Genomic DNA, 477,140 nt, shown 5'->3' on the forward strand with positions numbered 1-477,140 from the left:
GGGCAAGTTGGAGGAGTTTTTGCGACAAGGTAGGAAGAACAACACCTGTGGGAGAGATATGGGGAATGATTAAGAGGATGGGAGGAGATAGAAGGGAATGGGAATATCCAGTAATGATATCTGAGGAGGAAACTGCAGTCTCCAGTAGGGATAAGGCTGAGATCATGGCCAAGTCATTCGTACTGATACACAGTTCAGAAAATTTGTCTGAAGAAGGGAGAAGAAGAAGGGAAAGAATAATGAACCAACACCCAGGTGTGTTAAGCAGGAGGGAAGGAACAGATGATATAATTGATGATCCATTTACATTAGCAGAAATGGTGAGAGCAATGAAGAGATCGAGACCAACCTCCCCAGGGAAAGATCTGATATGCTCTGTGATGCTAAAAAATCTAGGAGAAGGAGCGCTCTTGAAGTTGCTGCATTTTTATAACAGAGTGTGGGAGGAGGGAAGATTACCAAGTGCATGGAAAGAAGCAGTAGTAATTCCAATAAGGAAGCCTGGCAAGGATCTGTCAAAACCCACTAGCTACAGACCAATTGCATTAACAGCAAGTATATGTAAGATAATGGAAAGGATGATAACAGAAAGGTTATCATATAAGCTTGAGAAAAGGGGAATGCTGGCAAGTTATCAGAGTGGTTTTAGAAAGGGAAGGAATTCCATGGACTCAGTGATTATGTTAGAGACTGAAATAAGGAAGGCCCAGGCAAATAGAGAGTCAGTAGTGGCAGTGTTCTTTGACATTGAAAAAGCCTATGATATGATGTGGAAGGATGGATTATTAATTAAACTGCACAAGATGGGGGTTGGTGGGAGAGTTTTTAATTGGATTAAAGATTTTTTGTTTGGTAGAAAAATTCAAGTTCGGATTGGATCAGAATTATCAAAACAGTACATAGTGGAAAATGGCACACCTCAAGGTAGTGTGATTAGCCCATTACTTTTCATGATTATGATCAATGGTGTCTTCACAAAGGTACCAGTGGATTATAGGTAGGTCACTGTTTGCGGATGATGGGGCCTTGTGGAAAAGAGGCAGGAACATGGACCATATAATCAGGAAACTACAAGAAGCAATTGATGAAGTGGTGGAGTGGGGTTATGATTGGGGATGTAGATTTTCAGTAGACAAAACTCAATCTGTATTTTTTACCAGGAAAAGGGTTGAGGTAGGGAAGAAGTTAAGGATGTATGGGGTTGAATTAGAAAGGGTTGCATCATTTAAATTTCTGGGAGTTATATTTGATTCACGATTAACATGGGCAGACCATATCAGGAAAGTTGAGGAGAAATGTAAAAAAGTAATAAATGTGATGAGATGTTTGACTGGTAGGGAATGGGGAGCAAGTTGTTCAGCTTTGAAGAGAATGTATGTGGCTTTAGTAAGATCTGTATTGGATTATGGAAATATAGTATATGGATCAGCAGCTAGGTCTCTTATAAGGAAACTGGATGTGATTCAGGCTCAGGCCTTGAGGGTGTGCAGTGGGGCTTTTAAAACATCACCAGTGTCAGCCCTACAGGTAGAAATGGGAATAATGCCTTTGGAACTAAGAAGGATGCAACTGATGGCAAACTACTGGGCTAACTTGCAGGGGCACAATGATTCTCACCCTACTAAAGGAGTGTTGCAGGAGTGCTGGGAAAATGGGAGGTTTCAGAGGGATACCTTTAGTCGGGTAGGGAATGATAATGCGAAAGAATGTGGAGTATTTGATCTGAGGATAAGTCTTTCAGTAGTTTATCCGGTTGTAGCTCCATGGAAGCTTGTATGGCCTGACATAGACTGGCATTTGTTAGAGGTAAAAAGGAAAGAAAGATATAATACAGATTTGGTAAATGCATTTAACTGTCATGTGATGGAAAAGTATAGTGATTATACTCACATTTATACGGATGGTGCGAAGGAACCTGCAACAGGAGTGACAGGGTTTGGGGTGGTCATACCAGCAAAAGAAATTGGAATCAGCAGAAGAACAGCTAATAAGTTAGGAGTGTTTACAGTGGAGATGCTGGCAGTGTTGGTTGCGTTGCAATGGGTGCAAAAAGCCAGACAAGTCAAAGCATTGATATGTTCAGATTCATCCTCAGTTCTAGCAAGTTTAAGGTCTTTTCACACAAACAGTCGGCAAGATGTACTTTATGAAGTCCTTCAGTTAGTTACAAGGATTGCAAATCAGGGAGGTCAGGTAAAATTTCTATGGGTTCCAGCACATGTAGGGGTGAAGGGGAATGAGAGGGTGGATGAGTTGGCAAAGAGGGCGTTAAAGAAAGAAAATGTGGAAATGCACATTAGTATCAGTAAAGCAGAGGTTAAGTGTGTAATCTGGGAAAAAGTCAACCGAATGTGGCAAGAAAGATGGGACAGGGAGGGGAAAGGGAGGCATTTATATCAAATACAAAAGAGTGTTGCAGTTACTAGGGTAGGTAATGGAAACAGAAGAGAGGAAATTGTGTGGACTAGGTTAAGGCTGGGGCATTGTGCATTAAACAAAACATTGAAAATGATAGGGAAACACCAGACAGGATTGTGTGAGGAATGTCAGGAAGAGGAGTCAGTAGAACATGTAGTTCTGAGTTGCAGGAAGTATGGGATACAGAGAGAGATGATGAGAGATAAATTAAGGGAGTTGGGGATGCAGGAATTCACATTAAAAGGGTTGCTGGGCATGGGTGAGAGAGCACAAGTCTGGGTATTTTTAGCATTTTTAAGGGGTACAGGGGTTTTTTATAGAATATGACGAATAAACAGGAATAGGATACTAGGATGATCAAAGATGGGAGGGTGAAGTGTAGGGGGGTGTGTGTGTGTGTGTGTGTGTGTGTGTGTGTGTGTGTGTGTGTGTGTGTGTGTGTGTGTGATTGGGTGAAGGGATTCAGAATGTATGTCTAGTGCACATTCTGGAGCAGAGGGTGGCGGTAATGCACCATTAAGCTGGATGCCAACCGCCGTAAAACAAGATACAGACAGACAGCATTTAGAGACCATTGATATTATGGAGAAATTGATAAATCTGAGTACACACGACGAGGCCCGCCTCATCCTTCACCCTTTAAATATAGAGAGGAAAAGAGCCCATTCCAAACGTGCACTGCCTTGCCTGCAGCTCAGGGAAAACAAAATGTAGAGAAGGGGAAGGCGCCAAGGTTAATGTAATAAAAGCTGCACATGAGAATTTCAGCCACAACTCTAATTAAAATGCTTCATCTGACGAACAGGATACAGGCATACCTCGTCTCCTCTTTCCAAATGCCAAAGTTCGTATTTTTGGCAAAATTCGAACCCGCCGTTTTGATCCAGCAACAGATAGTACAACAAAGGCTGAAAGGATTGATTCGTAGAAGTATAAACCTTGCACATGGCTCTTGGCCACGCCCACTTCTTGAAAGTGACAGGCACAGGCAGATTAACGTAAAAAAAAATCTCAGCTCTGTCTGTAAATTTCCTGAGCATGACAAATACCAATCAGGGACATGCTTATTCTAATCGCTGAATTGTGACAAAAGGTTGCTCGAATAGGATATCCAAAGATACTAAAAGCCTTACAGTCAACTCTAGATCTATTGAATTAGGCTAGAGCTTTCATACCCAACTATGCTTGGTTGTCAAAAACATTATACACAGATGTAAACTGGAAAAAAAGCGAAGCCTTTTTTTACCTCAGAAGCTTATGAGGCATTAGAGGAAATAATGAATGCAATTCGGCAAGCAATAGTAAAACCTCCCGTTCTGCAAATTTGTGTTTTCCCAAATCTGCTCCAATGAGGGAGAAGAAACATAAGTGCCCATACACTATGTCTCATATAATTTCACCCCAACAGAACAGAAATTTACTACCTTAGAACAATATCTTACTATGGTATTCCATAGACTTATCCACTCTATGAGGAGACATACCAATTATTATTTGCGGCTTTGAAAAATAGTAGTAATTTACCAATGAATGAATGGAGAGCTACCATACCTGGGTATGGAAATGGCAAATACTTTTACAAGACAACACCCTAAAGTGACAAATATATTCCTGAGAGCTATGACTTATTAATCCTTACCTGTCACGGAAGATGCAGAACCATCCTCTCCATGACCCAAAGTAGCACAACATCCTTTAGAGCAATACTCTTAAATACGGTACTGTGATGGATCAGCAATGAAAATCCAGAAAGATGGATCCACTCAGTTATAATCCCTGCTCTTGACAGTAAAAGGAAAAATTTTATGAGAAACTGCAATTGAACCTCATGAGTTGCAAGTGCACCCTTACACGGTTCAATCTGTAGAAGCTAAAGCCCCAGAATGATGTCAGAAACAAGTGAATACAACAGAACTAGTCTTAATACGTATTGACTCTAATTATTTGGGAATAGGGTATAAAAAGATCTGGTCAGCTATTGGATGGAGAACACAGAGGTAAACTGTTTCCACATTTGTCCACATAGAAAACATTTACGAGTTATTATTGACTATTAGTACAGGTGTTACACATCCTGGGACATACTGCAGGCCTCTTACACAGCTCTGGTAATAAACTAAGTAATCAACAAGCAAAACAAGCTGTCGAGGTGGATCTTACTACAATAAGGGAGGCCAGGGTTTTGGTAGTAACATGTAAAAAGTAACCAGGATGATATTTTAAGAATTCTCCTAGATAGTAATAAAACAAATTACAAAGAATTTCCAAAGTGGTACAATTGTGAAAGTGATGGCGAAGGAAAAGTTTGGATTTGCCGCCCTAGAAAGAGATGAGAAGCAAATATCTCCTGCCCGTGAACAGGATGCACTGATTCAGAAAGCCCACCAAGAACTTGGATACAATCCATGCTGACGGACAAGACACTCATGCGAAATTAGCCATGTTATACTGGTAGGCTTACATGTTGAGTGATTGTAAGCGACTTGTTGCAAATTATAAAGAATTTCTGGCCTGTCATAAAAGAGCAGTCACAAGACCACCTCTTACAAGACAAGCAAAACCAACAGCACCAATACAGATGTGGAAAATTGATTATATAGACCCATACACGAGGAAATCTGCAGATGCTGGAATTTCAAGCAACACACATAAGTTGCTGGTGAACGCAACAGGTCAGGCAGCATCTCTAGGAAGAGGTACAGTCGACGTTTCGGGCCAAGCTGTCGACTGTACCTCTTCCTAGAGATGCTGCCTGACCTGCTGCGTTCACCAGCAACTTATGTGTGTTGCTTATATAGATCCATTTCCAGTATCCTAAGGCAACCCATCTTTCTCAGAAAACTAATAAGTGTACACATGTAACACACATCAAAGTTGCTGGTGAACGCAGCAGGCCAGGCAGCATCTCTAGGAAGAGGTGCAGTCGACGTTTCAGCCGAGACCCTTCGTCAGGACTAACTGAAGGAAGAGTTAGTAAGAGATTTGAAAGTTGGAGGGGGAGGGGGAGATCCAAAATGATAGGAGAAGACAGGAGCGGGAGGGATAGAGCCAAGAGCTGGACAGGTGATAGGCAAAAGGGATATGAGAGGATCATAGGACAGGAGGTCAGGGGAGAAAGACAGTGGGGGGTGAACCCAGAGGATGGGCAAGGAGTATAGTCAGAGGGACAGAGGGAGAAAAAGGAGAGTAAGAGAAAGAAAGAATGTGTGTATAAAAATAAATAGCGGATGGGGTACAAGGGGGAGGTGGGGCATTAGCGGAAGTTAGAGAAGTCAATGTTCATGCCATCAGGTTGGAGGCTACCCAGACGGAATATAAGGTGTTCCTCCAACCTGAGTGTGGCTTCATCTTTACAGTAGAGGAGGCCGTGGATAGACATGTCAGAATGGGAATGGGATGTGGAGTTAAAATGTGTGGCCACTGGGAGATCCTGCTTTCTCTGGCGGACAGAGTGTAGGTGTTCAGCAAAGCGGTCTCCCAGTCTGTGTCGGGTCTCGCCAATATATAGAAGGCCACATCGGGAGCACAGACACAGTATATCACCCCAGCCGACTCACAGGTGAAGTGTCGCCTCACCTGGAAGGACTGTCTGGGGCCCTGAATGGTGGTAAGGGGGGAAGTGTAAGGGCATGTGTAGCACTTGTTCCGCTTACACGGATAAGTGCCAGGAGGGAGATCAGTGGGGAGGAATGGGGGGAGACGAATGGACAAGGGAGTCACATTGGGAGCGATCCCTGCGGAAAGCTGAGGGGGGAGCGGGAGAAAGATGTGCTTAGTGGTGGGATCCCGTTGGAGGTGGTGGAAGTTACGGAGAATAATATGTTGGACCCGGAGACTGGTGGGGTGGTAGGTGAGGAAGACGTGTGATAATTGATCTTTGGGTTATATGTAGTTAGTCTCCACAATTTCTTGCAGTGAGACCACACACGTCGCAGCACTCCAAAACTCAATTTTCCCATACGCTGGCACCCCTGCCTGCATAAATGCTGACTGAGGGTCTTCCTTCGTGGATAAGGGCCTTCAAGCCATGTGTGAACAAACAGGCATACAAGTGGAGGACAGCACTCCATTCCAGATTTAATCGAGGGGCATGGTGGGGTGAAGGAATTGAGAGAATAAAGAGGCCTGGCAAAACTGGTCTACTCTAGAGAGAAAGTAGGCCACACTTGTCCCTGAAGTCCATAAAGACAGGGCCAGTTGTGTAAATTGGAGTGCATAGGAATGTTACACTTTATTTCTTAATGTTAAATGTCCACTTAAGTAGATCCCTGATTGCTATCTCAGGCCAACCATCACCTACACCCAATACAATTCTCCTCAAGGAATTTAGAAAGTTTATGAGAATTCAAGAGAGACCGAAAGAAGACAGTTTGGATACCACAAAAATTGGACTGTCCAGGAAAAAAATTACATAAAAATAATTCTGATCCTAGTTCCTGTCAAGATGGAAAGCTCATCTCATTACCCAGGTTATCAACAATAAGTCTATGGGAATTGAAAGTAGGAGGGGAAACAAGACTGTCCATAAAATTGTCGCCATAGATAAAATCAAATCTGCCCCAGAAGAATTTATCCCCTCTGAATGAGTGGAACCCTTATTTTAGACCGGTACATTGGTCCACCACAGAACCCCTACACCTGACAGGAAGGAACTGAGATGTATTGACAAAAAGTAAACATATGTTTAGATCTAAAAAGCAATGAAAAAATTCCCTTTCACTTGAATCAGATCTCATTGATGCACTGCCCAGGGATAATATAACTAAAATGCATTGTTGTTTTCAGGGTAAGACAGACTCAAACTCCAAAGAAGAAATGTTGCTTTTTGCTGTATTTTAGTTTTAATATTTGTACTTATACTAATATTGTTCAATGCTGCCTTACTCATAGTTGCCTTTACTATGTAAATTATCTGATCTGGCTCAGGCACCCCTAAAACTTAATGAGACAGAAAATATTAGATTATGGGGATCCGTCTCGACTTCACCGCACCTTGCCCCCATTCCAACCTCACTCCTTCGGAACGCTCTGCTCTCCACTCCCTCCGCACTAATCCTAACCTTATTATTAAACCCGCCGATAAGGGGGGTGCTGTTGTGGTCTGGCGTACCGACCTCTACCTTGCCGAGACACAGCGACAACTCGCGGATACCTCCTCTTATTTACCCCTCGATCGTGACCCCACTAAGGAGCACCAGGCCATTGTCCACACCATCACCGACTTTATCCACTCAGGGGATCTCCCATCCACTGCTACCAACCTTATAGTTCACACACCCCGCACTTCCCATTTCTACCTCCTACCCAACATCCACAAACCTACCTGTCCTGGCCGACCTATTGTCTCAGCTTGCTCCTGCCCCACCAAACTCGTTTCTGCATACCTCGACACAGTTTTATCACCCCTTGTTCAATCCCTTCCTACCTATGTTCGTGACACTTCTCACGCTCTTAAACTTTTCGATGATTTTAAGTTCCCTGGCCCCCACCGCTTTATTTTCACCATGGATGTCCAGTCCTTATATACTTCCATCTCCCATCAGGATGGTCTCAAAGCTCTATGCTTCTTTTTGGATTCCAGACCTAATCAGTTCCCCTCTACCACCACTCTGCTCCGTCTAGTGGAATTAGTCCTTACTCTTAATAATTTCTCCTTTGGCTCCTCCCACTTCCTCCAAACTAAAGGTGTAGCTATGGGCACCCGTATGGGTCCTAGCTATGCCTGCCTTTTTGTTGGGTTTGTGGAACAATCTATGTTCCGTGCCTATTCTGGTATCTGTCCCCCACTTTTCCTTCGCTACATCGACGACTGCATTGGCGCTGCTTCCTGCATGCATGCAGAACTTGTTGACTTTATTAACTTTGCCTCCAACTTTCACCCTGCCCTCAAGTTTACCTGGTCCATTTCCGATACCTCCCTCCCCTTTCTAGATCTTTCTGTCTCTGTCTCTGGAGACAGCTTATCCACTGATGTCTACTATAAGCCTACTGACTCTCACAGCTATCTGGACTATTCCTCTTCTCACCCTGTCTCTTGCAAAAACGCCATACCCTTCTCGCAATTCCTCCGTCTCAGCCGCATCTGCTCTCAGGATGAGGCTTTTCATTCTAGGACGAGGGAGATGTCTTCCTTTTTTAAAGAAAGGGGCTTCCCTTCCTCCACTATCAACTCTGCTCTTAAACGCATCTCCCCCATTTCACGTACATCTGCTCTCACTCCATCCTCCCACCACCCCACTAGGAATAGGGTTCCCCTGGTCCTCACCTACCACCCCACCAGCCTCCGGGTCCAACATATTATTCTCCGTAACTTCTGCCACTTCCAACGGGATCCCACCACTAAGCACATCTTTCCCTCCCCCCCCCTCTGCATTCCGCAGGGATCGCTCCCTACACAACTCCCTTGTCCATTCGTCCCCCCCATCCCTCCCCACTGATCTCCCTCCTGGCACTTATCCGTGTAAGCGGAACAAGTGCTACACATGCCCTTACACTTCCTCCCTTACCACCATTCAGGGCCCCAAACAGTCCTTCCAGGTGAGGCAACACTTCACCTGTGAGTCGACTGGGGTGATATACTGCGTCCGGTGCTCCCGATGAGGCCTTTTATATATTGTCGAGACCCAACGCAGACTGGGAGACCGCTTTGCTGAACATCTACGCTCTGTCCGCCAGAGAAAGCAGGATCTCCCAGTGGCCACACATTTTAATTCCATATCCCATTCCCATTCTGACATGTCTATCCACGGCCTCCTCTACTGTAAAAATGAAGCCACACTCAGGTTGGAGGAACAACACCTTATATTCCGTCTGGGTAGCCTCCAACCTGATGGTATGAGCATCGACTTCTCTAACTTCTGCTAAGGCCCCACCTCCCCCTCGTACCCCATCTGTTACTTATTTTTATGCACACATTCTTTCTCTCACTCTCCTTTTTCTCCCTCTGTCCCTCTGAATATACCTCTTGCCCATCCTCTGGGTTCCCCCCCCCTTGTCTTTCTTCCCAGACCTCCTGTCCCATGATCCTCTCGTATCCCCTTTTGCCTATCACCTGTCCAGCTCTTGGCTCTATCCCTCCCCCTCCTGTCTTCTCCTATCATTTTGGATCTCCCCCTCCCCCTCCAACTTTCAAATCCCTTACTCACTCTTCCTTCAGTTAGTCCTGACGAAGGGTCTCGGTCTGAAACGTCGACTGCACCTCTTCCTACAGATGCTGCCTGGCCTGCTGCGTTCACCAGCAACTTTGATGTGTGTTGCTATGTTTTAAACTACTTGGCTAGCTGGAAGTATCTCTTCTTTGGTAGGGAATGAGGAGCCACTACAGAATAGTGGTTATTGGCAGCTAAACTCTCATTGGAGAATAAACAGGGAAGTAAACTAGCCTTTGAAGATTGGGTAGTTACAGTATAAACTCTCTTTAGTGAGAGTACTCGTGACTATTTTTATGCAATTGGGTTTAAGATCTTCATTTGAATTTAGGACTTCGCAGTTAGCAAACACATTATCACTGCACAGGTGAAGGATCTTCCCCCTTTACAAGCAAATCTTTCTCTAGCCGTGGGCTCAGATTGCATTAATGTACATACGCGTAGTTAAAACTGCAGTGCCTTCTCGGAATGGATATCTGCCATTGGGATGTAGGAGCGTGGAATGGATGCTTTTGAGATCCGTCAGGGGAGACTTGCTTCAAGGAATTGTTTGCAGTTCATGTCCATCCCCGAACCAAGAGTCAAAAGTGCATTGTTTTTTAACGCTTTCACACAAAAACCCAAAAGCAACAATGTTTCTTCTGCATTAACAAAAGCAGAACATGTAAAACTTCCACTGCCGGTGAATCCAGGAGCTGGTTACCCTCAGATATAAATGACCCACTGGCAAGTCATATTGTGTTATAATCAGTAATCCTGCACTCTAATGGCCCACAGCCAAGCAAGCATAACAATTGTTGACCGTTGTATGGTGTAATGAGGGGAATAGTAATGATACCAAGACAGGAAATGTGGGGAAATACTCGTCAGGTCAGGCAGTGACTGTGGAAAGTGAAACAGTTGAGGGATATGTGTTCCAATCCTGATTAACAGGTTATTTAGCTGATTGCTATTTGTAGACTGGAAAAGTTCAAAGTTCAAAGTAAATTTATTATCAACCATATACAACCCTGAGACTCATTTTCTTGCAGACTCACTCAAGAAATCTAATAACCATTATAGAATTAACGAAAGACTGTACCAACAGGGCGGACAGCCAGTGTGCAAAAGACGGAAAGTGATGCAAATACAAAAATAAAGAAAATAAATATTATTACCAATCCCAGCACAGAGCTTCCAACAAACACAGAGATAGTGAACTTTTGGTCTAATATCTGGTCAAACAGGATAATGCCCAATCAAGAAGCAAGCTGGATTAGGGAGGAAAAAGAATGCTCACACATGATTGAAGAAGTGCAAATACCTGAAGTTACAATGGATATGCTGTAAGAGGTTATAAAAATACTCACAAATGGAAAAGTACCGGCATTGATAACATTCATAATTATTGATACAAACAATTACTTGCCTTCATCTTTACCTATTCATACATATCAATAATTTTCTTAAAAATCCTGAAGAAGTGCCAGAGTTTTTGACAGAAGGTAAAACATAACTAGTCATAGTCATACTGTCTTTATCCCGGGGGAAATTGGTTTTCATTACAGTTGCCCCATAAATAATAAATAGTAATAGAACCATAAATAGTTAAACAGTAATATGTAAATTATGCCAGTAAATTATGAAATAAGTCCAGGACCAGCCTATTGGCTCAGGGTGTCTGACCCTCCAAGGGAGGAGTTGTAAAGTTTGATGGCCACAGGCGGGAATGACTTCCTATGACGCTCTGTGTTGCATCTCGGTGGAATGAGTCTCTGGCTGAATGTACTCCTGTGCCCACCCAGAACATTATGTAGTGGATGGGAGACATTGACCAAGATGGCATGCAGCTTAGAGGGCATCCTCTTTTCAGACACCACCATGAGAGAGTCCAGTTCCATCCCCACAACATCACTGGCCTTACGAATGAGTTTGTTGATGCTGTTGGTGTCTGCTACCCTCAGCCTGCTGCCCCAGCACACAACAGCAAACATGATAGCACTGGCCACCACAGACTCGTAGAACATCTTCAGCATCATCTGGCAGATGTTAAAGGACCTCAGTCTCCTCAGGAAATAGAGACAGCTCTGACCCTTCTTGTAGACAGCCTCAGCATTCTTTGACCAGTTGAGTTTATTGTCAATTCGTATCCCCAGGTATTTGTAATCCTCCACCATGTCCACACTGACCCCCCGGATGGAAACAGGGGTCACCGGTACCTTAGCTCTCCTCAGGTCTACCACCAGCTCCTTAGTCTTTTTCACATTAAGCTGCAGATAATTCTGCTCACACCATGTGACAAAGTTTCCTACCGTAGCCCTGTACTCAGCCTCATCTCCCTTGCTGATGCATCCAACTATGGCAGAGTCTTACTTAACTGTTACTTAAAGAAAAAAATCACAAACGACCCTTCAAAATATCATCCTATGACTTGTTCACAAACTATACAAAATTTTAACGTCATGCATCTCGCAACTAATCGCCACTCACTTAGATAACCACAATATACTTACAGAAGAGCAGAAAGGATGCCTTAGCGGAATGAAAGGATGGAAGGAACAACTGATAATAGATTCTGTAATTCTAAATCAAGCCCTGTGGAAAAGCAGAAATCTTTCATGTTGTTATATTGACTACTAAAAACCACTTGATTTTCTCCCACACTTATGGTTAATAGAAGTTCTTAATATATATATAAGTTACACCTAATGCTTGTGAAATTCCTACAACATCTGATGAAGCTTTGGCTTACTATAACCACCCTAGCTATTAACAACCAAATAAAGAACACCCACAGGTATCAAAATAAACCGAGGCATTTTCCAGGTTGACTCTCTAAGCCCACTTTGGTTCAGTTTTGCTTTAAACCCACTCTCTAGTTTACTGAATTTGAGGAAAATAGGGTATCAAATCTGAAACAACCCACCAAATTATACCTTGACACAACTTTTATACGTGGATGATTTGAAATTATGTACTCCTTCATCAGTAAGGATCTCCATATCAACTCTGCCCTGGGGAGGCAACTCCAGCTTCGTTTTATAGCATCGGACAAACACGGGAAGCAGCAGTTACCAGTTATAAGTCATAATGCTTGAGTGGCGTAGAGCATGGCGCCAGGGGTTGCTTCCAATGGTGGGAGAGACCATCGCGTTTCACTGGACAGCTACTGCCCGCGTCAAGCTGGGCAGCCCCCAGCCAATATGGTGCTAACCCGCCACAGTCAGTCTTCCTCATTGGGAGCATGCGGATAATGGATTATTCCATGAAGGGCTGACTGTAACTACTGCACCAGACAAGAAAGAAAACAAATCGAGTAAGACAACACCCCTCAAGTTGGGATGTTGGAATGTCTGCACAGTGGTGACTGGACTTGACCAAAACCTCAAGGATATCAAAGATACACGAGAAACAGCGGTCATTAACAATGAGCTACTAAGGCTCAAGGTAGATATAGCTACCCTACAAGAAACACGTTTGGCAGATTCAGGTACACTGAAGGAAAGGGACTACACATTTTTCTGGCAGGGAAAGAACCAAGTCAAGCCCTGTGAGCATGGAGTGGGTTTTGCCGTTAGGAACTCCTTGTTGCAAATGGTGGAGCCACCAGAAAATGGATCAGAACGACTTATGACTCTATGCCTACACACCAGTCATGGCCCAGTATTTCTCATCAGTTTTCATGCCCCAACCTTGAACTCCACCTCTGAGGCAAAAAAGACATGTTCTATGACAAATTAGAAGCTGTTGTCAGGAATATTCCCAGTGATGATCACCTCATTCTCCTTGGTGACTTCAACACAGAGTGGGAGCTGATAACAATTCCTGGCCATCTTGTCTTGGCCACTTTGGAATTGGCAAAATAAATGACAATGACAATGTCTCCTGGAGTTCTGCTCTTATCATGGCCTGTGTGTCACTAACTCCTACTTTCAGACGAAGTCGTACTACAAGGTCTCATGGCGACATCCACGGTCTAAACATTGGCACCAACTAGACATGATCATCACCAGGCGCTCTTTCATCAACTCTGTACTAATCACCCGCTCATACCACAGTGCAGACTGCAATACGGATCATGCTTTAGAATGCTGCGAGGTCAAACTACGTCCAAGGAAAATCCACCACTCCAAACAAACTGGAAAACCTTGCATCAACACGACAGAGAGGAAACAGTCAGAAAAGGTTGACCAGTTTGCCAAGTCAGTACAGGGTGCTATAACTAGCTCCTCACAAGGAGATACTGCAACAGAACAATGGTCATACCTTCGTGACCCCATCCACGAATCAGCACTATCTTTGGAAGAAAGACCACAAAGAGCAGTGACTGGTTTGAGGCAAAGCCCAACATCATGACTCCTGTCATCAAAGCCAAGCATGCAGCTCTCACAGACTACAAGCTCTCATCATCCGACCAAACACTCCAGGCACTTGGAGCTGCTAGAGGCAAAGTGCAACAGACTGCAAGGCCGTGCGCAAATGAGTACTGGCTCCAGCTCAGTGAGGACATTCAGACAGCAGCTGTGACAGGCAACATCAGATCAATGTATGATGGTATCAAGAAGGCCCTTGGCCCATCGCAGAGCAAAACAGCACCCCTGAAGTTTTCCAGTGGTGAAATAATCACCGATAAAAGCAAGGAGACGGAACGCTGGGTAGAACATTACTCTGAGCTCTACTCGAGGGAAAAAGTTGTTGTTAGCTCAGCCATTGATGCCATCGATTGTCTACCAGTCATGGATGAACTCGACTCCGAACCAACCACTGAGGTCCTCAGCGAGGCAGTTGACAGTCTGACCCAGGGAAAGCTCCTGGCAATGATGGGATTCCTCCAGACCTGATCAAACACTGCAAGAGCTCACTCCTCCAACCTTTACACGAGGTCCTCTGTCAGTGCTGGAAGGAAGGAGCCGTACCACAGGACATGCGCGACTCCAAAATCATCACTTTGTACAAGAACAAGGATGATAGGAGTGACTGCAACAACTACAGGGGGATCTCCCTCCTGAGTATTGTCGGCAAAGTCTTTGCATGTGTAACTCTGGCACGTCTACAAACTCAGGCAGAACGGGTCCCAATGTGATTTTCACGCAAGGAGGTCAATGGTCGACATGATTTTCTCACTCCATCAACTCCAGGAGAAGTGCAGAGAACAACAGAAACTCCTCTATGTCACTTCCATTGACTTGACCAAGGCCTTCGAATTGTCAGCAGGGATGGACTCTGTCAGATTCTCCTCAAGATCAGCTGTCCCCCAAAACTCCAAGGTATCATCAAGTCATTCTACGACGACATGAGGGCTACTGTTCAGTACGATGGCAGCTCATTAGAACCCTTCGCTATTCGTAGTGGAGTCAAACAAGGATGCGTGTTGGCCCCAACATTATTCGGCATCTTCTTCTCTTTGCTATTGAAGCACGCGTTTGGAACTTTGACAGAAGGCATCTACATGCACACCAGGTCTGATGGACGGCTGTTCAACCCTGCACGCCTGAGAGCAAGAACAAAGGTGCGAAAAATCTTAATATGTGACATGCTCTTTGCCAATGACGCTGCTATAACCTCACACACCAAGCAGCAACTACAAACTCTCATGGACCGCTTCTCTGAGGCATGCGAGGACTTCGGGCTTACCATCAGCCTAAAGAAAACAAATATCCTTGCCCAGAGCGTACTAGAGACATCAGTCATTACTATAGACAATTACGATCTAGAAGTGGTCCACGAGTTCACATACTTGGGGTCGACCATTAGTGACATTCTCTCTCTCGATGCTGAAATCAATAGGCGTACCAGCAAATCAGCATCGATCCATGCTCGACTCTCCTCGCGGGTTTGGGGAATCCAAAACTCACTGCAAAGACCAAGATTGCTGTGTACAATGCATGCTTTATCAGCACCCTCCTGTATGGTAGCGAGACTTGGACCATCTACTCCAAACAGGGGAGGAAACTCAATAGTTTTCACCTGCACAGCCTTCACCGCATCCTCTGTATCGCCTGGAAAGACAAAGTCCCAAACTCTGAGGTCCTCTCCCGCGCTGGACTTCCCACAATGTTCATGCTTTTAAGACAACACAGACTGCACTGCCTGAGCCACGTCGGTCATATGAAGAATGGTAGACTGCCCAAGGACATCCTCTGTGGAGAACTAGCAACAGGCAAGAGGAACGTTGGTAGACCGCAGCTTTGGTCCAAGGACCTCTGCAAGCGCGACATGAAAGCCCTAAAAATCCACACAGAGTGCTGGGAGGATTCAGCAGATGACCGCAACAAATGGCGAGGTACTCAACACCTAGAGCAAGGTGAAAGAGTGATCCTGAGTCAGTTTGAGGAGTGGAGAGCTAAACGGAGAGCACAGTGGACAACAATTCCACGACGCCCTACACGTGCAGCAGCTGTGGCAGAGCCTACCATTCCATGTTCATCCCAAGCAGCGACATTACAGAGAATCTCTAAACTATAGGCTTTTCCCAGAGACAAACATCATGTGCTTCTGGAAGATCACCAATGAAAGATGCTTCCAGTCCACTGAGATGAGTGAATAGTGCTGACTGGCATATTTCAGGCCAAGGGATTCAATGAAACTAGGGGCAGCCAATGCAAAGACTTTCTTGGTGAAGGACTGTAGTCTAAGGTCCTAATGCCACTAGATATTGAGGGACTAAGCTGCTGTGAAAGCCATTCCAACATCTGGAGTTTGTATTTTCAAGAAGACTGAGTAAGTGGTAATGGTGCTTTATTCTTAGAATGTGCTCACGCAACTAAAACACCTGGATATATAGACTGAGTGATATTGTGAATGTAAAGACAGCCATTCCCTGTTTCTTTTTTGTATTTTTGTATAGTTATATTTTTAATGAATAAAATTTATTTTTGGAAAGAATTTCAATGACTGAAATTAATGACAATTTCAGGAGCTGACTTGTAACATCTATTTGAGAAAATCAGATCAGATAATGAAATTAGATCCATGCCATCATAAATATCGTTCTACGGATATCTTTGGATCTATCACGATTAAAATAGTTTTGTGGTAGACTATGTTAGTTTAGGAGGTTGTGCATTTGTAGTGACTTGGAACTGTGAATCTAAGTTCTACGTCATAATGTTCAACTGATACTGAAGCTCCAGTATTTGCAATGTAGATAATAGACAATAAGAGGCTCCTGGACACTAACTCTGGTGTACCTCTATACATTTGTATTGAGTTTCAAAGCAGTCGCATGTATGGAATATTTTAAGAAATACTACTCTACATTAAGGAATGAGAAACATTGAGGGCACTACTTTGAGGTGTCCAACTGTAGTCAGATGGAGAGGCGGCTTCAGTACTCTTTCATACTCTTTCTCTGCTCTCACTTTGCACTGTCATCAGTATCAGGATCATCTCCTGTAATTGAGACAGTGCACCAAATGAGGGAGCAATAGCTTAGCATTTGAAATGATAATTATATTCAGTCTGATTGTAACTTCATCCCTTATTTAGCGGTAAGTTTGGATTGTTAATGAGTTTAAGTTCTTTATATTATATGAAAGCAAGCTCCTGCCTGCCCTCCAGGTGAATGTTAATTTTGAAGCCTTATGTGGTTTCTGTTTAATATATTATAAACAACCTTTGAACAGAAAAGCAGACATTTCAGTGTGATTGCCTTTCATTGCTTTCAGACTGGCTGGACTACTGAGTATTTGCAGGATCTCCTGTTTTGATTTAAAATAATCAGCATCTTTCATACTTCCTTCTAAAGTTAAAGCTGTTGATGGTTGAACATAAACTGGATGTTGGCATCTTCTGAAAAACTGCCCTAATCATTGGAAAGCATTCATTTAAAAGAAACGTAGGCTATGGTAGTATTGTGGTTGGGCTAATATCTATAGGATTGGGCTGTTCATCTATCAATAAATTCAAATTCCATTTCAGCAGCTGGGCACATAGATTCAAGTCATTCTATAGAACATAACAACACAGAACAGGCCCTTCAGCCCACTGTGTTGTGCTAACCTTTTAACCTACTCTAAGATCAAGCTAACCCTGCCCTCCTACCTAATCCTCCATGTGCTTATCTAGGAGTTTCTTAAATGCCCTAATACATTTGCCTCTACCGCCACTCCTGAAGGATGTTCCATACACCTGTGTAAAGAACTTAGCTTTGCTATTCCCCCTTTACTTTCCTTTAATCACCCCTTTACTTTCCTCTAATCACCCTAAAATTGTGCACCTTTTTATTAGTCATTTCTGCCCTGGGAAAAAGTCTCTGGCTATCCACTCAATCCATGCCTCTTATCCTCTTGTGCAGCTCTATAAAGTCACCACTCATCCTCCTTCGCTACACAGAGGAAAGCCCTATCTCACACAAGCCAACATACCTTCATAAGACGTGCCCTCTAGTCTGCACAGCATCCTGGGGAATCACCTCAGTATCCTCTCCAAAGCTGCCATGTCCTTCCTATAAGAACTGAACACGACATTCAATGGTCCAATCAGAGCTGCAACATTACTCCGTGACTCTTGAACTAATGAAGACAAATACACCATACGCATTTGTAACTACCATATCAGTTTAGAGTGATCTATGCATGTGGACTCTGAAGTTCCTCTATTCCTCCACACTGCCATTAACCCTATATTCTGCCTTCAAATTTGACCTGCCAAAAAGGAATCACCTCACGCTTTTCCAGGTTGAATTCCAACTGCTACTTTTCAGCCCAGCTTTGCATCCTGCCCATGTCCCACTGCAACCTACTACAATGCACCACACTATTCACAACTCCACCAACCTTCATGCCATCTGCAAACTTACTAACCAACCCTTCAATTTCGTCATCCAAGTCATTTATAAAAATAACAAAGAGCAGGGGCCCCAACAGATCCCTGTGGAACACTACTGTTCTCCAGTCAAAATACACTCCATCTACTACCACCCTCTGCCTTCTGTGGGCAAGATAATCCTGTGTCCACATTGCCAATTTTCCCTGGATCCCATGCCTGCTGACTTTCTGAATGAGGCTGAAGTAGGGAACCTTGTCAAGTGCCTCACTAAAATCTATATATACCACATCCATTATTCTACCTTTATCGATGTGCTTTGTTACATCCTCAGAGAATTCTCTTGAGCTCATGAGGCATGACCTGCCCCTCAGAAAACCATGCTGACTATTCTCAATCAGACATGCTTCTCCAAATGCTCATAAATTCCACATCTAGGAATCTTCACCAATAATTTGCCCACCACTGAAGTAAGATTCACTGGTCTATAATTCCCAGGGTTATCCCTACTCCCTTTCTTGAGCAAAGGAATAACAATTCGCACCCTCCAATTATCTGGTACCCCTCCTGTGTAAAGTGAGGACGCAAAGATCATCACCAAATGCACAACAATCTCTTCCCTTGCTTCCTGTGGTAATATGAGGTATGTGCCCTCTGGCCATAGGGAATTATCTGCCCTAATGCTTTTTCAAAAGTTCCAGCACATTCTCTTTCTTAAAGTTGACATGTTCAAGCATATCAGCTAATTTTACGTCATCCTCACAAATGTCAAGTTTCATCTCCCTGGTGAGTACTGAAGCAAAGTATTCATTAAGGACCTTCCTTACCTCCTCTGACACCAGACACATTTCCTCTACCATCCCTGATCTATCCTTCCCTCACTCCTGATATCCTCATGTTCTTCACATGTGTGTAGAATACTTTGGGGTTTTCTTAATCCTACATGCCTAGTCCTCATTCCCGCTTCTAGCTTTCCTAAGTCCATTCCTCAGCTCCCTCCTGGCTACCATGTAATTCTCTCAAGCCCTATATGGTGCTTCACTCCTCAACCTACATAAGCTTCTTTCTTTCTCTTGACTAGATATTCTACATCTCTTGTCAACCATGGTTCCTTCACCCTACCATCATTTCCCTGCTTTAGTGGGACAAACCTATCCAGAACCTCATGCAGGTACTCCCTAAACAACTTCTGCATTTCGGTTGTTCGTACTGGACATTCCCAATTTAAGATCCCCAGTTTCTGCCTATTTTCCTGTAAATGCCCACAAGAAAATGAATTTCAGAGTAATACAGGTATATGGTAATATGTGTATATGTATGTTTGTAATTTAATAATAAATTTTACTTCAACTTTGACATTTCTGAGTAATGGTGAATAAAGTTATCCACCAGTTCAGGAGTGTGTTTGTTTCAGGGTAATAACTGTTCTTGAACTGGTGGTGTGGAATCTAAAGCTCCTGTTTCTCCTTCCTGATGATAGTTTTGAGAAGAAGGCTTGGGGGTCCTTGATAATGTATGCTGTTTTCTTGTGGCAGTGCTCCATGTAAATATCCTCAATGGAGGATAGGGTTTTGCCTCTGATGGACCGAGCTGTATCCACTACTTTCAGTAGCCAGTTCCATTCCTGGGTATTGGTGCTTTTAGACCAGGCCAAGAAGGAACCAGTTGGGATACACTCCACTGTGCATTTCTCAATATTTTTGATGACATGCCAAATCTATGCAAATTTCTAAGAAAGTAGAGGCACTGTCATGCTTCCTTTGTGATGACACTTTCGTGCTGGTCCCAGGACAGATCCTCTGATATGTCAACGCCAAGGAATTTAAAGCTACTGACTCCCTCCATCTCTGTTCCACTATTGAGGACCAGTTCAAGGAACTCTGGCTTCTTCCTCCAGTAATCAATACTCAACTCTTCGGTTTCATTGATGTTAAATGAGAGGTTGTTGTTGTGTCATCACTCGACCAGATTTTCAGTCTCTCCCCTCCTATGCATTGGCATAAAGTGAGCAAAGCAGGGGGCTGGGCACACAGTGTTATGGGTCACTTGTGCTGATGGTGGTTGTGGAGGAGAAATTCTTTCCAATCTGTACTAACTGGGGCCTGCCAGTGAGTTAATTGAGGATCCAGTTGCATGGGATCAAGGCCCAGGTCTTGAAGCTTAGTGATGAGGTTTGAGATGATGAAATGTAGTCAATGAAGAACATCCTGATGTATGCGTCTTCATTGTCCAGTTCCAGAGCTGAGAGAAGAGCCAATGAAAGGTCATCTGCTGTTGACCTGCTCTGACAGTAGATAAATTGGAGTGGATCCAGCTCACTCCTCAGGCAAGAGTTAATAAGCTTCATGACCTACCTCTTGAAGTACTTCATCACGGTGGATGTACAATGGTGCTAGAAAGTTTGTGAACCTTGTAGAATTCTTCCTATTTCTGCATAAATATGACCTAAAATGTGATCAGATCTTCATGTAAGTCCTAAAGCTAGATAAAGATAACCTAATTAAATAAATAAAGCAAAAACATTATACTGTACCTAGTCATTTATTTATTGAGAAAAACGATTCAATATTTCATGTATTTGTTGGAACGAGTATGTGAACCTCTGGAGTAATGCCTTCTACAAGAGCTATTTGGAGTCAGGTGTTCCAACCAATGGATAACCTTTCTAAGGTCTCCCAGCCTGCGTCGGGTCTTGCCAATATATAGAAGGCCGCATCGGGAGCACTGAACGCAGTATATCACCCCAGCCGACTCACAGGTGAAATGTGCCTCACCTGGAAGGACTGCCTGGGGCCCTGAAAGGTGGTGAGGGAGGAAGTGTAAGGGCATGTGTAGCATTTGTTCTGCTTACAAGGATAAGTGCCAGGAGGGAGATCGATGGGAAGGGATTGGGGGGGAACGAATGGATAAGGGAGTTGCGTAGGGAGGGATCCCTGCGGAAAGCGGGGTGGGGGAGAGGGAAGACGTGCTTAGTGGTGGGATTCCGTTGGAGGTGGTGGAATTTACGGAGAATTATATGTTGGACCCAGAGGCTTGTGGGGTGATAGGTGAGAACAAGAGGAACCCTATTCCTACTGGGGTGTTGGGAGGATGGAGTGAGAGCAGATGTGTGTGAAATTGGAGAGATGCGTTTGAGAGCAGAGTTGATGGTGGAGGAAGGGAAGCCCCTTTCTTTAAAAAAGGAGGACATCTCCTTCGTCCTGGAATGAGAAGCCTCGTGCCACCTGCCCTTCGTACCCCATCCATTACTTATTTATCTATTATTATTATTAATTTTTTCTCTCTCTCTCTCTTTTTCTCCCTCTGTCTCTCTCACTATACTCCTTGCCCGTCCTCTGGGCTTCCCCCCTCCCCCTTTCTTTCTCCCAAGGCCTCCCATCCCATGGTCCTCTCATATACCTTTTGCCAATCAACTTTCCAGCTCTTAGCTCCATCCCTCCCGCTCCTGTCTTTTCCTATCATTTCGGATCTCCCCCTCCCCCTCCAACTTTCAAATCTCTTACTATCTCTTCTTTCAGTTAGTCCTGATGAAGGGTCTCGGCCCGAAACGTCGACTGTGCTTCTTCCTAGAGATGCTGCCTGGCCTGCTGCGTTCACCAGCAACTTTTATGTGTGTCGCTTGAAATTCCAGCATCTGCAGATTTCCTCGTGTTATTGTTTACATAGCCTTGTCTGAGGATTGAAGTGAAGAAAGATTCACAAATGCTTAAGGACCACATGGAAAGGCAGAAAAGTTAGGAAAGACTGCATCACCTGTGTCCATAGAGAATGGCCATGATCAGCTTGATAAATATTGCTGGCTGATAAGTATTGGATTAGATGCTTCATAAATCCTTGACTTTTCACAAAAACAGCTGGTTGGGGCTTATTTTGTCTTGTCCAGGAAGCACTCCAGTCTTACGGCATAGTGCAGCAGGCCCAGGTTGAATGTGTTTCTGTTTGGAAGTTAGAGGTCACATGTTGAAACTCCAGGAATATCAAGCAAAGCTGTAACTTCAGTCAGGTCACTGGGTGGAGGAAAAGGTGGAGATGTCAAGAAGATACTACACCTGAAAGAGAATAACTTGCACAGGAATTATATAGGTTGATAAACACCTTGGGAGCTAAGGATGGCAAACAGAATGAGGTTTCCACCTCCCCGAGACTGCTGATGCCTCACCTCACCCATTGCTGAAATCTTAAACCTGGTCTCTGCTATCTTGCATACTATGATTTACCAGTAAGGTTACCTAGATCTCTGGAATTCCCTCTAAGTATTTCCAACCTTCTAACCCTCTCTGTTTGACCATGTTTTTGGTCATTTGTCCTAAAAAGGTTTTGAGTGGCTTGGAGATAATTTCTTACAATTAATGCTCCCAATAAACACTTAAGGACTCTTTTGCTCTATTAAAAGCACTACAGCAATGCAAGTTGCTGCATCTGTGTAACCTTTATCTCTTTCCATTGAGAAAAAGTTTGAGATATGTTATACCATTGAGCTGCTGATAACAAGAACACAGCCTCAGTAATGTCTTTCCAGGAAGATGCTATCATGCAGTTCATGTGTAGAAAAACTACCAACAACAACCAGCAGGCATTACTGTTGTGATCCTGTGTAACTACAATGACCTACCTTTCGAAGGAAGTGCATATCAGTGGATGGAAAGCAGCGGCTGCATTGTGCAACAGGAATGATTTCTGCGTTGTGTGCGCAGCAAGCTATCTGAAGTATGTGTGATGATTTATCATGTACCCTTGGCATTTAATAAACCCCCCCGAGGTAGGCACTTTGTCCTTAAACCACAATGCATGGCCTCATTACTACTTCAAGCAGAGAAGAGCTCAGATAATCTCTTCTGGTTTCAGAAAAAAGTTGTACCAGGTGAGTTGCTTCTTGAATACAAAATGAAAGAAAGACCTGCCTTGATTCAGAAAAGCCCTTCACAAACCTGGGTACTCCCAAAGTCCTTTTCGATATATCATCATTTTTTGGCATTGATGCAGAAAAGTATCCATTAAAACTTCTTGAAGCCTGGAATTAGCACACAACCCAGAAATCCGATGATCTTACATTTGAAATACCTTTAGCTTTTACTAAAGCATCATATCTATTTTTTAATGGCATAATGGGTCCATTGGAGTCAGTTTGTTTAAAAACGCAAACATGAGGAAATCTGCAGATGCTGAAAATTCAAGCAACACACATCAAAGTTGCTGGTGAACGCAGCAGGCCAGGCAGCATCTCTAGGAAGAGGTACAGTCGACGTTTCGGGCCAAGACCCTTCGTCAGGACTAATTGAAGTTTGTTTGTTTGTTTGTTTATCCATCTATTTATTTATTTACTTGTTTGTTTGTTTATTTATCTATCTATGTATTTACCCATTTATTTATGTATTTATTTAACTATTTATCTATTTACCCATTGTTTGTTTGTTTATTTATTTAGCGATACTGCGGGGAATAGGACCTTCCAGCCCTTCGAATCATGCTGCCAGCAACCCACAATTTAACTCTAGCCTAATCACAGGACAATTTACAGTGGCCAATTAACCTACTGATCGGAACACCTTTGAACTGTGGTAAGAAACTGGAGCACCTGGAGGAATTCCATGTATTTCATGGGGAGGACGTACAAACTCCGAACAGCGGATGCTGGAATCAAAATCTGAACTCTGACACCCTGAGTTGGAGTATAGCTATGCTACCAGGTCATAGCAGTTAAAGACTAAAGTCTGTCACGAGCCTTATGGCCCATCAGGCTGGTGCTTATGCCGGTTTGTGGCGTGAAGCGACTGAGAGTACGAGACTCCCCCCCACTCCCCCCCAAGATAGGACACCAGTCTATCACAAGGTTAACCCCCAGCATTTTTGCCAGTACCCACTCTCAGCTGGGTAGACTGGAGCATTGTGTGGTTAAGTGCCTTGCTCAAGGACACACACACTGCCTCGGCCGAGGCCCGAATCCACGACCTTCAAATCACTAGTCCACCGCCCTAACCACTTGGCCACGCGCCACACGTCATAGCAGTTAGTGCAACACTATTGCAGCTCAGGGTGTTGGAGTTCAAAGTTCAATCTGCAAGGAGTTTGTACAGTATGGCCTCCCCGTGGAATGCGTTGGTTTCCTCTGGTTGCTCCAGTTTCCTCCCTCAGTCCAAAGACGTACTGGTTAATAAATTAATTGGCGTGTTCTGCTAAGTCCATGCCAGCTCTCTGAGTGAAGTAGGAATCTGAATTTCATTCACTATAGTTCTGCGCCAATGATGAATTATAGTAGCACCTTTCATGTCTTTGAGATATGTGAAAGTACTTCATAGCCAGCGAAGTATTTCTGAAGTGTCGTAACTGATGTACTTGCAGCAGCTAATTCTGAGCTTCAAAAGAAGAGCTATGCTTTTTATTGTGTGAAGTTTTGTGCTTGGTTTTAAATCAGCAGCAGATCAGCTCTGACTTTTCTCTGTGCATTTAGTACAAAGGGTGAAGGACCTTTGTGTTGTGATCCAACTTCAAAATCTTTCCAGAAAATATAATGTTCTATTTTATAAATATATCTATGTGTGTATGCACACATGTGCAGGACATTTTTCCAGTAAAGTAAAGTAAATTTTATTATCAAAATACATGTACGTCACCATATATTTACTTGTGGGCATAGTCAATAGAATATGCCATTACAGAATCAATGAAAAATGTTCAACTATGGCATTCAACCAGAGCACAGAAGACAACAAACTTGCAAATACAAAAAGGAGAAGTAAATAAACAACAAATATCAAGAACATGAAATGGTGTCCTTGAAAGTGAGTCCATTTGTTGTGGGAACATTTCAATAATGAAGCAATTGAAGTTCAGTAACGTTATCACCTCTGGTTCAAGATCCTGATGTTTGAGGAGTAGTAGCTGTTCCTGAACCTAGTGGTGTGAGTCCTGAGGCTCTTGTACCTTCTTCCTGATGGTCGCAGTGGGAAAGAGCATGTCCTGGGTGGTGGGCTCCTTGATGATGGAGACTGCTTTCCAGCAACAGCATTTTATAGGTGTGCTCAATGATGTGGAGGGCTGAATCCATGACTAGGATTTTTTCTTCAAAGGCATTGGTGTTTCTATACTAGGCCATCATGCAGCCAGTCAATATATTACACATCTCCACCACACATCTATAGAAGTTTGTCAAAGTTTTTGATGTCATGCCAAATCTTTGCAAACTCCTAAGGAAGTAGAGGCACAACCATACTTCCTTCATAATTGCACTTGCCTGCTGGGTCCAGGATGGGTCTTCCGAAATAATAAAAACATTGGAATTTAAAGTTACTAACCCTCTCCATTGCTGGTCTTCTGATGAGGTCTGGCTCGTGGATCTCTGGTTTCCTTCTCCTGAAGTCTACAGTCAGCTCCTTGGTCTTGCTGACATTAAGTAAGAGGTGTGTTGTTATGACACCACTCAGCCAGATTTTCAATCTCCTTCCTACATGCTGATTCATCACCACCTTTGATTTGGCCTATGACAGTTGTGTCATCAGCAAACTTGAATATGACATTGGAGCAGTGCTTAGCCACACAGTCATAACTGTAAAGCAAGTAGAGCAGGGATCTAACACATAGCCTTGTGGTGAACCCGTGCTGATGGAAATTGCGGAGGAGGTGTTGTTGCCACTCGAACTGACTGGGGCCTGCAGGTGAGGAAATGGAGGATCCAGTTGCAGAAGGAGGTATTGAGGTCAAGGAGCTTATAGATTAGTTTTGAGGGGATGATGGTATTGAATGCTGAGCTGTGGTCAATAAAAAGCATCCTGATGTGTGTATCTTTGCTGTCCAGATGTTCCATGGTTGAGTGAAGAGCCAGTGAAATGGTATCCGCTGTTGACCTGTTGCTCCGGCAGGCAAACTGGAGCAGATTTAAATCACGTCTCAGGCAGGAGTTGATATGTATGAGTGTAATTTGAAACAAAGTACAAAATGGAGGAAACACTTACAGATCAGTTGGCATTAATTTTTCAAATCAAGGACCTTTTATGGAATTTGAAATGTGAGGAGCCAAATGTGTTTATGTTGCAGAGTAGAAAATTGGTGTGGAGAATCGAGGGAATGTCTCTGATAGGATACAGATGAATGCTGCCATATACAATGATGTTAAAAACTGGCATTTAAAGACAAAATAAAAACAGACTGAAGCAGAAAGATGTAACACAGGAAAAAAAGGTCTTTTGCCTGCAGCTATTGGATTCAAAATCCCAAGTGGGACAACATACCCAGGGAAAAGTTGAGGTGTTATTGCAAAAGCTTAGGCAATGTAAGTTGTTGGAATGGGAGTTTGATGGAGTATTAAGATAACAGACAACTGGAAACTCAGGGTCATCCTTGTGGGCTGAATTGAGGCGTTCTGCAAAAGTTTCATTCAAAATGCATTTGTTTTCTCCATAGTGAACAGTACTTTGGAGGAAATGTATCTGGATCACTGTTTCACTTGGAAGGGCTTCTTGAGTCACTAATAGTGAAGGGAAGAGGAAACAGCACGGACTTTGTATCTTTCTCAGTGAGTACTTTGAGAAGTAAAGTGGTTGGTGGGGATTGAAGAGAAGACCAAGAGAGGGAATGATCTCCTTGAAGTTTGGAAAGGCAACAGAAGGAAGATGTGGAAGATGGGTCTGGTGACTGAATCCTGTTTCAGGTTGGAAAATCACAGAGGATAATCCACTGAATAAAGAGGGTGGGAAGTGGAAACAAAGGAGAATCCTGTCCTTTTTCTGGCTGGAAAGAGAGGTGCTAAGAGCAGATGTGTGTTAAAAAAGGAAACACAGTAGAAAACCATGTCAATTATGGGAGAGAGGAAACTATGGTTAACGATAAAGGACCCTTAAAGGCATTGGTCTGCAAAGTCTTGACATCTGAATAGACAGAATGGGAGGCCACATTCAGGTTGGCATTGGTCTGCAAAATCTTGACATCTGAGTAGACAGAATGGGAAAGGGAAAACTGGGAACTGATGGAGGTTTCATGGGAAGCAGGGTGAAAGGAGGTCTAACATTTTTCCAGTGACTATAATTTTACACCTATCAAGTTCTAAACAGCTGTGACATTCACTGTAGTGGGCCAAGACCCTTCATCAGGACTGAAAAAAAATTGAGGTCAGTGTAAGAAGGTGGGGGGAGAGGAGGAAGAAGTACAAAGTAGTGGGTGATAGGTGAAACCAGGAGGGGGTAGGGGTGAAGCATAGGGAGCAATCATTGTGGAAAGTTGAAAGTGGGGGAAAGGGAAAGATGTTTCATTCCAGAACTAATGAGATATCCTCCTTCTTCAAAGAAAGGGGATTCCCTTCCTTCACCATCAACAATGCCCTCACCCCATCCTTCCACCACCCCACCAGGGATAGGGTTCCTCGTCCTCAGCTACCACCCCACCAGCCTTCACATTCTGCACATAATTCTCCGAAACATCTCCAGTAGGATCCCACTAGCACGTGCATCCTTTCCCCCTCCCCCACTTTCCACTTCCTGCAGGGATTGCCCTATCTGTCTCCTTTCTCCATTCGTCCCTCCCCACTGATCACCGTCCTGGTACTTATCCTTGCAAGCTGAACAAGTGTCATACCTGCCCCAGGTCTTGGCCTGAAATGTCGACTGTACCTCTTCCTACAGATGCTGCCTGGCCTGCTGCGTTCACCAGCAACTTTGATGTGTGTTGCTTGAATTTCCAGCATCTGCAGAATTCCTGTTGTTTGTGGAATTAATTGTTGTGTTTTTTGCATGTTTTTCGAGAATATTTCACCAATTAATCAAAATTTGGTCTCTCCACTTCTTTGTAGCTGCACATTCTCTTCTCTGAGAAGGACAGTTGTGGTAGAATTCTTAACTCCAAACCAGGTGATTGATGGTTAAAGTTTCATTTCAGAGATTTGAGTTCTGATGGACTCTGCTGCGTCAGTACCTTACAATGGGAAAGTGCTATATATATTTTGAGTGACTTGTTACGTTGAGGCAGGGAATTTCTCTCAGGTGCTCTGGCCAATAGTTATCTCTCAAACAGCTTAAATGAGAGGAAAGGGTCTGGTTGCATTGTAACTTGTTTCCAATGGAGAAGCCAAACCAACACCAAGAATGCATTTAACTCCAGATACGGACACTGTTAATGAGCTCCAGTGCTACAAAGGCAATTCTGTGACATACACACATGCAAATTTAGCATGTTTACTATTCCAACATACCTTAAAGCATCAAAAAGTTTTCAAAAGAACTTTTAAAACAGACAACGATCTGCCTGTTTCCTTCTCTCGGTCCCTGCGTACTGGCTGTCCATAAGACTAGGAAAATCTATACTGAAGTAGCAAATTTAGCTTCACTAATCCTGGATTCACCCCCAAAACACTTGAAAATGTGAATGCTCAAATAACAGAAAATAGGAGCAGGAATCATTCAGCATAAGGAGCCACCTCCGCCATTCAACATGAACAGGGCCGATCCTTTATCTCAATACCATATTCCTGCTCTCTCCCCATGCCCCTTGAAGACATTTGCATCTAGAAATTTATCTGTGTCCTTCTTAAAAACATTCAGTGAAATTCCCTTATCGAGAATTTCACACTTTAAGGAGCTTCTGAGTGATGGAATTTCTCTTCACTCCAGTCCAAAATCTCTTGACCTGGAACCTAGGACTGATCCTTTCTTCTGGACACCCCAGCTAGGAGTACCATTGTCCCCATATCTAATCTGGCTGGCCTTGTAAGAAACAATTGGATTACAATTACAATCTGATCCTCTCAAATTCGAGTTGACTTAATCTCTCCTTCTACAAGAGAACCAGCATTCTGCAATCACTGTCATAATGGGGGCATTGGTGAGAGCGGATCCAAATGTGAGGCACAGACACTGAAGTACAAGGAACAGGACTAGGTTAGTCAAGAAAGCAAGGGAAGTGGGGAAGAAAGGAGCTGGACATGACATAGGCCCTGGATGAGACAAGGATTCAGGGCCTGGGCTAGGACTTGACTAGGATAGCAGAACCAGGACATGGAACTTGGAACTAGGAGCCTGGACATGGACTCCAAGCCAGAGTCTGGGCAAGGACCCAGAACCTGGACTCCAGAACTAGGCGAGGACAAGATGTGGCTACAGGACAAGGAGAGGCAACAGGACTGGATGTAAGACTCCTGGACAGGACAAGGGAACCCCAGCACTGGGCTGGGCGAGACACGTGGACAAGACAAGAACACAAAGCCATAGCTTGGACAGGACAAGGTTCTTAGATTATGGCTAGGACTGGACAAGACAGGAAGGCAGAGCCCTGGTCAAGGGAGAGACAAAACATAGGGCCAGGACTCATTACACAGAATACAGAATACAACAAGACAGTTCCCAACACAAGGCAGCAGCAGACAGCCAGACCTACCTAACAAAGGCATGGACACAGACAGTTCCCAACACTAGGTAGCAGCAAACAGCCAAACCTACCTAGCAAAGGCATGGACATAGAGACAGTTCAAAACAACAATAGACAGTTCCTTGTCTTGCTCCAGCAATGGAACTTTACAGCAGTGTAGGCAAGGCAACAGAAGGCAGGGGAACAGAAGGGATTCAGACAGGAGGTATGGACAGGAACAAACCAGCAGCCAGAGGCTGAATCCTGAAGGTATTTATGAAGCCAGCGCAAATGAGACAAGCTGCCTCAACAGAAACTGGGGAAAACTGGAAAACCTGGAATAAGGAACCCAGACCAGACCATGGACTGGAATGCGGATTTCATGGACCAGACCATGACACACTCAGGCAAACTTTTGCTTCGCTCCCTTTACTGCAAGGGTATACTTTCCTAGGAAATGGAACCAAAAATACACAGGGTACTCCAAAGAGTTGCCTCATGAAGGCAACACCTGAGTACCATTGCAGCAAGACACCTTTGCTCCAGTACACAGAACATCTTCCTGCCATTTAGCTTCTTAATTGCTTGCTGCACATTCATATTTACTTACAGTGATTAGTTTTCATGTGCAATGAAGTCCCTTTGTACATTGGCACTTTCCAATCTAACATCACTCAAATAATACCCATATTTATGTCTTTCCTGTCAAAGTGGATACTTTATACTTTATTCACCAAACAATTGATACTAGAACGTACAATCATCACAGCGATATTTGATTCTGTGCTTCCTGCTCTCTGGATTACAAATCGATAGTAAATATTAAAAACTTAAATTGTAAATCATAAATAGAAAATAGAAAAATGGAAAGTAAGGTAGTGCAAAAAAAAATGAGAGGCAGGTCCGGATATTTGGAGGGTACGGCCCAGATCCTGGTCAGGATCTGTTCAGCAGTCTTATCACAGTTGGAAAGAAGCTGTTCCCAAATCTGGCCGTATGAATCTTCAAGCTCCTGAGCCTTCTCCTGGAGGAAAGAGGGACAAAAAGTGTGTTGGCTGGGTGGGTCGTGTCCTTGATTATCCTGGGATAGCCTCACTGCATCTGCAATGTTTTTGCCCACTCACTCAATCATTGCCATAGAGCCTTCTTACATCCTCCTCATAATTCGTAATGTCATTCTATATGTTATTGCCAGGAAACTATTATACTCAGATCCTCATCTAACTCATCTTCTTCGGCTGTCCATCGATTTCGATGTTGACTGTTTTTCACGCCTTGCACAGTAATAAGGCAGACGGTGTCGTGCCCCCACCATACAGTCTCTCTGGGCTTCCAGATCTGATGCTAAGTGGTACACAGCAGTGTAACAGACTTAGCGGATAAGGAAGCTGCCGCAGTGACAACTAACTAGTCTAGTGATGCCATCCATTGACCAGCACTCTGGTTCCTCCACATGCCACCAAGGTGGCTATTCCATTGATCTTTTTGGATTCATCTGCCACAGACACCATCAGACGTCCTGCTGCCGGCGTCCTCGTTGGGTGCAGCCTTTGCCTGAAGAGGCATAACCTAGCAAAGGCATGCTTACTTCCTTGACTTAGCTAGCCACAACCCTACTACTAGATCTAGTCTCGTAGTATACGAATGGAACATCACCTTCACGGCTAGGTTAGACCTGCCAGAGAACGAATCTCTGCTGTACTTTGCTGATGTTCGGCCAGTGTCACTCCTACTCCACGGTGAAGTGCCAAGGTAGGATTTTGTCACGTAACTCACAGCTAAATATAATAAATAACCTAAGCACTATTCCGATGGTGTCCCCCTGTTTACTGTCCCCCTCTTCCCCAAAGATTGATTTATTCCTATCATGTCCCTGACTGACAACCAAGTTTCACTCCAAGTCAATACGATATTCTTAATACAAAGTACTTTACTTTTCTGCAGCAACTATTTACATGGAAGTTATCAATCATCACCATCATCAGGTGCCATGCCCAATTTGAGCTTTGATTGCCGTGGCCCACACACTCCTGTTTCAGGTCAAGTGGATCAATTCATTAGTATTCATTTCCAGTTCTCTGGCTGCTGTCTCCATCATCATTTGTCTTTGTCTTCCTCTTGCTTTCTTCCCTTCAACCTTTCCCATAACTACCGTGCATTCTAACTCTTCTTTCCTAATCACATGTCCAAAGGAGTTACGTTGCCTTTTCATGATCTCATACATTATTTCTCTTTTTGTGTTTGCTCTGTTCATGACATCCTTGTTAGGTATTCGTTTCATCCATGATATTCTTTGCATCTCGGCTGCTATAATTCGTTTCCTCATGTTACTAGATATTGTCCAACATTCAAGCCATATAACATAACTGGATAAACGTAACATTTCAATACTCTGAGGCGGGTTGTCATGCCTAGTCTAGTATTGATCAGTATACTCTTCATTCTCGTAAAGGTGTCTTTTGCCATCCCTATTCTTCTTTCGATGTCCAAGTCACACCTGCCATCTGATGTCACCCAGCTTCCTAAGCAGCAAAGGTTCTGTACTTGTTTTATGTCTTCCCTGTTTATTCTCAGCCTGCAGATAGGATTCTCCTTCTTTATCAATAGCTATCAATAGCTTTCTAAAACTCTAAGTCTCTCTTATCTATTCAGCCAATTACATCTTCAAACGTAAAACTGCAGGTTTGTTGGACACTAATCTCCTTTCAAAAGGTTAACCATTTTCTTTGTGTCCTGGTATCCAATCCTTCATAATAGTCAGTTATTTTCTCTATTACTGATAACTAGTTTACAGTTTCTTGTCTTTGCTCTCTTTCCTTTTTTAGGTGATTGTGTTATGTTTCTCATTCTCCATCTGTAAGAACTATTCCATGATCTATAGAGTAGAAATTGGAGTTTCCTTTCACCAATTGACCCACTGAGTTCTTCCAACAGTTTATTTTGCAGCATTTGCAGTCTCTTGTGTCTTCTTGATAAACCTAGAAAACTTCCCATTAAGACATTTCTGTTTGACAAAGGTCAAAGCATTAAACAGATCACCTTCCTCTGAGACAGCAATAGACTAATTCATTGACATAGAAGAGAGAAGGAACAGACTCTAACCAAATAAACAAGATTGATATAAAAGTGGGATTGTGTCAAACCAAATTGCCATGGGTGTGATTCTTTTGCTTAGTAGAATAAGGATGGTTCTGAGCAAACTTGTGAAGAAGTGATGGACTGGATTCATCCCTAATACACGAGGACAGATGACTCAGAGTGATCACTGTTTCAAATCACCCGGACATGGGGTGCACTGTGAGTAATATTTCAAGGTAAAGAGAAATGGTGCAGAGTAGAGTGCACACAGTATCATATACACTATAACAAACGTTCAGTTAAATTACTCCATGAGTTTTGACTAGTGTTACTCCATTCAAGTGGGTTCAAGTTGAACTCAAGAGAATATATGTTAGAGCAACTACCTGCATGGGGTTGTATTTGCAATGGATTGCATTGACTGGATACCATTTTGTGGTATCCTGTTGCACAAAAAAACTGTCTACCACCCTGTGCTTTCATGTTTATCCCCATTAATGTGGCATAATTGCAGTGTGTCACTCACTTAGCTTATTCAGCCATTGCCTCCAAATCTGCAAACATTTGTTACAGGATGCGCAGGGGTAGCAGGTGCACCATTTACTACACCTCCTACAGGGTTTCCAGTACAGATTCTCTCAGCCAGCACCATCGTCATGCAAATCATTCGTTTCCACTTGTTTGCCATCACATCACAGACAATTCCTTTGTTCTCTCCACCACTTTGCAACTTAACGGATTTACTTTCTAACCTTTTCTAATTATGATGAAAATCGACTCCGTTGAGCTGTTAATTCTCTTTCTATCCCCACAGCTGCTGCCTGACCATCTGAGTATTTCCAATATTTTCTATGTTTATTTCACCCTTTATAGTTCCTATGGTTCATCACACAGCTTTAGACCACCTGGACACAAACACCTATCTCAGGAAGCTGTTCACCGACTATAGCTCAGCATTTAATATCATCATTCCCACAATCCTGATTGAGAAGTTGCAGAACTTGGGCCTCTGTACCTCCCTCTGAAATTGGATCCTCGACTTCCTAACCAGAAGACCACAATCTGTGCAGATTGGTGATAACATTGCCTCCTCGCTGACAATCAACACTGGCACACCTCAGGGGTGAGTGCTTAGCCCACTGCTCTACTCTTTATATACACATGACTGTGTGGCTAGGCATAGCTCAAATACCATCCATAAATTTGCCGATGATACAACCATTGTTGGTAGGATCTCAGATGGTGACGAGAGGGCGTACAGGAGTGAGATATGCCAACTAGTGGAGTAGTGTCGCAGCAACAACCTGGCACTCAACATCAGTAAGACAAAAGAGCTGATTGTGAACTTCAGGAAGGGTAAGACGAAGGAGCACACACCAATCCTCATAGAGGGATCAGAAGTGGAGAGATTGAGCAGCTTCAAGTTCCTGGATGTCACGATCACTGACAATAACCTGATCCCAACATATTGATGCAGTTATAAAGAAGGCAAGTCAGTGGCTATACTTCATTAGGAGCTTGAAGAGATTTAGTATGTTAACAAATGAACTCAAAAACTTCTATAGATGTACCATGGAGAACATTCTGACAGGCTGCATCACAGTCTAGTATGGGATGGGTGGGGGTGGGCTACTGCACAGGACCAAAAGAAGCTGCAGAGGGTTGTAAATTTAGTCGGCTCCATCTTGGGCACTAGCCTACAAGTACCCAGGATATCTTCAAGGAGCGGTGTCTCAAAAGGCAGCGTCCATTATTAAGGACCTCCAGCACCCAGGGCATGCCCTTCTCTCATTGTTACCATCAGGTAGGAGGTACAGAAGCCTGAAGGTACACACACTCAGCAGTTCAAGAACAGCTTCTTCCCCTCTGCCATCCAATTCCTAAATGGACATTGAACCCTTGGACACTACTTCACTTTTTTAATATATAGTATTTCTGTTTTTTGCATGATTTTAATCTATTTAATATACGTATACTGTAATTTATTTATTTATTTATTATTTTATTTTGCTTTTTTTTCTTCTATATTATGTATTGCATTGAACTGCTGCTGCTAAGTTAACAAATTTCATGACATATGCCGGTTATAATAAACCTGATTCTGATTCTGATGCTTATACTTCGTGATCTCCTGTTACTTAAATTCTCTCAGTCTCTGGAAGTGATACAGTGGACCAGATAAGAGGCTTTCTGTTGTACATTCATTGTCTATTACTCAAAAGAGGCTGCCAACATTTCCCACATTTCCCTAAATATTCCTAAATATTTATATTATTGTTACCATTTACTTTCACTAATCAATAATATGGCATCTATATCTGGCAGAAATTATCATCAATGAAAGCATAAAAATATTCATTTCTTTTTTCTGCTTCCTATCTCAGTGTAGTCTTTAATTGTAAAAAATGGCAATAGGAAATTTACAGCGTCATCAGTCCGTAATCAATTTAAGGCTCAGGGATTGCCATTTGTTACAATTAAAGACTCCACTGAGGTAGGAAAAAGAAATGTATATTTTTTATCTGCAGTATCTACCTCTCCCTCACTGGACTGCTAAGCACTGAGCTGAACTGAATATGGACTCCTTTGATTTTGTGTTTTATTTTCTGTGTTTTCACTCATTCTTTCTTGTTGCACTTTGCACAATTTTTTTTGCACATGGGAAGTTGATGCTCTGCTGGCCGTTTGTGCGTTTTTTTTGTGTGGGATGGGGTTGATGTCTTTGTGTCCATTTGCTCAATTTGTTGTTTTTTTGCATGGTGGGTGGGTTGATGTTTTACCTTTGAATGGTTCCCATGGCTTTCTTTTGTGGCTGCCTGTGGAAAAGATGAATCTCAGGGTTGTATACTGCATATATACATTGCTAATAAATGTACTTGAATCCTTTGAATCTGCAGAGCTTTGTGTCTCTGTTTATGATATGTGTAGTGTTTTGTTGTGGTCATGATGTAATGAGTTCCATTATTCTGTGGTGTTTGTTGGCATTGTGCCATCCACTATGATTTGTCCTCATTATATTATTAACATTCACTTTGATCAAACATTCAACAGCTAATGGGTCTTTCTTACAGGCTTGTAAACTGTGTTTTAACTACTTCCTTATTGTAATGTTGCAGAATTCTTTAGCAATTACATTTTAACTTCGTATTTTGTTTTGGATTGTACATTGCTCAGTTAGATAACAATGTCCTGACTTGAGGAGACCAATACATAATGGTGATAGGGGAATGAATGTAGGGCTGAGATAAAAATATTAGCTGTAGTCTTGATTTTTGGTGGTGCAGACTTGAGGGTTTTTATTTCTTATATTATTATGTAAACAAACCCAGTATCATTTTGCCTGATTGGGAGACTCGGGCACTTTACAGGAAGTACAAGTGAGATCTCATAGGCATCAAATGGCAGATCGAGATGACAAACTTGGAACCTCTGCACAGAGCCAATGGTCTATAGGGGAAAAAAATTGCTTGAGCCATGAGAGGAGACATGGGGATAGATGACCAAAAGATTTGTCAAATAGTTTTGAGGCATATCTGGAAGGAGGGAAAGGCAGAGAGACACAAGGAGGGAATTCCAGAATTTAGGAATTAATATTAAAGCCATTTAAAACTATAACCACAGAGACTAGTGTCCATCCAATTTTTTTTTCTCTCTTTCTTTCTTTGCGGTGCATAAAATGGTGCATTTGTTATGATGACACAAGGTATGAAAATGAATTTATATTGTGAAGTACAATTGAAATTAGATACAGCAATTTTGTCAGCTATCTTTATGAAGAAGTTCACAGCAGATGCCTTTGTGTTTTCATTCTTAACTTGCTGGTGAATAGAAAATCTGTAGCTTGTTCTGTTCTTAAGACAAAGAAGCAGCAATTAATTCAGAAAATGTTGACTCATTCAGAAATTTACCCAAGCAATTCCTGATACACAAAAGTACAGAAAGACATTTCAAGTGAGATGAAAATAGAGATAGTTGTTTGTAACACTAATCCATCAGATTGACTGTTCATGATGAATTGGCTTTGCTTGTTCTTTATTTAGTTTTCCAAAAACTGAAATTTGCCCCAATGTTTGCTAGATGTCAGTCTGCAAGTACTTATCCTTTCCACCAAGTTACAATTTGTCTCTATTTTATTTTCTTCCCATCTTCAAAAAACATTCTAAATTATATTTTTTTTGTGTAAGTGAATATGGAGTACTGACATTCTTTTCTGAAAATCGTTAGCACATCTGTTACCACCTCTAGTCTAATCTAAAGCAATATTACACCTAACCAAGGTTGTGAGATTGTCATTGTAATCGAGGACAATCTCACAAGGAGCTGAAGATAGAATTAATAAATAAAATATAGAATAGGGCATATCTATATTGCTGGGTAATACGTGGGAAGATGCCATAATTGTAACAAATGACAACGTTGAGTAAATATTACATGAAACTTCAAGATTGAAGTTTATTTATCACATGTATATCAAAACTTTTTATTTGCATTAACAACTAATGCACCTGAGCATATGCAGGGGCGGCCTGCAAGTGTCACCACACACTCCGATGGCAACATAGCATATCCACAATGCTTGGCAGAACAGCACTGAATACAACAAGCGACAAAACAACAACAGCAGCACAAGCCGCATTCCTCCCTCCTACCCACACACATACACAGTACTCTAACCCCCAGACAGGCCGTCTTCTTTGGCCTCCAGCCTCCAGCGGACTTAGATTAGGACTCGGACTTGTAGACTTCAACTACTCCAGTGGACTCACAGAGATTCACAGACTTGGGGCTCTGGCCAACGGACCTCGACTTCAGGACTTCCAGTTTGACCCTCAGGCCTGGATCCTTGCCATCGGCCCCACTAATCTCTGAATTCTAGGCCACGAACTCTGGGCTGGCCGATGAAAGGATCTCAAACTCTGGGTCTTGAACTCTAGTCTCACTAATTCGTGAACCCAGAGGGGCTGTCCTTCAGTGAGATGATATCCCCTCAAGCTCTACATGGTTCATACACCCAGATCTCAGCCATTGAGCCTGTCTGATAATAAAGTTGTTACATCAAGTAGGCTCTCATCATTGCCAATTGCATATGTAATAATGTAAAAATAATAGGTTAACACCCTGGATAATTAAAGGGACTGCAGTCTCGGTTCTCATTCATCGGGTCAAGTATGTGATTAGCAATCATTATTCCACTGTTAATATGGTATTTAAATCTGTGATGATTATTAACATGCAGATGCCCCAATTTCAAGGTACACATGGGGAGTTACTGCCATTTCTACAAAGCTAACAGAGAAGTGACATAAGTATTCCAACAGCAGAGTGATTCACATCCTGATCACAAGCAGCTAGATGACTTACAATTAAATAATACAAAGGATCATTATATACATTTTGTCATCTCAGAAGGAGAACTGAAGTTGGTGATCATTCTCTGTTTAGAGACATAACAACAAATCTGTGTAGATTAGAAGAGTAGTGCCTGGTATCATCATGCTTGAAACTAACAACAACTTTGGGATGTCCACACTTTGGTAGTTGGAATGGGAATCAAAATATGACTGTGAGTAATTCATTGTACATCCACAATTTACCCTATGCCAGTCAAGGAACTGATAAACAATTTGTACTGTAAAACGCAATGAAATATCAAGAATGGGCTTTAATGAGTATTAATCTGTGATTGATTAAGGCTTGGCAAAATAATCCTGAAAACTAATTGTTTGTTTTGTAACAGCAAATTATTTTGAACTAAAAAGACTTTTAAACAAAAATCTTTTATAGGTTATTTAGTATTTTTGATTTTCTACTTTAATCATATTTATTTCTATGTCTAATAGCAAACGTGACATTACAGTTGTGCCTTTCACTTCCTGGTTTTCTCTCTCTGAGAACAACATTAGGTGCCCAGTCGATCTATCCTGGGCCCAACATAGTGATGCAATTCCAAAGAAGGCACAACAATAGCTATATTTCATTAGGAGTTTGAGGAGATTTGGTATGTCACCGAAGACACTCACAAATTTCTACAGATGTAGTGTGGAGAGCATTCTAACTGGCTGCATTATCATCTGGTATGTGAGAGGGGTATCATACACAGGGTTGAAATAAGCTGAAGGGAGTTGTAAACTCAGTCAGCTCCATAATGGGCACTAAACTCCATAGTATCCAGGACATTTTCAAGGAGCAAAATCTCGAAAAGGTGGCATCCATCATTAAGGACCCCCATCACCCAGGCCATGCCCTGTTCCCATTGCTACCATCAGGGAGGAGATACTGGAGCCTGAAGACACACACTCAATGATTCAGGAACAGCTTCTTCCACTCGCCATCCTATTTCTGAATGGACATTGAACCCATGAACGCAACCTCAAGACTTTTAAATTTTTTTTGCACGACTTATTTAATTTAACTAGTATACATATACTTACTGTAATTCATATTTTTTATTATTATGTATTACATTGTACTGCTGACACTGATTCTGATATCACATCTGCTGGATTCTAGGGATCCCTTTGAATAACAGTGGGTTTTCTGAAAGAAGAAAATCTCACCACCAAGGTTGCAAGATTTTCATTTGGGGGTCTGTAATAAGTTCTGTTTCATAATGAAATTCTGTCATTATTACTCAGAAGACAACATTTTATCATTTTATACAAGAATGCCAGCTCTTTACTTTCAGATCTGCCTGCAAATTAACAGCCTATTGATGTAAATCTTTGCATACTTCAGTCATTCCTCTCTACAGTGTGCTAACAATTAGTGTTACAATTGCTCAAAATTGCCTGGCTTTAGGCTTTTTCAAATTGCGGTAACTCACAACCATTTGTTACTTACACTTTCAGTGATTGCATTATCCACTCCAGTCAAGAGAAGATGTCGCCAGCAAACATGCAACCACTACTTCTTTCACTTCTTTTACTTTTTCTTCTTCTATCAAATATGATTCTGCTATTATTGGAGCCTGTGATCTACATTTTGAAGGTGTGGTTTCGGGTTAATTGAGCAACCTGATGCTGTGCTGTCTCTGAAACAGCTTGGTGAGATTTTGAGTGAAGTGTGCATCCTGAAGATGGGGTGCGAGCCCAAGATCAACTCCACTTCTTGCTGATTTCGCCGATTAAAACATCAAGGAAGATTGAACTCAATGAGGCTGAGTGCATGGTCAGCGCTGTCTGCCTCTGAGTGATCGGTCTCTCTCTCTCACTCTCTGCTCCCAGAGGAAGGTGTCTGCATTTGATCAGTCTCTCCCTCCCCTTTTGCTCATTGCAGCCAGAGTCTCCGGTCATGGGCAAGATTGAATTGAGGCGGTTGGTACATTGGGCTCTGTAGTTCATGTTTCAGTGATTTCTGGTTGCTCCTTTTTTGTTGCTATTTTGTGTGATTTTGATGTTGGTGCACTGGCTCTATGGCCTGTAGTCAACAAACCACGTGGTGCTGGATTGAACTGAACTGAGCTGAAACTGAACATTCCCGGACTGTTTTGATGACTTTGTGGTTTGATGTTTTATATTCTGTGTTTTTGCTTGTTTTTTTCATCCCTTTTGCACGATTCATTCTTTTTGTGTGTGTGTGTGTGTGTTGAGGGTTTGATGTTTTTCTTTGAACAGGTGCCATGGTTTTAATTGTTTCATGGCTGTCTGTGGGAAGACAAATCTCAGGGTTGTATACTGCGTACGTACATTGATAATAAATGTACTTTGAATCTCTGAACTTGAAAAATCTGTTCCTAAAATATATATTTCATGGGCTGGAAAAGTTCAGCATCAAATACAGAACATGAAACGATCATTACACTCACAGATTTACTTCAGGCTTTTAAATTGGGACTGGCAGAAATTAGTAATCCAAGCCAGGTGATCATGCAGTGGATGGGACAAGACAACTGAGTGTCTCTTTAACCATTCAAACAGAAGAGTCCTTGCAGAGTTTGATTAGAATATTAAATTCATCCTCAAGTTTTATACAGAAATTGAAATACATAAGAATCAAAGTTTGGATATAGAAAGCACCAAAAAGATGCCAAAAATGTAGCTCATAAACTTTTTTCCCCAAATATTCCAGCAACAACTAAAAGTTGAAAGCACAATACTTCACACCTGTAACAGTTAACTACCAGAGAGGCTTTAATTAATACTTATCAAAGAGCAAAAACAAATTCCCTATACTGGTTCAATGACTGCAACCCTTACTGGAATATTTCATGAGCATCTTATTAAGGAGATGTGAGCACACAGACTCCGTCTATCCAGTCCAGTCCAATCTCTCAGTGAAGTTAAAGTCTGCTGACACTGGACCGCTGAAACACCGATACGTTTTTGTTATTTTTACTCCTGAATTTGGCTCTGTTCTTTTTTTCGTTTGAGGGCTAATTCCTTTCCCAAAAGGTAAAGGAAACGGTAAGTATCTTTCATCCAGCGTTAAAATTTGCCAGGTTCTCTGGAAAAGCACCACTTTGCCGAGGGAATCCAGCCTGTGGTCTTGGAGATGGAGCACGTCACGTCACCTTACTCAGTGAATGAGAAACTTCCATTTGACAATTTATGTGGTGATTATATTAATATTTAATTTGATAAGTTTCGATCTGAGCCGCGGATGTTTCCTTTCCTTCCACAGATGCTGCTCGACCTGTCAATATCAGTTCCTCCAGCATCGGTAGTCTCTTGGAGTCTCCAAAAGTATACTTTATTTCCTTTTCACCCTCGGGAAAGGGGAGCCATTGTTTATTAAATATGTGATACTTTGCCTCTCCTTATTTATAAAATATTTGCCTTTTGCGTCTCTTTTAGAGCACTGAGATGCATCCAAGAAGTTTCTTCACTGTTGTAAACGAGGTAAAAGCGGGGGCGTGTGTGATGATGTCCCATTCATTAACAGGTGCTAGCCGGTGGAGTGAGTCTGGAGCTCGCCAGTGAACGGCGCATGCCATTGGCCGCGCTGACGAGCTGTTATCACTCAGCGGCAGCGAAGTTTGTGTTTGTTACGGGAGAGGAAAGTTACAGTAAAAAGACCAGACTGTCTGCACCGCGTAGCAATCGGCTGAAAGCAGAAGGAGGAGGGAGTAGTAGTATTAAAGGATCCGAATAGTGCCAATGTTAACGGAGCCTTTGCACTGAGAACAAAAATCTTGTGACCAAATTCATCTTTTTTTTAAGCCTCTGGGTTTAGAAACCAGAATACAGAAGGACTTAATGCACCCAATCTAGCTGAACGGTCTTGAGAAACCAACAGCAAGCTGCCCATGTTGAGGTATGTTTACAATTCTCAGTAAAAACTACCTGGAACTACTCGTTAGTAGGTATTTACTTCTGCGGGTTTTATTTCGTTTTAAAGTGAAAATACCTCTCTCTTTGCACAATGGGCGTATTTCTCCTCCCACAAGTACTCTAGGATTTGCAAGTTTTTATTTTAATCTCGGGAAAATCAAAACATTCCCTTTTCTCTTGGGTTAACGTTTGGAAGATATTTTAAACCGAGTTTGGTTTTAATGTAAAATCCTAAACCGATGTAATTGCGGCAGCGCCAGTTTGGAAGTAAGTTTTACCAAAGCAATAACAGGTCAGGTTGATTTTGTGCAAAGAATCAAACAAAACACAACTATACTTTGTTTTGGAGTGGAAAGAGAGTGTATTCGTCTTTGTAATTTCACTACCCCCATCCGCAAGGGCTGTTATATCCCGACATCGTAAACTTAATTTATAATTTTCCAAAACTTAACATCAAAAGAGAGACGTGCTACAGACACCAACTGCAGGAGTTGGTGAGGCAAGTCAGAACGGCTTTGATTATGTCTATAAAGTTATTGCTACTGTTTGGGACATCTTATCGAAAGACTTGGCCGTGAGCGCGGGTACTGGAGGGGTACTTGCATTTTCCCCGTTCTGCAGTCTGTGCCTGCTCCTCGTGCACACGCACTCCGGGGGCGTGCTACCGGATTGTGGTAACCACATATCGAATGTGGTTAGCTGGGGGAACCAGTGTGAACAACAACTGCCTTCGTAGTCCATGCAAAATGCATCCTTTCACCAAACTAAATGCAGTAGCGCGGTCCTGCAAATTAGTGGAGATGAAGCGAAATTGAGAGGCTAGCGTCTGATTCACCCGTGTGCAACCGAAAAGAAAATCCTCGCTTCAAGCTCATACATTACTTGTATCCTCCACTCCCCCAATCACCACCCCCTCACCCAGCCTGTATGGTGGGTCACGAAGGCCATGTGATGTTATTGCCCTGTTTCCTTTGGCACATTTCTCTGAACTGTTCATAAATCTCCATGGTTAGCGAAGTTGCACTTCAGGATAGAAAAGGGAAGGATAGAATTAAATGTTAGGGTTGGAGTGGGAGTGCGGAGAGAAGGTTATGGGGCAGAGGGATGGAGGGAGAATGGGGTACCTTACTGGTGATAGCTAGGGGCAAGGTTTGGAGTTTATTATAGTACAGTGCAAGTTTGTGCTTGTTAGAGACCAAAGTCTCCACGTTATTGATTTTGGTCTTGACCTCTTTATTAAACGTCAGGAGTTCTTCAAAAGCATGATGATGTATTATTAATTTGGTGGGCGCATTACAGGAAAGAAACATATTTTACAACTTAACCCTTTATGCATAGATGCTAGGGGTTCCAATTTGGAGACGATTGAGGAAAACAACACGGATTACCAAGGCAGTGGTGTTGCATTGTTTTCCTTTTTTTTTGTAATCATAGGTCAACATTTCTAAAATAATGTATGAAATTTTAGATTTTAGGCATCTTTGGGTTTAGATTTTTGAACATCGAATGTCCAGATTTAAACCCCACATTTATTTAATTGTGTTTTGACCATTTTAGTTCTGTGAAATAAAGCTCTGGAACTCCTTCTCCAAATATCCTTCCCTCTCCTTGCCTTTAAAAATCTCCTTAAACCTATGTCTCCAACAAAGTTTTAAATCACCTTCTTAAATTTGAGGTTTGGAATCACATTTGGTCCGATAATATTCAAAAACTGCTGGATGACCTGAAACGTTGAAATTTCTACTCCCTGTAAATGCTGCTATTCAACACTCTTGAGTTCCTCCCACAGATTGTTGCTTCAGATGTTCGCTTCTGCAGTCTGATATATCTCCTGAAGTGCCTGGGTTGTTTTCTTTATGCTGAAAGGCTGCACATATGTAGATGCAAGCTGTAGCTGGTGAAATCCAATGTTGATATGAACTGTTGAAAGTAAGGAGCCAGAAATGATTGATTCTGATATCTGTGAACAGGAAAGCTTCCATGAAAAGACAAATGGGTGGCAGTTGAAAAAACTTTAAACAGGAGTGAAAAGGATAAGTTAGAGTTAATGTAAGTAAAAAGAATAAAAAGCATACCATTAATTGATTTAAAATTTGTCTAGGCCTCTTTCCAATCTGAACTAGAGAGGTTTTTCTACAAGACTGAGGTCTTTCTAGAGTTGGGAAGCAGGTCTATTCAGTTTGATTGTCGGTGAATTCTAGCTCTAATCCATTTCTAGCTGCGTCCCTTTTTGAAAGTTCTGTGGGGGAGGGGAACAGCCTTGGTAAAGGTGAACCTCATCAGAAACCATTAGAAGCCAAAATAGTGCTGTGGGACAAGGAGAGTCAAGAATGAACATTCAGACTGAAAAACAAACATTTAATTACATCTAACAATCCCATTTGAAGATTGCCTCTGGAGCAACTGAGGAGAGTGAGCAGGTTGCTAAGAGTCCTTTGGCTCTTCCAGTCTGTGCCAAGCCATTTAAACTGCCTAGTCCAATCAACCTGTACCTGGTCCATAGTCCATCCATGTATCAGAATTATAATCAAGTTTAATATCACTGGCATATGTCATGAAATTTGTTGCTTCTATCCAAACTTCTCTTAAATGTTGAAATTGAAATTGCGTCCACCACATGCAGTGGCAGCTCATTCCACACTCTCACAATCCTCCATATGAAGAAGTTTCCCCTCATGTTCCCCTTAACCATTCTCACCTTTCACCCTTAACCCACGACCTCTAGTTTTAGTCACACCCAACCAAAAAGCTTGCTTGCACTTATCCTATTTATACCCCTTATGATTTTGTATACCTCTATCAAATCTCCCCTCAATTTTTTATGTTGTAGGGAGTAAAGTTTTTAACCAATTCAACCTTTCCTCATAACTCAGGTACTCTAGTCTTGACAACAGTGTCTCCATACTCTTTAAATCTTATTTACATCTTTCTTGTAGGTAGGTGAAGAAAACTGCACATAATTTTTCAGACCATATTTCCAGCTGGTCCAGATTCCATGACAGGCTTTGATGGTCTGCCTTGCTGTCCACTACACCCCCAATATTGTTGTCATCTTCAAATTTGTTGATCCAGTTAACCACATTATTGTCCAGGTTGTTGATATAGATGACAAACAACAACAGACCCAGCACCAATTCCTCTGGCACTCCACTAGTTATAGGCCTCCAGTGAGAGAGGCAACTATCAACTACCACTCTCTGGTCCCTTAGAATACCTATCCAAAACTTTCCCACGACTGATGTCGGGCTCACCAGCCTATAATTTCCTGGTTTATTTCTAGAGCCTTTCTTAAATAGCAGAATAACATTAGCTATCCTCCAAACCTCCATTACCTCACCTGTTGCTAAGAATGGTTTGAATATCTCTGCTGGGGTCCTGTAGTTTCTGTACTTGCCTCCCACAGGGTCCAAGGGAACACATTGTCAGGCCCTGGGGATTTCTCCCCCTAATTTACTTCAATACAGCAAACATCTCCTTTGTAATCTGTATAGGGTCCATGATCTTGCTGCTGCTTTGCCTCACTTCTATAGATTCTATGACTATCTCCTAAGTAAATAAGTAAATACAGATGCAAAAAGATCCATTCAAGATCTCCCCATCTCTTTTGGTTCCACACATAGATCACCATTCTGATCTTCCAGAGGACCAATTTTGTTCCTTGCAATCCTTTTGTGCTTAACATATCTGTAGAAGCCCTTAGGATTCTTCTTCACCATGTCTGCTAGAGCAACCTCATGTCTTTTAGTCCTCCCAATTTCTTTCTTTAGTGTTCTCTTGCACATATCTTATACTTTTTCAGTATCTTATTTGGTCCTACCTGCCTATACCTGCTATGCACCTCTTTTTTTTTTCTCAACCAGTATCTCAATATCTCTCAAAAACCAAGGTTCCCTAAATCTGTTGTTTCTACCTTTCTTTCTGATAAGCACATACAAGCCTTCTACTCTCAAATTTTTACCTTTGAATGCCCCCACCTTTGCCAGAAGACAGCCTATCCCAATTCATACTTGCCAGATCCTTTCTGATACCATCAAAATTAGCTTTTCTTCAATTTAGAAACTCAGTCCGCAGACCAACCAGTAAGTATATTTTGCGTATTTACTTTGAAACTAATGGCATTATGATCTAAATGCACTAGATGCAAAGTCTTCCCCTGCACAAGGTTCTGTCACTTGCCCTGTCCCATTCCCTAGTGGGAGATCAAATATTGCACATTCTTTCATTGGGATTTCGATATACTGATTAAGGAAACTTTCCTGAACACATTTGACAAACTCTATCTCATCTAGTCCTTTTAAAGTATGGGAATCCCAGTCAATATGTGGAAAGTTAAAATCACCTACGATAACAACCTTACGTTTTTATTTGCAACGGTCTGCAATCTCTCTACAAATTTGTCCTCCCACTACCATGGGCTGTTGGGTGGTCTACAATATTGTGCTGTTAACGCTGATTCATGCCCTAAGCTCATCTGCATCTGCCTTCCCTACAATGCTTATTGCATTGAAATATGTGAAACTCACCTGTCCCACCATGCTCAACCTTTTGATTCCTGACTTTGAAGTCTTAACAACATCTCCACAACCACTCCACCATCTGTTCTGACACTGCAGTTCCCATCTCCCTACAACTCTAGTTTAACACCCACTTTCCCACCTTCCCCCCCCCCCACCACCACCATGCTGTTCTAGCAAACCTTCCTGCGAGGATATTAGTCCCCCTCCAGTTTAGGTGCAAACTCTCTCTTCTGTACAGGTCCCACCTTCCCTGGAAGAGAGCCCAATGACCCAAAAATCTGAAGCCCTCCCTTCTACACCAAGTCCTTAGCCACGTATGTATAATTTTCCTAGTTCTGGCCTCACTAGTACATGGCATGGGTAGCAATCCTGAGATCACAACCTTGGAGGTCCTGTTCTATAACTTAGCACCTAGCTCCCTAAACTCACTTTGCAGAACCTCGTCCCTCTTCCTACCTATTTCATTGGTATCAACATGGACCATGACCTCAGGCTGCTCACCCTCCCAGTTATGAATGCTGAGGACTCGATCCGAGATGTCCTGGATCCTGACAGCTGGAAGGCAGCATACCATCTGGGATCTCGTTCTTGTCCACAGAATCTCCTTTCTGTTTGGTCCCTCAATGATCAATGTCAGGTGTGGCTCTATAGACTGGCCCTCCTGGCAAATCAGAAGGTTGAGTTCTGCTCTTTCTCAAGATTTTAGCTCTTGAATTTTGGCTGACACTTCCAATGGAGTACTGAGAAGGAGCTGTCATCCTGGAGGCAAAGTTTTTTTCATTTTCAATGAAATGTTAAACAGTGTTAGTATCTTCATTTTAAGGTAGACTTAAGATATTTAAATAGTTCTATTTTGTAGAATGGGGTACTTTCCCCTAGTTGACAAGCTGTTGTATCCAATAATTATCTAACATTCGATATTAGCAAGACCAAATGATCTGGTCATTATCACAATGCTTGCTAAGGACTAATTTGGCTCAGTGGTCTCGTGAAGACCTTGCTGGGGATCTTTATAGCATCTGAGGAACTGTTTACCCCTTGATTACTCATTTCCTCTGAAAGACTGCTCTGCCAACTGTTTGGCACTGAACTGTCAGGCTAGACTTTGGCCTTGATGTCAGAACGCTGAGCGTTCATCCATTAAGATGAGTCCAAAGAGTGCTACAACTAAGCTAGATGTGGCCTCATCTACCCCGGCAACTAAGTGAATGGGGAAAACTGATTGAGAACATCTGCTTTTCTACTATATTAAGAAGATTCAATATTGAATGGCTGCCAGTAACTAGTGGTGTTCCACAGGAGTTGGTGTTGGGACAGCTTCTTCTCACCTTATGTGTCAATGATTTGGATGATGGAATTGATGGCTTTTTGGCCAAGTCTGTGAATGATTCAAAGACAAGTGGAGGAGCAGGGTGTCTGTGGAAGGACTTAGACAGATTGGGAGAATGGGCAAAGAAGTGGCAGATGGAATACGGTGTTGGAAAATGTATGATCATGCACTTTGGTAGAAGGAATAAAGGCATATTCTATTCTATATATGGCGAAAAAATTCAAAAATCAAAGCAACTTGGGAGTCCTTGTGCAGGATTCCCTAAAGGTTAACTTGCAGGTTGAGTCAGTGGTAAGGAAGGCAAATGCAATGTTAGGATTCATTTCAAGAGGCCTAGAATATAAGAGCAAGTATGTAATGCTGAGGCTTTATAAGGTGTTGGTCAGACTGCACTTGGTGTATTGTGAGCAGTTTTGGGTTCTTTATCTAAGAAAAGATGTGCTGGCACTGGAGAAGTTTCAGAGGAGGCTGACATGAAGGATTCTGGGAATGAAAGGATTAATGTATGAGGAGTATTTGATGGCTCTGGGCTTCTACTCGCTGGTTTGGAAGAATGAAGGGAGATCTCACTGAAATTCATTGAATATTGAAAGGCTTAGATAGAGTGGATGTGAAGCAGATGTTTCTTATAGTGGGTGAGTTCCAGACCAACCTCAGAATAGAGCGGCGTCCATTTAGAACGGAGATGAGAAGGAGATTCTTTAACCAGATGGTGGTGAACCTGTGGAATTCATTGCCATAGGCTGCTGTAGAGTCCAAGTCATTGAGTATATTTATATTGAGGTTGATAGGTTGTTGATTAGTCAGGGCATCAAAAGTTATGGGGTTGAAGGGGTTAATAAATCAGCTGTGATGGAATGGCAGAGCAGACTCCGGGCTGACTGGCTTAATTCTATACCTATGTTTTATGGCTTAAATTCCTGCAAAGCCTGTGTAACCCCACAGACTGATCATTTGCATAGCCAGCCCCTCTTCAGAGAGGAGGAGTGTAGTAGTTGGATCAGTCCTCTCATTAGTCAGGTCACGCAATGCAGCCTGCTACTGCTCTTTATTTGGGCAAAATGTGGCAGTAAGATTGTGCTTTTAATTATTGAATGAGTTGGTTTTTCAGATGCATATTTCTAATTTAACAAACGATTGCTTCAAAAGACCCATATAGACAGATCCATTGTTTGAATTTAGTCTTTTTACACCAATTTCAGAAAAGAAGTGATACTAGACACAAAAGCTAAACACAATTAATTTTTTTCTAATTTTACATTATATGATAAAAGTAGGTAACACTCAATCAGTGATAAACAAACTTCTTCCAGATTTGGCCTGTTACACAAGCAAATAATCAAAATATTTTTTCATTGTATTGTTAAAAACTGGACAAATAATAAATACTGTTTCAGTACCACTAAAATTTACAAAGTAACATGATCTGGGATGGCTACTTGTTTTAATGTGTATAGGCCAATTTGTGTAAAATACCCTGGTCAGTTTAAAGTGGTTAGGTTGGTATGGTGATTTTTGCATTCTAAAAAAAAATGCTCTATTCAGTATAGCGCAAGAAACTTTGGCAATGAAAGGATTCTGTGCTAAGCTGTTGAATGCTATGAGGCGAAAACAGTATTGGTCGCAGTGATCCGAGCAAAGCAAGCCCAGTAGAACTGGTCGATGTGAAAGCTTGTTCTGCATAATGAGCCCAAAGTGACAGCAATCATAGTGCTACACTGTTCATGTGACAGTGGTACAAAGGAGCCATTATTAATGGCCGATGAGCATTGCATGGCAGTTGGACTCCTACTCAACTTGGCACCCTGAAGGGAGTCTGAAAAAATTGTGACCACGCAGAGGCGTTTCGTATACCTTGAAGCTTGAAGCACATTTATCTGAGTTGTAAATGTGAAAATACTAAACGTAAAATAAGTAAACAAAGATACTAATCATTATCAATTGACAGTAGCCCTTAAGATGAGGCTATCATGACAATGATGAAATCCGTATGTCATATTGCACCATTTAATCACAGGGCAAGTGAGTAAGAATTTTCCAAATCTCACTGTTGCATTATCATTACATACACACCAGTAACATTATTAACTGAAAATTGAGTTGTTTAAAGGAGTTGGGGCTGTCATCAGGTACAGTTGGTTGTTCAATATATTGATTTTGCTATTTTAATCTCTGAACTTCATGAGTTGAGACCTCTAAGCTCTGTTTACTTAAATGTGATTATATTTTTACATGCCATACTCCCCCTCCCTCACTCAACCCACACGAACCAGTTGTTCACTCCCCCACACAATCATTTGGCTTTCTATGGTGTAAGAGCTAGGATTAAAGTTTTTTAAAAAATGGCAGCTTTGATTATTTAAATTAAAAAATCCTTTTGCATGTCTACTCACAAATGAAGGTAACTTTATCTAAAGTTTCTACTAAACTTGTGCACAAATTTACCTACATCCTCTTCAGTTTTCCCCATCTGATTAGCCTGCTGATTATTTCAGCTTGTAGTTTTGATCTGGTTTGCAAGTCAACATTCAAGCAGATCTACTGGATTTAGAAATGGAATCTAAAGTTTTCGGAATTTTGTTCCTGTAGACGTTGTAAAGTTAGTTGTACAATAACTGGGGAGAGGAATTGTCAAAGCATCACCCAACTGCTTTTGGAGAGCAGCTTTATTTTGTTGTTGAATAACTTGTTCATTACTGGAAAAACCTTTCTGCAAAAATGGTCACTTTTGTGCTTTTGTGTTCCTCCACTGAATGAATCAGGTGAATAAAAGCTTGCTGTAGCTGACAGCTGGATCAGACAGGCTGTGGTTATGTCATAGAAGGCAGCAAACATGCTGCATGCCAACCGTCTTTTTAAAGCATCTTTGAATTTCTCCTGCATTGGAGTTAAGCCAAACAAAAAAATCCTGAAAAGACTTTTTTTAACCTCTCAGAAGTTTTCAAAGCAGCACACAGTGGGCTCAAAATAGGAAGTGAGTAGTGAGACATGGTTATTAGTCCTTCAAAAATTGAATTTAATTATTCATTCCCTTTGTAATGGCACATCAGGCATAACAGTCCCTTTTAATTGAAATTATTTGTAAGGAGAGCAGGTGTTATAGTATGATTAAGAATAACAATGGTTCAGAACAATTATTGTGGTCATTTACATTAAATATTGCAACAGAAATCTTGACAAATATATTTGTTCATTTCAATTAGCTGTTACATGAGAGCCCCAGCCTTCTGCAAAGTCTCTGATTAACTTGATGCTGCGCTGTAACCTATAGGGGATGTATTATTTCTGTACCTGCAATATCAGGATTTGGAAAGAAAAGAGCAAGGGGCTACTTTGCTTTCTTTTAATATTGGGTTTACAGTGTAGGGAAAGAGGGAGACAACAACCAGCAGTATGGATAGTGGACAGACACAGAATAATGATAGTTTTGAGATCAACAATGGGAAGTACTCTCCTGAATTTGAGAGTGAACAGACACTGGACATAGTATTTGAAATAATGAAACCAATCATAGCTGTCTGAATGGAATGTAGCAAATGTTACTCAATTTTCAGAATGGATCAGGAATGCAATATCCAGCTTTTGGTCTTGGTATTGAAAATTGTGCTCACACTGATGGCATAAAGAGTTTCCTTTTATACCAGGTCTTCTGGAAAGTAGCTGGGATGAAAAGGAGTGTGACCATTACATATACTGTGTTCATTCTACTTCGTAGCTCATCTGTAAGCACATGGTCATTGAAGATGAAATTACTGTGGCTGATACAGGAACCAATCTAGTTTGATGCTTTTGTTAGAAGTTAGTCAGTAAATCATGAGCAACATGATGGGAACTGTTCATTTTCAACAGTGTCATCCTTTATGTTAAAGGGTGATATAGATGGAGAGACAGTCATGTTATAGACATCAAGGAGACTCATTCACCCTCAGGGGATTTAAAGATGGCTACAAAGTGCTCACTGTATCTTGTTTAGTCCGGAGTCAGATAATGGTATAAGCAGCTAAGATGCATGGTAATAGAAAATATGCCCAGTGGCTAAAGGGGTGGTGAGCACAGCTACACGCACTGCACTGTCTTGGATTATGAAACAGTTTTCAGTTCTGTGTTTTACCTTAATCCCAGCCAGGGGCAGATTTCATTAGCTGCATTATAGACAGGAGACCCTCTTGTTTCTTTGTGGAACAGTTGTTCACAATTTGTTTTGCAGCTGTGTTGTCGCTTGAGACCTGGTGCACATCAATCAGTGTAATCTGACCTTAAACCCACATTCATGGATACCATAAGCAGCAAATGTCCCTGAACAACTACTCGTTGATTTGAATTCGGCCAGTCACAAGGAGAAATACAAGCCTTTAGCCAGTCAAAAATAATGTTTGAAGAGTATTTGTTTTAGGTGGCTACCAAATGGATATTGACACAAATCAATGGGTGTGATCAATATGTCTGAGGAATCCTGAAGGCTTGCTTAGCAAATGGCTCAGATTTAAGGGGACAAACAAAATACCGGTGGGATGACAAGCTTTTCATTTACACAGCGAATTGGTGTGATCTGGAATGTACCCTTGAAGAAGGCAATGGAAGCAAATTTAACAGTAACTTTCAACGGGGAATTGGGTCAGTATTTGGAGGGGAAAATGACAAAGATCTGGGAAAGAGGCAAGGAGCCTCGATCTATTTGAAAGTGTTTACAAAGAGGCAGCACGTGGATGTTGGTCAGAAGATCCACCTCTTGCGAGATGATTACACATCTACTTTCAAGTTAAATGATAAACTGGACATTGCATTATCTGGAATGTAAATCCATTTATTAAGGACAGTTCTGATACCGTTTTCCCATTTGACATTTGTTGATTGCTCTCAAAGTACTTCCACTCCAGCGGCTTGACTGCAGAATGTGATGTAGGTTGACATTCCAGTGTGGACTAAAGAATTACTACACTATTGAAGGCACCCCATTAACCATTTAACCCTCTCCATTTGCTTAATTTCATGAGTCTTATTCAGAAGAGAATAGGGCATGTCTTCCTAATGAAATTCTAACCCCCCCCCAATATCTTTGAGAGCACCACTGACTCAGAGTCTCTGATCATATGGTAAACAGTGACATATATGCACTTTCATAATAAATTTACTTTTGAACTTTGATCATTATAATTTTTGTCTTTGTGGGGGCTTGCTGTGCATCAAGTTGATAACCTTTTTCCCATATTGCAACAGTGGCCAGACAATAAAAATACTCAATTTTCTGTGAAATGTTTTGGGACAATCAGAGTTTGTGAAAAACTCCATGGAAAATGTCTTCTTTTGAAAATAGTTCATGTTAAAAAGCAAGTTAGGTTTAGAATAAGTAACAAAATAAGATATCTGGGATACTGTGAAAAATGGGGGAAAATATGGTTTGAGTCTTGTACTGAAATTAAGCCGTCAATACTGCAGCGAATTTATTTTTGCTATTGAGTTACAACAGACTTGGAGTATTTTGTACGTACAGTTATGTATAATAGGACTATTGGATCCAGATATCAAGATCTCAGTTTTGTCAACCCCAAATCACCCCTGCAATGTGTGAAGACAGGTGCCAGACACACTGTAGGTGGGTCAAAGTCTATGCTCAGTACAAAGTGATCATTGTTAAGTCTTGCAGCCTGCACAGTCAATCATCTTAAAAGCGATGACTTACCCTTTTCATTCATCTGCTGCTCTCAGCTGCTACACAATAATCTTTATCTGCCTGATTCTGTTCAAATGTAAGTTGATAATTTCCATTTGTAGCATGCACATAGAAGCTGGGCATGAAGAGTTATCAGCACACAATTTAATAAATAAAAGCTTGGGGCACTCATTTCAGGGTGTAGGACTACATGTCAAAAGATGAAATGAAGCCTCCAGGAGTTGCCATGAAGTTCGATGGGGAAAGAACACAGACTGGGCCAGGCAGTGATACAGAGCTGCTCCAGTGACCCAGGTTACGTTATGTCTGCTTACTCCCACATCACGAATACAAATGGGAATTACGTTAATCTGTCACAGTAAATTGGTGCATGAATATGTGTTGGAACCTGAGTAGTTGATAGAGAACGTAGGGAGAACAAATGTGTTGGGGCAGGGTTAGTAGAAATGAGAGTTTGTTGATTGGGTTTTACTCAGTGGGCCTGGTGCCCTATTTCAATGTCTTGAATGTAAGGTTTGCTCCACCAAAGGACACTGCTCTTCTTTGTAAACACTTTCAGATAGATCGAGGCTCCCTGCCTGTTTCCCAGATCTTTGTCATTCTAATAGCGTGTTTACATTTGGAACTGAGTAACATAAGCACTACCTTTATTATATTCTATCTAATCTTTTCAAAAATGTAGACATCAACTCTTTTTTAAAAATGAACTACTGAATGTGTTGTGCACACTCTGTACTTGATGCCAGAAGTCTTGATTCACAAACCCCTACCAGGCAGTCCACACAAGTAGATAATGTCTTATTTGGAATTAATACTGTAAACTGTATATTTAAATTTGCAAACAATTTTTCAGCTTACAAAATTGGTTTCTTCCATAGACATTTCTTGGATTCAATGGCATTAGTGGACCTTCCATTTGGAGCTTTGATGAACATCAGAATGCAACATTGGGACTGTCTAATGGGTAACTTGTGTACTGACCAGGCTATCTCGATTTGTGCAGACCTCTTGTACATTAAGATGGACTCCTGACCTCACAACTTAACTCATCGTGGTCGATGATTTCTTTTCTAACTCGATTTCTTTTCTCCAAGCAGTGATATTTGATGAGTCCCTAAAATATACATCAATGCAATTAGGACATGGTGCTTTCTTCATTCGCTCCAAGCATTTGGTTGCAATATTTACAGTATTATATGTCAGTAATTTTTCATTCCCAAGAATTTCATCAGTAAAATGTTTGCGAGGTTCTTTTGGAAAGAACCCACCCTTCGGTGTGTAGTGGTGGGGGGACTCAATGTCATCAAGCTTCAGTGCAGTCCTCATGCAGCTTTGAGCCTTGCAACTTGAAATGTGCAGTTTTTAGTTGACTTAAATTTTTTTCATACATTTTGTGTGTTTCTTATTATGAATAAACAGTGTGAACGGCTTCTTGTTGATGAAGAAGTATCGAACATGTATTTATTTAAGACTAATGTACTTCAGAGCAGTCTGTATCCTGCTTAAATGTCATGAAACAGCTATCAGTCAAGGAAGATGGTGATGATGAAATTCACCATTGTCCAGCTGAGGAAAAGCACTTGGCAATTAAGACCTCAATCTAGCTGAAAAATTTGTCATCTACCAGGCTGCAGTCCTTTCTACCCACCCATCAGCTTTTGAAACTACCTACAGTGGGCACTTCAAGACACCAGACTGATACCACCAGCACTCTCTCTGAAAATCCTCTCCACCAGCTGGAAGGATAAAAGAACCATCCTCTCATAGACTAATATCCTCAGCACAGAGGCCCTAAACACTTTACTGCTCCACTGAGTATACTATGTCATTGACCTGCCAGAGGTAGAGACAGAATGCCTAGCTCCATCATGGGTGCTATTACCAGGCTGACAGGAGAAAGATTTAAGGATGGCTTCAAAGCCTCTCTGGAAAATGGAACGACGGAGGATGAGAGGTGACCTGATAAGGCGTGTATAAGATGAGAGGCATTGATCCTGTGGATAGTCAGAGGCTTTTTCCCGGGGCTGAAATGGCTAACATGAGGGAGCATTGTTTTAAGATGCTTGGAAGTAGGTACAGAGAGAATGTCAGGGGTAAGTTTTTCACACAAAGTGGTGGGTGCATGGAATGTACTGCCAGTGAAGGTAGTAGAGGCGGATACAATAGTGTCTTTTAAGAAACTCTTAGATACATGGAGCTTAGAAAAATAGAGGGTTATGCAGTAGGGAAATACTAGGCAGTTTACAGAGCAGGTTACATGGTTGGCACAACATTGTGAGCCAAAGGGTCTGTAATGTGCTGCAGATTTCTATGAAAAACTGCAATATTTCCACTGACTCCTGGGTATCTCAAGACCCTTGACTGTTCAAAGTGGAAAAAAGAACACTTTAGTTGGCACTGAGAACCTTGAGTCAATGCATCGACAGCAAGTGGAAGTTCAGTGTATGTGGCAAAGTGACTACACCAGCTCGCAATCTACCATTCAGTTGTCTCCTGCCCCAGTCAGGTAACCAAATTATTCACATCAGTCACCCCCAAATCCAACAGATGCAAGTCACTTCAATCCTGAGGAAAAAGAATAGGTTTTGAAAATATCAGGCAATATTTGAACAGAGGAATATGTTATCATCTTTTGTACAAAATTAAATTATGTATTGGGCTTGCCCATATCAATTGATTATCTTTCTTTACTTAAAACAGGATATATTCTCATTATTTTGGCTTTTCTATATAGCAAACAGTCTCTTAGCCAATACTTGTTGCTTTCCAGCACCACCAAAAGACTGGCTGATGGATCATTCTTTCTGTTAATGCTTATTAAGCCCTTTTAGTGGTAAATTGGTTTATTATTGTCATATGTACCAAGGTACAGTGTAAAAACTTCCTTTTGCATACCACCCATACAGATAATTTTGTCGCCTCAGTACATTGAGATAGTACAAGGGAAATAACCAGTGACAGAATGCAGCATACAGTGTTAGTTATAGAGAAAGTACAGTACCATGCAAGAGACAATAAGGTGCAAGACCATGATGAGTTAAGTTGTGAGGTCAAAAGACCATCTTAATGTACAAGAGGTTTGTACAAGAGTCTTGTAACCACAGGATTAACTGTATCCTTGAGCCTATGTGTGCTTCCAGGCTTTTAAATTTTCTGCTCAGCAGGAAGAGAGAGAATGTTGGGGGTGGGAGGATTCATTGATTATGTTGGCTTCTTTACTGAGGCAGCGAGAAGTATAGACGTCGTCCGTGGAGAAGCGGTTGGCTTCTGTGATGTGCTGAGCTGTGTCCTTAATTCTCCACAGTTTCTTGTGTTCTTGGGCAGTGCAGTTGCCATACCAAGCTGTGATACATCCAGATGGGATTACTTTTGTTGTGCATCTGTAAAAAATTGTTTGGGGTCAATAGAAATAGTGCATAAATTGGCTTTGCTTTTTCTTACAAAAATGCTTAACATAATAATTAGCTACACAGCAATTTGGCTGAAGCTTTCAAGTTTTTATTTAACAAATTCAATAGCCATTCTTTCTATTGAAAATGACTCACAGAAAATCATCTCCCTTCTAATAGCCAATGACCAAAGAGTTTTGTGGCAGTAACTTTAACTCTTCAATTTAATGATTTAGCTTCCGCCATCTCCAAGGGGATCCTACCAATAAACATATCCCCCACTTTCTGCAGGATTCGCTCCCTCCACGATTCCCTTGCCCATTTATCCCTCCCAATAATTTCCCTTTCAGCACTTATCCCTGCACGTGGCCCAAGTGCTACACCTGCCCATTCAGCTCCACCCTCTCCTCCATTCAGGGCCCCAAACAGTCTTTCCAAGCGAGGCAACGCTTCACCTGCTAATCTGCTGGGGTCGACTATTGTGTCCAGTGCTCCCGATGTGGCCTCCTCTACATTGGTAAGACCAGTCATAAATTGGGGGACCACTTTGGTGAACACCTCCGTTTCATCTACCAAAAGCAGAACCTGATTCCCATTCCTGTTTCGACATGTCAGTTCATGGTCTCCTCTTGTGCCAAGAGGAGGCCACCATCAGGGTAAAGGACCAGCACCTTATTCCACCTGGGTAGCCTCCAACCTGATGGCATGAATATCAATTTCTCCTTCCAGTTAAAATGTTTTTTTCCTCTCTCCCTCCCCTCTTCTTCTGTTCCCCATTCTGGCCCCTTACCTCTTCTCAGCTGCCTATCACTTCTCCTGGGTCCTCTCCTCCTTCCCTTTCTTGTATGGTTCCCTCTCCAATCAGATTCCTCCTTCTTCAGCCTTTTACCTTGCCCACCCATTTGGCTTCACCTTTCACCTTCTAGCTAGCCCCCTTGCCCTCCATCCACCATTTTATTCTAGCATCTTCCCCCTTCCATTTTGGTCCTGAGGAAAGGTCTCGGCCAAAGACATCTACCGTTTATTCCTTTCCATAGATATTGCCTGATCTGCTGAGTTCCTCCAGCATTTTGTGTGTGCTGCTCTGGATTTACAGCATGTGCAGACTTCCTTGCATTTAATAATTTAATTAATTCTCTAAACATGAACGTGCATGTTATGTAAAAAGTTCTTTAATTTTTCCTAAAATTTTTGGGAAAAAAATATAAATGGCAGAGTGGCCATCTTTCCCGTATTATTCCAAGATTCCGTATGTTAGGAATGAAATTAGAATCATGTAGTCATACCAATCAGGAAACACTGAACAGGCTGTGACTATTATCTTGAGAACTAAAGTTTAAGGCTAGATCCAGTACAGGGATTTCAAATTGTTGGAGGATTTCCACATGTTGAATGTTTAGAACAACGGGGCCAAAGTTATAAGATAGGCACATATTAATGCAGCGGGGAATTTGGAGGAAATTCCTTTACCCAGTGAGCAATCAATTTGGGGAACTTGTTTCCAGGCTTATTGACCATTGGGAAATAGAATATAGGTAAATGTCTTTGTCACTTACGTGCACTATTAAAAAGAAAGGTTTTTAAAAATTAGAACAAAATTGGACACAATGTCAGCCATTCCTTCCCTTTGATTTGGATGGGCCTGCTACATCTGGCACAGGCTAAGTGGATTGATCAGCTTATGTGAGCTACTTCAACCAACATCTCCTGCATCCTATGGTTCCTGTACAGGTCAATGGGAGTAGGCAGTTTAAATGGCTCGGCACGGACTAGATGGGCTGAAGGACTTGTTTGTGCTTTACTTTTCCATGACTCGTGGCCACCTTTTGTGCTTGGCAGTGCCAGTCTGTGCATGGAGCAGGACTATGCAGGTATTAGTAGGTGTTGACATTCTATGTGTACCCTGTTGCAATGGAGGGGCTTAGATTCATAGCAGCACCTTACTCCATTCAATAGGGTCTTGCGTACCTGTCTTGCATAGAAATATTTTTATGGAAATACACCTTTAATCACAAGTCCACCAGGTAGTGGATGACTCAAAATATCCTGCAGGCACTGAGGAAGGATACAATGTATCCTGGAGGCAGTTTCTTAAGTAGATTGTTAAAGCCATTTGGCAGAATACTTCAACACCAGAAGTAGCCAACAAACACTAAGGCCTCACTTGACTGGCAGTGAGAGGAGCTCTCCCTATCAGATCCTTCCTACATAGCTGAGTCCTATTCCCACTGCATGATGCCATTGAGATGGTTGCAGTATGGATGCAATGAACACGCATCTCCTGGGGACGGTGCGTTTGGCAGGAACGTCTTGAAAGTGATGCAGTAGTTCTTGTTGCGATTCTCCCTCAGTAGCTGTATAATGGACCTCAATGCTCTATGGAGTATCCTCAGGGACCAAGAACATCTATTACTGAAGATCACCAAATCAGTGAATGCTGTGTGTTGATCTGCCTGAAAGTTGTTGGTCTGACAGTGGAAAGGGATGCCCAACTGGGACAATATAAATTATAGGAGTACGTTCTTAGGGATAAACTGAAGCTCAGAGCAGCACCACATAAGTTCAGTAGGAAAGGGCCACAGTCTATGATCCTGGTGCAACTGGATGTAATCCACCTTTTAAACACTTCACGGGTACATTGCATACAAAATACGTGTGGTGCTCAAGCATTGTTCGAGAACGTTTCAATGAATGCAGAGGAAGAATATCTTGATTGCATTTACTTCAATACATATGAAAAAATCTAACTTGGGAGAATATAACAGCATGAGGAGTTTACTGGTACAATTCAAGTGTGCTGGTATCAGCACTTTAGCTGAGTGTGAGACTGGACTTCATTCAGGAGTCTTAACCTTCTTGAGTTGAAGTATATCGGCTGTCTTTTAAGCAATGGATCTGGGCCATGTTGCATTCATCACAGGAGTGTTATAATTGTTTTCCTATGAAATATTCCTGAAATGTTTAACAGTGCAAGCAAGAACAGATGAGGAAAGTTGTTTGTATCTGTCAGTTATGGATTGCATCTATTGAAGCTTTTTTTTTGCAAAAAAGTTAAATAGTGGACATTAACAATTTTGGCAAGATTATTAATGAGAGTATAATGAATAACAAAGAACAGCCTGTTTTCCCTTTTATCTTATCAGACTGCTACTTTCCCTCAGTCTACAGTTTTTCCCACCAAAAGAAATGGAGCTAATGGCAGTGTGCCATTATAATTGTGTTACGTAGCATGCCAGGAGCCACTTGGGCCTTGAGCAGTTACTGAATTCCATTAGTGCACCGGGGAGACAAGACTGGGGTTTGGGAAACGGGGAAGGGTGTGTGGAGGTTGATCATAGGTGGATTGGACTCTAGGTATTTGGCCACTTGAAAGTTATGGTAGAATGGTGGGGAGGGATGGTTGGTGAGTAACAGCAATGAGTTAAGTGTTAACTACCCTGTCAGAGAGTAGGGTTCTCAAAGCATATCTGTACATATTGAGTGCCTCATTATGACATTCACTTTATGCTAGTTGTTCCAGCAATAGTCTCTCCTTGGAGCAATGCTATCTAGCTTTCACAAGGAAAACTCCATAGGAAATGACATAATTTGACAAACCTTCAGACACAATTTTCCATGCTAGATACAAGGCAGACTTAACACAGGAAGTGCCCTGTCAGTTATATGGAATGACACAATGTGAGACTGTTGATTTCATTCCAGAAATGTCCATTTTTGATTTGTGTAGTATTGAAATAAACAGCACCAAGTTATCATATTGCAGTGGTTGTGTGGAGGCTTGAAGGTGAGTGTGGTTCAGCTGGGTTGAATGGCATGTGCTGTCAATCCCTGTATAGTTTATAATTGCTGACTACACAAGCTAGGCTTTTAACTCTTTAAGATCTGACAATGACAGGGTGATACCATCAAGTCATAGAAACATAGAAAACCTACAGCACAAAACAGGCCCTTTGGCCCACAAAGCTTTGCCGAACATGTCCTTACCTTAGAAGTTACCTAGGGTTACCCATAGCCCTCTATTTTTCTAAGCTCCATTTAAGCTATATCTAAGTCACATTTAAGGTGATTTGATTGGGGTGAACAGACTTAGAGGGATGTAGGTCAAATGCAGGCAAATGAGGCTATCTCAGATAAGCATCATGGATAACCTCCTAGGCTGAAGGGCCTATTTCTGTGATGTATGACTCTGATTGCACAAGTTCATAGGGTGGTTGGCATACATGCCTTTCATTGTTGAGGCATTGAGGTCAAGAGTCAGGAAATTATGATACAGCTTTGTAAAACTCTAGTTAGGCTGTATTTGGAAAATTACATTCATTTCTGGTTACCCCATAAGTGGAAGGATGTGGAAGCTTTGAAAATGGTGCAGAAAAGGTTTATCTAGATGCTGCCCCAGATTAGAGGGCATGTATGATAAAGAGAGGTTAGACAAACTATGGTTCTCTCTGGAGCACCAGAGGCTGGGAGCAGACCTGACAGAAGTTGATAAAATAACATTGATCAAGTTGCTGATTGGCATCTTTCTCCCAGGGCTGAAATGTCTAATACTAGGGCACATGCATTTAAGGTGAAGGGGGTCAAAGTTCAGAGGTGATATGTGGGTGCATGGGGCAGGTTTCTTTTTACACAGTCCTGATATGTGCTGCCATTAGTGCTGTTGGAGGTGGATCACAGTAGAGTCTTTTAAGAGCACTCTTAAATAAATGTGTCGAGAATGGAAGGGATTGATTTAATTAGGTGAAATTTGCTTGCTTAATTTGGCACAACATTGTGAACTGAAGGGCCTGTTCCTGTGCTGTATTGTTCTGTGTAATCAGTTGTTTGGCTGGAAAAGGGACTTGGTCTAAAATTGACAGTTCAAAGGTGATATTGGGAAGCAGTCAACAGAAAGGAGATTGGATCTCGGCATCTGTTTGGAGTTGGGATGTACTGTAGTGGGACACCTCAAACCCACAAGTGATTGATTTGATTTTTTGTTGGATAGATGATGCGAAGGATAGTAAATCCAAGGTGGTAGACTTGGGGATTAGCATTGACCAGAATCTGAGTTGGAGAAGCCATGTACACAATGTGGCTGCAAGGGCAGCTGGGAAGCTTGGAATCCTGCAATGAGTAACTCTCCCCCTAACTCCCTGAAGCCTATCCACCATCTATAAGAAGTGTGAGGGAATATTCTCTTGCCTGGATGAGTGCAACTTCAACAACACTAAAGAAGAGGTTGACACCATAAAGGACATAGGAGCTCATTCACAATCATGTGCACCCCCACCCACCCTGGTTCTGATCTCCTGTAAATCAGGCATGGTACTTATTTACTTAGTTTGAGTTCTTCTTTAGAGAGGATGAACTGTCTGCATTGAAATTTAAGAGATTTCATGTGATTAGCCAACCCCCTCTTACCAAAATTACCTTGCAGCCCTGAGGGAGGGGAAATCAGCTTCAATTGCTGGAGTAAAGTAAAGTTAATGGTTGGGAAATGGACCAAGGCAGTTCCTTGTTATGCTCTCAGGAAAGCAGCTTATAAATTACCCACTGTATAAAGGTTTTTATTATTTGTCCAAACCACAAGTCATCACTCAACTCCAAAAATGATTTCTGTTGCTGTCTTTAGTAGAGTAGCCTTTACTTTACCCCACTCCAAGTGGTAAGCTCAAATTCTGCAGCGGTCAGCACAAAAGTTAGGAATAGATTCCAGGGAAGGAAAGCAGCAGTACCAGAATTACTGTATTCTTCTGGATTGGAAAAAGATGCCTAAGTGGAAGTAACAGATCCCACGGCCACTATTTCACAGATATGTAGGGAACCTTTCACTTTTGTTTTATCAAGTACGTATCCCCGAATCATCATTGTCAAGAAGAGATTAATGGTAATAATCATGTTGCTGTTTGTTGTATCCTGCTATGCAAACGTTAGCTGCCTATTTCCCACACAAACAGTGAATATACACAAGAAGTTTCTTATTGGCTGTGGAATGGTTTGGAATGGTCAGTGCTTTTCCAGGGTACAAAAGCATAGAACTAGAGGCGATGGAGCTAAGGTGAGAGGGGAAAGATTTAAAGGGCACTGGAAGAGCAGCTTTTACCAGACAGAAGGTGGTGGTATGTAGAGTGAGTTACTGGAGAAAGTAGTAGAGGCAGGAACTGTTACAATATTTAAAATACTTGTAGCTGTGTACATGAATAGGCAAGCCAGCTAAATTCAGATTAGCTCAGAAGGGGAATATGGTTGGCTTGGATAAATTGGACCGACGGGCCTGTGACAGTGCTGTGTGGCTCTGTCTCCTTTTCCTGAAAAGGGCAAGTCTTGTGGAGATGTAACTACCTTTTTTTCAACTTTTTCCTTCATCACTGGGTTCCCCCTTTTTCTTCCCAACTCCATTTCCTCCAGAGTTTCCTGTATATCTGTGACTTTTAATGGAAGTAGTTAATTAATTGAAATTATTAATTAATAGCAGCTAAAGAGCTAGGCTACAGAGATAAGCACAACAAAGAGCTGGCCACGGGAGGCACAGGAGTGGCTATGGGATTGCTTTGAGTCGGTGGCCTGGGCCAAGGACTGAGTTCAAGGACTCATCAGAAGATCTGAATGAATGCACCATGGTTATCATGGACTTTATAAAATTTGTCCTAGATGAGTGTGTCCCCACAACATCATTCAGTTTTTCTCAAACAGAGGCCCTGGTTGAACCATGAGATCCACAATCTGCTGAGGGCCAGATCAGTGGCGTTCAGGGCTGGTGATCAAGTAAGATACAAAAGGTCCAGGTATGATCTCTGCAAGTCTATCTCAAGTGCAAAGTGACAATTCAGGACCAAACTTGAATTATCACTGAACGATGCTCAACAGCTGTGGGAAAAGCTTGAACGTTATCACTTCTTACAAAGTAAAACCAAGTGACATAGCTGACAACAAGGTTTTGCTCCCAGATGAACGCAATGACTCTTATGATTGCTGTGATTGTCAAAACATGGGGGAATCTTCACGAGCTCCCACAGCCCCCAATGACCCTATAGTTTCAGTCTCTGAGGCTGTTGTGAGAGCATCCTTCGTGAGGGTGAGCTCACAGAAAGCATCCGGCCCAGACGGGATACCTGGCTGAGTGCTGAAGACTTGTGCTGATCAACCAGCTGGAGTATTCACTGAGATCTTTAACCTCTTGCTTCAGCAGTCTGAGGTGCCCATCTGCTTCAAGCAAGTTTCAACTATACCAGCGCCTACGAAGAACGTGGTAACCTGCCTCAATGACTATCATCCATTTGCACTTACGTCCACTGTGATGAAGTGCTTTGAGATGTTGGTGATGAAACATATCAATTCCTGACTGAGAAGCGACTTGGATCCAAATGGATAGTGGCTATGTCCTGGTCCATCATGGGTAAAGCTCTCCTCACCATAAAGCACATCTACACAGAACACTTTCTCAGAAAAGCAGCATCCATCATCAAAGACCCCCACCAACCAGGCCATGCTCTCTTCTTGCTGCTGCTGTCAGGAAGAGGGTATAGGCACCTCAGGACTCACGCCACCAGGTTCAGGAATAGTTATTACCCCCCCCCCCCCAACCATCAGGCTTTTGAACCAGTGAGGATAACTTCATTAGCCCTATCACTGAACTGTTCCCAAAATTTAATGACTCACTTTCAAGGATTCTTCTCTTCAGTTTATATTCTCAATATTTATTGCTTATTTCCTTTTTTCTTTTCTATTTTCAGATTGTTGTCCTTTGCTCATTGGTTGTGCCCTTCTTGCTGTGTGTGGTATTTCACTGATTCTATTGTGTTTCTTGGATTTACTGTGCGTGCCCATAAGAAAACAAATCTCAGCATTGTATATGTACTTTGATAATAAATTTACATTGAATTATTCACATTTGCTCTTGGGTAGTGGGCAAAGTTAGCAAGACTAACATTTATTGGCTAGCCCTGGTTTCCCTTGAAAAGGAGTAGTGAGCAGTCGTCTTCAGCTGCCTCAGGCTGTGTGCTGACGATGCTCCCAGAACACCTTCGGGAGATGCATGATGTGAACCCAGTGAAGGAATAGGCCCTGCCACCCATATGTGTAAGGACGGTAATCAACAGGAGTTTGCTTCTGTGTTTGACAGGAACACAAACCAATAACCAGAAGGATCAGAAGAAGAGAGAGTAAGCATTTTCAAATTCCTGGGTGTCAGTATCTCTGAGGACCTGACCTAGTTGCAACATATTGATGCAGCTATAAAAATGCAAGACAGAGGCTAAATTTCATTAGGAGTTTGGGAAGATTTGGTTTGTCACCTAAAACACTCAAGAACTTCTACAGATGTGCTGTGAAAAGCATTCTGACTGGCTATATCACCATCTGGTATGGGGGGAGGGACACTGCGCAGGATCGAAGGAAGTTGTAAACTTAGTCAGCTCCATCATGGGTATTAGCCTCTGTAGTATCTTCAAGGAGCAGAGCCTCAGAAAGGCGGCGTCCGTCAATAAGGACCCCCACCACACAGGACATGCCCTTTTCTCATTGTTACCACCAGGAAGGAGGAACAGTACAGAAGCCTAAAGGTACACACTCAGTGATTCAGAAACAGATTCTCCACTCTGCCATACGTTTTCTAAATGGACACTACCTCACGACTTTTTAAAAATATATATTTCTCTTTTTTGCATTTCTTATTTTAACATAACTACTTAATATACATAGATATAATTACTGTAATTTATTTTTTCTATATTTATTATGTATTGCATTGTACTGCTGCCACAAAGTTAACAACTTTCTCTTTCAATATTTTTATTAGTTTCTACATATATGAATACAGAGTACAAGGAGATATATATTATAAATCAAAAAAGATAAAAGAATACCAAATACATTATATTATAATCATACTTGCAATCACATTACTGTATATTCATGTAAATTAAATTAAATCATAATATTGAAATATAATAATTTTATTATACAGAAAAAAATCTAAACCCACTACCAAGATCAAAGCTATTTGGTAAAGAAAGAAAAAAGGAAAAAAAAATCCTTATCATAAAGTGAAATACGTTATTAGCCACCATTTGTACTTTAACAGCAAGTCAAAGGTTTTGAAAATAGTTCAAAAATGGTAACAACTTTCAGAACATGTGCCAGTGATATTAAACCTGATTCTGATTCTTCTGGAAAGGCAAGTACCAATGTTATTTCTGTGGGATTGTTCACAAAGGTCAAACTGGATATGAACAATTGTTTTCCACCCTAATGAACAAGAAGGGTTTTTATTTATTAAAATGAAAATTTACATTAAATCTGTTTTAAGGAAATAAATTTACATAATTATATTTAAATTGTCCAACTTTTATTGGAGAATTCAGACTCTAGTCTCTGGATTATTCCTATTTTGTGTCCTAATCAGTCATATTGTGCTGTTGAGAAGTTCTCCATGCCAGCTGAACTATTTTTTTGTGCCTATATGTTGGTTTTATTTTCAAACTTAAAAATGCAAGGCTTGTTACTATTATAAATTTTAAATGCAAATAAAACTATCATGTGCATTTTGTTATGCTTGTGGCAAATTGGATGTGGGGGCCAGTTTGAACTCTGACCATAATTTGTAAATTAAAATAGAACTACCCATGATTTTGATTAAAATATTTTTAAATAATTGAATTAAGAATTGCTAAACTTTTCAAAAAACTATTATATATTTATTCATTCCAAGAGTTTGACTCTGAAGAATTTTATATCCTTCTGGATAGTTAGTCACCCAGGATTTTAAGCAAAAAATAGTTTCATCTATTGTTTTTTTTAATCGAGATACTGTGCAGAATAGGGCCTTTCGGATCTTTGAGTTGCACCGCCCAGTAATCCTAGCCTTATCATAGGACAATTTATAGTGACCAATTAACCTACCAAAAGACTAACCAGTACACTTTTTTTAAAATATAATTTTTATTGAATTTTCAAAATGAATACTTGAAAAGATAGTGTCTACCCTCCCCCCTCCCCTTAACCCTCCCCCCCCCATATATAGTCCTACCTAAAAAAGAAGAAGAAAAAAAGAAGAAGAACCGCCTGGGTATTGGAAGGTTTCCACATGCTCCATGGAGTTCAAAGTAAATTTGGTATACTTATTCGTTACTTTCCCCAAGGGACCAAGATCTTTATCGGAGCACTTAAATATGCCATCCTATCTTTTGTAAATAAGGGCGCCAAATATTCAGAAATGTTACATATTTATCTCTTAAGTTACAAGTAATTTTTTCGAGTGGAACAGAACTAGCCATTTCATTATTCCAACGATTCATACTTAAACACGAATCAGATTTCCAAGTAACTGCTATAGTCTTCTTAGCTACTGCCAATGCAATTTTTATAAATTCTTTCTGATATTTATTCAATTTAAGTTTTGGCTTTATCCCTTCAATATCACCTAATAGAAATAATACAGGGTTATGTGGAAGTTGAGTTCCAGTAATTTGTTCCAAAACAGACTTATTCCTTTTACAATGGACAATCAACTTTTATATAATTGGTACCAAAAAGGGATTAAATTTATAGGAGATTGTTATGAACGAGGTATATTGATGTCATTTGAACAATTAAAGGATAAATATAAAATATCAAATAATACTTTCTTTTGTTACCTTCAATTAAGGGCTTACTTAAAAGGTAAGCTGGGTCAAACAATGTTTTTGCCAAAACCTAATGAAATTGAAACTTTAATTCAAAAAGAGAAAATTAAAAAATTTATTTCTTGTATGTATAATTTGATTCAAGAACAGACAATTAAACAAGGAATCCATAAGTCAAAACAAAAATGGGAAACAGATCTGAATATTAATATTGATGAAACAAATTGGTCAAGACTCTGTCTTGACAGTATGACAAATACAATAAATGTTCGACTTAGATTAGTACAATATAATTTTTTACACCAATTATATATTACACCACAAAAAATAAATAGATTAAATTCAAATCTATCCGATAAATGCTTTCGGTGTAATCAAGAAATTGGTACTTTTTTACATTTTTTACATTTGGTCTTGTTTTAAAATTCAACCTTTTTGGATAAATTTAAGAGTCTTATTGGAAGCAGTACACATTTGAACTGTGGGAGGAACCCAGAGCACCCAGAGGAAACCCTTGTGGTCATAGGGAGAAAGTACAAACTCCATATAGGCAGCAGTGGGAATAGATCCCAGGTTGCCTGTACTGGAAAGTGTTGTGCTAATCACTACACTACCATGCTGCCCCATTTTAGCTTGCATGTTGTGCTGTTAATCATATTATACAATTTTTTTTTTGTTAAATACTCTTAAGTAGAAGCTGCAGTGATTCAGCCTGCAAAATAATTGCTGCAAATCTGTGGGTGTTCCATCAGTCCTAAAATTGGCTCAAATATTCAGACATCTGGATTTCTGTAATGCATTTAATCAGGTACTACACAAGGGTGTCGCATAAAATAAAGGGTTTGTAGGATTGGGCATAATATTTAGGAGAGATTGATGAATAGTTCAGAAAATTGAGAATAAATTAAACGTGCCTTCTTTGGGTTGGCAGGCTGTTATATGGCTATTTATTATCGATGTGTACGACTGAGCTGAAAGGGCAACATGTAATCTATTCAAGTTTAATGACAGTTTGTTTAAGTGACTTTAGTATATTTATTTATAATAAACCAAAAATGTCCCTTTTTAATGCAATCAAATTCTTGACATCCTCACTGAGAAAATTAATTATTGGTCTGTTCAAGTGCCTGCAGTTTATAAATGGAAAATTGTTCTCTTTGCTAAATATGGAATCCTCAGAAACAAGCTGCCAGCTCAGAACTTTGTTGAACTATCTCATTACCTATATACAGTTTAAATGTGCTGGAGCCAAGCGATCTGTGCTTGTAATACGGCAGGCAGGCAGTTGTAATAGGAACTAGAAGGATTCTGAATGGATATTGCGTGGTCGTTATGTATTATAAGGCAAGTCAGTGATACCTGGTTAGATGTATCTGCACCCCAGATATTTGAACTTTGGTGAAAATAACTAGAAAACTGAAGCCTCTTTCCTTTCACGCAAGTCTTCACTGGATGGTCAGAGAAAGAACTGAACTGTTTTGAGCTCTCTCTCACAGCGGTCTGAAGTTGGCTCCTTGAAGGATGTGTAGAGTATTTGGCTAAACTCTGTTTATACTTGTACTTACCATGGCTATGATTAAGGAAGGTTTTATATTCGTCCCTTCCTTTATTTTTGTTGGCATAAAACACAACAGGGGGAAAATGTGGTTGCCAGATGCAAAATGTTTCAAGGCAGATGAATGTCAATAATGAATACATATCCACCTATATTAAGTGTTTGTGACCTGAGATAATTTCTGCTCAATCAAGTTTTTCAGCTGGAGCTTCTCTCAGCCTTTAAAGGAACAGTGGTGCAGCTCAAATCTTAGAAGGGCCGGTTTATGTGCTTTGAGAGATTAGTTCTGCTTCATCTTTATTTGCATAGTTTAGCCGACCCTTTACTTGAACCTGGGAGTCTGTCTCCATCTATCTCCAGTCAGATGTCTCCGGACTATCTCAGCGAGGCTCCCCCATTTCACTTCCCATTGGCTGCTTATGTACTGCGCCTACTGATGAATGCATGCTTTCCATTCTCATATTACCATAGTTACGCAATCTAGATGAAATATCAAGTTCTATTTGGTAACAGGCTCTCAAAGTTTTGTTCCACATACACCATTTGTGTAACATTCATAAATTGGGTCAACCTTCCCAGTACACTTGCTTTAAGTCAATTGAAAAGTGCTTCTGAGCAAACTTTTTTCAGTGTCTAAATTGGTAAAACAGCATTGGACCTTACTACCCCTTCAGCTTGCTTGCCATTCAACAAGATCATGGGTGACCTTTAAACTCATCTACGTACTTACCTGACCCCCATTTCCTCTCATTTTTAATGCTCAAAAATCTCAGCTATGACTAAGTACACACATTCCTCTGAGCTTGAGAATTCAAAGGTTTCACAGCCTCTTTCTCTTTCCTAAAAACCAGCTACTTATCATAAGACTCTAGTCTCCAGTTCTGGATGCCCAGCTGTGGAAAACAAACTTCCAGTATTTATCACTTTACACCTCAGGACCTTGTACTGCACAATGAGATCATGCTTCAGCATATTCTGAGAATATGCCTTCAGCAGCTAACTGTTCCAGAGCTTTCCTCAAAGTTGGTATGGAATCATCCAAAAACAAATTTTAAAATGGTGGAGTGGGGGGCGGGGTGGGTTTGGAAGCAGTTCTTTAAATTGTATTAATCGGCTTAATCGGCCTTTTCTACTTGTTAAGGGAGAGACTGACAGATGAGAGCAACTCTAATAAGAGCAAGTTCTGCAGACTTAAAGCAGCAATTTGTTACATAATATGTGTACAGAGAGTTCCTGAGGTTACAGAAGACCAGACGTAAAAATCTGACTTTACACAAATTCTCCCAAACAATAATCTCAGGTGCAGTACTTGGATCTCTTCATTGGGATATACAAGACAGATCACCCACTGAAACAGCGGATGCCTTTTCTAAAGTCTCCTTCTTGTAATATCAAGCATGAACCAAATCTACTTTTGTTAGCACATGGTTTATTTTACTAAACTGACAATTGCTTTTTGTTGTTCAATCCCATCCCTATCCTGTCACTACCTGGGCTGCTTCAGACAAACAGTTGTTATCATTCACTCCCACCACCTATAATGACAATCTGGAATCAGAATCAGGTTTACTATCAAAGTCAAAGCACATTGATTATCGAAGTATGTATAGAGTGTCCAGCCCTGGAAGTTATCTTCCTCACAGACTTTCACAACATAAAGAAGAGCCATGCAACCAACCCGTTCAAAGAAAAACATCAAACAGCAAACCACCCTCTCCCCATCTGCAGAAAAATTTTGTGCAAACAGCAACAAGAAACAAGTGAAAAACAAGTATAAAGCTCAAAACCAAAAGGCGTATTTCAGTTCATTTTAGCTCAGTGTTCATTATCTGCAGGCTGCCCTGATTCAAAAATCGGCTAAAAGTAGTAACTAAAGTCAACGACCAGAACTGGAACCAGTGAAATTCCACAATCTACCTTTTGCAAATCGGCTCTTAAGAAATATCAAGGTGAAACATTTCACTTAATGATCTTGGGGGGGGGGGGGGGGGGGAGAGAGGTTGTTTGTTTCCGACTTAAAAGGAAACCCAGTTTATGGGCAACTCTGGAGAATGGAATTCTGTATAGTTTGAGGACCCTTGAAAATCTCAGTAAAAGATGTTGCTTATGTGGGATTGAAGACTGTCAATTTAAAAACGCTGTCGTGAAAAAAAAAATCATTGTACCAAACAGTTGAACAGCAATTGTTTGGAACATGTGGCCCTAACGTTACTGCAGCTCCAAGTGTAGGCATTTTCTCTGGATATGAAGCATTTAAAGCATAATTTCATACCTTTTTTGTAAGGACGTTGAATGAAATTGAGAAAGCAGATGGAAAATATTTCCTTGTGTAGGACAGGGGGTATGACCTTAAAGTAGATATGGACAATTCAGAAGTTGAGAAATACTTTACTCAATGGATGATAAAAGATGGAACACCTTCCTACAGAAACTCAATCAGATTTTTTAATCGATCAGTTTTTTGCTAGCTGATTGTTTTAGACTTTATAAGGAGTTCCAATCTTCCCAAGATGGGCAGTGAGTCATTGTTGGAGTATATTGTTGAATATTGTAGGATATGTTAATAAAAACAGATTACAATACTGCCAAACAGAACCAGAATCAGGTTTAATATCGCTGGCATACATTGTGAAAACCTATAAATTACAATAAGAAGTGCAGTATATATTAAAAAAATTAAGTAAGTAATGCAAAAAAAGCAAAAAAAATGGTGAGGTAGTTCATTGTCCATTTAGAAATCTGATGGCGGAGGGGAAGAAGCTGTTCCTGAATTGTTGAATGTATGTGTTCATGCTCCTGTACCTTCTCGATGGTAGCAGTGAGAAGAAGGCATGTCCTGGGTGATGGGGGTTCTTAATGATGAATATCATCTTTCTGAGGCATCGCCTTCCGAAGGTGTCCAGGATGCTCCGGAAGCTGGTGCCCGTGATGGAGCTGGCTGAGTTTGCAACTTTCTGCAGCTTTTTCCAATGGCCTCTCCAAGCCTGACGGTGATGCAACCAGTTAGAATTATCTCCACTGTACATCTGTAGAAACTTGAGAGAGTCTTTGGCGATATAACAAGTCTCCTCAACCTCCTAATGAAATATAGCCACTGTCATGCCTTCTTTATAATTTCATTAATATGTCGGGCCTAGTGTAGATCTCTAGAGATATTGACACCCAGGAACTTGAAACTGCTCACCTTTTCCACTGTTAATCCCTTGGTGTATGTTCCCTTGACTTCTCCTTCCTGAAGTCCAAAATCAACTCCTTGGTCTTACTGACATTGAATGCAAGGTTGTTATTGTGACACCTCTCAACCAGCTGATCTACCTCGCTCCTGTATGCCACCTCATCACTATTTGAAACTTTGCCAACAATAGTTGTGTTATCGACAAAGTTAAGACGGCATTTGGGCTGTGCCTGGTCACATTACTATGGGTGTAGACAGAGTAGAACAGTGCGCCAAGCAAGAGCCAAATGAGAAATTCGGAGTGAAAAACAGAAAATAACCAAAATTTAATGTAACACACACAAAATGCTGGAGGAACCCGGCAGGCCAGGCAATATTTATGGAAAAGAGTACAGTTGCCATTTTGGGCTAAGACCATTCTGCAGGACTCAAGAAAAATTGAGCTTGTTCAGCATCTGGAATCAGATTAAATTTTTAGCCCTTTTCTGAGCCATTGCAGCAGTCACTATTTCTAAATTAATGCAACAGTTGTAGAATTTTACATCACAAAGTCAGGCTAATTGTCTCAGCTCTGACTTTATAGTCTTTGGTCAGAGGGCAGTAGGTTCAGGTTACTCTAGAGATGTTACCATTAGAATCCAGCCATTCATCTTGGTGCAGTGGTGCATTATCAGAGGAACTGCATCTTAAGTGAGATGTTAATCCAAATCAGTAACCTTGATTAATGTCATTTAAAACTAATTTGCTGCTCAATATCATGTTACTGTTTGTGTAATCTTGCATTGTATAAATTGGCTGCTGCATTTTCTCAATTACTGTCTCAACTTGGCTGTGAAACACAGAGATGGCAAGAAAGTCGAGCCTTTCATTAACTGGTCCAGCTGCACTTCGCGATCTACATGTACTTCCTTACCATTCCTCTGATCAGCTCGACATCAAATATTATTCTATTCTTTTCACTCATGTTTATCCAAAGCAGGAATATTTTTCTACCAAATTACAGTAAGTAGAGGAGCGTTCCACAATACTGTACATTCTTGTTAAATAATGTGTATCAATATCCCTTATCGTAGCAACCACTTTAAGAATTAGCTACACTTTAATCTGGTGGGACTTGGAGTACTCTGCTCAGTTCTGGTCACCTCGCTACAGGAAGGATGTGGAAACTATAGAAAGGGTGCAGAGGAGATTTACAAGGATGTTGCCTGGATTGGGGAGCATGCCTTATGAGAATAGGTTGAGTGAACTTGGCCTTTTCTCCTTGGAGCGGCGGAGGATGAAAGGTGACCTAATAGAATTGTATAAGATGTTGAGAGGCATTGATCGTGTGGATAGTCAGAGGCTCTTTCCAAGGGCTGAAATGGCTGGCATGAGAGGGCACAGTTTTAAGGTGCTTGGAAGTAGATACAGAGGAGATGTCAGGGGTAAGTTTTTTACGCAGAAAGTGGTGAGTGCGTGGAATGGGCTGCCAGCAACGGTGGTGGAGGCAGATACGATAGGGTCTTTTAAGAGACTTCTGGGCAGGTACATGGAGCTTAGAAAAATAGAGGGCTATAGGTAACCCTAGGTAATTTCTAAGGTAAGTACATGTTCGGCACAGCTTTGTGGGCCAAAGGGCCTGTATTGTGCTGTAGGTTTTCTATGTTTCTATGACTTGAGGTCACTGGATAATTATAGACAGGAGAGTAGACTATTTGAACCCTGTGGACATGACACCATTCAAACATATCATAGCTAATCTCAGCACCACCGCTCTGCACCAACTTCAAAGCCAAAACTATACGCAACACCTATTGATCTCTATGTTAAATTATTATGTTAAGTTTCTTGTTTACCTTAACAGTTTTAAATTATATTTATTTATACATAAAATATTTAAATTAAATAACTAGTGCAAAAGTAACAATACAAAAAAAGTAGTAAGGTAGTTAGTGTCCATGGGTTCAAAGTCCATTCAGAAATCTGATTGTGGAGGGGAAGAAGCTGTTCCTGAATTATTGTGTGTGAATCTTCAGGTACCAATGAGAAGAGGACATGTCCTGGGTGATGGGGGTCCTCAGTGATGGATGCCCTCTTTTGAGGCGACACTCCTTGAGGATGACCTTGGTACTACAGAGGCTAGTGCCCATGATGGAGCTGACTAAATTTGCAATTCTCTGCAGCTTATTTCAATCCTGTGCAATAGCCGTCGATATCAGACGGTGACGCAGCCAGTTAGAATGCTCTCCATGATTCATCTGAAGAAATTTGCGAGTCTTTGGTGACATACTAAATCTCCTCAAACTTCTAATGAAATATAGCCACTCTCGTGCCTTCTTTGTAGCTGCATCGATAGGCTGGGCTCAGATGATGACACCCAGAAACTTGAAATTGCTCACTGTTGAAGATCATAGGATTTCCACAAACAATTGCTCTCGAGTTTCTGTGACCTTTTACCCTGCTTTGGGCAATCATGCTAATTTTCTTTCTTAACCTGGAAGAGATTATTTCCCATGGTATGCTCCAGATTCTGGTTTGATGGTACGACGGTATCTAGCTGCTACTGAAGTTATGTTTAACATGAAATAGTTCAGTAGGCAGCTCGAGATGCTGGTAACTGGCTGTTAAATGAGATTAATGCAATAGCTTTGGAGGGAAATTAACTGAGTCCAAGTCAATTAAAAAAGAAAACTCTGAGTCATTCTGTATCCTGGCATTTTTATGAAGAATATTTTGCATCAATAACAAGACAAACACTTTGAAGCAGTGATACGTGATTGATACGCAGGAAGTACACATCTTATAGATGCAAAAATACATTAGTCTGGCATCTACTTTTAGGAATTGTATACAATTTCTTATGTGTAACTCATACATATCACTGTGTCACCTTATGCTGCTCAAGGGTATGAGGTGATCATTTAAAGAGTTTTAAAAACTCACCTGGAAAGTTGTAATTTGTAAATATTTAACTCAGTTAGCATTTTTTACAAACTCATCAGCATAATTTTTACGAGACCCCATGTATCAAGTGTGTCTGATTTACTAAAAAAATTAAACTATATAGTTTTTTCCATTGGCAGTTTGATCTATTTATAATGTATTATGGACTGCAATGAAAAAGAAGTGAATATATACAGTATATAGAAATGCCTGTATTTTGGTTGAAAATTTGTTTTAGTTACATATCACTATACTGTACCTGCCAATTCTAACACTCATCTTTTCTGGATGTACTGATTCCTCATCCTGTGCTTTCCTCCAGGTTTGAACTTGAACTACAGACAGATACACAATAAAACAATAGTTGCCATATTTTAACAGAACATTCAATTCAGTAATAGCAGCTTGATACAGTAACATAGAACATAAAACAGTACAGCACAGTACAGGCCCTTCGGCCCACAATGTTGTGCCGACCCTTAAACCCTGCCTCCCATATAACCCCCCCATGTTAAATTCCTCCATATGCCTGTCTAGTAGTCTCTTAAATTTCACTAGTGTATCTGTCTCCACCACTGACTCAGGCAGTGCAATCCACGCACCAACCACTCTCTGAGTAAAAAACCTTCTTCTAATATCCCCCTTGAACTTCCCACCCCTTACCTTAAAGCCATGTCCTCTTGTATTGAGCAGTGGTGCCCTGGGGAAGAGGCACTGGCTGTCCACTCTATCTATTCCTCTTAATATCTTGTATACCTCTATCATGTCTCCTCTCATCCTCCTTCTCTCCAAAGAGTAAAGCCCTAGCTCCCTTAATCTCTGATCATAATGCATACTCTCTAAACCAGACAGCATCCTGGTAAATCTCCCCTGTACCCTTTCCAATGCTTCCACATCCTTCCTATAGTGAGGCAACCAGAACTGGACACAGTACTCCAAGTGTGGCCTAACCAGAGTTTTATAGAGCTGCATCATTACCATGCGCCTCTTAAACTCTATCCCTCGACTTATGAAAGCTAATACCCCGTAAGCTTTCTTAACTAACCTATCTACCTGTGAGGCAACTTTCAGGGATCTGTGGACATGTACCCCCCGATCCCTCTGCTCCTCCACACTACCAAGTATCCTGCCATTTACTTTGTACTCTGCCTTGGAGTATGTCCTTCCAAAGTGTACCACCTCACACTTCTCCGGGTTGAACTCCATCTGCCACTTCTCAGCCCACTTCTGCATCCTATCAGTGTCTCTCTGCAATCTTTGACAATCCTCTACACTATCCACAACACCACCAACCTTTGTGTCGTCTGTAAACTTGCCAACCCACCCTTCTACCCCCACATCCAGGTCGTTAATAAAAATTATGAGAAGTAGAGGTCCCAGAACAGGTCCTTGTGGGACACCATTAGTCACAATCCTCCAATCTGAATGTACTCCCTCCACCATGACCCTCTGCTTTCTGCAGGCAAGCCAATTCTGAATCCACCCGGCCAAACTTCCCTGGATCCCATGCCTTCTGACTTTCTGAATAAGCTTACCATGTGGAATATTGTCAAATGCCTTACTAAAATCCATGTAGATCACACCCACTGCACTACCCTCATCTATATGCCTGGTCACCTCCACAGAGAACTCTATCAGGCTTGTTAGACACGATCTGCCCTTCACAAAGCCATGCTGACTGTCCCTGATCAGACCATGATTCTCTAAATGCCCACAGATCCTATCTCTAAGAATCTTTTCCAACAGCTTTCCCACCACAGACGTAAGGCTCACTGGTCTATAATTGCCCAGACTACCCCTTCTACCTTTTCTGAAAAAGGGGACAACATTCTCCTCCCTCCAGTCCTCCGGTACCATTCCCGTGGACAACAAGGACATAAAGATCCTAGCCAGAGGCTCAGCAATCTCTTCCCTCACCTCGTGGAGCAGCCTAGGGAATACTCCGTCAGGCCCCAGGGACTTATCCGTCCAATGTATTTTAACAACTCCAACACCTCCTCTCCCTTAATATCAACGTGCTCCAGAACATCAACCTCACTCATATTGTCCTCACCGTCATCAAGTTCCCTCTCATTGGTGGATACCGAAGAAAAGTATTCACTGAGGACCTCGCTCACTTCCACCGCCTCCAGGCACATCTTCCCACATTTATCTCTAAAACAAGAACACAAGACAGAAGCAAGACCAGGTTACTAGGCCCCAGGCCTCAATCTCCCCCCTCCCCCCCCACCATTCATGTGATCTATACTGGTCTCAATTCCACTTCTGTTAACTCTCCATAAGTCTCAATTCCTTGATCTTTCAGATATTTACTATATCTATTCAACTGGGAATATCATCAATTGGTTAATATTAAAGATCACTTTGAACAAATAGAGAGAAGTGGCGATATTTAGGCGTGGAACTCTAGAATTCAGGAATTAAGACCAAACACTGCCAATGCATTGCAGATAAGGGAGCATTCATGGAGAGAATAAGTGTTTCCCCTCTGCCATCAGATTTCTTAACAGTTCATGACTATCTCACTATTTTGTCGTCTTTTCACATGTTTTAAATATGTTGTAATTTATAGTAACATCTATGTATTGCACTGTACTGCTGTTGCAAAACAACAAATTTCATGACATGTGAACACCTTTTTGAATGTGAACACCTCATTGTCCATTTAGACAAATTGCAGCTCTTGGGTCTTAGTAATGAATTCAGTAATTTCAGATCACCAGCTTTTCCTGCTTGTGCCAGAATTGGCCAGTTCTGATGTATGGTCAGCATTTCCTCTCTCCACAGATGCGGCCTCGTTTGTTGAGCATTACCATTGTTCTCTCATTTCAGATTTTCAGCAGCAGCTGTGTTCCGCATGTCACATTCCTGGCACGGCTTGCTTTCTGTTACACTGATTTACGCATTCTCCAGTTATATCAGCTCTCATTGGCATGGTGGAGACCAAGAATGTCCAGTTAACACAATAATGCTCTGAGTGTTGCTCTTCAACCTGGTTTTTTTTTTTGGAATAAATACTTCTCCATTCCTCCTCTCTGCAACTTAAAATGCACCTTTACCTCTTTCATATTTACTCTTCTAATGGAGGATCATTAACCCCTTTTTATCTCAACAGTTGACACCTGCCCTGCTTCTACTCATCATTTTCAAAGTACATTTATTGTCAAAGTATTTATACATCATACAACCCTGAGATTCATCTCCTTCCTGGCAGCCCCAAAACAAGAAACCCAAAAGAACCTAGTAAAAAAAAGACCAACAAACACCCAAAGCACAGAGAGCGAGAGAGAGAGAGAGAGAGAGAGAAACACAAACAGTGCAAACAACAATATCAAGCAACAGCGTTCAGATTGAAAGGGAGTCCATAGATATGAAACCTGGAGCAGACCCACAGCCTCAGCTTCAGTTCAACACACAGCAGAGCAAAACGTCTGTATTTATTTCCGATTTCAGCGTGTGTTGTTGCTTTCCAGAATGTGGACCTTGTTAAGGGCGTACAGCAATAATGTAGAGATGTTAGAGCCCTGATTTCAAGGGCTCCTGAGTCGGAGGAACACTGGTTACTTAAGGTTGTCATAACCAGGGTTGGAAGTGGGGATAAGCTCCCATTACCTATTGAATGCTCCCAATGTGTGCGTCTCAAATAGCCTCTGACAACCAAGTCCAGGTCCTGACTTTCATGAGTGACTTAGCTACTAAGCACAGCAGAACCATTTTTACTAACAGGAGAAGAGGAAAAGGCCGGTTACTGGTGCCTTAAAACCAGTCGCTTTGGGTAGATGGGGCTCATCAGACGTGGTTGACAGCTCATCTAGGAGAAGGAAAACTCTGATCTCAAACCTCCACTGCGTTGTGACTCTACCCACTCATGGAGAAGGCTTTGGGAGTAAACTCCAAGGAAATATCTGGAGCTGGAGTCCCTAAGGCAGTCCTACATTGAGTTCAGTACTGACTCGCAACTCCTGTGATGGTGCTGGTGCCAAACTGTTCTGCTTTCTTTTGCTTGTTTGGATTCATCAGCTGCATGAAGAGGGGGAGCCTGTTTCATGGGCAACAGCTTGCTCTCCCTATTGTACTGCCACAGCTTGTGTATCCTGTAGAGCTAGGACACAATATCCATGGTCGACCTTGACCGACTGAGGGCCTCAGAGGAACACTTGCATCCTCACTGGATACAGGGTTGGAGATGGAAATAAGAGCAAGAATGTAATGCTGAGGTTTTATAAGGCATTGATCAGACCACACTTGTAGTATTGTGAGCAGTTTTGGGCCCCTTGTCTAAAAACAGGTGTTGACATTGGAGTGTGTCCAGAGGAGGTTCACGAGAATGATTCTGGGAATGAAAGTATTGACGTAAGAGGAGTGTTTAATGGCTCTTGGCCTGTACTTGCTGCAGTTTAGAAGAATGAGAGAGGATCTCATTGAAACCAATTGAATATTGAAAACCCTAGATAACATGGATATGGAAAGGGTGTTTCCAATAGTGGGTGGGTTTTGGACCAGAGGACACAGCCTCAGAATAGAGGAACGTCCATTTAGAACAGCGATGAAGAGGAATTTCTTAAGCCAGCGAGTGGATGAATCTGTGGAATTCATTACTAAGGTTGGGTGCGGATGCTAAGTCATTCAGTATATTCAAAGCAGAAGTTGAAGGTTCTTGATTAGTTAGAGCACCAAAGGATATGGGGAGAAGGCATGAGAATGGGGTTGAAAGGGATAATAATCAGCCAGAAAGGAATGTACGAGCAGACTTGAAGGGTTGAATGGTCTAATTCTGCTCCTATATCTTGTGGTCTAAATATTAAAAGCCTGAGAAGGAATAGAGCAACAACACCTCAAAGGCATATGGCAACAACTTATTCCCAATGGCATGAGTACTTTCAGTTCTTGAGTTTAGGTAACCCTTCCTTCAAGGGTTCCTTTCCACTTCTGCCCCCTCCTACTATTCTTCCAATTGTCCTGCACCTCCCACTTCTGTGCCCATTCCGTCAGTTACATCCCACAAATCCCCACCTCCTGGTTCCATCCATCAACTACACACACAGTTAATCTTCAAGCTCCCCCATCCTCCTCCCTATCTTATTCTGGTTCCACCTGCACCTCACCTCTCCTCCTATACTTTCTATTAGCACTTCCTTTACGTATCAGACTCGAGCACTAGTAGCCTTTTGTGTTCTGCTTATCTCTATCTAGCAGCTATCTCCAACATTCCATTCCTCCACTCCCCCAGCCTCCTCCATCTGCCTCTCTTCTTCCCCTCGCTTTGCCTCCAACTATCATTAATTTGCTCTTCTCTCCCAATTCCCCCTCCCCTAACCTGGCACAACCTGCCCATCATTCTTGCACTCTTGCTTGGTCTGCCATTTACATGGAACCCATGTCTCACCACTTCCCTTCTTTTTATGCTGGCCATCTCCCTTTTTCACTCTCAGTCCTGATGCAGGATTGTGACTGAAATTGTCAACAATTCCTTTCCTCCCTCAAATGTGGTCAACTTGCTGAGTTCTTCCAGCAAATAACTCGTTACTCCATATTCCAGTGTCTGCAGTTTCTTGTGTCTTCTGGGAAAGAATATTACTGAGCTAAAACTTCAGTGGGCATTTGGTGGCATTCTAATATCACTAAAAACTTTGTAGTCCCAATACTAGAGAAAATTTGGAGTTCATCTGACAACCCGTTAAAACAATTTTGCTTGTGAAAAGAAAATGAGTATATTTATAAAACATTTATTTTTAGTTATAATTTTAGGAAGAGCTTCTCTAATTGATTAATTAAGTAGAGAATTCCTTTGATCACTCAAGATCCTCTGGCCAATGTGCAAAAGAATATTTTTAGCCATAGAGCAATCCTGTCAGATTTTTTTTAAAGCACTTTAAACATTTGGAAGAGGTTTTTGAATGTTTTGTAACACTCAGATCTAAAAGCAATAACATCTAATACTCTTATAAACCACAGGAGCATTGCTTTCATGGTTTATGGTTAAACCTGCCAATTCTTGCATATTGAAAGCACAAGTTGGACCTCAAAATCAGAATAAAGAAAGCTTTGTAAATTGTTTTCTTTGGTGTATTGAATGTGTAATTTTGTTAAAAAAAATCTCAAGTAGTTGTAAGATATTTCTCAAAATTAGGGTAAAAAATCTACAACAAAATTTGGGTGTATTTCTCGAATCATAGGCTGGCTGTTGGTGTCTCTACAGCACAAGGCTGGCTTCCAGAATACTGCCATTCTGAGGAGATAGAGGGCACTTGGTTGGGGGATTGCCCAGTGGTGCAGTGCTAGCCGGAACGCACCAGAGCGCGTCTGACACATCTTTAAGATAAAAGCCAAGGTAATTAATTAGGTGCCACCCAGGGTGATTTGAGTATCTCAGAAACAGCTGATCTCCTGGGATTTTTACGCATAATAGACTCTGGAGTTTACAAAGAATGGTGCCATAAACAAAAAAAAGAAATCCAGCGAGTGGCTGTTCTGTGAGGGAAAACATCGTGTTAAATCCACTCGCTGGATGTTTTTTTGTTTATGGCATACTCAAGTTTCTGAGATATTCAAATCACCCTGGGTGGCGCCTAATTAATTAGCTTGTTTATTTCGGCTTTTTTCTTAAAGATGTGCCCGACGCGCTCTGGTGCGCTCCAGCTAGCACTGCACCACTGGGATCGCCTAAGTGTTTCTTGCCAAGAAATTAAGCCAAGGCTGAATGGATTTTGTTAGTGAAGCTGCTGCTTCCAGCAGGACTCTGCGATGCAATGGACACAGGAAAACAAACATGAATTCCCTTATCAATATCATCTCAATGGAAAGTTTGGACAAGGCGGGCCATGGCTTCCTGAAGCAATATTGATAAAGTCATACGGTGCACTATTCTTAATGAACAATTCAGGCATCAAGTTCAGGGTGAGTAGGTTCAAAATGTATTGAGAAATCATGAGAACCTGCTACCCAACTGATTACTTTGCTCAAATAGCTTCATCATCTCTTCAACATTTAAAACCACTTCCTGAATTTGTATGTTGGTTGTATTACATTTGCTAGTAATGAATGTGCTAAATTAGCAAACTTATCAAGTGAGTTTGATCAATTAAGTTATATGGGGCAGAATGGGAAAATTATCTCATTTTATTCTTAGAGGTTTTAAAAATGTCGATAATGTTCCCTTTGGTTGCTATTTTCCCCTCTTTTGTCTTTTCCGTATGTGCATCGACTCAAGCTCACCTGTTTTCATTCTCAAGTATACCTTCATTTTCATTTCTTTTCATTTATTTGTACTTGGAAGTACATCAAGTTGGAGAGTAATGGTCCCTGTTTTGATGAAGGGCCTCAGAACTGAAAAGTTAACACTGCATCTCTCTCCACAGATGCTGCCTGACCTGGTGAGTACTTCCTGCACTCTCTGTTTTTATTTCAGATTTCCAGCATCTGCAATTCTTTAGATTTTTGATTGGCCCAGCATTCATTTGATGGCCAGTGGCTCTCAGCTTGCATTCCCAACTACTTGTAGTTGAGAAAGAATTGTTGCTGAAAGATATGGGAAAAGGCTTTTATGATGCCTTATACCTTGAAATGTTCCAAAGAGTATCTGCTTCCCGATCTGAACTGTGGCTTTCTATACTCTTGATGGAGTTGTATATTGGTTTTACAGCTTCGGCTTTTCTGTGTCTGCTGTGCGATGATTTTTTACTGCTCTCCATACTTGTCATCTTGAGGTGTCTTCGCGATGCAATTAATGATCTGTTTTTTTTTCAAAAATAAACAGGGCTGGCTTCTGAGAGGATGAGAGGCCCATCACATCGAGCTTCCCTGATTATCACTTTGTCATGGAGTCTCTGGCACAGCGTGGTATTGCTGAATCTCGAGGACCCAAATGTCTGCAGCCATTGGGAAAGGTGAGCCTGCCTGACATCAGCAAGGAGTGTTTTCATTCACTTCCTGTAATAAAATAATTTTTTTTAGCAGGTCAGGCTGCATCTGTGAGGAGAGAAACAGATATTAATACAATGGATTGATAACATATCATCAGAATTTTCATGAAATGTCATCAACCTGACACATTGGTCCAGCTTCCATTTCCATTGAAGCTGCTTTACCTGTAGAGTATTCCCAGTATTTTTGTGTTTTCTTTTCAAATTTCCAGCATATTCAATTTTTGAAGATACACTTTCTGATCAAGAGTGGTCTATTTACACCAATAGGAAGCAAATCACCTTTGTTTATGGTTCCTGTGTTGTGGGGATAATGACAAAGACAGCATTTAATAACTATTTCTAATTGCCATCAAGTTGGTAGTGGTGAGCCAGCTCTTTGTTCCATACTGTCTATGTAGTGAAGGAGCTCTTAGTGCAACTGGGTAGGGAATTACAGGATTTTGTTCACCAACCGCAGAACAATGATATATTTCCAAGTCAGCACAATGACTTAAAGTTGCTTAAAGTTAAAGGGCTTAAAGTTGGTGGTGCTACCATCTGTCTGATGCTCATGTGCTTCTCGATAGTAGTGTGCATTCACCTACACCGAGTGTATTGATTTAGAAACTAGTTAGTGTGGCAGTGTATCACTGGTAGTATTGGTGTGTGGCTGACATTGGACTCGGAATAAGAAGCAACAGGGTCTGAAACATTAGGCTTGCAGCCAGAGCTGGAGTACTGAGTGTGGCTGTGTGGATGGAAATGTGTTTAAGTTTGGGATCTCTGGAGACTGGGAATGTAGTTAGGTTTACGACTGGAATTGGGGTGCTGAATGTGGGCCAACTGAGCAGTCCGACTTGGGTTCATTTCTGGAATGTCAGGGGGTAGGTTTGTGGCAAGAGCTTGAGCCAAGTCATGCAGTTGGGTTCAAGTTTGAGAAAGCTGATGGTCAAAAATATGGATTCGCTCCTGGATGGAGTCAGAATCTGGTTCTGTGAAAGGGGCTGGAGTTGGGTCTGGGAATACCCAAGGGTTAAGGACATGGATAGGTTTGCAGATGGAGTTGGGATCTAGAGCGTGGGCTGCTTGTATGGTCAGACTTGGGTGATAGAGCACCAGGAATCAGGAACATGGATTGGTATGGGTCAGAATTGGGGATAGGAGCGCTTGTATGTTTCATCTTGTTGTAACAAACTAAAACTTATGCAGAAGCCATTATATTCATTGGAGAGATTGATAGCTTTATGTCAATTAAACCTTGGTATCATGGTCAAACCCAGTGTTATCCACTTTTTATCATCAATGAGAAGCCTGTGCCTGTGTCCCCTAAATAATGAGGATGGACTGTGCTGCACTTACCAATGTGCTCATCGGATATAAAAAATGCATATTCATTGTTGTGTATGGGAAATGCAACACATTCATGTATTATCATTCTGAAAGAATGAAAAACCCCGCATGGTACATTAGTTCTGATTGATGGAGCACATTGAATCACCAGAAAGATTGATTGGAAAAATTAATGAGAAGTATTTGAAGAACAAAGAATTGTGTCAATGATTGTGAATTCATCATGTTGCAATAACACTCTTGTCTTTCCAAGCTATTCGGTGACTATTCAAGAATCCTATGCCCACCCATACGATCAGATTTACTATACCAGCTGCACTGATATTCTGAACTGGTTTAAATGCACTCGGCACAGGTAAGGTATAATTCACCACCTTTCATGTAAGAAATGAAGTACGAGATTCTATTACATAAATATTAATAATTTCCCTCAGATTTAACCTGTTAGATGCTTCTTTGATACTGTAATTACATGTAAGGAGTGAAAAATAAATTTCATTCACAGATATCTTATTCAATAGTTACATTTACTCTCAGAGAATATGTACAATATAAACCTGAAATTCTTAAAGTTCCAGTTGAACTTTAAAAAATACTCATTTATTCCTTTATGAAGTCATCCATGAATTTCCGATGTACATATCTGGCAGCAGACAAGTCCACTTATCAGTGGGTGAGGAATTTCAACTGGAAAATGCTACTATTGACACTGATAATTTCTCTTGTTCTTGTCAAATGGACAGCCAAGTTATCAATGGCTTGTTCAGAGAAGCTTCAAGCCCTAACCCCTTGTTTTCTCTTCACTCCATCCAACCCCTTGAGCCAGTATCATTCTCTGGAGTCAAAGCTAATCTGTGATCTAACTCCACACACTTGCTTTTCCCATAGCCCTTAATTTTTCAAAAAATACTTCCAGTTTTAAAATCTGGAGTTGTAGGTGTATACTACTCCCTGTGAAAGGAAACATTTTATGGCTTTATTTCTGAAAGACATGTTCAGACTTGGAATGGTTACAGAGTCTCCCTGACCAATCTTTCTACCTAATTATTTTTATACAATATACGGCCTCATCATCTCTAAGTGCAGAGAATGTAACTCTGGTTTCTGTAAACCCTCCTTGATAGTGATCATTCTGGTATACCAACACTACACTGATCCCATGGCCAGTTTACATCTCCTGATTTTCATTGCCCTGAATTAAATAGCTACTGTATATGTGAGATGATAATTATGAATTTGAGCTTTGATCATATTGACTCTAAAATTACTGCAAACATAGAAGGGGAATGTGCATTAGGAGAATTTAATTTTTGATGTTATTCTCAGCTGACAGCAACGTCTAGACATTCGAGCATGGGGCTAAGGATCCTTGAGTTTTTCATTCATAGACTATGATGTCAAACCAATGTAATGTAGATCTTGTATGGAGTAAATTGACTTGTATGGTGAACGTTAACAATTAATGTACATTATATTGTGAATTTCATGAATTAAATATAATCTTGAAAGTTAAAATAAAATCAGTATGCAGGCTGTGACCTGCAGTTCTGAAGGGAGTGGCCATGATTCAGCCAGTCTTAGATAAATGCTGGACTTGCAGAGTTTCTGAAAGTCATTTTCAGAACTGAATGAAGGATGCCAGGGTTGGAAATCCATTTCTCTGATTCGCTGGCATTTGGACCCAGCATGGGGCTGAGAACACTAATTTTCTTGCAGATTCTTGGCTTGGGGAACTAAATGGTATTAGGCAAGTTATTTATATTTTTATTCACTTCAATGTTTTAAGTGGCTTTTCAATTAACTTTTTTTAAGAATTTAAAAACATATATTATTTTCATTCCTTCCAGAAATCTTAACTGTTTCTTGATGTTAGCAGCTTTGAAAGAAGCCAAGTTGTTGTTCTCAGCCTTGGCTGCTGGGGAAGGATGCCAGAGTGTTTGGAGGTGGTCCCGAGGCCTACTCACAGCTCTGGTCTGCTTCTTACAATAAAGATGGGAGGGGTGGATTAGATCCAGTGTAATTCAACCAATAAATTTACATTTTTGGGTCACATAAAGCTCATTTTAATCCTCCTTCCATTTTGTGTCATGACCAATAAGACAAGGTGTGACCAATGTCAAAGTTGAATTTATTGTCACATGCACAAGTACATGATGCACAGATGCAATGAGAAATTTACTTGCGTCAGCATCCTGGGACAAAGCATCAGATAAGCAACATTCATGAGCAAAGCAAATTATACACAATTTTTACAAGAAAGAATATATTCAGGACAAAAAAAAATGTCCATTTTAGTGTCAAATGTCCCAACTTGGTTCTTGTCTTTTAGGATAAGCTATCGTACCGCGTACAGACGTGGGGAGAAAACTATGTACCGCCGTCATTCTCAGTGCTGTCCAGGATTTTATGAACGTTCTGATATCTGTGTCCGTAAGTAACACATTTATTTGCAAACTGTTTGGATTGATTATTTTTTTATTGACATACAGCACTGAGTAGGCCTTTCCAAGTCCTTCGAGCCACGCCATCCAGCAAACACCCAGTTTAATGCTAGCCTAATCACGGTACAAGATGCAATGACCAATTAACCTACCAATCAGTAGCACTTTGGACTGAGGGAGGAAAATAGAGCAACCGGAGGTAACCCACTCGGTCACGGGGAGAACGTACTTACAGGCAGTGGTGGGAGTTGAACCTGGGCCACTGGTGCTGTAAAGCGTTGTGCTAGCCATTATGCTAGCGTGACTCCCTGCTGATCAGAGTGAGACCCATAACACAATGAAAACAGATGTTCTCCTCTGTCTGCACCACCTACTCTGAACTGAGAGCATCACAAGGCTAAAGTTAGTGGAGCTGCTGCCTCCATTCCAGTGAGTCAAGTTCAAACCTGACTCCTGTACTATCTGTACGGGTTATTTGTTTATCTATTGATTTATTTATTTACTACTACAGCGCAGAATAGGCCCTTACAGCCCTTTGAGCCATCAACCCCCTAATCAACCCAATTTAACCTTAACCTAAAGGCATCCGTTAGTCTTGCAAGACCGTGGATCTGCGCCTGGAAAGCCTTCACTCTCCAGGGCGCAGGCCTGGGCAACTTTGTATGGAAGACCAGCAGTTACCCATGCTGCAAGTCTCCCCTCTCCATGACACCAATGTTGTCCAAGGGAAGGGCATTAGGGCCCATACAGCTTGGCACCAGTGTCATCGCAGGGCAAGGTGTGATTAAGTGCCTTGCTCAAGGACACAACACATGTTGCCTCGCCTGGAGCTCGAACTCACAACCTTCAGGTCGCTAGTCCAGTGCCTTAACTACTTGGCCACATGCCCACAACCTTAACCTAATCATGGGAAAATTTACAATGACTAATTAACCTATCCGGTACATCGTTGGACTTTATGAGGAAACCGGAGGACCTGGAGAAAATCCCCGCATTCTACGGGGAGGATGAACAGAGTCTCCTTACCGAATGGCGCCAAAATTGAACTCCAGAGTGCCCCGAACTGTAATAGTGTCTGTCACACTAACCATTATGCTATCGTGTTATGTGCTTTCTCCCTGTAATCGTAGGAGTTTTCTCCGAAGTGCTCTGATTTCTTCCCACACGTCAAAGATTGCAGGTTGGTGGGATATTGGGCCAATGTCGGTAGAATCTGGAGTGAGTTCGTGGGAATGACAGGGCAATAGATCTTATGGAATAGAATTACTCTTGACCCGACATGAATTGTGTGATTTGAAATTGCCACCCTTTATTAGGAATTGTGGGAATACAAAATTCTGATCATGAAGTCCAAGTAAAGCACAGTCTGCTTCAGATTTATTTTGATGGGATCATATCTGAGCAGAAAACTCTGAATGTTTATTGAAGCCAGAGCATGTTCATTGCTAGTAGTCACAGAATACAATTCTCACTAGTTTAATGCTGAAAAATTGGTTGAATTATACTTTAATATCCATATCAAAATATTTCACCTTTCCAGGAAGCAATCTCACTTCAGCCAGTAGTATGTGAAAATTGAGCACAAAATCTCAGGAAATGTTTCACTGTGCAGAGGTGCTGTCTTTCAAATGGGGCATCACAACTGATTGTACAAGAATGATTATTATTATTATTATCTGAGTTCTTCAGTCAGAGGGTGGTGAATCTGTGGAATTCATTGTCACAGCCCGCTGTGGTGTCAAGTTATTGGTGGATTTAAGGCAGACATTGATAGGTAAGGGTTATGGGCAGAAGGCAGGAGAATGAGGTTGGAAAAATAATGAGTGATTGATTGGTGAAGCAGACTCAATGAGCTGAAGGGGCTAATTCTGTTCCTGTAAACTTATGGTCTTATGCACAAAATGAATGCTGTGTTTTCCACTTGTCATAAGAGTTGTATGACACAGAAATTGGCCCTTCATCCTATAATGTTCATCTTGACATTGCATCCCTGCAAACTAATCCCATTTGTCTGTGTTGGGTCCGTAGCCTTCTGTGCCTTGTAACGCAAGATTTTGTTTCAAAAGTGCTTCAGCATTCTTGAAGAACTTTGGATCCTGTGTATGGCGGGGCGGGGGTAGGTACAGGGGGAGGCAGACTGGAAAGGCAACTCTGTCATTTTTAAATTATTAAAAGTATTGATGATTAGTTTTGTTTTTGTAATCAGGGACGATTAATTTTCTTATAATCAGTGAAAAGGCTATCCTCTCCACATCACATTATTTATTCTGGGTGATGGACTTCCCTGCCTTCTGAGTTTTGCAGTTTCCTATTGTTCTGTATTTAATGTTTCAATACTATTTGAGTAATTGTGTGTGTAAATGCTGTTTGATTAAGTTGGCTTAAATAATTAATTACAGGTTATATACAAAAATACATTAATCGCATATGTCACCATGCTACCATGTGATACGTGTGTGCCTTGCTTATAGTAAAATGAAGTTTCACCTGTATTCCCGAACTCCCCGTGTCTTCATTTGAATTAATTTAATGTTTTGAGGTTACAAAACATAACACCTACGGTATTGTAGCTTTCTCATGCAGTCAACTCTGCTTCACCAAAAAGACATCCAGGCAATTGAAACTACATCAATATGTGAACTGATTCTTTTCTGTCAGGGTTGATGAGCGATTAATCAGAAAGCAAAACACTTTTGACCAGCTGATAAAGCAGCAAACACTCAGGTTGATTTATTTTCCTTCAGCTCTTTAGTGGCTATTATTGGTTCACTGCATATGTTTGATGTGAAATGTAAAAGCTGGGAAAATGGTGGAGACCTGACTTAAAGCCAAAGAAAGAAAGAACAGGAATATTCTCTATTGAATTGGTACTTCAGTCCATAGGAAGCAGGTTTCAGGAAAAGCTTGGGTTAACTTGGAGAAATGCCAATGGGAAAATAGTTTTAAAATTGGAGGAGGTTGGGAAGTCTGTCAGGGTCTGTGGAGGGAAACGGACAGTCAGTGGTTTGGGTTGAGACCATGCAGCTGCACTGGACGGATAGAGGAGAGATGGCCAGTACATTGGGGTGGGGCAGGAGCTGGCTAGTGATGGGTGAGGAGGGGTGATGGACAGATTGAGGAGGAAAGAGTTGAAATACCGGAAAAAGGCTGGGAGGCAATAGATGAAGCTGACAAAGGGCTGCAGATGATGGAATCTGATAGGAAAGGAAGATGGAACATGGAACCAGATTGGGGTTGCTTCCATTAGAACCGGCAAATTGGGAATTAGATAAAGAGCTGAAGGCAGGACATTTTAAGTGTAGGTAAGGGAAGTGCCAGACCAGGCAGAGTGGACAGAATTTACCCTCACTTCCTCATCTTCCCCCACCCCCACCCCTCCCACTGTGCTATGACATTGATAGGGAGAGGATTTCAATGGAAGCAGAAACATTCCGTATCTTGTGACCCTCCACTGGCCGGGGTTGACTATGGATGCTGCATCCTTGCTGTCTACATGATAGACAAGCAAGTACGCAAGCCAGGGCAGTACAATATTGAGAGCAAGCTATAATGCCCATGTAGCAGGCTTCCCTTCTCCGCGCAGCTGAGGAATCCAAAGGAATGGCAGAGACCGATCCAATGTGGCACCAGCAGCATTGCAGGAGTTTCCAGTCAGCGTTGAACTCAATGTGGGACTGCCTTGGGGACTCCAGCTCTGGATTTTTCTTCAGGGTTTACTCTAGAACCTTTCTGCATGAGTGGGTATAGCCGCAAGGCACCGTAAGTTTGAGATTAATTTTCCTCGTCGCAGATGAGGTGCCAATCGTTGCTGATGAGCTCTGTCTGCCTGAAATTCCATATCAGACTGAGGGGAAAAACAGAGGAGGGATGGGGGATAAACTTCCCTGCAGCATGTGTTGTTATGATTTGGAATGCATTGACTGATCAGGTAATGAATACAAATTCAATAGTGACTTTGGATGAATACTTTGAAAGATCAAGCAGGTGGTAGGTGGTCTCTTTCAAAGCACCAGCGCAGGTAACGGCTTGAATAGCCTTGCTCTGACCCATATTGCTCTTTCTACAAATGATCCAAATTGTGTGATAGCTTGAAGCTATCTCCATATGATGTTAAGTTTTAAATTTAAGGACCTTTGCCTTTTAAATGATGTGCTTAACATCTCGTACCATGAAATTGGTAGAACACTGCGGCCTTTGTTTCACTCCATGTCTCGGTATGTTTCTGATCAAACGTTACAGTAAAGTACAAAGCGATTAAAACATGTGATCCTGGAGACCATAACCCTTGATTTTTGTTTCTGGCTGCTGATTATAGAGAGTAATTCATTTTCAACAACACTTTAGTTTGAAATAATGCTTTTTATTGTTGTCATATGAATAATAACTGACCATAAAAAAAATTATAATGTTCAGTGCTCAGTATTGTGGCTTCACTCATTTTGATCCCAGTGATATTTGGATCATCCTCACTGAGGCAAACATTTATCCCAGTGTTTATTGTACTAATATTCCAGAATAACCGTGCAATAATCACTCAGTGAATTGCACTGTGTTCTCTGCCCAACCCTGCCTGGCACTGCAGAAACACTTTTTTTCTTGTTGCATTTATATGTAGAGGAACATTTTGCCCAGATTTTTGATTTAACCTCAGTCTCAAGGGGCCACCCTCCAAAAGAACCATAACCTTGTCATAGGTTTTGGACACTTGCATGCCACGATGACCCAGAGAGCTATGCTGGCTGGAGTCAGGGCTTTATGCTTTGGCTCTTAGTAGGGTCACCCATGACAAACAGCTCAAAGGGTAAAGGTCAGGCTAAGAGTGGTCCATTGGTCCTCCAAGCTTAGTCTCAGGGCTGACAACCCTGACTGGTAAAATAAAATTGTTACAGAAACAGCACTGAAGAATCTTTGTGATGGTGATGGGTGACGGCGTTCCTGAGACTCCACCCCGGGCTTGTGTGATTAACAGTAGTGAAGACCGGGAGGATACTACTGACATGATGAAGAAAGCCCTGAATGTTGTCAGAGATCGGGAACTTCATTGCTGCCCTAAACACCAATGGTGTAACGAGCAGTAAGTAAGTCAGTCAAAGGACAACTAGCAGAGGCACTGCCTCAACTGCCACACAGCTCCTCTGGCCTGGGTTTCATCCTGCCTTCTGATGCCGCCTGGGTAAGTTTCTCCCTGTGACTGCACGGGTTTCTTCTGGGTGCTCCAGTTTGCCCTCTCATTGTAACAATGTGCAGGTTGGATGTTTACCAAGTGGTGCATAGGAAAGCTGAGCGGAATATAGGGAGAACAAAATGGATTAGTGTAAGACTAGGTGCTTGATTGACAGCATGCCCTGAAGGACCTGCTTCTTTGTCCTCTCCCTCTCCGACTCTGTAAAGGTTTTGTAATCTCGAAACAGATCAGCAGGTCAATGCCAGTAAATGCTCCATGAGCATAGCACTTCCACCCACCCCTTGTCACCTCATCCTGGTAGCATCCCTCCAGCCCTTTCTGTCTCATGGTTTTATCAAGTTACCCCTCAATCGCAGAGGCGTCATGAAAACAACCTCTCCCTCAATGTCGTAAAAATAAAGGAGCTGGTTGTGGACAACAGGAGGAATGGAGACACGCTAACCGCTATTGACATCAACGGAGCTGTGGTTCAGAGGGTGAACAGCTTTAAGTTCCTCGGTATACACATCACCAAGGATCTTATGTGGTCTGTACATACCGGCTGTGTGGTGAAAAAAGCACAACAGTTCCTCTTTCACCTCAGATGGTTGAAGAAGTTTGGTATGGGCCCCCCAATCCTAAGAACTTTCTACAGGGACACAATTGAGAGCATCCTGACTGGCTGTATCACTGCCTGGTATGGGAACTATACTTCCCTCAACTGCAGGACTCTTCAGAGAGTGGTGCGGATAGCCCAGCGCATCTGTAGATATGAACTTCCCACTATTCAGGACATTTACAGAGACAGGTGTGTCAAAAAGCCCCAAAAGTTCATTGGGGACCCAAGTCAGCCCACCTACAAACTGGTCCTGCTACCATCCAGGAAACAGTACCACAGCATAAAAGCCAGGACCAACAGGCTCCAGGACAGCTTCCTCCATCAGGCCATCAGACTGATTAGTTCTTGCTGATACAATTATATTTCTATGTTATATTGACTGCCCTGTTGTACATACTATTTATTATACATTACTATAAATTGCACATTGCACATTTAGACAGACGTAATGTAAGATTTTTACTCCTCATGTGTATGAAGGATGTAAGTAATAAAGTCAATTCAATTCAAATGCATCTTTGCCATTCAACTCAGTCACTTCCTGCAAGTGTGAGTTTCATATTTTCATTAGCTTCAAATAAAGATGTTAAGTAAACTAACTTCAAGCAAAGATCTCTTCACCCAGGTGTTTAATTTCTGAGTGACCAACCATCTTATACCTATGGCCAATGTTTTTGACCACTTGCATAACTCCCCTATCCACTTTGCCAGACAGATTTTAAACGACTCCAGCAGTCGCCTCATTGCCTTGTTTGTCTTCTCATCACCTTTTCTCCTCATTGATTCCCTGGGAATGTTTCACATGCTGATTCCCCACATCCTGTCCTCTAGATGTTATTTCCAAGTGTAATTTCCTTACCCCTCACCCACAATTATTCAGCCAATTTGTAAAAAAGAACTTGAATTCAGATATTTTGAGAACATTTCTGTGAATGTATAACCTCCTTATGGACAGCAGTGGGAATTGAACCCAGGTCTCTGGTACTGTAAAGTATTGTGCTAACCACTATGCTACCATACCAATAAACACGAAGGAATAAGAAATAGAAACATACTATATGTTTGCACGGTTAAATAAAGAAGGGCCATCTGGAGCCCAGCACTGTAACTATTTTGTAATATTTCCTTTTGAATGAAGAACACCTTAATAAATAAATTTTGCTGTATTATTATTATTATTATTACTTTAGTATGTCTAACATGAACATTTCTGCAAGCATTTTATTGATCAGCAAAAATGGTAATATAATTCAGCACTTTCACATAGCATTCAACTAAAATGTTTTTAAAACAATTTACATGAATTTCATTCTTAACTTGTTTTTGAGTTGTGGAACTTTGCAAGGGTTATCAGCATTTGATTCATGTTAATCTGTGTTGATGAAAACTTGGCAGGGCTTCATACAAGTACTTAAATCTTTTTTATAAAGAAGTTCTCAGAAAATCAATTTATCCTCCTCAGACTTGTGTTCGGAATGAGGTTGTATTTCTGTTGCAGGAACTGGAAACAGAATTTTCATGGTTATATAAACAGAGCCATGAACTAAGATTGTTTGCTATCAGTCCTGATGACATTGAGCATAATCAAGGCAAAGGTCTGAACAGCTGGAGATCATGTTATCATTGCGCAACTAATGGGTAACTTCAGATTGTGACTTAAAGTCCCACGCAAGAAAATTGCGTACTTCCACTCCAGTGAGTATCCCCATTCTAGGTGAGATAGAAACCATGACAATAAGTCTCAGGTGGACATGCAAGGTACCCATGGCACTATGCATTTTCCCACAGAGTCCAGGAGCAGTTCTCACCCCTCAACTATCGACCCTGAAATAGATCATTATATAATATTGTGTGAACATTGCTGCGATTGGATCTCCTTTCTTCTTACCCATTTTCCTTTCTTTCCTCCTCTCCTTCCTCCCTTCCCTGCTACATTCTTTCCTTCTGTCTTTCAGTAATCAAATTAACTTTCCATTCTTGCATTACAACAATGACTACACTTAAAAAATTAGCGACTGTTAAGTACTTTAAGATTCATTGAGGAGACACATTTCATTACATGTGATCAATAAATGAATCTGATTCTGAAATCTGAACTCAGCTTTCTCCTTCCTCCTTTCTTCAGCCTCCCTCCCTTTCCATTAAATATTGTAAATGCTGACTTTGACTTGAGAACTTAGGGTGTAAAACTCTGTAGTTGAGACATGTTAGACCACAACAAGTTGCAGAAGCCATTGCATGTCACTCACATGCGTTCAGATGAACAAACTTGTCGCCGAGCAGCAGCACAGATCTGAGCTGAGAGGCTGCAGCTGTTATTGCAAGTTGCTAACTTCAAGTTTTCTTTTTCTCCCATTTTGTTTCCTTGCATATTCGACACAAACAGCTCACTGTGCCGAGAAGTGTGCCCATGGAAGATGTGTTGCTCCCAATACTTGTCAGTGTGAACCAGGCTGGGGAGGACCAAACTGTTCCAGTGGTAAGATCTCACCTGCTTCTGTCATTCTTGGCACTTTTCAAAGTAATATCTCTCCTCTGATGAACAACACTCATTTGATCTTTAATTTTGCATTGTTGAAGCATAGAATGGAGCTTGTAAGTAACAGGTGCATGCCAACTGCCATGATAATGGTGTGTTGTTACTGTAGTGCAACTCTGATAATCTGGCTTGTTCTAGTGCTGAACCAAGTTGTTTTCTAGACTTCTAGGTATTATTCCTTTTAGTATCCAATATATTTTAAAATTTTCTTTAAAAATGTTATACTATTACAACTTTCCTGGTGAACCAAAAGTTTAAAGGTCAACACACATCACATGCTGGAATATAGAGCAACAAACAGACCACTGGAGCTCAGGATTGATGCAGGGTTTTGACCTGAAATGTCATCAATTCTTTTGCTCCCACAGATGCTTTTAGACCCGCCGATTCCCTTCAGCAAATTGTTTGTTGCTTTAAATTTAAAGGGAGCTTTGGAGATAAGATACTGAGCGAGCGTAGGAACTGGTACTATGGTGAGTTGGAACAGAGTGGGGAAACTGGTGCCCCTGCCAGCTGGATTGGAGTGTGACAAATGTCATCCAGTGATTAAGATGCCAAACCACTGGGATTTTTAAGTGGTCGGATAGCAGATTATTAGAAGTTTATTATCATTAGTTCAGGTGGTAAATCTCCATTATTGCTGGGTGATTTACGACATTTTATCTGCTCTGTACTGAACCTATATCTGGCCCTCAGTCTCTTCCAGTACTTTAACCAACCTCCTAAGTTTGTGCCATAACTCCTCAATGCAGTATACCATGGCCGGTACTTAAGATTGTATTACTTCAAATGGAACTTTGTAATGCAATGTCTATCAATCTCCTTGGTCAAGAAAGAACAGCTGAAATGCTTATGTCTCAGGTGGTAAATTGTTCCTAGAGATAAAAATAATAACAAATTGAAGACCATTTTAACCCTTCTGTCACTTAGTAAAAGTGTCAGCAATGCTAGTTGTTAGCACTTCCACCTCTGGTTCACATCTTAAGAGCAAGATGCTAAGCAAGGTATATTCTCTCCAATTGACTATCCTGAGCCTCTGAAAGATGGTGGAGGTCATCTGATATATTGGTGAGCACTTCTTCCCGAAACAATGTCACAAAAGCAGATTGGCTGATCACTATGTTTTGTGGGAGTTTACTGTGCACGTTTCTGATGCGCAATTGTGACTAACTTCATTCGTTGCAGAGCTCTTTGGGATATTCTCATATGATGTAAGAGGCACTGTTGAAATGCAGGACTCTCCTTTCTTGCTAATCGATCACTCTATCACTCCTCTGATCCAGCCTTCCAATCACTGTCTATCAGTCACTGAGGTCCCAGTTACCCTGTTGCCTTCGCTGTACTAAATGCACTATTGTCAACTCGTGCTCCCAACACACTACTAAATTCATCGACCAGCCATGGATCGCTGTGGAGGCCAAGTCATTTAAGGCAGAGGTTGATAAATTCTTGATTCGTCGGGCCAAGAAGGGAGATGTGGAGAAGGCATGAGAATGGGGCTGAGGGGGAAAATGGATCCACCAGACTCGATGGGCCAAATGGCCTATTTCTGCTCCTATGTCTTATGGTCTGTACCTTACTGGAAGAAAATTATGAGTTATGCAACTCTGTCAAGGACAGGACAAGTCAGTGTATACTCTAAGAGCAAGTGCTGGTAAGAATTTACTGAGATTTGGAAAGTACGTCTCGTCCAGTTTTCAAAGTCCATGATTTTTTTTTTGTTTCGTTTTTTTTGCACCATTCTCTGCAAACTCTAGAGACAGTTGTGCAGGAAAATCCTAAGAGATCAGCAGATTCTGAGATGCTCAAACCACCCTGTCTGGCACCAACACTCATTCTACAATTAAAGTCACTTAGGTCACATTCCTTCCCCATTCTGATGTTTGGTCTGAACAACAACTGAACCTCTTGACCATGTCTGCATGCTTTTATGCATTGAGTTGCTGCCACGTGATTGGCTGATAATATATTTGTATTAATGAGTAGGTGTACAAGACTGCCTAAAAAAAAAGTTGCAGCTGCTTGTATGTGTTTAAACATTGCATAAGTAGGGAAAGTAACAGAATACACACTTCTGCTCCTGTAATTTCAGCTTTGATGCTGTGAGATGGTGTTTATATAAGTTAAATATCTTCCCAATCTGAATCAAAGTGGCTATGCCTTTTGAAACTGCAGTCAAGATGTTCCCAAAATGCGTGTTTGATATGGATGTTGAAGTTGCTATGACATTCAAAACTTCAGTTATTGGCCCCAGGTGTTGCATTACAGACTTATAATACATTCAGTTTTTAACCCTTTGTCGTCTGGTAGGTATGTAAAACCAGAGGCTTAGAAATAAAAGTGAGGAACACTAATAAACTTAACAGACCAGGCAGCATCTGTGGAAAGGACAACATAGTTAATGTTTCAGGTCAAAGAACCTTTGTCAAAAATAGGAAAGAGAAAATGAGTCATTTTAAGTTGCAGAAAAGTGTGTAGTGGAAAGGAGCCAGGAACATGCGTGATAGAATGAGGCCAGGATTGGCATGAGGGTAACTTTTCGAAGTCAGTCTGTCAATGGATTAATGGGGGCAGTTGGAAAATTAATAAAAGCTATGAGAACATGAAATATTGCAGAAGGCAGGGCTGCAGGGCATGCCCAGAGGGTCAGGCTCTGCTAATGGTGAGAGGAATACTGAGCCAAGTCTTTCCTCCTTTTTTCCCATGCACCCTAGCCAAGTGAGTTTCAGAAACTGGCACAAACAGGCAAAGGAGTTGGTTAATGATGGATCATGCTCGGCTCTGAATAGCATCTTCAACTAATTTACAAAGTTATTTTTCATATCAAATAAACTTTATTCATAATAAAAATAATATTTACATGACTTAACTGTGCAATGCCTTTTCATTCCTACATTCATAGTCAATGTGTTAAGTAGTCTTTTATTACATTTTTTAAAAACTGTAGAATTGTTGCCATTCATGTGTCCCCCCCCCCAGATCATACACTACAACAATAATTGAGGGCTTCCTCACCCACCCCGTCCATTAGCTGAAAACCCTTTCCCATGGTCCTTCCCTATTGATCCTTTGCAGTGACTGCACCAAGTTTCAGTGCATCCCTCAGCATGAACTTCGGCAGCCGGGAATGTGCCAGTCGGCAGCATACCTCTCTGGGCATCTTTATGTTCTGGCAGACCAAAGGGCGTTTTTCACCGAACTGATGATCTGCCAGCAGTACTTGATAGCTCTGTGTCTGAATCCCTGAGAACAGACTATAGATCAGAGTACTCTTGTCACACGACTGCTTGCGATAAACTATGACACAGGCCCTGGAATCATTCTCCACATCCTCTTCGCAAATAGTTATGGAGAAGGATATGACTGGTTCACAGGTTGAAATCCTGAACCAGGGCAGAGCAAATTTTACAGCTATTTGACTGGGTCTTGCAATGGTTGACATGGGCGAGATTTGTTTTGTGGGGAAAAGAGTATCTGCCAAGTTGGAAGCCTTTACAATTGTGATGTCAAGAGTTCAGGGGCCTGGATGTTCTTATCAGGGTAAAGGGCAAGGCTTGACAGGTTTTTGGTACCATGGATGATGAGAGATATTGAGGCTCTGGTTAAGAAAAAGGGGGAGACAAACATTGTGTATAAGCAATTGGGAACTAGTGAATATCTTGATTACTACAATAAATGTGGGAGTGTACATAAGAGAAGTTAGGAGGACAAAAAGAGGATATGAGAAGGATCTGGCAGGCAAGGTGAGGCAGAATCCTGAGATTCCTTAAATATATTGAGAATGAAAAGATGCTTAGGGATAGAATAGGTCTTATTAAAGTTCAGCATGACCCACTGTATGTGCAACCCAAAGAAATGGGTGAGATCTTTAACGCGTATTTCTCCAACCTTTTACTGTGGAGATAACTGTAGAAGCTAAGGATGTGGGCGAAATCAGTGTTGTTGTCTTGGACTACATTCAAATTAGCAGGGAAGCTATATTGGAGGCTTCAAAGTGGACAAGTCCTCAAGGCCTGACCTTACGCATTCCTGGGCTTTGTGGGAAGTTAGAAAAGAAATCTCCAGCCACAGATGAAGTTCTGGAGTACTGAAGAGTGGCAAATGAGATAGCGTTGTTTAAAAAGCATAACAAAACAAGCCTGGAATCTACAGGCAAATAAGTTTGACATCGATGGTAGGAGAGAATTTTGTAAGATAGGATCTACCAATGTTTGGAAAGACAGAACTAGATTTGAAATGTTCAGCACAGCTTTGTGTATGGGAAGTCTTGTTTGACAAATCCTTTGGAGTCTTTCAAGAAGATAACCAAGCGGGTAGATAGGGGTAGGACAATGGATTTTGTCTGTATGGATTTTACCAAGGCCTTTGACAATGTTCCTCATGGCAGGTTAGTTGGGTGGTTATAGCACATGCGATCTGGGGAGATAGCTGATTGGATGCATAATTGGCTCAGTGGTAGAATGCAGTGGGTGAAGGTTGAGGGCTGTTTCTTAGACTAGAGGCCTATGTCTAATGGTGTGTGATAGGAGTTGATGCTGTGACCCTTGTTTGTAATTTGAATAAACGATTTGGATGTGAATATATATGGCATAGTTAGTAAGTATGCTGACGATATGAAAATAGGTGTTGTTGAAGATACTGTAGAAGATTAGGAAATATTACAGAGGGATCTTGATCAGCTTGGTATGTGAGCTGAGGAATGGTAAGTGGCTTTTGATCCAGATAAACGTGAGGTCAATATAAGGTAGGACTTGTACTGTGAATAGTAGGGCCCTGGGAAGTGTTATGGGAAAATGGTATTAAATGAGGAAGGGTGCAGAAAAGACTGACTGATTTGTTGTATGGGCTTGGGTGCCTGAGTTACAAAGTAAAGATATGTAGACTAAACTTAATTCCCTGGATCATAGGAAATTGAGATGTGATCTGATAGAAGTATATAAGATTATGAGGGCATAAGCAGGGTGAAAACACCTATCTTTTTTTCAAGGAGAAGCTGCTAAAACCAAATGTGCACAGAATTGAGATCAGAGGCGGGAGATTTAAAAAAGACATCAAGAGCACTTTTTTGACGCGATTGGTAGTGTGTATTTGGAATGAGCTGCATAAAGCCTAGTTGTGACAGGCCCATTAGCAATGTATAAAAGCCATCTAGGTAAGAACATGGATAGGAGAGGTTCAGAGAGTAGATGGGACTTGCTTTCTGGCCAACATCATTGGAATGGATGACTTGGTCCAAAGGGTCTGTTTCCATTCTGCATGAATCCAAGTTCTCTACTTCCATGCCAACAGCTACACGATTGTCCATGGATTTTGTAATGTGCCAATATATTGTAAACAAGTTGTTAAGGAGATACTGTTAGCATGTTAATGGATTATTGCAGATCTTTCCTGCATTCTCGTAAAGACTTGGCCTGAGTGAGGAAATGCTATTAAAGGTTCTAACTCTGTTCATCTGCCAACCACATTAGCGTTACTTGCTTGAGGAATATTTTAACAGCAGAACAGTCAAAGTTTCTGCAGTCTCCTTCCTCTGTTTGCTGCTTGTCAGTTTGTGCTTTATTTTACAAACTGTTCCTGCACTGTATGTCATTCCAGCTTCAGAGTTACTTCAAGTAATGTGGATAATAATTGACTACAGGAGTTGAGGCAGGTCTTGTGGTGGGATAGGGTGCAATTGGGATTGCTGAATGTTTTTGAAATCCATAAAGAGTTTGAACAGAGTAAGTAAGGAGAAACTATTTTCTACTGTTGGGAGACTTGGAACCAAACTGCACAGAATTAGAAGATTGAGAAAGGAACTGGAGATAAATAGTATTTTGGATTTCCCTGACTTATATTAATCTGGTTTTGAAGGTGGTGGAAGCATATTTAATATGGTCATTCAAATCAGAAAATGGATAAATACTCGGAAAGGAATCATGGAAAATAAATGATGGTGGACGAGGCAGAGAGTTCTTTCAAAAACACAATGCTATCTCACTCTATGATTCTACAAATTCAGGCTTTAAGTAGCTATCCAAATGAGGAGGAAAGTGTGAAAGAATGTCTTGATGTGGACTCAGTGGAAGCTGTAGGTCATTTCAGTAAGCCAAACCCACTAGAGGGGAAAGATTATGAAATTAAACAGTGTGCCTGGAAAGTACCCCTGCCTGGAGGAACTATTTGGCACTTTAGAAGCCTGCATCCCATGATTTTTATCTTTCAGAATTAATAAATGGAGTATCTTTGGGCTGCTGGGTGATTTAAAAAAAATGGATTGATTATCTGTTCCAAAAAGTAAGGCACACCTGTGCAATATGTTTCCAGATCATAGGAAGTCCCTCAATTCTATGAGCTACCTTTGAAGTGCAGCCATTGTACGCTGGTAAATGGGGTAACAAATTTGTCACAGACTCAGAACTGCGAAATGGACCCTTCAGTCTATTGTATCTACGTCAACCTTTTTGTCCATCTACAATGATCCCAGTGCCCGCATTAGGTCCCTATCCAACTGTTGTCAAGAAGTTGCCAAAAGCGGTAATGCCACGATGACCAAGCAATCCATTTTAGTGATGTTGTTTAAAGTATAAATATTGATCTGAAAGAACTTGCCTAATTTTAAGAAGTCATGAGATTTTTAACACCCATCTGAGACAACCGATGAGCTAAGGCTTAGTATTTCATCTGAAAGAGGTACCTGTGGATAGTGTTACACTCCCCTAGTTCTGACAAAGGAAAGCCCAGCCTGGACTACTTAACAAAAATGCCAGAAGTAATACTATAAACTTCGTCCTCAGAGGTTTTACTGATTGCAAATTGCCATTAAGTTGCAGAGAAATTCTTGAAGAAAGCTGCTTGAGAAACTTCAAATGATAGTGCCAGCAAGGGGTTCATTTCACTATTAAAATAAGTTCTCCAGATATATTTTTGATGGGGGTGTTTGGGATTTCTGCCAAGATGTTTGTATGGTTTCCAAGCCTATATTTTTTTAATGTTTGGAAAGTCCAACATGAAAAATGAAACATAGATTATCTTGTGATTTCTGTCAGGTATCCTTCTTGGCTGGTTAGTCCTGTGGAAATAATGGAATGCCTTGGATTCTGTTTACTAGAGTAATTCTGTCCTTCTCTGGGAATAGTTTATAGGCAATACTATAGGCTTGCAACTTAGCTTATTAAATATATAGAAGCCAATAGCTTTGCAAACCAATTTGCAAAAATTAGCAGGAAACTAGAAGATTTGGAAGTTTAAAAAAAACAACAGATGGAAACTGAGAAAGTACAAATGAGAGAAAAGATGAAATATGAAGGTAAGATAGCCAACAATGTGAAAGTGGATACCAGAAGTTTTCTTTTGAGATGTATAAGAAGTAAAACAGAGTCAAGAACAGACGACAGACTGCTGGGAAAATTACACTGGAGAAATAGTAATGGGAAGAAAAAATGCTAGGCAAACAGAATAAGTACTTTGCTTCCGTCTTCGATATGGAAGACACCAGCGACGTGCATTAAATTTGAGAATTAAGAGGCAGAAGGAAGTGTGGTCGCTATTACTGAGAAGAACGTACTTCGGAAGCTGAAAAGTTTGAACGTGAATAAGTCACCTGAAACAGATGTCCTACACCTCCAGGGTTTTGAAAAGGTGCCCCCTTCTCTTTGTTACCATCGGGAAGGAGATATGAAGCCAGAAAGCGCACTCAGTGATTCAGGAACAGCTTCTTCCCCTCTGCTTTCTGATTCCTAAATGGACATTGAACCCACTCCCACACTTTTTAAAAATTATTTCTGCTTTTGCACTATTTCTAATGTAACTATTTAATGTATATATTATATATATATATATATATATATATATACACACACTTCATGGAATTGATTTACTTTTTTTATATTATCATGTATTGCATTGTATTGCTGCCGCTAAGTTAACAAATTTCATGACATATGTTGGTGATATTAAGCCTGATTCTGAGATTGTGGAGGTATTCGTAGTGATCTTTCAAGAATCACTAGATTTTGAATGTTTCCAGAGTATTGGAAAATTGTAAATGTCCCTTCACTTTTTAAAAAGAGAATTATCGGTCAGCTAGCTTGACTTCAGTGATTGGTAAGATTTTACGATCTATTATTAAGGATACTTTGGGGTACTTGAAAGCAAACGATCAAGTTTGTGGAAGTCAGCTTGGTTTCCTTAAGGAGAAATCTTGCCTGGCAAATCTGTTGGAATTCTTTGCGAAGCAACCAGCAGGATAGACAAAAGAGAGTCAGTGGACGTTGTCTACTTGGATTTTCAGAAGGACGCTGGCCAGGTGCTACACATGTGGCTGCTAAACATGGTAAGAGCACACTGTATTAAGGGAAAGCTACTAGCATTAATAGGAGAGTGGCTGACTAGCAGAAAACAAGAGTGGGAATAAATGGAGCCTTTTCTGGTTTGTTGCTGGTGACTAGTGATGTTTTGCAAGGGTCAGTGTTGGGATCGCTATTTTTCATGTTATATGTCAAAGACTTGGATAACGGAATTCATGGCTTTGTGGCAGGTTTGTGGATGATACAGGGATAGATGGAGGGTCAGGTAGTGTTGAGGAATATGGGGTCTGCAGGGGACTTGGATAGGTTAAGAGGATGTGCAAAGGAGTACCAAATGAAATGCTGCATAGGGAAGTGTACAGTCTTACAGTTTGGTAGAATGAATAAAAGTGTAGACTATTTTCTAAACGGTGAGAGAATTCAGAAATCAGAGTGTAAAGAGACTTGGGAGTCAGAGTGTAGGATTCCCTAAAGGTTAACCTGCAGTGGTAAGAAAGGTCAATGCAATGCTGGAATTCATTTCAAGAGGACTAGAATATTAAAGCAAGATGTAATGCTGAGCAACACACACAAGATGTTGGAGGAACTCAGCAGGCAAAAAAATCCCCAGCATTTTCTGTGTTGTTTGGATTTCCAGCATCTGCAGATTTTCTCTTGTTTGTAATGCTGAGGTATTATAAGGTGTTGGTCAAACCATATTTGTAACATTGTGAGTGGTTTTGGACCCCATACCTAAGCAAGGAGGTGCTGACACTTGAGTGGAAGTTTACAAGACTGATCCTGGGGGTGAAAGAGTTAATGTGTGAGCACTTAATTACTCTTGAGCATTTGATTTCTTCGTGCCTGGAATTTTGAAGGATGGGAGATATTGGTTTGGGGGGGAGGAGACCTCACTGAAACTTATTGAATATTGAAAGACCTGGATAGAGTCGACAGGGAGAGGGTATTTCCAGCAGTGGGAGACTGTAGGACCAAATCACACAGTCTCAAAATAAAAGACTTCACTTTAGAACTGAGGTGAGGAGGAATTTCTTTAGCCAGCGAGTGGTGACTCTGTAGAACTCATTGCCAAAGATGGCTGTGGAGGCTGTCAGTGGGTATATTTAAAGCGGAGGGTGATAGTTTCTCGATTAGTAAGGGTATTGAAGGTTACAGCAAGAAGGCAGGAAAATGGGGGGTGAGAGGACATAATCATCCATAATTGAATGGCAGAGCAGACTCTGAGTTGAATGGCCCGATTCTCCTCCCATGTCTTGTGGTCTAAAACTTTTTGATAAGTGGAGTGATTAAATTGTCCAGAATAAGCACACCACTTATTGTAAGAGGAATGTTTAAGGTAACCCCAGCACAGGCCAACAGGGCACTTTTACAGCATAACAAAGTCCTAATTGAAGAAAAGATTTCATGATAAAACACAAATATTAGAATGTGTTAATGTATTGAAATTTAATAATGTTAACAATTTATTCAGTAGCCTAACTTTCGGTACTGATTCTGGAATGGATACATCTCTTACTGATGGCATGGTGTTGGAAGATTTCACTGCTGGGGGTGTAGTGGACAATGAGGAAGACTATCAAAGCTTGCAGTGGGATCTGGATCAGCTGGAAAAATGGGCTGAAAAATGGCAGATGGAGTTTAATGCAAACAATGTGATCTGTTACACATTGGAAGGACCAACTAGGACTGACGTGGTGAGTGGTACAACACTGTAGAGTGTGGTAGCACAGAGGGATCTGGGAATACAGATCCATAATTCTTGAAAGTTGTGTCACAGGTAGATAGGGTCATAAAGAGAGTATTGGATTTCATAAATCAAATACTTATTTTGAAATTGTATAAAATGTTGGTGAGGCCTAATTTGGTGCACTGTGTGCAATTCTGGTCATCTACCTACAGGAAAGATATCAATATGCTTGAATAATTGCAGAGAAAATTTGCAAGTATGCTGCCAGGACTTGAGGACCTGAGATATAGGGAAAAGTTGAATAGTTTAGGGCATTATTCCCTGGAGCATAGGAGAATGACAGGAGATTTGATAGAGGTAACCAAAATGATGAGGGGTATAGATATGGTAATTGCAAGCAGGCTTTTCCCATTAACATTGGGTGAGACTAAAACCCGAGGTCATAAGTTAAGGGTGAAAGGTGAAATGGGGAACATGAGGGGGGAGCTTCTTCAATCAGGGGGGTGAGGATGTTGATTGAATTGCGAGTGGAAGTGATGGATGTGGGTTTGAGTTTTACATTTGAGAGAAATGTGGACAGGTACATGGACAGGAGAGGTATGGAGGGCTGTGACCCAGGTGCAGGTAGATGGGACTGGGCAGCATGGACGCGATGGCCGAAGGTCCTGTTTCTGTACTGTAATATTCAATGACTCTGTGCTAATGAGCCACATCCATTGGCTGCTTAAGGGTCAACTGTGTATTTTTATTGCACATTCATCTCCTACGTTGAAGGACTGCTGGTCAGGTGCCACTCCAGCGACTATGCTTCATCCACACCGATGCAAGTACAAAACCTGAGAGTGAATCAGAGATGCCATCCATTGGGCAGAATGGTAAGCCTGCTTTGTCAGGTAGATGTAAACACCCCATCTTATTAATTGAAGAAGGGACGGGAAGTTCTCTTTAATGTTTTGGCCAACATTTACACTAGAACCAAAAGCATCTGAACAGCAGATCTGGTCATCCACTCATTGCTGATTACGGAAACTTTAAAAATTAGGCTTGTTTCCCCTCCGGAAAAAAATCCATTTAAAAATCATCTTTTAAAAGAGCAAAGCTACCCCCCCCCCAAAAAAAATTGGTAAAAGTTATACCAAACCACACTAGGAGATATGCAGTAGAATTAAGCCTGGTATAATAAAAGATTAGGAATTCTCAAAGTCCTTTGACAATTGGTAGGCTATTAGAATTCTTTGTCTCATTGTTGAACTTTATATAATTTTGCACAGAAATATGTGTACAACACTGAAAATCATAGCCTAATTTGCAAGAGCGTGTGAGAAATGTAAATAATAAAAGATTGATTTAATTCTATGCAGATCTGGTGAGATATATTACAGATGGCTACTCAGCAGAAGTGCTGATAATACATAGATTCATGTTCTCCACCCAAATGTTTAGCAGGAGTAAGATGTTGTGATATATATTTTTTTGCTGGAATAATGCAGTGCGAGGGGAGGAAATGGAATGCTCAGAAAGCTGCTGGGATTATTAGCTTCTCTTAAAACAATGATTTTGCTGTTTTAACTTTAACTGATGCCAGACATGCCTATGTGCAATGTGATGGACAAGTCCTAATGTCCATTAAAACGTACACTTTTGACATGAACATGAAACTGCATATTTTATACCCTTTACCTGAGGGAAACATGAACATTTTGAAGTTGTTGAATAAGTTTTTCAGTTCCACAGTGATAGAATTACTTTTTATTTGGGCACAGCCTTTGGCTTTTTGGGAGTATATTTGGCCCTTTAATTCTGAAGAGACTTGAGCATTAAGTCCAGGCCATTGCATCATTGAAGGTGCTGGCTTTTGTAGAGTTATTAGCCAAACCATTATCTGCCTTTTGGGTGGATGTACGAAATCCCATGATACTCTTTTGCTGAAGAGAAGGCGAGTTCTCCCTGATGTTGTGGCCATTATTTATGCCTTGATGAACTTCACTTCAAAGTCAAAGTACATTTAATACGGAAGTAGGTATCCTTTAAATGATCTTGAGATTCGTCTTCTTACAGGCAGTTACAAAATTAAGAAACCTAATAGAACCCATTAAACAAAAGAAGATTGTCAAACCCCCAAAGTGCAGAGGAAAGAAGGGGGAAAACTTACGAACAATAAAGGTAAGCAAATGGCATTTGGAGCCGAGGTTCACGAGTCCACACTGTGATAGCTGCAGGCCACAGTCACAGGTCGATGCAGAGACGAGTAAACTTCACAGAGCAACGAACTGAAATTCAGTGCAGAGTCAGGCAAAACTTATGGACCAGCAATCTGACCAGGCTCCAGCAACTTGTTCTTTTCAATCTGGCCTGGCACGTAAATCGACCAGACCTTGCTCTCAGACTCAGACCTTGCCACTTCGATACACTCTTGGGCCGGTGCCTCACCACCTCAATTTACCCCATACCCAACTTTTCCAATTTGGCTCGGTGCTTAAATCGATCAAACCTTGGGTCTTTCCTCACTCTCAGGTGTGGGTCGAGGCCCTGCATTGCCTCCACTCTCACTTGACAGTGTCTCATCTAATCTTTGTGGGAGCTAGCTGTGCACAATTGGCTGCCAAGTTTCTTACATTGTGACAGTGGCTACTTTATTGACTGTAACTCTAAAGCATTTTGGATTCCTCCAAGGTTATGGGTGTGTAAGCCTTCCACTTTTGATTCACACTGCAGCTCTGCTCCTTTTACATGTGAGCCCACTTAGATCTTGGGTGTGAGAATTTTGTTTTTAGTTTTCCAAAATTAATTCTTGAGCAAGTATATGATGCAATAAAGTTGGCCCTTGCACAAAGAGAAAAATTTAACTATGTTTATTGAAATCATTTTTTCTTTTATATTGTAGCAAAGTTGAACTGTGCCTTACTGGATTAGAAATTGCTTCTCCATAAATGCTAATGTCTTTATAAGTAGCACATGGTCTGCAAGATCTCCTGGACTGTTTCTAATTCCCTGAAAAAGCTGGAGAAAAAAATTCCCAGAGCCTGATTTGCTCCCCTACTTAGACGTTCTTAAAAACTACCACTTTGACAAAACCTGACAGCTCTACTTCTTCCAGCCCAGCATAGTATTCTTATGCTATCGATCATATGCCTCAGAAGTGGATGGGAAGGATTTTCTATGTCATACCTGTCATTGTGGCATGGGTCGTTAGGGGTGATTGTCGTCTAGGAGGAATAGTGGTGTTGTTGGTGGCTGCCATGGCTCGGTGCACCAGTTGATCCCTTCCTGTCTATAATCTTTGTGATACGAGGGCCCCCCCTGCTTTGGATTGTGTTTCACACATTTGCAATGAGTCTGTAGCCACTATGTAAACACCTGGACACCACAACAAAATCATGGAAGGTATATGAGACACACAGAGGCCAATCAGCCCATTGTCTCCATGTCAGCCAAAAAAAAGCTATCTAGCATCACGCACATCTGTCCGCTGGCAGGGCATGACCTATCAACTGCATTTCCAAATACCTAGATATGATGAAAGTCTCTCTCTCTCTCTCTCTCTACCACCCTTTCAAGTAATCTTTTCCAGACCCTAAGTCACAGGCTACAACCACACACAGGCTAGAGGTCAGCAATAATCACTCTCATATTACATCCAGTAAAGATCTGATCACTATTATTAAATCATCTATCATCACTGCTTATTATATTCTTTTTGTCTTTAAATATTTTTTCATAGTCATGGAGTACTGTAGCACACACAGGCCATTCAACCCATCAAGTCCATGCCAGCCTGAACTTCTCCCAGTCCTATCAGCCTGCAGCCAGACCTTAGAATTCCAAACCTGACTCATCCATGTACAGCATTATCTAAACTCAAACGTTGCAATTGGACTTGCATCTACCACGTCTGCTGGCAGCTCATTCCATGCTCACACTACCCCCTGAGTGAAAACGTTTCCCTTCAGATTGTCTAGCAAAATCAAGCTGAGGATCAGATCATTACGATTATAACTTTTTAACAAAAGATAGTGGAACTCGTTTTCAGGTGTGATGGCGGAATAGCAGTGATACACTTAAGGGGAAGTTGGATACTTACATGAGGGCTAAAGGAACAGAAAGAGAAGGAGAAGGATGGGAAGGAGAGTAGTCAGCGGGGTCAAACCAAATGACTTGTTATGATGTTGTAATTTCAATATACGTTTGTAATTAAAACTGACTTCTACACAACCTCCATACAATTTACCTAAACTCTAGTGATGAATTTCAGTTGTCTGCTTCAGGATCGAACTATTTCTCTTTATCAGGACAAAAGTAGGCAATAGGCAGACCTAATTCTCTTGGTAAGCTGAAACCTCACACAATGATTATCAGCATCACCCGAATATTTTCCAAAGATAATGGGGAGGGGGAGGAATCAAATTATCTGGAGTGCTTTTGTATTCTTACCCTAGGAATAAGGAAATCCTGCTGAACAGTAATCCCAGACTAACTGTTGTGATGAAATATCTGATCATTTGTTAATGACCAAATATAATTCGGCATGTAGATTGCTGTAATTTGTTAGAACATTGTTTAATTGCATTTTTTGGACATGATACTTGATTTAGAGTAATTGGGTGTGCACCTTTCAGCTATGATGTTTATGAAATATCATTGACTTCATAATGATGGGGTTGGTGACATTGCTGCAGAGGAGGGGTAATGTATGGAGAGAAGGGACCATCGTTTTGCACACGGGTTGCCACCAAAGAAGGTGATTGTTGGAAGGAGGGAATGGAATTTTTTTGTAGGAAGTATGGACAGTGATGCTGATAATGGTGATAGATGGCAGCATTATTGTTGGGTCATGGGATCATGGGATTGCTGGCTACGGTGGTGACAGGTGGAGAGGTTGGAGGTGCCTTTGTTGGGCAATGGAAGTATTGCAGCAAGTTCTGGAAGGAACAAATATTGCAAAGATAATCGTATTTGGTCTTGTATTTCCTCATTTATGTAGTGAAAGATGTTGCTCATCAGCATGGTCAGTTTTCATTTCAGATCTCTCTGGCAGGCTCCTGCGTTCTCTGTTTCTCACTTTCTTAGTGTTCTGATGAGTTATCTCCACACTCAACATTCATGTCCTTGCTACTTTATTTCTAATTGATTGAGATAACCTTCTGGGTGGCAGGGTGGAGATATATCTCCACCAAAGGAAGTGTAAGTCACTCATTCCCTCTGCTAGCCTTGGGCAATGTGTAGCATCTGTTTAGCTCCCCCTCCCTCCCCCCCCCCCCACCCCAAGATCAAGGTCAAGTGAAACCATGGGAGCAGGTGTGGGATGTTCGTATGAGCAGCGGGTGTATATCACAACTCCTGGTTATGCAAACACTGATGCCAGGCAGGCAATGTCTGAAGAGTATTGATAATGGTTGGGGTCACCCATCTTGTAAAGTTACTGCCCAGAAGAAGACAATGGCAAACCACTTGTGCAGAAAAATTTGCCAAAGAAAATCATGGTCATTGACCGTGATTGCCTACTTCATACAGACCAGCACATTGATGATGTTGATGACCTTTTGCATCTAAGCTCATCCAACTGTTACTCTTCTGTGTCTCTTATTTCTGCTTTTTTGTCAGATATGGGAACTGCTCCTGTATCAGAGTTTGTATGACATGATGTCAAACCCTAATTCGTAGGCCTGAGCAAAACACCTGGGCGGACACCCTCACTGAGGGAACGCTGTGTTACTGGACTGGCTGTTTATTAGATGATGCTAATTGGAAATATACAATATACCACTTATGAGCCTTCCGAAGTGGATGGAAAAAGATATTTTTTAAAAACAGCTATTCTATTAAAGGATACCATGAAGGGTTACTTCTGATATCCTGGGTGATTACATAAATACAATAAAACAGATTACCTAATCATGGGAGCAGAATTAAGCTATTCAGCCCAACAAGTCTGCTCTGTCATTTGATTATGGAGGACTGGAGAACTACTCTTAGTCTGGCCTCTACTCTTTGACCTGTTTGACATGCGTGACCCTATCAAAAGTCAAAGCACAAGGACCTGACTCCAGACAGCGTAGTTCTCCAGGTTCTCCAAGCCTTCAAACCCTATGACAAGGTTGTGGTCCTCTGAGATCTCTGATCCTAGATTCTCCCACTATATGAAACATCCTCTTCATGTCCACTCTATCCACTCTTTAATATTCAGTGAAATACAGTGAGATTCCTCCTCATTTTTCTAAATTCCAAGTACAAGCCTAGGTAGGGCCTTCAAACACTCCTCATGCATTGACCCTTTCATTCTCAGTCATTCTTGTAAACCTGCTCTGGACCCTTCTCCAATGCCAGCACATTCTTTCTTCGACATCTGTGTGAAGACTGACTGCCACAATTCCTTTATTACACTGATTGCATTTCAAAAGGACTACATTACTCAGTCAATTGAGATGTTCTGAAAGAAATAAAAAAGGTAATATAGCAAAGGAAGTGTTCTTTCCTCTGCTGCTTGCCCACACTTTGAGCATTAATCTTAATTTTCTGTTCTGAATGAGCCCAGAACACCAGCTGTTTGCTCCATAGGTGCTGACTTGATCTCGTGTGTTTCTAGTGAAGCAGCATCTGCTTTAAATGCAATACAAATATGTAACTTTAATTTTAACAGTGCAGGTTTTTCACCTCATGATCCAGCAGCATTAAAGTTTTACACACTTTTTCTTTTGGAAATGTGAGCTACATTTGGTCTAATAAGAGGTAGAATAATGTCAACTTTCGGGGGAGTACAATGAATAGTGTTGTGGGCATAAATTCCTTACCAAATTGGATTTTAATCTCCATGACCATGTAGCCTATAAACTGCCTGCTGTGCTTTTCAGTGTGTCTCCAAGGCACCATAATCCTGGAAGTGTCAAAAGCATTAGTCATTACAGGCAGAATTGGTCCAGGGAATTGGATGGAAGTTGCATGGTTTTTGTTGAAATCTGTGAAACTGCATTAATTGTACAAGTTACCAAAATGACACCACCTACAAAATACGTTATTTCTTGACTTAGCCTGAATTTACTTAGGGCAGTTTCCCACTAAGTCTTGCAGTGCAAGTCTGTATTTCCCTGATATACTTCCAATGCTTCTTCGATCATAGAAATGGTTTCAGGGGAAATGCCCTCTACTTGCAGTAATTATTCTTTTTTATCAGTCTTGTGTGTTTTTCATGGCATTAATTACAATATTATTGGGGTATACAGTCTATGGCCAATTATTAGGTATATTTGCTTGTTAATTCAAATATCAAATCAGCCAATCACCTGAAAGCAACTCAATGCATAAAAGCATGAAGATATGGTCAGTTGTTGTTCAGACCAAACATCAAAATGGGGAAGAAAATGTGATGGAAGTGATTTTGACCATGGAATGATTGAGAATCTTAGAAACTGCTGATTTCCTGGGAGTTTCCCAGGAGGAGGAGGAGAAGATGGCGGCACGACGCAGCGCTTGCAGCCTCTCCAGTGAATGATATCTAATCTGTCAAGCAGGGGACCGTGCACAATTCTGATTTGATGGAGACAGACGTGAGAGTATGGAGGAACATCTGGAGAAACTTCTGAAATGCCCGCTTCGCTGCCGTTGCTGCTGTGTGGTAACCGGAATCTCTGGAGCAGAAGGCCCCGAATCCTCGGCTTTGCTTGTTTCAGTGGCCAGGGCGAGGTCGAAGGTGCTCGGCAGAGGTGGCGCTTGAGAGGCTGTATCGGAGGGGCTGGTCGGAGGCTCGAAGTTTTTGGATGGACGAACCCGGTGTCGGCTGTGGTCGGCTGCTTCCAATGCATCGGCAGTTGTCAGTGCCTTGGAGTTTTATGGCAGGGAGTTTCTCCCTTTTGCCGCCTGCTATCGGGGATTCAGGAGTCGATCGGGACTTGAGACTTTTTTTTAACCGTGCCCATGGTCTGTTCTTTTTCAAATTATGGTATTGTTTTGCACTGCTGTAACTATGTGTTATAATTACTGTATGTGGTTCTGTCAGTGTTAGTCTTTGGTTTGTCCTTTTTACTGTGATATCACTCTGGAGGAACATTGTATCATTTCTTAATGCATGTATGCATTTCTAAATGACGATAAACGAGGACTGAGTGTTCTCATAATCTAATTTCAAGCACAAGTCTAGAGCTTACAGAGAATGGTGTGAGAAACAAAGAAAACATCCAGTGAGTGGCAGTTCTGTGGGCGAAAATGCCTTGTTAGTGAAAGAGGTCAGAGGGGAATGGCCAGACTGGTTCAAGCTGATAGGAAGGAGACAGTAATTCAAATAACTACGTGTTACAGCAGTGGTGTGCAGAGGAACACCTCTGAATGTACAACACGTTAGTCCTTAAAGGGATGGGCTACGGCAGCAGAAGACCATGAACATACACTCTGTAGCCATTTATACTTTATACTTTATTGTCGCCAAACAATTGATAGTAGAACGTACAATCATCACAGTGATATTTGATTCTGCGCTTCACACTCCCTGGATTACAAATATTAAATATTAAAAATAGTTAAAATTAGTAAATATTAAAAATTTAAATTATAAATCATAAATAGAAAATAGAAAAATGGAAAGTAAGGTAGTGCAAAGAAACCGAGAGGCAGGTCCGGATAGTTGGAGGGTACGGCCCAGATCCAGGTCAGGATCCGTTCAACAGTCTTATCACAGTTGGAAAGAAGCTGTTCTCAAATCTGGCCTTACGAGTCTTCAAGCTCCTGAACCTTCTCCCGGAGGGAAGAGGGATGAAAAGTGTGTTGGCTGGGTGGGTCGTGTCCTTGATTATCCTAGCAGCACTGCTCCGATAGCGTGCGGTGTAAAGTGAGTCCACGGACAGAAGATTGGTTTGTGTGATGTGCTGCGCCGTGTTCGCGATCTTCTGCAGCTTCTTTCGGTCTTGGACAGAACAACTTCCATACCAGGTTGTGATGCACCCTGGAAGAATGCTTTCTACGGTGCACCTATAAAAATTAGTGAGGATTTTAGGGGACAGGCCAAATTTCTTTAGTCTTCTCAGGAAGTAAAGGCGCTGGTGGGCCTTCTTGGCAGTGAACTCTGCTTGGTTGAACCAAGTCAGGTCATTTGTGATATTGACCCCAAGGAACTTAAAGCTTTTGACCTGTTCCACTTGCGCACCACTGATGTAAATTGGTTTGTGCGGTCCGCTATTTTATTAGGTACCTAATAAAGTGGCCACTTCATGAGGTGCCTAATGTGGCCACTGAGTGTAACTACCATGTCATGTGATCTGACTTTGGGACAGTTCACTTATTGACATAAAAAGCATCTGCAAAAATGGAACTCCTTCATTGTACAGGGAAGGCCTGTATAAAAGTAAAGCCCTGTCATGTAGGTGGAGCAGTTTTAGGCATGATGTGTCAGCTGGGATCCTCTGGGTTGCACACTACTGAATTCCTGTGTCACTGGAGACTTGAATAGATTTTTGCACTATGTAATATGGCTGACGCATTTCTGAGGGAGTGTTAGTTTAACAGAGGTGCTTTCTCATTTAGACGAAGCACAAATATAGCCTCTCTATTTTCTCTGGTTATGGCAAAGGGTCCGTTTTATTACCTTAAATTTATGTGTGTGAAGTAGTTTAATTTAATAATCTTGTGTAGATTTATTGCCTGTGTTGCAACATTCTTTCTGTTAAGCTAATCACCTGCTTGCCATTCAAACCAACAAGTTTCACGCTCTGGGGACGTGAATCTTGTCTTGGCCTTGTCAGCATCACCAACCTTGCATGAAGGAATAAAGAATTGAAATTTGCACAATGGCAATGCACTACTAAGTGATGATTGAAATTTGAACTGGAGAAAAACAAATTAGGAAGGATAGACTTTCAATCTTGAGGCTCATTAGAATAACCATTGCAAGTTTCCTGGTATTGTAGTTTTGTTAACACTCTCTTTGCAAAAAAAAAAAGAGAAGATAGAACTAGGTTTACAAGAGCACATAAAGTCAATTTTGGAAAAGTTTTTGAGTGGGTTTGAATGTGAACTATAATATAGCTCAGTAGAAGGAAAGAGATAAGTATTCACCTCAAGTGCAAGTTTATTGTTGTTGTCAAAGGTAGATAAACACAGGGTATTCACATCATGACATTTATCTTTCTGCAGCATCAGCCTAGTATATTATAAGACAAGGACAGACACGTGAACTTTGACTTAATTTAACATAACTTTTACATAATGTGATTTAATAAATTTCAGAAATCTAGACATTATCTGTGAATAGATTTATAATGTATGGCGAAAACAAATTGTCCTTGTCGCTCTCCTGATGCCGATGTGTTTAGTATTTGCAACCCCATGGTTCCAGTTGTCCTCCACCCTTGGTTAATGTAGCCATCTTGTTCAGTGGCTGGACTGTGACCAACATCAGATGATGGTTCCTAACACCCAGCTCCAGGTCTCTCTGAGCTTTTAACATTTGTAGTTTCTAAAAGCCTTTGAACTGCTTTTAAGTGACACCTGATAAAGAACACCTGGAATCTGTTTAAGAAGATATTAAGTGATCTAATGAAAGAAATATCTTGTAATTCTTTAAAAACATTGAAGTAAAAATAAAGGTGAACTACTTGAGCTTGCCCTTTTTGGCTATGGACTTGTGACCCCAATCAAATGACGGTATTGGTAAAGTGAGCTCTTGTCCACAGCATTGCAACATGCCAGTAACCCCTGGGATAAAATTTGGCGCAGGAGGTTTGTGCTCCCCGGGGATGAGCCAACTGCAGAGCAGAAGTTCAGATAGGCCAGATCCAGCTCATTCTCAATACTTATTTACTTATTATTTGTTTTCTTTTTCATTTTGTATTTGCCGTTGGGTGTCTTCTGCGCGTTGTTTGTTGTGTGCAGTTTTTCGTTGATTCTATTGTGTTTCTTTGTATTCACTGTGAACGCTTGCTAGAAAAAGGTGAAGTGCATATACGTTCTTTGATAATAAGTTTACTTGAACTTTCCTTGCATCCACACTTCAATGTACAGATACAGAAATCAACATGCTAACCACACTGAGTCCACTCTTCAATGGCTCATGAACTCCATAATCTAGCCCAATGCAGTATTCTGACACATTCAGTCCTTTCTCAGTCAAACCCATTTTTTAAAATAGATAATTGTCCTTGTGTTCACATTCCAGATGCTAGATTCCTTTGATTCATTAAGATTCAGACTTCAAGCTTCCTGTACTGCCCGAAAATCTGTGATTCTAATGAGCTCTACACTTCACACACAAAATGCTGGAGGAACTCAGCAGGCCAGGCAGCATCAATGGAAAACTGTACAGTCGACATTTCGGGCCAAGACCCTAGTCCTGCCTGGCCTGCTGAGTTCCTCCAGCATTTTGTGTGTGTTGTTTGGATTTCCAGCATCTGAAGTTTTTCTCTTGTTTGAGCTCTACACATCTCTAGTTTTAATCCTAATGTATCTTTGATACTGCTTCTCAATTGATGACCATGTATCCAGCTATCTAGTACAGACTCTAGACTCTCTAAAACTTGTCAGCTTCTTTAACTTACTCGCCTACCTTCATAACACCTATTTCTTTGTCCCTAATACCCCTAATCCAAACTTGACCTGACATTTTATGTGGCTCAGTTTCAGATTTAATCTGATAATGCTCCTGTGAACATTTCAGAATGTTCTATAATTTTAAAGACAGTACACAAAATGAAAGATCCTGGTAATGTGTCTGAGAAAAGGTAATTGATGGAATGGCTTTGCAAGCTAAAGGTTATGCAGAACTGTGACAGACCATATTTTCTTTCTACATGATTGGGGAAAAAGTATTTGAATGAAGGGTTTGGGCCTCATCAGTATGTACTTGGAGCAGATTGTTAATCGGATTTATGGTGGGATGGTGTTGCTATTACGAGATCGGGTGGAGGCTAATTTTCGAAGAACGTTGCTCGGGGTGCGGATGCATGTTGACAGTTCACTCTACATAATTAGAGTGTTGCTGAATATAGAAAGACAGTGCATCATTTTCTTATCAACTCTCTTTTTTAAGTTAACTCTGTGTTGTATTAGAGATCTGAAAATGTTATTAGAATACATGAAGAATGCTTTATTCCTCTGAATATAGTTTTTCCCACAGTGATTTAATTTATCATTTGTGTAGTGTCGAATGTCTTGAATTAAATGTAATCACTTACAAGTTAAAGTACAAGTTAGATAATAGTTTATAGATTGCCAATGCAAACTGCTTGCAAAGGCACAAATGCAAATTAATTGATTTAATTAGTATAGCTCTCTAGCAGCAATCTGTGAACAGTCACTAGCTTTTAGCATTTAGTTTGATTACTGTGGACAAACTTTGAGCAGTTATGAAAATGGGTATATCCAATTCAATGAAATGACACGTTTGTTAACTAATAAGTCATGTTTCTGCTCATATAACACAGCATTTTAATGTAGATAAACATCACATAAACCCCATCCTCCCCTCTTCACATTCTGAACTCATCTCCCTGTGCAACTGCTGTGCTCACCCTGGGCTAGAAGTCAGAAAATAAATGCTGTGTATATTTTTGAAGTTTGTCAAATTGATAACAGAGAGACAGTTAATCTAGGTTTACAATAAACTGCTTCATGCAACTGCCAGTCATTAGAAGATGACTTGCAAGTGGTTGTGACAAGGTATGATGGGACAGCTTGCTGACATCTCAACCGAGTGTAGTGAGAGATTGATTTGTGGTCCTGTAGCGTGTGTCGTAGGCTCCAATTTTGCCAATGTAGCTTTGCACAGTTGCTGAAGGGTTTTTGAGGTGTAATCTCATTGTGTATGAAACGTGGTAGTCAGTTTTTGCACAGCAGGTGGAATAACAAATAAAATTTAAAAAAATAATAAATAAATAAATTTCCCTCCCCCTCCTCTCTTCCTCCATTCCCCACTCTGACCTTTTACTTCTAACCTGCCTATCTCTTCCGCCAGGGTCTCTCCTCTTTCCCTTTCTCCTAGGGTCCACACCCCTCTTTTATCAGATTCCTTCCTTCCTCTCCAGCCCTTTACCTTTCCTACTCACCTGATCTTCCTCATTCCCTTCCCACCCCACCCCCTTTTATTCTGGCGTCTTCCGTCTCTCTTTTCAGTCTGATGAAAGGTCTCAGCCTGAAATGTCAACTGCTTATTCATTTCCATATTCATGCCTGACCTGTTGAGTTCCTGCAGACTTTCTCATGCTTATTATCTGTTTCAGCCATGTTGATTGAAGAGTATAAATTGCCCCTCAGACACCCATCACAACGGTCCTGATATCGGATCTTGACCTGAGAGGTTGATCAACTCTTTGCTTCCACAGATGCAGCTTGATTTACTGAGTTCTTCAGCAGTTCATTTTTGTTTGCTTCAGATTCCAGCATCTGCAATCTCTTCTGTCACTAGCCACTGTCGGTAGCACTATGGCATCTTTTAAGTTCAGTTGAGAGAGCTGATGGAGACTCAGCTGAATGTTTCACCCAACAAGTAAAAGACATGGAGATGTACTGCATACATACAGGCCCCTTAACCCACTGAGGCAAAGCTGACTAGCACATACTCATTTACACTAATCCTACAACAACCAACACTTTTTTATTTCTTCCACATTCTTATCAATCCTCCGCATCTCACCCCTAATCTACTCCTCAAGTGGCAGTTTACAGTGGTCAAGTAACCAACCAGTTAGCATGTCCTTGAGATCTGGGAACAAACTGGAGCCATGGAGAAAAGGATGGGTAGCAACACCTCCACCGCAAAACTGGTGTTCCACAAGGCTTTGTCCTTGAACTCCTTCTCTACTCCTTGTACACTCATGACAGTGCGGCAGATTCTGCTCCAGCTTCATCGACAAATTTGAAGGTAGCACCATTAGAGTGGGCTGAGTCTTGCATGATGGTGAGTTAGCATACAGGAAAGAGATAGCAAGCCTAGTGACAGCAACCTTTTCCTCAATATCTGCAAAATAAGATCTGGTCATTGGCTTCAGAAAGAGGAGTGCTGTTGAGGTTGAGAGCTTCAAGATCCTCAGAATGGACATCACTAACAGCCAACCATTGCATCTATATGGTTGGTCCTAGTCCAAATATTATGTTAAAGATTATGTTGAGCCAATTGTTAATGTTAAGTCTGAGATTGACAGATTTTTTTGAGCTAAAACCATTAAAGGAGGGGTCACAGATAAGCCACAATTGAATTGAAAGCTCGAGGGCCAAGAAACTGCACCCAGCGCCTTTACTTCCTCAGGAGGCTAAGGAAATTTGGCATGTGCCCTTTGACCCTCACCACTTTTTATATAGATCCTCTATTTGGATGCATCATAGGTTGGTATGGCAACTATTCTACCTGAGACTGCACTTCCTGCTGCCTCGGTAAAGCAGCCAATGTAATCAAAGGCCTCACCCACTCCTAATTATCTCTTCCCCAGCCCATTGGGCAGAAGCTACAAAAGCCTGAAAGCATGTGCCAACAGACTGGGGGACGGCTACTATCCCACTGTTGCAAGGCTATTGTATGTTCCCCTTGAACAATAAGATGAACACTTTATCTTGCAAACTACCTCATTATGGCCTCGCACTGCCTGCACCAAATTTCCTCTATAACTGGAACACTTTCTTTTGCAGTTTGTGCTTTGGGTGTTTGATATTTTCTTTGAACTGGTTCCATGGTGTTTCTTTATTTCATGGCTGTCTGTGGAAATACGAACCTCGAGTTTGTATACTGCATATATATTTTGATAATAAACGTACTTTGGATTTTATTACGTATTCTGTTACTGTTTTCCCTTGTACTACCTCAATGAACTGATGTGATGAAATGGTCTGTGTGGATGGTATGCAAACGTTTTGCACTGTACTTCAGTACATGAGGCAATAATATATCAATTTACTATGTGGCTGTGGGGAGCCATGGAAGCTTCACTCAGAGAGCATTCAGGGTCAGGAGTGAACCCATGTCTGTAGCATGGTGAGGCGGTGGCTTTACCAGCTGGGTACCGCTGTGCCATTTCCCCTGAAAGCACCTGTAACAGTACAGCATTTCCTCAGCATGTGTTTTGTTTGGGATTGGCACTTAATCTCACAACCTACTGACTGTAAGATGAGGAAACGACCAATTTCTGCACTGTTCGTGACATTCTTAACAATAGACACATTGTCCAGCCCCTCATCAGTAAGTGTTTCATCAAACTACAGATGTGTACACATTATAATTTACAAAAGTCAGTGTGAATCACAGTATCCAGTGGTCTCAAAACAGTTTTACCCGAACTTTATTGATTGAAAACATAGTGTGCATTGGAGTCATTCACTGGAAGGGTAAGGGGTGATTTTTCAAATGTTTACGGTATTGATAATGTGGCTGCGGAGAAATGAATTCTTCTGGTTGGAGAGTCGATGACTGGGCCACGGTGTAGACATTGGAGCCAGATCTTTCCAGGAATGAGGTTGAGAAACATTTTTATGTGAACTGGGTATTAGAAATTACCACATGTTAGAGATTATGTTGAGTCAATTGTTAATGTTAAGTCTGAGATTGACAGATTTTTTTGAGCTAAAACCATTATAGGATGGGTCACAGATAAGCCACAATTGAATTGAAAGCTCGAGGGCCAAAATTGTCCCCTTCTTTATCTATATTTACAAGGGATGATTGATAAGTTTGTGGCCTAAGGTAGAAGGAGTCCGTTTTAGAAAACCTAGCACATTTGTTTTTCCTACAATTACACACTTAGTCCAGCGGTGGTGGAGCATACGGATCCCTTCTTTGTAGAAGTCGGCGTCTTGGACCTCCAGAAGTGGTTCACAGCAGGGGTGATTGATAAGCTCATGGCCTAAAGTAGAAGGAGATGAGTTATTAACTTCAAACTTTCTGCATTTTCACTCAAAGAGTTGAACTGCACATTCATGTAATGAGAGCTGTATAACTGATCTCCTTCTACCTTAGGCCACGAACTTATCAATCACCCCTGCTGTGGACCACTTCTACAAAGAAGGGATCCGTATGCTCCATGACCGCTGGACTAAGTGTGTACATGTAGGAAAAATAAATGTGCTAGGTTTTCTAAAATTGACTCTTTCTACCTTAGGCCACAAACTAGTTAATATACAAAGTTCAATCAAACAAGAAATTGTAAATAAGTCACAGATATAACTACTCCACTTTCTAGTATCCAGTTATTTACTTTCATTGTTCTGTGGTCCCTTGTCCCTTGCCCCATGCAGATCCTGCTTCCTCAAACTTGCCACAAGACCCTAACCACTTCCCATCCCACCAAGTATATTTATTTGTGATGTGGGGATTTAAAATTTTATCTCTTTGTGCCTGGATTCTCTGAACACAGGCACTAATGGTTGAAAAAGTCCTGGGTTAATCACCTTCAAGCCACAAATTGCTTTACAATCTGTACCTGCTTATACTGATACATCCTTGAGAAATCTGGTGCCATTCACTTGCATTCTGGCTTCAGTTTGTTAACCGTACTCCTACCCTGCCCTATAACCTTTTCCCCCAGACCAGAGTGAAATGAAGGCACTTGCTTCATGATGATCGTCTGTGCTGACTTTTTACTTTGTTGTCATAAACATGTGTAATAGTAGAGGAGGCCTTAGGCTGACCTGCCGGGTTCAATTTGTCTCGGATTCATTTAAAACTTCCTCATCAGCACTCTTACGTTTCATACTCAGGCTGGAGAATCAACACCTTGTATTCCTTCTGGGTAGCTTCCAAACTGATGGTATGAACATTGGTTTCTCAAACTTTCCAGTAATTGCCCCCATTTCCTTTACCACTCCCATTCCCGTTTCCTTCTCTCACCTTTTCCTTACCTGTCCATCAGCCCCCACTGGTGCTCCTCCCCTTTCCCTTTCTTCCATGGTCTCCTGCCCTCTCCTATCAGGTTTCCCCTTCTCCAGCCCTTTAGCTCTTTCACCTACCAGCTTTCCAGCCCTTTACTTCACCCCTCCTCCTCTCCTGGTTTCATCTATCACCTTGTAACTTCTTCATCCACTCTCCCCACCTTTTTGACCTACCTTCTCATCTTCTTGACCTACCTTCTCATCTTCTTGACCTACCTTCTCAGTCATGTCAACTGTTTACTCTTTTCCATAGATGCTGCCTGGCCTGCTGAGTTCCTCCAGCATGTTGTGTGTGTGTTGCAATATATTTACAATATTACTGAATGATGAAATACAGCACAATTGTGCCTGTAGAATAGCCAGTCTCAATTGGATTACAACTGAACTATAGTCATACTGAGAAAGACCAAATATTTGGGATCTTGAGGAAACTCAGCTGTGCAGTCAACATGACTTCATACTGTAAATAAGTTGAACCCTGAAGATGTAGACAAGGCTTCTCAACAATTTGGAGGAATGACTAATTCGCCCTCGGGAGCCATTCCACTGAGTTAATTGAAGTTGGTCTTAAGGATCAAAAGGACTACAAATGAAAAAAACCTAAAAAATTATTTTACTTCTCTTTGGCCACATGATCCTCAGCTCATGATTATTACATCAGCAAAAGTCTCCAAAGGAATGTGTCCCACTTTCAACTCTCAGCTGCAACATGGTTGGATACGATGCATGTCAACACCTGTTTGTGGGACACACTTGCATTTATGTTAATTTTAACATTTGTTAAACGTTTATTTAATGTTGGCTTTTTAAGTGGCTTATCATTTAATGAATGCAAAAGGACAGCTTTGTACTAACTTAAATGTGTGTCAGTAACGCCTGCTCTTGTCAATAGTGAGCTCTGGAGCTGAAGACTTGTGAGCTTCTGTAACCTGCTCGTTGATGGAGGTTATCCATGGTACCCTGCTTATTACTTTCCTCAACAATTACACCTTGCATTAATACATTCACATTTACAAATTACAGCATCCCAAAGTTCTTCCTGGGAGCTTGATCAACAGAGATTGCTGCTGCTCCTCATGAGATGCTTAGGCATGACTAGATGCCTGGTGGAAGAACTTGGATCTAAGGAATGCCAGGAAGGTGGTGGAGAGGTTTAGAGAGGAATTGCAGAGCTGGCACTCCACATTAATCAGGGATGCCTGTCTTAAAGGAATGCAAATACTGTGGAAGGTTACAGTTACTGCAGACTTTAGAGTAAGAGAGGGGGCAAAACAGCAGATTACTGTTTGCTTAATTGGGAATTCACACTGGTAGGACATACAAGACTCAGAAAGCTAGAACAGGTCAGTGATGTTTTGAGAGAGTTTCAGGTAAAAGACAAGGGACTGGCCAGCACAACGACGGAGTAGTTAAATCTGGGGGCATCAAAAGAATAGGCAAAGTCTTCAGCAACACAAGGTGTTAGGCAGGGATCAAGCTTGGGGTTGCTGTGTAGTTTAAAGTTCATCAATGCTATGAACAGGTAGGCTATTCTTAAACAATTGTCAAGGAGAGGGCTGGAGCCAGAAATTTGGGAATGGAGTTTCTGACAACATGGAGTGTGTTGAGGAGTCAGGTGATGTGAATAGGTGTGTCATCAAGGTAGACAAGGAAAATGGAGTGCTGTGCCTTGGGATGAAAATGCCGAGGGGCAGCAGGTAGATCAGAAATAAAAGGAAAGTCATGGATAGAAATAAAGGAAAGTCCTTGGAAACACCAAGGATTGGTTGCAGGAAGGGATGTCAGCAAAGGCTATTCACAGGCTAGAATTAAGAGGATGGAGCATAATCAATTTCCTTTGCCCTAATCAAAATATCGTGACTGACTTTGTTTAGAGTCATTTCAGTACGAGTAAATTGCACCACCACCTGCAGCCTTATTCTCAGCTTCCAAGATGCTAAATTCTCTCTCTGAACTTCTCTGCCTCTCTTGAAAACCATATTTTATTACTGCCAGCAACACACGTAAAAATTGCTGGTGAACGCAGCAGGCCAGGCAGCATTTCCAGGAAGAGGTACAGTCGACGTTTCGGGCCGAGACCCTTCGTCAGGACCTCTTCCTAGAGATGCTGCCTGGCCTGCTGCGTTCACTAGCAACTTTTATGTGTGTTGCTTGAAATTCCAGCATCTGCAGATTTCCTCGTGTTTGCGTTTTATTACTGCCATCTCTTTTTGTAGCTTAATGCCAAGTTGTTTTAATGGTATCATTCTATTAAGCTACCTAATGAGTATAGTGTTGATTGTCACCGTAATCTGGAAAGGTGCCATCAAATACCAAAATGGTGTAGAAAGAAGCAAAACAATGTATTAAGAAGATCAGTGTACTCTATACATGAGAGCTGTAGAATTCACTTCTTCTGTAGTAGAAGTTTGGAGAATCCCTCAGTTGTGCACGTAGGTTTACACAATGTGTAAATTAAGTCAATCATTTTTCTGACTTGGAATAAGTTTATTGGTTTCTTAATATTTAGCCATTATGTATTGCCTACTATTTGTTCTGGCAAAGTGCACAACCCCGTTAGTCCTGACGAAGGGTCTCGGCCCGAAATGTCGACTGTACCTCTTCCTCGAGATGCTGCCTGGCCTGCTGCGTTCACCAGCAACTTTGATGTGTGTTGCTTGAATTTCCAGCATCTGCAGAATTCCTGGTGTTTACAGCCCCTTTATTCTGGCCTTTGTGGAATGTAAGCTCAGCAGGGAGCACTGGGGATGAATGGTCTTTTTTCTCTGCTGCATCATCTATACAATAAATGTGAAGAAGCTGCCATCAGGCTTTCGCCAGTTTTTCTTTCTGAGCTAGGGAAATATAACAGCCAATTTTCACAGAGGTCTATGTTAAAATAGTGACTAAGCATTGAGTCATTTTAACACAGTGAAAAACATCAATCAATAGCTTTAGCAATATAACAGGAATTCTGCAGATGCTGGAAATTCAAACAACACACATCAAAGTTGCTGGTGAATGCAGCAGGCCAGGCAGCATCTGTAGGAAGAGGTGCAGTCGACGTTTCAGGCCGAGACCCTTCGTCAGGACATATTTAGCAATATGTCAACTTTGTCTAGGAAGCATCATTTTCGTGTTTCAAAAAGAGAACCTAAATTGAAGTTTATCAGAAAATTGTAAGTAAGCTTACTTGAATTTGTAGTGGCCAGTTCAGACTAAACCAATTGCTGCTGCTGGTGACCGCAACGGATTTGTTATACTGTATGTGTACGACATGCCCTCAAAGAACTGTATTCGATCCTTTATTTGCAACTAGCGAACAAACAATCATGAAGCAAAGAAATTTAAACAAACTTACAGAATTGTAAATAGTGTTGATCATAAAGATTAACCCATCGAAAGTTGAACTTTGTATTGACAATAACTCGAGGTTTTAATGCTGCTTTGACATTTTGCTTCTTTATTTAAGCTTATTAAAAAGTTCTGTGTGAAGTGCCTTTGTGATTCTGCATCCTCTGATTTGTGTATAACAGCTGATTCTCTCTGTCACACTCTAGCATGCGACAGCAGGCACTGGGGGCCCCACTGCAACAATCGCTGTCAGTGCAAGAACGGAGCTCTGTGCAATCCCATCACTGGAGCCTGTCTCTGCACACCGGGCTACAAAGGCTGGAGGTGTGAGGAGCTCTGCAGCCCCGGGACATATGGGAATGGGTGCCAACTGAAGTGCCAGTGTCAGAATGGAGCAACCTGTGACCACATGACTGGCGAATGCAAGTGCTCCCCTGGATACACTGGTGCATTGTAAGTACAAATTCCGATAGGTGCTTCCTAAGTTTCACCTTTTCTTGGGAAAGAGGAACAGAATAACGTTAACAGCTTCCGTGACTGAGGTCTAAAATTCCATCCTAAACACCTCTGTCTCCTCCTGTAAAATACCCATTAAAAACGATCTCTTCAACCAGGTTCTGTATTCGTTTCTTTCTCTGTGGCAGAGCAACAATTTTTACTTTGCTCAGAGTTCTGTGAAATGTGTGATATTTAAGTGCACTTTAAATGGACAACATATTGTCAAGCCTCCAGGCTAGCTACCTAATGCAGTTTTTCATGCAATCTGGGGCGCATGACCTAACACAGTTCTGCACATGAAGCGTTTGATATTTCCAGAATGTCAATGTGACTTTCTTGGCTACATGCTGTAGGTATACATCAAGCAAGAATTGCACAGAATGCTACATATTATCCCAGATACACGGTCCCATTGAGAGAACTGTGGACAGCATGACTAGAATAGTTTCCTTTCCTATGATCTGCTCCATAATCTACTCAATTATAATCATGACAAAAGAAAAAAATATAAAATAAATTTTAATTAACTGAGAAGAATGTGATTCACCATGATCATCTACTATTTTGGGTTATCATTTCAGAATCAAATAAATAATTTTTATTATTGTAAATAAATCATTCGATTCATATCTTGAAGAGGCACAATAACCCGGAATCACAATATGTTGTGAAATCTGTTGTTTTGCAGCATCAGTACAGTGTAACACATAAAACACACTATAAATTACAGTAGGAAGTGTGTGTTTCTTTATGTGCATGAGTGTATACAGTACGTATGTGTATGTATGTCTGTTTACTGTGTGTATGTCTGTATAAATTAGTAGTACAAAAAGAAAGCAAAAATAGTGAGGTACTCTTCATGGACGTGTTCAGAAATCTGATAGTGGAGTGGAAGAAGCTGCCCCTAGAACATTGAGTGTGTGTCCTCAGGCCCCTGTACCTCCTCGCCGATGGTACTAATGAGAAGGGAGTATGTCCTGAGTGGTGAGGGTCCTTAAAGATGGATGCCACCTTCTTGAGCACCGTCTTTTGAAGGTGTTCTTGATAGTGAGGATGAATGATTATTTTCTTTTCACCTACTGATTTACTTACTTTGTATATTTCATCTATCTATCTTTCTCATTCACACATGGGATGTGGATAGTATCAACAGAGCCAGCAATTATTACCCATCCTTATCATCCGTGAGTAAGTGGTGTTGAACTGCCTTCCTGAAGTGCTATAATCTGTGTTCCAATGCCACTCACACTGCGCAGTTGAGAAGGGAGTTCGGTCAATCTTTCCAGCTCCTTGTCTGTCAATTTGTTTATCACCGTCCATTATTCATCTATCCATTTATCTGCCTGTCAGTCTTTCTAAATGTGTTATTCAACCATTTGTCATTCTAGCTGTTTGTCAATCCATCTATCATCTATCCATCTATCTGCCTCTTTACCTGCCAGTTGATAAGCAACTAGGAAGGCTTTGAAGTAATATTAGTGGTTCATTCAACCAGCTGCCACAGCAGACTGGCCTATTTCAATGCTGCCTGATGTTATGAGACCTTAGACTCAAACAGAATAGCTAATAACAGAATATAAAGCTGTCTTTTTCATTGTTCTCTCAATATCCCTCTCTATATCCATTTTGGTTTCAGTCATATCTCACTGAACAGCATGATAGCTTTGTCAGAGGGTTGTGTGTTCACATCAGAGGTTTCAGTGTATAATCCAGGGCGTTGCTTCCTGTTTGTAATAGAAGAAATGCTGCATTATTGTGATGCCATCTCTTTTTGCCATCCATAATCACAGATGGACTGAAAAGATTCCTTAAATGTGTTCCGAAGTGCACTGTGCGATGCAAATAACTTAAAAACAGATTATCTAGTTATTATTGCATTGTGGGGGCTGGTTGTGTACAAAATGGCTGCCATGTTGCCTGTGTTACTGCCATGACTTCAGCTCAGAAAGCACTTTGGAGGCTGTAGAGTACCTTGGGATGGACTGAAGTTGTAAAAGACACTATAGAAATTGAAGTCCTTTCTGTTAGTGTCTGTTTATTTCTCTGATTTTTCTTTTGTTTGTTTTCTAGCTGTGAGGATTTGTGTCCTCCTGGTAAACATGGACCTCAGTGTGAGGAACGATGTCCTTGCCAGAACGGAGGAGTATGTCACCATGTGACAGGAGAATGTGCCTGCCCTCCTGGATGGATGGTAATCTATAATATTCTGTCTGTAGAATTAATAACAATTCACATTTTGTACGTTCAGAACAGTCCCTTTTATTTCTCACCAAAAAATTTGTTATTCCTCTGGAAAAACATGTAACCTTGAAATTACCCATGTAAAGCTTCTTATAGTGAATATATAATATATATAATGGGTAGTGTGTAATTTTTCCTTCAATCTCAGGTCCTCCACCAGAGGTTTGGGAACTTCAGGTTTCGGCACAATATCCTTGCTGTTCCTAGTAGTGCACTCATTGTTTTCTTCTGTTCCTTGTCCAGTATTACTATGTCTGTTTGGTTGGCCAGTACCTGCTTATCAGTTTGAATTTTGGCATTCCCTCAGAATCTTAGCGCTGTCATTCTCCACTACCTTCTTGGATATTTCCCATTTGGTTTTGGGGGTGTCTAATCCATTCTCATCGTATATGTTCCTGTACACTATCCCTGCAGCTTGGTTGTGCTGCTCATATATTTATATATCTTCACGTAAACTGCCAGTTCTTATATCGTGTTAACAAAATAGTCATAATTCCTTTATGAGATTCCTTTCCCAGAGATTGACCTCCATCACCCATAATTATCTTCTTTTGTGGGTGATCTAGTTCTAGCTAGCAGGAGGTATCCCTCTTGATGCCACACTCACTCAAGTGCTTCCATTTCAATGACAATCACTCTCAATTCACCTTATACAGTGGATTCCAGTTAACTGGGGCAGCTGCTTATTTGGGACAACTCTTAAAGAACAAAAACTGACTGAGAAAATTGCCAGGATCCCCTTCATTTATTTGGGACACTATCCCACTTAATTGGGGCTGGAGACTGTTGCTGATCAAGTTCTAATGAGAATCATTTGCGTACACTTGTGCAGCTGTTAGATGCTACACCATGCTTAGAGAGAACAGTTTTAAAATAGCATCAATTGCATGTATTTGAGTTCAAAAAAAGCAGAGGTTTTTGTCACTGTTACTTGGCAAAAAATAGGCAGTAAGACAGTTCCAAACCATTTTGCTCCTGGTGGTTTCAAGCTTTCAGGCTTGGAAGTGCCAGAAATGTCCAAGAGTGAAAATAAATTGATTTCACTATTCAGCAAGTTAGGAACTGTGAAGAATTTTGAAGATATCAACAGTCATCCTGAATGTTACAATGAAAATGAAGATTTGGAGGATGCTGTTGTGATAGTATGGTATGAATGCAGTCCATGAAATACATCAAGTATCTGCACTGATTTTGTTCATTGAATACACTGGATGAATTCCTCTGCCAATAACTACTAGGAACTAATACAATTTTTAGTAGTAGTATTCATAGTGTTCAAATTTCTTCCGTATTTCATTTAAATACATAAATTGTTGCTCAGTTTGGCTTTTTTATTTCTTTGTCATAAGGAGGTGGCTGGGAACAGACCCAAGTGCAAGGCACAGACACTGAAGTACTAGGGACAGGACCAGGATACAGGGTGAGGATTAGGACATGGACGTGAAAACCGGGAACCCGGAACAGGACTTTTAAGAGAGCTAGGAGCCTGGGCTTGGACTCCAAGCCAGAGGCTGGACAAGGACCCAGAACCTGGGTCTTGCCTCTGGCTCGGACCCCAGAACTAGGCAAGGACGTGACTTGGCTTGCAGGCAGGACGAGGCTGGAGTCTTCAGACTTGAGGTGAGGCTGGAGACCAGAGACTTGAGACTAGAGACTTGAGGCTTGAGGCTTGGGGTCTTGAAGCTTGGCTTGGGACGAGGCTCGAGGCTTCGGGTCTTGAAGCTCCTCCTGGGCAGGGCATGGTACTCCACCTGACAGAGGCAAGGGACAGGAAGAGACAGAACCAACCGCAGGGTAATGGCAATACGGTCTGGCTTACCCAACGGAGGCAAGGGACAGGAAGGGGACAGAACCAATCATAGGTAATGGCAAGATGGCCTGGCTTACCCGGCAGAGGCAAGGGACAGGAAGGGACAGAACCAACCGTAGGTAACAGCAAGACGGCCTGGCTTACCCGACGGAGGCAGGGGCAGGAAAGGACAGAATGAACCGTAGGGTAACTGCAAGACGGCCTGACTTACCCAGCGGAGGCAAGGGACAGGAAGGGAGCTAGGTACAGGGTGGCTCCAAGACTACAGGCGAGGCAAGGCGAGAGTTACTGGCAAGACAAGGCAGGGCTTCAGGCGAGGAAACAGAAGGCAAGGGAAGGGATACAAGGAGTAAGGACAAGAACAATCCAGCAGCCACACCCTGGTCTCTGGAGGTATTTATGCAGCCAGCCCCAACAAACATCAGCTGGCTCAATTAGTGCTCAACAGGAACAGAAACAGGGTAGACAGGAAAACCTGGAGCAAGGGTCGATGGACTGGACCGTGAACCAGAATGCGGACTTCATGGAAGGGACCATGACATTCTTCTTTAACTATTTCGATGAAACTTCAGCTAATTGGCACGGCCTCTTAATTGCGCCAAAATGTACAGGATGTTAAACATTTAACCGGAATCCACTGTATGTATAGATTGCAATGTAGTTAGGGCACCTGAACTGGATACTGGTAAGCAAGGTTATTTGTGAGAAAGTGAAAGACGCTGAACAGCACAACCAACATCACCTGTTATTATTTTGATTCTGATTGAAAGTAGACAGGTTTTTTATCATGTTTTTCTTAGACTGTATATATTTTTGCAAGATAGTGATGTAAATGGTTCAGAGCAATTTAGTTGGAACTAGTTTTGCAGTGCTGTTTTTTTTGTTTTTTTTACATATTTCAAAGATAAACTTTATTCATAATAAAAATCTGTATGCAAAAAAAGAAACACTGCCAAACTTTTACATTCAGTGGTGTTACCTTATTTTAAAAACAAACGTAGCACAGTTGCCACTTGAGAGGCTCCTGGGGTGCTGCACTATCTCAATGCTTGGGTGGCTTCCCCAGCTAATTCCCACCCTCCATCTAGAGTGGTGGAAGATCCCGAAACTGTGCTCCTTCTTCACAGAGCTTTTGCCTTGGTTGCACCAAGCTTCATGGCATCCCTTAGCACACAGTCCTACAGCCTGGCAGCATTCCCTTACAGACATTTCACTGTGCTGGAACACCAAGTTCTGGGCAGAGCAAAAGGCACCTTTCACTGATTTGATTAGCTTCCAGCAGCATTTGATGTCTGTCTTGATGTGTACCCCTGATAACCTCAGCTTTGCTGCCAGGATATTGTCCGCAGTTGAAATACGAAAGCCGACATCACTATATCAATTGACTTTTAGGTATGCATGGTACTGTTGCCAACATGCCCTACTGCACATCTTGTAGAACCGGAACAGATTATAACAGCAGATAAACTGGGCCATTGAATTACTGATCATGGTGGTGTATCCTTCTCCACACAGGATGCCCAGTCCTGCTGGATTTGTTCTATCTCATTTATTTACATGCATTCCTGACAGTAAAGCACACCCCACGCACATGATGTTCCCCTTCCAGAGGAAGCTGGCTCACTACTTTATTCTTTGAGCTGGCCACCTCCTGCCCATTGTGTTTCACTCAGGATGGTCAGTATCTGAGCTCCTGGGCTCTGATAGTGGCGAGATGCTCAGGTTCTTTGCTGATCATAAACACTCCTCTAGCTCCATATTAAGGAAGGAAAGATGTCCCTACATGACTAGTTTTACATGAGCTATTACATACCAGGTGCATATGGACAGCAGTATGATACCTTGGTTCAATGGCAAAATGGTCCAAGGCTACCTGAGAATAGACTCTATCACATGGATATTAATAGACAATGTACATACACACAGCTACCTCCACACACGCACACCTCTCCCACAAACATCCCGTCCCCTACACACACATGCACATGTGTACAGAGCCACACACACAGACAGTACATAGACAGAGTCACACAAAACCACACACAGCCTCCACCACACCACACCCACTTCTCGGAAGCCACCTCTTAGTGAAAACATTCACTATTATCTTCAATGTGCCAGCCCAACATTTGCTCATCTGAGGGAAAGGAGGTTGAAGATCAGAACCTCAAACTTTGCACAAAGCCCATTGTGTTTAGGTAGCAATTATCTCTGCTCCTCTTCTGAGATCTGCACTATCTACAGCCGTTATCTCAAGGAAGTAGAGAGAGGGAGAGAGCACCGTCACTGTTTCCATAACATCCTACAAATCCATTGTTAAAATAAGAAAACCAATATTACAAATTCTTTCAGGCCAACATCTCAGGTTCTAATTTCACTCATTTAGTTCCAATGAGCTGTTTTGTCCCGAGACCTCCCTGTTCTGATCTCCTTCAAGGCAAGAAATTACAAGATGGATAGAGGAAAAGATTTAAAGAATCCTTTAAAAATTAGAATGATCCTTCTGATTCCTGGAACTTCTGGCCTTGAATATCCAAAGTGGAGATGAGGTTTTTGGGATGAGATTCAGAACCTTCTGCCTGTGCATAAACAATGGAAGAAATACATCACCTCACAAACTACCCACTCGTCTGCCCCTGATAGTACTCTCTGCCCCTCCTGCATCCCCCCCATTAAGCTCCCCAGATCCAACAGGACTGGTGTGGAAGCAAGTGATCCTCATTCTCCAGGGGCTATCTACTGCAAAGTACCACACAATCTGAGAGCATGTTCTCATTGTTAAGATGGGACCTTGCCTGCGCAAGAGCTGTGGAATGCCATCCCTAATACGGCTGTCACAGATAAATACTTCCGCCACAGATGGAACAGCACTGTGTTGTTGGTTACATCCCTCGGGTTGCCTCACTGACAAATTAAAACGGCGCCATCTTTGACAGTTACGCACTTTCGGATCCAAATAACTTCGTCAGCGGTAGTGCAGCTGATCCTCTCTAGGGGATGGACATTAAAGTCCCCACTCAATGCCGTTTACTACTTTCAATGCTTCATCCACATCCTTCCTGTAGTGAGGCGACCAGAACTGAGCACAGTACTCCAGGTGGGGTCTGACCAGAGTCCTATATAGCTGCAACATTACCTCTCGGATCTTAAACTCAATCCCACGATTAATGAAGGCCAATGCACCAGAGTCCACCTGTGCACAGGCTTTGAGTGTCCTTTGGACTCAGACCCCAAGATCACTCTGATCTTCCACACTATCAAGAGTCTTACCATTAATACTATATTCTGCCATCATATTTGACCTACCAAAATGAACTACCTCACACTTATCTGGGTTAAACTCCATCTGCCACTTCTCAGGCCAGTTTTGCATCCTATCAATGTCCTGCTGTAACCTCTGACAGCCCTCCACACTGTCCACAACACCCCCAACCTTACTAACCTATCACTCCACTTCCTCATCCAGGTCACTTATGAAAATCACGAAGAGTAGGGGGTCACAGAACAGATCCCTGAGGCACACCACTTAATGTAAAATTGCATTCATTCCTTAGCTGAGGGAGCATTGTATGCAGTAATCAGTAGGAGATTTCCTTGGCCATGTTTGATCTGATGCCATGAAACACCATGAGGCCTGCAGTCCACATTGAGGTCTGCCAGGACTGCTTCCTCTCTCTTTATCATTACCTTTAGTGGTATGCCCAGATTGTGCACCAAGCTTATGATGTTTGGGACATTTAATGGAAGCTATGATTTTCAAGTTAGTCAAGTTTATTGTCATATGATCAAGAACATTGCTTTTCCCTTGTACTACCTCAACGCACCGAAATGCTCCATATGGATGGCAGGGAAAGCAAAGTGCTTCACTATGTGTTGCTATGTGTGACGATAGTAAAGTAATTTTCTGATTTACATGTATGAACAAGTGCAGTAAAAAACTTGCTTGCAGTAGCATCGCAAGCACATAGCATTACAAACACAAAATCAACAAGAAAACATGCATTATACAAAAATATTCAAATTATTTAAGAAAGAACACAATTAGATCAAAAAGAAAATAAAGTCCATTATAGTACCAAATGGTAATAGTGTTGTTATAGTGAGGTAGAGATTAGGGTTACACAAATTGCTTCATGAATCAAATGCTGAAGGGAATTATGGTAGCTGTTCTTGAACCTGCTGCTGTGGGACTTCAGAGTTCTGTACCTCCTGCCCAATGGTAGCTTTGTACTGCCAGCAGTATTTTGTTTTCTTTATTTTAAAAAATATACTTTATACATAATATGCAGTATACAGGAATACAGTCTGCATGCATCTTTCTCTACATTCATTGACCAATATAAGTTCTTCCAACGTATCAATACTACACATTTCCTCCTTTACAAAGGACACAGCCCCTCAGTGTCCCGGGATGACATCATGCTAGCATTTCCAGACATAAATATCCTCTTCATTCAGGTGTCCTCTCTGCAAATCTGCCTACAAGACCTCTCTGTTTATATTATAAAATGGAGACCAAGGTGTTACACAACACTGCGAGAGCAATAGGAAATCATTATCAACATTCAGTCCAAATTTATTGTAACTTCTCTGCTTTTATTGCTTTCTCTCAATCTACTTATTATATCCAGTTAACTATTTTGTCAAAATTATGCAAAATATGAAATCTATTTCTGGTTGTTTCAGTAAATTTAGTAATGTATTGGCTTAGAAATCATTGTCCTTATTTGACTATATGACTTAATAATTGAAGAAAATGCAAAGCTGCTGTATATCATTTGTCATGTACGGCTGTAACAATGCATGTTTTAGATTAAATAAGTTTAAGAGTTTTGGGTAAATCAAATCACAAAGACTGTAGTAGTTAAAGAAAAACCTCAGCTAATGAGACTCCTTTCTTATCCCTATGTTCTGCAGACTGTCCTTTCCTGTGCTGTGGTTGACCAATGTCTTTTTAACATGCAGTCATTTTACCAATATGCATTCCCCAGTGTTGTGTTAAAGATCAAGTCAAGTCAAGTCAAGTCGCTTTTTATTGTCATTTCGACCATAAACTGCTGGTACAGTACACAGTAAAAACGAAACAACGTTCCTTCAGGACCATGGTGCTACATCAATTAACACAAAGCTACACCCGACTAAGTGAGACAACACAAGGCTACACTAGACTACGTAAGACAACACAAAAACTACATTAGACTACAGACCTACACAGGACTACATAAAGTGCACAAAACAGTGCAGGCAGTACAATAAATAATAAACAAGACAATAGGCACAGTAGAGGACAAATTACAATATAATAATAAATGATGTAGATGTCAGTCTATACTCTGAGTATTGAGGAGTCTGATAGCTTGGGGGAAGAAACTGTTGCACAGTCTGGTTGTGAGAGCCCAAATGCTTCGGTACCTTTTGCCAGATGACAGGACGGAGAAGAGTTTGTGTGAGGGGTGAGTGGGGTCCTTCACAACGCTGTTAGCTTTGCGGGTGCAGCGTGTGGTGTAAATGTCTGTAATAGTGGGAAGAGAGACGCCGATGATCTTCTCAGCTGACCTCACTATCCGCTGCAGGGTCTTGCAATCGGAGACAGCGCAATTCCTGAACCAGGCAGTGATGCAGCTGCTCAGGATGCTCTCAATGCATTCTCTGTAGAATGTGGTGAGGATGGGGGGTGGGAGATGGACTTTTCTCAGCCTTCGCAGAAAGTAGAAACGCTGTAAAGATAAGGTAGAGTAAAGATAGGTTTAACCTTCAATCTGTTTCTCGTGATTTCTCCTGGCAAATCGTGCACTTTCCTCCAGTTCTGTGATGGGGCCCTTCTACTCAACATTATGATAGGAAGGGAATGTGTTTAAATGAAAGAAATTGCCTATTCTGCTTAAAATTATTGGCACCATCTGAAACAATCTTCTCATACTTGAATTCTGGCAACATTGAAACATAAAACACCAACAAGAACAGCAGGAGGCCATGGATCCTCTTGGACTTGGTCAGCCATGCAGCTAAATCATGGTTGAATGTATTCATCATCTCCACCTTACAGTGTTCCCGCTTCCCTTCGTTCCCTTGGTGGTCAAATAGCCATTGATCTGGTATGATGGCGTGCGCAAGGACCCAGCAGTCAACCCTGGTTTAATCGAAAGTGTATTGGTTCATCTTGTACGTCTTTTTTCCGATCGCAAGTCACAGGTGAATACTAAAAACATCAACTACTGCAGGGCTATCCCATCAGCGAGTTGCTCGATAGCGATGGAGATTGATTTATTGCATACTGTTGTTGTGTTGTCATCTGGACTTGTGTACTGTTGGACGATGCATGTTCCAAAAAAAGGTGTGAGTGATCATCTTGGACATTTTTACTCTGATTGCAAGACCCTGTTGGACATTGGTAATGTAGAATAGTGAAAGTCCAGTTCACTGGTTTATTGGGGAGAACGACAGCTGGGGAGCTACATTGCCTTGGTTGTGACGAGGACCAGATCACCTGTTGCAGTTGCCAGGGTAAGAGACGCCATGGTGGTGTGGAAGAGAGCAGGGGTCACTTTTAGGTGCGCTGGAATCCATACTGGGTTTGGGGCTGGCTCCTTCCATTGGGGCTGCCCTCCAGTGTTCGCTTGATAGAAGACCAAGCCAAACCTGGACAACTCACCATCAATCTGCAGTCATGCCACTCAGGGACTTGGGCTTTATTATTTTTGTTTCTTTGTGTCTGTACGTTTGCGGAAATTGTAACCATATGTGCTATTTGTGCTCTGTGGTATGTACTATGTGCTATTGGTAATGTGTTTTGCACCTTGGCTGTATTCATGTACGGCTAAATGACAATTAAACTCGAACTTGAACATTACGCTCAACAACTGAACACCCACAGTCCTTGGATATAATTCCAAAGTATTGTAATCCTTATAGTAAAGGAATTCTTTCTCACCCCTGGCAGTCACACTGCGTGGAAACAGATCCTTTAACCCAGTTCATCCATGCTGACCAAAATATCTACCCAAGTTCATCTTACTTGCTTGCATTTGGCATTTGCTTGCCCTCTGTGTGGATAATGTTACTCTTCAAGTACTCAGTGAAAGACACCTTAACTGATACCATGCCCCTGAACTGCAGATTCTCCATCCTGAAGCATCTGCCCTGTTAATCCCTCAGAATTTTATGCATTTCTTATCTTATTTATCTAAATGCCAGAGAGCATAGACCCAGCCTTGATCATGGAACAAACCCTTCATCCTAGGAATCCCTACCAAATATGTGCTGCCTTCAGAGGTAATATATCTTTCCTTCTACAGACCTGCACATGATGCTCCAGGGGTGGCATCACCAAGCCCTCCTTATTCCTCCACTCCTATTTCTAATGAAGGACAGCACAAAATGTACATTCCTCATTGTCTGTTGTATCCTCTACATATTACATTCCTGAGTTTCATGTCTGTTTGCTAGATCTTACAAGCCCTACCAGCCCAATGAGATCATGCCATCCAATAACACCCATGTAACCAATTAACCTACTAACCCGTATATCTTGTGAACGAGGGAGGAAACCCATTGTGGTCACAGGGAAAGTGTACAAGCTCCTTGCAGACAGCATTGGAATTGAACCTGAGCTGCTGGCACTGTAAGAGCATCATGCTAAATGCTATGCTGCCGTTCATCCAAATTTCCTATCAAACTGACTAACCTCACAGCCTCCCACACCATTCACCAACTATGACTCTCTAAACCACTCACCTAACCTGTCCACCTCCTTTTGTAGGCTCTTTGCACCCTTCTCACAGCTGGGTTTCCAACCTGAATTTGCACTATCAGTGTATCTGTACACAATGCATGTTTTTTTTATTCAATTGATCCTTAGCATGAAGGGCCCAATGTTGATCTTTTTGGCACACCTCGAATAACAATCTGCCAACTTCTGATATGTCAATCCATGGCCTCCTCTGCTGAAGATGAAGCCACACTCAGGCTGGAGGAACAACACCTTATATTCCGTCTGGGTAGCCTCCAACCCGTTGGCATGAACATTGATTTCTCTAAATTCCGTTAATGCCCTCCTCTCTTTCTTACCCCATCCCTTATTTATTTATTTATTATTCCCCCCCCTCTTTTTTCCCTTTTTTCTCTCTCTATCCCTCTCACAATCACTCCTTGCCTGCTCTCCATCTTCCTCTGGGCTCCCCTCCCCCTTTCTTTCTCCCCAGGCCTCCCGTCCCATGATCCTCCCCCTTCTCTAGCTCTGTATCTCTTTTGCCAATCAACTTTCCAGCTTTTGGCTCCATCCCTCCCCCTCCTGTCTTCTCCTATCATTTTGGATCCCCCTCCTCCCCCTCCCACTTTCAAATCTCTTACTATCTCTTTATTCAGTTAGTCCTGACGAAGGGTCTCGGCCCGAAACGTCGACTGTACTTCTTCCTATTCATGCTGCCTGGCCTACTGCGTTCCACCAGCATTTTGTGTGTGTTGCTTGAATTTCCAGCATCTGCAGATTTTCTCGAATCTACCAACTTTTTTTCTGTTCGTTATCCTATTTGTTTATGGCACCCCACCCTTTGAGCCCTGATTTATGATGAGGTGCCTTACAAATGAATGTTATCACAGGCTTTTTGAAAAATCAGAGTATACTTATCCATTAATTTTGACCATATTCTCTGAAAGGTAGAAGAACGGAATTAATCTCATTAAAATTGTGAGAAGGTTTGAAAGTTTAGATACCAGGAGGCTGCTCCTCATTGTTGGAGAGTCTAAATTAAAGGGCATTGTTTCCAGAATAGGGGTTAGCTGATTCAGGTCATGAACTGAAATGTCGACCATTCTTCCACCTCTGTAGAAGCTGCTTGACCTGCTTGAGTTCATGCAGCAGTATGTTTTATTTTTACTCTATATTACAGCATCTGCAGTCTCTTGTGTCTCTGATCATCCAATGTGAATTGAGGCAAGAAGAAATTGCTGAGATAATAGTTTCAGAAACGCCCAAATAATCAAGGACTTTTGGGATTGGGTAGGAGATGGGCTTGAGGACTGGCAAGTGATCTCAGTGAACGGTGGTGCATCTCAACCTGGCTCCCATTCCTATTTTTATGCATTTGTTTTCTTAGTATAGACTCCTAAGGCTCAATGTCTCCCTTAAGGATGTCTAAGAGAAATGTTCAGCAAGAATCAGTTTAGTAACCGTGGTAGCTTTATGCCAGTTATGATTGAAACTATCATTCAGGTTGAATGTTTGTTTCCAAAAACTAACATTTAAATGACACACTGTTACAGGGAACTGTTTGTGGCCAGCCATGCCCAGAGGGAAGATATGGAATAAACTGCTCCCAGGAATGCCAGTGTCATAATGGAGGGCAATGCGACTCAGCCACGGGTCAGTGCCATTGTGGAGCTGGCTACACAGGGGAGAGGTAATGGCATTTCTCAGTATTGTATTTTAAAGCTTTACTGTTTTCAAATTGTGTCGACATCCACTATACCGTTTATCACCATTGTTGTAGTAACCTCTTCATTCTTATTAAGTCTGTTCTCTTGCCCCTTCTCAGTTTCTAACTCTTTTTTATGGGCAGCTATAAACAACCCCATTTCCCAGGCACCTTTTGAAATCTACAACATTAAACAAACTTTTCGTCACATTGTAACATGTTGGATGACTTGTTTAGAGCAGTTGGAAAATTTTGCCATATGGGAGACAGTGTTTGTGTGGGAATGTTTTCAAGCAGTTTATGTGCAGTAAGCTTATAGAACAACTGGTTAGTTTCACAGTGCATTCAGTGATCAAATTAAATGCAATGGGTTTCATTTCATGCCCTTCTGCAATAATCAAACAGAGAATGGTGAATCCCTTGAAATCTGTCTCAAGCTTACTGGAGACCAGGTGATTAGATATATTTAAGGTAGAGATGAACAGTTGAGGAATTGAGGCTTATGGGGAACTGGAACAGAGGGGAAAGCAACATATAATCTCATTTAAGGGCGAGGCAGGCTTGAGGGAATCAATGTCCGACTTCAGTTCCTTTTTTTTCTTGTGTCCTTATGTTAAAAATATGTAGATGCTGAACGTCTGAAATAGTAATAGTACTAGAAATACTCAGCATGTCAGGCTGCATCTGCCAAGAGGGTAGCAGGGTTAAAGTTTTGGATCAATGACCTTTCATCAAAACTAAGAAGTGTTAGGAATCAAAACTTTAAAGTTGCAGTGAAGGAAGGTGGGGGCAGTGGGTTGGTGAGCATGGAGAAATTCTGCAATAGTGTGGAGACCAAGAAAGTCTGAATTAGATGTCTGGTGCTGGCTCGAGAGGGGCAGTACAGGTTTGTTATTCTCAGCAGATCTCTCTGAAGGAGATTATAGATAGAGGAAGATGAATGAAGAGAGGGAAATGAAAATAATGCTGGTAAAAGTCAGGCTCAGAGACACAAAGAAGAGAGTTACTATAGAAGTGAGTTACAATATACACACACAAATTGCTAGAGGAACAGCACATCAGACAGTATCTCTGAAAAGGAATAAACAATCAATGGGTCAGGCCGAGACCCTTCATCAGGACTGGAAAAGAAGCGGTTCTTCCTCCCCCCCTACCCTCTCCAGTCCTGATGAAGGGTCCTGGTCTGAAATATAAAATGTTATTCCTCTCCATACATGCTGCCTGACCTGCTGAGTTGCTCCAGCATTTTATGTGTGTTGCTCTGAATTTCCAACATCTGCAGTATCTCTTGAGCTTATGAAGAGATTTACAAGCTTGATTTTGTAAATAAACTAATGTAAAAAGTATCTTTTGCAATTTGCTTTAATTATGATTATGATGGAACATAAGACAATAGCCCATTGACATTTGGACTAGCTATTATCGATGGCTAAGTGAATCTTCTAACCGCTTGCGGCAATGGAGGGAGGTGTCTTGAGTTACAAATTGCAACACTGTTTTGCAACAACGCAAAACCTTTGTGCTATGTAACCAATGACTCATTCAATTGTTAATCATTAGTTAAATTCCCTACAGATTGTCATGGCTGGTTGCTGACAGCATTGGGACTCTTTAATAAAGGAGTAATACACAAAAAATGCTGGAGGAATTCAGCAGGTCAGGCAGCATCTATGGGAATGGACAGCTGACATTTCACACCGAGACCCTTTCTCAGGCCTGGCTATAGAAGAAAGAATCTGATAGGAGTGGACCATTGGAGAAAGGGGAGGAGGAGGAGGGGCACCAGAAGGAGGTGATAGGCAGGTGGGAGAAGAAAAGGGGCAAGAGGGAGCCAGAATGTTGAATGGAAAAAAAAGAAGCGGGAGAGGGAAGAAATTACCAGAAGTTAGGTGAATTACCAATGTTCGTGGAGTCAGTCAGGTTGGAAGCTAACCAGACAGAATAAGAGGTGTTGCTCCTCCAACCCGAGAGTGGTGTCATCATCGCTATAGACAAGGCTATGGACTGACATATGGGGATGGGAAGTGGAATTAAAGTTTTATTATCCTGTAATAACAATCAACCACTCCTGTTGGACAGGGAGTGATTGAGACTGTGGAAGCTGAATCCTGAAGGTACAAAATTGCCAGCAAATTCTGAAAATATTTATCTTCATGTTCTCACTTTCCCTCATTTTACTTTTCTCCAGGTATCTGATCTGACCTGGTTTCCTTTTGTGCTTCCATGCTTTTATTGTTAATCCTTATGTTATCATTGGTTAAAGAGAAATGTTGCCCCATTGCCTCTTAATGTCCTGACATCCTAGTGCCCTCAGTAGGCCATTAGCAGCTCATGCTCACAGTAGATTGCAAGGCAAACACATTTTGAGTCGAAAACTGTGGAATATAATCCTACCAACAGAGACCACATGAAATGCCTGACTGCCATAAGATCTGGGCCACCAATTTGCAGCTGAAAACAAGAGGTAGAGTTACATAGAAAATGTAATAAACAGGATCTTAAGTGTTCACTCTTGCTGGAAAGCAATAATCTCCTCGACATATTACAGTCAATGTTCACTCCCACACTGACATATCTGCACTAATGCTGTAGGGCCACTCACTAAGCCACAGAGCATGCACTTAACATTCTCAGCTCTGCAAATGCAGGATAATTTTCCCATAGAGGGTGCATGCCTAATCCTTTTAGTCCTGATTAACCGAGGCACTCTTAACACAGCTCTCTGTGCATCCCATTGACTCATCCATGGTAAATGCCTCTAGTGTATATTCTGTATTTTACATCTAAAAGATTGTAGCCTGCAGTGTAGGTTTTAGTGTAAATGCTCCCTGCTGTCACTTTAATGAGGGTTTAACCAGTTACAAGCTTGTTCTGAAATAGGTCAGTAATTTGTCAGGTCATTTCGGGGCCAGGTCACACTGCTACACCAACAACTTGTATATATAAAATAGCTTTAAGAAACAAGAACATTATCAAACAATCTGAATCTGAGTCACACAGGAAGATGTTAGAGAAGGTGACCAAAAGCTTTATTGAACAGGTAGGTTAAACTTCAAGGAGGGAATTCCAGAGCTTAAGGCCCACGGAGCTAAAATTATGGATGCGACTATTGGAACAACTAATGGCTCCTTGTCGTACCCCTGTCTCTATAGAAACATAGAAACATAGAAAATAGGTGCAGGAGTAGGCCATTCGGCCCTTCGAGCCTGCACCGCCATTTATTATGATCATGGCTGATCATCCAACTCAGAACACCGCCCCAGCCTTCGCTCCATACCCACTGACCCCTGTAGCCACAAGGGCCATATCTAACTCCCTCTTAAATATAGCCAATGAACTGGCCTCAACTGTTTCCTGTGGCAGAGAATTCCACAGATTCACCACTCTCTGTGTGAAGATGTTTTTCCTAATCTCGGTCCTAAAAGGCTTCCCCTCTATCCTCAAACTGTGACCCCTCGTTCTGGACTTCCCCAACATTGGGAACAATTTTCCTGCATCTAGCCTGTCCAATCCCTTTAGGATCTTATACGTTTCAATCAGATCCCCCCTCAAGCTTCTAAATTCCGACGAGTACAAGCCCAGTTCATCCAGTCTTTCTTCATATGAAAGTCCTGCCATCCCAGGAATCAATCTGGTGAACCTTCTTTGTACTCCCTCTATGGCAAGGATGTCTTTCCTCAGATTAGGGGACCAAAACTGCACACAATACTCCAGGTGTGGTCTCACCAAGGCCTTGTACAACTGCAGTAGTACCTCCCTGCTCCTGTACTCGAATCCTCTCGCTATAAATGCCAGCTATAGTCTTCAATCTTTTTAACGTTGCAGGATTTCTTGAGGTGGGGGTGCAGTGGCAATGTGACAAGGCCCCAGGGAGATTGAGAACGTCAACTCACTACATAGATTCATTTTCTGGTTCAGTTCTTACAACGTGGGCTGTGGATGGATCAGGGGAAACCTCAAGTAAATTTGTGCCGACTTTCCCCTTTTCCAGTCAGAGGAGTAGAGAAAGCTTGTTTGTGATTTACGCTGGTTTAACAAAAAGATCAGGACGTCTACAGCTGCCACTCATTGTGTCGGCAGCAGGTTATTTTCCGGATTCCTAGTGGTAAGGTGGTCAATTCGCACCGCATTTTGCTTTATTGTTCATTGCCTATGCAGCACTTAGCAAACATTTTGTTTCTTTTCAATGAGTAGATGTTGGGCAAACAGTTGGGTTGAAATTAATTCCAGATGATTCCTCCAAAGTTGGATTTTTGAACAAAAATGACAAATGAAGATTGGGTTGTTTAAAGACAACCTCATTTCCCCTTTTAGCGTGATATTTGAGATTGACTGTGTTAGGCACTGCAGTTTCAAATGCTGTGCAGGTTACATATTACTGTAGAGTGTCTAAGTGTCTCGTGGTTACTTTGCTGCTACTCAGTCTACTGCAAGGAATGCTGTGTCAACAAACTTTCATTGATGTTTACGTAGACAACTTCGGCTGTGGCTCAAAGGATAATACTCCCTCTTCTCTAGGTGAAAAGTAAAGGGTTCAACTTCCAATCCAATAATGGGTGCAAAAATTTTGTCTGTCGCTTTGGTAGAATACTGGATTGTCAGATATGCTGATGTTTGGATTAAGTATCAAAATGACTACCCTTTCATGTGGATTTAAATGACCATGTGGTGTTATTTTGAAGCAAGCAGGGGCTTTCTTCTTGGTTCCTTGACCGACATTTCTCTATTGACTGTATTTGGTCGGAGTTTACTGTGTTAAAGTTGTATGCCTTCTTGTCTACCTTAGAAAGTTGGATTCACTTTAAAGCTATTTTATTAGCTATAAAAGAAAATTAGATGTTCATTCCTCTATCATCTTTCACATCCCAAAGCATGTACAAACACTTTATATATCCTTTCAAAATGTAATACTGTAATAGCTATAATGTTATAAGAGCACCCAACTATGAACGAAGATAGCTCCTGCAAACACCAATGTGAAGATGAAAAGATAATTTGTTGTAGAGATGTTCATTGAAAGGTAAGTATTGACCAAAGCATTGGGATGGATTTCCTATTGGGATGGTGTTACAGAATCTTTTCTGCCTCTTTATGCAATGGCTTGTTTTCAATTGATTTCTGTGGCTTTTGAGGTAGTTGTTGGAACCAGTGTGGGATCTACAGGTTCTTCCAAAGGTGAGGTAATGAGTACCAGATGGGATAAATGGGTGGGTCGCTTGGATGGTGAAATGGTACTCCTGCAGTTTATGTTGGGTTTCTGTACTCACTAGGAATGGACAAGTTTCTCAAAACTGTCCTGAATACTCCTTTTCCATCTTAAGAAGGCCTGGATATTATCTGCCATCCCACTGATAGTGGGAAAGTTATACTCAAACCGTTTCTTTTGTCCACATCTGATGGATTCTCTAAAATGAGAATGGAGCATTTGATTTAGGAGTCTAGTGTCAGGTTTGCAGCAGCTTATTGAATATAATTAGGGACCCTGTACTAGGGGTGTTGGCCTGGGAGACAACATTGAAGACATTGTTCGCTTACCCTGTCAATGGATTTGGTGGATTTTGCAGGGATAGTGTTTGTGATAATTCTCCAGTGCTCCTTGACAGGACAGATGGGGTCTTCATTTAATGTCCCATTCCAAAGGTGCAACCTCTAATGATGTAACAGTGCCATACAGGGAGAAGGTGCATTTGACCACTGGGATAATATGCTGCATAGTGAAAAATAGCTGATACCAAAGTGGGGCCAGGGATGGACAAGGTGAAAAAAAAGCAAGGAATAACAACACAAACACTTTCCTCTATATTGAATTGAAGGACCATTGTTATCCTAGTCCACCAGGAATATCTCTGGAGCTTTCCCGCAGGCTGATGAGAGGGCAAAGCGGATCTCTTATAACATTTGTTTCTATTGTACCTTCACTCGCACAATGGGCTTGAGTCTGCTGTGTAGTGAATGAGACGATATCTCAGGTTTAAAGTTTCAAAGACTACTTATCATCAAAGAATGTATAATTATAAAACCTAGAGACTTGTATGCTTACAGGCAGTCGCAAAGCAAGGAACCTGAGAGAACCTAATTAGGGAAAAAAGACCAAACCCAGCCCCCCAGTGCCCACAGAGAAAGAGAAAAAAACACAAAACAAGTCACCACACAAGGGGTATTTTTTCTCCCCATGTCCCTCTGACTATACGCCTTGCCCATCCTTTGGGCTCCCCCCCCCCCCTTATTTCTCCCTAGTCCTCCTGTCCCATGACCCTCTCATATCCCTTTCAATCAACTATCCAGCTCTTGGTTCCATCCCTCCCCCTCCTGTCTTCTCCTATCATTTCGGATCTCCCCCTCCCCCTCCCACTTTCAAATCTCTTACTAGCTCTTCTTTCAGTTAGTCCTGATGAAGGGACTCGGCCCGAAACGTCGACTGTACCTCTTCCTAGAGATGCTGCCTGGCCTGCTGTGTTCACCAGCAACTTTTATGTGTGTTGCTTGAAATTCCAGCATCTGCAGATTTCCTCGTGTTTACATTTACAAAACAAATCATGCAAGCAATAGAAGCGAGCAACAACATCTGCATTCCAAACAAAATTGATTCCTTAGATCCAAATCCCCGGAGCAGCCTGGCATAGGCCCAAAGCCTCAGTATTCAGTTCATGATATTAGTGGGGCAAATCATCACAAAATTCACAGACACAAAGCACAGCAGCCAAGGGCCGTCCCACAGCCTTAGCATCACAGAGACAGAAGCCCCAGACTATCTGTGCTGATGTTTAAATTGTCCAAACCTCGCACTAGGACCTGGCCCCGCTGGCTGCGAATCGCTCTGGGCCTAGATTTTGCTGCTGAAGGAGTGGTTCACAACCTCTCCAAATCGGCTCAGTGACCAAAGCAATCCAACTTTGCCTGACTCTCAACACCCTGCCTTTCCAGTCTATATAGGCCATCATTTAGAATGTCCAAACAGCAGGTTGTACCTCACATTAGGACCCAGGCCTTGCCACAACGAATCGCTCTGCAATTTACTTAAAAAAAAGTGTTACTAGTAATGGTTTTATTCAAATTTCTTTGCTTTTGAACTACCAGTAAGCTATCACACGTCTTAAGTAGTGCCATTTTAAACTGGAAATTTAAGGTGTTCCAGCGTCTTCTGATTTTGAGGCAAAAATCCAAACTGAGTCATTTACAACACAGGAGTCCTGAATTTGGAAAATAAGCTATAGAAATAAAAGTCTTTAGTGTTTCTAACTTGAACCATGGGTTGGATTGCTGAAACTGTTACCAATGTTGCATTAACAGTGCTTATTCACAAACTTGAAAATCGGTGTATTTAACCAATTTCCCCTGGGATCAATAAAGTACGACTATGACTACTATGACCACTTGGTTAATTAATACCATGTTATTCAATGATAGTTCTTTCAGCTTCTTTCAGGAAACTTCTCCGTTTTCTAGTTGTTGGTTGAACGTTGTAGTCAAGCATGTAAGCCCAAAAAGATTCAAAGATTGCACATTGGAATGTTCTGGACATCTTCAGCAGGGCAGACGGATGATCTTAAGGGAGGGTCAGTGTTCATGATTCAAGTTAATGACCTTTTAACAGAACTCATCACCCTGAAGAGTTAACAACACTGATAATTGTACAGATGCTTGAGATGTAAACACTTACATGATGCCGACTGGTTAATCTGTTGAATAAAGGGATTTTATTTCTATTTTGCATTTTTATTTGTTTAACACACAAAATATTTGTTTCCTTGGCCTGTTTCATCTGGGATCTCAACTGTATGAATAACAGATAGCAGAAATACACTTATTGAAAGTTTACATTTCTGCTAATGCCAACGTACAAAAGCTTGTTTCTTACAATGACTTTTGAATATTGTGCTGAAGATCATTAATTTAAGAATAAACATCCATAGGGTGCATACATTTGCAATACCACGTGCTTTCAATAAGATTTTTCCTTTTTAGAAATTTAATGAAATGCTAAAGCTTATAGCACATTAATTCATTCAGAGGCAATGAGGGTATTCACAATCTATCAACCCATTTTCACCATTGTTCAAAACTCTATCCCAACAGGAAGGGGTCCTTGCACTCGCATTGATGATCCATAGTTAAGGTCACAGAGCTTTTCCAGATTAACGGTGGGAATAGAGTTGGCATTGTCTAAACCAGGAGCCACAGACAGAATAAATCGACGACAAACAAATGCATCATTGTACTGTGATCATGATCTCAGCTAGTCTGGGGAGTAATCTTAGTGACGAAGTGATACAACTCTGTTGCCTGAAAATAGATTATGTCTATAACGATGCACAATTATCAGTTTAGATATAAATAAAAATTCAATGAGCCTGTTTATTAAATTTATGTTAGTTGACATGACAAATGGAAATTCACAGTTTCACAAAACAAGGCTTTATGAATGCAATTCTTTGATAATTTGATTTTACTTTGAATTTTCACTGCAGATTCTGGCTTTTTAGCACAATGACGTTGTTTGTTACATACAAACATCCTCCCATCCCCCTACATCCCAGCCTTTCACCATATTCTCATTCTCTAATACATTTATCTAACTTTTCCTCTTAAATCATCATACTCCTTGTAGTATTGGGCACAATATTCACCATCATCTGGGTAAAATGTACATACTAATTTCCCTGATTTGTGACTGTCCTGTGTTAATCTCCTCTTGGTTTCAGCCCCATCCAAAATGAAACTTCCCTGCTAATCTCCCCATTAACGTTAAGACTTCTTGAAAGTCATTTCTCAGATTGAGATCGAAGTTTTTATTACCGGATACAGTTAAGTGAACTTAAGTGATCCAAGTGAAGTACAGTATTGCACAAAAATCTATATATATGTACCTATGACTTTTGCACAGTACTGTCGTAATCTTATGTATTGCACTGTACTGTATGCCACAAAAAAAAATCATGACATGTGAGTGATGGTAAACTGATTCTGATATGGGTCTTTAATGTGGACTGAGAATGGGAAGGGGGCAGGCAGAAGGGAATCGTGTTTGGGAAAAGGGGAAGGGAGAGGGGAGGGAGCAAGATGCACCAGAGGGACATTCTGTAAAGATCACTAAGCCAATTGAATCAGATGACCTTGCCTGGTGTCTCAGGGCTGGGTATGTCTGCACCCACACCACCCTCCCCCTGGCATTTCTTTTCTGCCACCTATCCCACATCCTTCCTCCAGCACTCCACCCTCACCATTCCCAACATCCTTATTTACAAACTCGCTCTCTGCTCCATGTTGACAAAGACAGTACGGTGCAAGGGTCTTAGGCACCCTAGTTATATATACGTGCCCAAGACCTTTGCACAGTACTGTATATGTGAATGGAAAAAAATCTTTGATGAGCTCTGATCGTGATGTTTTGAGGTTTAGTTAGTAATGAAGTGGGAGGAGCAATCACAGGCAGAACTTAATTGGCAAAGATATATGTAAATGAGATGAACAGGAATCTAAAATAAAAACAGAAAATGTTGGAAATGCTTAGCAAATTAGGCAGCATCTGTGAAGTTAAGTTTCAGGTCTGCTGCTCCTTTATCACAATGGGGAATGAGGAAAGAGGGAAAACAAGTTAGTTTTAGATGAAAATGAAGGTGCTGGGGAAGCAGATGGGTAAAGCAGAGGAAATATCTCTGAAAGGGAGAGACCAGATGACCTAAAGTGGCTGTAGGGAGCAATTAAAGTCAAATTTATCTCCTTTATTTGTGTAGTGTTGCTTTTCTGTAAGGCTGCAGAACATGGGCAGCTAGCAGGATAATGTAGTAAGAAGATGACAAGTAGATAGAAAAAAAACGCGTTACCTAATGCAAATACTGAAGGATTGGAAAATGCAACACCTGCTTTTAAACAGGATAGGATAAGAAGAGACACACATCAAAGTTGCTGGTGAACGCAGCAGGCCAGGCAGCATCTGTAGGAAGAGGTGCAGTCGACGTTTCAGGCCGAGACCCTTCGTCAGGACTAACTGAAGGAAGAGTTATAAGCCTACTGACTCTCACAGCTACCTAGACTATTCCTCTTCTCACCCTGTCTCTTGCAAAAACGCCATCCCCTTCTCGCAATTCCTCCGTCTCCGCCGCATCTGCTCTCAGGATGAGGCTTTTCATTCTAGGACGAGGGAGATGTCTTCCTTTTTTAAAGAAAGGGTCTTCCCTTCCTCCACTATCAACTCTGCTCTTAAACACATCTCTCTCATTTCACATACATCTGCTCTCACTCCATCCTCCCACCACCCCACTAGGAATAAGGTTCCCTGGTCCTCACCTACCACCCCACCAGCCTCCGGGTCCAACATATTATTCTCCGTAACTTCCGCCACCTCCAACGGGATCCCACCACTAAGAACATCTTTCCCTCCCCCCCTCTCTCTGCATTCCGCAGGGATCGCTCCCTACACAACTCCCTTGTCCATTCGTCCTCCCCATCCCTCCCCACTGATCTCCCTCCTGGCACTTATCCGTGTAAGCAGAACAAGTGCTACACATGCCCTTACACTTCCTCCCTTACCACCATTCAGGGCCCCAAACAGTCCTTCCAGGTGAGGCAACACTTCACCTGTGAGTCGACTGGGGTGATATACTGCGTCCGGTGCTCTCGATGTGGCCTTTTATATATTGGCGAGACCCGACGCAGACTGGGAGACCGCTTTGCTGAACATCTACGCTCTGTCCGCCAGAGAAAGCAGGATCTCCCAGTGGCCACACATTTTAATTCCACATCCCATTCCCATTCTGACACGTCCATCCACGGCCCCCTCTACTGTAAAGATGAAGCCACACTCAGGTTGGAGGAACAACACCTTATATTCCGTCTGGGTAGCCTCCAACCTGATGGCATGAACATCGACTTCTCTAACTTCCGCTAAGGCCCCACCTCCCCCTCGTACCCCATCTGTTACTTATTTTTATGCACACATTCTTTCTCTCACTCTCCTTTTTCTCCCTCTGTCCCTCTGAATATACCTCTTGCCCATCCTCTGGGTCCCCCCCCCCCTTGTCTTTCTTCCCGGACCTCCTGTCCCATGATCCTCTTGTATCCCTTTTGCCTATCACCTGTCCAGCTCTTGGCTCCATCCCTCCCCCTCCTGTCTTCTCCTATCATTTTGGATCTCCCCCTCCCCCCCTCCAACTTTCAAATCCCTTACTCACTCTTCCTTCAGTTAGTCCTGACGAAGGGTCTCGGTCTGAAACGTTGACTGCACCTCTTCCTAGAGATGCTGCTTAGCCTGCTGCGTTCACCAACAACTTTGATGTGTGTTGCTTGAATTTCCAGCATCTGCAGAATTCCTGTTGTTTGAGGATAAGAAGAAATGTGGTGCTATCGACGAATGTTGAAGATCAGCTGGGTAGAGAAAGTTTCAAATGAGAGGATTTTGTCTGAAGTTGATAGACCACGGATGCTGCTGGAGAAGATCATGAAGTTAAATGTTGCTTATTGTGGACACGTTACATGGAGAGAAAACATCTTGTCGGACTTGCTATATGGAAAGGTGGAGGGAAAGAAAGGAAGAGGAAGGCAAAGAACAACGTGGCTGGATAGCATCAAGGATTGGACCAAGCTGGTCAAGACTAGGGATGTTGTGGACAAGTGTCGGGACAGAGCGGCGTGGAGGGAAATTGTCTGACAACTGGAAATTCCAGATGCAATCTAATGATGACAAAGAAGGTAAACTCGGGTTCATCAGCTTAATTTTAGTGGCAGAGATGATAATTAGTGAAGAAAAATGGGGAAAAAATTAGCCAGTAAAATAAAATATTGATTTATTAAAGGAAAATCATGTTTAACTGGACTAACTCAATCTTTCTATGTAGATGAAAGACAAATGGTCTATATCCATATTTGACATAGTCCCAGCAAACAACGGCAAGTTGAGGTGCATAATAACTCAGTCAATTAAAGCATAGACAAAAGATTATCATAAGAACAAAACAGAGAGCCAGGGTAGAGTATTTTCTTATGAATTGTAAGAACTGCAGGAAACCTATCTCCATATCAAAGGTGGGTCAAACTAGAAAATATAGGTTCAGGGAAAGATTGAAGGTGGATGTGAGGTGGACCTTCTTATAGAGTCATAGATCACTACAGCACAGAAACAAGCCCTTCGACCCATCCAGTCCATGTCGACATGTTTGCTGCCTTGTCCCATCTCCCCGCGCTATAGCCGTCCATACCTTCTCATCCACGTACCTATCCAAACTTGCATTAAATGTAGTAATTGGACCCCCATATCCATCACCTCCACTGGTAGCTCATTCCATGCTTGCACTATCTTCTGAGTAAACTAAATCACCCTCAAATTCCCTTTAAATATTTACCCTTTCACCCTAAACCCATGACCTCCAGGTTTAATCTCATTCAACCTCAGGGAAAAAGCCTCATGTACTCAGTGCTATGATTTATAAACACTGTACTGTATAGCCTACAGTATAATAAGGGACTACTTTATGTTTTAGTAACACATCGTTGAATGCGCTATTAGGTGCATATTGAGCATGCGCTATAAGGCGGGTATTGATCTGTATGTGTGTACCGAGTTCGGATTCTGCCAGTTAAGAACCATGAAACTTAGTTCCCATCTCCAGCGTTTTTATTAATAACATTGTTGTGTAACCAGGCCACATACACAACAAATGCCAATGTGAGAAAACTTCTCTTTAAAACCTTTCAAGAAATTATGGGTCTGTATTCCCAGACCCCTCTGTTCTACTGCATACCCCAGTGCCCTACCAGTCACTATGTAAGTCCTACCCTGGTTTGCACTACAAAAATACGATACCTCACACCTGTCTGCATTAGACTCCATCTGTCATTTTTCAGCCCATTTTCCCAGCTAGTCCAGATCTTTTATAGCTTTTTTTTGCTGTCCACCATGGTGTCATCCGCAAATTTGATGACCTAATTTATCACATTATCACTTAAATTGTTAGTATAGATTTTAAATGAGAATGGACCCAATACCAATCCTTGTGGCTCACCACTAGTTATAGACTTCCAATCAGAGAGACAACCATCTACTATTAAATTCTGTCTTCTCTCACTAAGCCAATGCAGGATCCAATTTACTACTGCATCCTGAATGCCGAATGACTTAACCTTCTGGACCATTCTTCCATGCAGGGCTTGTCAAAGGCCTTTCTAAGGTCCACATAGACAATGTCCACTACCTTTCTTTCATCAACCCTCCATGTAATGTCCTCCAAAAGAACTCTAAAATATTGGTTAGACACGACCTCACACATTCAAAACCATGTTGACTATTGCTAATCAGGCCCCATCTATTCAAATACTTATATATTCAGTCCCGTATAATGCTTTCCAATATTGCCTGATATCGGGTTCACCAGCTTATAATTTCCCAGCTTTTTCTTAGAGCCTTCTTGAAGAACGGAGTAGGATTGACCATCCTCCAGTCCTCTGGCAGATGTAGCTAAGGATATTTTAAATATCACTGCCAATGCCCATGTAATCTCTGCCTCCCACAAGGACACACTGTCAGGCCCTGTGGATTAATCCATCCTACTTGGGTCAAGACAGCAAGCACATCCTCCGCTATAAACTGGATATAGAAGTAAGTCCTGTGGCTATACAGAGTCTCCACATAACACCAAGCTCCCATTTGTACTAATTCTACATCAATCCCAGTTTTGGTTTATTCTCCCCACATTGTTATTAATCCCCTCTGCCCAGATTTAACACATACAAGGAGCATCTTAGAGTGACCAACGCACACGTCTTTGGGACTCAAGAGGAAGCCAGAACATCTAAAGGAAACCCACACGGTTACAGGGAGAATGTGCAAACGCCACACAAATACGGTCAGGATCAAATCTGGGGTCTCTGGTGTTGAGGCAGCAGCCCTGTTATTTGTACCACTGTGCTGCCAAGTGGTTAGGAATGGAAGGATCTGGATGTACATCTGCATTAATCTCTAATCTCTACACGTGGCAGGAAATGTTGGGAGACCAGTTTGTAATGCATATGGAGTTTTGGACATCATGAATATGGATATAGAATATGAAAGCAAGGAGATAATTTTGAGTCTTTATAAAATGCTGATCAACCGATGTGAGCTTTTGCTTCCAATTCTGTTCTTCAGAAAGCAGGCAAAGGATGCAGGAAAAAATTGCTGGAGTGAAGAGTTTAATTAATGAAGTTGGACAATTAAAGCTAAGACTGCTCTTAGCTTGTGAAGGAGAAGGAGGGAGATTTATTCTAAGTGTAAAAGTTGATGACTATTTTAGACAGAGCGAAACTGCACCCATTGGAACAGTAATTTCTTATCTACGAAGGGGCAACATCTTCTGAGAGCCATAAAGATTGTAGGAGGGTCCTTGAAGCTTCAATAAGGTTAAAGATATATAATTTAGAAATTTCACAACAAAAGTAAGAATAAATAAAAGAGGTTTACCAATAAGCAAATAGCACTTCAGCAGTGTCCTAAAGTTGCTCAACTTTCTTCTGCTATCAGATTCCATCATCATCAGTCCTTAGTGACCTCCAGCTATCAGCTCCCAGCTATGTCATTATTTTAAATTTCCCCTCTTCCATCAGACTATCACACTTCCTGAAGTAAATCAACCCCTTATTGCCTGCTAGCTCTTTTTCCACCCTTTTCTGTCACCTTTCTATAGTCTATCTCCCCTCTGTCTGTCAGTCTAGATCTCAACCCGAAACATTGACTGCCCATTTCGCTCCACAAATACTGCCTGACTCACTGAGTTCCTCCAGTAACACTTTTTTTCTTTTTTTGTCCCAGATTTCAGCATCTGCAGTTTCTTGTGTCTCCAGTGCCTGCAGGCCTGTCTCAGTTTTCATAAAAGTTGTTTAAGGGGGCTTTATATATATTATACCGAAATTCTTCATTCAAAGAATTTGGAAGCCATTACACAAATGGCTGGTTCATGGACCAGGATCCACAGAGGCAAAAGATAAAGTTGGGCGGGGGGGAACGTGAGGAAAACTTCTGTTATTCTGTGACTTGTTATGACTTCAAACTCACTTTTGGTAGGGGTGATGGAAAAGAAGTTAATCTGGGGAAATAGATAGGCATTGAGAAAAACTAATCTACAGGAGAGGGTCACAAAGAGAGATTAGGAACTGCCTAAGCTACTTTACCGGCAGTTCCATTGCCTTGATGGCTCGTTCTGCGCCTCACAGAAAGAAAACCAGAATATTCAGTTCATGCATCTTTTTCTAACCTTTTGGTTAATGTAATCAAATCTTTTGAAAAAGTTGGATATTCTTGATGAAAAAGTTACTTTCTAAACTGTCTATCTTAACTCAGACTTACTAGATTGTTTTTATTGACACTGTTGATGTCGTCTCACCAAGAGGATGTCTACCAAGTAAATGGATACATTCTTACCTCATGTGACTGATGCTGGATTGCATTGAACATTGTCCAGTGATCACATACATGCGGCTATCCAATGAATTATGCCCTTATTAGTTATTGTGATTGCTTCCATGTATTTTAAGCCATGTCTCTATTTCCTACGGTGTTATTTTGTAAGTACGCTTTGTTGGTTGTAGAACAGCTTGGGAATTCAGAGGTTGTGAAAGGATTTAAAGATCTGCAATAAATATGCAGACTGTCTTTTAAATAGCAAAAAAAAAATCAAGCTGCCGGAGGAATTCAGCAAGTCAGGCTGCATCTGTGGAGGCAGTGGAATGGCTGGTGTTTGATAGATGCTGCCTGACCTGCAGTTTTCATCCAGCAATTTGTTTTTTTTAAATTCAGATTACAGCATCTGCAGTCTCTTGTGCTTCATTGTAGCTTGTGGTTATAATACAAGTCCCATCATGATAGGAGTGGAAGTAAAGTTACCTGAACAATAAAGTGAATGAGCAGCAGTGTCATGGACCTCAGTCTGTTGCATCCGGTCTAGAAGAGCTCCTGCCTCACATCTCTAGCATCTGGGGTTCAACCCTGAGCTCTATGTGGGGTTTGAAGGCTCTCCTGGAGTTTCCTTCTGAGAGCAGATGAAATGCCTTGACTGAAACAGTGACTGTCCATTTCCCACTGCAATGGTTCCTGACCCATTGAATTCCTCTAGCTCCTTCTGGAGCCCCAGTTTCCACCTACATCTCAAACGTAGATGTGTCAGTGAATTAATTGACCCCTCTAAGTTGACCCTACTGTGTAGGAGAGTAGTAGAGTCTGGTGAAAGTTGGTGGGAATATTAGGGTCTATAATGGAACAGGCGTAGGATAATTATAAAAGGGTGCTGGATAGCCAGAAGATTTCCATACAGCATGAATCTGTGACTCTAACATCAGCTGTGGAGTTCAGCTTAATTGTCATACTCACACAGGGTATAAATATCATGAAAATTTGTTTTTCTGCAGCAGCAGCACAATTTATCACAAGATGAGGACAAACGCCAAGTTATGCATTTAAGTTAACATACGTAACTCACACATGAGCAACATTGTCAACAGATTAAGCAATAAAACTGCAAGATTGAGTGAGAGAAGAATGTATTCTGCAAGTTAGTGTTAAAGTTTTACATGTTGTTTCAAGAATCTGATGACATAGGGAAAGAAGCTGTTGAACATTGAGTTGTGGGTCTTCAGGCTCCCGTACCTCTTGCCTGATGACATCATCTAAAAGAGTCCATGGCCTGAATTGTGGGGGTCCTGAGACATTGTTTAAAATGAACACACTAGCTTTTATGATGGTAATGTAAATTTTTTGGGGATTTTTTTTTGTTGCAAGGTGCCAAGATCAATGTTCCTTCGGTACTTATGGTAAAAACTGCAGTGAACAATGCAATTGCTTGAACGGGGGTGAGTGTTATCATATCAATGGAGCATGCCTGTGTGAGCCGGGATTCACGGGGGACTCCTGCCAGATCCGCATGTGCGCTGACAACATTTATGGGATGAAATGCGACAAGCACTGCCCCTGCCACTTGCAAACCACACTCAGGTAAGCCAAAGATTAATTAGGCCAACGGGTCAATGTATGAAAATGCTACTTGCAATTTTTTATTAAATGCATTTCCTTCCTTTGCCCTAGGGTAGAAATTTGTCATCGATCACTTGTTACAAACTCAGGCAAGCCCTATATTACAGCAATTCAAGTTATTACAATTTGCCCTTACAGAATTCACAAATTAATACCAAGAAATCTAAGATACAGAGTAAACATTCACTTTGGTGGAATTTATGTGGAAAAAGTCCAAATTTTTTTTGATGCAAGGACTGACGATATGACTTCACTTTATGGAAAAACAACATTTAGGAATATCAAGACTCAAAGCTCTAAAGCATTCTTTTTTTTTACCTTTCGGTAAAAAAATAAAATGAAGTCTTCTTTCCCTTTGTTCTGTTGCTCTAATCTGTTTGTTGTGGCAAAGAGTGACATTGCCTCCAATGAGGCAGTGATTCAATGCTCACTATTGTGCTTGTGCTAGCTCATTTGGTTGATTTTTGCTGTGGTTCATGAGGCCACTTCATAAACATTCACTATCCAACCACAAATCCCTATCGTGTCTTGCTTACTACAGCTAATTTTCTAGCCAGTCAGTGGACAAATCATCGTGCTTGAGTCTCTCCCAAAACCCCACTAACCTTATGACACAGGTGTCTTATCATTCTCACTGTATGTGTTGCTTAGTTGCATTCTTGTGGAAACATAATAATTTGCTCATTGCCAGGTATTTTAGAAATGTATAGAAGTTTTTTTTTCCGCTGTGATATTACTTGTTGTTAGAGGGAGTGTACATACCTTTACATTTATAAATCTGTTTAAAATTCATGACTCCAACTCGCAGCGATCACCATATCCTGAGGTTTCTGTCTGTCTCTGATTGGTTATCTGGTTATTTTTATTTCTATTGCTTGTTTGTTCTGTCAGACTCACTCTCTCCTCATTTGTATTTATAATTATTCTATTTATACAGAATGTTATACTTCTATAATGAAATAAATTTCATGGCCTTATTAAAAAATTGAAGATGCTGCAAATTTGAAACAAAATTCAAAAATGATGGAAGCCCTCTTCCCCCTCTCTGCTCCCCTCTGCCCCCCTCCTTCCCTCTCCCCCTCCCTGGGAGATGGAAGAAAAAGAGAGAAAGAGAGAGAAAGAAAAAACAGTTTCTCTCCATTTCTCTCTCTCTATAATTCATTCTTTGCCTCTCATTAGCTATCTCTTACTGCTTATCTCTTTCTATATGTGCTATATAGCCAATAGGCTGGTCCTGGACTTATTTCATAATTTACTGGCATAATTGACATATTACTATTCAATTATTTATGGATTTATTACTATTTATCATTTATGGTGCAACTGCAACGAAAACCAATTTCCTCCGGGATCAATAAAGTATGACTATGACTATGACTACTATACTGTGCTTTCTATATGCTATATCTTCTCTTTCTCTGTGTGCATCTCTCTCTGTGTTTCTGTAACCCTCTTTATCCCTCTGACACTTCCCCGCTGCATTGTTGTACAGAATAGCATACGTCCTGCACATGCAGTACATACATTTCAGTGTTCTGAAATGATCCAGCAAATGAGTGTGCATGACCATCTGACATCTTTATTCTGTTCGAAATACTGGACATTTGATTCAACTTGACAAAATCAGTACTAGGATCCGGGCTTCACTGAGGCTGTGAGTAATGTAATTTATCGGGCAGGACAATGCCTGTGACTCTGGAAGCCCTTGGAGCCAGTCAGATCAGTGCTGAATAGCTTCAAAGCCCTTTTCTCCCTCTCAGTAAAACTTATTCTTCAAAGAAACAATAAGGCATAAGGCAGCTATTCCGCAAGATTGAAATGTTTCTGAATGTACTTGGGACCTGTCAGTATCATATAACAATAGAGTATCCTTTATAATACCATGTCAGAAATGTAAATTGAGACGTGGTAAATTCCCTTAGTGACATCAGGCCTATTTATGGCTATTGGATCACATATCCTGGGTATTGATTTGGCACAAGACCCAGAATCTGATGGGCATTCCAAGTAATCTGCCCACCCTCATTGGGTGATGCGCTTATTTGTGAAGATTAAAGCAGCTGTCTTCATCGGCCTTGAAAATGACAGGTGCTTCAGGTGGGAACAGCTGGCCATCGAACAGGTATTGCGACCTATGAAAATCATGACCTCTCTGGGGTAGTTGCTGTCTACTCCAATTACAGTCTTGATGATGGGTTCCTGAAACACTACAGCACAATTTAATTGGTTTCACAGACCCAGCAGCAGTACAGCTTAGTTAGTAGATTGAAGTCCCACTCCAAAGACCTGTGGAGGAAATAAAGGCTGTCACTGCAGTGAAATACTGAGAGTATGCGACACAGTCTGCGGTGACATACATTGGAAGAGATTTTTAACGACAGTCTAATCTGGTGTTCCATGCGAGTAAGAAAGGGAGAATTTCTCCTCATATGGTGACAATGTTTATCCACCATCACTAAAAATTGAGAATCTGGTTGTACCAGACCACTGAACAGTAGCACGGGAACAGGCCTTTTGGCCCACAATGGCTGTCTTCAATTGCCAATTGTTGGAGCTTGCTGAATGATAATTCCCTATCCTCCATCATGTTTCTACACTGCAACAGGGGACATGCGTCATAAAGTACCCTGTTGACAGTGAAGAGTTTTGGGCTGTTTTGATACATGTCGTGGAAGCACACGAGAGAGAGTCTCGGTTTAGACCTGCTAAATCTGCAGAATAGCTCATACTGTCCCCTTGAGTTAACAGCTTTAGGCTGAGGCTCTTTCTTTGTAAAAGCCCCCTAGGCCTTTGCATCTCAAGTGGAACTGGAGGAAATAAGCCAACAAGCACACCCACTGAGATTAGTGTCTTGCTAAAAGAGCTCAAAACACCATTGCTGGAACCTTTTTAGGAAAGAAACAAAAATAATGATTCTCTTTCAATTAAAATGGTTACTCAAGCAGAGGATTACAAGCACCAGAAAGTGGAGTTAGTGTTTCAGGTATAACAGTTGTGCACATGAGACTATTGCTATGTTACGAGAGACTGAAAGCCCTTTTATCCTTCCTCACCAGCTGTCACCCCATGTCTGGCGAATGTACTTGCAAACCCGGATGGTCTGGCCTCTACTGCAATGAGACATGTGCCCCTGGATTTTATGGTCTATCTTGTCGTCAAATCTGCAGCTGTAAAAATGGAGCAGACTGCAATGCCGAAACTGGCAAGTGCATCTGTGCACCAGGATATAAGGTAACACGCGTTGTCGACACTGCACAAAAATAGTCTGCAGTTTTTGTTTCTTTTCCTTTTCAATGTGTTATGAAAGTTTGTTGACCATTTGACTGTTCTGTTACTCACTCCAGTAACTGCCATCTCTGTGTACCACTCCAGTAACCTTCTTAATCTGACAAAAGCATTTTCTCATGTTTGTTACCTATGTTAATCTACTTTATTTATTGATTTATTGGCCAAATGGTTAAGCCGTTCGTCTAGTGATTTGAAGGTCGCTAGTTTGAGCCTTGGCTGAGGCAGTGTGTGTGTCCTTGAGCAAGGCACTTAACCACATATTGCTCTGCGACGACACTGGTGCCAAGCCGTATGGGTCCAAATGCCCTTCCCTTGGATAACATCGGTGGTGTGGAGAGGGGAGACTGGCAGCATGGGCAACTGCTGGTCTTCCATACAACCTTGCCCAGGCCTGCGCCCTGAAAACCTTCCAAGGTACAAATCCATGCTCTCATGAGACTAACGGATGCCTATATTTAATTTTTTGATACACTGTGGAGTAGGTCCCTCTGGTCCTTTGAGCTGCGCTGCCCCAGTAACTGTCAATTTAACCCTAGCCTAGTCGCAGAACAATTTGAAATGACCAATTAACCTACCAACCGGTATGCCTTTGGACTGTTGGAGGAAACCAGAGCACCAGAGAAAGTCCATGCTTTCCAAGGGGAAGACATACAGACTCCTTATAGAGGATGTCAGAATTGAACTCTGAACTCCGATGTCCTGGGCTGTAATAGTGTTGTGCTAACCACTACGCTATCACTTCAGTGCTCACTGAAGTGTATGGAAACAGGACATTTGACACCGTGTTAATGCTCCACATGGGTTGCCTCCCTCCTTCATCCTATCTGTATGTTCTTCCATTCCTATTTCTTTCATTCATTTAAACAGGTTCCCCTTAACTGTGTCTTTACTCTTATGGATGCTTTGTTATGCTTCTCAACTGCTCCCTGAGAGAGTGAATTTCACATTCTTACTGCCCCCTGGACTTCCATCAGTTCCTCTTTAGATTTATCAATTACTGTCTTGTATTTAAAGGCCAAAGTTCTGTTAGGGCATCTGTGGAATTTCCCTTCTTTTCATAATCATAAATTACTTAAGTCATCCTTTAACCTTTCTTTTCTAGAGGAAGAAACCCTAATTATTTCCCTTATCTCTGAGAGCATTCTTTACAGGAAAAAAGGGAGTAATTTAAAGCAATTACAGATTATGGCAGGGTTCTGTCCCTTTGAACTGTTCACAAATCAGACATACAGCTCAGAACTAAGTTCCTCCATAGCCAGAAGATGCCTGCAGACCCACAGCAGCTGTCAACTCCATCCTGCCGGTCTCCCAAATGCTCATTTGTATGAACAGACTATACATATGCCGGGTCAGGAAAGGACCTGTATGATTTCTAACTAAACCAGTTGTTAATATTTAAATCCAGGATATTCACAATTTTCTTTTCAGTATTTAAAAAAAAGTTCATACATCTTGTTGTACGTTGCTCGACAGGGATCTGATTGTTCGACTCCTTGTCCAGCTGGTACCAATGGAGTAAACTGTTCCTCTACCTGTGAATGTAAAAATGAAGCACTCTGCTCTCCAGTAGATGGCTCCTGTACTTGTAAAGCAGGTAGGTAAGAGAAGGCATGGACGTGACTGGATGCCTCAATAACGCATGATGCGGTGATGTGTTTTTTTCCACTCAAGGTATTCTGAATGGTCTTTTTTGCAATCACCAGTTTTCTGCTTTAAATGTTCATTATTTGGGTGTTTCAGTGTGGGATATCTTTAATACTGTATTAAACTGTTCCAAGGCCCATTGGTGCAGTGGGCAGGACTGCTGTCTCACAGATTTACTCATCTCTGATATAGTTTATGTGGAGGTGGCACGTTGAATGCATGTGTTTTCTCTGAATGCTCCTTCATCCCAATCTCAGGTGGGTTGGCCGATAACTTGGCTATTATAAAATGCCCCTAATCTGTGAGTGAATGAGGCCCGCAGAACTGGTGAGAATGTGCAGAGAATGATGAATGTCACTGGGTACGCCATAGTTGGTGTTGACAGTGGGCCAAAAGGCCTACTCCCTCTGCTCTTTGTCTACTACTGCACGGAAGTGACTTATCAAATACACTTTGATGCCAAGCCACGTAAGATAGCAGCAGAGGTGATCAAAAACTTGATCAAAGGAGGATGTTTTTGGAATTTTTAAATGAGAGAATGGGAAGGGATACCAGAAGATGGGTCCTGGTAACTGTCAGTGATCAAGTGATTAAGATGATATATCCAAAAAAGGCCAGAACTGATGAATCACAGGAATATTGTAATGCTTAGAAAGGAAGAATTACATTTCTATATCACCTTTATGGTTTCAGTACATCTAAAATGTGCTTTCAGTCAATTTAGTGCTGACAAAATGTTTCCCACAAATAACAATATGATGATGCTGTGCTAACAGTTTAGACATATTGATTAAAGAATGAATATATTACCCATTCTTAGAAATGTTGCCTTAGGTTACTTTATATTCACCTACAAGAATAGACAAGGCCTTGGTTTCAAACGCTCTTGCCTTCACCAGTGTATTCATGACAGCTTTTCAGATCGCTGTCCTCCTCTATGTTCCTTCCTGTCCTGATCACTCTGTCTTGATAATCTACTCCAGATTTAGTCACCTCTGGTCGGTTGGTTAACCCTGAGTCTGAAACTCCTGGGTTCAAGCTCAGAACTAGTTCCAAATTCTATAATCCTTGATCAAATAATCTAGGCTGATGCCGGAAAAGGGCCAGTAACATCATGAGGAATCCCACCCACTCTGCTCATGGACTGTTTGTCCCCCTCCCACTACCACCACCACCACCACCCACTACCTCCCCCCACACCCCCAACCATCACTGCTTTACCTTTTCCTGTCAGTCATCTTATGTAGGGACACTCCTGTGCCGAGTGTCATTTTATGGACATACAATCAAACTATGTATATAAGCTATCTTGCATATTTTTTTCATTATTGTAGTTTTTTTTTATCTTATTGAGATTTTTTTTGTGCTGCATAGGATCCAGAGTAACAATTATTTTGTTCTTCTTTACACCTGTGTATTGGAAGTGGCATTAAACAGTCTTGATTCTTGATTGGATCACGGTATCGAGGGTTGCATGGGCTGTACTGGCAACTTCCCCACGAGCCTCTCTTGTCTACAGAGAGCACGAGCGTCAAATTGTAGAAATTAAAAATTCTCAAAGGATGTGTTTCTTTACATGTTAAAGACTCAATCATTGGGGGAATGAGGGTGCCACTTTATCCAGGAATCTTGAGTATTACACTTTGCTCTATTTATCGTGAGTTAACTAAAAAGAGTATCACTCATGAGATTCCAATCCACCTTCTGCTCTGAAATAATTTAATAAGTAATGCACGTCCATGCACAAAATATGACACAGTTATGAAGTCTGCCAGGAAGTGCCAGTTCTGATTTTCCAAAGAGCAGGAAATTTCTATATTTTCTTCCGAAATAGATAGAGGTCTGTGTCAGCTTATATAACAGCCTTTAATTTTCCCTGTAGTCAATTCTTTCCACAACCTCCATCAACTATTCTATTACTCACCTTCAGACAGACTGAGGGCAATTTCGAGGAACTAATCCACCTCCCAAGCTGGTGTACTGGAGGAAACAGGAAGAGCATATAAACTCCACACGGTCAAGTCCTAGGGTCAGAGTTGAACCCAGGTCAGTGGAGTTGAGGCGGAAGCACCACTCCACCTCACTGGGAGCAAACATTTCAAACATGCCGCAGAATGTTTCCTTCTTATGGAAAATGAGGAGACATCACTGGATGCTACTTCCAGACGTTGGCATCCATTGGCTCTTTGAAGTATTTCAATGTGTCAGTGCTTTAAAAAGCTGCCATATAAATGGAGTGAGTGAGAAGAAATCAAGTTGCATTATCTCAGTAGCATTCATTGCTAGGGACAATGAGTGAAATTTAGAGCAAATTCCTATTATATACAAGGGCAGTATTTAGTTTGGCTGGTGCTTGGAAGCGAGGTGCTCAGAGCTGTTACAGTGGGTGCTCTTATTGTAGAACTCTGACATTGATATGAAAGCAACACAAAGCACTCCCTGAATATGTTGGAATTAGGTTAGGGAAAAGTAACTCAATTGTTTCCTGGATAGATTTCAAAAGGATTCAGTTTCTTTCATTTTATTTTCACACCCTCCTTTCAGAGGCAGTGATTCAGAACGGAGCACTGTTCCACGTATAGACCAGTCCTGAAACACCATAAGCAGTTTTGTGCTGCCCACCTTATGCAGGCAGTACTGGCATCAGAGGGACTGCAGTTCAGACTTACCTTGTTAATAAGGGCTAAATTATGAGGAAGGATTTACACATTTGATTTGTGTTCTGAGGGTTTGATTGTAGTTTTATTTTAGATATTAAGGGAGAGAGATGGAAGTGGATGTAACAAAACTTTCTACTGGTTAAAAAATCAGGATCTAACATTGAGAGCCTGGGCTTTTTGGAATGAACTTTGAAAACATACCTCCATGTATAGAAGGAATTTAAAACGATCTTCCTGACCTGCAGTTGATGAGTTATTAATATTATTAAGAAGATTAATAGGTTTGTTATTAGTCAAAAGCATGTGGGGATACAGAATGGAGCACAGACAGGGATATGGAGTGAGATTAGCGATCAGCTGGGAACCCATAGCAAAACAAATTCTAGCAGCTGAGTGGTGTTCTCCTGTAGTAGTTCACAGCAGTTATTTGTCTAAAAACATTAAGATATTTATCATTTTCACCCTCTTGTCAACAAGCAGTTTAATAAGTGAAGAGAAAGGGGCGAGCCCATAATGTCATCTTGAAGAGAATTTGCTCACTGAGTGTACTGTTGTGATCTGCACCATGCTGACTAAGGGGCACTAGGAGCAGACTCCATTCTCAACAGAGCGGCTAAATACTTCAAGTTGAAGAATTTGGAGATGTATGGAGACAGAGCTATCTATTCTTCTGTGTGCTCAACAGGATCAAAACAAAATATTAGCCATGTGTTAATTGGGAGAAATTTATACCACAGCTGCCTCTGACAGACTCTTGTAAGCCAGCGATAAGGGAGACTAAAATACCACATACCGCATATGTGGCAGAAGAGAATGTTGCTCGTTGTTCAGTGTTGAAAACACACCAAAAGATTTACAGAACCACACTTCCCAGTTTGGGGGTGGGGATATTTCGCCTTTCCTGGCTTTTTGAGAGATGTCACCAATTAGATTTAGTCTTCCCTTCCACTGTCCCACAAGTATTTCCAAGCCAAATATTAATCCAATATAGTTAAAAATCCAATAGTTAAAAAGACCAAGATCAGAATCAGAATCAGGTATAATATCACTGGCAAGTATTGTGAAATTTGTTGTTTTGTGCAGCAGTACCTTGCAACACATAGTAATTTTAAAACACTATAAATTACAGTAAGAAATATATTGTAAGAGATAAAAAAAATAATAAATTATGTAATTAGCACAAAAAATATGGAGGTAGTACACATGGCTTCATTGTCCATCCAGAAATCTAATGGCGGAAGGCAAGAAGCTCTTCCTAAATCATTGAGTGTATGTCTTCAGGCTCCTGTATGTCCTTCTTGATGGTAGCAGTGAGAAGAGGGCATGTCCTTGGTGATGGGAATCCTTAGTGATAGATGCCACCTCTTTGAGGCTGGTGCCCGTGATAGAGCTGGCTGAATCACAGAGACAAGGCTGGCGTATCGGATTAGAATTGGTTTGGATGGAGCTAATCAGCAGAAGGGGTTGGAAAACTTCAGTGTGCATTGTATTGACCCCTGAACAGTTGAAGAGTTGTTGCGCACAGAATAAGAGAAGATTTAGAGATTGCATGGGAATAGATAATACACTAGTAATAGTGGACATGCAGACTGGATAATTCAAATTGCTACTGACAATATAGAGAATGAATTATTATAATATTATATAAGATAGATTTTTAATCAGTGTGCTGAAGAACTGACTTGGGAGTAGGCTCATTTATATCTAGTACCATGTCAAGAGAAAAGGCTAATTACAAATCTTATTCTAAGGAGCCCCCCCCCCCCCCCCCGGAAAGAGTGACCACTAGAATTTTAGATTAATCTAAAAGTGACATAGTTCTGTCTGAAAAAGAGTTTTCAATTAAAACAAAGACAGCTGTTAAATGGGAGGTTGACCAGAGTGGATTTTAACTACATTAATAGAATATGATGGAAGGGAGGCTATGGGTAGTGATTAAAGAACAAATACATGATTTGCAACAAATGTATATTTCTTGAAAGCACGAAGATCCAATAGGAGAAGTGGTGCAGCCCTGGATTACTGAATAGTATTAACTGAAAAAGAAAGATTATAAGTTTACTGGAAAAATGTTGTATGTGAAGACTTAGAGTTCAACAAAATAAAAGTAAAAGATAAAGTTTGTCAGAAGTATAAAAAAGGAGTTTAGATACTGTACTACGCAAATGTTTTAGGCACCTTAAATATTTCATATACATTTTGTTTTAGATGTTTACTTTTTTGTCTTTTGCATTAATATGTCAATAGAAAAGAACAAATTTTACATGTCTAAACATTCATTTTCCAAAATATTAAATGCTACAGAGAAATTTTTGTACTTGTTAAGGAAAGTAACATATTAAGTAATAGACCACTTTTCAAATAAAACTCGATTACTTTGTAGGTATATAGCCCAGCGCATGATTGAACCTACAGCTGTTAATGATCAATGACATAATGAGTTGGATGAACTAAACTGATTAACTGAAACAGAAACAAGTGTAGAAGGAATCAAACTGGGTGAAGGACAACCAAGCTAAAAGGTGAGGGTGTGGCAAACGAGACAGTTTAACCTTCAAATCGTCAATTCTTATGCCATGGCGAGAGTGATCATAGCAGCTAGATACAAGGTGCCCATCCTGCATCAGCAAGGTTTCTCCCAAGCAGAAATTTCGTGGTAGCCAGGAGTTTCAAGATGTGCTGTCCAAGCCCTTCCGAAGCACGAAGAAATGGTTAAGGTTGAGAACAAGAAATGCAGTGTCAGCCTTGGAAACTAAGTGCAGCAGATGAGAGATACATCAAACTGATGTCCCTTAGATGTCCAGCACTGCTGTCAGCTCTGAACTCACAGAAACCACTGGAACCCAAGTACACCCCTCTACAGTCCAGAGAAGTTTTGCCAGAACTGGTCTTCAGAGAAGAGTTGCTGCCAAAAAGCCATTCCTCCGAAGTGGAAACAAAGCCAGGAGACTCACCTACACACAAAAACACAAAGACTGGAGTGCCGAACAATGGCAGCAAGTGCTCTGCACTGACAAGTCAAAATTTGAAATTTTTGACTCAAACAGGAGGCAATTTGTCTGTAGAAAAGCTGGAGAATGCTACATGGATGAGCGTCTGCAGCCAACAGTGAAACACTGTGGAGGTTCCCTGCAGGTTTGGGGCTGTTTTTCTGCAAATGGAGTTGGTGATCTGGTGAGAATCCTCAGTGCAGAGAAATACAAGCAGATTCTCACCCTGCACACCATCAGGGAGGCATGTGATTAGTCCCAACTTCATTCTGCAGCAGGACAAATGACCCCAGTCACACGGCCAAGGTCATAAAGAATTACCTTTGATGAAAAGAGGAAAAAGGAGTTCTGCAACAGATAGTATGGCCTCCACAGAGATCTGATCTCAATAACATCAGGGCTGTCTTGGATTTCTTAGAGAGATAGAAGCAAGCGAGACAGCAAGTAAATCCTCCAAGATGCTTGGAACAACCTATCAACTGATTTTCTTATAGAGCTGCATGACAGTCTACCGAAGAGAATTGATGCAGTTTTAAAACCAAAGCGTGGTCACACCAAGTAATGATTTGATTTAGTTTTTTACTGTTTACTGATCTTTATAGTACTTTTTGATATTTAGGAACTTTTATTTTCATTATTTTGGACAGCATTGTCACCTATCAGAATGTTTTTATCTGTGCCTAAGACCTTTGCAAAGTATTGTAGATGCTTATAAAAGAAAGGAGTCCTATGGAAAGCATGTCTGGGCGAATTAATAATTGAAAATGAAATGAAATGAAATATCTTTATTGTCACTGCATAGTACAATTTGTCATGCACCAATACAGCGAAAATGAGTTTGCAACTCTCGTACTCAATGCTATAAAACAACAGATAAAATAAACAATAAATAAAATCAAGTAACCAGCCAGTATAAGCAATGACCAGCACAACTCAGATGCATGACAGCCATAAAACCAGTATTAAAGTAGCAATATAACAATTTATGGATGATGCTTGATCGATTGGTTCAGAGCAATTATAGCTCTGGGGAAAAAGCTATTTTTCAGTCTAGAAGTGCGGGCATAGAAAATCTTACAATGTCTGCCAGATGGAAGAAGTTCAAACAGATGATTGCATGGGTGTGTATTGTCCTTACAGATGCTTGTAGCTTTCCTTAGGCAGCGAGGGCTGTAGGTGTCCTCCAGGGCTGGGAGCTGTTTCCCGATGGTCTTCTGTGCGCTAGAGATGATCTGCTGAAGTGCTCTCCTATCAGCTGCTGTATAACTGGGATACCACACAGAGATGCAGGATGTTAAGATGCTCTCTATGGTGCAGCGGTAAAAGGTCATCAGCATCTGTTCAGGTAGACCAGCTCTCTTCAGCGTCCTGAGGAAACACAAGTGTTGCTGTGCTTTTTTAACTATTGTTGTGGTGTTAGTGGACCATGTAAGGTCTTCTGAGATGTGTATTCCCAGAAACCTGAAACTAGACACTCTCTCCACTATGTCTCCGTTAATGTAGACTGGAGCATACTCGTCATCCTGTGACCTGCCTAAAGTTAAACTAAATGTTAAAACTAATGGAAAGTAAGAGGATGGAAAGTGAATTTTTCTCAGGATGGCAGCTATTTTGCATTGAAGATACACATTACATCCCAGAGGTAGCTGTAAATTTGGAATTGTGGGTAACTCAGGAAAGTTCAAGTTCGACTGTACATATATGCAACCAAATGAAACAACGTTCCTCCAGACCATGGTGCACCCACAAAATATTACCACAAATAACTTAATAAAATATAACTCAAAATGCATGTAGTGCACTGCACAGTAAACAGTAAAACAACTCGCTGTCCTAGTGCTGAGACCTTGGTGATGGCCGTCTGTTCATTAGTCTCACAACCTAAGGGAAGAAGCTGTTACCCAATCTGGTATTCCTAGCCTTGATGCCCCTGTACCTCCTTCCTAATGGTTGTGGGTCAAAGGGAGTATACAGCACTCCCAGTAAACGTCACAAATGGGGAAGGGAGACCCGGTGATCCTCTTGGAGGTTCTCACAGTCCTCTGTAGGGTTTTGAAATCCATGCCTTGCAACTTCTGTACCACACAATCATGCAGCCAGACAGGACCCTCAATGTTGCTCCTGTAGAAAGCTATTTAGAAGGGGGTTGATGAGTCTTGTACACCTCAATCTCCTCAGAAAGGTTCATTGCTTCTGTGCCTTCTTGGCTAAGAGGAGGTGTTGTGCAGTGGAGAGCGGTTGAATGCACATTCCTTAAGTCTACAATCATCTTTTGTCTTGTCCACGTTGAGACTCAGGTTGTGATTTTACACCATTTGACAAGCCTTGCTGCCTCCTCTCTGTATGCTGATGCATCATTGTTGCTGATGAGGCCAACCACTGTGTGGGAGTAACCAATTAGAATCACCACAGTAGCAGGAAACCAACTGGAGCTGCAGGCTAAAAGGAAACGCAGTGTAGCTATGTGGATCTTTTTGTGGTTGGTAAGATGTACTGAGTTGTATGCTGCAAGGATCAAGTTAAGGGTTTAATTTTACAATTTATATACATGATTTGGATGAAGAGACAGAGATATGGTTATGATGTTTGCTGATGACACAAAGGTAGGTCAGAAATCAAGTGTAAGAAGGCAAGTGAGGGATATAGAAAGTTGATCAAGTGAGCAAAGATAGGGCAAATGGGCTATAATGTGAGAAAATGTGAAATGGTCCAGGCAAACATCACAGTGAAATTGCACCACTCTGGAATGCAAGAGATCCGATTTTCCTAATGCAGCATTAGTACAAGCCTAAAATGCAGGTACAATAATTAGCGAATCTAAGTATGTTACTGTTTACAGTTAGGGAAGTAGAATACAAAATTTGGAAGGTTATTCTGCAGTTAGATATTGCATCTGTGAGATTTTTCATCTTTTTATTTATTTCCTTCCTTACTTAGCAATACAGCACAGAGTAGGCCCGGTGAGCCATGCTGCCCCAGCAACCCCCGATTCAAACCCAGTCTAATTACAGGACATTGTACAATGACCAAGTAATCTACCAACCTGCCAGTCTTTGGGCTGTGGGAGGAAACCAGAACACCTGGAAAAAACCCTCACATTCCATGGGAAGGGCATACAGACTCCTTTATGGATGATGTCAGAATTGAACTCTGACCTTCAACACCCTGAGCTGTAATAACATCACACTGACCACTACACTACCATGGCAACATCTAGAGTACTGTGTATCATACTAGTCTTCCTACTTAAGGAAGGATCTTACTGTGTTGGAACCAAGTTAGGAAGGCTTACTAGATTGATAACTGGATCGGATGGCTTGTTCTATAAGGAAAGGTTGGTTAGGCTTTTCTTATGTTTGCTGGAGTAGAGGAATGAAAGGGGAATTGATTGAAACTCATTAGATCCTGTGGAGTATTGATAGAGTAGATGCAGAAAGGATGCTTCTTCTTTTGGGAAAATCTGTAGCTAGGGGTTGCTGTACAGAAATAAGAAGTTGCCCGTTTCAGACAGAACTGTGGAGAAGTTTTACCTCTCAGGATGTCATAATATTTTGGAAGTGTTTTCCTCAAAGGGCAGTAGAAGCTGGGTTTTTAAAATTATTTTTGGGCTGAGGTAGATTCTTAATAATCAAAAGGATAGATGGTTACTGGGAACAGGGAGGCATGTGGAGTTCAGATTACAATTAGATCAGCCATGATCACATTGAATAGTGGGGCAGGCTTGAAGGGCAAGTGGTCTTTTCTTTCCCCAGGTTGAATGGTAAGTTTTTACGTAAGTGGAGTCATACCATCATGGAATGGATACAGGCCTTTCAGTTCAACTCATCCAAGCTGATCATGGAGCTCAGTAAGCTAATCCCATTTGCCCATGTTTGGTTGATATACTTCTAAACCTTTCCTATGCATAAATTCTCCAAATGCATCCTAAATGTTGTTATTTTATCTGCCTCAACTACTTTCTCTGATGACTTGCTCCATATAAGCAACACACTCTGCGTGAAAAAGTTCACCCTCAGATCATTTTTAACTCTGACACTTCTCACCTTAAACATATTCCCTCTACTGGGGGGAAAAAGACTATGTCCACTCGTGTCATTTATACCTCTCATATTTTTGTGCAGCTCTATAAAGTCACCCCTCAGTTTCCTATGTTCCAAGGAATAAAGTGGAATAAAGTTCTAGCCTGCTCAACTTCTCCCTATGATTCAGGCCTTCAAGTCTTGACAGCACACTGCACTCTTTCCAGTTTAGTAATGGCGTTCCTATAATAAGTGGCAAGGGATGGCATGAAATTAACAAAGAGAAAATAGAATACAAGATTAAACAGCCCAAAAACCCAAAAGCAACTTCTGTAAGTGGAGAAGTTAGGACAAATGGAGGGCACTTGCTGAAAGGGAGAGAAGAATTTATAATAGCATTCAGGAAATGATCAAGAAAAAAATACTTTACATTTGCTTCATTAACGAATGCAAAAGAGACCTGGCCTTCAAGATAGTCGTGGAACTGAAGGAAATCAGGATTATTAAATAAATACTAAAGGTGTGCATTGGTGAAACCAAGGGCAGATGAGGCAACCACTTCGTGCAGCATTCTGTCTGCAGTGGCCATTTTGAGTTCCTGACTGCAAGCTATTTCAACCCCACTCTCTAGTTCCACTCTGACCTGTCTATCTTCAGCCTCCTCCACCACCAGGGGAGGCCAAATGCAAACTAGAGGAACAGCACCTCATGTTCTGCGTGGATAGTCTACAACCCAGTGGCATAAGCGTTAAAGCCTCGGTTACCTGCACCTGCTCTGTTCCTTTCTCCTTCTGATTCATCAAGTTCCTCCTGCATATCCCCTTCTGTTCAGCCCCCACTCCTCTCACCTGCACCCTTGAAACACCTTCAGTAACTTCAAAAGACTGAAGTAGGGTAAATACTGAAAGGCTTTTATTCGCAGTAAAATACGACTTCTATGCTGAGTGTCTGCCCCTGGACTGAGGGGGAGGGGCAGGGCGAAATCACCTTTATTCAGGGGTCTGTGGGAGGCACCACAGGGGCAGTCAGCAGAGGGGCGTGTCCAGACAGTTAACCCAGTTACAACATATATATGGTTTACCACAACCCTGTTACCCTGCCTGTTCCCAGTCCCCTACACGGTTCCATCTTCTCATCACCCATACGCTTGACCCACTGAGTCTCTTATTCCCTCCCCTGCATCCCCCCTACCCCCGGCTTCACCTTCCCACCAACCTCCCTGCACCAGGATCCTGCCAGCTCCTGTGTTACACCTCTCTCTTCCCTCTTTATACTGGTAGCTCTGTTCTACTCTTTCAATTCTGATGAATGGCCTCAACCCAAAACTTTAGCTGTATGCTTCCCTGCACAGATATTGCCTGACCCACAACAGTTCCTCTAGCAGATCGTTTTCTTGTAGCTTGAGACTCGCTGGGAAAAAATCCCAGGACATAGGCTCAGGAACATTAAGGAAATGTCATTCATCCGAACGACAATTATCACCATCCATAGGTGACTTGTTGCCGGCTGGTGGTGTAGTGGCATCTGCACCAGACTTTGAGGCGAGTGGTCACGGGTTGGAATCTGGCCAGCTCCTTGCACACTTTCCTTCTGTGCTTGGTTGAGCATCGAGTTTGCAACTCAACCTCATATAAAGCAGAAAAACACTGAAGAAATAGCCCGGTTGCTACCCAATGTAAAACAAGGCGCAGAGAGGAACAATATAGGTGACTTATGATTTCAGCCTCAGTTAACGAAGTTATTAAATCATAATTTGTAGCAATCACATTCCAAATAATAAACACCTTTCTATACACCCTTATATTTCCTCTTTTCTTTGAGACTTCCCTAGTCTGTCTTCCTTTACTCTGACATGGCTTGGTATCAAATATTAGTTCATATTGTGTTGAGAAGTTTTACCATGTTAAAGCTGCCGTATAATTTTCTAGTGAGGTAAAAGGAGATTGTTTTGAAAGCTGTGACAAATGTTAATTTGGTCTAGGTTTTGAATGGCGATGGCTCTTCAGACTCATTCACTGAATATATTCAAGACAAAGATTGATTTTTTTTTAATAATAAAGGAAGGTGGTGAAAAAGGCATTGGCGTACTGGCTTTCATGCATAAGAGTTGGGATGTTGTATTGTAGTTATGTTGTGCAAGTCACAGGTGAGATTGTTCTTGAAGGTATATACATACACTTTGGTCACACATTTATTGGAAGTATGTCATCAAGCTGGAAACTGTTCAAAGAAGATTGACAAGGATGTTGCCAGGACTCAAGGGACTGAGATATAGAGATTGGCAGGGCAGGCTAGGACTTTATTTCTTAGAGACTGAGGGAAGACCATATCAAAGTGACTAAAATCATGGGGGGCATAAACAAGGGTGCATGCGTACAGTCTTTTTGCCAGATAAAGGGAACAAGAAGTGTAAAGGCACAAATTTAAAGTGAGATGGGAAAGATTTAAAAATGGACCTGAGGAGCATTTTCTTCATGAAAAGGGTGGTGTGAGCTGCCAGAGAACATAGTTGAGGCAGGTACGATAAGAACATTTAAGAGATATCGGGATAAGATATCGATAGGAAGTGTTTACAGGGATATTGGCCAAATGTTGGCAAATGGATCTAGCTTAGGCATGCACTTTGGTCAATATGGGAAAGTTGGGCTGAAGGGCCTGTTTCTACACTGTATTAGTGTATGACTCTATGGAGTTAGAACAGGAAAGTATTGCTGAGGCAAGTCATTAGGCATGATCTTATTGAATAGCATAGTAGTTATGAAGGGCTGAATGGCCTGTATATTTCTTCAGCTTTTTCAAGACTGCCTTGCAAGAAAGATGATTGCTGTACTAGGTTGATCATTTATTGATACCATAAATCTGTGCTTGATCAGTTGCAGTGTATATCATTGTTTCCTTGGTCCCGCCAGGTTGGCATGGGGTCGATTGTTCGATTCCCTGTCCCCGAGGTAGATGGGGTCTTGGATGCAATTCAACGTGTCATTGTGCCAATGGAGGAGCCTGTAATGCTACGGACGGGAGCTGTACCTGTTTAGCAGGATGGCGAGGAAACAGATGTGTACATCCGTGCCAGGTAGGGTGCTTGCCATCATACATCCCATCGTGAACTGGGTACGGGCTCATTAATCCACAGGATCAAAGAGCATCTTGATTTACAGGTGTAGTTGCAAAATGCATTGGCTTTAAATTGCATAATTAGCAAAAAAGAATGATTAGTTCAATTCCACAACACATTCATGGATCTAATTTTGTGTGAAAAGGCAGTTAACGTCTTTAGCCTTCTGTGGAAGTAGAGCCATTGGTCTGCTTAATATGCTTGCATTTGCCCTGTATACTTTGTAATTCTCCAACATGAACTTATTCATGTTGAGTTAATGTGTTTGCACATTTGCCAGGATGGCTCCTATGGATTGAACTGCACTGAGCGTTGTGACTGCAGTCACGCTGACGGATGTCACCCTACCACTGGACATTGCCGGTGTCTGGCTGGTTGGACAGGTGGGTACCATTATTGTCTAACTTCAATGTGAGAATTGACTTCCTTTAACTTGCAGCAAGGCTGCATGCTAATGCTTCATTCAAGCCTCCTCTACCTCTCATGCCTCTACTTTCCTTTCTTGCTCCAGTGCTCGTCAACTTCCCCTTCAACGCATCACTGCTATTAGGCTTCCTGTGGGAGAGAACTCTCATCAGTCTCTGGTGAACTGAATTGACTTTATTACTTACATCCTTCACATACATGAGGAGTAAAAATCTTTACGTTACGTCTCTGTCTAAATGTGCAATTTATAGTAATTTATAATAAATAGTATGTACAAAAATATAACATAGAAATGCAGTTGTGTCAGTTTGTGGCTGGGGGTGACTCGAGTCCCCAATGATCCTTTGGGCCCTTTTTACACCTGTCCCACTGGGTTTATATCATTTGTAGCCACTGGTTTCACTTCTTGAGTACTTTGGCTCCAAGTTTAGGAATCTTTCACTAAACCTCTCCTCTGTGCAGTAAATTGCTACGTACTGTATCACCAATTGTGAATACCTGGGGGGTGTGAGGAAGGCCTACCCAGCATGGGCAGGAGAGTGAGAGTCAGACTGATGACGTCCAAAGATTGAGGAATTTTAGTTCGAATCTTGGATCCTTCAAACGGATCCTTCTCCACCAGATCTCAGTCTCCCAAATTCTCACTAACTCTCCATAGACTCAGCCTAGTTATGTGTAGACTGCCCATTGCAACAAGGCAGATTGACTCTACACCATTGATTCAGATGTGGTTGAATGTAGATGGAAAATACTTGTTTCTAGGAGAATAACTGCATTCAGTTTCATATGTAAGAAATTTGTTTAATGAATGCCTTGACCCTATATGGGAATTAACTGGCAAAGGACACAATTATTTAAAATCATGGATATTTGTCCTAAATGTGGATTATGATCCAAATTAATTGTAAAAAAGGAGATAATTCTGTTGTGATTTATTATATCAGCTGAAGCAAGAAGGGTCACATATGGGACTTAAAGGAGAAAGTTTTGTAAATGCAGGTCTACAGGTACATGACCAAGATTTTGGTAAACAAACTGTCCATACACCCATTTGTTTAACAGAATGAATGTCTGTGTTGCACAGCCCCAGTTTTGATAGATGAGTTTACCAATGTGACATATGTTTGCTCCTCCTTCCCTTCACCTCCTACCCCAACTCCCATCAGCAGATCTTTCCATTCTTAATGGTTCTGATGTGGTGTTTCAACCCCAAACATCAACAATTCCTTTCCTCCCACAGTTGCTACTCGACATGCTGTTACTCCAGAAGGCTGCCCGTTGATCTATATTCCAGCATCTGCAGCCTCTTGTGTCTCTTTTTCTATTCCCTCCCCCTTGGGTTTATGCTGCTTTGCCTAAAATTTGCCTCTTGTGTTGGGGACAAGCTCCATTGTCCGAGGTATTCTGTGTTCTCTGTTGGATTTATCAGTGCCTTTCATTTCTTTTCTGATCCTCATTTTCCCACTCCGACTCCAGCAAATGGAAACATATTCTTTGCGCCCACATTATCAAACCCTTTTTCATAATCTCAAAGACCTGTTCTGCGAAGCCCCTCAGCCTTCTCTGGGGCCTCAGTCTAATCAGTCTTTCAGAAGTAACGCGCAGCATATGCATTTCAGTATTGTTGGCGATCCTTCTCCAGGTGGGTGCCATCTCCAGATAACGGCAAGATAAAAGGGCTGGTTGCCTATGATTTCACAGAATGGACCTCTGACCCAGGTCGTGTTACAATGGGTTCAGTTGAATGCCGAATTAAACTTAAGTGCCCCACGTGTAAGACATCGGGCACAAAATGAATGCACATTTTTTTTCCAGAGCTCTGCCCAAACCAAAGTTTATTGGAACACGGAGGAATTGCCTAGCAACGTCTAAGGCTCACAATGTGTTCTTTGTCCTTTACATTGGCATTCCATTCCAACAGGGTACTACAGCTCAGTGGTGCAACAAGCTGGAGTGGTCTTCTTTCCAAAGTTAGTGAAAAATGTAGATAGTCAATTATATTTTTTTACAATAAAATAGTAAGAGTTCTAAAAATTAAAGAGAACCTTTCGGTACTTCAAAAGGAAAAACTCTGCTGTTCTGTTAAAAAAAAGTTCTGCTTCACTAATTTGCTTTATTTACGCTGTTACATAATACATTGTAGTTTCTGTGGGATCCCGTCAGCTTTCCCATCAGCTGTGCTCAAATGATTCATTCAGCAACAAGACAGGCTTGATTGTAACGCCAGTAGACACAATAAGGTCTAAACTCTGCAGTGGATGTTTATTGGCATTCCATTTTAAAAAAAGAGGCATTCAGTGATTGGTGAAAATATATAAAGGAGAAAAGATTGTTTTTATTCTGTGAGTTTTTAGGTTTTATTAATATGCTGCAGATTATGTGACACATCTGCTGATGGGGTCTTTGCCAATTTGTACCACATGTTTATCACATTAATCTATGCTTTCCTAACCAAAGTGGTGCAAAAAGCATGTCAACATCCCAAGTTAGGCATTGCATTTCTTCATTTTTAATGATGTGTCACGCTATCACCTAATCACAAGTTGCTCATGTGTGAAGATATTTCAACTTATCATCGAGAATCAGGAAGAAAAACAACTCAAAATATCCCAGTGATCTCATTGAATGGTGGGAAAAAGCTCGAGGGGCAGAACAGCCGCATCCTGAAACTATGTTTTCATCCCCAGTGTAATAGCTTCTTTCAAACAGTTTATCCTGTTTTTTTGACTGCAGTGCATTCTTACATTAGCAATGAGAAAGCACCATGAATATAGACCTTTAGTCAAGCTCCCATTTAGAAAAAGGAACACAAAGATTTGGGCAGCACAGTAATATATCTGTAGAGCTGCCACCTTACACCACCATTGCCCCTGCTTCAATTCTGGCCTCAGACACACTCTGTGCAGAGTTTGCATGTTGGCCCTGTGAGCGTGTGAGTTTCCTCCTTGTGGTCCAGTTGCTTCCCTCATCCCAATGACATGCATTACTTGTCCACTGTAAATTGCCCCTGTAGAACCTGCGGGAAGTAGATGAAAATGTGGGATGAATGTGGGATAAATGTAAATGGTGCCGAATGAGATATAGACTCATTAGGACCAAAAATAAGCCTCCATGCTCAGTCTCTTTATGAGTCTGTGATTAACATGGAATGAGCTGCCAGAGGAAGTAGCTGAGGCAGAAACAGTAACAACATGTAAAGGAAATGCGGCCAGATATGCAGATAGGAAAGGTTTAGAGGGGATATGGCCAAGCATGAACAAATGGGACTAGATAGGCTTTGATCGATAAGGATGAGTTGGGCCAAGGAACCTGCTTTCATGCTGTATCGACTCTTTGACCCTATGAGAGGACGGGGCTGAATGTTTTCAGAAATTTCTTCGACTTTGAAAGCAGGTAAAGTCTTTGAAGGACTGAACTCGCAGTTGCCCAACTATGTTTCCTTACTTCTTTATCGCTGTTTGTGCTTTTGGTGTGAGAACATGTCTCCTGGTGCTTTTCAGCACAATTTGACACTGAGGCATATAAAGTTCTGAAATATCAGATTGAAGTTGATAAGTTAAGTTGATATTCTCTTACAAGTTGGAGGCCATTCAGCTCATCGAGCTTATACCAGCCCTCTGCCCCATTACCTTTCTTACGTGCTGATCAAGTACCCCCTGCTTCTCCTACTATTCGCCTGTAGCAAAGTGTAATTTAGAGACTCCAGTAGAACATCTTTGGGACGTGAGAGGAAACGGGTTTAACCAGAGGAAGTCCACCGTGTCACACCAACAGCATGTGAGGTTCAGATTGAACTTGGGTTGCTGACAGCAGCACCAATGAAAGGAGGCCAACGTTAATGGAAGGAGAAGGTAGTTACCGTAGTTACTATTTTGGGGTAGCAGAGAAATTGTTGCTGAAAGTATCTTGCCCAGAGGGTGTCCCTTGCTGTGTTTGTAAATCCTGTGCTGTTCAGCTGGCAGGGGTACTTGCAAACATTTTTAACCCCTCGGCTTCAGTCTGAAGTTCCCACCAGCTCCCACCACTATCATCCCTGAACCTTACAATCACATGGTCACATGCCTTAATGACTTCCACCCACTGGCTCTGACAACCATCATCATGAAGTGCTTCAAGAGGCTGGTCATAGCATGCATTAATTCCAGTCTTCCAGACAATCTCGGTCCACTACATTTCGCATCCCACTGCAACATGTCTATGGCAGATGCCATCACTCTGACCCTACGCTCATCTCTGGAGCATCTGGAAAGTGAAAACACCCAATATAGACTATTGTTTATTGACTACAGTGCCACCTTCAATACCATAATTCCCAGTAAGATCATCACTAAATTCTAAGACCTGGGAGTCAAAGCCTCCCTCTGCAATTGAATCATCCACCTCTAACCAACAGACTGCATTGGTAAGGATAGGCACAGTTATTCATCCCAGAACTAGAATCAGAATCAGGTTTAATATCACCAGCATATGTCAACAAATTTGTTGACTTTGTGGCAGCAGTACAATGCAATACACAATAATAGGGATAACATTAATTGCAGTAAATATATATATACTTAATAGTTAAAATATGTAAGTAGTACAAAAATGGAAATATAAAAGTAGTGAGGTAGTGATTATGGGTTCAATGTCCATTCAGAAATCGGATGGCAGAGGGGAAGAAGCTGTTCCTGAATCGTTGGGTGTGTGCCTTCAGGCTCCTGTACCTCCTCCCTGATGGTAGTAATGAGAACAGGGCGTGTCCTGGCTGATGGGGGTCCTTAATGACGGACGCTGCATTTTTGAGGCATCGCTTCTTGAAGGTGTCCTGAATACTATAGAGGCTAATGCCTATGATGAAACTGACTAAGTATACAACTCTCTGCAGCATACTTCAATAATGTCATGATATGTGCCAGTGATATTAAACCTGATTTTGATTTTGATATTGAACGGTTCTCCAGTTCAATGAGGTTAGCTCTTAACCTTACAATCTACGTCATTATGATCATGCACTTTATTGTCTACCTGCATTCCACCTTCTCCATATCTGTAACACTTTATTTGGCTTTCTGTTGTTGTTTTACTTTGTTCTGCCTCAATACATTTTTTAATGAATTGATCTGTATGAACAATGTACAAGATAAGCTTTCACTGTACCTTGGTACACGTGGACAATAATACCAATTCCGATTACCAAACCCAGTGACTGTGTTGACACAGGATACGGCAGATGCTTGAGCAACACATAAAATACTGGAGCAGCTCAGCAGTTCAGGTCGTATCTATGGAGGAAAATCACTCAGCAACTTTTTGGGTGAAGATAATATGGCCCTGCTAGAGTTGAACTTGAGCGCTGCGCTCAGTGACAGCGATTTCTCTTGTTCTGTATTTGTAGGTATTCACTGTGACAGTGTTTGTGCTGAAGGACGATGGGGGCCAAACTGTACCCTGTCATGTCACTGCAAGAATGGGGCATCTTGCTCACCAGGCGATGGAGTCTGCAAGTGTGCTCCGGGATACCGAGGAACTACCTGTCAACGTAGTAAGAAACCCAGCAATTGTCAAATCTGATCTAATTTTAGTATTTCAGCAGAAACTTTCTTGTAGTTAGAATCTTAAGGCTAAATGTTAGTACTTAAAATCAGGCTTGTTGTATTGGAGATTGGTGTTATGCCCTTGTAGGTCTCAGACCTAATTTAATTGACCGCTACCTTGCTCACTAATATCTTCACAAGTGGCTTAGGGTCAGATTACTCCCGTGTGTTGAAGGTGTTTTATAATTATTATATCTAACTTTTTAGTATTGCTTTTCTGTCAAGCACCATTGAGCTAAGGGACCGTAACTGGTAAACTTTCCATTCCAGTTTGTTCTCCTGGATTCTACGGGCATCGTTGTAGTCAAGCCTGTCCTCATTGTGTGCACAGTAATGGGCCTTGTCACCACATCACTGGCCAGTGTGAGTGCCTGCCTGGCTTCACAGGAGCTCTCTGCAATGAAGGTACTTTCATCTTCCCCATATGGACTAGAAATGTTGGGGTCTTGTTTGCACTGAGCCCCAGTGTGGATCTGTACACATGCCATGTTGATGGGCAGAAGTCAATGTTTTGGCACCTGCCCTTCTGTTTCAGCAGGTGGTGTTTTCCCTCCTGGTCAGCCCACACTTCTCTATTTCCGGTATCTGAGCTGGTGACCATGAAGCAATGGTGATACCTTTACAACAGGAATGGTCTATCACTTTATTAGCAAGGACCAACAAAAGGAAGCAAAGGTTAAGTGGAGTGGCAATTGTTGGAGTGGGCCATGCTAGAGCTGCCAGGTTTTGGCTTAGCAGGCTTCGGTGAGAACAGGCAGAAGCTAGAATTTAAGCTTGAGAAGTTAGAGCCAAAGGTATAACAAGTGTAGGCAGGATAGTGGAAGGCTTCTCCTGTAAGATGAGGGATTGCAGGGAACCTATCGGTCTCCCTGATGACTACATCTGAGGGAAGAGCATCCAACTTCAGCTCCTGACTGAGAACGTCAAGGAACTGGAGCTAGAACTGGATGTACTCAGGACCATCTTGGAGGCTGAAAACCTCACAGACAAAACTTTTACTGAGGTGGTCACGCCCTGAGTGCAGGATTCCGATAGTAGATGAGTGATCACCAGGAGAGGTAAGGGAAATAAGCAGTCAGTGCAGGGTTATACTCTGGCCATTCCCCTCAGAAACAAGTATAACCCTTTAGATACTGCCGGGGGGAGGCGGGGAATGACTTAACAGGGCACACCAGCCTGTGGCCAGCTCAGCAGGGAAAGGTGAATTCAGGCACAGATATAGATATAGAAGACTCGATAGATAAGGGGACAAACAGGAGATTCTGTGCCTGCAAGAGAGACACCAGGATGGTGTGTTGCCTCCCAGGTGCGAAGGCTCAGGATGTCCTGGAGCAGCGGCAGAATATTCTCAAGAGGGAAGGGGAGCAGCCAATCATGGTGCACATTGGTGCCAATGACATAGGTAGAAAGGGAAAAGAGGTCCTGTGCAATGAGTATAGGGAGTTAGGAAAGAGGTTGATGAGCAGGACCTCCTAAGGTAGTAATTTCTGGATTACTCCCAGTGACACATGCTAGTCAGGGCAGGGATAGGATGATAGTACAGAGAAATGAGTGGCTGAGGAACTGGCTCAGGACAGGTTTTGTTGTCCTTGGAAAATTGGAATTATTAATTTTCTGGCGCAGAGATGACCTGTACAAAAGGGGCAGGTTGTACCTAAACTGGAAAGGAACCAATATCGTGCCAGTGCTACTCAGAAGGGTTTAAAATAATTTGGTAGGGGGATGGGAACCAGAGCACCAGTTCAGAAAGTGGAGGGATGAAGAAGGTAGATATCAGGACTAGTAAAAGCAGGCAAGAGCAAAATAATACAAGGGGTGATTGATACGTTCGTGGCCTAAGGTAGTAGGAGTCAATTTTAGAAAACCTAGTACATTTATTTTTCAACATAGTCCCCTCCTACGTTTATACACTTAGTCCAGCGGTCGTGGAGCATACAGATCTTGGACCTCCAGAAAGTGTCCACAGATGGGTGATTGATAAGTTCGTGGCCTAAGGTAGAAGGAGATGAGTTATACAGCTCTCTTTACATGCACATGCAATTCAACTCTTTGAGTGATTATGCAGAAAGTTTGAATAACATCAGGGTGATTGGTGGCCATGAACTTATCTATCACCCCTGCTGTGGACCCTTCCTGGAGGTCAAAGATCCATATGCTCCACGACCGCTGGACTAAGTGTGTAAATGTAGGAGGGGTTATGTTGAAAAATAAATGTGCTAGGTTTTCTAAAATTGACTCCTTCTACCTTAGGCCACAAACATCAATCACCTCTTGTAGATGCAATGGGATGGATAGCTTGAAGTTAGTATACTTTAATACTAGGAGTATTATTGGTAAACATGATGAACTTAGAGTATGGATCAGTACATGGAACTATGATGTTGAGGCCATTACAGAGACTTGACTGAGAGAGGGACAGAATTGGATACTTAATGTCTCAGGGTTTCAGTGTTCTAGAAAAAATAGAGAGAAGGTAAAATAGGGTTGCTGGCATGGGGAACCTCTACTTTCCTAATATAAACTGGGACGTTTTGAGTGTAAAAGGTTTAGATAGTCAGAATTTGCCAGGACGGATTCTTAAATCAGCATGTAGATAGTCCAACAAGAAGAAGGGCTCTACTGGACCTGGTGTTGGGTAATGAGCCTGACCAGGTGACTGACCTTTCAGTGGGTGAACAGTTAGGGAACAGTTACCACAACACCTTAGGTTTTAAGATAGCTATAGATAAATATGGATCTTGCAGGTGAGTATTAAGTTGGAGTAGGGTAAATTACGAGAGTATTATGGCTGGAACTAAAGAGAGGTAATTGGGAACAGTTGTTTTTGGGCAAGTCTACATCTGACATGTGGAGGGTGTTTAATGACCAACAGCACAGAGTACAGGACAGGGATGTTTCAGTCAGAAGAAAGAACAAGGACGGCAAGGTAAGATAATTTTGGATGTTGAAAGAGGTGATGAATTTGGCCAAGAAGAAAAAGGAGAAGAATGTAAAGCTTAGGAAGCTAGAACCAAACAGAACCCTGGAAGATTATGAAGAAGCCAGAAAATAACTGAAGAAGGGGATTGGGAAAGCCGGAGGAGTCATGAAAAGTTCTTGGCAAATGGGATTAAAGAGAATCTCAAGCATTCTATACATTATATATACTATATCAAAAGCAAGATGATAATTGGGGTCAAGATAGGGCTACTCAAGGATAAAGGGGAGAACATATACTTTGATGCAGGGGATGTGGGTGAGGTCCTTAATGATAGGCACACGAATGTGAGGAAAATAGAAGAATATGGATCGTGTAGGCAGAAGAGATTAGTTTAGATTGCCATTTGACTACTAATTTAATTGGTTCACCCAACATATTGGCTGAAGGGCTTGTTTCTGTGCTGCACTGTTCTATGTTCTATCTAACTTGGAGGGAGCATTGTGCATGGTGGTGTTCCCGTACAACCACTGCCCTTATTCTTCAAAGCAATAGATGTGGTGGATTTGTGAGATGTTACTGAACTAGCCTAGGTGAGTAATTGCTCTTCTTTTTGCAAACGGTACACATTGTGCACTGATAATAGGAGGATTAATGTTATGGTGATAGATGGATCGTCAGTCCCCTGGGTTGCTTTATTCTGAATGATTGTGATCAGCCGTCGTAGGGGCAGAGAGCAAATATTCTGTTGCACTCCTGACTTGTGCCTTCCTGCCGGTTGGAAAACTCATGAGATGATAGTCAGCCTCTGGCAGCACAGGAATCTATGACAATGGCGAGTGGGATTCAACTGCAAGGGCATCATTTATTGCCCATCCCCTACCTGACGTCAGGAGGCGGTGGTGAGCCACCTTACTGATCTGCTGCAACTTCATTCAGTAGCAAACCTCAGGATATTCAGGACACACTGAGGTGTCAACCACGCCCTCCTCTTGTGCCAAGATGAGGCCACCTTCAGGGAAGAGGAACAACAACTTATATTCTGTCTGGTTACCTTCCAACCTGATGGTATGAATATCGATTTCTCTTTCCAACAACCAAAATTCCACCTCCCCCTCCCCACTCCCCTGTCCATTCCCCCCTCTGACATTTTACTTCTCATATGCCTATTACTTCCTCCTGAGTCCCCTCCTTTACAGTCCACTCTCCTATCCTATCAGATTCTTTCTTCTCCAGCCCTTGACCTTTCTCACGCACCTGGTTTCACCCATCACCTTCCAGCTAGCTTCTTTCCCCTCCTCCCACCATTTAATTCAGGCATCTCCATATTCCACCCCCCTCCCCAGCTTCCCTCTCAGTCCTGAAGAAGGGTCTCACCCGAAACGTCGACTGTACTCTTTTCCATAGATGCTGCCTGACCTGCTGAGTCCCTTCTGCATTTTGTGTGTGTTGCTTGGATTCCCAGCATCTGCAGATTTTATGTGTATTCAGGATGTTCGCACTGGGATGGGAGATGGGGTTAAAGTGATGGTAATATCTTTGAATGTTAAAGAAAGCTGATTAGATCTTGCCTATTAGAAAAAGTCACCACCCAGCAGTAGTCTGTTCCAAATTTTGTTTCCAATTTATTGACCCATGTTCGAATTGACAACCACAAGAAAATAATTCAGTATGCGTTATGTAGATTTTGATTTGAAAATTTTCCATTGTATCAGAATAGTATGCAATAAAGAATCCAATCTACCATGCCTGCTTTTGCATTTTAGATTATGTTTTTGTTCACAGTGTGCCCCAGTGGAAAATTTGGGAAGAGCTGTTCTGGTTCCTGCACTTGTACAAACAATGGAACGTGTAACCCCATCGACGGCTCCTGTCAATGCTACCCAGGGTGGATTGGAAGTGACTGTTCACAACGTAAGTATCAACAGTTCTTTCCTGTAGACTGTATTTCATGTGGATTTTTAAAATAGGTCCACAATTTTTTTTAAACTTTTGTAGGAGCTTTAATCAAACCCTCTGTGAATCTAGTGCGACTACAGACTGTTGCATTATGTGACTGATATCAACAGATTTTTAGAGATTACTTGTTGGGCCACAGTGGGAACACTGTGACTGTTTTTAGGCATCCGACTTTGGGAACAATGTTGAGGCTGTAGTGACCCTGTAGAAGTGAATGGAACCAGGTCCTTAACAGGAATGAGGGACGAGGTCACTCAGACATTTCCTCAGACCAGAGACAGTTCTTTAGTAAAGGTACTTAAAATGATGAATGATTATGTGGATGAGAAGAAACCTTCCTCTGGCAGGAGGGTCAGAAAGTAAAGAACACAGATTAAGGGGGAAGAATATCCAGAGTGGAAGTTGGGGAGTCATTTTTGTTTTGTAAGCAGTGAGTGGTTCTGATCCACATTGTGCTGCCTGAAAGAGAAGCAGAGTCAATTATAATTCTCAGAAGGGAGTTGTATATATGCTTGAGAAGGATAAACCTGCAGATCTGTGGGAAAGATCTAGGAAAAATCAGAGCGCAGACACATTGCACTAAGTGGCCATTACTTACTGATTCTGTTGCCAAGAAACTGGATAACATCATATTGTTTATCCCCAGCACAATGCAATCCAGCATTGTTTTAACCTGGAGTATCTCACTGGTGATCATTTTCAGCACAGGTACCGACAATCCCAAAATTAGACCAGGCACGGTGTTTGCAATCCAAGTTAGTATGTCTGGTATATTCCCAGTAAATGGCAGACTGTGTGGGCATGGGTATTAACCCCTCTTAAGATAAATTGGAATTCTCCTGTTCCAGTCAATGGCTGTGGCAAAATAGTCCAAGAAGCACAGTGCACTGTATTCAGTGTTTCCTCTTGATTTAAGAGGTGACTCTGAAGTCCTCAGTACACATAATATCTGTCTCCAGATCTGACTACAGATCTCAACTTTCCTAACATCACCAGGGCATGCTCTCACAAGGAGAGGGTGTTTGTTGCAGGATTGGGCTAATGAGCAAACTATCCAACGAAGCTTCATGTTGGGTGTTAGAGTCAGCTCAGGGAAAGGAGGAGGTCTCAGGGAAGGAGACAGAGGGAGACTTGGTGGTCCTTCATTCCATGGAGAGTAGGTCTCTCACCTCCAGGGAGGTGCGGTGTAGTAGTTGAAAGTGCCTTCCTCTTAGCTGCCTGGATGACCTCCCTCCTTTGCCACTTACCCCTTGGAATTCTAACTTAAATCAATGAAAGATATTGAATTCACCTTTTCATTATCCTAAATTGACCTGTATGTAGAGGACTTGAGAGTGACAATTGTCTCAGAATACATTAGGGTGTGTGATGGTATTGGTTTGCTGACTGCCAAGTTCTAAACTCTCACAAAAAGCCGAAGCCTTATCAGTGCCTCAGCAGGAAACCGGTGTGTCGTGGGAGTACACGGAAGATCGAAAGCAGTGAGCTGGCTGCTGGCTGTGTGCCCAGAGACCTGAGTTCTTTGGGCACAGAGCTCGGAAAAAGCGACGCAAGAGACTTTTAACATCGTAAATCAGTGAGTTGTTTGGTATATCTCCCCTCTCACTGTGAAACGGGGACACCTCTTTTTCCCTTATTAGGAGGAGAGAGAGCCTGTGGTATGTCAAATTACCAGGTGAACTAGTAGTCTTTGGGGTACTGCAAGTCTGTGTCTTTACTGATGCTTTGATGCATGTTTGAGTGCTCGGTGGTGGGCGCCGATGCTTTTTTTTGCCAGTGGGGGAGGGGGGATCATTGCTTTGCTGCTGCTTACACATTGGTGGGGGGAGTTGGTGGGGAGCTTTGTGGTTCTAACATTTAACTGTCATTCATTCGTTGGGGTACTCCTGTTTTCGTGGATGGTTGTGAAGAAAAAGAATTTCAGGACATACAGTATATTGTATACATTGCTCTGACATTAAATGTACCTTTGAAACCTTTGAATATAAATAGCCCTGAGTACTCCTAATAAAGGCGAAATTATACTTTAACTACCCAAACTTCAAAAACTAGTTCACTTCCTTGTTTATTCCCTGGTGAGTTTAGCTGCCATTACCCACTATTCAAGCAGTGGGTCCCCTCTCCCTACCAAGAAGATTCTTCCAACTAAAAAAGTAGTTTAAAACACATTTCATTTATTTTCAGTGATACCTTTTAAATCCAAATAACACTCTTGGAACACATTTAAAACCCTCAGAGGATTTCCATGTTATAAAACATTTCTATAACACAAAGGATTCCAAAACGCAGGTACAATTCCTATAAACTAAAAAGACATACTAAAGATGCAGGCAAATGAAACACCCATCGCAGAAATTGAAGGCAGAACAATGGTCTCAAGTTCACACCATTTTTCTTTCATGTTTATTGATGTTCCTTAACCATTCGTAATAAGCCTGAACTGCTCTCTACATTTATGCCCTTTTTCTGCCACATGGGTGTTTTCACATGTACAGTATTAGATTAGATTAGATTATGAGAACACTCAGTCCTCTTTTATTGTCATTTAGAAATGCATATATGCATTAAGAAATGATACAATGTTCCTTCAGAGTGACATCACAGAAAACAGGACAAACTAAAGACTAACACTGACAGAACCACATATAGTTACAGCAGTGCAAAACAATACCATAATTTGATAAAGAACAGACCATGGACATGGTTAAAAAAAGAAGTCTCAAGTCCTGATCGACTCCCAAGTCCCCGATAGCAGGCGGCAAAAGGGAGAAACTCCCTGCCATAAACCTTCAAGGCGCCAACAACTGCCGATGCCTTGGAAGCACGCCGACCACAGCCAACACTGAGTCCGTCCATCCAAAAACTTAAAGCCTCCGACCAGCCTCTCCGATACAGCCTCCCGAACGCCATCCTCCGCCGAACACCTTTGACCTAGCCTTGGCCGCCAAAACAAGCAAAGCCGGTATGATATTTCCTCAGGTACCTTTTTTACACAAAAGGCTCAAAGCTTTTTGGAGACTTAAATCTCAGCTAATACTGTAAATCTAACCTCCTTGATTTTACAAGTAACAACTACTGTGTTTAGAATACCTCTCTGGTTGTGGCTGCCATAGGGTGTGCAGCTTTAAAGAGAAGATCTCCTCTGAATGTTGTGTGGCAAAGTGGTAGCAACTTCACTGAAGGTAACTAGTTCTGCCAGGGACCAAAACTCTTATGCTCTTTCTGATCGACAAACACACCACTGTTGCATATTTTTTTCCAGAATCTTTTCGGTGAAATTGATATTTCATTGCACCAGATAGAACACGGTTCAACTGCTAGACATGGAGATTTCTTTCTCAAGGAAATATAATTTTCCTTTGCTTCTGTGTGTGATCATGGGAACAACAGAGGCAATTAAAATGACCTGAGTCACTGAGATACCCTGGAGTAAAAACTAGACCTGATGACATTGAAACAGCTTCCTCCCATTGCTGCTTTAGTTATTCTGAGCTTAATTATGAACAACACTAGGAGTTTTGCAGAACTAGTTAGCACAGAAGGAGGTCATTGAGACCATGCACCACACATGGTTTTATGAAATGGCATCCTCAACTTAGTCACATTCCTTTACTTTTTTCCCTCCACACTCAATGACCCAACTCTGTTTTGAAGGTTACTCCTCGCACTTCGCTGCCAAACGATGCATTTCAGATTCTCAGAATTGCCAAAATTCTTGGTTCATCTTATGACATGTAAAAAAATCTTTTTTATTTTCAATATGGAGAGATTCTGTAAGGTTATCTTACATTCTCTAGATTAACATGAGATAGAGAGATCAACTCTGGAACAAGCAGGTTTCATCTCTGGATAAGAGGTCACTCATTTGGAATGGAGAGCGTTCTTTAACCATTTTGGTGAATCTTCAGGATTTGCTGTGACAGAGGAGATGGGTCCTTGTGTGGACCAATAGATTTTTGGACTTTGAGGAAAATTGTGGCTGTGGAGATTGGACTGAAAGGTGTATTTGCTTAAAGGAGCAGGCAGTGTCTCACTAAATGGTGGAATAGCTGTGTGACTCTTGCTGCTCTTACTTGTTACAGTATTTCCCTTAAAATTCACTCTTGATATGAAGCATGTGAACATTGAGTGACTCCTGTCTCTTTTTATTTCCTCAGCCTGTCCCCCAGGATACTGGGGTCCGAACTGTATCCACACCTGTAACTGCCACAACGGAGCCCACTGCAGTGCTTATGATGGGGAATGCAAGTGCACGCCAGGCTGGACTGGACTCTACTGCACACAGAGTAAGGTCCCATTTGCTCTCTCCACAGACACAAGCTGGCCTGCTGAGTGCAGCTCAGCATTTCAGAATTAGAATCAGAATCCTGTTAATATCACCAGCATGTTGTTGTTTTTGCAGCAATGGTACATAATAACAAAAAACGCTGAATTACAGTGTGCATATGTATATGATATATATATATTCGAAAATTGGATGGCAGAGAGGAAGAAACTGTTCCTGAATTGCTGTGTGTGTGCCTTCAGGCTCCTGTACCTCCTTCCTGATGGTAGCAATGAGAAGAGAGCATGTCCTCAGTGATGGGGGGGTGGGGGGTGTCCTTAATAATGGATGCCAACTTTTTAAGGCATTGTTCCTTGAAGAGGTCCTGGATGCCACAGAGACTAGTACCCATGATGGAACTGACTGAGTTCACAACTTTCTGCAACTTCTTTTGATCCTGTGCAGTAGCTCCCCCATCGTACCAGATGGTGATGCAGCCCTTAATCATGTTAGCACTGTAGATCAATGTTTAATTACAATTGAAATTAAAATTATCTGGCATATTTTAAAACAGCACTTTGAAAAAGTTGGACTTGTTGATTTCAAACATGTCAACTTCAAAGTTGTAGCAAGGTTCTGCTTGGTGATTTTCGCTAAAACTTAACTCTTAGTTTGTTTGTTTGTTCATTCATGGGTTGGGGATTTTCTGGCTGGGCCTCATTTATTACCTTGAAATGAATTGCCTGCTGAGCCAATGCAAAAGATACTTGACAGTCAGTCACATTACTCTAGACCAGGAATCACATGGAGGTCAGACTGGATAAAGAAGACAGTTTTACTTCCCTGGAGATACTAGGTAGGATAAATTTTAAATCAAGGTCACAGTGTGCAGTTCAGGCAGAATTAATAATTAGCAGAGATCAGTGTTGGGGCTCTAGATATTCTCAATTTACTGTATATCAATAATTTGTTTGACGGAACAAAACACAATATATTCAGATTTGCTGGTTATACAAAGCTGGGTGATGGTGTTGCTTGTGAGGAGGCTTTAGACAGACTAAGTGAATGGACAAGGACATAAGAAGTAGAATGAAGGCAGAAGATAAGGTCACTTTGTCAGAAAATATAGAACAGTGGAGTGTTTATTAAGCAGAGATAGTTTGAAAGGACTTGGTGTTCTGGGGTCTTGGGTATTCTTGTACACATCACTGAAAGTTAATGCAATCAGGAAGAATGTAAGGGGATATCAGCACAAGATGTCTTCTTCCAAATATAGATCTTCGGTGATGCTATCATTCTGCTGAAGAAACTCAGCATCTCTGGAGAAAAAGGAATTGTCAACATTTGGGGTGGAAACCCTGCAAAAAGGCAGATGCTGCTCGACCCGCTAAGATCCCCCAGCAAACTCTTACTTCATGTGCCAGTACCTGCAGTCTCTTCTCTCTCCTGGTGAGACCACACTTAGAGCACTGTGTGTAAATCAAAGCAAGGAAGGGATCCTTGCATCAAGGTTCCTCTAGATTGATTTGTGTGATGGTGAGTTTGTCATAAGAGGGAACATTATACACTTTGGGTCTGTGCTGAATTCAGACATCCAAGAGAAAATGTAATTGAAGTACAATAAAAAAGCATCCTTGGAGGACTTAAGAGTTAATGATTCCGCTGGCCAAGATGACATGAAACAGGAGTCAAAGTCTCAAAATAAGAGGTTGGTCATTCAGGATTATTGAGGAATTTGGGAATGACCCTAGTTTCTGCACTTCATTGGAGCCGTAGATCTGGACAGGTAGTGTAATAATAAGATTTAATGTGCTGACAAAAAGTAATAGTAAATAAATGTGCTAATGTATAACTTGTGTTGAACCAAATATGACAATAGCAAGATATCTTTTAGTGATTTTCAATAAATAGATTTTATCTTTTACTTTCCACTCAAACCAGTTGCAAAGCTGCTGAAAGTCACAACTGGTTACAGTGTAGTGAGAGCACGAGGACATCTGGGATTAATGAACTGGGAAAACATTGGGGTAGTTCCAAAGAGTATTGGACTGGGGAATAAACAGTATAAAGAAGGAGAAGAAGGGTGCGCTGAAAAGGCATTCATTCAAAGCAAATCAGTCACAGAAAAAGCCGAGAGCAAGAACAGAGAGGGGAAAAATGCAGCAGGCTAGGCAGCATCTCTAGGAAGAGGTACAGTCGACGTTTCAGGCCGAGACCCTTCATCAGGACTCGGCCTGAAACTTCGACTGTACCTCTTCCTAGAGTCTTGGCCTGAAACGTCAACTGTACCTCTTCCTAGAGATGCTGCCTGGCTTGCTGCATTCACCAGCAACTTTGATGTGTGTTGCTTGAATTCCCAGCATCTGCAGAATTCCTGTTGTTAGGGGGAAATTGTGATTTTTTTTTGCAAACTTGTTTCAAGGAAGCTTAAAGGAAGATATGAGATTCTATGCACAGTGTAGTTATTTTCTGGTGCCAAAGAGGTTCACTTCCCAGAAATCATTATGCTATTTAAATTGTATTCATGCTTTTAATCGTATTTTAAATATCTACAATGATTTAACAGAAATTAATGGGCAAATGCAACTGATTCATGAACAAACTTGAGGCAGCAAGGATAAGGTGGAGTTCAGACAAACCTATGACAAACACAAAATATTGCACATAGCATTGTTAATTCAGTGGAATGTTCCAAGATGTTTCTGAGGAGAGTATTCACACAGTTATAACTGTGAATTGGGGAAAGAGGTAGCAAAAGAGATGTACTGAGACAATCTCATTTCATATAGAGTCTTACAGAGGAGAAAGAGGCAGAGAGATTTGTGGAAAGGATTACAAGGCTTAGGAGCTCGTGCAGAAGGCACAACATGGTAGCGTAGTGGTTAACACACCATTTTATAGTACCAGTGACCAGGTTCAATTCCCACCACTGTCTGTAAGGAGTTTCTACATTCTCTCCGTGACCATGTGGGTTTCCTCCAGGTGCTCGGGTTTCCTCAGAGAGTTCAAAGGCATACCAGTTGGTAGGTTAATTGGTCATTGTCAATTGTCCTATGATTAGGCTGGGATTAAATCGGGGGGAATTGCTGGGCGACGTGGCTCAAAGGGCTGAAAGGGCCTATTCCGCACTGTATATCATTAAATAAATGTTAAAAACTACTCTCTGTGATGGAGCCACAGTGTCAGAGCTTTGGAGTTTAATTGGGTTGATTCCCAGAAATGCATTTTAATCTACAATAGCAATTCAACAGCAACTTCTGAAAAAGTGCGCTCATCTCTGACCCTGCCCCTGTGCGGCAACATTGCTCCTGCTGTCAACTTGACCATAAATCCTGTTGTGTAACCGCTTCCACCCAGATTCAATCTGCAATTGCTTTATTCAGTGGCTTCATCTTGCTTTCTTTCTGTGACTGCAGGATGCCCCTTGGGTTACTTTGGGAAGGACTGTGCCGAGCTGTGCCAGTGTCAGAATGGAGCAGACTGTGACCATATCTCCGGGCAGTGCACTTGTCGCATTGGATTCATGGGCAAATACTGTCAACAAAGTAAGTCAAGAAAGCTGAATCCATATAGCATGGAGACGTGCCCTTCACTCCAGCTTGTCTATTCTGGCCAAGGTGTCTTTCTGAGCAGGTCCTATTTGCTTGCATTTGGCCCATATCTTCCTAAACATGTGCCTCTCCAAATGTCTTCTAATTGTACTTGACTCTAACACATTCTCTGGCTCATTCCATATGCCCACCACCATCTGTGTGAAAAAGTAACCCCTCAGATCCTTTTTAAGTATTTCACATAAAACTATGTTCTCTAGTTTTAGATTCTCCATCCTTGTGAAACAGACAATGCTGAACTACCCTATTTCTGCCTCTCATGATTTTATAAACCTCTATAAGGTCACCACTAATGAACATCTGAAGGACGCATCTCAGCGCACAAGTAACAATGTTCTAACCGGCCTCCTCTTTGCTGTGTTAGTCTATGCACGGCTCTGGAGAGGAGAGTGAACCATGGGAGAAAGGGAAGAACGAGGGGCACCAGGGAGAGGTGATAGGCAGGTGAGGAGAAGAGGTAAGAGGCCAGAGTGGGGAATAGAAGAAGAGATGATGGGGAGGGCATTATTTTTTACTGGAAGGAGAAATTGATGTTCATGCCTTCATGTTGGAGACTACCTCGGTAGAACGTATAACCAATTAAAGGAAGTTGGGGTGTGGGCAGATGGGAACTGTAGAGAAAGCTCATTATTAACCAGTGCTGTAAGAATTTCTATGATTCTTAACTGCTGAGGGTAGGCATTGTTAGTGGTTATCCAGCCCATTCTGGTCTGGTATCGCTGTTCCATCTAGTGGCAATAAATTCAATTGCATTTTTAACCAATTCAGTCAATGGCACAGGCTTTGAATTGGAATCAGGGAGTAAAGGGAATTACAGCCAGGAGTAGTGCCATCTGGCCCACTTGTCCATACCGATTCTGTAAAGAAGCTGTTAAATTAAAATAGCAATTTCTGTAGAGTCTTTCTCATCCCTTTCCAAACATCATACTTTAGCTGCGAATGAAATACATTTGAATTCATTGTAGTAATGCAGGAAGTGCATTATCCACTCTGCACAAAACAATCTCCCATAACCAGCAAACTGATATTGACCAGCTAATCTGTTATGCTGTTGTTGATTCAGGGATAATTATTAGCAGAATACCAGGAAGAATTCTGCCTTTCCACGAAGGAGTGGCATTGAATATTTTACATCCACCTAAGAAAGCAGAAAGACTCTCAAGTTAATATCTCTTTCAAATAGATGCATTCTCTGACAATGATACTCTGGTGTGTCAATCTTGACCTTTGTGTTGAAGTCTCTGGAGTAAGATTTGAACTCTCAACTTTTAGACTCAGTCATCCTCCCTGCTGCCCTGTCAAATTTTCCTTTAATTTATTGACTTCTGTATTTCCAACACAACAAGAGTGATCCACTTCAATGCAGTTTTCTTGGCTGTAATATGCATTGAGGAATTGTTGGCTTTTTCCTTGAGTGAACTCAATGAGCACACCTGTATAGTATATATTAAGAGATACTTCCTTTGCTGAAGGTTGAAGAATGAGTGTTGTATAACTAATTATAAAGTTTGCTGTTCAGGACACTCTAACTGACCAGACTGTCCAAACCTTGCTTGCAGGATGTCTATCAGGGACCTTTGGTTATGGCTGCCGCCAGATGTGTGATTGTCTGAATAACTCAACCTGCGATCATATTAAAGGCACCTGTTACTGCAGTCCAGGATGGAAAGGTTCAAGGTGTGACCAAGGTGTGTTTTCTGGTGCTACTAATGTGCATTATCCCCAGTTATAGTCTTATAGACATTGCTGAGTTATGAAGGACACCACACAACAACAACGAGGCAATATAATCTTTCAATTCTATATGAACTCCTTGTATGAACAATGCAACTCATCCAAGTTCTATTCCTTACCCTGCAACTTTAGTTTTCTCTCAAGTACTGATCCAATTCCCTTTTGAATTTTCCTCCACCATCCCATCAGTTAATGTGTTCCTGATGCTGATCCCTCAGCGAAAAAAGCTGTTGCTTGTCTCACCTTTGGGTTTTTTTAAATCTGTGTTCACCATTTTTCCACCTTCTAACAATAGGGATGTTTCCTTCCTGTCTGCTCTGTCCAGACCCTTGTTATTTTGGACCCTCTTTCAGATCTCCACTCAAATTCCTCTAATGTAGGGAAGAAAATCCCATATTCTCCAGACTTTCCCGTCACTTGTTTCTCGCATACTAGGGGAAAGAAGATCATTACACATTTCTGCATCCTCTCCAAGACTTTTGCATCCTCCCTAAAGGGAAGTACCTAAAACTGGTTCATGATAACCTCCCACTCTTGAACCCAATGCCTTTATTTATGAAGTCATGGAACCCATATGCTTTCTTTAAAACTTTTCTAAACTTGTTGCTACTTCCAAAACTTTCTGCAGTTCTGCATCCAGTTCTGTACCTGTCACCTCTTGAGAATTGTCTTTGTTCTGATCTTGCACCTTATTGTCTCCCTGCACTGCACTTCCTCTGTAGCTGTTGTACTTTATTCTGAACTCTGGTGTTTTTTTTACCTCATACTATCTCAGAGTGTAATGACTTGATTGTATGAAATCTAATGCAAAACAAGCTTTTCACTGTACATGTGACAACAGTAAACCAATTCCAATTCCTATTCAGATTCTTCAGTGTGAAATCTGTATTGAAATTTCAGTCCCTAGAAGTGTATTAGCAAAGGAGTTTTTCATATACTTAACCAGACTAAAAGACTGTCTTTGAGTGATAAGGTGATAGTTGAAGAAAATAGAGGAAATCTATACATTTATCAGTTCCTAACCATGTCACATTTTACCCTATATTCAAGAATATAGTTCTGATTGTATCTAACTGTTCTGTTCCCATTTGTGTTGTCCTTTTTTTTGCTCATCCCACTAATTCTGAATATTTTGTATGGTGTTACGATGATGAGGTGGGTGGTTGAATCTGCTGGCTCCAGCCCTAAGACAGTCAGGAGAGGCTAACCAGCAGTCAGGACAGTTGTAGGTGTTTGATTCTTGTTAATCCAATCTCATGGGAGTTGCTAACCTGACCTCGATGATGTTGCTCCCTTTAACACTAGTCAAGGCATGAATATTCCCGCACCGACACCTTGACACACATATTGACTGTCACACTTCCTAAATGATCCACTGACCCTGGTAAGAATGAATCTCTTGGCCTTGTCTCTCAGTCCTCCACACATTACAGGCCATCCCATATTATGAACCCCTTACTTATGAACACGCTACATGATTGACCATAATTTGAAAGTCTGATTGTTCTGAAAGTCTGATCGGCAGAACTAGTTTTCTTCCCCTCTAGTTTTAGTGATTGTCTTTTTTGTTGGTCTCGTGCTTTTGATGCCACTCATTACAGTACTGTAGGATTATGGTTATCATATGGAATGATTTATGTGTATTTCTGATTAATAGACAAAATCCATTTATAAACACTTGTCAAAATGGAACCCATTCGTTACCTGGGACAGCCGCTATCCTGTTGATTACGGAAGCTTGCTTTGCATAAACTGGCCACCACAATCCAACAATGAGCACACCAATCAAAATCAGGTTTAATATCACTGGCATATGTCATGAAATTTGTTGTTCTGCTGCAGCAGTGCACAGCAATACATAATAAAAAAACTATAAATTACAATAAGTATGTATTAAAATAATAAGTAGTTCAAAAAGAAAAGATACAGTAGTGAAGTAGTGTTCATGGGTTCATTGTCCATTCAGAAGTGTGATGGCAGAGGGGAATAAACTGTTCCAACCATACTATTTTGACTGAGAAGCACTTTTGGACATCTTAAAATGGATGCGAAGGGCGATTATAGAAATGTTTACTTTCCTTCAATGTGCTGACTATGGAATGGTCATACTTTACTTACAGGGAACAAAATTTTGGAGTAAAGATGAGGAATCTAATCCTTGCACCCCTCACCAACTAACCCACGTCCTAACAGGCACCCACGCTCCAGCCTAGACAGAGCTCATTCCTGCACTTACCGTGCGTTTTCATATCACTCCAGTCATTCTTTTCTCCTCCCCCAATCCAGCAGAAGATGCAAAAGCGTGAAAACACAAGCCACATGCACAAGGACAGCTTCTTTCCTGCTGCTATAAGACTATTGAACAGTCCCCTAGGACAATAAGATAAAGTCCTGACTTCACAATCTACTTTGTTATATCCTTGCATTTTATTGTCTCTCTGCATTGCACTTTCTCTGTAATTGTAATGTTACATTCTGCATTCTGTTATTGCTTTTTCCTCCTCCTGTTTCAGTCTATTGATGTTGTCTAAAAGGCATGAGAGACAGTGTTTTTCACTGTACCTCACTACGTGTCAATTATAAACCATTTACCATATTCCAGCTGGTGTTATCATTGTGGGAAACCTCAACAGCCTTAGTCGGACCAGCACGGCCATTCCGGCTGATTCCCATCAGATCGGGGCTACAGTGGGGATTGTCATCCTCCTCCTGCTGGTCCTCTTTCTTTTGGTTCTCTTCATCATGTACCGGCGCAAGCAGAAGGTGAAGGAGACCAACATGGCAGCTGTAACCTATGCACCAGCCCTCAGAGTCATGAACACGGATTACGCCATCACGGGTGAGAAACCTTTAGTGCCAAACTCACATTTCAAGTCTTAATGAACCAATCAAATTCATTGTGAAGCGTAAAGATGTATTGGTGGAGGAAGACCTTTTAGTCCTTTGAGCCTATTCTGTCATTCAATGAGATCACGATTGATGTCACACACTCCATTTTCCCTACCTTTTCCTCAAACCACTTCATACTTAGGTTAGCATGGTCTCAAATTTAAAATTGCCAATTAACCGCACTGGTCTGCAATATTTTACTTTATTATGTGTAATTCTGGCCTCTCTATTACAGGAAGGATGTAGAGACTTTAGAAAGAGTTCAGAAGAAGTACTACTATAGTTCAGAGAGGATGAACTATAAAAAGAGTTTGGACAAACTTGGGTTGATTTTTCTGAATGGCAGAGGCCGGTGGGATTCCTTACAGAAGCTTACATGATTATGAGAGTCATCGATAGAGTAGACAGCAGGTACCCTTTTCCCAGGAGCAAAATGTCTAGTACTATAGTGCATATCTCTAATAACAGAGGGCATTAAAGATGAGAAGGGCCAGGTTCAAAGGAGATTTGCAAGAGAGCAGCGGATGTTTGGATCATACAGCCAGTGGTAGTGGTGGAAGCAGATATGGTAGTGGTGTTTGTGAGGCTGCAGGAAATGCAGCGAATTGAAGGATGCAGATCACTTGCTGGCAAAAGAGAGTTAGTTTGGTTTGGGCATCATGCTCAGCGCAGGCATTGTGGACTGAAGGGCCTGTCCCTGTGCAGCGATGTCCTATGTTCTAAATTTAATAACTTGGCATCAAATGCCATTTGTGAAAATGAGTTCCAAATTTCCTCCACCACCTCCATACATACAGAGTAATTTCCTGACTTCATTCCTGAAAGACCTGGAACTAATTTTGGGATTGTGGCTTCTAGTCCAAAACTCCACAAAAAATTTACTTTAGTATCTTAACTTCCATCAAGTCACTCCTTAATCACCCTCCTTTCAGAGAACATTTGATGCAATCTCATCAGCTAAAAACAGGAGATGTCTATTCAGTCCTGTCAAGCTTATAGTTTTAGATCTGTGACCCTCAGTACCAATGAACTATCACTGATTAGCCATTTTTAAATGGATTCTCAACATCAAGAACATTCTTGGGGACAGAGTTTCAGGTTTCTGCTACATGAAGTAATTCTTACAGCATCACCCTGGAACTACTTAGCTCTGATTTCATTTATTCTGGGCTCCTTCCCTTCAATTCTGCAGTAGGAAGTACTGGGAAGCATGCAGAGGTAAACATCGACTAGTGCTGAAAGATCAGGTACTTTCTGGTCTGCCTGAAACGTGTTGGTTTTCCAGTGCAAGGAGACATCTGTAAGAGAACGTTGCTGACTGGCACATTACAAGGTGAAGGATTATTTGCCAAGGGCCACCCCTGACACTTGCTGGAGCCACCACAAAAGTTTCTGTGGGCGAGGACCACGAATTTTACCATAAGACCATAAGACAAAGGAGCAGAAGTCGGCCATTCGGCCCATCGAGTCTGCTCCGCCATTTTATCATGAGCTGATCCATTCTCCCATTTAGTCCCACTGCCCCGCCTTCTCACCATAACCTTTGATGCCCTGGCTACTCAGATACCTATCAATCTCTGCCTTAAATACACCCATTGACTTGGCCTCCACTGCTGCCCGTGACAACAAATTCCATAGATTCACCACCCTCTGACTAAAAAAATTTCTTCGCATTTCTGTTCTGAATGGGCGCCCTTCAATCCTTAAATCATGCCCTTTCATACTAGACTCCCCCATCATGGGAAACAACTTTGCCACATCCACTCTGTCCATGCCTTTCAACATTCGAAATGTTTCTATGAGGTCTCTCCTCATTCTTCTAAACTCCGAGGAATACAGTCCAAGAGCGGAGAAATGTTTCTCTTATGTTAACCCTCTCATTCCCGGAATCATTCTAGTGAATCTTCTCTGTACCCTCTCCAATGTCAGCACATCCTTTCTTAAATAAGGAGACCAAAACTGCCCACAGTACTCCAAGTGAGGTCTCACCAGCGCCTTATAGAGCCTCAACATCACATCCGTGCTCCTATACTCTATTCCTCTAGGGACGAATGCCAACATTGCATTCGCCTTCTTCACCACCGACTCAACCTGGAGGTTAACCCTAAGGGTATCCTGCACGAGGACTCCCAAGTCTCGTTGCATCTCAGATCTTTGAATTCTTTCCCTATTTAAATAATAGTCTGCCGGTTTATTTCTTCTGCCAAAGTGCATAACCATACACTTTCCAACATTGTATTTCATTTGCCACTTCTTCGCCCATTCTTCCAATCTATCCAAGTCTCTTTGCAGACACTCTGTTTCCTCAGCACTACTGGCCCTTCCACCTATCTTTGTATCGTCAGCAGACTTAGCCACAAAGCCATCTATTCCATAATCCAAATCATTGATGTACAATGTGAAAAGAAGCGGCCCCAACACGGACCCCTGTGGAACACCACTGGTAACCAGCAGCCAACCAGAATAGGACCCCTTTATTCCCACTCTCTGTTTCCTGCCAATCAGTCAATGCTCTATCCACGTATGTAACTTTCCCGTAATTCCTTGTTAAGTAGCCTCATGTGTGGCACCTTGTCACCTTATCCACTCTGGTATGAATAGAATAATTGATGAAATAAGAAAAAAAAGGAAGTAATTAAGTCAGGTCCATTAATGATTTAGTTAGGAGGAATGAGAAGAGGCAATATGAATTATGGGACATAAGAACAGCAAGATGTGCACAGGTTCTAGAAAGTGGAACGGCAGATTGAGAAAGCAGTAAGTAAAGGATTTGAGATGAAATATTTACAAATTGGGGTCTAGAGCACAAGAGCAATTAAGTCATAATGAGCCTTTAAAAAGCATTGATTTAGCCACCACAGGAATATTACGTCCAATGCAAGATGTAAACATTTTGGCGAAGAGATTTACCTAAATTATTCTAGTGATGAATACTTTAGTTTGTAAATAGACTGGAGAAGCTGTGATCAGTGTCATCTGAACAGAAGGGGGTTGATCAAAGAGTGTGTAGGCGGAGTAGAAACTGCTCCTCTTAGAGGAGTGATCTAGTAGTGGAGGAGGTAGAATAAAGGTGATTTGCAAAAGAACAAGAAGCGACATGCAAAAACATGTTTTAAAGTCTGAGACAAGCGTCTGGAATGCATTTTCACAGAAGCAGAGGAGGCAGTTTCAAAAGGAAGCAAACCACTTGTCATTGGAGGGCCATGCACACAATGTTGGAGGTACTCAGGTCCGGCAGCACCTAGAGAGGGGAATAAACAGTTGATGTTTCAGGCTGAGATCCTTCACCAGGACTGGAAAGGAAGGGTGCAGAAACCAGAATGAGAAGGTGGAAGAAGGGGGAATGAAGTAAGAAGCTGGGGGGTGACAGGTGGAAGAGGCAAAGAGCTGAAGATGGAATGTAATAGAAGACAGGGGGCCATGGAATAAAGAGAAGGAGGTGGGAACCAGAGGGAGGTGATGGGCAGGCTGCGAAGGTGGGAGGAGGAGAAGTCACTGGAGGAACTCAGCAAGCTAGTCAGATTCAGTGGCAGGAAATAGACTGTTGCCATTTCGGGCAAACTGACCGCCTAGTCTGCAGTTGGTATGCCGATATAAACGTGCTTGGTTTGCTGAACATCTGTGTTCTGTCCCTTATGGCCATGTGGAGCCACAGATTGCCAGCCATTTTAATTCTCCCAAACACCCTCACAATGATCGTTCTGTTCTGGGCCTCCTTCACTGTCAGAGTGAGGCCAAATGCAAACTCGAGGAACAGCACCTCCTATTCAGCCTGGGTAGACTTCAGTCAAACTTTTCTCCATCCCTTCTTTTAGCCAGACACTCTTCCAGCACCCCCCGTTTAGTTCTTCTACTCATTCTAACTTCGGTATCCATACCACTCCTCCCCCACCCTCTGTATCGGTGTTTTCACCATCTCTGCAGCCTTTCACTATTTGCATTCAACACTTAATTGTCTTCTGGCTTCTAAAGTTATCACTTTATTACTCCACATTTCTGTCTCCACCATGCTTTGCGCTAATCAACTCACTGGCCTATCATCTCAGTCTAAATACCCCACCCTTTCCTCCCCTCACCCGTCACCCTTCTCCCACTCTACTGAGCATCAGTCCAGATGGAAGGGTTTTGGCCTGAGACGTTGACAGTCTACTTCCTCCACTGATGCTGAAGGTTTGCTGAGTTCCACCAGTGACTTGTCCTTCAGATCGCAGCATCTGCAATTGTTGGTATCTGTGGATTCAAGAGAAAGCTGGTTAAGTATTTCCAAGGAAAGAATATTCAGGGCTATGAGGGGGAGCTGGACTAGATGAACTGCCTTTAAACAGAGATAGTATGGACTCAATGAGCTTCCCTGCTGTCACCAATCTGTAGTTCTATGGGACACAGAGACTATTTACAATGAGTTTAGCATCAGATTTGAAAAACAAGCAGGGCCTCTCAGGAATTTCTCCAGAGCATGAGATTGTTTGGATTATTAGGCACTTTGCAAGGGCCAATATAAAGAAGCTAGATTTAAGTGTAGTAGCCATTGTGGGAGTGGCCATGGTGTGAGTGGGCCAGTGTTAGAGTGGGGAGCTGAGGTTTCAGCTCGAGAAACTTTAGCACGAAGAGGCAGAGGCTAACGTAAGTTTCTGGTAAATTTCTTTCTTATTGCATATTTAGAACAGTGGAAATGATAGCCAGGGCAATGGAGTCTTCCACTTGTGGGATGTGAGAGACAGGCAGACCTCCAGTATACCTGATGACCTACAGGAAGTGCACCCAGCTGCAGCTGCTTGCAGACTGCATTGGGGAGCTAGAGGTGGATGACCTTAAGATCATTTGGGGGATGGAGTGGTTGACTGACAGGAAATACAAGGAAATAGTTACACCTAATTTCTAGGACATAGGTAACTTGGTAACCATCAGGAAAAGGAGTTAGGCAGCCTGTGTGGGGTACCCCTGTTGCCATTCCCCACAATAACAAGAACACTGCTTTGTATATTATTGGGGTTCGGGGGAGGGGGCGACCTGCAAGGAAAAGACACAGTAATCTGTGGGAGGGAAATGGGGGAGGAGAGAGGTGAGCAGCAGTCTTAGGGGATTCATTGGCTAGGGGAACAGACATGAGGTCCTGTGGATGAAAATGAGATTGCTGACCAGTATGTTGCCTCACAGGTACCAGGGTCAGTCACACCTCAGATTGAGTCCATAGCATTCTGAAGTAGGATGGTGAGCATCTGGAGGTCATGGTATCAGTGACATAAACAAGAAGGATGGCAAGGTCCTGTGAAGTGAGTTCAAGGAATTGGGTGCTAAGGAACTCCAGGATGGTGACCTCAGCATTGCTACCCATGCAATGTGCTAGTGAGGCCAGAAAGAGGAAAATAATGCAGTTTAACATGTGGCTAAGGAGACTGCAGCAGACTTCAGATTTTTGGATCACTGGCTCTCTTCTAGGGAAGGTGGGATCTGGACAATGGGATGATTTGCATTAAAATCCAGGCTGACACTATACTCTTGAGGGAGTGCTCTACCACCAGGTGTGCGATCTTTAGGATGAAGCTTTGTGTTTCGTCTGGCTCTTCTCCCAAGTTCATAAATATGATTCCATGGCCTTCATTTCAAAGGAGTTCAGAAGGGTTCTTCCCAATATCCTGTGGCCGATTCTTATACTTTATCAACGTTGTTAAAAGTAGTCACCTAATCTTTTAAATTGATGCGGAGTGGAACTTCAATGACAAAATCAGATGTCCAAAAATGTCGCAATGCAGGGTCTCAATCTGAAATGTTAACCATTTCTCTGCTCCCACAGCTGGTGCCCGACCCATTGAGCTCCTCCAGCACTTTACTTTTTGCTCCTGATTCCAGCATCTGCAGTCTGTTTTGTATTAGAATGCTCAAATATGTGGTTAGGTATGAAATATATTAGCATATCAGTAACATGTGTTGAGTTGGCATACTATACTAAAGCACTAAATAAAGGCCAGGTAATTTCGTTTCATTGAATCAATGTATTGAAGTAGCCGGAATCCATATTTATAGACAACTTGGAGAAGAAATTTTGAGCGTAATTGCAAGGGAGAGGATATTTTCTGACTCCAATTGACTTCCTCTTTGTAGAAAATATGGCACAAGGAAATAGTGGGAATGGAAACACCCGCTATTTCTCCAATCCAAGCTATCATACCTTAGCCCAGTGTGGGAGTCCAGCGCACGCCAACAATTGCCAACACAGCACATCTGGAAAGGTAAAGCTCAGTCATACAAGCAAATTGGAATGCCTGTGGATTTAGTTACCATAAGCTGTAAGGTTTAGTCTGAACTACAGTTGATAGCCATCCTGCACCATCTGTCATGTGTCTCAGAAATGATAACAATTACAGTTTTGTGACCTCATCCAGTTAAAAAATGTGCACTACAGGAAAGTACAGAAGGAATACCAGATTTCTTAGTGCTGAATGTGTACAAGAGTATCAGCCACTGATGAAACTCGTCACCCAAGATTTGATTCCATCATCTACAACGGAGGTGCACCTAAAGCTGTGCAACGCATTTAATGCAGTTGAGCAGTGTTGAAAAAAATCAATCTTTGATATTTAAAACAAAAAACAAAGCTATGAGAAGCATTGGGTTTACCAAAGAGCTGTTGTTACTTTTGTGTACTGAGGACTCATAGTAAGTTATGATTTACAAATCCTCATTTACTATCCTTCTCTCATCATTATTAGTGCTTCATTTAGTTATTAAAACAAATTAACTGATCCTTATCTCTTTGTGGGAACATGCTGTATACATATTGGCAGCCGGGTTCCCTACATTGCACTTCGAATGTTCTTCATTGCCTCTAAAGATCTTTACAGTGCCTTGTGGATGTAAAGGGTGTTAAAGAAATGTACAATATTCACCTTTCATCTTCACGTTTCAATTGCTAGTTAGTACTTTCATTAAAAAGCTGCCAATTGTGATGGCCTTGCTAGGATGGGGATAAGACCTTCAACTTACCTTTTGGATGTCAAGGCTCGAGTTCAACAACAATAGCCCAGAGAAACTCTGATTTTTAAAGTTGAATGCTATTAAATTCTACTGATGATGTAATTTAATTGTCCATTTTTGATCAACAGTCAAAAAACAATCAGCTGTTCGTTAACATTAAGAATCTTAAAAGTCAGGGAAAGCGCGGCCCCGTTATGGACTACACAGCGACTCTACCTGCAGACTGGAAGCAAGGAGGCTACCCTAATGATTTAGGTATTTTGTTGTCTGCATTATTGTTAATTAAGAAGAAAGAAGTGGTGCAGGGTTATAATTACTGTAATGATTATCTTTTTGATTCTGAACATTTAATTTCTGGGATGGGACTGTTTCCAGACAGATCAGCATTATTCCCTGTTGTCTAGTTGCTACTTTTGAGGAACCATCTTCTTCAACTGTTTAGTAAAGATGCTTCCTGTACCATTGAATCAGGTTTGCGGGTCTGGCGAGTAAGACAGAAAACCCTGACTGCGAATAAATACATTAACCATTTTTTTACGAGCAGTAAAAATTTCGACCAAACATTCATGTTCCCCAAGTTACAGAAACTACAAAGCTGAATATTCAACAAGCATATTTAGCTAAAAGTACACGCAGAGCACATCTTCCCAAAGGCTGTGTGCACAGTTTGCCTTAAACAAAGGAAGAGGGAGCAAGCCTCTTCCACATGCTATTTTATACCCGGGATATTTGGAACAGGACACCAGGCGGCTAACCAACCAATGGGAAAAGCTGATGCAGTTTCTAAACTAACCAATCATGATGGAAGCAACTTTCAACAATCGGAATAAGCCACACCCCCCACACACTCTCTGTGCCACTTGGCTTCAGTAGCTGTAGTAACATACTAGAACATGCCAGATAAATCAACATAGATGATGTGAATAGTATTTCCAGCGACTAATTTAATTGTGCTCCAGATAGTTTGGCAGAACATTAAAAGTAAGAGGAGCAGGACAAGCCTACCTATATTGAGATCACAGATAATCTATAACCTACCTATCTTCCTTTCCCCTCATTCATTTGGGCTTTGCCTAACAGAAAGCTACCAGCTTGATTTAAAATTAACAATTGACCAGTGCTTGTTATTAATTGTGGAAGGGAGTTCTAAATTTCTACCATCCACTTCTGCAAATTCTGTGCTTTGCTTTGCTGGGTTAATCCTGAAGAAAAACTGACAGAAGAAAAGCGGTAATGGGAGTATTCCATCTGGCTCCTCGAACCTGATCTGCCATTTATTTAGACCAAAGTTTCTAATCTTTGGCTAAGCTTGATTGAACTTTGAAATTGCAGATTCTCCATTACAATTATTCTGCTACAGTCAGATAAAACAACAATCTCCACCCCAAATATATTCAGTGATTAAAGAAATCAAAGTTTTGCAATCTTCTGTGAGAAAAGTTTTCCTCTTTCTTTAATGAACAATTCTTCATCCTGAGACTGAGTTCCCTGGTGCTAAGGACCATTGATTTATCATAGACTGACCTTTAAAAACACACAGACTTGTAATGATTTTTCTCAGCCATCCAACGTTATGCAAGTCAGATCTCCCCCTCATTGTGATCCATCTGATTTCACTGTCCACTAATATTTGATTGTAGTCATTCAGTGCTTCAAATCTGATCACTTAGCTCAACAAACAAGATTCTTGAGGAATTCAGCAGGTCAGGCAGCATCTGTGGAGGGGAACATCGACTGTCCACTTTCCTCTGTAGACACCAGATTCCAGAATCTGATGTCTCTTGTGTCTCCTGTTCATTTAGATGATGACTAATCCATATCTTCCACCTATCTATCTACCTGGCTTCCATTATCCCACTGCTTAAACAGTAGGTCGGTAAATATTCAATAACCATCAGCCCCAATAGATTTTTGAGGGGAGTGTTCCCTTGTTTTCCAGTCTCCTTTGTGGACTAATTCTAATTCTGTTTTTGTTCAGCAGAGGAGGGAGGTTTTTCGTCACCTCCCCTCTCAATTCTTTTCAATATTTTAAACACTTACAGATCCCCAAATCTGCTACACTTGAGGAACCCTTTGCAATATGTCCCTTCAATTCTTTTTGTTCCAATAATATTCCAAGGATGATACCTTCTTTCTTAGATTTGCTTCCCAAATCAAACACAATTCTCTGGGTAATCTCTGTCTTGCCAAAATTGCTATCTCTCTATTGGTTAATTTTTTTTGTTTGCTCACAGGTGCCTTTAGTGCTGATAGGGGATACGTGGGAAAATCTCTGAAAGGTAAAATTTCAGATGGTCTACACTCTTCTGAGACACAGAGTTGAGTTATAGATAAACAAGCTATAGATTGTAACACCGAAACAATGAACTGTTGGTCTCCTCATTGTGGCAGGAGCTGTCTCTGTCTCTGTCTCTCTACATTATTGGTTCAGTGAGTGACCATTTACCACCAATCTCTACAGTATAAGTACATAAATTTTCTGTGATCGTGCTGGAATCAGAGACACTTTCACAGCGTTTATCCATCATATTTTAAATTCAGTCATTAAAATTATTGAGTGAGATCAAGTAAAAAATTTTGGGGCCATTTTGACTGAAAACATGGCCTTGCCAAATGACATTCAGCTTATTAAAGACCACAACTTCAATTTCAACTCTAAAATGGAGAGCTCAACCATCACATTCTGATTCAACAATGCTCTGTTTAATTGTAACATCAAAAGGAATTGGGGAAAAAATCTGAAATGGAATTACTTGCAAGGCCATGAGGGGAAGAACAGTTTCAAGTGGAGATTAATTTTAGAGCTCTTTCAACAAGTTGGCAGAGGGACAATGGCCTAAGAGGCCTCAAACTCAATATTAATGTTGTCACAGGATGTAAGTGTTATGAACGTTTTTTGCAGCAGCAGACAGTACATTTCAAACATACTATAAATTAACATACCTTATACATAACTTGCACATGCAAAAAAAATCCAGCAGAGTAAATGGATACCAGTGCGATTTGAGAGAGAGAAAGGTAAATCTAGTTCAAGGTAATATAAAGGTTCAAGAACCTGATAGCAGTGGGGAAGAAGCTGTTGTTGAACCTTGAGGTGTGGGTCTTCAGACTTGCCTACCTCCTTCTCACTGGTGGCATTGAGAAAAGAATGTGGCTAGGATGGTGGGGGTCCCTGATGATGGATGCCACCTTCCTGAGACAATATCTCTCGTAAGTGTGCTCGATGGCGAGAAGAGCTGTACCCTTGAAGGAACTGGCTGAGTCCGTCACTCTGTAGCCTCTGCATTCCAGCTGCTTCCTCCTTTGCTGTCAGATTCAACGTAAACTTAAAAACATTAATAAAAATACATGGCATTGGAAAGAGCATATCAGACATCATCTTCTGAGAGAGAAATTAAAGAGTTAATGTTGCAGTTTGATGATCTTTGATCAGAAGGATAAATTGCGGCAGAGTTAAAATCTGGAGCATTGAGAAACGTGTGCCTGAAGTACCAAAATAACAAGTGAGAAAGTGGTGTACAGAGCATAGAAAAATTAAGTGGGTGGCAGGGGAGGGTGTCCATAGCTACCTGTTTTTTTTCCTATATGTAGAAATTAAATTTATTTGAACAAGAATATAAATATTGCAGTTATTGGTGCTGGTTCACTGGATTCATTGCTGTAACACTTTTGGGTGAGGGGTAGGGTTTCATCTGGGGGGAATAAGCTTAAATCCCAAGAAACATTGCCAGGAAGGAATGTGAAGGTTCTCCAGAATGGCGAGCAGTCAAAGGGTTAATGTGATTTCCCTGTGCAGGTGTTGCCACATCTTCCAGAGTAAATTATCAACATCAGATGTAATTTTAAATTCACCCCCCCTTTTTATTTTTAATGGGCAATTTCCTATCATTACCACAGATCTGGTAAAGACTTCAGGCTTCAGTGCTAGCACGTGCTCACTCAACAGTACGGAGAACCCATACGCCACCATCAAAGACCCACCACTTTTTACATCCAAGAATTCGGAGTGTGGCTATGTAGAGATGAAATCTCCAGCTCGCCGTGATTCACCATATGCTGAGATTGGCAACTCCACTTCAGCTAATAAAAATGTCTATGAAGTTGGTAAGTTTATATAATCACTATGTTCCTAATAATGTTGTGTATGTATTTGACTGTGAAACATCTGACAGTTTACCACATTTTGTTACCTTATCTAAAGACATTCTTGTGAAGATTACATTTAGTGAACAATCTTCCATCAAAAAACATAGAACGTACAGTGCAGTCAGCCCACGATCTCATACCGACCTTTTAAACGTACTCCACAATCAATATAATCCTTCTTTTTCTTACATCCACAAGTCCATCTAAGGATCAATTATACATCCCTAATCTATCCACCCCTTACCACCACCCCCAGTGTGTTACAGGCACTTACCACTCTCTGTGTAAAAAAAAAACCTACATCTGACATCTCCCATGAACTTTCCTCCACTCCCCTTAACAAGGATATCCTCTGGCATTACCCATTGCCAATCTGGGAAGTAGGTGCTGGCTATCCATTCTCTCTAAACCTCTCATAATCTTATACACTTCCATATCAAGAAGGCTCTCATCCTCCTTCACTCCAAAGACAATAGCCCTAGCTCGGTCAGCCTTTCCTCATAAAACATATTATCTAACTCAGGCAGCATCTTAGTAAATCTCCACTGCATCCTCTTGAAAATTTCCACATCCTTCCAATAATGAGATAACCAGAACTGAACACAATACAGTATTCCAAGTGTGGTCTGACGAGCGTTTTATAGTGCTGCAACATAATCTCGCAGCTTCTGAACTCATTCTTCCAAGTAATGAAGGCCAACATACCATAAGCGTTCTTAACTACCCGATCAACTGCACAGCAACTTTGAGTGAACTCTGGATTTGGACCTTGGACTCTGTTTCTCCATACTGCTAAGAATCTGCCGTTAACCTTGTACTCCCCTTTCAATTTCGATCTTCCAAAGTGTATCACTTCACCCTTTTCTGGTTTGAACTCCATCTGTCATTTCACTGGCCTGCTTTGCATCTTGCCTTTAACCCTTTGAAGTCTACGACAGTGTTCCACATTATCCACAACACTACCAACCTTCATGTCAACTTACTAAGCCATCCTTTTATTTTCTTAGCCAAGTCATTGACAAAAATCACAAAGAGTAGGAGTCCTGGAAGAAGTCCCTGTGAAACAATACTGGTCATTGACCATCTGGGAGAATACGCTTCATCTACCACCAGGCTCTGCCTTCTGTGGGCAAGCCAATTTCAACTCCATACAACCAAGTTTCCATGAATCCCATGCCTCCCATCTTTCTGAATGAGCCTACCATGAGGAACCTTGTTGAATGCCTTACTAAAAGCCATATATACCACATCCACTACTCTTCCTTTATCGATTTGCTTCGTCACCTCCTCAAACCTCTGTCAGGCTTGTGAGGTTCAACCTGCCCCTCACAGAACCATGCTGTCTATCCCTCATAAGATTATGCTTTTCTAAATGCTCATAGACCCTGTCTCTGAGAATATTCAATAATTTGCCCACCACTGATATAAGACTCACTGGTCTATAATTCCCAGGATTATTTATTTTACCTTTATTGAACTACAGAGCAACATTTTCCATTCTCCAGTCCTTATGTAATACTCCTGTGGTCAGAAAGGCTGCAGAGATTGTAGTCAATGCCCCAGAAATTTCTTTCTTTGCATCCCATATTAACCAGGGATACAACCCATCTGGCCCCAAGGATTTTTCTATCCTAATGTTTTTCAGAAGCTCCAGCATATCTTTTTTTCTTAACCTTGACATGCTCCAGTACATTAGTCTGTTCTACACTGACTCTCTAGAGTCCCTCTCTGGTGAATGTTTCAATGTTCTTACTTTGCTTCAAAGTATTCATTAAGGACCTTGCCTACCTCCTCCGTCTCCAGGCATATGTTTCTCCCTTATTCTTGAGCAGTCCTACCCACACTCTAGTTATTCTCCTGTTCTTGGCACATGTGTAGAACACCTTGGCCTTTTCCTACTCAACAAGACTTCCTTATGTCCCCTTTTATCTCTCCTAAGTCACTTCTTGAGCTCCTTCTTGGCTCTCTTGTAACTCTCAACAGCCCTGTTTATTTTTAAGCTTGCCTCCACCTTCATCTTGACTGGATGTTCCTCCCGTCTTGTCAACCATGAGAGGAGGAACATTTAGTCACCCTACATCCTTTCCCTCCTTCCATGGGACAAACCATGCAAGTGGTTTCTAAACAACTCCCACACTCCTACTGTGCATTTCCCTGTGTTCATCTGTTCCCAATTTATACTTCCCAGTTCTTTTCTGATACCATCTCCCTCAGTTACTTTCCCATATTGTCCGAATACCTCAGGTGTAATCATGTGCAAGTGAGGGTAAGAGTAAGAGAACATGGCAAATAAATACATGGCTGAAAAATTGGTGTAGGGCACAGGAATTCAGATTTTTTGAACGATTGAGATCGCTTTCTGGCAGAGTTGACTTGTATAAGAGGGATGAGTTACACCTGAACTGGAGGGGGGAACTAATATCCAGGGAGGCAAAGTTGTTAGTTCACCTGGGTGAATTTAATCTAGATTGGGAGGAGGAGGTCAGTGCTGGGCCCATTGTTGTTTGTCATGCATATCAATGACTTGGATAAGACTGACAAGGTTATGATTAGTCATTTTGGGGATGACATCAGAATAGGTACTCGTATTGGATTATGAAGAAAGTTATCAAAATTTGCAGGGTGATCTTGATCAGCTGAGCAAAGGCAAATGGAATTTAATTCAGATAAATGCAAGCTGTGCATTTTGGAAAGTATAATCCAAGTAGGACTTTAACAGTGAATGGCGGGGCTCTGGGGTGTGTTGTAGAACAGAGAGACATTAGAATACAAGTACAGAGTTCACTGAAAATGAATCACAAGTAGACAGAGTGGTGAAGAAGGCCTTTGGCATGCTGGGCTTCATAATTACTGTATAATTGATATAAAAGATGGGAGGTCATGGTGGGACTGTATTGATGCTGGTGAGACTGCACTTGGAGTATAGTGTTCAGCCTTGGTCACTCTGTTGTAGGAAATATGTAATTAAACTGGAAAGAATACAGGAAAGATTTAAAAGCATGTTGAAGGACTGTGTCAGAGGGAGAGGTTGGACAGACTAAGACTTTATTCCTTGGAGTAAAGGAGACTGAGAGGTGATCTTACAGAGGTGTATAAACTCATCAGGGGATAGATAGGGTGAATACACTCAGTGTTTTTCTCAGAGCTGGGGAATTGAGAACTAGAGGGCAAAGGTTTAAGGTGAGAAGGGAAACATTTAATAGGAACTTGATGGCAACTTATTTACACAAAGGGTGGTGGTATCTATGTGGATTGAACCACTAGAGGAAGTGGTTGAGGCAGGTACAATAAAGATATTTGAGCAAGGTTAGAAGGTTATGATTTAAATGTGGATATCTGGGATTAGCTTGGAAGGGGCATCCTGTTTGGGATGGCCAGTTGGGCCAAAAAGCCATTTCCTGTGTTGTATAATTCTATGACTTTGTGTCACAGATAAACCTTAACAAGTGTAATCACTAATTATGATATTCTTGTGCTCTAGAACCAACAGTAAGTGTCATTCATGGAACATGCAGTGGCAATGCTCCCTTTGGCCCTTATGACCTGCCCAAGAACAGTCACATCCCCTGCCATTATGACTTGCTACCAGTTCGAAACAGTCCTTCAACGTCACAGAAAGTGAACGACAATGAATGAATTGGATGACTGCAATTTACAGATGGAAAAGTGTCCAATTGAACAACTCTCTGGGGTAAACAACAAAAGGAGTCTGGCCAATGTCTTCCCAGCTCCCCTGGATGAATTTCAATGACGATTTACCACCAGTGCTCAATTGAGTTACAGATGAAGAGCAGAAAAATTTTGAAGGCCACCACACAACTCAAGAGAACCCCTTTATAAAATTCCTTCTTTTGCTTTCTTTTTCTGTGTCTTTGAGGGTTGACATTAAACCAAGCGCCTTCATGTATTCATGGTAATATTTTATAATTTACCTTGTGGAAAACATTGCTAGTGAAGAACTTAATTGCCTAACAATTTTTTGGAAAGAAGGTCTTTGAAATATTTCCATCTTACAACATGCCATTCCTAAAAATCTCACTAACTTTTTAAGTAAGTCATTCCACATATACATAAATAATACTCAATAATACATATTGATACCCATTTCTTTAAATAGGTAAAAATATTTTAGTTCTTATATTTTTTATAGAACAGTTTTGACTTAACTGAGGAAACGAAGCAACTACATGACGAGTGCAAGTGGTCACAGCAAAGCGCAAGTCATTAATGGATTCTTAGTGATTAAAAAGCACACTGTAAATGCAAGCATCCTTTGGAGACTTCCATTGCTTTGTAGCCACATACCTTTGAGCCTATTGCAGTCACAGCCATCTTCTGTTTCTTCTGTCTCTGCGAGCTTCTTGTAAGATAAAAACAATGCTGTGCTTAAGCTGGTCTTGTGCATCACAAATAAAGTTGTTAAAAAAAAATTAGCGAATTTAGTTTCCTTTTGTCTTTACTTTCCCAATAACCACCCCGTGTTCTGGTGATATATGCTCTTGTTCTTTGCATTTAAATCTGCGTTCAGTTTAACAGTTGTTTTCATTGTTACACGCGAGTGTAGTTTTTGTGTAATTAGAACCTTGTGTCAGAATCCTGAGCCTACGTTATTAATCCTGTGTATTGTATGATAAATTGTACATAGAGACAAACCAGGTTAAACTGACTGACAAGTGGTAATTTGTTTAATGGACTTAAACCTGTACAGAAAAAAATCTTGCCCTGTCAGTATCATTAATTTGTAAGTGCTGTTGCACTATAGCTGGATTGCATTGTGACATTAAATATACTGCCCACGAAGACGATTTTACCCGAGCAATAACGTCTTTATTACATTATTTATGTATTTTCTTATGATCAGTTTAAACCATAACAATGTAAGTGTATTATTGCAATTCATTTAGTCCAAGTGAATTCCAGCATTAAATGGTTTTCATTCTTCTTTAAATCTTTCAGCATTATATCTGTTTTATGTAGAGAGTGTTTGTCACCAGCTTTTTAATAAAAATTACTTTCAGAAGTGTGTTTAGTCTATTCTTCTGTCACATGACTTCAGATCAAACATGGGTAAGGAAACCGCCTCTTGATTACCACCTAGTATCTTCCCCAAGATGATGAATCAGTTAATTCTCTATTGTGTAACAACATTTTGAAGAAGCACTGAAAGCAGCAAAGTCACACAATATCCTCCAGCTGGAGGATTTACAGTACATGTCCACCCCTGAGAGTCATTCGGAAGTTCTGGGGCTGATTGAGTTCTGAAGGGTATAGGGGCCAGGCTGGGTCTGCAGGAAGTAATGAGTGAAACAACATATTGTAGTAGCTGCTCCCCCCACTGTCCCTTTTCTCTGTCCTTTGATCCACCTGGCCCCCATCACCATATCTCTTTCCTTTTGCCGTCCTCTCCACCTGCCTATGTCCTGCATGCTCCTCCCAACCTCCCTCCTTTTATTCCATGCTCCACCTTCCTCTCCTATCAGATTCCATTATCTTCATCCCTTTGATGTGCATATCGCCTTCCAGCTTCTATGTTGTTCTTACTCTTCTCCCATCTGCCTGTTGCCCACTCATCTCCATCCAACTATCACTTGCCAGCTTTTGCCACATCCCTTCCATCCACCTTTTTATACGGCTATTTCCCCTTTATCTTTCTTTTTATCATCCAGGCCAGAAGAAGGATCTCAACCCGAAACATCAACTGTCCATTTCTCCTGCCTAGGTGCTGCCTGACCTGCTGTATTGCTCTCAATTCCAGCATCTAGTCCCTTGTGTCTCCAAGAATAAACCTGCCTGACCTCATCCTCACCAGTCTACCTGAGGCAGGTACATATGTCCATGACTGCAGTGGTAAAACTGATCACTACACATTTCTGAAAATTTCTGCAGATTTACCGTGGAGAGCATTCTAACTGGCTGCATCATTATCTGGTATGGGGGGCAGGGGTTGGCTACTGCACAGAATCAAAGCAAACTGCAGAGTGTAGCAAAATTAGTCAGCTCCATCATGGATACTAGCCTCTGTGGTATCAAAGATATCTTCAAGGAGCGGTGCCTCAAAAAAGCAGCATCCATCATTAAGGACCCCCAAAAATCAGGACATGCCCTCTTCTCATTGTTACCGTCAGGAAGCCTGAAGGCACACACTCAGTGATTCAGGAACAGCTTCTTCCCCTCCAATTTCTGAATAAACATTGAACCGATGAACACTACCTCACTATTTTTCTATTTCTGTTTTTGCACTACTTCTTTAATTTTACTATTTAATAAACAAATATATGCTTACTGTAATTCACAGTTTTTGTCCTATATTATTGCATTATACTGCTGCTGCAAAATCCACAAATTTCATGACATATGCTAGTGATATTAAACCTGATTCTGTTTCCTTCTGGAGCCAAGATCCCACCATCACATACAGGAATCCTCATTTGTATTAACTGGCATATCAATCATATGAAATGAGATCTGGTATCACAAAACTGGCCATTACTGAGGCACTGTGGACCACATTCAGCAGCAGAAATTACACCACCACCATCTCTAATCTCAACATCTGGCATATCCCACGTCTGCCATTACCGTGATGCCAATGGATCAATCCTGGCCCAATGAGAAGTGCACAAGAGCCAATGAGGTCAGTGAAATTTGAGTAAAGCTGCAGCCAAGGACCACATAGGTAACAAACAGCAAAACAATCCTCCATGAGAAATAAGCAACCTCACAATCAGTCTGAAACTCTGTAATCCTACCACATGGAATTACGAATGGTAATGGGCAGTTAAAAAGCCAATGGGAGGAGGAGGGTCAAAGAATATCTCCATCTTTAACAAGTGGTAAGTAGCATTTGTACCACAGAAGTTCTAGCCTATAACTGTTTCCAACAAGAGAGGTTCTAACTACTTGTCCTTGACATTCAGTGGCACTACCTTTGCTGAATCCTCCATCATCAGCATTCTGGGGTGGGGGCGGTGGTGAGGATTCACCATTGAATCAATAATAATGGCACCAATAATCATTCCACGGTCAAGTCACAGATCACACTTCTTCCCCATTCTGATGTTTGGTATGAACCCCTTTACCACGTCTGCATATGTTATGCATTGAGTTGCATGCCACGTGATTGGCTCATTAGATATTTGCATTAACAAGCAGGTGTAGAGGTACAGCTAATGAAATGGTCACTGAGTCTCCTTCTGACACCCAACCTTTTCACCATTCACAAGCTTTGATAGCAAACTCTCCAGGTGGTTGGATAACTACACCTTTGAGAAAAAACTTGACATTATCCAAGGCAAAGCAGGCTGCTTGATTGCCACCCCACTGATCACCCAAATAGTTCCTTCACCGGTGTATCCAATGACACTTCTGAGCTGAAAATCAGTAAGCTGCAGGTGCTGGCAGCTCAAATGGAATCAGAAAACCCAGGAACTGCTCAGCAGGCCAGGCAGTATCCGGGGAGAGAGAAACAGAGTTAACTTTTCATGTTGATAACCATTCCTCAGACTGACAAAGGGCCCGATGTAGATTACGAGACTGCTTTGCCAAGCACCTACACTCTGTCTAGCAGAAAAACCCGGATCTCCCAGTGGCTACTCATTTTAATTCCACTTCCCATTCCCATTTTAACTTGTCAGTCCATGGTCTCCTCTACTGCCGCAATGAGGCCACACTCAGATTGGAGGAGCAACACCTTATATTCCATCTGGGTAGCCTCCAACCTGATGGCATGAACATCGATTTCTTGAGCTTCCGTTAATTGCTCCCCCTTCACTATTCCCCTTTCCCATTTCCCTCTCACAACTTATCTCCTTACCAGCCATTCACCTCCCTCTAGCTCCTCCATTGAGATCGTTAAGAGCACCAAATTTCTTGGTGTTCACCTGGCAGAGAATCTCACCTGGTCCCTCAACACCAGCTCCATAGCCAAGAAAGCACAGCAGCGTCTCTACTTTCTGCGAAGGCTGAGAAAAGTCCATCTTCCACCCCCCATCCTTACCACATTCTACAGAGATTGTATTGAGAGCATCCAGAGCAGCTGCATCACTGCCTGGTTTGGGAATTGCACCGTCTTGGATCGAAAGATCCTGCAGCGGATAGTGAGGTCAGCTGAGAAGATCATCAAGGTCTCTCTTCCTGCCATTACAGACATTCACACTACACGCTGCACCCATAAAGCAAACAGCATTGTGAATGACCCCACTCACCCCTCATACAAACTCTTCTCCCTCCTGCATTCTGGCAAAAGGCACTGAAGCATTTGGGCTCTCACGACCAGACTGTGTAACAGTTTCTTTCCCCAAGCCATCAGACTCCTTAATACCCAGAGTCTAGACTGACATCTACATCATTTATTATTATATTGTAATTTGTCCTCTACTGTGCCTATTGTCTTGTTTATTATTTATTGTACTGCCTGCACTGTTTTGTGCACTTTATGTAGTCCTGTCTAGGTCTGTAGTCTAGTGTAGTTTTTGTGGTTGTCTTACATAGTCTAGTGTAGCCTTGTGTTGTCTCAATTAGTCTAGTGTAGTTTTGTGTTGCTTCATGTAGAACCATGGTCCTGGAGGAATGTTGTTTTATTTTTACTGTGTACTGTACCAGCAGTTTATGGTTGAAATGACAATAAAAAGCAACTTGACTTGGTGCTCCTCCCCTTCCCTTTCTTCCATGGCCTCTGTCCTCTCCTATCAGATTACCCCTTCTCCAGCCATTTATCTCTTTCACCAAACAACTTCCCAGATCTTTACTTCACCCCTCCTCCCTTCTAGATTCACCTATTACCTACTACCTTGTACTTCTTCCTCCCCTCCCCCCCCACCTTCTCATCTTTTGTCTCTTGTCTTGACAAAGGGTCTCGACCTGAAACATCGACTGTTTACTCTTTTCCACAGATGCTGCCTGGCCTGCTGAGCTCTCCAGCATTTTGTGTGTGCTATTCACATAAACAAGTATTACAAACAGGGATTTTGATCAATTTAACTGAGAATTTTTATTTGTGAATAACAAGCTCCTTTTGCATTGTAGAGCCCCCAAAAAGGGAAAGTTGTAAATCAGGAAAAATGAAAAATTCAAAAATTGAAATGATGAGTCGATGTTTCGGGCCGGAACCCTTCGTCAGTCCTGACGAAGGGTTCCAGCCTGAAACATCAACTCATCTTTTCCACGGATGCTGCCTGACCTGCTGAGTTCCTCCAGCGTGTTGTAAGTGTTGCTTTGACCGCAGCAGCTGCAGAGTATTTTGTGTTTTCAAAAACTGAAATGTCAGCAGTTCAAGAGTACTCATCCACATTTGCTCAGTACTTAGTTGAACAACCTTCGTAGTTATTACAGCCAGTCTTTCTGAATGTCTCTTTTAGCTTTACATAATATGATTGAACAAGATTTGCCCATTCCTCCTTGCAAAATTTATCAAGCTGTGCCTGGTTATTTGGAAGCAACACTGGACGGGAATCTTGAGATCTTGCCAGGGATGCTTGATCAGGTTAAGGTCAGGTTTCTGACTGGGCCACTCAAGGACATCAATTTTCTTTCATTTGAAGCCACTCCATGGTTGCTCTGGCAGTGTGCTTTGGGTCATTGTCCCATTGAAAGATGAACTTTCTCCATAGTTTCAGCTTTCTGTCAGAGGCTAGCAGCTTTTTATCCAGGATCCCTCTGCATTTAGCAGCATTTATCTTCCCATCAATCCTGACCAGATTTCCAGTCCCTGCTGCTGAAAAGCATCCCAATAGAATGATGCTACCTCCACCATACTTTCAATTGGGGATGGTGTTACCTGGCTCATGCGTAGTATTAGATTTACGCCATACATTCCACTTGGTGTTGAGGCCAAAATGTTCCACTTTAGTCTCATCTGGCCACAAGAACTTCTTCTGCATCTTTACAGTACTTTCTAAGTGCCATTTCACTACATTTACAGTCAACAATATGCTTTTTTAAAGCAGTATGTGTGGCATAAATCTGATACTGTACATCTGCCCGATAACACCATCCCTACTGTCAAGTATGGATGAGGTAGCATCGTGCTTTGGGGATGTTTTCAGTACCCATGAAAAAAGGAACATGTGATTCACAAATAGAAATTCTTAGTTAAATTGATCAAAATTCCTGGTTGTGAACAAAGGGTTGGCTAAGTATATTGAGGTAGTACAAAAGGTAAAAAAAAGAGAATGCAGAATGGAGTGTTATAATTACAGAGAAAATTCAGTGCACATAGACAAATCAAGGGATGAGGTAGATTGAGAGATCAAGAGTTAATCTTATCATATAAGAGGTCCATTCAAGAGTTCTATAAAAACGGAATACCATCTGTCCTTGAGCTTGGTGTTACGTCTTCTCAAGCTTTTCCATCGCTGGCCAATGGAAAGGGAGAAACGAGAGACATTGACCGGAGTGGGAGCGGTCCTTGAAGTTAAGTTGGCTACTTTCCCAGTGCAGCAGGAATTGCAGACGGATATTGGAAACTAGATTACGTGACAGTCTCTGCTGCATTCACACCTCCCTGCAATTTCTTGTCACTGGATGAGTGGAAATGTGGGTACTGGGGTGGCTGGTTTTAATTAGTAAGTGTTGGAGGGGGAGGGAAGATTCATAGCCGTGGGTGGGAGTGTAGATCTGGGCGTCAATAGAAAAGGGGAAGTTGTCTTCACTCCTCCGGATGACCAGAGGGAGGGGGCAGAGCGCTTCCGCGATCGGTGGGTGTGATGTCCCTTTAAGACGATGCAGTTCCCTGCTGGGCGGGGACTTGCGCTGTGACGTTGCGCAGCGGGCCGCCGATGGGTTACGTGGCGAGCGCTGACGTTGCTGTGGTGACGCGGCCATCTTGTGTGTCCGGGGGCCGAACGGCTGGCGGGGTTCATCAGGTAAGTTCTCTGTTGGTGCCGGCACCCAAGCCGCTTTCAGGATCTGGTGCCGAGTGAGGCGGGGGTACCCCGGCCAGCCCGCAGACTCCGGGTCCCGAGATCCGAACACGATGGATTTAGGTGCCTGGAGCTTCAGGATCGGGGACGTGGCAATGCTGGTGGTGATTCCATTCTGTCCCAGGATTCTCCTCACTCAACCCGGGACTACTAGCCTGTACAGTCCTGTTACCCACCCGCCTCTACCCTGAGGTTGACAACCCTCTCAGTCTCTGTGCAGGGAGGTCCAGTGTCGTATTGAGCGAGCTCTGCACTGATGAAGCCCCCATCATAATGGCATGTAACCTCGGACAAGGGCTCTGTCTGGATGCTAAACTTCCTATCTGAGCTGTTATTCTGGGAGTCGACTTTTGTCCCAGCCGCGATATCACCCGTAACATCTGGTGGCTATCCCATTTCTGATCATGGAGTCAAGCTATGCTCTGATTTCACCGCTGTACACTTAGTGGCCACTTAGGTATATCTGTACACCTGCTTGTTAATGCAAATATCTAATCAGCCAACCATGTGGCAGCAACTCAGTCCATAAAAGCATGCAGACGTGGTCAAGAGGCTCAGTTGTTGTTCAGATCAAACATCAGAATGGAAGAAATGTGATCTCAGTGACTTTGACTATGAAATGAATGTTGGTACCAGCGGTAGTGGTTGGTGCATCTCATTATATATTCCAAACTCTGAAACATTTTTGGCCCCAAGTGTTTTAGATAAGGGGTATTTAACATAATGATTAATGATGCAGTGACTCAGTGAGATACTGAAAAAAGGATTGTAGTACTTATAGGGCCTGTGAAGAAATGGAAATATATATCAGTCATGATGTATGAATTGAAGGCATTTCCACGATCTTGGTTTTGCCACCTTGCACAGAGGTTTGATGGAGCTGGGCATTGCTTTTGGGGTGGATTTAGAAAATTTCTAAAAACTTGTTTTGTTGATTGTACCTGTGGTGGAGGATACTGATAGTGAATTGGCAGAGCTGTTAGTCAATACTGTTGCTGTATTCTTGATATTGCCTTGCTTAAGCATTTGCCTGTTCAGCTATTATGGGGAACATTCACCAAATTCCTTTAAAGTTCATCTTTATCTGTTCTTAGCTGGAGGTGACTTTTTTATCCTCTTCAAAGGTATCCTTCATTCATAAATATTTGTACAAATATAGGACTTATTCACTGTATCAAGTGTCACATTGCAAGTGCTTGTAATACATATGTTATGTCAATATATTAGTTTCCATTTCTAACCATTCACTAAGCTAGAAAGGTCATTAGACAGATCTTAGTCCTTCTGTATCTGATGGCAGACAAACCCTAAATTTTGACGACTTCATGGTGCAGCTAGCACAACTGCTGCACATGTCATTTAGTTTGTCTCTCTGTGCACAGTCCTGCCTGCATCTTAGAATATGCCAGTGTACAATAGTTGGTTGTGGACTGTTCCCTGCACTGAAAAATTAAATCTTGGGCTGAACTCCTAAAGTGTATCTTTCACATTTTTGATGTCAGTTGATGCTTGTCCTGGTATATATCATTCTAAACTTTTTGTAGAGCACAGAGCCCTGTGTGGTGCACCTGTGCAGGATGAAACTTTACAAAGCCCATTGCATCTTCTTGCAGACTTGAACCAACACACAGTCCAGAAGGAAGTGGATAATGATTTCAGTTGCATCATAGCCAGCAGAAGCACAGCAAGCTATGGATCAAGGATCTGGCAGAGATCACCCTTCTTACCACTCACCAAGCATAGATTTGGTGCTTGTTTGAAAAGTTCTGGTGCTGAGGCGTTCTGGCAAATACAACAACAAAGACCACCATCTCCCATTCCCTTATTTTGCATTAGTAGGGTGCCTAACTTTAAAGTCATTGAAAGGTGCAGCACAGAAATGGGCTCTTCAGCCCACCCAGTCCATTGCCAAACTGTTTGAACTGCTTACTCCCATTGACCTGCATTCAGACCACAGCCCTCCATATCCCTACCATCCACGTACCTATCTAAACTTGTCTTAAATGTTGAAATTGAGCTCGCATGCACCACTTGCACTGGCAGAAGTTCCCGCTCATGTTTGCCTTAAACTTTTGACCTTTCACCCTTAACCTCTATTTATAGTTCCACCCAACCTCAATGGAAAATTCCTGCTTGCATTTACCCTATCTATACTGCTTATCATTTTGTATACTGCTATCAATCTCTCAATCTTCTACATTATGTTCCATGGAATAAAGTTCTAACCTAGTCAGTCTTGTCTTATAACTCAGGACCTCCGGGCCCGACGACATCCTTGTAAATTTTCTCTGTACTCTTTTGACCTTATTTACATCTTTCCTGCAGGTAGTTATCCAAAACTGCACACAACACTCCAAATTAGGCCTCACCAGCGTCTTGAACAACTTTAACATAACATCCTATCTCCTGTACTCAATACTTTGTAAGATGTACTTTAGTTTATTATGTGCTAGGTTTTATAGTGAACTAACCTCATCTCTTGCAAACAGAACAGTATGCAGACAGAAATCACAAACACAAGAGAATCTGCATATGCTGGAAATCTAAAGCAACACATACAAAATGCTGGAAGACCTCAGCAGGCCAGGCAGCATCTATGGGAAAGGAATAAATAGTTGACGTTTTGTGTTGAAACTCTTCATCAGGACTGGGAAAAAAAAAAGATGAGAAGTCAAGAAGTACAAAGTGATAAGTGAAACCGAGAGAGGGAGATGGGGGGTGGGGGTGGTGAAGTAAAGAGCTGGGAAGTTGGTGAAAGAGGGCTAGAAGAGGGGGAATATGATGGGAGAAAATAGGAGACCATGGAATAAAGGGGAGGAGGAAGAGCACCAGAGCAATATGATGTGCAGCTAGGAAAAAAGGTGAGAGAAGGAAATTGGGTGGGTAATTATCAGAAGTTCAAGAAATCGTTGTTCATGCCATCATGTTGGAGGCTACCCAGGTGAAATATAACGTGTTTGTGCTCCAACTAGAGTGTGGCTTCATTCCGGCAATAAGGGAGGCCATAGACTGACATGTTGGAATGGGAATGCAAAGTAGAATTGAAATGGGTGGCTACCAGGAGATCTCACTTTTTCTGGTGGATGGAGTATACGGGTTCAGTGAAGCAGTCTCCCAATCTACGTTGGGTCTCACCAATTTACAGGAGGCCACATTGGGAGCACCAGATACAATAGATGACCCCAACAGACTCTCAGGTGAAATGTCACCTCACCTGGAAGGACTGTTTGGGGCCCTGAATGGTCATGAGGGAGGAGGTGTAGGAGCAGGTGTGGCACTTGTTCTGCTTACAAGGATAAGTGCCAGGAGGGAGATCAGTGGGGAGGGACAAGTGGACAAGGGAGTCGCGTAAGGAGCAATCCCTGCAGAAAACAGAAGCGGGAGGGGAGGGAAAGATGTGCTTGGTGGCAGAATTCCGTTGGAGATGGCAGAAGCTATGGAGAATTATATGCTGGATGTGGAGGCTAATGGGGTGGTAGGTGAGGACAAGAGGAACCCTATCCCTGCTGTTGTAGCGGGAGGATGGGGTGAGGGCACACTTGGGCAAAGTGGAAGAGAAATGGGTGAGGGCAGTGTTGATGGTGGAGGAAGGAAAGCCCCTTTCTTTGAAGGAGGAGGACATCTCATTAGTTCTGGAATGAAAAGCCTCATCCTGAGAGATGATGCGACAGCGACAGGGGAACTGAGAGAAGGTGATGGAACTGAGGTCAAGGTGATGAAAGTGACAGGGTGAGAAGAGGTATAGTCCAGGTAGCTGTGAGATTCAGTGGGTTTATGAATTATGTCTTCAGAGATAGAGACAGAGATCGGAAAAGGGAAGGGAGGTGTCAGAAATGGACCAAGTAAATTTGAGGACAGAGTGGAATGTTTTACAACGATTGTCCACTCTGATCTAACTTCCACTAAACTGATTCATAGAGGTGCAATCTTCATTTTCAAATCTACATACTGATCTAAACTTTTACAGTATCAAATTAGCCGTTATTTAGACTTTAATGTTGCTCAGGTTAAGTACAGTGATTGACATGGATATGGAAATCAGACCTTAGCAGATTCTTCCATACATTTTTAAAGTTTTTATGACACTAATCAAAAGTATTAATGGTATTCATTAACGTTCCATTAATTTAATTATCTTTATTGTTATGGTGATTATTTAATGAAGTATAAGAATTATAGCAAGTGTATGCAGTACAATATGGCTTCTCTAAAAAACATATTTCTAATTTGTGATGAAATTTTAGGGACAGAGCCTTTGCATAACCCGCAGACTCCCTGTACTGTAAATTGAACTTAATAATTACTTGGTTTCATTCAAATGTTAAATGAATGTAGGAAATAGTACTTCGTGAGCTTATGATATGCCAGTTGCTGATTGAAACTAAAGAAGTGTCTATTTACTGAATCAATATGATTCTACGCAATACTTTTAGTTAGAAGTATGTCCTGCATGTTCTAAGTTTGTTGGCCTGCAGGTATAGGCAGTTAAGTTGAAATTCACCCCCTTATACGATGCTCAGCACACTTGCTTTGGATCCTGGGATGAGGTGTGAATCAGGACCTGGAAAGGGATTATGCTTCACTTACAGTTCCTTGTATTCCTGTTTTTTGTGGCGTCTTCAAAAATATAAGCAGAACCAGTATCAGATGTTTGGTTTGTCATGCATAAACTGATTAATGGCAGAGTGCTTGATTTTTCTGTGAAATTCAGCCAGGTTCTGAGTTCATCTTTAAAATTGTACAATTGCAAAATGATTCATTTAAGGCACAATCTGATTTCTGCAACACACTTTATCAAAGTTGCCGGTGAACGCAGCAGGCCAGGCAGCATCTCTAGGAAGAGGTACAGTTGACGTTTCAGGCCGAGACCCTTTGTCAGGACTAACTGAAGGAAGAGCTAGTAAGAGATTTGAAAGATCTGATTTCTGCTGTTTTCTCCACCCCCAGTCTCCATATTCTTTTGAAATTTCTATCATTCATTTTGTTGATGGGGAAAAGTTTCCTGAGCATTTGTGAAAGTATGCCTCAACTTTATATAATCAGGGTAGGTTAATGTGTCCTTCAGCAGGCTACCTTCTGTCTCATTTCTGTCATCTAAATTTACACCACCTGAGCAAAGCTGTCTCAGCTGACAATCCAGGCTGGTATTAAGAGAGGGCTGCACTGTCAGGAATTCTTGACTGCAAATAAATTTAATTTTGTCACAGAAATTAAAAGTAAGGACTGAAACAGAGTAATGATTAGCTGATCATTTTCAGTAGTTAAACTTGCAGGGTCATCTTCAATGTTATATTGATGCACTTTGCACTTGCCACGCTGCACACGTTCGTTGGACAGGAGAACTAAACGAATTCCTGCAAGTGATGACCAAAGCTACTGGGTTAGATCCAATGCACAAAGAAGTTATATTCTAATATTGAATTTAATTTGTCTAAATCTTATACAAGTCTGATAGTTCATCCTCTGTTTATCCTCACTTGATGTTTTGAGTAGGTTACTCTTTAATGCTGTGGTCATATTGGAGAAACAAATGTTGTATGAGGCTTCTTTAGACATACACCCTCTAATAAAAATGTAACTTCTTCAGTCATTTGTAGTAGCCTCAGAATTTCTGCAGGTTTTTTTATTGAAGATATTTTTCATTTGCTTAGACTTGCCAGTTAGAGGCATTACAAAAATGACAAAGATAAATGCCATCAAGTTATAGTTGAGATTGAGCAGAATCACTATTTTCTTGTGGCTTTGCTTATGTAGCAAGCCCACCTATTCTTGAGTTTTTTTTCATATTGAACACCTAGATTATGCCCTGCTTTCACTCCTGGATGAAGCAAATTTTTGTCCTTTGTTACAATTATGTGGTATTATAGTACAGTCAAACTGTATCATAGAAACATAGAAAAACTACACCACAGTACAGGCCCTTTGGCCCACAATGCTGTGCTGAACATGTACTTACTTTAGAGATTACCTAGGGTTACCCATAGCCCTCTATTTTTCTAAGTTCCATGTACCTATCAAGGAGTCTCTTAAAAGGCCCTATCGTATCCACCTCCACCACCATCGCCGGTAGCCCATTCCACGCACTCACTACTCTCTGCGTTTAAAAAAAAACAACCCTGACATCTCCTCTGTACCTACTTCCAAGTGGCTTAAAACTATACCTCCTTGTGATAGCCATTTCAGCCCTGGGAAAAAGCCTCTGACTATCCACACGATCAATGCCTCTCATCATCTTATATACCTCTATCAGGTCACCTCTCATCCTCCATCGCTCCAAGGAGAAAAGGCCAAGTTCACTCAACTTATTTTGGTAAGGCATGCTCCCCAATCCAGACAACATCCTTGTAAATCTCCTCTGTACCCTTTCTATAGTTTCCACATCCTTCCTGTAGTGGGGTGACCAGAACTGAGTACAGTACTCCAAGTGGGGTCTGACCAGGGTCCGATGTAGCTGTAACATTACCTCTCGACTCTTGAACTCAATCCCACGGTTGATGAAGGCCAATGCACCGTATGCCGCCTTAACCACAGATTCAACCTGTGCAGCAGCTTTGAGTGTCCCATGGACACAGACCCCAATATCCCTCTGATTCTCCAGACTGCCAAGAGTCTTACCATTAATACTATATTCTGCCATCATATTTGACCTACCAAAATGAACCACCTCGTACTTACCTGGGCTGAACTCTGTCTGCCACTTCTCGGCCCAGTTTTGCATCCTATCAATTTCCCATTGTAACCTCTGACAGCCCTCCACACTGTCCACAACGCCCCCAACCTTTGTGTCATCAGCAAATTTACTAACCTATCCCTTCACTTCCTCATCCAGATCATTTATAAAAATCACAAAGGGTAGTGGTCCCTGAACAGATCCCTGAGGCACACCACTGGTCACCGACCTCCATGAAGAATATGACCCGTCTACAACCATTCTTTGTCTTCTGTGGGCAAGCCAATTCTGGATCCACAAAGCAAGGTCCCCTTGGATCCCATGCCTCCTTACTTTCTCAATAAGCTTTGCATGGGGTACCTTATTGAATGCCTTGCTGAAATCCATATACACTACATCTACTGCTCTTCCTTCATCAATGTGTTTAGTAACATCCTCAAAAAATTCAATCAGGCTCGTAAGGCATGACCTATTTGACAAAGCCATGCTGACTATTCGTAATCATATTATGCCTCTCCAAATGTTCATAAATCTTGCCTCTTAGGATCTTTTCCATCAACTTACCAGCCACTAAAGTAAGACTCACTGGTTTATAATTTCCTGGGCTATCTCTACTCCCTTTCTTGAAATAAGGGAACAACATCTGCAACCCTCCAATCCTCCGGAACCTCCCCCATCCCTATTGATGATGCAAAGATCATTGCCAGAGGCTCAGTAATCTCCTCACTCGCCTGCCACAGTAGCCTGGGGTACATTTCATCCGGTCCCGGAGACTTATCCAACTTGATGCTTTCCAAAAGCTCCAGCACATCCTCTTTCTTAATATCTATGTGCCCAAGCTTGTCAGTCTGCTGCAAGTCATCCCTATAATCGCCAAGATCCTTTTCCATTGTGAATACTGAAGCAAAGTATTCATGAAGTACCTCTGCTATCTCCTCCAGTTCCATACATACTTTCCCACTGTCACACTTGATTGGTCCTTTTCTCTCACGTCTTATCCTCTTACCCTCCACATACTTGTAGAATGCCTTGGGGTTTTCTTTAATCCTGCTCGCCAAGTGTTGGCGCGTGGCCAAGTGGTTAAGGCGTCGGTCTAGTGATCTGAAAGTCACTAGTTCAAGCCTCAGCTGAGGCAGCGTGTTGTGTCCTTGAGCAAGGCAGTTCACCACACATTGCTCTGTGACGACACCGGTGCCAAGCTGTATGGGTCCTAGTGCCCTTCCCTTGGACAACATCGGTGGCATGGAGAGGGGAGACTTGCAGCATGGGCAACTGCCTGTCTTCCATACAACCTTGCCCAGGCCTGCGCCCTGGAAACCTTCCAAGGCGTAAATCCATGGTCTCACGAGACTAACGGATGCCTACTAAATTATTAAAGCTCGCCAAGGCCTTCTCATGGCCCCTTCTGGCTCTCCTAATTTCATTCTTAAAAGCTTCTTCCTGTTAGCCTTATAATCTTCTAGATCTCGATCATTACCTCGGTTTTTGAACCTTTCGTAAGCTTCTCTTCTAGATTTTCAACAGCCTTTGGGCACCACGGTTCCTGTACCCTACCATCCTTTCCCTGTCTCATTGGAACGTACCTATGCAGAACGCCATGCAACTATCCCCTGAACTCTTGAAACATGTTCTCATTCTTATCTAACCAGTGATAGTAACTGTCCTGGTGTACAGATGAATTTAACATGGGACCATCTCTTGGGGAAATACAGTGGTTCCTCTAGAAATTATTCATGGTACTACCTTAAACATACGATTCTGTGAGAGCTCTTGAAGTATGGTGCTGCTGTGAAAGCTTTTGCACTTGTTTGTGTGTGATATGTGATAAGGTACAAGCTGACTACAATTTGCCATGTCTTGTATAGGGGATAGGGGACAGAAAATACTTTTCAGTGTTTGGTAGCCACTTTATTTCAGAATCAAAATCAGGTTTAATATCACTGGCATATGTAGTGAAATTTGATGTCTTGCGGCAGCAGTATATTGTAATACATAATAAAAAAACTATAAATTACAATAAGTATATATAAAAATAAATTAAATAAGTAGTGCAAAAAAAAAGTAAATCAAGATAATGAGTGTTCATTGTCCCTTCAGAAATCGGATGGGAGAAGGGAAAAAGCTGTTACTGAAGCATTGAATGTGTCTCTTCAGACTCCTGTATCTCCTCCTTGATGGTAGCAGTAAAAAGAGGGCATGTCCTAGGTGATGAGGTTCCTTGATGATGGATGCTGTCTTTTTGAATTATTGCCTTTTGAAGATGTCCTTGATGCTGGGGAGGCTAGTGCCTATCATGCAGCTGGATGAGTGTACAACTTTCTGCAACCTTTTCCAATCCTGTGCAGTGGTCCCTCCTTATCAGACGGTGATGCAACCAGTTAAAATGCTCTCCACAGTATATCAATAGAGATTTACAAGAGTCTTTGGTGATGTACAAGTCTCCTCAAACTCCCAGTGGAATGTAGCTGCTATTGTGTCTACTTGATAATTGCATCAATATGTTGGGATGCATCTTCGGAGATGTTGATACCTGGGAGCTTGAAACTGCTCACCCTTTCTATGGCTGATCCCTTGACTTCCTCTTCCTGAAGTCCACAATCAATTCCTTGGTTTTACCAACATTGAATGCAAGGTTGTTGTTATGACACCAGTCAACCAGCTGATCCGTCCCGCTCCTGTATGCCTCCTTGTTACCATCTGAAATTCTGCCAACAGTAGTTGTATCATTGGCAGTTTTACAGATGGTGTTAGAGCTGTGCCTAGCCACACAGCTGTGGGTGCAAAAAGAGTAGAGCCATGTTGGTTTGGTCTGAGGTGCAGCAGTGTTGATTGTCTGTGAGGAGGAGATGTTATCTTCAATTTGCACTGACTGTGGTCTCCTGGTAAGGAAGTCAAATGTTCAGTTGCAGAGGGATATACAGAGGCCCAGATTTTGGAGCTTGTTGATGATTAGAACTGAGGCTATGCTTGTGTTGAACACTAAGTCATAATCAATAAACATCAGCCTGATGTAGGTATTGCAGTTGTCCAGGTGATCCAAGGCAAAGTGGAGTGTCAGTGAGATTGTATCTAATGTAGATTTATCATGGCGATAGGCAAATTGCAGCGGGTCCAGGTCCTTGCTTAGGCAGGGGTTGATTCTGACCATGACCACCCTCTCAAAGCACTACATCACGGTAGATATGAGTGCAACTGGTCATTGAGGCAGTGGTCTGATTAAGAATAAGATGAGTAAGAAGTACACAGTACAGAAAGATGTTGGCCAAGCATATCTGTGTTTATTTTGAGAAAGCTCTCAAATGGTCCAGTGAGTGGCTGCAACTGCAGGTGAGGTTCATGGCTGAACAATCTCTAAGGCCTTGCACGTAAAGGGTGTTTATGGAAGGGTGGCAAGTAAGAAACCCTGACTTTTAAAAAGAACAAGCATATCCTTGCCTGTAAAAACTTTGCAAAGCATAAAGATGTGGAAGGCCTTGTGGTTGAATGAGCCTAAAGTGGAACATCTTAGCCTCAATATTTAGCATATGTGTGGGGTAAATCTAATACGCCATAAGAATGGCAGGTAACGCCATTCTTATGGTGAGGTATAGTGGAGGTAGCATCAGGCTATGGGGATGGTTTTCAGCAGCAGGGACTGGGAAAAAAACCTGTTCGCCTCTGTCAGAGAGCTTAAACTGGGAGGAGGTTTGTCTTTCAGCAGGACAACAACTGAAAATGTATTGACAGAGCAACCATGGAGTGGCTTCAAATGAAGAAAATTTATGTCAATGAGTGGCCCTGTCAGAATCCTGACCTTAACCTGATCAAACATTTCTGCCAAGACCTCAAGATCTTGTCTACTGTTGATGAGCAATTTTGCAAGGGGGAATCTTTCTCCATCACATTGTGCAGAAGTAATAGAGACTTATCCAAAAAGACTATTGGCTGCGAGAGGTAGCTTAACCAACTACTGAGCAAAGGGGGATGAATACTTTTGAACTGCTGACATTAAAAAGGCAAACATGAGGAAATCTGCAGATGCTGGAAGTTCAAGCAACACACACAAAAAGTGCTGGTGAATGCAGCAGGCCAGGCAGCATCAATTTCAGTTTTTCAAGTTTTGGTGTTTTCTTGTTTTTTGGGCTCTACTGTGGGGGGAAGAAAAGAAGCATATGATTCATAAATAAAAATTCTCAGATAAATTGATCAAAATCCCTGGTTATAATACTCATGTATGTGAATATAGGGTTGGGGGCTGAATAATTTAACAAGGCCCTATATTTCCATGTTAGTTTATCCAATTTGATTTTATACATTACCACTGAATATTCTGCCAGCACCTTTTTATTCAACATGTAGCTTGTGTAACATCCTGAAGGTAAAATTTTGACTCTTCTGATTCTTAAGGTAGTAATTTTAAGTGCATCCACTAGATACCTGCACTACTGCAAGTTCAACCGGTTTCCCATACTTCATTCTTTCAAATACTGGTATTGACTTGATTGAATGAAGGCCTCCTAGTCTCAGTGTCTTAACCTAATATGTTGCCTAGGAATTGCTGAGATATTTTTGACAATGCATTTCCATTGACATTTTGAATTATATGGTCTACAGGCTAATCCTCATTAGAAAATTGTGACACGTACCTTTCTTGGCCAGTTTTGCTTTGAAGTAACCATCATATAACTTTATTCTTTTATCAGATACAAACCTTTGCAGGTCACTAGACTTCATTTTATTATTTACTTACAATAGATTGTTATCGAAGGAAAAAAGATGATGGAGGAAAGTGGGATTGAGACAACGCCCCCCAGCACTCCCCCTCCAAATACTTCCATGACTGCAAGCAACACCCCAGTGTCCACAGGTATTGTTGCTTAAAATTCCAGTTATGTGTTTTCTGGCCAGTCTCCTGTCCTCGACATTATTGGTATCAATAAATAAATTAGTCTTATTTTAATAAGATGGAACAAATTTTAACAATCTATCAGGGGAGCAAGTTTTGCAGCATTTGCTCTACCCTATAGATTCTAGAGAGGTTATTCTAGAAAACATTAAATTGACATTACATGAATTAGTTGGATTATGGGTCTTCTGAATAATGTGTCAATATGTAATTGGTCTTGTCTGGATACAGATGGACAAAATGGTGACTCTGAGGATTTGAGGTAAACAGGGAAAGATGGCTCAATTGCTGGGAAATCAGATTCAGTGGCAAACTGAGTAGATTTTTTCCATGGTTGGTGTATTTGAATGCACAGGCCAAGAGCACAAGATTGACCTGAAGAACTTCTTTATCAACAGAGCACTGAAAGTGTGAAATCTTTTACCACTAGGAAATAGTTACCGTCAATAGCATTAAGAGGGAAGCTACCCAAGTTCAGGAAGGCTAAAGGCCTGGTAGTTGGAGTGCTGGTAGTTTGTATGGCACATAAATGATGTGAAGGTCAGATGGGTTGAATGGATTCTTTCTGTGCTGTAATGGGCAGTTCATTCTGAAATCAGTTTGCTATAAAGTGGAAAAAAAACAATAGCGTTTCAAAAAGAAATTTAAATATTTTGAGGGGAAAAAATTTAAAAGGTAGAAGTCAAGAAAGTAGGACATAGTTGAAGACTTTAGGTGAAGTTAGTAAAACTGCATTAGATTAATGTACTCACCATTGTACGTTAATGAACAGTGGATGAAAACCATATTTAGATGTGGTTTTGAAACTTTTAAAATATACACTGACCAAAAAACTCATGCTGTCTCTGGTGAATTTTCAGAAATGTGGGACTGTGAGTTTCCCCATCAGCTGTATTTAATTTTAATCAGCAAATATACTGAAATTCAGCATGGAGCTCTTCAAGATGAATTTCATTTTTTAAGATGTATTTCATTCTTACAATGTAAGGCCAATTTTCCCATTTGCCAGTATTGGAGATCAAGCAAGTAATTTCTTCTGCGGCAAAACCAAAATTAAGTAAAACATTTATTCTAAATCCTCAACTCTGTAAGGTCTGTATGTTTCTGATTTTGTTAATGTAGAGCTTTACTGATGAATGGAAATGTTTTATGCATACTTGTTTTCCATCTTGTGATCCAAGGGTTCTGTAGAATTGAGCTTTTGCCTGCTAAACAGGTATTGTTGTTGTGGACCTTGGTGTGAACAATGTTTGCATTAATTATGTTTTTAATTCTTTTTTCACTTTTTGTTTCTGCTTTGACTCACCTATCTAGTTCTACCTAGCCCTTTACCTAATCCCATTACTACCTCCATTTCAGCTTTACCTCCCTCAGTCTTTTCTACACCACCTCCTCCTAGACCGCACTTACCTCCTGCCATGTCTTCTACACCCCTAACTGCTGCTGCTTCCCCAATTCATCCTTCTGCTGTTCATTCTGGTGCTGCAGCTTATGGCTTTCCTCCTTCAGCACCTCCTGTGGGCTCTCCTCCTGTTCCTATCTTTTCTGCACCTCCTACAGGTCCACCCATCACTGGTTTCTCCATGACTACAAACTACGACATCACTCGAGGTCATGCTGGTCGATCTCCACAAACCCCGCTGATGCCAACTTTTTCTACATCCGTCACAGGTCGTGGTTTTATTTCAGTTATACATCTGTGTATAGAAACTGACTTGCATTTAGTTGGAAATATGTGTATAAGTTCCTTAATGTGGCTTAAATATTTTCACAATATTCATCAATCTTTGAACTAAAAATGCTACTTTCCCTTGTACCTTAATGTAAAAATATTTTAAGTGTTTGGACTGAGACCACTATCTATGTTCTAATAGTTATTTATGATGGCAGAGTGTTGAAGGAGAGTAAGGATGCTTTTCTACCTTACTCTTCCTACTCATCTTCATGTCCTGAAAAATCCTCTGTAGTTAATCTGGATCTTGTGGTGTCCTTCAAGTCCTTTGACTCCAGTTTAAAAGGTTAGTTTTGGCTATGCTGGTTGATGCTAGTACTTTCTAACCTGGAGTAACAATATCAGAAAATAATGCACTCCACAAAATATATGTTCAGTATTTTTTAGTATTCCATCCTGTCTTGCCTGATACATACTGTATATATATCTACATATAAATGCCTGTGGCAACAATCATGGAGCCGCAAGTTTGGAAAATGTAATAAGATGCTAAATATTAGTTGGTTTTATATTTTCCAACTTTTATTCTTTTAGCATGTATTCTGCTAGATAAGAACAGTCTTAGTATGTAATGATTTATTTGCATTTGTCAGGAGTTGTGCCAGGTACCCTGACTCAGGCCCCTGCTCCTGTGGGAGGTGGCTCCTCTATTACATTCCCAGAGGAGAAGGAGGACCCCAGGATGGCTGTGCACCATGACCAAGGTGGTGCTGGAGGAGGATTCTGGGGGTTTTTTAAGGTGAGTTTCAGTGATTAAATTCCTGTCACTCTTTTGGTTTCACTTCCCTAACTAACGTAAGTAGAGTGATGACTTAATGTATTGTTAGGAGTCCATGTAGATGAGCAAATTTCAAACTTCTGAAGCATTTAGTTTTCATGTATTTATATAGAACCCTTCATGTTCCATTTGTAACATCCCATGCATCTAATGAAAGTGGCTGCTGCATATAACAATGTAATGATGATCGGATAAGTCTGTTGTAGTCATACTGATTGGCCAGAACACTGAGAATAACTCCTTTTGCCCTTTTTAAGACTTGGGACACTTTCCATACATTTAAGAGTGCAGACTCCTTGAGAACTGTGCCAGAACATAATTCTATCTGTTCAGACAAATGTAGTTTGACACCCATGATGTCATCATGATGTCTTCTCACATTGGTTTCCGGTGTTTGTTGATGCACAATTTTTCCAACTGAAGACCTAACTAATTCAGCAAGAAGGGCTTATATCTGTACATCAAGGAGCAGCACGAGAGCATTCACAGTTTTTCATTTGGAATCCTTGTAACAAATTAAAGCAAAACTTACAATAAATTCGGCTGGAGTAGGATACAATTTTCATCATTGAAATTCAGGAATTTGGTTTTCTAGGCTGTTAGAGGTCTGCTTGTGAACGAGTAGGATCTTAGCAGTGTAGAAATCCAGAAACTGCAGTATTCACCACTGTGAACATCACCTTAAAGGTCAGTATTTGCTTACCAAGCAAGAAGTGATAACCATCTACTGATTATTTTCATTTGCTGATTGTGGTGTCTAATATTCCAGTTACTTAGTTCAGAAACACCTGTGTTCAATTACCAGGATATATGTTGTTTATGCTTTGAAAACAAAAGAAATCATGATTAGAACATAGTGTATAGTATACAGTACAGTGATGTACTGACTTGCAATATATAAACCTACTAATCAATCTAACTCTTCCCTTCTTCATAGGCCATTTTTCATACATTCATATGCCTATCTAAGAGTTTCATAAATGTCCCTATTGTATGACCCTCTACTACCACTGTAAGAAGTGCATTCCAGTCACCTATGACTCCCTGTGTAACAAAAAAACCTCTGACATCTCCCCTAACCTTTCCTCCACTCACCTTAAATCGATATGCTCTGGTATTGGCCATTGTCACCTGGAATAGAGTCACTGGCTGTCTACTCCATGCCTGTCAGAATCTTATACAATCTAGCAAGTCACCACTTAATTTCCTTCAGGCCTCATAAAGCATTCTCTAATCCAGGCACAATCCTGGTAAGTCTCTTCTGCACACTCTCTAAGGCAGGGGTAGGCAACCTTAAGCACAAATGATTTTCTAGCATGTGTTATTCATTAATTTGAGGCAAAACATAACTAGATGTATTTAAATGGATAATTCCCATATTTCAAGTTTTTTATCGCATTTATCTGGCCCACCGTCTGCTCATTAATACGCGATCTGGCCCACAGAGGCTAAAAGGTTGCCGACCCCTGCTCTAAAGCTTCTGCAATTATAATTGAACACAGTACTCCAAGTGTGGTCTAACCAGAGTTCTATAGGGCTACAACATTACCTTGTGGCTCTTGAACTCAATCCCCCAACTAATGATGGCAAGTACTCCATACACCTTCTTAACCACCCTATGACTTGGACTCTGAGACCCCTCTGTTCCTCCATACTGCTAAGGATCCTGCCATTAACTTTATCCTCTGCTTACAAGTTCGATCTTTCAAAGTGTATAACTTCACATTTTTTTCAGATTGAACTCCATCTGCCCTGCACTGCACAGCTCTGCATCCTGTCTGTATCTTGTTGTAATCTACGACAACATTCTACATGCACTATCCACAACACTACCAACCTTCATGTCATCTCCAAACAAACTAACCCACTTCCTCATCCAAACTTCAAAGTTCATCTCAAAGTATGTATACATTATGCAACCTTGAGATTCGTCTCCGTACAGACAGCCACAAAACACAGAAACCAAATATTCTTCTCCCTTTTGCTGCTCAATATTTAATTTGATTTTGTTATGGTTGTGGTTTTTGTGGATGTGCTTTTTCTTTTGTTTTTATTTGTTTGTTTGTAATAAATAAAAAAAATAATAAAAGAAAAAAGGCTGTGAAACACCCAGTGTGCAAAGTGGGGAAAAAAAACAAATAATAAAAGTAAGCAAATAGCATTCACAATGAAAGTAAGTCCACAGACACGAAGCCGAGAGCAGCAGAGCCAAGTAAATAACCATATAACCATATAACTGCCACGGAGCAGCGAACAGAAGAAGCCCTACCCTTGCCTATGTCCTGATACCCTTGCCTTTTCAGTCCGGCCCAGCGTTTGAATCGTCCAGACATTGGGTCGTTCCTCGCTTTCGGATCTGGGTCCCGTCACTTTGATACGTTCTGCTCCTGGACCCCGTCGCCCTGTTTCAGCATGTACCCGATCTTCGCAGCCTGGCACTTAGATTGATCAAACCTCAGGTCTTTCCTCACTCTAAAATAACAATGAGTAGACGTTACAGAACCACAGAACACCACTAGCCACTGCTCCCTAGGTAGACACTCTAACTACTACCAACCCCTGCCTTCTGTGGGCAAACTATTTCCAAATCCACACAGCCAAGTTTCCATGGATCCAGATGCCTTTTGACTTTCTGGATGAGCTTATTGAGGAATATAGGGTAGCAAGAAAGGAGCTTAAGAAGGGGCTGAGGAGAGCAGGAAGCGGGCATTAGAAGGCCTTAGCGAGTAGGGTAAAGGAAAACCCCAAGGCATTCTTCAATTATGTGAAGAACTAAAGGATGACAGGAGTGAAGGTAGGACTGATTAGAGATAAAGGTGGGAAGATGTGCCTGAAGGCTGTGGAAGTGAGCGAGGGCCTCAATGAATACTTCTCATCGGTATTCACCAATGAGAGGGAACTTGATGATGGTGAGGACAATATGAGTGTGGTTGATGTTCTGGAGCATGTTGATATTAAGGGAGTGGAGGTGTTGGAGTTGTTAAAATACATTAGGATGGATAAGTCCCCAGGGCCTGACAGAATATTCCCCATGAGGCGAGGGAAGAGGCTGCTGAGCCTCTGGCTAGGATCTTTATGTCCTCGTTGTCCACGGGAATGGTACCGGATGATTGGAGGGAGGCAAATGTTGTCCCCTTGTTCAAAAAAGGTAGTAGGGCTAGTCTGGGTAATTATAGACCAGTGAGCTCTAAACCAGGCAGCATCCTGGTAAATCCTGGAGACCAGTCTGTGGTGGGAAAGCTGTTGGAAAAGATTCGTAGAGATAGGATCTGTGGGCATTTAGTGAATCATGGTCTGATCAGGGACAGTCAGCTTGGCTTTGTGAAGGGCGGATCATGTCTAACAAGCCTGATAGAGTTCTTTGAGGAGATGACCGGGCATATAGATGAGGGTAGTGTAGTGGATGTGATCTACATAGATTTTAGTAAGGCACTTGACAAGGTTCCACACGGTAGGCTTATTCAGAAAGTCAGAAGGCATGGGATCCAGGGAAGTTTGGTTAGATGGATTCAGAATTGGCTTGCCTGCAGAAAGCGGAGGGTCGTGGTGGAGGGAATACATTTGGATTGGAGGGTTGCTACTAGTGGTGTCCCACAAGGATCGGTTCTGGGACCTCTACTTTTTGTGATTTTTATTAATGACCTGGATGTGGGGGTAGAAGGGTGGGTTGGCAAGTTTGCAGACGACACAAAGGTTGGTGATGGTGTAGATAGTGTAGAGGATTGTCAAAGATTGCAGAGAGACATTGATAGGATGCAGAAGTGGGCTGATAAGTGGCAGATGGAGTTCAACCCGGAGAAGTGTGAGGTGGTGCACTTTGGAAAGACAAACTCCAAGGCAGAGTACAAACTAAATGGCAGGATACTTGATAGTGTGGAGGAGCAGAGGGATCTGGGGGTACATGTCCACAGAGCCCTGAAAGTTGCTCACAGGTAGATAGGGTAGTTAAGAAAGCTTATGAGGTGTTAGCTTTCATAAGTTGAGGAATAGAGTTTAAGAGTCGCGAGGTAATGATGCAGCTCTATAAAACTCTGGTTAGGCCACACTTGGAGTACTGTGTCTAGTTCTGGTTGCCTCACTGTAGGAAGGATGTCGAAGCATTGGAAAGGGTACAAAGGAGATTTACCAGGATGCTGCCTGGTTTGGAGAATATGCATTATGATCAGAGATTAAGGGAGCTAGGGGTTTACTCTTTGGAGAGAAGGCGGGTGAGAGGAGACATGATTGAGGTATACAAAATATTAAGAGGAATAGATAGAGTGGATAGCCAGCGCCTCTTCCCCAGGGCAGCACTGCTCAATACAAGAGGACATGGTTTTAAGGTAAGGGGTGGGAAGTTCAAGGGGGATATTAGAGGAAGGTTTTTAACTCAGTGGTTGGTGCCTGGAATGTGCTGCCTGTGTCAGTGGTGGAGGCAGATACACTAGTGAAATTTAAGAGACTACTAGACAGGTATATGGAGGAATTTAAGGTGGGGGGTTATATGGGAGGCAGGGTTTAAGGGTCGGCACAACATTGTGGGCCGAAGGGCCTGTACAGTACTGTGCTGTACTATTCTATGTTCTATGTTTACCACTGGGATCTTTGTCAGATGCCTTACTAAAATCCATTACACCACTTTTAAGATGGTGCTTTTCCAAATGCTCGTCAAATCCTGTCCCTAAGAATCCTCTCCATTAGTTTGCCACTGACTCATCTATGATTCCCATGATTGACTCTTACTTTTCTTGAACAAAGGAACAACATCTGCCATTATCCAATCCTCTAATATGTGGCCAAGGAAGACGCAAAGATTGTTGTCAACACCCTAACAATCTCTTCCCTTGCTTCCCATGGTAAAATGGGGTATTCTGACCTGCTCTGGGGTGGTCCTATTGTCAATCAAACATCCTTCTGTTCTTCACCTTGGAGATTTTGTTAATTCTAGTCACCAAGGTTTTCTTGTCTCTTTGTCTAGCTCCTCATGTCAATAAAATTGAAAGAGTACAAGAATGCTTACAAGGTTGTTGCTGGGTCTTGAGTCAGAGAGAGAGGTTGAACAGATGAGAACTTTATTCCCTGGAGCATTGGAGAATGAGGGGAGATTTGATAGAAGTATACAAAATAATCAGGGGTGTAATGCAAGCAGGCTTTGTCCACTGAGGTTGGGTGAGTCTCGACCTAGAAGTCATAGATTGCGGGTGAAAGATAAAATATTTAAGGGGATCTTGAGGGTGAACTTATTCACTTACAGGGTGGTGCAGGTGTGGAATGAGTTGCCAGCAGAAGTGATGGATGTGGGATTGATTGCAACACTTAAAGTAAATTCAGTTAAGTATATGGATGGGAGGGGTATGGAGGGTTATGGGGATCTAGGTACAGATTGATGGGACTAGGCAGAATAACAGTTTGGTATGGACTAAATGGGCTGAAGGTCTCTTTTTGTGCTGTAGTGCTTTATGACTCTTTGACTCTCTCCTAAGTCCCCTCTTAAGCCTCTTCCTGGCTATCTTATAACTCTCAAGCGCCCTGTATGATTTTTGCATCCTAAACTTAAGTATGCCTCCTTCTTCTTCTTCTTGACTAAACAGTCCATCTCTTTTGTCAACCATGTTTCTTTCACTCAGTTGAACAAACCTATCCAGAGACCTGTGCAAGGTGTACCTAACAACTTCCACATTTCAATAGGTTTAATTTAATGTCAGAGAACTGTATACAATATACATCCTGAAATTCTTTTTCTTCGCATAGATTCACGAAAACAGGAGTGCCCCAAAGAATGGATGACAGTTAAATGTTAGAATCCTGAACCCCTTCCATGCATAAGCAGCAGCAAAGTGATGATCCTCCGATCCTCCCCTCCTCCCCCCAGCAAAAAAAGCATTTGCACCCTCTACCGAGCACTCAAGAGTGCAGCAAAGCATCAGTAAAGACACAGACTTGCAGTACCCCAAAGACTACTTATTCACCCGGTAATTCAGCATACCACAGTCTGTCTTTGTCTCCCTCTCTCCCCCACTTCTCTCTCCCCCCCTCCCTCCTCCCCCCTCCCCAATAAGGGAAAAAGAGGTGTCCCCGTTTCACAGTGAGAGGACAGACATAACAAAACAACTTGCCGATTTATGGTGTTAAAAGTCTGTTGCATCGCTTTTTCCAAGCTCTGTGCCCAAAGATCTCGGGTCTCTGGGCACACAGCCAGCTTGCTGCTTACGATCTTCCGTCTCCCACAACACACCAGTTTTCTGTGGCGACACAAACTCAAATCCGCCTGCCTCCGGAGCCACGAAAATCCTTCACCCTGAAGGCACACTGGTCGTCCTTGGCATATCGAAAAACGGCCGGTCACGAGGCCCTGAGAGTGGGCCCCATTCCGGCAAAGAACCGAAGTCAGCATGTAACTTCATGTCAGGGTCTTCAAAAGAACCCTGAAAAGGAGAAAAGGGGTTATCAAAGATAGAAATACTCATTTCTGCTGTGTTTTTCCTTTAGAGCATCTGTTCCCAGTTTATGTTCCTCCATTCCTGCCTGATACCATTGTAATTAAACTTCTCCCAATTAAATATTTTGCCATGTCGTCTGCTGCTATTCATGTCCTTGGCCATGCTACATTTCAGGGAATTATGGTCACTATCTCCAAAAAGCTCACCCACCAAGAGGTCTGTCACCAAACCAGGTTCATTGTTTAATACTAGAACTAGTATGGCTTCTCCTCCAGTCGGCCTGTCCACATACTGTGTCAAGAATCTTTACAGGACACACTTAACAAACTCTACCTCCTCCACACCTTTTGCACTACAGTGATGCCAATCAATATTGGGGAAGTTAAGTTCCCCATGTAAATAACCCTGTGTTTTTGCATCTTTCCACATCCTGCCTATTTATCTGCTCCTCAGAGCCCAGATTACTACTGAGGGGCCTATAGAATACTCCCAAGTGAGTGATTGAACTCTTCCTGTTTCTTACTTCCCCCAGACTCACTCAACAGATGATCCCTCCATGGCATCTACCTTTCTGCAGCTTCTGCAACTGTTTCTATCCTTCATTAGCAATGCGACAGCACTCATCCCTTTTCATCTCCCTTCCTATTCCTTTTGAAACACCTAAACCCAGAAATATCAGCCTGTTAATTCGGTCCTTGCAACAGCCAAGTCTCTATTGTCAACAATATCATAATTTCATATACTTATCAATGTCCTTATTCTTAATACTGCTCATGTTGAAGTAAGCATGTTTCAACCTATCCAAATGACTGCAGTTATGCCCTATCTATTGCCTCTTCTTCCTCACAGTCTCTCTGCACATTGCATTAACTTTTACACCAACTACTCCATCATCTGACCTGATTTAAACCATCCCTAACAGTGCTAGCAAATCTGCGTGCAGGAGCATTGGTCCCTCTCTAGTTCAAGTGTAATCTGTCCCTTTTGTTTACCTTCCTTCTGAGCTACAGATTCAGACTCAGTGCCAGAGATCTGGCTGCTGTGGCATCCTCCAACAGGGGAGCAGCTGCAGGGGTTCTCTGCACTGACTGACATTGTAGAAAATCTTTTGGGCAGTAGAGAAAATATCAGTAGCACTGTCAAGAATCCTTCCCTTTAATATTGGCCTTTAGGAATATTGTGTGAATATAATTTGCAAAATGTACTTGTTATTAGCAGATGAATCTGTATCTATGTAGAAATACTCCCAGTAGGCAGCGAAATGTACTCTTCAGGAAAAGGTGGCAGCTGGGTGAGGATTAGGATAACAGTCACATTGCAAAATTCCATTGTATTAAAATATTCACTTAACTCGTAATAAACTGTGCATTCTTTACACTGCTTGTTTGCTTTTATTGCTGGCTGACATTCTAATTGCAAGGCACCTGAATTTTTTATTTTGTAAGTTCCAAGACATCAACTTGGTTACTAGTAGCTTAGTATATGAAAAATTCTGGAAAAGTACAGTTGAAAAAGGCATAGGCTGAGCACGTATTGGCAACTGGTATGTGATTCTTTATAACTTTCACAAAAAGAGGTGATGCATTTTTCGAAAATGAGAAGACTGGGTTGTCTGTTTTCTTGAAAATATTGACAGTAAATGTAGAAGAGATGGCTCCACTTGAGGCGGTGGCCAAAAGTAGATGCCATAAATATCACTACTTATAAATCTAATAGGGGAATTTGGGGTAATGGTGAAAAACCATGCTACACCAACATAGTCCGAAAATGAAACCCACTCCCATAAAGAAATGGTAAAGTAAATAAGCAGAGATGCACTTAACAAGAAGTAGGATGAACATGACAGAAGTAAATGAAAATGCTCATGGGGTTAGATAAAGTTGGAGCTTCAACACTGGAAGTGTCTGATGCATTAAATAGTCTGTTTTTATTCTATGTTTGAGTCAACAATGGGACGTTTGTTGGAATCTGTTACAGATCATGTCAATGAACTCAAGTATAATTCAAAATAACTAGTTTTGACTAATTTCTTTAAGGGTGTGGCGGGAAACCCTGTTGTGAAATCAGTTTTGGATAAAACAAAACATTCTGTGGAGTCCATGATCACCACGCTGGATCCAGGCATGGCTCCTTACATCAGTAAGTATGATTCATGAAAGATACTTCAGTCATTTGATACATTTAAATGGGAATAAATATAATAGGGCTTGTGTAATCCTGATTATGCATCATACCTCCATCACTCCTCACAACTAAATTCCTCATCATGCCTCTCTCAATTCACAATTTGTTTGTTCCTTGGTTCTTCTAGGAGACTAATGTAAACTCCACTCAACATGCATTACAAGCTGTCCCTGGCTAATTTTTTTTACAGATGCCTCTAAATCTATAATTTTTCTACAAGCTTGAAAAGACACAAATCACTCAAATATATTAACCATACCTCCTCTATGTTATTAAAACTCCATAAGGCTGATAAGAACAATTATATCAGATTTTTTGAATTTAATAATGTGGGAGCAGTTCATATGTAGGGTGTCCATAAATCAATTGTTCATAACCCCATGGTGCCCTGTATTCTGAGTTAAATATCACTTCCCACTTGTTCAAAACTGCTTCCCTCACTCTTTGCTATAAATGCTTTAAATTCATAATTTTGGCATTTAAATCCTTTGTTTTTCCTCATCATTCTAACCATACCAAGCAAGCTCACTATTTCTCTGATCCATACAGTTAGGATTAGCATAAATAGGCATCTTGATCAGCATGAACATATTGGGCTGAAGGGACTGTTTCTGTGTTGTACAACTCTGACTTTGGCTGTTTGCATTCAAGTGCTGACATTGCTGATGCAAAATGTACTTCTAAGTTTTAATAAAAGTGAATCGATTCTTACTTCATCTCTAGACCTTTGTATTGCACTAGAAGCATAGAAGAACCTATTTTTCTTCTGCATCAGTATCCATTCCAACCCTAACCCAGTGTCAAATGTTCCCAGTCAATACTTTTTGTAAAATGATATGATTCTGGTTCTGGAATGTTGGATCTTCACTCAGTGTGTCTTGATTCTTAGCTCTGCATCTACGCAAGGTAAAGTTTATGAATTCATTCCTCTCCAGGACTTGAATACCTCTAATTCGGCTGCCATTTTTGTGCGTTATCAGGGGAATATTGGCATTGTCAGAGGTGCCATCTGTCCAAAGAAAGTTTAAATTGAGGCTCCATCTGTTCTTTGTGGAACTGACAGTACTTTCGTTGTCTTTTTTGTCATTTCTCCCTCTGCCAACACACCTGAAATGGATTAACAGGTCATTGTTACATCTGGAGATGATTGCTGTGTGCAAATTAACAGCACTGGTTGCCTGTCTAATAGCAATTGTATTTCAAAAATGTTGCTTTTGAATCCCAGGAGAACTTGGGATGGAGTATGTTGCCTGACCTTTATTTACAAAATTTATCTTTCAGTATCTAAAGACAACATCCAAAATGTCCAAAGTGAAGCCACTTTTTTTTGGTTTCATTATTTTCCTTTTTCAGGTGGTGGCAATTGAGTTCATTTAATTTACTCATTTCAGCTGGAGTTTTAAATATTCTTTGCAGTTTGCATTGCTTTCATAAAATATCAGGAATGATTTAACAGAAAGGCTCTGTTCTAGTGGGAAGGTAAACTAATTAACAGCTTTATTATTGAAGGATGTGATAGAATAGATGTAGCAAATATGTTTGAAGAGAAAACCAAAATATATCCAGTGGAGAATTCAGGAGAAGCATCTTTAACGGGAATGTTAAACTCCATACCACAAGGAATAAGTGAGCTGAATGACTGAGGAACATTTAAGGAGAAACTCAACAAGCCCCAGGGATAAAAGAGGTGACTAACAGTGTCAGGTCCTTCAGCCCTCCATGTCCATGTTAATCATCAGGTGTACTAATCCAACTTGCCAGCATTTGAACTGAACTGTTGGATCTCTGGGTTCTTTTCAGAGTTCAAGAATGAGTGAAAGACCCTGATACTTCACAATATTTGTTTCAAAGTTTAAACAAATGACAGATACTAAGTAAACAAAAACCAGCGATACAAGACAGATGAGAGACGAGAAATTAAAGACATTCAATAGATTCAATTTGGAGCTTTTGAAAAATCTATCACTTCCAGACAACAGATGTTCCTTGGATATCAGAATTCAATCAAAAGGCTACTCAATTGTAACACACATGTTAGGTGCTAATACTTAGCCAATTGAAAATGAAAAAGGATGATAAATGGTTAAGTAACTGCTATATTGCTCTCTGCCAGTAAGTGGAGGCAAACCAACACATAACTGCGAAAAATACATGAATTTGTTAAAAATACAAATTATGTCATCAAGAAAGAAACTACAATGTTAGTCTTGCATTAATTCAACTAATATCTTTTAAAAAGTATAACAAAAAACAACCAATTCCGACGGAACCTTCAATGCTTTAGTGGTTCAAGTGCTTATTTAGATATTTAGAAACACAGAAAACCTACAGCACAATACTGGCCCTTTGGCCCACAAAGTTGTGCATGTCCTTACCTTAGAAATTACCTAGGGTTACCCATAGCCCTCTATTTTTCTAAGCTCCATGTACCTATCCGGGATTCCCTTAAAAGACCCTATATCTGCCTCCACCACCATTGCCGGCAGCCCATTCCACGCACTCACGACTCCCTGCGTTTTTAAAAAAAAACAAAAAAAAAAACAACTTACCTCTGACATCTCCTCCATACCTTCTTCCAAGCACCTTAAAACTGTGCCTTCTCATGATAGCCATTTCAGCCCTGGGAAAAAGCCTCCGACTATCCACATGATCAGTGCCTCTCATCATCTTATATACCTCCATCAGGTCACCTGTCATCCTCCATCGCTCCAAGGAGAAAAGGCCAAGTTCACTCAACCTATTCTCATAAGGCATGCTCCCCAATCCAGACAACATCCTTGTAAATCTCCTCTGCACCCTTTCTATGGTTTCCACATTCTTCCTGTAGTGAGGTAGCCAGAGCTGAGCACAGTACTCCAAATGGGGTCTGACCAGGGTCCTGTATAGCTGCAACATTACCTCGCGGTTCTTAAACTCAATCCCACGATTGATGAAGGCCAATGCATCGAATGCCTTCTTATCCACAGAGTCAACCTGCACAGCAGCCTTGAGTGTCCTATGGCAGGGGTCCCCAACATTTTTGCGCTGCGGACCGGTTTAATATTGACAATATTCTTGCGGACCGGCCGACTCGGGGGTTGGGGGGTGGGGGTAGGGTTGCCAATGGACAAGAGTAGCACTCAAAAAATACGTTGTGTTTACCTCGAGAAAGACTACAACAACCATGAAGCTTTGCGCGGGCACCAGTGCGCATGCGTGTACCTGCCGATATTATTCTCTGAAATCTTTTTTGGCGATTCTGTTCGGGGGTGGGGGTGGGGGGTGTTAATCACGACCGGAATATTGGTAATAAGGGGCTAATACACTCAATTTCATTTCTAAAAGGGTTTATCTAACGAATTTAATATTAAACACACAGCGCATATTTTCCTCGCATGAATATAGTGATAAGTCAATCATCAGGGGAGGATGGGGAGCTTGAAGTAAGTGCTGAAAGAACTTCCAGTAGAATTGGTAGAGGCAGGTTCGATATTATTTAAAGAAAAAATTGGATAGGTATATGGACAGGAAAGGAATGGAGGGGTATGGGCTGAGTGCAGGTCGGTGAGACTGGGTGAAAGTAGCTTTCGGCACGGACTAGAAGGGCCGAGATCGCCTATTTCCGTGCTGTAATTGTTATATGGCTATATAAGTCACTTATCAGTCAATAGCATCATAACATTTTAAGTAATGTTTGGATATTAAACACACGGCACATATTTTCCTCGTACGAACATATAAAATCATTGCAACACACCAATATCGCTGAATCAGTGGGAGCCCTGGGCTTGTTTCCCTGCAACAAGACGGTCCTATCGCGGGAGATGGGAGACAGCAATACTCGAAGGGGGTTCCTTATGTCCAGTCTATTCTGTAATTTAGTTTTCGTTGCATTCATTGCAGAGATATGTTGGAAATGGAAGCAACGTTTTCAGTGCTTTCGTGGTTATCTCAGGATATTTAGCCTTTACTTTGATCCAGAATGCCGGCAGAGATGTTATGTCAAACGTACTTTTCAGCCCGCCGTCATTTGCAAGCTCGAGGAGTTGATCTTCTTCCCGCGCTGACATGGATGCCGCGCTGTTAATGACCTCGCATGTGTTCAAGCTCAACAGTGGGCGTGACAGGGAATGAGGAAAGGTGCAGCTGAGTCATATCGCCAAATCATATCGTTTCCTTGCGGCCCGGTAGCAAATGCTCTGCGGCTCGGTGGTTGGGGACCGCTGTCCTATGGACTTGGACCCCAAGATCCCTCAGATCCCTCTGAAATTTCTGGAATTTCATTAGACTACCTACCTCCAACACACATTACAGATTCCAACCACCTTCTAGTTTGAAGAGTTCTCTGTGGATCCCCTGTAAACCTCCTATCCCTTACTTTAGAGTTATCCTTTCTGGTTTTAGATGTCTCTACTGTTGGGAAAGGTTTCTTTACTATTTACCCTACACATTACCCTCAAAAAATTGTATCTGTCTCTTGGGTCCCCCTCAGTTTTCTTTACTCTTTGGAAAACAAAACCCAGCCAATCCAGTCTTTCCTCAGGACTGGAACATCATCCAGCAACATCCTGGTGAATTTCGTCGGCATCTCTTCAGTGCAATTATATCCTCCCTACAGTGTGGTAACCAGAACAAGTGTTTTATGAAGTTATACCATAATTTCTCTGCTCTTGTATGCTGATAGCTTGAGATGAAAAGTTCACAGTGCATCTGGTTGAACGTAAACATCATAGTCATAGTCATACTTTATTGATCCCGGGGGAAATTGGTTTTCGTTACAGTTGCACCATAAATAGTAATAAATAAATAGTTAAATAGTAATATGTAAATTATTTATGCAGGAAATAAGTCCAGGACCAGCCTATTGGCTCAGGGTGTCTGACCCTCCACGGGAGGAGTTGTAAAGTTTGATGGCCACAGGCAGGAATGACTTCCTATGACGCTCTGTGTTGCATCTCTGGCTGAATGTACTCCTGTGCCCAACCAGGACATTATGTAGTGGATGGGAGACATTGTCCAAGATGGCATGCAACTTGGACAGCATCCTCTTTTCATACACCATCATCAGAGAGTCCAGTTCCATCCCCACAACATCACTGGCCTTACGAATGAGTTTGTTGTTTCTGTTGGTGTCTGCTGCCCCAGCACACAGCAGCAAACATGATAGCACTGGCCACCACAGACTCGTAGAACATTCTCAGAATCGTTTGGCAGATGTTAAAGGACCTCTGTCTCCTCAGGAAATAGAGACGGCTCTGACCCTTCTTGTAGACAACCTCAGTGTTCTTTGACCAGTCCAGTTTATTGTCAATTCGTATCCCCAGGTATTTGTAATCCTCCACCATGTCAACATCAGTCTTTGGGGCAAATGACCTAGAAATGGTTTACAAGCAGCTCAGTGTGCAGTAATATTCAACTCGAAGAAAGATACATTTGATAGAGAGCCTTGTGAGAAGCTTCTACTGGAAGCTTCAGTGATTGACTTGTTTCCACTCAGTTCTCTGTGTTCTGACATGCCCGTTGAGGCCTGTGTCAGATCTGCAGACTCTGCTATAGCTCAGACTATAAGCTACACAGAATGGTGGTGGACTGCTTCCACAACTTTCAGTGAGTTTTCACATGCTCCCAATGTAGAGACTCAAAGGTCCAAGTGCTTCCTTGATCCTCTTCCATTTTCAGAGGTTATAAGCCGAGGATTCCTATAGGTCAGATGAGGATCTTTCTTTGATAAGGCTTCAAGAACATCCTTTGATCATTGGTAAATATTGCTGTAATGGTATTGGAGGAGCAAAGCATTGCATTTATTTTGCAACTGCATTGTTGGTGAGGAGTGAAACAGCCTTGTACTAATTTGAGTTTCTAATGCAGATGCATAGACGAAGTTTACAATTAATGTAGCTTTCTATGTCAGTTGTAAGGAATTCTCTATTTGAATTATTTCCTTTGTCTCCCCTCTAGAATCAGGTGGTGATCTGGATATATTGGTAACTTCTAACAAAGAAGTTAAGGTGGCTGCTATTCGAGATGCTTTTCAGGAAATGTTTGGATTGGCCACCGTTACCGGAGAAGCTGGCCAATCAAATATTGCTCCACAGCCTATTGGGTATGCTGCAGGATTAAAGGCAAGTTCTTGTCAACATAGTTTAAAATGAAAGCTTGGGTGAATGTAACTTTACCAGTGAAGTTACTCTGCAATCTCATGGGTACATGCCATTCCCTACTTCCCCTCCAAGTGTGTGGACCTAACTGTGATTCTGATGATGAACCTAGTTCAGTGGTATAGCAGTCATTGCAAACCATCTCACCCATTATAAACCAGTGCAAACCATCTCACCCATACCAAACCAGTGCAAATCATCTCACCCATACTAAACCAGTGCAAACCATCTCACCCATACTACACCAGTGCAGACCATCTCACCCATACTAAACCAGTGCAAACCATCTCACCCATACTAAACCAGTGCAAACCATCTCACCCATACCAAACCAGTGCAAATCATCTCACCCATACTAAACCAGTGCAAACCATCTCACCCATACTACACCAGTGCAAACCATCTCACCCATACTACACCAGTGCAGACCATCTCACCCATACTAAACCAGTGCAAACCATCTCACCCATACCAAACCAGTACAAATCATCTCACCCATACCAAACCAGTGCAAATCATCTCACCCATTCTAAACCAGTGCAAACCATCTCACCCTTTCTAAACCAGTGCAAACCATCTCACCCATACTAAACTAGTGCAAATCATCTCACCCATACTACACCAATGCAAACCATCTCACCCATACTAAACTAGTGCAAACCATCTCACCCATGCTACACCAGTGCACAGCATCTCACCCATACTAAACCAGTGCACACCATCTCACCCAAACTAAACCAGTGCAAACCATCTCACCCATACTACACCAGTGCACACCATCTCACCCATTCTAAACCAGTGCAAACCATCTCACCCATGCTAAACCAGTGCAAACCATCTCACCCATGCTAAACCAGTGCAAACCATCTCGCCCATACTACACCAGTGCAAACCATCTCACCCATACTACACCAGTGCAAACCATCTCACCCATACTACACCAGTGCAAACCATCTCACCCATGCTAAACCAGTGCAAACCATCTCACCCATACTACACCAGTGCAAACCATCTCACCCATACCAAACCAGTGCAAACCATCTCACCCATACCAAACCAGTGCAAACCATCTCACCCATGCTACACCAGTGCAAACCATCTCACCCATGCTAAACCCAGGTGGTTATGTTGTGAAATTTGTTGTTTTGTAGCAGCGGTACAGTGCAATACATAAAAAAAAACAATAAGAAAAAGGAAAAAAAAAAATATATATATATTATATATATATAATTAAATAAGTAGTGCACAAGGAGTGCCAAAATAGAGCTACTTACATGGAATTATTGTCCATTAAGAAATTTGATGGCAGATGGGAAGAAGCTGTTCCTAAAACATTGAGTGTGTGTCTTCAGATTCCTATACCACTTCCTTGATGATAGTAATGAGGGGGTGCTTAATGATGGATACAGCATTTTTGAAGCATCACCTTTTGAAGATGTCCTTGATGGCTGGGGAGAGTAGTGCCTGTGATGGAGCTGGTTGAGTTTGCAACTTCCTGCAGCTTTTTCTGATCCCGTGCAGTGGCCCCTCCATACCAGAGATTAATGGTTTGAAAATAGCTGGAGTATTTCATCCAGTTTTGGTCAGTGCTCTGGTGAAGTGTCCATTCTGGGGCAGCTCACTCACCTCTGGTCCCCACTCAGCTCTCACCTGTGAGTCCAAGTAGTTGTTTGAATGCGACAGCAGCCGCATCCAGTACACTGCTTCGGCAGGTGGACTAAACCAGTTGAGGGTAGCCAGTAGCCTCATACCCTGGTGAGATAGGGACACACCTGTCCTACCATGATAAGTCAGCTCCTGCAGACTGGGCTTATCAATGAGATTCAACAGCCAGTAAGCTGGTACTGCAATGCTCTGTGGAGTGAGAGGCTTGACAAGACGCAGAAGACATCATGATTATCCACTGCAGCTACGGAAGACTCCAGTTTGTCATGCTTGTTTGTACCACTGGACCCGAACTTCTGAGGTTAAGAGAGCAATGACTTGTCCACTTTAAAAATTATTCAGCACAGGTTTCCTGTCATCATCGGACATGACGGACAACCACGCATCAGCCAGTTCAGTTTAGGAGAGATATGAAGGCTTTAGAGAAAGTGCAGAGTAGATTTTTTAGAATGGATTGAGACATATCCTATTTCACCTTATTAAATAAATCAAAAGATAATGCATTAATGCGGGAAAATTTTGCAATGGCAATAAGTCAACCATGATTTTATTGCCTTGCAGCACAGGTGCGAAAGACTGAATACCCTACTCCTCCTCCTCCCTGTTTCTTATCAACTGCTGTACTGGACTGCGGAGACTAGGATTATTCTCCTTGGTGTGCCATGGTAGTGTGGTTAGTGTGATGCTATTTCAGTTTGGGGCATCAGAGTTCAATTCTGGCTTCCTCTGTGAGCAAGTTTGTGCATACTTTCCCATGTGCACGTGGGTTTCCTCCAGGTGCTCTGGTTTCCTTCCACCATCTGATGACGTACCAGTTAGTAGTCTAATTGGTCATTGTAAATTGTCATTAAATAGGTGGGTTGTTTCACAGCGGGGCTCAAAGGGCTGGAAAGGCCTATTCTGCACTGTATCTCAAAATCTGATTTTATGGTGTCCCTCATTTACCTCATTTAAACTATGATATTGTACACCTTGCTGAACCTCTTGAACTTGTTAAATTTTTAAAATTTAAATTGAATAGCAAAAGTGAATTAGTTAGGATGCTGTGGTGGGGAGTTGGAACAAATGAGTAAGAACTTAGCAGAGATTGGGGATGATATGAATCTCATTGCTTGTAGGTATGATGAAAATCAAGTGGATCAGGGCTTTTAAAAATAAAATTAGATAGATACTTGAAGATGGTTTACAAACTGTTGGGAATGGGACTGAATAGATTACCCTAAAGAGCCAGTCACAAACAAGAAAAAATCTGCAGATGCTGGAAATCCAAGCAACACATTCAAAATCCTCAAGGAACTCAGCAGGCCAGGCAGCATCTATAGAAAAGAGTACTGTTGATGTCTTGGGCTGAGTCCCTTCAGCAGGACTACTCACCAATGTCTTCCCCTCGCAGTGCACCGTGTACAAAGCTAGGCAGGGAGTTAAACACTTTCTCAAGGTTCACCCGAACAGAAAGCTTTCTTCATGGTTTTAATGGGAGAACTAGTGAAATTGCAGAAAGTTAAATAAAACACATATTGGATTCAATACAGATTTGTTGTGCATCTGAATATACTAATATTACTGATTATTCTCACGATCAGAGTTAAGTAAGGTAACACACACGTGCAACAGTCTATAGCTATACTGTAGACTAGAGTGAACTCGTGGTGCAACGATAACTTAATAGCGATGAACGATAATCGTAATACTTCCTTTAAAGTATTCTACTAAATGTTTATCAATTTTAAGAAAACTGTTTCAAGGGCAAATAAATAGTGGATGGATATCTTTCCACTGTGTTTGCTCCAAGTTGAAATTCAAATTAACCCGTGCAGGAAATGATATTAAAAAAGCTTACTAACAAGAAGTGGTTTGTACAAAACAAACAGCATATGAAATGTACAGCACCTCTAGAGGCAGAACAGTGTGATGGACTGAATGCTGTATTTGACATTACAAATCTAGGATTCTTTGCAAAGTACAGGTTTCCCCTGCCATCCGAAGGTAGTGCGTTCCTATGAAACGGTTCATAAGCCGGAATGTCGTAAAGCGAAGAAGCAATTACCATTTATTTATATGGGAAAATTTTGTGAGCGTTCGCAGACCCAAGAATACCTACCAAATCACGCCAAATAACACATAAAACCTAAAATAACAGTAACATATAGTAAAAGCAGGAATGATATGATAAATACACAGCTTATATAAAGTAGAAATACTTTTCCACAATCATTGCCTGAACTGTTCTCCGTAGCGAAAATCTCACGCAAGCGCTGTTGGCAAAAACATGGCGCAAGCGCTCTCCAGTAACCTTTAAGCTATGAAGCTGCCAACTCATACCAAATAACACGTAAAAATACACAGCCAATATAAAGTAGAAATAATGTATGTACAGTGTAGTATCACTTACTGGAATTGGGACAGCGCAGAGCACACTGACGATGGTGTGTTAGGCTGAGTTGTTGGCATTTGGGTGGTGCAGTGGCCCCCACCCTCCAGGCTGCCAACCAACACCAATCTGCGAAGAATGCAGGGGTCCAGCGGTAGCCGGGACGCACCCAGCACATCGTTAAGAAAAAATCCGAAATAAACAAGCTAATTAATTACATGCCGGGCGGTACCTAATTAATTAGCATGTTTATTTCGGCTTTTTTCTTAAAGACGTGCTGTGTGTCTCCCGGCAACCGCTGCATTCTCTGCAAATCACTGTCTGTCCATGGCCTGGGGGTTGGGGTGGTGGGACACTGGGGTGTCATCTCATCGTCGTCTGTTTCCATTAGAGCAGGCAGCTTATCTTCTCCTATGACTGCCTGCTGCGATGTCGAAGGTCGAGGTTCGTCGTCTGCTGTGGCTGATGTGGAAGGCTTGCTTGACTGCTGAGCCTCGCGCATTTTTCTATCATACAGTTCTTTGTAAGCACTCAAACCATCCTGCAAATATGCCCTAAACGTACGTACCCTTTCAAAATTAAAGTTGTGCTTTATCATAACTCATTCAGTTTCGATTATTATCCTTCTTTCTTCCAATTGCATCAGCTCTTCATCTATCAGTTCTTGGTCATGGGATGCCAAAACCTCTTCAACATCATCTTCGTCAGCTTCCACAAGCCAAACTCACTTAGTCCTTACTTCGTTCACCACGATCAAAACGCTTAATTATGTCTAGTTTTACGCTAAGTGTAACACCCTTACGAACTCTTTCAGGCTTTTCTAATACCTTAGAACTCACCTTGCAAACGGCTGCTCACAGGCACGTGTTTAAGCAATGCCGGCAAGAATGCTGTTCCGAATCCGGGGAGAGCGGCTGCTCGGGGCGCGCGCTGCCTTTTATCGCGCGCTGATTTTTTTCACATGCTGCTTTTTTCGTAACAGTGAAAACACCTTCTGTTAGCAAAAACAGGGTACTAATGTAGGTCTTTTGTAACAGTGAGGTTTCGTAAAGCGAATGTTCAAAAAGCGGAGGACAGCTGTAATGTGAAATGCTAAGGATAATTTTCCTGATTTAGTTTAGTGACAGTTTAGTGTCACATTTATCTTCCTGGTCCAAATATTTTTCATGCAAGTCGGTGACCACCGTGGCATCCCTGGATTACAAGGCCAGAATTGTAAGATTTACATTAATAAATGCATTTGGGTATTGGGAAGATTAAACATATATCTCACTTTATTTGAGCAATAGATTATAAAGCCAAGCAGGGCACAAGTAATTTTAGTTTTGATCCCAGGTATTAGAAGAATGCAAGGTCATCTTGGCAAACCCCTTCAGTCTAATATTTTGACAAAGTAGATGCTGTGAAGATGTTTACTCCCTGTGGGGAACTGGTTTTAATCCACTAAATATGCTCAATTTTGAAATACTTCTGAACTGTTGGGCAAATGAAGGTTATGGATTGGCCCGTGGTGTTGAGTCAAGATCAGATTGCCCATGATTTATTTGATTTGCTCAAGAGGCTGTTTAACTTATTTTTGTCTTTCTTATCTAGAATGTTTTTAGAAGAGGAAACCCATGAGGAGAACGTACAAACTCTTACAGACAGCGGTGGGAAATGACCCCGGGTCGCTGGTACTGTAAAGTGTTGTACTAACCGCTAGGCTACCAAAACATCCAGTGAACGCAGCTGTGTGGGCAAAAATGCCCGGTTAATGGGAGAGGTTAGAGAAGAAGGGCCAGACTGGTTTAAGTCGACAGGAAGGCAACAGCAACTCAAATGACCGCATATTACAAAGCATCCATGCACAATACGTCAAACCTTGAAGTGAATGTGCTACAGGAGCAGAAGACCGCAGACATACACTCAGTGGCCACCTTATGGGTACAGGAGGCACCTAGTAAAGTGATGACTGAGTGGATATAGTGTAATGAAGGCAGTAAGATTAGAATATATTAAGTACATGAAACCGATAGGAAAAGTGAGGTGATGTTATGGTGAGTTGGATTTTATTTGTTGGACCAGTCTACATTGTAATGTTGCCACTAGAGGGTGCAGATGACCATATTAAAATTAAAAACAGTCTTAGTGGTTGATCAGCTGTTGTCTGTTCTGCATCTCTCTGCTGTAGTCTTGCATTTTAGTTATAGTTGTACAATTTGTGGATCATTGTTATGCATGGTCTATGATAATTTTCTGTATTTAAAAATGCTGCCAACCTAAATTTCCACAGATTTTTTGAATCTTGGTCAAAACCTCTGCTCCTGGCAAATTTTCTCAGTATCCAAATTGATGAAAAGTTTTAATTTTGAAAATAAGAAATAAGATAGCTCGTATTACATTTAAGGTATTCTTGTTTCCTTTTACATCAGGGGGCCCAGGAGAGAATAGATAGCCTGCGGAGATCGGGCATGATGCATGAAAAGCAGGTGACGGTTTCTGTTGAGAACTTCATTGCAGAATTGCTCCCAGACAGGTAAGCAGCACTTCATTCAAAGTGTTTAAGTGGCAATTTTTTAATAAAGAAAATCAAGTGTGCTTATTTGTTTAATGAGGCAAGCTTAATTTTGTATCATTCCAAAACTTCATTAACTGTTAAGCACTTTTGATTTTCCCAGAAATAGTGTTATTACTCCTATAGCTAAACTCTGCTTTTAACAGAAGAGGACAATAGGCTGGTCTTTAATGCAGATTATACTGGCAATTTCACAAACTAGGAGAGGTGTAAGTTTAGGATGGATTGAAGTTTTAAGCAGGGATATTAAGACAACAAGTGGAACAATATTTACATTTTTAGTAGGAACACATCATGCCATCTGTGTTGGTAAATTGCCTTTGCTTAAAACTAACCTGCTATAAACATTGGAGTTGTATGTCTGAAACAGTGGGTGCTCAACTGTGAATCTAGGAATAGGGCTTTGCTAGTACAAAGAGAGAGCAATGCAGTTGCAATAATAACACTGAGAAATGAGGGCTGACTCTCTCTGCCCAATTTTTGTTTGCTTAGGGTAATGTTAATGTCAGGTTCATACTTACAATGTAATTCTCCACTGAAGTGATGGTTTCTCCTCACATCTGCGTCTCAGGATTAATAGATTGGATTTTCTTCTTTTCCAGGTGGTTTGACATAGGTTGTCTAATCCTTGAAGATCCAGCTCATGGCATTCGTTTAGAAAATTTCACACAAGCAACACCAGTGCCTTCAGAATTTGTGCAACAGGTTAGTTGATTATGCATTTAAAGGATAAGAATGTTGCTGGCAAGTTCGGTGTTTAAAGTCATTTCTAGTTGCCTTTGAAGGTACTGGTGATCACCAGAGTATTGATGCTGTGGGGATTCCAATACAGCAATGCTGCTGAATGCTGAAGTGTTTTGCATCTACCATCATATGATGTTTTTCTTTGGTCATTTAATAGGCCAGTGCTTGAATATTAACCAGGTGCTTCAGCAGGCAGACGGTTTAACTACATTATTAGGAGTTAAGTACCCCAATCGTCAGCAAATGTTCTTTCCTGATTTTGTGGTGGGTAAAAAAGACATCATGATGATACTGAGCCTGGGGCACTGTCCTGAGGAAAACTGGCAACAATGTCCTGTGATGGAGAGGAATGATAATTACAAGCATCTTCCTTTATGCTTGGAATGACTTAAACCAATGGATCCATTTGGGATCAGTGGTCGTTGGCTGTGTTAATGTCAAAGGCAGTTGCTCAGCTCACCACTGGCATAAAACGATGTTTGCAGTGAATGGACCAAAGAAGTCTAGAGGCAATTGGTCATTGATGTCGAGAGGTTACTATCCTTTTTAAGATATATGGTTTGACCCACAGTATCTCATTTTGATAATAGTCTTGAGTACTGGAATTGCTCATTAATTGAAGTGGTCATTCATCTTGTAAACAATTGAGGCTTTATGCATAAGTTTAGATTTTAGAAACATGAGTTATGTGCATGCAGCATTTTAAAAGCCAGTGTAGATTAGGGGTTAATTTAGTTTGTGTGTTAGCTTTACCTGAAACGTGTAAGTCATGTGTAATGCGTATGTACACACACTTGCCTGTTATTTGGCTAAACATAGAGCTTTTCAATCAGCCCATATTTCTAGTTGTTACCCATTTGTCAGCTTCTTCAGGTCATTTGTCTGGTCCTATTGCAATTTATTTAATCTTTGTCCCTAGATTACTGACTTCTGTTAAAGGAAGAGGCTTCTATTTATTTACTTCATCATAAACCTTCAACCTCTGATATACTGCACTTAATCATCACTACTATAATGAATGTGATATAAATTTAATATTTCGGCTGCTGTATCTGTACCGATTTCTTAGTTCCATTCCTTTTTGTTAAGAGTAAAATCTGTTTCCACTTTCTACTCCTGTACACACTTGAAAATCTAAGGTAAATTTTACAATGCAGGAGTGTAAGGTTACTTGTAGGCTCAAGTAAACACATGGGATTGTTGAGTTTTGGTAATAAAAATGGAAGAATGTGGAATGGAAGTATTTTTGGGTATAGCTAAGAATTCAGAAACAACAGTGTTGTATTATTTTACTAGAGGCATTACTTTGGCTCCCAACCAGAAGGAATGATGTTGAGGAGCAAACTTGCAGGAAAGTTAGTTGTGGAAAAGCCATGGAGTTGGGAACCTCAGTGGTCCCACTGTAGAATGGAATGCCAGTTACATATGTGACAGAGAGATGAGAATTTCTGAAGTGTGTTTAGGAGAACTTTCCTGACCACTAGATTGCTAGGCAGTATAAAAATGGCATTGTTAAAATAAAACAAAGTTTGAAGATGGTATAGTGGTAGAGGCAAATATATTAGAGACCTTTAAGAGACGTTTAGATAGGCATATGGATGTGAGGAAGATGCAGGGATACAGACATTTGGTAGGTAAGAGGGAGTAGTCTATGGGGCAGAGGTGTTGGCTAATTTGCTTTTTAGCTGGATAGGCCAGAGGGCCTATTCCTGTGCTGAACTGTTCTCTGTTCTAATTTAACTTACAGTAACATGGAGGCATATTTGAAAAGACTGATGAATACAGAAATGAAAGTGTTATATTTGAATGCACGCAGTATACGGAATAAGGTACATGATCTTGTGCAGTTGGAAATTAGTGGTTATGATATTGTGGACATCACTGAGTTGTGGGTGAAAGAAGATCACAGGTGGGAGCTTAACATACAAGGATACACATTGTATCGAAAGGACAGGCAGGTAGGCAAAGGGAGTTGGGTGGCTCTGGTAGTAAAGAAATGAAATCAAATCCATAGAAAGAGGTAACATAGGATCAGAGGATGTAGAATCCTTGTGGATAAAGGTAAGTACAGGCTTCCAAACAGTAGCAAGGATGTTGGTTACAAATTACAAATGGAGCTAGAAAAAGCATGTAAAAAGGGTAATGTTGTGACAGTCATGGTGGATTTCAGTATGCAGGTAGATTGGGAAAATCAGGTTGGTCCTGGATCCCAAGAGAAGCAATTTACAGAATGCTTACAAGATGTCTTTTTAGAGCAGCTTGTAGTTGAGCCCACTAGGGAAAAGGCTATACTGAATTGGGTATTGTGTAATTAATCAATTATTATTTGGGAGCTTAAGGTAAAATAACCCTTAGGAGACAATGATCATAATATGATAGAATTCATCCTGTACCATGAGGGGGAGAAGCTAAAATCAGATGTATCATTATTACATTGGAGCAAAGAGAGGTACAGAGGCATGAGAGAGGAGTTGGCCAAAGTTGATTGGAAGGGGCACTAGCAGGGATGATGGCTGAACAGCAATAGCTGGAGCTTCTGGGACCAATTTGGAAGGTGCAGGACAGATTAATTGCAAAGAAGTAGTATTTGAAAAGGAGGACAAACAAACAAGAAGGCATATGATATAGCAAAACTTAGTGGGAAGTTAGAGCATTGGGAAGCTTTTAACAACAGAAGGAAACTAAAAAGCAAAAAGGAAAGAAAAGATTAAATATGAAGGTACGCTGGCCAATAATCATAAAAGAAGACACCAAAAGTTTTTTTCCAGAAATATAAAGAGAAAAAGAGAAATGAGAGTGCATATTGGACTGTTGGAAAATGACACTGGAGAGGGAGACATGTTGTGGGGGAGAATGGGACAAAGTAATGGTAGAGAACTCATAAACATTTTGCATCTGTTTTCGCTGTGTTAGTAGCACCATCAGCCTGCCAGAAATTCGAAAAGTGGTGGGGGCAGAAGTGAGTATAGTTGTTATTGCAAAGGACAAGGTGCCTGAGAAGCCGAAGGATCTGAGGATGGATAAGTCCCTTGTTCCAGATGGATTGCACCTCAAGGTTCTGAAAGAGATAGATGAAGAGTTTGTGGAGGCATTAGTAATGATCTTTCAAGAATCACTAGATTCTGGAATGGTTCTGGAGGATTAGGGAATTACAAATGTCACTCCACTCTTTAAAAACAGAGGGAGGCAAAAGACAGGAAATCGGAAGCCAGTTAGCCTGACTTCAGTGGTTGGGAAGATGTTGGAGTATATAATTAAGGATAAGGTTTTGAGGTAGTTGGAAGCACATGGTAAAATAGGCCAAAGTCAGCATGATTTCTTTAAGGGGAAATATTGCCTGACAAGGTGAATCCCAAGGGATTCTATACATATTTCAAGAGCAAGAGGATAACTAGGGAGAAGGTGGAAGGATAAGGGGGGAGAACATTTGATTGGATGCAGAGAATATGAGTGAAATACTTAATGAGTGCTTTGCTTGCGTGTTTACCAAGGAAAACGATATGGACCAAGAAATCGGTGCTGAGTGTATAAATACATTAGGACGTTTAGAGGTCAAGGAGGAGGAAGTGTTGGCCTTTCTAATTAGTATTAAGGTGGATGACCCCAGGGTCTGATGGGATTTATCCCAGATTATTGAAGGAGGCAAGAGACGAAATTGCTGGGCCCTTGATCAGTATCTTCATGTCCTCTCTAACCACAGGTGATGTCCCAGAGGACTAGCAAGTGGCTAATGTTGTACAGTGATGCTAGAAAGTTTATGAACCCTGTAGAATTTTCTCTATTTCTGCATAAATATGACCTAAAATATAATCAGATCTTTATCTAAGTCCTAAAACTAGATAAAGAGAACCCAATTAAATTAATAACACAAAAACATTATACTTGTTCATTTATTTATTGAGAAAAATGATTCATAATTGGCTTGCAAATAGAGGACAGAGGATAGTGATTGAAAGGACTTATTTGAGCTAGAGGTCTGTTAGTGATGTTTCCCAAGGGATCTGTGCTGGGACTTCTGCTGTTTGGGATGTATACAACTGACCTCCGTGAAAATGTAGATGGGTGGGTTATTAAGTTTGTGGATGATACCAAGATTGGTGGAGTTGTGGATAGTGTAGAAGACCATATAACCACATAACAATTACAGCACAGAAACAGGCCATCTTGACCCTTCTAGTCCATGCCGAACTCTTGCTCTCACAAGACTGCCAAAGAATAGAGCATGATATAGAGCATTTGCAGATATGGGCAGAGAAATGGCAGGTGGAGTTTAATCCAGATAAATGTGAGGTATTGCACCTTGGTAGGATAAATGCAAGGAGACAGTATACTGTTATGGGCAAGATCCTTAAGTATTGCTGAGCAGAGAGATCTTGGGATCCAAGTTCATGGTTCTTGAAAGTGGCTACACTGGTCAATAAGATGGTTAAGAAGGCTTATGCAATGGTTGCTTTTATTAGTCAAGGCACTGGGTTCAAAAACCAGCGACACACATCAAAGTTGCTGGTGAACGCAGCAGGCCAGGCAGCATCTCTAGGAAGAGGTACAGTCGACGTTTCGGGCCGAGACCCTTCGTCAGGACTAACTGAAAGAAGAGCTAGTAAGAGATTTGAAAGTGGGAGGGGGAGGGAGAGATCCAAAATGATAGGAGAAGACAGGAGGGGGAGGGATGGAGCCAAGAGCTGGACAGGTGATTGGCAAAAAGGATATGAGAGGATCATGGGACAGGAGGCCCAGGGAGAAGGAAAAGGGGGAGGGGAGGAAAAACAGAGGATGCGCAAGGTATATAGTCAGAGGGAGAAAAAGGAGAGAGAGAGAAAGAATGTGTGTATATAAATAAATAACAGATGGGGTACGAGGGGGAGGTGGAGCATTAGCGGAAGTTACAGAAGTCAATGTTCATGCCATCAGGTTGGAGGCTACTCAGACGGAATATAAGGTGTTGTTCCTCCAACCTGAGTGTGGCTTCATCTTAACAGTAGAGGAGGCCGTGGATAGACATATCAGAATGGGAATGGGATGTGGAATTAAAATGTATGGCCACTGGGAGATCCAAGAGGTTATGTTGCAACTTTATAAAACCCTGATTAGGCTACATCTGGAGTATTCCCTAGAGTTCTGATTGCCCCACTGTAGTAAGGATGTTGAGGCTTTGGAGAGGGTGCAGAAGAGGTTTACCGGTATGCTGCCTAGTTTAGACGGCATGTGCTATCACGACAGGCTGAATAAACTTGTGTTGTTTTCTCTTGGAGTATCAAAGGCTGAGGGGAGATCTGATAGAGGTTTACAAGATTATGAGAAGCATAGGTAGAGCGGACAGGGAATATCTGTTTCCTGCAGTTGAGATGTCTAATACCAGGGGTCGTGCATTGAAGGTGAGTGGGAGCTGGTTCAAAGGGGATATGAAGGGTAAGTTTTCTACTCAGAGATTCATGGATGCATGGAATGTGCTGCCTGGTATGCTGGTAGACGCAAATACATTGGAGCCTTTTAGGAGACGTTTGGGTGGGCACATGGATGTAAGGAATTTGGAGGGATATAGACGTGGTGTAGGTAATAGGGATTAGTGTTTGGGTGTTTTAGATTTGCTTTTTAGCTGGTTTAACACAACATTGTGGGCTGAATGGCGTATTTCTTTGCTGTACTGTTCTATGGTCTATGTTCTAAATCTGTTAGAATTCTTTGAGCAAATAGCAGGCAAGGTAGGCAAAGGAGAGTCAGTGGATGGTGCTTACTTGGATTTTCAGAAGGCCTTTGACAAGGTGCCGCACATGAGGTTGCTAAGCAAGATAAGAGCTCATCGTATTATAGGAAAGACACCAGCATGGATACAAGATCAGCTGACTGGCAGGAAGCAAAGTTTGGGAATAAAGTGTTCCTTTTATGGTTGGCTGCCAGTGCCTAGGGGTGTTGGGACCACTTCTTTTCCCATCATATGTCAATGACTTGGATGACAGAATTGATGGTTTTCTGTTTAAGTTTGTGGACGATATGCAGATTGGTAGAGGGGCAGGTATTGTTGAGGAACCAGGGAGTCTGCAGAAGGACTTGGATTAGGAGTAAAAGGAATAAAGAGGCAAACTATTTACTAAATGTGGCCGGGTGGTGGCGTAGTGGCATCAGCGCCGGACTTCGGAGCAAAAGCACCCGAGTTCGAACCCAGCTGGCTTCCCAGGCATGCTTTCCATCCATGCTGGGTTGAGTGTTGAGCTAGCAACTTGAGCTCGTAAAAAAGAAATGCCTGCTACAGAAACATCAACAGCAAAAAAGTTGATGGCCTATGCTCTCTCGTGAGCTTAAAAGGCAATTTCCTTCCTGTTTCCTAAATAGAGAGCAAATTCAATAATCAGAGGTGCAGAGGGACTTGGGAGTCCTTGTGCAGGATTCTGTAAAGGTTAAAGTGGAGGTTAAGTCAGAGGTAATGAAGGCAAATGCAATGTTGGCATTAATTTTGAAAGGACTAGAATATAAAAGCAAGGATCTAATGCTGAGGATGCTTAAGGCATTGGTCAGACTGCACCATTGTGAGCAGTTTGGACCCCTTATCTAAGAAAGGATGTGCTGGGTTTGGAGAGGGTCCAGAGGAGGTTCACAAGAATGATCCCAGAAATAAAAGTGTTATTCTGGCTTCTTCCCCCTTTTTAGTCCTGATGAAAAGTCATGGACCAAAATGTTGACTGTTTATTCCTTTCCTTGGATGCTGCCTGACCTGCTGAGTTCCTCCGGCATTTTGTATGCTTTGCTCTGGATTTCCAGCATCTGTAGAATCCCTTGTGTTAATAAGAGTGTTAATATAAGAGGAGTATTTGATGGTTCTGGGCCTGTAGCCATGGGAGTTTAGAAGAATGAGAGGATCTCATTGAAACCTCTTGAACATTATAAGGCCTAAATACAGTGGACGTAGAGAGGATGTTTCTTATAGTGGGAGAGACTAGGACCAGCAGGCACAGCCTCAGAATAGAAGGATGTCCCTTTAGAACAGAGATGAAGAGGATTTTCTTTAGCCAGAGTATGGTGAATCTGTGGAATTAATTGCCGCAGATGGCTGTGGAGGCAAAGTCATTAGGTATACTTAAAGTGGAGATTGATGGGTTCTTGATTAGCAAGGGCTTCAAAGGTTTCGGGGCGAAGCAGGAACATGGAGTTGAAAATGATAATGAATTAGCCAGGATGGAATGGTGCAGCAGACTCAATAGGCTTTATGACCTATGTCTTATGGTTTAATGTCAAAACCAGAAGTTAGAAATCCATGATTTACATTGCTGTTTAAGGGGCAAGAGTGGTGACAACAAAGGGAATGTCTGTGACCAGCTAAAGACCAAGAGCAGCTGGTACCAATATAGTCAAGTTTGTTTGAAATGGCAGAAAAATTGAGAAAGAGCATGGAGTTTACAAATAAGAGGCATAGAGTATAAGAGAAAGGAGTAATTAAGCATTCGTTTAGCCACTACTGGAGTATTTTATCTAGTTCTGGTTTCCACACCTAGGTAAAATGCAAAGCTTAAGCAAGTGGTGAAAGAGATTAACTGAAATGATTTTGAGTTCAGTGATTTTAGTTGTGTGGATGGACAAGAGAGGCAGTAGTTAGGGGCCTGCAAGGTTATCAGCTAGAGGTGTTTGAAATCATGAAGGGTGTTGATATGAGGAATAAAACGGTAGAAATGGTCAAGATCCAGAGTGCACAGAATGAAGACGATTGATAAAAGAATCAAAACTATCATGAGGAAACCCTTCAATGTAGTAACACACATCAAAGTTGCTGGTATCTGTCCCCCACTTTTCCTTCACTACATTGATGACTGCATTGGCGCTGCTTCCTGCACGCATGCAGAACTCGTTGACTTTATTAACTTTGCCTCCAACTTTCACCCTGCCCTCAAGTTTACCTGGTCCATTTCTGACACCTCCTTCCCCTTTCTAGATCTTTCTGTCTCTGTCTCTGGAGACAGCTTATCCACTGATGTCTACTATAAGCCTACTGACTCTCACAGCTATCTGGACTATTCCTCTTCTCACCCTGTCTCTTGCAAAAACGCCATCCCCTTCTCGCAATTCCTCCGTCTCCGCCGCATCTGCTCTCAGGATGAGGCTTTTCATTCTAGGACGAGGGAGATGTCTTCCTTTTTTAAAGAAAGGGGCTTCCCTTCCTCCACTATCAACTCTGCTCTTAAATGCATCTCCCCCATTTCACGTACATCTGCTCTCACTCCATCCTCTCGCCACCCCACTAGGAATAGGGTTCCCCTGGTCCTCACCTACCACCCCACCAGCCTCCGGGTCCAACATACTATTCTCCGTAACTTCCGCCACCTCCAACAGAATCCCACCACTAAGCACATCTTTCCCTCCCCCCCTCTCTCTGCATTCCGCAGGGCTCGCTCCCTACACAACTCCCTTGTCCATTCGTCCCCCCCATCCCTCCCCACTGATCTTCCTCCTGGCACTTATCCGTGTAAGCAGAACAAGTGCTACACGTGCCCTTACACTTCCTCCCATACCACCATTCAGGGCCCCAAACAGTCCTTCCAGGTGAGGCAACACTTCACCTGTGAGTCGACTGGGGTGATATACTGCGTCCGGTGCTCCCGATGTGGCCTTTTATATATTGGCGAGACCCGACGCAGACTGGGAGACCGCTTTGCTGAACATCTACGCTCTGTCCGCCAGAGAAAGCAGGATCTCCCAGTGGCCACACATTTTAATTCCACATCCCATTCCCATTCTGACATGTCTATCCACGGCCTCCTCTACTGTAAAGATGAAGCCACACTCAGGTTGGAGGAACAACACCTTATATTCCGTCTGGGTAGCCTCCAACCTGATGGTATGAACATCGACTTCTCTAACTTCCGCTAAGGCCCCACCTCCCCCTCGTACCCCATCTGTTACTTATTTTTATGCACACATTCTTTCCCTCACTCTCCTTTTTCTCCCTCTGTCCCTCTGAATATACCTCTTGCCCATCCTCTGGGTTCCCCCCCCCTGTCTTTCTTCCCGGACCTCCTGTCCCATGATCCTCTCGTATCCCCTTTTGCCTATCACCTGTCCAGCTCTTGGCTCTATCCCTCCCCCTCCTGTCTTCTCCTATCATTTTGGATCTCCCCCTCCCCCTCCAACTTTCAAATCCCTTACTCACTCTTCCTTCAGTTAGTCCTGATGAAGGGTCTCGGCCTGAAACGTCGACTGCACCTCTTCCTACAGATGCTGCCTGGCCTGCTGCGTTCACCAGCAACTTTGATGTGTGTTGCTTGAATTTCCAGCATCTGCAGAATTCCTGTTGTTTGCCTTCAATGTAGTGATTGGTTAGGATCCAGGGTACACAGCCCGTGTTTGTATGGGAAGAAAATTCAATTACAGCTTTTAAATAGGAGCTAAATTAGGATCTGGAACTAGAGAATTTGCAGGATATGGGAAAAGGGTAGAGGTAGTTTGCTGTTACATAGAGCCATCATGGACTTAGCAGGTTACCAACCAGAAGGATTAATACTGAGAAGCAAACTTGCGGCTTTTATTCTGTAATTATTCTGTGACTGATAGAGACAAGGACTAGACTGGGAAAATGTGCCTGCAGTTTCCAGGATGCTATTGCTTTACTCAAATACATATTTTTTTTTTAAAACAGGCTCAAAACCTTACACCAGCTGATTACAACCTGAGATGGTCCGGGCTGATGGTGACCATAGGAGAAGTATTGGAGAGGAATATACCCCACGTCAGTCGCACTGATTGGCACATCACGTATACAGGCGTGTCTCGAAGACAGATGATCTATAGTGCAGCCAAAGCCTTGGCAGGGATGTACAAGCAGCAATTGCCATCAAAGTGCATTTAATAATCAAAACTGTCACATACTGTTCTAAGGGCATTCCCTGCACATGAACTGTTTAAACTTACGTGTATTTTTGTACTCAAATCAAAAAGTGTGGTCCCCGAGGCAATCTTTCCCATCTGCCAGCATAGAAACTGGTTAATTGGAACACCACAAACTGAATGTGATCAAATGTAATGGAAACTATTTTGAAATATGCAGCATTTTCTTTATATATTTGAAAAAAAAAGTTTGTTATAATACCTTTGGTAGATACTGTCACAAAATGGTACTTAAACAAATTGAGATGCTAAGCATTGACAATGCTTATTGTCTATATTTTTGTCACCTAATCATAATACATATTCTGTTCAAGATTGGATGGATCAACATGCAGAGTTCTCTTTCTCATCTCTATCCTTGTAACGTGAGCTTATAAGGTAAAAGCATTCAAAATGATGTATATATGATTTACAAGTTGAAAACTGTCAACCCTTTGGGGGGAAAAACAAGCTTTCTGATGTATGGTCAGGATGAATTGTCACAAGGTTAAATGAATGACTGTTTAAAGCAAAATATAACTATTATCTTTGAAAACTCTAATCAGACTCTCTGCAATGCCAAGTGAAGCTATTACAGGGCTCATCAAAAGTTTTGTTTTTGGTCTATTTTGTAATTCTCTGTAAAGGAAATAAAACTGAAATATCAGAGGTGACACCAGTATGTTTGTAATTTTAACTTAATCTTGACACTTGTCAGCATTTCCTTTAACGAAAATGAAAACATTATTTGGAACTTTATTTGGTATATGCCTTTACGGTTAATTAGTTCCATTGTAATATGCTGCGCTGTAATTAATCATATTGCAAATAGTTTACAAGTAATCTGTGGCCAAAATACTTTAGTGGTTATGAACTAAAGTTTTAACCTGCTTTTTCTATAATTACTTGCATCAAGATGATCCAAGTAGCAGCTCTTAATTCTGATTATGTTGCCTGATTGTTAAATGAAGGTGAGTTGAAATTGGTCCACATAATAGTTTGCCAACCCTGTTCCAGCCTCAGCAAAGACAGATAGTTGTCTTCTTTTCCTGTTTCATTGGCTCAGTTTGTAAGGAAGTTTAATTGTTCTCCTTGCTTATAATTTCTAGTAGATGGCTCATGGATATGTATTGATGAAAAACCTTCTTTTCTATCCAAAGCTGCGTGCTTAGTTTATTTAACACTAGAATTTCTTGTTCAAGAACAACAAATTTTATGCCCATGTATTGAAACAAGCTTTCCATTTGATTCTGATTCTCAGTCAGCTGCTTGAGACACTGATAAGATTCAATTAAAGCCTACCGAAAAGTTTTTGCACATACTAATGGGAGGAGTCCCTTATCAGTGCATACCAAAAGCAAAACAATATTATACAGTGGATTGCATTCAAGGAACTTGATTCAGTGTAGGTATAAAACAATTACTTGGCAGAGAGAGACAATGGCTTCACTGTGAGTACCGGACCTCCATCCTTGTCCCCATGGTCTTGTTCCTCTCGATTCATTGAGATTTTAAGTTTAGTACCTTAGGAATGGACATCTGATTCAATGTAAACTTGTGCCCTTACCACTTGAACCTTCTTTTCATTGTTGTCTGGAAGCAACTGCCAATATTTCATGTACGCATTGTGCAATTTTTTGTCATTTGGGTCTATCTCATAATGTTTATATTTTAATCCTATTTTGTAATAAAATGACCTTTGGAAATGTGGCTGTAAAGTCCTCATTTTTATAAAACCAATGTATTGAATTCTTTCTGCAATCAGAAAGCACAACATTTTAAAGAAAACTATACTAATTTGGTTTGGACTATATTAACAGTTGTAGGTTCAGTTTTAAGTCCTGCTCTACAAAACTGAACCCTATTTAGTTTTATTGATTGTTGATTGAAACAAATGGTAGTATATTAGTTATGTTAATTAACTAACAGTCCTGAAGCCTAAATGATTTATTTAGAAGCTTAAGTCCAAATCACCACGCCACTTTAAATTCTGTTTAAAATCAGCTAAGGAAAGTTATTGTAAATAAAGTTGACCACAGACTGTTGGATTGTCGTGGAAAAACTTGATTCAGTAGTATTATGAGAATGGATTGTCACGTAAAAGCACAAGAAAATCTGCAGGTGCTGGAAATCCAAAGCAACACACACAAAATGCTACAGGAACTCAGTAGGCCAAGTAGTATCTATGAAAAGAGCAAGCAGTCGACATTTCAGACTGAGACCCTTAATCAAAATAGAAACATACATAGAAAATAGGTGCAGGAGTAGGCCATTCGGCCCTTCGAGCCTGCACTGCCATTTATTATGATCATGGCTGATCATCCAACTCAGAACCCCGCCCCAGCCTTCCCTCCATACCCCCTGACCCCCGTAGCCACAAGGGCCATATCTAACTCCCTCTTAAATATAGCCAATGAACTGGCCTCAACTGTTTCCTGTGGCAGAGAATTCCACAGATTCACCACTCTCTGTGTGAAGAAGTTTTTCCTAATCTCGGTCCTAAAAGGCTTCCCCTCTATCCTCAAACTGTGGCCCCTCTTCCTTCTTTATAACATTTAGTCCTATGTGACAGTAGACCCAGGGGAATATGATTATTTCTGAATGCAGTCTGAAATGGCCAAACAAACCCTTCAGTTCACGGACACTTAGGAATAGGTAATAAATGAAGATTGCTTTTTCTGTTTTGGCTGTCTTGTGAATTAATTAAAATTATTTGATCATTGCATCCAAATAGGGTAAATCAAGGATTTAAATTTTGTGCAATTCTGATGAAAACATAAATCTGAAATTTTCTTTCTTCACACCTCTGTGAATTTCCAGTATTTTGTTTTCATTTCCGAATATGTAGTATTTGCCTGTTGTCATTACCTTGAGTTGAATGGTAAATTATTTCTGTGGTATCTAGTTTAAATTTGACAATAAGGTAAATTGACAATATTTAATAAGTTGCAGTTAGACAGTACATTGCTGACACTTTGAAGAAACGACAAGAAGAAAGTTTACAACAAATTTGAATCCAGCTGAAATTCTATAGATGCAGGCAAGGCCAGGCATCTGAAAGAGAAAATAACATGGAGTGAACATTTGGTGCGTAAGAATTGAACAGTCATTTATTTAAATGATCACTAGTTGCAGTTTATTAAAGCCATAAAACTGTGTCATAGAAAAACTATAGCACAGAAAAGGGCCCTTTGGCCCATCTGGTCCATTCTGGGCTATTATCTGCCTAGTGCCATTGATCTGCACAAGGATCATAACCCTCCATACCCCTCTATCGAAATTTCTATTAAATGTTGAAATTGAACCAGCATTCACCATTTCTGGCAGTTCATCCCCCACTCTCGTCACCCTCTGAGTGAAGATTCCCCTCCCATTCACCTTAACATTTCACCTTCCACCCTTAACCCACAATTGCTAGTTCTAGTCTCAACCAACTTCAGTGGGAAAAGCCTGCTTGCATTTACAGATCAATACCCCTTATAATTTTGTATAACCCTATCAAATCTCATTCTACGTCCTAAGGAATAAAGTCCTAACTTATAAAACCTTCCCCTTATAACTCAGGTGATCAAGTCCTGGCAACATCCTTGAGAATTTTCTCTGCACTGTTTCAATTTTTTTTCATATCTTTCCTGTAGATAGCTGCCCAGAACTCCAAATTCAGCCTCACCAACGTCTTACACATCCCAACTCCTGTACTCAGTACTTTGATTTATGAAGGTCAATGTGTCAGAAGCTCTCTTTACAACCTTATCTACCTGTGATGCCACTATATTGCCAGATCCCTCTTTGCTACCATACTCCTCAGTGCCCTTCCGCTTGTCTTTCCCAAAGTGCAACACCTCACATTTGTCTGCATTAAATTCCATCTCCCATTCTTCCAACTGGTCCACATCCCACTGCGAACTTTGATATTTCCTTGCTGTCCACTACACCCCCAATCTTGGGATTTATAGCTGTAGCCAAAAGAAAGAAGTCTTACCCGACAGGTTTAGTAAACTAAATGAAAAGTAACAAGTTTAGCAGTATTTAGATAGATCCTTCTCAACTTGCCTGTATGTGTTGACATTTTTTTTTCCCCAATCTACCTCTCATTGACAGTTTCAGAATGCACAGGATATCTTGAGTAAAACTAAGATAGCCACTAGACTTAGTTGCAGTCATAGTTTGTTTCCACCCAAGCTCCATCAACTCACCAGCCTCAAAGTTTGTCCCTCAAACTTGAACTTTGCTTTTATATTCATTTCGTCTCTATTATCAACAACTTTTGGTGCAGAGTGTTCCACTTTACTACGTCCTTTGAAGAAACTATTCCTGACATCAGTTAAATGTCCAGGCAACAATTTTACAAATTTTCCTGGACCACAACTTCCACCCCAAAAGGATTGTTTGTTTCTTTAGTCAGCGAGACTATAAAACAGTATCTGCTCTGCCATTTGATACTGGCTAATTTATTTCTCCCTATGACCTTTGGTGCCCTTACTAATCAAGAACCTATCAACCTTCGCTTTAAATATATCCACTAATGACACACAGCCATCCGTGGCTAAATTAATTTCTCTTCACCTTTATTCTGAAGGGACATCCTTCTATTCTGAGGCTGTACCTTCTTGTATAGGAAACTTTCTTGTTTAGGACTCTCTTAGTATAGGAAACATCCTCTCCATGTCCACTCTATCCAGACCTTTCAATATTTGATAGGTTTCAGTGAGAACAGCACACCTCTCCCCCATTCCTGAAAGATTGCAGCTCCTTGGAGACAGTGTCAGAGAATTGGATTTGGAGCTAGATGACCTTAAGATCATTCAGGTGACTGAGGAGTTGAGAGTCAGGAGCTACAGGGAGGCAGATAGTTGGGTGACTATCAGGAAAGTGAAAGGGAATAGGCAATCAGTGAAAGGTATGCCTGTGGCCATTCCCTCAATGATAAGTACAGTATATTGTTTTAGATAGTGTTGGGGGAAGGAGATGACATACTAGAGAAAATCTGCAGTGGTCATGCCTTGGTCACTGGGTTGGGCTACTTAGAAGAGAAGAGGTGATGAGATTTTAATTGTTTAGGGGAGCAGACGGTAGGTTCTGTGGATGAGAATGGGACTATTGCATGGTAAGTTGCCATCCAGGTGCCAGAGTCAGGGGTGTTTTGGATTGAGTCCATAGCATTCTTAAGGAGAAGGGTGCGCTGCCAAATGTTGTGGTACACATTGATGTCAATGACATAGGCAGGAAAAGTGACAAGGTCCTGCAAAGTGAGTTCAGGCAGTTAGTTGCTAAGTTAAAATACAGCAATCTTGTCCCTCACTTCCCGTCCCTTAGTAACTTGGGGTATATCCCATCCGGACCCAAGGACTTATCTATCCTAATGTTCTTTCAAATGTTCCAGCATATTTTCCATCCTAATATCAACATGTTCCACCATATTAGCTTGTTCTATGCTGTTTTCATATTCATCAAGGGCCCTCTTACTGGTGAATACTGAAGCAAAGTTTTCATTAAGGACCTTCCTACCTTCTCTGACTCCAGGTACATGTTTCCTCTTATCCCTGACTACCCGCACTCTAGTCATCCTCCTGCCTTGGGGTCTTACCTAGTCCTACTTGCCAGTTCTTGAGAATTATAAGGAGACAAAATATTGCAGATACTAATATCATAAGTTACGTAAGCAGATTTTAAGTAGTAATGCATGTCAAAGGTCCTCGAGAACATTGACATTGCATTACAAAGAGAGGTAGCAGAAAAGTTAATAGTGATCTTAAAGTACACAGATTTAAAGAAGTTTCTTGAAGGAGAGTGAGGCTCAGAGAGAAATACAATAAAATCGCTCCATACCTTATATGAAGCAATGGTGAAAAATAAAATCTAAGCACAATGTGAAAAGCTGCAGTTGTAATGCTACGTTCTTTAAGTTTCAGCATTGTTGGAGGAAGGTGTAGTTTTGTTCAAAACCACTAGCTGCACTGTTCTCCAACTTCTTTAGGAATCTTCTGTTTGTCTGAAGGGTTTGCTAAATTGAAATAAAGGAACATTCTGCAAGAATGTTTATGCGTTTATTTAAACTTACAGCACGGAATACGTCCTTCCAGCCCGATGAGCCACACTGCCCAGCCACCCACCTATTTAACACTAGCCCTATCACAGTACAAACTACAATGTCCAATTAACCTACAAACCAGAAACAAGAGAAAATCTGCAGATGCTGGAAATCCAAGCAACACACACAAAATGCTGGAAGAACTCAGCAGGCCTGGCAGCACCAATGGATAAAAACAGTCCCGTCGAAGTGTCCCGGCCCGACACGTCGATAGTGCTTTTTTCCATAGATGCTGCCTGGCCTGTTGAGTTCCTCCAGCATGTTTTGTGTGTGACCTACAAACCATACATCTTTGGAATCAGAATCAGAATTAAGTTTAATATCACCGGCATACGTCATGAAATTTGTGACTGTGGGAGGAAACTGGATCGGAGGAAACCCACGTGGCCATGCAGAGAACTTACAAACTCCTTGCAGATGTCACCAGAAGTGAACTCCAAACTCCAGAATGCCCTGAGTTGTAATAGCGTCCCACCAGTCTCTATGCTAACGCAGCACTCACTTACCTGTTTGTATTTTAAAATTTGGAAGGTTAATATTGGTATATGGCAGTGTAACTAAGCAGAAAGCAGAAAGATTTGCATTTGTATAACTCATTAGGCAAGGGTGTGCCAGCACAATTTATAGTCAATAAAGTACCTTCTTGTGTTTTAATCACTGTGATTCTGTATTCATCAAGATCCTATGGAACAAATATAATTTTGTAAAGTGCCATATGTTCTTTTTGCACTGTTGATGTAGGATTAACATTGGCCATGATACCAAGATGAACTTCCCAGCTCTTTTCCAAAATAGTGCCACTCAATCCTTTATATCTAATTGAGAGAATAGACAGGGCCTTTTATTAATATCTTGGCCAAAGACAATTCTTCCAACAGCTCAACCCACCCTCAGTACCTCATTGAAATTTAGCCTGAATTCTGATCAAACTTGAACCTGCACACTTTCTGACCAAGTTAAAAGTCTGCGTGATACTTCGTGTTGGTGGGATGGTGGGATGGGTGGCAGCATATAGCCAAAAGTTCATCATCTTACCTCACCTCCTTCTCTCCATTTCATGGGGCAAGCATGCCTTTGGGTACCCAATCCATCCATTGCCTCAAAATCCAGGAGTGAAAACCTTCCTGCCGTTATCCAGTTGCTGCTCTCCACAGGAAAGGCTATTAGATGTGTATGACAGATATGTAGGAACACATGTATATGTATATAAGGAACACAACTGTGCATCTGTATGAAATGCAGGTGCATGGCTGCGCAGTAACTGAAATGCTCCTGCAAACATAGCCTTGTTGCCATGCAGCTATTCACTCTATGTATTCATAGTATGCATATTACAAAAAAAAATCATTTAAAGTGCCATGCAGTTTTCAGGCCACGTGAACACTTCCTGATTGGATCAATGGTTGGTCCGCACAGCAGTAAAAAAAATTGAAGGAGCCTTGTCAGAATGGGAGGAGGAGGGAAAGTGTGGGCACGACAGGAAGCAGAGTGGGTGTGTTTGGGGATGGAATCTAATAGAAGGTTGGCAGTGTGTGTCAGATGCTAGTAGAGAGGATGTTTCAGGGTGGAGAGTGGAGGCAGTATGTGTATAGCTAGAGTTAGTGCGTGAGGGGAGGAGTATGCAGAGGGGATTGGGTGGCAGAGTGGGATGCGATGTGTGTAGGTGGTGGGAGAGTGTTGGGACACTCTGAGAGAGGAACTGGTGTGATACACTCAGTGGCCACCTGTACACCTTCTTGTTAATGCAAATATCTAATCAGTCAATCACATGGCAGCAGTTCAATGCATAGGGGTGGGGGTTTGAGTGTCTTAGAAACTGCTGATCTCCTGGGGTTTTCATGCACAACAGTCTCCAGAGTTTACAGAGAATGGTGCGAAAAGCAAAAGAAGACATCTAGTGAGCAGTGGCCTTTAGGCAAAAAAGCTTTGTTAATGAAAGAGGTCAGAGGAGAATGGCCAGACTGATTCAATCTGACAGAAAGCTGACAGTAATTCAGATAACCATGCGTTACAATAGTGGTGTGCAGAAGAGCACTTATGAAAGCACAACATGCCAAACCTTGAAGTCGATGAGCTAACGCAGCAAAAGACCATGAACATACTCTCAATGGCCACTTTAATAGGTACATGAGGTACCTAATAAAGTATCATGTAATATATTAAATGTATCAGGGAACTGCATGTGTAATTATTTACCAACAGGTACATAACAGAACTAATCTCATTGAAGAGCAATGTCAAATAAGGCTGCTTCAATGCCCAATTCTTTTCTCAATCTTTCTTAATGTTGCATTTCACTTCCAATAGTTCCCCACAGGAGCTAGTCTTTGCAATTAATGGGAAGCTGTTCAGCCAAGGGCAACTGCACTGTGGAACCTCAGTAGATAAGTGCAGGTGGCACTCGTGTAAACATATACTGACTGAGACCCAAGTCATTATTAACCTTCACTGAAGCACATGAAAGCAAATGCCTTATGCTCAAAGTTCACCAGGCAAAAGTCTACTGATCTACCTCTGCTGCACGATGCTGAGATTATAGATTTATAGCAAAACCCTAGGAAATATGGTTTACTTCTCATACTAGGAGCCATCTCTGTGAAGCCACACATCATTGGAGAAGTTCACCATTACCTTCAATACTCTAGCACAGTCTTTGATAGATAAGGGATATTTGAAGATTAAGACGTTAGACCTGATGAGAAAAAAAGTGTGCTAGGCAGCAGTCATCCTTGCCATCTTGTATCCTTCTGAGACCTAGACTACCTACATGTGGTATTTGAAGACCATAGAAATAATACATCCCAGGCTGACTCCACAAAATCATCCAGATTTCAGTGAGCCTATGTTAGCCAACATCCCAGGCTGGTGTCCCCAGTCTTGAGGCTCTAATTACTCATCGTCAGCTGTAATTGTCAGGCTACATCACTCACTTACTGATCCCCGTCTCTGGAAATGGACTCTCTGAACTCTGTCATGGGAAGGGATTACTAAAACAAACCATGGAAAAGATCCAGGGATGTGTCAAAGCCTGCTTGAATAAATATGACATCTCTGCTAACTCCTGCGAACCTCTGTCCCATGACTATGGAAAAGGAGCATTCTTTTTTAAAGATAAGTTTTATTTGTCACATGTACATTGAAACATAAAGAAGTGCATCATTTGCATCAAATCAAATTGGCAAGGATTGCGCTAGGGCAGCACGCAAGTGTCGCCACGATTCTGGTGCCAACATAGCATGCCCACAACTCATTAAGCCTAACCTTAACAGTATATCTTGGGAGTGTGGAAGGAAACCGGGGCACCCAGAGGAAATCCGCGTGGTCATGAGAAGAAAGCACAAATTCCTTACAGACAGCAGCAGGAATCGAGCTCCAATAGGTGATCATTGATACTGTAAAACAACTGTGCCAACCGCTGAACTACCATATCTCCCCCATTCTGGATGGTCTGGAGAATGAGGAGGAGAAACATCAGCTGCACTGAGAACTTGTCCGGCTGGAGAATCAGACTACCTCATAACCTCATCAACCTGCCCCATCTATGCAAAGGGCAACAGTTCCCACATTGACTGGTATTACCCACAAGCCTGCAGTTGAAGTAAAACATCCTCAATCCCAAAGGGCTACCTACATAGAACAATTACAAGTTTGGAAACACAGTGTGAGCCTCTCCACACTTTCAATCTACTCTCTATTTCACAATTAATTCTCCATCTGTACAATTTCCTTTTATACTATCATTTCGTCCATGTATCTTTCAAAATTTGGTTACTGATTCATATATGAACGTTCCAAGTGTTAGAAGCAATCTTAAGCGTTGGTTTGACTGGAAGTGTAGTACTGTCGTTTTTCTTAAAGAAATATTTACTTTGATGTTGGCCTGTTTTATTTATTGTGCTTTAAGTAGTACTTCTTTCATTCAGTAAAATATAATAAAGCCAATCATCCAAGACAATATGATAAACAACAAGTAATTTTTAAACCTTTAAAAACACTTGCATGCGTTTATTGCTGTTATTCATGACTTTTTGCCAATAGCTGTTGCACTGCAGAAGCGCATTTACCATGTTTTGAGGATTACATAGAAAAGTACAGGTGTTCTTTTTTTTAACAAAAGCACGTTTGCCCAGCTGCATATAGATCAGTCCCTCACAATGTTCTGTCTAACCTACCTCGGTACCCCAATGCAGGGTCGAGTGGAACCACCCTGGTGATAGTGAAAGATCCCGAGCTACAACCGACACCAACAAGGATGAAGACTTGGGTTCTCTTTAGCAAAGCTTTCACTTGTACTCTTTATTCTCTCTCAGTAATCGGGGGGAAAGTGTATTGTTCCCAACCGCGCTACAAACGTCTACAGATGATTCCAGAATGTCGTTACACAAGGGATGACTTGTGCTGCAATTGTTGGGAGACAGATTTAAACCAGCCCTGGATGCATGGAGGAGGTGGCTGAGCTTGGAGTGACAGGGGATGATTCCTCTGAACAAGTGGCTGTTTGCAATGCACACATAGCGCATCCAGTTACAACACTGGCGCAAATCAATGCTTTCCTTGTAAGGGCTATTTTTATATCGTTGCGGTAACTCACTGCAACGTCTTAGCATCGCCACGCCTCTGCTCTTTTACTCCGCGTGTATGTGTGTGTGTGTATGTGTGTGTGTGTGTGTGTGTGTGTGTGTGTGTGTGTGTGTGTGTGTGTGTTGTTAGCGGCTCCTAGTTCAAAGTCTGTGAACGCGTATCAGCAGCATCCAGTATTAGGGGAGCAGGAGGATCATGGAAAACAACCCTATCCCTGTTGTGACTATCCAGACCGTCCCTTACGAAGACCAGAGACCCGGGACCAGCGGATTGAGGAAGAAAACCTCTGTTTTCGAAAACAAGAGGAACTATCTGCAGAACTTTATCCAGAGTGTCCTGTCCTCTATAGATCTGAGGGACCGGCAGGGGTGCACTATGGTTTTGGGAAGTGATGGTCGATACTTCAGCAGATCCGCGATAGAGACCATTGTGCAGATGGCCGCTGCCAACGGGGTAAGAGGCAGAAAGTTTTCAAAACTGTTAGTTTATCATCCCAATGTAAGGTGATGCGACGCAAAGACAACGAGAATGGTGCGTTACTATCAGGCTTAATTTCCCTATATAGTCTGTAGATTTCCCCTTGAATTTCTCACTCTGGGGCATGTAGGGTTCACCCAGAGTATTTCCTACAGACATGAAGGTGAATATTTACTCTTCATTATTCCATAGAGATTGGAGGGCGTGCAAATTACCCCTTGAATCTCTGCCACTTTGTAATTTCCCCCCTACTTTGTTTCTTTTCGTTTCAAATCGCGATTTAACGAATTGAAACGTTTCTGTTTCTAATTGAACATCAGGAATCAATATTTGCGTTATAGTTAAATGAGCTGATAATTCTGTGAGTTGCAAAAGATATTCCTCACCCACTCCCCACCCCTCCAAGTCCTATCCACTCATTTTACAGATGCCATGAGTAGCATTGTCGTTGTATAATGGTGCATTACCGAGGGAAATCTGGTCTCATACTGCACGGAAACAGGACCTGCGGCCCAAATGGTCTGTTGTTTCTTCTGACTTGACGGGGTTTTACATCGGAGTTTCGCTGATCCCTTCTCCTGGACCACTAGGGGAGGCTCTAATCTGGTTTAGAATGGCTCCCTATATTCACCCAGCAAACAGACCCAGTGTAAGTGGACGGGCCTTGTGGTCATACAGAACAGAAACCGGCCCTTCGGCCCAACTCGTTCATCAATCACTTGTTTATACTAATGCCATTTACCGGCACTTGCTCTGTACTCTTCCATGCCTTGGAAATTCAAATACTTGTGCAGATTGTTTTAAAATACTTTTTATTTCACTGATAACAGAATCAGAGAGCCTGGGTGGTTTGGGCTTAGCTGGATCTATACTTCAGATGAGATATAAGGATTAATTATTCACTGCTACGTTCCTTGGCGGAGGGGTATTTGTACTGGTATCAGCTGTGGCTCATTGGGTAGCACTCTCTTGCTGTGGAGAATGCAGGTCAGGGGTTCAAATTTCACTCTTGAGATATGAGCACCAAGTCTAGGCCGAGGCACCCAGTGCAGAGCTGAGGGATTGCTGCATTATCAGAGAAGCTTCCCTTTGTAGGTGGATTCTAATTCTCTGGCAGTATCTTGAAGTAAAGCAAGCTAGTCAATATTCATCCCTCAAGTGAAGATCAACCAAGAAATCGGGTTTATTACTTTTGCCTTGTCACACTGCTCTTCATGGGGATATGCTGGGCACAGACTGTCTGCTAATATCACATCAATGTCACACCTCAACTTCAAAATACATTTAATGGCTGTAACTCCTTTTTGGGTTGAAATGGATGTTTTTTCTACCGTTTTTGAATTTGTTGTATTGATCCCACTTACCAAAAGCTCTGCAGACGACTTACTTTATTTTTGCAGTGTTCAGCTGCTATAGCTCATCTACTTCAAGGTTCAACGTGTTGTGCATTCAGAGATGCTCTTCTGTACACCACTGTTGTTACGCAAGGTTACTTGAGTTACTGTTGGCTTTCTGTCAGCTTGAATCAGTCTGGCCATTCAACTCTGAACTCTCATTAACAAGGTGTTTTTGCTCACAGAACTGCCATTCAATGATTTTTTTTGTTTTGTTTTTCATACCATTCTCTGCAAACTCTACAGACTGTTGTGTGTGAAAATTCCAGGAGATTCTGAGATACTCAAACCACCCTATCTGGCACCAGCAATTATTTCATGGTTAAAGTCACTTAAATCACATTTGTTCCCCATTCTGATATTTGGTCTGAACAACAAATGAACCTCTTGACCATCTCCGGTTTATGCATTGAGTTGCTGCCACATGATTGGCTGATTAGAATTTTGCATTAATGAGCAGGTGTATAGGTGGACCTAACATAATAGCCGCTGAGTGTAGGTGCTAATAGTGTAGGGTAAAGTTGGAACCTGCCACTGGGTATTGCGTTTTAGAGTGAGACCAGTTCCACCATAATTCAGTGATCAGGAACATAGCATGCACTGTATCTAGGTGATTGATAAGTTCACGGCCTAAGGAAGAAGGAGTCAATTTTAGAAAACCTACATTTACGCACTTAGTCCAGCGGTCGTGGAGCATGCAGATCTTGGACCTCCAGAAAGTGTCCACAGAAGGGGTGATTGATAAGTTTGTGGCTTAAGGTAGAAGGAGATGAGTTATACAGCTCTCGTTACATGCACATGCAGTTCAGCTTTTTGAGTGATTATGCAGAAAGTTTGAAGTTAATAACTCATCAGTTAATAACTCATCACGGGTGATTGATAAGTTCGTGGCCTAAGGTAGAAGGAGATGAGTTACTAACTTCAAACTTTCTGCATAATCACTCAAAGAATTGAACTGCATGTGCATGTAACAAGAGCTGTATAACTCATCTCCTTCTACCTTAGGCCACGAACTTATCAATCACCCCTGCTGTGGACTCTTTCTGAAGGTCCAAGATCTGTATGCTCCACGACCGCTGGACTAATTGTGTAAATGTAGGAGGGGACTATGTTGAAAAATAAATGTGCTAGGTTTTCTAAAATTGACTCCTTCTACCTTAGGCCACAAACTTATCAATCACCCCCCCCTCCCCATATATAACACATCGTTGATGTAGTAAAAGATTAAGAACCTTCACATTGAGTTAAACAGACAGAAAGAGAGGAAGGATAAATGGGCCATTTTGACCAACTGCATAATCAGCCAGTGCTGGGGTTTCATTTATTAACTAATTATATTATTGACTTGGCTGAATGTAATATGACAGTTTGTATATTACGAGGAGAAATGGAATGTTGACATCTGTTGCAAGGTGGATGAAATACAAGGGTAAGGATTTCTTGCCACAACTTTACAAAGATTTAGTGACTCTACATCTGGAGTATTGTGTTGACTTATGATCATCTTATTTTGGGAAGGATATATATATTTCCAGCAGATGTTCACTTGCTTGATCTCTGGGGGAACCACTGATCAGAATGGACCTCAGACTTTTGCAGTTCAGGAGAATGATGAAATCTCATTGAAACAAAAGTATTTCTTTAATAAAATAGATGACTCAGATTGCTTCCCCAGTGGTGGGGTATCTAGTATCAGAGATGTGGTCTCAGGAAGATGGGTTAAGTCTCAGATGAGTAGGAATTTCTTTATTTCAGTATATTATAAATCCTTGAAATAGATTTCTTTTTAAGGACACATGGAATCAAGTTGGAGATGAGTTCAGACATCAGATCAGCCATGCTTTCATTGAAAGATGGATGAACAATCTACTGTGGCTCTTATTTCTTATCAAGGGGAATATGTTTCCAATTTGTCAAGGTGCAGCAGAAGTTGGTGCAGGGCTTCACTTATTAACCAATTGTATTAATGACTTGCGTGAAGAGGCCAAGTGTAATATATCCACATTTGTCAATGAAAGAAAGGTAGTTGGGGTAGTAAAATATGAGGACACAGTGTCCACAAAGGATGTCGATAGGTTAAGTGAGGAGATTGGTAGATGCAGTGCTAAAACACGTCATTTGGCCTAACACTGTTTATGATCCACAACAAGGTTTTGCTCGTCCTTCTTCACTTGACCTCATCACCATATCTACCTGGACATTTCTCACTCTTGCATTTCTTCAGCTTCATTGAAAGACATCTGTGATATTTACATCAACCACAGCCCATGAGCATTCTCACAAGTAGCTTTGCCTGTATTTGGTTTATTACTGTCACATCTATGAAGGTATAATTAAAAACATTGTTTTGCATTCCAACTGTGCAGGTAATTTCACATCATAGTACAGGGAAATGCAGTAACGCAACATAGAGTATAGTGTTACAGTTACAGAGAGAGAGCAGTGGAAGTAGACAATAAGGTGCAAAGTCATGTTAAGGCACATTGTGAGATTTAGGATCCAGCTTCTTGTACAAGTGTTCCATTCAATAGTTTTAAAGCAAAGGGCTAAAAGCTGTCTTCAGCCTGGTGGTACATGCTTTCAGGCTTTTTCACCTTCTGCCTGACGGGAGGTAGGAGAAGCGAAAATATTCAGGGTGCAAGGAAAACTACTGCAAAATGATATGGTGTTTACAAGGGCAGGAAGATGCCCTGTCATTTCTGGGCTGCGGTGTGGTTGCCTGTCTAGATGCAGATTAGCTGGTGGGAGGTGCAGGGATTAGATACTTCATTTTTATTCCAAGATGTTGTTCCGTATAAAGGAAGTACTGGTCATACAAGAGGTTTGTAGAATAGTCATATAACAGTGGGAAGGTGCTGTCTTTGAGCTTGATGACAGCTGCTTTCGGGTTCTGTATCTTCTTTCTCAATCTTTTTTATTAAGTTTCAAATTGATAAACATAACAACGATAATGATGCAAGGAGATGGGGATTACATTAATAATGGTTAACATACACAGACGCAGACTCCCAGTAATATATGTAAGTGAAACCTCCCAATCTCTTAATAACCGAACATGAAAAGATTCAAAAAATTTTATCCAAAGAAAAAATCCCCCTACACTAAAAAAAAACAAAACAAAACAAGACAAAATAAAGGCTGGGCTGCCATGTTTCATTGGTTAAAATCATTATTTGTCATTAACTCCGCTCCTCTATACACAAACAAAAAGTTATTGAAAAGGATTCAGAAAAGGTCAGCTTATATCGTATGAAAATGTTGAATAAATGGCCTCCAAGTTTCTTCAAACTTAACTGAAGGGTTGATAGTACCACTCCTAATTTTTTCTGAGTTTAAACATGTTATAGTTTGGGAAAACCATTGAAATATAGTAGGGGGATTAGTATCTTTCCATTTAAATAAAATGGATCTTCTAGCTATTAATGTAGCGTGTGCAATCAAACGGCAAGCTGAAGGGGTTAAATGATGAGAATCCATCACTAGTAATCCAAAAATTGCAGTAATAGGATGAGGTTGTAAATCAATATGCAAAACTACTGAGATAATATCAAAAATGTCTTTCCAATATTTTTCCAAAAGAGGGCAAGGCCAGAACATAAGCTACCTCAGAATTAAATCTGTCATAGACAGGATTTATGTGGCAATAAAAATGAGCTAACTTATCCTTGGACATATGGGCCCTATGACACACCTTAAATTGTATCAAAGTGTGTCTAGCACACATTGAAGATGACCTGTTACTATATATCTCTAACCCAGAGAAATCCATCCCTGCAGTAATATCAATACTTGCTCAGTTTAGTAGTTTTTCTGGTTATAAATTGAATCTTAATAAGAGTGAGCTTTTTCCATTAAATATGCAAGTTCCAATCTATAGACAATCACCATTTAGACTGGTTACTGATTAATTTACTTATTTGGGTGTTAAAATTACTAAGAAGCATAAGGATCTATTTAAAGTTAATTTTTTACCCTTAATTGATCATGTTAAACAACTGCTTACTAAATAGTTCCCATTGTCCTTATCATTGATTGGCTGAATTAATGCTATTAAGATGATTATTTTACCTAAATTTCTGTATGTATTTCAGGCGGTACCAATTTTCATCTCTAAATCCTTTTTTGATATTATTAATTCTAAAATTTCTTCATATATATGGCAGAATAAAAATCCTAAATTAAGTAAGAAATATTTACAGAAATTAAAAAAGGGTGGCGGTTTGGCATTGCTAAACTTTAGATTCTATTATTGGGCAATTAATATTCGATATCTAACGTTCTGGACGCAAGATTTAGATGAAATTCAGTGTCCACGATGGGTGAACCTCGAGTGCGAGACTGTATAAGGATTCTCATTGGCTTCTATTTTAGGGGCTTCGCTTCCCTTTGCACTTACTAAACTGAATAAACAAACGATTAGTCCAATAATTAAACATACAATATGAATACAGTTTCAATTTCGTAAATTTTTTGGATTGAATAAATTTATCCTATCAAGTCCTATTATATCCAATTTTTTTTCCAACCATCCAGAATTGATCGAGCTTTTCTTTTATGGAAAACGAAGGGAATAACAATGTTTTTGTGATTTATTCATGGATATTTGTCTCATGTCTTTTGAACAGTTGTCTAATAAATATAATTTGCCTAGATCACATTTTTACAGATACTTACAGATTAGAAACTTTTTGAATGTTATTTTACCTACTTCTCCGATACCACATCAAACTGAAATTATAGAAAACATTTTAGGTTTAAATCCCTATCAGAAGAGTTTAATAGCAATTATTTATGATTTAATAACGAAAATACATCTAGGTACATCTGATACAATTAAGAATGGATGGGAAAGTATCTTTACCTATAGAGAAATGGGAGAAAATTTTCCAACTAGTTAACACTTCAATGTGTACTTTTGTATCTTCTGCCTGATGGGAGTGGGGAGAAGAGAGAATTTCGTTTTCCTTTTCCACCCATAAGTAGAAACATCTATCAGTAAATGAAAAAAAGAAAATCCAGGAAATAGCAATAGTATCTGGGAAAAAGTGACCAGAGGCAGTCAATTTGCACACAGCAAGCTCCCACTAACAGCAATGAGACAATAAGCTACAAATCCTCTTCCTGAGAGGTCCATCAGGCCATTGTCTTCTGCATCATCACAAACCTTTGGTTATCTCCCATCCATTACTCACAGATTCATAGTTCCCATACCCCATACTGTTCATTTTTACCTCCTACCCAAGATCTACAAACCCACCTATCTAGTTAGGCCCGTTGTTTCTGCCTGTTCCTGCCCCATTGAACTCGTGTCAACTCTATTTTAGACCCCTTGGTTCAGCCTCTTCCCACCTACATCCGCGACACTTCACATGCTCTCGATCTCTTCAACAACTTTCAGTCCCTTGCCCCCAATTGCCTCAGTTTTACTATGGATGTCCAGTCCATCTACACTTCTTTTCCCCATAAAGAAGGCCTTGAAACTCTTCGCTTCTTTCTAAACAGACCTCACCAGCTCCCCTCCACCACCGCCACCCTCTGTCTGCCAGAATTGATCCTGACAATCTATAATTTCTCTTTCGGCTCCCCTCACTTTCACCAAACACAAGGTGGGTGCTGACACGGGGCTCAGCCATGCCCAGCTTTCCACTGGCTACGTGAAACAGCCCATGTTCCAAGCCTGCATTGGTATCACTCCCCAACTCTTTCTGTGCTACATTGACAGCTGCATTGATGCTGTTTCATGCACCCGTGATGAGCTCATCAATTTCATTAACTTTGTCTCCAACTTCTGCCCTGCCCTTAGTTTTGCTAGCTCCATTTTGGACACCTCTGTCCCCTTTCTTGATCCCTTCGTCTTCACCTCTGGAGTTAGACTGTCTACTGATAACTTTTATAAACCAATAAATCACACAGCTACCTTGACTAAACATCTTCCCACACTGTCACCTGCAAAAGTACCATTCCCTTTTCTCAGTTCCTTCTGGATCTGTTACGGGTGAGACATCCTTTTCCAGAACATTAGAGATGATCTCCTTTCAAAAAACTTGATTTTGCTTCCTCTACCATTGATGCTGCCTTCACCCATTTCTCCTCCATTTTCCAGACATCCGCCCTCATCCCATCTTCCCTCTGCCTTAATAGGGATCGAGTCGCTCTTGCCTTTACCTACCACCTCATGAGCCTTCAAATCTGGCATATCATTCTCACAGCTTCCACTATCTTCAAGGATCCTACCTCCAAGCTCATCTTTACCTCCTCCTTCCCCCCCACCCCCACTCTCTGCTTTCCACAGGGATCGTTGTCTCCATGCTTTCCTTGTCCTTTCATTCCTCCCCACTACTATCCCTCCTGGCAAGAAGAAGAAATGCTACACTTGCCCGTTCATCTCCTTCCTCACCAGCATAAAGGGCCCCAAACAGTCCTTCCAGGTGAGGCATATACACCAGAGTCTAATGAAGCATCCCGAGTAAACAGTATAAATGGTAGTAATAATACAACAGGAAACATATTGATAAATGTAGAACAGTGAAATGGTGCAAAGGTTGTAGTGCAATCTGAAGTAATGTAAAACAACACAAGTGATAACATAATACCTATAAAAATATTCACCCCCCCCTTGGAATTTTACATGTTTTATTGTTTTACAACATTGCATCACAGTGGACTTAATTCGGCTTTTTTGACCCTGATCAACAGAAAAAGACCCTTTTGTGTCAAAGTGAAAACAGATCTCTACTAAGTGATCTAAATAAATTACAAATATAAAACGCAAGATAATTGATCGCCTAAGTATTCTGCCCCTTCAAGTCAGTATTTAGTAGATGTACCTTTGGCAGCAATTGCAGCCTTGAGTCTGTGTGGATAGGTCTCTATCAGCTTTGCACATCTGGACACTGCAATTTTTCCCCATTCTTCTTTACAAAACTGATCAAGTGTGGGAATCACGAGTGAATAGCCCTTTCCAAGTCTAGCCACAAATTCTCAATTGGTTTGAGGTCTGGACTCAGACTTGGCCACTCCAGGGCATTAACTTTGTTGTTTTTAAGCCATTTCTGTATAGTTTTGGTTTTATGCTTGGGGTCACTGTCTTGCTGGAAAACAAATCTTCTTCCAAGTCGCAGAGGTCTTGCAGACTGCATCATATTTTCCTCCAGAATTTCCCTGTATTTTGCTACATTCATTTTACCCTCTGCATTCACAAGCCTTCCAGGGCCTGCTGCAGTGAAGCATCCCCACAGCATTATGCAGCCAACTCCATGCTTCACAGAAAGGATGGTGCATTTTTAATATTGTGCAGTATTTGGCTTCCACCAAACGTGGTGTTCAGTCTGATGACCAAAAAGCTCAATTTTGGCTTCATCAGACAATAGAAACTTCTTCCAGCTGACATCAGAGCTCACACATGCCTTCTAGCAAACTCTTGTCAAGATTTCACCTAAGTATTTTTCAGCAGTGCCTTTCTCTTTGTCCCTCTCCCATAAAGCTTCAGCTGGCGAAGTACCTAGGTAACAGTTGTTGTATGCCCATTCTCTCCTGTCTCAGCCACTGAAGCTTGTAACTCCTCCACAATTGCTATAGTTCTCTTGGTGGCCTCCTTCACTAGTCCCCTTCTTGCACGGTCACTCAGTTTTTGAGGAAAGCCTGCTCTAGGCAGATTTACAGCTGTACGATATTCTTTCCATTTCTTGATGATTGACTTAACTGTATTCCAAGGGATATTCAGTGACTGGGAAGTGTTCTTGTATCCTTCTCCCGACTTGTGCTTTTCAATAACTTTTTCGTGGAGTTGCTTGGAGTGTTCTTTTGTCTTCATGGTGTAGTTTTTGCCAGGATACTGACCAGATACAGGTGTAATTTTACTATAATTGATTGAAACACCTTGACTGCACGCAGGTCTCCAAAAACAAATCTCCATTAACTAATTATATGACTTCTAAAACCAAATGGCTGTACCGGTAATGATTTGATGGGTCATATTAAAGGGGGTGGGTGGTGAACACTTATGCAATCAATTATTTTGTGTTTTATATTTGTAATTAATCTAGATCACTTTGTAGAGATATGTGAAACCCCTTTCTACTGGGCATCTCTGGAAATGCAGCTCGTTACCCCTCGCTAACAGCCAGGTGAGAAACCCACCTTTCTCAGGCTTCATACTCTAGGATGTATACAACTTTGGTCCCAGTATATCTGTGAGGTTGGGATGCCTTGCCCACCCAAACCCCAGATTGTGTGAATGCTTATGATTAACTTCCCCCCAGCAATCGCCCGTCAGCATGAAATAACAGATCATACACTGCATACCATTGTAAAGGAAGGATATTTATGAATGTTAACTTAACCAAAGATTTAGTAAAGAAAAGAAAGAAAAAAACCAAAGAGAGCCCATTATAATTACTCAGTCAAATGTGTTGATCCTTTGGGGAAAGAAACAAATACACATATTAAATTTATTTTGAATCCCATGGAGCATGTGGAGACCTTCCAATATCCAGGCAGTCTTTCTTTCTTTCTCTCTTTCTTTCTTTCTTTCTTTTCTGTTTTTTTTTAGGTAGGGATATGTTACGGGGGGAAGGGTTAAGGGGAGGGGGGAGGATAGATATTATTCTATGTAATTAAATTTGAAAATTGAATAAAAAAATTTTTTAAAAATGTGCACACATTGGAGCTCAAATCTTCCAAAAGCCATATTCACCAATCCTCAGTAGACCTCTGCGCTTTGGGCTACATCAAGTCACACATTCTCACCAGAACGAATCATATGGCCAGTTCTCTCCACTGTATTTTCTCCTCATCTCCCACCGAACAAAGCCCTGGACCCACACCATGTCAGCCACAAAGCTGCTCCCCCAGTCTTCGCTAGAACCTTCTCCCTATTCCACTCTCATGATTGGATGACCCACGTTCATAAGCATCCTTTATCTTTAACAGCAACCCAAACACTGCTTCTATGGAAAGACCATTGCATGAACTACCCTACAGCATTAGCAGTAAAGCTTAGCAATAACACTCTCCCCCCGCCACCAAAAATAGTCATCTCCTCATGACTTTGAAATTTATCATCCCCACATTAATAACACAATTTTCAAAGGAATTTTGTGATGTCAGGGTCTCCAATCCATTCGTAAATGGTAGTGACATGTCTCACTAGGGGAATAGACACAACACTTTGTTTTCCCAATGCAACATAGGCCAACCTACCTGGGGGTTTCCTGATTCGTTGAGACATCCGTAATCCCATCATCTACTTCTTCAGTTTCAGACACTCCCTTGGATCTTTCCTGTCTATGTGGAGAGGCCTCCCCTGTCCATTACTCGTCCCTTCCGGCAACTCAGGTTCCCTGTCATTTGGCTGAGCTCAGTTTCATTCCCAGTTACTTTGGAGTCCAGTCTCCCTTCATTGTTCAGCTGCAAGCCTGCCTGTCTACTGCTAATGCTTCCCCCCGCCCCCGTTTCACCCACATCAGCGTGGGGAGGTTTTGGGAATTTCTTCGTCAGTTATTGGGGACTTTGCATAGGGTAGCATATACAACACCCCCATTTCCTCATCCTCTGAGTCCGTACAGCATTCAGCGGTTAAGTCTGTTCCAGGCCTCTCCACTGCTTGTCCTGTTCTCCCACATCGCCGCAAAGTGCTCTTACTAGGTGTAGGGTCTATGTCAGTCTCTGGGTCAACAAGTACCTCTTGTCCCAGAGGTAGAACATGGTTCAGATGGAGAATCTTGACAGGTCCATCCTCATCCTCTGGTTTCACCCAGAAAACTGGTATGTTTGGCATCTGACTCTCTATACATAAAGTGTAGCCACCCAAAGGTCAACCAGTTTATACTTCCCTAGTAGCCCCAAATTCTTTATGAGAACTCTGTCTCCAGCCATCAGTTGGAACCTAATCTTTTGATCATATCTCCTCTATTTCCTTGGTTCTGCTTGGTAGCAGAGACCTCTGCTAGTTCATAAGCCTTTTGCAATCCCCTCCTCAAGTCAGACACATATGTAAGATAGGTCTTCTGTGGCAAATCTTCCCCACCAATCCCAAAACAGAGGTCAACAGGCCACACACACAAAATACTGGAGGAACTCAGCAGGCCAGGCAGCATCTATGGAAACGAGTACAGTTGACATTTTGGGCCGAGACCCTTCAGCAGGACTCTTGTACTCTTTTCCAGAGACTCTGCCTGGCCTGCTGAGTTCCTCCAGCATGTCGTATATGTTGTTTGGATTTCCAGCATCTGCAGATTTTCTCTTGTTTGTGGTCCACAGGCAATCTTGCTTCGCACCCAAACATCAAACAATATGGCGAGTATCCAGTAGCTTCATTCTGTGTACAGTTGTAGCAGTGACCAAATGCCCAATATGCTGACTCCATTTGTTCTTCTTGCTGATCTCCAAGGTTTTGAGCATATGTTCAGTTGAACCTCGCAGCTGGAGATCACCCTGAGGTGTGATTAGGCGCAGTCCTCGATTTCCCAACTCCAAGGATGCTCAGTAACTCATGTATGAACCTCCTCTCAAAATCCCTTCCCTGATTGCTATGTACCTATCTGGGAAGGCCATAATCCATAATGAATAAAATACTTTTCTCATAACACCGGCCATGGTGGATGCCCTCTGACTCTTTGTAGGGAAGGCTTGAGCATATCTGGTGTAGCGATCAGTAATAACCAAGACATTTGCCATGTTGCTGGATTTCAGGCTCTATGGAGAGGGAATCCATACATACCAGATCAAGTGGCCTCGCACTCTGTAAGTGGGATAAGGGATCAACCCTTGTAGCCAGCATCTTCCTCCAAATGCATTGAATGCACAACTTACCGTACTCTTCAGACTCAGTCTTCATTTGGGGCCAGTAGAACCGATCCTGGACCAAACCATGGGTTTTGTCAAATCCCAAATGACCTGAATCATCATGAAGTGACTTCAGAACAGTCCTCCAATACTTCTCAGGCAGAACCAACTGGAATGCTGAAGCCTGTTTGGAGGAGACGTGACCTGGTATAGAATCTGGTTCCTCAACTCCATTTTGTTCCATTATCTCAGCAGCAGAGATATGGCAGGGTATTTCATCTTTTCAGCTTGGGCCATATCCCCTTTCACAACAGCTGACAAAACGGTACCCATACAAGGGTCATCTCACTGAGCGGCGGCCGCTTCCCCTGGACTCAACTCAGGCAATTGCTTTGTATTCAGAGTGGTCAGATTACAGTAAGCTTGTGGGATAGCGCAACCAGAGGCTTCCAAAAGATCCACCGCTCGATCCTGCCCTTGTCTTGCTTCTGACTTCCCCATGATGGGAAATTGGCACATAACTTTAACTCCAGGTGCAGAAATGCTCTTCCTCTTTCCGTCCACTTCCAGCTCTTCATGCGCACATTGGGACAATGCACTCACATCAGTGGTCAGACTCCCCGGCTGGAACATATGGCTGAAATCATAGGCAGACAATGTCACCAATCAACGCTGGTCTGTGGCATCCAATTTTGCTGAAGTCAGGATATAAGTCCACTCTGATCCTGATATAGCCCTCTTGGCTGGCGACTGTATGCAATACATTGGACAATTGGGGGTTTGCAAAAGCCAACACAGATGCTTTCATCAGCAGCTCCTTCTGCAGCTGAAAAGGCTCTTCACATTTTGCATCCCATTTTGCTCCAAAAGGCTTTGAAGGGCTAAGAGAAACTTTAGCACCTTCTCCTTTCGTCCTCCTCCCGTTCTTCCCCCATGGAAGATAACCACACAGAAGCTGATACAAAGGTTGACTCACTCTGGAGTAGTCCTTCTTGAACCTCCAGTAGTTCCCACAAAATCCAAGAAATGAGCGTAGAGTGCTCACATTCTTGGGCATTGGCCATTGTGGTTACTGTCTTTATCTTTGACAATCCGTAGCTTCTCTATCCCATGAGACTGTGTGTCCAACATAGTTGACAGGTGTCATGCAAAACTGGCACTTGTCCAGTGTTAGTTTTAACCCTTCAACTTTCAGGCAGCCAAACACCTTCAGTAGCCTCATCTCATGCTCTTCCAGGGTGGAAGAGCATGCATTTACTGACCTCAAGCAAATTCCTATCCCCAACAGTTTTCTCCATCACATGCTGGACAGTAGCTGGAGCTCCTGATGTGTCCTGGAGCATCCTTTCAAACAGAAAGAATCCAAATGCCGTCAGCTTCACTGATGGGTATCTGATAATACCCTCTCCTCAGGTCCAGCACACTGAACAATTTCACCCCACTGAGGCAGCCCAGTGCATCCTCAATCCTCAGAACAGTTTGCTGGTTGGGGACAGAGTGTTGGTTCAGTGTCCGATAATCAATACACATTCTTCTCATTCTTCTTCCTCTCTATCGCTATGGGGACGCATAAGGTCTCCTGAAGTCAGTGATAATCCCAGCTTCCACAGATGCTGCTGAATGTCCTCCCCCTCCATGGGTTCCAGTCACTGAGACCTTTCTCTGAACGGGGTGTCCTCTGTCACTCAGGTGGTGTGGCAAGTACCCTTGCAACAACCCACATCAAACTCGTCAGTAGAAAAGACATCTTCAAACTTCAACATCTTCTCTGTCAATCTCCTTTTCCAGCCTCCAGGTACTGGGAGTCACCAAAGTTGAATGACTTGGCCTGTCAAGTTTCCCTTTCTAGGAGATGGTTTCTCTTCTACTCGTCTCACAGGAAAACTAGACATCACAGTCACCGAAAAACGTCATGCCACCAGCATTCCCCACCTGAGGGTGACCTCCGTCTCCGAGGTGTTCCTGACAATCACTATCATACCGTTTACCTGTACAACCAACGGCTTCTGCAGGTCGGGCCTCACCAGTTCCCCAGCAGGTAAGCATGAATTTCTCTGTGGTCCTCCAGAGCATCCACCAGGATGGCCTCAGCGTCAGGCATACTGGGAAATTTGGGGTTTCCCATCACTCTAGCTACTACCCCAAGGCATAACAGGACGAGTTTGGAGTGGGTGTACCACACAGTTCCTTGTTTCTGCTCATCATTTAGCCTAGGATGGGCTTGCACTTCCCTAAAAGCGGCTCTGAACACCAGGTGAATGGACAAGGTTTTCAGAAAGCTCTGTCCAGCTCTCTCCTTGCAAGCTCCCACTAGCCTGTTGTGACAGACAATACCGGTTGCTCCCCTTTTCAAGGGACCCCTTTAAAAGCAGTCCTTGGCTTAGTATGTCCCATCAGTGGGTCCGGCTCCCAGTACTTTGGCATGCTTGATGGCAGCACCTGCCAATAACAACCGAGATACCCCAGCTCTAAAATCTCCCATGAACTCCTGTAGCACTTCCATTTACGGTACATCAGGGGTCACTTCAGCCACAGGGACTACTACCAAGAACCGTAGCCTGTTGATAGAGCCCTCCCTCTCCTCCATCGTGTTTTCCTCCTTTCTTACTTCTCTGATCAGCTCAACAAATGAGGGAGGGGTGCACGTCTTATGAGACATTTGGAGACTGAAGGCGATCATGCCCTGTGACTGTGACTTCGCTACTTGGTCCATCCTTAATTGATTCACCTCAGGCAGTTAGATGGCCCCTATAGGCTGCAAGCAATGCAGCTGTCTCTCTAGCCTAAAAATGTAGGCCAAAGATTTCTCATCCTTGTCCTGAAACGTGCTCCTAAACCCTGCCCTAAGCTCCAGTGGGCTTCCTGTCATGCTGAAAATGCTCCCTAGCGCATGCATGTAGCCCATGAAAGTTGGAAAGGGGTTCTCTGCCTTTAAGGACCTCACCACCTCAGCCATCGGACCTTTTAGACTCTCTACCTGGCGCTGTCTTTTCATATTATCAGAGCACTGCAACTCTTGCAGCATCTGAGATGTCTGCTCCACCCAAGTCTCATATTCCCCCTCCTCCGCGGGCGTGGGCTTCACTCCCAAGAACATTCCTAGCCTACGATAACTTTGACTCTCCGCTGATGCACTTTGCCATTTATCCACCAGGGATGTAACGTCTGATACCAACTCAGAATTTTCCCCCTCAATGGAGGACTCATTAGATCTTCCACATCAGATCACTCCTGCCCCTTGCTCTGCAGAAATGAGAGCAACTTGTCTTTATAGTCACCGCCCTCAGCTATGGGAAATTCAGCTTCCAGTTCAGCACCCTCACCTACATTCCCCTCCTCTCTGCAGGTATGGACTGCCCATGGCTCCGCCTCTCCTGTGGCCCCAATCGCACCAGGCAGATCCACTCCCATGACCTCACTGCTGGTCTGAACTAAAACAAAATCTTTGCCCACTGCTTGGTCAAATTGCCGCTCCATGAATGTAACATTTCCTAATGCTTTAACAGTACTTAAAACCCTAATCAACTAAACCTCTGGGCTGTGGATATCCACCCTGCTCAGAACACAAGCGTTAATTATGGGTAATCTCTTTGAACTGCACCAATGCTTAATCCCTGCAGCGTTCATAACCACATATCTTAACCACTTTCCCAAACAATAGTTTAACACAGGCTTAAACACAAACCTGCTTAATCAACACTAAGGGCAATCACACAGAAGCCAACAAACTCAATCCCAGATGAGCCCCCACAATGAAACCCCTTTTTTCTGAGCGTCTTTGGAAATGCAGCTTGTTAGTCCCTTGTTAACAGCACTGGACTCCGCTGTGAGAAACCCACCTTTCTCAGGCTTCGTATGTCTAGGGTGTATATGACTTTGGTCCTGCCAAATCCATGAGGTTGGGATATCTCACCCACCCAAACTCCGGTTTGTGTGAATGCTATGTGATTAACTTTCCCCCAGCAATCACCCGTTGGCATGAAATAACAGATCGTACACTGCATACAATTATAAATAAAGTATATTTATGAATGCTAACTTAACCAAATAGTTAGTAAAGAAAAGATAGAAAAAAAACAAAAAGGGGCCCATTATAATTACTGATGTGCCACGTTGGAGCTCAAATCTTCGGAAAGCCATATTCACTGATCCTTGGTAGACTTCTGCTCCTTGGGCTCCATCGAATCGTGCATTCCCACCAGAACAAATTCAATGGCTGGTTCTCTCCAGCGACTTCTCTCCTGATCTCCCTCCGAACAAAGCCCTCGACCTACACTGATGTCAGTCACAAAAGTCGCTCCTTCAGCCTTCTCTAGAACCTTCTCCTCATTCCACTCTCCTGATTGGATCACCCACATTCCTAAGTGTCCCTTATCTTTAACAGCAATCCAAACACTGCTTCTACAGAAAGACCATTACATGATTTACCCTACAGCATTAGCAATAAAACCTTTACCAGGGTGTTACATCTGCTTTCACTTTGACATGGAAGAGTCTTTTTCTGTAGATCAGTGTCAGAAAAGCGAAATGGAATCCACTGTGATTCAATGTTGTAAAACAATAAAACATGAAAACTTCCAAGGGGAGAGGAATACTCTTTGTAGGCACTGTAGCAGAGTAACCAACAGAGATAGAAATAAAAGTACAAGAAGTGGCAGATGAAACTATTAGTCTTCCTGACACAATGCATCATGAAGGTGGACTGGGTGGAAGGAAATGATGAGCCTGTGATGGCTGGGGCAATGTTTACCACATTCTGTAGGTTCAATCAATCAAGGGCAGAGCAGTTGCCATACCAGGCTGAGATCCAGCCTATCTATAGCACATATGCATAAGCTTGAGTGAATCCTCATGGACATTCCAAATCTTCTTAGACACCTAAGAAAGTGAGTATGTTGATCACCATCTTGGTGTGAAGGGGTCAGGAAGGTTGCTAGTGATGTGAAAAGTGAGTTTCAAGTTCAGGACCAAGAATGCTTTAATAGAATCATACAGGGTTTTATGGTGATCACACCTGTAGTATTGTGTGAAGGTTTGGAAAAAAAGTACACTTGCCATATAGGGAAAGCAAGAAATATTCACCATACTGATTCCTGGCATGGCTTAATTGTTGTATAAGGAGAAAATAGGTCAATTAAGCCCATGTTCAACAGAATTCAATAGAATGAGAGATCTCAACAGGCTAGACATGAGGAAGATCTTTCCCTGGCTGCTATGTCTGAGACCAGGAGTCACAATCACAAGTTGTGACATTCAAGACCAGAATAACGACTATTTTTTTTCACTCAAAGTGTAATAAACATGCAGTGGAATTCCCTACCAAAGAAGGCACCGGAGGCCAAATCATGAAATATATTGAAGAAGCCAAAGAGATTTCTGCACATAAAGGCATTAACATGTTTGTGGAGTGTGTGCGTGGGGAGTCATCATTTTCATATAAAAAAGTAGAATGGTCCTAAGCAAAATCCTAACTTTTTTTATGTTTCTATTTTGCACATTTGGGGACAGTTTTGGTTTGTGGGAATCTTACTTGAGGTCACAATCAGTTGCAAAGCTAAGAATGTTGATTTTAAAAATAGGACATAGGCTCAAGCATTCAAAGATAAGAGGTGTTGAGGTGTGTGGACTTCTTGAGGAAGTGAAACATAAATGATGACGTTGGTATGCTGTTCCAGCATTTAATTGTGAGTTAGCTAATGTGTGACAAGGTTAAAATCAACAAACTCATTATAATTTGTGTTTCTTATGATATATTATTTTTACTTTTCAAAGTGATGGAAAGTGAAAAGTGTCAGCATTTACAATCAGCTCATAAATCTCCATTAACTACTTTGAAGGCAGGGGTTTGTCCCCCGTTGAACATTTGAAGCAATCAGTTATGCAGGGTCTCTGCAAGAACAAAAGGCAAGAATTACGGAATCAAAGATATTATAGGAAGCTACTCATCACTTGTTTCGTGACAACAGACAAAGCTCTCAGCGCACATCCTGCACCCCAGCTCCTGTCTGCAACCCTCTAGATTATGACATATTACATGCTATTTCAGATGCTTGTTAAATGCACCTCCTGCACCATAATGCTTCAAAACCACAGGTAGCAATGGTTAGTTAACTTCTGGTAACCACTATCCTCTGTTTTCCCCTGCCTTTTGTTTTCCCTTATCGTTCTGTCCCAATTAGTCCATCTCTTTCCTCTCCTCTACCCTCACAGCCTGTCCGTCATCCGCAACTTTCTCCCTCTGGTTTCCCACCTCCTTCACTTTATTCAATGGTCTACAGTCCTTTCCCATCAGTTTCCACCAAGTTCAGCCCTTTGCTTATTCCACCTATCACCTCCCAGCTTCTCACATCATTCCCTTATGCATCCTCCCCAACCCGACATTCCTGCCTCTCCATCTCACCTGGATTCACCTAACACCTGCTAACTTGTGGCCTTACTCTTCTCCTCCCCCCACCCCCACCATTCTGTTCTGGCTTCTGCCTCCTTTCATTTTGGTCTTGATGGAGGGTCTCGGCCTGAAATGTCCGTTGTTCATTTTCCTTCATAGATGCTGCCTGATCTACTGAGTTCCTCCAGTGCTTTGTGTGTGTTGTACCAGATTTCCAGCATCTGCAGTACTTCTAGTGTCTCTAAATCTAAATCCTCTTCTCTTTAATCATCTTGCTAAGGAAAATAATTCCATTCCATTCAAGCCATCTAAGCCTGTCATGACATTGATTATATCTTCTGTCAGACTTATTTGCTGCAAAGAAATTCCAAAATGCATCAATCTCTCCTCATAAATAAACTCCTCCGTCCCTACCAATGTCCTTTTGGATTTCCCTGGATCCTATCCAGATGTATCACAGCTTGGTTTGGCAATTGCTTGGTTTGGCACAAGATTACAAGGAACTGCCAAAAACTGTGAACACAGCTCAGTCCATCACAAAAAACAGTCCCTCCCCCTGCATTAATTCTGTCCACACTTTCTGCTGCTTCAGGAACATAGTCAATGTACTCAAAGAGCTCTCCCACCCTCTCTTCCCTCTTCTCTCATCAGGCAGAAGGTACAAAAGCTTGTGAATACGTACCAGCAGGCTCAAGGACATCTTCTATTCCAGTGTTATAAGACTCTTGAATGGACCTCTTGTACAATAAAATAAACTCTTGATCTCTGAATCTGCCTTGTCATGGTCCTTACATTTTGTCTGTCTACCTCCACTGCACTTCCTCTGTAACAGTAACACTATATTCTGTATTTTTCTTCCTTTTGTATTACCCCAATGACAGAATGATCTGTCTGGATGAAATGCAAAGAAATGCTTGTCGCTGTATCTTGGTACATATGACAATGATAAACCAATTACCAGTTAATGTGGTGCCTGGAACTGTATATGCTAGCACCATTTACACAGAATGAAAGCTCAGCAGATAATTTGCAAGCCAGGGGCCTTTAGGTGACTGGTGAGCTAATAAGGCCAGCAGGAGCCAGGCCTCTCTCCATTTCTGTTGTATGCTTAATATTTCAGTAACATTCAAGTAATATTGTAAATATATTTTTTGATTAAAGATTCTTTGTTGATTAAGTAATTTATTACGGCATATATGTGCATGAATGGCACATGCTGCTCTGCAACTGCATCATAGGTGCGTGCCTCGCTAAAGAAAAATGTGTTATACAGGTGTCCCCCGCTTTTTGAATGTTCGCTTTACGAAACCTCACTGTTACGAAAAACCTACATTGGTACCCCGTTTTCACTTTCAGAAGGTGTTTTCACTGTTACAGAAAAAAAAAGCAGCACGCGGGAAAATCAGCACGCGAAAAAATCAGCGCGCAATAAAAGGCAGCGCGCCACGTGCCCCGAGCAGCCGCTCTCCCCCCGATTTGGAACTACATTCTTGCCGGCATTGCTTAAGCACGTGCCTGTGAGCAGCCGTTTGCAAGATGAGTTCTAAGGTATCGGAAAAGCCTAAAAGAGCTCGTAAGGGTGTTACACTTAGTGTAAAACTGGACATAATTAAGCGTTTTGAGCGTGGTGAACGAAGTAAGGTCTAAGTGAGTTTGGCTTGTGGAAGTTGATGAAGGTGATGTTGAAGAGGTTTTGACATCCCATGACCAAGAACTGATAGATGAAGAGCTGATAGAATTGGAAGAGGAAAGGATAACAATTGAAACTGAATACAGTAGCGAATGGACCAAAAGTGAAGTCGTCCAGGAACTGAACGTAAAGCAGCTGCATGAGATTTTCGCTGCAATGATAAAGTACGACTTTAATTTTGAAAGGGTACATAGGTTTAGGGGATATTTGCAGGATGGTTGGAGTCCTTACAAAGAACTGTGTGATATAAAAATGCTCGAGGCTCAGCAGTCAAGCAAGCCTTCCACATCAGCTACAGCAGACGACGAACCTCGACCTTCGACATCGAGGCAGGCAGTCATAGGAGAAGATGAGCTTCCTGCTCTAATGGAAACTGACAACGAGATGACACTCCAGTGTCCCACCACCCCAACACCCAGGCTGCGGACAGATACTGTACCGATTCGCGGAGAATGCAGCAGTAGCCGGGAGGCACACAGCACATCTTTAAGAAAAAAGCTGAAATAAACATGCTAATTAATTAGGTGCCGCCCGACATGTAATTAATTAACATGTTTATTTCAGCTTTTTTCTTAAAGATGTGCTGTGTGCCTCCCGGCTACTGCTGGACCCCTGCATGCTTCGCGGTTCGGTATCTGTCGGCAGCCTGGAGGGTGGGGGCCACTGCACCACCCAACCTGCGATGACTCAGTCTAACACACCACCATCAGTGTGCTTGGCGCTGAACCAATTCTGGTAAGTGATACTACACTGTATATACATTATTTCTACTTTATATCGGCTGTGTATTTTTATGTGTTATTTGGTATGATTTGGCAGCTTCATAGCTTAAAGGTTACTGGAGAGCACTTGCACCGTGATTTTGCCAACAGCGCTTACGTAAAATTTTCTGCCGAGAGCACTTGCGCGAGATTTTCGCTACGGAGAACAGTTCAGTAATGATTGTGGGAAAGTATTTTTACTTTATATAGGCTGCGTATTTATCATATCATTCCTGCTTTTACTATATGTTACTGTTATTTTAGGCTTTATGTGTTATTTGGCATGATTTGGTAGGTTATTTTTGGGACTGCGAATGCTCACAAATTTTTCCCATATAAATAAATGGTAATTGCTTCTTCGCTTTATGACATTTTGGCTTATGAACTGTTTCATAGGAACACTATACCTTCGGATGGCGGGGGAAACCTGTATACAAAAGTTATCCTCAGCTCTCTGTCTTTCTTTTGATTAGTTTTATGTTTTGGAGTTACAAAACATTACAGTGGTGATGAGTAAGATTTAAAACAAACCCAAGATGAGTACATACCTGTTGAAGCACAGCAGGTTCTTTCTTTGTGAGGGAGAGACAGACATTCAACATTTTTCTTAAGGTGCGGCACTTTTTTATTCCTTCGGAGTGCAGTGAGATGTTGGTGTTAAAAATCAGGCAGGGAATGGATAGAATTTATGGGTTCATAAACAGTGAATACCAAGTGATGATAACAATAAATAAATAAGCAAGCAGAAATGGGTGGTTACATTGGAAAGATTGGTATGTTCGATTGCACAAAAGATAACTGGATATTGTATACTGAATTAATTGAACAGTATGTATTTTGGAACAATTGAAATAGCCAATGCAAAGCAAGGGCCAGTTTTGTTGTGAACCAGTTGGAGAAGCATACAGATAACATTGAAGTTTGACTGCTACAACATTTAGAACCAAAGCCATCATCGATTGCAAAATGCATTAGGTTTCATAGGCAGAATCAAAAGGAAGTGGCATCCATTTCAGTTTTTGTGGCTGAATTGAAGAAGTTGTCTGAGCATTATCAGTTCAATGATGGGCTTAATGCTTCACTAACAAATCATTTAGTTTGTGGAATCTTGCAAAAAAGCATTCAATACAGCTCCTAACTGAAGCACAGCTCACATTTAAAAGAGCAGTTGAAATCACTGTATCAATGGAAATGGCAGCCAGAGACACAGTTGAGTTACGGTCAGGAATGAAAGCAACTAACCAGAGACCTGCCTGGATGAACAAACTGTGTTACTGTTGTGGCAGGGGCTCACACACACCAGACCAATGCAGATTTAAAGGTGAAACTTGCAGAATATGAAACAAGGTAGGGCACATACAATGAGCATGTCAGGCAGGCAAATATAAATGGGTTACACAGGAAAGGGAAAAAGATTAAATATTAAGTTGTAGTTTCAAAAAGAGTACTAATCTGCATGCTGTTGATGAAAAATCTGATAATAATGAGAGTATTACAGGACTGAGCAGCCTTGGAATCTACTACTGAAAACTAACATGAGACAAAAATATGGCTTATACCAGAAGTGAACAGCAAATTAATTAAAATGGAAGTGGGCACTGACTCAGCTGTTTCTGTCAGTCCAGACAGAACCGAATCTGAACTGAAGCCTGCCGATATCCAACTAAGAAGTTATACTGGAGAAAAAATAACTCCTATGGAAATGACATTTGTAACAGTGAAATACAACAACCAACAAGCCACATTGGGCTTGAATGTGTAAACACAGGAAGACCATTATTGTGATTGGCTGAGACAACTACAGCTTGATTCGAAAGCCATCCACAATTTGTATGCCACATCCCCTGCAATAGAGCCAACTGAAAGCGAGTTAAGAAAGATATTGGATGACGCCAAAGTGGTTTTCAATGTGGCACTGAACACCTAAAACATATCAAGGGTAAAATAGTGCTAGGTGAAAATGCCACACCCAAATTTTACAAAGCTAGTCCAGTTCTTTATACCATCCATGATAAAGTAGTCAGTGAGCTAGATTGCATGGAAGGCAGTGTTAAAAAGATTGGAAGATTATGGGCTTAGAGCACGATGCAACAAGTGTGAATTCTTTAAACCAAGCATTGCTTACTATGGTCACACCATTGACGCGCAAGGATTACACGTGTGCTAAGAATATTCAAGCAGTGGTGGATGCAGCAAAGCCAAAGGACATGTCACAGTTGTGGTCCTTTTTAGGATCCTGCTAAGCCTGGCTACTGTGCTGTATCCCTTAAATTTGTTGAGAAGAAATGGCTATGGATAAAGCAATGTGAAGTGGTTTTCCAAAAGGCAAAGGAAATACTGACACATTATGATCCACATTGTCCAGTGAAGCTTGTCTGTAATGCCGCGTCTTATGATATAGGTGCAGTCATGTTACGTGTTGATGGAAGTGATAGAATTAAATGTCCCATAGACTTTGCATCATGTTCTCTTACTGCTGCAGAGTAAAATTATGCACAGATTGACAGAGAAGTTTTGAGTCTGGTTTGAGGTATAAAACATTTCAGCCTGTACTTCTATGGGAGAGAGTTTACCCTCATTACTGATCATCAACCACTGGTGTCCATTTTCAATCCACAAAGGGTACTCCACTAACAGCAGCAGCACAAATGCAGAGATGGGCTCAAATGTTAGAGAAGAAAGGTGTCCAGAGCTGTCAGAACCACTTCCTGTTGTCCCAGAGTCAACTCCTACAATAACCACGCAGGAGGTCCCAGAACCTGAGACTGTCTCACAGCCACAAGTCTCACCTGCCAGGCAGGGTGACCTACCTTGTCAGGAACGGTGCTATCCCATAACAGTAAGAAATTCTCCAGAGCAATTTAATCTTTAGGCCTGAATGGGACAACTTAAAATTTACTATACTGTGGATGTATATAATGTAGTTGTATTGTATAGTATATATTGTGTGTGTGTGTGTGTGTGTGTGTGTATATATATATATATATATATATATTTAAGATGACTAGAGAGCTATACGTTACATATTTGAGTTGAGATGCATTCTATATTGAGTTGGAGTTTATAGCTAAGCAGAGAGGAGTGTTGTGTATTTAATATTTCTGTAATATTTTAATAATATTGCAAAAATACTGTTTGATTAAGCATTCTTTCTTGTTTAAATAATTTATGACAAGTTATATATACGAAGTACGTGAATGGCATATGTCATTATGCCACTGCATCTTAAGTGCACGCCTCACCTATTTTCAAGTAAAACAAACGATGTACATGAGTTACCCCCAGCTCAGTGGTTTTCTTTCATTCAGTTTTATGTCTTGGAGCTACAAAACTTAACACTGCTCTCCTCATTATACTTGCTAGCCTCCCCCTCTACTCTCAAACCTGATGCAGGCTCTTGACTCAAAACATCAGCAATTCTTCCCCACCGACCCTCCCCCCCCATACCCTCACACACATCCTGCTCAGTCTGCTAAATTCCTCCAGCTGTTTGCTTTCTGCTCCACACTCCAACATCTGCCCTCTCCTGGGTCTCCTCCTTGTTTGATAGTTAATTGCTTAAGCCAAGTTGATGGTGGTATTGAATCAAATTCCAATGCTAACAAGCATCTAGTGAATCCAGCAAGCTAAAGAACACCATTGATTGTCTTTTTATATATTTTCATTCATTTATGGGCTATGGGTATTGCTGACTAATCCCCTTTTGTTGCACATCTTTTACTGTCATTTAGAAGCTGCATCCTCGAACCACTGCAGTTTGTGTGATAAAATACACTTACAGTGTACTGAGTTTCAGGAATTAAACATGGTGATGGTGAAGAAGCGGCTGTATATTTTCAAGTTAGACCGATGTGTAGCAAGAAGGAGAAGTTACAAAAAGAGATGTGATGGCTCTAGAGCCCCCATTCTAGTCACTGCCGAACCAGTCCCTGAGAGAGTAGCTGCAGTCCACCTTGTCAATGGTACACACTGCAAATGAGTGGAAGAGGGGATTGAGTGTTTGGAGTGAAGGATGGTGTTGAATTTCCTGAGGATGGCTGGAACTGTCTTCACCCTGCAAATAAAGAGTATTCCATCACAGTCCTAACTTGTGCTCTTTAGATGTTGGACTGGCTTGGGTTGAAAAAGGCAGAGATTGTGCAAGGTCAGACAACTCATATTAATGTTTAATATTAAGTCAATAGATCTGAGTTAAAGCTCCAGAAAAATCAAAGATATAGATACATTACTTGCATTTCAAAGTGCTTCCCGGTCTATGAAATACCTTTTAAAGTTCAGTTGCTGTAGGAAACTTGGCAGCTAATTTGTACATTGCAAACTCCCTCAAATAGCAACGTGACAATAACCAGTTCATTTGGTTCTGTGATAATTTAGGGAACAGATGGATCTCAACCCCAATCATGCCTATGAATATTAAGCATACAATCTAAATTGGCCAAAAGCATGCAGCGTCAGTTAAATATGTCTGACACTCACCCGAGTTCCTTAAATAAACGTAGTCCACAAGGAGCATTAAAATCTCATCAGACTTTCACCAAGAAATGGACACCTGCACAAACTTGCTTCTTTCACAAATGAATCACTTCGAAGTGTTGAGAGCTGAGGAACGTGTAAAAGAAGGAAAGTCAAGACTCACACCAACTTAAGATGATAACAAATAAAATAGGAAATGCATATATTGTAGATGATTTTTAAATTATTTTTGACTCTTTAGATAGAATTGACTACAACTGCAAAGTAGTCCATGCAATCAGCTGTACATAATACACACGAAGCAAAATAATGTGAATGCTTGAAATTATAAATAATAATAAGAATAGTTGAAATATCTATTTGGTCAAGCAGTTAGAGAGAGATATGCAGAAATAATTCAGAGTTATAGATTTGGAAAATAAAATATATGTTTTAAGTTGCAGAGTAAGAGGAAAGAATTAAAAGGACTGGTTGGATGGGTGAAAGGCAGGGGAGGTTAAGTTAAAAAAAATAATAATACACAAGCCTTCTCCAATTTTAGAGTCAGAGTCCTACAAGTTAGTTTACTACTGATCAGTTATTACAGACAGGACAATCCATAATAATCATCCTGATATAATAATACAGGATAAACAAGTAAGCACAATTTACTTAATAGATATGGCCATTCCAAACACACATAACATACAGAAATCAATATGTGAAAAACACCAGAAGTAAGCTGAATTAAGAGAGGAAATTGAAAGACTATGGAATATGAACAGGGTATACATTGTTCTAATAGTAATATCAACAACTGGTATCATCCTAAAGTCACTACACAATAGTATTTACCAGTTAGGCCCACACAGCAATATTTATGCAAATCTCCAGAAAGCCGCAATACTAAGCACCACTAGAATAGTCCAAAATTTCCTAGCAATTGAGAAATGAGTGTACCTGGCTTTGCCCATACCTCAGATTTTACCTGGTTGAGCTGAGGAAAAAACAAAAATACAACAACAACAACAACAATAATAATAATAATAATAAGAATATAAATAAATCACATAATAAATGTGAGTCTTATTTCATTCCTCTGTCTGCTAATTACTTCCTCAGTATTCCAATCTGGACATCAGTCTAGATTCTGTCTCCAACAACCTGTAGTTAGTCTTGAATTCATAACTCCCACCTCCCAAAGACATGCAAGTTGGTAGGAAACTGGCCACTGCAACTGTCTCCCATTGTGCAGATGAGAAGTGGAATCTAGATGAGTTTGTCGAGAACATGAGAGCCGTAACAGTGGGATTAGTATAAAATAAATGTTTGACGGTCAGCACAGATTTGATGGACCATAGGGCCTGTTTCCATGGCAACAGGACTATCCATGGAGCCGAGCAGCAATTCTATAGGATGGCCATTGACTCTCAGTGGCCCTGGTCGGTAGTCTCTTCGATCCACTTGCAAATATTTCTTGTGCTGGCCCTGATGGGAACTTCATGTAATTCTACCTAAATTTTGAAGGCCATTTAACCCAGAACAAATGAACTATGATACACAGTTTGTTCTCCGAAGAGAATACACAGGAGTATTCAATTTTCCAGTGGCCATTGGGTTTTTCTAGAATATTCTTACTATAGTTGTCTTGTATGGAATGCCTCTTATAGGAAATTGAATACTTGGCAGAATTAAGCAATATTCCTTAGAGAATCCTTTCCCACACCTATATATCAAATGTTGACAGAATCCACCTCAGGATATTTATAGAACCATATAATATCCCCAAGAAATTTGAAGTCACAGGTTTAAGTGAAAATCCCAATGGCAGAAGCTCTAGATTGTAAAAAGTTTCTCTCTGCAGTTTTCATTGTATTCTCCTCTCTTGTTTATAATTGTGAATAGCTCTGAATATTAGCAAAGTACTTCAGAATCAGAATCTGGTTTAGTTTCACTAGATCACTGGCATATGTCATGAAATTTGTTGTTATGTGGCAGCAGTACATTGCAACTCAGGCTCCAGATTTTTCCCTCAGGGTTTCCGCCTGATATATATGTGTTTCTGTGTGTGTGTGTACATATTTTTATATATTCCCTATAAAAAGTATTCACTGACAGAGCCTGAGCGGTTTTGTAGTTTTGTAAAGAAGAATAGGGAAAAATTTCAGTGTCCAGATGTGCAAAGCTGATAGAGACCTATCCACAAAGACTCAAGGCTGTAATTGCTGCCAAAAGTGCATCTACTAAATACTGATTTAACACTTACTCAATCAATTATTTTGTGTTTGACATTTGGAACTAATTTAGATCACTTTGTAGAGATGTGTTTTCACTTTGACATGAAGGAGTCTTTTCCTGTTGAACAGTGTCAAAAAAAAAGGCAAATTAAATCCACCGTGATTCAATGTTGTGGAACAATAAAACATAAAAACTTCCAAGGGAGGATGCCTTTTTGAGGCAACCCTCCTGAAGATGTCCTGGATGCCAAGAAGGCTAGTGCCCATGATGGAGCTGACTGAGTTCACAAATTTCTGCAGCATATGTCGATCCCGTGCAGTGCCCACCCCCCTATATCAGATGATAATGCAGCCAGTTCGAATGCTCCCCACGGTACGTCCGTAGAAATTTGCAAGTTTCTTTGGTGACACACCAAATCCCTCAGTCTTCTAATGAAATATAGCCGCTGTCGTGCCTTCTTTATAACTGTATCAATATGCTGGGTCCAGGATAGATCCTCAGAGATGTTGACACCCAGGAACTTGAAGTTGCTCACTCTTTCCACTTCTGATCCCTCTGTAAGGACCGGTGTGTGTCCCCTTGTATTACCCTTTCTGAAGGTGCATGATCATTTCCTTGGTTTTACTGACACTGAGTGAAAGGTTGTCACACATAACAATTTATCACTATAGTCATAGTCATAGTTATACTTTATTGATCCCGAGGGAAATTGGTTTTCGTTACAGTTGCAGCATAAATAATAAATAGTAATAAAACCATAAATAGTTAAATAGTAATATGTAAATAGTGCCAGGAAATAAGTCCAGGACCAGCCTATTGACTCAGGGTGTCTGACCCTCCAAGGGAGGAGTTGTAAAGTTTGATGGCCACTGGCAGGAATGACTTCCTATGACGCTCTGTGTTGCATCTCGGTGGAATGAGTCTCTGGCTGAATGTACTCCTGTGCCCACCCAGTACATTATGTAGTGGATGGGAGACATTGGCCAAGATGGCATGCAACTTGGACAGCATCCTCTTTTCAGACACCACCATCAGAGAGTCCAGTTCCATCCCCACAACATCACTGGCCTTACGAATGAGTTTGTTGATTCTGTTGGTGTCTGCTACCCTCAGCCTGCTGCCCCAGCACACAACAGCAAACATGATAGCACTGGCCACCACAGACTCGTAGAACATCCTCAACATCATCCGGCAGATGTTAAAGGACCTCAGTCTCCTCAGGAAATAGAGATGGCTCTGACCCTTCTTGTAGACAGCCTCAGTGTTCTTTGACCAGTCCAGTTTATTGTCAATTCGTATCCCCAGGTATTTGTAATCCTCCACCATGTCCACACTGACCCCTTGGATGGAAACAGGGGTCACTGGTACCTATGGGGAAAGTACTATCCTATGTACAGTTCTCAAAAGGTAACAAGTTTTGATTAAGTCCATGGTGGAAAACAACCCAAAATCTTTTGCTATTGCATCAGGCATATTAATTTATATCTGTTTGTATACAGTATGCTGTGTTGCTCTTTTCATCTACAAGAATTAGGATCATAAAGTCATAGAGACATACAGCATCAGTGAACAAAATGTGAGACAACCATCAATCACCTACTTTTTTACATTAATAAGACATAAGATCTAGGAGCAGAATTGAGTCTGATCCAACTTTCCATCATGGCTGATTTAATTTCTCTTTCAACCCCATTCTCCTGCCTTCTTCCTGTAACCTTTGACACCCTTAATAATCAAGGAACTATCAAGCTCTGCTTTAAATATATCCAGTGACTTGTCCTCCACGGCAGTCTGTGGCAATGAATTTCATAGATTCACCAGCATCATTTAGCAGCACCATTGCTTTCTCGTGTTTAGGCCTTTATTCCATCAGTCCTTCCCCCGACTCTATTACACATCCGCACAGCTGTGACAATTTAAAGTAGCCAACTTGCATCTTGAATTTTGTTCCTTCCATTGAAGCTGGTATGGACATTTGTAATTTTTTTAAAAAGTCTAGAATGGGGAAGCTGGGAATTTCTCCAGGAGTGCAATCAATCTAAGAGTTAAAATCGCAACATAGCTAAACAATGGAAGTTCAGATTTTCCTGTACTGGATGTTTAGTAAGACCTTCTGAGGCACTGAGCTGAAAGACAGTGTATTATTCTAACATTAGATCGAGGATTAATCAACTCCCAGCAGTTGCATTCCACAGATGGCATTTCTCAAGGTCAGAACAGAACAGTGGCTATTATATTCCAAAAGGATTTGATCATCTTTGTCTATGGTAATTCCTACAACCTTCAGTCCCACTGTTAAACAGTAGCAAATGCCAATTTGACTATTTTTATTAATTCATTTCATTGTCAACTCTTATGTTGAGTCATTATTCTTTAATAACGTACAGTCCAGTTTCAGCGTGTTCGTTACTGTGCATTGCAATTCTGAACCACTATCTTTGTGTCTGGGCATGTTGATTTTATATGTCTCTAATTTTATAATCCTTCAGACTTCTATTCTCTGACCAAATAAGTTTATTTCTGCAAAACTTAAAACTGTAATGGAAGTTAGATAGAGGATTCAGAAAATTAGCAGACACTCCTAATAGATAATTGTCCAAATTCTTTGCAGGGAAGTGTAAGGATATTTTAAGCAGTGACTTGTGATCTGAAATGCCATGCCTGAAAGGTTTGTAGAACCATCTTCAATCAGAACTTTAAGAAGGGAATCAGATAGATATTTCAAAAGGAAAGATTGCAAAGTGAATGAGGGAGTGTGATTAATTGCTTAGTTCTTTCCCAGAGCAAGGAAGACTGAGTGACCTCTTTGAATAGGAACTTTAAGAAGGGAATTTCATCGATAATCTAAAAGAAAAATTGCAAAATTAGTGAGGGGCTGAGACTGATTGCTTAGTTCTTTCTGAGAGCAAGGAAAACCAAGTAGCTTCTTCCATGGGGAAAAAAGGTCATCTGTGGTCACAGGTGTGGAGTTCTTGCAAAAATATCTCCCCATGTTCTCTATACATTCAGTTCCAGAAAGCTGCCTGCCATGTTAAGATCTTAAATACTTCTTAACCTGGGCCCATCATATTGATGCAATTACAAAGAAGGCATGTCAGTGGCTATAATTTCATTAGGAGTTTGAGGACAATTGGCATGTCACTAAAGGCAGTCACAAATTTCTACAGATGTACTGTGGAAAGCATTCTAACTTGTCACATCACCATCTGGTATGGAAGGGTCACTTCACAGATCAGAAAAAGAGTTGTAAACTCTGCCAGTTCCGTCATGGGCACTAGCCTCTCCAGCATCCAGGACACCATGCTTCAAAAAGGCAGCATCCATTATTAAGGATACCCATAACCCAGGACATGCCTTCTTCTCATTGCTACCATTAAGGAGGAGGTACAGCAGCCTGAAGACACACACTCAACATTTCAGGAATTGCTTCTTTCCCTCCGCCATCAAATTTTTGAATAGACAATGAACCCCTTACACTGCCTCAGTACTTTCCCTCTCTGTTATACATATACTTCTTATCATAATTTATTGTTGTTATTATTATGTATTGCAGTGTATTATGGTGGAGAAGCAACAAATTTTAGAAAAATTTGCCAGTGATACTAAACCTGATTCTGATTAAGTGCCTTGTTCTTGATTCTTCCATTAGAGAATGTTAGTTCCCACTGTCTGATTTGTCAAATAACTTAACCACCATAATTAGTTCATAACTTAAGAAAGGTACCAGATTAAATAAGGGGAAAGCATAGAGCTGGTGAAGTGGACTTGATTGGAGAACTTTCAAAGAACTGGCATGTACATGATGAGCTAAATAGCCTTCCTAAGATAGTCTTAAGTCCAAGTATCAGATTTGCCTTTTACCTTCAACCTTCCTACAGCTAACTTGATCTTTGGAAATTGCACAAGACAAGCAAGATGATGGCATAATTTAATCCATAATGCAGCCCAATGCCTTCAACAAGAATTTTCCTCTGAGGAATGAAATAACCAAGGATAGTGTTGATCCATAATTAAATTTATACATGTATATGATTGATAGGACTTTCAAATTGCAAGAATGCATAATAATCCCAGTAAAATTCCCTCATGACCTTGGCTGATAGACCGTCCTTTTACTCACAAAACCGCAATCTTACCAAAGTCCCATTTAGCTGCAAAGTGGAGTTTAGTAGTGATGCTTCTGTATGCCCTTTGGGAAGACTATAACAAGCAAGTTATATAGAATTTATTAAAGTTATATAGAATTTACAGACACTTACCAATAACTTATCTTTTTCTCCTACCTGCTGAGGCTGCCTTTTTCAAGTTTCTAAAATGACAGAGAGGTGTTTTTGTGGTTTTTACAAGGAATCACCTGAAATTAAGAACATCTGAACTAAGAAATTGCACTTGTAGTACATCTTTAACTCAGCAATAATGCACTACGGTGCTTCACTTCAGCAATAATCCATGAAAATTAGACACTTAGTGATCATAATATTTAAAAAATAGGTTGCCCAATGCTCTGTCAAAGAGATTATTTTTAAGGAATGTGTTAAAAGAGAGAGCAAGATAAAGAGAGAGAGAGCGGGAGAGAGAGCGAGAGAGAGGGGGAGAGAGAGAGAGGGACTCTCACTACTTACATCCTTAAGTCCTTCATAAATGGAGAAACACGGAGAGTTTCAGGCTGGTACAGGTCACTGAAACAGCAAAGTAACTGCAATTGCCGTAGAAAATAACATCTGGTGTCTTGGATACAAACAAAGTTCAAAGTAAATTTATTGTCAAAGTCATATATGTAACCATATACAGCCCTGAGTCATTTTCTTGTGGGCATACTCAATAAATTCATAATAGACTAATAACCATATTAGAATCAATGAAAGACCACACCAACTTGGGCATTCAACCAGTATGCAAATGCATATGTAGGAAATAATAATACTAAATAAATAAGCAATAAATATAGAGAAAATGAGATGAAGAATTGTTGAAAGTGATAAGGCAAGTGAAATTGAGTGAAGTTATTGCCTTTGGATCAAAGAGCCTGATGGTTGAGGGACAATGATTGAACATTTCCTATCGTGGCAGCTTTGGTTTCGTGTGTGTGTGTGTGTGTGTGTGTGTGGGGCGGGGGGGGTGGATGTTGGATTGGAGGGAGATACCATTTTAATAATGTTCTGAGCTTCAAATGTGCAGCCTAACTCCTGTTTTGATAAAGTCACCTGAGTATATACTGCTTTTACTACATTCTTACACCTTAATAAAAAGGTGGCACAAAATTTATAAGTAAAAAGTTTTACTGCTTGAGTCAAACTTTATCTTTGCGAGTCTAAGCGGCAAACACAGTGCAGCAGCAAAACCCTTCTGGTTAAATCATGGCAATTAGGACAATGCAAGCAATGAGTGCTCAGTCAAATGCAGTTTATTTCTGCAGCAATGCTTCAGTGCCAACTGGACCTCAATGGAGAGCATACTTGTTTCCAAATCCTATTTTCTGAGCCTTGTTCACAAAACCCAGTCTGATCCTCCAACAGAGAACTGGAAGAATGCTATTATGTCAGCAGTGCTGCCATTTCGGGCAAGATGCAAAACTGATTCCACTCACAACTTGACATGAAAAATTAATTCACAGTCTTTTCACTCGCATCGTGGGCAACAATTACCCATCAATCACTTAAACAGGAGCTGTTTGCTGTGTAGATTTTGGCTGCTGTGTTTCCTACAACTTCACATCAAAAGCAGTTGGCTTTAATTCCAGAATATTGTGGAAAAATCTAGACGCCTACTTACAAAAAAGGGAAGTTTACATAAGAGGTCGCTCAGAATATTATCTGAATAAGAAAAGAATGATTTTCTGAAAGAAAGGAGTTAAGAATTAACCTAAAACAAACACGAGAAAATCTGCAGATTCTGGAAATCCAAGAACTAACCTAACAGTATTTTGTGGTTGTTGAGATCTTTTAATTCAGGATAAAGAAAGTGAGTGCCCAATGGTTTAAGGTCATAGAATTGAAGTGCCTGGCCAAGCATTTAGAGTGGGGATAAGATTTTCTTGAGTCAGTTGTCATGACCTGCTTGAGAAGCTGGTGAAGATAATGTTGTTTTTATTATTGTTGTTATGCTTGTACAATGAACATCTTCCACAGATGTTTAACCTGGTGCCATTTAGAAATGAGGTTATGTGACTGTATCAGAAAAGACTACTAAGAAACTATTAACGTTCACCCAGTACGTGTCAGTGACTTTCTGATTAATGGATGATTTTATTGAGATGTTTAAGTGATTTGATCAGGTGGATAGAGAGAAGATTTTTTTTCTGTGGGAAAAGTCCAGAGTACAGGACTTATTCTTAAAATTGGAACCAGATTGAACTGTATGTCAGTATAATTGGCCAGTGCTGCATTCCCACCAAAAATAAATTCATTCCCTGTAGAATCTTTCAGGACAGATCAAGGCCATCAGGCTTTACACAAATCTTCAAGTGGCTCTCCAGCCAATCCAAGTCTCCTGTTCTTTCCCCACAGCTCTACAAAGCTTTCCTTTGCCAGTATTTAGAAACATAGAAACATAGAAAACTTACAGCACAATACAGGCCCTTTGGCCCACAATGCTGTGCCGAACATATACATACTTTAGAAATTACCTAGGGTTATCCATGCCCTCTATTTTTCTAAGCTCCATGTACCTATCCAAGAGTCTCTTAAAAGACCGTATCGTATCCGCCTCCACCACCGTTGCCGGCAGCCCATTCCATGCACTCACCACTCTCTGTGTAAAAAATTTACCCCTGACATCTCTTCTGTACCTACTTCCAAGCACCTTAAAACTGTGCCTTCTTGTGTTAGCCATTTCAGCTCTGGGAAAAAGCCTCTGACTATCCACACGATCAATGCCTCTCGTCATCTTATACATATCTATCAAGTCACCTCTCATCCTCCGCCGCTCCAAGGAGAAAAGACTGAGTTCACTCAACCTATTCTCATAAGGCATGCTCCCCAATCCAGGCAACATCCTTGTAAATCTCCTCTGTACCCTTTCTATGGTTTCCACATCCTTCCTATAGTGAGGTGACCAAAACTGAGCACAGTACTCCAAGTGGGGTCTGACCAGGGTCCTATATAGCTGTAACATTACCTCTTGGCTCTTAAACTCAATCCCACGGTTGATGGAGGCCAATGCACCATATGCCTTCTTAACCACAGAGTCAACTTGCACAGCAGCTTTGAGTGTCCTATGGACTTGGACCCCAAGAGCCCTCTGATCCTCCACACTGCCAAGAGTCTTACCATTAATACTATATTCTGCCATCATATTTGACCTACCAAAATGAACCACCTCACACTTACCTGGGATGAACTCCATCTGGACACTTCTCAGCCCAGTTTTGCATCCTATCAATGTCCCACTGTAACCTCTGACAGCCCTCCACACTATCCACAACACCTCAACCTTTGTGGCATTAGCAAATTTACTAACCCATCCCTCTACTTCCTCATCCAGGTCATTTATAAAAATCACAAAGAGTAGGGGTCCCAGAACAGATCCCGAGGCACACCACTGGTCACCGACCTCCATATAGAATATGACCCGTCTACAACTACTCTTTGCTTTCTGTGGGCAAGCCAATTCTGGATTCACGAAGTAATGTCCCCATGGATCCCATGCCTCCTTACTTTCGCAATAAGCCTTGCATGGGGTACCTTATCAAATGCCTTGCTGAAATCCATATACACCACATCTACTGCTCTACCTTCATCAATGTGTTTAGTAACATCCTCAAAAAATTCAATCAGGCTCGTAAGGCGCGACCTGCCTTTGACAAAGCCATGCTGACTCTTCCTAATCATGTTATGCCTCTCCAAATTTCGTAAATCCTGCCTCTCAGGATCTTTTCCATCAACTTACCAACCACTGAAGTAAAACTCACTGGTCTATAATTTCCTGAGCTATCTCTACTCCCTTTCTTGAATAAGGGAACAACATCTGCAACCCTCCAATCCTCCCGAACCTCTCCCATCTCCATTGATGATGCAAAGATCATCGCCAGAGGCTTAGCAATCTCCTCCTTCACCTCCCACAGTAGCCTAGAGTACATCTCGTCCAGTCCTGGAGTCTTATCCAACTTGCTGCTTTCCAAAAGCTCCAGCACATCATCTTTCTTAATGTCTATATGCACAAGCTTTTCAATCCACTGTCAGTTATCCCGACAATCACCAAGATCCTTTTCCATAGTGAATACTGAAGCAAAGTATTCATTAAGTACCTCTGCTATCTCCTCCAGTTCCGTACACACTTTGCACTGTCACACTTCATTGGTCCTATTCTCTCACGTCTTATCCTCTTGCTCTTCACATACTTGTAGAATGCCTTGGGGTTTTCTTTAATCCTGTTCTCCAAGGCCTTCTCATGGCCCCTTCTTGCTCTCCTAATTTCATTCTTAAGCTTCTTCCTGCTAGCCTTATAATCTTCTAGATCTCTATCATTACCTAGTTTTTTGAACCTTTCGTAAACTTTTCCTTTCTTCTTGACTAGATTTTCAACAGCCTTTGTACACAACAGTTCTTGTACCCTACCATCCTTTCCCTGTCTCATTGGAACATACCTGTGCAGTACACCACTCAAATATCCCCGAACATTTGCCGCATTTCTGCCGTACATTTCCCTGAGGACATCTGTTCCCAATTTATGCTTCCAAGTTCCTGCCTGATAGCTTCATATTTCCCCCTACTCCAATTAAACACTTTCTTAACTTGTCTGTTCCTATCCCCCTCCAATGCTATGATATAGAATTGTGATCATTATCTCCAAAATGCTCTCCCACTGATTTAAGTTGAATGTGTTTCAAACACACTTTTCAGGCAATTTTACAATAGTTTATATATTGTCTACAGTTACTTTCAATCCCCATCCTCCACCCTCCACTCCCATATTCCAAACAGTCATATTCTAAGTAAAGATGAAGTACCTTTTGCATTATGGGCTGTCTCTGGAAATTTTATATGCGGGATTTCATAATTATTATTTGGTTGTTACAACACAGAAGGATGTCATTTGGCCACTGAGTCTGTAGCTTTTGCAGAGCAATCCCGGTAATCCCATTCTCCTGCTTTTTCCTGTAGGCCCTCACATTATTTTCCAACTTCCTGTCCAATTCCCTATTGAAAGCCCTGACAGGAGTTCCTGATTACCACTGCTGTCTGTATAAACATTTTTTTTTCTCACATCTCATTTCAATTTTCTGGCCAAAATATAAACTTGTGTTCCTTGATCCTTGAATCATTTGCTAATAATATGTCATATACATCACAGGCACACTCCTCTTCACCACTGGCAATATCTGCACAAGACACTGCCTCAAAAAGGCAATGTCCATCAATAATGATCTCCACCATCCAGTCCACTGCATCTCTATGCAGCTACTATAGGAGAGGCAATACAGAAGCCTGAAGTCCCACACCACTGGCTTTAAGAACAGCTGCTTCCCTTCAAAAGCAGGAGGTCATGATCCAAGCAGCACAATCCTAATCACTAGAGTTTAGCAACACCATGACCACTTTAATCACTTCGCACTAAAATATATTTTTCTGTTCTAAGTGTATTATTTATTCTAAGTATTGAACTTAATTTATGTGTTTCATGTTATTACTGCTTAAATGATGATACGTGTCTGTGACACTGCAAGTAAGTTTTTCATTGCAACTATGTATACATGTAATTGTGGATTTGACAATAAACTTAGCTTTGATTCTGAATATGAACAACTTCCTTCTATTTCCCCTGTCTAAACTTTATATACCTTTATCATACCTTTTCTCAATACAAGGAAAAATACACTCCATTCTCTGGTCTCACCTTGTAACTGAAGTCCTTAATCCCTCAAGCTGTTCTGAGAACAGTTTTCTTTTTCATTTCTGCCAGAGCCTTTCAATCATTCATGAAGGGTGGGGATTAGAATTGTATGCACTAGGTCAATGTCGCCTTCGAAGGCTCAGTGCATCATCCCTGCTTTTATGTTCAGCGTATAAAGCCGAGGATCTCTTGTAGTTTATTAATCACTCTTACTACAGATTCTGTCATTCTCAAATATTCCTATAGATCTCTTTAAAACCTGGGTGTATAGTTTATATTCTTATCATCTTGATCAATTAACACGTCTGTATTGACATTTAGCTGCCCCTTACTGCCCATTACTACCCTTCTCACCATTTACCACGCCTTCTTGTTTTCCTGAATTCATCACATCATCATCCATGGTCATTGTCAGAAACCACGAAGCACGTGGCCATGGCAGAGCTGACAGTTCCTTGGGAAGACTGGATTGAGGAGGTGTTTGAGTGTAAGAAAGCCAAAATACCAGGAGCTGGTGGAGCAGTGCCTGAGACAGGGGTGGAGGGCACAATGCGAGCCTGTAGAGGTGGGGTGTAGAGCTTTTGCTGGCTGCTCACTGCGCAGAACCTACTCCCTCCTTGGCATTATGGGGCTGCAAAGAGCTACCAGGACTGCCACTGAAGCTGCTCAGCAAGCCTCAGCGTGGCTATGGATCAAGAGATGTGACTTGTGGACCAATACTGCTGGGACACCAGCCAGGGCCTGATCAACCCTGGTTGGGTTACCTGGGTGAGAGTGCCTGATGTTGAAAGACCCAAAACACCTGATGACCCCAGGTTATATCACTGATGATGTGCCCCAGTGCATCCTAGGATAGATACATCTCAGCATGATTTACATCAGTTGACACATGACCTGCACATTCGAATTAAATTCACACGAAAACATGTGGAGCCTCCACTCATCCCCAGGGATCTCTGCTTACCATTCTATACCATGAAAAGCAACTACCTACCATAATTGTTTGCTTTTTGTACATAAATCAATGGAATTATTGACCTTCACTTTTCCTGGACTTTACTTTGTTTTTATGGGACATTTTGTCAGATGCCTTCTGAAGACCCACAGAGATGACATCCATAGCATTTCCTTCTCTGTTGCTTTCTCAGCTTTCTTGTTACCCGTTAATAAAATACAGCCAGGTTGATCAAACATGACTTGTTTTTAACAAGTTCAGCTTGGCTTTCCATTATTAGAGTATTAGAACAGGGACCTAAAGCAAAGTCATTAATCAAACTGCACTTAGAGTATTGTTACAAGTTTTGGGCCCCTTATCGAAGAAAAGATATGCTGGCATTGGAGAGGGCCCAGAAATGGAAATGAAAGGGTTAGTGTATCATGATCGTTTGATGGCTCTGGGCCTATACTGTACTTGCCGTTGTTTAGAAGAATGGGGATGGGGAGCGGGGGGGGGGGGGGGTCACATTGAAAACCTATCAAATATTGAAAGGCCTAAATACAGTGGATGTGGAGAGATGTATCCTATAGTGGGTGAGTCTGGGATCAGAGGGCACAGCCTCAGAATAGAGGGATGTCCATTCAGAGCAGAGATGGAGGGAATTACTTTAGCCAGAGGGAGGTGAATCTGTGGAATTCCTTGCCATGGATGGCTGTGGAAACTAAGTCATTCAGTATATTTAAAGTGGAGGTTGATAAGTTTTTGGTTAGTCAGTGTGTCAAAGGTTATGAAGTGAAGACAGGAGAAAGAAATTGAGAGGGATAATTTATCAGCCATGATGGAATGGCAGAACAGACTCAATAGAATGAGTGACCTAGCTTTGCTCCTATGTCTTATTATTATTATTATTATTATTGTTGTTTTATCTCAGCTCAAGATCAAGCTGCTAAAACTTGAGGTACAGGTATAGCCAAGCACACTCATTTCTCAATTGCTAAGAGCTTTCGGACTATTCTAGTGGTGTTTAGTATTGCGGCTTTATGAAGATTTGCATAAATGTTGCTGTGTAGGTCTAATTATTTAATAGTATTGTGCAGTGCCTTTGGGATGATACCAGTTGTAGATATTATTACTGGGACTATGGATACCCAGTTCATGTTCCATAGTCTTTCAATTTCCTCATTTAATACGGTGCATTTTTGGTGTTTTTCAATTAATGCAATTTTAGAATGGCTATGTCTATTAAGTACATTGTTCTTGCTTGTTTATCTTGTAATATTATATCTGGATGGTTATTATGGGTTGCCCTATCTATAGTAATGGATCAGTCACAACATAATTTGTAGGACTCTGACTCTAAAACTGGGTCAGGCTTGCATTTATAGTAAGGTGTAGTGTCTTTTATGAGTTTGTATTTTAAAGCAAGATGTTGTTGAATGATGTTTGCCATTTGATTGTGCCTGTGTTATTAATCAGATTGAGTTAAGCTGCTGCAAGATTCCATAATGTTTTGGATTATTTCTGGTCTCTTGGCATTTTCAGCATTTATTGTCTTGAATTTGTTGATTTTTTATTATGCATTTTTGATAAGTTTTTTTGTGTTAACCATCTGGTCCTGTACCGCCACAAGGGAAAAATATTATATTGGTGTATTTTTATTTTTTCTCAGTTCAAGCTGGTAAAACCTATGGTACAAGCATAGCCAAGCACACCCATTTTAATTCCACTTCTCATTCCCATTCTGACATGTCAGTCCATGGCCTCCTTTATTGTCATGACGGGGGCACACGCAGATTGGAGGAGCAACACCTCATATTCTGTCTGGGGAGCCTCCAAACTGATGGCATGAACATCGATTTCTAGAACTTCCGGTAATGCCCCCCCCCCCCCCCCCGCTTCACCATACCTCATTCCCATTTCCCTCTCTCACCTTATCTCCTTACCTGCTCTTCCCCATTTTCTTTCTTCCATGGCCTTCTGTCCTCTCCTATCAGATTCCCCTTTCTCCAGACCTGTATCGCTTTCACCAATAAACTTCCCAACTCTTTACTTCACCCCCCCCACCCCCGGTTTCACCTATCACCTTGTGGCTCTTCTTCCACTCCCCCAACTTTCTTACTTCGACTCCTCATCTTTGTTTCCAGTCCTCACGAAGGGTCTGGGCTCGAAATGTCAACTGTACTCTTTTCCATAAATGCTGCCTGGCCTGCTAAGTTCCTCCAGCATTTTGTGTGTGACGCTGACTTCTCAACTTCTAGGAATGTTTGGACTTCTGTTGTGGTGTTTAGTATTTTGGCTTTCTGGAGATTTACTGAGATGTTGCAGTGTTGCCCTAATCGTTTAATGCTGTTGTGCTACAATTATTATTAGCCTAAACTTCTCCAAGTGGCTATTAAATTTCTCCTGATAATATTTCTGGAAGTGTTCCCATCACTGAAGGTAAGTGGACCATCTATTCATGCTGGACACGTCCTCTCATCCCTTTTATGAACAAGTTGCTGATGAATCTGCTTTGGCTTTTTGTTCAGGCTACATATTCCAGGATAGAACACGTTATGAAATGACCTTGACCACTTTCATTTCTCACGTACAAATCAAATCCCAGCCCCGCTCCCATCAACACACAGCTATCACCTTGTTGAAACAAGAGACACAAGCAACACCCAAAGAGGGTGATGTTCAGTAAACAGATATCAGAAACACCTCTGATCTAATATGACTTAAGGCTTTCTTACTCTGTAAAACCTCGTCATCATTCCATAATGTAAGAATCTAAATATCTTAGCAAGTTCTTACTAATATTGTGTGTTTATTTTTCTAATTTTTCTCAGCTCAAGGTGGTAAAACTTGTGGTACAGGCATAGCCAAGAACACTCATTTCTCAATTGTTAGGAACTTTCGGACTATTCTAGTGGTGTTTAGTATTGTGGCTTTCTGAAGCTTTGCATAAATATTACTGTGTAGGCCTAATTATTTAATGCTGTTGTGTAATGACTTCGGGGTGACACCAGTTGCAGATATTACAAGTGGAACATTGTATACCCTATTCATATTCCATTGTTTTTCAATTTCCTCTTTATCATTATCCAAAAATTTTTCTAACCAATGGGCTAGCAATCAAAAATAGTCAGGTATTTGCCTGAAGTGTGAACACAACCTCATTCATGTGGATTCTTAAAATCAAATCCGAGCAAGGTGTGACATATATATAGGCCAATCTATCTCATCTTGAAAGAGCAAATCCCCATGTTGTAACATACATCTGGTTTTAAAATAATCTCAAAGGTTTTTTTCCTCTCTCCTTGTCTCCACCAACCCCACTAGTTAGAAACCCTATGTCGGTATTAAAAGAACATGTGTGTTTTGCAGAACTGGCCTCACGCTTAAGATTGCCTCTCATTGATTTCAACCTGCATCTCTGTCCTGTCCTTAATTTTCAACTGGCACTGGCTCAGCAACATTTCTTTATTAGCTTTGTAGAGCAGCAAAGATATTTTTTTCTCTGATTTTATTAATCCAAACTCATTTTCAGTCCAAAATTGTTTTCTCTTATTCGAAGCAGTTTATGCATTGTACTTACATTTAGGTTTTAGAGTGATTTCTTCAGTGAATGTGACAGATGTTCTGCTTATGTACCTAGCAGTGGACCCAGTTCTAAATGGGCTGGATGCTACTGCCACTGATGTTAATAGGGATTAAGTACAGTGGATCCTGGTCAACTGGGTCATTGGTTAATCGAGGCAGTCATTTATTTGGGACAACTCTTAAAGCACAAAGACTAAATCAAGAAAATAGCCAAGATTCCCTTCATTTATTTGGGGGCCTGTGCTCCTTAACTGAGGCAGTAGATTGCTGCTGACTAGTTTCTAACTAACGTCAGTCGCGTGTACTTTCATGGTCGCTGGACACTACACCGTGCTTAGAGAAATCAGTTTTTAAGTAGCACCAGTTGCATGTGCTTGTGTTGAAATAGCAGTGATTTTTGTCACTGATAGTTGGCAAGAAATTAACAGTAAGACAATTTGGAACTGTTTTGCCCATTGCAGTTTCAAGCATTCAGGCTTGGAGATGCCAGAAATGGCCGGGTGTGAAAGTGAAACAATATCACTACTTCAACAAGTTAGGAATTACGGTTAAATTTGAAGGTATCAAGAATTGTCTTGACGTTACAATGAAAATGAAGAGTTGGAGGATGCAATCGGCTAAAGCATTGCATGAAGGCAGTGCATTATCTGAACTAGGTGTCTGCACTGATTTTGTTCATTTACAGTTAATCATAAGAACATGGGTGTTGGCGCATGGCCAAGTGGTTAAGGCGTTCGTCTAGCGATTTGAAGGTTGCTAGTTCGAGCCTTGTCTGAGGCAGCGTGTGTGTCCTTGAGCAAGGCACTTAATCACACAGTGCTCTGCAACGGCACTGGTGCCAAGCTGTATGGGTCCTAAAGCCCTTCCCTTGGACAACATTGGTGGCGTGGAGAGGGGAGACTTGCAGCATGGGCAACTGCTGGTCTTTCATACAACCTTGCCCAGGCCTGCGCCCTGGAAACCTTCCAACACGCAAATCCATGGTCGCATGAGACTAATGGATGCCTACATAAGAATATGGCAGATGAATTCCTCTGCTGATAATTACTAGAAACTAATACACAAATTTTATGGTACTGTAGAGATATTGGTAGTGTTCTAATCTGTTTTGTATTTCATATAAATACATAAATTGTTACTCAGTTAAATGGTAGTTTATCTTTTTTATACTTTTTAACTATTTCCATGAAACCGGCTAATTGGGCCAAAATGTAATGGCCTCAATATGTCCCAATTAACTGGAACCCACTATATTTGAGTGAAAGCCCTGCCTTCTTCATATTTCAATGTAGTTGATGGTCTATTTGAAATAAGCTACTGCCACTATTAAAATTCATTCATATTATGATGGCTCTGCTGCTAGCAACAGTTATCTCCCTCATCTAACATCACTAAAAAAAACTAATGCTCTGGTCATTGTCACAATGCTGTAGTTAGGCTGCAGTTGGGGTATTGTGTACAGTTCTGGTCACCCCATTGCAGAGGCTTTGGAGAAGATGCAGAGAAGGTTCACCAAAATGCCCTCAGTTAGTCCTGACGAAGAGTCTCGGCCCGAAACGTCGACTGTACCTCTTCCTAGAGATGCTGCCTGGCCTGCTGCGTTCACCAGCAACTTTGATGTGTGTTGCTTGAATTTCCAGCATCTGCAGAATTCCTCGTGTTTACACCAAAATGCTGCCTGGATTAGAGTACCGGTTATGAGCAGAGGTTGGACAGGCGTGAATTGTTTTCTTTGGACTTTTTGGTGACTTGATTGAGATTTATTAAATTAGGAGAGTATAGATAGGATAGACAGTCTGAGTCTTTTTCCCAGGGTAGGAATGTCAAATACTACAGGGCACAGATTTATGGTGAGAGGGAGAAAAGTTCAGGATGATGTTTGAAGCAAGTTCTTTTTTCACGGAGAGTGGTAAGTGCCTGCCTAATGTGCTCGTGGAAGCAGAACTGATAGTGGTGTTTGAGGCATTTAGACAGACATACAGACATGGAAGGGATGGAGGGATGTGGAACATCAGATTAGCTTTGTTTGGCTTCATGGTTGGCCGGTTCCTCTGCTGCACTGTTGCACGTACCACATACTGTTTTGTGTGTTCATGCAAATTACCTTCTTTGCTTCTTTGTCACCTGCACTACATGTGACCAAAGGTCCAAAGGTTCGTTTTATTGTCAAAGTATGCTTATACAATACAACTCTGGTATTCATCTACTCCAGATAGCCATGAGGTACAGAAAGACCATGGGTGCTGATGAAAGAAAAGATATCAACTTCCCCTCCTGCACACCCCGACATGAAAAAGAAAAGAATCAAAACTTGCAGATCCCTAAACCCCCCCGCAGCAAAAAAATGGCCACAATAACATCACTAACATTTCGAAAGGTATAAGTTGGCTGTAAAATTAATTAAGATCATAAAAGGTGCTGCAGATATGAAAGAATTTATCTTCATTATTGAATATTGTTGTCCATTTATGTGAGAATTATTTAATGCAACTGTTATCAACTGGGAACCAGGCTTGTTTTCAACTACTGCCCATATACCCACTACTTACACCAGTTACTCTACTATTAATTTTCCTGCTGTTGAAAGGATACGGGTGTATTTAATTGCCAGCTCTAACTTTTCACAGCAAGGTTAGCAGGCAATTCATGTTTAGATTTTTTACTTACTTACTTGCTACCCATGTGAAGTTATCCACTTTGGTGGCAAAAACAGGAAAACAGATTATTATCTGAATGGTGGCCGATTAGGAAAAGGGGAGGTGCAACGAGACCTGGGTGTCATTATACACCAGTCATTGAAAGTGGGCGTGCAGGTACAGCAGGCGGTGAAAAAGGCGAATGGTATGCTGGCAATCATAGCGAGAGGATTCGAGTACAGGAGCAGGGAGGTGCAACTGCAGTTGTACAAGGCCTTGGTGAGACCACACCTGGAGTATTGTGTGCAGTTTTGGTCCCCTAATCTGAGGAAAGACATCCTTGCCATAAAGGGAGTACAAAGAAGGTTCACCAGATTGATTCCTGGGATGGCAGGACTTTCATATGATGAAAGACTGGATGAACTAGGCTTATACTCATTGGAATTTAGAAGATTGAGGGGGGATCTAATTGAAACGTATAAAATCCTAAAGGGATTGGACAGGCTAGATGCAGGAAGATTGTTCCCGATGTTGGGGAAGTCTAGAACGAGGGGTCACAGTTTGAGGATAAAGGGGAAGCCTTTTAGGACCGAGATTAGGAAAAACTTCTTCACACAGAGAGTGGTGAATCTGTGGAATTCTCTGCCTCAGGAAACAGTTGAGGCCAGTTCATTGTATATATTTAAGAGGGAGCTAGATATGGCCCTTGTGGCTGAAGGGATCAGGGGGTATGGGGGGAAGGCTGGTACGGGGTTCTGAGTTGGATGATCAGCCATGATCATACTGAATGGCGGTGCAGGCTCAAAGGGCCGAATGGCCTACTCCTGCACCTATTTTCTATGTTTCTATGTTTCTATTACTCCACTGGCATTTAGGGCAGCAGTGATCCACTCCATCTTTGGCAGTGTTCAGGGCTTCCTTCATCATGTGCATAGCTTCTTCCTTCTTTCTCTACTGTCAGTCATGCAAGTCCAAGGAGGACCCTCAGGAATACCATCACGCTCAGATGTAGAAGGATTCTTCCTTGCTGTTTCCGTAACAATTTTGTTTTACCAATCAAGGTTGTTAGCCCTGAGCTGAACCCCTGAACCTGGAGGACCAGTGGATCTTAGTCTGCCCTCTAACCTTTGACTTGTTTGGCGTGGATGACCCTACCAAGAGCCAAAGCATAAAGCTCTGACTCCAACCAACATAGCTCTCCAGGTCATTGAGGCATATAAGCCTCCAAACGGCAAGGTTGTCGACTTTTGGAGGTTATTTATTACATGTACATTAAAACATATAGGGAAATGTGTCATTTGTGTTAACAACCAACACACCTAATGATGTGCTGGGGGCAGCCCGCAAGTGTTGCCACGCACTCCAGCGCCAACATAGCGTGCCCACAATGCTTAGCAGAATAACATAGAACACAACAAAACTGAATGCAACAGGCAACAAAACCACAACAGCAAAATAATCCCCTTTTCTTCTTTCCATCCTCCCTCACACCCACCGACACACAAGGCCAGTTCTCCAAATCCAGAACAGACCTCCAGGCTTCCAGTCCCCAGACTCCAGGCTTCAACTTCCGAACTTACGATCAACCTTCGGGCTTCTGTCTTTGTATTGACCCCCAGACAGAACAATGATGGGACTCTGAACTCCAGGTTTGATGTCCGGGTGCACTCTGCCCTTAGTAGCTCCTTTTGCACAGACATCCAATCCCATGAACCACCAGCCTGGGACAGCCTGACATCCATAGATGTCCTTCTGGTGAATTAACGTACAAATTGTTCAAAATAGTTGGGGCAGAGAGGGCAAAACGTTTTAGAGTGCAAATGTTACTGTAACAGAATAACTTGACCAATAAGATCAGAAACTTTGTAACTCATGATGCCTTTCTTCAATCTCTGGGCTGAATATATGATTGGAGTCCTAATAATGTGTGCACCATTTGCAGTCCATCACTATTCCAACAAGATTTGTAGTAATAATATTTCCACTGAGATTGTGAGAACATTATAAGATCAGGAAGACATCAGCAGTCAGAGACAATTGGGAAATATGCTTCAACACATCTGGTTTTGTACTTATTGCTGTGTGGTTTATGTTTGTGTGGATCTGACCCTGGATATCCAGTTTAGAGTATCAAGAGAATAATTGGATCCAGGGGCTCTTGGACTGCAGCTGCCTGCTTGCATCTGTAAAGTTGATTTGCTGGAATTCACTCAGTCAAAGCAGAATTGTTTAACCCTGCTGTTGGATGTAATACATGCTACACTTTTTTTAGACCAACATTTTAATGGGCTGTGTCCATAACATGCTGTGTCAAGTTGACACTACGTGCTTTGACGATAGGGCTTTCATTTTAGCACTTCTTACAACTATCAGCAACCTTGCCATCCCTACCTATTCTTACCTCACGTCCCTCCACACTATGAGGAAAGAAAAGGTGCAAGATCAATAAAACATAATACATTCTCTTGGATCAACTTGGATGCATCAAACCAGCTCACGTACTTTGAGCCATGTACAATGTACCTTGAATTTTTGAATCTTTACCTGCTCCTGTCATGGAGCACAAAGGAGGCAATTTGATCCACTAAACCTGTACTATCTCTTTGAAAGTGGATCGTGGAGAAGCAGCTTTTATCATCAGAGATCCTCACCTCCCAGGCCATGCCATTTTCTCACTGTTGCCATCAGGTAGAAGGTACAGGTGCCTCAGGACTCACACCACCACGTTCAAGAACAGTTACTACCCCTCAACCATCAGGGTGCTGAATAAAAGGGGATAACTATACTCACTTGTCACATCATTGAAATGTTCCCACAACCAATGATCTCACTTTAAGGACTCTTTATCTCATATACTCATTATTTATTGCTATTTATTTACATTTGCATTTGCACAGTTTGTTGTCTTCTGCACTCTGGTTGATCTTTCATTGATCCTGTTATAGTTACTATTCTAAAAAGAATCTCATGGTTGTATATGGTGACATATATGTACTTTGATAATATAATTTAGTTTGAACTTTGATTCTCCCTACTGTTTCTCCAAGCCAAGCAAATATTACCCCTTCTTTCCTTTCCCCACCCCATTTTTGTTTCAAAATATTTACCCAATTGCCATTGAAAGTTCTTATTAAATGTACCTGTTTGAGGCAATTTAGTGCAGGGCACAGCAACCCTCTGTCAAAAAAAAAGTCATTCCATCTCCTTTTCTGGTTCTTTTGCAAATCTTCTTAAAACATTGACCTCTGGTTACTACTCCCTCCTGACACAGAGAACAGCCACACCTTATTTTTCTAACAAAAGCATTCACAGTTTAGAGTACCTCTGTTACAAATAACTCAGCTTCATCAGCCACTCAACATTACAGGCGTCAACCTGAAATCAGTCCAGTAAATCTCCTCTGCACCCTCTCTAAGGCTTTGACCTCCTCCTTAAAGTGTTTTGCCTAGATTTGAATACAATCCTTCAGTAGAAAGCTGTGATTAATGAGGAGTTCAATAAGGAAAAATTGCTTTTGTACTTTTTGCCTCAGTTTGTAAAATCAAGAATCACAGATATCTTCTTGATGTATCTTGCCTTGTTTGAAGATGTGTATAGGTATACCTCTAGGCCTCTAGGTTTAAAATTGCACTGTTCCATTCACACTACCAATTGTACTATTGACTGATGCCCTCTCTTTTATATTGCAATTACTGCCCTAATCAGAAACTGGCCCAATTCCTTCTGGAAGGTGGAGTATGTATTAATATTGCTTGCACCCAGCCACTCATAGTACTCCACAGCACTTTACTGCCAATGAAATACCCTTTGAGGTGCAGTCATTGCTGGAATGGAGGCAGCCAAATTTTAGACAACAAAATTCTGCCAACATTAATAGAGACATATAACATGGAGACAGGCCTTTTAGCCCAACTCATCCATGCCAACCAAGGTACCCGTCCAAACTAGTCACATTTATCAGTGTTTGGCCTATAACCTTCTAAACATTTGCACTCTATGTACCTTTCCAAATGTCTTTTAAAAGTTCAGACATCCCACCCTGCAAAAACTCATTTCAGAGAGGTAGCACCATCAATTTGCGGGAGACTTCTGGGAGAGGTGGGATGTCTGCAATAGAGTAGCTCCTTAGCAGCTGGCCAGCTAGTTTAAATAACGTTAGCTATGCTAATGAACGAATGACACCTGTTAAACTCACCTCAACATGTCTTTTAAGATAGATAGATAGATATACTTTATTAATCCCGAGGGAAATTTGCTTTCATTACAGCCGCACCAACCAAGAATAGAGCGTAAATATAGCAATACAATTGTTTCGTGGGCCATCCTGGGGTGGGGGTGACAGAGTTTATTCAAAGCTGCTTTTGATGGCCAGAGTCTTAACCCACCATGGGCAATAGAAAAGTCACTGTTGCAAACAGTGCAGCGAGCAACACTGTCATTATTTTTGACCCCTATTAGGCAGGGGTACACTTTAGTGTAGCCTGGGGTGACGTATGTTTTATTTTTTTTGGAACACTCTGCAATGGTGCTCTCTCTCTCTCTCTCTCGTGGTCGCTCGCGCGCTCTCAAGCGCTCTCGCTTGCTTTCTCTCTGGCTCGCGTGCTCTTGCTTGCTTTCGCTCTCTTTCGCGCGCGTGCTCTCTCTCGTGGTCGATCTCGCGCTCTCTCTTGCTTTTCTTTCACTCGCTCTCAAAAAAATTGATTTCTGTGATATTGTATATAATTTGCGAACATCAGGGAGCCACTATTAATATGCGGGAGACTCCTGGAAGTTCCGGGAGAGGTGGGATGTCTGAAAGTTGCTTTTGTGCCTGCATCAGTTACTTCCTCAGGCAGCTCAGTTTGCATACGTTCCACCTATTGTGTAAGAAAATGCTGTCCCTCAAGTTCCTGTTAAATCTTTACCCTCTTTCTCAAGAGAAGTTTGAGTAAGTACTGGGTTGGAGACTTATGGAGAGCTATGGTCCAGGTGCAGGTCAAAGGGACGTCAAAAATAGTTTGGCATGGATTAGATGGACCAAAGGGCTCATTTCTCTATTGTAGCACTCCATGACTCTCATCTTAAATCTGTGCCCTCTAGTCTGTATTCTCCAACCCTGGGTAAAAGACTGAGTGCATTAGTCCTATTTATGTTCCTCATGACTTTATTCACCTCTATAAGAACATCTCTTAGTTTCCCACCCTTCAGGGAATAAAGTCAGAATATCCAACCTCTCCCTATATTTCATTCCTCAATGTCCTGGCCACATTCTCGTAAATCTTTTCTGCATTCTTTCCAGCTTAATAATATTTTCCCCATAGCAGGATGACAAAGACTGAACTCAATATTCCAAGTATGGCCACATATGCTAAAAGGGGAGATTTGGCAGAGTGGTAATTACCATTGGATCAGTAATCCAGAAACCCAATTATACGCTGGGGACATAAGTTCAAATCCCATCATGGCAACAATCAAATGAAAATACTTGATTGTTGTAAAAACCCATCTGGTTCACTAATGCCGTTTAAAATCCTGGTCTGGCCTACATGTGACTCCAGACCCACAGTGGTTAACTCTTAAATGCCCTCTGAAATGGCCTAGCCATTCAGTTGCATCCAACCACTAAAAAGAAAATACGGAATGAACCCGGAGGTATAACCTGGCATTGACTTAGGCACTGGAAACGGCAACGGCAAAACCAGCCCTGTCGACCCTCAAAGTCCTCCTTACTAATATCTGAGGACTTGTGCCGAAGTTGGGAGAGCTGTCTCACAGACCAGTCAAGCAACAGCCTGACATAGTTGTACTTACAGTTAGCATTCCGAACTCCACCATCACCATTCCTGGATATGTACTATCTCACTGGCCGGACAGACCCTAGCAGAGGTGGTGGCACAGTGGTACACAGTAGAGATGGAGTTGCCCTGGAAACTCTCAACATCGACTCTGGACCCCACGAGGTCTCATGGTACCAGGTTAAACATGGGCAAGGAAACTTCCTGCTGATTACCACATACCATCCTCCCTCAGCTGATGAATCAGTACGTCTCCATGTTGAGCAGCACTTGGAAGAGGCATTGAGGGTGACAAGGGCACAGAATGTCCTCTGGGTCGGGGACTTCAATGTCTATCACCAAGAGTGGCTCGGTAGTACCACCATATATTGAGCTGGTCAGGTCCTACTGAACATAGCTACTAGACTGGGACTACAGCAGGTGGTGAGGGAACCAGCAAGAGGGAAAAACACTCCTGACCTCATTCTCACCAACCTGTCTGCCACGGAAGCACCTGTCCATGACAGCATTGGTAGAAGTGACCACCGCGCAGTATTTGTGGAGACTCAATCCTGTCTCCACATTGAAGAAGCCCTCCTTCACATTGTGTAGCACTACCACTCTGCTAAGTGGAATAGACTTTGAACGCATCTAGCAGTTCAAGACCAGGCACTTATGAGATGTTGTGGGCCATTAGCACAGCAGAATTGTATTCAATTACAATCTGTAATCTCATGGCCCAGTAAATCCCCCACTCTAACATTACAGCCAGGCCAGGGGACCAACCCTGGTTGAATGAAGAGTGCAGGAGGGCATGCCGAGAACAACACCAGGCATACCTCAATATGAGGAGTCACCCTGGTGAAGCCACAATACAGGACTATTTGCATGCCAAACATCATAAGCAGCCAGTAATAGACAGAGCTAAGTAGTCTCCTAACCAACCGATCAGATCTAAGCTAGGCAGTCCTGCCACATCCAGCCGTGAATGGTGGTGGACAATCAGACAACTCTCTGGAGGAAGAAGCTCCACAAATATCCCCATCCTCAGTGACAGAGGAGCCCAGCACAAAAGACAAGGCTGAGGCATTTGTAACAATCTTCAGTCAGAAGTGCCGAGTAGATGATCCAGCTTGGCCTCCTCCAGAAGTCCCTAGCATCCCAGGTGTCAGTATGCAGCCAATCCGATTCACTGCACATGATATCAAGAACCAGCTGAAAACACTGGATGCTGCGAAGGCAATGGGTCCACACAAAATCTCAGCAATAGTCCTGAAGACTTGTGCTTCAGAACTTGCTGCGCCACTAGCCAAGCTGTTCCAGTACAGCTACAACATCGGCATCTACCCGGCAGTGTGGAAAATTACCCAGGTATGTGCCGTACACAAGAAACAGGATGAGCCCAACTCAGCCAATTCCGCCCTATCAGCCTGCTCTCAATCATCAGCAATGTAATGGAAGGGTCATCAACAGAGCTCTCATGCAGCACCTACTCGGCAATTACCTGCTGCCGGATGCTCAGTTTGGGTTCCGTCAAGGCCACTCAGCTCCTGACCTCATCGCCTCCTTGGTCCAAACATGGACCAAAGAGCTAAATACCAGAGGTGAGGTGAGAGTGACATCAAGGTAGCCCTCGACATCAAGGCAGCATTTGACCGAGTATGGCACCAAGGTGCCCTAGCTAAAATGGAGTCAATGGGAATTAGGGGACAAACCCTCTGCTGGTTGGAATCCTGACACAAAGGATGAAGGCTGTAGTAGTCGGAGGTCAATCATCTCATCCTCAGGACATCACTGCTGGAGTTCCTCGGAAGTGTCTTAGGACCAACCATCTTCAGCTGCTTCATTAATGACCTTCCTTCCGTCATAAGATCAGAAGTGGGGAAGTTCGCAGATGACTGCACAAAGATCAGCACCATTCATGACTCATCAGATCATGAAGCAGTTCATACCCAACTGCAGCAGGACCTGGACAATATCCAGGCTTGGGCTGACAAGTGGCAAGTAACATTGAGCCATGCAAGTGTCAGGAAATGACCATCTCCAACAAGAGGGGCTCTAACCATTGTCCCTTGACATTCAGTGGCATCACCATCACTGAATCCCCTACTATCAACATCGTGGGGGTCACCAATCACAGGAAACTGAACTGGTCTAGCCATATAAACACCGTGGCTACCAGAGCAGTTCAAAGGCTAGGAATCCTGCAGCGTGTTACTCACGTCCTGACTCCCCAAAGCCTGTCCACCATCTACAAGGATCAGGTCAGGAGTGTAATGAAATACTTGCCACTCACCTAGATGACTGAAGTTCTATCAATACTTAAGGAGCTTGGCACTTCTCGGTACAAGGCAGCCCACTTGACTGGTACCCCTTCCACAAGCATCCAGTCTCTCCACCATTGACGAACAGTTGCAGCAGAGTGTACTATCTACAAGATGCACTGCAACAACACACCGAAGTTCCCAAGGCAGTACCTTCCAGACCCACGACCACTACCATCGAGAATGGCGAGGACCGCAGATACCTGGGAACACCACCACTTGGAAATCCCTCTGCAAGTCACTCTCCATCCTGGCTTGGAAGCATATCGCCGTTCCTTCATTGTCGCTGGGTCAAAATCATGGAATTCCTACCCTAACAGCGTTGTGGGTACCTACACCTCAGGGACTGCTGCTCATCACCACCTTCTCAAAGGCAACCAGGGATAGGCAATAAATGCCGACTTAGCTGGAGACACCCACATCCCGTAAATTAATATATTTTTAAAAAGCACCCGTACCTTGCTCAACCACACTACAATCTCACAACTTTCATTCTCAATTCCCTGACTGATGATGGCCAGCCTGCCAAAAGCCTCCTTCACTACCCTGTCTATTGTCTTCATTTTCATGGAGTTATTTACTTGAACTTGTGTTCTTCAACACTCCTCAATGTCTTACCATTCACTTTGAAAGTCCTACCTTCATTTGACTCTCCAAAGTGCAAAACCTTACCCTTAACCAAATTAAACTGCATTTGCCATTCATCAGTCCACTTAATCAACAGATCAAGATACCCCTGTAACTTTTGATAATCATCTTCATTGTCTGCTGTATGATTTAGAAGAAATGTTTATGATGGCCAGACCATGTGTTCTTAGTTGCATAGATCAGGAGATGAATATTGACCCAGCCCAATAGCAAGCTGATCAAAATAATATTTCAGTGATGCTAATCAAGGTATAAATTTTACCCCAAGCCATTGTGGAAATCTTTACTCCTTCCCTTCAATAAGGTGTCAGAGGCACAATGACACAGCCAGCTGAGCCACTACCTCACAATCCCAAAGTCTAGAGTTTAATTCTAACCTTTGGTGCTCCCTGTGTGGAGTTTGCACGTTCTCGCCGTAAATGCATGGATTTTCTCCAGATGCTCCAGTTTCCCCCTGTATCCCAAAGGTGTGCAGGTTGGCAGGCCATTGTAAAATACCCCCGGTGTGTAGGATCCAGGGTGGAAGTTCCTTCACCGCAGTGTTGACTGCATTTTGTCCTCAAGTCTTGGGGGAGGGTATTGAAACCACAACCTCATGGTGTTCAGAGCCATAACTGATGGGAATTTAAGTGGTAATCTGGTTTTCAGTTATGTTGACTAAGGGAAAAGTATTGGGCTAGGACACAGGACAATTCCACTGCTCTTCACGACAATACTGCTGTGCAGTCTTTTACATCCACCTGAGTTTTGAGTGAACAACTCATCTAAAATGTAGCATCTACAATTACACACCATTCCCTGGGCTGTCAACAGAACCATTTGTGTACAAGTCTCTGGAGTGGGACTGAATACACTGAAGGGACCAAATTAACCTGGTGAATCCCTTAAGGATCCTTAATTTATGTGTTCATGAAGCATCGGCAAATTTAATTTTCAGCCCAAAGAGAAAAATAATCACAGTAGCTGGATGGAGGCAGTGAAGTTCTGAGAGCTGGCAGTATGGGGGGAGGCAGAGCACTGAGGGATCACTGAAGGGACAGTTCAGATCTCCACGCGATAGCAGCAGTGGTTTATAAAGAGCGAAAGTGCAAAACTGCAGAAACTGGAAATCTGGAAAAAAAACACAGAGAACGCTGGGAGCGCTCAGCAAATCGGGTCTGGCCTGCTAACTGCCTTCAGCTTTCTGTTTTTATTTGTGGTTTATACAGTGTCAGGCATGGACCAGTGACTGGAGTCTGTTTCATGGGGTTGTAGGTCCAATCCCGCTGCAGAGATAGGACTGTGGAAATGAGGCTAGTAAGTGCAGTACTGAGAGGCTGCTGCATGGATGGATGTCCTGAGATTTGAATCCAAGTCCCTAAATTTCCTCTCAAGTGGCTTTGAAGATTCTCCCTCTCTTTTCTCCCTTCTCTCTCCCACCATGCCATGTGAACCCATTTGCACTAATCTCATTTTTGTTCTCCCCATATTCTCAGCAACACAGACTGTTATGTTTTGTAACTGCGAAACAGTGAAAGAAAAACACAGATCTGGAAATAAGGTGTGTGCTCTTCATTTTACTTTTAGTGAGGCGTGCATATCTGACATGGTGGAGTGATGACGTATGCTATTCATGTATTTTTACATATAACCCATAACGAATTATTTAAACAAGCAATGAATGCTTAATCAAACAATGTATTTACAAGATTACTCAAATATTATGTAAACATTAGATTAGATGAGATTATGAGGACACACAGTCCTCTTTTATTGTCATTTAGTAATGCATGCATTAAGAAACAATACAATGTCCTTCCAGAATGATATCACGGAAACACATGACAAACCAACTTAAAGCTAACAAAAACCACATAATTATAACATATAGTTACAACACTGCAAAACGATACCGTAATTTGATAAGAACAGACCATGGCACGGTGAAAGTCTCAGTCTCTCGAAAGTCCCATCATCTCACGCAGACGGTAAACCTCCAGCGCCGCCAACTTGCCGATGTAGCATCCCGGAAGCATCCCACCACAGTCGGACTCCAAGTCCGTCCAAAAACTCCGAGCCGCCAACCAGCTCTCCGACACCGAGCACCGAGCACTTCCCTCCAGAGATTCTCGATCGCACAGTAGCAGCGGCAGCGAAGCAGGCATTTCAGAAGTTACTCCAGGTGCTTCTCCGTGCTTCTCACAGCTGTCTCCATCAAATCCGGATTGTGCACGGCCCCCTAGTTAACACATAATCGATATCATTCAGAATGGCCGCGCGCGCTGCATCGCGCCACCATCTTCTCCTCCCTCCCTGCACAACACACAACACACAACACACCTCCCTGCTTAGCTTTAAATTCCAACTCAATATAGAATGTATCTCAATTTACATATATGAATGAGGGGATCTTATTGAAACCTATCGAATGTTGAAAGACTTTGACAGAGTGGATGTGGAAAGGATGGTGGGGGCGTCTAAGATGAGAGGGCACAGCCTCAGAATAGAGGGATGCCCATTTAGAGCAGAGATGAAGAATTTCTTTAGCCAGAGAGTGCTGAGTCTGTGGAATTCATTGCCACAGGCAGCTGTGGAGGCCAAGTCATTGGGTATATTTAAAGCAGAGGTTCATAAATTTTTGATTAGTCAGGGTATAAAGGGATATGGGGAGAAGGCAGGAGATTGGGGCTGAGAGGAAAATGGATCACCCATGATGAAATGGCAGAGCAGACCTGATAGGCCAAATGGCTTAAATCTGCTCATTATCTGTGCATTATACTATATAATATAACTACTATAGCATAGTAAATTTAAAGTTGCCCCATTCAGGCCTAGAGATTTAATCGCTGTGGAGTATTTCTTACTCTTGTGGGATAACAGTTTTGGTAGATGAGGCTCATGGCTGTGAAACAATCTTAGATTCTGGGGCCTCCTCTGTGGCGCTTGTAGTTGTTTTGACAGCTCTGGACACCTTTCTTCTCTAACAATTGACTTTGTTCTCCTCAAGTGACCGATGTGTCATCCCCAGATGACATCAAAACACTATCTCCATTGTCTGGGAAGGTGGTCTAGTTCCAACCTTAATCTTTCCAAGTACCCACTTTTGATCGATTATGTAGTCCCTCGCCAGGACTGCTTGTTCAGGAGTGAAACATTGAATCTCCTTGTTTAAGGAGCCCTCAATTTGTCTCAGCTGTTTGTCTTGCTTGCTTACTTCCTCTGGGATTGTGTTTGAGGAAGTCCAAGCGTGAGCACAAGGGATGAGGAACGGCGTAGCTGGTGAGTTGTTGGTTGTGGAGTGTGCTGCATTGTGAAATGCAAGGAGGAGGTAAATGAGCTTCTGATTCAGCATCCATGTAGTGTGTTCCACTGACATTGATCACAGTGCATTCTTTAGACTCGGAGCAAACCTTTCAGCCAAGCCATTTGTAACGGGGCGTTACAATGCAAATGTAATATGGCTTATTCCATTTGCTTTCAGGAATGACTGAAACTGTGCCACAACAAACTGAGGGCCACCGTCACTGACTAAATGTTCTGGAACACCAGTCCTTGAGAAGAGGCTTCTAATCACATCAACAGTGTGTGAGGCTGTAGTGGAGGCTATTGGGACACTTCTGGCCACTTTGTAGCTGCATCCACTACTACCAAAAAATTTATTCCCTTGAGTAGTCGAGCAAAATCCACAGGATAGAGAGATGCTGCTCTTGGCATGTTCTGGACGTGTTGGCATCCTGAACACTGCCTAACCAGATGCTTGATTTGCTGATCTATCCCAGGCCACCGGACAAAGCTTTGAACCAACACTTGCAGTCTGACCATGCCTAGATGACCAGCATGCAGATACTCCAGCACTTTAGATCTCAGCTAAACTCTCAGTACCCACATAAGGCAACCCCTGTCAAGGACAAGTTTATCCCAGTTTTGATAAAAATGGAGATCTGGAGTTGTTGCACCTTCCAGATAATGTGGGTGGCCATGTAGACCTGAGACGGTGTAAGGTCTTTTCTGGTTTCTCTTTTGATCATCTCTGCCATAATAAGGAGACTTTCAAATTTACATTAGGAAGAATACATGAATGGAAGTGTCTTCTTTTGTAAATTTTTCAGGTTTATTTCTCTTCCAAGGGTAAGTGGGACAATCTATTAGCATTTCCATGATTAGTCATCCTCTTGAGTTCAATCTTGTAATTGTGTCCTCTATGAAGCAGAACTCACCTCTGCATCCATGTTGCTGCTGTTGGTGGAACACCCAGCAGTGGACTGAAAAAGGACACTAGTAGTCGATGATCAGTAATGAGGGTAGACTGTCTCTCATACAAGCACAGGTTAAAATGTTTTACACCCAAACCAGACTCAAGGCTGCTCTGTGAATCTGTGCATAATTTTTCTCTGCAGCGCTAAGGGAGTGTGATGCCAAGGCTACGGGGTGTTCACTTCCATCACTCATAATGTGCGACATGACTGCACCTACTGTACTGGGTTGATGGTGACCTTAAAATCACCACAGATCCTGTAAGACCCATTCCTCTTGGCAATTGGGACTACTGGTGTTGCCCACTCAACCTTGGAAAGAATCCCTTCAGCCCCATGCGATCTAGCTCACTGGCTACTTTATCGTGGATGGTAAAAAGAACTGGATTGGCTTTGTAAAGTTTGGGTGTGGCATTTTCATTTAACACTATTTTACCCTTGATACGTTTGAGTTTTCCAATGCTATCCTTGAACACTGCTGTGACATCACCCAGTACATTTCTTAATTCACCTTCAGTTGACTCTGTTGTAGGGAATGTAGCATGCAAGTGGTGGATGGATCCCCAATCAAGTTGCAGTTATCTCAGCCAATCATGGCTTCACAATGCTGGCCTTCCTGCTTTGACTACAAACAAACCCAATGTAGGTTTGCTGTATTTCACTGTTACAAAACTAATTCACAGGAGTTATTGTTTCTCCAGTATAATTTCTTAGTTGGATATCTGCAGGCTTCAGTTCAGTATCTGTGAAATGCCATTCAAACTCATTTTGTGGAATGACTGAAGCAGCTGAGCCAGTGTCCAATTCCATTTTAATTAATTTGCCGTTCTCTTCTGATGTAAGCCATATTGCTTGTCTCTTGTTAGTTTTCACATCTAAAATTCAAGGTTACTCAATCCATAAGACCATAAGATATAGGAGCAGAAGTAGGCCATTCGGCCCATCAAGTCTGCTCCACCGTTCAATAATGGGCTGATCCAATTCTTCCAGTCATCCCCACTCCCCTGCTTTCACCGCATACCCTTTGATGCCCTGGCTAATCAAGAACCTATCTATCTCTACCTTAAATACACCCAATGACTTCGCCTCCACAGCCACTTGTGGCAACAAATTCCACAGATTTACCACCCTCTGACTAAAGTAATTTTTCCGCATCTTAGTTTACAGAGAATGTCCTTCAATCCTGAAGTCGAGACCACTTGTCCTAGAATCCCCTACCATGGGAAATAACTTTGCCATACCTAATCTGTTCAGACCTTTAAACATTAAGAATGTTTCTACGAGATCCCACCTCATTCTCTTGATCTCCAGGGAATACAGCCCAAGAGCTGCCAGATGTTCCTCATACGGTAATCCTTTCATTCCTGGAATCATTCTTGTGAATCTTCTCTGATTCCTCTCCAATGTCGGTATATCCTTTCTAAAATAAGGAGCCCAAAACTGCACACAATACTCCAAGTGTGGTCTCATGAGTGCCTTATAGAGCCTCAACATCACATCCCTGCTCTTATATTCTATACCTCTAGAAATGAATGCCAACTTTGCATTCACCTCTTCACAACTAACTCAACCTGGAGGTTAACCTTTAGGATTTCTTGCACAAGGACTCCCAAGTCCCTTTGCATCTCTGCATTTTGAATTCTCTCCCCATCTAAATAATAGTCTGTCCGTTTATTTCTTCCACCAAAGTGCATGACCATACACTTTCCAACATTATATTTGATTTGCCACTTCTTTGTCCATTCCCTAAACTATCTAAGTCTCTCTGCAGGCTCTCTGCTTCCTCAACACTACCCACTCCTCCACCCTATCTTTGTATCATCGGCAAACTTATCCACAAATCCATTAATCCCATAGTCCAAATCATTGCCATACATTGTAAAAAAACAGCAGTTCCAATACCGATCTCTGTGGAACTCCACTGGTAACCAGCAGCCAGCCAGAATAGGATCCCTTTATTCCCACTCTCTGTTTTCTGCCGACCTGCCAATGCTCCATCCATGCTAATAACTGCCCTGTAATTCCATGGGCTTTTATCTTGCTAAGGAGCCTCATGTGCAGCACCTTGTCAAAGGCCTTCTGAAAATCCAAGTACACCATGTCTACTGCATCTCCTTTGTCTATGCAAACACGAGGAAATCTGCAGATGCTGGAAATTCAAAGAACACACACAAAAAATGTTGGTGAACGCAGCAGGCCAGGCAGCATCTATAGGAAGAAGTACAGTCGATGTTCCGGGCCGAGACCCTTCGTCAGGACCTTCTTTGTCTACCCTCCTTGTAATTTTCTCAAGGAATTGCAGTAGGTTTGTCAGGCAGGATTTCCCTTTCAGGAAAACATGCTGGCTTTGGTCTATCTTGTAATGTGCCTCCAGGTAGTCCGTAATCTCATCATCCATGTCACTCTCATCAAATTTTTCATCAACAGCATACAGCTCAGTGCTCATTTTGAAACTGCAAACTGACATTTTATCTTTTTCTCTTTCTTGTGCATCCCATTTATTTTTGTATGCCTGACATTCTCTTTGTATGTGTTCTACCTTGTTGCATTTTTTGCAAATTTTGCCTTTAAACCTGCGTTGGTCTGGTGTATATGAGCCCTGCCACAACGGTAACGCAACTTGTTCGGTCAGGACAGTTTCTGTTTAGCCGTTGCAATTTTGTTCACGCTCACTTTCATTCCTGACTGCAACTCAATTGCATCTCGAGCTGATGGCTCCATTGATACAGCAATTTCAACTGCCCTTTTAAATGTCAGTTGTGATTCAGTCAGCAGCCATTTTTGAATGCTTTCTTGTAGGATTCCAACAAATAAAACAATCTCTCAGTGCATCATTAAGCCAATCACTGAACTGGCAATGCTCAAACAATTTCTTCAATTTAGCCACAATAACTGAAATGGACTCCCTTTCCTTTTGATTCACCCAAAGTGTTCCTCAATCAACAATGGCTTTGGTTCAAATGTTCTTGCACTGCTTTCACGATATCAGCAAAACTTATTTCAGCTGGTTTCATTGGAGCAGTTAAATTCTAAGCAAACTGTATGTTCCTCCACCTATTACACACAGCAAAATGGGCATTCGTTTCTCATTGGCTATTCCATTTGCTTTAAAATGCCATTTAATTCACTCAGTTTATAAAATCCAGTTATCTCTTGTGTAATGAAATAAATGTATCTATCTTTCCAATGTACACAGCTATTTCTGCTTTTCTAATTTATGATTATTATCATCCAGTACTCAATGTTTACAAACCCCTGAATTTTGTCTGTTTTCTGCCTTTTTAAAATTCGTCTGTCTCTGTCCCCTTGTGAAGAAAGCATGCTGTGCTTTTTTTGTACTTGCATGTCTCTCTGCGCTTCAACAGGTAGGTAATTGTCTTGGGTTTACTTTTAAGACTTATTGATCACCACTGTTATGTTTTTATAACTCCAAAACATAAAAACTAATCAAAAGGAAAACACAGATCTGGGAATAACGTGTATGGTCTTTGTTTTACATTTAGTGAGGAGCACACATATGATATGGTGGCGTAATTGTATGACATTCCTGTACTTTTACATTTAACCTGTAATTAATTATTTAAACAAACAAAGAATGTTTAATCAAACAATATAGTACTAATGGTAAGACTCTTGGCAGTGTGGAGGATCAGAGGGATCTTGTGGTCCGAGTCCATAGGATGCTCAAAGCAGCTGCGCAGGTTGACTCTGTGGTTAAGAAGGCATATGGTGTATTGGCCTTCATCAATTGTGGAATTGAATTTAGGAGCTGAGAGGTAATGTTGCAGCTATATAGGACCCTGGTCAGACCCCACTTGGAGTACTGTGCTCAGTTGTGGTCGCCTCACTACAGGAAGGATGTGGAAACCATAGAAAGGGTGCAGAGGAGATGTTACAAGGATGTTGCCTGGATTGGGGAGCATGCCTTATGAAAACAAGTTGAGTGAACTCGGCCTTTTCTCCTTGGAGTGACAGAAGATGAGAGGTGACCTGATAGAGGTGTATAAGATGATGAGAGTCATTGATCGTGTGGATAGTCAAAGGCATTTTCCCAGGGCTGGAATGTCTAACACGAGAGGACACAGGTTTAAGGTGCTTGGGAGTAGGTACAGAGGAGATGTCAGGGGTAAGTTTTTTATGCAGAGAGTGGTGAGTGCATGGAATGGGATGCTGGCAATGGTGGTGGAGGCGGATACGATAGGATCTTTTAAGAGACTTTTGGATAGGTACATGGAGCTTAGAAAAATAGAGGGCTATGTGTAACCCTAGTAATTTCTAAGGTAGGGACATTTTCGGCACAACTTTGTGGACCGAAGGGCCTGTATTGTGCTGTAGGTTTTCTATGTTTCTATGTTTCAAACAATATATTTACAATTCTACTGAAATATTCCCAGAATATTAAATACACAACATCCATCATCTTTTACCATTTTCCTTTACACTGGGGGTAACGCACAATGGCTAACTCTCTGCAGAACTGTCTCCCTGGCTGTGGCCTGCAACCATCGGGCTCCTGGACCGACAGCAATGCTCTACTGGCTCTGTGGCTGTGGACTCACTTTCAGGACCTCTGCAGCCATGTTCTGTGTGCTCATTTACTCTTTTATTGTTTGCGTGATTTGTTCCTTTTTTCACACGTTGGATGTTGACAGTGTTTCTTGTGTGTGTGTGTTTTTAATAGGTTCTATTGTGTTTCTTTATTTTGTGGCTACCTGCAAGAAGATGAATCACAAAGTATGGTACTTTGAAATTTGAACTTTGGACTTCACTAACCTAACAACGTGTTCATCTTTGAGATGTGGGAGGAAACCCATATGTTCAAGATGAGAGTGTGCAAACTCCACACAGACATCTGATGAGGTCACGAGTGAGCCCAGTTCCCTTGCACTATGTGGTATTGCTGTAGCAGTAAGCCACTGACAGTATTTTGAAGGGGAGGAAGGAAGATCCTCCTCAGCTTGGAGAGCCAGCATGAAATAAAAGAATGGAATAACCTTCTCCAGTCATAAAAAATTATGGTAGCAGTGGACTCTGAAAACTCACACTTTATTTACTTGTGCACAGCTGAGCAGCATGGCTCCGGTCATCACACTGTTCTGGTTTGAACAAAGAAATTCCATTTTTATTCATAAATTGACCAGTGGATGCAGATATTGACCAATTGTTGACATTGCATATGTTCAAATTCCTTCTTTACATAATAATCAATTACACTACAATAATACAGATAATAATAGCCGACATAATCTCCAAGTTAAAGGCCAATAATACTTAAGAATTCAAGAAGTAACTGACCAATGGTAATTGTCACCCTGAAATCCTTTGTTTGTACCCTTATCTTGTCTTGGTATGCCAAATGGCTCCAGTCTCCTGCTGGGCAAAGGAAAGCTATGCTCTTCAAAGACCTGATGGTAAACTATCTGCAAATTATTTTTGCTGGGATTTTACCTTAACCCTTGCCTTCCTTCAATTTACACATAGAAACATAGAAACATAGAAAATAGGTGCAGGAGTAGGCCATTCAGCCCTTCGAGCCTGCACCGCCATTTATTATGATCATGGCTGATCATCCAACTCAGAACCCCGCCCCAGCCTTCCCTCCATACCCCCTGATCCCCGTAGCCACAAGGGCCATATCTAACTCCCTCTTAAATATAGCCAATGTACTGGCCTCAACTGCTTCCTGTGGCTTCCTCTAGTTTCATCAGTAAGTCTACTCCTATAGTTAGACTTCACCAAGTTCATAACTGACAACAATGTCTCACATGGGTATGTTGATGATTTACATTTTGATGGCATGCTGGCACTTTGCTGTCTCAGAGAGAGTTCGGTGAGCTTGGAAGTGGACAGTATGGCCTGGGTGCGGGCCGCGAGCCCATGATCAATTCCATTGCTTCTCTCTGAATGAGGTGTCAAGCAAGGTTGAAGTCTATGAAGTCAAGAGCAGAGCATGGGTGGGTGTTTGGCAGCACCTGCCTGCATTTGACCAGTCATCCTCTCCTCTCATTAGCTGCTGTCGGAGGAAAGAGCAGGAGTCTTGTGGGGCGGGGGGGGGGGTGCCTATTCGGCAAGGATTGATTGAGAGGCTGGTCGTTGTGGACTTGTTTTGGGGGGGACTTTGAGGTTCATATTGCATGTGTTTCTGGATTATGGTTACTTTTTTCTGCTGTTTTTGAGCAGTTTGATTGGGGCAATCAATGCAGACTGGGGCTCCTTGGTGAAGACTGGCTCTGCAGCCTGTTACTGTAGAGCAGCGATGAACTAAACTAAACTGCATGCTCCTGGTCCCCTAGTTTGATGAGCTGAACTAAACTGTATACTCCTAGTCTCCTGGTTTGATGTTTGTAATTCTATGTGTTGTTCACTCACTTTTTGCTGTTTGCGCGATTTGTTCTTTTTTCACACATTGAGTGTTTGATGCTTTCGTTGAAGGTATTATATGGTGTTTTTTTTGTTTCATGGCTGCCTGCAGGAGGACAAATCTCAGAGTTGTATTCTGCATACATGCTTTAATAATAGCTGTACTTTGTATCTTTGGATCTTTGGCAAATCTTCCTTGTGTACTCTGCAATGAAAGCCTATCAGTGGATGAGCAACATATTTTGTGAACAGTTTGACAACACTCACCTCTTTACTAATTATGCTGGGTGCACATCAGTTGTCACAGAATCTATTTTCAAAAGGTTAACTTGTCAACCAGACAATTCTTTTACTGCTGTCTTACAATGTTTCAACCCCCTATGGTATATTAAGGTAACGTTATCAAGTTAATCGGTTCTTCGTATATTCATCACCCCCACAAAATTCAGCAACAATGGCTAGCCTAGCTGATGATGTAACATCAGAGCTCTTGTCAAGATAAATGGAAAGAAATTTACATGAACTAATGTCTTTTGTAAGTGGTTCTGCTATGTTTGTTCCCATCATTAATATTCTACCTTTTACTGTGTTTCTGCTCACTGACAAATCCTTAATCTGCTAGTATTTTTTTTCTCTTTCTGGTTCGGAGGAGAGTAGCATACTATAGCCATGATTCTTAACATATTCCCGGTCGCTGGTGGTTCTCCATATTGAGCAATCATCTTTGAAACTCCAAATGCAGCAGCAACTAAATTGGAACTACCTGAAGTAAACTTCATCGAAGTATTTGACTGTATGCTATGTTCCTGATTTCTTGAGAAATGTGTCCTTTTTGTTCTTGTTTACTTTTATTGCAAAGCCATTCATGAACAGTTTCATAATGCCACTTTAAGGAGTAAGTCTTGCCACCTCTGTTTCAGAACATAAAATGCATAATGTCTCATCACCCTTTTTAATCATGCCATGGGCAAAGAAGTGGCAGATGGAATACAATGTTGGGTTATGCACATTGTAGAAGAAGTAAAAGCATAGACTATTTTCTAAATGGAGAGAAAATTGAGGATTCCCTAAAGGTTAATTTGCTGTTTGAGTCGCTGGTAAGAAAAGCAAATGCAATGTTAGCATTCATTTCAAGAGAACTAGGATATAAAAACAAGGATGTAATGCCGAGGCTTTAGAATATACTGGCGAGGCCTCACTTGAAGTATTATGAGCAGGCTTGGGCCCCCTATCTAAGAAAGATTGTGGAGGTTCATGAAAATGATCCTGAGATTGAAAGGGTTATCATATGAGGAGCATTTGATGGCTCTGGGCCTGTGCTCACTGGAATTCAGAAGAATGAGGGGGGATCTCATTGAAACCTATGGAATGTTGCAAGGCCTCGATAGAGTGGATGTGGAGAGCATGTTTCCTATGGTAGGGGGGTCTAAGACCAGAGGACACTGCTTCAGAATAGAAGGATGTCTATTTAGAATGGTGATGAGGAGGCATTTCTTTTGCTGGAGTGTTGAATATGTGGAATTTGTTGCCACAGGCAGCTTTGGAGGGCAGGTCACTGGGTATATTTAAGGCAGAGTTTGATAGGTACTTGATTAGTCAAGGCATGAAGAGATACGGGAAGAAGGCAGGAGATTGGTGCCGACAGGGAAACTGGATCTGCCGTGATGAAATGGAGGAGAAGATTCTATGGGCCAAATGGCCTAATTCTGCTGCTCTATCTCATGGTCCTATTGTCAAATCTTTCACTCCACCACTCTGACAAATTTCTGCAGCTTCTCCCATCATTTGAATGTTTTTGTTTTTTCCTGGTGTATGTGACATTCTGAACTAGTTGAAAAGGGTAAATACAATTTAAAAATCTCACCGATAAACTTAAATAAAGTTTTACTAATATAAATATAATATGATTATTGTGAAAAAATAATTATTCATGGAGGTGCTAACCTTCATACAGTGTTTACCATTATTATTACTGAATATCCAGTGTTCACTCACAAACGATAGAAGAAAAAATATAAGCTAGAGCAAAGCCAATACCAATTGGCACAACCGTTCATTACCCAAATACTGATCTGTACACTAGGTCAGTGAGGATTTCAAAATGTATCATCCAACATCACCTTTTCTCACAACCACCTAACTGGTGCCAAGCTGACATGAGATGATTGGTTTGAAAACATCTCACTCCTCTTGGGTTGTAAAAAATTATTTACTGCTTCATATGGCGGTAAAGATAATCAGCATTTATCTTTTTATTATGGGTTGGTTTAAAGAATCAGCAGGCAACAGTGCATGCTGTGTGCCAACAAAATTTTTCCACACGCCATCTTGGGCTCATGTTATTTTTTCACCATCCCTGCTCACCAAAATAAGCTCTTCTTTGACGGTAAATCACTGTTTCAGAATAAAGGAAATCGCAGTTTTTCTCTCCTTCTCAGGCTGGAGGTTTATGGGTAACTTATTCTGAATGCATCAACATATTCTAAATTGGAGAAAAGGCTGATGGTTACTTCTGGTCAAATTCAGTCATGATAGACAACCCTGTTTGTTGCATAGTGAAAGCCAATTATTTTCACAGAAACATGCAGTCATGCAGACGTGTAGAACCATAAATATCCTTGCAAACCTCTCCACTTCAATAGAATATGACGAGGAGGAAAGATAAATCAGGCAGTTTGACTTCTTGTTGCATGACTTTAGAGCTCAGGAAGTTGGACTGTGTTTGGTTTAGATGGGGGAAGACCCCGATTAGATGAGATAAGGGGATCACATTGAGGCTAAAGATTGTGACCATTTTAAAACAACGCAATAACAAGCCCAACAAGCTCACACTCAAGTTGCACACAGTTCTGGGATATGCTCTGTTTCTCCTGCACTGTTGCTGAGCCTGAGTCCTAGGACTCACTGCCTTGAGTAATGTCAGGAGCACAGAAGTTCAAGTACAGTTATAAATAGGCAATATATTCTGGTCCTACATCCTGAAAAATTATAAAATAAAAAAAGCATTCCCCCTCTTGATGATAAGGGAAGAGATATTGAATATTGCTTGACATCACTCATTTTCAGCATGAATTGGAAGCATTCAGTGCAAAAGGAAACCATTGGCCTATAATGCTCTTCTGGGTTTTTGAAAGTGATCCATTCGGCCTCACCTCCCTGTACTTACCCCAAGTCCAGCAACATACTATATATCCCCGTAAGTACTTACTCAACTCAGGAGGTGTGTCTAGATGACTATAACCCTGTGTAAGAAGGTGGTGTGATCCTGTTCAGGGATTTGGGATGAAAAAAGAGCAGGGCAATTAGAAATTGCTGGTGGACGATGAGAAAGGATTTGGATATTGAAGAGATGAGGGGGTCTGAGATTTCAGGAGCTGGAAGTTTTAGAAAGATAACTTTCTTAGAATCATAGGCAGCACAGAGAAGGCACTACACCCCACTAAGCCCTCAATGATTATCAAACACCCATTTTTTGCCCAGTCCTACATTTTATTCTCCCTACATTCTCACCAACTCCCCCCAGATTCTACCACTCACCAACACAGAGGGAGCAACTTATAGTGGAACAGATAATCTATCAAGTTTGTGGGAAAAGACAGGAGCATTCAGGAGACACCCACAGTGACCAGTGACAATGTGCAAACTCCACACAGAGATCAGGATTGACACCTGTGAGGCATTGCCTCTAGCAGATGTGTCACCGTTTTTACGTCACCAACGTTATAGTTGAGCCTGAGGAAGCTTCCCTGATCTTCTCAGCATTGACTAGGCCTGGAAAATTTCTGATCTCATGGATTCCTTCAGTGCTGCTCTCATCTGAAAGCTGTCTTGGAAATTTGATTTTGATGGGTTTCAGATTTATTAAATTGTAGTCCTCCGGTCCAAATTACTGATTCAAATTCTATCCAGCTAAGGCCTGGCCACTAATTTGCAAAAGGTTACAAGAGAAATGTGAAATAAAAACAGAATTTTCCTAGAGCATTTAATGGAGCAGGCAGCATAAGAGTAGCAATGGAGAGTTAGAACTCTGATGAAAGATTGTCCATCTGAAACATTGACTCTTAAAATAATGAGCTTTAGCTCCTGGTTTGCTGGAGAAGCATTGGCCCATTGCAGTTTGCTATCTGCTGCCTCCTGAACTTTACACCCCTTCATTGTGGTGTGGAATCAGGAGCAAACTGGAGGTCAGATGGCAGAGCATGTGATCTCCATATATGTTGCTGGCCTCAGCACTGAGACCAATGGTAAAGCAAACATACTGAGCCAAGGAACGGAATGCAATTTGCATCTGGGCACTCAGTGAAAGGCCAGGGATGGCCCAAGTTAGTTGCTCAAGCCCATTCATTTGACTACAGTTACTGACTTCTCTCCTCCCATAAGGTAGGTCGTTAAGCTCTCTGCTTCTTTCTCAACAAAATACGCAAGCAGTTCCCCGCCACCACCACCACCCTACTCTGTCTGACAGAACTGGACCTCACCCTCAATAATTCCTCCTTTGTTTCCTCCCACTTTCTCCAAACTCAAGAATTAACCACGGGCCCCAGCTAAGCTTGCCTTTCTGTTGTCTACGTAGAACAGATGATGTCCCAACTCTTCTTGGTAATGCTCCCCAACTCTCCCTGAGCTACACTGACAACTGAATTGGTGCTGCTTCATGCCTCCATGCTGAGCTCATCAATTTCATCAACTTTGCCTCTAACTTCCACTCTGTCCTTAAACTCAGTTGCTGCATTTCTAACACCTTTCTCAATCTCTCTGTCTTCCTCTTTAGAGACAAACCTACCAGTCCACATGGCTATCTTGACTATTCCTCTTCCAACCCTGTCACCTGAAAAAATAGTATTCCCATTTCTCAGTCCCTTCGTCTCCACCACATCAGTTCCCAGGATGAAGCTTACCATTCCAGGGAATCAGAGATGTCCTCCTTCTTCAAAGAACAGGGTTTCCCTCCCTCCATCATTGATGCTGCCCTCACCTCCATTTTCTTCATTTCCCAAACATCTGTGCTCACCCTATCTTATGCCGCCTTCCTCATGTCCTCACCTACTACCCCACGAGCCTTCGCATCGAACACATCATTCTCCGTAACTTCAATGGGATCCTACCACCAAACACATCTTCATCTCCCCTCCCCACCCCACTCTCTGCTTTCTGCAGGAATATCTCCCTCTGTGATTCCCATGTCCATTCCTCCCTCCCCACTGATCTCCCTCCTGGCACTTATCACTCCGAGCGTGAGAAATGCCACACCTGCCCATACACCTCCTTCACTTCCATTCAGGACCCCAAACAGTCCTTCCAAGTGAGGCAACACTTCACTTGTGAATTTTTTGGGGTCGCCTATTGTATCTGATGCTCCCAATGTGACCTCCACTGCACCGGTGAGACCCGACTTCAATTGAGGGACCACTTCGTGAAACACCTCCACTCTATCCGCCAAAAGTGGAACATCCTGGTGGCCATCCATTTCATTTCCTATCCCCATTCTTGTTCCAATATGTTGTTCCATGGACTACGCTTTTGCCATGATGAGGCCACTCTCTGGCTGGAGGAGCAGCACCTCATAATACATCTAGGTACCCTCTAACCTGATGGCATTAACCAATATCTCCTTTTGGTAATTTTCTTTCTTTTATTTTCTTTTCCCCCCTCACCTTTCCTTCCTTTTCTGTTCCCCAGTCAGACCTTCTTCTCACCTGCCTACCACCTCCCCCTAGTGCACCTCTATCTTCTCTTTCTCTTATGGCCCATTCTCCTCTCTTATCAGATTCCATCTTCTCCAGCCTTTTGTCTTTCCCATCCACCTGACTTCACCTATCACCTTCTAGCTTGCCCTTCTTCTCCTCCCCCCACCATTTATTCTGGCATCTTCCCCCTTCCCTTCCAGTGCTGCCAAAGGGTCTCGGACTGAAATGTCGACTGTTTATTCATTTCTGTAGATGCTGCCTGACCTGATGAGTTCATCCAGTATTTTGTTGTGTGTGTTACTGTAGTTACTTGACTTTGACTGAATGCAAAATGACAGCTTGTTTGTTCTTTACTCAATCGTTGTGATTAATTTCTAACAATGAAATGCATTTTAGAAAACTTATTCATAAATTATTTAAATTCCTTTGAACCATTTTTAGCTGCTTTGACAGCAGTCTGAAAGCCTTTGCTGTAATGTGCAGCTGAGTTCCTGCCCATTTTCCATTCTCCCTCAGTGGATGTTTGTGTCACTGAGGCCACCAGTTCAATCAGACCCACATGACTTCAAGACATGAGTGCAGCCACGGAGAGTGGTGCCAGTAACAAGCATAAAGGAACATGATCCAGCCCAGTGGCTCTGAAATACTCCCTTCCTTTACTGCCTAAGTTGCTGAAGGTTTTAGGTAGTCCCCACCCAAACCCGTATCATCCAGTGACCAGTTATCCTAAGACTAACTGAACTGCAAAATGGGCCTCTACAGTTTGCATAACACTTGGACTGCAAATCCATTCAAAAAGGCTGCTTGAAGATGAATGGAAGAAAGCTTGCTTAGAATTTAACACCGGCCTTAGCACTGTTACCGGATCGTAACACTATCTTGCTCATATGTCTGTCTGTGAGGCTTGCCCTGTGAAACAGGAAGCTAAGGGTAAAGTCTCCATTGCTATTCTAAACAGAATGTCTCTGTTGCTTAGATTGGACGACTGGTGATCGGCCAGCATGGGATCCTGTCCACCCCCGCTGTCTCCTGCATTATCAGGAAGGTGAAGGCCATTGGAGGAATTGTTCTCACAGCAAGTCACAATCCTGGAGGACCAGGCGGGGACTTTGGTGTGAAGTTTAATGTGGCTAACGGAGGTGAGTCCCACATTCCTATCACTGACTCGTGAGAAGGTGCAGTTAGATAGCTAGCGGTGTGGACCACAATAGAAATAGACAAAATATCTTCTAAAGACAGTACTTGTTATTAAGAGAAATTGCAGATGCTGGAAATCCAGAGCAACACACAGAAAAGGATAGAAGAACTCAGCAGGTCAATCAGCATCTATGGAGAGGAATGAACAGTCAGCACTTTGCACCTTACGTCAGAACATCAGAATGTAAAATACCCTCTTCTGAGATGATTCACAGGGATACAATAATACAAAACTGTCACTGGGTTAAAGAATAAAATCTTAAAAGCAACAGCTCAGACTTGGGCAACATGGTGTGTTCTCTGATAGTCTTAGAACGGTTGTGTGTCTGGGTTTAGGAAGCTGAAAGAGTGATTAGCAACGGTAGGACAGAAGTGGAGGAACAGCAAGATTTGGATGGTTGTAGACCTGGAGGAGAATACAGAAATGGCATAGAACAACACCATGGAACTGATGATAAGGGTGCTTCAGTCTTCTCTCACAGGCCAAAGACGTACTGGTTGGTAGGTTAATTCGTCATTGTAAGTTGCTGTGAGATAAGGCTAGCATTACATAGGAGGGTTGCTAAGCAATGCAGCTCATTGGGCTAGAAGGGCCTATTCCGCTCTGTATCTCTAAATCATAAATAAACAAACAAACAAACAAATAAATAAGAATAAGTGTTTTAGTGCTAAGCCTGAAGAACCTAGTTAGAGTGGACGTGGAAGCATATTTCAAATAGTGGGAGAGTCTAGGTCCTGAGGGCACAGGCTGAGAATAGAAGTATGTCTGTTTGGAAGAGGGATGAGGAGGAATTTCTTTAGCCAGAGGCTGGTACGTCTGGAATTCATTCAACAGAATGTTGTGGAGGCCAATTCATTGGGTATATTTAAAGCATAGGTTAATAGGCTCTTAATTCGTAAGGGTGCCAAAAGTTACGGGGGAATGGGGTTGAGAGGGAAAATAAATCAACCATGATTGAATGGCAAAGCAGGGTCAATGGGCTAAATGGCCAATTTTGGCTTTTTTGGTCTTATTACCATACTGGACTTGGTGGACATCTGGAAGCGTAGTGGAGATACCTAAGCCAATGGGAAGTGAGTGACCTCGACGTATACATGTCTTAGAGGAGGCAGGGGAGGAGATGAGTGATATTATGAGGATAATAGAAGGTCATGGTGATGTGATGGTTGGATCCTCAGTTCAGGAACAGCAAAGAACAAGTTAGGGGCTGGGAAGTGAATGATATTGGTGATGAAGGCACACAGCCCAAAGTCAACAGCCCCAGTATTCCCAATGGAACAATTGACGTGCCTTTTAGGTCTGGTTCAGACTACAGAGAGTTGCAGAGGAGGGGTAGGGAGATGTTGTCCAATAATCCACTCTAAATTGTGACAAAACCAGAAAGACTCCTTATAAATTGGTTCCCAGTACTGTTGCTTATGCTTCCCGTAAATGAGCCAAAGTAATTCATAAAAAGAGACTCTGAAATGACCATGAAACGCCATAAGTAGGTTCTTCCTTGTGGGGTCATTTCATGGCCCCATGTTGCCTCAGGGAACATGGCTGTAAAATTTAAAGTCTTTTATTTGTCTTCAAAATCTTCAAAGACTGCTTCACTGCTTTGGGAAGTGGAATCATGGCATTATCCCATTGCAAAAATGAGCATCATCCTGTCCTGTATCAGCAGACACAGGATTTCTTCCACTTAAATGTTAAATGATAGATTTAACAGACACAAATCAACATCCCTATCATCACACTCTCAGGTGTAAATGTTTCACTGGTTTGCAAATTGCTACCTTTTGTCTCCTTTCCCAGGGTGTGTTGCTACTGACAGCAACGTTAATGAATTTATATGGATTATGGATCCTATAGTAATTCCAACAAATCATACGGTGTGTTAATCTTGCAAGAATGTCAGGGAATTTCAGTTGGAAGCGAGGACTGAGCTAAAGATCACAATCCAGCACCTCAATTCACCCTAACAATCAGCTCATGATAAAATGGCGGAGCAGACTCGATGGGCCGAATGGCCGACTCCTGCTCCTTTGTCTTATGGTCTTATGGTCTAACAACAGCTACACATGACCTAACTCACACCCAGTTCTGTTCATCCATCACTCCCAAACTGCTAGGCTTGTCTGGTCTCTGCTCCAGCTCTGCATTTAGTCCTTACTTTCAAGTCCTTGCATGGACTCAACTCTCCCTTCCTATGTACTCTCTTCCAGCTTTACCTACAATACCTTTTGATCTCCTAATTATCTCTACGTTCTATCACTACTACCACCAGTCATGTGTCCAGATGATAAAGCCTTAAGCTCAAGAATTCCTTCAATCAGTCCCCCTGCCTCTCTACCTCTCTTTTGAAGATGCTCCTTCAGGTCATCTGCCATCTATCTCTTTAAATCACTCAATGCCATATTTTATGTTGAAATCCCACCTATGGTGTGCCTTCCAACGTTACATGGTGAAAAAGGTGCTATATAATTTCAACTGCAGTATAGAGAAAATGATGCAAGGTCCAAAGTGTTGCCTTTCTGAGGGAGATGTTAAGTGGACCTCAGTTTATTTTTACTGTGTACTGTGTGTGACTGTGTTTTGCACCCTGGCCCTGGAGGAATACTGTTTGGCTTAGCTGTATACATGTCTAATGTTGAACAACAATTAAACCTGAACTTGAATTTCTTTGAAGAAAAGCAGAAAGATTTGTCCCAGCAACCTGGGGTCAATATATCTACCATAATTGGTACCACTAGATCAGGTGATTTGGTTATCATTATGTTGCTGCCTGTGCGACCTTGTTAGGTGCAAGTTGCCTAATTCATTGCAATAAGGATTACATACGAAGTCTTTTTTTGGCCAAAAGGCTCTGGTGTTCTGTGGTTGTGAAAGGTGAATTGGAGTGCAAGACTGTCTGGTTAAATGCTGATATATGTATATACAGTGCCTCTAAAAAGTATTCAACCCTCCCCCCCCGAAAGTTTTCATGTTTTATTGTTTTACAACATTGAATCACAGTGGATTTAATTTGTCTATTTTTACACTGATCAACAGAAAGACCCTTTCATGTCAAAGTGAAAGTGATCTAAATTAATTATAAATATAAAACACAAAATAATTGATTGCATAGGTATTCACCCCCTTTAATATGACACACCAAATCATAATTGGTGCAGCCAATTGATTTTAGAAGTTACATAATTAGATACATGGAGATCACCGTGTGTAGTCAAGGTGTTTCAATTGATTGTAGTAAAAATACACCTGTATCTGGAAGGTCCAACTGCTGCTGAGCCAGCATCCTGATAAAAACTACACCATGAAGACAAAAGAACACTCCAAACAACTTCGCGAAAAGCTTATTGAAAAGCACAGGTCAGGAGATGGATACAATAAAATTTCCAAGTCACTGAATATCCCTTGGAGTATAGTTAAGTCATTAATCAAGAAATGGAAAGAATATGGCCCAGCTGTAAATCTGCCTAGAACAGGTTGTCCTCAAAAACTGAGTGACCGTGCAAGAAGGAGACTAGTGAGGGAGACCACCAAGAGTCCTATGACAACTCTGGAGGAGTTACAAGCTTCAGTGGTTGAGATGGGAGAGACTGTACATGCAACAACTGTTGTCCAGGTGCTTCACCAATTGCAACTTTATGGAAGAGTGGCAAAGAGAAAGCCATTGTTAAAAAAAACTCACATGAAATCTCATCCAGAGTCTGCCAGAAGGCATGTGGGAGACTCTGAAGTTAACTGGAAGAAGGTTCTATGGTCTGATGAAACTAAAATTGAGCTTTTCAGCCATCAGACTGAACACTATTTTTGGCGTAAGCCAAGCACAGCACACCATCAAAAACACACCATCCCTACCATAATGCATGGTGGTGGCTGCATCATGCTGTGGGGATGTTTCAGAGCAGCAGGCCCTAGAAGGCTTGTGAAGGTAGAAGCTAAAATGAATGCAGTAAAACACAGGGAAATCCTTGAGGAAAACCTGATGCAGTCTGCAAGAGAACTGCGACTTGGGAGATGATTTATTTTCCATCAAGACAATAACTTCAAGCATAAAAGCAAAGCTACAGAGGAATGGCTTAACAACATCAAAGTTAATGTCCTGTAATGGCCAAGACAGAGTCCAGACCTCAATCCAATTGAGAATTTGTGGGTTAACTTGAAAAGGGCTGTTCACTCACAATCCCCATGCAATCTGAGAGAGCTTGAGTAGTTTTGTAAAGAAGAATGGGAAAAATTGCAGTGTGCAGATGTGCAAAGCTGATAGAGACCTATCCACACAGACTCAAGGCTGTAATTGCTGCTAAAGGTGCACCTACTAAACACTGACTTGAAGGGAGTGAGTAATTATGCAATCAATTATTTTGTGTTTAATAGTTGTAATAATTTAGACCAATTTGTTGTAACTTGTTTTCAGTTTAACACGAAAGAGTTTTTTCTGTTGATCAGTGTCAAAAAAGCCAAATTAAATCCACTGTGATTCTCTGTTGTAAAACAATAAAACATGAAAACTTCCGGGTGGGAGGTGGGTGATTACATTTTATAGGCATTGTATATACACACATCAGCCATAAGTTTTCTAGTTATGTTACAAAATTGTAATATATATTAGTGGTTGACATCACTTTAAAAATTGTGCCCAACTGTTCTGTGTATCATCGAGCATAGAGTGTGTCAGAATATCTCTATGTCTTTATAAGGAAGGCACTGTGAGAAATGCTGTCATGCATAATGCAAAGTCTTTCGTAAATAACCTTTGCCAGTTTAAAATGAGGGAATGAGAGAAGATCCTGTGCCATGGTACTGGAAATGTTATTGAAGTTTAAACTCCAAGTTTGGTAAAGGATATTGGGTAGCAACCAGGGTGGAGAGTGATTCACTGGAGATAGTACATGGAGTAAATAAAGATGAACAAATAGATTTTCAGGACCTAAAGGTCAAAGCAATGAAGACAAGCTCTACATTGTGTATATGGCTATAGGATCATAAGACGTAGAGTGGAGCTAGGCCACTTGGCCCATCGAATCTTCTCTACCAATTCCTCGTGGCTGATTTATTTTACCTTCTCGATCCCATTCTCCTGCCTTCTTCCTTTAACCTTTGACACCCTCACTAATCAAGAACCTTTCAACTTCCACTTTAAATATATCCACTGATTTGGCCTCCACAGCTGTCTGTGGCAGTGAATTCCACAGATCCACCATCCTCGTGAAAGAAAATCCCCCTAATCTCTGTGTCCTTTGGTCCTAGACTCCCCCATTACTGGAAACATCCTCGCCATGTTTACTCCATCCAGGCTTTTCGATATTCGGTAGGTTTCAATGAGGTGCCCCTGTGAGTACAGACACAGACCCATCTACCACTCCTCATATCTTTTCTTCGGGGAATCATTCTTGTAAACTTCCTCTGACCCTCTCCAACGGCAATACATTCTTCCTTAGACATGAAATCTAAGACTGTTCACAATATTCTGACCAATGCTGTATTAAAGCCTCAACGTTATATCCTTGCTTTTATTTTCTAATCCTCTCAAAATGAATGGTTACATTGCACTTACCTTCCTTACTACCACCTCAATTGCAAGTAAACCTTTAGAGAATCCTGCATTAGGACTCCCAAGTTCCTTTGCACCTCCAATTTCTGAATTCTCTCCCCATTAGTAAATAGTCTATGCCTTTATTCCTTCTACCAAAGTACATTATCATACACTTTGCTGAGCTGTGCTTATTTGCCCATTCTCCCACCAGTCCAGGTCCTACTGCAGACTTCCTGCTTGCTCAACACCACCTGCTCTTTCACAAATCCTTGTATCATCCGCAAACTTGGCCGAACCATCATTTCCCGTCATCCAGATCATTAACCTATAATGTGAAGAGTAGCAGACCCTAAAGGACCTCCAATAATCCAAATAAGCAATTTGTCCCCTGACTCTCCTTTGTTTATCTTGCTGTAAGAAGTCAAAGAGATTTGTCAGGCAAGATCTCCCCTTAAGGAAAGAAGATCAGGCTGTTATTAACCAGGCCACATTAGATAAACCAGAGCATAGCAAATTAGGAACATGCTGTAAGTTATTAGTCACAAGGTGAGAGAATTATACTATCCCTAACAGCATCAGAAGAGATTCTGGAATAGATGCCCAACAAGTACATTACAATTGGCCTAGAAATAAAATTGGTTACTGACTACAGTTCTTTCTTGCAACCAGAAGCACGGAGAATGATTTGAAATTCTCTAAGCATAGCTAGGCTTGTTTGTAGACTGCTGTAGCTTTGCAGATGGAAGGGCTCAGGTAATTTGAGGAATCTGGGAAACTAGTCTGAACAAAAGGCTACTACATGAGGTAGAGTTAACTCCAGAAATGTGCAGACTGCACAAAGCTGCAGAAACAACCAAAGCCAGGCTAGAAACTGAAGGAAGACGTGCAGTGAAGTGCAAAACGAGGGTTTGACAGATTTGGGCTTGTAGTCGATGGGATTCAGAAGGAAGTATGGATAAATGTGTGGATAAATGTGAGGTTATCCACTTTGGTGGCAAGAACAGGAAAACAGATTATTATCTGAATGGCGGCTGATTAGGAAAAGGGGAGGTGCAATGAGACCTGGGTGTCATTGTACACCAGGCATTCAAAGTGGGCATGCAGGTACAGCAGGCGGTGAAAAAGGCGAATGGTATGCTGGCATTCATAGCGAGAGGATTCGAATACAGGAGCAGGGAGGTTCTACTGCAGTTGTACAAGGCCTTAGTGAGACCACACCTAGAGTATTGTGTGCAGTTTTGGTCCGCTAATCTGAGGAAAGACATTCTTACCATAGAGGGGGTACAAAGAAGGTTCACCAGATTGATTCCTGGGATGGCAGGACTTTCATATGATGAAAGACTGGATCGACTAGGCTTATGCTCTCTGGAATTTAGAAGATTGAGGGGGGATCTGATTGAAACGTATAGAATTCTAAAGGGATTGGGCAGGCTAGATGCAGGAAGATTGTTCCCGATGTTGGGGAAGTCCAGAAGGAGGGGTCACAGTCTGAGGATAAAGGGGAAGCCTTTTAGGACCGAGATGAGGAAAAACTTCTACACACAGAGAGTGGTGAATCTGTGGAATTCTCTGCCACAGGAAACAGTTGAGGCCAGTTCATTGGCTATATTTAAGAGGGAGTTAGATAAGGTCCTTGTGGCTGAAGGGATCAGGGAGTATGGAGAGAAGGCAGGTATAGGGTTCTGAGTTGGATGATCAGCCATGATCGTAATGAATGGCGGTGCAGGCTCGAAGGGCCGAAAGGCCTACTCCTGCACCTATTTTCTATGTTTGTATATATTGGGATCTCGTTAAAAGTTATCAAATGCTGCAAGGCCTAGGTAGAGTGGACAGGTGGACGATGCTTATCCTGATGTAAGAAGTCAAATAGATTTCCCCTTAAGGAGAGAAGATCAGGTTGTTTTTAACTAGGCCTCATTAAGAGAGTATAGGAGCTGATGGCATAGCCTCATTATCAAGTAACATCCGTTTAAAACTGAGATGAGGAGGAATTTGTTCAGCCAGAGGGTGGTGAATGCTGTCATCCCACCCTGCAAAAACTCATTTCAGGGAGGTAGCACCATCAATTTGCGGGAGACTTCCGGGAGAGGTGGGATGTCTGCAATAGAGTAGCTCCTTAGCAGCTGGCCAGCTAGTTTAAATAACGTTAACTATGCTAATGAACGAATGACACCTGTTAAACTCACCTCAACATGTCGTTTACAGGCTTAACTAGAAAAGTCACTGTTGTAAACAGTGCAGCGAGCAACACTGTCATTATTTTGACCCCTATTAGGCAGGGGTACACTTTAGTGTAGTCTGGGGTGACGTACGTTTTATTTTTTTTGGAACACTCTGCCATGGTGTGCTCTTGCTCGTGCTCTCTCTCTCATGGTCGCTCGCGCACTCTCAAGCGCTTTCGCTTGCTTTCTCTCTCACTCGCTCTCTCTCCCTCTCTTGCTCGCGCACTCTCGCTGTCTCTCGCGCGCGCTCTGTCTCGTGGTTGCGCACGTGCTCTCTCTTGCTTTTCTCTCGCTCGCTCTCAAAAAAATTGATTTCCATGATATTGTATATAATTTGCAGGCATCAGGAAGCACTCTTAATATGTGGGAGGCTCCCGGAAGTTCCGGGAGAGGTGGGATGTCTGCTGAATGTGTGGAATATGTTGCCACAGAGGGTGTGGATGCTAAGTCATTCAATGTCAATAAGGCAGAAATCATTAGGTTCTTGACTGGTAGGGGGGGGTTAAGGTTTATGGGGAGAAAGTAGGAGAATGGGGTTAAAAAACAAAAATCAGCCATGACTGTATAGCAGAACAGACTCAATGGGCTGAATAGACTAATTCTGCTGCTACATCTTATGGTCTTACAAAAGGCAGAATGGGTGACTTGGGCTTTGTAACTATTGTAGACTGCAACATGATCAGCCAAGGAAGAAATGTCCATTGTGGTTAAAAAGTGCATATGATTAGCACTGGAAAGTTATTTTCTGACCATATGCGACGGAGATAACATCAGAGAGTCCATGGATCTGATAAGCTATCCAGGGACAGAGACTGAGTCAGATTCCGAGCATCAGCTAAATACAATGCAGCTTTGTTATAAAATTGCTTCAGCTCTGAGAAGGGCACTGGTCACATGAATCTGTGTCAAGAAGCTGTTGCGAGGGAAACAAATGAGATTATAAAAATAAAAAAAACTGCATTACTGGAGATATAAAATGAAAGCAGAAAATGCTTACCTCATTCAGCAGGTCTGTGGAAAGAGATACAGAGCTAGTATTTCAGACCAAAAACCCCCAGAGTGACAGATTCCATAAGACATAGGAGCAGAATTAGGCCATTTGGCCCATCAAGTCTGCTCTGCCATTCAACCATGACTGATCCTTTTTCCCCCCCCTCAGCGCCACTCCCTGGCCTTCTCCTCATAACCTTTGATGCCATGGCCAATCAAGAACCGATCAAGCTCTGCATTAAATACACGCAATAACCTGGCCTCCATAGCTGCCCATGGTCATAAATTCCACAAATTCACCACCCTTTGGCTAAAGAAATTTGTCTGCATCTCTGTTTTAAATGAATGCCCCTCTTTCCTGAGGCTGTGCCCTCTTGACCTAGACTCCCCACCATGGGAAACATCCTTCCCGCATCTACTCTGTCTAGGCCTTTCAACATTCGAAAGGTTTCAATGAGATCCCCTCTCATCCTTCTAAATTCCAGCGAGTACAAACCCAGAGTTATCAAACATTCCTCCTATGATAACCCTTTTATTCCTGGAATCATCCTCTTGAACCCCTTCTGAAGCCTCTCCAATGCCAGCACATCTTTTCTTAGATGAGGAGCCCAAAAGTGTTCACAATACTCAAGGTGAGGCCTCACCAGTGCCTTATAAAGCCTCAGCATCACATCCTGCTCTTGTATTCTAGTCCTCTTGTACTAACCATCTGGTCTGGGCTGACCAAAAATCACCCATTTTTACACAAATTCTATCCTAATCTATTTATTCTCCCTATAATCCGATCAACTCTCCCAATTCTCTATTACATACCTACACACTAACCAATTAACCTGTAAACCCACAACCTTTGGGATGTGGGAGTGTGCTAGAGTACATGGTCAGGGGGAGCGAGCAAACCGCACACTGACAAGAACGGGAGTCAGGATTGAACTTGAGTCATTGGAGCGGTGAGGCAGAAGCTCAACAAACTGTGCCACTGTGCTACCCTCCAACAGTGGAGGAAAATGTTGAGATAGGAGGGATGGAGTGATAGGGTTGGATAAGATCGGAATATACTGTAATGTCAAATGTAAGGCAGCCAATGTTTTCAGCAGAGGCTTCCCTTTTGTGCGTGTGTGTACACACCATAGGCCTTCTTAACCACCCTACTAACTAGCATGGCAACTTTAAGGGATCTCTAGACATAGACCCCAAAGTCCCTCGGTTCCTCCACATTGCTAAGAATACCGCCATTAATCCTTCGAGTCATCTCCAAACCTACTAACCCACCCTTCACCTTTCCTCATCCAAGTCATTTCTAGAGTCGCAAAGAGCAGAGGTCCCAGAATAAGTCCTTGTGGAACACCACAGGTGGAATTCACTCCATCTGTTACCTCCCTCCGCCTCCTGTGGCAAGCCAATGCTCAATCAGAAAATGATGTCACTTCAGATGCTGGAATGTTTAATATATTACAAAGGTAGAATTTTCATTGCCCTCTGCAAAGGGCTTGTAGAAACAACTCTGGTATTGCTACTTTTGACCTATGGGTTTTAGAATTTCTTTACATTTTTCAATTATCCTATTGTGTTTCTAGGGCCAGCTCCTGAGTCAGTGACAGAGAAGATCTACCAGATCAGTAAAACCATAGAAGAGTTTGCAATCTGTCCAGATTTAAGAGTGGACCTCTCTCGGCTGGGCAGACAAGAATTTGACCTGGAGAACAAGTTTAAACCATTCCGAGGTACGTGGTGAGAATTTCTGCTGCCATTCTATATCATGCCAAATTATTGCCTTTTGCAACAGGAAGCGCATCTTTTTACATCACCTTAGTTCAAAAGGTGTTTAAGCTGGGAGTGATCAAGTTAGCTGAGAGGCTGCTCACTAACCAGTTCTGAGCTGGTGATTATCAAGATCCACTTATCTTTCGTATTAGGAGAGAGTTCATGTACAGAATAGTCAAAGTAGTTTTGAGCTTTAGTAGCTGTAGCCCAGCTGTTACCCTGGCGAATCTTATAGCTGGCTCTCAAGAGTTGAAGTGCTGCATAGCACAGACTCCGTCTTGGCAAATGTCTTCCTCAATCCAGTGCTGAGTGGCCATAAGGTGAGACAGCTGTACTGAAATGACTGGTAACATACCCTTCAACAGCAGGTCTTCATCAAAGTTTGCCGGTTAGAGCCGATGATTGAAATCTGTACATAAGAGCTGGGGAAATCAAACAACATGCATTCATATGGATTAGTCTATATTGTAATGGACAATTACTGAAATACCAGACGTACTGGGGCTGGAGCGACGACTGTTTCTACCTCACTTTGCCACATGCCCAATCTTTATGAGGCATTATTTCATGGAACATGGGCTTCTCTGTTAAGGCCAGCAAAATGCATATTCCATAAAATATTGCCTCATTAAGATCATTCACCTCCCATCCTAGGCACCCTCTGAACTGCAGCCCCTGCAGGGCCGTTTCAAAGAATGACTAGAGGTCAACAACATTGTTGTGAGTCTCGGTACATCAAAAGACAGGCCAGATCAAGGTGATGCAGGAAATGCTTGAAGTACTCGGCGGGTCAGGCAACATCTGTGGCAAGAGAAACAGAGTCAAAGTTTTAGGTCTTGAGGCTTGATGAGAACTGAAAAGGAGACAGAAGAGGTTCGTAAAGCTGCAGGGGAGGGGGATTGTCTCTGATGGGGTAAAACGGGAGTAACCGTTGGAATAAATTGTAAACAAGACAATCTGATCAATAAGTGTAGGTGAGCAGTTAGAGAGCAAGAACTTCGATGGACTTTAAATTCCCTTTAAGATCTGGCAGGATTTCAAATTGTATCACTGGATTATGGGATCACCTGACCACTAATTAAAATCTGTACTACTATATCCATTATTGCTCTAATTTCAAAATGGCCATCACAGTTGCAGCAGTAAATTCCATAAACTAATCCTGTCCGATGTGGTGTAACTAACATCCTAACTGGAAGGCAAACGATGCCATTCACGAGCACGTCACAGGCACTTAGCTTAAAATTAACCATGATGCCTATCAGAATTATTTTACACATTCATCTAGAATTTTTTAAATTTCTTCTCTATTATTGTCTCTTTAATTTTCTCTTTGTTCTTCTACATTGAAGAAATATTGATGGTAGGGTTTAAGAGATAGTAATCTACTGCTGATATGACAGATCCCGTCCAGCAAAGCTGCTTAAACTCAGAATGGAATCCTTAGCCCTGTTACCTGCTCCAGCCCAGCAACACTCGAGAGCTCCATTGTATTAAATATTTTAATCATTCCAATACTGTCGGACTTGTCTCCAGAGTGGGAGATCGTAGAGTGAGTTGGAGACAGTACTTACTGGACTTTACACGCTGGCTTTAAAAAGTGAAAAGTGCCTATTATTACTTGTCTGTAGAGTGGGAGGTTGCGGAGTGAATTAGAGACAATTCCTTGAGGACTTAAGTGCTAGTTTAAAAAAAAAACAAGTGGACCCTGTTGGGACTTGTCTGCAGAGTGGGAGATTGCTTGAGTTAATAGTAAATACAGTTAATTAGCAAGGGCCAGTAAAAAGAAGCAAGTTTTAAGTGAAGTGGCCGTTGTTGGAGTGTAAAGTGTTAGAGTGGTCAGGCTTCAGCTCAACAGGCTTGGGCGGGAACAGGCGCAGGCTAGAACTCAAGTTTGTGAAAGTGTAGGCAGGATGTTAGCTCAGCTAGTCGAATGCTGCTCCTGTGAGATGTTGGATTTCAGGCATACCTGATGGTCTCTCAGGTGACCACATCTGCAGGAAGTGCAAACAACTTCAACACCTGACTGACAAGGTCAAGGAACTGGAGCTGGAGCTGGATGTACTCGGGACCATTTGAGAGGCTGAAATCTTCCCAGATGAGTCCTTTACAGAGGTGATAACACACAGAGAGCAGACTTCAGATAGTAGATGGGTGACCAACAGGAGAAGTAAGGAGAGTAAGCAGTCAGTGTAGGGTTCCCCTGTGGCTATTCCCCTCAGTAACAAGTATACCCTTTGGATACTGCTGGGATGGGGGTACAGTAGCAGCAGCCAGACAGACCAGTGGCACTATGACCAGTTCTAAGGCTCAGCAGGGAAGGGTAAAGTCAGGCAGAGAAGTAGTGATAGGGAACTTGATAGTTAGCTGGACAGACAGGAGATTCTGTGGCTGTGAAAGAAAAGCCAGAAAGGTATGTTGCCTTTCAGGTAACAGGATCTAGAATGTCTCAGAGAGGCTGAAAAAGATTTTCAAGAGGGAGGGAAAGCAGCCAGAGGTTATGGTGCACATTGACACCAAAGACATAGATAGAAAGGGAAAGAGGTCCTGCAAAGTGACTATGGGAAGTTTTGGGAAAAGGCTGAAGAGCAGGGCCTCTAATGTAGCAACCTCTGGATTACTCCCAGTGCTACGTGCTGTTCAGGGCAGGAATAGGATGATAATACAGATGACTGAGTAGATGAGGATGTGATGCAGGGGGCAGGGTTTCAGATCTCTGGATCATTGGGATTCAAAGTGATAGGGCTGAGGACAGGGCAGTTGGTATACAAGTTGATACTGTGTGTGCTGAGACTGTGAGAATGGACAGGCAGGTGATAGGGCAAAACTGCAATCCATGGGATGCGGAGAATTATAAGATGGGGGCAAAATTGAAAAGGGTGTTGAATAAAGGACTGAAGGTGATATATTTGAATGCAAACAATATACAGAATAAGTAGATGATCTAGCAGTACAGTTAGAGTTTGGCAGCTATGACATTGTGGGCATCACTGAGATGTGGCTGAAAGATCGTAGTTGGGAGCTTAACATCCAAGAATACATTTTGTATTGAAAGGAGAAGCAGATAGTGAAAAGAGATGGGATGGCTCTGTTGGTAAAAAATGAAATCAAATCCTTAGAAAGAGGTGACATAGGTTTGGAAGACGTAGGATCCTTGTGGGTAGATTTCAGACACTGCCCTGATAGGTGTTGTATTCAGGGCCTCAAACAGTAGCCAGGATGTGGGATATAAATTTAAATGGGAAGTAGAAAAGGCATGTAATAATGGCAATATTATGATAATCAGGGGGGATTTCAATATGCAGGTAGATTGGGAATATCAGGTTAGTGCTGAATCCCAAGAGAGGGAATTTGTAGAATGCCTATGAGATGGCTCTTTAGAGCAGCTTGTGGTTGAGCCCTCTGGTGAAAGACAATTATGGAATGGGTGTTCTGTAATGAATCAGATTTGATTAGGGAGTTTGTGGTAAAGGAACCCTTAGGAGACAGTGATCATAATATATTAAACTTCATCCTGCAATCTGAGAGGGAGAAGCTAAAGTCAGATGTATCAGTATTACAATGGAGTAAAGAGAATCATAGAGGCATGAGAAAGGAGCTGACCAAAGTCGATTGGAAGGGGAAACTAGCAGGGATGATGGCAGAACAGCGATGTTTTGAGTTTCTGGCGGCAATTTGGACAGTGCAGGATAGATACATCACAAAAATGAAGAAGTATTCTAAAGGGAGGATGAGGCAACAATGGATGACAAGGGAAGTCAAAGAGAGTATGATAACAAAACTGAAGGCATATAATACAGCAAAAAGTACTGGGAAGTTGGAGAACTATGAAGTTTTTAAAATCAAACAAAAGACAACTAAAAAACCACAAGGATAGAAAAAATGAAATATGAAGTTAAGCTTGCCAAAGTATCAAACAGGATACCAAGATTTTTTTCAGATGTATAAAAAGTAAATGGGAGGTGAGAGTAGATATTAGAAATGTGTGCAATAAAGGAACAGCAGTTATAATGGGTGACTTCAATCTACATGTAGATTGGGTGAACCAAATTGGTAAAGGTGCTGAGGAAGAGGATTTCTTGGAATGTATGCGGGATGGTTTTTTGAACCAACATGTCGAGGAACCAACTAGAGAGCAGGCTGTTCTAGACTGGGTATTGAGCAATGAGGAAGGGTTAATTAGCAATCTTGTTGTGAGAGGCCCCTTGGGTAAGAGTGACCATAATATGGTGGAGTTCTTCATTAAGATGGAGAGTGACATAGTTAATTCAGAAACAAAGGTTCTGAACTTAAAGAAGGGTAACTTTGAAGGTATGAGACGTGAATTAGCTAAGATAGATTGGCAAATGACACATAAAGGGTTCACGGTGGATATGCAATGGCAAGCATTTAAAGATCGCACGGATGAACTACAACAATTGTTTGTCCCAGTTTGGCAAAAGAATAAATCAGGGAAGGTAGTGCACTCGTGGCTGACAAGGGAAATTAGGGATAGGTTCAATTCCAAAGAAGAAGCATATAAATTAGCCAGAAAAGGTGGCTCACCTGAGGACTGGGAGAAATTCAGAGTCCAGTAGAGGAGGACAAAGGGCTTAATTAGGAAAGGGGAAAAAGATTATGAGAGAAAACTGGCAGGGAACAAAAAAACTGACTGTAAAAGCTTTTATAGATATGTGAAAAGAAAAAGATTGGTTAAGACAAATGTAGGTCCCCTACAGACAGAAGCAGGTGAATTGATTATGGGGAGCAAGGACATGGCAGACCAATTGAATAACTACTTTGGTTCTGTCTTCACTAAGGAGGACATAAATAATCTTCCGGAAATAGTAGGGGACAGGGGGTTCAGTGAGATGGAGGATCTGAGGGAAATACATGTTAGTAGAGAAGTGGTGTTAGGTAAATTGAAGGAATTAAAGGTAGATAAATCCCCAGGGCCAGATGGTCTGCATCCCAGAGTGCTTAAGGAAGTAGCCCAAGAAATAGTGGATGCATTAGTGATAATTTTTCAAAACTCTTTAGATTCTGGACTAGTTCCTGAGGATTGGAGGGTGTCTAATGTAACCCTACTTTTTAAAAAAGGAGGGAGAGAGAAACTGGGGAATTATAGACCGGTTAGCCTAACATTGGTGGTGGGGAAAATGCTAGAGTCAGTTATCAAAGATGTGATAACAGCACATTTGGAAAGCGGTGAAATCATTGGACAAAGTCAGCATGGATTTGTGAAAGGAAAATCATATCTGACGAATCTCATAGAATTTTTTGAGGATGAAACTAGTGGAGTGGATAGGGGAGAACCAGTGGATGCGGTATATTTGGATTTTCAAAAGGCTTTTGACAAGGTCCCACACAGGAGATTAGTGTGCAAACTTAAAGCACATGGTATTGGGGGTAAGGTATTGATGTGGATAGAGAATTGGTTGGCAGACAGGAAGCAAAGAGTGGGAATAAACGGGACCTTTTCAGAATGGCAGGCAGTGACTAGTGGGGTACCGCAAGGCTCAGTGCTGGGACCCCAGTTGTTTACAATATATATTAATGACTTAGATGAGGGAATTAAATGCAGCATCTCCAAGTTTGCGGATGACATGAAGCTGGGCATCAGTGTTAGCTGTGAGGAGGATGCTAAGAGGATGCAGGGTGACTTGGATAGGTTAGGTGAGTGGGCAAATTCATGGCAGATGCAATTTAATGTGGATAAATGTGAGGTTATCCACTTTGGTGGCAAAAACAGGAAAACAGATTATTATTTGAATGGTGGCCAATTAGGAAAAGGGGAGGTGCAACGAGACCTGGGTGTCATTATACACCAGTCATTGAAAGTGGGCATGCAGGTACAGCAGGCGGTGAAAAAGGCGAATGGTATGCTGGCATTCATAGCAAGAGGATTCGAGTACAGGAGCAAGAAGATACTACTGCAGTTGTACAAGGCCTTGGTGAGACCACACGTGGAGTATTGTGTGCAGTTTTGGTCCCCTAATCTGAGGAAAGACATCCTTGCCATAGAGGGAGTACAAAGAAGGTTCACCAGATTGATTCCTGGGATAGCAGGACTTTCATATAATGAAAGACTGGATTGACTAGGCTTATATTCGTTGGAATTTAGAAGATTGAGGGGGAATCTTATTGAAACGTATAAAATCCTAAAGGGATTGGACAGGCTAGATGCAGGAAGATTGTTCCCGATGTTGGGGAAGACCAGAATGAGGGGTCACAGTTTGAGGATAAAGGGGAAACCTTTTAGGACCGAGATTAGGAAAAACTTCTTCACACAGAGAGTAGTGAATCTGTGGAATTCTGTGCCTCAGGAAACAGTTGAGGCCAGTTCATTGGCTATATTTAAGAGGGAGTTAGATATGGCCCTTGTGGCTAAAGGGATCGGGGGTATGGAGGGAATGCTGGTACAGGGTTCTGAGTTGGATGATCAGCCATGATCATACTGAATGGCGGTGCAGGCTCAAAGGGCCGAATGGCCTACTCCTGCACCTATTTTCTATATTTCTATGTTTCTATGACTGGATGATGATTCTAGAGAGGTAATAATGATGGACAAGAAAATGAAGGGTGAACTTGATAAGTCTTCATTGTGGAAGACACTAGCAGTTGTTGACCATTCATCAAAGGAACTAGGTTAGGAAATTCACTTAGCAACTTTTAATTTATCAAAGCTAGCACTTTATTGTCTCTGCACCAACGACATAACTACCTTGACCCCAGGCCAACAACTTAGAACATGAATTCTGCTGTTCCCTTTGTACCAATACTCACTCAAACTGCTTTTTAAATTTATAACATGAAATAGGGGATCTCCCGTTGGCAGCTTCACAAAATGGCAGCCTTCATTTTCTCAAGCACAAAATGGCAGCCTTCATTTTTTTCAAGCACATGGCAAGAACAAAGACAATTGGTTTGTCTCCTCCTACTGTACTTGACCCATTTGAGTTCGACATTTCTTCCATATTTTAACTCCACCATGGCAACACAGTATGTCAGAAATATGAGAATGTCAGGGGGCAGAAGTGAATGTAATTGCTGTTACTAAAGAGAAAGTGCTTGGAAAGCTGAAAAGACTGAAGGACTACACACCAGGGTTCTGAAAGAGATACTGTGGCTGAAGAGATTATGGAGGCATTAATAATGATCTGTCAAGAATTACTAGGTTTTGGAACAGTTCTGAAGGATTGGAAAATTGCAGATGTCACTCCACTCTTTAAGAAGGGACAGAGGGAGAAGAAAGGAAACTATAAGCTAGTTAGCCTGATTTCAGTGGTTCATTGTTTGGGAAGATGTTGGAGCCCATTATTAAGGATGAGGTTTTAGGATATTTGAAGGTGCATAACAAATTAGGCTAAAGTCAACATGGTTTTCTTAAAGGGAAATCATACCTGACAAGTGGTGGAATTCTTTGAGGAAATAACAGGCAGGAAAAATGAAGGAGAGTCAGTGGATGTTACTTACTTGGATTTTCAGAAAGCCTTTGACAAGGTGCTGTACATGAGGGTACTTACAAGGCAAGAGCCCATAGTATTGCAGAAAAGAGACTAGCAAGGATAAAAGAATTGCTAATTGGCAGGAGGCAAAGAGTCACAAGAAATTGGGCCTGTTCTTCCCGGCTGCGGTGACAAATGGTGTACTGCAGGGGTCAGTATTGGAACCGCTTCTTTTCACGTTATACATATGTCAATGATTTGAATGACAAAATTGATGGTTTTGTAGCCAAGTTTGCAGATGATATAAAGATAGGTGGAGGGGCAAGTAGTGTTGGAAAGCAGGGAGGCTGTAGTAGAACTTGGACAGATTGGAAGAATGAGCTAAGAAGTAGCAGATATAATATATTGTATGGAAGTGCACATTCATATACTTTGGTAGAAGGAATAAAGGCACAGACTATTTTCTAACTGAGGAGAAAATTCAAAAATCAGAAGGGCAAAGGGGCTTGGGAATCCTTGTGCAGGATACCCTAAAGTTTACCTTGCAGGTTGAGTCTGGTGTGGAAGGCAAATGCAATGTTAGCACTCGATTAAAGGGGACTAGAATATAAGAGCAAGGATGTAACACTATGCTTACTAGGCAATGAGGGGAGCTGTCATTGGAACCTATCAAATATTGAAAGGTCTAGACAGAGTGGATGTGGAGAGGATGTTTCCTATAGGGGTGAGTCTACAACCAGAGGGCACAGCCTCAGAATAGAGGGACATCTGTCTGGAACAGAGGTGAGAAGGAATTTCCTTAGCCAGGTGGTGAATCTGTGGAATCAATTGACATGGATGACTGTAGAGGCCAAGTCATTGATAATATTTAAAACAACACACATCAAAGTTGCTGGTGAACGCAGCAGGCCAGGCAGCATCTGTAGGAAGAAGTGCAGTCAACGTTTCAGGCCGAGACCCTTTGTCAGGACTAACTGAAAGAAGAGTGAGTAAGGGATTTGAAAGTTGGAGGGGGAGGGGGAGATCCAAAATGATAGGAGAAGACAGGAGGGGGAGGGATAGAGCCAAGAGCTGGACAGGCAATAGGCAAAAGGGATATGAGAGGATCATGGGACAGGAGGTCCGGGAAGAAAGACAAGGGGGGAGGGGGAACCCAGAGGATGGGCAAGAGGTATATTCAGAGGGACAGAGGGAGAAAAAGGAGAGTGAGAGAAAGAATGTGTGCATAAAAATAAGTAACAGATGGGGTACGAGGGGGAGGTGGGGCCTTAGTGGAAGTTAGAGAAGTCGATGTTCATGCCATCAGGTTGGAAGCTACCCAGACGGAATATAAGGTGTTGTTCCTCCAACCTCAGTGTGGCTTCATCTTTACAGTAGGGGAGGCCGTGGATAGACATGTCAGAATGGGAATGGGATGTGGAATTAAAATGTGTGGCCACTGGGAGATCCTGCTTTCTCTGGCAGACAGAGCGTAGATGTTCAGCAAAGCGGTCTCCCAGTCTGCGTTGGGTCTCGCCAATATATAAAAGGCCATATTGGGAGCACCGGACGCAGTATATCACCCCAGTCGACTCACAGGTGAAGTTTTGCCTCACCTGGAAGGACTGTTTGGGACCCTGAATGGTGGTAAGGGAGGAAGTGTAAGGGCATGTGTAGCACTTGTTCCGCTTACACGGATAAGTGCCAGGGGGGAGATCAGTAGGGAGGGATGGGGGGGACGAATGGACAAGGGAGTTGTGTAGGGAGCGATCCCTGCTGAATGCAGCGAGGGGGGGGAGGGAAAGATGTGCTTAGTGGTGGGATCCCGTTGGAGGTGGCGGAAGTTACGGAGAATAATATGTTGGACCCGGAGGCTGGTGGGGTGGTAGGTGAGAACCAGGGGAACCCTATTCCTAGTGGGGTGGTGGGAGGGTGGAGTGAGAGCAGATGTATGTGAAATGGGGGAGATGCGTTTAAGAGCAGAGTTGATAGTGGAGGAAGGGAAGCCCCTTTCCTTAAAAAAGGAAGACATCTCCCTCGTCCTAGAATGAAAAGCCTCATCCTGAGAGCAGATGCAGCGGAGACACAGGAATTGCGAGAAGGGGATGGCGTTTTTGCAAGAGACAGGGTGAGAAGAGGAATAGTCCAGATAGCTGTGAGAGTCAGTAGGCTTATAGTAGACATCAGTGGATAAGCTGTCTCCAGAGACAGAGACAGAAAGATCTAGAAAGGGGAGGGAGGTGTCAGAAATGGACCAGGTAAACTTGAGGGGAGGGTGAAAGCAGGATCTCCCAGTGGCCACACATTTTAATTCCACATCCCATTCCCATTCTGACATGTCTATCCACAGCCTCCTCTACTGTAAAGATGAAGCCACACTCAGGTTGGAGGAACAACACCTTATATTCCGTTTGGGTAGCCTCCAACCTGATGGCATGAACATCGACTTTTCTAACTTCTGCTAAGGCCCCACCTCCCCCTCGTACCCCATCTGTTACTTACTTTTATGCACACATTCTTTCTCTCACTCTCCTTTTTCTCCCTCTGTCCCTCTGAATATACCTCTTGCCCATCCTCTGGGTCCCCCCCCCCCGTCTTTCTTCCCGGACCTCCTGTCCCATGATCCTCTCGTATCCCCTTTTGCCTATCACCTGTCCAGCTCTTGGCTCTATCGCTCCCCCTCCTGTCTTCTATCATTTTGGATCTCCCCCTCCGCCTCCAACTTTCAAATCCCTTACTCACTCTTCCTTCAGTTAGTCCTGACAAAGGGTCTCGGCCTGAAACGTTGACTGCACCTCTTCCTACAGATACTGCCTGGCCTGCTGCGTTCACCAGCAACTTTGATGTGTGTTGCTTGAATTTCCAGCATCTGCAGAATTCCTGTTGTTTGCGATAATATTTAAAACATAGGTTGACTGGTTCTTGGTTAGTCAGGGAGAAAGCAGGGGAATGGGGTTGAGAGGGCTGATGGGTCAGCCATGATGGAATGGCGGGGCCTAATTCTTCTTCTATGTCTTATGGACTTATGGCTTCAGTTGCTCAGACCATGAGCTCTGAAATTCCCTGTCGAAGTCTCTGTGTTGCTCTTTTCTCATTAAGGAACTCTTTATAGAAACATAGAAAACCTACAGCACAATACAGGCCCTTTGGCCCACAAAGTTGTGCCGAACATGTCCCTACTTTAAAAATTACTAGGCTTACCTATAGCCCTCTATTTTTCTAAGCTCCATGCACCTATCCAAAAGTCCCTTAAAAGACCCTATCATATCCGCCTCCACCACCATTGCCGGCAGCCCATTCCACACACTTGCCACTCTCGGAGTAAAAAACTTACCCCTGACATCTCCTTAAGATACCTCCTCCCCAGCACCTTAAACCTGCGTCCTCTTGTGGCAACTATTTCAGCATTATATTTTATGTTGTAGCTTTATAAATCCCTGGCAAGGCCAGATCTGTCAATTCTGGTCATTGCATTATAGGAAGGATGTGGAGAGGATGCAGAAAAGGTTTACCAGGATGCTGGCTGGATTAGAGGACATGTGCTATGAGGAGAGATTGGAGAAACCTGGTTTGTTTTCTCTAGATCAGCAAAGCCTGTGGGAAACCTGATGGATGTTTCTGAGATTATGAAAGACATAGAATAGAAAGCCAGTACTCTTTTCTTAAAGTTAAAATGTCTGATGTACTTAAGGTGGGAAGGGTTACGTTCACAGGAGATGAGCTGGGCAAGTTTATTACTCAGAGATGTAAGTGCCTGAAATGTGTTGACAGGGGTGGGAGAGGTGGTTAAAAGACTCTGAAATAGGCACATAAATGTGCAGAAAATGGAGAGACAAGAATGTTGTCTAGGCAGAAGGAATTAGTTTAGATAGACATTTAGCTACTAGTTTTATTTGACACAACATTGTGGGCCAAAGGGCCAGTTCCTGTGCTTACTGTTCTATGTTCTTTTAGCCACCTGTCTCAATATTTCTTGATGTGGTTGAGTGTCAAATGTTTTTTTTCCCCACTCACATTGCTTCAAAATAGTACTGTGGGATATTTATGTCCACCCAGAAGGGCAGACAACTTTGGTTAAACGTTTTATCCTAAAGCATCCCTCAGTAATGCACAAGTGTGCTCAACTCTCAGGAGTGGAACTTGAACCCATGATCTTTTGAGGGAGAGGGAAAACAGCTACTCTGAGCTGTGACTCACATCCAATGGACTGGGTTTAGTTTGAGGGATATGAATAGCAAATGATATTTCAAAGGTAGATCTATTCTGCAGGCTTCCAAAATTGCCGCTGAAGGTTTATGAGGAACGTTCCTTTGAGGGATCTGATATGTCAACATTTCTGCAGGGAGGCTATTAGCAACCTTCAAGTTTGTTCAAATACTGTGACAGCTGTTTGGAGAATGCCACTCGTCAAGTGGACACCGGCAAACTTGGCAAAAACAGTCGACTTTAAGAATAGTTAAGCCCTGTGCACTCGGAATGAAGTGGCAAAGGCTGTCTAGGTATTGGATTCAGCTATTGCTCACGTCTGTACTTTACCAGTTGTCTGAACACCATCAGTATTTCAGGCAAGAATACTGCATCTACAATTGATTGAAAATGTTTTTGTGTGCAAAACTTTGGATAAAATTTTATTTTAGGTGAAATGTGCAGCGCAGAAACCAACCTTTCAGTGCAAATAGTATACGGTATGCTAGCTTTGGTACTCCACTTGGGTCTTCTACTTTTATTTGCCTCACTTCGGATATTTTTATGTATTCCTTTTTCTCTCATATACTTATATGTTCTTGCAAAATCATCTATTTTTTTTCCTCAACCATTTCTTAAAAATGATTAAGTTTGATTTATAATAAAAGACTAACCAGAAGGGTATAGACATTGCAGGAAAAAAACAGCCTGTTTTATATTTTTCTATTCACAAACGAGAAAATCTGCAGATGCTGGAAATCTGAGCAACACACACAAAATGCTGGAGGAACTCAGCAGACCAGGCAGCATCTAAGAAAAGAGTACAGTTGGCGTTTCGGGCCGAAACTCAGTTTTGAAACTACCTTTGAAACTCAGTCCTGCTGAAGAGTTTTGGCCCAAAACGTCAACTGTACTCTTTTCCTAGATGCTGCCTGGCCTGCTGAATTCCTACAGCATTTTGTGTGTGTTCATAGTTTTCTAGTTGCTTTTTTAGCAGATGGTAGAGAAAGCATTTCTACAGAATTAGCACGACTAGTTTGGAATGGATGAGTTAGGCTGAAGGGCCTGTTTCAGTATGTATAAATCTATGACTCTATTATCAAATGCTGGTTCCAAAATTCTGCTCTAGAAACATATCTCCATCCTCTTGTGTTGAAGGAGAACTTGGCCAGTCTGCCTTTACCTTGCGGATCATGGAGTTTTCAGTTTGCAAAGCTGTTGTTGAAGAGTCCTCAGTGAAAAGAGGCACTGACCTCCACAAGTAGTTGGTCGCATATGAAATTACCTAAACATGGCTACAGACATTCTTTTTAAAAATTTGTTTGTTGAGATAAAGTGTGGAATAGGGCCTTCTGACCCACTGAGCTTTTCTGCCCAGCAGTCCCTGATTTAATCCTAGTCTAACTACGGGACAATTTACAATGACAAATTAACCTACCAACCAGTACATCTTTGGACTGTGGGAGGAAACCGGAGCACCTGGAGGAAACCCACACGGTTGGGGAAAAAGCACAAACTCTTTCCAGGCAGTGGCGGGAACTGAACCCAGTTCGCTGATACTGTAGAGCGTTGTGCTGATCACTACGCTACCGTGCCGCCCTGCTGAATGTTTATTTTATACAAGCATGTTATTAAACATGGAAGAGGCTTTTCACAATGAAGAACGATTTTGTTTAATAATAGGTGTCATTATTTTTATATTTCCTGTTCCTTTATGTCATAGGAGATGGCCATTTGGCCTGTTGAGCCTGAGCCAGCTCTGTAACCAGCTCTGCCCTGCATTCCCATGAGCTCTACCCTGATAGTCCTTCCACACACAGACACGAGCAGCTTTTAATCAATCACAGAAGGAAACTGAACCACCCCAGAAGAAACCCATATAGTCATAGGCAGCACCTTTACGCAGACACCTGGAGGTTAGGTTCAAACGTGGTGTTACTAGACCTGTGAGCAGCAGATTTAACTACAACAGGGGTGAGAAGGAAGGGATAAGAGAGCTTGGAATTGGCAATGGTCCAGTTACACTTCCAAAACTTTCACAAGCACAGACGTAAAATCTTCCAACTGGACAGCATTACAGCAATGTTAAAACATGTTCCTTAATTTGTGTCTAAGCAGTATTCTCAGTTAATTTCATCAAGGCAGCTGAAAGTACGTTTATTACCAAAAGCAAGAATTATAATCGGGGTGTAAGTGACTCATTTAAAGAGCACTGATGATGACTACTGAATCATTTAACATTTTAACAATGTACACCAGTTAGTTTCTTTGCAAATTAATTATTTTATTAATTTTTATGGAAACACTCATACTCTTGTGAGGAACCAAGTCTAACTTGCCAAGCCTTCCCAAACCTTTGCCATCATTAGGGCTACCCAATAGCAGTCGGGGCAGAACTAGTATTGTAGGTTGGGCAGAGCAGAGCCAGTTGAACCTGGAAAAGAAACAGCGGACACGATGGGAAGTCTGAGTGGTGGGGGGTTCACATTTAAAAGTGCCCTAAGTGTCTGAATTGGTTAGGCTGTTTCTACTCACACTACACCGATGTAACAAGTGGAAATAATTGGTTATTTGACTCTCACAAATTCGCACGTTGTTCCTCCATCATTGGACCTTAGAGACCGATTCACAATTTGATGCAGTCTTCTCTGGTTTGTTGCCTGCATGTAAAGAATTTAACAAGTTTAAACCTAATCTGCCATTGGGAATAGTTAAGAACCAAACAGTTGCCTAATATTTGATAAGAAAGCAGTAATTTGATTCAGATGGCTGATATGGAAAATGTTACAAACACACAGGAGGGTGGAAACTCTTTGAAGATGGGATTAATGCTAAACTGTATTTGGCTGCCCTGTGGTCTAACCTGGGAGTTTTTGATGCTGACAAAATGGAATAGAGCATCAGATCATGGCACTGGCATCCATTAATATAAACTCAAAATGCTGATAGCATTCATTGGGTCAGATGTCATCTTGGAAAGGAGAAATGAAGTTGATCTTTCAGCTCTATGACTTCATTAGAACTGGAAAAGGCATTGATGAAACTAATTTGAAACAACAAAAATAGTCTGTGATAGGATGAAAGGTTGCAGTTAGAAAAGATGGATCTAAAGGCACAGCTTTACTTATGTTCTGTAAAGCCCAAACACTGAGGGCAAGGTCCACTCACTACCCACAGGGTGAAGAGGTACATCGCTGTCCGAAATATCATCGTCTGATTTGGAGGCTGCAGACTCTGGTACCATAGCAGATAGCTCTTCTTCGTGGAAGGGTCAGACAGAGCAGAGCATCACAGAAACTTCTCCACTTGCCGATTGTCTCTTTCTGACTGCCTGTTGGTCTGTGGATGATAGCCAGAGGACAACCTCACTGAGGGGCAGAGGATGTGGGAGACAAATTGTAGGCACTGGTCCAACACAGTGTCCTGAGGGAAAGCATAGAGGTGGACTACATATTGGAGAAACAGGTCCGCTACCTCAGCGGCTGATGGAAGTTTGGGTAGGTCGATGAAGTGGGCTGCTTCAGAAAACCGGATCGCCACTGTCATTATTACTGTGGCCCCCATCGGAAGGTGGCAAACCTGTGTTGAAATTCATGGTGATGTTGGGACTATGGGCATCAGGGGCCAGAAGGGGATGCAGGCTCCCAGAGGGCAACGGCTCGGAGGAATTGGATTAGGCTCATTGAGGGCGGGCAGCGACGAACTGATGTATATCTTTGATCCTGGTGAGCCACCAGAATCAGCTTCGCAGAAAATCCGGAGCCCGTCGTGCGCCTGGATGTCTGGAGAGGGGTGAGAAGTGGGACCACTGGGTGTCTCAGAGCGCACGGCCACCATTACGTACATGTGGGTGTCAGGTGTGTTGGGTAGAGCAGGCACATGCTGTAGGGCCCGACAGAGCTGTGTCTCAAAATCCCAGACAATTGCTCGAAGAACAGGGAGTTGGTGAGTCTATTGTATAGATATAAGGTTCTGGTGGTCAGAACAAATCAGAAAGGGCCTGGTGTTTTCCATCAGCCCATGAGTCCAATCTTCCAAGGCCCATTAAATGGTGAATGGCTCTCTGTCTTCTACTCTTTAATAGTGCTATGTAGAGTTGAACTTGTGAGAGAAGAAGGCATGGGGTCTGTCTTCCTGTCCTGTCCTGTTTGGGAGAAGGTGGCCCTGCTGCCAATGTCAGATGTATCCACCTCTACTACAAAAGGTATGGAGGGATTTGGAAAGTGGAGAATGGGAGCGGTGGTGAAGCATCGCTTGATCTCCTTGAAAACATTGTCCGCAGCAGCAGACCAGGTTATCTGTGAAGTAGGTGATTTGGTGAGGGATATGAGAGGAGCTGCAATTTGGCTGTAGTTCCTGATCAAACAGTGATAGAAGTTACAGAAGCCCATGAAGTGCTGTAGCTTTTTGAGGGAGTACAGTCAGGGCCATTCAGCGATGGCTCGCACTTTCTCTGGATGCACGGTCATGGTTTGAGGTGAAAGGACGTCAGAAAATGATTTGGGTGTGGAAATAGCATTTCCCTTACTTGCAGTACAGTTTATTTTTGAGGAGACACTGAAGGACTAAACAGATGTGACAGATGTGGTCTTGGGGGTCCTTGAAGAAGATGAGGATGTCGTCAAGATAGATGAACACACACCTGTGCAGTAGGTCTCGGATCTTTCAAAAAACAGTTGGACTGTTGGAAAGTCTGAAAAGCATCACCAAGTATTCGTATTGGCCAGTGGGTGTTATGAACCCCGCCTTCAACTCATTCTCTTGGCGGACACGGATCAGGTCGTATGTGCTTCATGGATCCAGTTTGTTAAAGATCTGGGCAGGCCCCATGGAGTGATTTGAATGTGCTAACCATCAAGGGGAGAAGGTAGCGGTTCTTAACGCTGATTTTGTTGAGTCCACAATAGTTGAAGCAGGGACAGAGACACCTATCTTTCTTATCGACAAAGAAGAATCCTACGCCAGTTGGGGACTAGAATAGCCAAATGAAGCCACGCTGTAGCACTTCGGTGATGTAGTCATTCATGGCCTGGGTCTCAGGAGGGAAGAGGGAGAACATATGACCTTGAGGAGGAGGTGGATTGCATAGTCCTGTAGACTATGAGGTGGTGGGGTGCTGGCTTCCTGTTTACTGAAGGCGACAGCTAAGGTATGGTATTCCAGTGAGAGTTTGTTGAGGTCGAGAGTTTCCTCCAGCTCCATGGATTTACGGGGGGACGTCAACTGAGGTTGCAGGCAGATGGTCTGCCAGATAGGTCCCAAATTCAGCAGTGAACTGAATGACTGGTGAAGTGAGTGGAGAACCAGGGGTAACCCAAGATGAGAGGAGTGTTGGGTGAGTCAATAAGGAGGAATTGGATGGACTCACGGTGCTCTCCAGTGCTCGTGTGCACAGGCTGTGTGTGAGTCTGACCATCCCAGACTCCAAAGGACGCCCGTCATTGTCCTGATGCAGAAGGGGTGAGGGATAGGTTTGCAGAGAGCTGACAGGGTGTGGAGGAGAACAGACAGACTGAGTCATGCTGTGGTGCTGCAATCAGAGGCCGGTGTGAGCTTAGCAGATAGAAAGCTCCTCGTTTCTACCTGGTGGTGCTGTTTCTCAGACGCAGTGGGCACTTGATGTGTGGGTGATCGGCTGCTCCGCAGTAAGTACACAAGGTGCTTCCCCATCAGCGCCCACACTCTTGGGGGAATGAAGGAGCTCTCTCTAGCTGCCTGGGATCTGGAGGCATTGCTGATGAGGATCCTGCAGGCTGAAATGCTTCTGGGAACGGAACTGGGGTTCTGGGTGGTTGTTCCATAAGACACTTATCGATATGGAGGGCCAGAGTGATAAAGTTTTTGAGGTTGGAGGACCGCCCCGTCTGCCAATGGAGTAGCAGTATTTTTCTGCTGCTTTTAGTTTTCTTTCTTTCCCCCTAGTTTAAGCTTTGAATTAAAAATTTTTATTTGTTGATTCTTGAGGGGGATCAATATGTCTATGTCTACAAGAAGTGGGAAGAATTTACCTGAACCTAGTGATAAAGGTAATGGGGAAGGAAAGGTGCAAAAGGAAAGATCTGATGAAATGCCATTGTGGGCTGAAGATATCGTTCGGACACTGAATTCAATTAAGGATCAGAATGGATCAATTAAAGACCAACTGGAAAAGGATAGTAATGAAATGAAGTCATTTCTGGGAAAACTTAAAGACCTGGAAACTCAAGTTATTTCACACGAAGAAGAATTGAAGGTAACTAAGCAAAAAGGTGTCTGAAGCTACAACTCGTTTGGAAAGGTTTTTGAGGTTGGTGGGCGTCTCCTGGGTAGACAGCTCATCTTTCAAGTGCCCTGAGAGTCCATGATGATAATGGGGCAGCAGTACTTCCACATTCCAACCACACTCCGCTGCGAGGATCCCGAATCCCATGGTGTAATCCAGCACCAAGCGCGCGTCTTGACGCAGGTGAAGCATCTGCTCTACTGCCTCCCTTTCACCTCCCAGCACATCTGAGCAGTGAATTCCTCATGTTTATTGCAAATGGTGATTATATAGCCCGAGTTAGCGACAGCCCAGGCAAGAGCTCACCCAGACAAGAGAGAGATGACAAAGGCAATCTTGGCTCAGTCCATAGAACATAGGAGCTGAAAGTGTAAGATGCAGTGGGACAGGAAGATGCATCACCAGGTTGGGGATCTGTTGATGAGTTCAGGTACTGGAATTGGTTCTCTGAGGAAGGAGGTTGACTGGTGCAGAGTTGCTGTATCGAAACGGGGAGATGGAAGAGAGTGAATAGCAGATGGTCAGTGATTTCCTGTTGCTTCTAGATCATATACCCTTGTCAGTGGATGATTTCCTTTAGGCAAGTAAATTCTGCTGGATCAATCAGTCGTTCACCCATCCTGTCAGGAAATGGAGAAGAGGCTTATCCCAAATGCAGAGCAGCAGAGACAATTCAAAGATCAACGATACTTTAATAATACACTACAAAAACAACAAGCCATAAGGGGCAAAAAATGAGAGAGAACAGATGCTACATACCACAGGCCACAAGATACTGAAGGCTAGGAGAAACCGATTGAGGCTGGTTGAACAGGGACAGTGGATCAATGTTGGGTTTAAATAGGCTGCAGGGGATGAGCTGGAAACAAATGGCAGGTGACTCCTGTTGGCTGGGTGAGACTTGGAGGTGCCTGCTTGTGCAGGCCTGACAAACTTCCATTTTTTATTTACAATGGCATAATTTATGATCATAGATCCCTAAGGAACTTGGCCCCTTCTTACTGAGCAATATTCAATGTAAGGTAGCCTGTTCTCTCTCTGCATCTTTCAGATCTGTTATCTTCTCCATGAGTTCATCCTCTGCACCATTACTATATATTTGATAAGACCGCTCTATACCGTATAACAACTAAAATCTCCCATGATTATTTATTACCTTTTCATTTCTTGCTTTATATAATACCCTGACTTGCCATTTTAGTTTGGGGCCCCAAAACTTCACCTACAGATGTTTTCTGCTTCCTGCATTTTCTTTGCTCCACCCAAAATGACATTTGATTTTCTGAACTAGGGTCCTTCCTCCTGATTTCACCCCATTCTTTCATCTCACTGCCTCCTTGCCTTCTTTTCCATTTTGACAAACATTTCTGAAAGAGCAGCATCTTGGAATAATTAAGTCCTGAGCTTATTCACTTTGAATTCTGTGTCTGTAGGGGCTATGACATCATACCCAGTTATGTTCAGTCATTCCATTCATTCATCCATCTTGTTACAAGTATTGCATGTATTCAAATGAAGAGGCCTTAACTTGGTCCATGCCTCTTTACCAGTTGTACGTGCTCTGGCTCTTATCAGAGGAGTACCATTCTCTTTGTCCCTTCATGACAGTCTCTCTTTTCTCATTTTGCTACTCTGCACCATTACTTTGTCTTTTTATTTAACTTTCTAAACTTCCCCTCTACCCACCTCGTGTCAGCCCACCATTTAGTTTACAGCCTCATCTACAGTCATTAGATTTGTTGGGATTTTAGTACCTGGCCAATTCAAGTGAAGCTGATTGCAATGAACATTTTTCCTTTTCCCAGGTACTGCTGCTGGCCAGTTGGTCGTCTGCCCATGTCACTTTCCTCCCTTCCCTTCTTATGCTCTCATACTTTCTCGATGCTCTTGTTTGAATTCCACTGCTCAGATTTACAGCTCTTGTCATATTTCAGCTCCTATGAAAATCAACAGGAATAGAAAGTTACAATACTGCAAGTGGAGGGAATCTAAAATAAAAACAGAGGTTGCTAGAGACACTCAGCATTTGTGAGGACAGAAAATGAGAATGATTCAGGCTGGAGTTGCTTCATCACGGAGTGAGAAGGAGCATCGACTTAAGCCATTAGCTGTTCTCTTTCTGCAGACGCTGCCTGCCCTGCTTAGTGGTTCTAGCATTCTCTGCTGCTACTCCTTATTAAAATCAGTATCACCCTATGTTTGTAATATCCATTTTGCGGCCATAGACACAATTGACTGCATTATCTTCCTTCAATACTTTACTTCATCAGTGGTGTACAGATAGATGAAACTGTACTCGCCTCATTAAATAGTCTAGTGGTATCCAAAGAATTCCAATAATGATTGGTCATCTGCCATCCTCACGAGTACCTTGTGTATCCCACAAGGATCAATCTTTGGCCTTCTCCTGTTTCTCATCTATGTGTTGCACCCTGGCAACATTATCTAAAAGCACTTATGGTACTGATAGCGATGACATCCAGCTCTATCTCACCGCCACCTTCTTTGACCCCATTCCTGTCTCTAATTTGACAGATTCCTTGGCCAATATCCACCACTGGGTGAGCAAATGAACAGGAATGTCTTTTGATGAGGTAGTGAAATTACCTAAATCATTATATTTGTTTCAATGCACAAACTCCATTCCCTAGTCACTATTTCCATCTATCTCCCTGGCAACCATGGAACATAGAACATAGTAGAGCACAGAAACAGGCCCTTCGGCCCACAATGTTGTGCCAAACCAACTAAAAGGTAAATCAAAAACCCCCAAAATGAATCCCTCATACCTACACAATGTCCATATCCCTCCATCTTCCTCACATTCAAATAGTTCAAACGGTTCTGTCTATTATCAGAGAATGTATACAGTATACAACCTAAAATACTTGTCTTCGCAGACATCTGCAAAAAACAGAAGAACTCCAGCAGAATGAATGACAGAAAAATACTAGAACCCCAAAGCTCCCTCTCCCCCCTCCCCACGCAAGCAGCAGCAAGCATCAACCTTCACCCTCCTCCTGTGCCCATTCAGCAAAAAGCATCAGCATCCATCACCCACCCAGCAACAAGGAGAGACCATGATCTGCAGTCAACAAAACCTACTGTTTACCCGACCTGCCACAGGCTCTGTCTCTCACTAACATAGGACAGAGATATCACCCACTTCACAGGGAAAGGGAAGACTGACAGTTGCTGTTACAATATTACAGTCTGCGCGCCACTGTTTACTCCGAGATTCCTGACCCGAGAATCAGCATCAAGCTCTCCCCACATCGAGAGAAAGAGAGAGAATGTGCAACTGCTCGACTACAGAGATCTCCGTCCATTCATCTGCTGCAGCGAAATCCTGATGTTCCATCTCCCGCGACACCTCAGTGGGCAACACCAACCTGGAATCAGTCATCCACAGGGCCGCACCCTACAGACACCATCCTCCAAGCCCATGTGTCTATCTAAGCAACTCTTAAAGGTCTCCAATGCATTTGTCTCTACCACCATACCAGACAGCGTGTCCAGGTATCCACCACTCTCTTGAGTAAAAAGCTTCCCCCTCACATCCCCTTTGAACCTATCCATTCTCACCTTAAATGCATGCCCTTTGGTATTAGACATTTCTACCCTGGGAAAAAGATACTCTGTCTCCTTTCTCTATGCCTCTCGTACTCTTATAAATCTCTATCAGATCTCCCCTCAGCCTCCGGTACTGCAAAGAAAACAACTCAAGCTTGTCTAGCCTCTTGTAATAGCACATGCCCTTAAAACCAGGCAGCATCCTAGTAAACCTCTTCTGCGCCCTTTCCAAAGCCTCAACTTCCTTCCTATAGTGGGACACCAGAACTGTATGGAATACTCCAGATGTGTCCTACCATAGTTTTATAAATTTGTAATATAACCTCTCTTGAACTCAAAGTCTTGACTAATAAAAGAAAGCACTCCATAAGCCTTCTTAAGCACCCTAATGACCTGTGTAGCCACTTTTATGGTGGAGCTATGAACTTGGACCCCAAGATTTCTCTGCTGAGTAACACTGTTAGTGGTCTTGCCCTTAAAAGTGTACTGAATCCTTGCACTTGCCCTGCCAAGTTGCAACATCTCACATTTATATGGGTTCAACTCCATCTGCCATTTCTCAGCCCATATCTGCAACTGATCTATATCACACTGTATTTTCTTCCAGTCTTCTATACTTGCCACAATTGCACCAATCCTAGTATTATCTCCAAACTTACTTAACCACCCGTCTACATTTTCATTCTTGTCTCTTGCCTCCTTCAATAATCTGGGATAAATCCCATCAGGCCCTGGGGACTTATCCACCTGAAAACTCATTGGGAGGCCCAACACTTCCTCCTCCTTTACCTCTAAACACCCTAACATATTTATACACTCAGCACTGATCTCCTGGTCCCTCATACACTTTTCCTTGATAAATACTGAAGCACTCACTAAAAACCTCACTCACATTCTCCACATCCAAGCAAATATTCCCCTCTTTACCCTTGAGTAGTCCTATCCTCTCCCTAGTTAACCTCTTGCTCTTGGTATATGTATGGAATACCTCAGGATTCACCTTAATCCTACTTGCCAAAGACTTTTCATTGTCCCTCCTGGCTTTCCCAATTCTTTTCTTGAGTTCTTTTCTGGCTTCTTTATAATCCTTTTTCTTCTTGACTAAATTTATCAGCTCTCTAGACATCCAATGTTCTCTTATCTTTCCAACCTTATCCTTCCATCACACAGGAACATAGCTTCCCGTACTCAGTGCAATTGACCATTAAACACCATCCACATGTCTGATGAGGACTTGCCAGAAAAAAGGTGTTCCCAATTAACTCTTCTTTGTTCTTGTCCAATTTTAAACTCACCTGCAAGGGCCATACCTATCTTTATCTGTGGCTATCCTGAAAGTTAAGGTCACTGTTCCCTAACTGCTCACCCTCTGAAAGGTCAGTCACTTGGCCAGGCTAATTAGCAAACGCCAGGTCCAGTACAGCCCCTCCTCTCGTGGACCATCAACATATTGATTTAAGAAACCCTCCTGGATACAATTTCACAAATTCTGCCCCATCTGAACCCCTTGAACTAAGAAGGTCCTAATTTATATTAGGGAAGTCGAAACCTCTTATGACAACAACCCTATTATTTTTACATATTTCCTCAACTGGTTTTCGTATCTGTTCCTCAATATCCTGGTGGCTATTGGGGGTCTGTAGTACAATCCCCTCAGTGTGATTGTGCCCTTCTTCTTTCTCAGTTCGACACAAACGGACTCAGTGTCTGACCTGTCCATTATTTCTCCCCTGAGTGCAGCTATGATACTGTCCCAGGTTAGAAGTGCAACTCCTTCCACCTTCCTATCTTTTCTAAAACTTCAAAATCCATGTACATTGACTACCTATTCCTGCCCCTCTCTTGACCACAACATCATAGCTTCATGAACTGATCCATGCTCCCAGTTCATCTCCCTTACTCATAATACTCCTGGCATTAAAATATTCACACTTTAAACAATATGACCCATCATACCTGTTATTTTGATTTTGCCTTTCAATTCTTTTCCTGACATCTACCTTCTGGTCTGATCCTTCCCTTGCTGACCTGGAGCTCCAGTTCCTAGCCCCCTGCAAAAGTCTGAACTTTCCCGAGTAGCATCAGCAAACCTTGCGGCCAGGATATTGGTTCCCCTCCAGTTCAGGTACAACCCGCCCATCTTGTACAGGTCACCCCTTCCTCAGAAAAGGTTCCAGTGATCCAAGAACTTGGTAGGTCAAATATGATGGCAGAATATAGCATTAATGGTAAGACTCTTGGCAGTGTGGAGGATCAGAGGGATCTTGGGGTCCAAGTCCATTGGACACTCAAAGCTGCTGTGCAGGTTGACTCTGTGGTTAAGAAGGCATACGATGCCTTGGCCTTTATCAACCCTGGGATTGAACTTAAGAGCCGAGAGGTAATGTTGCAGCTATATAGGACCCTGGTCAGACCCCACTTGGAGCACTGTGCTCAGTTCTGGTCACCTCATTACAGGAAGGACGTGGAAACCATAGAAAGGGTGAAGAGGAGATTTACAAGGATGTCGCCTGGATTGGGGAACATGCCTTATGAGAATAGGTTGAGTGAACTCAGCCTTTTCTCTTTGGAGTGACAGAGAATGAGAAGTGATGTGATAGAGGTCTTGTCGTCATCGTTGTTGTTGTGGCTGTCCCTTGAGGTCGAGGATGGTGGTCTTTGTTCTGAAGAAGTGGCCCACAGAGCGAAGATGCCTGTGCGTGTATTTGTTTAATGTGTACTTGATGTTGCACTCCAAGAAGCACATGATACTTCACAAATCAACCAACTGATTCCAATGGCATGGAAACCACAACAATTGGAGCTGATGGATTTGTTGCAGCCTTCATCCGCCTTCACAGCCGTTGAGTTTGAAGTAACTTCATCTACCTGTTCCACCGTTGAGGTCTTGGTTGGATTGTTCTTTGTCAGGGACCTCACCCTCGACCTTTCCACCATGGGTGACCCTGCCAGAACCATTGCTCCAGACGGCATTGCTCTCGGGATCACAGGACCACACAAGCTTCTCCACCACAACAAGGTGACAATCCATGGAGGTGTACAAGATAATGAAAGGCATTGATCGTGTGGATAGTCAGAGGCTTTTTCCCAGGGCTGAAATGGCTAGCACGAGAGGGCATAGTTTTAAGGTGCTTGCAAGCAGGTACAGAGGAGATGTCAGGGGTAATTTTTTTTCTCAGAGAGTGGTGAGTGTGTGGAATGGGCTGCCAGTGGTGGTGGCGGAGGTGGAAACGAGAGGGTCTTCTAAGAGACTCCCGGATAGGTACATGGAGCTTAGAAAAATAGAGGGCTATGAGTAAACCTAGGTAGTTCTAAGGTAAGGACATGTTCGGCACAGCTTTGTGGGCCGAAGGGCCTGTATTGTGCTGTAGGTTTTCTATGTTTCTAAGTTTCTATGCATCCACATCTCCGCAGCCACTCATTCATCTGTGCTATCACCCCATTCCAACCTGCATGAGCCCATGGCACTGGGAGTAATCCTAAGATTACAATCTTGAAGGTCCTTCTCTTCAGCTTCTTTCCTAACTCTATATACTCACTGCATAGGAACTCTTCCCCTTTTCTGCCTATGCCATTGGTGCTGATATGCACCATGACCTCTGGCTGTTTTCCCTCATCCTTGAGAATATCCCGCAGCTGCTCCAATACATCCTGGACCATAGCACCCGGGAGGCAACACACCATCCTGGTGTCTCTTTTGTGGTCACAGAATCTCTTGTCTGTCTCCCTAACTACCAAGTCCCCTATCATTACTGCTCTGCCTGTCTTTGTGCTTCCCTGCTGAGCCTCAGAGCTGGCTATAGTGCCGTGAGCCTTGAGCCTGGCTGCTGCTGCTGTGCCCTGATGGGTCATCATCCCAGCAGTATCCAAAGAGATATGCTTGTTGCTGAGGGAATGGTCACAGGGGAAGACTGCACTGACTTCTTAATCCCCTCACCCACCTACTTTCTGAAGCCTGTACTCTGGGTGTGACCACCTCAGCAAAAGTCTCATCTACAATGTCTTCAGTTTCCTGTACGATTCTGAGTACATCCAACAGAAGGATATTGGTCTCCCTCGGGTTCAGGTGTAACCTATCCTTTTCGTACAGGTCATACTTCCCCCAGAAGAGATCTCAATGTACAAGAAATCTAAAACCCTGCCCTTGACACAAATTCCTCAGACACACATTCATCTGCCAAGTCATCCCATTCCTACCCACACTGAAACACAGCAGAGGCAATGACTCCTTGACCCGGGCAGTCAGGAGCTGAAGCTGGGTGCTCGTCCCGCAGTTGTAGTTTGAAACTGCTCAGACTGTTGAGACTGTTTACCATCTTGGCATCAAGTTTGGTTCTGATGTGAGGATTCTGGATCCGTGTCACCCTAAGATGGTCTGTTTGGTCATATTGCCCGAGCCGAGCACTCACTCTGATTAACGTCTCTCGCACTAATCACATTTGCACAAACTGCATACAGCTGCAGCTCCGTACAAACCATGTTAGAGAATTGGAGCTGCAGATGGCTGACCTTTGGATCATGCAGGAGACTGAGGAGGAGATAGGGAGGTAGTCACCCCTAAGCTGCAGGAGCCAGGGTGCTGGGTGATTTTCAGGAGAGGCAAAGGGAATAGGCAGACAGTGCTGAATGCCCACTGTGGCCATTCCCCTCAATAATAAGTATGCCGCTATGGATAATATTGGTTTGGGGGGGGGGGGAAACCAACTGGGGAAAGCTACAAAACCAGAGGTTGATAGGCTGTTGGTTAGTAAAGCTGTGAGAAGGCAGGAGAATAGGGCTGAGAGGGATAATAAATCATTCATCATAATGGAATGATGGAGCAGACTCCATGGGCCGAATGGCCTAATTCTGCTCTTATGTCTTATGGCCTATAGTCATATAAGCTCATTTAAAACTCTTCCAATTCTTCCATTACTCATATATTTGTACAACCTAACTGGCACCCTGGTTCAGCAATGCCCTAGTTTTAAATTTTTCATCCATCTCTAAATCACAAATATCTTGCCTGCTGCTCCAGGCAGAACACTAAAATAATGTTGCCCTTTTGAATGTGCTGTTTGTCTCTCTCTCTCTCTCTCTCTCTTCTCTCTCTCTCTCTCTCTCTCTCTCTCACTCACTCACTCACTCACTCTGTACAACTCCCAGTCTGCCTGCCTGTCTGTCTGTTCATCTGCCTGCCTGACCTGTCAAGTTAGTGTCATAAATTAAAGAGCGGCCATAATTGAAGCTGAAGGAAATTTTGCTGCCTTTGATGTTATATTTCAGTAGATTCCAAAAACATGAGTAATAACGTGACAAGCTGAACAACTTTAACATGCATAACTGCACTGAAAATGCAGCCCAATCCCCGAAAGGTACTCTAATACATCTGTGCATCTTGCTGTTTCTTGAACATGTTGATGACTGACACTATTCCTGGGTTTATTCCAAAGAATTATGGCACACACTTCTGATCACAAGAATGTGAATTGCACAAAAGAGGGCAAAGAAAAGACTTACAATGATGTTGTCAAGGCCGGAGAATATAACAGGAAAAATAAGTTAGGCTAAGTTTGTTTGGAATTAAGAGAGGATGTAAGTGAGGTGTATAAAATTATAAGGGTGAGACAGAGGAGGAGGTATGAAGGTATGAAGGAGTGACTAGCTAAATCCAGGAGATACAGATTTAAAGTAAATGGTGAAAGGATTACCAGTAGACGTAAATTGCTTTTATTCATAAGCTCAGCTTCTTTTGACAAGCCATTAGACTTATAAATTCACGTCTGTACATTGCGACAGAGTCATAACACAAAGATTATTGCTCCCAAACGTTGTGGGACGGATGTAAGGTTTAAATAAATTCAATTCAGATGAAGGCAAATAGGATGAGCAGGAAGCAGTTGGGTCAAAGGACCTGCTTCTATGTATGACTCTAGGACACCTTGGTCAGAATGGATGAGTTGGGACGAAGGACCTGTTTTTGTGCAGTAAGACTCTACTCAACAAAATATTGCTGGGGAGCCATGCTACCTGAAGGGTTGATGATGGCACAAATGCTCAACCTATGTAATAAAAGATTCCTCCCACCCTGGTCATTTCCCCCCCACACACACACACACACCCTTCCATCAGGCAGAAGATACAAAAGCTTGAAAACTTGAGGCACCAGGCTCAAGACACAGACACAACTCCTATCCCACTGTTTTAAGACACTTGAACAGGACACTTGTACCATAAACATGAACTCTCGATCTCACCCTGGCCCTTGCACTTTCTCTGTTCTCCTGTACCGCACTTTCTCTGTAACTGTAACACTATCGTCTGAGGCAGCACACATGAAATGCTGGAGGAACTCAGCAGGCCAGGAAGCATCTATGGAGAAGAGTAAACAGTCGGTGTTTCGGGCCAAGACCCTTCATCAGGACTGGAAAAGAAGATGAGAAGTCAGAGGAAGAAGTTGCGGGCAGGGGAGGAAGAAGTACAAGGTTGTAGGTGATAGTTGAAACTGGGCGAGGGGGAGAGGGTGAAGTAAAAAGCTGGGAAGTTGATCGGTGAAGGAGGTAAGGGGCAGGAGGGGGAATCTGATAGGAGAGGATAGAAGACCACGGACAAAAGGGAAGGAGGAGGAGCACCAGAGGGAGGTGATGGGCAGGTAAAGAGATCTGCTGTATCCAGTGCACCTGATGTGGCCACCTGTATATCAGTGTTGATTGACAGACTGCTTCGTCAAGAACCTTCGCTCCATCCACCATAAAAAGTGGGATTTCCCAGTGGCCACTCACTTCAATTCGACTTCCCATTCCAATTCCAACACATCAGTCCATGGCCTCCTCTACTGCCGCAATGAGGCCAAACTCAGGTTAGAGGAGTAACACCTTATATTCCACCTGGGTAGCCTCCTTGCTGATGGCATGGAAATTGATTTACTGAACTTCTGGTAATTGCCCCACCCCTTTACCATTCCTCATTCCCGTTTCCCGGTCTCAACTTATCTCCTTACCTACCCATTACCTCCCTTTGGTGCTCCTCATCCTCCCCTTTTTCCATAGTCTTCTACCCTCTCCTATCAGATTCACCCTCCTACAGCCCTTTATCTCATTCACCAATCAACTTCCCAGCTCTTTATTTCACCCCACTCCTCTCTCCTGGTTCCACCTATCACCTACCACCTAGTACTTCTTTCTCCCCTCCACCCCCACCCTTCTTACTCTGACCTCATCTTCTTTTCCAGTCCTGATAAAGGGTCTCAGCCTGAACCGTCGACTGTTTACTCTTTTCCATAGGTGCTGCCTGGCCTGCTGAGTTCCTCCAGCATTTTGTGACTGTTGCTCTGGATTTCCAGTATCTGCAGATTTTCTTGTGTTTGAAGATATATTCTGAATTCTATTCTAACCAATTATTGAAAATGTACTTAGATATGTACTTTACGTACGATAACCTAATGGTTGAGGACTAACAGCTGGAAAATGACAACACCCTACTATGCTCTTCCTCAGATACCATGGATACACTGAGCTGAACAGCTCACAATAATTCTTCTGAGTGCCTTTTCGTAACCTGGAGGATTAGCGCAAGGACTTTGCATCAAAATTTGCATCTGGCATTGCTCAGAGTTCTCAGTGATTACTGAGCATAAATTACGTGTATCTCAGCTACAAGTAATTGGCGAGGCACCTCAAAGCTCAAAGTAAATTTATTATCAAAGTACATGTATGTCACCATATACCACCTTGAGATTAATTTTCTTGTGGGCATTCACAGTAAATAGAAAGAAACACAAATGAATCAATGACAAAACACTCACAACAAAGACAACCAATGTGCAAAAGACAACAAACTGTGCAATACAAAAGAAGGAACTAATGTATATACTAATAAATAAATGAATACTGTACACAATAAATATTGAGAACGTAAGTTGTAGAGTCCTTGAGAGTAAGTTCATAGGTTGTGAAATCAGTTCAGTGTTGCAGTGAATGAAGTTATTCCCTCTGGTTCACCACCCTGATGGTTGAAGGGTAATAACTGTTCGTGAACCTTGTGTGGGACCTGAGGCTTCTGTACCTCATTCCTGATGGCAGCAGTGAGAAGAGAGCATGGCCTGGATGGTGCATATCTTTGGTGATGGATGCTGCTTTCTTGCAACAGTGCTCCCAGAAAATGGGCTCAGTAGTGGGGAGGATTTTACTCTCGATGCACTGGGCTATATCTACTACCTTCTGAAGGCTTTTCCGTTCAAGGGCATTAGTGTTTCCATTCCAGGCAATGATGCAACCAGTGGGTATCCTCTCCAACACACATCTATAGAAGCTTGTTGAAGTTTTAGATGACATGCCAAATGTTCGCAAACTTCTAAGAAACTAGAGATGTTGTGCATTCTTTGTAATGGCACTTATGTCCTGGACCCAGGACAGATCCTCCGAATGATAACATCAAGGGTTTTAAAGTTTCTGACCCTCTCCACCTCTGGTCCCCTGACAAGGACTGGCTCATGGACTTCTGGTTTCCTCCTCCTGTAGTCAATAATCAGCTCTTTTGTTTTGCTGACATTGAGTGAGAGGTTCTTGTTGTAGCACCATTCAGCCAGATTTCCAGCCTCCCTCCTATTTGCTGATTTGTCATCAGTTTTCGGCCAACAACATTGGGTTAGCAAATTTGGTCAGAATTCAGTCTGTAGAATTAAATATTGCATTGGAGGTTTGTTTCATAGGGGTTTCCAATCTGGGGTCCTTGGAATTAAAAGGATTAGGCTCCATAGCATGAAAAAGGTTAGGAACCCCTGTTTTAGAAGAATGGGGGCTTTTTTTAATGGGTTGCCTAAGAGAGGATAACTTAATCCCATTGTTTGATCTATCAAGTTCTTCCTACACTTACCCCATCACCTGGCTTCTTTGCCCTCCTCCGCACACTCCATCTGCTCATCGTCCACACACTCTTCCCACTGGTTCCCCTCCTCCACTGTTCTGATCAGCCCACCCATCTTCCCTCACTTGGCTCACTGCCTCACCTTCCTCTCCTGTAATATTTCATCACATTCAGCCCTTTTTCATCTCCACCTATCTCCTCCCAGCTTCTGTTGCTACTTCCACTCTCCCATCCACACCTGGATCCATATATTACCTGCCAGCTTTTGCTCCATTGCTTCCCACCCCCTTTTTCTACTGACTATCTCCCCTCATCTTTCAGTCCAGATGAAAGGACCTGACCCAAAAATAATCCTCCAGCTCCTGTAGGTTGCTCCAGATTCCAGCATCTGCAGCCTCTTGTGCCTCCACCCTGAAAAGATCAATGCGTATTTAACAAAACTTTGCTCATAAAGTACCTCTGAATCATACTACCTTTAGCAACGCATTGACTGTTTCCTTCTACATTTCCAGTTGAAATTGTAGACACAGTAGATGTTTACCTCAACATGCTGAGAACCATCTTTGACTTCAGTGCCATCAGAGGATTACTCACAGGACCTAACCAACTGAAAATAAGGATAGATGCCATGCATGGAGGTAAGCTGAAGCATTGCCCAGCTGGATTGATGACTGGTTCTTGTTATATTTCTTTTGTTACTGTTCCTTCTAACTACAGAAAGAAGTAATATTAATATAAATAATAACTTATGCAATGATTGGTAGCAATGACCCGGTAGAAACTTGTGTTTGATCCTTGGTGTTAAATGCTTATGTAATTCCCTCCCGACATTTGGTTCTGCTGGAGTCAACAGATGCGTATGTGTGGGGTACAGTCCACCCGGTCCTGTTGCAGGATTCCAGCCCGAAATGTCAACAGTTGCTTTCCTCCCACAAAAGCTACTTGACCCTCTGTGTTCTTCCATCAAATCATTTGTTGATTCCAGTTCCAGCGTCTGCATTTTCTTGTGTTTCCAGGTATAATCTGCGGTCAGTACTCACCGCAGGTTATCAGCATGGTTTCTGCTTTGAGAGATTACATGAATAAACTGGAGAAACTGAGTTCATCAATTCTATCTAAAACTGCAGCCTTAAAGAATTAAGCTTATTTGTAGAGGTATGATTCTTGTTTGGGGTTTAAGACACATGATATGGGAGAGATCCCAGGTTCTTGAACAAGCCCCATAAAGTGGGTTTCATTGGTGCAGTAGTTGGTGTTATTAATTCGTAGCTTCTGGGGCAAGGCTTCGATCCTGCCCTTGGGTGAAATCTTTACCATCTGCACATTCTCTCCATGTGCTCTGGCTTGCATTCCAAAGACATTCTGATTGACACGTTGGGTAATTTGCTTTTTAATGTGGGTTAACAGCAAAAAGAATTAAAAATAGCAGAGTTGACAAACATATGTGAGGGAAAATAAGTTGTGAGGTTACAAGGAAATCAGGAGAGTAGGGATAGGGATAATGGAATTATACAGGTAACTGGGATTGACTTGATTGGCTACATAGGCAATATGTTATTCCCATAAATAAGTATGTTCCAATTATCTGCCTCGCCTTCCAGATCATTTTTACTTTGAGAGCAGTCATTTATAGTGCCTTATAAAAGTATTGAACCCCCCAACCTTTTGTTCACATAAATGAGTATTACAACCAGGGATTTTGATCAATTTAACTGAGAACTTTAATTTATGAATCACATGCTCCTTTTTCACAGAGGGGCCCAGAATCCAGGGAAAACGAAAGCATGAAAAACTAAAAATTCAAAACCTGGAACATCAGCAGCTCAAAAGCATTCATCCCCTTTTGCTCAGTACTTAACCGAATCACCTCTGGCAGCTATTACAGCCAGAAGTCTTTTTGGATAAGTCTCTATTAGCTTTGCGCAACATGATGAAGCAAGGTTTGTCCATCCCTTCTTGCCAGGTTAGTTGGGGAGCAACAATGGACAGCAATCTTCAGGTCTTGCAGAGATAATTGATTGGGTTAAGGCCAGGAATCTGACCGTGCTGCTCAAGGACATCAGTTTTCTTCAATTTGAAGCCACTCCATGGTTGCTCTGGAAGTGTGCTTTAGGTCATTGTCCTGCTGAGAGGCAAACTTCCTCCCCACTTTCAGCATTCTGGCAGAGGCTATCAGGATTTTATCCAGAATCGCTCTGTATTTAGCAGCATTCAATTTCCCATCAATCCTGCCCAGATTTCCAATCCCTACTGCAGCAAAGCATCCCCATAGCCTAATACTACCTCCACCATACTTTACAGTAGGGATGGTGTTACCTGCCTGATGCACAGTATCAGTTTCACGCCACATGTACCACTTAGTGTTGAGGCCAAAAAATTCCACGCTAGTCTCGTCCAACTACATCATCTTCTTCCACATCGTTACAGTATCTTCTGAGAGTCACTTTGCAAAGTCTTCACCAGCACGGAGCTTTTGTTCAGCCAGGGCTTCTTCCTTTGCCATTTTTCCATAAGTGCACTGTCTGTGCAAAGTTTTAGAGATTGTAGAGCCACGTACTTCAGTAGTAGCCATTGACTTCTGCAGCTCACTCAGTGACCGCTGGCATCACAGTAGCCTCTCTTACAAGTGCAACTCTTCGATGGCGACTAACTTTAGAGGGGCAGTGTGACTTTGGTTTCATATTTTCTCCACTTTTTCACAATGAACTGGACTGCGCTCCGAGGTATGATCAGTGCCTTTGAGGTGGTCTTGTACCCTTCCCCACATTTGTGCTTCTCTATCATCATTTCCCTACCTTGTTTTGAATGCTCTTTTGTCTTCATTGTGGTTTGGTCTGTTGAAGATTTACCACACTGTTGGACCTTACAGAGGGAGGGAGTACTTATTCTTATGAATTCATTGAAAACAGTTGATCCTCCAATCTTCCACATCAACAAATTGGGTGAGTTGGTAAGGTAATATATAGCGTGGCACCTGAAGAAAGTTAGTGTCATAATTACAAAGTGGATGAATACTTCTTCAGCCTCACAATGTTATTTTTAAATTTTTCATCAATTGTTGACAAGTTTTTGGAATTTTTCTTTTGATTTGACATGATGCACAATATTTATTAGACTAGTTCAACAAGTCCTACTTCAATATGTTTTGAACGTAGAAAATAAGATACTAATATGTAAAAATAGTTGTGGGGGCTGAGTACTTTTTCAAGGCACTGTAGCTGAATCACCTGTACCAAAGGACATGTATTGACTTCTCTAGGAATTGGTGAAATGTTTGATACTTTCCTGTGCTGATCAGAAAGCATGGCACAAGAATACTGCAAGTGTTCAGATGTTATGCGTGAGTTAACCTTCAAGTCAAGTCGATTTTATTGTCACGGGCACAAGTGTGGTTAGATACTGGTACAAGGAATAATGTGCAAGTAGCTACATGACAGGCACATAGGTACAGACAAGGTAACCTTCCTGCAGGCAATTTCAAGCCTGCCTCTATTTCTCTGTAGCAATTGTATGGTTATCCCCAAAATTACTTTGAGATTCTGAGTGGTGGAATGGGTGAATGAACCTAAATAGACTGTTTGGAGAGCTCTTTTCAAAGATCTGGCACTCCCAAGATAGGCTGAATGCTCTTCTTTTATGGAGGAGTTTCTATGATTCGATAGAGTACTGGGGAATACCCAGGGAGCAACAAAACAAAGAATGAAGCAATGCGGACAAAGTCGCAAAGTAGCCCCGTACAGAACATCTGCAGGTGCTGATTGTTGTGGTTTATTTGGAACATCTTGAGGATGGAAAGCAGTGGATGTCATAAGGGCACGGCTGGGAACGGACCCAAGTGCAAGACACTGAAGTACTAGGCACAGGACTAGGATACAGGGCGATGGCAAGGACATGGACAGGAAAACCAGGAACCTGGAACAGGACTGAACAAGAGAGCTAGGAGCCCGGGCTCGGACTCCGAGCCAGAGACTGGACAAGGACCCAGTACCTGGGTCTTGCCTCTGGCTCGGACCCCAAAACCAGGCAAGAACGAGGCTTGGCAGGCAGGCAGGATGAGGCTGGAGTCTTCAGACTAGAAGCTAGAGGCCAGAGACTTGGCTTGGCAAGGGGCTAGAGGCTAGAGACTAGAGACTTGGCTTGGCTTGGCAAGGCAAGAGGCTCGAGGCTAGAGGCAGGAGACTTGAGGCGAGGCTTGGCAGGAGACTTGAGGCAAAGCTTGGCTCCTCCTGGGCAGGGCGCGGTACTCCTAGGCAGGGCGCAGATCACCACCCAACAGAGGCAAGGGACAGGGAGGGACAGAACCAACCCCAGGTAATGACAAGACGGCCTGGCTTACCTGGGCGGAGGCAAGGGACAGGAAGGTTGCTAGGTACAGGATGGCTCCAGGACCAGACAGCAAGACAAGGCAAGGCTACAGGCAAAGCAAGGCAAGACAAGACAAGAACTTCAGGCGAGGCGGGAGTTACCGGCGAGGCGGGAGCTACCAGCAAGGCAAGGCAAGGCAGGGCAGGGCAGGGCAGGGCAGGGCTTCAGGCAAGGAAACAGAAGGCAGAGGAAGGGATCCAAGGAGCAAGGACAAGAACAATCCAGCAACCACGCCCTGGTCTCTGGAGGTATTTATGCAGCCAGCCCCAACTAGTATCAGCTGACTCAATTAGAGCTCAACAACACAGAAACAGGGTAGATAGGAAAACCTGGAGCAAGGGTCGATGGACCGGACCGTGAACTGGAATACGGATTTCACAGACCGGACTATGACAGTGGAATGTTTACTAGGCACTGCACACTGAAACAGTGACCTTTCACAGGAATGAGGAAGGCAGGGGAAGAAGAGGCAGACCAAACGTTCATGAGAGTGCACTTTGTTGAAGTTCTACTTCTGGATGGCACTGATGCTCCATGTTGTTGGCTGAGATTGAGAAATGTTTATGGGGATCAGACATAAAAGTGGAATAGAGACTAAAGATCAGTTCAACTAATCTCTCACTGAATGGAGAACAGACGAAGGACCTTAATGCTGAATGAAGAAAGCTGCTGTGCACTGGTTATGCATAGTGATCTTTGTCTTTGCTTTTGCAGTTATGGGTCCCTACGTAAGGCGAATACTCTGTGATGAACTTGGAGCTCCTGCAAACTCTGCTGTCAATTGCGTTCCATTGGAAGACTTTGGAGGACATCACCCAGACCCAAACCTCACATATGCTACCTCTCTTCTTGAGGCAATGAAAGGAGGGGAATATGGATTCGGTGCAGCCTTTGATGGAGATGGGGTAAAGATTGATCTGCATTTATTATCATTATATCTTTTGTTTATTTATTTTACTTTATTTTATTTAAAAATACAGCACAGTAACAGGACCATCAGGTACAACAAGCCCGCACTTCCCAATTACCCCCATGTAACCAATTGACCTACTAACTCGTGTCTCTTAACAGTTCCTCATTTAATTAGTGGTGCCCGAGATATTCCCTCATTGTCAAGGCTATCATTCCTGATGGTCTACATTTAAACTGTGTACACTGCAATCTCTACCTAGGTCTTAATGTGACTAAGGAGGTATTACCAGAAGACCCTATTGATCTTAACAGGATATTCATGGATTTTGCTTGTCTTTGGATATTTGCTGCTCTGATCTTTTGAAGACTTGTTAAGAAACTCCAAATATAAATACTTAAATTGCATAATTTCATACAATTAAAATAGACAGCCATATTTGAGATGGACTTACTGTAATTGGTACAATATCTTCTTGTAGTCATACAAAATCATGAACACATTATATGAGTTAGCTTGCTTGATTACAAGTTCTCAATACTCTCCTGCATGCTAAACTTGGCGGCATGTGTTCCCGTCTTGGGTTTTGGATGGTTATAGAGCCTTCATGTACAGCAAAAGGTTTCCGGAAAGTATTCAGCTCATGCTCTTAGTCCCTGATACTGTGGCTCTTTTCCTAGAATCCAGGTAAAATAATGTAGGGCAGCTTTCACTTTGAAAATATCCAGATGGCTGCTGGAGATTATTAGAAAACAAACCAGATGAATTTAAATTGGGGATAAGATATTAAACTAGATTGTTTTGTTCAAAACAGGATCGTAACTTGATCCTTGGGCGAAATGGGTTCTTTGTCAATCCCTCGGACTCAGTTGCTGTGATTGCTGCAAACATCTCCTGCATTCCGTACTTCCAGAAAATGGGAATTCGAGGATTTGCAAGGAGCATGCCCACCAGTAGAGCACTTGACAGGTAAGAAAGTTCGGCTTGCTTAAGGTTCTAATAAATAATTAAACTGTAATAAGACCTCATGCATCAATGAAAACAAGAGTTGCATTTCTAAGGTGCTCATGCCCTAAGGACTCCTTAATTTGTTTCACAGCCACTGAAGTAGGAACCACAACAGCCAATGCACATTCTTGTTGAATCAAGATCCACAATATGGATGTAATATTGATCATATTGATCTCTTTTCAGTGATGTTGTTCGAAGGATACTTACTGGCCCAGACACCACTGTTCGTCTTCATAGTCATACCTTGGAACCTTCAGAATTAGAGTCAGCTCATTATGTCTGACATGCAGTATGCCATGAAATTCATTGCTTTGTACAGCAGTACAGTGCAGGACACTATATCTACAATGGCAAATAAATAAATACTGCAAAAGAGGAATAACGAGGTAGTGTTCATGGGCCGTTCAGAAATCTGATGACAGAGGGGAAGAAACTGCACCTAAGTTGTTGAGTGTGGGTTTTCAAGTTCCTGTACCTCCTCCCCGATGGTAGCAATGAGAAGTGGCCATGTGCCATGTCTTGGGAGGTGAGTGGATGTGGCCTTCTTGAGACACTGCCTTTGAAAGATGTCCTCGATGCCGGGAGGCTTGATCCTGTGCTAGAGCTGGCTGATTCGGCAACCCTCTGTGCGTTGGAGTCGCCGTCCCAGGCAGTGGTGCTCACAGTCAGAATGCTCTCTCCCTTCCATTTGATGAGGTTGATGAGGTCTTGGATAGATGTCTCATCTGAACGATAGAGCCACTAACACTGCTGCTCTTCGTCAGTGCTGCACTGGAGACTCAGTGTAGGCTTTTGTTGTCAACTTCCTTTCTGTCTCTAGGGGTGAGAGTGCTTTCCTGCTACTTTTGACCTGCCTTACTAAGTGACTGAGTAGATGGGTACAACTAGTGCTTCTCAACAATCAAGTTGAGTTTATTGTCATGTGCACAAGTACAGTGAGGTGCAGATACAATGAAAAACTTGCTCAGAGCAACATAATGAGCACATATGTTCAGACACAGAGAGTATAAATTACACATACATAAATTATACAAGACAGTGAAGGGAAAAAGAAAGATAAAATGTCAATGCCAAACAAAGCACAGAGACGAGTAAATAGAAGTGCAAGAGCAGGTCCATAGTGTTCCACTGCTGAGGTAGGATCAGAATTGTGCAGATCAAGTCAGAATCAGAATCAAGTTTAATATCATCGGTGTATGTTGTGAAATTTGTTGTCTTTGCGGTAGCAGTACAATGCAATACACAAGTAGTGCACAAATACAAATAAAGAAGGTGCTGAGGCAGTGTTCATAGGTTCAAATGTCCATTCAGAAATCAGATGGTAGAGAGAAAGAAGCTGTTCCTGAATTGTTGAGTGTGTGCCTTCAGGCTCCTGTACCTCCTTCCTGATGATAGCAGTGGGAACAGGGCATTTCCTGGGCGATGGGGGTCCTTAATGATGGATGCCTCCTTTTTCACGCATTGCTCCTTCAAGGTGTACTGGATATTATGGAGGCTGGTGCTCATGATGGAGCTGACTAAGTTTATTTTGATCCTGTGCGGTAGCATTCCCCCCCCCCCCCCACCACCGTACTAGATGGTGATGGTTGTATGAAAGTAGATGTTGGCGGCGTGAGACGTCAGTACATTGCTGGTAACAACATGGAGGTGGCATGCCCTGGATGGTGGGAGCCTCGATGACAGCCACTGCCTACTTTAAGCAGTATCTGCTGAAGAAACTGTTTGTGGTGGGGATCTCCAAAATGTTTTTAATTATGGATTACTAATTTCAATACTATGTGTAAATGATGAAAATAGTTTCCAAGTCAGTCTGAGGATGTTTCACTTGGAGCAGGGTATTTTTTCCAAATCTCTGCTGCCCATGTCCTACTCAAATCGTCCCACTCACCCGCTGGCCGTGATCAACATTAGTTTATTTCTAGCAATACTTTATCATTCTTGTACTTACGTTGCTCCGAGTTTCCCTCCTCAAAGTCTTAGTTATCTCCACCTCCCTTGGAAACTCTTGAGATCTCTGCACATTTCCAGTTCTACCCTTCTGAATTTCTGATGATAACTGTTCACAGATTTCCGGTTTAAGCTGGTGCAAATGAAGATGGGCTACAGCTTACTGATGCTTCATAAAGCAAGAAATACATCTAAATACTTTATTAATAAGATTTTTTTCTATGGAAAGTTGTGGTAAATGATCACCAGAAACAATGAAGAGGTGAGCTGAGAGTCAAGGTGTGCATGTGTGAGCTAGGGCTGGAGTGAGGTCAAGGCACATTCGAGGAGAAATGATCAGAGCGAGGTCAAGACATGTTTGAGATGGAGTCGTGGGCATATGAGGCAGAGAAAAGTCAGAGTGGGATGATTTTTTGAGCCCGCCCATCAAGATCGAGCACGAGGTTGGATTGATTTAAGTGCTAGGTGGAAAGGTCGGATATGGGCTGGATCCAGGCCCAGAGTGTATCGATACGACAGGCCCAGGTCCTAGTGTGAGGGACAATCTAGTGCTTGGACAATTTAAACACTGGGTTGGATAGATTGTAATTGGAGGCGAGGATCGAGCCGGTTCTCCTTGCTGCTCTGCAATGTTTACTCCACTGTGGCCTGCTCCAGGCTTCATGTCTTAGAGCTTCATATTGTCTTGCCCCACTGTGTGATGAACTGAGGCTGAGACTGTGGGCCTGCTTCAGCTGCTCCAGGCCTCGTGTCTGTGAACTCACTTTCATTCTGAATGTCGTTGCTTGCTTTTATGTTTGCACGATTTGTGTTTTTTTGTCTCTGCGCATCTGTCAGTCTTTTTACTAATGGGTTCTTTTGGGTTTCTTGTTTGGTGTCTGCCTATAAGGAGATAAATCTCAAGGTTGTATAATTGACACATAGTTTGACAATAAATGTACGTTGAACTTTGGACAGTGGAGGTTGGGAGAGTCGATACGGGGAGTATCAGGAGGTAAGAAGAGTACCTCTAAGGGTTTCAGCAGTCAAAGACCTGAAGCATGGACCAGGAATCTCAAATAGTTTGTTAAGTAAATCTGTGTTTAAAAAGCTACAAGCAAAAATATTGACCGTAGTAAACCCAGATGGACTTTGATGTTATTCTAATCTAAATGCAAATTTGGACCTGGAGGAACATGACTGATTCTGAACTGCTGTCTGAAACTACCTAGCAAGTCCCTCAGTTCACAGGAAACTAACAACAGTCAATACGGAATATATGTAATGGAAAATTGGTGACATGTAAGAAAGATGTAGCCTATATTGAGACTACCAATATATTATTGTACTCCTTAATATATTTGCAAATTTTATGAATAATATTTTCCAAAAAAAAGATGCAAAATAAATGATCATATTTTCAAATACTTGAAAAATACAATGAAGAATGCAATATTTCTTGACCCAAGTAATTTTTGAGGAAGACTGAGAAAGCTCCTGTGATCAGCAAGAGTAGGTGCTACTATATACTGGTTTAGTGACGATTCTTCAATAGGACTGGTTGAAAAGCTAATTTCTTTGCACTTCATACGTACGAGGGGTGAATGATAAGTTTGTGGCCCCAGGTAGAAGGAGTCAATTTTAGAAAACCTAGCACATTTATTTTTCAACATAGTCCCCTCCTACATTTACACACTTAGTCCAGCGGTCGTGGAGCATATGGATCCCTTCTTTATTGAAGTCGGCATCTTGGACCTCCAGAAGTGGTCCACAGCGGGGGTGATTGAGAAGTTCATGTCCTAAGGTAGAAGGAGATGAGTTATTAACTTCAAGCTTTCTGCATAATCACTCAAAGAGTTGAACTGCACGTGCATGTAACGAGAGCTGTATAACTCATCTCCTTCTACCTTAGACCACAAACATATCAATCACCCCTGCTGTGGACCACTTCTGGAGGTCCAAGTTGCGGACTTCAATAAAGAAGAGATCCGTATGCTGCACGACTGCTGGACTAAGTGTGTAAATATAGGAGGGGGCTCTGTCAAAAAATAAATGTGCTAGGTTTTCTAAAACTGACTTCTTCTACATTAGGCCACGAACTTATCAATCACTCCTCGTATATTAATTTATCCCCTTTTGTGGATTTCAGGTTAGATCAGTTATATATGATTGCAGTTTGGTGCTCAAAGACTGCCATGTGTCTGAAAGAGGCAGCTGCCTGAGAGTGAATAGGACGAATAGATGAATACTGTAGATCACGTGCAAAATCCTGCCAATATAAATGAAAGTAGAGATTTGGGGAAATAATGTTAGGGCTAATGGTAGAAGTTAACCCTAGGGTTAATGTAAAAGTCTTGGGTTTCAGTTCTGTCAGGTGTTTACAATAGGAAAGTAGACCACTCATAATGTGATGTGACAGGGGGCAGGTTGCATAAGAAGTCTCTGTACTTCATCTTCTGTACGAACTTGGTCATGGAACAGTCAAGGAAATAATTAAGCTAAGATATATATGATCATTTTGTAAATAATAGGACCCAAGTTCCAATGAAGAGTGGTGAGATAAAAATTGTATTATAAGATCACAGGTAGAGTAATCCTAGTAAATAGCTGTGGTTTGATAGGTTATGTCCAAGATATTCCAAAGGTATTGTAAGGGTGCAATTGAGATATTGCAGGGTCATTGCTAGGATATTGCCATGGTTGTTAGTTTGTTCCTCAAATGCAGTTAGAGTTCCCACCGCTGCCTGTAAGGACTTTGTATGTTCTCCCCATGACTGCGTGGGTTTCCTCTGGGTGCTCTGCTTTCCTCCTACAGTCCAAAGATGTACCAGCTGGTAGGTTAATTGCTCATTGTAAATTATCCTCTGTTTAGGATAGGGTTAAATCGAGGTTGAGCCGAGCAGCTCCAAGGGCAGGGAGGGCCTATTCCGCACTGCATCTAGATAGACAGACAGACAGACAGACCTAGAGTATAGTTTCATTATTATTACAGCATAGCTGGGAGCATTTTAACACTTTATCCAGTGTAATCCTAGGGCATAATAAGGATCTTCCTAGAGTAAAGGAAGAGAATAGCTAGAATGGATCTGAAGTAAAGCTGGGTTGTTTCTGGTATAGGAAGGATATCGCTAAAGAGACTATATAAGTAAAGCGTTTCTAAGTCATTCCTTGGAAAATACATGGGTATTTCTATACTAGTTTGAATCTATTAATAGGGTAATTGAGGGTACCTCTGGACAATATCAAGATTATTTCCATAGTGTAGATTGAGATATATCTAGAGTATTCCTAAAATATTGTGAAGGTGAAACTGGGGTATTCCTAGGCTATTCCTATGGTATTGCTAGAACATTCCTAGAGTTTAGTGAGAACATTGTAGGGGTTTGGCTTGAGGCTTTGGAAGGTATATTAGGATATTTCTGTGGTTTTACTGAAAGTATATACTATGTTTGGTGCAAGGTAATAATAAGAACTGAAATTTCTCAGTGATATTGACGCAATGATACAAAACACATCACAATGTGAATTGCTGCTTAGTTATCAAAATGGTTGAACTGCATTCCCTGGAGGACACTAGCAGCACTGAAAGGAAACATCTGCTTTGGTCTGGTCCAGAATCAACATGATCTGCATGACACTGCTATAATGATTTGCTGTTGTAGTAGGGCTAATGATTTTATATTCTGTTGATCTCATATGGTGACGTACGTGTACTTGGATAATAAATTTATGTTGAACTTTGAACTTTGAACTTTGAATCAGAAGCAAAGGGAAAGCAGTGCTTACACTGCAGTTCCAGGTGGTTACCTGCTGAGTTTCAGATGTACAGGTGTAGGGTGTAGTTACACCATGGGTTTCATGTATATTAACACCCTGAGTTTCATATGCAGTTACACTGATTTTGAGGTTCAGTTGTACCGTGAGTTCCAGGTTTGATTACATCTCCTACTGCAGATTGAGTCACATTATAGTTATGTTGCAAGTTCCATGTAGTTTCACCACAATTTTATCTGCTGTTATAACATGAGCTTCACTTGGTATATTACCACTAATTCCACGTGGTGTTACAACTCTAGTTTTTCTAATGTCACACCACTAGTTTTACACTGTGCCACACTGCTGGTTTTATGTAGCGATATCCCACCAGAGGTTTGGTATCATTACACTACTCACTTCAAGTGATGTTACACCACCAGTCGAAGGTGAAGTTACATTTTAATTTCCACATTTAGTTGTACAAGAAATTCTTGCAGCGTCATACGATGTACTTCAGTCAGAGTAATACTGCTGATTCCACTTGGAGTTACACCACATGTCAGAGATGCAGCACTTTCCACGTGGAAGGAACCCATATTTCACCACACGTTACACTGTGGGTTCCTGGTGCAGTTACACCACAAGCCTCAGGCACTTGCACAATTGCTTAAGGTGGAGTTACACTGTCAATATTAGCTGCAATAGTATTGCAGGTTTCATATGCAGTCTGCCAACATGCTGTGTTCCATGCAACTGCCATAACTTCCATGCAACTCAGATTTGGGAACAGCTTCTTTCCAACTGTGATAAGACTGCTAAATGGATCCTGACCCGGATCTGGGCCGTACCCTCCAAATATCCGGACCTGCATCTCATTTTTTTTTTGCACTACCTTACTTTCCATTTTTATATTTTCTATTTATGATTTATAATTTAAATTTTTAATATTTACTATCGATTTGTAATCCAGGGAGCGGGAAGTGCAGAATCAAATATCGCTGTGATGATTGTACGTTCTAGTATCAATTGTTTGGCGACAATAAAGTATAAAGTAAAGTAAAGTAACTGTACACTCGTGGTTTTATGCAGTGTTACAACACTGGTTTGAGGTGCAATTTCTCTAAAGAATTCCCCATGCAGAACAGCACAGTCTTCATGAGCTGTTGCATTTGAGCCTGAGCAGCAGATGAGCCACAAGTTCCACTGCAATCCAAAATCTATTCCTTGATACACTCGAAGAGTATTGCACTGTTATACGTTCAGGCAGACAGGTAATTTGGGAAGGCAAAGGACAGAAATCTGCCTAACTTCTAAGCAGATATTGAAATAAATAATAGGATTCTCCTCTCCTCACCTTTCCCTCCCTCCCCTGACCCCCAAGCTTTCCTTGCACAACTCTGGTTTTCCAAGGGATGAAGTGGGGAGGCATTAAATACACAGACAATGAAGTCCATGTAGGTAAGACCATAAGACATGGGAGCATAATTAGAACATCTGGTCCATTGAGTCTGCTCCACCATTCAATCATGGCTGATCATTTTTCTTTCTCCTCCTCAACCCCAGTTCCTGGCCTCCTCCCCGTAACCTTCGATGCCATGTCCAGTCAAGAACCTATCAATCTCTGCCTTAAATACACCCAGTGACCTGGCCTCCACAGCTGCATGTGGTAACAAATTCCACAAATTCACCACCCTTAGCTAAACAAACTTCTCCACATCTGTTTTGAAAGACCGCTCCTCTATCCTGAGGCTGTGCCCTCTTGACTTAGACTCTCCCACCATGGGAAACATCCTTTTCACTTCTACTCTGTCTAGGCCTTTCAACATTCGAAAGGTTTCAATGAGATCCCCCCTCATCCTTCTCAATTCCAGCGAGTACAGACCCAGAGCCATTAAATGTTCCTTGTATGATAACCCTTTCATTCCTGGAATCATCCTTGTGAACCTCCTCTGGACCCTCTCCAATGCCAGCACATCTTTTCTAAGATGAGAGGCCCAAAACTGTTCACAATACTCAAGGTGAGGCCTCAGCAGTGCCTTATAAAGCCTCAGCATCACATCCTTGCTCTTGTATTCTAGACCTCTTGAAATGAATGCTAACATGGCATTTGCCTTCCTCACCGTTGACTCAACCTGCAAATTAACCATCAGGGTATTCTGCACAAGGACTCCCAAGTCCCTCTGCACCTCAGATTCCTGGATTTTCTCCCCGTTAAGGAAATAGTCTGCACATTTATGTCTACTACCAAAGTGCATGACCAAGCATTTTCCAACATTGTATTTCATCTCCCACCTTCTTGCCCATTCTCCTAATCTGTCTAAGTCCATCAGCATCCTACCTGTTTCCTCAACACTACTTGTCCCTCCACCAATCTTTGTATCATCTACACACTTGGCAATAAAGCCATCTATTCCATCATCTAAATCATTTGTATACAGCATAAAAAGAAGTGGTCCCAACACCGACCCCTGCAGAACACCACTAGTCACCGACAGCCCACCAGAAAAGGATCCTTTTATTCCCACTTGCTGCTTCCTACCAATCAGCCAATGTTCTAACGATGTTAGTAACTTTCCTGCAATACCATGGGCTATTAACTTGGTAAGCAGCTTCATGTGTGGCACCTTGTCAAAGACCTCTGAAAGTCCAAATATACAACATCCACTGCATCCCCTTTATCTATCCTACTTGTAATCTCCTCAAAGAATTCCAACAGGTTCATCAGGCAGGATTTTCCCTGAAGGAAACCATGCTGACTTTGTACTATCTTGTCCTATGTCACCAAGTACCCCATCACCTCATCCTTAACAATTGACTCCAACATCTTCCCAACCACTGAGGTCAGGTTAACTGGTCTATAATTTCCTTTCTGCTGCCTTCCTCCTTTCTTAAAGAGTGGAGTGACATTTGCAATGTTCCAGTCCTCTGGCACCATGCCAGAGCCCAATGATACTTGAACATCATTTCTAATGCCGCTGCATTTAAGGTGCTTGGAAGTAGGTACATACAGAGGAGATGTCAGGGGTGGGTTTTTTACACAGAGAGTGGTCAGTGCATGGAATGGGCCTCCAGCAACAGTGGTGGCGGCGGATACAATAGGGTCTTTTAAAAGGCTCCTGGATAGGTTCATGGAGCTTAGAAAAATAGAAGGCTGTGGGTAACCCTAGGTAATTTCTAAAGTAAGTACATGTTCGGCACAGCATTGTGGGCCGAAGGGCCTGTATTGTGCTGCAGGTTTTCTATGTTTCTATGCTTCAATCTCTAATGCTTTCAGGACTCTAGGGTGCAGTTCATCTGGTCAGGGTGACTTATGTACTTTTAGGTGCAAGCTCACAAGCTCCCAAGCATTCAGTTTTTATTCTGCTTTTAATGTGATGGAAGTATTAAGCTCAGCCTCAGAGTTCCTGGCATTATAAGTTAGTTGTGAAGAGAAATCTGTGCATGCTTATGAGTCTGTCAGTATCCTTAAGCAGTTAGAGCAATGATGAGAAATCTCTGTACTGAGCTGGGATCCACTTTCAGGTCTGTGGCTGCTCTGGTAGATTTTACAGACCCATAACACATCGGCAAATCATCGATGGTGTCTATGAAGCAACTTTCTGACTAAAAAATCCCAGAAGGCCCATGGAATAAAATTCAGCTCCATGCCACAAAAATAGAGGGTAAGGCAGGTATCCAAGACACCTGGGAATAAAGGAAGATTATAAAGAAAATGGGGGGCTGAGAGGCAGGCGGTTTGGAAGGGAATTCTAGAATTGAGGAAGTGGGAAGCTTGTGGTTGGGTGGGAGAGTGGTTAGGCACTGGTTAAGAGGCTAGAATAAAATTGCACAGAGTTTTATAGATCAGGAGAAGAATATAGAAATAGGAAATGGGAATAAGAAGATGGAAGGATTTGAAAACAATCATGGCATTGCTTAGCCACGTACCATTGTGGATCAGTATGTGCAAGGATGATGAGTGAATCGGACTTTGGGTTTGAGTAAAGAAGGGGAAATGATTTTTTTTGTGGCATGTTCACAGGGAGTGGGCTGGGGAATGTTGAGGTACAAGGCATGGTTGTAGACTTTAACTGCAGATGAGCTGAGGTGCTGTTGGGGTTGTGGGAAGGTTGATGATGGCTGAAAATAGGTGCTCTTGGCAATGGACATGTACAGGCTCAGAGGATTATCTCTGTGCCAGGTCTGACAACATGGTTACAACTCTCTGCAGCACACACAAAATGCTAGAGGAACTCAGCAGGCCAGGCAGCATCTATGGAAAAAAGTACAGTCAATGTTTTGGGCTGAGACCCTTCGGCAGGACAAACTCTCTGGTTTACTCTTAGGCAGCTAACAAGAAAAAAGATGGAGACAGTGGTGATAGAACATTACATTTGGCAGGAACAAATGATAAGGAGTTTAGAATGTGAAATATTCAGAATAAGGAATTTAAGCTTATGTGTATGTGTTTCTTTTCCTGGCTAGGCAGTAAGCTAACAATAAAGGCTTACTGCTTAGTCACTTATCTCAAACCTGCTCTTAAAGCCACAATGTTGATGTAACTGGTCTGTAAAGCTTTTGGCCAATGGTATAATGACCTTTGCTTGTTGATACAAGGGAACTTAGCAGTGGTTATATGGCAGTGAGGGGTGCTATGGTTGCTCCTTTTTCAGAAATAGTTACTACCACATCAATCTACTGGGACTGGGGTGATTGACCTCCAACAACCACAACCCTGGTGTGAAGTTTGGATCCTGCCAGAAGAGAACTTTCCCCTTTATTTTCATTGACTTCAGTTTTACTTGGGCATCTTGATGTTACACTCAGTCAAATGCTGCCTTTGCTATCAAGGACAGTTGGTCTGATTTTAAGGGCTGCATTTTAAAATTATGCTTTATAATATAACATTGGCCTGCAATTTAATACCGTGTTATTTTTGCATGAAGAACGGTTGGTCCTCTTCTGATCCATATAGGCTATATTCTGTAGCCTTTATCTCTCTCAGTCACAGACTGCTGTAAGAGCAAGCTTTCCCATTTGGAATTTATTAATATTAAATAAGCCCTCTTGTGTTGCACTGTCATAGTGGACTATACAGATCAGATACTGAATCTTTCCTGGGTAAACTAAACTTAGCAAGTGCACTCCCAGAATGGGCAGAGCATCTATGGGAGGCTGGGGGTACCAGCTCCCTACTTGACTGCTGCCCAAACACATTTGGAATTTGCTTTGAGAGGAGAAAGCAAGTTTAGGTTAACGCAGCAAACGTAGCAGTGTACAAGTACAGAGGCAGAAAAGGTCTTGGGTCCAAAAAACTCGTTCAAAGTTAAGAAGGCCTTTCAATCATAATTAAGGATGTTTCCCCTCGTCCCACATCTCCAGTCTTTCGCCCCCACTTCATGCATCCGTGACCACTGCCATGTAATCTCCTGAGGGGTGAGGAATCTACTGCCCAGCCCCTGTCCCTTCTGCCCCCAAGTTCAGGGCCAAGAAGGGAAAACAATTAGTCTGCATAATTTCTCTATGAGAAATTGAATACCACTTGAATACGCAGGATTCAGCATGGTAGGTCCTGCACAACAAGGGATGGCTATAATGATACCTGAATCAGTCAAAAATAGTCCGGCTCCCTCTAGAAGGCAGAGAATCTACAGTACATCTACCAGACTTGTAAGCAACTGACTCAGAAATTCTTCTATTCTTCAGGAAAAGAACTACTGTTCTGTTTCCTCTCTTACTTAGTTGATTTCCTTGACCATTACCAGCCTGCAAAAAGGAAACACAAAATAATCTGCAGATGCTGGGGTCAAAGCAACACTCACAACACGCTGGAGGAACTTAGCAGGTCGGGCAGCATCCGTGGAAAAGATCAGTCAACGTTTCAGGCCGGAACCCTTCGTCAGGACTGGCGAAGGGTTCCGGCCTGAAACATCGAATGATCTTTTCCACGGATGCTGCCCGACCTGCTGAGTTCCTCCAACGTGTTGTGAGTGCTGCAAAAAGGAATCTCACTATGCAGGTGACCAATATGCTTCTAAATCCCTTTGTGGTCAATTGTACATCTGCCTTGCTTAAATTGAATAATCCCCTGGTACAATAAAATGGACATTTGACCTCAGAATCTACCTGATTATGGCCTTGCACTTCATTGTGCACCTGCACCGCACTTTCTCTGTTAGGTTTTATTCTGCATTTCCCTTATACTACTTCAATGTACTATTGTGATGAAATGCTCTGTATTGATGGCATGCAAAGCAAACTTTTTCACTGAATCTCGGTACACGTGACAATAATAAACCAATTTGCCAAATATTATCAATGGATCAAATTCCATAAGGCCATAAGACGATAAAACCATAAGATATTGGAGCAGAATTAAGCCATCTGGCCCGTTGGGTCTGTTCCGCCATTTCATCTTAGCTGGCCATTTTTCTTCTCTGGCCAGTCTTCTACCTTCTCCCCATATCCCTTCATGCCCTGACTAATCAAGTATCTATCAATCTCTGCCTTAACTATACCCAATGACTTGGCCTCCACAGCCACCTGAGAAAATGAATTCTACAGATTCACCACCCTCTGGCTAAAGAAATTCCTCTTCATCTGTGTTCTAAAAGCATGCCCCTCTATTCTGAGGCTGTGTCCTCCGGTCTTAGACTGCCCCACCATAGGAAACAATTAGAATCCCTAAGACATTTAGAGTTACCAGGGCATTCTAAACGGGGAATCATTCTTGTGGCCTTCTAGAGTGATTACCGCACCTACCTGTATGGGGACTGAAACTGGTTACAATATTTTACATGGGATCTGCCCATGGTCTAAGTCATGCTCTGTGATTTACAGTATACTGAACATAATAAAAATCTCAAGCAAGACAATTACCAAAGGAAATTTGACACCAAGCCAGACGAAATTTTATGACAGATACCCAGATCCTTGTCAAAGGTAGGTTTTAGCGAATGCATTAAAGGAGGAGAGAGAGGTAGAAAGGCAGATGTTTAGGGAGGAAATTCCAAAGTTTAAGGCCCAGGCAGCAGAATTTGCAGCTGCCAAGGCTGCACTGATTAAAATTAAGGAGCAGAAATGGAAGAAAATGGGACGGCTGTGGTTTGTAGGTCTGGAGAAGCAGCACTGATTCGCACATAAATAATAGTAACTGGCACATTTATGGGGTTGCTAGGAGAAAAACCATGTGTAGGTTATGTCCAGTCACAGACACCATACTTCTGGAAAGACATCAAAGGTTTGGAGTGTGTGAAGGAGATTTGCTTAGAATAGTACTGAGGACAGAGGATATCAGACCCATAGAGTTGTACAGCATTGAAAAAGGCCCTTTGGCCCAACTCATCAATACTAGTCCTGTCTACCAGAGTTACTCCCATTTCATGATTTTATATACATCTACAGGGTATTGTTTTACTTACCTGTCCACAAAAAGTGGATATCAGTGATGAGGTCAGCATTTAGTGTTCATTCCTAATTGTCCCTAGTCCATTTCAAGCCAACAACATTGGTGAGCCTAGAGTTCAGCACAGCATGGCAGTTCTTTCTTTCCTGAAGGATATTAGTGATCCAAACAGGTTTATTCCATAATTCTTCATTTTCAATAGTTCAGTGGTTAAATGGTTCTATTTAATATCAGAGAATGTTTGCAGTATATAACCTGAAATTCTTACTCTTCACAAAGATCCATGAAACAGAAGAAAATTCCCCAAAGAATGAATGACAGAAAGACGTTAAAACCCCAAAGCTCCTCCTCCCTCCCACGCACAAACAACAGCAAAGCATCAACCCTCCCCTAACCTGTCCCATCATAATGCTTCAACCTCCCATTAATTTTTATTTCCATGATATGAACTTATCAAATATTGAAAGGCTTAGATAGAGTGGAGACCGGCTGGTGGCACAGTGACATCAGTGCCAGACTCCGGAGCAAAGGCTCCCGAGTTCGAATCCAGTCGGGCCGCTCCCGGGCATGCTTTCCATCCTTGCCGGGTTGAGTGTCGAGCTCGTAACTCGGCCTCGTAAAATAAAAAACTGCGCTGAGAGAAGAATGTGTAGGACCAATCACAGAATCTTCCTTCCAAGACAACCACTTGAAAAAGTAGTCGCTGAGGCTCTGGCAGAGTATAGCACACAAAAAGAAGATAGAGTGGACATGGAGATGTTTCCTAAAGTAGAATAGTTTAGAAACAGAGGGCACAGCCTCAGAATAAAAGAACATCCCTTTAGAATGGAGATGAGGAGAAATTTCTTTAGCCAGAGGGTGGTGAATCTGTGGAATTAATTACCACAGACAGTTGTGGAGGACAAGTTATAGGGAATATTTGAAGCGGAGGTTAATGGGTTCTTGATTAGTAAGAGTGTCAAAGTTATGGGGAGAAGGCAGGTCTGTGGGGTTGAGAGTTGTCAGACAGAACAGACCTAATGGCTGAATGGTCTAATTCTGCTCCTATGTCTTATGGTCTGAGGGTCTAATTTAAGGTCTCCAACTAGGCTGCTAGGATTTAAACTCATGCCTCCCTCTCAACAGAGCAGGTCCTCTGCAGATTTTTCCAATTACATTCCCGCTGTACTCTTGACAACACAAGGCTCAGAATGACTTCAGTGTGAAGATGGTTGTAGGCTAATTATTAGAGGTGCTCAGCCCTCTGTAGTGGAGTGGCAAAAGACAAAAGACAGAATTTAATTAAAACAGAGAAGATGCAGAGAGGAGAAAATGTTTAGACAATGAGTTGTTGAGACTTGGAAAAACTCTTCCTGTAAATTTAGAGAAAGCAGATTCAGTAATATTTTCAAAACCGAGTTGGATTAATACTTGAACAAGGAAATATTTGCAGATCTATAGGGGAATGAATGGGTTTATTGGACTAATTGGAGAGCTCTTTCTAAAAATCCAGCACAGGGATAAAAGAAGTTCCTTCCCTCAGAGGGCTGTGAAGCTTCAGCATTTTCTGTTGCAGAGGAACATGGATGCTTGGATATTTAAGATGGGTCAGTCGAACAGGGAATCAAGTGGATGGGACAGAAGAGCAGGGAAAAGATAAAAGGTCAACCGTACAGCTCACTCCTGATCCTTTGGCATATGATGTTCTGAGCATTGCTTTAAAGATTGCAGAGTTCTAGTTTGTAACTCGTCACAGAGTGCGAAATGACTTCTGTGTTGAGCCACTTCATAGCAACGCCTGAATTCCTGGCTAGAGAGCCAACATGTACAGAGGACAGCATGCGGATAAACAGGAACAGATTGCAGCTAAACCTTGTGCAGCTCTCCCTCCCCCCATTCATCTCCAGCACCCCGCCCCAGCTGCAAAACACCAGCCAGATTATTAGCTGGATGGAAACAAGAAACATGTTTCTGTCCGATGGGAGTTTCTGAATGTTTGGCAGAGCCTTGTGAAGCCAAGCCTTCAGCAGCAATAATTCCACACAGCAAGGGAACGCTAGTAATTGGAGTCTGACACTGCCAAAGTCCATCACAAAGCCTTCAGGAAAACACTGCATCCTTCCCATCTGAGAAAACAAATTGAACTCAAGTGTTTCACTGTAAGAAAAATACACCTACAGGGAATTATATGTCTTCTCCTAACGATAGAGTGTACAATGAGGACTATTTCCACCATATCCTTTTGGGGAACTGCAGGGAATATGTGTGCAATAAATAAATTCGATTTTGTTTCATTGCTAGTCAGGGCCTCATGAAGAATGCATGCAAAATCACGTCAAAGCACAGCAGACGATCTTAAAGGGATAATGTCATTAATGAAAATTTTAATTTGTTTTAGGGTGGCATAATAGAGAAGGAAATAAGTAACGTGATTTTCTGCAGTGACTTTCTTGACCTCAGAGTGCCGCAAAACACTTTACAGCTAGAGAAGTACTTTTGCAGTGCACCGTAGGAAATTTAAAAGCCAAGTGTCAACTATGCCTGTGTGCGGCATGAGTTTGAGGGTTCGAGCCCCACTCTGGGACCCTGCACACAGACTGCAGGCCAACGCTTCATTGGAGAAGTTTCTCCTCTTCTCCATTCTAATTGGCCAAACCTCATGCAGGGGACCAGTACGCATCCCTCAGTCAAAGCAACTGAAGACAGATGATCACGTTGCTGTTGTGTGATCTTACTGTGCACAGTTTTGGCTGCTATGCTTCCTATATTACTATGGCGAATGAAACTTCTTAATTGTCTGCAAAATCTAGCAGGACATCAATTATTCTTGGAATCACAGGGTGTTTGAAGATAGCTATCCTAAAATGGAAGTCTTTATGTGAAGGCAGTGTAGAGATGATGACCATATTAATAAGCGTGATGACTGTATGTTATTCTTGGCATATTTCAGTCACTATTACAGTTCTTTCCTTCATTCTCGACGATTAGAGGGTCTGAGCATTCCTGACTGTTTCAACCCAGTAATCAAACTAAATTAATTTTGACGTGAGTGCTGCAACATTGCTGTGATGTTCATGTGGTTTATAAGCAATGCACACACATTATGGCCAGAACTCACAGCAGTGAAAATCTGCAACTCACTGCCGCAGGGAGTGGTCAGGCAGAAGAATGGATTAAAGGGGAAACTGAAAAGGAAGAAAGAAATCAAGGGATTTACTGAGATGGGGAAGTGCAGAGGAGGAGTCTCGTGTGGAGCATAAACCTGGCACTGGCACGAAGAACCAAATAACTTGAATCTGTGCAGAATGATGGACTAGCTGAGTCAATCCAATATCTCACACAGATGGTCTAGATAGTGGTTGTTAACAGATCTTTTAATTATCAAGGACATAATAGATAAGCCATTCTTGACCTCCATATGTGCACACATGCTCTCTCTCACACACATACACGCACACACCCCTTCATTGCACATATGCTGTTACTTACAGCTCTGGTGCTAGAGGCAGTTGACAGAGCTCTTTCACCACAGTGTTTATAACAAGTCTTTTAGTAGTTCCCCAGTTATGCCCAGCTTTTCCAACTTTGCTTCCACAGTTCTTTGCCGTGTTGTTTTCAGATAGTTTACGATGCTTTCAGATGTCCTTCTCATTGACATGGCTTCAGCTTCCACCCCAAGCACAAGGACAAAATGCTGGAGTGCTCATATCCTCTTTATAGGTCTTTGAGGCTGTTCTGGTACAAAAGAATTTATCAGATGCATTTAGTATGCAATAACAGCAGTTTGAACTTGTCAATCCCCATCATTCCCTACCATTCTACACTGATGAGAAGCAATGAAAGTATGCAGCTCTGATAGTGAGTTTGGTTTTAATATTGTATCTCGTTAATTTTTGAATGATATCTAAGCTTCTGAATGTGCTCTACACTGGAGGACCTGGCTGGTTCTACCATGCTGGCTAATGCAGATGTTTCTGTAGTGGTAAGAATGGGAGCCTTTATCTGCTGAAAATGATGTAAAGTTACAGGTCAGGATATGTTAACTTTGAGTCCATGTTACTGGCTGAATATTATGAGTTGGGCTGCAATCTTCCTGTAAGAAGTGTTGAAGATTAGATCATAAATCTATGTAGTCAGGGTCTCAAGGGATAATTTCTGTCTGATGCCCCATGGCACCTCATGATATTTAAACCATGGCAATATTAAAGAGAATGACCTGCACCCATTTTCATTTCAAAACCAAGCTCACTGTCATCAACACTACACTGAAGCAGAAGTCTTTGTGAACATTGATTACATGGAGGTGGATTCCACGTTCTTGCAGATCACTACACAGAACTTTCCTTGTTCTGTTCCTCCTCTTCTTCACCATGCTCTGTAAGTCCTTCAGAACTGTTCTTGAATGTGAGTGCAGCAAAAGCCTCTTTAAAGTCCAGGAGGGTTTTGTAACAGTGTCACCACCATTCTCAGCATTGTTTTATTACGTTCACTGATGAGAGTTCTTTTGGAAAACTGGCTTACATTCCCTGAGAACAACATCAACTGCCTTTGATATAGTTTAGACCATGGGTCAGGACTTTCCATAATGCCTTGCTTGGCATAGGTAAAGATGTTAGAATCACTGAGAGCGCCATCCTTGAGTATCTTTGCTGTAACCCTATTGTATCACTGTGGTATGTTTTACTTTTTCATGGCTGATATGATGAGAGGGCCGAATAAACTCTGCTAACCCAGGACTGAACTATGTTCAGGTTATCCTTACTTTCCAATTTTATTTAGGATTCATTGACCAGTATGATTTTTTTCTCTTCTAGGGAAGTTTTTGTTGATATCAAGATATCCAGTCCCTAAATGTTTGCTTCCTCTTTGTGTTGCCACTTGCTCAGCAGTGCTTTTCCCAGTCCTGTGTCCAGGGGATTCTTTCACTCTTGTCTTACTAACAGTACTATTTACCACAAGTAATATTTTAATGGTTCCCTGTTTGCCCGTTGCCACATCTGCTTGCAGTGCTGTGTTAACTGTACAGTATCGTTTGTCTGTTTCTACAACCCTAATGTGCCTTGCTATGTGCCAGGTCCTATTTATCTTTCAACCCTACAATTTTGTGCCAAGCATCTTTTTCTTTAGTGCTTGTCTTGTTTCTAACAAATTCTATGTACTAGGTACAGCCCACTGCTTCCTTCCTGCTGCCTGTCATCTCAACAGGCTTCACTAATTTGTTGACAGATTTCCATTACCTTGTTCTGTTTCTCCTCCTCTTCACCATGTTCTGCATGACCTTCAGAACTGTTCTTGAATGACAGAATGAAGTTTGTCTGTACTTTAGAGCACCTTACCTTTTCATTGTCACTTTAGAATCATGTTTGGTAGACACACACCTGTCAGATTAGTTTGACGGAAGGGGGGACCTCCGACAACCCCTGCTTTTGCCTCCTCACTTCCACGCCTGTTAGTGAGTGGGCCATTTGCCATTGATTGTCAGTCTAGGTCTTATCTCTACCTCTGGTCAGTTTGTGAATTTCACCATGCTGAAATAAAGTTCATGTTGCAGAAGTCAACGCCCCTGCCTCTAATGTTAGGCATGGTGTCGCATCCGCAACTTCAAATGAAGTATCTTTCAAACGAGACGTAGATACAGCTGAACGAGACAGTGTTCCTCTAGGGCCAAGGTGCAAAACATTTAAAATAGCAAGCTAACATTCAAAAATAGCGAGTGACACAATTCAAAATAGTGAGCAAAGAAGCATATTCACTCAAAAAAAAACTATATATAGCCCAAGACCCTGAGCGACAAGGTCTGGCAATTGATGGTACAGTCTGCTGCAGTGCAGAGATGCACGCAATCCAACCTGTCATTCTACAACTCGAACACGGAAGGGCAGCACTGACAGAGAGGCCAGGTCCCAGCTATAGTGCTTCCACATCTCTCACCTGGCCTGCAGCTGCAGGCAAGCCCGAGGTTTGAGACCTAGTTCTTGCTACAACTGAGGCTACACAGCTCCCATGTCACCTGTCCCACCACCAGACAAGGGTAACAGGCCTACGGCAACTTACATTATCACTGTACAACAGAGTCTTGCAATCGCAAGTGAAATGTCCAAGACAATCTCCCAAGGTTATACTGCGCCAATTCCGATGCTTCCGAGTAGCGGGCAGCAACACAGAACGCAGCCAGGTCATCCCCTCCGAACCCAAACTGACTCCTCCGATATCCCAACCAGTTCCTCTGAACCCAAACCAGCTGCTCCAATATCCCAAAAGATTCCTCTGATAGCCCAACAGATTCCTTTCATATTCTGACCAGCTCCTCCGATTTCTATACAGGCTCCTCCAATATCCTGACCAGCTCCTCTGACACACCGGCAGAATCCTCCAATATTCCGATAGGCTCCTCCAATATCCCTACGGGCTCCCTTGGTAGCCTGACGGGCCCTTCCCATATCCTGACTGGCTCCTCTTATATCCCAGCAGCATCCTTCAATGTCCCGACGGGCTCCTCTGAACTCCCAACCAGTTCTTCCAAATCCAAACCGGCTCCTCCGATACTCCCACCGGCTCCTTCGACATCCCGACAGGCTCCTGCGATATCTCTATGGGCCCTATCGACATCCTGGCGGGCTCCCCCGATCCCCAACTGGCTCTTCCGATCCCAAACCAGCTCCTCTGATATCGCTACAAATGGTTAGAGGAAGCATCAGCATCAACTGGATGATGGGAGCAGAAGTTACTAGATAATCTTCTTGCATCATCTTGTCTGAATGTGTTGGAAAGAGGGTTTTCTGTTAAACAGGGGCATCATTAAGGGCTGTGGATCTAAGGTGGGTAATGGTGTAAGGATACAGTTCAGCTGTGATCTAACTGAACAGCAATTTTGGCTCAGAGAGTAAAACTGCTTCTCCTTTTTGCTATGTTTATTAGAGATACTGAAATTGTTCAAATAAAAACAGATTTTTCCGATTCATTATTTTATTCAATTTACTGTGGCTTCAATCCCCAGAGCCGCACAATGACAGCCTTGGGCATTACATGACTAGATGCCCGTCTCTACTGAGGCAGAAAATAGGTATCATTAAATCACACAGTTAGTTTTCTGTTACAGACATTATTGAAATTCTACTGAAGGAACTCTTCCAGCATTAAACTGACATCATCTTTATTCAAATATCCAGCATTAATAATAAAATCAAGTTCAATATCCCATTTCAAATACAGGAGCGCATATATAGTCTGTGGTGGCCAGTGCCATCATGTTTGCTGTTGTGTGCTGGGGCAGCAGCAGGCTGAGGGTCGCAGACACCAACAGAATCAACAAACTCATTCGTAAGACCAGTGATGTTGTGGGGATGGAACTGGACTCTCTCACGGTGGTGTCTGAAAAGAGGATACTGTCCAAGTTGCATGCCATCTTGGACAATGTCTCCCATCCACTACATAATGTACTGGGTAGGCACAGGAGTACATTCAGCCAGAGACTCATTCCACCGAGATGCAATACTGAGCGTCATAGGAAGTCATTCCTGCCTGTGGCCATCAAACTTTACAACTCCTCCCTTGGAGGGTCAGACAGCCTGAGCCAATAGGCTGGTCCTGGACTTATTTCATAATTTACTGGCATAATTTGTATATTACTATTTAACTATTTATGGTTTTACTACTATTTAATTATTTATGGTGCAACTGTAACGAAAACCAATTTTCCCTGGGATCAATAAAGTATGACTATGACTACGACTACTCTATAAAACGACATTAGTTTGAATTCTCCTTAACAATTTCTCATCTCCTGTTTCATTCTTTTACCAGTCACCTTAAATCTCTGTCCTCTCCTTCCACTGGAAACATTTTCATCTTATTTACTTTTACCAAAATGCCTCATGACTTCAAAGTTCAAAGTAAATTTTATTATCAAATTACATATATATCACCAGATACAACCCTGAGATTCATTGTCCTGTGGGCATACTCAGCAGTCTATAGAATAGTAGATATAACAGGATCACTGAAAGATCAACCAGAGTGCAGAAGACAACAAATTGTGCAAATACAGATGTAAATAAACAGCAATTAATAACAAGATCATGAGATAAAGAGTCGTTATTGGTGATCATTGGCTGTGGAAACACCTCAATGATGGGGCAAGTGAGTGTATCCCCTTTGAACACTTCAGTTCAATCTCCCCTTCATCTGCTCCATTGCAAGAACTACAGCTTTTTCAGCCCCTCGCCTCTATTTATGGAGTGTATAGAATATATCCATCTATTATAAATTCTGAAACAGCTTTGTCTACTGTATTTGCACTGAGAATTGACAATAGAACTGTAGCTAGAACGTAAACCTGATTTAATTATATTTATTACAATATAAAACCTGCTTCACTCATTGTCATAACTGTTGAGTCTAGACTATGACAGGGACATAGCTTGATGTCAAGCTGTGAGAGTTATAGTTTTCATTTAGTTCTTCTTTTGTGTGTGGCTAACGTTATGTGGCACACTTACGGGCTCTATATCTTTGTGTTTACATTGGAAGTATCTGACATAAGCAATCCATCAGACAACAAAATAGTCATAACGTTGTACAGCACAGGAACAGGCCCTTTGTCCCACTCTATCGATGTCAACAGTTGTACTAACCTATACTAATCCAATTGACCTGCATTTGAATAACAGTTGTACTAATCTATACTAATCCAATTAACCTGCATTTGATTAACAGCCTGATGGTGTTGAAATAAAAGTGAAAACAGCTTTGCATTTCTCCATTTTAAGAATAAAATCCATTTACACAGAGTTTCCACATAGTAATTCATATTCATGTGTTGCCAAAGAAAATCTGATTGGGATACATGAGGAGGTATTACAAAAGACAGCAAAGGCGTGATGAAGGTGGTAGAATTTAATGAACGTCCAAACAGAGAAGAGAAATGCAGGAAGGTTTAGTTCCAGAGTTAACAATGAAATGGGGAGAGCAAACAATCAGATTTCAAGGAACACAAACATCCAGGAGAGTTGGAGGAAGTTTTTGTTTTACCTTAGCTACCTTCTCCAGCCAATTCTTGCCACATGCCTGGGTTCCTCTGAACATCACGAGTAAGGCTCTCCCAACCACTAAGCTCATCTAAATGAAACACTGTTGCAGGAAAGCAGCATCCTTCATCAATCCCCACCACCCAGCTCATGCTCTCTTCTTGCTGCTGCCATAAGGTAGAAGGTACAGGAGCCTCAGGACTTGCATTACCAGGTTCAAAGATGGCTAGTACCCCTCAACCATGAAGTTCTTGAACAAAAGGGAATAACTACACTCAACTTCACTTGGCCCGTCATTGAAATGTTCCCACAGCCACTGAACTCACTTTCAGGAACTCTTCATCTCATGTTCTCATTATTTATTGCTATTTATTTAAATTTGCATTTGCACAGTTTGTTGTCTTCTGCACTCTGGTTCTTCTTTCATTGATCCCATTGTAAATAGTGCTCTACAGATTTGTTGAGCGTACCCACAAGAAAATGAATCTCAGGGTTATATATGGTGACATATACAGTATGTATATTGATAATAAAATTTACTTTGAACTTTGAACCAGATCCTCTTCAGGTTTTCAGACTTGATGGCAAAGGGAATGGAGGAACAATCAAGTCAATTGCCGAAGAGCTCAACTGGTGACAGGAGCTAATCAATCCTCAGATCCAAGCAGATGACAGTGGCTTTGATCTGAGTGTCCTTACTACCTGGCAATATGCCCCCACCCCAACTATTTGTCTGCATCCTTCCTGTAAGATTCGGCGAAAGGTTTTATAACAGATAAACAAGACAGAAGAGTGGGAAGCCTGGCTTTATTCAAGACTTGATAGAGAAACTATTTGCTTCCTAGACAAACTGACAAGTAAATGTCCATGCCACACAAGATCCAACACTCAACACGTTTGATAATGCCTCAATGATATTTAATGACATTACCATCAGTGACCACAACCAATGACATCCTGGGGAAAATTGGTGGGATGACCCACAGATGTACTGTGGGTATGAGGACAGGTCAGGCACTGGGACTTGTCCCTGCAACACAAGAAGTTCTGCAGATGTAGGATCCAGAGCAACACACACAAAATGCTGGAGGAACTCAGCAGGTCAGGCAGCCCCTATGGAAAATGATAAACAGTCAACACTTAGGGCTGAGACCCTGCATCTGGATGGAAAGGAAGGGGAGAGATGCCAGAAAAAGAAGATGTGAGGAGTAGAAGGAGTACAAGTGAGAAGATATGGAGCCAGTTGGGTGGAGTAGGGGGATGAAGCAAGAATCTGGGAGGTGAAATCTTCTTCAGCACTTTGCCTCTTCCACTTATCACCTCCCAGATTCTTATGGCATTTCCTTTCATCCTTTCGGCAGGGACTAGAAGGGCTGAGCTGGCCTGTTTCTGTGCTGTAATTGTTATATGGTTATACCCCACCCACCCACCCACCTTCCCCCTCATCAAGCCAGCTTGAGCTCCTCTCCTAAACTCACTTTTTCAGTCCGGTTTCTGCCACCTTCCTTCTCAGTCCATAGTGAAGAGTCTTGGCCCAAAGCATCAACTGTTCATTTCCCTCCAGAGATACTGGCTGACCCACCGAGCTCCTCCAAACATTTTAATTGCATTGCTCAAGATTTCCAGCATCTACAGAATCTCTTGAATCTCCTCCCCGCATTGTAAACAGGAAACCTTAATCTGACTAATTTTCAGTGTCATGGAGTTACCACAGCAGGTGAAGGACAAAATGTGTCTTTGAAAACAAAATCAAAATTTTCAACAAGGTTTTTGTGCCAAACAAAATCGTAATTGTGGTTCCATTAACAAAAGAACATCAATATCGCTGTTTTAAATCTGTTAGACCTGACTGTCCTCAACTAAAATTAAACCCGCAGATGACATTTCACAAGACTTTGAATAGAGGTTTCAACAAAGCAAAGAGAAGTAGATTTTGCTCTGTTTCCTGCTGGCCGTGAGGGGTAGGTGGGCTGGGTTCACTTTGAATTATAGGGAGATATTAAAAATGAAAACATTCCTTTTATCCCAAGTCGGGTCAGAAAGGCCACGTATTGTAATTTCCTCCTGCAATGATTTAGCCCAATGCACGGTACAATGCATTCTCATTACATGGTTCAAACAGTGATAGATAGATCAATGTCTGAGTTCTTCACTACAGATCAGGGATAAGGACAAAGATGTTCAGATAATGCTGGGCCTTCCTGAAACATTTCTGGTGGTTGGCATGGGTGACGAAGTGGTTGAGGTGTGAGCAGGTGGGCAGATACTGTCCTATTTCACCTCCAAGATCAGAGAAAGATTTCACAAGAGTTCTATCTGTTGTACTCAACTGCTACAGACTTCAGATAATACATTTATATTATCTGTTTCCTCAGAAGGATAACGATATTTGGCATTTCCCCAAATGACTCTTACCAGTTTTTACAGATACAGGATGCATCACAATTTGGTGGGGCAATTACTTTGCCCAAGACTACAAGAAACTGCAGAATGTTGTAAATGTAACCCAGTCCATCACAAAAACCAACCTTTATTCCACTAACTCTGTCCCTTCTTCCCACTGCCTTGGGAAAGGAGCCAACATAATCAAGGACCCCTCCCAACCTGGTCATTCTCTCTTCTCCACCATTCCATTGGGAAGAAGATGTAAAAATCTAGGAACACATACCACCGGGTTCAAGAACCACTGTTATCAGATGCTTGAATGAACATCTCATGCTAAAAGATGAACTTTTGATATCCAAATCTACCTCCTGCACTGCAATTTCTCTGTAAACATAACATTATAATTCTGCATTCTGTTTCCCTTTTCACAATATCAATGCATTTATGTTAAGAGTAAGATTGAAGTCTGTCACGAGCCTTGTGGCCTATCAGGCCGGTGCTTATGCCGGTTTCCTTGGCATGAAGCAACTGAGAGTACAAGACTTTCCCCCCCCCCCCGCCCCCTCCCCTGGACAGGACGCCAGTCTATCGCGAGGTTAACCCCCAGCATTTTTGCCGGTACCCATTCTCAGCTGGGTAGACTGGAACATTGTGTGATTAAGTGCCTTGCTCCAGGACACACACACTGCCTCAGCCGAGGCTTGAACCCACGACCTTCAGATCGCTAGTCCAATGCCCTAACCAATTAGCCACGTGCCACACATCAATGTATTTATGTATGGAGTTATTGGTTTGGTTGGCATGCAAATGTAAGCTGTTCACTGTATCTCAGTACATTTGAGAATAATAAACTAAATACAGTTCCAGTATCCTTAATGTAGCAAACCATTCCAACATGTTTCATTGGATATTATCAAATAATATTTGTCACGGAATTTCCAAACGAAATACTGGAACAGAGGTTAGAAAAAGAGAGAGATTTAATGGACTGTATTAAAAGCAGAGTGAAAATAGAGAAACCTTCCAACACCTAATCTGACATCATGCATCATTCCTTTATGAAGTGAGCATGGAGGTGAACCTGCTGATTCATTCTGCTGACCCTCTGTGTCATCAATGTTGGCTGTACCTGGAAGTTATTCTAATGATGAAGCCACCTGAAGCTGGCCTGCTGTTTGCATTACAACTGATAGGTGTAAGATAATTATGCTTTCTGATTTCTGCATCAGGGGCTGTGTAGTTTAGCTCCCTGAGTGCATAGGAGGCAAAATGATATCACGTTTTGATACGTGACATATATTTTGCATATTGGAAAGACCAATTAATATGGACAGATAAATTAATATTGAATAATGAAAGACAGCAGCTATATTTCATTAGGAGGTTGAGAAGATTTGGTATGTCACCAAAAACACTCAAAAATTTCCACAGATGTACCGTGGAGAGCATTCTAACTGGCTGCATCAATGTCTGGAATGGGATGGGGGGGGGTGGCTACTGCACAGGAATCAAAATAAGGTGCAGAGAGTTGTAAATTTAGTCAGCTCCATCACTAGCCTCCATAATATCCAGGACATCTTCAAGGAGCGATGCTTCAAAAAGGTGGCGTCCATCACTAATTACCCCCATCACCCAGGTCATGTCTCGTCTCATTGCTACCATCCGGGAGGAGGTACAGAAGCCTGAAGGCACACATGCAACGATTCAGGAGCAGCTTCTTCTCCTCTGCCATCCAATTTCTGAATGGACATTGAACCCATGAACTACTTTATTATTTCAATTTTTGCACTGCCTATTTAATATATAATGTATAATACTACCGTGACTCTCAGTTTTTTTCTTTTATTATGTATTGTACTGCATTGCTGTGCAAAGTCAGCAAATGTCATGACATATGCCAGTGATATTAAACCCGACTCTGAATGCAGGACTTTCAGAGTAAACATTCAAGCCATGGAAAGTATTGTAAAACAAAAGGACCTCAGAGTACAAGTACATGGTTCCCTGAAAGTATGGCCACAAATAGACAGAGTGATGAAGAAGGCATTTGGCGTGCTGACCTTCATCTGTCAAGACACTGAGTGTCGAAGTTGAGTTGTTATGCAACAGTTGTACAAGATGCTGGCAAGGTCACCTTTGGAATATTGTATTCACTTTTGTCCATCCTGCTATAGGAAAGGTGTCATTAAGCTGGAGAAAAAGTGCGGAGGAAAGTTATAAGGTTGCTGGGACTCAAGGGGCTGTGATTTGGTCAGAGGTTAAATGGATTGGGACTTTATTCATTGGAGAGTAGGAGAGATGGGTAATATTATGGAGGTGTATAAAACCATGAGGGGCAGAGATAGGTGTATGTGTCTTTTTAATTAAACCTGAGTGGTAACTTCTTCACCGAGAGGATGGTTGGAATATGGGATCAGTTGCCAGAGGAAGTGATTGAGGAAGATACATTAACAACATTTAAAAAGAACATGGAAAGGTGCATAGATGGGAAAGGTTTAGAGGGATTCAGCCCAAATGTGGGCAAGTGAGACTATCCTAGTTGGGAATTTTGGTCAGCCTGTATGAGTTTGGCAAAGGGTCTGCTTCCGTGTTGTATGATTCTATGAATTTCTGTGGTAATGCGGACAACCCTTTCTACCGAAGGGTTTCAGCTCAAAACTTTGACTGTACTTTTTACCATAGGTGCTGCCCGGCCTGCTGAGTTTCTCCAGCATTTTGTGTGTGTTGCTCGGATTTCCAGCACCTGCAGATTTTCTCTTCTCTGCAGTAATGCAGTTTCATTTAGTCATACAACATTAGACACAGGCTTCCAGTCCGAAAAACAACCCTCAACCATTACCCTGTACTTCCTACCTTTGAGCCAAATTGTGAATCCAATCCGCTATCTCGCCATGGATCCCATTTGCAATTCTGGAATTGCCGAGTGCTCTGTCTGTGAAGAAATGATTAATCTCTGACCAATTTTAATCGAATGTACTTCAGAAAGGTGTCCACATTTAAGCTCCTTTTCTAAACCCTTATTTCAACTTGGCACTTAGCTTCCTATGCCAATGATAAGAACAAAAGCCATGTGGAAATGATGATTAATGCTCTGAATGAACAGTCTGACTGGGCAAAGTTTCCACAACAGCAATGGAAATTCTCCACTTTTGTTGCACAATGCATATTTAATCAGAATGATTTCACTTCTCAGTGACATTTGGAACAGATGGAACGAATCCAGGGTTCACCTCCTGTGGGGAGGTGAGGGCAAGATATAATTCAATGTTCTCAGAGGGAAAGGCATATACAAACAGCAGGAGACTTCAATCCCTCTAGGCTGTTTCAACATTCAATTAGACCTTGCCCCATGCGTATCTCAAATCCAAGTACTTTACCTTGGTTATGTAAATCTCAACATTCTTGCTTGGGGAAAATGGCCTGCTCATTTTGAAATGTTCTCTTGAACACTCACCACATGCCCCCCCCCAACCAGACTTAACAGCTTCTTGCTTGAGGGAGTTCCAGATTTCTATTAGTCTTTGTATGAGGAAGTGCTTCCTGGCACCATCAATGAACGGCCTGGTTCTAATTATAAAGTGATGTCCCTTTCTTTCCCCTTTACCAGCGGAATTGCTTTCTCTCTCTCTTCTCCATGAACTCCTGTAATCAAACACCTCAAATAGATAGTCCTTTTCTGTAACATAAAAGTTCATGCCCATAAATCATATCTTTTTGTCATCCTGGTGAAGCCATGCTTTGCCTGAACTCTGAACATAGAGGACTGTTAACAATGAAGGGAGCGTAAACTGGTTATACATGGAAGAATATGTAGCAATTTATGGAGAGTGCAGATTACGTAAACAAGATCTATGATATCATAGTTATTCTGATTTGAAGGAGGGCAGGCTCCTGGTCAATATTAATTTATAAATCAATATGGACAATTATTGTTCTTAAGGCTTGCATTTGGTCAAATGGCTGTTGTATTTTCTATGTTGTGACTGTACTTCAAAACTACTTCATTGACCTTGAGGAAGCTGGGAATGTCCTGAGATTGTAAAGTGTGCCAAATCTTGCTTTTTTGTGGTCACTGTCATAAAATGTGATGCCCTGGACAAATAATTTATACATAGCAATGAATAATAGCAAGGAGATAATCTATAGTTGAAATTGGTTGGAAATGAATATTGTCTGGATTGCTGAGAAGAATTGATTGCTCTTTAATGTATCGACCATAGGATCTTTTATCAAAGCCATGATTTAATGCCTACAGTATTGTGCTGGGAAAGACAGCCTTACTTTTCTGACTGAGCTTGAATTTGTCAGCTTCTGAATCCATAGATTATTTTAACTGATCTTTATATAAAAGCAGCAATCCCCATGTTTTGCTTTTACAGGGTGGGTGAAGCCATGAAGATCCCGGTTTATGAAACTCCAACAGGCTGGAAGTTCTTTGGGAATTTAATGGATGCTGGAAAGTGCTCTCTTTGTGGGGAGGAGAGCTTTGGTACAGGTAATGAACTCCCTCCCAGCCTTCAAGTTGAACTAACTAGCACGGAGTATTAAATAGAATCAAGTCTATTAAGGGAGAACCAGACATGTTACCTGAAAGCTAGCACCTTCAAGAATGCAACACCTCCTCAATACTCACAGGAAGGCTTTCATGCACTAGATAGTTCAAGTGGTCTGGTTCAGTGCTGTGAATTTCATTTAATTCTGTTGGTCATCCTGGGAATAAAATGCTTAACATATGAGAAACCTTTGATGTCTCTGGGCCTGCACTCAGTGGAATTCAGGAGGATGAAGGGGGTTCTCATTGAAACCTACCAAAATCTGCGAAGTCTGGTAGAGTAGATGTGGAGAGGATGTTTCCAATAGTAGGAGAGTCTAGGATAAGTGATATCCTTTTAGAACTGAGATGAAGAAGGTAGCAAATGTGTCAAATTTATTCCCATGGAGGCCTGCAGAGATCAAGTCATTGGGTGTATTTAGGACAGAAATTTAAAGGTTCTTGATTGGTATGGGAGATAAGGGTTATGGAGAGAAAGAGGGAGAATAGGGTTGACAAAAAAAAAGAACAAACATGAATAGCAGGTTAATCTCATCAGGCTGAATAACCTAATTCTGCTCCTATATCTTATGGATTTAACACTGTCAACAACAATGAAACTGAATTCCTATCAGTCCATAACACTGATGCCTCTCCGTACTTCTGTTACCAAGCAAACAGATGACTTCAAAGATTACATGTGTTTTTAATTTTGTGTATGAAAATGTTGCAACACAGTCAGAGAGTACCATTTGCTGTCCACCTGTTTGTTGATGTCCCACTGACATACATCCAGAGTGATATTATAGGGTCCAAAGGTACAGTAGGAGGCCATTTGGCCCATTTTCTCACTGCACTCATATCGAACGGCGATTTGACCATTTTATTTTAAGCCTCATGCAGACATTTGATGTTTGAGAAAAAAAACACCTCAACTTCTTTCTTGGTAAGCTCTTTCCTTATTCTAGTAAGATTTTTGAGCAACAATTACGTATAGATTAAAACAGCAATGATAGGGATAGGACCAAACTGATAAGATATTAAGTTACACACATCAAAGTTGCTGGTGAACGCAGCAGGCCAGGCAGCATCTCTGGTGCTGCCTGGCCTGCTGCGTTCACCAGCAACTTTGATGTGTGTTGCTTGAATTTCCAGCATCTGCAGAATTCCTGTTGTTTAAGATATTAAGTTACTGTCCCTCCTGTTCCTTCTACATTTGTCAGTATCAGCTAATCCAATCACTTTGTAACTAGAATTGAAGCTGGGTGGGCTACACCCAATCAGATCTTACTATTTCCTACCATGGTGCCCAAACTTGAGACAGTTTGTAATTTCTGAAACATTTTCCAAGTGTCAAAAATATTCCACAACTCTCCACATAAGGAAGCTGCAGATGGAAATTCTCTTGTAAAACCTTTTATTGAGGGCAAACATTTCTTTGTGGCGTGAGGTACATCACTGTGTAAATCACTGAGGAACAGGAGGGAAAAGCAAGCGTCAGTGGGGAAAGCAAGTGTGTGCACATTCCAGCTGCTTTTCATTCTGAGAGAGGGAATGTTTCATTGACTGGCTTTATTTGGCAATACCCTGTCAGTGAAACTGTGGGACTGCAAAGGTTTACTTAATAAAATTAATTACTTCTACACACCACATTCAGCAGTAAAAATGCCCAGCTTGAATGCCAAAAACTTAAGTATTGCTGAGGTGTAAGCTCCTAAATATTAAAAAAATGTTTCTTCTTATCCCTTGTCTACCGATCGATAACCGTGCCTTTTCAAAACCTCATGATGTTCCATTGTGCTTCCCCGCACTACAATGTAGAGTTAGTTAATACACAACAAGATCTATGGGCAGTGAATTGATGGTGATGTGTTTGTTGTACATTAGTAATTTAGTTGAGAGGTAAATAATGGGCAGAAACATTGTGCACGTTAAGCTCCACTAAAAGAGCTGAACTCCAGAAGTGAAGTGAGAGAACTGCTCTTGATATCAAGTCAGTATTTTTTTAGATTATGAGGAAACGCAGTCCTCTTTTATTGTCATTTAGTAATGCAAGCATTAAGAAATGATACAAAGTTTTTCCAGAATGATATCACAAAAACACATGACAAACCGACTTAAAAACTAACAAAAACCACATAATTATAACATATAGTTACAACAGTGCAAAGCAATACCGTAATTTGATAAGAACAGACCATGGCACAGTAAAAGTCTCAAACTCTCTCGAAAGTCCCATCATCTCACGCAGACGGTAAACCTCCAGCACCGCCAACTTGCCGATGCAGCATCCCGGAAGCATCCGACCACAGTCCGACTCCAAGTCCGTCCAAAAACTTCGAGCCGCTGACCAGCTCACTGACACCGAGCACCGAGCACCATCTCTGCCGAGCGCTTTGACCCCGGCCCCGGCAACAGGCAACAGGCAAAGCCGACGATTTGGGGCCTTCATCTCCGGAGATTCTCGATCGCACAGTAGCAGCGTCAGTATTTGATTGAGAATGATGTTAACAAGCCCCAGCTAAACTGGACTCAGTGGGAATGAGGCAGAAATCCCTCTTCTAATTGGAGTCATACTAGCGCAAAGGAAGATAGACGTGGTGATTAGAGGACAATCACTTCAGCCGCGGGACATCTCTTCAGGTTTTTCCAGCAGTGCTGTACTCCCATAGTGAAGCATTGACATGTCTGCCAGCCTGGATGAAGTGCTGAAGTCTGTGGACTGGGATTCCAACTCACAACCTTCTGACTCAGAGGGGAGTGTTAACATAGAGCCATCGCAATGTTGAATGTGTACAGTAAAGCTGAACCCTAGCACGGCAGATCTATGCTGAGCTCATGACAAAGAATAGATCTGTGTATAGAATTGCTCCACTGGTGTCAGTTCTCTTGAGGTTGTGTCAGAGTTTACAAGTTATCTCGACTGATATGTATACAGAAGCATCTGGAACAGATTGGTTGTCATAGGAACGCATCAGCAGGAAGAGTCCACTCAGTCTGTGGCATTTCTACCACAATGCAAATAGAATATCGTTACCTCTATCTCACCTTTATTAGTTGCTCTAATTTGTTATGTTACTGTAAAAGCAGCATTTCAAAATATGCAGTTAAAGAGAAGTCATTGCTCAGCTTTGCCATAATTACATGAGACTAAAGCTGTTGATCCAGATTGTGGTGAGTAGGCCCCACTGCCCACATACCCTCCCCCGTTCCCTATTTCTCCAGAACTTGCCCTCCCTGATCCTATAATCGCCTATATTGGCCAAAGCCATTTTGGAACAGGGTGATGAGGACCCACATAGCACATGGACCTCAGATGATGTACATGCTCAGATCTCCAAAACTTCCAGAAGTTGTTGATAAATGGCAAAGTAATATGTCCCCATCTTTCCTCTCTGTTAAAGATTCCCAGTAGTTCTGAATAACTTTGATTAGAAATGAAATAACTTAAAATGAATAAAATTATACAAACTTTAAAAAGCAAAAATTGTTACAAACATTGAAGCAAATGCAAATAATTACAATTATTAGCTGACTGTATCCTTGGACTGTATTCCTTGGAGTTTAGAAGAATGAGGGGAGACCTCATAGAAACATTTTGAATGTTGAAAGGCATGGACAGATTGGATGTGGCAAAGTTGTTTCCCATGATGGGGGTGTCTAGTACAAGAGGGCATGACTTAAGGATTGAAGGGCACCCATTCAGAACAGAAATGCAAAGAAATTTTTTTAGCCAGAGGGTGGTGAATCTGTGGAATTTGTTGCCACGGGCAGCAGTGGAGGCCAAGTCATTGGGTGTATTTGAGGCAGAGATTGATAGGTATCTGAGTAGCCAGGGCATCAAAGGTTATGGTGAGAAGGCAGGGGAGTGGGACTAAATGGGAGAATGGATCAGCTCATGATAAAATGGTGGAGCAGACTCGATGGGCCGAATGGCCGACTTCTGCTCCTTTGTCTTATGGTCTTATGGTCTAGTATTCTTAGCTGACTGTATCCTTATGTATCTTCACTGCAACTGTACAAGAGCCATCGAAGTAAGCATTTAAGTCCGGTACAGGCTCTTGTGCTGCACAACCACAAACCTGCTGGCAGTGTTCAGCCTTCTGGGGTTTGCGGAAGAATCCAAAGGTGCACAGGAACTTACGAGAACAGGAGATATAGGAGCAGAATTAGACCATTTGCCCTATTGAGTCTGCTCTGCCATTCAACCATAGCTGATTTTTTTCTCAATCCCTTTCAGCTGCCTTCTTCCTGTAACCCTACCCCCTTCGCGATTCAAGAACCTATCAATCTCCACCATAAATACACCCAGTGAACTGGCCTCTACAGCCATCTGTGGCAATGAATTCCACAGATTTACTGCCCTCTGGCTAAAGACATCCCTCATCACCTTAGTTCTAAGTGGCTGTCCCTTTGTTCTGTTCCCTTGGATCCTAGGCTCTCCTACTAACAGAAACATCTCCTCTTCACATCCACTCTATCAAGTCCTTTCAGTATTCAGTAATAGCAAATCCAGATCATCTAGTCGTGGTTTTACTGCTAAAACATGGTCATGATCTTCTTTCCACATTAATGCATGGGACATGAACATTATGATCAATTCAAGGGCCTTCAAAAGTCAACTCATTACTTGAGTCAAACGGGTCAAAGCAGAGAAGAATGGTTGTATTACAAATCCCAATATCTCTTAATCATGGATTTGTCAGCTGAATGGAAATTCAGCTGGTTGACAAACTTGCAGCTGTAGTTCAATAGATCACATTTGCTAATTCAGCAGTGAATCTCTGTTTTTTTTCCACTGACTTTAAATGCATATTTCTTTGTTAATAACTTGCATTTATGTTCTGCGTTTGACATAGTGAAGTATGCAGAGGCACATCCTAGATAGATTATGAGACATAAGATGTTAGGATAAGTGACCAAATGTTCAGTCAAAAAATGGAGGTTTTAAGGAGCATCTATAAGAAAGAAATGGACAAGAGTGGAGAGGTTTTGAGAGGGAATTCCAAAGTTTAGGGGAAACAAAGGCAGCCAATAGTTGGACACTTACAATCAAGGTTGGCCAATCAGCAGAATTAACTGATTTGGGTGCTCTGAATTCATTTAAAATATCCATTTACCAGAACTTTAACAAACTGTTCTCGTTTCCTTTCACCAGGCAGAGCCTCTGCTAGAATCACTACTTTACACATGTCTAAAAAATTTTAATATAAATATTTGTGAGGTGGTGCTTATTGGCAGAATCAATTTTGCAGATCTCGATACCTCCCTGGCACTATGAAGTTTCTTCTGGAGTGCCTCATGAAAGTCATTCTTCGCCTATAAAAGGATGCCTCTTAATGATGCTCAGTTTCTCGGAGAAGGTTGCAGGCTCTTTGCCAGCTGTTTGGTGGAACAGTTGAAAAACTCTTCCATTTTAGTCAGAGCACTCTCAGCTTGTTGGCTTTGCAAACATTAATTGCCTGGGGCTATGAGGAATTCTGTAGCACCCAATCAGCAGCGACTAATGAGGATTAAGTTAATAGTGATCAAACTGAACTGCAAGTAACCAATGTTGACATTGAATATAATTTGAAAGAGGAAACAACATTCCTCCAATTGAGTTCACAGCAGATTTTTTTTCAATCCCATTCACCCCTCTTCTTCCTGTAACTCTACCCCCTTGTCAATCAATAGCCTACCATTCTCTGCCTTAACTACAGCCGTGAATTGGCCTCAACAGCCGTCAGTAGCAATGAATTCCACAGATTTACTACCCTGTGGCTGAAGACAACCTTCCTTGCCTCAGTCCTAAATGGATGTTTTCTTGGATCCTAGGCTCTCCTACTAATGGAAAAATCCTCTCCACATCCACTCTATCCAGGCCTTTCAGTATTTAGTAATAACAAACCCAGATCATCTATAGTATCTTGTCATGGCTTTGTGGATTTTGCCTCACCTCTAAGTCCCTAAAATAGCTTCTGCCCTTCAATCAAACTTCATCATATTCACCCTCCATCTCTTGTGAATCCTCAATATACCACTGTTCAAATAGAAATTTTCCCCATGAATGCCAAGCTGCTGGCATTGGGTTTTGTGAACAAATTCAATTATCTCAATCTATATCTGTAAAATAAAAATGAAAATACTTTCAATACAAGACCGTCACTCATGAGTCCAAAAAGAAATTCAGTCCTTTAGGGAGTAGTTGAACACCTTGTAGAGAAACATATTGGCGAACCTAAGAACATAAGGAAAAAGGACCATAAATAGCTCACCAGGCCCATCAAGCCTACCCCATCATTCAATATGCTCATGGCTGATTTATGTTGCCCTTAATTCATCTTCTTTGATGCTTCTCTATAACTCAATTCCTTGATCTTTCAAATGCTTATCTATTATTATCTTAACCAATTTGAATGATCTGGCTTCCACCACCCTCTGATGAAAAGAATTCCCAAGATTCACTGTCCTATGAGAGAAGACATTTCTAAGAAATGCAGTTTTAAATGATCAGCCCCCAGCTGTATTTTGTAACTGTGTTCACTTTTTCCTGATTGTCCCAATATGTAAATATCTCAGCATCCACTCTGTCAAGTTCTTTTAGGATCTTATATGTTTGAATAAGATCAACCATCATTCTTCTAAATTCCAAGGAATATACACCCAAATGGACCAGCCTCCACTATTGATTCGAAAATCCTTTCATCCCAAAATTTAATCTAGTAAATCTCCTTTGGACTGCCTCAGTGCTACTAAGCTGGATGAGGAGATAACTAGCCCAAGAAATTCAGGACGAATGACTTACTATGTGCTGTAACATCAATATGATATCTGCCCCAGGTTTATGTGTTAGAAACTCAGTACATCCACAGCCAGATTATGGAACTTCTACCAACAAATTGAATCCAGACAATGTTTTTTTTCTACGCATGTACTTTCCCTTTCACATAGTAACCAACAATGCCTTGCTTCTATTTAAAGGAATTACTTGTCTCAGCCTCCAATATGTTGTACTGGAAATTATGCTTATGGGTTTTCCCTTTGGAGAAACAAGTTTCATCAAACCTCCAATCTCACTGTTGGAGCACAAATTCAAATGTCTGCCCAAAAATAGTAGCCTTCTTGGGAAGCTATTTGATTTACTGGTAAATCTTCGCTCTGAGCACATTCCAAAAGATAGCACTGTGATAATGACTGTATCATCTTAAAGATTATATCATTAGCTTTTCATTTGTCACATGTACACCAAAACATCAAACATACAGTGAAATGCAATGCTTTGCATCGACGTGCAATGTAGTCCAAGAATATGCTGGGGGCAGCTGGCAAGTTTTGCCCTGCTTCTGGTGCCCACAACTTTCTAATCCTAACTTGTCTGTCTTTGAAATGTGGGGGGAAACCGGAGCATCCAGAGGAAATTCATGCAGTCATGAGGAGACCATACAAGCATCTTACAGACACTGGCATGAATTGAACTTTGCTCACTGGCATTGTAGAGCGTTATGCTAACCACTAGCGTTATGCTACCGTGCATGGCTGGACATTGGGAATAAAACTCTTCCTCCACTTCAGAATAATCCCATGGGATATCTTGTGTCCATCAGAGAGTGTAGAGTCTCTGTGGAGGAAGAATCCATCTCTCTTGGCTGGAAGATAAATATCTTGCAACATAGATTAAGCTGGCTCGCTGAATATTTGACGGGAAATGAGAAAGAAATGTCTTCGCTGAAAGAGTCACAGAGGCCATGAAGTTGAAGGGTCATACATCACAGAAACAGGACCTTCTGACCATGTGATCCAAGATGCCCTAAAAGCTAGACCGAGTTACCTGCATTAAGCTCATATATTCCTCTAAACTTCAATCCATATACCTGTCTAAGTGTCTTTTAAATGTTGTAATTGTGGTCACTTCTACCACTTCCTCTGGAAACTTGTTCCTTTTACCCATCACTTTCTGAGTGAAAAGGTTTTCCCTTGGGTCCATTTTAAAACTTTCACCTCACCTTAAATCTATGTCTTCTAATTTAGACTCGTCTACCCTGAGAAAAAGACTGTGACCACACGCCTTATCTATGCTGCCATGATTTCATATACCTCTATAAGGTCATCTCGCCGTCTCTTGAGTTCCAAGGAGAAAAGGTGGCAGCTTATCCAGTCTCTCTTTACAAATCAAGTCCTGATAACATTTCATCAATCTTTTCTGCAGCCTTTCCAACTTAATAGCATTCTTCCGTTAGCTGGGAGACCAAAACTGCATGCACCACTCCAAGTATGGTCTGGAATTTACTGTCTGACAGGACACATACAAAGAATGAACAAATTATCTTAAAGGGAAATGATGAGAGACTAGGCTTGTACCTTAGACTAATAAGAGGGAATTGATTAAAACTAAGATGCTGAATGCATTAGTAGGGTATATGGGCAGAAAACGTTTCCTCTTGTGGGAAAATCTATAACTGGGGAATATTGTTTAGAAGTGCCTGAAACAGAGATGTGGCACTTTATTTCTCTCAGGTGCCTTGAGTCTTTGGAATGCTCTTCCTCAAAATATGGTAGAATCAGGGACTTGGCGTATTTTTAAGATGGAGGTACATACACTCAGTGGCCACTTTATTAGGTACCTCCTGTTCATAATTAAGTGGCCAGTGAGTGTATGTTCATGGTCTTCTGCTGCTGTAGCCCATCCACTTCAAGGCTCGATATGCTGTGCATTCAGAGATGCTACTCTGCGCGTCACTGTTGTAACACATGTTTATATGAGCTACTGTCATCTTCCTGTCAGCTTGAACCAATCTGTCCTCTAACCTCTCTCATTAACAAGGATCTTCACCCACATAACTGCCACTCACTGAATATTTTTTTGTTTTTCACACCATTCGTGTGAACTCTAGAGACTGTTGTGCATGAAAATCCCAGGAGATCAGCAGTTTCTGAGATACTCAAACCACCCCGTCTGGCACCAACAATCATTCCACAGTCAATGTCACTTAGATTACATTTCTCCCCCATCCTAATGTTTGGTCAGAACAAGAACTGAACCTCTTGACCATGTCTGCATGCTTTTAGGCATTGAGTTTCTGGAACATGATTGGCTGATTACATATTTGCATTAATGAGCAGGTGAACAGGCCACAAAGTGTAGATTCTTAATCAGCAGGGTTACTGGTGAAGGCAGGAATGCAGAATTGAGATTACAATTATACCAGCCTAGATTATATGAAGGGGAGAAGTTGAAACAATTGAGTTTCCTACTCCTACACCTAATTCATATGTAAGGCACGTAAATAACAGTTGAAACAAAAGTACTCACCATACCGAATCGTGAAGTAATGCAGCAGGGACACCATCACTTTGACCAAACTCATCCATGCCAACAATGATGTCCATCTGAAGAAGTCCTTTTTGCCTGCATTTGGCCAGTATCCCACCAAAGCTTTCCTGTGCATGCATCCTTTTCACATACCTTTTGAATGTTGTTGTTATACCTACCTTAATCACTTTCTCTGACAGCTCATTCCATATACGCACCCCCCTCTGCATGAAGAAGTTACTCATAGGTCCCTTCCAAATCTTGGGGTCCACATTCATAGATCCCTCCAAGTTGCTGCACAAGTTAATAGGATTGTCTGAAGCCGTATGGCGTGATGGTCTTCGTTAGTCAGGGGACTGCATTCAAGAGCCGTGAGGTAATGTTGCGGCTCTATAAGATCCTGGTTGGGTCACATTTGGAATATTGTATTCCGTTCTGATCCCCTCATTATAGGAAAGACTTGAAAGCTTTAGAGAGGGTGCAGAGGAGATTTACCAGGATGCTGTCTGGACTTGAGAACATGTCTTATAAAGACAGGTTGAGCAAGCTAGGGTTTTTCTCTTTGGACAAAGAAGGATGGGAGGTGACTTTTTTTAAAGATGATTGGAGGCAAGTATAGAGGGTGGGGGAATGTTTGAAGTAAGTTCTTTCCTCAGAGAGTGGTGGTATGTGAAATGTCCTGCCAGGTGTGGTGGTAGAGACAGATACATTAGGAGTATTTTAGATAGGCATGATCGAAAGCTAGGGGGATATATAGGAGGGAAGGGTTAGAGAGATCAGAGAGTCGACTAAAGGTTAACACAACATCGTGGGCTGAAGGGCCTGTACTATGCGGTATGTTCTATGTGGTATGTTAATTTTTACCCCTCTTACCCAAACCTATGCCCTCTAGTTTTTGATGCTGCTGTCCCTGGTGTGCATTCTGCCTGTCCATACCTATCATGATTTTATACTCCTCTATAACATCACTTATCAGACTCCTATGCTCCAAGGAATGAAGTCCTGTGCAGTTCAACCTTCCCCTACAACTCAGGCAGGCAACATTCTCGTCAACCTTCTCGGAATCAGAATCAGATTTATTATCGTAAACATATGACATGGTATTTGTTGTTTTGTGGCTGCAAAAATATAAAAATCTATGAATTACAAGAATAAGTAGTGCAAAAATAAAGATAACAAGGTAGTGATCATGGGCCTAATCAGAATCTAATGACAAAGGGGAAGGTGTTCCTAAATCATTGAGTGTGGTTCTTCAGGCTCCTGTACCTCCTCCCTGATAGTAATAACAAGAAAAGAAGATGTTCCAGATAGGCTGCTGTTGTGACATCATTCCTTGTAAGCCTCTTCATCACTGTCTGGGATTCTACCAGCAACGGTGGTGAATTCTTTCCAGGCTGACCTTTGCACTCCAACCATATTGAAGGTACGTGATTGTGGCAAACATGTAAGACAAAAGCTAGAGACTGGCCAGCATCTCAAAAGGCTTGGCAGATATTAACCAGATGTGGTTTAAACGTTTATGTATCCATTAAAGACAGCCTCTGACAATGAAACACTCCTGTGGTCTCATCTCTAGAATGAGGACTTGAACCCACATCATCACTCCTCACTGAAGATGCTTTATTATTTGTACCATTAATTGACAAAATAGGGACTTTACCAAAATGTCTGTTTTTAACTTTCCATGTTGAGAATTCAAATTAGAGCAGTAGGACACGTTAGGTAACATTTTCACTTGGATTTTCCATGGAAAATCAAGGTGCAAATGATTTTTTTCAATTGAGTGCCAATTATAGGCAGTTGGATTTTCCATGGAAAATCCAACTGCCTATAATTGGCACTCAATTGAAAAAAATCATTTGCGCCTTGACTATATACCCTCAAGTAAGCTAGGTGCAACCTGATTGGCAAGGACTTTGGTGAGCAGCACGGAACCTTCTTGGGAAGCAATTTGATTTGCTGGCAAATCTTTGCACTGAAACATGGCAACTAACTAGAGCACATTCCAAAACAGGATAAATCCCATGCAATTAGTAGGACAGCCCGCGAAGCCCAGTTTCCAGCTGTACAGGCTGTCAAACACCTTAAACCACTCCTAAGAAATTTCAAAAGCTTTTAAAAAAAATTAAGCATACTACTATAATTATATTATAGATAATAAAAAATCAAAATGAACTATATTAAATTTAAAAATATAGAAGGTCTCAATTACGTCTCTGACAATATTCTCCTTTTGAATAAGTGGTGTTTCTGAGCCTGAAGAGAATGGAAGCAGAAGGAAATAGATGTCAAGCACATTAAGGATTCTAATTGTTGCCAGTTCATTATCTAAAGGAGGACCGTGAATTTCATATTCCAGTTTGTTATTGCCATAGGCATACAGGAAAACTCTGATCTCAAACCTCCACTGCTTTGCAACCATACCCACTCACGGGGAAGGCTTCGGGAGTAAACCCCAAGAGAAAAAATGAGGAGCTGGAGTCCCTAAGACAGTCTTACGTTGAGTTCAACACTGACTGGCAATGCCTGCAACGCTTCTGGTGCCAAACCCTGTCAGTCTCTGCCGTTCTTTTGAATTCATCAGTTGTGTGGAGAGGGAGAACTTACTACATGGGAAACAGTTTGCTCTCCATATCGTACTGCCCTGACTTGCATATCTAGACAGTTAAGATGCAACATCTATGGTTGACCCTGAACAAGGTCATGGAAATGAACTTTTTGCAGCAGCAGCACACTAAATTAGAAACGACAGATGTGTTAACATAAGCAAATTAAGATAAGTGACATATAACCTACATGTGTGTTGAAGTGACCATAAATAATGGTATGAGCTGTTACTCACACTGTACAATTTCTCTTATGAAACAGAACTTGCAGTACAGACCCCAGCCCATCTGCTCCACAGAAGCTTCTACCCACCCTTCAGTTTCGCCATGTCTCTTTCCCTCTCCCACATTTATAGCCAGCTTCCCTGTATCAATGTTGAGTCCTGCTTCAACCATTCCCTGCGGGAATAAGTTCCACCTTCCCATTCCACTCTGTGGAAAGAAATTTCTTCTAAATTGCCCATTGGATTTATCAGTGGCCATTAGATATTAATGGCTGTTGGATTTGATCTGCTGCATTATCTTTCCCATGTGCACTTCCCAAACCCCACCATCACATCACCATGAAATCTTCCTGGGAGACAGCCAAAGTCCTTTCAGGCTTTCCTGCTGATTATAAGCTCTTAGTTCTGGCATCACCTTTGTGATTTTTTGCACCTTTTCCAGTATCTTTATATTCATTTATTCAATATTATAGAGTACAGAGGGGTAGTAGGGTGGAGATCCATGTCTACCAAAGGACATGTAGGGTGCTCCTTCCCTCCGCTAGCCTGCAGGTCACCCTTAGGCAAGGTGTAGCATCTGCTTAGCCCCCGATCAGGGCCATGGGAGCAGGTGGTGGATGGTCGTATGAGCAGCTGGTGCGCATCACAATTCCTGGTTATGCAACCACTGATGCCAGGCAGGTAGTCTCAGAAAAGTATTGATAATGGCTGCGGTCACCCATCTTGTAAAGGCACTGCCCAGAAGAAGGCAATAGCAAACTGCTTCTGTAGAAAACTCTGCCAAGAACAATCATGGTCATTGCCCGTGACTGCGCACGTCATACAACATGGCACATAACAAATGAACAATAGGGTCCAGAATGTTTTCAGCACACACCAGTGCATATGATTTTATTTCATTTCCACCCTGCAATTGACCCACAGGAACCCTGTGGAGTTTTTTTTATTTCAAAGTTTACCTCAAATTAAGCAGATAATCAAAACCAATGACCCAAATGAGAAGCAGGAAGCATTCTCTATGCTACACCATATTTTAGCTCCCATCAGCAATGGATGCAGTAGGCATTCACGCTTGCTGTGAATTGTCCTTTTCCCTGACACTGGTTTAGCCCAGCTGGTTGATACAAAGCTGATCCTACAGTCCACAAAGCTGTCATTCTAACACAATCTTCGTGCTGCAAGGAATTATTCTGCTTCATTTAAATCCAATCCGTATTCCCTTGAACTTTCTGACCAAACATGTAGCAGCTCAAAAGGAGGTGGAGGATCTCAGCAGGTCAGGCGGCATCTGTGGAGGGAAATGAACAGTCTACGTATTATGTTGAGACCCTTCGATAGAACTAGAAAGAAAGAAGAGAGATAGCCATTTTAAAAAGGTGGGGGAAGGGGTGAGCAAGAGCTGGTGGGTGATAGATGGATCCAGGTGAGGATGGGTGATAGGCCAGTAAGGGAGGGAGCAGAGTGAGAATGATGTAAGAAGCTGAGATAAAGGTCTGAAGAAGATGGAAACTAATAGGAGAGCACAGTGGACTATGGAATAAAGGGAAGGAGCTGAGATGTGGAACCAGTGGGAGGAATGAGTAGGTGAGGCTGAGGAAGGGAAAAAGATAGCATGATGGGGAAACAGTGAGGTCAGGACATCAAACAAAGAAGAAACAGAGGGGAGTGGTTACCAGAAGCTAGAGAGATCAAGATTCACTCTGTTAGGTCGGAGATGACCAAGGAAAAATATAAGGTGCTGCTCCTCTAATCTGTATCTAATCTCAGCTTGGCAGTGGAGGAGGCCATGGGCAGACATGTTGGTGTTGGAATGGAAAGTGGAATTAAAATGGCTGTCTACGGGAAGATCCCGACAGGTATTGTGGATGAAGTGAAGGTGCTCGAAGAAGCAGTCTCCCAATCTGCGTTGGATCTCACCGATGTAGATGAGACTGCACCGGGAGCACCAGATACAATAAATGACAACTATGGAATCACTTGTGGATGACTGCCCCACCTGGAACAATTGTTTAGGACAGGGGTTTCCAACGTTCTTTGTTCCACAGACCCCTACCATTAAAAAAGGGGTCTGTGGACCCAAGGATGGGAACCCCTGGCTTAGGCCTGTTTGATGACCATTACATGTTTACATGTTTTACTTCTCTGCTCTTTCTCCTCTCCCCCCGCCCCACCACTTTTGAAATCGACCATGTAGTCTGGTTTGGTTTCAGTGGTGATGGTACCTCTTGTTTCTGACCTTTCCCTTTGTTTGAGGGTTTGTATCAGCCACATTCATTGGATTGCACTTTTACTTCTGAGTCAAGAGTCAAGTCCCGTTTGATTGGTTGACACTCCAGTGCAACACTGGTGCTCTGGTGCACTGACAATGGTGTTCACCTTCAGATACTGTTTTATTTATTATTTTTTACCTTTTACTTAGTGATACAGTGTGGAATAGGCCCTAGCTTAATCACTGGGACAATTTTTTTTTAGATTAGATTATGAGGACATGCAGTCCTCTTTTATTGTCATTTAGTAATGCATGCATCAAAAAAAAAATGCAATGTTCCTCCAGAATGATATCACAGAAACACAAGACAAACAAGACTGAAAAACTGACAAAGACCACATAATTATAACATAGAGTTACAACAGTGCAAAGCAATACCATAATTTGATAAGAACAAACCATGGGCACGGTAAAAAAAAGTCTCAAAGTCTCTCGAAAGTCCCATCATCTCACGCAGGCGGTAGAAGGAAGAAAAACTCTCTTCCTGCTATGAGCTTCCAGCGTCGCAAACTTGCCAATGCAGCACCCTGGAAGAACCCGACCATAGCCGACTCTTGAGTCCGTCCGAAAACTTCGAGCCTCCAACACTGAGCGTCGAGCATCATCTCTGCCAAGCGCTTCGACCCCAGCCCTGGCAACAGGCAATAGTCAAAGCCAAGGATTTGGGATCTTCCCCTCCGGAGATTCTCGATTGCACAGTAGCAGCTAAGCGGGCATTTCGGAAGTTTCTCCAGGTGTTCCTCCATGCTTCTCACGGCTGTCTCCGTCAAATCAGGATTGTGCACAGCCCTTATTTAACAAATACAATATGATTTCGGAGGGGCCATGTGCGCTGCGTCGTGTCGCCATCTTCTCCTCCCCTCCAACAACCAACCAATTTACAACAACCAATTAACCTACCCAGTATGTCTCTGGACTGTGGGAGGAACCAGAGAACACAGACAAAGCCCACACATTCCATATGGAGGACTCCTTATAGAACGACGCCAGAACTGAACTCCACACTCTGAAACTCCCCAGGCTGCAAAAGAATCGTGCTAACCACTATACTACAGCTGCTAACCCAAGCCCTCGCTGCTTTCTCATGTGGATATAAAAGAAATTCCATTGCCCTCTGTTTCAAAGAAGAACAGTGGGGTTTGCCCCCACCCAATCCTTCAACCAATGACACCAAGATTCGCAGATAATTCCCACAGGTAAACCAATTTAGAACTGCTGCCAGTGCCCATTTGCCCCACACTGGCCCTAAGCCTGGAAATGCCTTGAATTTATAATTTTCACATGTTTTCAGATTGTTTCCCCTTCCTCTCTCAGCCTTACTAACCTCTCAGATGACTGTGCTTCTCTAATTCTCCAGTTTCTTTCCCTCTACCGTTAGCACTCATTGGCTACCAAGACTCAGATATTTGAAACAATTTTCTTAAGCCTTTCCCTCCTCATGTCCCTCTTTCCTCCTTTAAGATAGTCTTTAAATCCCGTGCCTCTGACCAAGCTAAGCCGAGCTGGATGTTTCCTTTAATGGTAGGGTATTAAGTTTTCACTGATAACGATCATGTGATTTTTTTTCATGTTATAGTTCTTGTATTAATCAAAGTGATATGGATGTGGTTGGTTGAAGCCAATTTTACAGCAGAGGGTCCATCATTCAGTTATTTTCACAGAGAGATTGGGAGCCAAAGCTGGTTGCAGATTTACGTTCACACAGTGGACTGATTGTGGCTACACAGCTCCCTACTGCACCATGTGACTCCACCAGAATAGAAAGTCACTAGCTGGTTCAAGAATTGCAGCTGAACTGTGATACAACAATGATGTGAGTACAAAATAAAAGAGAAGTCACAGGGAACCAATTTATGTTCTGATTGACAGACCTAAAGTAATTTTTAGTGCCTATTCTTGGTCAGAATCATGGAACTTTACAATAGAGATGGGCATTTGGTTCATAGTTTCCATACCAACTATAATGGAACTTTTATATTATTCCCGTTTCTGACTCTCAGTCTGCTGCCCACTGTTTACAACTCTTTAAATGCACTTTATAGATCCCTGGAGAGTCTCTTCCTCCACTGGTCCAACTCACACAACTTTCAAAGATAGAAATAACCATAAAATAGGTTGATGGAAGTTGGTATTTCCCTTAAAAGCTGATGGAAAGCGAAATTACAAAGGCCATGTTGCAGCTCAGTTTTCACCCCGTATATATTATATGATCTGTAAAACTCTGGCCACTCTCTGGAGAAAGTTTCATCCTGTCTGGATTATATATTTCTGTATCCCTGTTACCATGGCTCTTGAACAGACCTCTAATACAATAAAATGGACTCCAGGCCTCACAATCTACTTCGTCATGTTCTCACACTTCATTGTTTATCTGCACTGAATTTTTTCAGTAACTCTTACACTATATTCTGCATTGTTATTGTTCTACCTCATTCTACCTCAATTCACTGTGTAATGATTTTATCTGTATGAACAATATACAAACAATCTTTTCACTGTATCTCAGTATCTCATAAACCAATACCAAAGAGATGCTTGGAGTATGAAATAAAGTAGAAAATGTTGGGAAAACTGAGTAGGTCGGGTAGCATCTGTGGAAAGAGAAAGAGTTAACTTTTAGGTCTAAGCCCTTCATGAGATCTGGAAGGGATTGATGGGAATTGGTCGAGATTCAGCAGAATGGTAGTGGAGCTCAAAGTGTTGAAGTGCGAAGCCAAGTAATTCAGTGAATATTGAAGACAGAGAAAACTGGTCAGGGTGATGTGTACAGTACATGTTGGTCAGTTATTGTCACATGTACCGAGATGTAGTGAAAAGCTGTTGTTTGCATGCCATCCAGGCAAATTGTGTCGTGTGTAGGTACATCAAGGTAGTGAAAATTAAACAGAATGCAGAGAGGTGATATAGCTACAGAAAGTGTGAAGTGCAGCTAAACAAGTAAAGTGCCATGCTCATGACCCAGAGTTTATCTTTTAATGTATGAGGGGATGGTTCCAGGTTCTCATTACAGCAGGATAGATGCTATCCTTGAGTATGGTCGTATGTGTTTTCATATTTTTGTATCTTCTGCTCGACTGTCATGTGATATTCTACACCAGCATCCCCTTCCCCAACATAGTATGCACCCACTGTACGTGTTCCATCCCTGTGCTCCCCCCGTTTCTGATATCCCCTGTTCTAGGTTGACCTCCCTGTCTTTGAGACTATGACCTTTCACGAATCTTCTTCTGAGTCTCCTGGCTGTGTGTGACGCTGCACCATGTGCAATAGAAGGCCAGCTCAGGAAAACACCCTGTAAATTATTTTGTCTGTCACAGGGTCCGACCACATTCGAGAGAAAGACGGTCTCTGGGCTGTCCTTGCATGGCTGTCCATCATTGCAGCTCGTAAACAGAGCGTAGAAGAGATACTGAAGGATCACTGGGCAAGGTTTGGTCGGAATTACTACTGCAGGTGAGAGTGGTGTCTGTTCTGGGAAATATCTATCTACATTTGGACCTTTTGATTATGAAGTCAGAGCCAATGAATATTAAGTGGGCTCACTGCTGAATTTTACTTTTATAGAGATTCTCCTTGGTTCATATCACAAAACATCAACCCATTACGGCATGAAGCGTAGTGCTGTAACTTACCCCATTGTCCAGTACTCACCTAGTGCTCACCCAGTGCTCCAGTATTACATTGGCTACTGTCTTCATGATCACAGTTTAAAAAAAATTAAACACATTGACTTATAAAGACTTGCATTTTTATATTACTTTTCCAAGCCATGCTAAATGTCTAGAAGTGTAGAAGAGGTGGCTGCCAGTAATGCCAATGCAATGGGCTGATACTGGTTGAGAGATAAATGCTCATCCCAGAAGAGATCTGCTGTCTTCAAACAATGCCATCCATTCTTTTCTGTCAGCAGGTGGAGCTTTGTTTTAAAGTCTAACCTAAAATGTGACCCCTCCCCCAAATGGTCATGTTCTGGTTCATTAGGGTAACTCAGAGACAGGCCATTTGACATCAGTGATAGTTGCCAATAGTCAGGAATCACAGACCCATTTAACGTTCCAGAGAATCACTGAACATGCACCTGTTTCAAAGATAAAGAACTTACATTTCTATAGCACCTTTCATGATGTCAAATCATAACAACGTGCTTTGCATCTCATGGTCATTGAACGGAAGTGAAATACTGCAACCAATTTCTGTACATAGAACATAGAACATAGGACAGCACAGGAACAGGCCATTTGGCCCGCAATGTTGTGCTGAACCAGCTAAAAAGCAAATCAAAAACACCCAGACACTAATCCCTCCTACCTAGACCATGGCCATATCCCTCCATCTTCCTTCCATCCATGTGCCTATCCAAACGTCTCTTAAAAGTCTTCAATGTATTTGCCTCTACCACCATACCAGGCAGCACATTCCAGGCATCCATGATTCTCTGTGGAAAAAACTTAACCCTTACATCCCCTTTGAAACTACCCCCTCTCACCTTCAATGCATGCTTCTCTATCAGTACCTCACCAATGGTTACATCACTTGATTTTTGAAATATTGGTTGAGTCCAAAAACCTCTGAAATCTGAATTTTTTTTGAGCATTGACATGACGTCACTAATGGAAAATTGCACAAGGTGCTGGGAATGTTCTCAGGTGATGTGCGTGCCTCTGTATACCACAGACAATTCTGAGAAGTGACCTCACATATGTAATGCACAGAAGTTAATGAAACATAGAAATAAACTGCATAAAGTGAGAAATGAAGTTCTTGATCGTTACTGAAAGAGTGGATTTGTCAGCATCAGAGTGAACATATGCTGCTTCACTCCATGCTGATCATGAAACAAGCCAAGATATATCACAATGAACTGAAAATTGAAGGCAATTGTGAATATTCACTGGTTGCAGAAATTTAAGAAAAGGCATGGCTTTAAATTTTTTTAATTTTTTAAATTTTTAAATTTTAATGATTAAGCATCTACTGTGCAGAAAATTTCACTGACAATGAATCCCAGTGGCTCATTTGTTATTTTGATGCATTGTGTTTTTTTAACCTTATGCTGCTACTTTTTGCTGAATCCCATGTTCCTAGACACCTCTATACCCTGTCTAGACTCTCATTTTCCAAGCTGCATGCAGACCCTTTACTCAATCTACACCCTTTTTTCCCACCACCTCTGCCTAATACAAACTGTGGTTCATCTGCCTGACGAAAGCTGGAAATTTGGGCAGGGAGGTCTGGATTCTACTTCTAATGAGACGGAAGGAAAATGGGACAGTGATCCAAGAGTTGTTTTTTTTATTTATTGAGATACAATGTGAAATAGCCCTTCCAGCCCTTCGAGCCACACCACCCAGCAACCCCTGATTTAACCCTGGCCTCATCACAGGACAATTTACAATGACCAATTAACCTACCTACTGGTATGTCTTTGGACTGCGTGAGGAAACTGGAGGAACTGGATGAAGCCCACGCTGTCACGAGGGGAACGTACAAACTCCTTACAAGCAGCGGCGGGAATTGAACTTGGGTCACTAGTACTGTAAAGCTTTGTGCTAACCACTATGCTACCGTGCCCCCACTTTGAGCTCAACATCTTTTGTTTAGCACATTAGAAGAGAGGTGAATGGTAATTGGTGCCAGAACCAGATGGGGTAGATGGGAAGGGGGCCTATGGGTGAACTGTTTGTGTAGTGGGTGAATGGTACCATCTACCTTCTGTTTAATGATCTGCCCTGTCTCATCATTGTTCAATACGTCCGTCTCTATCCTACCTCTACCTTCTCAAACTCTCCAACATGCACACCCTGTAGGTAGGAGGAGCCTGCCACTTTAGTCACAAGTCCTGATTTGGGACATAGGCTGGCTCTGCTCCATTGATGCTGGGCCTCTCAACACCCCCAGCCATGCGGAAGCCCCTTCTGTGAGACAGATGGCAGCAGTTCAAACAGGCAAGTCAGCCCCACTTTCTCAAGGGCAATTGGAAAGAATCAATAGTAATTGGTAATTGGTTTATTGTTGTCACATGTACTGAGGTGCAATGAAAAACTTACATCACATCAATATATTGAGATATCGCAAAGGGAACAAATAGGGTGAACACTAGCCTGGTCTTGAACCCTTAAAATAATGCGAGTGGGGAACTACTCAGCCTATTGGCTCTGTGCCTGCTTCATGGAAGCAATCCCATTGGTCCTAATTTCCCTCCTGTTATTTCCTGTATCTCTACAACTTAGTCTCTCTTACACATTCACACATCCTGAAAACAAATAATAAAGAACCCCAATTTCCAGACCTCTGACTTGTACAATTGTATGTATTGCTGTTCCTGCAAACCCTCCCTCTCTGCTTCTGAGCAGGTTTGATTATGAGGAAGTTGACCCCCGGTTGTCCTTCCACTTGATGAGGGACCTTGAAGCTCTAATTATGGAACGGTCGTTTACCAATCAGCAATTCGCCGTGGGCAGTCATAATTACACAGTGGAGAAAACAGAAAACTTTGAATACACGGATCCCGTTGATGGCACTGTAACCAGAAACCAGGTTAGAGGTCAATTTATTCTACATACACATTCTTCAAGTCTGCATTTGAAAGTACTTTGAATTTATGTTTCCAGAGAAGTATAATTTACATTTCCACAGCATCTCTTAATCACTAAGACTGTACCAAAGCACTGGACATTCAGAGAAGTTCTCCTGGAGTGTGGTTTTTGTTGTAATTTCAGAAGTGTAATGGACAACTTGCCCTCATCAGCAGTGCAATAATGAACATACAATTTATTTTTGTCTTGTTAATTGAGTGATAAATGTTGGTCAGGATGCTAAGGAGATCTCTTCCTGCTCCGTCTTTACATCAACCTGAGGGTGCAGGTTAACGTCTTACCCTTCCTCTTAGTACAGCAATCCCTTAGCACCATAGTGAGCATGTCAGTCTTACATTGTACATTTTATTGTTCTCAGCCGTGGATAAACTCTCTTAGTGGAGAAATTTCTCCTTATCTGAATGGATGATCCTTTATCCTGATTTAGCAGATAGCTGTATTTGACTAAAAATCTTCCTTTCCTTTTATATGTATGCCCTTATTGTCTGTACTGAGGCCATCATAATAATCATAACACCATGATAACTGGTGCTGTCTCATTTAAACTTTCTGGATTGCAAGAGGCTATGTAGAGCGGTAATTAATGAAGATCATAGTGGTATCAGTCAGAATACATACATACTGTATTTGAGAAGTCACAATGTTCTTTTGCATTCAAGGAAATGATATTGTAAACAGCTCTACTTTTGCCACTGATTGTGCTATGAGTCCCATACTTACTATATGATAAGATTGACGGAAGTGACATTGTATAGGAAAGCCCTCAGGAAATGAGCTAATTACATCATCCCTGATGGGGGTTGTGGATTTAGTTTTGATTGCCCTACTTCACATTCTATATGTTGAGCTCATTGCCAAGAAACCAGAGTTTTATAAAGCTCCAACATAACTTCCTGACTCTTGAACTTGAACTCTTGAACTTCCTTGACAAATAAAGGCAAGCAATACCATGTGCCTTATTTTATCACCCTGTCAACCTGGGTAGCCACTTTCAGGAAGCTATGGACTTGGACCCCTAGATCCCTCTGCACGTCCACACTGCCAAGGGTTTTGCCATTAACAGTCTGTTGTCCATTTACAATCGACTTGCAACACTTTACATTTGACAGGGTTATACTCTGTCTGCCATTTCTACACCTGTATCTGCAACTGATCTACAATATATCCCATTGTAGCCCTTGGTAGCCTTCTGTGTCCTGATCAAATATTACTGGACTTTTTTTTAGTAAGCTTACCAGTATTTGTGTGCTGCTACATTTTCTCAGTGTTAGTTTGACTGATCTCTAATGAACAAAATGTAAAACATTCTAGCTCAAAAGTTTATACTAAATTTGAAATGTTCTTTCAATCAGCAAATGGTTCAGGAAACCATTGGTTTTCCTTCAGTGAAAACTTATCATGGCATTCACTATTTGCAGCTGTCAGGTATCCTTCTCTCTCATAATTCATTTGGGTGGCAGTTGTGGCTCACAAAATCATCTCGGAGTCAATGGATGTGGGTTCAAGTCCTGATCTGGACACACAAGTACAAAAATGGATAGGAAAGGTTTAGAGAGATATTGACCAAATGTGGGTAAATTGGATGAACTTAGATGCTGTTGGCATGGATGAGTTGGGCTGAAGGGCCTGTTTTCATGCTATGACTAATCTAGTCTACTGTGCTTGTGCCGTATTGGGAAGATGCTACACAATTGCAGCTGCTACTTCTCCGACGGGATTGTAAGGAACAGGAGCAGGGCAAAGCCTGGAAAGGAGAGGTTCAGTTCTGACTAGGGAGGCCGGGCCTACTTTCCTTGGGGCAAAGAGAGCACGTGATTGAGGAATATAAAATTATGAGGGATATGGATAGGGAAGACTGCAGGAAACTTTTCCCCATGTCAGAGGTGAATAAACTCAGAGGATGTAGATGTAGATTCAATGGGAATCTGAGATGGACCTAGTGAATACCTGGAATACACTGCTAGAAAGAGTAATGGAAGCAGATCAGAAGTGTCTAGACAACCATCTAAATTGTCTTGGCATAGAAAGCTATGGAGCAGGTGCTGGAAGATGTGATTAATAAAGATGGGGGTCCAGAATTTTCCTGTGTTTCAGGTCTAAATTTTAACAATATCCTGTACAGATTATTTTTAATATTTTAACAGCCTTTTTACGATATGCAAAGCACATGAATTGCTAAATAAGATTTATCTATTCTGTCAGATGGATTTAAAAAGTCCCAGAATAGTATTATGAAGAAGAGCATGAGGCTGGCATGTGGAGAAAATATGTTGCTCCATGAGTATGACTGAAAAAAACATGATCAGGTCATCTTAAAAGAGAGAATGCTAGAAATACTTATTTGCAGGAAGAGAAACAGAGCTAATATTTCAGGGTGACATACTTTCATTGGAACTGGGGAAAAAAAGACCAAAAAAGATGTCTCTGGTAGGGTAATACTAGGGTAACCATGGAGATAAACTGGAGACAAGGCATTGCATTGACTGGGAGCAACTAGAGAGTGAGAAAATAAACAAAAGAACATAGATGAAAGAATGCAGGAGTTGCAGGAGGACAGGTCAGACTGGACATGTTCTCCACTCCTAGAGCCCTGCAAGCTGAGTTAATATCACATCTGGAGGATTGATATGGACTGATAAACCAGATTACCTGGTGTTGTAGATTTTACTGTTAAATCTAGGAAGTTGCAGTGTGCCCAGATGAGGTGTTGTTTCTTGTATACAGAGCTTTGTAAAAGTTTTCACCCCTCAACCCTACGTTCACATAAATGAGTGTTAAAACCAGGAGTTTAACTGAAAAAAATTATTTGTGAATCACATGCTCTTTTTTTTCCACAGTAGAGCACCCTCCCCAAAAAAGGGAGATCTGTAAAGCATGAAAAACTAAAAACTCAATATGTGAATTGTCAGTTGAAAATGGTTGTTCAAAAATATTCATCCCCCTCACTCAGTACTTATTTGAACCACCTCTCACAGCTGTTACAGCCAGTAATCTTTTGGATAAGTCTCTAATAACTTTTGCACAATGTGATGGAGCAAGATTTTCCCATTCCTCCTTGCAAGATTGCACAAGTTGTGCCAGGTTAGTTGGGGAGTGGTGGTGGACAGCAATCTTGAGGTCTTGCCACAGAAGTTTGATTAGATTAAGGTCAAGACTTTGACTGGGCCATCAAGGACATCAATTTTCTTCATTTGAAGCCACTCCATGGTTGCTCTGGCAGTATGCTTTGGGTTGTTGTCCTGCTGAAGGATGAACTTCCTCCCCAGTTTAAGCTTTCTGGCAGAGGCTAGCAGGTTTTTATCCAGGATCTCTCTGTATATAGCAGCATTCATCTTCCCATCAGTCCTGCCCAGATTTCCAGTCCCTGCTGCTGAAAAACACCCCATAGCACGATGCTACCTCCACCATACTCTACAATAGGAACGGTGTTACCTGGCTGATGCACAGTGTTAGATTTAAGCCACACATACCACTTAGTGTTGAGGCCAAAAACTTCCACTTGAGTCTCATCTGAGCACAAGATCTTCTTCCATGACCTTACAGTATCTTCTAAGTGACACTTTGCAAAGTCTTTATGAGCAAAGAAATGCTTTTTTTTAAGCTAGGGCTTCTTCCTTGCCACTTTTCCATAAATACCCTTTTTGTGCAAAGCCTTAGAGATCGTGGAGCCATGAACTTCATCTCTAGTTGCAGCCACTGACTTCTGCAGCTCACTCAGAATGTTGGCTCACAGTAGCCTCTCTTACAAGTACCATCTCCTCCAGCAACTAAGTTTAGAGGGGCAGCCTGACGTATGCATTTTGGCTGTGGTTTCATATTTTTTCTACTTTTTTACTATGGACTGCACTGAGCTCCAGGGTATGTTCAGTGCCTTTGAGATGGTCTCATACCCTTCCCCAGATTTGTGATCCTTTATTAGCATTTCTCTAACTTGTCTTGAATGCTCTTTTGTCTTCATTTTGGTTTGGACTGTTGAAAATCTACCATACTGTTGGACATTACAGAGAGAAGGGGTATTTATTCTTATGAATTCATTGAAATCAGGTGATCCTCCAATTTTCTACATCAACAAATTGGATGAGTGGGTAAACTAATATACAGTTTGGCACCTGAGGAAATTTAGCATAGTAATTACAAAGTGGGTGAATACTTCTTCAGCCTCGCAGTTTTGGTTTTTAATTTTTAATATACTGTTGACAGGTTATGGAATTTTTCTTTTAACTTGACATGATGCACAATGTTTAAGTAGATTAGCTAAAAATCCTACTGCAATATATTTTAAATTTAGAAAATGAGACAGTAAAATGTGAAGATAGTTGTGGGGACTGAAAGCATTTTCAAGGCACAGTATTGCAACATAATGACCAGATTGTTTTGGGATCTGGACAGGCCTAAATTTGCTGTTACACTTTTCCTACACCAGAACAATAGCTTTGCCAGCAGTAAATATTTAATTCAATGACAAATGTTTTGGGGTACCATGAGGTCAGCTATTGTCCTTGGAGAATGCTGCACGTTACCTCCTCTCATCCTGCCCCTTCCCATAAGACTGTAAGATATAGGAACAGAATTAGGCCATTCAGCCCATCGAGTTTGCTCTGCCATTCAACCATGACTGATTCATTTACCCTTCAACCCCATTCTCCTGCCTTCTCCCAGTAAATTTTTAAACCCTAACTGTTCAAGAACCTATTAACCGCCACTTTTATTACAGTATACCCAAAGATATGACCTCCACAGTCATCTTTGGCAATGAGTTCCTTAGATTCACCACTCCCTGGCTAAAGACATTCCTTCTTAGCATGGTGGATCAGCAGCTCAATCTACAACATGCCTTAGTTTTTTTTATTGAGTCTCCATTGATCTATGTATACTGAACAAGCACCTTGTTTTGATTCCAACCCCTAATCCCGATGTAACTATTATTCCATTTTACTATATATGAACCATTGTGAATCACTATCAGGTCCAACCGAATCAAGAAGTCCGCTAGTTATGATAGATATCCAAGCTTGAGTTTCAGGGTGGAATAGAACAAGAGATTTGTGTGGTTGTAAATTATTGGATAACTTGCCATGAATTATTTGTTTGAAACGGTAACATGGACCATTTAATACCTTTGATTTGATTCTAATCTCTAACTTCACCCACAGGTATCATTAACATATATTAGAATCATCAAATCACTTGGTAGTCTCTTCCAGCCTGTAACATTGAAAACCATGGGAAAATAAATTCAAATCCACTGCCAATTAGAAACATCTGAGAGTGAATTATTTAAGGAACTAGTAGGAGAAGATATGACAGATAAAGGATAGAAATGACAGGTGCAAACAAGTGCCTCCCACAATCTGGCCATTTATATTACATAATGTGCCTTTACAAAATTCACAAGATACTATCCTAAAATTTGAGGTACATAATAAAATATGCTCTTACATAACTCATGTAAAAAAGGCAAATACATTAACGCAGATTTTTTTTTTAATTTGTATTACTTGATGGGGTTGTAGATGACGACGTTACCCAAAATCATGATATTGTTCGTTTTCTAGGAATATGACCTAACCTACCCCTATTATGGTTGACTGGGGACTGAGGGTTCCCTGCTCTGCTTTTTCTATTTATATCTTCTCCTCATTTGAGAAGCTGACACTGGTTAGAATATAGTTCCATGCACTGTGACAGCTGGTGGCTTTGTTCCACAGGCAGATGGTCTGGCCAGCTACACTTCCATGGGCAGTCAGTGCTGGTGGGCACAGTTCAATGGGCAGTGAGTTTTGTTATGCAGACTTGCGCTAGTGTGTAATCAACCTCATGTTTTACACAAAGGTCTTTATCTAGTCACTCAAATGGATGGTAGGTGGCCACTGATAGAGGCTTATTGGTGACAAAGGACAATTAAGGACTTTAATCTTTTGCTTTCTGACTCTAAGGCGTGGAGCCACAGCATGTAGCATGTAGTTGATGTAGTATGACATATTTAGTATTTCCTTGCTTCAAAGTTCAAAGTAAATTTATTATCAAAGTTCATATATGTCACCATCTACAATCCTGAGATTCATTATCTTGCAGGCATACTCAACAAATCCATTACGGAACAATAACCATAATAGAATCAATGAAATACCGCAACAACCAGCGTGCTAAAGACAAGAAACTGTGCAAATACAAATGAAAGAAATAATAATAATAAATAAATAGGCAATAAATTTGAGGTCCTGGAAACAGACTATAGGGAGTTAGGAAGGAAGCTGAGAAGCAGGACCTCAAAGGTAGTAATCTTGGGATTACTGCCGGTGCCACATGATAGTGAGTATAGGAATAGAATGAGATGGAGGATAAATACATGGCTGAGGGATTGGAGCAGGGGACAGAGTTTCAGATTTCTGGATCATTGGGACCTCTTCTGGGGCAGGTGTGACCCGTACAAAAAGGACGGGCTGCACTTGGATCTGAGGGGGACCAATATTCTGGCGGGAAGTTTGCAAGGGCTACCGGGGAGAGTTTAAACTAGAATTGGTGGGGGGGTGGGAACTGAACTGAAGTGACGGAGGAAAGGGAGGTTGGCTCACAAATAGAGAAAGCTTGGAGACAGTGCGAAAGGGAGGATAGGCAGGTGATAGAGAAGGTATGCACTCAGACCGATGATTTGAGATGTGTCTATTTTAATGCGAGGAGTATTATGAATAAAGCGATGAGCTTAGAGCGTGGATCAACACTTGCAGCTATGATGTTGTGGCCATTACAGAGACTTGGATAGTGCAGGGGCAGGAATGGCTACTTCAAGTGCCAGGCCTTAGCTGTTTCAGAAAGGACAGGGAGGGAGGCAAAGGAGGTGGGGGCATGGCACTGTTGATCAGAGATAGTGTCACGGCTACAGAAAAGGAGGAAGTCATGGAGGGGTTGTCTACAGAGTCTCTGTAGGTGGAAGTTAGGAATAGGAAGGGGTCAATAACTCTCCTGGGTGTTTTTTATAAACCGCCCAATGGTAACAGGGACATCGAGGAGCAGATAGGGAGACAGATTCTGGAAAGGAGTAATAATAACAGGGTTGTTGCGGTGGGAGACTTTAATTTCCCAAATATTGATTGCATCTCCCTAGAGTGAGGGGTTTAGATGGGGTGGAGTTTGTTAGGTATGTTCAGGAAGGTCTCTTGACACAATATGTAGATAAGCCTACGAGAGGAGACGCTGTACTTGATCTGGTATTGGGAAATGAACCTGGTCAGGTGTCAGGTCTCTCAGTGGGAGAGCATTCTGAAGATAGTGATCACAATTCTATCTCCTTTACCATGGCATTGGAGAGGGATAGGAACAGACAAGTTAGGGAAACGTTTAATTGGAGTAAGGGGAAATATGGGGCTATCAGACAGGAACTTGGAAGCATAAATCGGAAACAGCTGTTCTCAGGAAAATGTACGGAAGAAATATAGCAAATGTTCAGGGTATATTTGTGTGGGGTTCTGCGTAGATATGTTCCAATGAGACATGGAAAGGATGGTAGGGTACAGGAACCATGGTGTGCAAAAGCTGTTGTAAATCTAGTAAAGAAAAAAAGAAGAGCTTACAAAAGGTTCAAAAAACTAGGTAATGATAGAGATATAGAAGATTATAAGGCTAGCTGGAAGGAGCTTAAGAATGAAATTAGGAGAGCCAGAAGGGGCCATGAGAAGGCTTTGGCGAGCAGGATTAAGGAAAACCCTAAGGCATTCTACAGGTATGTTAAGAGCAAGAGGATAAGACATGAGAGAATAGGACCAATCAAGGGTGACAGTGGAAAAGCGTGTATGGAACCGGAGAAGATGGCAGAGGTACTTAATGAACACTTTACTTCAGTATCCACTATGGAAAAGGATCTTGGTGATTGTAGTGATGACTTGCAGCGGACTGAAAAGCTTGAGCATGTAGATATTAAGGAAGAGGATGTGCTGGAGCTTTTGGAAAGCATCAAATTGGATAAGTCACCGGGAACAGATGGGATGTACCCCAGACTACTATGGGAAGCGAGGGAGGAGATTGCTGAGCCTCTGGTAATGATCTTTGCATCATCAATGAGCACAGGAGAGGTTCTGGAGGATTGGAGGGTTGTGGATGTTGTTCCTTTATTCAAGAAAGGGAGTAGGGATAGCCCAGGAAATTATAGGCCAGTGAGTCTTACTTCAGTGGTTGGTAAGTTGATGGAGAAGATCCTGATAGGCAGGATTTATGAACATTTCGAGAGGCATGATATGATTAAAAGTAGTCAGCATGGCTTTGTCAAAGGCAGGTCGTGCCTTACGAACCTGATTGAACTTTTTGAGGATGCGACTAAACACATTGATGAAGGTAAAGCCGTTGATGTAGTGTATAAGGATTTTAGCAAGGCATTTGATAAGGTACCCCATGCTCGGCTTATTGAGAAAGTAAGGAGGCATGGGATCCAAGGGGACATTGCTTTGTGGATCCAGAACTAGCCTGCCCACAGAAGGCAAAGAGTGGTTATAGACTGGTCATATTCTGCAAGGAGGCCAGTGACCAGTGGTGTGCCTCAGGGATCTGTTCTGGGACCCCTACTCTTTGTGATTTTTATAAATGACCTGGATGAGGAAGTGGAGGGATGGGTTAGTAAATCTGCAGATGACTCAAAGGTTGAGGTGTGGTGGATAGTGTGAAGGGCTGTCAGAGGTTACAGTGGGACATTGATAGGATGCAAAACTGGGCTGAGAAGTGGCAGATGGAGTTCAACCCAGATAAGTGTGAGGTGGCTCGTTTTGGTAGGTCAAATATGATGGCAGAAAATAGGATCAATGGCAATACTCTTGGCAGTGTGGAGGATCATAGGGATCTTTGAGTCGAGTCCATAGGACACTCAAAGCTGCTATGCAGGTTGACTCTGGTTAAGAAAGCATTCGGTGCATTGGCCTTCATCAATCGTGGCATTGAGTTTAAGAGCCGAGAGGTAATGTTGCAGCTACATAGGACCCTGGTCAGACCCCACTTGGAGTACAGTACTGTGCTCAATTCTGGTTGCCTCACTACAGGAAGGATGTGGAAACCATAGAAAGGGTGCAGAGGAGATTTACAAGGATGTTGCCTGGATTGGGGAGCATGCCTTATGAGAATAGGTTGAGTGAACTCGGCCTTTTCTCCTTGGAGCGACGGAGGATGAGAGGTGACCTGGTAGAGGTGTACAATATAACGAGAGGCATTGATTGTGTGGATAGTCAGAGGCTTTTTCCCAGGGCTGAAATGGCAAGCATGAGAGGGCACAGTTTACAGAGGAGATGTCAGGGGTATGTTTTTTATGCAGAGTGGTGAGTGCATGGGATGGGCTGCTGACGATGGTGGTGGAGGCAGATACAATAGGGTCTTTTAAGAGACTGCTGGACAGATATATGGAGTTCAGAAAAATAGAGGGCTATGGGTTAGCCTAGGTAGTCCTAAGGTAAGGACATGTTCGGCACAGCTTTGTGGGCCAAAGGGCCTGTATTGTGCTGTAGGTTTTCTATGTTTCTAACTACCAAGAACACAAGATGAAGAGTCCCTGAAAGTGAGTCTGTAGGTTGTGGGAATAGTGAAGTTATCCCCTTTGATTCAAGAACCTGATGGTTGAAGGGTAATAACTGTTCCTGAACCTGGTGGTGTGAGTTCTGAGGCTCCTGTACCTTCTTCCTGAAGGCAGCAGCGAGAAGAGAGCATGACCTGGGTGGTGAGTGGTGGGGGTCCCTGAAGATGGATGCTGATTTCCTGCAGCAATGCTCAGTTGTGGGGAAGGGTTTACACAGAATGGACTGGACGATATCCAGTACATTTTTTAGGATTTTCCATTCAAAGGCATTGGCTTTTCAATATCAGGATGTGATGCAACCAGTCAATATACTCTCCACCACACATTTATAGAGATTTGTCAAAGTTTTAGATGTCGTCTTAAATCTTCACAAACTCCTCGAGAAGTAGAGCCACTGCTGTGCTTTCTTCATAATTGCACTTAAATACTGGGCACAGGACAGGCCCTCAGAAATCATAACACCGAGGAATTTAAAGTTGCTGACCCTCTCCACCTCTGATCCACTGGTGAGAACTGGTGTCTTCCTTTGCTCGCTAGTGAGATGCCAGGCTGCTCTCATAGCAGTTAGGACAGCTCACATTTGATATTATAAAAGGTTAAAGGAGCAGATAGGAGATTCCATGGACGTGAAACAGACACTAATGCCAGTGTCAGGGCCATCCTGGATGGAGTCCATGGCATTCTAACGGGGGAGGATGAGCAGCCAGAAGCTGTGGATACTGTATAGGTACAAAAATGGATAAGGCCCTGAAGAAAGAATATAGGGGTTTTATGTTGAAATTTGAAGGATAGTAATTTCTGGATTGCTGCTTGTGTCATGCAGTGAGAGTAAGAACAGGATGATTTAACAGATGAATGCATGGCAAAGTAATGGGTGCAAGGGGCAGGGTTTCAGATTTCAGGACCATTGGAATATCTTCTGGGGAAGGTATGACCTGTTACACCTGAACCTGCGGGAGACCAATATCCTTGTAGACATGTTTGCCAGAGTTGGGGAGAGTTAAAACTAATTTGACGGGGATGGGAACCGGAGTGATAGGGCAGAGTGTGGGGAACTTGGTATACATGGAAATGAAACATGTAGTGAGACTGTGAGGAAGGATAGGTGATTGATAGGGCAAAATTGCCGTCAGTGGAATGGGTTGACGTGTGTCTTTAAACTAAATTATAGGGGAGTGGTTTCAATAGATTGAAAAAGGGAGAATAAAAGAAAGGGGAAGGAGAGTGCAAGAGAGGTTCCAAAGGTCTCCAGAATAAATAAAAAGACAAAAAGTCTAGAGAGACGTAAGAATTTAACTTCCAGTAAAATGCGGGCAAAATTGAAAAGGGTGATGAATATAGCACTGAAGATGTTATATTTGAATGCATGAAGTGCACAGAATAAGGTAGATTATCTCACATCAAAGTTGCTGGTGAACACAGCAGGCCAGTCATCATCTATAGGAAGAGGTACAGTCGACGTTTCGGGCTAAGACCCTTCGTCAGGACTAACTGAAAGAAGAGCTAGTAAGAGATTTGAAAGTGGGAGGGGGAGGGGGAGAGGGAGATCCAAAATGATAGGAGAAGATAGGAGGGGGAGGGATGGAGCCAAGAGCTGGACAGGTGATTGGCAAAAGGGATATGAGAGGACTACAACAGCACCCCCTTTATCGGCGGGTTTAATAGTAAGGTTAGGATTAGTGCGGAGGGAGTGGAGAGCAGAGCGTTCGGAAGGAGTGAGGTTGGAATGGGAACAAGGTGCGGTGAAGTCGAGACAGTTGATGTCTCGTCGGCAGTTAGCAATAAAGAGATCCAGAGCAGGCAGAAGACCAGAGCGGGGTGTCCATGAAGACGAGGAGAGTTGAAGATGGGAGAAGGGGTCATCGTACCTGCCAACCTGCAATTGTGCTGCAAATTCATCTACCTTATTCCGTATACTTCACACATTCAGACACAACACCTTCAGTTCTGTTTTCACCCTTTTAGATTTTGTCCACTTTCTATGCTGCAACTCATCCTGTTCTCTGCAATTTTGCCCTAACAGCAGCCTCTCTTCACTACACGTTGCCTCTGTTTGTAAACCAGCCACATCATCTTTAGCATTATTATCCACCTTTCCTACGATACTTCTTGTATTAAAATATACACAGTTCAGGACACAAGTCACACTATACTCAACCTTTTGATTCATAACATTGTCTGAGGTCTTATCAACATCTGCCTCCACAACCTCTCCATTAACTGTTCTGGCACTCTGGTTCCCATCCCCCTGCAACTCTAGTTTAAACCCCAGTATTATCAAACCTTCCCACTAGGATGTTAGCTCCCCTCCAGTTCAGGTGCAAGCCCTCCCTTCTCTACAGGTCCCACCTTCCCTGGAAGGGAGCCCAATGATCCAAAAATCTTATGCCCTCCCTCCTACCCCAACTCCTTCGCCACATATTAAACAGTATAATGTTCTGGGCACACTAACACGTGGCACAGGTAGCAATCCTGAGAGCACAGCCCTGGAGGTCCTGCCCATTAACTTAGCAACTAACTCCCTGAACTCCCTCTGCAGAACCTCGTTACTCGTCCTCCCCATGTCATTGTACCTACATGAACCATGACTTCTGGCTGTTCACTCTCCCACTTAAGAATTCTGAAACTTGATCTGAGATATCCCGTCCCTGGCACCCAGGAAGCAACATACCATCCAGGAGTCTCGTTCTTGCCCGCAGAACCTCCTGTCCATTCCCCTAACTTATAAATCCCCTATCACCACAGCGTGCTTCTTTCCCCCCTTCTCTTCTGAGTCACAGAGGCAGACTCAGTGCCAGAGGCCCAGCCACTGTGACTTACCTCTGTTAGTTCATCCCCACCCCCCACCAACAGTATCCAAAGTGTTGTTGAGGAGGATGACCACAGCAGTACTCTGCACTGGCTCCTTAACCCCTTACTGACTGTCACTCAGTATCCTGTGTCCTGTAACTACCTTTCTATCACCCCCTCAGCCTCCAGAGTGATCCCGAGTTCACCCAGTTCCAGTTCCAACTCCTTAATGCAGCTTGTTAGAAGCTGCAGCTGGATGCACTTCTCGCAGTTGCAGTCGTCAGGGACACTGGAGGTCTCCCTGCCTTCCCACATCCCGCAAAAGGAGCATTCCACTACCCTGCTTGTCATCCCTACTGTCCCACCTGAGCAGATATAAAGAAGAGAATGAAAAAACTTGATATTTTCTTTCCTTTGCTTTCTCTGACTGAAGCCTCTCTTCACTGAAGCCTCAAAGAGCTAAAGCCTCAAGATCTCTTCTCTGACTACGTCCACTCAGATGACAGCCACCGTGCTTGCCCCTGCCTTCCCTTAATTTTCTCTTGCTAATCAATCCCAAATGCAACTGATTGCTGGCCCAAGCTTTTTTTTTGCTGTATTGACCCACTGCTGCCTTTTATTCTCGGCCACTGAACCTGATCGAAGTCCCCTCCTCTCAAAACTGCCGATGTCTGGATTGGCCGCTGGTCAAAGGACAGGCAGATAGGCAGGAGTGGTGTGGTTCTTGGTAAAGAAATGAAATCAAATCCTCAGAAAGAAGTGACAGAGGATTGGAAGATGTAGAATCTTGGTGGGTAGAGTTAAGAAATTGGAAGGCTAAAAAGTCCCTGATGAGAGTTATATACAGGCCTCTGAACAGTAGGCAGGATGTAGAGTACAAATTACAACAGGAGATAGAAAAGGCATTTAAAAAGGACAATGTTACAATAGTCAAGGGGGATTTCAATATGCGGGTAGATTGGGAAAATGAGGTTGGTGTTATATCCTAAGGGAAGAATTTTGTTGAATGCCTTTAAGGTGCTTTTTAGAGTAACGTGGCTGAGCCCACTAGGGAAAAGGTAAGTCTGGATTTGGTGTTGTGCCATGAACCTGATTTGATTAGGGAGCTTAAGGTAAAGGAACCTTTAGGTCTACGATCATAATAAGATAGAATTCACGCTGCAGTTTGACAGGGAAAAGCTAGAATCAAATGTGTCAGTATTACAGTGGAGTGAAAGGAACTATAGAGGCATGAGAAAGGAGTTGGTCAAAATTAATTAGAAGGAGACACTAGCAGTGACGACAGCAGAACAGCAATGGCTGGAGTTTCTGGGAGCATTTCAGAAGGTGCAGGATAGATACCTCCATTCCAGACAGATCTAGAAGAAGAAATATTCTAAAGAAAGATGAAGCAACTATGCCTGATAGGGTAGGTCAGAGACAGCATCAAAGCAAAAGAAAGGGCATAATAGCAAAAGTTAGTGGGCAGTTTGAGGATTAAGAAGCTTTTAAAAACCAACAGAAGGCAACTAAAAAATCAATAAGAAAAAAAGCAGTGAAATATTAAGGTAAGATAGCTAATAATATAGAAGAGGATACCAAAAAGTCTTTTCAGATATATAAAAAGTCGAAGTGAGATAGGAGGGGAGATCAAATTGTTGGAAAATGACGCGAGAAAATAGTAGTAATGAGGGAACAAAGAAATGATGGACAAACTCAAAGGTATTTTGCATCAGTCTTCACTGTAGAAAACACCAGCAAAAATGCCAGAAATTCAAGAGTGTCAGGGGACAGAAGTGAGTGTAGTTGCTATTACTAAGGAGAGGTGCTTGGGAAGCTTTAAGGTCTGAAGGTAGATAAGTCACCTGAACCAGACTGACTACACCCCAGTGTTTTGAAAGAAGTAGCTGGTGAGCTTGTGGAGGCATTAGTAACGATCTTTCAAGAATCACTATTTTCTGGAGGACTGGAAAATTTCAAATGTCACTTCACTCTTTTAGACTGGAGGGAGGCAAAAGACCGGAAATTGTAACCAGTTAGCCTGACATCAGGGAATAGGAGTCCATTATTAAGAATGAGAATCAGTGGATGTTGTTTCCTTGGCTTTTCAGAAGGCTTTTGTGAAGGTGCCACACATGAAGCTACTGAACAAAGTAAGAGCCTATGGTATTACAGGAAGGATAATAATATGAATATGGACTGACTGGTAGGAGAAAAAGTATGCCAACAAAGAGGAGACACCCCAGTGACCTGTCTGAGGAGGGTGATAGGTTCTTCATTTGTAAGGGTGTTAAAGATTAGGGGGAGAAAGCAAGAGAATGGGATTGAGAGGTAGAATAAATCAGCAAAGATGGAATGATGGTGCAGACTTGATGGGCTAAATGGCCTAATTCTGTATCTATTTCTTATGGTCCTGTGGTCTAAAAGAACACCTTTGTATTCTGATATTGTGCCCCCTTGTTCTAGACTCCTTCCCCACTATTAAAAACATCTTCTTCACATCCACTCTGTCCAGGCATTTCAATATTCAATAGGTTTCAATAACATACTCCCTCATTCCTTTAAACTTCAAGTGAGTACAGGCCCAGAGCTATCGAACACTTCTCATACATTAACCTTTTCATTCCCAGCATTATTCTCTTAAACTTAAACATACCTTGGACCCACCCTAATGCTATTTTTCCTTCTCCATTTGGAATGCAAATAAACTCACCTGATTGGATAACACGCGACTGTCAGTTAAATAACCTCTCCATGCTTCGATAAGTTACTGTATTCAGCTATTATATTGCCAGTGTCTAACACTAGCATTGGTCGTGCCTCTATCCAATTGCTTTTGTTAGTTATTTGCAATGATCAAAACATGCAAGAAAAAAGGACTTATTAAAAAAAATGGAATTTACAAAATAAACGTTTTTTCTGGAGAAATCAAACTATTTGTATTTGTCTTCAAAACAAATATTAAAAAATGGAATTTACAAAACAAACATTTTTTCTGGAGAAAATGAAAAATGGTGTTCAAAGCAAATATTAAAATATATGTGAAATATCAACTTGTTTATTTTCCTCTATGCATGCTGCCTGACTTGTGGAGTTCCTCCAACTTTTTATGTATTACCCCAGATTGACGTATCCGTAGTCTCTTTGTCTCAAAAAAATACTGTTTTTGTTACGTTTCTCCTATGATGTTTTGCTTTTTTTTCTCATTGTAGTTCTGGAAATTATTCTTCAGTTCCTGGAGTCTCCAGGTCAATACTGAAGGATTGACTTAACCTGAAGGCCCCTACCCTGGGCTGGTTTATATCAACATCAGCAAGCCTTTTAGTTAACCAAAACACAGGAGGGAGGTGATTGCAATCTACACTCCTTTCTGAAGTTGATAGCCAGTGCCTGTATGAAGGTATTTTTTCAGATTATTAGTGGCTATTGTGCCTGCTCTATTCCCAGATGTCACACAGCTCTCTAGGAATTCCTGCAATGTTGCAGGTCATTGACTGGTCACCACCTCCATTTGAAACACCATATCCAGGCTTTTAGATGAATTTGGCTCCATATCATGTCAAAGTTACCACTGGACATGTCATGCAAAAAAAAAATGACTGAAGCTTTCTATTCTTTTCTCACAGAGTGTTAATCATGTCTCAGTGTACACCTCTTTGAGCTCTGAATCAAAAGGTTTTGTGTTCAAGTTCCATTCCGGAGATTTGAGCACAAAATCCAGTCTGATGCTGTGCCGCAGTGCTGAGGGAGTGCCACTTTGTCAGAGGTACTACCATACAGGTGAGATGTCAAACAACGCCCCACCTGCGCTCTCAGATAGATGTAAAAGATCCCATGACAATAGTTGGAAACAGAAATTATCTCTGGAGTTAATACTTTGCTCTAAGTGAGCAAAATTGGGTGCTGACCTTGAAGCAAGCTCTCTACTACAATACAGTGACGCCACTCACTGCCTGTAAAACGCTTTGAAAGAGTGTAAAAGGTGCGGCACAAACACTAATTTTCATTTTTTTTTCTGCAGGGTCTGCAATTGACATTCACAGACGGCTCTAGAATCGTCTTCAGGTTGAGCGGGACCGGGAGTATGCGATCTACCATAAGATTCTATGTGGAGAGTTACGAAAGAGACCCAAGCAGAAACAACAAAGAACCACAGGTAACAGAAGTGACCAAGAGTGGTTTCTCGGACAGAAACAAATAGCACATGTTATGGTCTGTGGCAAAGCCATCGGTGTCCTCAAAGATCCATTCACATCAGTGGTACTCCACATTGCTGTTCCCCTTGCTCTCAGTCATTCAGTCCTGGTTCTCAGTGACCGTGATCCATGAAGCTGGCTGATCAGCCAATCTGATTGAAGAATTCCCAGACTTTACAAAAGGGAGAGTTGATAGGAATTTGGGGAGAACCAAATGGGTTTAGGGAAAATGGATACTTAAATGTCAACACAGCTTCAAAAGGCCTGTTTCTATCCTGTGTTTCTCTATGACAAGCTTTTAATAAATACATTTTTTATGATTTTAAAATCCTTTGGATTCCAAAGCTTCCATGCCTGGACCAGGTAGTTTTCTAACCAAAATTTATTATGTATTAAACATTTATGCAGTAAAGTGCATACTGCTTATTACTGTACATGCAGGGAAGCCAGTTGATCCATCAGGTATAGCTGGCTCTGGGCCATCAGTCCCATTCCATCCCCTCTCCTTATTTCCCCCCCAGTCCTGTTACTTAGTCCCACTCACATGTTTATCATTTCACTTTTGATTGTTCTGTCACTTACCGCAGTAAGGGGTAATCTATAAAGTAATATACCATATCTATGCTGACCAGTGGCACCCTCTGTATGAATCCCATCTTTCAGCACTTGGTCTGAGTATCCTACGCCTAGGCATTTCAATTGCTCATCTAGAGTCTGCTTCGATGCTTCCACCACTCTCTCAGTATATTCCAGGTACTCGTACACCAAGATCCCTCCTTTGCACAGTATTCCCTAGGACCCTACCATTCATAGTGTACGTCCTATTCTCAATGGTACTCACAAAGTGCACCCAGGCGTCTGGAGAGGGGGATTGGGTCTGTTGGGATTGTTCTGCTAGGATGCAGCATGTACCTGGTGGATCAAATGATCTATTTCAATGCCATGATAATTTTTTTTAAATGAACAGCCAATTAATCTAAACACAAGCGATTCTGCAGATGCTGGAAATCCAGAGCAACACACACAAATTGCTGGAAGAACTCAGCAGGTTAGGCAATTGGCACGGATGAGGCAATCTGAAGGTCCTGTTCCAATGCTGGATGACTCTAAATAATAACCTTTAAAGGGACTTTCCAGGTATGGAATGACATTGGAAGAGGGATCAAACCCGAGAAGTTATTACCAGGAAACTTAATGATACCCTTGGTCAGAGTTGAATTTTAAGAGACACTAATCTAAGTCAATAATCTTTTGGAAGAATAAATAACTTACAGACCAGGACTGACATTTGATGAAAGGTGTCCCTTCATGCTCTTTAACTACATTGTCACTCAATGCTGAATTTTTATTAAAATAATGAAATCAGTAGTCAGAGTTTATTTTGCACTTTTGATATAACAAAATATTCCAAAGCATTCAGAGGAGAAGTATCATACCAGATTTGACACTGAGCCATATAAGGCAGGTGACCAAAAGCTGAATCCAAAAGTTAGGTTGTAAGGGGCATTATAAAGCAAAAGGGAGAGGTTGAAAGTGAATAAAAAACTCCAGATCTTGAGGCCCGTACACTTGAAGGAAGAACCAACAGCAGTGGAGTGAATGATTAAAAAAGAGTTGTGAATGTGTCAGGAGTGGAGGGGTGTACGAATGACAGAGAAAACGTACACAGCCGGGAAGAGATTTAAAAACAGAAGTGAGAATTTTAAAGTTGAGGCAACCTGTCGAGGGCGACAAATATTGGAATGATAAATGAGTAAGGACTGGTGTAGAAACCCTTTGAAATAAGATGTCCAGTGATGCCTTGTACCTGTGCAAGCTTTCAGAGTTGACTTGAGAACAACATTGGGAAGGTGAGTGACTGTAGACTGCTCAGTAACTGCTGCATTGCACTGGATATACCACAAGGCTGCGCAACTGAACCAAGCTGTAAATCTGAGTCCTATACTGTCTAAATCATTTTCTACACAATACACAGCACATCAAACAAATGTTGTAAACTTGAGCCTCACTCATTTAATCAACACGCTACAATCAGAAACAGCCAAATAATCATGGAATTTTTAAACAAAGCCCAAATATTTTCAGACTTTGGTCTCCTGCTGCAATTTCTGCTGATACAGAATTCATTTAAAGCTGTGCCATGCAAAAAAAAAAGTCAATTAACTTAGTAAAAGAAAACCTGAGCAATGAATTCACTAAGTGGTTCAATAAATATTATTAAAGCCCAAATGGAGTTACTAGCAGGTGAATGATACACTATCCTAACTAAAATCTCATCTTTGCTGGAAAAAGACACTTCAGGTGTGATAGAGCCACAGGAGACTGGGAATCTGTGACAAAACACAAGGTGATGGAGGAACTCATTGAGTTAGGCACCATCTATGGAGGGATCGTCAGCATTTCAGGTCAAGACTTTTCAACTGGAGTAGATGAGTGGTCTTGTCTGGAAATGCCAAATTGTCCAATTCCCTCCGTAGATGTTGCCCAACCAGCTGAGTTCCTCCAGTTTTGTATGTGATATTTTAGGTGTGTTATTACTTGGGAAAAGGCAAGTCAGTGCTAGATCACACACCTACGTGCTCTTCACTGATCTATGAAGGGAGTTTAAGCATAACATCTGCAGATGCCCTAGCAATAATTTGGGTGAAGCCAGCGCCACTGTCATAGTGAGGTGCACTTCAGATATCGAGATATGGTGGGATGGGGTGGGTGACACCAGAGCAATCTCCCATCGCGTAACAACTGCAAAGGATTCTGATGAATGGCAAAGCCATTCACCCCAGCTAAGGTGGTAGTCAAAGATATTACAATGAAGAATGTTTTGACATTAAGGAATATTTAGAATTTAATAAGATCTATTAAAAGCCATTCAAAGTTTAAAACTAAAATGATTAAACATGTAAAAAATAAAAAGTGAACAAAAATGTTTAAATAAATTGAATTAAAAAATTGAATATGCAGCCAAGCTCCTTACCGATTTTCCCGTCTATTGAAATAAATGGAAAACCAATCCTTGCCAGGCCTGAACTGGCATGGGCTGTTCATGCAGATTCCCCACTGTAAGTGCTGGGAACTGCTGCAAGTTTGGTCTTCCTCCCTGGAGCAACTTTATGAAGAATATCTCAGCTAAATGAATGTGACTTCATGACTTCCATGTTCTCGTCAGAAATCCCTGAACTGCTGGCAACCAAGAGTGAAAATATTAAAGGTTGCTCAGGAAATTGCTGCTATTTTCCCATGGAATCTGGGCCAAATGGAGATACCCCATCTTACCACATTTAATTATATAATCAATGCTTTTTCATGGAAAGAGAAGAAAGTACTTAAATGCCACCTCGTACTGCTTGGATATCCAGCAAGACGGTGGTGTGCTTGGTTGCTGCAATCTCTCTGGGTCCAAACAAGAGTGTAATTGTCCGGCCTTTAAGCCTTTGATAGGATCGTAAGACTCTGCAGGATATCGAGAACATCAGATACTGCAGGTTCCCATTAACGAGTTGCTCGATAGCGGTGGAGCTGGAGTTGTTGTGGACCATGTTGCTGGAGGCTTCAGGCATCCAGGGAAGAATGCGTCAGAGCTGGTGCGCGGAGGCAGTGCATGGTCCAACAAAGGGTACTGGTGATTGTCTTGGATGTTTTGTTGTGATTGCAAGACCCCCGGTTGGATATTGGTAATGTAGAATATTGGGAGCCTGATTCACTGGTTTATTGGCAAGAGTGACGACAGCGCAGCGGCGTGGCCTCGGTTGTTGCGCTGACCAGGCCCTCATACCTTGGGGTTGCCTGCTGCAGCCGCCGAGAATGAAGACAGCAGAGCTGGTTGTGTGCTGTGGATTCTGTGCTGGGTTTGCAGCTGGCCCCTCCTGTCTGTGCTGCCCTCCAGTGTTCAGCCCGTGAAAGACAAGCTGGATTGCACTCATCTGCCGCTGCACTTGCTCGAGATGAGGAACTGCAGCGGGCTTGTTCTTGTAGAAACGTGGCTCTAGGACAACATCCATGCACCATCAACCTACAGGCCACGGTACTCAGGGACTTGGGCTCCATTATTATGTTTTACATATTTTTTGCAAGTGGATGTTTTTCTGCTGTTGTAATTATATAGATGTGCTGTGAGAGGAAACTCAATAGTTTTTACCTGCACAGCCTTCGCCACATCCTCGGCATCACCTGGAGAGACAAAGTTCCAAACTCTGAGGTCCTCTCCCGCGCTGGACTTCACACAATGTTCACGCTTTTAAGACAACGCAGACTGCGCTGGCTGGGCCACATCCATGATATGAAGGATGGTAGATTGCCAAAGGACATCCTCTGTGGAGAACTAACAACAGACAAGAGGAACATTGGTAGACCCCAGCTTCGCTCCAAGGACCTCTGCAAGCATGACATGAAAGCCTTAAAAATCAACACAGAGTGCTGGGAGGATTCAGCAGATAACCGCAACAAATGGTGAGGTACTCAACACCTAGAGCAAGGTGAAAGAGTGATCCTGAGTCAGTTTGGGGAGCGGTGAGCACAGCGGACAGCGGATAACAATTCCACGATGCCCTACACATGCAGCAACTATGGCAGAGTCTGCCGTTCCAGGGTCAACCTCAATAGCCACAGTCGACACTGCTCGACAAACCAGTGACTACCAGAGGCACGGTACCCACGGTCGACCACGAGCGACAGAGGCCACACTGTGTGCGACTGTTGGTGCTGTGTGTTGCACCGCCTCAGAGGAACACTGTTTCATTTGGCTGTATGACAATTAAACTTGCACTTGAAAACATGATGACCTGTAACCAAACCCAGTGTCAATTTCCGAAGACAGCTGTGGGGGCCAAGTCATTGGGTGTATTTAATGTGGAGATTGATATGTTTTTGATTAGCAAGGGTGGACAAAGGACATAGGATAAGGCAGGAGAACTGGATTGAGAGGGATAATAAATCAGCTTTGATGGAATGTTGGATCAGACTCAATGGGCCGAATGGCTTAAATCGGATCATATTTCTTATGGTCTAGTGTTCTTATATTTTGGGTGCAGTTTCCCAGTGAAGATACCAATTATCGTGATTTTTTCATCTGCTTGTGGTGGTATAAAGGAATCAACTGCAGCCTTGTGAAAACCAACATGGAGCAACGTTTGTTCACTTCATTATAAAACTCTGAGTGGCTTAGCAAAACAATTTGGATGAGGGATTTTATTCCCACATAATTATTCTGATGGTAGAGAAGAGTAATTGCTCAGGCTATTTAATTAGTCTGACTATTTAATCACGAAGTGGAATTGGCACAGGAGCCAAGTATCCTATAAAATACTCTTGCCTTTCTCCCACAGCCTTTATGACAACTTTGCATGCAATGACGAATGTTTGAAATTGGTTTGTTGTTGCAGCATGGGAAGCGGTAAGCCAGGGAAAGGTCCGGACTGCTTCGAAAGGGGCAGCTTGGTAATGCAGCCTCACAGCTCCAGTGACCCCAGTTCAATGTTGGTCTTTGTCTCTGTCTGTGCTGAGTGTGTATTCATTCTCCCTGTGAACGTGTGGGGTTCCTCTGGGGGCTCCAGTTCCTATAGGTTTTCCCCTTAGCCATAGAAAACAACCCCGAATTCTCCAACATCTCCAACAGGCAACACCCTGGTAAACTTCTTCTGCAGCCTCTCCAAAACCTCAGCTTTCTACACCAGTGCAAATCCCTGCAGCGTCTGGTGACCCTGTGATCTCTCTGTCTTGGAGGCTGTTGTGAGAACATATTTCAATAGAGTAAGCCTTTGCAAGGTGTCAGACCCTGATGGTGTATCTGGTTAGGCATTGAAAACCTGTGCCAACTAACCAGCAGGAGTGTGCAAGGACATCTTCAGTCTCTCACTGATGCAGTCGAAGGATCCCACCAGCTTCAGAAGGGTGACAGTCATACCAGTGCCCAAGAAGTGCAGGATGAGCTGCCTCATTGACTATCATCAGTGGCACTCACAAATACTGTGATGAAGTGCTTTGAGAGGTTGATCATTGCCAGAATCAACTCCTGCCTAAGCACGGACCTGGACCCACTGAAATTTGCCTATTGCCACAATAGGTCTACAGCAGATGCAATCTGGCTGGATGTCCACTTGGCCTTGATTCACTTGGACAAAGCAATACTGATTACAACTCATTGTTCAACACCATCATACCAATCAGTTCTAATCAACAAGTTCCAAACCTGGGTTTCTGTACCTCCCTTTGCAACTGGATCCTTGACGTCCTCACTGGGAGATCACAGTCAGTGCAGATCAGAAATAACATTTCCTCCTCACTGGTAATCAACACTGGTGCACCTCCAGGATACGTGCTTAGCCCACTGCTCTACTCTCTCTACACCCTCCACTGTGTGGCTGGGTACAGCTCAAACGCCATCTATAAATTTGCCAATGACACAACTATTGTTGGCAGAATTTTAGATGACGATGAGTGGGCATACAGCAGTGAGGTAGACCAGCTGGTTGAGTGGTGTCATAACAACAACCTTGCATTCAACGTCAGTAAGACCAAGCAACTGGTTGTGCCTTTAGGCAGAGGAAGTCGAGGAACACACACCAGTCCTCACCAAAGGATCACCAGTGGAAAGTGTGAGTCGTATCAGGTTCCTGGGTGTCAACATCTCTGAAAAGCTATCCTGGGTCCAGCCTATTGATACAATAGGCACGACAGTGGCTATATTTTATTGGGAGTCTGAGGAGACATGGTAGGTCACCAAAGACTCTACAGGTGTACTGTGGAGAGCATTCTAACTGGCTGCATCTCCATCTGGTATGGAGGGACTCTGCACAGGATCAGGAGAAGCTGCAGAAAGTTGAAAACTAAAACCGATTCTGATTTTGATTCCGATTAGACAACAGGAATTGCACGCAACACTCCAAGAATCAGGTTCGATATCATTGGCATATGTCGTGAAATTTGTTTTGTGCACTGCCATGTGTAATAATGATAAAACAATAAATTGCAATAAGAAATATATATAAGAATTAAATTAAGTAAGTAGTGAAAACAGAGAACAAAAAATGTTAGGTAATGTCCATTCAGGAGTCGGATGGTGAAGGGGAAGAAGCTGTTCCTGAAACATTGAATGTGTGCCTTCAGGTTCCTGTACCACCTCCTTGATGGCAGCAATGAGAAGAGGGCATGTCCTCGGTGATGGGGATCCTTAGTGATGGATGCCGTCTTCTTGAGGCATCCCCTTTTGAAGGCGTCCTTGATACTGAGGGAGCTAGTACCCATGATGGAGCTGACTGAGTTTACATCTAAGTACACCTTGACCAAAGTTTTATACGGCTGCAACATGACTTCCCCACTCAGTAAGTCTTATTTAAGAAGGGATCTGCTGGCATTGGAGCGAGTCCTGAGGAGATTCACAGAAATTATCCTGGGAATGAAAGGGTTAACCCAAGAGGCGTGTTTGATGGCTTTTGGCCTGCACTCTCTGCAGTTCAGAAGAATGGGGAATGGGGTGTGGGGGTCTCATTGGAACTTGTCAAATATTGAAAGGCCTGGTTAGGGTGGACATGGAGAGGATGTTTCTTATCAGGCAATAGTCCAGGACCAGAGGGCACAGCCTCAGAATACAAAGACGCCCCTTTAGAAGAGAGATGAAGAGGAGTTTCTTTAGCCAAAGGAGGGTAATTCATTGCTACAGAATCCAAGTCATTGGGTATATTTAAAGCAGAGCTTGATAGATTCTTGATTAGTAAAGGTTACAGGGAGCAGGCAGGAAAATGGGATTGAGAGGTATAACAAATTCGCTATAATGGAATGGCAGAGCAGACGGGGTTAATTCTAATCCTAAAACTTATATTTTATGTCCTGACTACTGAAGGTAAACATTGTGTATGTCTTCTTAACCATCCTCTCTACTTGCATGGCCACTTTAGGAGAGCTATAGTTCTGGATCCCAGGATCCATCTGTACAGCTGTGCTGTTAAGGGTCCTGCAGTAATGGTATACTTTCCTGTTACATTTAATCTCCCAGACTGCAACACCTCACACTTGCTCAGAGTAAACTTGATCTGCCACTTCTTTGCCCAGAGCTGTAACTGATCTGAGACAGAAAGTTGTGGTTTCACATCTAACAACAGCAAGTTGTCTAGATAAATCAATTCTGTCAGTCCAATATAGAATGAAGGAAGGTGACTTTCTGAATGTGAGATCAAACTAAGGTCCCGTCTGCTTTCTCAGGTGAAGGTGGAAGATCCTAGGGCATCATTTTGAAGAAGAGCAGGAGAATTATCATTTAATGTTTTTCCCAGACTGAAATACTAGAACAGATTATCTGAGCATTATCAGAAAGTGGATGCTCACGGGAGGTTACTTCACAAAATTTGGCGCCCATTATCTATGTTACTTCTTCGGCTGTAAAATTCTTTAGGACATCACGTGGAAGACATAGAGTTTACAGAATGGAAACTGGACCTTTGGCCCAACTTGTCCCTGCTGACCAATTTATGTCCTTCTGAACTGTTCCCATCCATATCTCTGTCCAAATGTTTTTGTACCAATTGTGCATTGTACTTATACCTGCTTCTGCCACTTCCTCTGACAACTTGTCTCATGTAGCACCATGCCTTTGTGAAAAAGTTGTCCCTCGGGTCCCCTTTAAATATTACCCCTCTCACCTTCAAACTGTGCTCTTTTGTTTCTATATCCCCCCCCCCACCGCCCTGGGGAAAAGACTTCTTATGTCTCTATGCCCCTCATGTTTTTATAGATTGGTAAACTGATAAATCAGCTTACTATTGTTATTTATTATTGAGGTACAATGAAAAACTTATTTTGCATACCGCCCAGACAGGTCAATTCATTATAACAGTCTATTGAAGTAGTACAAGATAAAATAATAACAGTGCAGAATAAAGTGTTACAGTTACAGAGAAAGGAGACAATAAGGTACAAGGTTGTATGAAGATATATTGCATATCAATAATCCATCTTATATTAGAGACTATTCAATAATCGATAGCTATCCTTGAGCCTGATGGTACGGTACTGTGCAAACGTCTTAGGCACCCTCGATATTTTATATTAATTTTGTTTTAGATGTCTTTTTTTGTCTTCTGTATTAATGTGTCAGTAGAAAAGAGCAAATTTTAGATTTCCAAACATATATTTTCCAAAAAAATTAAAAATGTTACAGAGAATTTTTTGTATTTCATTTAAGGAAGTAACATATTAAATAATAGGCCTCTTTTCAAATAAGACTTGATTTATTTGTAGGTATATAGCCCAGTGCTTGATTAAACAAACAGATGTTAATGATCAATGACATAATGAGTTGAATAAACTAGACTGATTAACTGAAACAGAAACGGGTGTTTAAGGAATCAAACTGGACAAAGAACAACCAAACAAAAGGTGGAGAGATGATGAGAAATAAATTAAGGGAGTTGGGGATGCAGGAATTCACATTAAAAGGGTTGCTGGGCATGGGTGAGAGAGCACAAGTCCGGGTATTTTTAGTGTTTTTAAGGGGTACAGGGGTTTTTTATAGAATATGACGAATAAACAGGAATAGGATACTAGGATGGTCAAAGATGGGAGGGTGAAGTGTAGGTTTGTATATATGTGTGTGTGTGTGTGTGTGTGTGTGCGTGCGCGCGATTGGGTGAAGGGATTTAGAATGTATGTCTAGTGCACATTCTAGAGCAGAGGGTGGCGGTAATGCACCATTAAGCTGGATGCCAACCGCCGTAAAACAAGATACAGACAGACAAACAAAAGGTGAGGGTCAAGTCAAGTTAAGTTTACAGTATTGTGGTTTAACTATATACATATTTACCACCAAACAACACAACGTTTCTCCGGGTGTAAACACATAACTCAAAATAACTTAGGAAAGTAAGAATTAAATCTACAAATGAATTATGCATAGATAAACAAAGTAAAGTGCATATATAATTAAAAGTTATCCGGTGTCAGATCAAATGCAATGCAGCAGGGAGTTCAGAAGTTTAATGGGCAGAGGGAAGAAACTGTTTCCCATGCTGATTTTTCTTGTGGCAGATGTGACAGTTTAACCTTCAAATCATCAATTCTTATACCATGGCAAGAGTGAGCAGAGCAACAAGACACAAGGTTATCATCCGGCATCCTGTATAGCAAGGTCTCTCCCAAGCAGAAATTTTGCTTAAGATAGGAGTTTCAAGATGTGCTGTCCAAGCTCTCCTGAAGAAGCACAAAGAAACGGACAAGGTTGAGGACTAGGAATGCAGTGGTCAGCCATGGAAGACAAGCACAGCAGAAGAGATGTCATCAAACCAATGTCCCTTCAAAATTTGAAGAAGTCTAGCACTGTTATCAGATCTGAACTCACAGAAACCCAAGTACGTCCCTCTACAGTCCAGAGAAGTTTTGTCAGAACTTGCCTTCATGGAAGAGTTGCTGCCAAAAAGCCATTCCTCTTTAAGTGGAAACTTAAAGTGGTTCAGCTACGTACATAAACACAAGTACTGTTTTGCTGAGCAATGGCAGCAAGTGCTCTGGGTTAATGAATCAAAATTTGAATCTTCTGGCAGGAACAGGAGGCAGTTTGTCCATAGAAGAGCTAGAGAGTGCCATATGGATGAGTGTCTGCAGCCAACAGTGAAGCATAGCAGAGGTTCCCTGCAGGTTGAGGCTGCATTTCTACAAATGGAGTTGGAGATCGGCTCAGAATCCTCAGTGCTGAGAGGTACAAGCAGCTTCTCAGCCTTCAGACAACACCATCAGGGAGGCATCGGACCGATCCCAACTTCACTCTGCAGCAGGGCAATGACCCCAAAGACATGGCCAAGGTCATAATTCTGCAAAAGATGGTATGGCCTCCACAGAGCCCTGATCTCAACATCATCAGGACTGTCTTGGAGAGACAGAAGCACGTGAGACAGCCAAAGTCTGCAGAAGAACTGGGGCAAGCTCTCCAAGATACTTGGAACAAACCAGTCAATTTTGTTATAAAACTGCACAACAGTTTACCTAAGAGAATTGATACAATTTCAAAGATAAAGGGTGGCCACACCAAATATTGATCTGATGTAATTTTTTTTACTGTTTACTGCTCTTTATTGTCTCTTGATATTTAGAACCCTTTGATTTCGTTATTTTTAAAGCATCGTTGCTTTGCAGAATATTTTATACATGTGCCTAAGACTTTTACACAATACTATACGTGCTTTCAGACATTTGTATCTTCTGTCTGATAGGAAAGGGGAGAAGGAAGAATGTCTGGATTGGTGGGGGTTCTTGGTTATACTGAGGCGACGAGAGTCCATGGAGGGGAACTGTTTTGTTTTGCTGACATTCAAAACAGTTGTCATGACACCACGTCACCATGTTCTTTTCTCCTTCCTGTGCTCTGACTCATTATTTGAGATATAGCTCACTACACTGGTATCATCTGCAAACGTGTGAATGGAGTTAGGTCAGACACTGGTCGTGCAGTTGTGAGTGTACAGGGAGTTGAGTAGGGGGTGGGCAAGGAATGCAACCTTGTGGAGCACCAGTGTTGGGAATAATCAAGGTAGGAGTGTTGCTGCCTATCTTTACTGATTGCAGTCTGTTGGTCAGAAAGTCAAGGATCCAGTTGCAAAGGAAATTCACCCCTCAGCCTCCTAGCCTGTGAAAGATGTTGCAGAAAATCCCAGCGCTGAACACTGAATTTCTTTGCTTCCAGCTGGATAACTCAGGCTATTTCAAACTGAAAGGGACTATTGGTGGAAAATTGCTCCACCTTCCTGTTACTCTGAAAAAATACATAGTCTGAACATTTCCATTATCCACCACAGGAGGGCAGCATGGAGACAAATGCTGGGCAACCTTTTATAATTAAATGTTTTAAAATAAGGAACATTAAAAGGTCATTGCAGGAGAGAAGGACGGTAAACAAGGGAGCCATTCTGTCCTAGGGGATCCATAGGGAGAAAGGGTTCTCCAGAAGTTGAGGCCTGCGCTGGATTCAAAGTGGGGATATTGGAAATTTAACAGTATCTTCCTTGACCTTGGATCGGAGGCTAATGTGATGGTTAGTGGGGTTTGGTGGTGGATTGCCAAATATTTATGGCCTAAGGTTGTAGGCGAAGTCTGATGGATTTGATGGGACGACTTTTCCCAGGCTACTGAGAGGTTGTGGTGGAATTCCTGATAAGGTACAGTATATATCCTGCAATGAAATGGAACCCTCTCCAGGAAGGCCTCTTTAAATCAATTTTCTTAAGAAGCTACAATTCTATGGAAGTATTTTGTCTTCAGAACAATGTAATGTTACACAAGGAAGTGAGCTCACCTGTGTGTGACTGATATGGTACTCCAGTCAGTTTCTGAAGGAGGATTGGTGACCAATTCAATTTCTGAGCCTTTGACAACTACAGTTAAACATAATTTGTTATTCCTGATTACTTGTAAATGTATTCTGCTGTATTGAAATTTGAGCCAATAGTTCATATCAAAATAAATCAGAGGAGAATAGTATCCAATGAGATGAAATTATTGGTTAAAATCAATGGTAGATCCAAAGTTTAGAATGGGGAATTTTAGGTGTGTTATGTACAGTTGTGGGCATCACACTGCAAGAAGGATGTGGAAGCAAAAGAGAGTTTGCAGAAGAGATTCAGCAGCAAGTTGCCTGGAATGGAGAGCTTTATTCATAAGGAGAAATTAGATAGACTGGAACACGGGACACTGAGAGGTAACCTGTAGAGATTTACAAAGTATGAGGGGCATGGTGCAATCAGCCTTTATCTCAGGGCCGGGAAATCTAGAGTTAGATGGCACAGGTTAAGGTGGAGAGGAAAGAAATTCAAAAGAGATTTGATGTGTAAGCTTTTCATACAGAGGGCAATGGTTATCTGAAATGAGCTGTCAGAGGAAGTGGAAGAGTTAGATATAACTGCAAGATTTAAAATGCATTTGGACAGGTAACTAGGAGAGTTGTAGAGGGATACGGACATAATGCAGGCAAATGGGATTAGCATAGGCAGTAGGCAGACATCATAGTCAGCAGGAACAAGATGAGTCAAAGGGTGTGTGTGTGTGTGTGTGTGTGCCCTTGCTTGGAGGTGAGTCGCCAGATAGGAAAACATCTGGAGTGTGGGCAAGTTTGGTGGAAGTGAATATTGAGGTGTGAGCACATCCCGAGGGTGGAGGTTTGGGGGACGGAGGGTGTGAGGTAGAGGGATGAGGAAGCAGCACCGTTCAGCATTTACAGTGGCCTCTGCTCTGCTTCGCTCTCGCAGGTTGTGCTGGGGCCGCTCATTGCCATTGCACTGAAGCTGTCACATATCCACGAGCGGACAGGCCGCAAAGGACCCACGGTCATCACCTGAGCATGGCCCATCGCCGCCGCCGCCCAGAGATTCTGTAGTTGTTCTGTTTGTCTCAGCTGCTCACGCCGTACACCTTCCTACCCACGTGCTGGCAAAACATCACCGAAAACAGGCGAAGCGAAAAACAAAGTTTTGCAAAAAAAAAAGAGAGATAATTTCTTATGTTTATCTGCCTGTGTTAACAATATTGTTGTGTTTTATAAAGAACCAGCGTGTTATTCTTGCATGCCGTGTTATTTGGGTTAGCAAATAGGAGAGCTGTGTTTTATCCCCATGTTGTAGTTTAGGGTACAATATCACACAATGACTATGTACAATTATCATACTGTAAACCATCATTGAAGATTGAAATCTGTTTCCTTCCCCACCCGGAAACAAATACTATTAAACTATATTGCTACAAAATGCAGTTAGTTAATTTTTTTGGACTTCAGAGTACAAAGTACATTTTTTATTCTCCAAGTATGTATACCATACACCACCTTGAGATTTGTCTTCTTGCGGACAGCCACAAAACAAAGAAACAACAATAGAACCCGTTTAAAAAACAACCCACACTACAAAGAATGTCAAACACACAATGTGCGAAAAACGAACCAATCGTGCATACAAATAACACACAGAATATGAACCACTGGGTCCCGAAAAGTTATTCCACAGCCAAAGTGTGAGTTCAGCACTGCAGCCTGACAAAGAGTCCGAAGGCTACAGGCCACAGCCACAGAGCCAGTTTAGCGCTGAGGTGAGTAAAGCCTCTTATAGTAGTTGGTCCTTTGCCCTCGGCCTCAAAGCCCTGATCTTTTAATCTGGCTTGGCACTTAAATTGGTTAAACATTAGTTCGTTTTCCACTCTCGGACCCAGACGCCACTGCTTCTATCCAGCCCCAGGTCCACTCCAGCAATCGCCGCTGCAGCTGTGTCTGCATTCTCGAGAGTCCTGTTAGTTGAATATCGCAGAAACAGCAGGTCATACAGCTGGATCGAAACCACAAGTCCCAAAGGAAAATTACAAGCTGTGGATTGCAGTGATTGTAGTCCCGAAAAAGTATAATTAATAGAATAATTAGTAGTTTCATTTGCTGCCTGCAAAATGGTGTCTGTGTCTCCGCTAAGTTATTGCACAGTCATTGAATAGTTTTATTTTTATAGAGGATTGATGGAAGATATCTCAAGCAGCTTACAGCAAATGATACAGTATACAGCACTTAAAGATTCTCTTTGGTTCAAAGCTGTCTTGCTTTATGCACCACACATAAAAGTTGCTGGTGAATGCAGCAGGCCAGGCAGCATCTCTAGGAAGAGGTACAGTCGACGTTTCGGGCCGAGACCCTTCGTCAGGACTCGTGAGTTTGGCGATGACTGGTGATCTCTTGCACAAGTGGATGAGGCACATGATGCTGGAAACACTTTACAGTGGTACACACTGTTGCCAATCATGCAGGTATTTTGTCTGTTCCTGATTCATTGATTCAAGGTTCTTGATAACCCTGTGCTCCAACTTCACTTTCAGCAAGGATGAGGCTCAGATTTCTGAGATTTAGCTGGGATTTTGCATTTTTTCTGGGAAGATTTGAATCTTTTCTTATCTGCCTGTAATCTGGTATCAGGCAAACAAATGACATGGTGAGTGAGCACAACATAACCAGAACCCCATGTGCCTGCTGTCTTTGAGTTCCAGTCAAACGACTGTTAAACATTTGCTCTATTCCCTGAAGAAAGAGCTTATCCTACAGCTTGTTGTCTAGAGATGAAAACCATCTCAAAAGAATTAAAGAGATCATGAGGGAACTAGGATAACTAGAAGTGAAAGGGGAGGAAGCACAAGTTGATCATGTTTGTTCTCTGTCATTGACTTCTGAATTATTTGACCTTTATCCAGTCCACTTGCTGCAGAAACTATTCTTCTTTGCAAAAATAGTGGTGAGGTAAACTCAGCAAATGATGAGAACCTCAATCGCTTCTGGTGTCGCATTGCCCCTCAGTCTGAGCATTGCTACACCAGATGTTCATGTAGTTCTCTGAGTACTGTGGTGATGGCAGAATGGGATTGTTGCTGAAATAATGTTGTTGCAGTTGGAAGGAGCAAAGTTTGCCTGTGAGTGACAGGGAACTGTCCTTGCAAAGGGAAGTATTGGAATAGTTGAGTCCAGAGATAATGGATGGGTTGCTTTATTGAAATTGGTTTCAGTTGACCGTTTGACTGGAGGAAATAGAGCAGCAGTTTAGACTCAGGTATGTTTCCTGTTCCACTACTGCATGTTTGTACTTGATTTCACAAACAGTCCAGAAAGTAAAAGCTGATAATTAAATAGGTCCATCATTTATCAAGTCTTAAGTAGAGGGATCAAAATTCAAAGTAAAATTTATTATCAGAGCGCATACATGTCACCACATACAACCCTGAGCTCCTTTTTCCTGCTGGCATACTTAGCAAATCTATAGAGCAGTAACTGTAAACAGGATCGGTGAACAACAAGCTGTGCAAATGCAGATATAAATAAATAGCAATAAATAACGAGAACATGAAATAACAAGATAAAGAGCCCTTAAAGTTCTGGGAGCACCAGAAATAGAATGAGTGTATTTATCCCCTTTTGTTCAAGAGCCTGATGGTCCAGGGGTAGGAACTGTTCTTAACCTGGTGCTGTGAGTCCTGAGGCACTCGTACCTTCTACCTGATGGCAGAAGCGAGAACAGAACATGGCCTGGGTGGTGAGGATCTTTGATGATGGATGCTGCTTTTCTACGGCAATGTTTAATGTAGATGTGCTCAATGGATATAGAAGAAGTAGAAAGATGAAATTGTTTTCTTCATCCTTTCTCCATCTTCATCTTCTGGTCAAGATGGTGCTGAGCTGCGG

General features: G+C 42.0%; 3 protein-coding genes and 1 long non-coding RNA gene across 5 annotated transcripts; 3 read left to right on the forward strand and 1 right to left on the reverse strand.

The window, feature by feature from the left end:
- The first annotated feature begins 41,680 nt into the window (after positions 1-41,680).
- Positions 41,681-213,460, forward strand: megf10 (multiple EGF-like-domains 10). Of its 2 annotated transcripts, XM_072258063.1 has the most exons (25): positions 41,681-41,969; positions 82,903-83,032; positions 84,654-84,755; positions 86,730-86,830; positions 95,011-95,103; positions 125,508-125,754; positions 127,870-127,990; positions 139,112-139,248; positions 156,005-156,217; positions 159,313-159,487; positions 161,018-161,138; positions 173,767-173,930; positions 174,253-174,355; positions 179,776-179,922; positions 180,245-180,379; positions 184,677-184,805; positions 189,008-189,136; positions 192,531-192,659; positions 194,285-194,413; positions 197,062-197,298; positions 203,451-203,578; positions 204,452-204,578; positions 206,558-206,602; positions 208,221-208,427; positions 211,951-213,460. In XM_072258063.1, exons 2-25 carry the CDS (start codon positions 82,920-82,922, stop codon positions 212,103-212,105), a joined length of 3,387 nt encoding a protein of 1,128 aa, XP_072114164.1. In that variant the 5' UTR covers positions 41,681-41,969; positions 82,903-82,919; the 3' UTR covers positions 212,106-213,460. The 2 variants fall into 2 exon arrangements, with proteins under 2 accessions (XP_072114164.1, XP_072114165.1); XM_072258064.1 differs by lacking the exon at positions 206,558-206,602.
- On the reverse strand, positions 207,005-219,075 carry LOC140197703 (uncharacterized). The gene is made up of 3 exons (XR_011885994.1): positions 218,775-219,075; positions 212,775-212,829; positions 207,005-207,629 (listed from the first exon to the last, which is right to left on the reverse strand). It is a non-coding gene; the product is annotated as an uncharacterized lncRNA (long non-coding RNA).
- Positions 219,076-219,230: 155 nt separating this feature from the next.
- Positions 219,231-266,055, forward strand: prrc1 (proline-rich coiled-coil 1). Its single transcript, XM_072258066.1, has 9 exons — positions 219,231-219,331; positions 230,793-230,904; positions 232,258-232,614; positions 233,269-233,414; positions 241,909-242,011; positions 247,994-248,157; positions 254,641-254,744; positions 255,386-255,488; positions 265,150-266,055. Exons 1-9 carry the CDS (start codon positions 219,245-219,247, stop codon positions 265,357-265,359), a joined length of 1,386 nt encoding a protein of 461 aa, XP_072114167.1. The 5' UTR covers positions 219,231-219,244; the 3' UTR covers positions 265,360-266,055.
- A 10,033-nt stretch (positions 266,056-276,088) lies between these two features.
- pgm5 (phosphoglucomutase 5) lies at positions 276,089-474,684 on the forward strand. Its single transcript, XM_072258067.1, has 11 exons — positions 276,089-276,501; positions 347,203-347,365; positions 357,738-357,884; positions 388,707-388,832; positions 393,274-393,464; positions 394,284-394,438; positions 423,316-423,431; positions 441,176-441,311; positions 444,212-444,395; positions 460,795-460,929; positions 474,190-474,684. Exons 1-11 carry the CDS (start codon positions 276,244-276,246, stop codon positions 474,277-474,279), a joined length of 1,701 nt encoding a protein of 566 aa, XP_072114168.1. The 5' UTR covers positions 276,089-276,243; the 3' UTR covers positions 474,280-474,684.
- The last annotated feature ends 2,456 nt before the right edge of the window (positions 474,685-477,140 follow it).

This window comes from Mobula birostris, chromosome 5 (assembly GCF_030028105.1).
Source record: "Mobula birostris isolate sMobBir1 chromosome 5, sMobBir1.hap1, whole genome shotgun sequence".
NCBI lineage: Eukaryota > Metazoa > Chordata > Chondrichthyes > Myliobatiformes > Myliobatidae > Mobula > Mobula birostris.

Bases quoted from the DNA above. Each gene is read 5' to 3' on its own strand.
- megf10 (XM_072258063.1), top strand. From the start codon at position 82,920: ATGAGAGGCCCATCACATCGAGCTTCCCTGATTATCACTTTGTCATGG. The intron at 125,755-127,869 runs GTAAGTACAAAT...TTTGTTTTCTAG, and splicing joins CCTGGATACACTGGTGCATT to CTGTGAGGATTTGTGTCCTC. The intron at 179,923-180,244 runs GTAAGAAACCCA...TTTCCATTCCAG, and splicing joins AGGAACTACCTGTCAACGTA to TTTGTTCTCCTGGATTCTAC.
- prrc1 (XM_072258066.1), top strand. From the start codon at position 219,245: ATGGGTTACGTGGCGAGCGCTGACGTTGCTGTGGTGACGCGGCCATCT. The intron at 232,615-233,268 runs GTCGTGGTTTTA...TGCATTTGTCAG, and splicing joins TTTTTCTACATCCGTCACAG to GAGTTGTGCCAGGTACCCTG. The intron at 255,489-265,149 runs GTTAGTTGATTA...TTTTTAAAACAG, and splicing joins CTTCAGAATTTGTGCAACAG to GCTCAAAACCTTACACCAGC.
- pgm5 (XM_072258067.1), top strand. From the start codon at position 276,244: ATGGAAAACAACCCTATCCCTGTTGTGACTATCCAGACCGTCCCTTAC. The intron at 347,366-357,737 runs GTGAGTCCCACA...TTGTGTTTCTAG, and splicing joins GTTTAATGTGGCTAACGGAG to GGCCAGCTCCTGAGTCAGTG. The intron at 423,432-441,175 runs GTAATGAACTCC...TGTCTGTCACAG, and splicing joins GGAGGAGAGCTTTGGTACAG to GGTCCGACCACATTCGAGAG.